The 576,716-nt window shown below is 42.5% G+C and overlaps 3 protein-coding genes, 1 non-coding gene and 1 pseudogene across 5 annotated transcripts; 4 read left to right on the top strand and 1 right to left on the bottom strand.

Annotated features, from left to right (window-relative positions):
- Positions 1-60,799: 60,799 nt before the first annotated feature.
- Positions 60,800-62,088, top strand: LOC129542208 (large ribosomal subunit protein uL30-like; annotated as a pseudogene).
- Positions 62,089-67,596: 5,508 nt separating this feature from the next.
- Positions 67,597-92,094, top strand: TMEM184C (transmembrane protein 184C). Its single transcript, XM_055404399.2, has 10 exons — positions 67,597-68,303; positions 76,159-76,289; positions 76,419-76,455; positions 77,248-77,453; positions 84,819-84,893; positions 86,092-86,185; positions 89,011-89,123; positions 90,351-90,450; positions 90,959-91,130; positions 91,349-92,094. Exons 1-10 carry the CDS (start codon positions 68,085-68,087, stop codon positions 91,612-91,614), a joined length of 1,413 nt encoding a protein of 470 aa, XP_055260374.1. The 5' UTR covers positions 67,597-68,084; the 3' UTR covers positions 91,615-92,094.
- Positions 92,095-92,671: 577 nt separating this feature from the next.
- PRMT9 (protein arginine methyltransferase 9) lies at positions 92,672-128,538 on the bottom strand. Its single transcript, XM_055404398.2, has 12 exons — positions 128,174-128,538; positions 125,755-125,903; positions 123,324-123,560; positions 122,645-122,812; positions 119,822-119,924; positions 118,717-118,823; positions 112,636-112,828; positions 108,109-108,292; positions 104,864-105,581; positions 98,901-99,054; positions 94,147-94,269; positions 92,672-93,859 (listed from the first exon to the last, which is right to left on the bottom strand). The coding sequence occupies exons 1-12, from the start codon at positions 128,360-128,362 to the stop codon at positions 93,644-93,646; spliced, it is 2,541 nt and encodes an 846-aa protein (XP_055260373.2). The 5' UTR covers positions 128,363-128,538; the 3' UTR covers positions 92,672-93,643.
- A 57,901-nt stretch (positions 128,539-186,439) lies between these two features.
- ARHGAP10 (Rho GTPase activating protein 10) lies at positions 186,440-576,017 on the top strand. 2 transcript variants are annotated; one of them, XM_055405628.2, is made up of 24 exons: positions 186,631-186,739; positions 277,297-277,430; positions 285,154-285,249; positions 285,324-285,385; positions 314,328-314,399; positions 335,793-335,894; positions 344,678-344,788; positions 347,448-347,552; positions 357,912-358,041; positions 360,893-360,999; positions 363,695-363,789; positions 396,596-396,677; positions 398,588-398,633; positions 400,719-400,784; positions 426,967-427,041; positions 433,387-433,474; positions 440,430-440,488; positions 456,161-456,266; positions 457,635-457,794; positions 510,508-510,655; positions 547,532-547,691; positions 568,688-568,840; positions 570,107-570,198; positions 575,377-576,017. In XM_055405628.2, the coding sequence occupies exons 4-24, from the start codon at positions 285,383-285,385 to the stop codon at positions 575,463-575,465; spliced, it is 2,049 nt and encodes a 682-aa protein (XP_055261603.1). In that variant the 5' UTR covers positions 186,631-186,739; positions 277,297-277,430; positions 285,154-285,249; positions 285,324-285,382; the 3' UTR covers positions 575,466-576,017. The 2 variants fall into 2 exon arrangements, with proteins under 2 accessions (XP_055261601.1, XP_055261603.1); XM_055405626.2 differs by lacking the exon at positions 277,297-277,430 and having other exon boundaries at positions 186,440-186,739.
- On the top strand, positions 276,928-277,000 carry TRNAG-CCC (transfer RNA glycine (anticodon CCC)). Its single transcript has one exon. It is a non-coding gene; the product is annotated as a tRNA-Gly (tRNA).
- Positions 576,018-576,716: the final 699 nt, after the last annotated feature.

Below are 576,716 nucleotides of genomic sequence, written 5' to 3'. Positions count from 1 at the left end.
AATACTCCAGATATTTTTTCTCTGAAGATCCATCCATCACTTAATCGCCTGAGAGAATGGGATGGCAGATACCACCGAGAACAAAAATCCACAGGGGAAGACACGGTGAGAGAAGTATCCGCCAGAATCCACCAGAATGGAAAGAGCACACGCGCCTCTGATGAGCAGTGGGAAAGCCTCGTGGGGAACACCATGCACATTCCACCTGAATTCTTTAGGGTTTCATGACTCCTACCTACACTCCTAAGATTTAGCCAGTTGAGGTGCTGGTTGATTGTGCAGACAGAAATCAGGCAAAGAAAGACAAGATGGAAGCCTTGGGATGGTGAATGGCACCCTTTGTAGGAAAAGGCCCTATGCACTATAGTTCCTACTTAGAACACATGAGCAGACCACCTCGGCTGACCTAAATCAATGTGGTTGTCTGCAGCTAAAGACAAATAAGTATGAATGACTAGATAGAGAGGATTGTGCTAACTATCCTCAGGTCTCCCATGTAGTACAGAAATGATACAGAAGGTCCAGTTGCTCCCAGAGAAGGTCATGGAGGCTTACCAAGAGTCAAATCCAGGGAGCTTGCCTTTGGGTCATTCGAGAGAGAGCTGTGATGACACTGAAGCCCACAGGGGAGACAGGGGAGGTCAGAGAGCCAGGAGAGGACAAAGCTGGACATTTTAGCAGTGGACGCAGCAAGAACAGATCACTCCCTGCAGAGGGGAGGGTGTATCTTGACCAGTGAGCAACAGATATTACATAAGCTCCCTTTTGCACCCAGACACCAACTTGGGCATAAGGAGCAGGAAAGGAAACTCTTCAGAAGAGAAATAACTCCGGTGTGTGCATGTTAGGTCACTTCAGTTATGTCTGACTCTTTGCAACGCTATGGACTGTAGTCTGCCAGGCCCTGCTGTCCAGGGGATTCTCCAGGCAAGACTACTAGAGTGGGTTGCCATGCCCTCCTCCAGGGGATCTTCCAGACCCATAGACCGAACCCGAGTCTCTTACATCTCCTGCACTGGCAGGCAGGTACTTTACCACTAGTGCCACCTGGGAAGCCCCAACAACTCTGGTAGGAAGTTGGCATTTTTAATTGCTTGTATATGAGTACATAGATACCCACACAAATGAACCTATTCAACTGGTATGAGCTAAATTACCTGTTAATTATAAGCTTTAAAAAATGATTTTCCACAATCACCAAAAGTTTAAGTAGGTGCAGACGAAGAAGTCAAGTATAGAAACAGAGATGTTAAACTTATCTTACAGTCACTTTAGATTGATCCCGGCTTTATCGTAGTCTGTACGTACAGCACAGTGTCTGCTTCTAACATTCCAAGCTGAGATGCTCAAGCATGCTGAGTTCAACTCACAAATCTCCTCATCAGGTGTCCAAGGACCTCCTTAATCATTAGTTGTCCTGGAGGCAGAGGTAGGGTACAAATAAGAGAGTAGCTTCCTCTATGTGCTGTAGAGTCAAGGCGAGCAGAGACAGGTAGGCATTGCTTCCACACCCACAATGGCTGTATCATTTATGGGCAGGACACTTGAGGCCGGCAAAACAAAATTCCCAGTAAAGATCGGCAACATCACTGGTGTAACCTTGAACTTCCCTGGCAGTGACGCCTCTCTCCAAGCCCTGTGTTCCCCTCCACACCCCAGGATACACCACCTCTCCCTTCCTCAGCCTCTTCCAATTAAACCTATGTCCTTCTTCTTCTGTTGCCTATTTACTCTTTAGGAAAAAAATCCTATTTACTCTTTTCCTAACATAGTAGCTATTAATGACTAATAGGTAGAGCTCTGATCATCCGTTAAACCTGGATGCCATAGCATCCATTTCTTCTGTTCAGGAGTAGGAAGTGTTTTCTCCAGAAGCATTATTTCCAGATCTCCCATTCCTGGAAGGAAAGAGAGAGCTTTGCTTCCCATGCTTCAGAAGGTCACCCAAACATTCTCCATCCCCAGTAAGAAAAATAACTTCTATTAATACCAAAAAGAAAGGACAGACCTGAGAGAGTTTGGTGGACAAAGAGATTGACTCTAGTAAAACAAGAGGGTTAACCAAAAAAAGAGAAAATGTGAGATTCAGAAAAACAGAGGCTCCAACATAGGAGAGAGGCAAAGAGACTTCCCAGAATAAGAGTGAAGAGAAGTCCCAGGGTGACAGCTGAGCAGCAGCTGGCCTAGAGCAATCAGTCCAGATGGGAGCAGGAGGACAGAAAGTTCTGAAAAGAGGGTCTTGTCTTCAGAGAAAAAAACAAAATAGTAGATGACCTAATATTGTCCAAATTATGACTTTGCTCCATTGGGGTAATTAGAGAAGGGAAATTCTGTGTGTGTGTGTGTGTGTGTGTGTGTGTGTGTGTGTGAATAAGACAGAAGGGGGCAGTGGGATTGACTGAAGTAAGATCTCATTTACTCTGAAAAGAAGCCAAAAAGTAAAGCATAAATTTGACAAATCCACGGTAATGCAGTGTAACCATTGTTCAAAAATACTGAGTTAAATACCAGTAAAAAACAGTTAAAAAGTTGCAAGTGGTTGCGAACTATGGTGCTAGAGAAGACTCTTGAGAGTCCCTTGACAGCAAGGAGATCAAACCAGTCAATCCTAAAGGAAATCAACTCTGAATATTCACTGGAAGGACTGGTGCTGAAGCTGAAGCTCCAATACTTTGGCCACCTGATGCAAAGAGCCGACTCGTTGGAAAAGACCCTGATGACGGGAAAGATTGAAGGCAGGAGGAGAAGGGGACAACAGAGGATAAGATGGTTGGATGGAATCACTGACTCAATGGACATGAGTCTGAGCAAACTATAGAAGACCGTGAAAGACAGGGAAGCCTGGTGTGCTGCAGTCCATGGGGTCACAAAGAGCCGGGCAGGACTCAGTGACTGAACAACAGCACCTGGGGAGTTAGTCTCGAGAGAGGTAAAGGATGGGGCAGCGGGCTTCCTTTCTTTGTTATTAGCTGTGGTGTATTAAAGACCATCACAAAGTCGTTGACATTCTTCCCATGGAGGCCTGGGATATATTTTGCCTCTCCATAAATGAATTCAGACTGGCCTGTAACTGCTTCCCAGTAATGGGCATGACACTCTACCATTTCCGGTCCTGGCTTTTAAGATTAGAAGTTTCTAGTGTGGGCTCATGAATCCCTGAACCAACATGGAAAAAGACCAACATCTCCCTCAAGAGACCACACAGAGAGGCCCTGAGACAGGACTGAGAGAGAAATAACCAGCCAAGCCCAACCTTCTAGTCACTCCACCAAGATACCAGACATGTGAACAAGACTGTCTTCAAACAGCCAGACCAGACCAGACACCGGCTGATCACCACCAGTCAATACCACGTGGAACTGAAAAATCACCCAGCCAAGCCCTGCTTGAATTCCTCATCTGCAAATCATGAGACAATAAAATCACAGTTGGTTTAACCTTTTACATATTGGAGTACTTTGTTGTACATCAATAGATAACTAGAACCTAAGTCTTTTAGTATTAATACTTAAGAGTAGTAAGTTTTTAGTACTAATCTTTTAAACGTACATGAGTCATATTCATTAAAACAGAAATTAATTTGAAATACTTTGACCTGGCGACTTTCCTCGTGGTCCAGTGGTTAAGAATTCGCCTGACAATGCAGGGGACACATGTTCGATCCCTGGTCTGGGAAGATTCCACACGCCTAGGAGCAACCAAGCCTGTGCATCACGACTGCTGAAGCCCCCAGTAAGAGAGCTCCACCAGAAGCCACTGCAGTGAGAAGCGTGCGCATCTCAAGGAAGAGCAGCCCCCACTCGCTGAAACCAGCGAAAGCCCAGGCACAGCCACGGAGACCCAGCACAGCCAAAAACAAATAAATAAATAAAATTTTAAGATTAGTTTGCTCTGAATAAGGTCAATATACTGTATTGATGTCAGTGTCATTGTTTCAACATTGTGCTGCAGTTATACAGCCTGTTACCAGTGTGGGAGACAGAAGGAAGGGTGTAGGAGGTCACTATTTTTTACAACTGCACGAGACTCTACGGTTATCTAAAAATGAAAAGTTTAAAAAATAACAAGTTTGAATGTTTATATCTTGTCACATTTATATATTTTTAACAAAAACCAAGTCATACTTTACATGTCATCTACATTTTTCCATTTAATACATTTTATACCTATTTCCAATCCAGCACTTAAAGATATAGCTTACTAATTTAAATGACTGCATAATATCCCACTGTGTGGATTTACTGAAAGTTAGTTAGCTAGCAATTTGCTGATGAATATTTAAGTTATTTCTCTTTCTAAAGACTACATATTCTAACAAATCAGAATTTTAAGTTCCCTTTGAGTTACAAAATCAGAGGCTGGGAAATATGGCAATATTCACCCTACTCTAAACTGAAGGCACTTAGTTCTATCCTTCTTATGATAATTCCTTTCTTATCTAGATATCTTCCACAATTATAGAATCATTAATCCTTTTAAATCCAGGAAGTGTCCACATATATATGTATAACTAGCTCAGTTTCTGGATAGCAGATTGCAATTCAAACTGCTAGATGTCTGGAAAAAAGCACAATAATTAAAACTCAAAACCTGAGCCCTGAGTCACCCTGCATTTGAAGGGGTTTCAGAAAAAAATGAAGCCAGGAAAGAACTGATCTTGAAAACTAGGACTCAAATCTCAGTGTTTCCAATACCCATCCTCCCCAAATAATTATTTAATCTGATTAGCATGTTTTATATTAACGACATCGTTAAGATCTAAAGAAAAGTAAAAAGGATGTTCTAGGTGGATACACCCATGGATTTCTGGGCAAGAATAACTCATGTTGCCTTTTAAAGACTCTATACTTTTAAGAAAATGTATCTGAGGTGTATTATTCACTCGTTCATTCAATAAATATTTAAGAGCCTAATAGTGTGTCAGGAGCAGACAAAGTCAGCTATTGCCTTGGAGGACCTCATAGGCTAGTGGAGGGACAAAGAATTAGATAGACAAGTATAAACAATGTGGCAGAGAAGAATAAGAATAATAAGCACATTGTATAATGTGGCAGCCTGGATGGGAGGGGAGTAGGGGAAAATATGTATATGTATGCTGTTCACCTGAAACTGAAACTATCACAACATTAAGTAACTGCCAAAACAAAATAAAAAGTTACAAAAAATAAGCACAGTGTAGCATGGGGTTACACAGGAGGGCCCCCAAGGCCTCTATGAAGGAAATTAACAAATTTTTTTTTAGGCCGACCCCTGTGGCATGTGAGATCTTAGTTCCCTGAACAGAAAACAAACCTATGATCCCCACCAGAGAAGTCTCAACACAATCTCAAAGTAGGAAAAGGCATCATTGTTGGATAGAAAGAGGTCATTCCAGGAAGGGAGGAGCGTGGGCAGCCCCAGAGCAAGCACCGGCTTGAGTACAGCTTGCACGTGGGGCTGGTGCATGGTCAGGGGTGGCTCTACAAGCAGGTACCCGGTGCCCAAGCAGGCGCTGGAAGCATGGACTGGCACGAGAGGTCGCCCTACCGGGGCTATCGCACTGGGCTTGTGCCTTTCTGAAGAGTCTGAAGCTTATTCAATACTGTGGCCACCTCATGCGACGAGCTGACTCACTGGAAAAGACTCTGATGCTGGGAAAGGTTGGGGGCGGGAGGAGACGGGGACGACAGAGAATGAGATGGCTGGATGGCATCACCGACTCTGTGGACATGAGTTTGAGTGAACTCCGGGAGTTGGTGATGGACAGGGAGGCCTGGCGTGCTGTGATTCATGAGAGTCGGACACGACTGAGCAACTGAACTGAACTGAACTGAAGGGCAATTCAGTGAAGAAGAGCTTTCCTTAGAGTGAACGGATGTCTCCGTTCAACCAAAACTATTCCTGTTTATGCCTGTTGTCCCAGGATAATTATTAATTAATAGTGCTCATTTTCACATTCAAATAAATGTGTCCTGCGTAAGATGACAACCCTAGTTATCACTGTAGTTATGCTAGATCTACTTCCAGTGGTACTCAGGTCACTGAAAATCTGCTTAAGGGAAAAACAGCAGAGAATTTAAGGAAGGAAGGAGGGGGGAGGAGAGAGAGGAAAAGAGAGAAAGGAAGGAAGGGACTCGTTCCTACTCTGAGAGCTTGATCGATGCTGCTGCTGCTGCATAGCATCAAAAGGTCAGATGCAAAGTTCTCCTCAAAGATACACAGTAGCAATTTTTATGAGGTCTTTTGCATTGGGAAACCCAAAACTATGGATTCTACAAACTTTATCTTTATTTTCTTTTTTTTCATTTGCAAGATTATCTTTTCCTTGAAATGATACTTGTTAATTTGGAAAGGAATACATGAACATGATAATAATTATAAAAGTATAAAAGGAAAAATTAAAGTCTATCTTTCCTCTGCAGCTCAGGCCCATTGCTCAAGTGACACCATATGAATGCATCAGTTTACTAAACAGGATGAACCAAATTGGGTAAAATAAAAGAAACACTTTTTTACTCTTCTCCTACTGCCCCTTTTGTTGTTGTTTCATCACTAAGTCATGTCCAACCCTTTCATGACCCCATGGACTGTAGCCCTCCAGGCTCCTCTGTCCATAGAATTCTCCAGGTAAGAATACTGGAGTGGGTAGCCATTTCCTCCTCCAGGAGATCTTTCTGACCTGGGGATTGAACTCATGTCTCCTGCATTGCAGGTATATTCCTTACCACTTATCCACCAATGAAGCCCCAACTGCCCCTTTTTCAGTTCAGTTCAGTTGCTCAGTCGTGTCTAACTCTTTGCGGCCCCATGAATCACAGCACGCCAGGCCTCCCTGTCCATCACCAACTCCCGGAGTTCACTCAAACTCATATCCATCGAGTCGGTGATGCCATCCAGCCACCTCATTCTCTGTCGTCCCCTTCTCCTCCCGCCCCCAGTCCCTCCCAGCATCAGAGTCTTTTCCAGTGAGTCAACTTGTCGCATGAGGTGGCCAAAGTATTGGAGCTTCAGCTTTAGCATCAGTCCTTCCAATGAACACCCAGGACTGATCTCCTTTAGAATGGACTGGTTGGATCTCCTTGCAGTCCTTTTTTTTTTAACATTTTTTTGGCGCAGCAGGCGGCAGCGGCTCATCCAGCCAGTCCTGGCCGAGGGTCGCCGGCGGCAGCAGCTGGAGGAGGAAGAGGAGAAGGCCGAGGCAACGGGGCCAGCGCGAGAGGCGGTCCGCAGCTCCCTAGCTAATTCCTAAGATAGAAAATAACTGACCTGCAAAGCTCACCTTTCATATGTAAACTAACTAACCTAGAGCCCACACCATCTTTACCTGGCTCTCACACTCAGGGATACTAATCCTTTGCCCTAATCACCTGAGAACCATGTACCAAACAACTTGGAATAGCCCCTAAGTTTCAGAGTTCTCCAAAATGATTCATACTAGGAGTGACATCAGCAAGACGGCCAAATAAGAAACCCCCACTCATACTGCATCCCTCAAAGACAATGTGGCATTCACCCACAGACAAAAGTGCCTTTGTGGGAGCCATGGGATTCTGTATCACATGCCGAGAGACCCAAGAAAAGTCTTAGCCCGCCTCCCACTCTGTGCATTGGGTAATAGGCTTGCAGATCTTCGACCTGAAATGGCCCATGAACCAGCTCCAACTACTCTCAGCCATGGACTGGGAACCCATAGGGAACACTGTCTTAGACAGTGATGACCCCATGTCATCCACAGATGGCAAAGTGCTCATGGAAGTCCAAGTTTTCAGCAGAGAAGTTCTAGCACAGCCCTGAAGAAAAAAAAAAAAACCCACGTCTGGACACATGGGAGAGGGTAAGTGGAACAGCCTGACTTTACCTACACAACCCCTTCCTGAGACAGCAGAGCCTAGGGCCAGGAGAGCCCTTCTCATCTGTGACTCCTCCAATGGGGGTAGGGGGGTTGGATGGTGCAGGGAGAGGGACCATGTGAGTGAGCACCTGGCTTCTCCAGCTGTGCAGGATGGCCCACCTCCCTCCCACACTAACAGAGTACTGACTCGTCAGAGGCAAGACGGGGCAGTAGAGAATGATAGAGAGAGGCAGACACGACTCTCAGAGGGCATGAAAGGGAAGCAGGTCCTACTGCTCATGTCACAGGTTTCCTTCTATCAGCCTGTTCATGAGGCCCTGGGGACAACTTGCCTCAGATGGCCCCGAGCGGCCCTCAGACACCCCCAGCATGCCCCATGCCACACGCCTCACCAGACATGCTCCACCCCATGGCCAACTGCCTTGCGTGCTCACATGGTGAGCACGTGTGAGAGTGAGCTTTGGCAGATGCAAACAGATAAAATCAGAAGTGGAAGAGGAGACATCACAACCAACACAACAGTAATGTGAGGGATCACTGCAGATGAATATGGAGAATTATACACCAAGAAACTGGATAACCCAGAAGAAATGAATAAATTCCTAGAAACATATAGCTTACCATGAATGCAACATGAAGAAATAAAAAATTTGAACAGATCAATACTGTGCAAGGAGCTTCAATCAATAATCCAAAACCTACTAACAAAGGAAAACCCAGGATCAGATGGTTTCATTGGTGAAATTCTACTAAACATTTAAGGAATCAACCCTATTTCTTCTCAAACTCTTCCAAAAAATTTGAAGAGTGGGGAATACTTCCAAACTCACTTTATGAGGCCAGCAAAACCCTGATATCAAAACCAGACAAGGACACTACAAGAAAAGAAAGCTACAGGTCAACATTCCTGATGACTATAGACACAAAACTTTTCAACAAATAGTAGCAAAATCAATTCGCTTAGGCCGTGAATCAAGGAGCATTCTCCACTCATCATCAATGAGTATCCAGTTGCAATAATGCTCTTCAACCTTTGGAGACTTTAACACTTTGTGGAGTGACAGTAGCATAATGAGAAAGCCTCATCTTCCAGCCAAGATGGGACCAGAAAGAACTACCTAGAAATTCCTCTACAAACCAAAAGAGAAGCAAAATTTGCTTTGGGATGTATTTGGACTATGTACGGGATAAAGCATTTTACTTTCTGTCTTCTGTTTATTATTTTGACAACTGAAGAGAAATATGCTTTCATGATATGAAGAGGCTCTGTGTTCTTAATCACACCGGGTCTGATTGAAAATAGTTTGCTTCTTAAAGACACTCTTTCTTTACAGAGCTGCTGTCTTCCTGTTCTATTATGGGTATTGCTTTCTGAGCCCCTATCGAACTGCCATCCTGCAGTCACTTTGCATTGAACTTCTGGCTTGTACTGCCTCTGGATTCAGTATCTTCCTCTTAAGGTTTTTTGTGGGTTTTTTTTTTTGTTGTTGTTGTTGTTTTCCTGGTGAATGCTGCTGCTGCTAAGTCACTTCAGTCGTGTCCAACTCTGTGTGACCCCATAGGCAGAAGCCCACCAGGCTCCCTCTTCTCTGGGATTCTCCAGGCAAGAACACTGAAGTGGGTTGCCATTTCCTTCTCCAATGTGTGAAAGTGAAAAGTGAAAGTGAAATCGCTCAGTCGTGTCTGACCCTTAGCAACCCCACGGACTGCAGCCTACCAGGCTCCTCCATCCATGAGATTTTCTAGGCAAGAGTACTGGAGTGGCTTGCCATTGCGAATATCCTTACATAATTTTTTCAGACAGGAGAAAATGTCTTCCTTTAAGTATTGGAAATGTTTTTATTTTTTTCTTTAAATGGAAAATATAATTTTGCTGCATAATGAACAAGGTACAAAATCATTTTCCCTTAAAATTTTGAAGGTATTGCTTGTGTCATCAGGATCCACAGATGTTGAGGAGACATTTCAATTTCCATCAATATAATCACTTAGTCATATCCGACTCTTTGCGAACCCAAGGACTGTAGCTTGCCAGAATCCTCTGTCCACAAGATTCTCCAGGCAGGAATACTGAAGTGGGTAGTCATATCCTTCTCCAGGGGATTTTCCCGACCCAGGGGTTAAACCCAGGTCTCCTGCACTGCAGGCAGATCTTTATCGTCTGAGCCAACAGGTAAGAGACATTTCAGTTCAGTTCAGTTCAGTTCAGTCGTTCAGTCATGACCAATTCTTTGCGACCCCATGAATCATAGCACTCCAGGCCTCCCTGTCCATCGCCAAGTCCCGGAGTTCACTCAAACTCATGTCCATCAAACTGGTGATGCCATCCAGCCATCTCATTCCCTGTCGTCCCCTTCTCCTCCCGCCCCCAATCCTTCCCAGCATGAGAGTCTTTTCCAGTGAGTCAACTCTTCGCGTGAGGTGGCCAAAGTATTGCAGTTTCAGCTTTAGCATCAGTCCTTCCAATGAACACCCAGGATCAATCTCCTTTAGAACGGACTGGTTGGATCTCCTTGCAGTCCAAGGGACTCTCAAGAATCTTCTCCAGCACCACAGTTCAAAAGCATCAATTCTTCGGCGATCAGCTTTCTTCACAGTCAAAATCTCACATCCGTACATGCTAGAACTGGACATGGAACAACAGACTGGTTCCAAATAGGAAAAGGAGTACGTCAAGGTTGTATATTGTCACCCTGCTTATTTAACTTATATGCAGAGTACATCATGAAGAACGCTGGGCTGGAAAAAGCACAAGCTGGAATCAAGATTGCTGGGAGAAATATCAATAACCTCAGATATGCAGATGACACCACCCTTATGGCAGAAAGTGAAGAGGAACTCAAAAGCCTCTTGATGAAAGTGAAAGAGGAGAGTGAAAAGGTTGGCTTGAAGCTCAACATTCAGAAGACAAGGATCATGGCATCTGGTCCCATCACTTCATGGGAAATAGATGGGGAAACAGTGGAAGCAGTGTCAGACTTTATATTTTTGGGCTCCAAAATCACTGCAGATGCTGACTGCAGCCATGAAATTAAAAGATGCTTACTCCTTGGAAGGAAAGTTATGACCAACCTAGATAGTATATTAAAAAGCAGAGACATTACTTTGCCAACAAAGAGACATTTACTAACAATCAAATGCTTATTCTTTCGAAGTATGCTGTTCTTTTATTCTCTCTGGTCACATTTGAGATTTTTCTCTTTTTCCTTGGTTTTGAGGCTTCATGGGAATATTTTCATCTGTTCACTGTTCATTCAGCAAGTTTTTACTGAACAAGTGATATAAGTGCAAGTGATAGAACTGTGAACAAAACAAATTTTTTCTGTTTTGTTGTAGTTTTTATTGTTATTTGCTTAGAGCTCTGTGAGCCCTTTCCATTTTAAGACGCAGGGAACTGTATTAATTATGATCGTATTTTTGTTTTACTCAAGGAAGCAAGGTATAAGGAAAAGATTTCTCATGCTTTTTCATCTCTTTTTCTTTTCGGCTCTAAATTCTAAGAGATATTCTCATTTTATCTTTAAATTATCAAATTGATCTTCTTCCCCATTAATTTTATAACTCAGCTCATCTGTACAAGTTTTTAAAATTTTGCCATTCCTTCTTAAATTTCTGTGTTTTCTTTCTCGAAATCTGCTTTCTCAATTTATATAGCAGCCTGGTTTTTGACGGACATAATAGTTTCTTAAATATCTCTGTGATAGTCTTCAGAATTTTAGAAATTCTCTTCTGTCCTCTGAATTATCTCTTTTGTCCAGGATCGATTATTGATTCCACTTTAGTCTTCCATTTCTCAGTGTCTGCTTTCCTCCTGTGTCTACTAAGCTGCTATCTGTTCATATCCATCATTGGTGGACAATACTAGCTAATATCGTATAACCAAGACAGTTTTTCTCTCTAGTGGTATGGGTTCCTTTCTTCAGTGGGCTCGCCCTTGAAATCTGACAGTGGGTAAGTGGACAGCAGTGCATTTCCAGGCAGCCAGTATGGGGGAGGAGCCAAGAACGCTTTCAAATATCAAATTATGAGGGACTTCTTAGTGCATTCTACCGCCTGGAAAACGTCCTCCTCCTCCTCCTCCTCCTCCCTCCCCTCCTCCTCCTCCCTCCCCTCCTCCTCCTCCTCCTCCCTCCCCTCCTCCTCCTCCGTCCCCTCTTCCTCCTCCCTCCCCTCCTCCTCCCTCCCCTCCTCCTCCTCTTCCTCCCTCCTCTCCTCCCTCTCCTTCTTTTTCTTCTGCTCCCCCTCCTTCTTCTTCATTCTGTTTTGTTTTAGAAGTCGACAATTATCTTAAATCCTGTGCTACCTTTTTGTTCAGAGTAATCTCTCCAGGATTCTCGTGGAAGCCTGTTGTTGACTAAACACAATTACTGTGGGCCTAAGAGTAAGATGACTATTCCTCACCACCCCAATTTGAGGGTGGAAGGAGAATACAAGTAGGACCCAGTATATAATTTGTAGGTCTTGGTGCAAAATAAAAATGCAAGATTCTTCATTTTAAAATTAAGAATTTCAAGATGACAACAGAGCATTAAACCAAGTTGAGACTGCTTTTGAGCACAGGGACTTTGCCACTATACAGATCACATAACAACGGAAACAGCCCTGGCTTCCCATTGGGCATTTCAGCACGTTTTTCTGCCAATGAAAGTGAAAGTCGCTCAGTCCTGTCTGACTCTTTGGAATCCCACGGACTATACAGTCCATGGAATTCTCCAGGCCAGAATACTGGAGTGGGCAGCCTTTTCCTTCTCTGGAGGATCTTCCCAACCCAGGGATGGAACCCAGGTCTCCCGCATTGCGGGTGGATTCTTTACCAGCTGAGTCACAAAGGAAGCCCTTTTCTACCAATAAATATCCTTAAATTCCTTGCCATTACATTCTTATGTTTTTCTACTGCTGTGCTTTTTTCCATCAATACTACGCCTTCTGCTTTCTATCCGTCTGAAACTCTCCAGACCTTCTGGTTTGCTGCAGATAGTCCTTCTCTTCACCTTCCAGTGATTTTTTTTTCTTTCGGTCTTACTCTTTTATAAAATGTATTTTTTATTATTTTGGGACTTTGAGAAGAAGAGGAAATATATATCTATTTGAGCCAAAATCTGGTTTCTTTTAATCACAAATGTTTAAATATAATACGTGAGCGGTATGAAAGTGAAAGTGTTAGTGGCTCCATTGTTACGACTCTCTGTGACCCCATGGTCTGTAGCTCACCAGGCTCTTCTCTCCATGGAATCTTCTAGGTAAGAATACTGGAGCATGTTGCCATTTCCTTCTCCAGGGGGTGTTCTTGACCCAGGGATCAAACCCAGGTCTCCTGCATTGCAGGCAGATTCTTTATCATCTGAGCCACCAGGGAAACCCTGTGAGTAGTATACTGACTTCAAAACAACCCAGTCCGCTATAATTTGTTTACCTTCTAGCTCCCAGAGCTTAAGTTAAACACTAAAATAATACATTTCTGGGCACTTGTGAACTTCTCCTTTAATATTCCACAATATTTCTTATGTGAACTTATTTTAAAAACAAACTTTGATATCAATTAAGTTCTCAATGTTCAAAGTTAGTGAAGTTTCCCATTGCACAAATGAACATCACTTACCAGGAAAGTCAACTGTTTTTAAGGTCTATTTTTCTTGAGCCAAAGGATGCGGTTTATATAGTGAAAGATAAATGAACACTATAAATCTGAGGGGGGAGAAAGTAATTTTCTGATTTAGCTTATTATTTTTTGCTTTCTATCTGTACATCTTCATAAACTCCACCCCCATCAAAGACACAAAAAGTTTAGGCGATACTTTATTACCTGGTAAAGCCCTTATGGGAAGAACTTGCTTCATGGCTCAGTGGTAAAGAAGCCATCTGTCAATGCAGGAGACTTAGGTTCGATCCCTGGGTCAGGAAAATCCCCTGGAGAAGGAAATGGCAACCTACTCCAGTATTCTTGTCTAGGAAATCCCATGGACAGAGGAGCCTGGTGGGCTACAGTCCATGGGGTTGCACGAGTCAGACACAATTGAAGCTACTAAACAAGCCCTTAAGGGAGCAGAGACTTTCATTTGTCTCTCTAACATACACAGCAGTTTTATTGAAATGACTTATCAGAAGGTGTTCAGAGTCCTAGGACTTTCTTGTACATGAACATATTTCTTTCTGAGAATTTTCTTTTGTGAAGGACAACTATATTTATTTCTCTCTTGCTATACTGTGTCAATTAGTGAGAAATGGATTTAACTAATGAAACATGGCATGAGAACCATTATTTAAAGTCACTCCTACTTCATGACTTTTCAAACAAGCCACTGATTTCCCAAGCTTTTATCTGGCAAATTCAGAAATGAAAATTGACAAGGAAGCAAGACATAACAGTATCCAATTTTTTCTAGAAATAACACTATTTTCAATGGACAGAGCAAGAACTTTCTCTAGTCCAACAGTTTTTAAACCCCTTTACCCACAGAACCCTTTGTTCAAGTGAAGTTATACTAGATGTGTTCAGACAAAAATATAATGAATAAAAGTTTCTCTTGTAGAAACGGAGCCAGAAGGACCAGGGTCTCCCCTTCTTATATCAGATTATAAGGATAGGAGCATCACAGAATATTACTAGAAATCTCCTTATCTTCTTTTCTGTTTAATTCAGGAAGTAATTGATAAGTACCAGGAACACAGAGAAAATAGGTACATAAGGTCTAAGGGGTAAAGGAAGATAAAAGTGAATTTTTGAAGGGCTGGAGAGGAGATGGTTATGACCATCTTCAGTATTTAGAAGATGAAAAGTCACAAAATAACCAATCTGTGGCCTCCTGGAAATACCAGGAGAGAGGATAAAAAGATGAAGAGGAAAAGAAGGATGGACCTCTTTATACAGTGATTTAGAGTAGTGACTAGTGTTTTTATGGCCCTAATGAAGCTCTAGAGTTTCCTGGGTCAAGTTTGAGGCAATTAGCTACATAGTGCAGGCAAGTTTACACTAAATGACTTAGAGATCTTCAGTTTCCCAAATAAGTAGATAAACAGAAGACTTCAGTCTCCAGACTCATTAATCTAATACCTTCTGTGAGCACTCAGCATGCATACAAGGCCAAAAAAAAAGCATTCAAGATAAATAAATCAATAACAATTTATATCTTTTGATCTCTCCAAGGAGAAATGTTTATATGCGGAGAAAAAATAAATAAAATGACATTTAAAGGAAGAAACATCCCTCCACACAAACCCCTAGGACATTAAAAAAAAAAAAAAAAAGTGAAACACTAAGCCATTCGATGCGTCTTTAGAGTCTTTACCAAAGGGGGGAATTATCTGTCGAGACGCCAAGGCCTATGAAGCAACGGGTCAGCTAAGTTTTTCTGAAGTCCTGCTCCCAAGAAAGCACTTTAGTGTATTGTCCTAGATAGTTTAATAGTTTAACATAGTAATTCTCATATCTTAGAACTTGCCGAGTCTGATATAGGGCGAATAGCTAGTTGGAAACAACTTTAATATCAAAATATTGCTAATTGGTATTACAAACATTTTTGTGAGAACTGAATAGAGATTATTTCACCCAATGGACACTGTGCCAACAGCTCCAACTTGACTAGTTCTTGGTACGAGGGGCTATCTCTCTCTGAGGTTCTACAGGATACCATAGGCTCAATGGCTAAAAAAAACAACAACTATTTATCAGGGTTCTCAGGTACTTGCAGACTAGGTGTCTGGTAAGAGTCACTTCCTAGCTTGCTGACAGTCATCTGCTTGCCGTTTCCTCACTGGTGGAGGGAGAGAGAGCCATCCTCCTCTTGTAAATGCATTAATTCCATCATGGGGGCTGTACTCTCTATGCCTCCTCTAAACCTCCCAAAGGCTATACCCCCAAATGCCATCACATTGGAGTTTAGGGCTTCAACATAGGAATTTGGAGGGTCACACAAACATTCAGACTTCAGCAGGGGCTCTTAAATTTTTATGCGTCATGCACCCTTTTGGAAGAACAGTGAAGAGTATTCTTAAATGCATTTTTGAAAATGTATGGAATGTATTTCTAGGGAAAGTATAAAAGTTCCAACAGACATGCCTGTGTATGTGTATGCACACATGTATGCTCAGCTAAAGCTGAAACTGCAATACTTTGGCCACCTCATGCGACGAGTTGACTCACTGGAAAAGACTCTGATGCTGGGAAAGGTTGGGGGCGGGAGGAGAAAGGGACGACAGAGAATGAGATGGCTGGATGGCATCTGTGGACATGAGTTTGAGTGAACTCCAGGAGTTGGTGATGGACAGGGAGGCCTGGCTTCTGTGATTCATGGGGTCGCGGAGAGTTGGACACGACTGAGAGACTAAACTGAACTGAACTGAACATACAAGACAGTAAACATTACTTGGGGGCAGAATACTGCTTTAGGGATCAACTCTGCACCCTCTAAAAAGAAAAACAATATTAGAATACATAGAACTATAAGAATACCAATTACATCAAAATACATTTATGAGAATATTTTAAAATAATTTTATTTATTTATTTTTGTGTGGGCTTGCCCTAGTTGAGGCTGCAAGCTCCTTGTGGAGGCCTCTCTTGTCGCTGAGCACAGGCTGTAGGCTGTGTGGGCTCAGCAGTTGTAGTTCCTGGGCTATAGAACACACTCTCAATACTTGTGGGGCACAGGCTCAGCTACTCTAGGGCATGTGGGATCTTCCTGGACTAGGGGTTGAATTTGCGTCTCCTGCATCGCAAGTAGATTCTTTACCCCTGAGCCACCAGGGAAGCCCCAGAATATTTAATTGATTTACAATGTTGTGTTAATTTCAGGTGTACAGTCAAGTGAATGTTATAGATATATTATATATATATCCACTCTTTTTAAGATTCTTCTCCCTTATAGACCATTGCAGGGTATTGAGTACAGTTCCCTGTGCTACGCAGTTACTAGTTATCTATTTTATACATAGTAGTGTATTAGTTCGGAGAAGGCAATGGCAAGCCACTCCAGTACTCTTGCCTAGAAAATCGCATGGACAGAGGAACCTGGTGGGCTGCAGTCCATGGGGTCGCGCAGAGTCGGACACGACTGAGCGACTCCACTTTCACTTTTCACTTTCACACATTGGAGAAGGAAATGGCAACCCTCTCCAGTGTTCTTGCCTGGAGAATCCCAGGGACGGGGGAGCCAGGTCAGCTGCCGTCTATGGGGTCGCACAGAGTCGGACACGACTGAAGCGACTTAGCAGCAGCAGCAGCAGTGTATTAGTTATGTATTTAATATATAGTAACATGTATATGTCAACCCCAGTCTCCTATACTCCAATGAAAAAATTTTAATAATTTTTTTAAAAATAAAGACACTCAGAAAAAAATAATATTTTTTTAAAATGAATTTGTGATATGGCAATATATGTCTTCTGTATTAGCACATTAAATAATAAAATGTAGTGGCAGGTCAAGTAACTATCGTCATTTCAAAGTAGTGATGAGCATAGGTGATAGTTTGAGAGACCTACCAATAACTGTAATGACATGAAAATGCACATGATTTCTATTGATCACAAAATCATAGGTTCTGCTAACTACTGAAGTGTGTTCATAATTGAGGGAAATGCTAATTGTCCAGTTGGAAGTGAGTGAATATAAAATTGCAGTTTTTTCCCATTCACACACTTAGCCCCCCAGATTCAGAAGTCCATAAGGTTCTCTATTATTTCAAAAGTTCTACCAGTTTTCTTTAGTTTTACTTGCAGCAGAAAGACCAGGAGGGGTGACCATCTCAAAACAACACAGACAAAACATCATGAATACATAAATACTACATGAGACATGATATATAATCCTGGTTCTAGAAGTAAAATACCGCAACTCAAGTTTAAGCTCCACCACAAAACATTTGAGTGAGCTTGGGTAATAACTGAACTTCTCTGAAACTCAGATTATTCACCTATGATGTAAAGATTCTGTAAAGATTCTGTATGATGTAAAGATTCAGGTACTTGCTGTACCTGAACATAAGGTTGCTGTGAAAAAATAAGCAACATACTGAATCTGAAAGTACACTATAAATTATAATATGTTCTAGAAATCTGTTATTATGACAGATATTTAAATACAAAAGCCTGAAAAGTGGCTCCAAAAGCCACAATAATGGGATTTCCCTGGTGGTCCAATGGCTAAGACTCCAAGCTGCCAATTCATGGGGCCCAGGTTCCAACCCTGGTCAGGGAACTAGATCCCACATGCCGCAACTAAGAGTTTGCTTGTAGCAACTAAAGATACTGCATGCCACAGTTAAGGCTCAGAACAGTCAAATAAATCAATAAAATAAATGGTTTTAAGAATTTTTTAAAATAGAGAAGCAAGATTCAAGACATCAATGGAAGGATCTTGCAACAAATGATATACAGCCTGTCTTCTTTAGTGGTCAGTTAATATTTGTGCTAATTCCTTTTGCCCTGTGCTGAAAGCAGACTCAATTCAATTAGAGGTCTCAAAACTGATGAAAATGGTCCAGAAGTGGAAAATGGGAAGAGATTACTGGCAAGTGAATTTTTAAAAAATTAAAAAATGAATGAACTGGGGGGAAAAAAGTGTTCTCCTTTCCTCAGGACTCACAAGGGGCAACAAGCCTGGATAAAGAAACATACCCTCAGAAACCCCTCCTCTTTCAGATCCTGCTCATGGCTGTTCAGATGGAGGACGTTCACATCTATCCCACCTCTGCCACCATGTCAAGGGGCTACCACTCCTGGAGTGTGGGAAAGAGGGCTGTTGACACCAGCATCAGACATTCAATTAATAGAAAGGGAAATCTGATCTCTACTGGAAAAGCAGAAAGCAGGCAGGAAGGGAGTAGGGATGCTTCATGGGCCATCATGCAACTAACCAACCAGAGCAAACTCCTACATGGATCAGGTACCCTAGGATGTTCCAAGTGCTGTGTCCAGGAACCAAATGTGCATTGGCTCAATAATTCACATAACAAATGTGTATCAAGGACCTATGGGCTAGGCACTGTGCAAGGTGCCAACAGTGAGCATCTTGGTTCTCCTGGTGTCCTGGTCTACCAGACTGTGAAGGTGCCCAAGAGTTCATCAGCATGATTAGCAAGAAAGCACAGAGAGGCCACACAGGCCATGACCAAGAGCTCCATTTCCCAAATGATGCTTGGAAACCAGGATACAGGCAATAGAAGGAGAGAAGGAGGAGAACTAAGGTTTATTGAGAACCCACTCTGTACCTGGCAGTCTACCGCAGGCACTTAACATTCGTTATCTGAAGACATCCTTCGGAAAGGGGAAGAAAACGGGTCTCTAAGTGCAGAAATGGTTGTTTGCCAGTTAGTACATACCTGGCCTTGGTTTTGAATTCAAGTCTGTCTAATTCTAACGTGTAAGATCTTTTTTGAGTCCATCATGTGTTGCTGACTCTGGGCTGACCTCTTGATCATTCAGAATCGGTTTCCTTATCAGGACATAAAGCTCTTGTGGATCATTTGAGAACACGTACACAAGTTCTCTGTAAACTGTAAAACACTAAGCTCATGCTACAGCTGTTGTAATCGCATGTCATTGTTGTTAGTATTATCATTATCACCTTCATAAATCTGGTATACAGTAAAACAGAGCTTACCAGAAATTCTGGGCACCTAGATAATCCTACAATAGATGGGCCAAGGCAAGGAAGATGATGTCACAGGAATGAGGGAAATAATACATGCTGCTTTTTCCTGAAAATCACTTTATTATTCAAGGAAATTGGGTCTTTTCTAATTAGAAAAATAATTTGCAAACCAAGTCTCACTTAATACAATATTTAGCTTCTAAGAAGTTATGGAAAACAAAACAAAGTAATAAAATTAATAACATTCTGTGATAAGGAAATCTCTTATTCAATGAAGTGAGATGTAAGCTTTACCTAAGGAGGCAGAATTTTCTGCAATCTTGGGCTGAAGTTCTGTGAAAACAGACACTCAATATCTTCTCAACTGAAACTTGCTTTGATTTTGTTTCCCAGAAGATTTCACTGTGCTGCTGTTCACTGATGTGCATTTGCTTAAAATAAAATGGCTTGTTTTGTAAACGTTTTAATATTGTTTTTTCCTGTTTACAAAAATAACACTTGCTCATTGTTGGGGGGAGGGGGCAGATAAATGTAGATGAAAATTAAAGTACCAAAGACAATCATTACTAATACACTGTGTAAACTTTTTTGGTCCATTTTTAAACTTTTCGATAAATTCAATATTCTTTTCTGAACTCTGACTCCTTTTGGCAGTCAGGCTTACTTGAGCAGATTTAGCAGCACTGACTTTCTATATATGGGCATAAACATCTTTCCTAGTAAAGGGAATTCGTTCCAATGACCCAACAATGCAGCAGTGGTTTAATAATATAGGAGAGCCATGGATCTATTTTTTTAAGTTAATTTCACATCTAAAATTCAAACTAAAGGAATGTTGTTGTATCAGAAAACACAAAGCATGTCTGAGGACCCTGGGGAGAGGCAAGGGAGGATCAGTTCAGTTCAGTCACTCAGTCGTGTCCGACTCTCCGCGACCCCATGAAACACAGCACGCCAGGCCTCCCTGTCCATCACCAACTCCCGGAGTTCACTCAAACTCATGTCCACAGAGTCAGTGATGCCATCCAGCCATCTCATTCTCCGTCGTCCCCTTCTCCTCCCGCCCCCAACCTTTCCCAGCATCAGAGTCTTTTCCAGTGAGTCAACTCGTCGCATGAGGTGGCCAAAGTATTGCAGTTTCAGCTTTAGCATCAGTCCCTCCAATGAACATCCAGGATTGATCTCCTCTAGAATGGACTGGTTGGATCTCCTTGCGGTACAAGGGACTCTCAAGAGTCTTCTCCAGCACCACAGTTCAAAAGCATCGATTCTTCGGCGATCAGCCTTCTTCACAGTCCAACTCTCACATCCATACATGACCACGGGAAAAACCATTGCCTTGACTAGACGGACCTTGGTTGGCAAAGTAATGTCTCTGCTTTTTAATATACTATCAAGGTTGGTCATAACTTTCCTTCCAAGGAGCAAGAGGAGGTTCACTTGCGCCGGGGCGCGGCTCCCCGGGGCCTGCAGGCGGCGCTCTGGCATTCGCACCAGCAGTCTGGACCCGGCTCCTCACCCACCTGATCCCAACCGCAATGCGGGGCTGCAGAAAGCGGGGGAAAGCTATGCCTCCTTCCTTCTGACCTTCCTTATTCTCATCTGCAGCATAAGACCGATATTCGGGTCTTCTTGATCCATTGATTTAAATAAAACGTGATTTCTGGGGACTTCAGTGTTCCACATTTTCTCACCAGTTTGCTAATACTGACATTTCTTTTAAAGACGAGAGCTGAGTCTTCAAATAAGGAAATGACAAGATTAAATTCCCATAGAGGTAATACTGTGACATAATTCGCTTTAATCAAGTTAATCAGGTGAGATGTGAAGCCATTTCGGATGAGGGCAGATTAACGTGGGCAGGAACAGAGTTGGCGTGAGGACATTCGTGAAGAAGACGTGATATTTCCTAGAATAAACTCTGTTTACTTTCCACTGACTGGGAGCAAATAAAGGTCAGGCGGAATTATTTTTGTCATTGGTTTGCAAACATGGGCAATACCACACACACAGCTTTGAGGGTGTGTATGTGACATTGTCGGCTGGCACACAGGACTTCCCTTGCAGTTTATTCATTCACCCAGAACCCAAGATCATGGGGCTGCCAGTGATTTTTCAAAATTATCGAGGGGCTTGTGTTATCGTCGTTTAGTCGCTAAGTCATGTCCAACTCTTTTGTAACATCATGGACTGTAGCCCGCCAGGCTTCTCTGTCTATGGGATTTCCCAGGCAAGAAGACTAGAGTAGGTTGCCATTTCCTTCTCCAAGGGATCTTCCCAACCCAGGGATCCAGCCCACCTTTCCTGCATCTCCTGCATTGACAGGTGGATTCTTTACCACTGTGCCACCATGGAGGCCCATGGGCTTGAAGGGAGGGATAAATTAGGAGGATGGGATTAACACACACTCACTACTATGTGTGGATAGCCAACAAGGACCTACTGTGTAGCACAAGGACCTCTACTCAATATTACATAATAATCTATAAAGGAAAAAGAATATATATGAATATATATACATATATAGATAACTGAATCACTGTACTATACACCTGAAACTTACATGATATTGTAAGTCAACTATACTTCAATAAAAAATTTTTAGGAAACAAAATAATTTTAAATAAAAAATAAGTTGATAAAATGGGGATTAAAAAAAATAAAAATCATATATCTTTCAAAAGAAAACAACAAATTCTCAAAAGATAAAATAAATTTCTAAAGATCAAATCTCTAATTAGTAACTAGAATGCAGTTTCACAGTCTTGATTTTATTTTGCTTATAGTCTGTCTTGCTAATTTCAGTGCTGAGCCTTCACACATACACTAAATATGATTTAACTACATAAAATGGGCTTCCCTGGTGGCTCAGACGGTAAAGAATCTGCCTGCAGTGCAGGAGACTTGGGTTTTATCCTAGGTTGGGAAGATCCCTTGGAGAAGGGAATGGCTACCCACTCCAGTATTCTTGCCTGGAGAATTCCATGGACAGAGGAGCCTGGTAGGTTACAGTCCTTGGGGCCGCAGTGAGTTGGACACGACTGAGTGACTATTTTTCTTTTTTCTAAAGGAGCTGACCTACATCTGTTTTTACTCAAGATTTTGTTGCCCACTATTTTCTTTACAGAAGAAAAGAATTAATGGTGGATATAAAAGACTGACTGTGATGGCTATTTTATGTCAACCTGATGGGGCTATAGGGTGCCTGCTATTTAGTCAAACATGATTCTGGGGGTTTCTGTGGGAGTGCTGTGGATGAGATGAACATTTAGACCAGTAGGCCAAACAGAATACATGGTCCTCCCTCGTGTGGGTGTCCCTAGTGTGGGTGGGCCGTATTCAATCAGTTGAAGGCCTGAATAGACAAAAAAGGCCGACCACACCCCAAGTAAGAAAAGAATCCCCGTCTGGAGCCTTTTGGCTTGGACATTGCCTTTTTTCCTGCCTGTAGACTCCAACTGACACGTCAGCCTGTCTGGGTCTCCAGCCTGCCAGCCCTCAGACCAGAAAACTACACCATTGGCTGTCCTGGGCCTCCTCATTGTCAACTCAGCCTGCAGATCTGGGGACTCATCAGCCTCCATAAACACGTGAACTGATTCCTTATAATAAACACATAAATAATCTGTTTCTCTGGGGAATCCTAAAAAGGGAGCTTTCCTAATATTCAGATGTTGTGTTTCTCTGGTGCCTCAAAACATGCTTTTAGGTAATTCTGCAAGCTTTTGCGCAGCTTCCATAGAAACCATCTGATACCACCACACCATAGTTGAGATACATTAATGGACAAAGAAGCAGAATCAATATGAACTTCCAAATGTCACTCCTAGAGTGAGTACTATAATATTTTGGCTGTCTTCTGTTGATTAGCTGGGAAATTTGGAGGTTAAGTTTCTGGACTGGTAAAAATGCTATTATTAGATCAGAAGTCCTCTGGGAAAGCAGGTCAGCTTGCAGGTAACTGGCCAGGGAAAGAGAAAAGAAAAGCCTGACTAAAAACTAGTGATAACTATCATTTATTTGGTGCCTGCTATATGTCACGTGCTTTGCAATCATTCATACATCCAACAGATATTCCTGAGCACTTTTTAAATAACTTGTTAATGTTTTTTTAACTTCTTAATCTTTGGCTGCTCTGGGTCTTCTTTGGTGCATGGGCTTTCTCTAAAGGTGGGAGCTACCATTCGCTGCAGTGCTCGGGCTTCACATTGTGGTGGCTTCTTCCGTTGCAGAGCACAGGCTCTGATGCATGGGCTCAGTAGTTTTGGCTGGCAGGCTTACTTGCTCTGCAGCATGTGGAATCATCCAGCAGGGATTGAACCCATGTCCCCTGCATTGGCAGGTGGACGCTTAACCACTGGACCTCCAGGGAAGTACAAGGAGCACTTTTCTACATGGCAGACATTGCTCCAGGTGCTGGGGATAGGGCTGTGTAAACACAGACTTGTCTTCCTGCTCTTGCATATCTTACAGTTTAGAGAAGGGAGACAGACAAGTAACAAATGTTACGGAGAAAAAGGAAGCAGGAAGAAGGAAGAGGTCGTGCCAGGTGGAAGGAATTATAATTTTCAATAGTGTTGTCAGAGGAGACATGACCAAAGCCAAGGTGACATTTGAGAATAGTGCTGAATGAAGAGGTAAGGAAAGAAATGATGAGGGTCTTTAATAGGAAATAAGTGTCTTTAATAAGACATATTAAATCAGCATGTGCAAAGGATCTGAGGCAGGATGGTATTTGTATACTGAAAGAACAGGGGAGCCAGGAGGGCTGGCACAGAGTAAACGAGGGAAGAGCAGTAGCAGGTAAGGTCACAGAAACAATGGACCAGACCCTGCAGAGTCTTGAAGGTCTGTGAGATAGATGGTAACGGTAATGCAAATGAAATAACTGGAATCCAGAGTGGTTTGTCACTTTTTCACAATAACTTAGCTTGTAAATGGTGGTGCTCAGCATAGACTGAGGTACCTCTGGGTCTAACGCCCTTACTCTTGCCACTTCATTGTGTTATCTTTCTCCAGAAAAAGCTTAGAGCCTCTTCAATTGTTTTGTGTATCCCTAGTAAAGTAACTGCAGTAAATATTTGCCTTTTTTTTTTTACTACTTTTACTTTTTTACTACTTTTTTTTACTTTTTTTACTACTCAACATATCACATATCCTTCCTATCTGGAGTCCCAAAGTGTGAGTCTTGGCTTGCCAGAGTAAACCCAGATGACCAGATGGTCCTTTATCCTAGCCCAGGCCAACTTGATGCCCCTGCCCTAGACTTTCAATAGTGAAGGGGGCGTGCTGTGATTCATGGGGTCGCAAAGAGTCGGACACGGCTGAGCGACTGAACTGAACTGAACCCAATACGGGACATATAGCAATGCTGGGGACACGTGTTTGTCAGAGGTGGTGGCAGCAGCAGCACCCTGGCCAAAGGTGTCTGCAAGCAGGCCCTTCACTGCGCCACGGACTCTTCCCATTTCATCAGCTGCGTTTCATGCCTTCCGTGAGCCAAAAGAGATGAAAGAGCGTCTTTTTCAGCTCCAATTATGTACTTCCATTGGGAGTAATTACACAAGACTTTTTGGACTAGAAAATAAATGAGATTATTGTGTATCCTCTTCAGCATACCCTTCCTGATCATACCTGCCCTTTATTGTTTCTGAGCTATTTTACAATGCTGTAATTTGTAGACAGCTGAAAACAATGCAAATGATTCTTATCCATACAAATGCAAATTAGTTGTGTCAGATAGAAGCAATTGATTATTGCCTGTGGATAGATTCATATTGCATGTGCTTTTACTGTTAAAATTCATTTCAGCATTCCGTATGTCCCCATGTAAATGTGTGGTTCTTTGAATTCTCCTTTCAACCAGTTGTAACTTCTTATCAAGTTCCCTTAATAATTAATGAGTTCACCTGGGGCGAATTCATGTCAATGTATGGCAAAACCAACCAATATAATATTGTAAAATTAAAAAAAATAAATTAAATAAAAAAAAAATAATTAATGAGTTCAATAAAATCTATGTCATGTTGCATTTATTTAATTCATTTCGGGATTCCTTGTCTGTGTATGTTAGACATATGTATATGTGTGTTACTTTAAATTCTTTCAACCTATAACATTCTGCTGGTTCCCTCAACAATTAATGAGTTAAAATCAGGGATGCATAGTCATCTTATATTTGTATCAGAGGCATGATTTTGCCACTTAAAAATACTATTCTGTAACAATAGTGAACAGGAAAATCCAATCACTGTCCTGTCTTAGCTCAGAACTCTCCCCCACCCCTGACCTCCACTCATTGCACATAGCCATGTACTTCACAGGACAGGAGACCAAGGTACTGGCTTTAGCTCTGACCTTAACAATTCACTAATTCACATAGACTCCCTGGACTTCAGTTCCCTCATCTTTGAAATAAAGAGGACGAATTTGATATTTTTGAAGACTCAGCTCAGCGCTAACTCCTTCTGACTGACTGTGTTACACGCCTTTATGCTTTCTTCCCACTGTCCTTTGGGAGTTTCCCGTCCCTTTCCCAGGTTCTGCTGTATTTATTTCTCTTTATTTCACTTTCCACCGCAGCATGCCTTGTTTTCCTTCTCGCACTTTCTCAAGGCTCAGTTCCCCTGTCTTCACTTCCTGTCTCCCTACTCCCAACACACACACACACACAGAATACAGCCCTCTTTGTGGGAACCAAAAGACTATAACAAACTTGTAGTTATTACAGGATTACATGGAAGAAACAAGTCATTTCCACTCTCCTTTGCCCTAAATCCCCCCAAAGAAACTACCCCAAAACAAAACAAACAAGTACTTCACTAAAAAACAAATTGAACAAACAAACCATTTTGATCTCACTGTTCAGTTTAACCCAGAGGTAGATGAATAATAGCACCCGTAATTAATTTTTTTCTTCTCCACCATTTCCCTTTCCCAGCTGGGTCAGGAGAAAGCTCACCCTGAGGATCTCTTTGTAGCTGACTCAGGCCCCATATGGCAACGACTCGGGAGTTCTCGATTCTTTTCCTGCATTTCACACAACAGACCAAGAGTCCTCAAGGTCAACCACCCTCGGGAAATCTGCTCTTACAAAATGCTTTCATGTAGATTTTTCTACCGAGTTCAGTTAAGAATTCAGATGGTATCTTTTATATCTAAAAGAAAAGACACAAGAGGAAAGTCAGATTGGATTCTCCCAAGAGTTGTTTCTAACATTTAATTGCAGGCCAGTGGTGTGATGTCTAAGGTTTCTCATAGCTCATAAAATATCACAGGGTGTTTGGAGGTTGGAGGATTTGCAACAAACAAAGAAGGCAAGAGGAACGTCTAGGCCAAGGATATGCATACGCAACACATGGACTCATCGAGGTTCCCAGTGCTCTGGGCATGCAAGTAAGTGGTTCAGGGTGGCTGCAGCAAGAAGCAGTAGGGGGTAGGAGAGAAAGAAAGGGAGATTTGTTGTTGTTTAGTCACTCAATCATGTCAGATTCTTTACTACCCCCTGGACTGTACCCTGCCAGGCTCCTCTGCCCATGGAATTTCCCAGGCAAGAATACTAGAATGGGTTGCCATTTCCTTCTCCAGACAATCTTCCTGACCCAGGGATTGAACCCATGTCTCCTGCATTGGCAGGCAGATTCTTTACCACTGAGCCTCATGAGAAGGTAAGTCTTCAAAGACAAGTGAGAACCAGACTGCAAGGGCCAAACTGCCTCCTCACTGCCAGGAAGCTCACAAAAGGAGACCTCCCTCAGATCAGCTTCTATATAATCCAACAAAACATGGAGCTGTGACTTTGGAAGCCTCCCCTTTCAGGTAATTATTCAAACTAAAAGCATTTCCCCATACACAATACCAAGAAGTCATTGGACCCTCATGTTTGCTGAAAGTACAACTGTGAAAAATGATGTGTAGTTGAGGGCTTTGTTTTTCTCCATGCAAACATATGGGGATGATGATCTTGCCCTCCCTACGCTCCACCCTCCCTCAAGCATCAAGAAGTCATTGAGCAATCATCTGTAGAAGTAAACATGCATAGTTGCAGTAACTCCAAATACTTTATGGAGTGTTCATGACTTGGGAATTTGGGTCAAAGAACATGACCATTATCCATCAAAGAATTTCAAATACACGTTCACTTTGATTTTGGTCTCCTGAGGGACATATGGACAGGTAGTACTTCAGGCACCTTGTTTAACAGCTTGCACTGGGCTCTCTGCTGGGGCATGCCTCCCCAAGCATAGTGAACTTATGAGAACGAGGCTGGTAAGAAGGACTGCTGTTTTGAAAAACTCACCCAGTTGCCCGAATCTAAGATCTCCTGCTTCAAGGTGCGACCAGCCTGGAACAAATACAACAGAGCAGGTCTGCTTTCAGCATGCTCCCACCTTATTTTTGGCTTTTTTCTTTTCCACTGAGACTCACTGAGTGTCTTAGGCAGGCCAGGCTGCCGTAACTAAATAAGACTGGATGGCTTAACTTTCTCACAGTTCTGGAGGCTGGAAAGCCAGGATCAAGGTGCCAGCAGGGTCATTGTCTGGGGACAGTTCTCTCTCTGTGGGTTGCAGACAGCTGCCTCTGCTGTATCTTCATACGGCCTTTCCTCTGTGCTTGCACAGAGAGAGATTCAATGTCTGTTGTTCTCTCTCTCTCTCTTCTCTCCCTTTCTCTTTATAATGGCACTGGTTCCAAATAGGAAAAGGTGTACGTCAAGGCTGTATATTGTCACCCTGCTTATTTAACTTATATGCAGAGTACATCATGAGGAACGCTGGGCTGGAAGAAGCACAAGTTGGAATCAAGATTGCCGGGAGAAATATCAATAACCTCAGATATGCAGATGACACCGCCCTTATGGCCGAAAGTGAAGAGGAACTCAAAAGCCTCTTGATGAAAGTGAAGGAGAGTGAAAAAGTTGGCTTGAAGCTCAACATTCAGAAAACTAAGATCATAGCATACGGTTCCATCACTTCATGGGAAACAGATGGGGAAACAGTGGAAACAGTGTCAGACTTTCTTTTTGGGGGCTCCAAAATCACTGCAGATGCTGATTGCAGCCATGAAATTAAAAGACGCTTACTCCTTGGAAGGAAAGTTATGACCAACCTAGACAGCCTATTAAAAAGCAGAGACATTACTTTGCCAACAAAGGTCCATCTAGTCAAGGCTATGGTTTTTTTTTCCAGTGGTCATGTATGGATGTGAGAGTTGGACTGTGAAGAAAACTGATTGCCAAAGAATTGATGCTTTTGAACTGTGGTGTTGGAGAAGACTCTTGAGAGTCCCTTGGACTGCAAGGAGATCCAACCAGTCCATTCTAAGGGAGATCAATCCTGGGTGTTCATTGGAAGGACTGATGCTAAAGCTGAAACTCCAATACTTTGGCCACCTCATGCAAAATTGACTCACTGGAAAAGACTCTGATGCTGGGAGGGATTGGGGGTGGGAGAAGAAGGGGACGACAGAGAATGAGATGGCTGGATGGCATCACCGACTCTGTGGACATGAGTTTGAGTGAACTCCGGGAGTTGGTGATGGACAGGGAGGCCTGGCGTGCTGTGATTCATGCGGTCGCAAAGAGTTGGACACGACTAGTGACTGAACTGAACTGAATCCCATCATGAAGGCCCCACCCTCATGACTTTATCCAATCTTAACTGCCTCCCAACCACCCCATCTCCAAATACCTTCACACTGGAGGTTAAGGCTTTAACATATGAATGGGAGGGACAAACATTTAGACTACGACATTCTGCCCCTGGCCACCCCCCACTAATTCATGTCCTTTTCACATGCAAAATGCTTTCATTCTATCCAAAAAATCCTGTCAGTCCTAACTCATTCCAGTATTAACCCTAAAAGTCAAAGGCTCATTTAAACATCATCTAAATCAGATACAGGTGAAGCTTGAGAGATGATTTGTCCTGAGGCAAATTTCTCTTCAGCTGCTGCTGCTGCTAAGTCACTTCAGTCGTGTCCGACTCTGTGTGACCCCATAGACGGCAGCTGACCAGGCTCCCCCATCCCTGGGATTCTCCAGGCATGAACACTGGAGTGGGTTGCCATTTCCTTCTCCAATGTGTGAAAGTGAAAACTGAAAGTGAAGTCGCTCCGTCGTGTCCAACCCTCAGCGATCCCACGGACTGCAGCCTACCAGGCTCCTCCATCCATGGGATTTTCTAGGCAAGAGTCCTGGAGTGGCTTGCCATTGACTTCTCCGCCTCTTCAGCTATGAACCTACAAAACCAGAAAAATCATGTGCTACCAAGATACAATAGTAGGACAAACAGAAGACAGAAATCATATTCTGGGAGGGTGTGCTTAGTTGCTCAATCGTATCCAATTCTTGCAACCCCATAGACTATAGCCTGCTATGCTCCTCTGTCTATGGGATACTCCAGGCAAGAATACTGGAGTGGTTTGTCATTTCCTTCTCCGGAGAATCTTCCCAACCCAGGGATCAAAACCTAGGTCTCCTGCATTGCAGTCAGACTCTTTACCAACTGAGCTATGAGGGAAGCCCTCTGCAAGGGAGAGACAGGAAAAAAGAAAAAGGCAGCAGGTCCTAAACAAGTCCAAAACCCAGCAAGGCAGACTCCGTCAGATATTAAAGCTTGAGAAACATCCTCTGTCGTTTGATGCTCTGCCTTCAAGACCTGCTGGGGTGCCAACTCCAATGCCTTGACAGACAGGAGTTACACCCTCAAGGCTCTAGGAAACTTGGCCCCTAAGGTTCCGCCAAGCAACTCTACTCCTAAGGCACTGGGTGAGACTTTCCTGACTCACAGAAACAGGAGAGGTGGTCCTACCCTTGATAACTGAGGAAGAAACAGCCTTGCCCCCAGGAGTGGGAGCACAGTACTCAAGAACTCAGAATCCCATTTGGTATCATTGTTCCCTTTCCTTTAGGAACAGCACAAGCTAAACATCCAGTTTCATCATTCACAAATTCTACCTTCCGCAAAACACCACAACACTGTTCAAGTCAAGTTCTTTGTCACTTTATAACCAAGATCACCCTCCCTCCAGTTTCTAATAATATGTTCCTCATTTCCATCTGAGATGTCACCAGAGTTGCCCTTAATGTCCATATTTCCAGAGTGCACTCCAGCCTCACGGCCTCTGCCCATCACCCAGTTCCACCTTTTTAGGTTTTTCTTACAACAGCACCCACTTCTCTGTACTGGTACCAAAATCTCACTTAGTCTGAGTTCTTCAGAGAAACAGAATAGGATATATCCTATGTGTATATATGTGTATATACACATAATAAGGCATCGACTCACACAATTATGGAGGCTGAGAAGTCTCAAGAGCTATAGTTGGCAAGCTGTAGGCCCAGGAAAGCCATTGGAGTCCAAGTTCAAAGGCAAGAGAAGACCCATGTCCGAACTAAAGATAGTCAGGCAGAGAGAATTCTGTTTTACTCAGCCTTCTTATTCTGTTCAGGCCTTCAGTGGATTGATGAGGCCATTCACATGAGGGTGGCCAGGGGAGAACAATCTGTTTTACTCAGCCTACTGATTCAAATGTTAATCTGCTTCAGAAACATCCTCACAGACACACCCCAAAATAATATTTAACCAAATATCTGGGTACCTCAGAGTCTGGTCACCTTGACCCATCAAATTGACTATTACACCAGGTGGAATCTCCCTTGATCCACTTTCTTGTTTTTTGCTCACATGTTTAACCCTCAGCTCAGCTCAGCTGTTGATCACAATTTTCTGATGTTGTCTGATAATCAGACTCTTTCTAAGACACTGCTTGATTGCCTTAAAAATTACTACAAAGATATTGGTGAGTGCAAATGACTTAGCAATTATCCTCCCTTTGTGCCTTTAACCTGACCTTTAATTAAGGAAGAAAAAAAATGTACCGTGATAAGATACATAGAGCACAAAATTTGCCATTTTAACCATTTTAAAATGTAGAGTTCAGTGGGATTCAGTACCTCCACAATGTTGCACAACCATTACCACTGTCTAGTGCCAGAACTTTTTCAACACCCAGAAAGGAAGCCCCATACCCCTTGAGCAGTCAGCCCCCACTCCCTCCCCCTCCCCCAGTCCCTGGCAACCTCCAAACTGCTTTCTGTCTGTGGATTTGCCTTTTCTGATAGTTCATATAAATGGAAGCATACACCATGTGGCCTTTTGTGTCTGGCTTCCCTCCTTCGCTAAGGGAAGGTAAAAAAAAGGGATAGTAGAATATCTTTTGTGATGTTAACACTTTGAAGGATCTTTAAAATCACTGTAACTCTATATTTAGTTGTTTCACTAAGATTTGGGAGACTCATCTGTGATGCCTGTTTCCTAAACATTCTGCTTCATGTTATTCATTCTTCCTTTCCATGGGGGTCAGTGGCATCAGGACAGGGTGGCAAATGTGAAGACACTTCAGGGGGCCCGCTCCCCAACCCCAACCCCACCCCATCAGCCTATTCCTTGCCTGAGAGTGACCTGGCAGGACCATGGGGTCAGAAGGTCATTCATCCCTGGCGGGCACAAAAATGTCATCTCCCAGCACTGTGGGTCTTGAGGAAAATAAAAGCAAGCCTGTGTCTGGCAGAAAGGTACACTGTTTAAGGGCTTTCTCCACCCCCAGAGCACACAGCACAACCATGGGGCTGTGGAAGGACCCCAGGTTTGCCGCGACGCTGGTCTCTAACCTGTGGGTAACTGAAGAAAGACAGCTTTCCAGGGACTGTCGTGCTCAGGTGGCCAGTCCAGCCTGCAAGCCTGCCTGTGGGAAAGGAGCGACTCGGCAGGCTTCAGTCTAAAGGGTCTGAAAATGACAGCCAGAAGGGCACAAGGGACCACTTTAAAACATCTGTGTCCCCTAGAGCTTTTCTTTTTTTTTTTGGCCATACAGAGCAGCATGCGACCAAGGGTTGAACCCATGCCTCCTGCAGTGGAAGCTCAGTCTTAACCACCGGGCCACTAGGGAAGTCGGTTCAAAATGTTTAAACCTGAGAATTCCCTGACTGTCCAGTGGTTAGAACTCCGAGCTTCCACTCCTAGGGGCCCAGGTTCAATCCCTGATAGGGCTGCAAGGTACTGGCAAAATTTTAACATAAATAAATACTAAAAAAAAAAAGAAAACTTCCAAACACTGGAGGTCTCCCTCAAGTGCTTCAGCCTGAGGTACATATTTTATGTGCTATAAGACTCTCCAGGTTTATATGCTCTGATGTTCTTAAGTACTTACGCTGAAGCTTCACTTTTCCTTTTCAGCTCTTCCTTTTTTTTTTAACCGATCTCGCATTTTTATTAATAAACAGACACAAAGAGATTGTAAATATTTTTAGTCTTTCTATCCTGTTACTATTAATATTTTTGCTAAGACTAAAGTCTAGAGTCATCCTAAAATGAGTTCAAGTTGTTTTTCGGCTTCTGTTTCAAAATATGGACCACACATCTTCATCATTTTATTCCCTGGTGACCAGCTTAGATTTAATCATATACACAGAGCTTCAGCAACTTGATAAACAAATCCACGTGAGGGTGAAAGGAAGATCATACGCTGGACTGGGCACAAAATCCTTTTATATTACTCTCCTTTTCAGAAATCTCTGAAGTCTACAACTGAACACAGACTCTGGTTAAAAACCCACAATGATTCCTTTTTAAATAATAGTATTTGTCTATACAAGGTCCATTAACCCAAAATGACCCCTTTTTGAGTCCATAGATATTTACATTCAAAAGACTTGACTACAGACGAGGCCACTAGATTTTAACAAAGAATCCTGAATTTATCCACACAAATAAATGCTTTCCCCTCAAATAGGTAGCAATATTCCAAGGACTTTGCTATTGCTTGAAATAGCTTTGGGACTCCAGTTAGGACCTGCCTTTCTCCTCACACTGAGGTTGCCAGCCTCCTGAACAAAGCAAACTTTCCATTCCTACCAGCACGTATCACTCTAGTACTGGCTTTTGACCAGTGAGCAGCCAAACCTAAGTTCAGTAACATGAATACTATGCACAACAGATAAACGTATGCTATATGTACATATAAATATTAACAAAATGTTAAAATACTAAATCTACCTACTAGAATTTATACTTTTGGTTTCAAAGTCCTATTTCCAAAGCTAATTTTAAACATGTCTATGACTGGATTGCAGAACAGCACATCCGGGAATGTCAGGTACCGTGCAAATTAGTTTAAATAAGTTTTGTATTTGACCCCCTTAGAGATGTTCAATATGTGGATAAACGCGTTCTGCTCTTTGTGTACCTGTTGATGATGAAAGGGAAAGGGAAGTCATCGCACACTGGGCTCCCACTGTGCATGAAAAACTGAACACGATACTGATTTAATTCTCTCAACATCTCTGAGCTAAATAGCTCATCCCCATTTGTGGATGAAGAAACTGAGATATGGGAAATTTAAATAACACATTGGCACACCACTGGCAGGTGGGGGCAATGCATTCAGAATTACCTAATCACTGAGAAAAAAGCCAAAGACTTTTGGAAAATGAAATGCAATTACCTTCCCACAGAGAGCCATTTTTTCCCCTGAAAAAAACTGATGTTAGCATATCCCCTAACGATTTTTTTCATTAATCTCAATATTCTTTTGGCCATAATTTCCCCCAAAATGAAAGTGCAATTATCTCCCAATCTGGGAAAATAAAACGTTCTATGAATTTTTATCTTGTTATTTATACAGGAGTCTTTGGATACCAGTTAAGTGCTTGAACCAGTTAAGTGTTTGGGTGGGACATAGAAAAATAAAGCAAGCTAAATAAAGAACTGTTGAAATAAATAGATTAAAGGGTGAAAAAAAAACATGAACCCTAGTTAAAAGATATTAAGAGACTTAACCACCTATGGAAGTTACAGGTTAAAGATTTAAATTAGAAAAAAAATAAAGAGATGACCCTTCAAATAAAACAAAGAGGAAGTTGAGAGTCAATGTCAGGGCATTTCAACTGACCTTAGAGACATATTTTACTGGTGACATTTTTGTTTTTAAAATGTTTCTGATTTTTTTTTTCATTTGTTAATGACCCCAATTTTCCAGCTTATTCCCCAGTTTATCCTGCCTAGTAAAGTTTGTTCATTTTCAGCTTTATTTTCTTGTTCAGCCCCTAATGACTGACAATTTGAAAAGAAACAAACTAAAAGAAGGCATTGGACTAAATAACGAATTGTTTTCATCATCTTGATGGATGGCAACTCAACTTTAAAATAAATATAAACTCCAGTTTCCTAATGTTTTCTGAGATTCTTATTTCTGTGAGGATTTTATTGTCATTGCCTTCTGTCTAAAACTAATGCCACCCAAATCCTAAAAGGAGTTAAACCTAAAGTGACTGATGTTTTGACAGTGACATGGCAAAAAATGTCTTATCCAGAAAAAAAAAATTTTTTTAACTGAATAAATTTGACAAGCAATATTCAGAAATTTAGACTTGTAAATATGTTATCTGAGGAGTTCGCAAAAATCTCAAAATTGCTTGCATAATTCTGGCTTTTTTGTTTTCAGTAAGTCTGTATCTGTTTTATACCAAAAGGCTATACAGAAACCTGTGTACATTGCTCAGCTTGAGTTGACATCTTACGAAGCACAGCTGAGCACAGAATTATCCGTCACTTCAAAGGACATACCACAGGGTGCAAAGAAAGAAAAGATCGGGTCCTTCCAGCCAAACGTTGCCCTCTGGCACTCATACTCAACTCCCTGGGGAAGCAAGAGGGCAAACTCTGGCCCCTTGCAGCTCTAGGTAGCGTTCCCATAACCCCTGACTCATAAATATTGACATTTGGGAAAAACAAGAGCAGAAAAGAAAAAAAGGAGGAGGAGGAGGAGGTGCTTTTTTTTTCAGGTTGTTTCAAGTTGGAATGTTCATATATTTTCCAAAGCCTGATTTATATCAAAGATATCACTATGATTTTAAATTAAATATACCTTATCTTGATATGATAAAAAAATAGTCTTATCCATCACCAACAAGAGAAAATAGAAAACAAAACTTTCGACAGAGTTTTGTTTTGTTTTGCTTTGCTTTGTTTGCCATCAGGAAAATAGTTCTAACTAATAAAACTGAGATGAATGCAATCTTTTCTAAAAAGTGTTATAACAATGTCTTCAGAACTTTCTTTTGTTGTTGTTGAATACCACAGTTTTCAATCAGAGTGAATTTGGAATTCTTTATTTTCAGCAAAATTTTTTCTTTTTCATTTTAAATATTTATCTCTACTCTTCTTTGCTTCAAAAAACAAAAATAATAATACGGTTTAAAGAAGAACTCGAGAAATCCTCAGACCACAGACTGCTTCCATTGTGGAACTACAGCGCAACCTGGTGGTGATTATCGTTATTACCATGGTTTACGCCTGTGAATGGCCAAAGTTAACGAACAGAAATAAAAAAATACCTTATATCTAGGCTTTCAGAAAATAAACTACCAATAAAAAGAACAGTGGAATGGCTCTTTTAAATCACAGTTATAAGTAGAGCTTTTTATTTTTTTTTTACTATAATATACCTTTTAAGTACAGTTTATAAGGTTGAGGATGAGTGACCCAAAATTTAACATGCTTTTTTATGTTCACAAAAATCCTCATCATTTTTGAAATTATATGACCACCATTTCAAAAGAATTTAAGAGGCTAAATATCTTCAATGAGTGATAAAGGAAAGTAAATTAAAGAGTTCATCAGCCTTTTGAGGATTCTTTTCCCGTTTGTGCCTTGGATACAATAAGCATGTTTAGAAAAAAAAAAAAAAGATGCATTTGTCATAAGACTTTTCCCCCAGCCTTGAAATTTCAGCTAACAAAAATTTAGTTAATTAAGTTCATCTCCATTCTTAAAAAGAACATGTATTTTTTTTATATTTTTTTCCCTAAAAGAGAAGACAGTTTTCCTCACTTCTCCTTCACATCTATCAACAGCACTGAGGCAGGACCTGATACACAAATGTTGACCCAGCATCTGTCATCTTCTTGGTGTTTATGGCACCTTATACTCATTCTCTTATCTAATCATGTCAACAACCCTGTAAATTAAGGATCAGTGTGCCCATTTTACAGATTAGAAAACTGAGGCATAGGGATATGAAATAACTTATTCAAATTCACTCAGTTGGTGAGTGACAGAGGGGCTGGACCCTTCCCCAAAGCCCATGCTGAGTCTGGGGCATGGTCAGCCCTCAGTAAATCATTGTTGATGGTGGGAAATACACTTGTTGCAAGGACGATAAAGGTAAGTTTGGACTGGATCCGAAGTCCTTCGACTCTACACCCCATAATTTTTCCATTAAGGTTTAGACATACTTTGACTTTCTCTTGCTTCTGCATGCAACTATACTCTTCTGAGCCTGCTAAGTGTCCCTTCAGTTCAGTTCAGTTCAGTTCAGTCGCTCAGTCGTGTCCGACTCCGCGACTCCATGAATCACAGCACGCCAGGCTTCCCTATCCATCACCAACTCCCGGAGTACACTCCAACTCATGTCCACAGAGTCGGTGATGCCATCCAGCCATCTCATTCTCTGTCGTCCCCTTCTCCTCCCGCCCCCAACCTTTCCCAGCATCAGAGTCTTTTCCAGTGAGTCAACTCGTCGCATGAGGTGGCCAAAGTATTGCAGTTTCAGCTTTAGCATCAGTCCCTCCAATGAACATCCAGGATTGATCTCCTCTAGAATGGACTGGTTGGATCTCCTTGCAGTATAAAGGACTCTCAAGAGTCTTCTCCAGCACCACAGTTCAAAAGCATTGACTCTTCGGCGATCAGCCTTCTTCACAGTCCAACTCTCACATCCATACATGACCACGGGAAAAACCATTGCCTTGACTAGACGGACCTTGGTTGGCAAAGTAATGTCTCTGCTTTTTAATATACTATCAAGATTGGTCATAACTTTCCTTCCAAGGAGCAAGCGTCTTTTAATTTCATGGCTGCAATCAGCATCTGCAGTGATTTTGGAGCCCAAAAAAACAAAGTCTGACACTGTTTCCACTGTTTTTCCATCTATTTCCCATGAAGTGATGGGACCAGATGCCATGATCTTTGTTCTCTGAATGTTGAGCTTCAAGCCAACCTTTTCACTCTCCTCTTTCACTTTCATCAAGAAGCTTTTGAGTTCCTCTTCACTTTCTGCCATAAGGGTAGTGTCATCTGCATATCTGAGGTTATTGATATTTCTCCCAGCAATCTTGATTCAAGCTTGTGCTTCTTCCAGCCCAGCGTTCCTCATGATGTACTCTGCATATAAGTTAAATAAGCAAGGTGACAATATACAACCTTGACGTACACCTTTTCCTATTTGGAACCAGTCTGTTGTTCCATGTCCAGTTCTAACAGTTGCTTCCTGACCTGCATACAGGTTTCTCAAGAGGCAGGTCAGGTGGTCTGGGATTCCCATCTCTTTCAGAATGTTCCACAGTTTATTGTGATCGACACAGTCAAAGGCTTTGGCATAGTCAATAAAGCAGAAATAGACGTTTTTCTGAAACTCTCTTGCTTTCTCCATGATCCAGCGGATGTTGGCAATTTGATCTCTGGTGCCTCTGCCTTTTCTAAAACCTGCTTGAACATCTGGGAGTTCACGGTTCACATACTGCTGAAGCCTGGCTTGGAGAATTTTGAGCATGACTTTACTAGCGTGTGAGATGAGTGCAATTGTGCGGTAGTTTGAGCATTCTTTGGCATTGCCTTTCTTTGGGATTGGAATGAAGACTGACCTCTTCCAGTCCTGTGGCCACTGCTGAGTTTTCCAAATCTGCTGGCATATTGAGTGCAGCACTTTCACAGCATCATCTTTCAAGACTTGAAATAGCTCAACTGGAATTCCATCACCTCCACTAGCTTTGTTTGTAGTGATGCTTTCTAAGGCCCACTTGACTTCACATTCCAAGATGTCTGGCTCTAGGTCAGTGATCACATTATCGTGACTATCTTGGTCGTGAAGATCTTTTTTGTACAGTTCTTCTGTGTATTCCTGCCACCTCTTCTTAATATCTTCTGCTTCTGTTAGGTCTATACCATTTCTGTCCTTTATCGAGCCCATCTTTGCATGAAGTGTCCCTTAGTTTCCGTAAAAGAACAAAGAAGCAAAATCAGGCAGGAGTCACCAGTGCATCAAGCCAAGGCTGTGCCACCCATGAGGCACTCTCAGGGCATCTTTACAACTTTTATGCCATAGATCCCTTTGGAGGTCTGGTGAAGTTTCTAGAACCCATTGCAAAAAAATCTTTTAAAATATATTATAAGGGAGTCAACTTTTTAAAAACAAAGTTTTCAAAATATTTTTTAAAAAAGTAATTTGCAACTTATGTGCTCATTTATTAATGCATTAAATGAGATGTAGCAGTAGATTTAATAACTATTCTTAAAGCAACAATGAGTATGAATGATATTTTGAGATACCTGTAACCCTTATAATGTGATTCCAATATATCTTTGATTTCTATTGTTAACAGAGATACAGTTAATGTTAATATCTGATTTATATCCATAAGTAATGAAAATAACAAATTTTGGTCACTATGAGATTAATGAAAATAAAAATTTCTTCTCATCAAAGTTCATGACCCCCTCACCCTCTTAAATTAAAAAATTAATTAAAGTGAATTACTTATAGGTAAATTTTTTCAAAAACTAAATTATAAAAAAGAATTTAATTCAAAAATCTCCACAGCAAATATATATATCATATACATAAAATCCATTGATTCACACATGAAACATTCACTTCAATATGAATGATCCAGTGTGAGGCAAGGCTCTGGTTAGATAACATCAGTGACTCAACAGACATGAAGTTGAGCAAATTCTGGAGATAGTGGAGAATGGGGAAGCCTGCCATGCTGCAGTCCATGTGGTCGCAAAGAGTCAGACATGACTTAGCAACTGAACAACAGCAAAACTTCAAAAATAAGCATGTGTAACACCTGGTTCCAAATTGGGGAAGGAGTATGTCAAAGCTGTATATTGTCACCCTACTTATTTAATTTATATGCAGATTACATCATGTGAAATGCCAGGCTGGATGAAGCACAAGCTGGAATCAAGATTACCAGGAGGAATATCAATAACCTCAGATATGCAGGTGACACCACCCTTATGGCAGAAAGTGAAGAAAAGCTAAAGAGTCTCGATGAAAGTGAAAGAGGAGAGTGAAAAAGCTGGCTCAAAACTCAACATTCAGAAAACTAAGATCATGGCATCCAGTCCCATCACTTCATGGGAAATAGATGGGGAAACAATGGAAACGCTGACAGACTTTATTTTCTTGGGCTCCAAAATCACTGCAGATGCTAATTGCAGCCATGAAATTAAAAGATGCTTGCTCCTTGGAAGCAAAGCTATGACCAACCTAGACAGCATATTAAAAAGCAGAGACATTACTTTGCCAACAAAGGTCTGTGTAGTCAAGGCTATGGTTTTTCCAGTAGTCATGTATGGATGTGAGAGTTGGACTATAAAGAAAGCTGAGCACCAAAGAATTGGTGCTTTTGAACTGTGGTGTTGCAGAAGACTCTTGAGAGCCCCTTTGACTGTAAGGAGATCCAACCAGTCCATCCTAAAGGAGATCAGTCCTGAATCTGATGCTGAAACTGAAACTCCAATACTGTGGGCACCTGATGTGAAGAACTGACTTATTGGCAAAGACCCTGATGATGGGAAAGATTGAAGGCAGGAGGAGAAGGGGACAACAGAGGATGAGATGGTTGGATGGACATGAGTTTGAGCAAGCTCTGGGAGCTGGTGAAGGACAAGGAACCCTGGTGTGCTGCAGTTCATGGGGTCGCAAAGAGTCGCACACGACTGAGTGACTGAACTGAACTAAATTTTATTAGCTTTTTATTAAAATGTGTCCTGTCTGTGCCAACAGCCCACACAATATTCAAAATCATTTTACTTTCCTTGTGTTCGGTAGTTAGAATAGGAAAAAGGAGTCCACGATGGCGGTGGTTAAAAGACAAAGAAAGGGGAAAGCCTGCAAAAATGGAACAAAAGAAAATCCACCGACCAGCGTGAGAACCTCAGGTGAAACAAACATGGCCCTTCTTGGCTAGCCCAATTTGCACAGGGCAGGATCAGTGGGGAGGAGACAAAAGGTATAAAAAAGGGAAACCAAGACAGATGGAGGCCTCTCCTTTGAGGTCGGTCCGCCCTCACGCCCCAAGGGTGTACTATCCTTTGTTTGCCAAATAAAACTCTGAGCTGCAACTGAACTGTAACACTGGTCTGCCATTTCAAATTTTTGCTGCCACGAGACAGAACCAAGGAAATTACACACTCTCCTGACACTTGGCCACCCAGTCCTCCCCTCTCTCTGCCTCCCACATCCAGTTTGCTTTACTTAAAAAAAAAAAATCTAAAATTGAGCCTAGGAGCACACCCTCCCTTCTGTGGCCACTAACAAAGGAGGACCTCCAAACAGAGGGGAGCAGCAAATAACCAGGTCCAGATGACAAGTGAAATCCAAGCCAGACCTTGATTTCAGCCCAGTGAATGCTCAGCAGAGAAACTGCCACCTGACCTACTGAAATCATGAAACCCAGCAGGACCCTGTAGGGCTCCTGTGCACTGAAGCCTTTCTGTGTCTCCACCATCCCTCTCCCACCCCTGACCATTTCTTGTGTGTAGGGAATAAATAGGCTTTAGCCTCCATGACCTTCACTGAGTTCCAAAGGGCAAGTTCAAACAGTTGCTGATCAGGGAAGGGAGAAGATGCAGAGACAGGGAAGAGACAGGGAGGAGCAGCCAAGAAACAACAGAGCAGCCTTGGGGCAGGGTCCTGGTTCCACCCCAAGGGGTACACAGAACAGTCTCTGTGAGAAATAGATTTAAGGGACTAGATCTGATTGATAGAGTGCCTGATGAACTCTGGACGGAGGTTCGTGACATTGTACAGGAGACAGGGACCAAGACCATCCCCATGGAAAAGAAATGCAAAAGAGCGAAATGGCTGTCTGAGGAGGCCTTACAAATAGCTGTGAAAAGAAGAGAGGCGAAAAGCAAAGGAGAAAAGGAAAGATACAAGCATCTAAATGCAGAGTTCCAAAGAATAGCAAGGAGAGATAAGAAAGCCTTCCTCAGTGATCAATGCAAAGAAATAGAGGAAAACAACAGAATAGGAAAAACAAGAGAGCTCTTCAAGAAAATTAGAGATTCCAAGGGAACATTTCATGCAAAGATGGGCTCGATAAAGGACAGAAATGGTATGGACCTAACAGAAGCAGAAGATATTAAAAAGAGGTGGCAGGAATACACAGAAGAACTGTACAAAAAAGATCTTCACGACCAAGATAGTCACGATAACGTGATCACTGACCTAGAGCCAGACATCTTGGAATGTGAAGTCAAGTGGGCCTTAGAAAGCATCACTACGAACAAAGCTGGGCTTCCCTGGTGGCTCAGAGGTTAACGCGTCTGATAGTCACGATAACGTGATCACTGACCTAGAGCCAGACATCTTGGAATGTGAAGTCAAGTGGGCCTTAGAAAGCATCACTACGAACAAAGCTGGGCTTCCCTGGTGGCTCAGAGGTTAACGCGTCTGCCTCCAGTGCGGGAAACCCGGGTTCGATCCCTGGGTCGGGAAGATCCCCTGGAGAAGGAAATGGTAACCCACTCCAGTATTCTTGCCTGGAGAAGCCCATGGACGGAGAAGCCTGGTAGGCTACAGTCCACGGGGTCGCAAAGAGTCGGACACGACTGAGCGACTGAACGGGACGGGACGGGACGAACAAAGCTAGTGGAGGTGATGGAATTCCAGTTGAGCTATTTCAAGTCTTGAAAGATGATGCTGTGAAAGTGCTGCACTCAATATGCCAGCAGATTTGGAAAACTCAGCAGTGGCCACAGGACTGGAAGAGGTCAGTCTTCATTCCAATCCCAAAGAAAGGCAATGCCAAAGAATGCTCAAACTACCGCACAATTGCACTCATCTCACACGCTAGTAAAGTCATGCTCAAAATTCTCCAAGCCAGGCTTCAGCAGTATATAAACCGTGAACTCCCAGATGTTCAAGCAGGTTTTAGAAAAGGCAGAGGCACCAGAGATCAAATTGCCAACATCCGCTGGATCATGGAGAAAGCAAGAGAGTTTCAGAAAAACATCTATTTCTGCTTTATTGACTATGCCAAAGCCTTTGACTGTGTCGATCACAATAAACTGTGGAACATTCTGAAAGAGATGGGAATCCCAGACCACCTGACCTGCCTCTTGAGAAACCTGTATGCAGGTCAGGAAGCAACTGTTAGAACTGGACATGGAACAACAGACTGGTTCCAAATAGGAAAAGGTGTACGTCAAGGTTGTATATTGTCACCTTGCTTATTTAACTTATATGCAGAGTACATCATGAGGAACGCTGGGCTGGAAGAAGCACAAGCTGGAATCAAGATTGCCGGGAGAAATATCAATAACCTCAGATATGCAGATGACACTACCCTTATGGCAGAAAGTGAAGAGGAACTCAAAAGCCTCTTGATGAAAGTGAAAGAGGAGAGTGAAAAGGTTGGCTTGAAGCTCAACATTCAGAAAACAAAGATCATGGCATCTGGTCCCATCACTTCATGGGAAATAGATGGAAAAACAGTGGAAACAGTGTCAGACTTCGTTTTTTTGGGCTCCAAAATCACTGCAGATGCTGACTGCAGCCATGAAATTAAAAGACGCTTGCTCCTTGGAAGGAAAGTTATGACCAACCTTGATAGTATATTAAAAAGCAGAGACATTACTTTGCCAACCAAGGTCCGTCTAGTCAAGGCAATGGTTTTTCCCGTGGTCATGTATGGATGTGAGAGTTGGACTGTGAAGAAGGCTGATCGCCGAAGAATCGATGCTTTTGAACTGTGGTGTTGGAGAAGACTCTTGAGAGTCCCTTATACTGCAAGGAGATCCAACCAGTCCATTCTAGAGGAGATCAATCCTGGATGTTCATTGGAGGGACTCATGCTAAAGCTGAAATTCCAATACTTTGGCCACCTCATGCGACGAGTTGACTCACTGGAAAAGACTCTGATGCTGGGAAAGGTTGGGGGCGGGAGGAGAAGGGGACGACGGAGAATGAGATGGCTGGATGGCATCACCGACTCGATGGACATGAGTTTGAGTGAACTCCGGGAGTTGGTGATGGACAGGGAGGCCTGGCGTGCTGTGATTCATGGGGTCGCGGAGAGTCGGACACGACTGAGCGACTGAACTGAACTGAACTGAACTGAAGGAACTAAAACCCTCAACAAAAGGAAGATGCTAATGACATGATGAAGCATTCTTCATTCCGGACACAAGATCACAGTTTGATAACCTTGAGAATCACAGAAGTTCATCAGGAGACCATCTGAAGCCAGATTAAAGAAGTGCTGGCCCTGCACACACCCTTATCCTTATCAGCAACCCCCTCCTCAAACCATATCTATAAAACTCCTTACTAAGCCCTCCTACCCACCTCCATGGTGGGACACATGTATTTATCTGAGGGTGTTAGCCCACGGTGCTCCCCTTTGTCTGGCAAAGCAGTTCTTTTCTATACCTGTTCTTCTCTACCTCACCCAGAACTCTGGCTCCCAGATTCAATTCAGTGTTGGTGCACAGTGGCTGAGTTTTGACATCAATCACGAGATAATCAGTTTGGATTGTTGTAAGCCACTAAGTTTCCGGTAATTTGTCACCTAGCAACAGAAAACAGATACAGAGTAGATGCAACAACTTGCCCTTCACCTTAAGAGGGATGCCTTGGCATGTCCTAAATGACTAGACCTTAGAAAATACACAAAATGATGACCCAGTCTACACTGGAGGCAGAACTCTCCTCCCTGCTCAACACTGGCCCTTGAACATCCACTGCAGTAAATATGATCAAAGCTCCTTCTAATTTTTTACATGTAGCAAGAGAATAGTCTGTTCACTCTCAAGCACATTTAGTTTAACAAGTGATAAAGAACTTGCCTGCAATGCAGGAGATGTGGGTTCAATCCCTGGATTGGGAAAATCCACCAGAGAAGGAAATGGCAACCCACTCCAGTATTTTTGCCTGGGAAATCCCATGGACAGAGGAGCCTGACAGGCTACCATCCACTGGGTCACCAAAAGAGTTGAACATGACTTAGCAACTAAACAACAACAACAACAAATCAAAACAAATACCCACACTTGATAAGATCACGTAAATTGCTATTGACACTGTTTCAGACTTAAGAACTTTCAACTAGAAAGAAAGGTCAAAGCAAAGTGGAACAATGGCTTGGAAGTTTATTGTTTCTTTTCCTTCCAGAATTTCAACAACAACTAATATCTATTGAGCATGCTATTATAAGGCACTGTACCAGGCATAATAGAAAAAGTCAGTGTATAAAACACAGTCCTAGCCTTTTAAAATTTGATTGTTTAGAATACAAACACAGAATATAACCAACTCTTTATGACATCATATTCTAACTACTAAATGAAAGATGCAGAATAAAGAATAATCAGTGAGGCCCAGTCAGGAAAGATATTATAGGGACTTCCCTGGCGGTCCAGTGGTTAGGACTCCACACTTCCAGTGCAGTGGGTACAGGTTGTCCCTGGTCAGGGAACTAGACCCTACATGCCAAAAAAAATAAAGGTACTATATATATCTGAATCACTTTGCTGTATGCCTGAAACTAACACAACACTGTAAATCAACTATACTTCACTAAGAGGAAATAGCAACAGTGTACAAACTGGATAAGAGGTATCAGAGAATCATAAAAGATGTTATTCCACTTGTCAACAAAAATTAATCAGTTGATCAAAGAAGGAAATGGAAAATTTTATTTGAACCAACTTGAGGATTATAACCTGGGAACAGCCTCTGTCCATCAGAGGTCAAAGCAATTATATAAGTTTTTGAGACAGAGGGCTGTACATTAAAATATGTACTCATCTTTTAAAAACTTTTAAAAGTTTCCTCAGGAAACTCAAACAAGGGCTCTCTATCAACCCAGAGGGGTGAGATGGGGAGGGAGATGGGAAGGAGGTTCAAAAAGGAGGGAATATACGTATACCTATGGCTGATTCATGCTGATGTTTGACAAAAAACAACAAAATTCTATAAAGCAATTATCCTTCAATTAATAAACAAATACATATTTTAAAAGATGTATTATTCACGGTTTATACAACCTAGTGAGCAGTAGGTTATGGGTCATCATGGTCTCTTACAAGATTTAGAAGGAGGTTTTAAGCTAAGCCAAGCCAAGTCACTTCAGTCGTGTCCGACTCTGTGTGACCCCACAGACGGAAGCCCACCAGGCTCCCCGTCCCTGGGACTCTCCAGGCAAGAACACTGGAGTGGGTTGCCATTTCCTTCTCCAATGTGTGAAAGTGAAAGTGAAGTCGCTCAGTTGTGTCCGACCCTAAGTGACCCCATGGACTGCAGCCCACCAGGCTCCTCCATCCATGGGATTTTCTAGGCAAGAGTACTGGAGTGCCTTGCCATTGCCTTCTCCGTAAGCTTCTCCTTTAAGCTAAGGATATATGAATATTCATGAGCGGGTGTGGGTGATATATGCATATTCCTCAAGGGGCTTAAGCAGAGGAGAATTTGGTATAGAACTAGGGTAACAGGTTGACAGAGTCCAGGCATGGGTTCACTGGTGTCACGAGGGTCAGAAAGGTCAGCGGCATCATTCCTTAGGTTCCAGTTAATCTGGTGGTTGAGTGGTTTGAATTCTGTGAAACAGCTCAAGAAAGTGCTTCATGCCAATCTCTACTTTTGGAACAGAATTGGGAGTCTTTACAACTGATATATTGTCTCCTGGTACAGCTGGCTCTCTAGCCTGGTATTAGCTGTTTGTTTTTACTTTCTTTTGTTCCCTGAAAATCTTTAATTCCTAAGTTCTGTTCTTCTACAAGGGCAAGAACTGTCTTAGATCACAAAATGACTTCGGCCTAAAATAGCTTCTTTTATGTTAAGAAAACTATGTCGGGTCCTCCTCCCCCTGACCCCACCCCAGGGACTCCTTGCTCTCTCTGCTTACAGGTTCCCCTTGAGCAAAAGTTAAAAAAAAAAAAAGTAATGAGAAAAGCATATGAGAGGTAATAAATTATAACACTGATAACTCTTCTTGAAGGTGTTGCCAGTTAAGACTAAAGAAATCCTTTTCTTTCAGTCAGCACTAAACTGGATGATGTGGCCTCCTCAATAAATATTATTCTATATTACTTATATATGAGTATATTATATATAATATATGAGTATATCTCATATTATACATAATATGAGAACTTCCCAGATGGCTCAGTGGTAAAAGAATCCCCTGCCAATGCAAGAGATGCAGGTGTGATTGCTGGGTCAGGAAGATCCCCTGGAGAAGGAAATGGCAACCCACTCCAGTGTTCTTGTCTGAAGAGCTCCATGGACAAAAAAGCCTGGCGGGCTATAGTCCATGGGGCCTCAAAAGAGTTGGACATGACTTCAAAACTAAACAACAACAATATATAACATATTTGCAATAAGTAAATAATATGAATGTTAGAAATATGAGTTCATATCCGTAGGCTTCCATAAGACAGTGTCTAGCTTTACAAACCATCTTTGGGGAAAAAACAAAAATAAAATCCTGCTCTATCTAACAACTTGTAACTGTACACACACACACACACACACACACACACACACACACACACACATCTCCTAAAATCAAAATAATCTGATTAAGAAACTTTAGCTCCCCCCTTAAAGCTGAAATTTTTTATAAGGCTATTAGTGATGATGACAAAGATATAGCTGTTGTAATATACCATGAAAGTTCTTTATTAGAGATTTTAAGGATTAACTTTAATTGGAAATAAAACTAAACCACCACGCTTCATTTCAGTATTATATATTTTTGCATAAAATTTTAACTAGTTTTCAGTTGCAAATTTTGCTCTTACTCTGCTTTACTTCAACATCTTTTCAGAAAATATATGTCATGTAGTTCTGGGCTGCCTGAGGATAACCAGTATGGTCAGTTCAGTGTTGCTGTAAACTTCAGATCTAAATATTGTCACCCATTTGCTCTTTCCAAAGACAGGGCACTTATTTCAGGACACCTGTCCTACTGTATTAGCTGTAAAAAAAAAATGCCGGTGACAGTGTAGCTGAAAATTCAAATGGAAAAGAATTGGAAAGGGTCAGCATCTTTCCTTCTGCTGAGTTTTTAAAACTGATTCTTGAGAAGACTGTTTCCGTGCAGCGCAACCAGGCTATGGCACCACCGATCCTATCATTTGCGTGCAAGTCCCTTCGTTATCAATATAGATGGCCACACAGTTCATTCAACCTGTAGTGATGAGAATCACACGTGAAGATGGCTGAAATAATTGGGTCAGATCTGCAGCCGGCCAATTCAGTGGGCATGTAAGATTGAGGGCATATTCAAAAACTGTAACAAATCACCCTCTGCAGGTAAAAGAGGAGTGATGCTAGGGAAGGATCAGCCCATTTCGGAAGGACATTAGCACGTAAAATGACGCAAATGATGCACTTAGGTAGGAGCGGAATAAAAATAAACAACACTGTCTATTATCAAAGAAAGGTAGGCAGACTTTTGTCCCAAACATCTGATTTCCAGCTCATTCCCTCTCATGATAAAAAAAAGTTAGTCGAGTAATGGAAGCGTTGGGGAGTCAGGATATTTTAAGCTATTATTTCACATGCCTTCTGTGCTGCGGTCCCCAACATTTTTGGCACCAGTGACTGATTCCGTGGAAGACAACTTTTCAGCGGACCAGGGAGGAGAGGCGATGGTTTCAGGATGATTCAAGGGCGTGATCCTTACTGTGCACTCCATTCCTATTATTATTACATCAGCTCCACCTCAGGTCATGAGGCATCAGATCCCGGAAGTTGGAGACCCCAGGTTATGTTACCCTGGGCTGGCTGTGTCACTCCAAATCCACCCTCTAACCTTTGCTGCACGCTGTGCCCCAGGAGGCTCCTGTGCTTGGACTACATCAACAGGCTCCTTTGTCCTCTGGTTCTCAGTTGGGTTGGGTCAATAAGGGACATGAAGGCAGGAGGGTGGGGTCCAGCACCAATGGTTTCTGCTCCCCTTGGAGGAACCATCCCTCCACAGACAGTCATAACTCTTTTTTTTTTAATTCTTAGCAAGATGCTGACATTTTTACTTGAATAAACATGGCTCAGAGGTTAAAGCGTCTGCCTCCAATGCGGGAGACCCGGGTTCGATCCCTGGGTCGGGAAGATCCCCTGGAGAAGGAAACGGTAACCCACTCCAGTATTCTTGCCTGGAGAATCCCATGGACAGAGAAGCCTGGTAGGCTACAGTCCACGGGGTCGCAAAGAGTCGGACACGACTGAGCGACAGGACAGAACGGACAGAACAGAAACACTCCTAGGATTGTTGCAAGCCTTTAGGTAATATCCAGAATTTTGAAAAGGTAATTTTGGCAAGTGTTGGCCAGTGTTTTTATCGCTTTTATGGAGGAGCAGGTTTGGGACAGCCATAACTCTTATCATTCAGACGTTAACTTCCTTCTGATGTTGCAGGTAAAAGAGTGAAATGCAAGAGGATGGTCAGATCCCAGGTAATGTCCAAGTCCCTGGGACAGCCCCCAAGTATGGGTTTTTGGTTTTGCACAGGGAAGAATTCAACAGCAAGCCATAGTAAGAGAAAGAAGGTCAATTCAGGAAGGAAACACACTCCATAGACAGAGTATGGGCCATCTTGGAAGGAGAGAGGCCCCAGGGTATGCGGTTGTCAGATTTTATGGACGTGGGTAATTACTTAGGCTAATGAGCAGGAGGGGTATTCTAGCTATTTCGGGGATAGAGTGGGGATTTCCAGGAATTAGGCCACCTACCATGCGATCACTTTATGACCCTTTGTGGTCATCGTCCGTATAGCCAAAGTGGGCTTCCCTGGTGGCTCAGAGGTTAAAGCATCTGCCTCCAATGTGGGAGACCCGGGTTCGATCCCTGGGTCGGGAAGATCCCCTGGAGAAGGAAACGGTAACCCACTCCAGTATTCTTGCCTGGAGAATCCCGTGGACGGAGAAGCCTGGTAGGCTACAGTCCACGGGGTCGCAAAGAGTCGGACACGACTGTGCGACGGAACGGATGGATGGTTTTTCCACTAGTCACATACAGATGTGAGAGTTGGTCCATAAAGAAAGCTGAGCATCGAAGAATTGATGCTTTCAAATTGTGGAGCTACAGAAGACTCTTGAGAGTCCCTTAGACTGCAAGAAGATCAAACCAGTCCATCCTAAAGGAAATCAACCCTGAATACTCATTGAAAGGACTGATGCTGAAGCTCCAATACGCCGGCCACCTGATGTGAAGAACTGACTCATCGGAAAAGACTCTGATGCTGGGAAAGATTGAAGGCAAAAGGAGAAGGGGTGGGAGAGGATGAGATGGTTAGAGAGCCTCACTGACTCAAAGGACATGAATTTGAGCAAATTCCAGGAGATAGTAGAGGACAGAGGAGCCAGGTATGAAGCAGTCCATGGGGTTGCAAAGAGTTGCATATGACTTAGCAACGTAACAACAAAAACTGGAATCAGCATGGCACCTAGGGTGTGTAACGGTCAGCATATACTGAGGCTCAAGGTCAAGTGGAGGTTGAGTTCACCATCTTGGACCTAATCGGTTCTAATCAGTTTATGTCATATCCTGGGGCTATGTCATTCTTTTAAAGGTTGTGCCCTGCCCCCTTCCAGTCTCACTAGGACAGCATTCTCGAGATTCATTTAAGTTAGATTCCTAATTTGGCTTTTTTTATTTGATCTCTGTTCGTTTCCAAGGCAAACCAATCAATATTACAGTAATCCAAGCCTATGCCCCAACCAGTAATGCTGAAGAAGCCAAAGTTGAATGGTTCTATGAAGACCTACAAGACCTTTTAGAACTAACACCCAAAAAAGATGTCCTTTTCATCATAGCAGACTGGAATGCAAAAGTAGGAAGTCAAGAAACACCTGGAGTAACAGGCAAATTTGGCCTTGGAGCACGGAATGAAGCAGGGCAAAGGCTAATAGAGTTTTGTCAAGAGAATGCACTGGTCATAGCAAACACCCTCTTCCAAGACTCTACACATGGACATCACCAGATGGTCAACACCAAAATCAGATTGATTATATTCTTTGCAGCCAAAGATTGAGAAGCTGTATACAGTTAGCAAAAACAAGACCGGGAGCTGACTGTGGCTCAGATCATGAACTCCTTATTGCCAAATTCAGACTTAAAATGAAGAAAGTAGGGAAAACCACTAGACAATTCAGGTATGACCTAAATCAAATCCCTTATAATTACACAGTGGAAGTGAGAAATAGATTTAAGGGGACAGATCTGATAGATAGAGTGCCTGATGAACTCTGGACGGAGGTTCGTGACATTGTACAGGAAACAGGGACCAAGACCATCTCCATGGAAAAGAAATGCAAAAGAGCGAAATGGCTGTCTGAGGAGGCCTTACAAATAGCTGTGAAAAGAAGAGAAGCGAAAAACAAAGGAGAAAAGGAAAGCTATAAGCATCTGAATGCAGAATTCCAAAGAATAGCAAGGAGAGATAAGAAAGCCTTCCTCAGCGAACAATGCAAAGAAATAGAGGAAAACAACAGAATAGGAAAGACAAGAGATCTCTTCAAGAAAATGAGAGATACCAAGGGAACATTTCATGCAAAGATGGGCTCGATAAAGGACAGAAATGATATGGACCTAAGAGAAGCAGAAGTTATTAAGAAGAGGTGGCAAGAATACACAGAAGAACTGTACAAAATCTCTTCACGACCAAGATAGTCACGATAACGTGATCATTGACCTAGAGCCAGACATCTTGGAATGTGAAGTCAAGTGGGCCTTAGAGAGCATCACTACGAACAAAGCTAGTGGAGGTGATGGAATTTCAGTTGAGCTATTTCAAATCCTGAAAGATGATGCTGTGAAAGTGCTGCACTCAGTATACCAGCAAATTTGGAAAACTCAGCAGTGGCCACAGGACTGGAAAAGGTCAGTCTTCATTCCTATCCCAAAGAAAGGCAATGCCAAAGAATGTTCAAACTACCGCACAATTGCACTCATCTCACACGCTAGTAAAGTCATGCTCAAAGTGCTCCAAGCCAGGCTTCAGCAATATGTTAACCGTGAACTTCCAGTTGTTCAAGCTGGTTTTAGAAAAGGCAGAGGCACCAGAGATCAAATTGCCAACATCCGCTGGATCATGGAGAAAGCAAGAGAGTTTCAGAAAAACATCTATTTCTGCTTCATTGACTATGCCAAAGCCTTTGACTGTGTGGATCACAATAAACTGTGGAACATTCTGAAAGAGATGGGAATACCAGACCACCTGACCTGCTGTTGAGAAACCTGTATGCAAGTCAGAAAGCAACAGTTAGAACTGGACATGGAACAACAGACTGGTTCCAAATAGGAAAAGGAGTGCGTCAAAGTTGTACATTGTCACCCTGCTTATTTAACTTATATGCAGAGTACATCATGAGGAACGCTGGGCTGGAAGAAGCACAAGCTGGAATCAAGATTGCCGGGAGAAATATCAATAACCTCAGATATGCAGATGACACCACCCTAATGGCAGAAAGTGAAGAGGAACTAAAGAGCCTCTTGATGAAAGTGAAAGAGGAGAGTGAAAAGTTTGGCTTGGAGCTCAACATTCAGAAAACAAAGATCATGGCATCTGGTCCCATCACTTCATGGGAAATAGATGGGGAAACAGTGAAAACAGTGTCAGACTTAATTTTGGGGGGCTCCAAAATCACTGCAGATGCTGATTGCAGCCATGAAATTAAAAGACGCTTACTCCTTGGAAGGAAAGTTATGACCAACCTTGATAGTATATTAAAAAGCAGAGACATTACTTTGCCAACAAGGGTCCGTCTAGTCAAGGCTATGGTTTTTCCCGTGGTCATGTACGGATGTGAGAGTTGGACTGTGAAGAAAGCTGATCGCCGAAGAATTGATGCTTTTGAACTGTGGTGTTGGAGAAGACTCTTGAGAGTCCCTTGGACTGCAAGGAGATCCAACCAGTCCATTCTAAAGGAGATCGATCCTGGGTGTTCACTGGAAGGATATGCTAAAGCTGAAACTCCAATACTTTGGCTACCTCATGCGATGAGTTGACTCACTGGAAAAGAGTCTGATGCTGGGAGGGATTGGGGGCGGGAGGAGAAGGGGACGACAGAGAATGAGATTGCTGGATGGCATCACTGACTCGATAGACATGAATTTGAGTGAACTCCGGGAGTTGGTGATGGACCGGGAGGCCTGGCGTGCTGTGATTCATGGGGTCACAAAGAATTGGACACGACTGAGTGACTGAACTGAACTGAGTATTCCTAGTATGTCCCAATCGTTTGTCTATGTATCTGCCAACATATGTTTGTGTTTCTTTGTGAATATGTCTTATTTGTTCTTGGATAAAATCCTAATACTTTCTGGGTTATAGTTTTATAAGGAAGTAAAACATTGTAAGTAATTTTAGAAGAACAACTAGTTTTTCAAAGTAATTGAATTATTTTATACTCCAAAAGTGATATTGTGAGAGCCACAGCTGATTCACTTCATTACTGTCATGTCTTTTTCGGTCAATCTTTTTTTAAGTGATTTGTAGTTGATTTACAATGCTAGTTTCAGATGTACAGCAAAGTCGTTCAGTTAGACATACATGTGTATCATATACATATGGCACATACATATCATACATACCCCATAGCTCTCTTTAGACGACCCATTCCTTCCACACAACCTCCCTACCTTCCTATTCCAGTAGCTGCAGCCTCCTCTTTGCTATTACTGCACCATCTCAAGTGGTTTCTATGCTCCTTGAACAAATCTTTGTAAATAGTCCCTGGAGTGGGAATGGATTAAAAAAGATGTGGAACATGTATACAATGGAATAATACTCAGCTATAAAAAAGGGCTTCCCTAGTAGCTCAGATGGTAAAGAATGTGTCTGCAATGCAGGAGACCCTGGTTTGATTCCTGGGTCAGGAAGACCTGCTGGAGAAGGGATAGGGTACCCACTCCAGTATTCTTGAGCTTCCCTGGTGTCTCAACTGGTAAAGAATCCACCTGCAACTTGGGAGACCTGGGTTTGATAACTGGGTTGGAAAGATCCCCTGGAGAAGGGAATGGGAACTGACTCTAGTATCCTGGCCTGGCTTCCCCAATGGCTCAAGAGGTAAAGAATCTGTCTGCAACACAGGAGACACAGGAGATGTGAGTTCGGTCCCTGGGTTAGGAAGATCCCCTGGAGGAGGAAATGGCAACCCACTCCAATATTCTTGCCTGGAAAATCCCATAGACAGAGGAGCCTGAACGGCTACCGTCCATGGGGTTGCAAAGAGTCAGACGTGACCGAGCACACACTAGGGCCATAAAAAAGAATGAAATGATGCCATCTGCAGCAACATGGACCTAGAAATTGTCACACTGAGTGAAGTCAGTGAGACACAGAAAGACAAGTATCACATGATATCGCTTAGGTGTGGAAAAACCAAACAGGCTCAAATGACCTTACCTGCAAAACAGGAATGGAGTAGCAAATGTAGAAAACAAACTTACAGTTACCAAAGGATGAGAGAAGGGGAGGCATACAATGGGAGATCGGGACTGTCATATCAGTTCAGTTCAGTTCAGTTCAGTCGCTCAGTCGTGTCCGACTCTCCGCGACCCCATGAATCACAGCACGCCAGGCCTCCCTGTCCATCACCAACTCCCGGAGTACACTCAAACTCATGTCCACAGAGTCGGTGATGCCATCCAGCCATCTCATTCTCCGTCGTCCCCTTCTCCTCCCGCCCCCAACCTTTCCCAGCATCAGAGTCTTTTCCAGTGAGTCAACTCGTCGCATGAGGTGGCCAAAGTATTGCAGTTTCAGCTTTAGCATCAGTCCCTCCAATGAACATCTAGGATTGATCTCCTTTAGAATGGACTGGTTGGACCTCCTTGCAGTATAAGGGACTCTCAAGAGTCTTCTCCAACACCACAGTTCAAAAGCATCGATTCTTCGGCGATCAGCCTTCTTCACAGTCCAACTCTCACAACCATACATGACCACGGGAAAAACCATTGCCTTGACTAGACGGACCTTGGTTGGCAAAGTAATGTCTCTGCTTTTTAATATACTATCAAGGTTGGTCATAACTACAGCGCTAAATATGTAACATATGTGCAATTCCTGCGTTGGGAAGATCCTCTGGAGGAGGGAATGACTACCCGCTCCAGTAAGTCTGGCGGGCTACAGTCCATGGGGTCACAGAGAGTCGGACTTGACTGAGTGACTAATATGCACAGAGTACCACTCTACAGGGCAGGAGAGGAATCAGTTCTCACCCCATCCCTATGTTCGACCCACATAAAATCATGTAGAACGTGTGCTCACGAGTTTACACAGGGCAACCAATATAGCCTGAAATACATGAAAAAAGTAAGAGGCAAAACTAACGCTCCACAGAGAGCTCTGCTCACATGTGAAAAAGGAAACTTCTCCCACCCTAGGGCAAAATCCTCCCATGAATCCACCCTACCTCACGAAGAAAGCCTTCCTTCTGTGGGGATCACCACAGTCGAGCATCTAAAGGATACAAAATGACACGGGGATTTTTGCTTAAATCCTAAAAGAATCTGTCTCCATAAAAAATGTTTTTCTCTAATGCACAGAATCTTCTTCCTAACCAGACACACCTTTTCTCCTCCCAAATCTCCTAAATTATCTAGCTGTGAATCTCAAAATTATTAAAACTTTTCACACTGCTTTTAGCCTGTGACTTGATACTCAAGTGTCACTTAAACCCGTCTGAAAATAAAAAATCAATTAAAACAGAAAACTTCCCCATCAGATAGAGCTACTGGAAAGTTCACCTCATGAGTAATAATTTATAGACAAGGTGATGTATTATTTACCAAGCAAGTCGTTTGCACCATTTACAGCGTCCTCTTCGCTTGAGCAACAAACGACAACATATACCACACTAAGGATTATCAGGTGGCTTAAGATACTTTATCTTGTGAGGTAATTGGAGATCCTGGCAGTCACTAATCCAGTAATTCCAGTAACATGCTTTCAAAGAAGACAGCAAATGTGCTATTTAAATATTTCAGTAGTTTAAATAAACAGCCTTTATAAAGAAAAGCCAACGTAAAAGTTAATGTACTGATAGAATAAATCTGAACCAAGAATATGAAAATTAAGGACTTCCCTGGCAGTCTAGTGGTTAAGACTCCACACCAGCTATGCAGGGGGCACAGGTTTGATCCCTGATGAGCGAACTTAGATGTCAAATGCTGGGTGACCATAAAGCAAAACAAAAAACAACAACAAATACAAAAAGAAAAAGTTGGGAGAGTGATGGGAGAGTTTAAATTTTTGAGAGACATCTGGTCAGACACTATATGAATGTCTACAATTAGGTTGTTTGGACTTTAATTCCTTAGTAAATGGAGCTATTAGAAATTTCACTGGCCTAAGAACACCATGAAAAAATTACTAAGTTCTAAGGGTACAATGAAACAAGACGATTTAGGGACAAACTGAGGTTTAAAGGACATTGAAAGCTTGCTCAGAGCAGAATCAGAAAAAGTAGCCACCATCCAGTCTCAGGCTTAGGGTCAGGATTAGTTTCTACATAATTACACATGGTGGGGCCTTTTCTTTCATCTGAACTGACTTTAAAGAAAAGGACCTTTGGGACTTCCTGGCAGTCCAGGGTTAGGACTTCCACTTTCAATGCAGGGGCCCAGATTCTATGCCTAGTTGGGGAACTCACAGCTACAACCACTTGTGAGATCTTGTGGCTTAAGATCTCACAAGCCACATGGTGTGGCAAAAAATAAATAAATAATAAACCTTGTGTCCTGAATTTACTTAGACACAAAAACAAATCGTAATAACAACAACAACAACAAAAAAAAAAAAACATGATTTTTCAATGTTGATTTGGGGACAGAACAACTGTAGAGTTTCCTAAATATTAAGTGTGAAAGTCTGCTGAAATTTAAATACACCCCTCGTGAAGAAATGGCGGAACCTTATGTTGAGATTCATTCAGCAACTTCATAAAAGCCCATTATAAAATTTTTGAAATTTATTCTAAATTAGGAATTGGAAGACTACTACTATAAAAGGCCAGATTGTAAATGTTTCTAAATATTTTCTTTTTTTTTTACAACTTTAAAAAAAATGTAAAAGCCAAAAAGAAGTGAGTATATTCACATTATCCAGCCAATCTCCAGATCGCTTTACATCTTGCAAAACTGAAATTCTGTCCCCACTGAACTAACAATCCCCCATTTCTCCTGTACACCAATGTATATAGCAGTACTGGACACTGTTAGTGGATAGGAAGGAGGATTCTCTGATCAACATCAAAAGCAGCAGAGAAATCATATCCATACCTCTCCTCCAGGTACACCACTGGTCATAGCAGCATTATTCAAAATGGGCAAAAGATGCAAAGAACCCCACTGTCCATCGACAAACGAATGGATATACAAAATGTGGTTTATACATACAGTGCAATACTGCAATAGTGCTCAGCTGCTCAGCTGTGTCCAACTCTTTGAGAACAAAACCAATATTCCATTGTACGTATAAACCACACTTTATCCATTCATCTGCTGATGGACAATTGGGTTCTCTCCATTTTTTGCCGATTTTGAATAATGCTGCTGTGAACATTGGTTTCCACTTTTTGCTTGTGGTGAACAATGCTTCTATGAACATTGGGGAATGGAATCTCATTCAGCCTTAAAAAAGATGGAAATCCTTGTAGGTGCTGCAACACAGATGAACCCTGAAAACATTATGCTAAGTGAAGTCAGACACAAAAGGACAAATATTCTATGCCTCCACTTCTACACAGTACCAATACCTAGCGGAGTCAAATTCAAAGAGGCAGAAAGTGGAACAGTGGTCACTATTAGCAGCACAGGGCCTGGGGCAAAGGGGAATGGAGACTCGGTGTTTAATGAGCACAGAACTTCAGCTGCACGATGGAAAAGTCCCTGTGGTGGGCAGTGGCGACAGATGCACAACGGTGTGAATGTACTTATCACCACTTGTAACCACTGAAAAAGAGTCAAAGTGGTAAACTTTATGTTATGTGTATTTTACCACAATAAAAAAAAAGTAAAAACTGTTCTAGGTCAGAGTCATACAGAAGCAGACTGCTGACCACAACTGCATTGCATGCTATAGTTTGCTCTAAGTCACTGAATGAAATGAAACCCCTAAATGAAATGAACAAAATGACATAAAATAGTTTTTTAAATTATAATTCATTTTTATTTCAATGTGAACATGTTATGATTTCATATTTAATATACTTACTGTACTTACCAAAATTTATAAATGCAACTACAGTATTTATGGATCAAAAAATACTTGAGTCTCCTTAAGATGAGGTAGAATGTATGTAAAGCCAGGGTGATACATACAAGTATCCACAGCTTTACCTGTTAGAGATGTAGAGATGAATTAATCATGGTGTCTGCAACAAAGCATAAAACTTAGCCTGAAAGATGTGGTGGGTTAAGCTGAAACAATGGGTGAAAATACCCAGTTTCAAAGTTCAGATTTCAAAGTCTGGTATTACAGCCTATACCACTTTTACCTTCTTCCCCACTCACCTGGTGAAGAGTAAACCATTTTCCTTCCATCTGGCTGGGGCGGGGCGGGGGCGAGGAGTGACACAGTACAAAATTAAGCATATTGCCAGAGATCTGCTCTGAGCTCCCAGCTGCATTCTTGCAACATTTAAACCTAAAACTCACTTAATTCTTTGATTGGTTGGCACAATCTCAGACTCTGAAGGCAACATATTCCTAAAGGAGAAAAGCCTGAGGCAATTTCTCTAGTCTTCAAGTCAGCTCAAAGCAAAAAAAAAAAAATCAATAATCACTTTCAGACTAGGTAGAGAGCATATACATACATCAACAAAAGATATTGTTTCAGTTATCCATTCACTGGAACAAATCCAACAAAGAACCCTAAGCTCAGTGAGGGAAACCATTTCATTTTACTCGTGGACTTTTTAACTTCCTTTTTTTAGAGCAGTTTTAGGTATACAATAAAATGGAAAAGAAATGTACAGAGAGAATTCCCACACCCCCTCCACTCCCACACATGCATGGCCTCCCCCATCATCAGCATCATTCACCTGAATGGTACATTTTTCATCCAGGATGAATCTAAACTGATACATCATAATCACCCAAAGACCACAGTTAACCATCCAGATTCCACAGCTTACCTTAGGGTTCACTCTTGGTTTCTGCACATTCTGGGTTTGGACAAAATTATAATGACATACATTCATCATTATCATATCATATAGAATATTTCCATTGCCCTAAAAACCCTCTGGGCTCTGCCAATTCATCTGGCAATTACTGATCCCATCTGACAATTATTCATCTTTTTATTGTTTCCACAATTTTGCCTTTTCCTGAATGTCATACACTTGGAATCATATAGTTTGTAGGCTTTTCAGTCTGGCTTATTTCACTTGGAAATATGAATTTAAGATTCCTCCATGTCTTTTCATTGCTTGATAGCTCAATTCTTTTTAGTGATGAATAATATTCCATTGTCTGAATGTATCACTGTTTATTAACCTATTTATCTACTGAAAGACATCTTGGTTGCTTCCATATTTGGGCAATTATGAACAAAGGTGCTATAAACATCCATGTGCAGAAGACCTTTTTTTGTGGTGGACATAAGGTTTCAAGTATCTTTGAATAACCAATAAGGAGTGTGTTTAGTGGATCATATAGTAAGAGTGTATTTCATTTTGTGAGAAACCACCAAACTGTCTTCCAAAGTAGCTGTACTGTTTCTCACTCCCAATAGCAGTACATGAGAGCTCACACACTGGTGAAATCCTCACCAGCATTTGGTGTTGTCAGTTGCAGATTCTGGCCACTTTAATAGGGATGTGGTATGGTAAGCCACTCCAGTACTCTTGCCTAGAAAATCCCATGGATGGAGGAGCCTGGTAGGCTGCAGTCCGTGGGGTCGCTAAGGGTCGGACACGACTGAGCGACTTCACTTTCACTCTTCACTTTCACACATTGGATAAGGAAATGGCAACCCACTCCAGTGTTCTTGCCTGGAGAATCCCAGGGATGGGGGAGCCTGGTGGGCTTCCGTCTATGGGGTCACAGAGTCGGACACGACTGAAGTGACTTACCAGCAGCAGCAGCAGCAGTACATCATTGTTGTTTTAACTTGCATTACTCAGATTACATATGATGTGGAGCATCTTTCCACTACGCTTATTTGACTTCTGGATATCTTCTTGAGTGAGTTCTGTTAAGGTGGTTGGCCCATGTTTTAATTAAGCTTTTGTTTCCTTACTGCTGCATTTTAAGATTTCTTTGTACATTTTTCGATCACAGTCCTTTAATAGATGTGCCGTTTCCAAATTTTTCTCCCAGTCTGTGTCTTTCTCCTAGTTCTCTTGAGCTTATGGATTCTTCAGGCCAGGAATCAGGGTAAGGTAGAGCTGGAATGGCTCCCTCTGGTCCACAGGTTTAGCACCTCAGCTTGAAAGACTCAAAATGTTGATGGGTGACTCCTGTTCTGGGGGCCAGAATCAGCTTCTCCACTTCCGTGGCAGGCACCTGGGCTGGCTACCTGGAGGGCTGAGCTCAGCTGTGACTGTGCTCAGCATCCCTTCAAGGGACCTTCTGATGTCTATTTGGCTCTTCACAGCACATCAGCCTCTGGCAGTTAGACTTCTACATGATGGCTGAGAGTTCGGAAAGCAAGTGTTCCAACAGACACGGTGGAGTGACCTAGCCTCTGAAGTCATATGGTAACCATGATCACCTTTCACTATACGCTTAGTGATCCAATCAGCCATGCCCCACCGATATTTAAGGAAGGGGATACAGAGTCTATATCTTTACGGGACAAGTAAAGAAATTGCAGCCACATTTTAAAACCATCAGACATATTTACATAGAGAAATGGGAGGATACAAGCCAAGGGCTTAACAATGTGCACCTCTCAGAATTCCTCAAAGCAAATTTTGTTAACCTATTAAGTCAGACTAATCCAAACATACCCTCCACGGATGGCAAAATTTCACCTACTTATTTTCATATGACACAGCAACATATCAGCAGAAATTTATTTTTTCTATGTACATTCTATCAAGAATGACTAACAGCTTGCTTTAGATCCTAGAACCACCTGCTAGTTATAACCATTTACTTTTCAAACATGATCAAGTTCAGATCCACCCTCAAACTTAGGCTAAATCATATCCAGAAAGAATATAGAGAATACCTATAGCAAGTCAGGAGAAGAAAATACCAGCCCACTCCAGTATTCTCGCCTGGAGAATCCCAGGGACATAGGAGCCTGGCGGGCTGTGGTGCATGGGGTTGCAAAGAGTCAGACACGACCAAGCAACTAAACACAGTGAGTAAAGCAAGGAGATGAGGATCAGGCCAACACTATGGTTGCTGAAATCAGAGGCCGTTCCCTGTCTCACTGATTACTAGACTTCAGGATTTCATGGGCCAAGACTAATTTCAGAAGTAAACTAAATGGGAGCAAATAAAGTTACTAACTTCTTTTCCAAAGTAAAAATATTTAGAAAGCAACTCTTTTATTACTATCCTCACATGAAAGAAAAATAGAGCTCTTTCCCAGGTGGAACCATGGAGGGTGCAGAAGAGAAGAAAAAGAAGGTTCCTGCTGTGCCAGAAACCCTTAAGAAAAAGCGAAAGAATTTCGCAGAGCTTAAGATCAAGTGCCTGAGAAAGACGTTTACCCAAAAGATGCTTCAAAAGGCAAGGAGGAAGTTTATCTACAAAAAGGTAAGCATTACCACAAGGAATACAGGCAGATGTACAGAACTGAAATTCGAATGGCTAGGATGGCACGAAAAGCCAGCAACTTCTATGTACCCGCGGAACCCATTGGCATTTGTCATCAGGATCAGAGGTATCAATGGTGTGAGCCCAAAGGTTCAAAAGGTGCTGCAGCTCCGTCGCCTCCGGCAGATCTTCAATAGCACCTTTGTGAATTTCAACAAGGCATCAATTAATATGCTGAGAATTGTGGAGCCATACATTGCATGCTGCTACTGCTAAGTCACTTCAGTCGTGTCCGACTCTGCGCGACCCCATAGACAGTAGCCCACCAGGCTCCGCTGTCTCTGGGATTCTCCAGGCAAGAACACTCAAGTGGGCTGCCATTTCCTTCTCTAATGCATGAAAGTGAAAAGTGAAAGTGAAGTCGCTCAGTCATATCCGACTCTTTGCGACCCCATGGACTACAGCCTACCAGGCTCCTCCACCCATGGGATTTTCCAGGCAAGAGTACTAGAGTGGGTTGCCATTGCCTTCTCCCATACATTGATTGGGGTACCCAAATCTGAAGTCTGTAAATGAATTGATCTACAAGCGTGGTTATGGCAAAAATCAACAAAAAGCGAATTGCCCTGAAGACAACACATTGATTGCTTGATTTCCTGGGAAATACAGAATCATCTGCATGGAGGATCTGATTCATGAGATCTATACCATTGGAAAACATTTTAGAGAAGGAAACAACTTCCTGTGGCCCTTTAAATTGTCTTCTCCACAAGGTGGAATGAAGAAAAAGACCACCCATTTTGTAGAAGGTGGAGATGCTGGCAACAGGGAAGACCAGATCAACAGGCTTATTAGAAGGATGAACTAAGGGATCTACCAGGATTATTTTTGTAATCTGGTCAGTTAATAAACAATTGAAACAAATTGGGGGAAAAAAAGAAAAATAGAAGGAACAATTTCAAAATAAAGCATAATCACTTAGAATAGATTCAGTTCAGTTCAGTTGCTCAGTCGTGTACGACTCTTTGCGACCCCATGAATCACAGCACATCAGGCCTCCCTGTCCATCACCAACTCCTGGAGTTCACTCAAATTCATGTCCATAGAGTCGGTGATGCCATCCAGCCATCTCATTCTCTGTCGTCCCCTTCTCCTCCTGCCCCCAATCCTTCCCAGCATCAGAGTCTTTTCCAGTGAGTCAACTCATCACATGAGGTGGCCAAAGTATTCGAGTTTCAGCTTTAGCATCAGTCCTTCCAATGAACATCCAGGATTGATCTCCTTTAGAATGGACTGGTTGGATCTCCTTGCAGTCCAAGGGACTCTCAAGAGTCTTCTCCAGCACCACAGTTCAAAAGCATCAATTCTTCGGCAATCAGCTTTCTTCACAGTCCAACTCTCAATCCATACATGACCACTGGAAAAACCATAGCCTTGACTAGACAGACCTTTGTTGGCAAAGTAATATCTCTGCTTTTTTAGTATACTGTCTAGGTTGTGGTGGGCTACAGTCCATGGGGTCACTAAGAGTCGGACACGACTGAGCGACTTCACTTTCACTTTTCACTTTCATGCATTGCAGAAGGAAATGGAAACCCACTCCAGTGTTCTTGCCTGGAGAATCCCATGGACGGCGGAGCCTGGTGGGCTGCTGTCTAAGGGGTCTCACAGAGTCAGACACGACTGAAGCGACTTAGCAGCAGCAGCAGGTTGGTCCTAACTTTCCTTCAAAGGAGTAAGCATCTTTTAATTTCATGGCTGCAATTAGCATCTGCAGTGATTTTGGAGCCCCCCAAAAAATAAAGTCTGACACTGTTTCCACTGTTTTCCCATCTATTTCCCATGAAGTTATGGGACCAGATGCCATGATCTTCGTTTTCTGAATGTTGAGCTTCAAGCCAACCTTTTCACTCTCCTCTTTCACTTTCATCAACAGGATTTGAGTTCCTCTTCACTTTCTGCCATAAGGGTGGTGTCATCTGCATATCTGAGGTTATTGATATTTCTCCCAGCAATCTTGATTCCAGCTTGTGCTTCTTCCAGCCCAGCATTCCTCATGATGTACTCTGCATAAAAGTTAAATAAGCAGGGTGACAATATACAACCTTGACGTACTCCTTTTCCTATTTGGAACCAGTTTGTTGTTCCATGTACAATTCTGACTGTTGCTTCCTGACCTGCATACAGGTTTCTCAAGAGGAAGATTAGACTTAATTTAAAACTACGTAATATTTTTTTGCTTTTGCTCCATCCCTTCATTCCTTCACCCAAAAAAGATGTCCTTTTCATTATAGGGGACTGGAATGCAAAAGTAGGAAGTCAAGAAACACCTAGAGTAACAGGCAAATTTGGCCTTGGAGCACGGAATGAAGCAGGGCAAAGGCTAATAGAGTTTTGTCAAGAGAACGCACTGGTCATAGCAAACCACCTCTTCTAACAACACAAGAGAAGATTCTACACATGGACATCACCAGATGGTCAACACCGAAATCAGATTGATTATATTCTTTGCAGCCAAAGATGGAGAAGCTGTATACAGTTAGCAAAAACAAGACCAGGAGCTGACTGTGGCCCAGATCATGAACTCCTTATTGCCAAATTCAGACTTAAATTGAAGAAAGCAGGGAAAACCACTAGACCATTCAGATATGACCTCAATCAAATCCCTTAAGATTATACAGTGGAAGTGAGAAATAGATTTAAGGGACCAGATCTGATAGATCGAGTGCCTGATGAACTATGGACAGAGGTTCGTGACATTGTACAGGAGACAGGGACCAAGACCATCCCCATGGAAAAGAAATGCAAAAAAGCAAAATGGCTGTCTGAGGAGGCCTTACAAATCGCTGTGAAAAGAAGAGAAGTGAAAAGCAAAGGAGAAAAGGAAAGATATAAGCATTTGAATGCAGAATTCCAAAGAATAGCCAGGAGAGAGTTCTTATCCTCAGTGATCAATGCAAAGAAATAGAGGAAAACAACAGAATAGGAAAAACAAGATTTCTCTTCAAGAAAATTAGAGATACCAAGGGAACATTTCATGCAAAGATGGGCTTGATAAAGGACAGAAATGGTATGGACCTAACAGAAGCAGAAAATATTAAGAAGAGGTGGCAAGAATACACAGAAGAACTGTACAAAAAAAATCTTCACAACCAAGATAGTCATGATAACATGATCACTGACCTAGAGCCAGATCTTGGAATATGAAGTCAAGTGGGCCTTAGAAAGCATCACTACGAACAAAGCTAGTGGAGGTGATGGAATTCCAGTTGAGCTATTTCAAATCTTGAAAGAAGATGCTGTGAAAGTTCTGCACTCAATATGCCAGCATTTTGGAAAACTCAGCAGTGGCCACAGGACTGGAAAAGGTCAGTCTTATTCCAATCCCAAAGAAAGGCAATGCCAAAGAATGCTCAAACTACCGCACAATTGCACTCATCTCACATGCTAGTAAAGTCATGCTCAAAATTCTCCAAGCCAGGCTTTAGCAATATGTGAACCGTGAACTCCCAGATGTTCAAGCAAGTATTAGAAAAGGCAGAGGCACCAGAGATCAAATTGCCAACATCCGCTGGATCATGGAGAAAGCAAGAGAGTTCCAGAAAAACATCTATTTCTGCTTCATTGACTATGCCAAAGCCTTTGACTGTGTGTATCACAATAAACTGTGGAACATTCTGAAAGAGGTGAGAATCCCAGACCACCTGACCTGCCTCTTGAGAAACCTGTATGCAGGTCAGGATGCAACAGTCAGAACTGTACAGGGAACAACAGACTGGTTCCAAATAGGAAAAGGAGTCCGTCAACGCTGTATATTGTCACCCTGCTTATTTAACTTATATGTCGAGTACATCATGAGGAACTGGGCTGGAAGAAGCACAAGCTGGTATCAAGATTGCCGGGAGAAATATCAATAACCTCAGATGTGCAAATGACACCACCCTTATGGCAGAAAGTGAAGAGGAACTCAAAAGCCTCTTGATGAAAGTGAAAGAGGAGAGTGAAAAGGTTGGCTTGAAGCTCAACATTCAGAAAACGAAGATCATGGCATCTGGTCCCATCACTTCATGGGAAATAGATGGGAAAACAGTGGAAGCAGTGTCAGACTTTATTTTTTTTGGGGGCTCCAAAATCACTGCAGATGCTAATTGCAGCCAGGAAATTAAAAGACGCTTACTCCTTGGAAGGAAAGTTATGACCAACCTAGATAGTATATTAAAAAGCAGAGACATTACTTTGCCAACAAAGGGTCCGTCTAGTCAAGGCTATCGTTTTTCCCGTGGTCATGTATGGATGTGACAGTTGGACTGTGAAGAAAGCTGATTGCCAAGAATTGATGTTTTTGAACTGTGGTGCTGGAGAAGACTCTTGAGAGTCCCTTGGACTTCAAGGAGATCCAACCAGTCCATTCTAAAGGAGATCAATCCTGGGTGTTCATTGGAAGGACTGATGCTAAAGTTGAAACTGCAGTACTTTGGCCACCTCATGTGATGAGTTGACTCACTGGAAAAGACTCTGATGCTGGGAAGGGTTGGGGGCGGGAGGAGAAGGGGACGACAGAGAATGAGATGGCTGGATGGCATCACCGACTCTATGGACATGAGTTTGAGTGAACTCCGGGAGTTGATGATGGACAGGGAGGCCTGGCGTGCTGTGATTCATGGGGTCGCAGACAGTCGGACACGACTGAGCGACTGAACGGAACTGAATTCTTTTTTTTCTCATTTCTCTGCTGACCTGCATAAAATTCACTGAGAATGAACTTCAGTTCACATACTGGGGTGGGAAACCACCTGTGCATCTGACATTCCGGTCCCTTCCCTCCCTTGCTTTATTCTAATAGTTCTAGAACTTTAGCTTGCTCCTAGAAATTCAATCTAAAAGACAAATAAGGAAATTATTTACAACACACAACAAGTGCTATAAGCATACGGGGAGCAAGGGGGAATCAAGGTTAGTTCCACAAATTATGTGAAAAAGATTTGTCCAAGAGCATAATGGGGAAGATTATCATGCATGCCAATGACTGTAGCTGAAAGGCACAGGGACAATCGATGTATCCAAGGCAACCATACTGTGTACCAAAAAAGTAAGTAGTGATTATATTTGGGTATAAAGGTTACTTTGTTTTTCTTTTTCTATTCTCCAAAATTTAACAATGGAGCATGCATTAATTTAATGATCAGAAAATTTAAAAATAATGATTTCAATTTTATAGGTTAGCTTGGGAAGAACAAACAAAAGGCCCATTTCCCCTTAAAAAAAGTAGTCTGTATTAAAAGAGGCCAGGTTGTAAAAAGGAGATGTTATCAAGCTGCAGGCTCTAGCTAGGACAGATGACGCTAGGGAAGATGACATTCTGTCATTGCCTCTGTCAGAACCCTAGGCTGGGTATATTCAATACTGTAGGCCTTCTTGTCCACAGATGGTCATTATCAGAAATTCTCAGGTGGTAGGTGTGGACAGAGCCAATACTTGAGTCAGACATCAAGGTTAGAATATTGGCTCTAGCACTAACAAGTTCAACGAGTTCCTCAAACTTTATCCTTAAATACGTGAATCTGTTTTCCCATCTGTGACATGGAAAACTGACTACCTTTTAGGAATTTTGTACAGATCAACTGATATAATGTAAGAAAAGCGCTTAGTACAGTGCCTGACCCTCAGAAAATAACAGATACAAGACATATCTGTGTATCAATCGAGAAGTAATTTGCTCTATTGGTTTAGAAAGGCTTTAAGATCCAACCATTGTTTGCCTCAAAGCTTTAAGCACGTAAAACTTCTTTGTCAGTAGTAATATAAACCTTTTGAAACTTAAATAAGCTTAAATGCCAGTTTTTACCAAGTTCCAAATGCGGAAAAGATATTCACGACTGCTTCTAAAATTAAGCTATCCCTAAAACGTTCTTTCGGAGGATCCCGAAATAACTAAGTGGCTCCACCCCTAGATTTTAGCAATTGACACAAAACTAGGCGGACGTTTCCCATTTCCTCTTATTCCAGCGGACTCCCCTATCCACTCCCAAGGAGAATCGCAGATCTTTGGGTCAGAGAAACGTTCAGCTCTAAAGTAATGGCTCTTACACTCTTAAAGCTGGAATACGGTCAGCAGAACAATGTAGTAGGAGATCCTCAAATGTTCTCAAAACTTGTACAGCTTGCAGCATCTTCCTGGGCCACTGAGCCAGCCGGCAACAACTCCACAACTTCCTCACGTCTGGGCTTCTTCCACCCAGGTAGCTAGGTACGCGTCCAGAAGCCCCGCCCCCGAAAAATGACCAATCAGAGAGCGAGAAGTGAGCCGGATGGGGCGGGCCTATCTTGCGCAGTCCTCGAATCACCAACCTCAGACAGCGAGGGCGGAAACGGAAGCCCTGGTTTGGCCTTGGGTTCCGCCTTGGGGGAATGTCCCGAAACAACAAGTGAAGAAATCCTGAGGCTGGTGGTTGGCGTTCTCGTCTGTTATCTCTCCGCGGAGTCGTCAGTGACGCCTGCAGCCGGGGCAGGGAGAGAACGCCACCACCCAAGAAAAGAGCGAGCAGGCCGGCAGCCGCGGGGCAGAAACGAACCGCGTGCCGAGTCTTTACAGGCTGGTCCTGGTCGGCGCCGCTCCCCTCGAGGCCATGGTGCCGGCGGAGCTCTGGGCAGTCCCCAGGTGAGGGCAGCGGCTCTGCCGGGGATTCCACCGCGGAAGAGCTGGGTCGATGCTTTGTGGGGAAGAAAGAATGTTGCCCGCACTGCTCCCCGGTAGCCCCGTGAGCGGCCGCGTTCGTGGCAGCAGCAGCAGCAGTAAGCACAGCGTGGGCCGAGGAGGCGGTTCGAGCTGCTGGTAGAGTCGCTCGTCGGCTCTTTTCCCGTAATATGCGAGACGAAAAAACAGCCCAAGAACAGGGCCCCGCGTCACCATCTACTTCGAGCTTCTTTTCCTTCCTACTCGGAGCTGATTTATGCGGAACCATGCCTTGCACTTGTACCTGGAGGAACTGGAGGCAGTGGATTCGACCTTTAGCGGTGGTTCTCTACCTGTTGTCCATAGTGGTTGCGGTTCCCCTGTGCGTGTGGGAATTACAGAAACTGGAGGTAAGAGGGTCCCGCGCCATCAGCCCCTACGCTTTCTAATACCGTCCTGTCCATCTGAGGTAGCCTGTTCTTACCCGGATGCTCCAGACTTGATATCCTGAAAAACATGTCATGTAATGAACCCGTAGCAGAACCGGTGTCTAGCTTCTGTTTGTTCACGGTTTTTCAGAGCATGCTACTGGTGGAGGTAGGACTGAGAAAATAAAATGTATTACTATAGCAGTTCGGAGAGCACTGTTTCGCAAGCAGTCATCAATTTCCTGAAAGTAAGGTAACTCTATTCCTGAAATCTGGTCTGTTCAAATACTGAATTTAGATCGACCTTAAGGACCAGGTGTAGAATTTTATTAGCATTTAACTAGCTTCCTGAATTAAAGGATCGAGTTGGTTCGACTTTGTTCTTTGTTTTTACTTTAAAATTGAACTCTAAGCCAATAAAGTTTTCAGGGAAAATGCCTTATATGTTTTTTGATGTCATGTTCTTATTATGACATCAGTAAAGTACTATAAGCTGAAAAGACCCCAAGGTAAATACCTAACTAAGCACTTTGTAAAAAAGTTGAAATGAACTTTTAAGTTTGCAGTTAATAAAACCCAAGGGACTGTTTTTACTTAGAAACAACTGTTTCACAAGAGTTATGACAAGTCCGTGGCAATTTGGGACCTTTTGTGTGGAAATATTTTTATATAATTAAACAAATTTTATTTAATATATGTTTGTTTTCTGTATGTTCACTCAATCTTTTTGTTCACTTTCCTGTACTAGCAGAGTCCATATAGTTATTTTTAATGTTACTGGAGAAGGAAATGGCAACCCACTCCAGTGTTCTTGCCTGGAGAATCCCAGGGATGGCGGAGCCTGGTGGGCTGCCGTCCATGGGGTCGCACAGAGTCGGACACGACTGAAGTGACTTAGCAGCAGCAGCAGCAGCAGCAGACTATTACACTACATTAAGTATTTCTCATTCGTTAGAAATTTAGGCTGTTTCCATAATTTGTCTACCAAACTTCACGTGTAGACATCTTAATACTAAGAGAGATTTCTTACTTTTAAGTATTTCTCTAGACTCTGAAATATAGGAACTATTTTAAAGATTAAGTATATGTATCATAACCTAATTTAAGATTTCTCTTAGTTGGTGTCAGTGACAAATAGTAGTCAATCTAAGAAAGAAATGGAAAATTTTATTCAAGACAAACTGAGAATTATAGCCTGGGAGACAGCCTCTCAGCTCTGAGCATTGTTCTGAAGAGATCCAGGGGAAGCCGGTATATGTGTGATTCTGGCTAAGGAGGCAGATGCAGTCAGGTACTCAGTAGAAGATCGCTAGTCACAAGGAACAGGCATGAGTTTAGTGAGTTTCTGAGGTGGTTCAGACGGTAAAATCCTCTGCCTACAATGCGGGAGACCCTGGTTCAATTCCTGGGTCGGGAAGATCCCCTGGAGAAGGCAATGGCAACCCACTCCAGTACTCTTGCCTGGAAAATCCCATGAACAGAGGAGCCTGATAGGCTACAGTTCATGGGGTCACAAAGAGACAAGACTGAGCAACGTCACTCTCACTAAGTATGGAAAGATGCAAGAATCCAGGTTCATAAAAAATTTCTCCTGAAAATATCCGACTGTCTGAAGGCCAGTTTTGCCAATTTTGCCAGAGTCTGCCCCCCAACCCGCGCCCCCCAACACACACACACCCCGAATTCCTTCCAGGGTGTATTGTAGTTCAGCGCCCACAGTGGCTAGTGACTTGATTCTCAAAGAACTGGATGGGCAGTATTTGTTATTTTACAGTCCTTTCCCTTTCACTCTTAATTTAGACCAAAGTTTGGGGGGCATTTTGTGACCGGTTTGTCACATGGGACTGGGAATGCTTGTTCTCAGGTCAAATGAGGATTTTCAAGTTAAGCCATTCAATGTACTATTACTGAACTAAGCCCTGTCAACAGTAACCAAAAGCCTCTGGGCCTCTGTCTTATGTTACTGTCCAGGAAATGGTTCCCTCTTGTTGCTTCTTCCCAGGAAGAAAAAGTTACACTGTTACAGTCATGGATCTTATATAACTATATATTGGAACAATCATTTCAAGTGGCCTAATCATTTGTTTTATCAGAGATTCAGACACACATTTGGTAGTGCCAGAACCAATAACCATAAACAAGCATGAATGCAAGTAATATAGTTAGTAACATTACTAAGGTTATAAGTAAGTATTTAAGTTTGAACTTCGTTACAGCCCAACATCTCCCCAGGTCTAACCACCCTTCAGCTCCAGTCACCATCTTTAAGGGGAGTGATATGTTGGCATTGTACATAAAGCTCAGAGATGGACATGAACTTGGGCAAACTTCAGGAGGTGGTGAGGGACTGGGAGGCCTGGTATGCTGCAGTCCATGGGGTCGCGAAGAGTCAGACACGACTTGGCAACTGAACAACTACATTAAGCTCACCAGAGATGTCTGAACTTACAAGTCAAGTGGTGGGTCATCATGACCGCTTTCAGAATCGAGAAAGACAGGCTATCTTCTAAGTAGAGGCTGGAAGGAGAGAAAGTGATCTTTCTGTTTGAGCAAGTACTTCTGCCACTGGAGAGGTCTGGCTAACACAGTGCAGATGCACAATGCACCCCAGAGGGGCGGGAGGACACCCAATGGCAGAGAAAACGTTCTGTGTGAAAGTTTTTCTTGTTTTGCTTTAAAATGTAAATTTTTATTTCATCATTGATGTCAACTCTACTTTTTCTGTACCAGCTTTTAAGGAATATTTTAATCTACAATCTCCACTGCTAACACCCTGAGCCAGATTCTCATCATGTAGTGCCTGGACTATTCTGAACACACCAGCCAAAGTATCTAGTGAAAACATAAGTCATGTTATGTGTGTCCTTGTAAAGTTTTCCAGTCACTGCTAGTCCCAGATTAAAGGCCGATATATCCCTGACTGTGGCGTCAAGCCCCAACGTGTTCTGAACCACCCCCACCCCGTCTCACTCTGACTTTCTCTCCTTAGTTCCCGACCACCTCCGCACTTGCTTTGCTCAAACGTGTACGGCATGCTCCCCTCCTTAGGGCCTTTGCGTGTCATAATATGCCTTTCCCTAGATGGTATTTTCATTCCTTTGTGTCCTTCAGGTTTTACTCCAGTGTCACCCAGCCTCCCTGTTTAAAAATTACAAGCTTCTTTTCCTCAACTCTTCATAGCCTCTTCCCTTCTTTATATTTCTTAGGACGCACCGGCATCTAACACGATTTATATTTTACTTGTTTTCTCCTTTTGCCCAAATGTCTGATACTTAATAAATGATTATTTGAGTCCCAATGATACTGTATTCTGTATGGTTAGAGAAACATGGCCCCTGCTTTCGTGGAACTTAGTGATAGAGGCAAACACAACCAACACAAACAAATCAGTAAATGATGTGAAATGGTATGAGGAAATTTAAAAAGATTGAAAAAGTCAACAAACAGGGCAGCATTGTTACACATCTTCCAAAAACAACTCTACCAGCCTGTGGAAAATTAAGTGGAAGTGGAAAGAAGTTACTTCTTCAGGGTGGTTCAGAGGTAGTGGGTGCCCAGGCTATGATGACTTATGGCCCAAGTCAGGATAGCAGAAATAGAGATGGAAAAGTGAATTTTAAGCATCATGGAAATTGAAGAAACAGCATGACAGGGGATATGACTGGGGAAGAGAGGCAGTGAGAGAAAGGGGGATGTCAAGAACCACTCTGAGGTTTCCGTCTTGAACAACAAGGTAAATGGTGATCCCAGTTCCCAAGATGGAAACTCAGATTTGAGAGTACTTGAGTTCTGCTTGGGACACATAGTTCAAGGTATGTGGGAGACATTCACATGGGCTCGTCAGATACGCATGTGCTAAGTTGCTTAGTCATGTCTGACTCTGCGACCCCATGGGCTGCAGCCTGCCAGTCTCCTCTGTCCATGGGGGTTCTCCAGGCAAGAATACTGGAGTGGGTTGCCGTGCCCTCCTTCAGAAGGACAAAATAGTGAGAAGTCTGGTGCTGCTGTGCTGTCCATTGGTCTTCACAAGTAAGAGGATCCTTTCTGAGCCTCATCATGGTTCCGATGGAAGCATTGGTGGTGGTGGTGGTTTAGCTGCTAAGTTTTGTCCAGGCAGGAATACTGGAGTAGGTTGCCACCTCCTTCTCAGGGGATCTTCCCGACCCAGAGATTGAACCCGGGCCTCTTGCATTGCAGGCAGCTTCTTTACCGACTGAGCTATGAGGGAAACCCCAGACTGGGCTTCCCTGGTGGCTCAGAGGTTAAAGCGTCTGCCTCCAATGCGGGAGACCCGGGTTCGATCCCTGGGTCGGGAAGATCCCCTGGAGAAGGAAATGGTAACCCACTCCAGTATTCTTGCCTGGAGAATCCCATGGACGGAGAAGCCTGGTAGGCTACAGTCCATGGGGTCGCAAAGAGTCGGACACGACTGAGCGACTGAATGGAACGGAAGAAGTGGTATCAGTATATGAAGACAGGTTTTTGTTCATTTTGTTTGTTTTCAGTGTTTTTTTTACTCAGGGGAATGAATGGCACAGTAGATAGAAAGGAGTGTGGATTAAGGGAGTGCCTCCCCGCCATCTTGTTTTGTTGTTAAAATGTTAGAGACGCTAACTACAGCGTGTCCCTAAGATAAGGTGTAATTTTCTTTAATCTTCTTCAAAGCCCTGAAACAGGAATTATCCCCATTTTACAGATGTGAAAACCAAGACTAATAAGTGGCTAAAGTGACACTGTGCTCAGTACTAAGTAATCAATCATTCTCATTATTTCCTGGATGAGTTTATGTCTTTAAAATGGTTAGTACTGTCCCCAGCACATAGTAGGTACTCAGTAAGCCCCTAACTACCACTGTTGTTTTTAAAATAGCACTGTTATTATTGCTATATGCTGTTATTGTTATAGTAGGGCAGCAGTGTGATAGCATTTTTGGATAGCATTTTCATTGGGATTCGGTTCACAGCTGAGCACATAAAGCAAAGTTATATGCTTCTGATTAAGCACTGGAAAAAGTAGTTGACATGTTTAGAACCAGTATTGTATGAAAAAAAATATCTTTTAAACATTGCAGTCACAATGCTCATGGTGTGAGAAGTCATTGGGAACTGAGGTTGTAGAAAACTGGAGGTTCGGCTAGCCCGTCCCATGCCCATGAGGAATATACTCAGGACTGGAGTGGCCAGGTGACCATCTGTGCCGCCATCTGTCTCACTCTTACTGGGCTGAGTGTGTATTTACATATATAGAGGTTACGAAAGGGACATGCACCCGGGCTGTCACACCGCCCTGCTAGTCCTGTGTCCCGAGTAGCCACTCTGGAAGTGCTTCCTGCTTCTCTATGAGGAGCCCAGAAAGCACTCTCCTATTTCTCTCTACTCTCTGCTCTGAAAGCCGCTGGCTGAGGGACAGCTGACTCACTTCTGGATGCTGGTCTTTAATGGTTTTTTCTTTCCTCCCTACTTGCTTCAAATTACCTTAGGAAAAAAATCTACACTACTTGTCTCCTTTTTTCTGAGCCCAAAAGTGGCCGATAAGTTTAATATTAATCGCATCCTTCTTTCAGTGTGTCTCAAGTGTGAATAATTTATTTAGAGAGAAATGTAAATTAAATGTAATAATCATATTAAAAATTTGTGCAGATACCTAGAGTAAGATTTTATAATATGACTTTAGTAGAACATATTATATAATTTTATTATATTTTATTATAACGTTACATAAACATGTACATACATACGATGGGTTCAGTTTCTTATGCATACGGCTTTTTAAATAGCTCCAAAACCAAAACAGTTATAAGACCAGTGATTCAAATTAGTAGCATTAATGTGGATGGATGATGCTTTTCTAAACCGGAATCACCACTTGCAATGTAGAACTAGTACTAACTCTCCTATGCAAGATTTCTAAAGTTTGGAATCACCATACTGAAATGACTCAGTTCTCCAGTCACTTGTTTTATGATCATTTGAAAAGGAACTTTCTTCCTTACAGCATAGTGAGGATGCTTGGCTTTCTTTAGTCATGAGCACATCAGTTTTCTCTCAAGTCTGCCACCAAGTTCTACCTTTTAGCACTAAAGCAGTCATAAAAACAAATGTAGGCATTAAAAGTACTTGGCAATACTGTTCTTAATGATCACCTTATAATAAAGAAGATCTAGGGTATGTTACTGTTATTGCCATCATTAAAATGAGTTGTTGTTTAATTGCTAAGTCTTATCCAACTCTTTTGTGACCCCATGGACTGTAGCTCTCCAGTCTCCTCTGTCCATGGGATTTCCCAGGCAAGAATACCGGAGTGAGTTGCCATTTCCTTCTCCAGGGTGTCGTCTTGACTCAGGGATCGAACACGAGTCTCCTGCATTGGCAGGTGGATTCTTCCCCACTGAGCCACTGGGGAAGCCCAGTACTGAATTTTAAATGAAATTGAGCCAAGCAAAAATCTCTGGAAAATTATTGCTCAGACATTCTTTTTAGAATCTTCACCTCTGCATATTCACTTTTGACTTACTGCTTTATTAATTTCCAGCATTCAGCAAGACTTTTAATGTGTTTTTCAAGTTTTCCATACAGTTGAATGTAGAAATTCATTGTTATAAAAATACATTTATTCTCTATACTTTTGTTTGCTACGTCTGTAATCTTTGACTCTTGATGAAAAAAAATCTTGTTCAAAACAGCAAAAGATAGAAGTTGTGGACTTCAGTTCTATTTCATTAACTGCTTAAACTCCTCAAATACTAAAAATAAATTCCCAGCTTTTTTGCTTTTTTTTTTTTAATAGGATTCACATTCAGGAGTACAAGGAATAAAACTTATTCCGGAGGGCTTCTCAGATAGAACAGAGGTTCAAATAAATTTTTTTTTTACCAGAAAATGAGTGGATTACTTTAGCTCTGCCTTAGGATGAAGCAGTTCAAATTATATTTTTAGAAATTGAGCTTTTAAAGGAAAAAAATATTGATCAGATATTGACCTTAAAAAGAAATTAGATCTTTTGAAAATGTCTTGTCCTGTGTTGATAATATTGTGTATAAGAGACATGCATGTGTGCTCAGTCGTGTCCAGCTCTGCGACCGCATGGACTGTAGCCTGCCAGGCTCCTCTGTCCATGGAGTTTTCCAAGCAAGAATACTGAAGTGGGTTGCCATTTCCTCCTCCAGGGGATTCTCCCTATCCAGGCATCAAACCTGCATATCATGCATCTCCTGTATTGGCAGGCAGATTCTTTACCACTGAGCCACCTGGGAAGCCCTGTGCGCTCTTATAGGAGCAATCTGTATTAGCATGGGCCCTCTGGACAGGTCCCTTGGACACTGGCAGTGCTTATTAGCCAGTGGGAGGATTAAAAGACATGATGCATGTAAAGAACTTAGCAAAGTTATCAGGCAAACAGAACTCAGTAAGTGTTGTATTCATATTTTGAGTAACGGTAAAATTTGTGGGAAGCTTTGGTAAATTTTATCCCAACATAAAAGCAGAGGAATAAACCAGAAGATTTTTAGATTTGACTTATAGAAAATTCTAAAATTTCTGTACATCCTTAATCACAAAAATCAAATATAAAAGCCCAATAACAATCTGAGGGAAATGACACGGGATTAATATGCTTAATGTATGCAGTGCTATAACTAAAGACCATATGAGGAAAAATCCACCCCCTTCTTCCATAAAAGCACAAATAGGCTGTTATTGAAGAAGAAATAAAAATAGCCACTAGTTATTTGGAAAATACTGAGCCTCAGTAATAAATTAAAATTTAAAAAATACAAAAATCATATTACCTGTTTAGTTTTAATATCAGAATTATACTAATATGTTCTTTGCTTCTTCAGGTTGGAATACACACCAAGGCTTGGTTTATTGCTGGAATCTTTCTGCTGTTGACTATACCTGTCTCGCTTTGGGTGATACTGCAACATTTAGTGCATTATACACAACCTGAACTACAGAAACCCATAATAAGGTAAGTCCTTATATGTTATTCTACTAGTGTTGTGTTGGCTTATCTCATAAAATGTAAATGTTGTATAAAATGTAAAATTTTTTTATCATGTAAAATGTTTTAAATTTATGTTTTTTGCTTTCTAAATAGGATTCTTTGGATGGTACCCATATACAGTTTGGATAGTGTAAGTTTGCTTCATTTTAACTCATTAACTAAAAACTTCTTTTATGATACTAACTATAATTAAGGTAATAAAAGTAATGTTATTTGGCAGTAAGAAGTTAGGTTAATAAGTGTTTTTAATGTTAATAAAGAAGGTAAAGCATAACCATAGAAAAGGCAGATGTTTTAAAATTTCACATGAGTTGTTCTTATTCCTCTAAAGATTGTAATACTTAAAATTACCTTATCATCCTTTTTATTTATTATAATATTTATTCGGACCAAAACAGAAATCTTCCCCAGTGGATCCTAGTATATGTAATTATTACAAATAACTGCTTTAATATGATTAAATATAAAAAAAAATGTCTTTAACATCATTTTCTGTGGTCATGTCAAGAAGTTTTGGATTATATTAATATTGAAGAACTCAAGTACATAATATAACTTTTCTCTTCATATTCATTGTTTACCCCCAACACAAATGTTTTATTTACCAAGATGCAAGATGTTTATGGCTTTTAAAAATTCATTTCACAGATTGCCTGGTAGCCCTCATAACAATAAAATTTAGCAAGTTTGATATAAGTATGTGACAGGACAACTCAAGTTTTATACCCGGGGCAGATTCATGTCAATGTCTGGCAAAACCAATACAATAATGTAAAGTAATTAGCCTCCAATTAAAATAAATAAATTAAAAAATAAAATAAAATAGGCCTATTGCGAGTGCCATGAATTGCAGTGGTAATTCCTTTTATTTTTAACAAAATCTGTTAAAACAACTGTTTTTAACATCTGTGCTTCTTCATAGTGGATAGCTTTGAAATATCCCAGCATTGCAATATATGTGGATACTTGCAGAGAATGTTATGAAGCTTATGTCATTTACAACTTCATGGGATTCCTTACCAATTATCTAACTAACCGCTATCCAAATCTGGTATTAATCATTGAAGCCAAAGATCAGCAGAAACATTTCCCTCCTTTGTGTTGCTGTCCACCATGGACTATGGGAGAGTAAGTATGTTTGGTTTTAATTCTTTAAGTTTGGTTTTATTTAAACAGATGTAAATGTCATTTCTCTGCAGTGTGTTAAGTGCTATATGCAGGACAAAAACTATAAGACAGAGTCTCTACCCTCATGTAGTTCATAGTCAATTCTGAATACTTAAAAAACACATTTTTATAATCCACACATATGAGTTCGTTTCTTTTACATTACTTACCCTAAATAGAAAACTGACAAAGTTGTGGCGGAAAACAAAAACCTTAGAAATCATTTTAATCAACATTCTTTTACAATTAGAAACCAGAGTCTGCAGAGATTAACTTCCTCAAATCACATAGCAAGTTAATGGAAAAATCAGGTCCAAGACTCAAGGAGAAGATAGTCTAGGTGAGGAAACGGCATTGGACATGAAATAAGAGCAACAAATAGAAGTGTTTATTCTAGTTATGTGTAAGTTAGTTGGCCTTGTTATTCATTCGTGTAGGACAGAAAGGAAATAAAGCCTGCAGAGTTAAGTTGAACCTAAGATTCATTTACTCTATGAATGAACCACTGGATGTTTATTAGCAGGAAACATTTGAAGACTGGCATTTTAGAAAGGTTAATTTTAAAATACTATGCAGGATTCATTAGGAGGAAAAGAGTCCAGAAGGGGAAATAAATTGTTATTAGAATGGTCATTTGTGAGATAAGCTGAAAAACAGGGGTGTGGAATTGAAATAGAAAGGAAAGATAAGAGAATCCAACGGAGAATCAACAAGACTTGATTGCTGATAGATGGGGATGCAGGTGAAATTTGCAAGCCAGGGTGGGTGGAATGACTTGGACAAATCAGTGTAGATATACACCTAGGGTTACCTACATTGCCTTCCATGCAATACAGAACCATTTCGACAACATCAACACCAAACGTAAGGGTCTCTCCTTAACCTCCTTGCAATGACAGGGAGCTGCCTGGCTATTTGAAATAATAAACTCCTACGGTGTTTATTTGACAAATATGTATTGAACACCTAGTATGTGCTAGTGTATAGGTATATCATAATACATATAACAGACTGAACAACAACATACACCATAAATGAAATGTCAACCACAAGAAGTCTATTTAAAATCTTACTGCCCCATGAATCAGTTTTCATGTTTAACATCTCTTTCATCCAGTTTAAGGTTTTTAAATTTCCATTTGGATTTCTTCTTTACGCAAGTTATTTTGAAGTATATTTTTTAAATTTCCAAATATAAAGATTTTTAAATTTTTTTCATTTTATATATTTGCATTGTAGTCAGAGAATGTACTATGAGACAGTGTTCAAACGTGGTTAAGATTTATTTCATGCCTACTAGTACATGATCAGTTTTTGTAATGGGTCTCTGTACACTTGAAGAGAATGTGTATGGTGTACTAATGAGTGGCTCTGTTATCTTTAAGTGCATGAGGTCAATCTTATTGTATGATTCAGTTTGTCTACATTTGCATTGATTTTAGCTACTTGTTCTGTCAGTTAGTGACAGATGTTGAAATTCTGTCACTGATAATTTGTCAGTTTTTTTGGTGTACTTTTGTCAGTTTTTGCTTTGTATTTAGATGCTGTTTCTGTTGAGGAGGGCTTGCACAGTGGCTCAGTGGTAAAGAATCCACCTGCAATGCAGGAGACACAGGGGATGTGGGTTCAGTCCCAGGGTTGGGAAGGTCCCCTGGAGGAGGAAATGGCTTATCACGCCAATATTCTTGCCTGGAGAATCCCATGGACAGAGGAACCTGGCAGGCTAAAGTCCATGGGGTTGCAAAGAGTTGGACATGACTGAGCATCCATGCATGTTATCTGTTCTGGACTTTTTTTTTTGGTCTTAAAGTTATTTTGATATTAACAGATATTCTGTCTTTCCTTTGTTTAATATTTGCCTGGCTTAACTTTCTCTGCCTTGTATTTTCAGGAAAAGAGAGAAAATTAGGTGTACAACTTTAAGCATTTTTAGGTGTTTTACTTTTTTTGGGTGGCCCTACACGGCATGACTCATAGTTTCATTGAGTTAGAGGAGGCTGTGGTCCATGTGATCAGTTTGATTAGTTTTCTGTGATTGTGGTTTTCATTCTGTCTGCCCTCTGAAGGAAATGACAAGAGGCTTATGGAAGCTTCCTGATGGTAGAGACTGACTGTGGGGGAAGCTGGGTCTTGTTCTGATGGGTGGGGCTGTGCTCAGTAAATCTTTAATCCAATTTTCTGTTGATGGGCAGGGCTGTGTTCCCTCCCTGTCCTTTGACTTGAGACCAAACTACGGTGGAGGTGATGAAGATAATGATGACCTCCTTCAAAAGGTCCCCTGCACGCACTGCCACATTCAGTGCCCCCGACCCTGCAGTAGGTCACCCCCAACCCGTGCCCACCGGAGACTCCTGGACACTCATAGGCGAGTCTAGGTCAGTATCTCTCCTGGGTTCTGCTGCACACAAGGTTTTGTTTTTGGCTCAGATCATGAACTCCTTATTGCCAAATTCAGACTTAAATTGAAGAAAGTAGGGAAAACCACTAGACCATTCAGGTATGACCTAAATCAAGTCCCTTACAATTATATAGTGGAAGTGACAGATAGATTCAAGGGATTAGATCTGATAGAGTGCCTGAAGAACTATGGATAGAGGTTCCTGACTTTGTCCAGGAGGCAGTAATCAAGACCATCCCCAAGAAAATGAAATGAAAAAAGGCAAAACGGTTGTCTGATGAGGCCTTACAAATAACTGAGAAAAGAAGAGACGCAACAGGCGAAGGAGAAAAGGAAACATATACCCATCTGAATGCAGAGTTCCAAAGAATAGGAAGGAGAGGTAAGAAAGCCTTCCTCAGTGATCAGTGCAAAGAAATAGAAGAAAACAATAGAATGGGAAAGACTAGAGATTGCTTCAAGAAAATCAGAGATACCAAGGGAACATTTCATGCAAAGATGGGTACAATAAAGGACAGAAATGGTATGGACCTAACGGAAGAAGAAGATATTACGAAGAGGTGGCAAGAATACACAGAAGAACTGTACAACAAAGATCTTCACAACCCAGATAATCATGACGGTGTGATCACTCACCTAGAGTCAGACATCCTGCAATACGAAGTCAAGTGGGCCTTAGGACGCATCACTACAAACAAAGCTAATGGAGGTGATGGAATTCCAGTTGAGCTATTTAAGGCAGAGGAAACAGAGATCAAATTGCCAACATCTGTTGGATCATCAAAAAAGCAAGAGTTCCAGGAAAACATCTGCTTTATTGACGACGCCAAAGCCTTTGACTGTGTGGCTCGCAACAAACTGGAAAATTCTTCAAGAGATGGGAATGCCAGACCACCTTATCTGCCCCCTGAGAAATCTTTATGCAGGTCAAGAAGCAACAGTTAGAAACGGACATGGAACAACAGACAGGTTCCAAATTAGGAAAGGAGTACATCGAGGCTGTATATTGTTACCCTGCTTATTTAACTTATATGCAGAGTACATCATACGAAATGTCTGGCTGGATAAGCACAAGCTGGAATCAAGATTGCCGGGAGAAATATCAATAACCTCAGATATGCAGATGACACCACCCTTATGGCAGAAAATGAAGAACTAAAGAGCCTGTTGATGAAAGTGAAAGAGGAGAGTGAAAAAGTTGGCTTAAAATTCAATATTCAGAAAACTAAGATCATGGCATCCAGTCCCATCACTTCATGCCAAATAGATGGGGAAACAATGGAAACAGTGACAGACTTTATTTTTCTTGGGCTCCAAAGTCACTGCAGATGGTGACTGCAGCCATGAAATTAAAAGACGCTTACTCCTTGGAAGAAGAGCTATGACCAACCTAGATAGCATATTAAAAAGCAGAGACATTACTTTGTCAACAAAGGTCCATCTAGTCAAGGCTATGGTTTTTCCAGTGGTCATGTATGGATGTGAGAGTTGGACCATAAAGAAAGCCGAGTGCCAAAGAATTGATGCTTTTGAACTGTGGTGTTGGAGAAGACTCCTGAGAGTCCCTTTGACTGCAAGGAGATCAGTCCTGAATATTCATTGGAAGGACTGATGCTGAAGCTGAAACTCCAGTACTCTGGCCACCTGATGTGATTGGGAAAAACCCTGATGCTGGGAAAGATTGAAGGCAGGAGGAGGAGGGGCCGACAGAGGATGAGATGGTTGGATGAAGTCACCAACTCCATGGACATGAGTTTGAGTAGACTCCGGAAACTGGTGATGGACAGGGAGGCCTGGCGTGCTGCGGTCCATGGTATTGCAAGGAGTCAGACAGAACTGAGCGACTGAACTGAACTTTTTTTTTTAATTTAGTGTTTTTTTAAATTCTAATCTGACAATCCATCACTTGTACAAGATATACTATTTATATTTTTGTGATTATCGATGTATTCATTTATATTTTTTGCCACTTTTTATTTATATGTCTCACTTTTTCTGATTTCCTTTTTTCAATGATTACATTTTCAAAATAAACTTTTAATTTGGAATAATTTTAAATTTACAGTAAAGTTGCAAAACCAAAACAAAGATTTTCTATTTCCCTTCATCCAGCTTCCCCTAACATCTTATATAATCCTAGTATGTTCATCAAAAGGAAGAAGTCACATGGTATAATACTATTAATTGCAGACTATTCATATCTCCTCATGTTTTCCGCTAATGTCCTTTTTCAGTTCCAGAATGCACCCCAGGAATCTGGATTGCATTTACCCTTTTTTTAAAAGTACAGATTTTCATTAAATACTTTGAAAACGTACATAAGTTTGAGAAGATCCTTCTAATTATTTAATAAAGATTTTGACAAATAATTTTTAAGTTTTTCAAACATGTGTGGGATACCTATGTAGTAAAATATAATAGACAAGTCTATTTTATCCCACTCACATTTAACAAAAATAAATATATTACAGGTCCATGACTCCTTATTTCCAGTTGTTTATATGTATATAGGCATGTGTGTGTACATGCTAAGTCACTTCAGTCGTGTCCGACTCTTTGTAACCCCGTGGACTATAGCCTGCCAGGCTCCTCTGTCCACGGGATTCTCCAGGCAAGAATGCTGGAGTGGGTTGCCATGCCCTCCTCCAGGGGACCTTCCCCACCCAGGGACTGAACCTGAGTCTTTGAGTATTTGTAATTTGAATGTGACTACCTTACCAATGTTGGGTTACAGGCACTGCTCCAAATAGCCCTGGTAGTTGTTTACCTGTTTTTGTTGATGTTTTTCTTATTCCATTTTTTTTTGCCCTCATTACTAGTTTGGAAGTTATACTTTCTGTTTCTAGTCTTTAATCTTAAAAAAATACATATGTTTGTTTAGAATGTTTTTGTAATGCTTTTATAGATTTAACTACAGTGTAACAATTTGTTCCTTAACTCCTTGCATCTCAGATCTTCTGTCTGGCATCATTTCCTTCTTTCTAATGTATGGTTCTTAAAATCTCTTACTGAGTCAGCATAGCAGTGGCAAATTTTCTCAGATACACTTAATCCAAAAGTGTCTTTATTTTGCCTTCATTCTTGAAAGATTGTATTGCTGGATGTAATTCTTTGTTGACAAGAATTTTCTACAAACATTGTGGAGATTTTATTCCACCCTATACTGGCATCAGTTGTTACTGTTAAGCCTCTACTTTCAATCTAGTTGTCCTTCCATTATATTAGTAGGTGACCTGTCTTCAGCTGCATTTTTAACCCTGTCTCTGATATTTTGCGGTCTCACTATGAAGTGTCTAGGGTTTTTTGGTTTTAGTCCTGTTTAGTTTACAGTGTGCCTCAGTCTGCAGATTTGGGGTTTTGATCGGTTCAGTGCAGTTCTCAGCCGTAATCTCTTCGAGTTTGCTCTTCTCTGCTCTTCCCTAACTTTGAATATATGGTAGACCTTCTGATTCTGTTCCATTCTTTGTGTCAGCATTGTTGCCCTCTGGAAAATTTCTTGCAGTTCATTAATTCCCCACAGCTTTCAAAGGTATCTAACTGACTAATACATTTGCTTAGTCATCCTAGTGGTCTCAAGTTTGATTTGACAGTCAGTTCACAGAGCATTACAGGTTTAACTCAGCTCCTGCTTAGTTTAGCTTTGTAGGGAGCACGGCATGTGTGGCCCAGACATTTTCATCGAGAGTTCTTGCTACACCCCCAGGTGCAGCTCCCGGACCACCTCCACAGGGACTCTCAGTTGTCAGTGGGAGTGAACTGCCTCGGCACAGAGAAGGCTCTCAGCATGTAGAACCCCATCAGTTTTTCACTCAATCCTGGTAACCCAGGGCCTCAAGATCTGTGTGTCAGACTTATTCTTCTCAGTCTAGATGTAATTCTTAAACTAGGGGATTTATAATACATAGAACTGATCCGTTCCGTTCCGTTCCATCGCTCAGTCGTGTCCGACTCTTTGCGACCCCGTGGACTGTAGCCTACCAGGCTTCTCCATCCATGGGATTCTCCAGGCAAGAATACTGGAGTGGGTTACCGTTTCCTTCCCCAGGGGATCTTCCTGACCCAGGGATCGAACCCAGGTCTCCCGCATTGGAGGCAGACACTTTAACCTCTGAGCCATCAGGGAAGCCCTAGAACTGATAAAGGAGTGTAAATAATCATTTGCCCTCAGAGCAGGTCTTTTTAAGAAAGTTCCACAAGGCTCTCAGGTAGAGGGTCTGTTTTTTTTTTTTTTTTTTGGTAGTAGCTGTTTGGGGACTTTTTTGTTTTGTTTTTGTTTGTGAATTTTCCCCTACATTACGTGAGCTCAGTGATTAAAAACTGTTTTATGCAGGATCTTTGTTTTGTTCTTTCAGAGTATCTAGTCAATGATACTGTCTGGAATGATTTATATATATAAAGGTCAAGCTTGAAAGGAAACTGAATCCTAAATGTAAATATTGTTTTCTCAGTATACTTCCATATATGCAAGCTTACATGTAATTTATTTGTTACTTGGTTTTTCTTCCAGAAACACACAGGGACCCACTTCCATTCTTTTTGTTCCTGTTCTGTGCTGCACTACTCAGGAATTTGAAATTAGACATAGAAAGGGAAATCTTTCAGATGTCATTGTTACATAATTTAAAAAACAGTATTTAAATAATGTGTTTGCTTCCATCTACATTCTTCCCCAGTAGCCATTTAGAATGAGTTAATAGAATTATTCTAAAAAGGAGTAGATATATGTATATGTATAATTGAATCACTTTGCTGTACAATTGAAACTAACACAACATTGTAAATCAACTATACTACAATAAAAATAATTTTTAAAAATTAAAAATAAATATGGTATCATTTGTCAAAATGATTTTAAATTTGGGGGCTTTGGAGAAAACCTGATAGTACGAAATTAGTAATTCAAATCCTAAATTCTTTTTCATTGACAGAGTATTGCTGTTTAGATGCAAACTGGGTGTATTACAATATACAGTTGTCAGACCATTCACCACCATCATTGCCTTGTAAGTACACAGAACTTACATTATTTTGTTTTTTTAATTCTCATGCTTTTACCTAAGTGAAACAACTGAGTAGAAAGCACGCAAAACTTGTTGCTTGTTTATAACACATCTAGTCTCTTATGAGAACAGTGTGCATAAACCCTACTGTGTTAGAATAAATAAGGTGACCATAGGAATGGTCCAAGGAATCACCGTATAAGTTTTCTAAATATTACCTCTAGAGATTTCTAGAAAGCATTTTCAAAATAGTCTTTTTCAAGTATTAATATTCACATAGCTTTACAGAAACATCTAGTACATGAAGTTGAAGTATGCCACTTCAGATTCATTACCTGACTTTATTTTCTAAATGAATACTGTATTTTAAAGAAGAAAACATTTTTCCTTTTTAAAAATTCTGTCAAGTCTTAGCATTTGAGGTAAAATGGAGCATCATTAAGCTGCCTGGTAAAACTATTCCCTAAGAATTAAGAACATCAAATAGATTGTGTGTCTTATCTGCTTGTCATGCTAGCATGCTTCTATTCACAAGAATGGGAAGAAAGGTAAAAGAAGCATCCAGCTCTTTATTCTGCTTTTGTGCTAGCAGATCTTCAGCAGCATTTGCCTTGGAATTAAGATTAATTTACCTTTTTTTAAGGCTGCTTGATTTCTCTGCTGTTTAGAAATTGGGTAACCATCCAAGTAAACACTTAGATCTGGGTTATCATAAAAGTTGCCTGCAAAACAATTTGGGAGAAAAAATTATAGTCTAGTTATAAACCTGCATTACATGTTTTTAAAATTAGGCAGCATCATTTTTTAAAATCTAATAATTACCCTTTCTAATTCAATGTTTTTGTCTTTTGGATTTATTTCAAATTGGAGAGAGAATCATATGGTAACATCTCTAGAAAAATGTTTTTAATTTTTGAACCACCTCTATGGCCAAAATCAAGTAATTATCTACAGAAACTTTGAAATAATCTTACTTCTAAATTTAAGTATCGGGGCTTCCCTAAGCGGGCCGGTGGTTAAGACTCTGCACTCCTACTGCAAAGGGCATGGGTGCAATCCCTGGTCAGGAAACTAAGATCCCACATGCCATGTGGTACATCAAATTAATTAATTAATTAAAGTATTGCTGTCAGTGTTGTATCTGAAAATATATTTTTGACTTAGTTATTCATAAAGTCTCATTTTTACCATTTTTTTTTAGAGTCTGTGAGTTAATTGGTATATATGATGAAGGGAACTTTAGCTTTTCAAATGCTTGGACATACTTGGTTATCATAAACAATATGTCTCAGTTGGTAAGTAAATATTCATCTTAATTGTATTTAATTTACATCTATAACAAATTTTTTAGAGAAAGTTTCTTCTGGAATAAAGCTTAATTGTAATTTTAATATTGAACTTGATTTGTAGGAAGAACTTGAAGAAACGTTAATATAAATCTTTATACATGTGTAAAGATATATATCTGTTAATTATCTTGTGACTTATACATTGAATTGTTTATGTAATGTGGCTCAGGGGCGCAGTGTTTTTTTTTTTTTTAAACACCAAAAACATTTTGTATTGGCGTATAGTGAGTTAACAATCTTGTAATAGTTTCAGATGAATAGTGAAGGGACTCAGCCATACATATGCATGCCTCCATTCTCCCCCAAACTGCACTGAATTGTTGATTGTATTTTTTCATTGGTTCTGGTATTCACTGCATAGTTATATGGATATGTCATTAATAAAAGCATAATGCCTCTCCTTAAAACAAAAATCCTAGGTATATTCAATAAAAAAAAAAGTCCTACTGGTATATGACAGTATAGGGTTTTAATAAAAGTGGGAGAATAAAATTCTCTCATATGTTTGGAATTGAAAATTGAGAATGCCAAGTTTTTTAAAATATTATAGAAACTGAAATGAAATGAAATGAATCCTTTCAACTTAAGAATGTGCACTTTATTGAAAATCTTTTAATGTAAATATTGAGATTTTTTTAACTGGAGGATGATTGCTTTACAATGTTATGTTGGTTTCTGCCATACAGCACGAATCAGCCATAAGTTTTATATGTACACACACATCTTCCTACTCCCTGGAGCCTCCCTCCCCTCCTGCCCCACCCTTCTGGGTCGTCACAGAACGCCACACTGCACTCCTTGTGTTGCGCAGCAGCTTCCCACTTGCTCATCGTTTTACACAATTCTGTGCAGATGTCAGTGCTGCTTTCTCAGTTCGTCCTACCCTCTCCTTCCCCTGCTGTGTCCACAGGTCAGTTCTCTACATCCGAGTCTCCATTCCTTCCCTACAAATAGGTTCATCAATACTTCTTCTAGATTCCATATATATGCATTAATATACAGTATTCATTTTGCTCTGACTTACTTCACTCTGTATAACCGACTCTGGGTTCATTCAGCTCACTACAACTGACTTAACTTCTGTCCTTTTTATGGTTGAGTTATATTCCACTGTATATACGTATTACATCTTTATCCATTCATCTGTCGATGGACATCTACATCGCCTTCATGTCCTGGCTGTTGTACGTAGTGCTGCAGTGAACATTGGAATACCTGTGTCTTTGTGAATTGTGGTTTTTCTCAGGGTATACCCAGGAGTGGGATTTGCTGGGTCATAAGGTAGTTTTAAAGAGCTTCCCTGGTGGCTCAGTGGTAAAGAATCTGCCTGCAATTCAGGAGACCCAGGTTCGATCCCTGGCTCAGGAAGATCCCTTGGAGAAGGAAATGGCTACCCCCTCCAGTATTCTTGCTTGGAGAATTCCATGGACAGAGAAGCCTAGCGGGCTACAGTCCATGGGATTGCAAACAGTCAGACATGACTAAGTGACTAACAACCAATGGTAGTTTTAGTCCTAGCTTGTTAAGCATTCTCTCTGCTGTTCTCCATAGTGGCTGTATCAGTTTACATCCCCACCAACAGTGCAGTAGGATTTCCGTTTCTCCACATCCTCTCCAGCATATATTGTTTGTAGTTTTTTTGATGATGGACATTCTGATTGGTGTGAGGTGTGTTGAAAATCTTTAATGCTTTCTCCAAAATAATAGTTTAGGTACAATGGCATGCATGTGAGTTATTAGAGATTTATAATAAAAATTAAATGCTTGGGTATTCAAAGCTTTTCCACATGTTTGTATTTTCTGGAGCCAATAATTCCATTTTTGGGAATGCCTCCTCAAGAAATGGCCAGAAGTACTTTTGCTTTCAGTATGTTTGTATAGGCCTATTGTTTGCAAAAGCCTGGAAACAGTCCAAAGTCTAGTGATGAGAACTGGTTAAATATTCTGTGTCCTTCCATTGGTCAAAACATTAGGCAGTTATTTAATCAAATATATGGAAAGGGGTACTTTAAGTGGGAAAACATAAGGCAACAAAATTTTATATTTATGATACCTGTTAAAAACCATCTTATGTGTAGAAGGGAATGGTTGGATGATGGGACTATGAACAACTTTATACTGCTTTCGTATTCTAAAATATTTTAAATGAGCATTTTATAGTGGGGAAATGTAAACTTTTAGGAAAATGTTTATTGCTTTGCAATGCTAATTACAACTGATTTTTTAAAATATTATCTTGAGCACTTAAACCTTTAAAAAGTAAATTCAGCAGGATTAACATACTGCCCTCAAGAAAAATGGTCTGATTCCTTACTTTCTGATTTCATGGGCATAGTTTTATTGAAATAGTACTTATTTAACGTGTTCACTTACAAATAATGTATGTACAGTTAGTAATAAGCTCAACCCTTATAAAATGAATGGTAACTTGTATGTGAAAGCTGTTAATAAGCAGACATGCTTTTATTTTGGTTAAATGAGAGCCTTTTCTTCCATTCATGGCAGTCACTTCTTACTGTGTTTTTTGTGGGCCCTGTAAATGAACAATTAAAATCATTTTCAGAGATGATGTTACACATCTCTTCTGAGAAATTTCATGTTGTATATTTTCATCCATAGTAAACTATTTAAAAGCTTCTTGTTAATCTAAAAGGAGCATAGTAAAGCCTAGAAAATTTTGCCTGAACAATTGTACCAGGTCTGGTCTGTGATTTTGATATTTCTGCTACCATATTTATTTATTCTTATTGATTATGTTTAATTGTTCCTAGTTTGCCATGTATTGTCTCCTGCTGTTTTATAAAGTGCTGAAGGAAGAACTGAGTCCAATCCAACCTGTTGGCAAATTTCTTTGTGTAAAGCTGGTGGTTTTTGTTTCTTTTTGGTAAGTGTTGCTTTCTCTTAAATGTTGCCATTTTCTAAAGGGCAGTAAAACTTAGTGAGAATTTGTAAGTCTTAATATGGAAGAGGATTTAAAATGTCTACATTCCTTTTAAAAAGTTCATTCTTTTAGCCGTCCTTGGTTTTCCATAAAGAAATAATCAAATGGTCACATAACATTTATAAGAAGAAAATAATTTGAGACACTAAATGTCAACAGTAAGGGAATCATTAAAATAAGTCATAGTTTTTTCATATAGTACAGTTTGGAAGATACACATGATATAGAACACTTAATAATGTGAGAAAATGTTCATTAATAAAAATTTTAAAACAGATGAATAAACTGTACATGGTCCCAGTTTAGTAAAGGGGGGTGGGTGATAGGGGCCTGGAAACAAATATACCAAAAACAACAATATACAAATAATACAAAGAGGGGGGAAAGAAAAATCCTTGCAGTCCCACCACCCAAAATGAATGACATTGTGGTCCACATCATTTATAAAACCACAGAAAGAGCGTCATACTATAAAAACCTGTAGAACTCAATGTTTAGTATACTGTAGTTACAGTTCTTCATAAATACAGTGAGAGTTTAATTTTGTTGTTATTGGGTTTTTTGCTTTTGCCACACACAGTATTCTAATGTATGGAGACAACTTTTTAATCAGTTTCTTATTGACATTTAGGTTGTTCCTAATTTATCTATTTTTTTTACCATTACAAGTAATATGGAAGTGAATATTCTTGCACATAGATACATGAAACCTTATCTCATTTTAGCTGTTTAACAAGACTGGTTCCAAAATGTTCTTTAAAATAATCTAAATAACCAATTAATATGTGCATAAATTAACATTTAAGTATCTGTCCTTTATTTCATTTTAAATTCCTATTGTGTAAGGTGTTAGGCATGGTCTGTGTATAGGACCAACTTAAAATGTAATGACTTGTGCACACTTTCAAAACAAAGAGTATAAACCAAGTAGTGAAGTTATAAGAATACATAATCAAAATTCATACGGTGAAACTGTACTAGACGAGTCAGTGTGTAAAGCAGACATATCTAATACAGTTATACAGTGTCTTCGGGAGTATGCTGTAAAGGCAGGGGGGTCGTGGTCCACAGGTTGTGCTGGGATTTCACTTTTTAAATGGCATATTTTTGAAACAACTGCTGGTTTTATGCTTGATATAGATTTGGCGTTTACCTTTTCCTAACATATAGGCAAGCAGTAGTTATTGCTTTGTTGGTAAAAGTTGGCGTTATTTCTGAAAAGCATACATGGGAATGGCAAACGGTAGAAGCTGTGGCCACAGGACTCCAGGTAAGCCGTGCTCTCTGTTTACTTTACGTTTGTTAAGCATTTTTACATATTATCTCCTGAACCTGACAGCATGCACATATGCAGGCTGTGGGGCTAGTTTCCCTCACTTTACACGTGAGGAAACTGGGAACCCCACAAAAATTGGCGATACTTCCAGGTTCTTCTACAAATTAGTAACAGAACCTAGATTTTGTTATTCTTACTTAATTTCTATTTTCTGCATTTCTCCTCTTAAGTCCTTGGCTAGAGGAAGAAAATACATTGTACTTGGCCAAGAAATACTTGATTGAAGTAGTACAAAATTGAGTTAAACTTCTGGCATTTTGTGTTTTTATGAAGAGGTCAAAAATCATTATTTTGGAAAATGAAAATATGAATACAGTCTTGTGAGGGAAAAAACACCTGTTGAGACTCAAGTGTTTTTGAAAAGAGACATAGTGCTTTTTGCCTGCAAAACTTGATTTAAAATCCAATATGGCTGATGATGGTGTTGATGTTGTTGTTGTAGGACTTCATTATCTGTATTGAGATGTTCCTTGCTGCTATCGCTCATCACTACACTTTCTCATATAAACCGTATGTCCAAGAAGCAGAAGAGGGCTCATGCTTTGATTCCTTTCTTGCTATGTGGGACGTTTCAGATATTAGGGATGATATTTCTGAACAAGTAAGGCATGTTGGTAAGTACCAGCCATTTTATTTATTCGAATAGGCTATTGTAGTTCTCCTGTCCAGTCTGTAAAAGAGGTTTTTGAAAAGACTGTAAAACAGTACCACAATAAGGCTCTCCAAATTGGGAGGGGGAAAAGGAGCTTAACATTTAGCATGGCAACATTATAGTGGATTTTAAAATAACCTAACTTTTGGCTAACCTGGAAAATTTTATTTTACTTTAAAGGAAGGACAGTCATGGGACATCCTAGGAAAAAGTTTTTTCCTGAGGATCAAGATCAAAATGAACATACGAGCTTGTTATCATCATCATCACAAGATGCAATTTCTGTTGCCTCTTCAGTGCCACCCTCACCCGTGGGTCACTATCAAGGGTTTGGACACACTGTGACCCCCCAGACTACACCGACTACAGCTAATGTAGCTGATGACATAGGTAACGATACTGCAGGAGAGAGACAAGAGTCGTCAGAGAAGCCCGTGGGCTCCTGAGCAGTGTGCAGAAGCAGACTGTGCTGCTGCCGTGTTATTTCATTACCTGGTATCCCGTTGCTCAGGATTTTGTGCTTAGGACAAGCCATTAATGATGGAAAATTTCAACACAACGGCAAAAACCAGGTAGAGCCACCGGATTTATACAACTAGGTTTTGTATATCACAAATAATCAGTCTAAACATCCTAGACTTGGACTTGACTTCTTAACACTACAGAGTATCACATACTCAAATGGTAGACGATGACTGCTAACCATTCCTGACGTTACAGTACTTTATCAAGAGGAGGACATTTAAAAAATCAGTGCTTCCTACCACCGCTGCATGAATATAATGCTCTGGAACTAGCAGAAAGTATAATTTAGAAATGCGAATTAGTGGACCTCAATTATAATCATGTGCCATATATGCTTACCTAACAGTTATTTCTCTATTTCTCAAATGAATGTCTTTCAATAAATGAAAATTTATCATTTATTTTCTGCAACCTTTTATGTCTCTTGTGATTAGAGGCACAGCAGAAAAACTTAAGCCCCCAAAATTTAAAGGGTTGAAAATCATATACCTACAATGAGAGATGCCTGTGTCTTACGTGTCTAGGACCTAATCTATTAATCTTAAAACAACAAAACTGTCTAAAAAATTATTATCTGCACCAAGGTGAACAGATTAATAGGTTATCTAGGACTTGGAGATGAAAAGAATAAACTGGACAAAAGAGTGGAAGAATAAGAAACTTGTGACAGAAACAGAGTCTGCTTTTCTTTAGGGCTACTAAAGGTGTCAGCAAATGTAAATCTGGGCTGAGTAGTCCTAGCTGTTTGTCAAACCATAGTCACAAGACTTGCAGATACTCTCTGGGAGAAATTTACTGTAACTTAGGTTAGATAGAGTTCCTCTAATTGTTAATCACAACCCCTTGCACCTAACATTTTACACTGAAAATAAATATAGAAAGTGCCAGAGCAGTATGTTGCAAATAGCAACGGTAAGTATTTCTCAAAATCTATGCTTTATATATTTAAGCACACACACACACACAGGTACACAGTAATTAGGTACAAAGTTTTTATTGTCTATTATAAACAAAACATTTCTACTGAAAGTAAAGTTGGGCTGCTGCTGCTAAGTCACTTCAGTCGTGTCCGACTCAAAGTTGGGCAGTGTAATACTAAAGGCAAGGAGAACAGGCAGTGTGGAGAGAAGGTACATCTTATTTTCTGCGTGGCTTACCTACAGAGCACACAGTATATACAAGGCATGATAATCTTCTTTATTAATCTCCCTATTTCAGGTCTGTGAAATCTGGACTAATTTTTTTTTTTCATCAAAACTTTGAGAAATACTGGTTTAGGTTTAACTCTTTCTGAATTTATCAGCTTTAAAATTTTTCTTTGCCAAGGGCAGACCAGAAACAATGCTGCCTCCTAAGATTTTTTTTGTCCTTCTTTTACTCTTTAATTACATTTAGTCTGTAGCTTAAAAGTCTTATTCAGATTTGCATTCCCAAAACACAAAACTGAGAAGGTGGTTCAGAAGTATTTCAACATTTACAAGAAGCAAGCTTAGAATTTACAGGTAAACATAAACCCTCAATCTTCAGTGGAAACCAACTTTTTGAGGTATCCTCACCAAAAGTTCAGATTCAAGGAAAATAGCCACGATGTCTAAAAAATGAATAGGAGGCTCAAAATTCCTTATCTTTACAGCTTTAGAGTACAGACTAACAAGTTTGGCAAATTTATAATAAGTAGAAAAACCAACCAATAAAAAGTTCCTAATTTGAAAAATTAATGACAGCCTTTGCCAGAAAGGAAGCCTGCAGCAGGATTTTTGTAATAACGCTACTCTTTAGAAGTTAGGGTCTTTTAAATACACTTTATTAAGGTCAATGTTTTAAAAATATTTGACCATTTCAAGGACTTAAATACAGCTCCATTTTATGGTTACAATCCCACTACTAATTCAGACTAGAACTGGAAACCCGCTGCTCTACTTCCACATTTCTTCATTAGAAAACTGCTCTTCACTGCCTTATGGTGATGCTGATGTTGCTTTTGTGGTGCTGGATGTTGAGTACAAGTTCGTCTCCCATTTCCACCTGCATGGGCTTATCTAAAACAACTGCGGCCTGTTTGCAGTGAGAGGCTTCACTCGAAGTATCTAACCTAATCTCATCGTCAAGGTACATATGATACCAAAATGGAATGGCGGTCACTTGTCCAGATTTACAAATGCGTACCTATGAAAATTAAGAAATCACAAGAATTTCATCAGATGGAGTAGACTTGGATAAGTCTTTGTCTTTTTAGTCAGCTTTAATCCAAATTTTATAAAGAAATACATTTAATCACCCAATTCAAATTAATACCAACCTATTCTAGTCACTGATATTTACCCAAACTCAGGTCTGGATACTGTTTAGAAAGTAACATTTAAATTCTAAGAAAGTGGCTAAAGCTATTTTAAGTATGTAAAGTATTACATAATTTAAGATAGTTCTGAATATGACAAGAATAATCATTTTACCTTTACTTCTCTGTTAGACGTGTTCAGATATGGCATCATTAAGTCTAGTCTTAAGAGTTCCACTGGTTCGCTTAAAGGTATACAAGGCAATGAGGACAGGTCCAAAAATACACGTATAGGTACCTAAAGAAAGTATAAAATTTTTGCTTTTAATTCAGTCCTTTTTGTGACCCAAGTTTCTTGCTTTGTACTTAGCTCAATGATATGGTGCTTTTTACATCAATTACATCATTTAATTGCCACATCAATCTTAAAGCAAAAAAAGACTTCCACGATTCCAGTTTTGCAGGAAGAATGAACAAACCAAGTTTTAGGTTTGTTAAATAACTTTCTATGAAGATTCTTTGCTTGGATAAAAGCAGATTAAACAGCTCCCAAAACTGTTAAACAAGGATGCGCTTATGTGTGAAGATGAGCTAATAAGCAAATAGCACAAAATTAATCATTGTACTATTTAATAAAATATGCCAAATTCTACTGAACAATTAATAGTAGATTTCATTTTGAAAATTGTTTATTATCTAGAAGACAGTGGTTCTCAACTTTGCAAATTATGATTAAAAAAAAAAAATCACTTCCTTAGTGGCTCAGACAGTAAAGAATCTGCCCACAATGCAGAGTCAAGATTCCCTAGAGGAGGGAATGGCAACCCAATCCAGTATTCTTGCCTAGAAAATTATATGGACAGAGAAGTCTGGCAGGCTACAGTCCATGGGGTCACAAATAGTTGGACATGACTGAGCAACTAACACTATAATAAAATCTGTTGCATCAATTTTAATAACAATTGAGAAAGTGAAAGTCGCTCAGTTGTGTCTGCCTCTTTGTGACCCTATAGACTATACAATCCATGGAATTGTCCAGGCCAGAATACTGGAGTGGGTAGCCTTTCCCTTCTCCAGGGGATCTTCCCAACCCAAGACTCGAACCCAGGTCTCCTTCATTGCAGGCGGACTCTTTACCAGCTGAGCCACAAGGGAAGCCCAAGAATACTGGAGTGCGTAGCCTATCCTTCTCCAGTGAATCTTCCCAACCCAGGAATCAAACCAGGGTCTCCTGCATTGCAGACAGATTCTTTACCAACTGAGCTATCAGGGAAGCCCTTAGTAACAATAAAACCTTGCTATTAACTTTTAGCCTTCTTATTTGAAATAGAGAAGGCAGTAGCACCCCATTCCAGTACTCTTGCCTGTAAAATCCCATGGACGGAGGAACCTGGTTAGGCTGCAGTCCATGGGGTCACTAAGAGTTGGACATGATGGAGCGACTTCACTTTCACTTTTCACTTTCATGCATTGGAGAAGGAAATGGCATCCCACTCCAGTGTTCTTGCCTGGAGAATCTGAGGGACAGGGGAGCCTGGTGGGCTGCGACTCTGTGGGGTCGCACAGTCGGACATGACTGAAGTGACTTAGCAGCAGCAGCATTTGAAATAGGAAACTTTTTTTTAAAAGAGCCCTCTTAGGGGTTCCCTGGTGGCTCAGTGGTAAGGAATACGCCTGCCAATATAGGGAACGCAAGTTCAATCCCTGAATCCGGGAAGAAAACACATGCTGTGGAGCAACTAAGCCTATGTGCCCCAACTACTGAGCCTTTGCTCTAGAGCCCGTGTGCCACAACTATTAAGCCTACATGCAGCAGCTGCTGAAGTCCAGGCACCCTGGAACTCACGCTCTGCAACCAGAGAAGCCACCGCAATGGGAATCCCACACCCCGCAACTACAGAGTAGTCCCCACTCTCCCGCACAGCAATGAAGATCCAGTACAGCCAAATAAATAAACATGCCCTGTGTGCTTTGAGTAATATATTAAAGAACAACTGTTTGCAGGGAAACAGGACACAGATCCATCCAACTCTCCCTGGGCATCCCACCTTCCCTACCAGTAAAAACGTACAGCAATTCCATGCCACTGCCAGGACTCCTGCCCTGTGTCCCTATTGGTTCAGTTACTAGAAGACTAGCTCTAGATTCCTGTGTCACTCATAACCTGCATGCTGACCCTCATGCTGTATCTCATCATCTGCCCTCACTTCTGTTTCTCCAGCGGCCTACTGGCTTCTCCTGTCGTCATTGCTAATTCCTTCCTAGATTTCCAATCCAAAGCACATAATTTTGTGAGTTCTCTAGAACTTAGTTCTTGACTCTATATTCTCTTTCTACACATCCCCAAAGTGATTTCATCCCAGTCTTATGGCTTTAAACATCATCTACCAGATCTGACTGCCAAATTTATATCTCTAGGCTAGCTATTTCTCGGAATTCTTATCCGACTGTTTAATGACCCCACAAAAACATAAGCACAACTTGATACTCCTGCTATTTTCCCCTTATCAATATATGGTAACTGGCCTTGCAGGCACTTTCTCATACCCTAGATCCAATCTGTCACAAAACCTACCTTCAGAATACATCAACAGTCTGAACCGTGCACCATGTCCATTGCTACCACTCAAGTCTAAGCCATTCTTACCTCTCCCCTGGATTATGGCAACAACCTCATGCCTTTGCCTGGTCGCTACAGTGGTCTACTCCCAACACAGCAACCACAGCAAGCTTTTCAAAACAAGTCACACCTTATCCCTCCTCTGCCCAATACCCTCCAGTTTTTCCCCTACCCCTTTCAGAGTAGAAGCCAAAACCCCATGATCCCTATAGGAGGCTCCACAGGATCTGGCTCCTGGTATTTTTCTTACCACATCCTTCACCTGGCTCTTCCTCATGGTTTCTGCCATTTTTGAGAACTCCAATCATGCTCTGGCCTTAGATCTTTGCACTTGCTGATCTCTGGACTTTTATATGGTTTGTTTCCTGATTCCTCTCTGATCTCTGCTTAAATATCACTAATTATCCATGAGTTCTTTCCTTAGGCATTACCTAAATAAAACAGAATATCCCATACCTCCACCTCCATTACCCTCTAACCGCAGTTCTCATTACCTATCTTGCTAATCTTTTTACTCCTTTGTTCACTCTCTTATTTACAATCAGTTTGAATACTAGCTCCATGAAGGCAGAAACCTCTCTAATTTCATGACTATATTCCCAAAACCTGAAAGAGCACATGGAGAAGACATTTGTTGAATGAATGAATTTCTGCTGTTTTCTGTGTAACTGTTTCTTTTACAACCTCTCATTGTGTTTCATTGGTTCACTCCGTTGTCAGTGTGGTAGTCAGTTAATCATCACATTAGACTGGAGAAGGGCATGGCAACCCACTCCAGTTCCTACCTGGAGAATTCCATGGACAGAGCAGCCTGGCAGACTACTGTCCACGGGGTCACGGAGTCAGACACAACTGAGTGACTAACACATTCATACAGTAAGTGGGGCTTTCCAGGTGGCTCAGTGGAAGAGAATCCACCTCCCAATGCAAGAGATGTGGATTCAATCCTTGGGTCGGGAAGATCCCCTGGTGGAGGAAATGGCAACCCACTCCAGAACTCTTGCCGGGAACATTCCATGGACAGGGGAGTCTGATGGGCTATAGCCCATGGGCTGCAAAGAACGGGAAAAGCCCGAGTGACTGAGCACACCACAGAGGAGGCGACGAGACAACAGCTCAGAACGAGTGGGCAGACTAGGAGAGGCAAAAGTGCCAGCGAGTTTACGGAGCCTCTTGAGATGACTGGTCAGAGCTGAAGTGAGGCCACAGTCAACAGTCCAGCTGCAGGGGCACCGGTGTAGAGAAGGCAGAAAGCTGGGTTTAACCACGGCGGGACTGTCCCCAGGCCAGCAAAAAATGGCAGGGAAGAGATACGTGAAAAATGTATCGACCATGAAACATAAGCTGTTAAGGAAAGGAGGATATGAGGTGGGAGGCAGGGTGAAAAGATGGCAGGATTAAAATATTGTAGATTCTGATGGAATCAAAGGACTGTTGACGTCAGGATCAAAAAGAAGCTAGAAAGACAGTAGAAGGTGGTATTTTTGGACTACAAACTTAAACTTACGTCTTCTGGTAAGTACATTTTCTTTATTAAACTCTCCAAAAAACTGAGATTAAATAAACTCCAAAACTTTTTAGCCTGCTCTGAAAAAAATCATTTCCTCAAAAAATTTATTTGTTGAGCAAATGCTGTTCATATGCTGACTGCATATGCAAGAGCTTCCTGCCACCTACAGGCTTTAGATGGCACTCCTTGAATTCAGTGCTCAACACCCCACTTCCCAAATGCTGTTCTGGCTTACTCAGCAGGTTCCACCTCCTTCCAACCCCTAGACTCTTCCCTAGACATTCCATCCATTCCACAGTTACAACTGACAAATTCTACTTTGCTGCTGGTACTTCTGCCAGCACTATATCCTTGTTTTCCAAACAGTAATTAACCCCTTTTCCTTGAGCTCCTACACTCCTGCCCGCTGCAGTCTGAGTGCCCGGACATGAGCTGCTCCCGCCTTCCCCTGCTAGCCTCAAGCCTCAGTATGATTAAGAGCTCCTGTTGAGAACAGAGGTCTCCTGGTGGCTGCTTTTTTAGACAAGGATCATAATTTTTCATAAGACTAAACCTGGTACCCTATTTTTTATTTACAACAGTGGTTCAGAACAAGAATCAGACTTCCGTCAAAAACAACAAAATTCTTGGCTATACTAGCCCTAAGGTTTGACTTTTACCACTAGTAAGTTCCTTGGCTCTAAAAAACTGAGTACCAGAGCAATCCAGTTAAACACAGCGACTATAAACCTACAGAGAGAGAGAGAAGGTAGACTGTGGCTGACGGCCACCTGGCTGAACTTCTTTTCTAAACACTTACCTGAAACTGGTTAATGAAAGGCGCTATGTTGAAGCCAAGAGTTCGTTCTGCCCCCTGCACAGCGCTCTCCTCCATCAGAGTCTGCGATTCCACGAGCAACCCAAACATCAGCACGTACTGGGGAAAGATCTTGCCTCCAGACTGTAGCAAACACCTGGAGGAAGGACAAATGCTTTAAAAAGCATCTTGAGTTCCTACATTTTAAAAATATCAGTAACTAAATCGTTGGGGATCTAAGTATATAGTGTAATGGTCTTTAGACTGGTAGCTGGCTGGTGGTTCACAATGGCAGACGGGTAGATCCCCTGAAAAGTAACCAGTGAGCTGGATGGGTGCAAGTTTTCAGGTTCGGGAAGAGTCATCAGTGGCTATTAAAACTAGAGGCTGAAAGTTTAATTACGACGAGGGTAGTTAAGAGTCTCAAAGTTTCACCCCCATAAATGACTTACTACAAAGGGAAAATAGCAACTTCAGTTCAGTTTAGCCGCTCAGTCGTGTCCGACTCCTTGTGACCCCATGAATCACACAGCACGCCAGGCCTCCCTGTCCATCACCAACTCCGGAGTTCACTCAAACTCATGTCCATCGAGTCGGTGATGCCATCAAGCCATCTCATTCTCTGTCGTCCCCTTCTCCTCCTGCCCCCAATCCTTCCCAGTATCAGAGTCTTTTCCAGTGAGTCAACTCGTCGCATGAGGTGGCCAAAGTATTGCAGTTTCAGCTTTAGCATCAGTCCTTCCAGTGAACACCCAGGACTGATCTTTAGAATGGACTGGTTGGATCTCCTTGCAGTACAAGGGACTCAAGAGTCTTCTCCAACACCACAGTTCAAAAGCATCAATTCTTCAGCGATCAGCTTTCTTCACAGTCCAACTCTCACATCCATACATGACCACGGGAAAAACCATAGCCTTGACCAGACGGACCCTTGTTGGCAAAGTAATGTCTCTGCTTTTGAATATACTATCAAGGTTGATCATAACTTTCCTTCCAAGGAGTAAACGTCTTTTAATTTCCTGGCTGCAATCAGCATCTGCAGTGATTTTGGAGCCCAAAAAAACCTGATGGATACAAGTTAAACCAACTGATCTAAGTTCACATCCACAGATCTAGGATAAAGCAACATATCTCCCTCCTAATGTGATCAAACTTCTGTGGCCTCTAACAGTCTGACTCTAGTAAGAAACACGAGGAACACTCTACAAAATAAAAGGCCTCCGCTTTTCAAAACTGTGCATGTCATGAAAGACTGAGGAACTGCTGCAGGATAAAGGAGACTAACCCTGAATGCCGTGTGTGCCCTGGACGGACTCTGAACTTACGAAGGGCGTTACTGCCACAAATGGTGAAATGTCTGAGGAAGACCTTGTTTCCCTTAGGTATTGGTACTGTGTCCATACAGATTTCCTCACTGTGACACGTGTGTGATGATTATATAAAATGTCCTTTTTCTCACAAAATACACACCAGAGTATCTAAGGGGACAGGAATACGGTATCTGAAACTTAAAGTGTTCAGAGAGAAGAATAAAGCATATGTAGCAATACATTAACAATCTGTGATGTAAGGTTCGTGTGTGGTTTTCTGTACTATTCTCTAACTTCTCTGTAAGCTTGAAATTATTTCAGAATAAAAGGTTAAACACTCTGAAAGAAAAAGTGATTAAAAATCCAAATACTCTAAAGTGTATGAATAAAGGGCTAACAAAACATCTTCTCTTCCTACAATTATCTTGGATTCACTTTCTGTTTCCCTGGAAATTCTATAAGGGTGGAATGTCAGCTGAGTTATCAACACTGCTGCTAAGTCGCTTCAGTCGTGTCCGACTCTGTGCGACCCCATAGACGGCAGCCCGCCAGGCTCCGCCATCCCTGGGATTCTCCAGGCAAGAACACTGGAGTGGGTTGCCATTTCCTTCTCAACACTGCTTATGATTAAAAAAAAAAAAAAAGTTTTTAAATATTTCTTAATGGGTAGATTGCACCTGGACTAAGAAAACTGTAAATTATACCTGATGGGAAGGTACACCACCTCTGGGCTTCCCTGAGTGTGGGGTAACTTGTAACCACATGTTCCTATTGCTGGAGCTTGGAAGCTACGCCTATGGAAGAAGTTCCCATCTGAAATATAAGGCTCTTAGGCCAAGGCAGCGCCCAGGCCCACATATACAGTCTTGTTTCCACACCCCTGAGCTCTGTGGGAGGAGTAAGAGCAGTGCGGGGTGGGGTGGGGGGTCACCTGCTGCCATCAAATGAAACAGACGTGGAGGATACTTTAAGGTATTTTAATCATTTGCCACATTTGAAATCAAATGTTAAAATTCCTCATCCTTACTGAACAGTCCAAACAGGTTTCCACCTGAACTTCTAGACAGGCTGCTACTACAGACAGCTGGACTTCATACTATCATATATACCTTTCATAGTAAGCTTTTACTCTTAAATATTTCTAGTCACTAAGGATCTATTTATAAAAATACAGGACAAAGTTTTTGACCAATACGTTTGTGCATACCTAAAAAACTAGTTCCTCTAAGTTTCTAAAATTGTTTGCTATGCAGTTTTCCTGAATACATCATTAGAATCTTGATAAACTATAAAACATCACATTCCTCAAAACAACTTTGGCACTTCGGCTCTTAGTTTCAAATTATTTTAATATTAATTCTGTTTTTACTAAATGGATTATCTCAACCATTTAAAAATCTAAAACCAGAATATCAACTGAATAACAGTCAAAAGACATGGCAACTAAATGTAATACAGACCCCTTGATTAGAACTTGACTGGGGAGGAAAAAAGCAATAAAGAGTATTACTGGGATACGCAGGGTAAATTTTATTACAGACTATCTGTTAAATAATAGTATTTGATCAATGTTAAGCTTCCTGAGTGTGATCATCTTATGACGATATGTAGGGAAAGCCCTTGTTCTAAGGAGACACGTGCTGAACTGTTAAGGGGGAAGGTTAGGAGGCCAACAACCATCATATGGGTCAACAGAGAAAATGGTTTCATGTTTGCTGTTCCTTTTCTTGCAATTTTTCTTAAGTTTAAAATTTTGAAATGTTTCAAAGTAAAAAACTGACAGAGAAGTTTACAAAAGTTAAACAGGCTGCTCTCCTAACAACTTTCCCTAAAGACTAACTGATAGGGAGCCAAATCATAACTAGGTCATTTCATGAGCAAAGAATCAGCAAAGAAAGAGAAGACTCCTGAGTGTAATGGGATCGGACTGACTGAAACAAGTCTTCACCAGAAATCAGGAAGGTCTGTCTGCACTAAATATAAATAAGTACATGATCATTTAAGTTGTAATAAGTGCTTACATAAATTAGCCCAAAGGTGTACCCCACTGACCCCAAACTCATTTTCATTATTCCTGTCCTACCAACTTTTTTTAGCATTTTGGGTAAAGTCTAGTATTAGCATTTTGGGTAAAGTCTAGTAGAAATTGAATCTCCACACAACTAGTAAAATTACATACCTCAACAAAATCCACAGCTCACAATCACGGTTCTTAGCAAAATTCCAATCTATGCCTTTACCAAATCATATACAATTTTAACATCTCCCTGAAGAACTGAAAAAACTTACCCATTTCCCTCAAATGGATCAAGTTTAGTCCTGACAACTCAAGGTACTAAATTTTCTGAACTGAACTTATCTGCTAACTGTGATCCATTTAAAGGAAACCAGACCTAATTTTTCTTAAGATCACCAAGTCTTAATGAGATACTAAGCCACTGCGCTGCATGATGCTTGACTAATTCCCTCCACCACTATACAGCCACAAGAGGGTAGTGTTTGATGAAATCAGTCAACAAAAAGCACACAGGTTCATAACAGCCAGCGTTCTAGCCATAAAATCTACAGGAAAGAGAACAGGAGGGAGGGTAATACAGTTAACTCAGTTAGGGAGTAACCGGAAAATCAGGCGAAACAAAGTAAAAAGTGCATCAGGTGATACCTAAAAAGTCAGAAAGGTGGATCATGTACTAAAAGCCATGCCAGAGATAAAGACTCCATGAAAGCAAGTACGCAAATTATTTTAAAAGGCCACATTCACACTATTTTAATCTAAAATCTTGTACAAATCCTTCTTCACTCAGTTACCATCACTAACTGGAATGTGTCTTGGTTACGTGTAGATAAACAGTAACTCCCTGAGTGTTGTGTTGTCACACCAAGGCAGCCGCCAGACTCCTCAATGGAATCCTCTGCAAAGCCAGTAATATTTCTGAACCATCTGTGCCTTCAAGGAAAAAATATAAAAATTGTTCCAACTCAAAAGTCTAACCATAAATGGCAAAAATTCTGAAGAAACTCTTCACTGTTTCCTTGTGATCCAACACAAAAGTGTTTTAAAACTGGTTTAAATCAAAAAACAAAGTTCACCAAGCTTTTAAACTGTCTCCTGTATTTTAATCTAGTGGGACTGAAAAAAAAAAATTAAGAATGTACATTTTAAAACAGTAACAACAAAGGAACTTAACAGTTTGTGAAATGGCTTGTTTTTTCCTTGACCTTTCTTCGGGAGGGCCACTGGACCACCAGGGAAGCTCGCTACTAGCATTCAGTTCCCAAAGGTGCCAAACATCCTGCAACACACAGTCCCCACCCGACCTCTCCCAAAAAACTGTCCCACCCAAACCACTAGTAGGACCCCTCCCTCTACTGAGAGACATACCGAAGAGGAATTGTAGGCAGCATATAAGTTGTTTCCCACTAAAATAACTCGTCAGTCCATCTATGCATGGATAAGCAAAATGCAACAATGTAATACATACAAAGGAACATTATTCCACCTTAACAAGGAAGGAAATTCTTACATGTACTACAACATGGATGAACCTGGAGAATATTATGCTAAGTGAAATAAGACAGTCACACACATACACACACACCAAAAACTGCATGATTCTAGTCATGCGATGTAGAGTAGTCGAACTCACAGAAGCAGAGAGTAGAATGGTGGTTGTAAGCAGCTGGGGGGAGAGTGGAATGAAGAATTATTGTTTAGTGGGTATCAAGTTTCAGTTTTACAAGATGAAAAGAGTTACGAGAATGGTTGGAGGTAATGATTGCACAATATTACTGAAATATTTACAATAATACCACTGAACTTAGAGATGGCTAAGATGAAAAATTTCATGTTATGTTCACTTTACCACAATAAAAAAAATCAGAAAAAGAATTAAATCAAAACTAAAAATAAAGCGTTAGGTAAACAGTCTATCTTTCCACAGTGGTTCTACCAAATAAGTCAAACCTCATTTGTGGGACAAATTCAGAGAGCTAAAATGCCTTCAAAGGCATCTAGTCCAGTACCCCTCATTTCATAACTGAAGACAAGAGGTATTAAATGGCTTACAGAAAATGTTACTACCTTAGGAATTCAGGGACAAATCTAAGACTAGATTCTAACCCTTTCAGCTCCCTGTTCTACAATCCATCTAAAGTACACCTGTTTAAAATTCTGAGAGAGAGAGAATGAGTGTATATGTCTATGTATGCATGTATGTCAGACCTCTGTATCCCATAATCTAGGGTACATACAAGTTTGTTTTAAAGAATAGAACATGGTCGTGATTTTTACTGGTTACCTCATATAAAAAGTGTGGTTAACAAAGAAAATGCATATGAAACCTAAAATATAGTTAACTATATAAGCAAGTGCTTTTTTCCTGACAATCTGCCTTCTGCTGCCACAATTTGGTCTGCATTCTCACCAGTGCTCCTATACTGTTTGTATACCACAAAAGTTAAAACCTATATATTCAGGGGGGATTCCTCTAGGGGGAACTCAATAATAACATGCACAGAAAAAGACAGACATGAAGTCACAGGTCCTGAACACACAATGATCATGACTCATTCGTGCAATTACGCTATTAAGGAACTAAGAGAGTTAACATGAAGTCTGAGCTCACATAATCCATAGGTTGTATTTTGGTGTTTTACCTGGATATCGCAGCCTTTTCCATTATTTCCTGCTGAATGAGTCCAGATGGCTCAATGACATCCAATATAATTATACTCCACAACTTGTCTGATTTTGGCCTTTGCAACACAGCAGACTCATCTTCCACATGTCTCAACCAAAACTCAAGTGTGTCTTTAGGAAAGTGATTGGCTTCACATATGAGGTCCAGAGTCGCACGATGCTGGTCTTTCTCCACAGAACTGTAAGGTTTAACCTGCCCGAGGGTGCCAGCAATTACAGGCAGAAGAGAGAAGCCCTCAGACACGTCTAACACATACAAAGGCTCAGGGATGCTCTGGTCAGGATCATTTGGTCCACTTTCACAGCTCATCTCGTTATTCTGACACTGAGTATCCATGGCCTGACCCAGTTTCTCCGGAGTCAATGAAGACAACACTTTCTTCATTGCCATTTTAAAGCCTTCGTGGTATGGGATGTTATTAAGCAAAGCAATTTCTGTGGATTCCAATACACACATCTGCTCCACAACACCTGGCTTACTGGTCTGAAGGTTGGCCAGAGCGCTACAGAGTTCAGCCTCATTTCCGAAAGACAGCAAGTCTTTATTCCTGGTAAAACTTTTCCCGACCTCCATCTCATGTTCTGAATGGTAGACACTGATACTCTGGATTCTTAAGTAACAATCTTGACAAGACACTTCCATTGTCACCTGGTCCCCAGGCTTTATCCAGTAGTCTTTGTAAAATAGGAAGAAAGAAAAAAAAAAATGTAATCAATGAATATAAGTGTTTATAAGCCCGAGGATCACACATACACCTTGGTCCTCCCCTCATTTTTTAAATAACTATAGGAAAGACTACCTTTATGGACTTAATTCAATTAAGTGAATTTATGTTTAAAAAAAAAAAAAAAACTAGGGAAATGCCTTCAGCTTTACATAAGGAAAAAGTGAGGTTTGAAGAGCCAATTAACTTACAGCATGACAGCTTTGACAGCTCATTATTTGACCCTAACTAACAGCATTATAGTGTTTATACTGTAAACACTACGCACCATCAATGACCCCAAAATAGAGGGTTGGGGAGGACTATAGCACACTCCCAATCTTGTTAATGAAGCCAGCAATAACAAAGATAAGTGAAATTCAGAAATCAATACCAAACCTCACTTTAGCTTAAACGGACATTCTTTTCTCTAAGAGAAATTTCTGAAAGAACAAGGCAGCATTCAATTCAGTAATATTTCTTAACTTAAGTATTTAGATATCCTTGAATGTTTAGAAATTTGCAAATGTAAGGAAGGACTAAGTCCTACAATAAAAACTACATCATGGACTTCCCTGGTGGTACAGTGGTTAGGAATCTGCCCGCCCATGCAGGGGACATAGGTTCGATCCCTGAACCGGGAAGATTCCACATGCTGCCGGCTCTAAAGTCCACCACTACTGAGCCCACACTCTAGAGCCTGTGAACTGCAACCACTAAGCCCACAAGATGCAACTCCTGAAGCCCATGCGTCTAGAGCCTGTGCTCCATAACAAAAGCAGCCACTTAAACGAGAAGCCTGTGCACTGCAAAAAAAGAGTAGCCCCCTCTCATCACAACTAGCAACGAGGACCCAGTGCCACCAAAAACAAAATAAATAAAAGTAATAATAATAAAAAGACTAAATAAAAATAATAAAAATGAGCTTTCACACGTGGTAAAACTTTAAAGTGTAAACACATAATTGCACTTCCTTCTCAGACATAGAGCCAGTTGAAAATACAAGTTGCTATTCTTGTGTTTACATGCTTAATATATCCTTTCCCTAAGGATTTTTTTTAATGCCATCTAAGTTACTCAGAGTTAGAATAAATAAACAAAATTTTTAAATGTTACATTCGGTATGTCTAATAACTCCTACAACAATCCTGCAAATTAACAGCACTGTCACCCCATCACTTTTCTTTTTCTTTTTTAGCACGACTGCAACACAGCTCATAGGATTCTAGTTCCCTAACCAGGGATTGAAACCAGCGCCCCCATGATGAAAGTTGGGAGTCCTAACCCCTGGACCACCAGGGAATTCCCAGCACCCTTCTATTTTTATAAATCACATAACAAAAGCTCTAAGAAATAACCAGCAAGACCAGCGAAGGAGTCAGTATTAGCAAAGATCCAATTTCAAATTTACCATGATTGACTCTAGAACCACACTCTGCCACAATACTATACAGATTCCATGACTTAATGGCCTTGCCAAATTAGATCCTTAATTGAGAGACTATACAGAAGTAAATATTATCTTTCAGTTATAAAACAGTAGAATTTTTCTATGTAATACAGCTGCTGTAAACTATATTGAACCACATCAAATTACTAGTAAACTTTCTTTATAAAAAAAGTTATTTTTGGGACTTCCCCTGATGGTCCAGTGGCTAAGACTCCATGCTCCCAATGCAGGGGGCCCAGGTTTGATCCCTGTTCAGAGAACTAGATCCCATATGCCACAACTAAGAGATCCCACATGACAAAAAATAAACACATATATTTTTTAAAATAAGTAAATAAAAAGTATCTTTAATATAAGGCTTCCCTAGGTAAGTCCATGGATTCATGAACTTTAAACTGCAGGATTTTGTATTTATATGAGTGTGCATATTTTTAGGGCGTGGGGCTCCACAGATGCGGTCAGATTCTGTGAGCGATAAGAACTTCTGCTCTGTAAGTAATACTTCTCCACTGTGTTCCAAAAACGTGGACTAGTATTTCTCTTATCTACTCATAACAAGAGTAATCAGAGCTGAAGAAATTCAATTATCTATTTAATGATAGATACTTTTGAGTGGTATGCAGCAGATTTGTGTTTTAACCTTTTTTTTTTTAAATATTGGAGTATAGTTGATTAACAATGTTGTATTAGTTTCAAATGTACAGCAGTTATTCATATACACTATTCTTTTTCAAATTCTTTTCCCATGTAGGTCATAACAGAGTATTCAGCAGAGTTCCCTGTGCACTACAGTGTATCCTTGTCGGTTACCTAGTTTAGACATAGCAGTGTGTACATGCTGATTTTAGTCTCTCTTCTTAACCATATATATTACTTAAAACTACTTTTAAAAAACAAAGAGCAAATTCTGAAAGATTTAACCAATCTCCCTTGACTGGAAACTTCATATTCAAAGTGAATTTTTGACACTGACTCAAATGCTTAGAGGATTAAGACAACATTTTTTTCTTTTTTAAAGAAAAACAACAAAAAGTTAGACAAGATATACCTGCAAGATCATGAACAGGGTATACAGCCTGTTCCCAGCACGTTTCCTCACTAGGACTCGTGGATAAACTGTGTTCGTCATCAAGATGGAGTACAAACCAAACCACGATAGCATCAAGGATGCCTTCTTTAATAACAGGGATGCCAATTTTATCAGGTTTTTTAGTTGCAAGGCTTTTTAATTCCTGACAAAAATGTAAAAGGAATAAGAGGATTTTAGACATGTAATACATGCATTCCCCAGTATCATATCACTTTCTATAAGTTCTCAGTCCTGCCCAGAACCCTTAGGGGATCAACATCACAGCACAACTATAACCAACCAAGCACCCTGAATGGGAAAATGTGACATATAGTATACGGCAGTGAATGCCGTGAGTTATTGCAATGAGGCAGATACATGTTACTGATGCAGAAAAAGCCCACGACATACTGTTGAATGGAGGGAGCAAATGGTGAAGCAATAGGGATTATTCTATTCTAAAAAGTGTGTGTGTGTGCGCGCACATGTGTGTGTGCGTGTGTGCGCGTGCGCGCACAGATTAGAAAAGCAAATCTGAAAAGATATATTTCAAGCTGGTGACCTGGGGAAAGAAGAACCTAGATTTTAAAAAGGAAGATACATACTTTTTCTTCTTCCTTTTTAATGTACTACTTGAAAATGTTAAACAGGCAGATATTACTTTCAAATTTAAGGTCTTAATAAGGTGTTTTTTGGGGGGAGTGTTACGGAGAAGAAACATTAAAATATTGGAACACTGTTGGTGAACACATGGAGATTCGGGGTGCATGATGCTCTTGGAGACAGCACGGGAGCCCTGCTCACCTTCGCTCACCCCTATCCCTATGCATCTCCTCCATGTGACTGTTCCCAAGTTACATGCTTGTCTAATAAGCCTAATAAGCAAAATGCTTCCCTGAGAACTCAGATCACTGGAACTTAACAATTTATGGACTATCACTTAGTAAAGAATCCGCCTGCAAGGCAGGAGACCCCGGTTGGGGAGAGGTCAATTCCGGGGTTGGGAGGGTCCACCAGAGAAGGGATAGGCCACCCACTCCAGTATTCCTGGGCTTTTCTTGTGGCTCAGCTGGTAAAGAATCCACCTGCAATGTGGAAGATTGGGTTCGAAACCTGGGTTGGGAAGACCCCCTGGAAAAGGGAAGGACTACCCACTCCGGTATTCTGGCCTGGAGAATTCCATGGACTGTATATCCATGGGGTCGCAAAGAGTCAGACACGACTGAGCGACTGTCACTCACTTTGAAGCACAGATGCTGACCTGGGTTTGCGTCTGGAGACTGAGGAGGGCGGGGGAGGCATAAGCACCGAGGAAGGGAGGTGTGCAGCCATGCAGGGACGAGGACTTAAAAGAAGAACAAAAAAACTGTAACACTGTTATATCAGAAAAGAAATGCGGGCAAAGCTCAGCCTCAGCAATGCCAAAGTATTAATTTAGTTCCAGATCACCTCAAAACAAAACAAAAAACCTATTCACAATTAATAGGGAACGCTTTTATTAAATTATAAAGATCTTAGGCAAAAATGCCACTCACAAAGTCTTCCGTCCCCTGGCAAGTTTCACCTCAAAATCTTACTGTACTTAAGGTTAATATACTTAAACATTTAGCCTTACTTAAAGATCACCAGATCTGATAGAGTGCCTGATGAACTATGGACGGAGGTTCGTGACATTGTATAGGAGACAGGGACCAAGACCATTCCCATGGAAAAGAAATGCAAAAAAGCAAACTTGCTGTCTGAGGAGGCCTTACAAATACCTGTGAAAAGAAGTGAAAAGCAAAGGAGAAAAGGAAAGCTATAAGCATCTGAATCCTGAATTCCAAAGAATAGCAAGGAGAGATAAGAAAGCCTTCCTCAGCGAACAATGCAAAGAAATAGAGGAAAACAACAGAATAGGAAAGACAAGAGATCTCTTCAAGAAAATGAGAGGTACCAAGGGAACATTTCATGCAAAGATGGGTTCAATAAAGGACAGAAATGATATGGACCTAACAGAAGCAGAAGATATCAAGAAGAGGTGGCAAGAATACACAGAAGAACTATACAAAAAAGATCTTCACAACCAAGATAATCACGATAACGTGATCACTGACCTAGAGCCAGACATATTGGAATGTGAAGTCAAGTGGGCCTTAGAAAGTATCACTACGAACAAAGCTAGTGGAGGTGATGGAATTCCAATTGAGCTATTTCAAATCTTGAAAGATGATGCTGTTAAAGTGCTGCACTCAATATGCCAGCAAATTGGGAAAACTCAGCAGTGGCCACAGGACTGGAAAAGGTCAGTCTTCACTCCAATCCCAAAAAAAGGCAATGTCAAAGAATGCTCAAACTACCGCACAATTGCACTCATCTCACACGCTAGTAAAGTAACGCTCAAAATTCTCCAAGCCAGGCTTCAGCAATATGTGAACCATGAACTCCCAGATGTTCAAGCAGGTTTTAGAAAAGGCAGAGGCACCAGAGATCAAATTGCCAACATCCGCTGGATCATGGAGAAAGCAAAACAGTTCCAGAAAAACATCTATTTCTGCTTCATTGACTATGCCAAAGCCTTTGACTGTGTGGATCACAATAAACTGTGGAAAATTCTGAAAGAGATGGGAATACCAGACCACCTGACCTGCCTCTTGAGAAACCTGTATGCAGGTCAGGAAGCAATAGTCACAACTGTACATGGAACAACAGACTGGTTCCAAATAGGAAAAGGAGTACGTCAAGGTTGTATATTGTCACCCTGCTTATTTAACTTATATGCAGAGTACATCATGAGGAACGCTGGGCTGGAGGAAGCACAAGCTGGAATCAAGATTGCCGGGAGAAATATCAATAACCTCAGATATGCAGATGACACCACCCTTATGGCAGAAAGTGAAGAGGAACTCAAAAGCCTCTTGATGAAAGTGAAAGAGGAGAGTGAAAAGGTTGGCTTGAAGCTCAACATTCAGAAAACAAAGATCATGGCATCTGGTCCCATCACTTCATGGGAAATAGATGGGAAAACAGTGGAAGCAGTGTCAGACTTTATTTTTTTGGGCTCCAAAATTACTGCAGATGCTGATTGCAGCCAGGAAATTAAAAGACGCTTACTCCTTGGAAGGAAAGTTATGACCAACCTAGATAGTATATTAAAAAGCAGAGACATTACTTTGCCAACCAAGGTCCGTCTAGTCAAGGCTATGGATTTTCCAGTGGTCATGTATGGATGTGAGAGTTGGACTGTGAAGAAAGCTGATCGCCGAAGAATTGATGCTTTTGAACTGTGGTGTTGGAGAAGACTCTTGAGAGTCCCTTGGACTGCAAGGAGATCCAACCAGGCCATTCTAAAGGAGATCAGTCCTGGGTGTTCACTGGAAGGATTGATGCTAAAGCTGAAACTCCAATACTTTGGCCACCTCATGCAACGAGTTGACTCATTGGAAAAGACTCTGATACTGGGAAGGATTGGGGGCGGGAGGAGAAGGAAACGACAGAGAATGAGATGGCTGGATGGCATCACTGACTTGATGGACATGAGTTTGAGTGAACTCCGGGAGTTGGTGATGGACAGGGAGGCCTGGCGTGCTGTGATTCATGGGGTCGTAAAGAGTCGGACACGACTGAGCGACTGAACTGAACTGAACTGAAAGATCACCAGAGAAGGACTCGATGTAACTTTCTCAAACTCCTTGGGCTCTTTCTTTGCTCGGTGCAGGGCCCTCACACATGCACAGATACATTAGGGTGATACTAGCTTGTCCTGGTTTGTCCAGGACTGTTTCTCAGGAACCTCTCAGTCCTGCGCAAGCCAAGATGGCTGGTCACCCTAACACACAGACAACCTAGAGATCTGAGTTATGTTTCATTTCAAGGAATACTGTTAATGTGAAATGAAAGACACAGAGAAAAGCTGGAAGACCTAGGTATAACTCCTGCCCTTGCATTCATATCTGGGGGGGGTGCATTAACATTATAGCACAGGATAATTATAACTGTATTGCAATGCTGTTTTAAGAGCAACCTCAGGACTTCCTTGATGTTACAGTGGATAAGAATCCGCCTGCCAATGCAGGGGAAACGGGTTTGATCCCTGGTCCAGGAAGATCCACATGCTGTGGGACAACTAAGCTCTCACACAGAAACTACTGAAGCCTGCAAGTCTTGTTGCTCTGCAACAAGAGAAGACACAGCAATGAGAAACCCATGCTCTGCAACAAAGAGCAGCCTCCATTCGCCACAACTGGAAAAAGTCCACGCACAGCAATGAAGGCCCAGTACAACCAAAAAATAAATAAATAAGCGAGCCACCTAAGAATACATGTGAAAGCACCAGGTACACTGCACAGTCCCAAAAACCTTAGGGATTTCTTTCCTCTGTATTTAAAAGTAAATCAAATAATCATTTTCCTTATACACAGTAAGTGGAATCCCATGCATACTCATAAGACTGTCCTATGTATTAACTATTTTAAACAATGTGTGAAATTCAATGCTTAAAACCAGGAACTAGATTTTTATTTTTACCTGAAGACTGTTGAAATCTACTGTCATAATTTCAAAGCACTCTGTCAAAGCCAAATATCCTCCAGGAACTCGACTCATCTTTTCGGTTGTATAAGGTTCAATTGTTTCTTCTCCATCTACAGAAGAATAAGCTGGGCTCTGAAATTTCACATTGGCTGGCAAACAGATTCCAGCAACGTCCTTAACACCCACCCTGGTGAGAAGGGGAATGAGAGAGGAAAGGGGAAAAGATGGGTTGGTTTTGTTTTTTCTTTTTAAAGAATCAAGTAACACCGTCTAATATTGAATCCAGCAAAAATAAGTATAAAAACACAATAAAACATCACAAACGTTTCTTAAACACATTGACATACACAATCACTAACTATAAATGAAAACAAATAATAGATGTACATTAAAATTAAGAACTCCACTCATCATAAGAACTCCACTCATCAAAAGATACCCAGGAAGAATGTTAAAGGCAAGCCACCGAGTAAAAGAGATTTGTACTACGTCTACTCAACAAAGGGCAAATATCCAAAATGTATTTGTTAATCCCCACAATAAAAGAAATCCAAAAATGGGCAAAAGACTCGGACACTTCACAAAAGAACAAATAGCCAACAGAAGAGTCAGTCATGAAGGAAACGAAGTTAAAGCCACACAATGAACAGAATGAGGAAAATAGACAGTCCCTATCAAGTATTGATAAGAATACAGTCTTGTACACTACTGGGAGGAGTATAAAATTAAAAAGACCACTCTGGAAGAGTTTCATAGTTCCTATTCAAGCGGAACCTGACTATTCTAGATTCAATCTTAATATGGGAACCTCAAGGTGTCTGACATTTGCACTTCCAGAAACATGGCCAAGGGAAATTCATACACACAACCACCAAAAGAATGTTTAAGAATGTTTACAGCTGTGCTATAAACACAATACTCCCCAAACTGGACATGACCTAAACATCCACCAACAGCAGCATGGAGGAATGCACTGAGGTGTACTGATGCAACAGGCACACTCCACAGCAATGAGAACCAACAGACTACACACAGGAACACAGGCGTGTTGAAATAAGGAAGGCAAGCGCGAGAATTCATACTGTAGGACACCGTTTGTATGAAATTCCAATCAGGCAAAATAATCTATGGTGTTAGAAGTCAAGACAGTAGATACTCTTGGGGTGTGGGGCGCTGGCAACTGGAAGGGGTTCCTTCCTAAGGACCTATTGGGGTGGGGGTGGTGTTCTGGACCTTGATCTGAGCACTGGTACACAGTGCATCAACTTCATGAATCCACCATAAATGTATGGTTTATGCGCTTGCTCTAACAATGTTTGATGTCAATAAAAATTTACACTGAAAAAAACACATGAGCGTTTCAGAAACACCATCCTGTAACAGGAAACACTTCAACCTCCTCTCATACACACTCATTTAGTAGCCTATCTGTCTTTACAGGACTTTAAACAGTCTACCACTAGAAATTATTTTGTTATATTCTAAAAAGATGGATTATCAAGTGGAAGTATGAATGAGTTTAACAATAACTAAATTAGAAATCACAAGTTACAGAGACAAAAAGAATGTGACAAGTTCCCTTTCAATTTCTTACCAAATACATGAATATAAACTTATTGTCAAAACTTCAAACAATGCAGTAGAAAGTGAAAGTCCACCTTCACAGCATCCTTTCCTCCCTGTCAGCAGGTTGACGTGTATCCCCCCACCTTTCTCTTTACGTATGTAAGAATATCTGTGTATACTGCCTCAGACCCACTGCCCTTATTTTCCTCTGCTCTTAACTCTTTATTTTGAAAATGATTTCAAATTTATAGAAAGGCTTCTAGTGTCGTCTAAAGAACTCTCACATTCTGTAACCACAGTCATCAAATTTTTAATAGTCCACCACATTATTTCTACCATATTCTCTCTCCACATAGAGTCTTTCTTCTGAACCATTTGAGAGAAAATTGCATTCATCATACCCATTTATCCTTTCATAGATATACTTCAGTGTACCTTTATTATAAACAAGGATATTTTCTTAATGATAAGAAAATATATCAAATATAGTATTATTTCATCTTCATACTAGAACATAGTTCATATTCTATATTTATTAACGGAATCAATAAATCAAAACTGTCTTGTATAACTTCCCCCCCAACTCCCAATATAGGATCATGATTTCAATTTAGCTGTCCTATCAAGTTATGACCAACCTTGATAGTATATTAAAAAGCAGAGACATTACTTTGCCGACCAAGGTCCGTCTAGTCAAGGCAATGGTTTTTCCCGTGGTCATGTATGGATGTGAGAGTTGGACTGTGAAGAAAGCTGATCGCCGAAGAATCGATGCTTTTGAACTGTGGTGTTGGAGAAGACTCTTGAGAGTCCCTTATACTGCAAGGAGATCCAACCAGTCCATTCTAAAGGAGATCAATCCTGGATGTTCATTGGAGGGACTGATGCTAAAGCTGAAACTCCAATACTTTGGCCACCTCATGAGACGAGTTGACTCACTGGAAAAGACTCTGATGCTGGGAAAGGTTGGGGGCGGGAGGAGAAGGGGACGACGGAGAATGAGATGGCTGGATGGCATCACCGACTCTGTGGACATGAGTTTGAGTGAACTGCGGGAGTTGGTGATGGACAGGGAGGCCTGGCGTGCTGTGATTCATGGGGTCGCGGAGAGTCGGACACGACTGAGTGACTGAACTGAACTGAACTGAACTGATCCTTTAATTCTCTTCCATTTTTGTCTTTCATGATGCTGACAATTTTATTTTGTTTTGGCCATTCCATGTTGCTTACAGGATCTTAGCTCCATTTATTAATCTATTTGTTATAAGTAAGATTTATGGATTCTTACTTTTTTTCAATGGAACTGCCCTTATATATCCTGGTGCTTAAAATGTCCAAGATTTGGCCAGCGGGAGACACTTCCAAACATGCTCCTGTGACCTTTAACCACCCACTTCATTTTCTTCGGCAGTTCCTTAAATTTCTGACCCAAGTTCACAATCATCTTTCACAATCATCTTCAGTCTGTTCTGCCCCAGTCTGGGAAGCAGCCATTTCTCCAGAGTTATAGTTCCCTGTGGTGAGGAATGGTATTTAAAAGCCAAGATTTGAGGGCTAGGCATGCTCACGGCTCCTAGAATCATGGCTTGTCTTTTTCGCTAATCGTCATTAGCTTCTTTCCCTGTCTACATATGCACCTTAACTGTTTCCTTTTGTCACTTGCAAAGTATAGTATTGGGTGAATGTTTTATCAGAATGCAATAAGCATGCAGATGGTTTTTTGTTTTGGTTTCTCCAATTACAGTATTATAGTAAGCATCCCTGTACACGTTTGTTTATTAGGAAAAATTATCAGAAGTAGAAACATCACATAAAAAACTATATACACCTTTAGTTTTGTTCTGTTCTGTTCAGTCGCTCAGTCGCGTCTGACTCTTTGCGACCCCGTGGACTGTAGCCTACTAGGCTTCTCCATCCATGGGATTCTCCAGGCAAGAATACTGGAGTGGGTTACCATTTCCTTCTCCAGGGGATCTTCCTGACCCAGGGATCGAACCCGGGTCTCCCATATTGGAGGCAGACGCGTTAACCTCTGAGCCACCACGAGATAACACCAAACTGAGCTACTAAAATGTTGCTCCAACAGCATATACATTCTCCCCATATCTATGAGAAAACAGGCTTCCCTGATGGCTCAGCGGTAAAGAATCCATCTGCCAATGCAGGAGACCCAGGTTCAATGCCTGGGCCAGGAAGATCCCCTGGAGAAGGGAATGGCAACCCACTCCAGTATTCTTGCCTGGGAAATCCCACGAACAAGGAACCTGGTGGGCTACAGTTCACGGGGTCTCAAAAAAGTCAGACACAACTTAGTGACTAAACAATAACAATGAGTAGGATATTATCTCTTTTTTTGGCCACACTGTGGGGCTTGCAGGATTTCCCTTTCCCAACCAGGGATCAAACCTGGGGCCTCAGCAGTGAAAGTGTGGAGTCCCAACCACTGGGCCACCAGGGAATTCCCCTTATCAATCATTTTTAATGTTTCAGAATGTAAACAGTTAAAAATGTTATCCTATTAATTTCCATTTCTCTCATTAATAGACAATTGCAAATATGTTTCAGTTCAGTTCAGTCTCTCAGTCGTGTCCGACTCTTTGTGACCCCATGAAACGCAGCACACCAGGCCTCCCTGTCCATCACCAACTCCCGCAGTCCACCCAAACTCATGTTCATTGAGTCAGTGATGCCATCCAGCCATCTCATCCTCTGTCGTCCCCTTCTCCCGTCTTCAATCTTTCCCAGCATCAGGGTCTTTTCAAATGAGTCAGCTCTTTGCATGAGGTGGCCAAAGTATTGCAGTTTCAGCTTCAACATGTCCTTCCAGTGAACACTCAGGATTGATCTCCTTTAGGATGGACTGGCTGGATCTCCTTGCAGTCCAAGGGACTCTCAAGAGTCTTCTCCAACTTAGCTGTATTCTAAAAGTTGGAAATTTTACCTCAGCTTGTCATCTGCCTTTTAACTTTATACTATCTTTCACCAGATATTCAAAATTTTTTTAATGTGTTAAATTTGTCAGTCTTTTATGGCTTCTAGATCCTCCCTCTGTTTTGCTTTGGAAAGCCTTCACCACTTATTAGATTTTTTACACTGAGATACTTAATTCATTTTGGAATTAAAAGTAAAGATCTCACTTTAACCATTTGAAGGACAGGGAGGCCTGCCGTGCTGCAGTCCATGGGGTTGCAAAGAGTCAGACACGACTGAGCTATGGAAGAACAGCTTTACCCAAGTGAAACACTTCATCTCCACTTACTGAATAGTTTATCCTTTCTCCACTCATCTAAAACACCTCATCTGTATCACATACGAAATCCCTATAAAGTCAAGGGTGTGTCTAGAGTCTTTACTGTGTTATACTGATCTATGTTTTCTATTTCTGCACCAGTGAATTACTGTTTTTTACTTCTAGTTTTTATATCTAATAAACCAAGTTTCTTAAAACTTTAAACCTCTAAACTCTGGGAACTGTAACGCTAGGAAACTGATTTTAAGAAATCGTGAAGCAAATCTATTAACATGAAGAGGCTCACTAAAGCTAATGTATTTACTGACATTTTAATATATTTACTGATACTGATCATTTTTACTGAAGCAAAATTAAATTTATACACACACACATTTACTTCCACACAGCTGACAACCAACTAGCTCACTCTAATTCAGCCAATCTGCTGGCAAAGGCCACTTCCTGGTTAGTGTCTGTGCCCTACCAATCACTAACTACTTTTACTTATCACCCTGTAACATGCATTGAGGAGTGTAAGGAAGAATATACTATAAAGATGAACAGTAGTTATCTACCAATGAGGCGCTCAGGATGATTTTTATTTTCTTCTTTCAATCACCAGTATTTCCTAAAATATTTATGTGTTACATTTACTGAGTTATCAGATAGAGGGCCTCCTTAAAAAGTCCTAAAACAATATGGATCAATACTTTAGCAAAATAAAAAAATTCATTAATGTTCAAGAAAAAGAAGTAACCAAGAAGTTTTTATAAACTAAAAAAAATTTTCACCTGTATCACACTGCATAAATCTCAGAATCTCAAGGGTACAAAGATCCTGAAATTTCATCCCACCCACCAACAAAACATTGTAATATCAACAGTTATTAAGAATAGAAAACTGGGAGAAATAAAATTATTTTCACATGGAAATTTTTATTTCCCTCTAAAATTAGTTTGAACTTAGTATTTTTCTCAGGAGTCTATCACACATCAAAAGGATACTATATTGTATCAAAATTAAATTTTCCCCTAGAAAATTGAAAGCTGATTGTTAATCCAAGAGTCTTATTTTTGAAGAAAGTTTTAAAGACACAAAAAGCAAAAAAAAAAAAAAAGGCAAAAATAAAATTAAGACTGGAATAAATATCATGAATTTAAAGGTCAGAAGATGATACATTCTCATCTGAATGTCCACTAAATAACCTTTTAAGTACAGGCAACTCCTCAAAATCACTGAAATATTTTTTAATATTTACTATTTGAATGATCACTTACCTATGATGTCTTCTTATCTCTGCACTTTCTACTGCCATCCCAAATATAACAGCACTTGCTGGTATAACTTTCCCATATTTTTCACAATTACCATTTTCACCTTTGGTCTAAAAATATAATAGTAAAAATTACATTCTGCTACACTGATGTCAAAATATTTTTGTCAAAATATGTGTGTATGATGGCAAGCTATGAAAATTTATAACAAAGCTTAGAAAAACAATAGTTAATGACAAGCAGATTAAGGTTTCTTTTCCCTTTAAACAGTTTATTTCCATTTAAATATATGTATATGTGTAAGTATACATATATCATATATACGTGCGCGTGTGTATATATATGTGTATAAATTTTTTTTTTTTTTAAGTACTCGTAGGAAGAAAGGGCAGGAGGGAGGTGGGAGCTAGAAGCCTCTAGGTTTGCACACAAGAAAAGATCTTTGGGTATGACTTTAATGAAGAGGCCAAAATCACCATTACCTACTTGAAAAACAAACTGCTCTTCTTTCAACCTTTTATTAGCTATTTTAAGTCCAAATAATTTTCTGTAAGTAGTCAATTCTTATTACATGTTAAAATTCTTTCATAATACATATATTAATATATACATGAAAGCTACAGTTTATGGGCCACAGTAGAGGATTTCAATGTAAAATACAACTTGGCAATTATAAGAGTCAATTCCATCCAGCCTAGGTCCAAGTGCTACCCTAAAATCATACCACACCAGTTACCCTACACACACACTACATTCCCTTTTGGTAAATTTGCCAAATATACAATATGAGCAGTGAAGTGTAAAGCTCAAAATACTTGCATTTCTCAACCTCACTCAAGAATTCCAGAGTCAATCCCTTCATCACATCACCTCCTAAGAACTCCTTCCTGGAGTTTTTTTGCCTGTATACCCCATTTGGGCACACAAGAATACACTGCACTATGTTATTAAATGTTTTTTGTTCACACGGATCTCTTGCCAGCTATATAGTATGTACCTCAACAGTGAGACGCACGTCCTATTGCTGTGTAACTATGCTAGGGGCTCAATGAACCATCTACTGAATAATGAATTCTTAATCAAATTTAAGTGTTTTCACGCTGCTTACCTTTGGCTGCAAAAGTAAATGCTCCCATGCGTGAACCAAACTCTCCACAATTCCTTCTCCAAATAAACCTGCATCGACAGTTTCTGTTACAACTAGGGACACTCTATAGAATGATTTTTTAAAGATATATGTAAGTAAAATATCATGCTATTTAGGTAAAAAATGTCAAAGCTGAGAGAAGGAAGAATATATTAAAGACACAGCACAAATATAAGACTTTCTCATACATTTCATGTTTAACATCTACCCTTGAATCCTAAGGAACTCAAATGTTCTTCTAAGGCTCCTCTGTTCTCCACGGGCAGCTTCCTGGCGGGGACAGGAGGGGTCACAGACAACCTTCACTTGACCTGCGGCCTCCTGGGTTATTCTTTCACTGCCTAAACCCTAAGGATGGGCTCATACCCATTACTTTTACCAGTCCTCTCCTTAACCCTGAGTAACTGGACATCTATCGTCCATATTCTATAAAAACACTTTCTACCATCAGTGACCCCCCTGCAGACACCATGTAGTGCAGCGAGAAAGCCAACCCCTCCAAACCCTTCCTCCACTTCCACTGTCCATATTTCTCTCTTTTATGTTCACTGTCCCTCTCCGGTCACCTCTCGTGCTTTACCCACACCTGGAGTTTTCACCAAAGCCTAACCCACAGAGTTCTGGTCTCTGTCCATTCCTTCTAGAAAATCTCACTCAAAAACACACCAAAAAAAAAAAAAAATCTCTCCCTTCGTCGAACTTCTTTAGTACTCACTGCCAGTATCATTCATTTCTGTAGTCACAAGAAAAAGATATTTTCAAGAATATTCCTTATCTTCCTAACTTGACCATAGCTGCCTTGATAACAGAAAACAACGTTAGTATCCTCTACTGTGCCTGTGGGCTTCCCAGGTGGCACTGGTGGTTAAGAACCCAGCTGCCAATGCAGGTGAGACGTAAGACATGTGGGTTCAATCCCTGCGTCGGGAAGATCCCCTGGAGAAGGGAATGGCAATCCACTCCAGTATTCTTGCCTGGAGAATCCCATGGACAGAGGGCTCTGGCGGGCTATGGTCCATGGGATCATGGCTTCAGCTGGACACGACTGAAGCACAGGATGGCACTGTGCCTAAACCCAGTATTTTATATACACACACAAGATTTTCAGTATTTATGACTGCATATATTTAGAATGCAAAAGGCATCTCAAATCATCTGATATCTTCAAGTCTTAGATTTGCTCAAGGTAAAAATAAATCATTATTAATTATTATTATTGGGCTTCACTGGTGGCTCAGCAGTAAAGAATCCACCTGCAAGGCAGGAAACATGAGTTTGATCACTGGGTCGGCAGAGCCTCTGGAGAAGGAAATGGCAACCCACTCCAGTATTCTTGCCTAAGAAACCCCAAGGAGAGAGGACCCTGGCAGGCTACAGTCCACTGGGTCGCAAAGAGTTGGACACGACTTAGTGACTAAACAACAACAAATTATTATTATTATAAACCATATCTCTTCATTCAAAGCCAATACATCTTTTCTATAATCCTATGTGTGAGAAAAAAGTGGATTAAGGTAATGTAACTTTGACTCACACTATGTACTAAACTGGGTACCGACCAAAAGTCACACGGAAGCTCTAACCTCCAGTATGACCGTAAGATCTTTACGAGGTTAATTAAGGTTCAATGAGGTCATAAGAGTGAAGTCCTAATCTGATGGGACCTATGTCCTAATAAAAGTGGAGGTGATCACAGCAGTGACCTCTCTCTCCTCGCGGCCACAGAGGAAAGGCCATGTAAGGACAGAGTAGGACAGCTGTCTGTAAAGCGAGGAAGAGAGCTCCTGCTGGAAACCAAATTTGCCAGCACCCTCGATCATGGACTGCCAGCCTCCAGAGCTGTGAGAAGATAAACGTCTCTAGCTCCAGCCACCTGGTCTGTCGTGTTTTGTTAACGGCAGCCTGATCAGTCTAAGACAGTTGAGGACACTAATTCTATAAAAGGTATTTAATATCTGCCTAAACAATCCAACAGGACTTCATGAAAGCAAATCTAGAGACAACTGAAAAGCACAACTATCATATAAATGTAAATATTCTTATACATATATGGAAGAAGACTTTTCACAATCATAGTCCCATGTATGACCGAGTATAGAAAAGCCCTGTTTCAACATGAATTGAACTTAAGTAAGACGAAGAGAGAGACTACCCAGGGAAGGGAGTAACGCAAGTGCTACACAGAGAAAACTGTCTAAAAACGAAACTGTGTTGGACCAGATGACTTTTAAATCCCCTCGAGCTCTAAAATTCCATCCCCTTGTGATATGGATCAAAATGAAACAACACTAAAACACTGAGACTTACGACATAATATTCAAAGCATTTGAAGAGGGGAAGTCAAAATACGTTGACAGCTGATGCTTCCAAAGCTTTCATTTTAGCCAAGAACATTAACACCGAATGTGATTAAGTCCATCAAGCTTAATCTACTCACGCATTACGTTTATAATTTTTAAACAGCTATGGACCACATAGGAGGGATGATCCACTTTCACAACTAAAATACCAGAATGAACAAAGATAAAGTAACTCGCTAAAGCTGAAGTTTATTGACTAAACCCCTTGCTGCATATTTTTCTCAAGATCTTTAAATCTTCTCTGTCAAGAATATGACCTTATTATGAAAATCCATCTTATGCTGAACTATCCTATATCTGTACCTTCACAATATAAAGGTTTCAGCATTTCTATTTGGACTAGAAGCCAGAAATGTGAATATCTTAATTCTTAAGAAATAAAACAGTGGATTACAAACAGTAAAATTAGTTCATGGCATAATACCTTTCAGGAATGTGTTTCGGAATTTTTATGTCAAGCGACTTCATGTGTAAGAGTTTGATCCCTTCCTGCATCTTGTTTGCTGCCACTACATCACGGGCAAGTTCGTACATGGTCTTGGATAACTCACAGGCATACACGGAACGTGCTCCAGCTTTCCTAGCAAACATGCTACAAGGGAAAAAAGTGTTCCATCAAAAAAATAATCTGCTGTTTTCTTTTCAATTTCAGTGAAATTATGAAACACGGGGTTTTCCTTTTATTCTTTACCACAACCATTATTCACTCTGCCTTTGAAAAAAATGAACTAATACTCTCAACCAACAAATCAGACAATAAATCATAACATCCACCTTATTAAGACAACTGTCATGCAGAATGCTAACAGACTTTTAAAAACTAGACTCAACCAGAACGTTAATGTAAAACCTACTCGTAAAAGCATTATGCAAAATTTCAATAACTCCGAATGTTTCTTGGTGGCTATGTCAAGTTCTTAATAAAGTAAAAGTTATAGTGAAAATGACAATAACAATAGTTGCATGAATAATCATAACAAGATTATGAGAAATAAATTAATCTCTATTTTGAAATTTTACTGTCAAAATTTTCCACATTTGATAAAATCTTTAATTTACATTAGTATACATCTGTATGTAATTAAAACACAATTCCAACAAACCTTAGTATTCCAGTTCCTGCTCCAATATCCAAAACACTTTTGGAGCCCGAACACACTGCCTTTTGGATTGCTGCGTTATAAATCGTATTCCTTTTGGTGTCATTAAGCATGATAAAGTGCCAGCGTTCCACCAACCAGTTTGCAACACGATAAAAATTCTCCTTTGCATCATTGAAATCAGGGTTTAGCTTCACTGCTTTATGAAAATACCCAGCTGCTTCATCTCTAAAGCCCATTCTAGAATGAAAAATGACAAATGAAACATTCAACTATACACTATCAATGCCTTGGTTCTGTCATACATCCAGCCTGAGAACCCCTCTCCAGCACCCCAAATCCTACCCAACCCAAGTGTCGCCTCCTTGGAAAGCCTTCGGTGAGGACTGTGAGTCTCATTTACTTCTTTCCTTTCTGAATCCCTATTATATTTATGCATTCCAGGACACTAACAAGGACCTGACTATGAAATACTACTTTACTACCATATGGTAGAAGCTCTCCTAGTCATCTTCCATTTAAACAACTTTCTAGAACACTAGAAAGTTTTAGGATTCTAAAAACCACTTCCACTGTAAAAGATACTAATGCCTATGGCTGGCAGATGCCCCTCTACTGTGCTTTCAACTGAGCAGAATGGTCATCAAGAGTTAGCCATATTTGCAGACAGACCAATTTACACTTGTTACTAAAATTATATATTTTGTTGTACTTCTTACTAAAATTATGTATTTTAATTAAAAATAACAGAAACCAAGTGAATATGACTGCAAAAAGAGTCATTGTGTCTGAAGGAAAAAAATCAAAGGTGAGTCACCCAAAAATTACCACTGAGTTATATGTGAGCAAATCAACAATAAAAGACGAAAAGAAAAAACTATCAAACCACCCTGCTTCTTAAACCACCCAAAAATTTCCTCTCTTTGTAAACTAGCTACCCATCTGTAGACCAACACATTTTACTGCACAGAGTTACCTGTTGTGTAGCTCCCACGCCAGATTTCAGAGCCATCAGAGTGGCCCATACTCTCCTCAACAAGTGAGTTACCTGACCACGTGCTTGGAGTTACCGCAAACTGCTATTCAAATTTCTAAATGTTTACTCACAATTTCTATTTCTATACCTCTCTGTTCAGTTCAGTCGCTCAGTCGTATCCGACTCTTTGCGACCCCATGAACCGCAGCACGCCAGGCCTCCCTGTCCATCACCAACTCCTGGGGTCCACCCAAACCCATGTCCATTGAGTCAGTGATGCCTTCCAACCATCTCATCCTCTGTCATCCCCTTCTCCTCCTGCCCTCAATTCTTCCCAGCATCAGGGTCTTTTCAAATGAGTCAGCTCTCTGCATCATGTGGCCAAAGTATTGGAGTTTCAGCTTCAACATCAGTCCTTCCAATGAACACCCAGGACTGATCTCCTTCAGGATGGACTGGTTGGATCTCCTTGCAGTCCAAGGGACTCTCAAGAGTCTTCTCCAACACCACAGTTCAAAAGCATCAATTCTTCGGCGTTCAGCTTTCTTTATAGTCCAACTCTCACATCCATACATGACCACTGGAAAAACCATAACCTTGACTAGACAGACCTTTGTTGACAAACTAATGTCTCTGCTTTTTAATATGCTGTCTAGGTTAGTCATAGCTTTCCTTCCAAGGAGTAAGCGTCTTTTAATTTCATGGCTACAATCACCATCTGCAGTGATTTTGGAGCCCAAAAAAATAAAGTCTGACACTGTTTCCACTCTTTCCCCATCTATTTGCCATGAAGTGATGGGACCGGATGCCATGATCTTAGTTTTCTGAATGTTGAGCTGACTGGTAATTTATGCACCACACTAGTGTGTGGTCCACATGATGAAGAGAACTGAGCTAGTAGAACCCTTTCATACTCATACTTCTCTGAAAGTACCTCTAAGCATTCTACCAATTTTAAAGAAACGGAATCAGACTATTCATTTTGGGTACAGTATAAGCAAAAAAACCATTCTAGAACCCAAACAGTGAATGGCACTCTTACAAAAGGAAACGGTAAGTTTCCAAGAAGTTCTGGAGAACAGGTTTACCAGAAGTTTCCCCAGCAAGGGACCACAGTGACCTCTCTGCCACCCTGGGAATCAGGCTATGTCCTCTCCAACAAGGTCTGTATATCTCAGCCCAGGGAAAGGAACTCTTTCATGGATATCTGATCTCAGCCCCAAGGGCAGCAGCTATTACACAGTATATGATGGAAAATTATTATACACTGTATCTACTACTCCTATATGCTTCTGAGTTCTCTTTACTTCTCACTAGCCAACTCTCTGGTCTGATCCCTTTAAAGTTAGTAATTCTTTGGAGTAAACTTTCCCTGCTCAAATTACTGTACAACACATTTATCCAATCCAGATGGATCCAGAGTAGTTCTGAACTTGTAATACTGAAACCACTGCACACCTGAAGAGATGCTCCCCCATACTGTTGCAAATCACTTCATCATCAGGAAACAGTTCCAAGGCTTGCTCGTAGCACCCAAGTAGGTCTTGTGTTCGACTGAGAGCATCAAGTTCTTCAGCCCATCTGAAGAGTGTATACTGAAAAGTTTCCTTCACAAAAGAGAACAGTAAATTAGTCAACAACATAGATGATGAAAGAATATTCAACACAGGTTGAAGAGTCCACAGAAAATAAAACTTAATGACAATTGAAAATCGCCTTCAGTCTTATTTGGCTTTAACAGACCCTGTTTGCTGAATAAACAAATGCATAAATGAGTAAATTTTATCACCTACATGGTAGTAAAAGGCAAAATTAAGACAGTTTGACCATCTCCAAACTCTCTCCATACCTGGCCTCCTCATCACATTCTCCACTGACCCCATTTTTTGTGGAGTCCTATGTTTGGGAGTAAGGTTCGTCTTTTCTTCTCATTCATCCCCAAGGCATCAGCTACATGTTGATGGATGCCACAGCTACATCTCAAATCAAGACCCTCTCTTCTGAACCTCAGGCCCATAGATACCGCTCCCTAGTAGTCATCTCAACCAGGGACTGCATCCTTACCCAACCTCCCAAATACTTCCCGACCAGTGCGCAGAGAAGAGCACTGAACAACATCAATCCTGTTCCTATCCCAACAGAAAGAGAGAAATTCAACATACAATTTTGAAAAAAAATTCAAAATGTTCTAAACTGAACCCATAACATTCTTCTCACAAAGGTTAAGGTACCACCCAACCTCAGACCATGAAGTCACCTTATAATGCTACCGTAACTCTAAAACAATTAATTTCAAACCCAGCCAATTCTCTCTCATTATCTTTAAATCTGTCACCTCCTCTCCCCCCACTGTGGGGGCCTTTCATTCATACTTCATGCCCCTTTGCACCCAATACCATGTGGGCCTTGTGACCACTTGCGAGACAGCAGCAATCACCTTCCCACAGTCACCCTCACTCCAGTCGTATCTCCCTCCCAACATTCTCCACGCTGCAACCCAGTGTAGACAGAGAAGCCTGCAGTCATTCCAGATTTATCACTGACAACATTTATATCATCTTCACATATTTTCTACAGGAGAGTTAAACCTGAAACAGAATTTTAATGGAATTCACTAGAGAGATAAGGATAGGATGAAGACTCTAGGGTGTGGGAGAAAAAAAAACACAGATTATATTAAATGGATTGGGGAATTTATAGGTAAGGAGCGTGGTGTGGCTGAAGTGTGAGGTGAGGATGGGAAGTAGAAGGAAATAAGACTAAAGAAACAGGTCTTTCACACAGGCCCGTGAAAAGAAATATGGGGCTTTGTTGTGCAGGAAATAGAGTTAGTTACTTAACCCTACTGCACATCAGGAATTGAAATACAAACTTTATATATATATCTCAATACGCACTGTCCCTGTTTTACAAGAGGAAACTAAGGAACAAAGAACTGAGAAAAAGCACTTGGATGGATCCATTATTTTACATCTGCTTACCTAAAAGAGCAAACTCAATCTCAACACAACACTTTCTCCTCCTTGAGGCTAGCTGGTCCTGAAATTTACACTAAATTTTTGTGAACTATAAATGTCTATATAAAATCGACATCTATTGGGAAGAAGTCGGGGATTCTAGGATCCTATCCGAAATATCAACAGTCTTGAGGTTGAGAAACCTTGCATGAAATAAAGTGAAGTAGCTTCAGGTTGAAAACTGAAGGCAAAATTAAGCTAAATCATTTTTTGAAATTTTTATAAAATAACCTGGGGGGGGAGGGGAACGTACAGAACTTCAACAGAGTAACTCTCACAAACAATCTAACAATTGAAACTTAAAAGAATGCACCACCAAATGATTACTTCTAGCTAATTCCAAATTTAATTCAGCATTCTTTCCATCCAACAGTAGAAGAGAGGAGAGAAAAGTGCAAATGCCCTGGGGCAGGAACTTGATAGAATTAGATATAGGAGATGACGAAGATCACTGAAGGCCTCGTGTGCAATATAAGCTTTGGAATTTGAATGAAGTGAAAGTTTTGAAATAGAGGAATGACACCATCCGGCTTTTGTTATGAAAAGCTCACGTTGGCTGTGTTGCAGAAGACAGCCTATTTTCCCGAGCCAAAGCGTACTGCAAAAGTCAACAGGAGATGATTGAGGCTTGAATCAAGGTAGTAAAAAAGGTGGTGAAAAGAAATACGATTCTGGATGTAAATTTCCAAGGTCAGCAAACAATATTTTCTAATAGGCTGGTTGTGGTCGCGAATAAAAGCGTCAACGGTGAACAGTAAACATTAATAACAACCACCAGGCACTTAAGAGTCCACACTCCCTCCTCCACCTACGTATTCATTTGCGTATACAAGAACAGAGGAGAGAAGGGCCCTCTTCACCTTTACGTCGTCTTTCAGCTCCGGCGCCAGGCTGAGCACGAGGAGGTAGTGGGCATAGGCGGTGCCGAAGTCCTGGGCGCCCAGGCAATGCTCCGCGCTCTGCAAGGACCGCGACACCAGCTTGTCCCGCCCAGCTGCCCCGGCGCCACTCCCGGCGCCCCGGCGGGGCCTGGGCCGCGAGTTCGGCATGACACAGTCGCTGGCCGAAACCTGCGCCAGTATCACCAAAGGGAAGATGCTCTGGTACACGGAAGGAGCAAACAGTCTCGGTGACACCACTTCCACGTAACTAACCGCAGCGCCAGAACCTGCACAGGTAACCTATTCCCTGGCCACCACAAGCTCGCCCACCTTCGCCAGGCAGAAGCCCCGCCCCTTCCCGGAGGGGCGGGTCCCATTGGCTGGCGGCGCACGCTGCGCGAACGTCAGCACGCCCGACGTGAGCACGTCGCCCCCTCCCCCGTTTAGGCGATAAGGCGCGAGGTGTCCACCGCGCGTGCGCGCAGGTGACCTTCACTAATGACTTCTTTTTTGATCTGGCGTCTGACAAGAAACAATAGTAGCTTTCTCCGTCTTTCCGGACTTCAGGAGTGTGTGACCTCAGCTGGGACACCTAAACTCGGCCGACCCAACCAAGCCGAAGCTGCACCCTCCCGCGAGGGAGGTGATAACGTATGAGGAGAGACGGTCAGGCGTTTGTGGTGATGTGTAAGGCCTTTGGGTCGTAATCACCAGATCTCGAAGTGGCGAAAGTGACAAGAACTCGGAAATAGCAAAAGCACCCCAAATTGGGTAGAGGAAATGCTTTCACCGACGTTTTTAAAATCATCCTCACAGAACTTTGTGAAGTTGTACCTCTGGATCATACTCATCTTACAGACTGGGAGGGATATCCTGAGACGGTACTTGCCCAAGAAAATCACACACAGGCAGGGCTCAAATTCGAGTCCCTGGCTTCCTGGTCAGTTTTCTCTAAAACGAACTTAGGGTTTATCTCAACCCTTCGGGGTTATCACTACTGTATACTGGGTACATTATTAGCTTTTAAAAGTTTTTCTGCATTAAAGTGTGGACCCTAAGGGGTAAATTCAGAGCTTTTAAACCCGAGGGGGTCAGTTCACTTCAGTTCAGTCGCTCAGTCGTGTCCAACTCTGCGACCCCATGGACCGCAGCACGCCAGTCCTCCCTGTCCATCACCAACTCCCAGAACCTACCCAAACTCACGTCTATTGAGTTGATGATGCCATCCAACCATCTCATCCTCTGTTGTCCCCTTCTCCTCCTGCCCTCAATCTTTCCCAACATCAGGGTCTTTTCAAATGACTCAGCTCTTCGCATCAGGTAGCCAAAGTATTGGAGTTTCAGCTTCAACATCAGTCCTTCCAATAAACACCCAGGGCTGATCTCCTTTAGGATGGACTGGTTGGATCTCCTTGCAGTCCAAAGTACTCTCAAGAGTCTTCTCCAGCACCACAGTTCAAAAGCATCAATTCTTCCATGCTCAGGTTTCTTTATAGTCCAACTTTCACATCCATCCTAAACTGAGGGGGTGATGCATACGAATTACAGCTGAAAAAAGCCATTCTTTTCCCTAGTTTCATACATGCAGATGGTGAGTGATTACTTAAACAAAAAAAGGAGCATTTTGCATATCAAACTGACAGGTTTTGGGGACTCTGGTTCTCAGAAATACATCATTTACCTGCCTTTTTGCTTTCTCTTTTGACCTGGTTGTCTGAACCACCCTTCCTCACAGCTCACAGGTGAATTCTAATCTGTTCTTCAAAATCCAGATCACTAGATTGTGGCCTGCTGCGGTAGTCAGAAAATTCCTCAAGGACAGGATTATTTTTAATAATTTTTTAACTTTGCATCTGGCAGAGTCTGGCTCAAAGTAAGGAATCAGATTTTTTTTTTTTTTTTGGTGGAAATAACATCACCCCACTCCTTGGTTTTGCACCTTAAGACTTTACCAGTCATTTAAGGTCCTTATTTCTATCTCGAGCTCAATTGCTAATTCTGTACTATATTTAAGATTAAACTGTATTTATTTAAGTATATGGGGGGAATCATCAGTAACTGATCTATATTAAGAATAGAAGAGATTTTCTTTTGAACCAAACTGAGAATTAACTGCCTGGCAAACAGGCTGTTGGATAGCTCTGAGGAACTGTTTCATGGAAACATGGTTTCAGCACAGTTTTATATACTGTCAGAGCAAAGACTATCAAACATGACAGAGCTACATTCTTTCAAGTTTCAAAAGAGACAGAGCAGCACATATGCAGTGAGTCAGTATGGCCTTGTGCTTGGGGAAGGGAGCCTTAGCATCGTTAGAATACAAATACTGACCATGATGTTCCAGGAAGAGAGAGGCATTTCTACCTTTAAAATGGACATTTTTCTTCTGGACAATGGCCCCTTTTCTTTAATGGTGAAAGCAAATGTACAATGTATGTTTAAATAGGCCAGAAAGCAGGCTGTTCTGGTTAGCACAAAGTTTAAGTTAAATCATGTATAAACAAGAATGACTTCCCCATACCTCAGTATGTGAAAATTTCTTCCTTCATCACCTCATGCAACTGAAATGCTAAGGGCTCTTTTGTCCCAGCAGGATGTAGTAGATGAAAGAAGATGAAAGTAGATGTAGAAGATGAAAAGACTACTTAACTGAAAAAAAAAAGTGCATTCTAGTCCAAGCTTGGTCCTTCCTGGCCCACTCAAGAACCATTCCTTAAGAGTATTTGAAGAAAAACCTAACAAAGCTGCTTCTACTTAGGACACAGGATGGACTGGACCATCAAATGAGATGCTATATGTGTCAGCATTATGTATATAGTATACATTTAATACTATGCATTATTACTCTTATATAGACTCATTTAAAACATAGCTGGGTTATTAAAAATTAGATCACTAACACCTTTAAGCATTTGATCAGAAGTCTATACAACTCATATCTTTTAAGAGACCATTGTAATAGACTACTGAGAGCATGCTCTAGAGCCCGTGCTCTGCAACAAGAGAAGCCATCACGATGAGAAGCCCTTGTACCACCACTAGAGATTAACCCCCACTCACCACAACTAGAGAAAGCCCACTTGCAGCAACAAAGACCCAGCACAGCCAAAAAATTAATTTTAAAAAAGAGCACTTGAAACTTAAAAATGATTGTTAAAACTAAGGAAAGTGTCACAGGAAAAAAAAAAGTCAAATGTAATTGGCTGGACTCTCTCTCCAGAAAGCAGGAGACCTAATCGTTCTCTCCAGAGATTTTTGGTTTGGGGGAACCACTTTAGACTTTATCATTCTGTCACCTCCGTGAGTCCCTGCTTCTGCTGAATCATGCAGTACTTCATTTTACAGATGATCTTGTACCTCAGGGTATGCTTTCCCATTCCACAGGGCAAGGTTTCTTTTCTCTTGTTTTGTTTTTTTTTTTTTTTTTTGGTTTGTTTGGTTTGTTAAGATAACCAAACTACTTAAAATATTTAGACCACATGAAACTCAAAGTGGACATATTATTACCAAGTCAATATAGGCTGAGATGGAGGGAAACTTGACAGGAAGTGAGAAAGGGCAGAAAAGAAAAGAAGCCAACTTCAGTTGTTTCGTCATCTCCTATAGTATCAACCTGTGGGCAGTGACTATTGCTAAAAAAAAAAAAAGTGCTAAGGATGCTTCCTGTCCCTTCTGAAAAACTTCAGATAACTTTATGAGCTACTAAGTCTAACTTACACTGAATATTCTAGACAGAGAAATCACAGGTTATTTGCATTTCTTTGTGGTTTATCTTTAACTTAGGCACTCTCTTAGACACTAGGGAAAGTCACTTGAAAAAAAATGGAACTGACACAAATAGCATGGGACATTAGCTCACCACAAGAAACTAAGATAGAAAACATATTTTAAGTACTATTTTTTCTTCCTTTATTACCTCATTCATGAGACTTAGAATTCCTCAAGACTATGTATGTTTATTGAAGGCAACTATATTTATTGAAATTACTTTTCAGTTGTTTTGAAAGAACTGAAAGAGCTATGTTTGATCACAAAGAACCCTGAAGTATGATGCGAAGCAAATGCACAATGTACATTTTACTTCTTGGTCCTTAGTCAAAGGTTTCTTTGAAAATATTGAAAGCATCATTCCTTTGTTCACAATAGCCTTCCTCCTCTCCAACCAAAACTTTAATGACTCTTAAGAGTCTGATTCCTTCATTTATGTGTTCTTTTTTTCACCCTCTTTTAAGGTTCTAAGAAAAATCTCACTGATGGGGAAAACCACTGCTGACTCAGAAGCAGGTTTAATTGTGGTTATTTTTCACCCTGTTGTAGGCAGCTTGTCAACAAACCACATATGCCAAACAAGGAAGCAAAACCAACTGAAGGGCTCTCAGCTTTCCAGTGTGCAAAAGTTGAAGGTTAACAGGAGGAAGAAAACTCACAGGAAGTTCATTAACAAGGGATTAAACAGTTTACTGGACACAAGGTATCTTGGGTTTTTATCTTCAGAGGAGACTCATATGTTCTTCGCACGATCTTGTATGTTCTATGTTTTGGAGTCTTGTTCTCAGCTCTGCGCATTTTAGGGTCACTTTGGCAGCTTTTAAAAAATATGCACACCTGGGCCTCATTTCCAAAGATGCTGATTTAATTGGCCTGGAGTGGAGTCTGGGAATGAGTCTTTTTAAGAGCTCCCTGGAGGGGCTAATGTGCATACCAGGAATGCAGGGTATGGGGCAGGTTGTTTTCTTTTTTTTAATTGGAGTATAGTTGCTTTACAATGTTGTATTAGTTTCTGCTGTACACCGAAGTGAATCAATTATATACACACATATATCCGCTCCCTCTTGAACCTCCCTCCCAACCACCCCCATCCCACACCTCTGAGACAACACCGAACTGAGCTCCTTGTGCTGTGCACTGGCTTCCCGCGAGCTATCTGTTTTACACACGGTAGTGTATAAATGTCCATCTTGCTCTCCCGGTTCATCTCACTCTCCCGTTCCTTGGGGAAGGCTTCTATAGGTTTACTGGTGTATTTGAAGTATAGGCATAAAGGCATTTTGGGGAGTGGGAATGTAATTTGTTTATGGCTTAACAAAAATTGTGAAGAGCCAACTAAATTCCTTGGAGTTGAAGTGATTGTTGTATGATGAAAAATAAAATGTTCATCATATTGAATTATTTGTTGGAGAGAAAATTTTATAATTGAATCAGCAAAATACTACAGCCATAGTACAACTGCTTGGCTATTAAAATTTGCATTAATGGATTCTCACTAAATATTCCCAGTTTCTTCCATTTTTAAAAAAGCTTTTACTGTAATTAGGATTCTTGTTGCTGTTGTTTTACATAACCCTTTCTAATTGTTCCCTGTTCATTTCAAAATCTAGAACTCAAAGTCAGATGTAAAACTAACAATGGCAAAACCAATGCTGAGTTGAAAGTCTGAGTGTATAGGGGCCTACAGTAGTGTGAAAACAGTGTTCAGAGGCAGTGAAAGAGAAAATCCATGTATCAACCATGCTTGGTTCTGGAGAACCTGCCTGAGTCTCCTGCTGGAAATACCAACCAAAATGTTGGTGCCAGAGATGGATTTCAAGTAATCTGAATAGAGCATGTCCTGACAAAGCATTCAGAAAAATGCTAAAAATCCATTTAGAGGAAAAAATCTAAACCTGGGAGTCACCTCAACTCTTTGCACTCCTCTCCCTATTCCCCATCAATCATAACTAGTCCAGGTCCCAGCAGGAGCAAACTCAGAGGGCTTATCAATCAAAGTGAGTTTAATCAAAGGACTGTTGACAGAGGTCAGGGAGGTTTAGGGAATTGCAAAGCTTGTGAGGTCTCCAGAGACCAGCAACACATGGCAGCTACTACCATCCTTTGTCCTGAAGAAGCAGAAGGAGAGGACTACATTACCAGAACCCAGAAAGAGTTGTAAGTATGAAAGAGAGGCCACCTAACTGGAAGTATCGCTGTCAGCAGAGGAGAGAATTCCCTAACCTTTTTCTCCCCCTACCTACCAATCTCTTAGTGATGACTCCTACTAGCAGGACCCAATCCAAAGAGAGCTAGTATAGAATCTTAGATGACACAGTCCAGAGAGTCAGTCACCTCCCCCCCAGGGCACAGAGCAGGACAAAGAAAGGTAGAAAATGGTTAGCAGCAGCAGCAGCGCAAATGGAGAATAATCCGTGAAATTACCAAATTTTACCTGTTGACTTCCTAAATTTAAAAAAAACCTTCCCCCTCCTCTGATTGCTTGCTGCCCCTGCCTGCATTCATCTTTTTAATCTTTCCCCTTGTCTGTTATAATGGCCTCTCATCCCCCAGGCTTCAGTCATGCACCTCTTAAATTCATCTTTCATCTTCATTGCTGTAGCTGAAATGATCTAAAAAGCAAATTTCACAATTCATTGGCTCCCCAACACCTAGAGCTGTGTGTTATAAACTTTTTAAGCAAATAAGTTGTGTGGAAAATAGTTTTAAATCCTAATCAAAGGTTTCCCTCAGGAGAGGAAAGGCAAGAGTCATGTTGAGTGTGTAACTTTCCACACTGAGATTGTACTAGATTGTACTAAGTGTGGATTGTACATTCCACACTCAGAATGTACTATTTGAGAATGCATTAAAGATCTGGGGTTCCTTAGTAGCTAAAACGGAGAAGGCAATGGCAAGCCACTCCAGTACTCTTGCCTAGAAAATCCCATGGATGGAGGAGCCTGGTAGGCTGCAGTCCGTGGGGTCGCTAAGGGTCGGACACGACTGAGCGACTTCACTTTCACTTTTCACTTTCACACATTGGAGAAGGAAATGGCAACCCACTCCAGTGTTCTTGCCTGGAGAATCCCAGGGATGGGGGAGCCTGGTGGGCTTCCGTCCGTGGGGTCACACAGAGTCGGACACGACTGAAGTGACTTAGCAGTAGCAGTAGCTAAAAGCCCCAAGAATGTCTACTTATAGTGTCCTCCCCGAGCAAAATAAAATAGTTGACCCAATAAGAGTTCAGACCTGTGGAAGTAAATGAGTTGATAAGGGCACAGTTTCACCTTCTATTTGTATCAACCTTGGAGAAGAAAATGGCAACCCACTCCAGTATTCTTGCCTGGAGAATCCCACGGGTGGAAGAGCCTGGGAGGCTACAGTCCACGGGTTGCAAAGAGTTGAACACGACTGAGCAACTTCTCTTCTCTTCTTCTATAGCCCGGGAGCTGCAGCCACTGACCGAACAAGAGAAGGCACCACAGTGCAAAGCCCATGCACCCAACTCGAGAGCGGCCTCCGGTCACCACGACCAGAGAAAAGCCCATGCTGCAAGAGGGCCCAGAGCCGCCACACAGAGAGGCCGACCCCAGGTCCCTGGCTCGGCTTCCTGGTGTTGGCTTTTTACACCCTTTACATCAGAGGGCTCTCTGTAAGGAGCTGTTTTAGCTCGGTGATTGTCAGGGCACGTAACTGGAGGCTACTGTCTGAATCTGAACCCTAGCCCTGCCATCTACCACTGAGGCATCTTGAACAAGTTAAGTTACTTAACTTCTAGACCTGCATTTCCTTATACATAAAAGGAGGATCACACAGTACCTATCTCTTAGCTTTGTTGTAACTATTAAATAAGTTCATAGTAGTAGTGTTAGTCTCTAAGTCAGGCCTGACTCTTTGTGACCCCACGGACTGTAGCCCACCAGGCTCCTCTGTCCACGGAATTCTCCAGGCAAGAATACTGGAGTGGATAGCCATTCCCTTGTCCAGGGGAATCTTCCCGACTCACGGGTCGAACCCGAGTCTCCCCATCGCGGGCAGATTCTTTACTCTCTGAGCCACCAGGGAAGCCCACGGTTATAGTACCCAGATCATGTTAAGCCCTCAGTAAGAGTTACTTATTCTTACTCCAGCTTCCTCTGGAGGGGAACGCATGGTTCTCAGAGGATCGAGGCTGCCACCTGAGAGGAGCTGTAGCGCCTGCCAGTTACCTGAGTCTTACTTGGACCTGTAGACCTATAACGGGGGTGGGGGAAGGGGAGGAGAAGGGAAAGGAGACAAGAAGTCTTTCCTCCTCTTCCTACTGCCTCCCAAGTGAACTGACATCTGCCTTAAGAGCCGTAAGTGCTTAATTCAGTTTTCTCCCACAATTGAGTTAAGGAAAGGAAGGAAATGTAGTGTTTTTCTTGGTGCAGTATAAAGGAGAGATCTTAAGTTGTGGTGACAAACCCACAGGTTCTTTGAACTTGGTGGAAAGTAATGATCACAGAAGATTCCGGCGACCTAGTCTTTGTCCAGGGTTCTCACTGGATGTGAACCAGATTATTGCAGGCTCTGTGGAAATAGTAACTCATCTTGTGATCTGTTTTCAGAGCAGTTGGCTTAAACTATTCAGGACTCGTGCTTTCCAAGCCAAAGATACCCTCTCCAACCCCTTACGTGTAAGATTTTGATTAACACCCAACACCTCTAGGTCAGGGGACTATTTTGCATACGATGGGATAATGGTTAGGAGGCTTCCCCCGTGGTGCCAGTGGTAAAGACTCTGCCTGCCAAAGCAGGAGACTCAAGAGACTCGAGTTCCATCCCTGGGTCAGGAAGATTCCCTGGAGAAGGGAATGGCAATCCGCTCCAGTATTCTTGCCTATAAAATTCCATGGACAGAGGAGTCATAAAGAGTTGGACACGACTAAGCAACTGAGCAGAGCAGCAGAGGGATAAAGCTTAACTGAGCTGGTCCCATTGAAATAGATGTCAGAACCAAGCTATGATGCCCAGTTTGGCCTTCCATGCCCTCTTCCAAAGCCTGAGGGGCTTTGTTGAGCCCAGTTTGAAGCCACTCCCCTATAAGTTTAAGTCTAAGCTCCTTAAGTAAGCCCAGGCTACATGATTTGGCTCCCGCTTAACCCCTCTAGCCTTCAGTTCAGTTAGTTCAGTCGCTCAGTCGTGTCCGACTCTCTGCGAACCCATGAATCACAGCACGCCAGGCCTCCCTGTCCATCACCAACTCCCAGAGTTCACTCAAACTCATGTCCACAGAGTCGGTGATGCCATCCAGCCATCTCATTCTCTGTCGTCCCCTTCTCCTCCCGCCCCCAACCTTTCCTAGCATCAGAGTCTTTTCCAGTGAGTCAACTCATCGCATGAGGTGGCCAAAGTATTGGAGTTTCAGCTTTAGCATCAGTCCTTCCAATGAACACCTAGGATTGATCTCCTTTAGAATGGCCTGGTTGGATCTCCTTGCAGGCCAAGGGACTCTCAAGAGTCTTCTCCAACACCACAGTTCAAAAGCATCAATTCTTCGGCAATCAGCTTTCTTCACAGTCCAACTCTCACATCCGTACATGACCACGGGAAAAACCATAGCCTTGACTAGACAGACCTTTGTTGGCAAAGTAACATCTCTGCTTTTTAATATACTATCAAGGTTGGTCATAACTTTCCTTCCAAGGAGTAAGCGTCTTTTAATTTCATGGCTGCAATCAGCATCTGCAGTGATTTTGGAGCCCAAAAAAATTAAGTCTGACACTGTTTCCACTGTTTTTCCATCTATTTCCCATGAAGGGATGGGACCAGATGCCATGATCTTTGTTTTCTGAATGTTGAGCTTCAAGCCAACCTTTTCACTCTCCTCTTTCACTTTCATCACGAGGCTTTTTAGTTCCTCTTCACGTTCTGCCATAAGGATAGTGTCACGTTCTGCCATAAGGATAGTGTCATCTGCATATCTGAGGTTATTGATATTTCTCTTAGCAATCTTGATTCCAGGTTGTGCTTCATCCAGCCCAGCGTTCCTCATGATGTACTCTGCATATAAGTTAAATAAGCAAGGTGACAATATACAGCCTTGACGTACTCCTTTTCCTATTTGGAACCAGTCTGTTGTTCCATGTACCATGTACAGTTCTGACTGTTGCTTCCTGACCTGCATACAGGTTTCTCAAGAGGCAGGTCAGGTGGTCTGGGATTCCCATCTCTTTCAGAATGTTCCACAGTTTATTGTGATCCACACAGTCAAAGGCTTTGGCATAGTCAATGAAGCAGAAATAGATGGTTTTCTGGAACTCTCTTGCTTTCTCCATGATCCAGTGGATGTTGGCAGTTTGATCTCTGGTGCCTCTGCCTTTTCTAAAACCTGCTTGAACATCTGGGAGTTCACGGTTCACATATTGCTGAAGCCTGGCTTGGAGAATTTTGAGCATGACTTTACTAGCATGTGAGGTGAGTGCAATTGTGTGGTAGTTTGAGCATTCTTTGGCATTGCCTTTCTTTGGGATTGGAATGAAGACTGACCTTTTCCTGTTTTGTGGCCACTGCTGAGTTTTCCAAATTTGCTGGCATATTGAGTGCAGCACTTTCACAGCATCATCTTTCAAGATTTGAAATAGCTCAAGTGAAATTCCATCACCTCCACTAGCTTTGTTCGTAGTGATGCTTCCGAAGGCCCACTTGACTTCACATTCCAAGATGTCTGGCTCTAGGTCAGTGATCATGTTATCGTGACTATCTTGGTCATGAAAATCTTTTTTGTACAGTTCTTCTGTGTATTCTTGCCACCTCTTCTTAATATCTTCTGCTTCTGTTAGGTCCATACCATTTCTGTCCTTTATCGAGCCCATCTTTGCATGAAATGTTCCCTTGGTATCTCTAATTTTCTTGAAGAGATCTCTTGTTTTTCCTATTCTGTTGTTTTCCTCTATTTCTTTGCATTGATCACTGAGGAAGGCTTTCTTATCTCTCCTCGCTGTTCTTTGGAACTCTGCATTCAGATGCTTGTATCTTTCATTTTCTCCTTTGCTTTTCGCTTCTCTTCTTTTCACAGCTGTTTGTAAGGCCTCTTCTGACAGCCATTTTGCTTTTTTGCATTTCTTTTCCATGGGGATGGTCTTGGTCCCTGTCTCCTGTACAATGTCGCGAACCTCCATCCAGAGTTCATCAGACACTCTATCTATCTGATCTAGTCCCTTAAATCTATTTCTCACTTCCACTGTATAATCATAAGGGATTTGATTTAGGTCATATCTGAATGGTCTAGTGGTTTTCCCTACTTTCTTCAATTTAAGTCTGAATTTCGCAATAAGGAGTTCATGATCTGAGCCACAGTCAGCTCCTGGTCTTGTTTTTGCTAACTGTATACAGCTTCTCCATCTTTGACTGCAAAGAATATAATCAATCTGATTTCAGTGTTGACCATCTGGTGATGTCCATGTGTAGAGTCTTCTCTTGTGTTGTTGGAAGAGGGTGTTTGCTATGACCAGTGCGTTCTCTTGACAAAACTCTGTTAGCCTTTGCCCTGCTTCATTCCGTGCTCCAAGACCAAATTTGCCTGTTACTCCAGGTGTTTCTTGACTTCCTACTTTTGCATTCCAGTCCCCTATAATGAAAAGGACATCTTTTTTGGGTGTTAGTTCTAAAAGGTCTTGTAGGTCTTCGTAGAACCGTTCAACTTTGGCTTCTTCAGCATTGCTGGTTGGGGCATAGGCCTGGATTACTGTAATATTGAATGGTTTGCCTTGGAAATGAACAGAAATCATTCTGTCGTTTTTAAGATTGCATCCAAGTACTGCATTTCGGACTCTTTTGTTGACCATGATGACTACTCCATTTCTTCTAAGGGATTCCTGCCCACAGTAGTAGATATAAATGGCCATCTGAGTTAAATACATTTCCTACTTCACTGTCCTCATTCACATTTTTGCTAAGGTAGGTCTCCCCCCCTTTATATAATGTATTCCATCTTAGTATGCTCAGCTCACTCCCTATCATCTTTACTTAGTTCAAAATTCTACACTTCTCCAAATTGCTAATTCAGGCAAAGTATTCTTTTTCTGACTTCTAATAGTCACCTATCCATAACTCCATTTTAGCCCATTTGGTTTTGGTTTTAGTCGCTAAGTCGTGTCCAATTCATCTGCAATCCCATGGACTATAGCCTGCCAGGCTCCTCTGTCCATGGGATTTTACAGGCAAGAATACTAGAGTGGGTTGCCATTCCCTTTGCCAGGGGCTCTTCCCAATCTCCTGCGTCTCCTGCATTGGCAACCAGATTCTTTACCACTGAGCCACCAGGGAAGCCCCAATTTTATAAAGAAAGTGATGTGTTTATCCAGGAAGTATGCCTTATTCATTCTTTATCTGCAGCATTCTGAATAACAGCTAGAATTAATGAAGTCATTGAATGTCTGATGGGGATTCTCCTGGTGGCCCAGTGGCTAAGACTACACTTCCGATGAGTTGCCAGGACAAGAGACTCACCTAAATCCAATCAGGGTAGCAGCATACAGAATAAATAAAATCTGAGGCATATGAGTAAATTATGTCTTCTCAGTATATTGTAATTCACCTTTATAATGAGAAATTTTTGTGGCTCACTGAAAGTGGGAGCTGGAAAGTTAGAATGTTCTCTGCTGGCTGCACTGGGTCTTTATTGCTATGCGGACTTTGTCTGGTTTCAGTGAATGGAGCTACTCTTCCTTGAGGTGTGAGGGCTTCTCATTGTGATGACTTCTCTTGTTGCAGGGCACAGGTTCTAGACCTTGAGCTCAAGAGTCATGGTGCATGGGCTTTTGACCATGGTATGTGGGATCTTCCCAGACCAGGGATTAAACCTGTGTCCCCTGCATTAGCAGGTGGATTCTTAACCAGTGAACCAGCGGGGAAGTCCAAAAAGTTAGGATTTATTGATGTTTCTCAGGGGTGTCTGTATTGAATGCATTCTATATTGTAAGGACTGTTTTAAATAATTTAATGTTTCACCAATCAGCATCTTCCCTCTCTTTTTCTGGGACCTGTGTTAGCTTTCACCAGGTTATTGGGTTTCCCAGGTGGCTCAGTGGTAAAGAATCTGCCTGCCAATCCTGGAGATGCAAGAGACTCAGGTTCAGTTCCTCAGTGGAGAAGATCCCCTGGAGGAAGTCATGGCACCCCACTCCAGTATTCTTGCCTGGAGCATTCCATGGACAGAGAAGCCTGGCGGGCTACAGTCCATGGGGTTCCAAAAGACTTGAACACAACTTAGTAACTAAACGGCAGCAACAATACAATTTACCACACTTTTCTTCTATTGTCTTGCTTCCCTGGTAGCTCAGCTGGTAAAGAATCCACCTGCAATGTGGGAGACCTGGGTTTGATCCCTGGGTTGGGAAGATCCCCTGGAGAAGGGAAAGGGACTCTTTCCAGTATTGTGGCCTGGAGAATTCATGTCGCAATGAGTCGGAGACAACTGAGTGACTTTCACTTTCACTTTCTTCTATTGTCTTAAGCCTTGTAGATCCTATGGGAAAATTTCAGGTTCTTTCAAGTTCCCAATCCTTTGGCCACAATTGATTTCTTCAGGCTTGAGGGTATAACCCAGATATTTTCTAACAGGAAGTAAGAATGAAAGGGGGAAAAAGTAGGCTTTCTGGTAGCCAACTTCTAAGATGTAAAACCTGGGAATTATCAATGACCATGTTCCTCATCATATGGAGGAAACTAGGCTACAGTTGCAGGGGACAGAACCAACAGAGTAAAGCTGAACAGGGACAAAGAGGAAGGTATTATGAGTTGGTTGTTCAGTTATTCCTTGGATTCTGTGAATCATGAAGTTTTCCTTTGTGTCTAAGCTAAAGCTGAATTTGTTTCTGTTATTTGTAATGAAATCATGATTCATGCACATGTGTAATTCCACTTAATCCTAACACCAATACTTTTAATCTGTGACCGTAATTGACATTTTACAAATGAGTCCCAGAGTTAAAGATGGACATTCTCCCTGGTACCCTATCTAGAAGAAATATTTTACAATAACACCCAACTACATTGTTCTCAGAACATCAGCTCCTTATTGCAAAATTCTTGCTTAAGTTGAAGAAAGTAGGGGAAACCACTGGGCTATTCAACAACAACAACAACATGCATACTCAATCATGTCCAACTCTTTGCAACCCCATGGACTATAGCCTGTCAGTCTCCTCTGTCCATGGGATTTTTCCAGCAAGAATAGGGGGATGGGTTGCCATTCGGGTATGACCTAAGTTAAATCCCATATGATTATACAGTAGAGGTGACAAATAGATTCAAGGGATTAGATCTGGTAGACAGAGTGCCTAAACAGCTATTAGTGGAGGTTCATAACAGTGTACAGGAAGCAGTGACCAAAACCATCCCAAAGAAAAAGTAACGCAAGAAGGTAAAGTGGTTGTCTGAGGAGCCTTCACAAATAGCTGAGAAAATAAGAGAAGCGAAAGACAAAGGAGAAAGGGAAAGATATACCCAACTGAATAAAGAGTTCCAGAGAATACCAAGGAGAGATAAGAAGGGCTTCTTAAATAAATGATGAAAGGAATAGAGGAAAACAGTAGAATAGGAATAACTGGAGATCTCTTCAAGAAAATTGGAGATATCAAGGGAATATTTCATGCAAGAATGGGGATAATAAAGGACAGAAATGGTAAGGACCTAACAGAAGAAGAGATTAAGAAAAGGAGGCAAGAATATGCAGAAGAACCGTACAAAAGAGGTCTTGTTGACCTGAATAACCACGATGGTGTGGTCATTCACCTAGAGCCAGACATTCTGGAGTGTGACGTCAAATGGGCCTCAGAAAGGGTTACTATGAATAAAGTTAGGGAAGGTGGTGGAATTCCAGCTGAGCTATTTAAAATCCTAAAAGACAATCCTGTTAAAGTGTTTCACTTAATATATCAACAAATATGGAAAACTCAGCAGTGGTCACAGGACTGGAAAAGGTCAGTTTTCATTTCAGTTCCAAAGAGGGGCAATGCCAAGGACTGTTCAGACTTCCATGCAGTTGCACTTAGTTCACATGCCAGTAAGACTGCTCAAAATCCGTCAAGTTAGACTTCAGTAGTACATGAACCAACAACTTCCAGATGTGTAAGCTGGGTTTATAAAAGGCAGAGGAACAAGAGATTAAATGGCCAACATTTGTTGGATCATGGAGAAAGCAAGGAAATTCCAGAAAAATATCTACTTATGCTTCATTGGCTATGCTAAAGCCTTTTGACTGTGTGGATCATAGCAAACTGTGGAAAATTCCCAAAGAGATAGGAATACCAGAACACCTTACCTGTCTCCTGAGAAATCTGTGTGCAAGTCAAGAAGCAATAGTTAGAACCAGACATGGAACTACTGACTGGTTCCAAATTGGGAAAGGAGTACTCCAATACTTTGGCCACCTCATGCAATGAGTTGACTCACTGGAAAAGACTCTGATGCTGGGAAGGATTGGGGGTGGGAGGAGACGGGGACGACAGAGAATGAGATGGCTGGATGGCATCACTGACTCGATGAACATGAGTTTGAGTGAACTCTGGGGGTTGGTGATGGACAGAGAGGTCTGGTGTGCTGTGATTCATGGGGTCGCAGAGTCGGACACAACTGAGCGACTGAACTGAACTGATGACAAGGGTATATATTGTCACCCTACTTATTTAACTTCTATGCAGAGCACATCATATGAATTGCTGGGCTGGATGAATTACAAGCTGGAATCAAGATGGCTGGGAGAAATATCAGTAACCTCAGATATGCAGATGATACCACTCTAATAGCAGAAAGTGAAGAGGAACTAAAGAGACTTTTGATGAGGGTGAAAGAGGAGAGTGAAAATGCTGGTTTGAAACTCAACATTCAGTAAACCAAGATCATGGCATGCAGTCCCATAACTTTAAGCAATTAGAAGAGGAAAAAGTAGAAGCAGTGACAGCAGTGTGGTGTTGGAGAAGATCCTTGAGAGCCCCTTGGACTGCAAAGAAATCAAACCAATCAATCCTAAAGGGAATCAATCCTGAATGTTCATTGGAAGGACTAATGATGAAACTGAAGCTGAAGTTCCAATACTTTGGCCACCTGATGTGGAGCCAACACTTTGGAAAAAACCCTGTTGCTGGGGACGATTGAAGGCAAAAGGAGAAGGGGCAGTAGAGGATGAGATGGTTGGATAGCATAACCAACTCAATGGACATGAATTTGAGCAAACTCCGGGAGATGGTGAAGGACAGGGAAGCCTGGCATGCCTCAGTCCATGGGGTTGAAAAGAGTCAGACACAACTTAGCAACTAAACAACAACATTATTCTACCTACCCTGCTTGCCAAACAATTTTTCAGCTTGCTCTCTTCCAAAGGTACAAACGCACTGGGAAACACTGTCTCCAAAATGATCAGATGTTGATTGTCTTGCCAGTAACAGTTCACATTATGAAATAGTTTGTTGATATTATTATTTATAAATTAGTTTATTATGAGTTTGGTTAGTATGAATCATTTCTGAGAAATGGATGTAATGGTTTAGAGTTTAAGAATCTGAAAAGTAGAGGGTCATATTAGACTAAACCTTCTTAGGGACTGGTTTTGCCTAGAACACTTGTACAAACTCTTTCTGAATATCTTAGCTGTACAGCTGCCAGAAACTAAGATTCCTCAAGATGTCAAAGATAGAGGTTCCATCAACAATTGAGTCCTGGCCACAAAATTGAACTGTCTAGTCAGTTGTATTGCAACAAAGATTTTTTTTTTAATTATTAGTTTCCTACAGTGCTTTTTGTCTCTAGATTAGCTATTATCAAGGTTTAAAATGGGCTGAGGTGACATCAGTGAAAATAATAAAGTGAGGAACTCCAAATTCCACCCCTCCATAAGAGCAACGAAAACTAGGCAAAAGACTGTCAGAATCAACTTTCTTTGAACTCTGGAAATTAGCCAAAGGCCTGCAACAAACCTGGCAAAAATATTTTTTCAAGGAAAATAGCTTGTTCTTAGTAAGTACTAGTGGGATTCCAGTCCCATCTCCCACTCCTTATATCAGCGGTAGCTGGGAAAATAACAGCCTGCATTTCTGGTACTAGAGTGAGTAAAGCATTGTTATTAGTTATTTGTTCTGATCTGCCTGGTGGCTCCCTAGAATGGTGACTCAAAGGCATATATCTATTTTGCCTAACTCCAACTTCCCTGGTGGCTCAGTGGTAAAGAATCCACCTGCCAACACAGTAGACACAGGTTCAATCCTTGGGTCAGAAAGGTCCCTTGGAAAAGAAAATGGCAACCCACTCTAGTATTCTTGCCTGGGAAATCCCACAGACAGAGGAGCCTGGTGGGTTACAGTCCATGGGGTTGCAAAAGAGTTAGACACAACTTAGTGGCTAAACGAGGAGAACAGTAACTAGCCTAGTACTAAAGCTCCTTCCCAGGGGTATTTGTTGAAAATCCTTATAGTATACTGTGTTAGGTTGCTGCTGCCAAGGTGATCATTAATAACTGGGGCAAACAGTAGACCAAACAAAAAGCTTGTGAGGAAAATGAGTGTCCCGTAAGGACTTGCAAAGCTTTGACAAAGTCTTGAGAAGGTCAAAGGCCAAATGCATGCATAAGATTGTATGCATGCTCAGGAAGACCCAAAAAAACTCTGAAACTCTCACCTCCTACTGACTTTACAGCGCTTAGGCTAGTGTTGAAAGTAGGCCACAGTAAATACATATAGGTCCTCTGCAGAGACTGGAAGATTTTTTGGTTCCAGGTACAGGCAAACTTTATTATGTTTCACTTTATTGCACTTTACAGACGTTACATTCTTTACAAATCAAAGGTTTGTGGCAACCCTCCATCAAGCAAGTCGACCAGCACCATTTTTGCAATAGCATTTGCTCATTTCATGTCTGTGTGTGTCAGGAAGATGCCCTGGAGAAGGGAATGGCAACCCACTCCAGTAGTCTTGCCTGAGAAAACCCATGGACAGAGGAGCCTGACAGGTTACAGTTCATGGGGTCACAAAGAGTCGGACATGACTGAGCATAAGGCACCCTGATGTCACAATTTAGTAATCTCACCATTTTTCAAACTGTCTCATTATTATTATGCTTCTTGTAGAGAGCTGTGACCAGTGATCTTTGATACTACTATTTTAATTGTTTTGGGACTCCATGAACCATGCCCATATAAGACAGAGAGCATAATAAATGCTATGTGTGTTTTGACTGTTCCATCAGCCAGCTGTTCCCTATCTTTCTCCCTTTCCTAGGGCCCCCCTTTTCCCTGAGACACAACAATTTTAAAATTAGGACGGTTAATAACCCTATGATGGCATCTAAGTTTTCAAGTGAAAGGGAGGTTTTTTCTCTAAGTCATGTCTGACTCTTTGCAACCCCACGGACTGTAGCCCACCAGGCTCCTCTGACCATGGGATTTCCCAGGTAAGAATAAGGGATCGGGTTGCCATTCCCTCCTTCAGGGAATCTTCCCAACCCAGGATTGAACACGTGTCTTCTGCAGCTCCTGCATTGGTAGGCAGATTCTTTACCACTGCACCACCTAGGAAGCCTCACATGACTCTCAATTTAAATAAAAACTTAGAAATGATTAAGCTTAGAGAGGAAATCATGCCAGGCTGAAAGCTAGGCCTCTTGAACTAGTTGTCCAAGTTGTGAATACAAAGGAAAAGTTCTTATAAGGAAATTAAAAATGCTACTACAGTGAATACATGAATGATAAGAAAGCAAAACAGCCTTATTGCTGATACAGAGAAAGTTTTAGTGAATCAAACCATCCACAATGTCCCCTTAAGCCAAAGCCTAATGCAGAGCACAGCCCTAACTTTTCAGCTCTATGAAGGTTGAGAGAGGCATGGAAGCTGCAGAAGAAAAGTTTGAAGCTAGCCGAGGTTGGTTCATAAGGTTTAAAAAAAGAAGCCATCTCTATAACATAAAAGTGCAAGGTGAAGTAGCAAGGACTGTTCTAGAAGCTATAGCAAGTCATCAAGAACTAAGATAATTAATGAAGGTGGTTACACTAAACAACAGGTTTTCAATGTAGATGAAACAACCTTATATTGGAGGAAGACGCCATCGAGGACTATCATAGCTAGAGGGAAGTCAATGTCTGCCTTCAAAACTTCAAAGAACAGGCTGACTCTTTTGCTGGGGCCAGTGCAGCTGGTGACTTTAAGTTGAAGCCAGTGCTCACTTACTATTCTGAAACTCCTAGGACCTTTAAGAATTATGTTAAATCTACTCTGCCTGTACTCTGTAAATGGAACAACGAAGCCTGGATGACAGCCTATCTGTTTACAACATGGTTTACTGAATATTTTAAGCCCAATGTTAAGAGCTTTGCTCAGAAAAGAGTTTCCTTTGAAAATATTCCATTCATTGACAATGAACCTGGTCATCCAAGAGTCTCTGGTATGGATTTACAATGAAATTAATGTTATTTTCTTTCTTTTTCAACAAATTCTTAAAATTATTTATTTATTCTTATAATTTATTTAAATTTATTATTTATTTTTATGAGCTTCCCAGGTGGTGCAGTGGTAAAGAATCTGCTTGCCAGTGCAGGAGATACAAGAGACTCAGGTACGATCCCTGGGTAGGGAAAGTCCCCTAGAGAAGGAAATGGCAACCCACCCCAATATTCTTGCCTGGGAAATCCCGTGGACAGAAGAGCTTTCGGGCTACAGTCCACAGGGTCTCAAAGAGTTGGACATGACTGAGCACCACCACCCATTATTTATTAGGTGATGGTTCTTAGTCGGCACTTAGAATCTTTAGTTCTGCCATGTGGGATCTAGTTCCCTGACCAGGGATCAAACCCAGGCTCCCTGCATAAGGAGCACATCTTAACCATTGGGCCACCAGGGAAGATTAATATCGATTTCAACAATGGTGTACTTACTAACACATTTATTCTGCTGTCCATGAATCAAGGATTAATTCTGACTTTTAAGTCTTATTTTAGAAATACATTTTGTAAGGCTATAGCTGTCATAGATATTGATTCCTCTGACTGATCTGGGCAAAGTAAATTGGAAAAATTTGGAAGGATTCACAGTTCTAGATGCCATTAAGAACATTTGTGATTCATGGGAAGAGGTCTTAATGCCAACAGGAAGAAAAAAGAAGTTGATTCTAATCCTCATGGGTAACTGAGGGATTCAAGACTTCAGTGGAGGAAGTAACTGCTGATGTGGTAGAAATAGCAAGAGAACTAGAATTAGGAGTGGAGCCTGAAGATGTGACTGAATATTGCAAACTCACAATAAAACTTTAACGAATGAGGAGTTGCTTCCTAGAGATGTACAAAGAAAGTGTTTTCTTGCGATGGAATCTACTCCAAGTGAAAAGGTTGTTTGAACAACGAACTATGAAGTTGGTTGAACAACAGGATTTAGAATATTTTATAAACTTCATTGATAAAGCAATAGCTCGATTCATTTTTTAAGTTCTGCTGTGGGTAAAATCCTATCAAACAGCATTACATGCTACAGAGAAATTGTTCATGAAAGGGAGAGTCAATCAATGTAGCAAACTGTTGTCCTATTTTAAGACTTTGCCACAGCCACCTCAGCCTTCAGCAACCACCTCTTTGAAAGGTCAGCAGCCACCAACATTGAGGTAAGACCCTCCACAAGCAAAAATATTACAACTTCCTGAAGGCTCAGATGATGGTTAGCATTTTTTAGCAATAAAGGTTTTTAATTACGGTATGTACATTTTTGCTTTTTTAGACATAATGCTGTTGCATAATTAATAGACTACAGGGTAGTATAAACATGACTTTTATATGTACTGGAAATCAAAAAATCTGTGACTAGTTCTTCTGAGATATCTGCTTTATTGCAGTGATCTGGAACCAGAGCTGCAATATCTCTAAGGTGTGTATATATTCAAGGAAACTCTGCCCAATCATTAGCTGACCACTAAGATAATATAATGGAGACTCCAGGGGCCACATAAAGCAAAGAACAGACTATAGAATTAGTCTGTTTAGAAAAGTCACTAACTAATAACAACTACAATAAGCAACAATAGCAACAAATCCTAGGGAATGGAGAATTAACACAATTATTATCATCCAAAGTTTATAATTTACAGTAAGATTTATTCTTGGTGTTGCACGTTCTATAAGTTTTTACTAAGGTATAATGACATGTATCTAAAATTACAGTATTGTACAACAGTTCAGTTCAGTCACTCAGTTGTGTCCGACTCTTTGTGACCCCATGAATCACAGCACACCAGGCCTCCCTGTCCATCACCAACTCCTGGAGTTCACTCAAACTCATGTCCATCGAGTCGGTGATGCCATCCAGCCATCTCATTCTCTGTCGTCCCCTTCTCCTGCCCCCAATCCCTCCCAGCATCAGAGTCTTTTCCAGTGAGTCAACCTTTGCATGAGGTGGCCAGAGTATTGGAATTTCAGCTTTAGCATCAGTCCCTCCAATGAACACCCAGGACTGATCTCCTTTAGAATGGCTTGGTTGGATCTCCTTGCAGTCCAAGGGACTCTCAAGAGTCTTCTCCAACACCACAGTTCAAAAGCATCAATTCTTCAGCACTCCGCTTTCTTCACAGTCCAACTCTCACATCCATGCATGACCACTGGAAAAACCATAGCCTTGACTAGACAGACCTTTGTTGGCAAAGTAATGTCTCTGCTTTTTAATAGGCTGTCTAGGTTGGTCATAACTTTCCTTCCAAGGAGTAAGAGTCTTTTAATTTCATGGCTGCAATCAGCATCTGCAATGATTTTGGAGCCCCAAAAAATGAAGTCTGACACTGTTTCCACTATTTCCCCATCTATTTGCCATGAAGTGATGGGACCAGATGCCATGATCTTCGTTTTCTGAATGTTGAGCTTCAAGCCAACCTTTTCACTCTCCTCTTTCACTTTCATCATGAGGCTTTTTAGTTCCTCTTCACTTTCTGCCATAAGGGTGGTGTCATCTGCATATCTGAGGTTATTGATATTTCTCCCGGCAATCTTGATTCCAGCTTGTGCTTCTTCCAGCCCAGTGTTCCTCATGATGTATTCATGAAGTTAAATAAGCAGGGTGACAATATACAGCCTTGACGTACTCCTTTTCCTATTTGAAACCAGTCTGTTGTACATAGTGACCCTAAAATTCCTCTGCATTCTGCCTATCCAAACTTTCCTCTCTCTAACCCCAGGCAGTCACTCATCTCTTTACTGTCTCCATAGTTTTGCCTTTTCTAGAAGGCCATATAGTTGAAATCATATAAGATATAGCTGTTCCGATTAGCTTTTCTCAAATAGTAATATGTGATAAAGTTTCCTCTCTGTCTTATCCTGGTTTGATAACTCCTTTTCAGTGCTAAATAATATTCCATTTTCTGGATGTACCAGTTTATTTATTTGTTCACCAACTAAAGGGCATATTGGATGCTCCCAAGTTTTGGCAATTATGAATAAAGTTGATATAAACATCCACATGCAGGTTTTGTGTTAACATGAGTTTTTAACTCCTTTGGCTAAATATCAAAAGCATGATTGCTAGATTTTGTGGTAAAATTATGTTTAGTTTTTAAGAAGCCACCAAATGTTTTCAGAATGCCTGTACTATTTTTCATTTATGCAAGTAATGTATGGGACTTTCTAGGTGGCAGTAGTGATAAAGAACCCATCTGCCGATGCAGGAGACATAAGAGACGTGGGCTCGATCCCTGGGTCAGGACGATCCCCTGGAGGAGGAAATGGTGACCCACTCCAATATTCTTGTCAGGGTAATTCCATGGCTGGAGCATCCTGATGGGCTTGCTTCATGGGGTTGCAAAGAGCTGGACACGATTGAAGTGACTTAGCACACCTGCAAGCAATATATGAGAGTTCTTGTTGCTCCATATCCTTGATAAGTTTTGTTGTACTCAGTATTTTGAATTTTAACTATTCTAATAGATGTATAGCGATATCTTGTTTTAATTTTCAAGTTCCCGATGAAATATGATGTTGAGCATCTTTTCATATGATTGTTTGGTAACTGTATATCTTCTTTAGTAAGGTATCTATTCATATCTTTGGCCCATTTATAATCAAATTTTGTATTGTTGTTGGGTTGTAAGAGTTCTTCGTATATTTTCGATAACAGACCTTTAACAGAGTTGCCTTTTACAAATATTTTCTGCCACTCGATGGCTTGTCTCCTCCTTCTCTGCAGTGTCTTTTGCAGAGGAGAAGCTTTTAATTTTGATGAAGGCCAACTTATCAGTTCTTTCATGGATTTTGCCTTAGGTGTTATATCTAAAAGTCCTCACCGTACCTAAGGTAACACAGATTTTTTCCAGTGTTATCTTCTAGGAGTTTTGCAGTTTTGTGTTTTACTGTTAGGTCTGTGATATATCTACTTTAGTTAATTTCCATAAAATGTATAATGTCTGTGTCTAGATTCATATTTTTATATATCGATGTCCAGTTGTTTCAACACCATCTGTGGAAAAGTTAATCTTTACTCCATTGTTTTTGCTTCTTTGTCAAAGATCAGTTGATTATATTTATACGGATATAATTCTGAGCTCTCTCGGCTCTTCCATCAATCTACACGTCTTTCCTTTTGCCAACACCACACTATCTTGATTACTGTAGTTTATAGTAAGTTTTAAGTTCAGGTTGTGTCAGCCCTCTGATTTTTTTTTCTTTTCCTTCAATATTGTGTTGGCTATTCTGGATCTTTTATCTGTGTACATTTATTTACTTATTTAAGTTTCTTAAATTTTGTTTCATTTATTTATGTTGGCTGCACTGGGTCTTCGTTGCTGCAAGCAGGCTTTCTTCAGTTTTGGGGAGCAGGGGCTACTCTCTAGCTGAGGCACACGTGCTTCTCATTGTGGTGGCTTCTCTTGATGCAGAGCACAAGCTCTCGGTACACAGGCGTCAGTGCAGCACACAGGGCTCAGCAGCCCTGCAGCACGTGGGGTCTTCCTGCAGCAGAGGTCCCCTGCACTGGCAGGAGGCTTCTTATCCGCTGGACCACCGTGAATGGCCTCTGTGTACATTTATAATCAGTTGTTGATATCCAGAGAGTAACTTACTAAGACCTTATTAGGATTGCATTGACTGTTTAGATCAATGTTGAGTCTTCCTGTCCATGTATATAGAATATCTCTCCATGTATTTAGGTCTTTGAGTTCTTTCATCAAAGATTTGTAGTTTTTTTAACTAGATGTTGCACGTATTTTGTTAGATTTATACCTAAGTATTTCATTTTAGAAGTAGTATGTGCTATTTTTATAAATTTTAAATTCTACTTGTTCATTATTGGTACATATATACTTCTGTATGTTAACCTTATATCCTGCAGCTTTACTACAATTGCTTATTAGTCCCAGAAAGATGTTTTTTGCAATTATTTCAGATCTTCTGTATAAACAATCATATAATCGGTGAACAAAGAAAGTTCTATTTCTTCTTTAAACTCTATAACTCCCAATTCCACTCTCCCCTCAGCTGCTGGCAACCACTCTTCCCTCTCTGCTTCTTTGAGTTCGACTGCTCTAAGTGCCTCTTGGAAGTAGAATCATACAGTATTTGTTTTTGTGTGTGTGTCTTTAGCATAATGTCGTCCAGATTCATCCATGTTGTAGGATATGTCAGAATTTTCTTCCCTGTTAAGGCTGAATAATACTCTATTGTATGTATATTTCACATAGAATGTATTCATCCATTACTGGACACTTGGGTTTCTTTCATGTTTTAGCTGTTTTGAATAATGCTGCTATGAAAATGGACACAAAACATCTCTTTGAGACCCTGCTTGCGATTGTTCTGTGTACATAACCGGAAGTGGAATTGCTGGATCACATGGTAATTTTATTTTTAATTTTGGGGGAACTACCATACTGTTTTCCACAGCAGTTGTACCACTTCACTTTGTCACCAACAGCACCCAAGAGTTCCAGTCTCTCCAAATCCTTCCCAGCACTTTTTATTTTCTAGTTTTTTGATAGGAACTGTTCTATCGGGTGGGAAATGGTATCTCATTTTAGTTTTAATTTGCACTTCCCTAATGATTAATGTTGTTGATCTTTTTTTAATGTGCTTATTGGCCTTTTATTTATCTTCTTTGGAGAAATATCTATTCAAGTCCTTTGCTGATTATTGTATCGGATTGTTTGGGGGGATTTTTTGATGAGTTTTAAGAGTTCTTTATATATTCTGAATATTAATCTCTTACCTGATATATGATTTGCAAAATATTTCTTTTTCAAAAATTGATCTATAAAGACTCAACATTGATCTATGAAGTCAATGCAGTCCTAATAAGATCTTAGTAAGTTACTTTGTGGATATTTGCAAGCCACTGTGTGGTTGCTGTTTTACTCTGTTGATACTGTAACTGTTATTATTACTTGCAGTAACATCAGTTATTATTACTTGCAGTAACATCAGTTCGGAGAAGGCAAAGGCAAGCCACTCCAGTACTCTTGCCTGGAAAATCCCATGGATGGAGGAGCCTGATAGGCTGCAGTCCGTGGGGTCGCTAGGGGTCGGACACGACTGAGCGACTTCACTTTCACTTTTCACTTTCACACATTGGAGAAGGAAATGGCAACCCACTCCAGTGTTCTTGCCTGGAGAATCCCAGGGACGGGGGACCCTGGTGGGCTTCTGTCTATGGGGTCACACAGAGTCGGACACGACTGAAGTGACTTAGCAGCAGCAGCAGCAGCAACATCAGTTACCTGTGAAGTTCACAGTGTAATGGAAACAGCAGGGTACTTGATTTCATATCCTGTTCACATTTATTACCTCTGAGGCACAGAGTCCTGGGCTTGAATTCCAGGTCTACCACTTATTAGTAATCTGAACTCAAGCGGAATTTTGAAACTTGGTTTCCAGATTGCCTGAAGAAGGGAATGGCAACCCACTCCAGTATTCTTGCCTGGAGAATTTAATGGACAGAGGAGCCTGGTGGGCTGTAGTCCATGGGGTCTCAAAGAGTTGGACATGACTGAGCAACTAACACTTTCCTCATCTGACAGATGGATAATATAATAAATCCCACTTTGTATGTTCTTGTGAGATTAACAATACTATATATAAAGCACCTGGCACATAGAACGTGATTATTATTTCATATTATTTTAGTGTTATTTTCCCTTTTGAGCTGTTTTAGTTGTATAATTTAGTGGTGTAGGGTGAGGTAATTCTAGAGTGGTTTTTATCCCAGTGAACAATAATAAGACCACTTAGTGCTGTCCCAAGGAATAGAGAGAAAGAATAAGGGATGGGATACAACTTCATGGGATACTTTATTTAGCTTTTTGATAAAAGAAGAAGAGAAGGAAAAGACAGAGAAATCAATTATGTTTAATTTTGGTTTCAAAAGTTTCCTTCTTAGTCCAACATGTTTGGTTTCAAGCCATATGTTTGATGACACTAACAGAAGGAAGGAATAGAGATTCCAGACTTTTCTTTGCAGCAAATGGAAATATAGTATGAAGAATCATTTAATAGCAAGTCTTTGTCTTTCTCTATGGCATATTTGTTTTTTGTTGTTTAGTCCCTGAGCCGTGTCTGACTCTTTTGTGACCCCCGTGGACTGCTGCTCTCTAGTCTCCTCTGTCCATTGGATTTCCCAGGCAAGAACGCTAGAGTGGGTTGACATTTCCTTCTCCAATGGCATGTAATAAATATATTAATATATATGAATCTGAAATTTTTATTGGATGTTCAAATGTATAAACTATCAAATTACCTTCAAGTGTGAATGTGGTATACAAATAATATTTTAGAAAAATATTAAAAACAATATAAATATATATAAGCAGAGTTATAACAATTGTCCTTCTGATAGAGATGATTAAAAAAAACAACCTATAGGGGTGGGGTGAGGTGGAAAGTGGGAAGGAAGTTCAAGAGGGAGGGGACATATGTATACCTATGGCTGATTCATGTTGATATATGGCAGAAACCAACAAAATATTGTAAAGTAATTATCTGCCAATTAAAAAAATAATTTTTTTAAGTAAAAATAAAAAAGAGTATAGAGCTTTGTTTGATAACCCATCATGTCCATTTTGCTCCTAAAAATAGTAAATATTTTAAAATATAGAGTAATATTTATATTCCATAATAAAATTTTTAGTAAAATGGATATATATATATATATATATACACATATATATATGTATACAGGATTAAATGCTGTTACTTATTAATGCATTTAAGATAACAATGATAAATTCCTTAAATATCACCATGTATATAATTCTTTTTTCAAAAAAAATTGCAAAAAGAGTGGCATTGTTTTACTTTTTTTCCCCCTAATTTTTGGCCTTGCTGTGAAGTATGCAGAATCTTAGCTCCCCACCAAGGATCAAACCCGCACCCCCTACAGTGGAAGGGCAGAGTTTAACCAATGCACTGCCAAGGAAGTCCCTGTTTCACATTTTTAAATCTCATTAATATCTAACTTAATCAAACATTCTCATATCTTCCTATTTTATGAATGCAATATGTTGCTTTAGTAGAGTTTTATAAAGAAAAGCCAGTCTGAGATAAATATGTCACTATAAAAGTGAAGAGTAATAACATTTTGGTATGAGGATATTTTTCTTTGAAACAGTATTCAACAAGGAATAGTTTCTTAAAGGCTAGTTACAGCATGAAGTCTGAAAATAGATCAATGAACTTAAAAAAAATCATCTGGCTAGAACCATTATCATTTCAGAAATAAGTATCCTATGTAATTTGAGGTGACTAGCATAGTTATGTCTGGATTACTGTAATAAATATCTGTCAGAAGCAACAGTCATCATCTCAATAATCATATACATTTATTTTATTCATCAAGAACTTACACAAATATTCTGTATCAAAAAACTTACAAATGTCACAAGAGAGTTAAGTAATAGTCTACACAGGAGAAAAGGAAAATTCTGCCAAGGAAAACTCTAAAGAAATTTTTTTCCACATTACAATTTTTATTGGTATAGTTGATGGAGAAAGCCTGGTTTTGCCTTCCTTTTTAGGCTTCCCTGGTTGCTCACATGGTAAAGAATCTGCCAGCATTGCAGGAGACCTGGGTTCAATAGGTCAGGAACCGCTGAAGCCAGGTCAGGAACCGCTGGAGAAGGGAATGGCAACCCACTCCGGTATTCTTGCCTGTAGAATCCCATGGACAGAGGAGCCTGATGGACTACAGTCCACGGGGTCACAAGGAGCTGTATGTGCGTGTACGTGTGTGCGTGCGTGTAAAGTGACTTCCGTCATGTCCAACTCTCTGCGACTCTAGGGACTATAGCCTGCCAGGCTCCTCTGTCCATGGGGTTCTCCAGGCAGGAATACTGGAGTAGGTTGCCATGATGAGCAACTAACACTTTGGTGCTTAGTCTGAGAAGGAACACAAGAAACTAATTCTTAGGATTAAAAACTGCTTTCAAAATCTCAAATGTAAGCCACAAATAAGATTTTTTATATTTATTTTTATTTATTTACTTATTTGGCTGTGTCAGATATAACGTCGGATCTAGTTTCCTGACCAAGATTGAACCTGGGCCCCCTGCACTGGGAACTCAGAGTCTTCACCATTGGACCACCAAGGAAGTCCCACTGACAGGCTCTTTGATAAAAACTTTGAAGCTTAAAGAGAGGAGAAAGACAAGTATGTATTCTATGAAGTATCTCCAAAAATTCAGCAATGATAAACACACCATTTGTATACTTGAAAATACAGTTTTCATGTTTTGAATATTTATCCTGAGAGAAGTTTTGACTATTTTGTTCTAGAAGATTCAAAAATAAAATTTACACATATATAATATATATTATGTATATAGGACTATGGATATATTATGTACATCAGGAATTCCCCATATGATTAACATTCTGGACTGTCCAATGTCAAACAATGAGAAACCAAACATGACCACATCTGTTTTATAAAAAGAGCACTGAGAAGGAGCACTGGAAGAATGAATCACCAGTGCCTGTGTTTTCTGCTCAATGCTTTTGATAAGTTCAGTGGACAAATGTAAAAAGAGCAATGACTTTTTTGTTTCCAGACAGCCAGACCCTTCTCACTGGCTCACCACAGTTATACAAGTTGTTGTTTGGTCACTGAGCTGTGTCTGACTCTTTGGACTGCAGTATGCCAGGCTTCCCTGTCCTTCACTATCTCCAGGAGTTTGCTTAGGTTCATTTCTGTTGAGTCGGTGATGCTGTCCAGCCATCTCATCCTCTGTTGCACCCTTCTCTCCCGGCCCTCAGCGTCAGGGTCTTTTCCAATGAGTTGGCTCTTTGCATCAGGTAGCCAGTGTACTCGAGCTTCAGCATCAGTCCTTCCAATGAATATTCAGGGTTGATTTTCTTTAGGATTGACTGGTTTGATCTCCTTACAGTCCAAGAGACTCTCAAGAGTCTTCTCCAGCACTACAATTCAAAAGCATCTAATTCTTCAGTGCTCAGCCTTCTTTATGGTCCACACTCACATCTGTACACGACTACTGGAAAATACATGAAAGTGAAAGTGTTAGTCGCTCAGTCATGTCCGACTCTTTGCTATCCCATGGACTGTAGTCCACCAGGCTCCTCTGTCCATGGCATTCTCCAGGCAAGAATACTGGAGTGGGTAGCCATTCCCTTCTTTGGGGGATCCTCCCGACCCAGGGATCAACCCTGGGTCTCCTGTACTGCAGGTGGATTCTTTACCATCTGAGTCACCAGGGAAGCCCAGAAAAGTCATAGCTTTGACTATACAGACCTTTGTTGGCAAGGTGATGTTTGTTTTTTAATACGCTAAGTTTGTCATTCTCTTGACAAAACTCTATTAGCCTTTGCCCTGCTTCATTCCGTGCTCCAAGGCCAAATTTGCCAGTTACTCCAGGTGTTTCTTGACTTCCTACTTTTGCATTCCAGTCCCCTATAATGAAAAGGACATCTTTTTTGGGTGTTAGTTCTAAAAGGTCTTGTAGGTCTTCATAGAACCGATTAACTTCGGCTTCTTCAGCATTACTCGTTGGGGCATAGGCCTGGATTACTGTAATATTGAATGGTTTGCCTTGGAAGCGAACAGAAATCATCCTGTCATTTTTAAGATTGCATCCAAGTACTGCATTTCGGACTCTTTTGTTGACCATGATGGCTACTCCATTTCTTCTAAGGGATTCCTGCCCACAGTAGTAGATATAATGGTCGTCTGAGTTAAATTCACCCATTCCAGTCCATTTTAATTCACTGATTCCTAGAATGTCAACGTTCACTCTTGCCATCTCCTGTTTGACCACTTCCAATTTGCCTTGATTCATGGACCTAACATTCCAGGTTCCTATGCAATACTGCTCTTTACAGCACCGGACTTTGCTTCTATCACTGGTCACATCCACAACTGGGTATTGGTTTTGCTTTTGCTCCATCCCTTTATTCCTTCTATAGTTATTTCTCCACTGAGCTCCAGTAGCATACTGGGCACCTACTGACCTGGGGAATTCCTCATTCAGTATCCTATCATTTTGCCCTTTGATACTGTTCATGGGGTTCTCAAGGCAAGTATACTGAAGTGGTTTGCCATTCCCTTCTCCAGTGGACCACATTCGGCTGTGGTCCATGTGATCAGATTGGCTAGTTTCCTGTGATTATGATATCAGTCTGTCCGCCCTCTGGTGCCCCCTAGCAATACCTACCGTCTTATTTGGGTTTTCTTACCTTGGTCGTGGAAAATCTCTTCACAGCCGCTCCAGCAAAGTGCAGCCGCTGTACCTTACCTTGGGTGAGGGGTATCTCCTCGAGGCCGCCCCTCCTGACCTTGAACGCAGAGTAGCTCCTCTCGGCCCTCCTGCGCCCACGCAGCCACCGCCTGTTGAACGTGGGGTAGCTCCTCTCGGCCGCCGGCCCTGGCCTCAGGCGTGGGGTAGCTCCTCACGGCCGCACCTCTTTGCGTGGTTCGTTGTGCCGGGGCCGGCGTCATATGCACTGGTCATAGCAAACACCCTCTTCCAACAGCACAAGAGAAGACTCTACACATGGACATCACCAGATGGTCAACACCGAAATCAGATTGATTATATTCTTTGCAACCAAAGATGGAGAAGCTGTATACAGTTAGCGAAAACAAGACCAGGAGCTGACTGTGGCTCAGATCATGAACTCCTTATTGCGAAGTTCAGACTTAAATTGAAGAAAGTAGGGAAAACCACTAGACCATTCAGATATGACCTCAATCAAATCCCTTATGATTATACAGTGGAAGTGAGAAATAGATTTAAGGGACTAGATCTGATTGATAGAGTGCCTGATGAACTCTGGACGGAGGTTCGTGACATTGTAAAGGAGACAGGGACCAAGACCATCCCCATGGAAAAGAAATGCAAAAGAGCGAAATGGCTGTCTGAGGAGGCCTTACAAATAGCTGTGAAAAGAAGAGAGACGAAAAGCAAAGGAGAAAAGGAAAGATATAAGCATCTGAATGCAGAGTTCCAAAGAATAGCAAGGAGAGATAAGAAAGCCTTCCTCAGTGATCAATGCAAACAAATAGAGGAAAACAACAGAATAGGAAAAACAAGAGAGCTCTTCAAGAAAATTAGAGATTCCAAAGGAACATTTCATGCAAAGATGGGCTCGATAAAGGACAGAAATGGTATGGACCTAACAGAAGCAGAAGATATTAAGAAGAGGTGGCAGGAATACACAGAAGAACTGTACAAAAAAGATCTTCACGACCAAGATAGTCACGATAACGTGATCACTGACCTAGAGCCAGACATCTTGGAATGTGAAGTCAAGTGGGCCTTAGAAAGCATCACTACGAACAAAGCTAGTGGAGGTGATGGAATTCCAGTTGAGCTATTTCAAGTCTTGAAAGATGATGCTGTGAAAGTGCTGCACTCAATATGCCAGCAGATTTGGAAAACTCAGCAGTGGCCACAGGACTGGAAGAGGTCAGTCTTCATTCCAATCCCAAAGAAAGGCAATGCCAAAGAATGCTCAAACTACCGCACAATTGCACTCATCTCACACGCTAGTAAAGTCATGCTCAAAATTCTCCAAGCCAGGCTTCAGCAGTATGTAAACCGTGAACTCCCAGATGTTCAAGCAGGTTTTAGAAAAGGCAGAGGCACCAGAGATCAAATTGCCAACATCCGCTGGATCATGGAGAAAGCAAGAGAGTTTCAGAAAAACATCTATTTCTGCTTTATTGACTATGCCAAAGCCTTTGACTGTGTCGATCACAATAAACTGTGGAACATTCTGAAAGAGATGGGAATCCCAGACCACCTGACCTGCCTCTTGAGAAACCTGTATGCAGGTCAGGAAGCAACTGTTAGAACGGGACATGGAACAACAGACTGGTTCCAAATAGGAAAAGGTGTACGTCAAGGTTGTATATTGTCACCTTGCTTATTTAACTTATATGCAGAGTACATCATGAGGAACGCTGGGCTGGAAGAAGCACAAGCTGGAATCAAGATTGCTGGGAGAAATATCAATAACCTCAGATATGCAGATGACACTACCCTTATGGCAGAAAGTGAAGAGGAACTCAAAAGCCTCTTGATGAAAGTGAAAGAGGAGAGTGAAAAGGTTGGCTTGAAGCTCAACATTCAGAAAACAAAGATCATGGCATCTGGTCCCATCACTTCATGGGAAATAGATGGAAAAACAGTGGAAACAGTGTCAGACTTTGTTTTTTTGGGCTCCAAAATCACTGCAGATGCTGATTGCAGCCATGAAATTAAAAGACGCTTGCTCCTTGGAAGGAAAGTTATGACCAACCTTGATAGTATATTAAAAAGCAGAGACATTACTTTGCCAACCAAGGTCCGTCTAGTCAAGGCAATGGTTTTTCCCGTGGTCATGTATGGATGTGAGAGTTGGACTGTGAAGAAGGCTGACCGCCGAAGAATCGATGCTTTTGAACTGTGGTGTTGGAGAAGACTCTTGAGAGTCCCTTATACTGCAAGGAGATCCAACCAGTCCATTCTAGAGGAGATCAATCCTGGATGTTCATTGGAGGGACTGATGCTAAAGCTGAAACTGCAATACTTTGGCCACCTCATGCGACGAGTTGACTCACTGGAAAAGACTCTGATGCTGGGAAAGGTTGGGGGCGGGAGGAGAAGGGGACGACGGAGAATGAGATGGCTGGATGGCATCACCGACTCTGTGGACATGAGTTTGAGTGAACTTCGGGAGTTGGTGATGGACAGGGAGGCCTGGCGTGCTGTGATTCATGGGGTCGCGGAGAGTCGGACACGACTGAGTGACTAAACTGAACTGAACTGAAGTTTGTCATAGCTTTCCTTCCAAGGAGCAAATGTCTTATAATTTCATGGCTGTATTCACAATCCACGGTGATTTTGGAGTCCAGGAAAATAAAATCTGCCTCCGTTTCCACTTTTCCCCCTTCTATTTGCCATGAAGTGATGGGACTGGATGCCATGATCTTAGTTTTTGAACGTTGAGTTTTAAGCCAGCTTTTTCACCTTCCTCTTTCACCTTCATCAAGAGGCTCTTTAGTTCCTCTTTACTTTCTGCCATAAGAGTGGTATCATCTGCATATTTGAGGTTGATATTTCTGCCAGCAGTCTTGATTCCAGCTTGTGCTTCATCCAGTACTACATTCTAAGTATTTGAAGAAAGTCTGCAGTTGATGCTTTACTCCTCTCTGGTCTCTAAGTCACTTAGGACATTGCTTCTTAATATTCTGCATTCCAAAAAAATGCAGGTACACACAAGCTTACTAATTTTCACTTAACCAAATATATTTTAAAATAGGGGAAACACTTCACTTCTCACAACACAAACCTTAGTATTCATATTCACTAAAAATTTTATAATTACCAAACATGAGGATTGGGGATGTGTTTGCTTATTTGGCTGAGAACTACTAAATTTATTTTCTGAAAGAAAACCAGGCCTGAAGTACCATGTTACTGGAACATCTGAAACATGTTGAAAATAATGTAATATGTTCTTTTCATACCGTTACATTAAAATTTCATGTCTGTCTCACAACTTTAATGGATCTTTAACATATGCATGATTTTGTAGCATCATGCATTGGTCATTTGGAAGATAGTTCACTGAGCTATGTAGATCTTCCAAATGTTGGCACACTTCATTACACAATGTTGAAAAATCACATTTGCTAATGTTGCCACCAGTCTCATCAGAATTTTTGTGTTTGGGGAAGCTATCAAACTAACAGTGGTAGACACAGATTTTTCAAAATTCTATTTTTCGCTTGAAAGTTTGAATTTTATCATTGGCAACAAATATTGCCAGTTATTTTCATGGAAGTATCAGAATTACCTGGCTCATTTCCAAAAAAAACAAAAAACAGTCTGCCCGTTTTCAAGTCTAGAAAACCATAGTTCATCATCCAGCTATTCTTTCAAGGAAAGATGAGATTTCATTTAAAAACTTGACTAGTTTAGCATACAATTCAAATTATCACATGTGATTTCAAGATAACCACAATATATAAGTTAATAATTTGTATTGCTCTGTAAATGACTGCTTAAATGAAACAGGCTTTTTTTTTTTCTTTCAAGTGTGCAGTAGAGGAGATACAGTAACTTCTAGCAATTGGCGCCACAACCTTGATTAACGCTAATGTACTTAATTTAACCCACCATTTTTTTGGTACCATCAATGCAAATGTGAACACACTGAAAAAGTCAAATAATGCTTTAGTATTATTAATAAAATGCTTTGACCTTTTGGATACTCAGATATTTTTCAGGGACCACACTTTGAGAACTGATAATCTGGAATGTGAGCTCTGTGAAAACATTGAGTTTATTTTGTTCACTGTTATGTTTTTAACACTTTTGTATCTAGAATAACGCCTGACACACAATAGATGATTATAAATATTTCCTGAATTATTAAGAAAGCAAGGAAAGATGAGAGATTGATCCTTTGTGAAAAACAGAATAACAAAATATGTGTGTATATATTTTACTATATACAGCTCAATAATTAACCAACACTTGTCACAAAATGATATGATAATCTATTTTCATTATTGCCATTTCCTCTGAAGAGTCCACTTACTTCTAAATTATGAACAAAAGAAACTAAAGGACCTTTGTCAAGAAAGAAATGTAAAGTGTGTCCGAACCACAGAACAAATGCAATTTTTTTTCCATAGAAGCACAGAGCTGACATGCCGTTAGAAATCATTTAGCCTCACGCCTTCATTTTTAAAAATGAGAAAACTAAGCTGACTGTGGGGTTAAAAGACTGGCCCCAAATCATGGTTAGTGACGAGCCTAAAATATAGGCTGTTTCACATTTTCTCTTGCACATAGCAATAGCAGGAGTGGGGATGAGAAGTTAGAGAAGAACTTTGGTAAATTTTACATGTAGGAGACTGGTCAAGCAAGTTCAGAGGCAAAAACTCAAAGCCCTACACGGGTGGAAGAGGAACGGGAAATTAAAGGGTGGAATAGCTAAATGTACCTCCCCATCCAGCATCTTGCTCCTCCCCCAGACAGCTCGGGTCTGAGAAATGCAAAGGCTACCTGAGGACTCAAGCTAGTCCCATGAACTGTGGGCAGGAAAGGAGTCAGACTCTCAGAGGTGAGCAAAGAGGGCCCTGGAGCAGTCCTCTATAGTAAGAGAGATGGGGCCAGAGACTGGAAAAGCCCCTAAAGAATGTCTTTGACATTTTTCAGCAGGGAACTATTGGTATTTTGCATGGCATTGTCCTGCAATTGTCCTTACCCTCACCCACCAAATCCCTAAGTCACAGTGACCACTAAAAATGTCCTGCATGTTTCCAGAGGCCCACTGCTGCTGCTGCTGCTAAGTCACTTCAGTCGTGTCCGACTCTGTGTGACCCTATAGACGGAAGCCCACCAGGCTCCCCCGTCCCTGGGATTCTCCAGGCAAGAACACTGGAGTGGGTTGCCATTTCCTTCTCCAATGTGTGAAAGTGGAAAGTGAAAAGTGAAAGTGAAGTCGCTCAGTCGTGTCCGACCCTTAGCGACCCCACGGACTGCAGCCTACCAGGCTCCTCCATCCATGGGATTTTCTAGGCAATAGTACTGGAGTGGCTTGCCATTGCCTTCTCCGAGAGGCCCACTAGGGGGCTCCTATCAGCCCTGATTACCATTTCCCCCTTTACTTAAGCAATAACAGTCATCACTCTAGAATGAGTGCGAGTAGCCCAGAACGAAGAGAACAACCAAGATTCCTCATAGGATTTCAGCATCAAAGCTGAATTAGTAGGCTTTTCTTATAGGGAAGGTTTCCTGAAAGAGGAAACATTTTTTTTTTTTATTTGAGTTCTAAGTGCATAAACACTTGGGAGGACCCAGGATGTTTACATCATAAACCCAAACAGGCAGTATGAAGTTGGCTATGGAAAGGAAACAAAAAGAAAATCTGAGGGCAGGTGACTAGAATTTAGATGCTGATAGGTGCCTCAGGGGCTTCCCTGGTAGCTCAGATGGTAAAGAATCTGCCTGCAAGGCAGGAGTCCCAGGTTCAATCCCTGGGTCAGGAAGATCCCCTGGAGAAGGAAATGTCAGCCCAGCATTCTTTCCTGAAGAATCCCCATGGACAGAGGAGCCTGGTGGGCTGCAGTGCATGGGGACACAACTGAAGCAGCTAACACTCACGCTTGGCTGCCTAAGAAAAGATTGTGCCCTCTGTCCACTCTCCTCAGTCCACTGAGAAGACAAGAAATGCCCTGCAGGAATACGGAAGGACTTGAGGGTAGAGAGGATCCTCAGCTCGCTTCTAGCAGGCCTCCGTGGGTGACTAAGACGTTTCCCCACACCCTGCAGGACAGTGAGCATCCAGCAGTTTCCTGAGCTCCTCAAAGCACCCAGGAGTGGCTGAGAGAGGGATGGCAGAGCGGGAGGGGCCCTATGCTTGGCAGAGGTGGATGGAGACACGGGGCAGCAAAGCACGGGAGTTGGCAACCAGACCAGGGAGTCACCCAGCTCAGCAGATCCTGCACCAGGGGCCTCTGAGGTCAGAACAGCATGCAAATACCTGGGAAAGAGAAGGAAAATGGAGAGGGGGAGAAGCCCTGGATTGACTGAGTTTCATCTGTAAATTGCAAAGTTCACACAAAAGGTTAAGTTTTAGGCTTTTAAGTGGAAAGGAGACTTAGCAACTAAGTGCAGTAGTAAGGACAGAGTCCGAGAAATTCTCTCTCATTTTCTTTGCCAGTGTGGCATGCAGGATCTTAATTCCCCAGTCAGGAATGGAACCCATACGCCCTGCAGTGCAGTGCAGAGCCCCAACCACTGACATGCCAGTGAAGGCACCCCCCCACCCCCGCCAAGAAGTTTATTTTCAATACATTAATGAATATTCCAGAGACTAGCAAGGAGAGATAAGAAGGCCTTCTTAAATGAACAATGCAAAGATATTGAGGAAAACAATAGAATGAGAAAGACTAGCGATCTCTTCAAGAAAACTGGAGATATCAAGGGAACGTTTCATGCAAAGATGGGCACAATAAAGGAAAGAAATGGCAAGGGCCTAACAGAAGCAAAGGAGATTAAGAAGAGGTGGCAAGAATACACCAAAGAACTGTACAAAAATGTCTTAATGACCCGGATAACCACAATGACGTGGTCACTCACCTAGAGCCGGACATCCTGGAGTGTGAAGTCAAGTTGGCCTTACGAATCATTTACTATGATCAAAGGTAGTGAAGGGGAGGGAATTTCAGCTGAGCTATTTAAAATTCTAAAAGATGCTGCTGCTATAGTGCTCCTTGGAAGGAAAGTTATGACAAACCTAGACAAAGTAGACACATCACTTTGCCAACAAAGGTCCATATAGTCAAAGCTATGGTTTTTCCAGTAGTCCTGTACAGATGTGAGAATTGGATCATAAAAAAGGCTGAGTACTGAAGAATTGATGCTTTAGTACTGTGGTGCTGGAGAAGACTCTTGAGAGTCCCTTGAACTGCACAGAGCACAAACCAGTCAATCCTAAAGGAAGTCAGTCCTGGGTGTTCATTGAAAGGACTGACGCTGAAGGTGAAGCTCCAATATTTTGGCCATCTGATGGGAAGAGTGTACTTATTGGAAAAGGGGATGCTGGGAAAGATTGAAGGCAAAAGGAGAAGGGAGTGGCAGAGGATGAGATGGTTAGACAGCATCACCGATTCTGTCCATTCATGTCCATGCGTCAGTGAACATGAATTTGAGCAAACTCCAGGAGACAGTGGAGGACAGAGGAGCCTAGGGTGCTGCAGTCCATGGGATGGCAAAGAGTCAGACACAACTTAGCAACTTGACAATAGAAAGCCTTTTTAATTTCAGGATGTATCTAGGGGCCAAATAAGAGTTATTCAGTTTGTTTAGGGTTAATTATTTGTGTGGCTTTGATGACTGTATATTGGCAAACAAGTGCTCCTTTTACTCCTCTGTGATTGTAAATATCACTGAAGTATCCCCTACCTACATAGAGGGTACAGATCTGTTAATTTTGCCATTATCGATGGATGAGAGGCTTGAGCTGGAAGTTGTTCATTTTTAATCAGTGCAATATTTATTCTCTATTTTGTGCAAAGCTTAATTTTAAAATTAAGTGTTGGGACTTCCCTGGTGGTCCAGTGGCTAAGACTCTGAGCTTCCAGTGTCTAGGTTCAATCCCTGGTCAGGGAATTAGATCCCACATGCCACAACTAAGAGTTCAAATGTCAGAACAAAATACTTGGCACAGGTAAATTAAATAAGTAAATACCCTTTAAATTTTAAAAATAAATAAAATTAACTGTCATGAAGAAAACAAGCAACTTAGACTTTAGGATAGTTTTCTTGTAACACCCTTCAAAGCATTATAATTCCAAATTGAGAACCATAGTAAATTCAGGGAGAGAAATTCCACCTTAGGGGGGTTCAAGATGGGGAACACATGTACACCCAGGGCGGATTCATGTCAATGTATGGCAAAACCAACCAATATATTACTGTAAAGTAATTAGCCTCCAATAAAAAAAAAAAAGAAATTCCACCTTAGATTTGACTAAATATCTAGAAGCAAATGATTTTCTCTTTCTTCACACTCTTAGAGAGGTTTTTTATTGATGTCATCACCATTTTGATTTTTTTTATCTGATAGAAACACCCTGGTGGCTCAGCATTAAAGAATCTGCCTGCAATGCATCAAACGTGGTTCAGTCCCTGGGTTGGGAAGATCCCCTGGAGAAGGCAATAGCAACCCACTCCAGCATTCTTGCCTGGGAAATCCCATGGACAGAGGACCCTGGTGGGCAACAGTCCATGGGGTCGCACAGAGTTGGCCATGATTGAGTGACTGCTACTGCTAAGTCGCTTCAGTTGTGTCCAACTCTGTGCAACCCCATAGACAGCAGCCCACCATGCTCCTCTGTCCATGGGATTTTCCAGGCAAGAGTACTGGAGTGGGGTGCCATCGCCTTCTCCAACTGAGTGACTAAACAACAGCAAAAACAAATTTGGTATACAGACTCAACCCACCTATGCAGATGAACAAAATGGGGGGGCACTCTTAGCCTACTGCATACATTCACTCCGACTAAGCCTGGAGTTGATTTCCTTGTTTTGATCTTGGTAGAAGCTCACATTCTACATTAGGTAATTTCTACCTCTCTCTTTCTCTCCAGAAAACAAGAGAATTTTAGTTTGTTCTCGAAGAGTGCCAGATGAAAAAACTAACAAAGAAGAAGAAAGACTTAAGCTCATAAGCACATAATCAGATCTTCCTGCCTTTCATGCGGACTGTTGTTTGTAAATTCTGCTTTTATGTTCCAAAAGAACAAAGTGGCAATGTTCTCACACAATTCTAGTTTTGCAACAAAGTCTGGTGAAATGTCATGTTCTCAGTATTCAATATGTGGGTTTTTAAGGGCAGTCTCCTTGCCTTAATGTCAAAACCAAGTGATAAAACAAAGGAATGTGCTGAAGCCAGCCTATTTTATTGCATACCTGACACCTTTTGTGGTTGACCTTATTACTTAAATCATGAAAAAAATTGCAAGCTTGGCTTTCAGATCATTTCTGATCGCCTTGTGGTTTCTTCTACTACTTAGGAACTACGTATTCTGCTTTTCACTTGTTTGTTTTCCTTTTCAGTGAAAATGAGTTGGTAGATTGAATGGTACCTATGCTTCAGTTATGTAAAGAAGAGAGATGACTTCTTAAACTTCTGAATCATATTAATGTGTTATTGGGTGAAGATCTCTGAGGCTGAATAGAAAAGAAATGCAGTTATGAATGTAGAATTTCTTTTCCTTTGATCACTTCATTCCATAAGTAACAAGAAACACATGAAATGTAAAATTCTAAGAACTAACTTTTAAGCTCAACGTTTAAAAATCAAACTGTAAATTAGAAACTGGATATTAGTCACCGAGCTTGCCAAGCATCTTATTTCCTGCACTTGTAACTACTTTTTTCAAACAGGTTAAAAACTGATAAGAAGCTTAGGAAACTCTTATCAGTCATTGCAAAAAAAAAAAGGTTTAACCTGTTCTAATCTGGCAAGACTTAAAAGGCCTAAATTCCTTAAAGTATTAGGGGATTTATTTATTTTTTCTACTTGCTAAGTATGCAGTATAAGAATCATTTTTGTTACCATAAATTCAAATTTAAAGATCTTCTTATTTATGATATACTGTATGAATGCATCTAGAGGCTATAAAAGAAACGGTTGCTTAAGCTGATACAGTAGAATGTGCAGGAAGTGCTGATTAGAATTTGCACATTTGCTCTGAGTTTGTGAATTCCAAGCAGGTTTGCTAATAGGCAGTAGCAGCCCTTCCATGGCTGCGTAGATCTAGCTCAAGCTCACGGCCACCACCTGTGTCTGTTTCCTATGGATGACTCCCTTTGATATTTTGGTGCATATCCTTACTGTCTTTTTCTTTCTTTTCATATACATTTTTTAATTTGCAAAGTTAATCTCAGACTGTACTGTTAGTTCATAATCTTTTTTCATTAATAGTGTGTTACTAATTTAAAATATATACATATGGTCAGGGATTTCCTGGTGGTCCTGAGGTTAAGGGTCCACCTTGAACTGTAAGCGACGGAGGTTCGATTCCTGGTCGGAGAACTCAGATCGCACCTGCTGTGGAGTAACTAATTGAGCCCGGGTGCCACAACGAAAGACCCTGCAGTGAAAGATCCCACATGACACAGCAGAGACCCCATGTGCCTCAGCTACAACCCGACACAACCAAATAACTGATGAAGAGATAAATTTAAAAATTTAAAAGATAAGGTCGACCATGCCAGCTAATCCATCACTTGCTATAATGTAATTGATTAGGCTACACTTGACCCTTGACTAACACAGATTTGAATCGTGCAGGTTCACTTATATGCAGAATTTTTCAAACGATAAGTACCTGATCCACCGTTGGTTGAATCTGAGGATACCCAACTGTGGATACAGAGGAACTGTGGATATGGAGGAACCCCGTGAGAGGAGGGTCAGCGGTAGGTTTTATTCGGATTTTCTACTGCAAGGAGGGTCAGCAACCCTAACCCCATAATTAGTCAAGGTCAACTGTACTTTCCTATTGTTAACCATTTAAACTATTTCCAATTTTTACCTAGTGTAACTATTGTTGTGACTAGCATTCTTGAACATTTATCTTTGGGCATATCCTATTATTTCCTGCAGACAAATTACTAAGGGTAATATTGTTGGGTCAAAAGGCAAATAGTTTTAAATAATCACATGTAGATGGCTGGATGGCATCACCAGCTCGATGGACATGAGTTTGAGAACTCCGGGAGTTGGTGATAGACAGGGAGGCCTGGCGTTCTGTGATTCATGGGGTCGCAAAGAGTCGGACACGACTGAGCGACTGAACTGAACTGAACTGAATATTACCACCCTAAGATAACCCCTGCCAACAATTTGATGCATATTTATACAGTCTTTAAAAAAAATGAATATGTATGTGCAGGAAAACATATATAGTTTTTGAAAAGTTGTTACTGTGTTCTGTATGGGAGGGGACCTACTGAAGAATTTTAAGCAGAGGGGAAAGATACGACCTGATTTTTTTTTTTTTCTTCTTTTGGTCACTCCATGTGGCTTGCAGAATCTTAATCCTCTGACCCCGGATTGAACCCCAGCCCTGGCAGTGAAAGCACTGAGACCTAACCACTGGACCACCAGGGAATTCCTGCTTTTCTCTTTAGAAGGAGCAATCTGGCTGACCTGTTGAAGACAGACTATCAGTGAGCCAAAGCAGAGGCAGAACCCAGGTGGTCTGTGGCAGTGACCCTGGAGAGAGGTCACAGTGCTTGCAGCAGGGGGCAGCACTGGGGGAGTGAACGGTGGTCAGATTCTGGATCTCTCTGCAGGAACACAGATGGTATGTGGAGGACGAGAGAAAGAAAGCAGTGCAGATGATTAACTCCGCGTTCTGGCAGCCTGAACACTTGGAAGGATGGTGTAGACATTGAGTGACAGGGGAAAGGCGTGGGGAGAGGCAAGAACAGGAATCCGTTTGGAGAGAGTGAGTTTGAGATGTCTAGTACATAGCCAGGAGGAGAGGTCCAGTAGGCTGTTGAGTCTGAATCTGGAGTTCTAGGGTGAGCAGGTGCTGAAAATATATATTGGGAATCATTGGAACATAGATGATATTAAAAGCCAGGAGAGTGGGTGAGGTGATCAAGGGAGTGAGGATGGACCAAGAGAAGAGGAAATACAGACTGGCGAAGGGGAGTGGGACAGCATGGGAGCCCTTCTTCTGCAGTGGGCACTTTTCTACATGCTTTACAGAGATTACAGGGTGACACATTTAATCTCAAAATAAAAAAAAAACCTCAGCGAACGGGTACAATTATTATCCCCATTTTACAGAAGAGGAATGTTGAGGTCCAGAAAGATTGAGTCAGTAAATCAATAACTATTTCCTATTATGATCTGATGAAATAGGTTTTAATTACCTTTTTTTAAAATAATGCAAACATTTTGAAATAAATCTTGTGAACTTTTTCTACACAGGCTTTATTCATCATGTCTCAAAAATCTTAGCAATTATATATTCCAGTTATACTTTAAAGAATCAGCATGACTAATCTGTTCAAAGGTGATTTTCTTTCCATTCTTCCCGGCTGACAACATATTCTAGAGTGGAATATTGAGGAGAGACTGAATTTTTTAAAAAAAATCTTCTGTTCAAAGAGGAGAGTCATTTTTAGTGTCCAGTATTTCTTTCTCTGTTTTTGTTTTGTTATTAATATTTGGCTGCACCTTGTAGCATACAGGATCCTAGTTCTCCCACCAGGCATCAAACCCAGGCCTCCTGCACTGGAGTAGAATCCCAACCACTGGACTACCAGGGAAGTCCCAGTGCTCAATATTTCTTAAGGATATTTTCTTTGCTTTTATGTGTTTCTCCTCAAGGATCAGGCATTCCCTAATTATATTTGAAGATGGGAGAGGCAGGTTGATAAAGGAAAATTGTCATCATTCCTACCACCTCACCTCAACATATTCAGAATAGCTCAATGGGACAGTTTCTAAGGCCACTGTTACTTTTCACAGAAATGTGCAAAAGACAGGGAAAAACACTGTGGTGGGTTAATCATTACAGAAGTTTCCAGAAAAAGTATTTGAAAATTTCCCCAGCTATCCTGGAGAATCTTACATCTCAGAACGAGGATGCAGATGAATGAACTTGCAGTATGATTTTCTACCTTCTCCTCTTCTTTGGGAAAAGCATTATTGTGAATGGGGAGGTGGGCAGGAGAACTTGTAAGATAGCTTTTCAAACAGATCAATTTTAGGCAAAAGACCAAATGGAAATTGGGGATCTGGAAATAAAATTTTCCCTGCCAAAAGTAATTTTGGGGAAATTTTTACATACTTTTGGGGCTCCTGTAAGTCAAGTTGAAGACGATTGTCTTAAATAATTCTAGTAGGGGGATTTCCCTGGTGGACCCATGGCTAAGACTTTGCACTCCCAGTGCGGGGGGCCTGGGTTTCATCCCTGGTCAGGGAACCAGTCCCCATATGACATAACTTAGAGTTCCCATGCCACAATTAAGACCGGCCACAGCCAAATAAATGAATACTTTAAAACATAATAACTCCAACAGGAAAGCAAAAGCAATATCTTCAAAAAACCAGGAGTGGCTGCAGATGCATTCCTCTACTGTGCCAAAAATATGAGATAATGGATAGATGTGTACATTTATCTAAATACCAGTGAGCAGTATGTTATTTAATCACAACCCTTAACTAGCAATATCTGAAAAAGCAGATCCAGAATGAGCTTAGAGATGTGAAAAATAGCAGAAAAACAAAAAGGGTCCTTTTAAGGTCATGTTCATAGCAAGAACAAAAACATGAAGACTCTGGGGAAAGATGATGTAATGTGAAAAAGATAACAAAGAAGCAGAACTAACAAAACTCTCTTTTTCTCCATTCTTCTCTCAATAATTACCTTCAGATGGAAGGAGGAAAACGAGTTATGGCAGGACAGAACCAAAATGCAGGAAAGGTAAGAAATAGGAGATCTTCTAAAAATTTATTTTAATGAGTTTGTTTTTATTCCCAGATAAATTGTATCCTGAGATATTTAGAGAACTTTTAATTGTAATCATGCAACCATGGTTAACAATCTTAGAAAATAATTTCATGAACAGAAAGTCAGCATACATTCATTAAGAATAAATACTGGAACTTCCCTGATGGTCCACTGGCTAAGAATCACCGTGCAATGGAGGGAACTCAGGTTTAATCCCTCTTTGGGGAACTAAGATTCCACATGCCACAACTAAGAGTTTGCATGTTAATTATGGAAGCCTGCATGCCACGACTGAGACCCTAGACAACTACATACATAAATAAAACAAAAAAAAAAACCACAAAACAAAAATCAATACTGTCAACCTAAACTTATATCTTGGAACTCACTGCTCAAGAAAAAACGTTTGTATTTTTTTCATTTAATATTATATTGGAGCAGTTCTCCAGTTCAGTTCAGTTCAGTTGCTCAGTCCTGTCCGACTCTTTGCGATCCCATGAATCATAGCACGCCAGGCCTCCCAGTCCATCACCAACTCCCGGGGTTCACTCAAACTCATGTCCATCCAGTCAGTGATGCCATCCAGCCATCTCATTCTCTGTCATCCCCGTCTCCTCCCGCCCCCCAATCCCTCCCAGCATCAGAGTCTTTTCCAGTGAGTCAACTCGTCGCATGAGGTGGCCAAAGTATTGCCGTTTCAGCTTTAGCATCAGTCCTTCCAATGAACACCCAGGATTGATCTCCTTTAGAATGGACTGGTTGGACCTCCTTGTAGTCCAAGGGACTCTCAAGAGTCTTCTCCAGCACCACAGTTCAAAAGCATCAATTCTTCGGCGATCAGCTTTCTTTACAGTCCAACTCTCACATCCATACATGACCACGGGAAAAACCATAGCCTTGACTAGATGGACCTTGGTTGGCAAAGTAATGTCTCTGCTTTTTAATATGCTATCTAGGTTGGTCATAACTTTCCTTCCAAGAAGTAAGAGTCTTTTAATTTCCTGGCTGCAATCAGCATCTGCAATATTCCTCATTAAACATTCTTCTGTACCACAATTCTAAATAGGTACATAGTGCTCAATTATATGAATATACCTTAAATTATATAACCAATCCCCTGTGGCCCATTGTTTCACATTTTTAGCTTTTAAAAACTGTGCTGGGGTCATGATGATTTTATATAAAACTTTGTAAGTTATTTTTTTAATTTTGGGTCAGATTTCCAGAAAAAGAATAAATGAATCAAAGGGTTTCCTATTTCAAAGGCCTTGTTTTTATTACCAAAATTTCATCCAGAAAGAAGAACCTATTTATTTTCTCAACAACAATATATGAATGCCTATTTTTCCAACCCATAGCATTACTGGAAGATTTTGATAGAAAAGAAAAATTGGGGGTTATTTTCTAATTGTGGCAAAATATACAAAACATAAAATTTACCACTGAAACCATTTTTAAGTGTACAACTCAGTAGCATTGAGAGCATTCACAATGTTGCTCAACCATCATCACCATTTCCAGAATTCTGTCATCATCCCAAACAAATCTCTGTACCCATTAAATAAAGAAAACTTTAATTTTTTTGAAAATTGGCCTTCTCTTGCATATACTATTCAATCCTATTAGCGACGTTCTTCCCCCTCCCTAAGATCTTGGAATTCTTCCATGTTAGAATCGGACAGGCTATACCATGGTAACAGTCAACTCCCAAATCTTGTTGCTGACCCCACAAGAGTTTATTTCTGACACAAGTTACCTAATCTATGCAAGTCAATGAGTGTATCTGCTTCTCATAGTCTCTCAGAGGTTCAGGCTAATGGAGGCCCAGTCATCTCATTGCTTCGCATTTTGGAATATGGGGACTTCGTGGTTATCAAGGCAGAGCAATAAAGTGCAGTGGAGCCTTGCACCAGGAATTAGATGCTCCAATAGATAACTGGGCTTCCCTGGTGGCTCAGTCGGTAAAGGATTCACCTGCAATGCAGGAGACCAGAATTCTATCCCCATGTTGGGAAGATCCCCTGAGGAGGAAATGGCAATCCACTCCAGTATTCTTGCTGGAACTATCCCATGGACAGAGGAGCCTGGAAGACTACAGTCCATGGGGTTGCAAAAAGAGTGGGACACAACTTCGCAAGTAAACAACTTCTAGCTTAGCCAGATAACCAATTCCAAGTGCCCTATAATTTCCCTGAAGGTCCATTGTCTTCTACTGCCAATGTAGGTAACTACTGTTCTTCCTGGGTTTCAAAAAAACAAAACAAAACAAAAACAAACCCTGATTTTGGCAACTTAAGCAAAGTATGTGGGGTGCTAAAGGAAGACTGAAGAACCATCCTGGGAATAAGAAGCTGGGTAGCCTGCCAGGCAGCAGGTCTCTTTCGACACTCTTGGCTGGACAGACAATAAAGCTAGTCTAGGCTCAAGAGTCAAAATCCTGGGAAAGAGAATGTGGTTGGCTGAGAGTAGTCACGTGCCCAGCCTTTGGCAGTGGCAGGCCTGAGAGGAGGGATTAGCAGAAGGAGCCTCCACAGCTCTGTTTGTGTTTCCTGGTGTGAAGTAGGCACATGTATTCTACTGAGATGCCATGTTTTGTGGGAAAATGATCACCCAGGTGGAAATCAGAGTGCTCTGGGGAAGTGGGAGTGAAGGCAGCCTTCCAGAGTCCACTACCGAGATAAAAAACGTGATCATATCAGTGGCATCAAGGCCCAGGAACACATGAGTCTGCTGAGCTGATATCTGCTGATTTAATATTTTCTATTATTAGATTGATTCCTTCTTTTCCTCTGCAACAAATAGCCCTAAGTGTGTATATCTAAAAGAGTTATTTTGAGATTTCCCTGGCAGTCCAGTAGGTTGACTCTTTGCTTCCACTGCAGGGGGCACAGATTCAATCTCTGGTCAGGGAACTAAGATCTGCATGCCACATGGCAGAGCCAAAATAAATCTTTTTTCCCCTTGGGACAAATTGCCAAGTCTGGAATCATTGCATCGGAAGACATGAATATTTATATGTTCTCATTTTTTATTTTATTGAAGTGCCATGGACTCTGAGAATATGCCCCTATTCATGGCAGATCAGCTTTATAGTGACAGAGTAACTGCTTGGTTGAAGGTCACCCTGCGGAAAACTCTCTCTGGGTCATGCCAGGATCACTTGGGCTAGTGGGGAGAAACATACTCTTTAGAGCTCTTCTCCTTCCTTCCACATTTTTTTTTATAACCATTACTCTCTGGATAAAAGATACTGCAAGGCCACTGGCATGGGTCATTTAACCCACATGTTATAGGAAATAGGGCAGCATTTGCCTGAGGGGCCCAAGGGCAGTGGGAGTGTCTCCTGATATTGCATCAGCAAATGCAAGATGGTGTACCCAGCTCCCTTTTCTCCACACCAGGCCTCTCCAGAAGCTAGGGCAGGGGAAACAATGATTACACAAAGGCAGGGCATGCCACCTGGGGAGGGTACTGCCTGTGTGCCTTGACCCGGGTCTCTGAGCCCGCCCGGTTCTTCTAACTCCAATCTTGAAAAGATAATTGTCCCAGATTTCTTCAGAGGATTTTAACTCACATGTGACAGAATTGGAAAATCCCTCTCCCTTCCCTGCCAACACACTAATTTCCAGTTCCCCCACCCCAGCTTCACTGGGAACACCATTTCTCAGCCAAACCACCATGCTGCCTGGGCCAAGCAGCAGGGTACTTTTTTTGGTAATTGCCCGCGGGTCAGCTCGAGCACGTTAGATTGTAAACATCTTGAGATTAGAGACTGTCTGGCTTTAGTACTCCTTGCAGGACTCTCCACAGCGCATTTCCCACTCCAGGTTGTTGCTGTTCAGTTTCTCAGTCGTGTCCGACTCTCTGCAGCTCCATGGACTGCAGCACCCCAGGCTTCCCTGTCCTTCACTGTCTCCCAGAGTTTGGCTCAAACTCACGTCCACTGAGTCGGTGATGCCATCCAACCATCTCATTCTCTGCCGCCCCCTTCTCCTCCTGCCCTCAGTCTTTCGAATGAGGAAAGATGCTTTTTCCAAAGCATCGGGGTCTTTTTGCAATGAGTCAGCTCTTCACATCAGGTGGCCAAGGTATTGGCGCTTCAGCTTCAGCATCAGTCCTTGCGATGAATATTCAGGGTTGATTTCCTTTAGGGCTGACTGGTTCGATCTCTTTGCAGTCCAAGGGACTCTCAAGAGTATTCTCCAGCACCACAGTTCAAATCAATATTTGCTGATTGAATATCCTTAGTTAAGTCGAGTCGTTCTAGAACTTCCTTGGGATTCTAAACTCTTCCAAGTTACGATGTCTAGGAGTGTTGGGAAAAGTGAACTCTTCCTAGAAGCAATCAGGGAACCCTGGAGGGGTTCTGAAACACAGGCCTAATGTTGTTGAGTGAAGAAGAGAGCCTGGTGCAGGAGCCAATGGGAAGGGCCTTCGTGCCATCTTGGGGTGGTTGTATCTCAGCCCACGGTGCTTCAGCCCCACAGCCTCTTTCAGTTTCCTGTGGCCAAAGTATTGGAGCTTCAGTTTTAGCATCAGTCCTTGCAATGAATATTCTGGGTTGATTTCGTTTAGGACTGATTGGTTTGATCTCCTTGCAGTCCATGGGACTCTCAAGGGTCTTCTCCAGCACCAGTTCAAATCAATATTTGCTGACTATCTTTCCCTGGGGATGCTTCTTCCCTCTGCAGATCACATCCATTTCATGTCTACCCATTAACCTCATCCCGCAGTTGTCAGTCCAATCATCAGTTCCTCAGTACCGTCTCAGAATAGGCCAAGTTACCCTGTTTGACACCTGTGCATCTCGTCCTCAGCACTTATCAGGATTTTCATTAAGTGTTTATATTTGTGTTTGTAATTATTTGATCCATGCTTTCTCTCTGACTGGAGACTGCTGCTCCATGAGGGCATGGATTGTACTTCTTGTGTTCACTGCTGTCTTCCTGGCTCTAGCATATTTCCCAGCATATAAGGGAAGGACAGTTACTACTAAAGGCAGGGGTAACAATTTTTCTGTACCGTGTGGGTTTACCAGGTGCAATCCTGGAAGATACAGAGTGTATTAGTTAGGGTTCTCTAGAGAAGCATAATCAACTAATAGAAGATAAGATATATCTATGTCTATTCACAGGATTCCCTGGTGGCTCAGCAGTAAAGAATCTGCCTGCCAATGCAGGACTTACCGGTTCCATCCCTGGGTCAGAAAGAGCCCCTGGGGGACAAAATGGCTACCCACTCCAGTATTCTTGCTGGAAAATTTCCATGGACAAAGGAGCCTGGAGGGTTACAGTCCATGGGGTTGCAGAGTCAAACAAGACTTAGTGACTAAACAACAAATATCTATGGATCAACAGATATCACTATATTAATATCAGTGTATTGGTATAGAGGGGCTTCCCTAGGGGTTCAGCACTAAAGACTATGCCCTTGTAATGCAGGAGACACAGAAGACATGGGTTTGATTTCTGGGTTGGGAAGATCCCCTGGAGGAGGGCATGGCAACCCAGTCCAGTATTCTTGCCTGGAGAATCCCATGGACAGAGGAGCCTGATGGGCTACAGTCCATAGAGTTGCAAAGAGTCAGACATGACTGAAATGACTGAGCACTGCTCAGTATAGATATAGATATATATGGAGAAAGGGAGAGGGCGAGGACAACACGCTGATTGGTTGTGATTTACTATAGGAATTGGCTCATGCAGTAATTATGGAGGTCAAGAAATCTCACAATCTTCCACTTGCAGGCTGAAGACCCAGGAAAGCCTAGGTGTGAACCCCAGTCCAAGTGTGAAGCCGGAGAACAAGGAGCATCAGTGTCCGAGGCCAGAGGAGGATGGAGGTCTCAGCTCGAGAAGGAAGAGAAGGTATTTAGCCTTCCTCTGCCTCTTGTGCTCAGCCCCTCAGTGGGTTGGATGACGCCCACCTGTACCAGTGAGAGCCAATGTCACACTCAGAAGTGATGTTTGCCGGCTCTCTGGGAAGCCCTCAGCCCAGCCAAGTTGACACACAGGATAGCCATCACACAGAGATCCTGGCTGGACTCTCGGCAGAGCTTATGCAACGTGCTGCTCTCAGAATAGAATTTCTCAAATTGCATTACCCGCAGTGCTAGTTGACGAGCTCTCAGTAGGGTTCTGTGACGAAAAAAGTTCTTTCAGAAATACAGATGTAATGAAAATACCAAGCACATTTGCTGCTGCTGCTGCTAAGTCGCTTCAGTCATGTCCGACTCTGTGCAACCCCATAGACAGCAGCAGACCAGGCTCCGCCGTCCACACATTTAGACAGCTATTATTCCGTGATGACTTCTGTTTAAGAAAACATACACTCCAAACTGCTCACATTGGTTACGTATGGGAAGAAGGTCTATCACTTTTCCTTCATTATGCTTTATTGTTTTTTTTTTTTTTGTCGGGAATGCACGTTACAAAATTTACCATTTTAGCCATTTTTAAGTGTACATTTCAGGGTACATGTCAATAGACGAAGCATTTTCATATTATTGGGCAACCAATGGCAAGCCACTCCAGTACTCTTGCCTAGAAAATCCCATGGATGGAGGAGCCTGGTAGGCTGCAGTCCGTGGGGTCGCTGGGGGTCGGACACGACTGAGCGACTTCACTTTCACACGTTGGAGAAGGAAATGGCAACCCACTCCAGTGTTCTTGCCTGGAGAATCCCAGGGACGGGGGAGCCTGGTGGGCTTCCGTCTGTGGGGTCGCACAGAGTCGGACACGACTGAAGTGACTCAGCAGCAGCAGCAGCATTGCCCTTATATTTTGTAGATTACTAGTTCACAACATTCATTGTGTACTATCCTCATATCTTGGTGAATTAACCCACCCCCAACTCAAAGGGTGGCCTCTGGGTTGTCTGAAGCTACTTGGAATTGCTCCCACATTTGCCCAGTGGTTAGCTGAAGGACAAGCCTGCAGGTTTGCTTTTGTAAAACGTTCATTTATTTTTTCGGCTTTGTCAGGTCTTAGCTGTGGCACACAGGATTTTTGCTGTGTCCGGTGGGATCCTTCGTTGTGGGCACAGACTCTGGGATCTCTGTTGTGCCGGGTGGGATCGCTCGTTGCGCGCACAGACTCCGGGATCTCTGTCGTGCCGGGTGGGATCGCTCGTTGCGCGCACAGACTCCGGGATCTCTGTCGTGTTCGGTGGGATCGCTCGTTGTGCGCACAGACTCGGGATCTCTGTTGTGTTCGGTGGGATCGCTCGTTGCGCGCACAGACTCTCCAGTTGTGGTGCTCAGGCTCCATAGTTGTGACGCATGTGCCTAGTTGCGCCACGCCAACCACCCCCACCCCCTTGCCGGGACATGTGGGCTCCCGGTTCCCCTACCCGGGATCGAACCCTTGTTCCCTGCACGGCACGGCGGACTCTTAACCCCTGGACCACCAGCAAGCCGCTTGGCCTACCCGTTTAAGTGAGCGAGGCTTGGCAGGCTCCTAAACTTGTTCAATGTCCAGATTGAAGTGGTTACCATCAGTCAGTTTAGTCGCTCAGTCGTGTCCGACTCTTAGCGACCCCATGAATCACAGCACCCAGGCCTCACTGTCTATCACCAACTCCCGGAGTTCACTCAAACTCATGTCCACAGAGTCGGTGATGCCATCCAGCCATCTCATTCTCTGTTGTCCCCTTCTCCTCCCGCCCCCAACCTTTCCCAGCATCAGAGTCTTTTCCAGTGAGTCAACTCGTCGCATGAGGTGGCCAAAGTATTGCAGTTTCAGCCTCAGCATCAGTGCTTCCAATGAACACCCAGGATTGATCTCCCTTAGAATGGACTGGTTGGATCTCCTTGCAGTACAAGGGACTCTCAAGAATCTTCTCCAACACCACAGTTCAAAAGCATCAATTTTTCGACTATCAGCTTTCTTCACAGTCCAACTCTCACATCCATACATGACCACAAGAAAAACCATAGCCGTGACTAGACGGACCTTGGTTGGCAAAGTAATGTCTCTGCTTTTTAATATACTATCAAGGTTGGTCATAACTTTCCTTCCAAGGAGTAAGCGTCTTTTAATTTCATGGCTGCAATCAGCATCTGCAGTGATTTTGGAGCCCCCAAAAATAGTCTGACACTGTTTCCACTGTTTTTCCATCTATTTCCCATGAAGTGATGGGACCAGATGCCATGATCTTTGTTTTCTGAATGTTGAGCTTCAAGCCAACCTTTTCACTCTCCTCTTTCACTTTCATCAAGAGGCTTTTGAGTTCCTCTTCACTTTCTGCCATAAGGGTGGTGTCATCTGCATATCTGAGGTTATTGATATTTCTCCCGGCCATCTTGATTCCAGCTTGTGCTTCCTCCAGCCCAGCGTTCCTCATGATGTACTCTGCATATAAGTTAAATAAGCAGGGTGACAATATACAGCCTTGATGTACTCCTTTTCCTATTTGGAACCAGTCTGTTGTTCCATAGGTAGCATCTTTCTAGCACTGGAAGGGATACTATTTTATAGGTAAGTCTGGAAACTTTGAGGCCATTTGGTTCTCATGAAGGAAGCTTTCTGGAGATCGAAGGTAACACCAAGAAGGGAGAAGAGCTGAGAGAATCATACAAAAATAAAGTTGGAGTGGTGACAACTTCAGAAGCCCATACCCTACTTCTCCAGGGAGGTTTTCAGTGTTATGATCCAATAATTTCTTGTTTATTTTTGCATTTTCCCTCCTTAATACTTGTGAGAGAAACGAGCCTAATACAGCTTGGAAGACACTCAAGAGATTAATATTCTGTTTCTTCTCATCATATCATTTATGTTTCGCCATAGCTATAATTTATGTACCTCACCGACAAAAGTGTCAGCCTGAGCCAGAGGCTCCTAGATTCCTGCTCAAAATTGATTGTCTGTTTGTAAGAAAATTCAGATTTCATTTAGGGTGGCAGTGTACCTGGACAAAAGACCACACTTTCCATTTTACCTTGGAGGGAAGTGTGGTCATGTGATTAAGCTCTGGCCAGTGAGATAAAAAGCAGAATGTCATCTAAGACCTGCAGGAAGGCTGAGAAAAGAGGCTGATTCAGCTGGGGGAGGTGTTGGGGGGGGAGCTTTATCTTTTCCCTTCCTCCTTCACAACAGGAACTCTAGGAAACTGGGGACTATGGAATCAGGTTAGAGTGTTTACTCATGGATGAAAGAGAGACATAAATTTCTTATTAATTAAATCACTGTTACTTTGGATTTTCTGTTACAATGTATCTGAACCTAACTGACTCACTGCCTGAAACATATTCCAAGATTCAGGAGAAGCCATATTTGACTTTACAGGTAGCAACTTTGTGACTTATCAGGGAGACAATACTGTATGTAGCGGAACCTACCGAACCTACATAAAAGGAAAGTTTCGAGGAACCTGCATAAAGGGAAGGTTTCATCTGAGTTAACCTCTGTTTTATCTAGACAGAGGAACCTGACCGACTTTCATTGATTCAAATCCTTAACTCGGGAGTTCCCTTGTGGTCCGGTGGTTAGACTCCACATTCCCAATGCAGAGGCTAGATCCCACATGCCGCAATTGAGTTCAAACGCCTCAACGAAAGATCCTGCATACAGCAATCAAGACCCAGTGCAGTTAAATAAATAAATAAGACTTCCCTGGTGGCCTAGTGGCTAAGACTCTTCGCTCCCGTTGTAGGGGGCCTTGGTTCGATCCCTGGTAAGGGAGCTAGATCCCACACACCACAAATAAATATCCTGCATGTTACAATTTAGACCTAGCATCGTCAAAATAAATAAAGTTTTAAAAAATTTTAAAAAAAGATAAAATTCTTAATTCTTCCAGGCAGTGAGTGAAGCATAAAAACGCCCACCTGAGATATGTACTTGAGTATCTCTCAGGCACCTAATGGGCCTGAAATTGAAACTGATTTTGCCCATCCCAGTTACCACTACCACATGAACTATCTCTGGTTTTCCTTGCAGTCCATGTTCAGTAGCGTTCATAGCCGTCCACCTAACTCATGATGCCAGGAGCCTGGGGCCTTCTTTGTCACTTTCGTCCTCATGTCTATATTTAGGCTGCTGTCAAGTCCCAGTGTGCTGTGTGCTAAGTTGCTTCAGTCGTGTCCAACTCTTTGCAAGGACTCTAGCCCGCCAGGCTCCTCTGTCCGTGGGATTCTCCAGGCAAGAATACTGGAATGGGTTGTCATGCTCTCCCCCAGGGGATCTTCCTGACCCTGAGTCTCTTATGTCTGCTGCATTGGCAGGTGGGTCTTTATCACAAGTGCCACCTGGGAAGCCCTATGAAGTCTCAGAATCTCCCTCTAAAATACATTTTGATCTAATGCTCTCTGTCTCCACTGTCACATGGGAGACAGCTCTACCATTTCTTGCCCAGACAAAAGCTTTCCCTCTGGATTCCCATTCCCCACATGGCACCCGGAGAGGAAACCGAAACAAGTTCACATTACCACCATGCTGAAAACTCTTCATAGGCTTCCCATAGCATTAGGATATAATCCTGAATCCTATTGGTGATGAAAATAATCAATACACGATCTACAGTAGGAAAAGAAAAGAGTTTTGTTTGAGCCAAACTGAAGACTATAGCCCAGAAGACAGCCTCTCAGATAGCTCTGAGGAACTGCTCCAAAGAAGCATGATGTTCAGCACAGTTTTATGTCTTGTCAGAACAAAGAACATCAAATAAGTCAGGGATACAGTCTTTCAAGGTCTCAAGAAAAATGAAACAAACCAGATCAGCACGAACTCAATGAGTCAGTATGGCCTTGGCCTGGGAAGGGAGTCATCATCGCAGGAGTACCAGCACAGGAGTCCCAGAAAGGGAGGCGGTGAATCTTGATTTTTCTTTGGCTGTGCCGCCGAGGCATGTTGGATTTTAGTTTCTTGACCAGGAATCATCCCCTGCATCCTTGAGTTGGAAGCACAGTCTTAACCACTGGACCACCAGGGGAGTCTCCTGAATCTTTATTTTTAACATGGACATTCTTCACTTCTGGTCAATGCACCCTTTTCTTTAAAAATTCAAGCAGATGTACGATGTATGTTTGATAGGCCACAAACACACTGTTTTAGCATAAAATTTGAGTTAATTCATGTAAAAGCCAGTATGACTTCCCCATACCTCAGTATGTGGAAATTTCATCACTGTATATGGCCTGTGAGACTTTGCCAGGTCTGGCCCCTGCTGACCCTCCAGCAACCAGCATTGTCTTGAGCTAGTTTCTCTCACTTCCTGGGCTTGATGCCTGATCTTCTCTTTCAGTCTCCAGAATGTACCAGACTCCCATTCCAGGGGCTTGCACAGGCTGCTTTCCTGCCTGGATTCCTCTGCTCCCATCTGCTATTTTACGGCCAACCCCTACTGATTCTTCTCTTCACTGTTTAATGACTCCTTCAGAAAGACCTTGACCCCACTCCTGATTTATACCTGGACACTTCATACTGAATAATATTACACGTGGTGTTTTGTGGCTGGCTTCTTTCACTTAGCATGGTGTTTTCAAGGCTCATCCTGTTGTAGCATGCCTCAGTACTTCACTCCTTTTTATTGTAGATGAATTATTCCATTGTATGTGCATGAGTGCTAAGTCGCTTCAGCCGTGTCTGACTCTTTACGACCCCATGGGCCATAGCCTGCCAGGCTTCTCTGTTCATGGGCTTCTCCATCAACAATACTGGAGTGGATCTTCCCAACCTAGGGATCGAACCTGTGTCTCTTAGCCTCCTGCATTGGCAAGAGAGTTCTTTACCACTAGTGCCACCTGGAAAGCCCATTTCATTGTATGTCAAAGTGTATGTGAAAATGTTAATCGTTCAGTCCAACTCTTTGCGAGGTGCCCACCAGGTTCCTCTGTCCATGGAATTTTCCAGGCAAGAATACTGGAGTGGGTAGCCATTCCCTTCTCCAGGGGATCTTCCCCACCCAGGGATGGAACCCAGGTCTCCTGCCTGGCAGGCAGATTTTTTACCATCTGAGCCACCAGGGAAGTCCATTCCAATGCATAGATACAGATTTTATTTATCTACTCGTCAGCTGGTGGACATTTGGGTTGAGCCCACTTTTTGCCTATTATGACCACTGTTACCAAGAACAAGCATTTGCCTGGACATATGTTTTCTTTTCTCTTGGTTGCATGCTGAGGGAGTGGAGTTGCTGACTCAGATGTTAACTGGGAGGTGTCAGCAGCCCCTTTTTATGAGGAAAGGTTTAGGATTTTGTCCAGAGGATCCGGTGCCTGTCAGTGTTTAGCTGTTTGGTTAACAGCCAACTGTTTACATCCCTCCTATTCTTGTCTTTCCCTGTTTTATTTGCCTCTTTTCTGTAGATTCCAGCTCCCCTGCTGATTGCAGCCAGCACCAGGCTTTTCAAGGGGTAAAAGTTACTTGTAAAACATTTTGAACTCTCTGGAGGATGGACGTTAAAGTAATAATGTTTATCTGTTTAATCTGTGGGCTGGCCACTTGCAGGCTGTTTTGTAACAAAAAGAGCTTATTGAGTAGGAGGCTTTTTAAACTAGTTCCTGAGAGTAACACTCCTACAACAAACTGTTCAGAGTCTCAACTACCCAGCTAGCAATCTGTACCTTTTAAAGAACCACTTTGAAGTCCCTTGGTGATATAACATCACAAGTGAACCTATATATGTAAACATATGTTGTTCCTGAGCTTGTAAAAATGTTCCTGGTGTGTGCCTGGCAGATAACAATTGCTCAATAGACTGTTGCTGCTGTTGTTTAGTCGCTAAATTGTGTCAGACTCTTGGCGACCCCATGGACTGTAGCCTGCCAGGCTCCTCTGTCTATGTGATTTTGCAGGCAAGAATACTGGAGCGGGTTGCCATTTCCTTCTTCAGGGGCTCTCCCCCACCCAGGGATCGAACCTGGGTCTTCTGCATTGCAGGCGGCTTCTGTACCAACTGAGCTACCAGGGAAGCCCCTAATAAACTGTTAGCTGCTGTTATTAAAAGTTACTCTAATGAACAATCGGTTTATTTGAGGTAAGGATTTCAATCATTCAGAATGTCTTATTAACATTTTGAGGTCACTGAATTGTTTGAGGCCACACTGAAGAAGTACCCCCTTTCAGGGTGCACTGACAAATTCTCATTTGATCGTCACGCCCACCTGGTGAAAACCACAGCGAACCTGGCAGTTGTTCTCAGGCGCTCATTTTTGGCAAAATAAAGATAGACTCAACCTACCCTGGCAAATTTAATCTGCTGATTACAGCAGAAACGACTCTCCCGTGATCTGACACCCTCTCCCCTACACCAAGTCATTCGGTGTGATTACACAGAAGAGCGTAAGAACAGCTGCCCGCCCCTCAAGAAAATGCTCCTAGCCCTTAGAAAGCTTTCAATCTAAGGTGGAGATTTACAGGCATTTTACTTTAGACGAGGGCCGAGAATGGGGGAAAAAAAAGAGCCCTGCGTGTGCGTCCATTCACGGTTCAGGGTCCGTCCCGGAAGGATGAAACCTAGAAGTCAAACCATCTACCCCAGCAAGCCAGACCTCAGAGTCAAGCCGCCCGGCTGCGGAGTATTACAGATGCTCTGAAGACGCCCCTTCCCGGTCCGGGTCAAGTTCCCCCGCATCGGGGAGCCGGCAGTGAGTCACACCGAAGCGGGGAGCCAAGAAATGGGGAGGCGCTCGCGCCTGGGGCTGGAGGTGAGCCGCAGGGCGAAATTATACACCAAGGAAGCCTCGGAAGGAAGAGGAGGGGCCACTGCGCGCGGGGAAGAGAAGGAAAAGAAGGAAGAGACGTTCGGAGAAGGCAGGGAGAGGAGGAAGGAGGAAGGCGGAGGAACCAGAAAGGGGCGCGCGCGGGGCGGGGCGGGGCGGGGCCGAGCGGGGCTGGGGCGGGGCCTGGCGGGGCGGGTCTCCGGGAGGGCGCGGGGCGGGGGCGGGGCCTTGCGGGGCGGGGCGGGCCTCCGGGAGGGCGTGCGGCGCGGGGCCGGGCCGGGCCGGGCCGGGCCGGGCGGGGCGGGGCCGCGGCGCCCGAGCTTTGGCGGGGGCTGCCGGGATCCCGGCGTTGCGCTCTCGTTCGCCGCCGCCGAGCTGCTGCGTGCGGCCCGGCTCCCCTCCGCGGGGCATGTCCGCGCTGCTCTCGCCGCACGCCTGGGGCTCCTAGCTTCTCCGGTGCTCGCTACGCTCGCGGCCTCTCACCTCGCCCCGGCGCCCGGCTCGGGCCGTGCGCGCGGACCGCCGCCGTCATGGGGCTGCAGCCCCTGGAGTTCAGCGACTGCTACCTCGACAGTCCGTGGTTCCGGGAGAGGATCCGTGCCCACGAAGCGGAGCTGGAGAGGACCAACAAGTTCATCAAAGAGCTCATCAAGGACGGCAAGAACCTCATCGCCGCGACCAAAAGTAAGCGGGGCCCCGGGGCGCGGCCAGCAGGACCCTCTGCTGGAGGGACATGACCATCCCGTGCCTGGGGCCGACAGCCGGAGGATCAGGGGATTCATCCGGCACCGCGAGGCCCCGGGGTGGTTCCTCCTCGGCTCCCCGGGCAGCCGGGGGCGAATCCCTTTCCTGTCCGTGCGCGGCGGCCGGAGCCGGGAGCCATGAGCGTAAGCTTGCAGCCCGCCAGACCCGCAGCTCCGGCCGGGCCCCCTCGGTGCCAGCGTTCTCCGCCGGACCCGCCGGCGGGCAGATTCTCTTGCCCCCTAGAGCTGCTCCGTCTCGTCTGAAACAGACATCAATTTCACGGGTCTTGTCTCGTGATCATTCAGAAGAGCTTGCCTGAGGATTCTTTGCAAACCTGCTGAGTTGGTCAGAAGTCCCTTAAGCTGTACCCTTTCTGTGTCTTTTTCGGATCCCCTGCGACAGTCTCGTCCCAGGCGCCTTACTGTGCTAAACCCGAAAGTCCACCTGGCGTTGTGCAAATTCCTTCCCTCCTCCTGCGCCGAGGAGGGTTCAAAGATTGGGGCTTGTGAGCCTGAGCAGACAGCCTGCCCTCTAACTCCAGCGAGCCCTGCCTGCAAATAGGGAATTCCACCGCGGCCAAGCTTGCTGACTTCCAACCCTGTTCGTTTCCATCTTTTGAGCAACTCAGAAGTGGCTACAGGAAAATAAGAGATGTATCCGCGTATAGTGTCTGAAAAGAGTCTGGGAGGGAGGTGGCCTGAAATGAATGCTGAAACACTGAGTTGGTGATGCAGCTGGAAATTGGGAAAAGTTAGCTTGAGTAAGGAGCCGGGCAGCTTGAGCACACATGTAACCTATACCCCATCCTGAGGATGCCGGTTGAGTGTTGGCTTTTCCCTCTTAAAAAGACCTATCCATGCAGCAGACTGGGAAAAATACCCCATGTCACCGCGCCCCGCCCCCGCCCCCCATTCCCCATTTTGCATTAAGGAAGATGGAAACGTGCTGACTGAATTGTCTCAGGGACCCAGTCCAGAGCCTGGAACAGTGCCAATTCAATGAATGAATGAGTTGAAAGAAATATGATTTCATGGGAACAATTCAGTGAGTGAGCCATCTCTAATTTTGGAAGCAAGTCACTCAGCTTCTCTGGGTGATGACCAGGGTTCGTTTTGGTTCTGTGACCTCTGTGGTGTTGCAAAATGAGGATGGGGAGTCACTTTGGGACAGGTGGCTGGTGGGCTATTGGGTTGATGGCTCTCCAGTGTCTTGGCATTGAGTGTGTGTGTGTTGGGATGGGGGTGGGGAGGGGCTGTAAACATGTAGGTGTAAACAGGGAGAGGAGGAGATGAAAAAGACGTGAGGTGTGTGTGTGTTTGTATGTTTGTGTGCCGTGGACATGAGGAAAAGGACTCTTTCCTTTTGTAGCTTGGTCTTAACTAGTGTCACTGGCTGGGGGAGTGTCCTTTCTCACTGGCTCTAGCAGCTCCCTCTGGCTCGAGGGGTATGAAGAGGAGGCTTTGGTGTGGAGAGAGGCAGATGGCAAAGCCAGTTTGGCCACTGGTAGAAAGCTATTTATGTGACTGCATATTCTCTCTTCTGCCAACAGGACACACGCCTGTGTTCCAGCAGCAGCCAGTGCATCTGGGGGCCCAGCTGTCAGCCCTCCTCTCCAGCATGTAGACTTTCTGACATTTGCGAATTGACTTCCTAATCCTTTTGATTCTTGTCCTTTACTGTAAGAAACATAACTTATGCTTATGCTCTAGAGATCAACCAAAGTTTCTTTTTTCTCCTTCTGTGTAATTAAACCCTTTTCCAGAGAAGGACAGAAACACAGCTTTAGCTTGCATGCCTTTGGCAAGTTAGGAAGGACCTGGCCTTTGCCCAGCTTGCCCCGTAAAGTTCACGTGGAGTTCATATCAAGACTAAGATCGCAGGATGTAAGTTAGGACACCTGAGGGTAATTTGCTTCACTGTTAAGACCTGGCTGCAGGAAAATTAGGCAGGTCACTTTTATGTTGTTTCTCTTGTTCTACTTCTTAGAGGCATCAGTAAGATTCTGCAGTGTTCAGCAGTGACTTGATTAGTTAATTAGAAATTACAGTTGAGGTCAATCATTGGCATAATCAGTTGAGCTTTTCTAGAACATCTGAGTCAAGAGGTCGAGGAGAGACCTGAGACAGAGGGAGAAGCTACGGAAAGGGGAACAGTCAACTAGCTCAGTCTGATTGTGTTTTCTGACACTTTAGGCTTTGTTTTGCAAAAATGGCATTTTGTGCATTTTCAGAATTGTGCGTTTAAGGGGTTTCTGCTTTTAATTGCCTTGTGTGATGCCTCCTGCATTCACTGAATACTTGTCGGGTTTATGTAACTTTGTTTTTGCTTTTTTTTTTTTTTATAAAGAATGTCTTGGTCATTTGTGAATGCGTAATCTCTGAAAATTATGAAAACACCGTATTACCAATACATTTCTAAATGCAAAGCTAATTATTACTTATGTGAAGAATGTATTGAGGCTTTGAATAATCCACAGATTATTAAAGAAGTTGGACATGAGTTCTATAGGGCCTGAATGTTTACTCCTGAGTTCAGTTATGTAGCCAATCAACAAATACTTCGCATCTACAGTTTGAGTATTGGGGTTGAGACACAAAGAGGAAACCAAGTGGAGGCCCTTGTCCTTGAGGTTACTGTCCTGTGGTTAACTTCAGCTCAATCTTGGAAATGCATTTGAACTCCTGTACGCATTGTGCTTAGTTCTTGAAGAAACAAAGGGTACACAGACACATAGGTTAAAAGATTGAGAAGATTCAGTGACAGGTTTTCTAACTTGGACAGAAACAAGAACATGTTGCAAGTTAGAGTGGACGTTTGGGAACTCTGGTTTTTCAAGGAAGGAGTAGAACCTGGTCAGATTGGAAACAGCTGGGAAGGAACCAGACCCCTGTGTCTGAGTAGGATGAGGAGACCAGTTAGGCCGGAAAGGCGATTTCATTTGAGGGAGTAGATGAGATTGGTGGAAAGGTCAGTTTCAGATGATTGAAGCCATAAAAGTGGGCTTGGAATGTGGGCTTTATCCTGTGGCGAATCACTGAGGGTTTTGCAGCAGAAGCTTGACATAATGGGAAGGAGCCGCTTTAGAGGGACGGTCTGGTGTCTGTCTACGTATGGGGGGTAATTTTGGAGATAGCAGTGGGGGTGGGGAGGAGCAGAAGAGAGGAGAGTCTGGGATCCTTGATTTATGTGATGGATTTGGAGATCTTTCATTGAGTTCAATGGACTCTTTGTTTAGATGGCTTTTTTAGCCCTTTTCCTTTTTTTCACTTCTTAGAATAATCAGTGTCTTCTTTCAATACAGTTTAAACTTTTGTAAGCCTTTCCTGTGATGTCTGTGTAGTTTCAGATACTTATGTTTCCTAGCGATGTGTATTTACCAGAAATGGCAATAAGCCTTAAATGCTTTTGCTGTAAAGTTTATAATTAGGCATTCTTGAGAGAATATGTTCTGTGCTAGAGGAAGCCATATATGTTTTAAACAGATAGTCCTTACAGTTCTTAGGCACTTACATAGCTGAGTAGCAGGCTTTTCAGGAAACTCAGATTGTCTGGGGGGGAGTGGGGGTGGTGTGTGTGTGCGCGTGTGTGTGTGTGTGTGTGTGGGAGTGGGGGTGGTGTGTGTGTGCGCGCGCGTGTGTGTGTGTGTGTGTGTGTGCGCATGCGTGCTTGAGGGGCCCTCATTAGCTTTCTCTCCACACAGACCTGGGGAGTCGTATTACTGGTGGCCAAAACTAGAACTCGAGTCTTTGAAGTCTTGGTTTTGGTACTTCTTTTAGGCCTTGATATTTTAATGATCTTTTACTTTGGTTTTCTTAGGAGCATAAAAGTTCCCTTTTGCTGTCTTTGTGTTTCTTGTTCCAGAGACACGGTTCACGTGGAAATTCCTTTTGGGGAAGTTTCTCAGGTTGCTATTGCTTGGATGCATAGGGAGATTTGGAGGACTTAAAAGAATTTCATTTAGTAAACTTGAGCGTTAGTCTCATTTGTAAAACAGGGCTGTTGAGCTTGAACCACATGTGCAAAAGTGTTTTGAAAACACAAGTGTGAAGTGGTTGTGTAGGTGTTATTGTTTGCCCAGCTAACGTTTTTATTCTCTGACAATCCAAATTTTGTTTAGATGTCTACACTGTTTCCCAAGTGACTTATAGAAAGGTGCTTCAGGATAATTCTGGTTAGCCTGACTCAGTGGTTCTCAATCCTAATCCTGGTTGATCATTAGGATCACCTGCTGCTGCTGCTGCTGCTGCTAAGTCACTTCAGTCGTGTCCGACTCTGTGTGACCCCACAGATGGAAGCCCACCAGGCTTCCCTGTCCCTGGGATTCTCCAGGGAAGAACACTGGAGTGGGTTGCCATTTCCTTCACCTAGGGAGCTGTAAACACCGTGTAGTCGGGGTTGAGAAGTGCTGACCTCTTAACAACTCAGCATGGTACCTGTTTTCTGAGCTGGTAATTAGTTGAATGAGTGATTGGTATCTCACTTCTGGCCAGGGAGGCCTGATAGGAAGTCTGCTGCAGACACTGGAAAAGGTCTTTTTTGAGAGAGGAGACTCATATGAAGTGTGTCTGTGATGTCTGTCTGTGTTGCCTGGAGCTGTTCCTGCCATCTCGGGAGGGCGAGTAGAACCAAGATAAGGACCACTGGAGAAGAGTGGCAACTGAATCTGGAGTTTTGATGCTGGAATGAGAGCCACAGATGGTTCTGTGCCTGACTCTCTGGCTCATTAGTCGCTAAGTTGTGTCTGACTCTTGCAATCACATGGACTGTAGCCTGCCAGACTCCTCTGTCCGTGGGATTCTCCAGGCAAGAATACTGAAGTGGGTTGCCATTTCCTTCTCCAGGGGATCTTCCCAACCCAGGGATTGAACCTGGGTCTCTTGCACTGCAGGCAGATTTTTTACCGACTAAGCTACAAGGGAAGCCCAACAAAATAACAAGCCAGTTTCAGTTGGGTTTTCTGCTACTTAACACTCTAACTTTTTTGTTTTTTGGCCGCTCCTCATGGATTGCTAGGAGAAATATCAGTAAACTCAGATATGCAGATGACACCACCCTTATGGCAGAAAGTGAAGAGGAACTCAAAAGCCTCTTGATGAAAGTGGAAGAGGAGAGTGAAAAAGTTGGCTTAAAGCTCAACATTCAGAAAACCATGATCGTGGCATCTGGTCCCATCACTTCATGGCAAATAGATGGGGAAACAATGGAAACAGTGTCAGACTTTATATTTTTGGGCTCCAAAATCACTGCAGATGGTGATTACAGCCATGAAATTAAAAGACGCTTACTCCTTAGAAAGAAAGTTATGACCAACCTAGATAGCATATTAAAAAGCAGAGACATTAGTTTGTCAACAAAGGTCCGTCTAGTCCAGGCTATGGTTTTTCCCATGGTCATGTATGGATGTGAGAGTTGGACTGTGAAGAAAGCTGATTGCTGAAGAATTGATGCTTTTGAACTGTGGTGTTGGAGAAGACTCTTGAGAGTCCCTTGGACTGCAAGGAGATCCAACCAGTCCATCCTAAAGGAGATCAGTCCTGGGTGTTCATTGGAAGGACTGATACTAAAGCTGAAACTGCAATACTTTGGCCACCTCATGCGACGAGTTGACTCACTGGAAAAGACTGTGATGCTGGGAGGGATTGGGGGCAGGAGGAGACGGGGACGACAGAGAATGAGATGGCTGGATGGCATCACCGACTCGATGAATATGAGTTTGAGTGAACTCCGGGAGTTGGTGATGGACAGAGAGGCCTGGTGTGCTGTGATTCATGGGGTCGCAAAGAGTTGGACACGACTGAGCGACTGAACTGAACTGAACATGGCTTGTGGGCTTCCCTGGTAGCTCAGCTGGTAAAGAATTCGCCTGCAATTCAGGAGATCTCAGTTCAGTTCCTGGGTTGGGAAGATCCCCTGGAGGAGGGCATGGCAACCCAGTCCAGTATTCTTGCCTGGAGACTCCCTGTGGACCGAGGAGTCAGCTGGGCTACAGTCCATGGGGTCGCAAAGAATCAGATACGACTGAGTGACTAAGCACAGCAGAGTACATGTCTTGAAGAATTTTAGTTCCCCAACCAGGGATTGAACCTGGATCCTAAATAAGCTTTGAAAGCGTGGACTCCTAACCGCTGGACCACCAGGAAATTTCCAGCATCCTGATTTTGATGAAGTGGGATAACTGTAAATCGTAGGCTGATGCTCTGAATAAGTGGAATTTAGAGAGGCCTAGAAGTAAAATGCTATTTAAAAAGTTAATAAATTACATATAATTTTACCCTGAACGGAGGATACTCATCTGTATTCTTTGCCCCAAAGGAACTACTGTGGATCCCTACAGTTCAGGGCATCACTTCGGGGTAAGTCTTAAACTCTCACTTGGGGTTTTACTAGTGGCCTGGTCTCTAGTGCTAGGGTAGACTTGCCATGAAAAGAATTCCTATCAGTCTTGATCTGGAATGTGGACCCAGACAGGCTTTAAAGGCTTTCAATACTTTACTCACTGCAGATGTGGTCCTTGTCTCCATTTAGAGTAGTTCCTATTAATATTTAGCGCCCTCCCCCAGCCAGCCCTATTTGTGTGGAATGTCTGCCTGGTCAGTGAGTCATCTGCTGCTCTGGGTCTTCGTGCCAAACTGCTTTCTCCCTGCCCTCCCGTTTGCTGCCATCTACTGAGCTTTCTTTGACCACCTCCTCTTCACTTTATTTTTTTGGGGGTGGGGGTGGAACCAGAGAGCATCGTTGACTTCTGGAAGAGGGAGACGGCAGAGGAGGACATCTTTGTGTTTTAGTTTTTAACATGGCTGGTGAGAGAGTATAGTATCAGGAGATGAAGAGCATGGCTAAGGCGCTGCCACTCGTTCACCTTGGGACCCTAGTCATGTTGGTTAGCTTTTCGGTATCTGTGCTCTCATCCATAAAATGGAGATGATGAGACTTCCCCGGCAGTCCAGTGGTTAAGACTCTGTGCTTACACTGCAGGGGGCACAGGTTCAACCCCTGGTCAGTGCACTAAGATCCCACATGCTGCAAGGTATGGTCAGAAAGTGAAAAGAAAAAAGAAAATGGAGAGTGTTTCAAACAAGCACTCAAACATGAACAATTATGATGTGTTGTCTAATTTGCAGGTATACATTTTAGTATGCAGGCTGTTTTCTTGCCCCACAGAATGGCTGCTCTGGCCCAGAGATGAGTGTCTAATCTTTAGTGCCCGTTATCCCTAAGAATGTATTCGTCCAAATCATTGTGACCAGTGACCAGGAAGAAAGACTAAATGGTCTAAGGCTGGTAAGGCGTCCAAAGTTTGAACGGAGCTCAGGATGCTAAGAAATATGGCAGGTTGTGAGTGGATGAATCAAAGCTAAGCGGTGTCTTGGGACAGTATGTCCCAGAATTTGTTTCTGATTCAGAAAGGCCTGAGGGTGATGTGGAAGGTGTCACTAAGAATGTTGGCGATCTAGCCCAGTTGTCTGCAACTAAGGCTCAGGCAGGCAGCCCCAGGCCTGCCATCCAGGGGATTGATAAGACAGAGCCCAAGAGGGCATGAAGAACTCTGCTTGAGAAGATAGGATAACATTGTCAGAGGTTGGGCCTGCAGATTCTTGAAAATCACAATGTTTTTAGAGGATATTCATCTTAGTGTCTAACATGCAGGAGACCCTAACAATTTAGTGGTTTGCTGTGGGGAAAACAATTTTATGTTTGCTGTGGGAAATCCACCAGGATTATACAAGGCAGCCAGAGACAGTCTGGAGGAATTGTTACATAACCTATTTTCTGCCAAACGATACTCCAAGTCCCCTGGACAGATTTCCAAAGAAGCTGTTTTGAATTCTGACTCCAATAGCTATTTATCACCTTTTGATTTGTCTATTTTTGGGGGGAGAGGTTGAGAGGGAAGAATTACGAAGGAGATACAAGTTTTGTGTAGTCCTCCAGGTACTGTAAGTTGTGCTTAAATGATTGCTGACTGTGTGTGGTCGTGAATAGGCCCAAGTGTTTACCTCTGATCGTGGGGCTTCCCTGGTGGCCCAGAGGGTAAAGAATCTGCCTGCATTGTAGGAGACCTGGGTTCAATCCTTGGGTCAGGAAGATTCCCCTGGAGAAGGGAATGGCTCCCCACTCCAGTATTCTTGCCTAGAGAATTCCGTGGATAGAGGAGCCTGGTGGGCTGCACAGTCCGTAGGGTAACAAAGAGTCAGACATGACTGAGTGACTGGCACCGTCACTTTATGTCTGACCATAGTTAATATCATACGGTGTCTGTTATCACTTTTTAAAAGTTTAATGTTAGAAATATAGCTATGAACGCACTGCTTTATAGGATTCAGTATTATCTTGTATTGCCTTTGATTTTTCTGCAGCTTGTTTAGAGAAAACTTGTCAAGTTGGCTTTCTTCAGGATTTATAGGAGAGTGTTTAGATATTTGTAGATTCTGATTCTGATTGACTGTCTTGGATGTTTTTTGCTTGGTTCCTTTTTTTTTTTTTTAAGATTATTTATTTTTGACTGTGCTGGGTCGTCGTTTCTGCACAGTTTCTCTATTGTGATGTGTGGGCTTATGGCGGTGGCTTCTCTTATTGTGGAGCACAGACTCCAGGCACTGCAGCTTCAGTAGTTGCGGTTACTACCTTACTTTAACGGAATTACATATCAGAGACTAATAGGCAGTTTACAACTTCAATCAAAAGCTGTTATTTAAAATGAATGTCGTTCAAATGATTTTAACAATGGCAGCTAACCTTTATTAAGCATTTACTGTTTGGTTTACTTTGTGGTAAATTCTCTTTTTATTGTGAAAACTTCCTCAATGAGGTATGTTGTTATTTACCCCCTGTTACAGATTTGGAAACTGAGTTTAGTGAGGTTAACAGCTTGTTCCAGTCACACAATTCGTCAGTGGTGGAGCTGGAATGTGAACCCACATTTGTCGGACTCCAAAACCCTTAACCACAATAGTAAGCTGTCTCTCTAAAGGGGTGTAACTGCGGTCTTCTGGTAGGGGAAGTTACTACAGTAAGACCTGATCATCTGGCAAGTGTATACATTTCACAATCCAGTTAGGAGACTATGCTTATTAGCTCAGCCCCAGGACCATGATTTAAAATTTAAGGCCACCTGGGATGGCTACTGTAAGTAAAACTGATTGTTAATTTGTGTAGTAAGTGTAGATATTCAGAGATTGGGTTGATTTAGGATCAATTGCTAGTTGCAGATGTCCACTCAAAAAAGCGTCGTTTCCTTCCGTCATGCTCTCTCCCTGCCTCTTAATCTCCATCTCTTCCCTTTTCTTAGTGTATCTTTTCCTCTCCATGTCTCACCCCAGCTTTTAAAAGAGTAAATTTTAATTTTGTTACATATATATGTATATGTATATATATGTTTGTATATACGTATATGGGCTCCCCTGCTAGCTCAGATGGTAAAGAATCCACCTGCAATGTGGGAGACCTGGGTTCGATCCCTGGGTTAGGAAGATCCCCTGGAGGAGGACTTGGCAACCCACTCCAGTATTCTTGCCTGGAGAATCCCCATGGACAGAGGAGCCTGGTGGGCTGCAGTCCATGGGGTTGAAAAGAGTTGGACATGATTGAGCAACTAAGCACAGCACACATATATGTATATACATATATGTATTTATGTGTGTGTATATATATTGTTTGGCCACACCACTGGGCTTGCAGGATCTTCGTTCCCTGACCAGGGATTGAACCCTCAGCCCTGGAAGCATGGAGTCCTAATCACTGGACTATCAGGGAAGTCCTTTGTTCTCATATTTCAGTGTTAGGCTTTTTCCTTTGCAAAAGTGATGAGTCAGTTTAGAACTGTAAAATGATAGAGAATCTCATGCTAAACCTCTCTGTATTTGCCTTTCAGCTTTGAAATAAAAGCTTCCTGTCTGCCTCTTCCCAATGGCACCCTTTCCCTGAAGAGGTGCAACTATCTCAAATCTGGCATACATTATTCCCAGGGATTTTAACTCATTATTGACTGGAGGATGTTTGTGGAAACTAATGCCTGTGGCCATCGATTTGTTATATAAGTGATATTGGTATGTTTCTGATCAATAATGTTCCGGTAACAAAAAACGTATTGTTTCCAGTTAATAATGTGTTAATACATTTGCACACATTCCTAAATAAAAGATGGTATGTTTTGCATGCTTTTAGACCTCATATAATGGATTTATACTACATGTGTTCATCTGTGTTCAGCTGCGTCCGACTCTTTGCAACCCTGTGGACTGTAGCCTGCCAGGCTCCTCTGTCCATGGAATTCTCCCAGCAAGAATACTGAAGTGAGTTGTTGTTTCCTTCTCCAGGGATCTTCCTGATCCAGGAATTGAACCTGCATCTTTTTCATCTCCTACACTGGGGGATGAATTCTTTATCACTGTACCACCCGGGAAGCCCATATGGGTTCTTCTGCAGCTTTTTTCCCCTTGACATCCTATTTGTGAGATTTTCCACGTGGATACATGTAGCTCCATTTCATTGAGTTTGACCTTTTTCCTATAAGTGGCATTTAAAAAGACTTGGTTAATTGATGTTATGTAGATTCTCTATCGGAGAAGGCAATGGCAAACCACTCCAGTACTATTGCCTAGAAAATCCCATGGATGGAGGAGCCTGGTAGGCTGCAGTCCATGGGGTCGCTAAGGGTCGGACACGACTGAGATACTTCACTTTCACTTTTCACTTTCACACATTGGAGAAGGAAATGTCAACCCACTCCAGTGTTCTTGCCTGGAGAATCCCAAGGACGGGGGAGCCTGGTGGGCTTCCGTCTATGGGGTCACACAGAGTCGGACACGACTGAAGTGACTTAGTAGCAGCAGCAGCAGCAGCAGATTCTCTATAAATAAGGTGTTTTATGATGTACCTTATTTACACACAGTTTTTGGATTGTGAGACAATATATTTGGAGAATTTATTGTATGAAAGCCCTGTTGTTATTTTTATAAACTTTAGAACACTCGCTCCGGGGATTTTCTTGGTGGTCCAGTGGCAGGACTCTGTGCTCCTAATGCAGGGGGCCTGGGTTCAATCCCTGGGTCAGGGAACTAAGATCCCACATGCCGCAACTAAAGGTCCTGCGTGCTGTGACTAAGACCCACTGCAGCCAAATAAATTAAAAAAAAATCCAAACACTGACTCTAACAACCAGTAGATAACGAATTCATGAATTTTAAAGATATTTAATAAACTTTCTGCTTGATATTTAATGTTACCAGTTTGGCGTGGGCAATCATAACAAATCAGTTTAAATTTCAGGATTGGAAAAAATAACTGGCCTGAGTCACACAAAATCTTCAAGGACCTTTTTGCCTCACTGAAATTAGATTTCCAGTATTATGTTAAAAAAAATGATCATCTTCATAAACACAGTGCTCTTTAAGTACTCTGGAAACTGTCAGTCTGGTTAGGTCAGATGAACATGATTTTTAAGGCAGGGATTGGTTGTTATTTTGATAGGCCTCTGTGCAAACAGCCTGTTTATTTAATTATCCTAATGTAGGAAATGTAGGGACATAATTTATAGACTTGCCAGGGGGATGCTTTTCTAATTAGAAAGCTTTGACATCCTTCTCTTTAAATAAACAGGCACACTGAAAAAAACCCCTGACACTTGACATTTTAAGAGTAGGCATCTCTTTAAGCCCCAAGATCTGCTGGGATGGCTGCTGAAATGCTGCTGCTCGGCCTGCCTCCCTGGTCAGACTAGAATTTCCTCCGCATGCTTTCTGAGAAAGATGTTAATCTTGTGCCACTTAATATTTCAACGGGGAGTGTGAGTTTTCCTTCCTTGTTGCCTTGTTCACCTGCAGGCACTGTCTGCCCTTTGCGCCGAGGTTCCATCACCTTCTGGTAGCAGACAAGTCACGATTGGGTATGTGACTGGAGGAAAAATCAGTTTGGCCAGAGTGATGTCACCTGTGGCCTGAATACTGGATATATTTAGGACTCTCATTAAGAATGTGCTTTTAAAAAAATTCTCTGACTATAAAGTTAGTTCCACCACTGACTAAGTGACCTTGGGCAAGTTACTGAAACCCTCAGTGGCTAATTTTCTGTTTGTTAGTAGAATGGAGATACCAAGAACTCTCCCTCAAGGGATGGTGATATTTAATCCTCATGTTACTCATGAAAGATCTTAGAGCTCTGCCTGGCCCGTGAAAGGTACTGTCGTCATCACCATCATCCCCCTGCTCCCCACCATCATTATCATTGTTGGAAGATGACTTCCTTTGGCTGAACTTGAATACAGTTGTGGTTTTACCCGTAGTAACAATGGAAATCGTCTGTGAACACATGTTCTTTTCTGTTTTTGAGACTCGCGATATTTTGAAATGCAGAGCTGATACAGGCCTCTCATTTATCAAGCAGGAGAAACCTTCTGTAACAGGTTGTTGAAATCCAGCATATTACTGAAGATCTTGGCTTGATAGTTTTGGAAACAAAGGCAACAAAGTACAAGGGAGCGGAGGGTCATTTCTTGTATTTGAGATGGACACATTTCTTTGAGAACCTGGCAGATAGTCCTTCTATCACTCTGACAGTTTTGTTTTTCTTTTGTGAAATGCAGGTCAAAGGCAGCCCAGCCAAAATGTTAATGATCATGATGTTTGAAGTCAGGTCCATTTACTGTGTGACCGTGGGCGACTTGGCTTAACTTCTTTGTGCCTTAATTTCCTCACCTGTCAAATGTGGATAGTAATTTTATCTCCCTGAATGTTGCTAAGATTAATTATTTGTAAACTGCTTAAAAAGACGGCCTGGTCTACAGTGGGCCCTACATGTGTTTTCTAAGTCTAGGAAAAAAATTTAAAATTCTGTTTACTATTTAGTTATCACGATAATAATCTCATTTATGACATTGGAAGAGAGGTGTCATCTGAAGCCACTGAACTCAGCCTGTTGTGGGGTTAGTTGCTAGAGGGTTAGCAGTAAAGAGACCTGGTATATCTATGCAGAAGTTAGTGTTCTCATGGGGGAGATAGATTAATTAAGCAGTGTCATTCACACTGTTGAGAGAGAATGGAGAATGGGATGCCTTAGCCATAGTTAATAGGACTAACTGGTTGAGGGGGTCAAGGAAGACTTCAAGACATTAGAAACTTCTCAGAGACTTCCCTAGTGGTCCAGTGGTTAAGACTCTGGTCTTCCACTGCAGGGTGATATGACGTCAGTCCCTGCTTGGAGAGCTAAGATCCTACTATGCAAGGTGCAGCCTATAAAAAAACAAACAAGAAGTTGGTAACTTCTGCGCTGAGACCAGAAGGTCTATGCTGCAGGTAGGGAAGGAGGATGTTCCCCGCATGATGAAATGCAGGCGGGTGGCCTGGAGGCAACAGTGAGCACGTGGGTGTGGCTCCAGGACCAGCACGGATGGGATGGGGCCTGGGGGTGGAGGGCTTCTGTGGGCTGGGGAGCAGGAAGAGGGGCCTACGGTGCAGGGGCAAGGGCGGGAAGGGTCTGGTGAAGCAGGTTGGGGACTTCAGACCCCTTATTCAAAGGACGGTGGAAAGCTATGGTGACATTTTGAGCAGGGGATCGGCCACATCTGAGTTGCATCTTAGAAAGGTTTAGGAAGCCTGCAACCGGGAGAATGGATTTGAGGACTGCAGGCCTGTAGGGTGGGTGCTCACTCATCCAGGCCGGAGACTTTGGTAGAGCAGGCAGGCTGTTAAGGAGCCAGGATTCTGGGGCTTTGGTGGGCGCTTGGGTGGGGTGCTGAGGAAGGATGCATCGGAGATGACTCCTGGGTGCCTGGCCTGGGCAGCGAGGGCCTTGCACGGAAGTGGTCCAGCCAGAGGAACGGGTTTGGTGGGAACCAGGAGGTGTTCGTGGTTCGGGCTGCGGAGGCGGAGGTGCTTCCGGGTTCTCCTCTGGCTGTGCTTGGGAGGTATTTATTTCTTTTATGAGTGCCTATTGCAGAACATCTACTTCTGCTTTATTGACTATGCCAAAGCTTTTGACTGTGTGGACTACAATGAACTCTGGAAAATCCTTAAAGAGATGGGGATACCAGACCACCTGACCTGCCTCTTGAGAAATCTGCATGCAGGTCAGGAAGCACCAGTTAGAACTGGACATGGAACAACAAACTGGTTCCAAATTGGGAAAGGAGACCAACAAGGCTGTATATTGTCACCCTGCTCATTTAACTTATGTGCAGAGTACATCATGAGAAACGCTGGGCTGGATAAAGCACAAGCTGGAATCAAGATTGCCGGGAGAAATATCAATAACTTCAGATATGCAGATGACACTACCCTTATGGCAGAAAGTGAAGAACTAAAGAGCCTCTTGATGAAGGTGAAAGAGGAGAGTGCAAAGTTGACTTAAAGCTCAACATTCAGAAAACTAAGATCATGGCATCTGGTCCCATCACTTCATGGCAAATAGATGGGGAAACAGTGAGCGACTTTATTTTTTTGGTCTCCAAAATCACTGTAGATGTTGACTGCAGCCTTGAAATTAAAAGATGCTTACTCCTTGGAAGAAAAGTTATGACCAACCTAGATAGCATATTAAAAAGTAGAGACATTACTTTGCCAACAAAGGTCAGTTTAGTCAAAGCTATGGTTTTTCCAGTGATCATTTTAGAGTTGGACTATAAGGAAAGCTGAATGCCGAAGAATTGATGCTTTTGAACTGTGGTATTGGAGAAGACTCTTGAGAGTCCCTTGAACTGCAAGGCGATCCAACCAGTCCATCCTAAAGGAAATCAGTCCTGAATATTCATTGGAAGGACTGATGTTGAAGGTAAAACTCCAATATTTTGGTTACCTGATGTGAGGAACTGACTCATTGGAGAAGATACTGATGCTGGGAAAGATTGAAGGTGGGAGGAGAAGGGAACGACAGAGGATGAGATGGTTGAATGGCTTTACCGACTCAAAGCACATGAGTTTGAGTAAGCTCCAGGAGTTGGTGATGGACAAGGAGGCCTGGCGTGCTGCAGCCCATGGGGTCACAAAGAGTTGGACACGACTGAGCAACTGAACTGATTGCAGAACAGGGATCCCAGCTGAAGAGACTGAAGACATAGCATCAAGATAGGAAATGACACTGGGCAACTGGAGCACCAACCTGCTGGAGAGAAAATGAGGAAGAGGCAGGGTGGCTCAGGGCAGGTCCTGGAGAATGGAATTTAACAAAATTTGTTTGGCTGTGTTAGGTCTTAGTTGTGACATGTGGGATCTAGTTCTCTGACCAGGGATTGAACCCAGGCCCCCTGCATTGGGTGCTCAGAGTCTTAGTCATTGGACCACCAGGGAAATCCTAAGAATGGAATTTCTAAGGAGTGGGTAGAAAAGGCTGAGAAAGACATTTGAGAATAGCAGCCATTGAAAGGGAGGGAGCAGGTGGAAAAGCCCAGGCAGGATTGCACAAGGAGAAAGATAGTTTTAGAAAGTAGGAGGGAGTGGACAAGGCCGTGCTACGGAGAGGTCAGGTCCCAGGAGCCCAGGTGACACTGTGTTAGCAAGACAGCGGTCACTGACACTCCTGTATATGAGATGGCTAAGTAACAGTGACTGCAGGAGAGCATGGGGAGCTCTGTAATCACCTGTATGGAAATAGAACCTGAAAAAGAGTAGATAAATCTATAGCTGATTCACTTTTCTGAAACCAGCACGACACTGTAAATCAACTATATTCCAATAAATACTTTTAAGGAAACAACAACAGGAAGTTTTTTTTTTCCAGTTTATTTTTATTTTTGCTGTGCTGCATCTTAGTTGCAGCATGCAGTATCTTTTTAGCTGTGGCATGTGGGATCTAGTTCCCTGACCAGGGACCGAACCTGGGCCCTCTGAATTTGGAGGGTGGAGGCTGAGCCACTGGACTACCAAGGAAGAAGGAAGTTCCAATGGATGGGGTTTGAACATGCCAATTTAAGTGTCCAGCAGAGAAGAGGAGATGGAAGGTTCAGGGGCTATTCCAGCAGATACAGTGCTTCTGAAGAGTATAGAAGTTGGGATTCAGATTCCAGGTGAAGGGAATCTACTTCACTAACAGAAGGGGTGGAGATGATGCGTGCAGACCCAGCTCCGTTTGTAGGTTTGTGTCAGGACACCGAGGAAATGACCAACTGATGGATTCATGTTCTCTGTGAGGTAGACAGCAAGATGGTTTCCGTAATGAATTGTTTTAATTTTTCCCCACCACGTTCTTTTTCTGCTTAATAAATAATAGACAACTTACTTGTACAAGTTTTGTCTCTTTGAACTGGGTATGACGGAATAAAGTTGTTAAGCTGAGGAGAAGTGATGAGAGGTGGGTGGGGAGAAAAAAATAGAAATGAAATGTCTGGAAAAACAGTCCTCAGGACAGCAGGACATGTGTCTGTTTCAGAGTTGTTGGCACCTCAGGTTGAGTACTTCATTCAAACACTCTTTTAATTTTTTTTAACACACTATTGACTGGAGGATTGTTGCAGAAACTAATGCCTGTGGCTGGTGATTTGTTATGTAAGTGACTATTGATATATCTGGTCAATAACGTTCGGGTAACAAAAGACGTATTAATATGTCTCTGGTTAATGAGTTGTTAAGCAGTCAGTAAAGACGCCTTTTTTCTTTTTCACTGAGGACCACTGCTGATGTTCTCTTTGAATGTCTGCATTCAAAGAAGAAATTTCTCTTGGCAACATTGGAGAAGAGATTCTAGGGCTTCAGGTTCAGAAGAGAACCTGTAAGAATTAAAGGCTGTAGTCAGTATCAGTGGTCGCAACATTTCTTTTCTGGTTAACTGCTTAGTTAGGTTCTAACTAGTTTAAGAAACAATTCATGGCCATCCCTTTCCCTCAGGCCCCAGATGAATAGACTCTGGGCACCCGGTATCATCAAGGTTGGGAAACGTGGAGACTTTCAGGTTCTTCAGTGGGAGGGCTTCTAGGACTTGGTGAAGTTCATTGCCTGTGCCCCAGAGCTAGAGTTGGTGGCCTGTTCTTGTGGAAAGCAGTAGGATAGGGTTCTGATTAATTGTTTTTTTCTTTTCTTGACAGTTCAGAATTTTGGCATAAAGCATGCTGTGTTTCCTCATGCGTTGACTTCAGTAGCAAGTGAGAGAAATCAAACTAAAACTAGTTGAGGCAAAAGAAGGCTTTCTGCTCATGTGAGCCAAGTCTCAGGAGTGGGGCTGCTTTAGATACACAGGCAGCCAAGGGTTCAAGCAGGCCATTCGGCCTCTCTCTTTGCATCCGAGCACTTGAAGCAGTTGGCTTGACCCCAGTGGGCGCTCTTTCCAAAGTGGTGATGGCTTAAGGTTACTTGCTCCTTGCTTAAGGTTGCTTTTTAAGAGATTTCTTTCTTTATTGGCTGTGATGAGTCTGCATGGTCGCACACAGGCTTTCTCTGGGTGAGGCGAGTGCAGGCCCCTCTTCTTGGAGTGCGCAGGCTTCTTGTGGTGGCTTCTCTAGTTGCGGAGCACAGAGTGTAGGTTCCTGGGCTTCAGTAGTTGGAGCACGCAGGTTCAGTAGCCATGTTGCATGGGCTTAGCTGCCCTGTGGCCTGTGGGATCTTCTGGGACCAGGGATAGAGTGGGTGTCCCTTGCATTGCAAGGCAGGGTGAATTCTTAATCACTGGAGCACCAGGGAAGCCCCTGCTTGCGTCTTCCTCATTGCTCTGGGGGTCCAGAGAACAGTGCCTCCTTTTCCTTCGGGCAGTTATTCTCAAACAGATGGTTTTGTGACGCCCTGGAGACATTTTTGTTGTCATAATTGGCATAGATGGCTGCTGGCATCTAATATGTTGAGGCCAATGATGGCCTGAGGCTGGAGTAGCCTTTGATGCACAGGGCCTACTGCCCCTGCTCTCCCCGCCCCCGCCCCAAGAGCTTTCTAGCTCAGAGCTACTTGCACTGAGGTTGAGAGAGAGACTATGTATTGTCTCCATCAGGATGCTCTTGGGCATAAAGTTCTGCCAGTCCAGCAGGCATAAACTGATCTTGTCCTAGGTGAGCCTGAACGTGTGGTTGCCTTCCCTGAAGGCCCTGTCTCTCCTGGGTCACTTGTCCAGGCTGGAGCCATCACTCAGTGTGGCGGGTGGGACACCTTGGCCAGCCTGAATCCCATGCCTACCAGTGGGGAGAAGGAGCAGGTGACCAGCGATGATCTGCTTCACCAGAACGCCATGGGTCCTCACGAGAGATGTGCAGACCATAGAAAAAAGCTCTGACGTTCAGTGTGCAAGAGTATATGCATTTTCTAGAAGCTTTCTAAGTTCTTTTTTAAAAAAATTTTATTTTTGTTGTGATTGATTTACAAAGTTGTGTTAGTTTCAGGTGTACAGCAAAGTGTTTCAGTTATACGTGTGTGTGTATATATTTTAGATTCTTTTCCCTCATAGGTTATTACAGAATACTGAGTATAGTTCCCTGTGCTATTATAGTAGGTTCTTGTTGGGAACGTGCATCTTGGAAAGTATCTTTACTAGACCTGGTTTTTCTGGGCTTAAGGGTATGTGGCAAAGGGCTCTGTGAGTTTAGCGAGTCAAGATAAGAATGGCTTCTCTTTTTTCCCCCACTGCTTCGTTGTTTCATTTTAACCAAAATAGGGAAGGATGGGAGATGAGAGGGTGGGAACAAGGACTCTGGTCTGTGCAGCTCCTCTGGATACAAAATCAAGGTTGTTGATTCTCTGCTGTGCTGAGCGTCTGTGCTGTGCAGTATTTAATCTCTGAGCTCTGGAGTAGCTCAGACACTTTGCGGTCATTGTGGGAAAGCTGAAAGTAGTTAGCGTTTATAACATCTTGTTAGAGTCCAAGGAAGCATTTTACAAGTTAAATAGTGATTTTTCTGGCGTTGTTTAGATTTCTGACACTCATAGTGTTCTTGTTTAGTTTTGGAGAAGGTATTGTTAAAAGAAAAACAGCTGATCTTTGTGAGTGTAATTCATCTGGCAGAAGGATTGAGTAATTTTATGTTCTGTTTTCCTTTTTAAACAAACAAAATTCTTGAAGAGAAATGAGGGCAGATTTTAAAAACTTATGATTTTCTGTATTTCTGGCTTAATTTTAATTTTGAAACCATTTGAGAAATCCTGTGAACACCTGGAAAAGTTGTCCAAATAAATTTATTTTCTTTTGAAATTGTGTGATAGTCTCTGGAAATACTTTTCCTTGTCTCTATTGTGTGTGTTGCTTAGTGTCTAAAACAAGAATTCGAAAGTAGGTAAGTGACCTATTTGGATTGTTTTCTTAGTAGTCTAGGAGAGTTGAGATGGTTAAATGTTTACGATGTGAACTCTGAAATCTTTTAGAATTGACTGCTCTGTCTTCATGACTAAAAGGCTTGCATATTAACCTGGTAAGGAGCAGTCCCGCGTCCACAAACCAGATGCATCACTTAACCACAGTTAACAGCTTTTTGTTGCTCTGGGATGGTTCAGTGCCTTTTGACAGTGTCTGCGGGACTGATTTATCTTGACACAGATCAAACAAAATGGTTTTTAAAAGTGCTCCTCTGTCCAGAGACAAAGAGGCAACTTTGTAAAGACCTTCACGTTTTGTCTTGGAAGCTTTCACTTCTAAAAGCTTTAAAGCTGTAAGCAGAGTTTCAAGTTAAACGCACTTCCTCAGTGTCATGTTTGGTGAGAGCGTTGGTGGCGGGGAGAGTGGAGAGGACTGGGTTCCATGGTGGGAGCTAGTGCATTGGTGAGCATTTGACGTTTGGAAGGTGTGGGAGGGCACGTTGGAGCAAAGCCTGCTAGATTGTGGCATGGTTAATGCCCGTGAACCCAAACCCAGCATTTATATTAGGAAGAAAAGATGGAATGGAGTGGAATGAACGCACATTCAGCTCTGTGGGCTTATGTGATGTGTGTGTGATCTAATCACTGTTTGGATGTAACTAAACAAGAGGGATCAGAGATGCTTCCTTCCTTCATTCCCAGCCTATTTTTTGTGTGTATGTGAATATCCATTAAATTTTTAAAATGGAAATACAGTTGATTTACAGTGTGTTTCAGGTATACAGCAAAGTGATTCAATTATATCAGATTCTTTTCCATCATGGTTTATTACAGGATATTGAATATAGTCTCCTGTGCTGTACAGTAAACCTTTGTTGGTTTTCTGTTTTATGTATAGAAATAGTATGTATCTATTAATCCCATACTGCTAATTCATGCCATCCCCTTCTTCTTTGGTAACCATAACTTTGTTTTCTGTGTTTATAAGTCTATATCTGTTTTGTAAATAAATCGTGTCTTTTTGGTTCCATACGTAAGTGGTATATTTGTCTTTCTCAGTTTGGCTTCATTTCCATGATAATCTCTAGGTCCATCCATGTTGCTGCAAAAGGCATTCTTTTTTTTTTTTTTTTTTTTAGCATCTGAGTGATATTCTATAGTGTAAATGTGCTGCATCTTTATCCATTTGTGTCTGTTGATGGACATTTAGGTTGTGTCCATGTCTTGGCTGCTGTGGATAACATGTGACAATCCATTTTTATCCACTGCTGCTTCTGTTTAGTTGCTCAGTTGTGTCCAGCTCCTTGCTACCCCATGAACTATAGCCTAACAGGCTCCTGTGTCCATGGGATTTTCCAGGGAGGAATACTGGAGTGGGTTGCCATTTCCTTCTCCAGAGGATCTTCCTGACCCAGGGATTGAATTTGTGTCTCTTGCTTGGCAGACGGATTTTTTTTTTTTTTTACCACTGAGCCACCTGGGAAGCCCTTTGTATATCTTAGTTGGTTAAATGAAGGTGCATATAAAATATCTAATATTTAAAACAGCAATGGGTAGATTACTACAGTCTCTCAAATTAAAAGTATTAGATTTTATTTTCATTTGCCTTATAATCTACTTATCAGTTTAGCTCTTGGTAAACATCTGAGATGTACTAACACAAAGTTAAAGTTTCCTAGAAGTCATGATAATAGTAGTGGTGGTGGCTGTAGTAGTGGCAGCAGTCAGTCAGGTTTTAAAATTTATTTTTTAACCCCGGTGTAAGGGGACAAACCTTTCCGTTCAGTTCAGTCCAGTCACTCAGTCGTGTCCGACTCTTTGCGACCCCATGAATCACAGCACGCCAGGCCTCCCTGTCCATCACCAACTCCCGGAGTTCACTCAAACTCATGTGCGTTGAGTCGGTGATGCCATCCAGCCATCTCATTCTCTGTCGTCCCCGTCTCCTCCTGCCCCCAATCCTTCCCAGCATCAGTCTTTTCCAGTGAGTCAACTCGTCGCATGACGTGGCCAAAGTATTGCAGTTTCAGCTTTAGCATCAGTCCTTCCAATGAACACCCAGGACTGATCTCCTTTAGAATGGACTGGTTGGATCTCCTTGCAGTCCAAGGGACTCTCAAGAGTCTTCTCCAGCACCACAGTTCAAAAGCATCGATTCTTCAGCGCTCAGCTTTCTTCACAGTCCAACTGTCACATCCATACGTGACCACTGGAAAAACCATTAGCATTTACTTCTCACGACAGTCCTGTTTGGTGGTTACTCTTAAAGTAGATATTAGTTTGCAGTACAAGAACCTGGGTTTGGATGTGTTAACAAGTTTCTTTCCCCAGGGCCCTAGCCTGGAAAGCCATGTGGCCTCCGCCAGTTTCACTCTGTCTCTGAGACCTTTGGTTTTCTAGAAGAGCAAACATTATTGCCATTGGTTTGGTATGTATTTCACAAGCCTTATTTTTGTGGTGTTATCTTGTATAAAGCCTTGGGGGAGGGGGTTGGTTATATCTGCAAAGCACACTTTAGGAAATTTAAAAATTTCCCATGAAGGTGATAAAAGCTTCCTTTAAGCTATTTAAAGTCACAGGAAAGGAAGTCATTTTCAGATCATCTGAAATAGTGGCCGTGTGATTCAATTTGTATTGCATAAAATGAAAAGGATTTTGCTATTGTTTGCTTTTTAGCAAAAGCAGAATCTAGAGAGTAATGCCATTGTTCATGATCCAAAGGGCGCACTGGGTTTGACCGGTGCTGACAGACTGATGTCGCCATTTTCAGCTTCCATGTCTTATCAATGATCCGACAAAGCATTTCTCTCCTTAAAGGAAAAAACTTTGCTTGTTTTGTGAACTGCATGCTTTGCTGTCAATGCCAGTTTGGACCCTTGTTAAAATTTGCTGCTTATCTTACGCTCCCAGACTGTACTGCTATTTAATTTTCTTCACAAATAGCTGTTCCCTTTCTTTCTAGATGCATTTTCATTCTTTTTGGTGATGGAGTTCTGCATGTGTTTACCCTGAAATAAATTTTCTCCTGGTTCACTGGGGAGGAACTGGCTGCCCAGGAAGATTAAGCATTTTGCCCAAAGCCAGATGGCAAAGTCGGAAACAGTGTTGATGAAGACATTGTAATTGATTTTAAGAGTTTCAGGGTTTGTCTGATCTTCGGTTTAGTAAATCTCAGTTTCCCCTTAGAGTGCTGGAGTGCGAGTCTTGCTCTCCTGACTCTTGTGGAGTGGGAGGGAGTGCTCAGTCCTCTTCCTCTACAGATGCGGAAACATGACCCACTTGCCCACTCAGATGGTCTATTGGTTTCTTGAAGCTTATGTGTAGTGTTGAGTCTCCATTGAGCTCATTTTTATTCTCTGTGTTTGGAGTGTTAGTGAACAAATAGTGAGCAAATCCTATTTAAAGGGTGTTTCCCGCCCCCTTTGGAAACAAATTATTTCCATGATGCTCACGTTGTATTCATGTTCATCAAAAATTTAGATACGGGGACCTCCGTGGTGGTCCAGTGGCTAATACTCCGTGCTTCCCGTGCAGGAAGTCCGGGTTCCATCACTGTTTGGGGGGGCTAGACCCTACATGCTGCAGCTAAGACCCAGTGCAGCCAAATAAAAAAAAAAAATTAAATCTGGAGGAGAGAAAATATAAGGTCAAGAGGATGGTTACGGCATGCCAGTAAGGTTCCTACTTCGAAGGAGGTTTGGAGTAAAGCCTCTCATTTCTCTTTGTGATCCCATCGACTGCAGCCCACCAGGATCCCCTGTCCATGGAATTTTCCAGGCAAGAATACTGGAGTGGGTTGCCATCTCATCTCTCAGGATCTCATAAAAGTTCCTGACCTGACTATCAGGTATTTTGCAAATATTAATTATACTTATGTCTCCTTCTATTGAGATAAGAGATACTGATCCCAATTCTCTGATCTATAAGCGTGCATAAACTACCTTAGTCCCAAAGGAAACCGTGATTCTGTATTAAGCCTAGTCCAATAATATATGCTATTTTTAATCTGAGGTTCATAAAGACCTTCAAAAGGAATTCTCAACCTTCACCATTGAATTATTCCTGAGTGAGAGCCCTTCCTCTTGATATCTCCTTTGAAGTTGAAGTAGAGAAATTGATGAGTTGGACAGAGGTGATGTAACATTGACGTTGTTTTGTGCTTGGGGCTTCCATTCACCTGCAGTGACCGGTTCTAATAAAGCCTCGACATTCCTAAAGATGTCCTGTCACTCCCCTTGCTCCTGTTCCAGGTCCTCATAGATGGTGAGCCCCTTGAGGGCAGTATCTGATTTTGGTCCCACTCTAGTGTCGAGAGCTATATCTGCCTCTGAGGTTTTGGGTTCATACTTGCTGAGTAGATTTCTGTCTGGCTCCTTGCATATTGGAAGCCTTTGAGGTTCAGAGGTTGGGAAATACTCAGAGGAGAAGATGAGAATCCAGGGCCTCTGGTGACAGGCCTGTTCCTGAGCCACAGATGAAGGTGGAAACAGCCTTCTGGAACTTTGGACCAAATGTCACCATCTCCCATCTCAGCTCCTCCACAGATTCCTGCCAGGATTCTTTACCTCTGAGGAACACAGTCACAATCAGAACTCTCAGGTGGCGGGAGTTAGAAAGTTGTTTTGGCCTGAGTTGAGCTGATAAATCTTCAGAGTATGAAGACAGGTTTAGAAGGAGTTAGGGCACAGTTTGGGACAGCATTCAAGGTTCCAAACTGCCTCCAGATGGAAAGAAAAGCTCAGAGTGTGGTTAGTGCTTTCTTTCTTTTGGCTGACTTTCTATTGTCATTCCTTAATAGCTGTTTATATTTAATATGCTGCAAGTTGTATATTGTATACAAGTTATTCTTTAACCTGTCTCCGTATAGAGATAAATAGCATTGGTAAATTTTCACTGTTGCACTTGAGTGAAATAGGGTATTACTGTTTCATTTGTTTCACATCAAGTTAAATAAAAGGGAAAAACACAAATAAAAATAGTGATTTTGCTACACAGTCCAGTTGCACATTCTTTTGTTAGATTTAACAGAACAAGGTCCCTGAAGGAATGTTAAAATCCATTCAAAGTGATAGCTTTAAAATGTTCCCAAGCAGTAATGATAAAATACAAACAGTTATCCTATTGAACTATAATATTAGAAGTCCTTGTTATTTTAAGTAGAGCACAATGTCATATTTTTCCTTACTAATTTTTTTTTTTCTTACATAGCGAACTCTTGTGATAAACTTGGTCTGGATGTTCTGTGTTCATGGCATCACTTTCCATTGGATTTCTCCTAGAAAGTCAGGACTCATTCCATTCCTCTGGCTGCTTTGTACATGGTGATAGCTTAGTGTTGAGACTGGTGTCGAACAGGGTAATGCCTCTGGTCTCAGCGGGCAGGGACTCTGGCTGTAGGAAGAGATAGGAAGAGACCCTAGGACCATGTTATCTAAAAGAGAGAGGGCTCTTTTTGAAAACAGTGACATTACTGGCCTTTTCCTTGGTTCAGTTCAGTTCAGTTGCTCAGTCGTATCCGACTCTTTGTGACCCCATGAATCACAGCACACCAGGCCTCCCTGTCCATCACCAACTCCCGGAGTTCACTCAAACTCATCTCCATCGAGTTGGTGATGCCATCCAGCCATCCCATTCTCCGTCGTCCCCTTCTCCTCCCGCCCCCCAACCTTTCCCAGCATCAGAGTCTTTTCCAGTGAGTCAGCTCTTCGCATGAGGTGGCCAAAGTATTGGAGCTTCAGCTTCAGCATCAGTCCTTCCAGTGAACACCCAGGACTGATCTCCTTTAGAATGGACTGGTTGGATCTCCTTGCAGTCCAAGGGACTCTCAAGAGTCTTCTCCAACGCCACAGTTCAAAAGCATCAATTCTTCGGCGATCAGCTTTCTTCACAGTCCAACTCTCACATCCATACATGACCACGGGAAAAACCATAGCCTTGGTCCGCAAAGTAATGTCTCTGCTTTTTAAGCTGCTGGTAAAATAATGTAGGAATGGCTCTCCTTTTGCTCACATAGACAGAGGAGAAAGAGACTGCCCTCTTGTGTGGTTCTCTTGCCCTTACTAAAGAACAGGTGATATTTTTCTGTCTCCGTTAGAAACTAGACTGTCACTGAAGAAGGTAGGGCTGTGTGTGGGTGTCTGTATAGTGTATGGTGAGTTAGCTTTGTGACTGTTGGCTGTGTATTTTGTCCTTGGTTTATATTATGTCTTTTTAAAACAATCTCTTTTTAAATGGATATATATTGAGTCTAGAAGGGTGGTGCTGATGAACCTGTTTGCAGGGCAGCAGTGGAGATGCAGACACAGAGAACAGACTTGTGGACACAGTTGGGACGAATTGGGAGCATAGTATTGCAGCATATGCTTTACCATATGTAGAATGGACGGCCAGGATGGTGCAGGGAGCTCACCGGTGCTCTGTGACAACCTAGACGGGTGGGAGGTTCACGAGGGAGAGAACGCGTGGATACTTAACGGATGATTCATGTTGATGTGTGTCAGAAACCAACACCATATTGTAAAGCAGTTATCTTCCAATTAATTTTTTTTCCTTTCTTTTTAAAATGGAAGTATAATTGATATACAGCGTTCTGTTAGTTTCAAGTATACAGCAAAGTGATTCAGTTACACATATATACGTTTAAAAATGCTGTTTTCCAGTATGGTTTACCATAGGATATTGAATATAGTTCTGTGTGCTGTACAGTAGGACCTTGTTGTGTATCCATTCTGTATGCTGCTGTTGCTATTCAGTTGCCCAGTTGTGTCTGACTCTGCGACACCATGGACTGCAGCACGCCAGGCCTCAGTCCCTCACCATCTCCTGAAGTTTGCCCAGGTTCATGTCTGTTGCATCAGTGATGCCATCCAGCCATCTCATTCGCTGATGGCCTCTTCTCCTTCTGCCCTCACTCTTTCCCAGCATCAGAGACTTTTCCAGTGAGTCAGCTGTTCTCATCAGATGACCAAAATACTGGAGCTTGATCTTCAGCATCAGTTCTTCCAACGAGTATTCTGGGTTGATTTCCCTTAAGACTGACTGGTTTGATCTCCTTGCTGTCCAAGGGACTTTCAGGAGTCTTCTGCAGCACCCCACTTCGAAGGCAAAGATTCTTTGGCACTTTGCCTTTCACAGCTGTACATGACCACTGGGAAGACCACAGCCTTGACTGTACCGACCTTGGTCAGCAGAGTAATGGTCTCTGCTTTTCAACACAGTGTCTAGGTTCATCATAGCTTTCCTGCCAAGAAGCAATTGTCTTCTGATTTCATGGCTGCAGACACCATCCTAGGTGATTTTAGAGCCCAAGAAGAGGAAATGTGTCACTACTTCCACTTTTTCACCTTCTATTTGCCATGCAGTAATGGGGCTGGATGCATCGATCTTAGTTTTTTAATATTAAGTTTTAAGCCGGCTCTTTCATTATCCTTTTTCACCCTCATCAAGAGGCTCTTTAGTTCCTCTTCGCTTTCTGCCATTTAAGTGGTATCATCAGCGTATCTGAGGCTGTTGATGTTTCTCCCACCTATCTTGATTCTAGCTTGTAACTCATCCAGCCCAGCATTTCTCATGATGTGCTTAGCGTATAGGTTAAACAAAAAGGGTGACAGCAGACAGCCCTGGCATAGTGTTTTCTTAATCTTGAATCAATCAACTGTTCCATATAGGGTTCTGACTGTTGCTTCTTGACTGGCATACAGGTTTCACAGGAGACAGGTAAGATGGTCTGACATTCCCATCTCGTTAAGAGCTTTCCACAGTTTGTTATGATCCACACAAAGGCTTTAATGTAGTTGATGAAATAGAGGTAGATGTTTTCCTGGAATTTCCTTGCTTTCTTTATGATCCAGCAAATATTGGCAATTTAATCTTTGGTTCCTCTGCTTTTTCTAAACCCAGCTTGGACAGCTGGAAGTTCTTGGTTCGCATAACGCTGAAGCCTCCCATGCGAGATTTTAAGCGTGACCTACTAGCATGGGAGAAGAATGCAATTGTCTGATGCTTAGCAAATTCTTTAGTACTACTGTTCTTGGGAATTGGTATGAGGATTGACTTTTCTGGTCCTGTGACCACTGCTGGGTAGTCCAGATTTGCTGACATATTGAATGCAACACCTTGCTGGCGTCATCCTTTAGGGTTTTAAATAGTTCTACTGGAATTCTATGGCATCTGTTAATTTTATTAACAGCAGTGCTACCTTAGCCCCACTTGACTTCACTCTCCAGAAGGTCTGGCTCTGGGTGACTGACCATGCCATTGTAGTAATCCAGTTCATTAAGATCTTTTCGGTACAGTTCTTCGTGTGTTCCTTCCCGCTCTTCTTGATCTCTTCAGCGTCTACTAGGTCTCCACCGTTTCTGTCCTTTATTGTGCTCATCTTTGGGCAAAATGGCCCCTTGATTCTCCAGTTTTCCTGAAGAGATCTCTAGTCCTCCCCCTTCCGTTGTTTTCTTCTAGTTTTATGCACTGCTCATTGAAGAAGGCCTTCTTGTCTCTCCATGCTGTTCTTTGGAAACCTGCATTTAGTTGAATGTACCTTTCCCTTTCTCCCTTGCTTTTTGCTTCTCTTCTTTCTTAAGCAATTTGTAAAGCCTCCTCAGATAACCACTTTGCCTTCTTCCTTTTCTTTTGAATTTGGGATGATTTTGTTCACTGCCTCCTGTACAGTATTACAGACTTCCATCCATAGTTCTTCAGGCACACTTTTTATTAGATATAATCCTTTGAATTTAGTTGTTACCTCTTTGCGTATTCATAGGGGATTTGATTTAAGTCATACCTGGTTGGCCTAGTGGTTTTCCCCACTGTCTTTAGTTTAAGCCTGAATTTTGCTATGAGGAGCTGATGATCTGAGCCATAGTCAGCTCCAGGTCTTGTTTTTGCTGACTGTATACACCTTCTCCATCTTTGGCTACAAAGAATGTCATCAGTTTGATTTCAGTATTGACTGTTTGGTGGAGTCCATGTGTAAAGTCATCTCTTGTGTTGTTGAGAAAGGGTGTTTGCTATGACCAATGCATTCTCTTGGCAGAATTCAGTTAGCCTTTACCCTGCTTCATTTTGTTTTCCAAGGCCAGACTTGCCTATTAACTCCAGGTATCTCTTGACTTCCTGCTTTTTGCATTCCAATCCCTAGCGATGAATAGAACATCTGTTTTTGGGGTTATTTCTAACAGGTCTTCTAGGTCTTCATAGGACTGATCAACTTTAGCTTCTTTGACATTCATGGTAGGGGCATAGACTTGAATTACTGTGATGTTGAATGGCTTGCCTTGGAAACACACTGAGATCATTCTGTCATTTTTGAGGTTGCACCCAAATACTACATTTCAGACTCTCTTGTTGATTATGAGAACTATTCCATTTCTTCTATGAGATTCTTGCCCACAGTAGTAGATATAATGGTCAGCTGAATTCACCCATTCCTGTCTGTTTTTGTTCACTGGCTCCTAAGATGTTGAAGTTTCTTCTTACTATCTCCTGCTTGACCATGTCAAGTTTACCTTGATTCATGGACCTGACATTCCAGGTTCCTGTGCAGTACTGTTCCTTGCATCAGATTTTACTTTCGTCACTAGACACATCCATAACTGAGCATCCTTTCTGCTTTGGTCCAGCCGCTTCTTTCTTTCTGGGGCTATTAGTAGTCATCCTTCACTCTTCCCCAGACACCCTCTGACCTGGGGACCTCATCTTTGGATGTCGTGTCTTTTTGTCCTTTTATACAGTTCATGAGGTTCTCATGGAAAGCATACTGGGGTGGTTTGCCTTTCCCTCCTCCAGTGGATCACTTTTTGTCAGAAGTCTCCACTATGACCCGTCTGTCTGGGGTGGCCCTACATGGCATGGCTCATGGCTTCTTTGAGTTAAACAAGCCCCTTTGCTACAACAAGGCAGTGATCTGTGAAGAGGGGATCCATTGTGTATATAACAGCTTAAATCTGCCAACCCCAAGCTCCCATTCCATCCTTCCCCCATTGCAAAAGGAGGACCCTGTTGCAATGATAAGTCTGTTCTCTGTCTCTATAATTTTAGTTCATAGGTAGGTTCACTTGTGTCAGAGTGATATATATGGTATTTGTATTTCTCTTTCTGACTCACTTCATTTAGTGTGATAATCTCTGGTTGCAGACGTGTTGCTGCAAAGGGCATTGTTCCATTCTTGTTGTGGCTGCGTATTCCCTTGTGTGTGTGTCCCACACCTTCTTTACCTCTTCCTCTGTTGATGGACCTTTAGGTAGTTTTCAAGTCTTAGCTCTTGAGGATAGTGCTGTTATGAACATAGAGATGCGTGTATCTTTTTGAATTAAGAGTTTTGTCTGGATATATGCCCAGGAATGGGAGTGCCTGATCATAACAAAAATTCTATTTTTAGTTTTCCGGGAACCTCCATCCTATTTCCCATAGCGGCTGCACCAATTTACATTCCTTCTAACAGTGTAGGAGGGTTCCCTTTTCTACACACCCTCTCCAGCATTTGTTGTTTGTAGAGTTTTTAATGATGGCCATTCTGACCAGTGTAAGGTGGTATCTCACTGTAGTTTTGAGTTGATTTCGCTAATAATTAGTGATGCTGAGCATCTTTTCCTGTGTCTGTCTGGCCAGACAGACTGCTTGGCTGCTCTTAGATCTGGTGCCAATCCCTGTCTGGCCAGTTGTTAGCTGTCATATAGAACAGGTTTGCCCAAGATTGCCCGCCTCACCTGGGCCTGGGAGAGGAGGATTGGGCTGGCTCGGGGCTCGCACCATACAAGTGCAAACCTAGTCCGAGTGCCAGAGCTAGCTTGGTGAGAGAGCTGTTTTCCTCCTCACACTATACAGAGTGTGGTGCAGTTACATATGAGTAAACTTTGACTAATCTCTCTCTTTTTTTTTTGGTATTTTTTAACAGCTTTACTGGGGCATAATTCACACACCATGTGATTCACTCAAAGTGTACACTTCAGGGACTTCCCTGGTGGTCCAGTGATTTGGACTCTGCCCTTCCATTGGAGGGTCACAGGTTTAATCCCTGGCTGGGGAACTAAGATCCCACGTGCTGTGCAGCTCGGCCAGTAAGTAAATAAGTGCATACTAAGAAAAAGTGTACAATTCGGTGTTCAATTTCTATGCTCACAGATTTGTGTAGCCATCACCACGCCAGTTTTAGAAAATGTTCATGGCCCTGAAAAGAAGCGCTGTGTCCCTTGGCATAATATTTTTTGATGCTGATAATGGGTATTATGCTTGTCGGCTGCCATGCTGTTCTAATGAGGCCTCTGACTTTCCATGTTCTCCCTTCCTCATTCTTCCTCCCTCTTGCTGACTGTTAGGTACCATAGTACTTAGCACTTTCTGTGTATTTTTACATTTCTATTTTTTTAAAATATAACCTGGAAAGTCTTTTTTTAAAAACCACTGTTAATTCTGTTATTTTTAAATTTTTTAATCTCTGGTTGTGCTGGATCTTCGTTGTTGTGTGCAGATCTCTGCTAGTTGCAGTGAGCAGAGCTACTCTTCATTGCGGTAAGCGGGCTTCTTATCTCGGTAGCTTCTCTGGTGGGGCACAGGCTCTAGGGCGCTTGTGTTTCAGTAGTTGCGGCATGTGGGATCTTCCTGGACCAGGGTTTGAACCCATGTCTTCTGCAGTGGGAGGCGGATTCTTTACCACTGAGCTACCAGGGAAGCCCTTTACATTTCTGTTTTAATATTTGTTTTTCTCAGAATGTAAGGTTTATGGAGGCAGGGATTTTCGTCTTGGTTCAGTTCAGTCGCTCAGTCGTGTCCAACTCTTTGCTCCTCCATGGACTGCAGCACGCTAGGCTTCCCTGTCCATCATCAACTCCTGGAGCTTGCTCAAACTCATGTCTGTTGAGTTGGTGATGCCATCCAACCATCTCATCCTCCTTCGTCCCCTTCTTCTCCCGCCTTCAATCTTTCCCAGCATCAGGGTCTTTTCAAATGCGTCAGTTCTTCACATCAAGTGGCCAAAGTATTGGAGTTTCAGCTTCAGCATCTGTCCTGCCAATGAATATTTGGGACTGATTTCCTTTAGGATGGACTGGTTGGATCTCCTTGCAGTCCAAGGGACTCTCAAGAGTCTTCTCCAACACCACAGTTCAAAAGCATCCATTCTTCGATGCTCAGCTCTTTATAGTTCAACTCTCACAACCATACATGACTACTGGAAAAACAATAGCTTTGACTAGATGGAGTTTTGTTGACAAAATAATGTCTCTGCTTTTTAATATGCTTTCTAGGTTGGTCATAACTTTTCTTCCAGTGAGCAAGCGTCTTTTAATTTCTTGGCTGCAATCACTATCTGCAGTGATTTTGGAGCCCAAAAAATAAAGTCAGTCACTGTTTCCATTATTTCCCCATCTATTTGCCATGAAGTGGCAGAGGCACCAGAGATCAAATTGCCAACCCCCGCTGGATCATGGAGAAAGCAAGAGTTCCAGAAAACCATCTATATCTGCTTCATTGACTATGCCAAAGCCTTTGACTGTGTGGATCACAATAAACTGTGGAAAATTCTGAAAGAGATGGGAATACCAGACCACCTGACCTGCCTCTTGAGAAACCTGTATGCAGGTCAGGAAGCAACAGTCAGAACTGTACATGGAACAACAGACTGATTCCAAATAGGAAAAGGAGTACGCCAAGGCTGTATATTGTCACCCTGCTTATTTCACTTATATGCAGAGTACATCATGAGGAACACTGGGCTGGAAGAAGCACAAGCTGGAATCAAGATTGCTGGGAGAAATATCAATAACCTCAGATATGCAGATGACACCACCCTTATGGCAGAAAGTGAAGAGGAACTCAAAAGCCTCTTGATGAAAGTGAAAGAGGAGAGTGAAAAGGTTGGCTTGAAGCTCAACATTCAGAAAACAAAGATCATGGCATCTGGTCCCATCACTTCATGGGAAATAGATGGAAAAACAGTGGAGACAGTGTCAGATTTTATTTTTTTGGGCTCCAAAATCACTGCAGATGCTGATTGCAGCCATGAAATGAAAAGACGCTTACTCCTTGGAAGGAAAGTTATGACCAACCTAGATAGCATGTTAAAAAGCAGAGACATTACTTTGCCCACCAAGGTCCATCTAGTCAAGGCTATGGTTTTTCCCGTGGTCATGTATGGATGTGAGAGTTGGACAGTGAAGAAGGCTGATCACCGAAGAATTGATGCTTTTGAACTGTGGTGTTGGAGAAGACTCTTGAGATTCCCTTGTACTGCAAGGAGATCCAACCAGTCCATTCTAGAGGAGATCAGTCCTGGGTGTTCATTGGAGGGACTGATGCTAAAGCTGAAACTGCAATACTTTGGCCACCTCATGCGACGAATTGATTCACTGGAAAAGACTCTGATGCTGGGAAAGGTTGGGGACGGGAGGAGAAGGGGACGACAGAGAATGAGATGGCTGGATGGCATCACCGACTCTATGGACTTGAGTTTGAGTGAACTCCGGGAGTTGGTGATGGACAGGGAGGCCTGGCGTGCTGTGATTCATGGGGTCGCGGAGAGTCGGACACGACTGAGCGACTGAACTGAACTGAACTGAACCAATAGAACCAGATGCCATGATCTTAGTTTTCTGAATGTTGAGTTTTAAGCCATCTTTTTCACTCTCCTCTCTCACCTTCATCAAGAGGCTCTTTAGTTCTTTGCTTACAGTTCTTGCCCACAGTAGTAGATATAATGGTCATCTAAGTTAAATTCACCCATCCCAGTCCATTTCAGTTCACTGTCTCTTAAAATGTTGATGTTTACTCTTGCCATCTCCTGTTTGACCGTTTCCAATTTGCCGTGATTCGTGGACCTAAGGTTCCTATGCAATATTGCTCTTTACAGCATTGGACCTTGCTTCTATCACCAGTCACATCCACAGCTGGGTGTTGTTTTTACTTTGGCTCCGTCTCTTCATTCTTTCTGGAGTTATTTCTCTATTGATCTCTAGTAGCATATTGGGCACCTACCGAACTGGGGAGTTCATCTTTCAGTGTCCTATCTTTTTGCCTTTTCGTACTCTTCATGGGGTTCTCAAGGCAAGAATGCTGAAGTGGTTTGCCATTTCCCTCTCCAGTGGACCACATTTTGTCATAACTCTCCACCGTGACCAATGTGTCTTGGGTGGCCCTACACGATATGGCTCATAGTTTCATTGAGTTAGACAAGGCTGTGGTCCATGTGATCAGTTTGATTAGTTTTCTGTGATTGTGGTTTTCAGTGTCCGCCCTTTGGAGAAGGATAAGAAGCTTATGGAAGCTTCCTGATGGGAGACACTGACTGAGGGGGAAACTGGGTCTCATGGGCGGGGCCATGCTCAGTAAATCTTTAATCCAATTTTCTGTTGATGGGTGAGGCTGTGTTCCCTCCCTGTTTGACCTGAGGTCAAAGTATGTTGAAGGTAATGAAGATAACTGTGACCTCCTTCAAAAGGTCCCGTGTCTAGGTCCCATTTTAGATAGTTTTTTGTCTTAAAATATCTAGAATACCATAAGGATTCAGATATTTGCTGAATGAATGAATTATGAGTGATCAGTTTATTAATTTGTGCTAAGAACTTTCTTGAGAGCTACTGTCTTTATTTTATTCCCATAAGAATTTCAGCTCAGAGGTGAAATAACTTGCCCCAAGTAGGTAACTGGCAGAGCAGATTGGTGAATCAAATTTTAGCTCATTGCTGTCTAGTGACGATGTAATGGAAGCCACCCATGGGGCTTCCCAGGTGGCTCAGTGGTAAAGAATCTGCCTGCCAGTTGGGGAGATGAAAGAGCCACAGGTTTGATCCCTGGGTCAGGAAGATCCCCTGGAGGAGGGCGTGGCAACCTTCTCCAGTATTCTTGCCTGGAAAATTCCGTGGACAGAGGAGCCTGGCAGGCTACAGTCCCTGGGGTCGGAAAGAGTCAATCACAGCTGATCACTGCTCATGGACTCCACACGCATGCAAGACAGGCATATAATTTATATTTTGTTAGTAACGTAGTTAAAAAGTGAAAGGAAACAGGTGAAATGTACGGATTTCATTAATCTAGCACATTCAAAGTATTATCTCAACATAAACCTTGTAATCAGTATAAAAATTGTCTTCTTTTTTTTCAAAGCAAATCTTCGTAAGCCATTTTATGCTAATGGTAACTATCCATGGAGACCAGCCGCATTTTTGTGGCTGAAGAGTCGCACCTGACTAATGACTTTTCTGTTGGGAGCCCAGCTCTAACTGGCATCGAATCTCATGGTCCTGCCTCTGTCCCTTGCTGCTTCCCAGTGTTCAAGCTGACACTCTTTTCCAGTTTCGGAAGGTGACAACAGGACCCACACCTGGCGTTTCTCGAAGCTGACCTCATGCAGAAGATTTTGGTCACATGCTTATTAACTCCTGTGATTTTCAGAAGAACCCAAGGAGGTCAGTGTGTCAGGTTCCAGGTTTTGTCCAGTCAGCAGAGATGTTTTACAGACAATGGAATGGAGATCTAGAGGCTTAACAGCTTGTCTGAATTTACAAGGTTTCCACTTGGCAGAGTCAGGTGCAGAAGCCAGCTCACATGGTGCTTGGGACAGCCCTTCAACATAAGACTGTCCCACAAGTCTGTAATTGGCCCAAGGGACTCGCTGTGTCTGAGAAACCCGGAGTTTCTGTGTTGCTGCTTTCAGTCTATGTACATTTGGACTGCTCCCATTTTTTCTCTTTTTAAAAAAATACTTGTTTATTTGTGCCAGGTCTTAGTTGAGGCATGGAGGATCTAGTTCGATGCATGAGTGCTCAGTCGTATCTGACTTTGGGACCCCATAGACTGTAGCCCGCCAGGCTCTGCTGTCCATGGAATTTTCCAGGCAAGAATAATGACCAGGGATTGAACCCAGGGCCCCCTGCATTAGGAGCGCAGAGCCTTAACCAGTGGACCTCCAGGGAAGTCTTCTCTCGTTTTGAACAGTCTCTCCTTCTCTACTGTAATCCACTTGTTGGATTTCTTTTTTCAGACTGGATTCCTCGTCAGGCTTTCTTATTTCCCCAAAGTCTCCCCTGGAAGTTCCCCGTCCTGTCCCTTTCATGACAAATAACTTCAGACAGGCTTTTGAGAAAAAGATATGTTAATTTGCTGACTTGACTCTCTGAGGGCCCGTTCATTAGTTGGCAGCACAGAACTAGGTGAAAGGAAGATTTCTCCTTTGTGGCCGGTTCCCTGCCCTCCCAGTTGGAGGGGGCTCTGTGGATGTCTTCTGGGTGGGAGGGGCGAGCCTGCAGCTGTGTGGGCGCTGGGTGGAGTTCCGGGGGTTGAGAGCTGGCAGTTCTTGCCAGGCTTGTGGAAACTGTGTGGATTGGAACAAAAGGCTGGGTGTAAAGTTAAGAACCCTGAACTGAGAGCTGGCAAAGAGCTGCCTGTGGGTGACTGTGTCTGAGAGGCAGAGTGTTTGACACGTTAAGGTTTCCTCTTTCCAGTATCCTGGAGTTAAGTTTGTTGAGCACAGTTTAAGTCTGCTCTTGGGCTTTCCCTTTTAATAAGTAGTTTCTTCACTGACCTCAGATGCGTTTTGCGTATGTGGCTGGGGTGGGTGGGGCAATAGCGTTTAATTCAAACCACGTGAATCTGCAGCAGAACCTAGTAGTTCCTCTCTGATCGAAAACTCGGTGTTTGGATTGATTCCACCTTCTCTTCATCAGAGAAGCAGCAGTCTTTCATGAATAGAAGGAACACTTTGGGTAGGGGGTTAGTCATTGCATCAGACTTTTGAATTAATCCACTATACAATGGAATTGCATGGATTTCTGGAGCATAGAAAAGCAAGCAGCATGAATTGGGAAATCGGTCCATTTAGGATGTGTGGATTAGTTTGCCTTACGTAATATTGGACTCTTACTAAGATTTTGTGCTGATTAGTGCTGATTTTAAGGTGATTTTAAGCAGTTCCCTAGGACAGAAGGAAAAAGCTGAGTGAGTTCACTTGTAAGTTGCATTTGCTTCAGTCATTTGAGCAGCAGCATCTTTTCTTGGGTCCATTCTCTTGACTCTGATTTTCATGCTGATGCCTAGATGGGAAACTGCCAGATTCTCCCCATTGAGAAATTCCTTCCTTTTGAAATAGAAAATGATACCAATTAATGCAATTATCTTGTAACAAATTACACTTTTTAGCAATGGTGTATTTTCTTTTTCAACTTCATTGAGGTAGACAGTATTGAGCAACCAGTCTGACTGCATGAATCCACTTATACACAGCTTTTTTCTAGTAAGTATTTACTACAGTACTGAATGGTCTGTGACTGGTTCTGTGTCTGGGGATGCAGAGTCACCTGTGTGGAGAGCTGACTAAAGTTACATGAAGGTTGGCACCCCAGACTCCCCATGCTGTTCAAGGGGCAACTGTAATTGACAAATAAAATTGTAAGATATTAAAAGTGTGCAACACAATGATTTGATATGTGTGTACATTATGAAGGATCCTCCCTCTGAATGGATACAGTTTATTATATAAAATACAATATTTTACTATAATACACATTATATAACATAACCTTTTATATAGTATATATTATATAATATTTTTATATTATATGTATCTGCTTCAACTGAAGCAGAATGGTAACCTGATAAGGGTGTCAGTTCAGTCGCTGAGTCGTGTCCAACTCTTTGCGACCCCATGGACTGCAGCACACCAGGCTTCCTGTCGATCACCAACTCCTGGAGCTTGCTCAACCTTATGTCCATTTAGCTGGTGATGCCATCCAACCATCTCATCCTCTGTCTTCCCCTTCTCCTCCTGCCTTCAATCTTTTCTAGCATCAGGGTCTTTTCCAATAAATCTGTTCTTTGCAGCAGGTGGCCAAAGTATTGGAGTTTCAGCTTCAGCATCAGTCCTTCCAATGAAAATGTCAGTGGGGTTGGTGAGGCAGCCCCAAAGATGAATGATTTTTTCATTTCTTCATTAAGTGAACTAGGGTGGGGAATAGAGGGTATTGTTATTAATCAAAGAACTGATCAGTGCTACTCATCTATTCTCTGTTGCATTCCCTAGGAATGCTAAAGAATAACAATAACTTTTAACAATGAACCTTGACAGAACACAAGCTCAAAGAAAGTAAAATTAGAGTTAACCAATGACACTATATAAAAAAGATCCATATATAAAAGAAGTTGCATATAAGGATGTATAAGATTTATTGCAAGATGAATATTATAGGACAGTGGCTTTCAACCTTCACTGCATTAGAATCAAATGGAAAACTTAAAATGCTGATGCCTTAAAGAAAAAAAAAAAAAAGATTGAGCAATTGTATTCAACTTGTTTTGGGATGAAGGCTGGGCATTTTTGAGAGCCCCCGAGGTGATTCTAGGGTTGAAAATAAGTGGGATGGGTCATGAATGGAAGCCTTATATCTAAAGCCTTATATCTTGACATTTAGGAAATCGGAAACACTGAGAATGCAGTTTCCTGGTCTTCATTCAAATTCTGTCCTGGGTCTTCTCTGTTTGAGAAACCCTCTGGTAGGTGTAGACTATTGGGTTATGAGATCACTGGGCACTGAATGGGGTGGGACAGGTTTCATGAAAAGTGGGGCATGAACAAGTGTCTGAGTAATGTGTAGAATCCAGAAGAGTGGGTGGGAAAGCAGAAGGTATGTTTGGGGCATTGAGAGAGTTGGTTTCGGTGGAGGAGTCATGTGAGATGAGGTTGGGAAGGTAGAGGGCCTTCAGCGCTATTTTCGGCAGCGTAGGTTTTACATGGTTAGGCTTGGGTAGACTTGAGTTTGGAGGGCCTGGCCTCAGCAATCCAGGTCAGTAAATATGCCCAGAGGGTAGATGTCCTTGACACAAGGAAGTGAAGTCGCTCAGTTGTGTCCGACTCTTTGCGATCCCGTGGACTGTAGCCTACCAGGCTTCTCTATCCATGGGATTCTCCAGGCAAGAGTACTGGAGTGGGGTGCCATTGAAGTAGTGGTTATATGGGAGGTGACTTGGAAAGTACGGTCTTATTTCACATTAGCTCCCAGGATGTCATAAAATGGTGACACTTGAGCTAAAATTCTCTAAACTTGAAATAAATTAATTCAGCAAGCATTAAAAAAATTTTTTTTTAATGGGAGTATTTTTTAATTTTAAATACAGTTTTGGCCATGCCATGTGGCATGTGGGATCTTGGTTCTCTGACCAGGAATCAAACCCACACCCCTAGCACTGGAAGTGTGGAGTCTTAACCACTGCACCACCAAAGAAGTCCTTCAAGAAGCATTTATTAAGTGCATTTTGTACAGCAGATATGCTGAAGCACTCTAAGTTGTTTTCTGTAAGCATGCTGGAGTGCTTTGTTGGTAGCATATTTATATATTAATTCCTGCAGACTCCTCAGACCCCAGTCCATCAGACCAGGAAGAAAAATAGCAACTGTGACTTTTATTTGTGCAACAATTCTAATGTCATGGTCATGGCTCATTGGAAATGCTTTACTCAGGACATTTCACAATGGTTTGAGGATCTTGACACAGTTGTGTCAATACAATACAGTATGACTAAAATAAAGCTAGAAGACTGCTGGCCTATTGGGAGTGTTTTAAAAATATATTTAGGGCCATGAATCCTTCAAATAGCTAATAAGAGCTGCCTTTCTACAAAAACGCATGGAGACATTTAATCTTGCTTATAATTTTAGGACTTTTAAATGTTCTGAAACTAGTTCATAACCCCTGAAGGTCTCACAGACTCCAAGGTAAGGCTTGGAATAGACTGTGGAGTAACTGTGATGTCACTTCCGTCTTAGGGGAGCAGAGAGGTACGGCTGTCCCAGTCATTTTCTTTTCTTTGATTAGTTAGCCACAATTCACCACAATCTATGAGTAATTCAATAACTATTTAACAGATAGGTTTTTGATGAAGCTGGCATAAGCCACAACTAAGTGTTTTCATATTTTAGTACTGTAATTAACTGCATGTCAGAACATCGGGGTGTGTGTGACTTATGCCACATCCATTTTCACTGACAGGCTGCAGAGGAATGGGCATGTCTTTTGTTAGGCCTTTTGAAGTAACACACGAGATAGGAACTAATCCAGCAATTCCCAGTGTGTTTTCGAGGGTGGGACGGGGCAGTGCTAGTGCTGATAGAAAGAAGCTGCTTGAAATCAGAGTCTGAAGTAAACATCGTCCTGTAACTCATGACGTGTTCTGTAACTCTTGACACCTTGTGTCCTGTCTTGGGGATACTTAGTACATGTGATTATATTAAAGGAAATCTGGTAGTAAAGAAGCCTGTTTAGTGTGGTTTAAGCTTATTGATTCTTCAGTTCAGTTCAGTTCAGTCGCTCAGTCGTGTCCGACTCTCCGCGACCCCATGAATCACAGCACGCCAGGCCTCCCTGTCCATCACCAACTCCCGGAGTACACTCAAACTCATGTCCACAGAGTCGGTGATGCCATCCAGCCATCTCATTCTCCGTCGTCCCCTTCTCCTCCCGCCCCCAACCTTTCCCAGCATCAGAGTCTTTTCCAGTGAGTCAACTCGTCGCATGAGGTGGCCAAAGTATTGCAGCTTCAGCTTTAGCATCAGTCCCTCCAAGGAACATCCAGGATTGATCTCCTTTAGAATGGACTGGTTGGATCTCCTTGCACTATAAGGGACTCTCAAGAGTCTTCTCCAACACCACAGTTCAAAAGCATCGATTCTTCGGCGATCAGCCTTCTTCACAGTCCAACTCTCACATCCATACATGACCACGGGAAAAACCATTGCCTTGACTAGACGGACCTTGGTTGGCAAAGTAATGTCTCTGCTTTTTAATATACTATCAAGGTTGGTCATAACTTTCCTTCCAAGGAGCAAGCGTCTTTTAATTTCATGGCTGCAATCAGCATCTGCAGTGATTTTGGAGCCCAAAAAAACAAAGTCTGACACTGTCTCCACTGTTTTTCCATCTATTTCCCATGAAGTGATGGGACCAGATGCCATGATCTTTGTTTTCTGAATGTTGAGCTTCAAGCCAACCTTTTCACTCTCCTCTTTCACTTTCATCAAGAGGCTTTTGAGTTCCTCTTCACTTTCTGCCATAAGGGTAGTGTCATCTGCATATCTGAGGTTATTGATATTTCTCCCAGCAATCTTGATTCCAGCTTGTGCTTCTTCCAGCCCAGCGTTCCTCATGATGTACTCTGCATATAAGTTAAATAAGCAAGGTGAGAATATACAACCTTGACGTAAACCTTTTCCTATTTGGAACCAGTCTTTTGTTCCATGTCCAGTTCTAACAGTTGCTTCCTGACCTGCATACAGGTTTCTCAAGAGGCAGATCAGGTGGTCTGGGATTCCCATCTCTTTCAGAATGTTCCACAGTTTATTGTGATCCACACAGTCAAAGGCTTTGGCATAGTCAATGAAGCAGAAATAGATGTTTTTCTGAAACTCTCTTGCTTTCTCCATGATCCAGCGGATGTTGGCAATTTGATCTCTGGTGCCTCTGCCTCTTCTAAAACCTGCTTGAACATCTGGGAGTTCATGGTTTACATACTGCTGAAGCCTGGCTTGGAGAATTTTGAGCATGACTTTACTAGCGTGTGAGATGAGTGCAATTGTGCGGTAGTTTGAGCATTCTTTGGCATTGCCTTTCTTTGGGATTGGAATGAAGACTGACCTCTTCCAGTCCTGTGGCCACTGCTGAGTTTTCCAAATCTGCTGGCATATTGAGTGCAGCACTTTCACAGCATCATCTTTCAAGACTTGAAATAGCTCAACTGGAATTCCATCACCTCCACTAGCTTTATTGATTCTTAACTTTATTTAACTGGGACCTCTCTTCTCAAACCTGTCTAACTTCTCAAAGATAAATATTACAGAATATTAATTTAGCTTATTATAACTAAAGTTGACTGCATGAAATACACATGAAGCCTTAATGTTGTGTGAGCTGCATTTGTTTTTTAACCCTACCTGGAAGGAATTATGTCGACACTCTGGATGATAACTTTGTCTCTCTGCAAATCTAGTGTCAGAATTTTGAGTAATGTTGAGATACGACTGAGATCTGCCTATCACTACTTAAAAAAAAAAAAGAGCTGTATTTGTTCCTGTAAAGAGGAATATTTCAAGAAGTTATCAAGCATCATGTTAAAGATAAAATGAAAAACTTGACTGTTTTCTTCTTCTAATCTGTGACTTCTGCTTAACTGGAGTCATTTGAAAGCAGTCATAATGGGGGTAGGGGACCAGAGAATAACATGTTTGAATGCTCAAGAGAACTGGTCTTACATAATAAGACCAGTAAATTAGAGTATTTTATTTATGAAGGAGCCCAGATAAATGATGATAGACTCATGAAGTGTGTTATTTATGCGTATACTGGGGTATGACTCCTCCCCCCAAAATGGTGTAAGTCTTAAGGCATGAAAATGACAGTGTAATTAATGGATTATTCCTTTTTTATTACTGTTTTTTTTTAATGTTTGGCTGTGCAGTGTCTTAGTTGTGTCATGTGGGATTTCTCCTTGTGGTGCATGGACTCCATGACTGTGGCTCTCAGACTTATTTGCTCCACGGCATGTGGAATCTTAGTTTCCTGACCAGAGGTTGAAGCTGTGCAACCCCTGCGTTGGAAGGTGGATTACTGACCACTGGATCAACAGGGCAGTCCCAGATTTTCTTCTTAATAGTTTATTTGTTAACTATTTCAGGATGATTTTCAAACATCTACTGAATTAGATCACATATCGGACACTGGATAGACGTCTGTAATTGAGCTGCTATTCAGCAGCTGCTGCTGCTGCTGCTAAGTCACTTCAGTTGTGTCCGACTCTGTGTGACCCCATAGACGAAAGCCCACCAGGCTCCCCTGTCCCTGGGATTCTCCAGGCAAGAACACTGGAGTGGGTTGCCATTTCCTTCTCCAATGTGTGAAAGTGAAAAGTAAAAGTGAAGTCGCTCAGTCGTGTCCGACCCTTAGCGACCCCATGGACTGCAGCCTACTAGGCTCCTCCGTCCATGGGATTTTCTATTAACTGCTAATAGAAGCTGCTCTTCCGGGAAGGGTAGGATGTGGCTCCTGCCCCTGAGAGGCTCATAATTTTGGTGGAAGTTGCTTTCTCCATGCAGTTTTCCGCTGGTTGCTGTCTTTTTCCTCTCCAGGCACGCTCTCCTTCAAACCCCTCCTAACCGCCTGACCCCTGCCCACCACGCGGCTTTTGCTCCCAACTGTTGCCAGCCTGACTTCAGAGGAGCGTGGCAGTATGTATTTTGCCTTCTTGTATTGTCCAACACTTCTTGATGGTTTTCAGCGTCTGGAAGCATTGTGAACCTATGGCCAAATAATCCTAAATGTCCTCTATTTTAACATCAGTGTATAGACGTGTCAGTGACCTACCGTGGGTTCCTATCACAGCAGTCTCCCTATTTAAGAAGAAGTCTTTCCAGTTTTGGATTTAATGAATTTTGCTTACTAAGTTTTCTCAGGAAGAAGAAACTTGAGCATTTTCTCATTATGAAAGTGTTCATTCCAGGAATCTTCTCTCCCAAGTTTTCTGTTTTTTTTCCAAACATTATGTTTGCTGTTTTGAGTTGAAATGGGTGATGGAAACTGTGGAAACTAAAAGAATGAGATGTCAACTTTTATGTGTTTTTAACATTTTGATTTAAATAATGTATCAGTACTTAAGTACTTAAAAATAGGGGAAAGTAAATTATGCAGTGGCGATACCATCATTGCTCTCAGAAACTGCAGAGTAACTTAAGGTACCACTGATCTGTTTCAATGATGAGGCATTTTTCTCACCAGGATAGTAATTCTGGTCTTCAGGGGAATTACTCAGTAAATGTGCTTGAGGAAGAAAGGGAAAATGAAAGTTATCCATCATGGCTCGTAATTTTAAAGCTAAAGTAAATCCCTAATTTGAAATTAAGTATACATTTTATATGGATCTAAGTCTTTATATATGTCTGTATTCTGTATTGTTTTAACCATAAAAGTGAAAATGAAAGTTGCTCAGTCATGTCTGACTCTTTGTGGCCCCATGGACTATACAGTCCATGAGACAAACATTAAAAACCGTGCATCAAGTCTTTTCTTTTAAATGCAAGCCACAGAGCTTATCTCTATATAGTAAAATACCTGTTAGCTGGCACTGTGTTACCCTGGAATTTCCCTGAGTTGAGGTTCCTTCTGTAGTGATGATTAATACTTACAATAATTACCCGGAGGATCTGTGAAAACCTTTTTGAGTCATCAAAGATTAAGTTGTATTCAGTCCTAGCTGTCATGCCACACATTTAATGCCTTCTAATGGTCTGAAAATTGAAAATCTGTGATATTTTTTTCTCCTGGTTGAAATGCCCCATTTGCTCACATAAGAAACCATAGGATGGATGCCTCTGGTGGAACCTGTTTTCCTTTGTTATCCTGGTTAAAAAAAAGCAGTGGCTGGAATGAAGAACTGAGGTAAGAAAATATGAGGAAATGAGGAACCTGAAAGTGCTTCCCACCTTTCTCTGACCGTGGTTTGTGGAGTACAGCTTTGGACTGAGAATGATTGAAATGAAGGGTAGTGAACAGTCATCCTGTTTTTTGTGCACAGATTGCAGATCACAAGGTCCCGAAGAAAGCAGGAAAATTACTGTGCAGCTGTCACCTTTGATCGCACGGAGATGGAGGCATACAGCAGCATATGCCAACTCTGTCCTCTCTGCTCACCTCATGCATTGGGTCTCACCCGTGTCACCTCATCAGCCATGTGACTGGGGCATCTCTGTCAGTTTTGAACTTAACTTCAAACAATAGCATCACAGATGCAGTTGTTGTCGTTAGTATTTAGTTGCGAAGTTGTATGTGACTCTCTTGTGACCCCATGGACTGTAGCCCGCCAGGCTTGTTTGTCCCAGGCAAGAGACAGAGGTTCTCCAGGCAAGAATACTGGAGTGGGTTGCCATGCCCTTCTCCACGAGATCTTCCTGACCCAGGGATTGAACCTGTGTCTCTTGCGTCAAACCTGGGTCTTCCTGCATGGCAGGCAGATTCTTTTCAAGATACTGTACCGTAATATTAAAAATGTTTTCTTTATTTTTATTTTTTTAAATGTATTATTTGTGTAAAAAGTATTATAAAGCTATTGCAGTACCTTACTAAATAGCCTATTGTGTTAGTTGTGTACGTAGGCTAACTTCGGATTTAAGAACAAATTGGACTAATGAACACACTCTGAGAAAGGATCCCATTCATATGTAGGGGACTTACTGTATGTGTGAATAATGAAATCACTTTGCTGTATACTGAAACTAATACAACATTGTAAATAATCTGTGTACTTAAAAAAGAGTGGTCAGTGTTTATGGAGCACTTGCTTTGTGCCAGGCAAAGTGCTCAACTTGGAAAGAGTGGTCTGAGTTTTGACCTGGATTCAGATTCCAACTTTGCTCTGTGACCTTATCCAGTGACTCAGCCTCTCTGAGATCTACTGTCATTTTCTGGATGGCAGTTGTGTTAGTTTACTTGGGCTGCCACAGCAAAGCGCCATGGACTGCCTGGCTAAAGAAGCATACATTTGTTTTCTCCCAGGTCTGGAGGCTGAAAGTTCAGGGTCAAAGTGCCTGCACAGTCGTCTCTCCTTGGCTCGTGTACGGCTGCCTTCTCCCTGTGCCTTCAACTCTCTCCTTTTTCTGTGTGTCTTAGGGACAGTTGTCTAAAGACCCCAGTCATACTGTTGGATTAGGGCTCACCCTGATGATCCTATTTTAATTTAATATCCTTTTAAAAGCCCCTATCTGCAAATAGACAGTAGTCACTTTCTGGGGTACTGGGATTTAAGTCATTGACATGCATTTTGGGGGACACAATTCAGCGGACCACAGCAGCAGTGAAAGTATTTATGTGCTCGAGTATTGAGGTACTATTGTGAGAATTAAATGAAACAATATATGCAGAGGCCTGGCCCAGCAGCTCAGCGCCCGCTCACTATTAACTTTTTCGCTCGAGGTGGGGTTGGAATCCTGCTTTCTTTAAATTCCGTCCAAATGTGAACCGTACACATTGCTGAGGTTGTGTCTTGAATACCTCCTGGCTTTTTTCACTGGATTCTTTTTCTTTTCCCTCCATTCATGAAGTCAGATTGGTGTTGTGCTCCATGGCTGCTTTTCTTCTCTCCTGTGTATGTGTGTGTGTGTGTGTTCTAATTTGCTTCAGTCCTGTCCGACTCTTTGCAACGCCATGGACGGTAGCCTGCCAGGCTCCTCTATCCACAGGGTTCTCAAGGCATGAATACTGGAGTGCATTTCCCTGCCCTTCTCCAGGGGATCTTCCCGATGCAGGGGTTGCACCAGCATCTCTCTCGTCTCCTGCTTTGGCAGGCAGTTCTTCACCACTAGCGCCACCTGGGAAGCCCCTCTGGTCTCTCCTAGGACGTTAGTTTTCTCTACCTAGTTAGTTCTGCGCCCTGTCCCCCTGGGCAGCATTGCTTCCAGTCTCACACCAAGCTGGGCTCTTCTTTCCTTGCAAGTTGGCCGGCGAGTCAGACTTTTCTGGAACTCAGCACTGGACTTCAGTTCCTGCTCTCCCTGGATTCTTTCACCGTTTCCTCCTGGCAATCGTGTGTGTCTGCCAGCGGACACTTCAGATCTCGTGGTTTGTGTTTTCTGGACCCTGCTCTGATTCCCTCTACCTTACTCGACTGTATTTTTTACCCTCTCACCTTGTTTCTGCACACAGATTGGAAGTTTAAGGCGAGGTGTGGGGTGGAAAGGAAAATGAGCCCGGGCTCCGGATGACTTACTGTTTTAGTTCAGACCTGCATCCCGTGGCCCGGGCCTCCTGGTGAGTGAGCTGTAATCCCTCCGGGAATGTTCCCTTGGAGGATAATGTTTGACCAGGCATTAGCAAACCATCATCATCCCAGGAATTCCAGATAAACACATGAGTTTAAAATCCCAGGGTACAAATGGTCCCCAAATTTTACAAATCATTTACTTCTAGGAGAGAAAATGTGTTTTATAAATGTCACTTAAAAAGCTTTTGCGGGCATTTTCACTGTTACCTAAAGGGAGTTTCCCATGCTGTGTTCCTCTCAAGTTGAGAAGGGTTAGTACTAAGTGTAGTTTTCCAACTGGAGCTTGGTTTCCTGAAAGCTATTCTTGGTGTGGTGTCAAAGTGCAGCTGTTCATATCTCTTAATATTTCACTTTGAGTCTTTGGGTGGGTGGAACTGATTAGAATTCCAAAAGCAATGCATGCAGAGTTAGTGGAACTCTCTTGGAATATACTTGGAGAGATTTTTGAGGGAACCCCTACATTCTGAAATTAGTTACGTGGTCAAAAGAAGAATTTCTGTGCAAATTATCTGAGGAAATGTCTTTTGCATTTTGCCTTGGTTTTCTTTTTAGATTGGTGGGACACTTTTCTTTATATATTAAGGAGCTGTTAAAATGTGTTGTCAAGAAGGTGTTCTTTGGGATTTTCCAATGGTCCACTGGTTAGGACTCTGTGCTTTCACTGCAGGGGGGCACAGGTTTGATCCCTGGCCAGGGATCTAAGGTCCCACAAACTGCACAGTGTGGCCTCCTGCTTCCAAATAATAAAAAATAAAACAGAAGAGTTTGTTTTATTAAATAAAAGAAAACATGCCTTGAAATTATTTAGAATAATGTTTCCCTTCCTAAAATAGAGTTATTTTTTGTGGGTTGTTGGTGGTGGTTTAGTTGCTAAGTGTATCCAACTCTTGCAATCCCATGGACTGTAGCCCACCAGGCTCCCCTGTCCATGGAATTTTCCCAGCAAGAAAACTGCAGTGGGTTGCCATTTCCTTCTCCAGGGGATCTTCCCGACCCAGGGATTGAACCCAAGTCTCCTGCATTGTGGGCGGATTCTTTATCGAGTGAACCGCCACGAAAGAGGGTTATTGTGGGTTAGTATGACCTTGTTTTCATGAATGATCCTGTGTACCTACAAAAGCATTCTAATTTTTTCTTTTAAATACTTTACAGAGCTTTTATAGCTATTCCACCCTGCTTATCCCAGGTCTGAATTTTGCTCTATCCCAAGTACTACTTGAGAAGTTATATTTGTGGGGTGGAAAGTAACTGTGGAGCCGGCTAGTATAAACATCCTTCTGGACTGTTGTCCAGAATAACAGAGACAGGGCTGCAGAAGGCTTCAGAATGCAGGGTTCCAGCTGGCCAGGGACAGCTTGGGAAACGGTGTTATTTTTTAAAGTTTGCATTCGGAATCAACTCAAAACCATATGTGGGCTGGAAGATTGCTTTCTGAGTTACGACATAAACTGACATTGTAGTGTTTTCTAGTGTGTGGTTTCCAGGGTTGCTGTGATGTCATCAGTGAGGCTTTAAAAACAGATCTGTTTTTCACAGACAAAGTTTAGAACAGTGTATTCAGAAGCGTGCAGTCTGTGCAATCCAAGCCGTCCGTCAAAAGTATTGCATTGGTCAAAAGTTTGTTCAGGGGCTTCCCTGGTGGCTCGGAGGTTAAAGCATCTGCCTCCAATATGGGAGACCCGGGTTTGATCCCTGGTTCGGGAAGATCCCCTGGAAAAGGAAATGGTAACGCACTCCAGTTTTCTTGCCTGGAGAATCCCATGGACGGAGAAGCCTGGTAGGCTACCGTCCACGGGGTCGCAAAGAGTCGGACACGACTGAGCGACTTTACTTACTACAGAGAAACCTAGATGAAGTTTTGGGCCAACCCAGTGGAATGTTGGGAATCCCTGGGGGCTCACGAGGGGAGAGGGTTTTTGCTTCCCCACCCCAAGTCTTCAGGATCTGAGCATGTTAAGAACCTGGGCGACTCTGAAACAGGCACCTTCTCGAGACTGTTTGTAGGATTGAAAGCCCCTTTGGAGGATTAGTTCCTTTTCTCAGTCCTCCAGTCGTTGCTCACTTCTAGAGCATGCCGTGAGATAGGTCTTGAAGCTGTTCGTGAAGCGGCGCCTCTGGTTAGGAGCACAGGCTGGAGCGCCTGATGGCCGGGCTGGAGCATGCCTGCTTCTGCTCTGCGGGCTGGGGCGAGTTACCTACATATCTCCCATAGTTGACCCTCGTCACACCACGTCGGTTCTCCATTCCTGACCTAATTTCTCTCGGGTTCTCCACTGAAATCTAAGATCCCCAGGCTAGGCAAATGTAGTCTTCTCAGTGGAATCTCTGTGGCATCATTTGTTTCTGCAGATATCTGAGGTCGTTTGACAAGTTTGGTTCGTGTGGTTGGGTGTTAAGTGGGGAACCAGACCTGGGTTTGTGCTGTAGGGTGTGAAGTATGTCTTTAGGATGAGGGTTATTAGGGCAATTTTGAGATCAAAGTTTTTTTTTTTTTTTTAAGTTTTTTCCTTCCAGTATTCTCTCTTCTATGACATACTTAATTTGTCTTTTTTTTTTTTTTTTCACCCTTTAAGGCTCAGCCTCTTTTTTTCCTATGACTTTATTTTGTGGGACAGTCACCATCTGGGAGTTTGAGAGCTTGGGGTTTGTGTGTAACAGATTGTATAACATTCAAATAATGCTTTTAGCTAGCCACTTGTGTGTGTTTTCTTTCTTTCCTTGGGCTTGTGTGAAGAGGCAGAGGTAAGATAAACATTTTGGCATTGTCTGAGCCCCAGCAGGACTCAGAGCTGATGTCAGCTGCAGTCCGTGGGTCTTCTCCATGGTAATACTGTGGTTCTTTCCCCCTTGATGGTCCTTAACTGCCCTCTGAATCCTCATTTCTTCATGGAGGTCAGGTGCAAATCTTCCATACATTCTCCCAGCCAGTCCTGAGCCCTACAGAAATAGACGGGCCTGCTTTGGGCTGCTCCAACTCCATCTCGGGCCGACAGAGATGGCCTTTCTGCAGAGGCTGAGCTGGCAGGTGGGAGCCTTCTGGAAGAAAGCACTGCCTGTTGCCTCGGCCTGTGTGAGGGCCAGTGATGATTAAGACCTTTTCTCAGAGCTGTATCAGGATTCTGGTCTAAACCTTGTTTTCATGTGAACTGAATCAGCATATTATAATATGCCCTGGCCTAATGGAGAAGAATGATGATTAGCATCGATTCCAGCAGTCCCCAGCCTTTTTGGCACCAGGGACTGGTTTCAAGGAAGGCTGTTTTTCCATGGATGGCAGCGGGCTATCGTTTCAGGGTGATTAAAGTGCATCACATTTATTGTGCTCGTATGAGAATCTCATGCCGCTGCTGATGTGATGGGAGGCTGAGCTTAGGCAGTAATGGGAGTGATGGAGAGCGGCTGTAAATACAGATGAAGCTTTGCTTTCTTCCCTGCTGTTCACCCACTGGTTCCTAACAGGCCACAGACTGGTAACAGCCCGCGACCCGGGGACTGAGGACCCCCTGGTCAGTTCCCATGGCTTGTTTGCCCAGGAGGTAGAGTGGGAATATGGGAAGATGACAGGCAGATGTGGGTTTGAATTAAATAGAGACAAATAACTCGTACTGAGCCTGTTTTCTTCTCTAGAGCAGAAGGCAGGTTTCTCATTTTCCTCATGTGTATGGTGTAGAAACACCTGGAACATGCAGCCCACCTGGGTAGTGGCAGACAGCGATGCTGGTGGTATTGTGGGTGTTGATGGAGGGCTTGCTTTGTACCAGGTATTGTCCTCAGAGGTAACGTGTTTTATCACTTGAGCACCACCAAAATCACACCTCTGCTTTGCACATCAAGGCCCTAAGGCACAGAAAATGAATACAGCACAATGGCACTGAGACTCGGATGATTTCCGGGCCCTCAAACGTTTGCTCCTGCCACTGTCCAGGTGTATAACTTCTTTTTTAAGTTTAGTTTTGGCTGTCTTTGTTGCAGCAAGTGGGCTCTTGAGTTGTGGGACGTGGGTTTAATTGTCCCGCAGCATATAGAATCTTAGTTCCCCAACCAGGGATCAAACCTGTGTCCCCTGCATTGGAAGGGGAATTCTGGACCACAAAGAATGTCCCCAGATGTATATAACATTTTGATTATTCTGAAGGCTTTTTTTTTTTTAAAGTATTTATTTGGCTGCGTCGGGGCTTAGTTCCTACGTGAGGGATCTTTAGTTATGGCATGCGAACTCCTAGTTGTGGCCTGTGGGATCTAGTTATCTGACCAGGGATCAAACCTGGGCTCTCTGCCTTGGGAGCGCAGAGTCTTAGGTACTGGACCCTCCAGGGAAGTCCACGAAGACTTTTGATATTAGAAATTAGAGCGACTTCTCAATTCTTGGTCAGCAGATAACCCTTCCTTGGCTGCTACACTCACCTCCTGGAGGCCCCCCTGAGGGCCACAGACAGAGCCCACTGATGAGAAAACGGCCCTTTTGCAGAGCTGACGGATGCAGTTGAAAGGGCTGTCCCTGTTTGATGGGAAGCATTCTCCTCCCCTCAGAGACCGAGGGGAGTGCCCCCCGCCCCGCCGTGGATGGCACACAGGCTGGGAACCATTGTCCTCGAACTTTTGATGAGACTCCAGAGCCTTCTGGCTTCCCTGGGCATCTGTGCTTCATCCAGGATGTCTTGGGGCTCCGCTGCTGCTTGGAGGTGTGGTTTGACAGGGAGCAGCTGGTCTGGGGATGTGCCCTGGGGCCTGGAGGGTTCTTATCTCCTGTGAGGCTCGGATGACATGTGGTTCGTTCTGCTCCTGCTCAGCATTGGGGGAGCTTTTGCCAGGGCCTGGTGAGAGCTCTAGGGTGCCTCCTCTGTGTGTGAGAGCCAGTGTCCTCTCTCTTCTAGTGCCTTCCCCAGGCTTTAGGGAAATGTGTTTGGCTGTCTTCATCCCCGGCCAGTCTGGGAAAACACTGGCTGGGCTTGAATCTGGCAGCGCAAAGCCCTGCAGCGCTCTTGTCAGCTGTCCTAGTCGGTTCTACTCTTCCAGACCCAAGTCTGTGTTTATGTCAAACTGTTGGATGGTCTGAGTCTCAACTCTGTATCTGTGTCTGTTCCCACACCATTGGGAAATTGGATTTTCTTGCCTTTGGCCAAATCAATGAAAGTTTGTGTGGCTGGATAGAGTTGTCTGGCTAGGGTGTGTTGTTCAAACTTGGCCTTGTGCTGAACCTACAGCTTAGAGACGGAACCTTCCTGTCAGACAGGCAGATCTGTGAATCACACTGGCTGGGCTGCAGGGGTGATTCATGAGCCTGTCATCCCCAACTGTGTCTTTACTACACCCCAGGAAGGGCATTTTGCTTCTGTAAATAGTGAATGGGGAGCAACTGGGAGAGTGTTCTCTGCTTTTGATTATCTGAGTGACACACGTGAAGTTCTTCAGTGGAATTCTTCTTGTTCCATAAGCAGTACAATAATAGTAATATGATGACCTGAGTTTCTTTTTCTTTTAAATTTTTTTGGCTGTGCTGGGCCTTTGTTGCTGCTCAGGCTTTTCTCTAGTGGTGGTGAGCGGGGCTGCTCTCGAGTTGTGGGGCACAGGCTTCTCACTGTGATGGGTTCTCTTGTTACACAGCATAAACTCCACCTGTCCGGGCTCCCGCAGTTGTGGTGCACGGGCTTAGCTGCTCCGAGGCGTGTGGAATCTTCCCGACCCAGGGATGTAACACGCATCTCCTGTGTCTCCTGCATGGGCAGGCAGATTCTTTACTGCTGAGCCACTGGGGAAGCCCCCTAGGAGGACATGTAAGTGAGGTTAAAAACAACATAGATTTGTAGCAGGGAAGACTTGGTTAGAAATGTTTGTTAACATTGGCACCAAGAGGAACAAATGGTTTGAAATAGATGGAACTATTGCCTCTGAGCCTGGCTTAGACATGGTATTTTTGTGTGGCTTTCTTTTTTAAAAAATGATTTATTTGGCTGTTCCAGATCTTAGTTGTGGCATGCAGGATCTCTCGTTGTGGTATATGGGATCTGATTCCCAGACCAGGGATATAACCCTGGCCCCCTGCATTAGGAGTGTGAATTCTTAGCCACCAGACCTCCAGGGAAGTCCCTGTGTGGATTTGTTAAGCAGAGGGAAGTTGGTGTCATCTGCCAATGACAGAAATGGACATTTCTTTTTTCTTTCTTATTCCTCACGTCACCCAGAGTAGCATGCCTGTGGAATTCTGGAGAAAATTAGATATGCACGGTGTTTATGGTGTGCTTTAGCCTGGGGCATCACAGGCTAGGTATGCAGGCCCTGGGCTTCTCTCTCGCAGACATATTTGAGTCAGACCTGTCTGTTACGTGCGCAGGCAGCGGACTGTGTCCCCTGAGTGATGCTCACTGCAGTCTGTTTTGTCTCTGAGTCTTTCCCCCATCTCAGCTTGGTTCAAATCCTAGAGCTGGAAAGAGAGGCAGTAAATATGCTATTGCTCTCCTCCAGCCCTCCCAAAGAAATTGGCATGTCGCTCATCGAAATAGCATTTTCCGAGCATCAGAGTCTTTCAGCACACGTGGTTCCTGACTGCAGCTTCCAACTTGACTTAACATTGGCACATTTTATGACGCCTGTAATCCCTACCCTAGAGGCTGGAGGTGGCGTCATCTTTTGGCTGTGTTGAGCGAGATGACAGAGTCACATGTTAGGACCGCATGTTAGGGTGATCAGGAAAGAAGGGCTGGATCTGTGCCCTGAAGGGCTGAGAGGGTTGAGATGGATGGATAGTGGGGAGGAAGTTGTCCTGTGGACATCGGGACAAGAGCCGGCAGGAAGAACAGCTGCTAAACTGGAGATGGTGAATAAGTCAGTTTGAGAGTTTGAGAGGGCTTCTGTGGCGCAGAGGTCTTGGTTTCAGTCTATCAGTCACCTCTGGGCCCTGTCCCCAGAGTTTTTGGTTTAGTAGGGTCTGCGGGAGGGCCTGTGAATTTGCATTTTTAACGTGTTTCCAGGTAATGGTGATGCTGTAGATCCTTCCCAGCATCCGGGGAGATCAGATGCTGCTGGAGGAGTCACCTTCGAGTGGTGGTGATGACTGGGCCCACATCGCTCCCAACTCCGGGGATCACCATTCCCATGTGTGCTCTGTTCCGGGGTAGCCCTGGGCGGCAACCTTGTTGAGGTCTGGAGCACCAGCCTAAGTGTAGGTTTTGAGAAGCCAGGGGAGGATTTTATCAGGATCTCGTTATTGGCATTAGCCTTTTGTTAATTTGGTGGTAGAGGGGGAAGTGGTCAGAGATGTTTAGACAAGTTGAAGGGCAGTGCCATGTCCAGTTGGTAGGTCATTTCAGCAGTAGACTTGGGAGGAAGATCTGGAAGGAAAGAAAGAGGAAGAATGCAAAGGTGACCCAGTGTTTCCCTCAGCTTGGGAGCCTGACGGATGGTGCTCACATCGGCATAATGGGGAAGTCAGCCTCGGATTGCTTTGGAGGGAACCTCTCAGCTATTTTAAAACTGAGTTGAAATTGCTTATCTTTTGTTCCAGGAAGATTGTTGTCTATTCAGTTTTCAAAATGAAGAATCTTTGTCATGTTCTGTAACTTCCAATAGTTTTTATCTTTATTGTCTAAGCATTCCATGAGCTAAACATGCAGTCACTTGTCTCCTGGAAAAATTTCCTCTTATACCAGGGTTTAAATGGAAAATTGTTTAAAAATGTCTTCGTCATTCCAGTATATTTTTTTTGATTTTTATACCCTTATAGTCTTGCCTCTGGGCTTCCCTGGTGGCTCAGCTGGTAAAGAATCCTCCTACCAGTGCAGGAGATCCCAGAGACATGGGTTTGATCCCTGGGTTGGGAAGATCCCCTGGAGGAAGGCAGGGCAACCTACTCCAGTATTCTTGCCTGAGAAATCCCATGGACAGCAGAGCTTGGCGGGCTATAGTCCATGGGGCTGCAGAGTTGGATACAACTGAGCATGCATGCACACACATAGTCTTGCCTCAAATATAAGTAAAATAGTATTGTTAACAGTCACTTGTGTTATTAGCAATAGAGCCCTGATTACCTTGGGTTGCGTTGTATCCGTTTTATTTTTCGGTAAGTTATCAATTTCTCGTGATCCTTGTGATCTTATGATCTTCTGTGATCCTTGTGAACACACAGACATGACGTTACTTTTGGATCTTTCCTTTTTTCAGTCACGTTCCAAATTGGAGAATATTTGGAACATAGTTCAGTTCAGTTGCTCAGTCATGTCCGACTCTCTGCAACCCCATGCATGCCAGGCTTCCCTGTCCATCACCAACTACCAGAGCTTGGTCCGGCTCATGTTCATAGAGTCAGTGATGCCATCCAACCGTCTCATCCTTGGTTGTCTCCTTTACCTCCCGCCTTCAATCTTGCCCAGCATCAGGGTCTTTTCCCAGGAGTCAGTTCTTTGCATCAGGTGGCCAAAGTATTAGGGCTTCAGCATCAGTCCTTCCAATGAATATTCAGGACTGATCTCCTTTAGGATGGACTGGTTGGACCTCCTTGCAGTCCAAGGGACTCTCAAGAGTCTTCTCCAACACCACAGTTCAAAAGCATCAGTTCTTCGGCGCTCAGCTTTCTTTATAGTCCCGTTCTAAGAGTTTAATCAAAGAAGAATCAGCCGTGAATTCTTAAACCATGCCTTCGCACTTGTCCGCCATCTCAGTCTCCCCATGACTGTGTGTGGAGGCGGCCATTGTGACCAGTGTTCTCCTGCCCCTCCTCTACCCCATGACCTGGTGACCCCTGTGTTTTGCCTGGAGCCACAGGACAGGGAGTGACAGTAGGAAACCAGATGCTGACCTGCACAAGAAAGGGGTCTGGGGAGCAGGGCTGGAAGTAAAGAGGGCCGTGATGGGGCTCTGATGGGGCCGGGGAAAATCAGACTAGAGGAACTGTCGCAGCAGGATTCCCCCCACCTTGTCCACAGAGAGGGATCCAAGAAGGGGAAGTCCCTTACTGATCATGCAAAGAGAGAAGGAAACATTTAGGGGTTGGTGACCGGCCAGCCTTGGCTTCCCTGCTGGTTCAGACAGGAAGGAATTCGACTGCAGTGCAGGAAACATGGGTTCAGTCCCTGGGTTGGGAAGATCCCCTGGGTAACCCATTCCATATTCTTGCCTGGAGAATCTCCCACGGACAGAGGACCCTGGCGGGCTATAGTCCATGGGGTCACAAAGAGTCGGACACGACTGAGGCGACTCAGCAAGCATGCATGACAGGTTGGCTCCAGCCCGGGGTGGCTCTGGCAGGACAGCAGCTGCATGTGGAACAGTATTGGTGACCGTAAAGGCAGGTGGTGACAGAGCCGAAGGCGCAGCTGGGTGAACAGATGCCCAGATGGGATGCTTGAAGGACTCCGAGAGGGGATCCAGGGCTGAGTCAGCAGCCTGGCTTCGTGAGGGTGAGTCCCGTCCTCTCCACCTCTTGCCTTTGAGAACTCCAGAGAAAAAGAAGAGGAAGGGCTCAAGTCTTTGTTTGGTGGTAGGAGCCGTTGACCCTGCAGACTTAGGGAATGCCTGAGAGTGACCTGACTTAGGACCCAGAAGCTGTTGGGGCTTGGGTGTGGCGCGCATTTAATCTGTTGACCAAACTGGGACACTGTTAATAGTTTCATTGGGACTGGACCTGGTAGGCTGGGATCACCCTAGATATCAGGGCTATTCAGGTCACATTGACACAGTAAGAGACATGTAGGAACTGCTTCTATAGCTTAAGTACCTCCTTCCCAGGGCCCTGAACTATTTTCATATGTTGGCTTTTTTGTTCTGTCTTAATAAAAATAAGGATAGCAGTACTTTATTAGAACTGTTTTTCTGTAATAAATAGTTTACCCCAAATATTGTAATGGCTTGTTGGATTTTGTTTCATTCATTTGTATCACAATTAATTTTATCATGCTGTTAGTCCATTCCAGTTGCTTGCTACTCTGAATGATAGCAAAATAAGCAACTCTTTGTATATGTCTGAATATTTCCTTAGAAGTCAAATTCTTAGAACAACTGGGTCAGATTGTACAGTTCTTGATATGTGTTGCTACTTCTAGGAATTTATGTTAAATCTGAATTTTTCAGTTGAAAAGTTCTGATATTGAGCCACCAGGACTTGGAAATACTATGAAATACATGATTTTAAAAAAAAGTCATTAAATAATTTTTACCACTTTGTAGTCCAAGGTCACAAGACAGCTGCTAAGGGGTAATTCAGTGAAGAAACAGCTTAAATAAAGAAAACATTTTTGGGAAATTCCCTGGTGGTCCAGTGGTTAGGACTTAGCACTTTCACTACCAGTGCCCAGGTTCAATCTCTGGTTGGTGCTGACTTTTTAAAAAAAAAAAAAGCACAATGTGAGAGTTGTTTAATTTGGGCAAACATGAGGACTATGGTCCAGGAAATAGCATTTAAAATAGCTCTGAGAAATTGCTCCAAAAAGCTAAGGTCAGTGTAGATGTGATTTTGGTGATGGGGAAGTACATGTATTCAAGCAGGTAATTTATTTTTTTTTTGCAGAAGGTTGCTGCTAGTCACGAGGAGCAGTTGTCACCAAGAAGGATTTTAGTGCTTTTCTAGATATGAGGAGATGCAAGAATTGGACTCATAAAATTGTCTCTTGAAGATACCTAACTCTGCGGAGACCTCTTCTGCCTGTTTTTCCCAGAGCAGAGTGCCTCATTTCTACTCTCTACTCTGAACTCCTTTCGGAGGGTGTTGGGACTTCCCTGGTGGTCCAGTGGTTAAGAATCTGCTTTCCAATGCAAGGGACGTGGGTTTGATCCCTGTTTGGGGAGCTAAGCTCCCACACTGCAACTACACCACAACGAAGACGCAGTGCAGCCCCCTACCACTCCCTGCTCTCTCCGCCCACGAAGTCAGCAGTGGCAGCAGCACATGATTTAATCCTTACAGAGGCTGATGTGTGTGGATTCAGTCACTCAGTCGTGTCCCTATGGAATGTAGCCTGCCAGGCCCCTCTGTCCATGGGATTTCCCAGGGAGGCACACTGGAGTGGGTTGGCATTTCCTTCTCCAGGGGATCTTCCGACGCAGCGATCGAAACTGCATCTTCTGCTTCTCCTGCGCTGGCAGGAGGATTCTTTACCGCTGAGCTACCGGGGAAGCCCTATAGCAGTAGATGGCAAGTGCCAATTTGTAGTTACCGTTGGGGAAATAAGATCCTGCAAACCTAGTGGGATGCCTGAAGAAAAAGGGGAAAAATACATTTGTGGGGAGGGAGCTGGATAAACGAGGCATTTGGGATTAACAGATACACATTACTGCATATAAAATAAATGAACAACGGTCTATTATATGGCACAGGGAACTATATTCAATATCTTATAATAACCTATAGTGGAAAAGAATCTGAAAAAGAATATATATATATAAAGTGAAACTCTTTTACATACACCGAAGCTAACATAGCATTGTAAATCAGCTATGCTTCAGAAATGTTGTTTTGGGGGAAGACATTTCTGTGGACAAAAGTAAACATTTTTTTCACTTTGTAAAGCAAAATACCTCCCACTCCCACTTTTATTGCTAATGCAACCTCTTTTCACATTGCCATGGAACAGAAGTCTTAGAGAGACTGGATTATACTGAATTTAACTGTGATGTGTGTGGGGTGTGGGCAAAAACATTTTCCGGTGCAAAAGCCCTCCCTTGCTTTATTGACAGTTGGCACACCATGGTTGAAAGATCACGTAGTGGTTGTGTTGATCTTTGTGTAGTTTTCAGGAGGAACATGGTTGTCTGTATCTGCTCAGTGGGTAAAGAATCTGCCTGCAATGCAGAAGACAAGGGATGGAGGTTTGATCCCTGGGTCAGAAAGATCCTGTTGGAGGAGGAAATGGCAACTGACTGAAGTATTCTTGCCTGGGAAATCCCATGGACAGAGGAGCCTAGTGGGCTGCAGTCCAAAGGGTCACAAAGAGTCAGATAGACTGAGCACACACGCACGTGATGACAATTTCAGAACATCATGGGGATGCCAGTGACATTTCCTGTGTGGCATGTGGGTCATACCAGTACGAAAGTAGCACATTTTCAGCAATGGGTTCTTCCACTGTGAATCAGCCATGCAGCGGACTAGTCAGCTACTAGTTATAGAATAATGGTGGTCAGCAAAAAAAAAAGCCAATCGAGTCTGCCTGACCTCAGCAAGAACTAAAGCTGGAAATTTGGGTTTGAGAGAACCATGCATGCAGATCATGGGGTTGGATGAAGTGAAGGCGCTTTGTGGAGGCCGCGTGGTAACTGGTTCAGTCACTGCTGCTATCTCTGTGCCGCCCACCAGCCTGTGTCTGGGGTGCCCATTACTGACTTTGTTACAGCTTGCTCAGAGTCAGATTAGTTTGCAAACAGGAAAGAAGAAGCATCTGCAGAGTTCAAATGTGAAGACATCCCGGTTAGTTTGAAAGCATTCCTGAGTTGTTCCCAGCTCAACTAGTCTGTAAAGAGTCAAAAGACCCTTTACAGGAAAGCTGTCCTTCAGTTTTAAATATAAGAGACTGTAGTCCATTCCAGAATGATGAGTGTGCAGGTGATTATGTGCTAACAGTACGGAAAATAAAATGTTACTGTGTGTATGAGTCTCAAATAATACCAGCTAAGTTAAAGGGGTCAAATAACTTTGAATTTTATTGAAATGACACCACCCTTATGACAGAAAGCGAGAGGAGAGAAAGAACCTCTTAATGAAAGTGAAAGGAAAGTGGAAAAGCTGGCTTAAAAGTCAACATTCAAAAAACTAAGATCATGGCATCTGGTCCCATCACTTCATGGCAAATAGATGGGGAAACAATGGAAACAGTGAGAGACTTTATTTTTGGGGCCTCCAAAATCACTGCAGAAGGACTGCAGCCATGAAATTAAAAGACGCTTGCTCCTTGGAAGAAAAGCTATGACCTACCTAGACAGCATATTCAAAAGCAGAGACATCACTTTGCCAACGAAGGTCTGTCTAGTCAGAGCTATGGTTTTTCCAGTAGTCATGCATGGATGTAAGAATTGGACTAGAAAGGAAGCTGAGTGCCGAAGAATTGATGCTTTTGAACTGTGGTGTTGGAGAAAACTCTTGAGAATCCCTTGGACTGCAAGGACATCCAACCAGTCCATCCTAAAGGAAATTAGTCCTGAATATTCATTGGAAGGACTGATGCTGAAGCTGAAACTCTAGTACTTTGGCCACCTGATTTGAAGAGCTGAATCACTAGAAGAGACCCTGATGCTGGGAAAGATCAAAGACAAGAAGAGAAGGGGGTGACAGAGGATGAGATGGTTATATAGCATCCCTGACTCAATGGTCATGAGTTTGGGCAAACTCTGGCAGATAATGAAGCTGTGATAGGGAAGCCTGGCGTGCTGCAGTCTGTAGGGTCACAAAGAGTCAGACATAGTATAACAACTAAACAAATCTATCACCACTGGGCTTTCCAGTTGGCTCAGTGGCAAAGAATTTGCCTGCTAATTCAGGAGATGTAGGAGATTTGGGTTTGATCCTTGGGAAGAACACCTGGAGAAGGAAATGGCAACCCACTCCTGTATTCTTGCCTGGGAAATTGCATAGACAGAGGATCCTGGCAGACTACAGTCTATAGTGTTGCAGAGAGTCAGACATGACTGAGTGGCTGAGCCTGCATGTACTATCATTGTTAACTGTGACTTTGGTCAATTACTGTGGATTTTTAGCAGTCACTTCATATAAGGAAGATTGGACTCTGAAATTTTGTTATACTAGGCTTAAAAATATCTATAAAGGCTTGGCTCATAGATGACTGTTAGCTAACAATCATTTTCTTAATCCTTTAGGTATGCAAACCACTCCCTATTTTCATAATCTAATCACGGAATGCATTTTTTTTTTTTCTAAGTCCCAAGTTAGTAGTGAGAAACTGAACTTTCAAATTCTTTTTATAGGATAAACTTATTTCTGATCTTCAGAAAATTGAGGTTGGTGTGTTCATGTTTATTGATAAGAATTTTATGAGGGCTGGGTTATTTAAAAATTGTTGGTTTCCAGATTGTCCTTGTGCAAGTTGATTTGTTTTTGATTAAAGATAAGGCAGAGGGAGACCCTAGGCAAAGGAGCTGTCACAGTTTAAACTACCTGAGAGTTGGACGTTAGTGAAACTAGGGCTTCTCAAGTGGCGCTAGTGGTAAAGAACCTACCTGCAGTGCAGGAGGCGTAAGAGACTTTGGTTTGATCCCTGGGTGGGGAAGGTCCCCTGGAGAAGGAAATGGAAACCGACTCCAGTATCTTGCCTGGAGAAACCTGTGGACAGAGGAGCCTGGTGGGTCTGTAGTCCGTGGGGTTGCAAAGAGTCAGACACGACTGAAGCAACTGAGCACAGCACAGCATAGCACAGCCTTAAGGTGACTGGAGGGCCTTTCTTAAACAGTTGCATCATATTAAATAACTGATTTGCATTGATGTTAGTACGGAAAGCAGACCGAGTAGGGTGCTTAAATGTATTTGTTTTATGAATCTGGCAATATCAACATTAAAGTTGTGTGACCACCCCCCCCCCCACCGAATAATTGTGCTGTGGGTGTGGGAAATGTAGCACCCCACTGAGGGATCCATAAAATGAAACTCTGTCCCTACCTGTGACGGGGAAAAGCGCATCTCAAAATATATAGGAAAGATTTTTTTTCCTCTTTTCCATCAGTGCATTTTCCTTAACCTAGATGCTGTCCCATCTGCAGGAACACAAAGGAGAAAACATTCCGGGAAACATTTTGATCTGTGGGATGATAGGAAAAACATTGTAATGTTTCAAAAGACCGCTGAGGATAAAGAGGAAACTGGGCTGCAGGTCTTATGTACTGGGTGGCACAAGTTAGTTTTCGTGTTTGAATTAGTTTATAATAATAATTGCTGTCCCTTTTCTTGTGACTGCGCTGGTTCTTCATTGTGTGTCCTGGTTCAGTAGTTGGGGCAGGTGGGCTCCAGTTGTTACTCATTGTATGTGGGATCTTCGTTCCCCTACCACGGATTGAACCTGCATACCCTGCATCAGAAGGTGGATTGTTAACCGCTGGATCACCAGGGAGGTCCCAATAATTACTATCTCTTTATACACAAGACCTCTTGAAGCTATTTGAGGGTGTGGATGGCGGAAAGGTGGGATGTAGTTGATCTACATTCAGTCTGCATTTCCTTCTCTGCCTCCTCTCTTTGCTCAGCTCATTGTGTGTTCTTTGCTCTCCCCACTCGAGTGATGGTTGTCCCCCACCAAGGTCATGCCTCTGATCTCCTTGGACTTGGCGTAAAACGGATACTTCTTATCTTCACCCCTTGGCAGCATGTGCTGTGTTGAAAGTCACTTCTTTGTTCTTGAAGTACTCCCTGCCCTCTTCCGAAGGACCGCTCAGTCCTTCTGCGGAAAAGTTTATCTCTTGTTCACTAGTCTTATCGCCCCAACACATACGCCAGGTGGAAGCTAGGAGACTGGGGTATACGCATATAAGGTGCTTTCAGCCTTTAAAAGACAGGAGGGAAACTGGGGGACTAGGTATGAATTCCTGGTAGAAGCAGCATTAATTCTTTTCCCCTCTTGTTTAAGTGGCCTTTGAGAGGCACTCGGCACTCGGGGACTTAGTATTTGAATGAACGAAGGCAGGGTTTAAACAAACAGATTGGATCTGGGAAGAGTAGTTTCAGTGTAGGAAACAGCATGAGCAAAACAGTCAGGTGAGGGAGACGATGGAATTTGTGGAGGTAAAAATGAATCACTCTTGGCTGGAGGCGAGGCGATGGGAGGGGACGGGGCAGGAGGAGGGCAAGGCTTCGGGTGCCAGCCAAGGAATTCCGGGTTGTGTTTGTAAGGCAGTGGGTGGAGTGGAAGGATTCGGAGCGGCTGGAGACATTGGGAAGATTAATTCTGCAGCAGTGTGTTGGAGGGGGTGAGGATGAGGAAAACCTCATTTTGGCTTCTCACCTCTGGACTCTTCTCAGGCATAGTGCTTCGGAGGGGTCCTGTCCCAGCCACTGCCTTCCTGCTGCCCCAGCTCAGTCCTATTGTCCTTTGGTCACTTCAGCTGAGCCACCTGGTCCCATGACCATTGACTCCTATCACCTTGTGCCAAGCATATCAAGTAATAATGGCCTTAACTCTGAACTGATAACAGGAACGCTAATGCAGTAACCTTAGGAGCAGACTTGGTGCCTGGTGGGAAGTACAGCAGGGTGTCAGTGGAAGAGCGTCTGTGATGTAGGAAAGAGTGTGTGAAGGGTGTGGGCTGTGTGAGCTGGGTGCCTTGGATAGGAGTAGGGATAAGGGGCATAGGGTGAAATCAGGCCTCAGTGTTGGTCTTACAACCCTAATTAGTAAATAAATGGGATTCCCAGGTGGCTCAGTGATGAGGAACCCACCTGCCAATGTAGGAGACACAGGTTCGATCCCTGGGTTGGGAAAATTCCCTGGAGAAAGAAATGGCAACCTACTCCCATATTCTTGCCTGGAGAAACCTATGGACAGAGGAGCCTGGCAGGCTCCTGTCCGTGTGGTTGCAAAGAGTTGGACATGACTGAACACATATGCACAGACAGGGAAAACAGCCGCGAGAATTGACTTTCCTCTCTTCCGCTGCAGGACTCCTTTCCCCACAAACCAAACACACCTTCCCCCAAACGTCATGTTGACATCATAGTAACTTGGTTTTTCTTTCCTTTAAAAGAGTAAGTACTTCTGAGGATAAGTGAAAGTGTGACGAAAACATGTAGAAAGCCCTTCATTTTGTCCAAACCTTGGCGTACATGGGGGCCGTGACCAAAGGTGGAGTGGCCTGTGCCCTGGGCTGGGAAGGACAGCCTCTTCTTCACCTCCACCAGGCTCTCTCTCCCTGTGTACACGGGAGTGTTCTGTGCGCATGACTTGAGCAGTGAGTGGCCAGCACCCTGCCTGCCTTATCTCCGTAAGTGTAATCTATGTTAGGTCTTTCTGATAGGTAAATATCATTTACCAAGTGTCATTCTGAGATATTGGTGAACTGCGATTATAAGTGTTTTGGTGGATTCCTGTGACACCAGGAACGTAAGATACTTAATCTTACGCTCAAGAGAATATTCATGTGTCATTGATATCTATTTCACGCATTATTGGTATTTATAAGCTATGAAACAACATCTGGAAAATCCCTCAAATGGAATAAAGCTGAAATAGGCTAGAATTTCAATTAATGTTGTGACCATCAATATGATGCAGATGTCATAAATTGATTTGATTCTTGTAGCAGCAGGTTTGCTCAGCTACTTGAAATTGTCACTGATCTGCTGACCTGAGTGCAAAGGGGTGGCTATGCTGGTGAGAGCTGATTTCCCTCTTAGCAGCCCCAGCTGTCTCTGAGGTTGAGCCCTGGAAGAAGAGGCTCCTGTGATAAACGTTACCTGTGTTCTATTTGTGGGAGTCAGTTTAACAATAATCTTAATTCAGCTTGGTGAATCTAAGCAGTGTTTTGTTCAGGTATATGTCTGTGTGTGGATTGAATGCCACTCGGTTGCCACATTTTAAGCAAGAGATTCAGAAATTCCTAATTAGTGTAACATCCTAACTCTGAACTTGAAGAGACTCTGGTCCTTAGGACCACTCTGGTGCTTTTGATGAGTGTGTTCGGTACACAGATGAACTGAGTTGCCCAGTGTCATGCAGATAGGTGGTGTCAGATCTCAGACTTCACATATTTTCACTTCCTAGTCAGGGCTTTCTCCAGTAAACTACTGTTTTCCTTTGTAAAACGGTGATGCTGCTGCTAAGTCACCTCAGTTGTGTCCGACTCTGTGCGCCCCCACAGACGGCAGCCCACCAGGCTCCCCCATCCCTGGGATTCTCCAGGCAAGAACACTGGAGTGGGTTGCCATAAACGGTGATGGGAATCATTTAAAGTCAGAGCATTCCTGTTGGTTCAGGGAGACGGGACCCACATGAAATGTGGGCATCTCATCAGCTCCCCTTGGTAGGGGTTTATTAGCTCTCAGATTTGATGCTTTTCTATTAGCAGTTCAGAAGGTGTGTTCTTAATGAGCAGAGAGGGGTTTTTTTGTTTTTTTGTTTGTTTGTTTGTTTTTAATCCTAGTGTCTTAGCTTGGGTTGTTGTAACAAAATGCCATAGGCTGATTGTCTTAAACAACAGACATTTATTTCTCAGTTCTGGAGGCTGGGAAGTCCAGCAGATTTATTCATGGTGAGAACTCTCTTCCTGAGCACTTAAGCTCTTGTGTCTTCCTCTTATAAGGTCTCTTCATCTTATGAGGGCACTAATCTCATCAAGGGCCCCACCCTCATGATCTCATCTCAACCTAATGACCTCCTGAAGGCCCTTTCTCCAAATACCATCACTTGGGAGGTTGGGGCTTTACCATATGAATTTTGGGTAGACAGAAACATTGGGTCCATGACACGCAGTCATACTGTTTTTAAAATAAGCTGTCTGGTGGAAGGTATGTGTTTGAGAGGAGATGCAATGTATCAGTAATTATGGATTCAGCAATTAGATACACTGTATTTGAAAGTCGTCAGAGATGACTTGATTAATAGTTTGACCATTTTTCTACCTGCTGGTCTAGTTATTGAGCAAATATTTATTTGAGCACATTTTATGATTCAGGCCCTGGACTGGTTTCTAGGCTGAAGGGATAAGAAAGCTGTAGATAGGTGAGCCCACATTTGGTAGCTGGTATTAAAAGTGTTCACAAAGAGTTATTTTCATCCAATCTTCTTTCAAGTACATTTTATTGTAATCTTGTCCTGTTTTTTCTTTTCTGTGTAAAATTGTGGACATACATATTAATAATATACGAAAGTGAAAATGTTAGTCGCTCAGTTGTGTCTGACTCTTTGTGACCCCATGGACTGTAGCCCACCAGGCTCCTCTGTCCATGGAATTCTCCAGGCGAGAATACTGGAGTGGTAGCTATCTCCTTCTCCAGGGGATCTTCAGGGGGATCTTCAGGGGGATCTTCCCTACCCGGGGATTGAACCCGTTCTCCCGCATTGCAGGCAGATTGTTTACTGTCTGAACCACCAGGGAAGCCCATAATAATATATTGATAATGTAATGAATACCTAAGTACTCACACTTGGCTTTGCCAGATCTTAATATTTGAAGGAAATGTCAAAATATTTTTTAATCTGAGAAATGAATGTCAGTTGGAACCCAAGACCCCTGTATGCCCCTCCCTGTCCTGTGTGTCTGCCCACTTCTGGAAGTAACCACTGTCCTGCATTTGGGGTATATCATTACTGTGCCTGAATTTTTGCTTTTATTATGCACATATGAGTTTAGGAGCAATATAAAATGCCATTTTAAAAACTTTATGAAAAAGATAGCAAACTTGTATAAATTTTTCTGTGCTTTGAGAGAAAAAATAACCATAAAATTGTTTTTGAATTTTATTTGTTATGAAACATAGCTCTAGTTCTTTTCAAAAAACTGATGTATACAGTATTCCTTTGAATGATTAGTCTGTGTTATAGTAGTCTGGTCTCCTGTTGTCAGGTATGTTTGGAACGTTTCCAAATTTTCAGTATTTCAAACAGCGTTGCTGTGGACATTCTTGTTTACGTGCCCTGCTGTTTGTGTGTGTGTGTTCCTCTGGGGCCACATGCAAGTGTGGAGTTGCTGAGTGAAGTTTATCTGCAGCTTCGCCAGAGAACATCACCGTGCTGTCCACAGGAGCCAGTTTACCATTCCCCTCAGTGTATCTGTGATCTTGTTGAACCGCATCTTCTCCCGTACTTGGTATCATCAGACTTTGGAATTTTTGCTCATCTGTGGAGTGTAAAGTGATACCGTACTGTCTCTAGCTTTCACACTGCCTTTCCCTGATGGCAGTGAGGTTGATTATCCCCTGTGACACATCTGTTGACCTTTCAGGCTGCTGCTTCTCTTAATTTTGCCTGTTCACAAGGCACCCCCTTTTCTTTATTGGTGATGGGATTTGGGTGCAGAGAAGCACATCGACCATAATCTTTATCATGACACATGATGATCATTGGGCTTTCTGTGGCTTTGTTGTTTATTCATATTTTAATGTAATGGATACCTGTGAACGCGTCAGTGTCTGAAACATTACCTACAATTTCCGTCTGCCTGCTCCATTCCTCTGCCTCTCCTTTCCCCCCAGTTTGTTTTTTTTTTTTTCCCATATATTATCCTGAGCTCTATGATTGCTTATCTAATTCTGGGAATGCTCTTTTCTCTGGGCCTTGCTTTTCTCATTCCTTGTTGTTAGGATAGTTTATCCTGGCTGTTGCCTTGACTTTGGGCCATTCATTTTCACTGCCCTATAACATTCCCCAGTGTGACTATTTTTCTATCATTTCACCTTTGAGTAGCATTTGGGTTATTTCCAGTTTTGTTGTTATGAACCATTCTTTTATGATTTTTCATTTATGTGAGTCTTGCCAGCTGTGATCAGAAAGGCCTCTTGAATACTATCTGGGACAGGAAATGCTGGATTAGATATTCTAATTCTAACTTGGTTAGCAAGTTCCAATTTTTCCCTTCTAAGTTGTACTTTTCATGTTCCCACAAGCAGTGAATAAGGTTGTTCTAGATCTTCTTCTCAACTTGCAGTTCTTTTGGTGTGTATAATTCTCTTGAACAGACATCTGTTGGTTTGGTAGAATTGGTAGTAAGATTGATTTCCTTGTAACACACCAGCTGCTGTGAAGCAGGCAGCGGAGGAACCCATAGACCTCCTTGGCTCACTGCTGGGGTCTCCCATTATTTGTGAAACGAACCTGATATTGGGTGGCCAGGTGGACTTAGGTCATTTGCAGTGCTTCTCTTCCTTTGTATCTCAGAGGTCTGTTATTTAAAGTCAAAGCAGATTGAATCCCTGCAGTTATTTATTTATGGTTGTGCTGCATGGGGGCTTTCTCTAGTTGTGGTGTATGGGCTTCTCATTGTGGTGGCTTCTCTTGTTGCAGAGCACAGGCTCTAGGGCATGTGAGCTCAGTAGTTGCAGCTCCCAGGCTCTAGGGCACAGGCTCAGTAGCTGTGGTGCATGGGCTTCCTTGACCCAAGACGTGTGGGATCTTCCCGGACCAGGGATCGAACCTGTGTCCCCTGCATTGGCAGGTGGATTCTTAACCACTGGACCACCAGAGCAGTCTGAATCCCTGCTGTTTTGTAGTATCTGCTCTGTTTTGTTCATGGTGGATTTTTTCCTTGTGTGTGTTTTAGTTTTGGATTGTGAGGTCCTTTTTGGTGAGTTTTCTCTGTGGGAGTCCTAGGAGAGCTAGGACTAAGGTGTATTACAAATATTGAGGAGCGGTTTGATTGACAAAATACTTCGCAGTGTTGGGCAAGCTATATAAACATCCTTTAATTCGTAGCTGTGATTGTTTAAAAAGTATGGGAAAATCCCTTGAGTCTGACAATGAGGAAAAGATGATTCCAGACTGTATATTAGGTATATACTGAACTTTCAGCAGAGTCAGAAGCAAGATGCTTGATAGCTTCACACCATCACAAGAAGAGAGAAGGACACTTTGGGCCAGGAGTGGGAGCTGTGGTCTTCCTCCCGGTCTGGTTTGTCAGGACTGTCCTGTGGCTGCAGCCTTGCTGAAGGAATGGACCGAAAACTCCTGCCTGCCAGCACAGAAGTTCAGCCCGGACTCTGGGTAGGAGCTACATGTGCTCTGGTCTCTTCCTACAATGAGAAAGCATAGGTGGTTCCCTCACCTCTTAGAGTTCACAGGTATGCTACCCAGGTTTTCTCGGAGTCACCAATTCAGGGAATTAGCATTAAATCCAAGGAGTCACCAACTCAGGGATTTAGTCTAAAATCCCTCTGCAGAGGTGCCTCCCAGAAACAACTTATGCCTGTTTACACATCTTCTTCCTGAGCAGGAAGCTTCTTGGAATATGGACTCAGGATCCTGTGCACCTGTGTACATCAGTGTGTTTGTGAAATGGATGAATGAGTGAACAAGTGGAAGCGTGGACGTTATTAAACCTACTTAAGATTTACCTGGTAGGTAGGTTTTAAATATGTTAAAAAATAAAGCTTAGCTACCATGTGACCCTACAGTCCCACTCCTGGACATGTATCTGGAGAAAAACATCCAAAAGGATGCATGCACCCTGTTGTTTATTGCAGCACTGTTTACAATAGCCAAGACATGGAAGCAATCTAAATGTCCATCGAAAGAGGAATGGATAAAGATGTGGTACATATAGACAATGGAATATTACTCAGCCATTAAAAAACCCGAAATAATGACGTTTGCAACTACATGGATGGACCTAGAGATTGTCATACTGAGTGAAGTACAGAAGGGGTATTGTATGACATGTGGAATCTAAAAAGAAATGATACAGATGATCTTACTTGCAAAACAGAAAGAGATTCACAGACTTAGAGAAGGAATTTATGGTTGCTGGGGGGAAGGGATGGTTAGGGAGTTTGGGATGGACATGTACACATTGCTATATTTAAAATGGATAACCAACAAGGACCTACTGTATGGCATATGGAGGTCTGCTCCGTGTTATGTGGCAGCCTGGACAGGAGGGGAGTATGGTGGAGAATGGATGCCTGTATATGTATGACTGAGTCCCTTCCCTGTTCACCTGAAACTGTCACGACATTGTTAATCAGCTATCCTCCAATAGAAAATAATTTTTTAAAAAAGAAAACTTAGAAGAGATGGTATTTTGCAATTTTTTTTTTTTTTTTTTTTTACCATTTTAAAATAATTCTTCCATTCTTAGAATTGTCTTCCGATCCCGGAATCAGCAGACATTTATTGAGCATCTTTGCTGTTCTGTGCATTGTGAAGGATACAAAGATGACCGTATGCTCTGCCCTTAGGGAGTTATAAGTGTAGGGAGTGACAAGCCTGAACGTACATTGTTATGTGCAAAGTGCAGAATAAGTGCTGTAGTAAATTTTTACTGTAGTTTTGGGGTGGCAGAGGTTGGCAGTGTTTCACTCACCTTAGGGGTTTGTTCATTCAGTGAACATTTACCGGAGCTTCTCATGTGGTCAGCGCTGGGAAGATGACAGGAGTAGCTATGATTTAATGTACTCTCACCCATGTATTAGGTCACAAGCGTTTTATATACAGTTAATGTTTCAGTTCAGTTTACAACATAGTTAAGTTCTCACAACATCCTCTTGAAGAGGAGCCTATAATTATCCTCATTTAAAAAACTTTTAATTGAAGTTTAGCATATACAGAAATACACTTTTTTTTTTTTGACTGGATGGTACGGCATGCAAGATCTTTGTTTCTGCACCAGGAATTGAACTGCATCCCCTGCAGTGAGAGCCAGGCCTCGTAACCACTGGACCACTGGGGAAGTCCTGAGAGAAGTATAATTTCATATGTATATACCTAGATGGCTGTTCATAAATTGTATACATGTGGATAACCAGCACCTATAGCAAGAACAAACCACACATTACAGACACTTCAGAAGCCCCTCCGTGCCTGCTTGACTTCCAGCAGCAGTTTTTTCCTCTTTCCGTGTTTTCTAGAAATGAAATCACGTATTATGTATTCTTTTGTTGTGTTGTTCTGTTGTATGTAATTTTAGATTATTTATTCCCATTTTTGCCGAATATTCCATTAGCCCCATATTACAGATGAGGAGACAAGGCTGAGAGGTCAGAGTACCCCAAAATCATGCAGGTAGTAACCAGTGTATTACAGTATCATTAAGTGTTTTTTTGAAACATGAATTTTCATTTTCCTACTGTTGCATTTCTGTCATGTAAGTTTCCCATGATAAATTTAACCCCAGTGAATCTGTCCTTCTGATGACTATGTGGGTTCTTTCCAACATGTCATCTTTGATGTGTGTCATACGTGCTCGGTTGTGTCCAACTCTTTGTAACTCCATGGACTGTAGTCTGCCAGTCCCCTCTGTCCATGGGATTTTCCAGGCAAGAATACTGGAGTGGGTTGCCATTTCCTTCTCCAGGGGATCTTCCTGACCCAGGGGTTGAACCCGTGTCTCCAGCATTGCAGGTAGATTCTTTACCGCCGAGCCATTTATTGGGGAAACCATCATCACTGATACTTAACCATGAAAGGAAATATGCATTTCAATATTTTAAGTATCCAGCCACTTTGCCATTGACAGTCAGGCCCATGTAAGTGCAGAGCTAACAGAGCATTGATTTCGCCTGTGGCCTTCTTTGTGAGGTGGCAGCTGCCAGTCAGGTGGCGTTTGCAGTTTTTGTGGTCTGCCTGCCTTTTGAAAGTGCCTTTTAAGAGGGTGTAGTGTCCTTGCTTCTTTCCTTTTATCCTAGTTATGTTGTTTTCTTCCTACTCCCGTTATTTTCCCTTTAAAACTTATTAGATCATTTCAGTTCTGCTGTAGGCCCAAATTACATTCCTTTGCCTGAGGGCCGGCTCTCCCTTTGACCTGCTCATGAGACCTTCAGGGGGCTTTCCAGGGGTTATGGGTCTTCAGAGGACATAGAATTTTCTTTCTTTTTCTTTTTTATTGAAGTATTCATATATATACATGTATACATACATGTGTAATATGTGTACTGTATTTTGTAGTTTTTACACTTTATTACAAGATATTGAGTATAATTCCTTTTCCATACAGTTGGACCTTGTTTATCTGTTTCATATGTATTAGTTTGTATCTGCTAATCCTCAACTCCTAATTTATCTCCACCAACCCTTCCCCCTTTGGTAACTATAAGTTTGTTTTCTGTCTGTGAGTCTGTCTGTTTTGCCAGTAAGTTCATTTGTATCCTATTTTAAATTCCGTCTGTAATATCATAACACTTACTCTCTGACTTCAGTTAGTATAATGATCTCTGGGTTCCGCCATGTTGTTGCAGATGGCAGTATTTCATTCTTCTTTATGGCTGAGTAATATTCCATTGTAATATATATTCATTCGTTGATGGATGTTTAGGTGGCTTCCATGTCCTGGCTGTTGTAAATAGTGGGGTCAGTATCTTTTCAAGTTGAGAGTTTTGTCGGGGTCTATGCCCAGGAGTGGGATTGCTGGATCATGTGGTAACTCTTATTTTTAGTTTTTTTAGGACACCTCCATGGAGAAGGCAATGGCAACCCACTCCAGTACTCTTGCCTGGAGAATCCCATGGACAGAGAAGCCTGGTAGGCTGCAGTCCATGGGGTCGCTAAGAGTCGGACACGACTGAGCGACTGCACTTTCACTTTTCACTTTCACACATTGGAGAAGGAAATGGCAACCCACTCCAGTGTTCTTGCCTGGAGAATCCCAGGGACGGGGGAGCCTGGTGGGCTGCCATCTATGGGGTCGCACAGAGTTGGACACGACTGAAGTGACTTAGCAGCAGCAGCAGCAGCAGGACACCTCCGTACTTTTTCCTTCCTTAGTGGCTGTACCACTTTACATTTCCACCAGCAGTGTAAGAGGGTCCTGCTTTTCTCACCCTTCTCCAGCATTTATTGTTTGTAGATATTTGATGATGGCCATTCTTCCTGGTGTGAGGTGATTCTTCCTTGTAGTTCTAATTTTCGTTTCTCTTCTAATTAGCAGTGTTGTTTCTTTTCGTGTGCTTATTATAGACATTTCTCTGTGAAGCATTGTTTACCACTACGATTGACAGAGGAAACTTCCGGAGTGTGAGCTCCTGGAAGGTAAGAGCTGTGTGGTAGTCACCATGGCACCTTGCATGTAGTTGATGCTCAATAAATGACTCATGGAGGACCTGCTGGAACCTCAGGCTTGTATTCTTTTGATCGTCCTGTATGTTTTGTGGGAACATAATTAATTTTCTTAGACTTTTCAGTTACAGATAGAATACCTGGAGCTGTTTATTTAAATGTTTTTTCTCTGTTCTGATAGTAGAGGAGGAGTGATTTAAGAATGCACTAGAAAGTAAATATTCAGTCGTTTTGCTACAATCTGGAGTTTCCTATATTTTCTCCATTTTTTGAATGCTTATTGAAGCCCTACCTACTGATTGGCATGCAGTAGACATACAGAGATACATATAAATCACTCCATGCCTTTGGGGAACCTACTAGGAGAGACTGACATATATGAACAGTGTGGTAAAATCAGTCAGTATAGCTGTGAGTAGATTTTGGTTTGTGAACATGGTGGAAGGGGCGACCTCAGCCTAGTGAGTGGCGAGGCTGTCTCAAGGGTCCTCTTGGAAGAGGTGCTGCCAGAACAGATTCTTAGGGAATCTGTTCCTACTTAACCTTCCACCCAAACCCTCCTCCGCCTCTTTCCCCCTCTATTTCAAGAGTGGAGATACTGCCCACTTTTTGCCCGATAATGTAAAAGCCTCATTCTTGTCTTTCCTTCACATCTTCGGGCTCTTCTCTCACAGGGTCATGCTGATTCTCGCTTTGAAATGAGTTTAGAATGTGGGTTCTGCCTTCTTGTCCTCTCTGTCCTCCCATGGATGCCCTGGTTTTGGAAGAGAGGAGAGAGAAATCAGTTGTCATTGTTTTAAGCGTCTGACCTGGAGCCTTGCACGTCGTGCATCCAAACTTCTGTTGGATCAGAATGAACTGAGTGATCTCTGACTGATTTTCCTTCCTCTTGTCTCTTCTCCTTCCCTTTGATTCCATATAGGGTCCTCAAAATTAATATACGCACCCCCCCCACCCCCCAGTATTATTCCTATGCTTAAAATTCTTCTGTGACTGCTTCTCACCCTCAAGATGGAAATCCAGTTTCTTGGCCCAGGTCCTTACCACTGACCCAGGCTGCACGAGGCGTGCCTCATCCTTCCACGGCCCCATCATACTGCATATCAGAGCATACCTCGAGATCTTAGTCATTTCCTTTCCCCACATACTTACTCTCATTTCTTTTTCTGATGTCATTTCTGTGTCAGGTATTAAGATCCAGCTCAGCTGTCACCACCCCTGCAAAACCTTCCCTATCTTTCCCAGGAAGAATTAGTTGTCCCCTCTGCTGGGTTTCTTGATGACTGTCCAGTCAGTACTCAAATTGTGGGGTTTCTACCACCCTCTGTTTCCCTCTGCATTGCTCCCATTACACTGAGGACCAGGAATTGTGCCTAATTCTTCTGTCCCTTGGTCAGGCTCTTGTTATGTGTCAGATAAATAGATCCTTCCTGTAAACACACTTGCCACTTCCCATCTCTTTAGTTTCGCTTGGGTGGTTTTTTTTAATGAGGGTCACACCCTTTCATCAGCTGTATTTAAATGTAGTGCATTGCTCAAGGACCATCTTCTCATCCCTTGGCTGTGAAATTTTTCTGTCATTATGGAAGCCCAGAATATTGGCAACTACCTCTGAACTGTGTTTGTTTGTTAACTATTGGCTGTGGCATTTATAGAACACCTTCAATTATTATTGGTACTTCTGTTGTGTATGGGTCATCTCTCCCTAGTTAGATTATAAACTCTGAAGGTAAGAGGTGGTCTTATAAATAATTTGGAATTGTCTCTGTTGAAAAATAGAATTCCTTAATTAATACTCATTTATTGTTTAAAAGTAGGTCTGTTAACGACACATTCTTTTAGTTACCGTTGAGAATGTCTATCTGCCCATTCGTCCCTGAAGGATACTTTTGTTGGGTATAGAATTTTCAGTTGAAAATATGTTTGTTTCAGCACTTAAAAAATGTGCTGCTTCCTTTAACCTCCATGGTTTCAGATGGAACATTCATTGTCATTTGAATTGGTGTTCCCTTCCTGATAGTGTGTCATTTCTCTCTGGTTGTCTTCCAGATTTTTTGTCTTTAGTTTTCCAAATGTTTATGTAGGATAATATTTTACCATTGGCCCCAGCTTCTGCATAGGTTTCTTTGGATTTATCCTGATTCACGAATTTGCCCAGCTTTCTTAAATCTGTATGTCTGTGACTTTTACCAAATTTGGGAGGTTTTCAGTCATTATTTCTTTGAATACTCTTTTAGCCTCACCCCATTTCTTCTCTCGTCTCTGGGACTCTGATGATACAGATGTTCGTTAGCTCTTTTGTTGTTCCCTGAGACTGTGTCGGTCCCTGAGACTGTGTTCATCTTTTCAGCATGTTTTTGCTGTTTTTCAGAGAGTTGCGTTAATCCTGTTTTTCCTCAAGTTCATAGATTCTGTTCTCTTTCATCTCCACTCTACTATTGAGCCTATCCTGTGAGCTTTTACTTCTATTACTATATTTCCCAGTTACATAATCTCTATTTGTTTATGTTTCTATCTCCTGTTTATTTGCCAAGAATTTCTATTATTAAATTTGTTGTAACAGAAGTTGTAATAGATTCTTAAAGCACTTTTATGACTTTTATGTTTTAAATCCTTATTAGGTGCTTTCAACAGCTCATTTATCTCTGGATTGGCATCAGTGGATGGCTTTTGTCATTCAACTTGTGGTTTTCCTGGTTTTTGGTCTGACGGGTGATTTTCTGTTGTGTCCATCCATTTTGCCTAAACATATTAGAATATTCTGGGTCCCACTTGTGTATTTTAGCCAGCAGTCACCCTGTTTAATTTTAGCACATTTGTGGGCTGTGGTTCCAATGATTGGTTAATTTTCAGAGTCTTTTCAGTGTTAATTTAATCTCCTTGGTTGACCAGGTATCACTGGAGCTCCTTGCTCTCACTGGTTGAGTGGGCAGAAGGGGTTTCCCTAAATGGGGCCACTAGCATCTCTTGATGAAGGAAGGTAGACTCAGGTGTCTGGGGACTAGAAGCTTCCTTGAAGGTAGTGGATCTCCTCTGCCTGTGGGTGTGGGGGGATAGCTTTTCTTGATCTGGTTACTTGTTGAGGTGAGACATCTCTGCAGGTACTGTGTGGCCCCTCTGAGGTCTCTGGGCAGGGGAAGTGGGGTGTCTGTAGAGCCAAAGAGGCTTCCTGGGCTGGGCCGTGTGTGGCTGGGTTATTGTATGTCAGCTTGTTTTACTTTCTGTGTCTTGGCTCCCCGAGTTGCTTATTGCTGTTGGGGCTTCAGTTGGACCCTCTTTTGGATGGTGTGGGACTTGCCTGATATTGCTGGAGGGCCTCCTTTCTTTGGGGTAGGACTGAGCCTCCGTGTGTGGCTTGCTCTTGTTAGAATGGGGGTTGGGACCTGGTGGGTCCAAGTGGCCACCTTCAGTCCTTTGTTGTGTGGCTCCTTGGGTCTTGGAGTCACAAACTGATTTGCTTTCTTCCTGCCACCTTTCAGAGTTCTTCTCTGGCTTTTCTTCTGTTATTTCCAGGGTTTTATTTTTGTTTATCTTTTGGTTGCACTGATCTTCATTGCTGCTCAGGCTTTCTCTCGTTGCGGAGAGTGGGGGGTTACTCGCTAGTTGTGGTGTGTGCACCTCTCTTCAAGGTGGCTTCTCTCGTTGCGGACCGCAGGCTCTAGGGCGTGCGTGCTTCAGTAGTTGCAGCTCGTGGGCTCAGCAGTTGTGCACAGGCTTCGTTTCTCCATGGCTTGTGGCATCTTCCAGGACCAGGGATCAAACCTGTGTCTCCTGCATTGGCAGGCAGATTCTAATCCACTGGACCACCAGGGAAGTCCTCTAGGGTTTTTAGGACTTAGCTGGGAGGATCAGGGGAAATAAGTCTATGCTATTTTTATCCCTAAGCATCCATCATTAAGTGTTGGATTTTTCAAAGGAATTAAAAAATGTCAGGAAAGTTAGCATTGCTTGTCCTGCATTGCCCACATCATATCATTGTGCACTCTCATTTTATATTAATAATAGATCAGGAAACTTGAGACCCAGTCAGGTTAGGGGACTGATTTCAGGGGTGCTGTTCCTAGTTAATTGCGTAATCCAGATTTGACTCAGGTTCTTAATGAGAAAGCCAGTATGTGTTTCATGTAGCAAATCAGAGAGTTGTCTGGAAGAGAAGTGAGCCTTGTAGTGCTGCAGGGTTCTGGGCTTTAGAACAGTAACCCACCAGAGAATTTATTGCCCAGATGAAAAACCTAGTCTTACATTATATTGATGGAGGTTGAATGCCATGCTGTATATTTGTCCCCATTTAATAGTAATCATTTCTTATAAAGTCTAAAATAAGCATGGGCTTCCCTGGTAGCTCAGCTGGTAAAGAATCCGCCTGCAGTGCAGAAGACCCTGGTTTGATTCCTGGGTGTACCTTCTGTTTTTACTATAAAACATCTGAATAACCTTATAAAATGTTCCTTCTTGCAAAAGAAAAGTCTTTTGCTGGTTATCACCATTTATATTCTAATTCAAAGAAAGTGGAGAATGTAACAAACATTGAAGGTGCTGCCCCCAAAAATTAATATTATAGCTTAGCATTCTGTGTGGCTTGTAATCTCTGTGTCCTCCATGGACACTGGATTCTTCTAGTGTTTCCCTGGGAAGCTTTTTCCTGTATGGCAGAGTTGGAGAAATGGGTAAATTCAGACGTTAGCTCTGTGGTTGTTTGTAATTTTTTTTTTTGAGAAAGCGAGAGAGTTTCAGAAAAACATCTATTTCTGCTTCATTGACTATGCTAAAGCCTTTGACTGTGTCGATCACAATAAACTGTGGAACATTCTGAAAGAGATGGAAATCCCAGACCACCTGACCTGCCTCTTGAGAAACCTGTATGCAGGTCAGGAAGCAACAGTTAGAACTGGACATGGAACAACAGACTGATTCCAAATAGGAAAAGGTGTACGTCAAGGTTGTATATTGTCACCTTGCTTATTTAACTTATATGCAGAGTACATCATGAGGAACGCTGGGCTGGAAGAAGCACAAGCTGGAATCAAGATTGCTGGGAGAAATATCAATAACTTCAGATATGCAGATGACACTACCCTTATGGCAGAAAGTGAAGAGGAACTCAAAAGCCTCTTGATGAAAGTGAAAGAGGAGAGTGAAAAGGTTGGCTTGAAGCTCAGCATTCAGAAAACCAAGATCATGGCATCTGGTCCCATCACTTCATGGGAAATAGATGGAAAAACAGTGGAAACAGTGTCAGACTTTATTTTTTTGGGCTCCAAAATCACTGCAGATGCTGATTGCAGCCATGAAATTAAAAGACGCTTGCTCCTTGGAAGGAAAGTTATGACCAAACTTGATAGTATATTAAAAAGCAGAGACATTACTTTGCCAACCAAGGTCTGTCTAGTCAAGGCAATGGTTTTTCCCATGGTCATGTATGGATGTGAGAGTTGGACTGTGAAGAAAGCTGATCGCCGAAGAATCGATGCTTTTGAACTGTGGTGTTGGAGAAGACTCTTGAGAGTCCCTTATACTGCAAGGAGATCCAACCAGTCCATTCTAAAGGAGATCAATCCTGGGTGTTCATTGGAGGGACTGATGCTAAAGCTGAAACTGCAATACTTTGGCCACCTCATGCAACGAGTTGACTCACTGGAAAAGACTCTGATGCTGGGAAAGGTTGGGGGCGGGAGGAGAAGGGGACGACAGAGAATGAGATGGCTGGATGGCATCACCGACTCTGTGGACATGAGTTTGAGTGAACTCCGGGAGTTGGTGATGGACAGGGAGGCCTGGCGTGCTGTAATTCATGGGGTCGCGGAGAGTCGGACACGACTGAGTGACTGAATTGAACTGAACTGAATTTTTTTTTTTAAGTCTCCAAGGTTTTACAGATTATAATAGGGTCAGAGATGAACTGATGCCAAAACTCTTTGGAGATCTGAGAAGGGAAGCCTTCACTTCTTCCCCTAAGACTTTCCCTGAGGCGCCATAAGAATGAGGTAAGACACACAGGATTAAACGCTGGCTCTCTTTAGTGCTACTTGGGTAATGGTGACCGTGGAAGCCTGAAGAAAGGGTGACACTCTCTTGTACCCGTGTACTTGTTTCTCTTTTTCTGCTTTTTTCTTCCTCTTTCCTACTCACGGATTGTTGCTGAAAAGGTAAAATCTATGATCCGTACTGAAGAAAGAATTAAACATTGTGCTTTGTAGAATTTTTCTAGTCACTTATGATAAAACACTTGCCTCAGCAATCCATGTGCTAAGATCATTTGCTGGGAATTTGGAGTAAAATTTCATTAAAAATTCCATATACTATAATCATTTAAAAAAAAAGCCTATGCAGTATAATGGTTAGATTTTCAAACCTGCTTCTCTGATCCATATACTGTATTGATAGTTGAGCTATGATACCACTGGTGAGATAGTAGTATGAATGCTAATAGGTCACTAACTGTTGATTAACTTAGAATCAGAAAATGTTAGCTTTGGACAGGGACCCTTTGGGACCGCTGTTCTGACCTCCCACCCTCAGCAGTATCTCCATGATACAAACAGTGAAGAGATCTCGTAATTGTTTTCATTGAGGAAGCCCATTGCATTACAGTTGGCAAGTTCTGCTTTATCCTAAACCAGATCTGCTTCCTTTAGCTTCTTTGTATATTGGGTTTTTTAGATCATGTTGGGTGAATCGAAGAATTGTTTTAATTAACATCCCCCACATTTCAGGAGGGAGCCCCCAGGTGGCTCAATAGTAAAGAATCTACCTGCCAGTGCAGGAGATGTGGGTTAAATTCCTGGATTGGGAAGATCCCCTGGAGAAGGAAATGGCAACCCACTCTAATATTCTTGCCTGGGAAATTCTATGGACAGAGAAGCCTGGCGGGCTGCAGTGCATGGGTTTGCAGAGTTGGACACCACTGAGCAACTGAGCACACCTGCACAATTCCAAAACAGAAGTTATGATTCTACCTTTCTAACAGCGAGTCTTAATCAGTGGGGTTTTTGGACTCATCATCCTCTTAACTTTTTTTTTGGATATTCGGTTTTGCTGGTGTCCCCTTAAAATGTGGTCCAAACAAAGCACAGTGCCAAAAAGTTTTCTTACCGAGGCAGGGAATATTACTTCTTAAAACAAAACCTCCTACTCCTGGGCGTATATCCAGAGAAAACTCTTAATTCAGAAAGACACATGCACCCCAGTGTTTACAGCAGCGCTATTTACAGTAGCCAAACTAAGTGTCCATTGACAGATACATGGATAAAGATGTGGTTCATATATACAATGGAGTATTATTCAGCCGTGAAAAGAGTGAAATCATGCTATTGGCAGCAGCGTGAATGGACCTAGAGATTGTTATACTGAGAGAAGTAAGTCAGAGAAGGAGAAATATTGCATGGCATGTGGAATCTGTAAAGAAATGATGCAAGTGGACTTACTTCCTGAGTCTCTTTGCCATACACCGGAAGCTGATACGGCATTGTAAATCAACCATGCTTCAATCAAAAACAAATTGACTTCCTCTCTCAGCCTCCCTTTTTGTTGTGTCACCCAGACAAGATAACTTAGTAATCTTTGATTGATTAATTTCCTTTGCTGCCATTTGTTATAGAAAATCCTATATTGTTCCCAAGTTGTCAGTGTTGAAACTGAAACTTGAATGGGTGGTCACTTGCCCAGATTCACCCAGCTGGTCGCCATTGACGCTTGTGCGTGAGCCTGGGTCTGTCTGACACCGGAAGTCGCGTTCCTAGTCACTGTGCTTTCCTTGTGACTAGACTTTCTCAAAGAACAACTAACTGAACTTTGTAGACCGTGTCAAATGTTCAGAGGTTGGCATATCTGCTGTCAATAGTACTTACACTGGCTACCTGAGTGTTTGCTCTGGAAGTGCTGCTCATATCATATCTCTTTGTGGATACAAAAGGAATTTGTCATTGTGCTATGCCAGATTATTTACATTCTCCCCTTTTGGGGGGAATAAGGGAGACGTGGCAGTAGTGGGGTGCACGTTCTTCTTTTCTTTCTTTCTACCAGTAAATGAAAGGGCTCATACATATACTTGCAGAGATTGAATTTTATGGTTTAAAATAGTGTTGGTCATCAAGTGTAAAAGCTGTGACTTAACATTTCCTTTCATCACTGGTGACATTGAATTTGTGTGTGTGTGTTTATTTGTGGATGGGTGATGTCCACCCACATGGGGGAAAGCCATCTGCTTTGCTCAGGCTGCCAACTGGAATGTAAGTTCTTCTGGAAACACTTCACAACAAAACCTAGAAATGAGACTTAATGTGCTAACTGGGCATCCCCAGGCCCGATCCAGGTCACACGTAAAATAAACTGTCACAGACAGGCACATTGAGATCCCTGCCCATCCTGATGATCAGCTATCAACTGTTCTTTGGTTTTGTTTGACTTCAGCTTGCTTTTTTCTGATCATAAAATTAAGTATTGCTAAATGAAGACTATTTTGAAACTAATGAAAACCACTGGTTACGATTTTGGTGGGGGGCTTACATTCCAAACTGTTTTGTGGGCACGTGTGTACCTTTCTCAGGCTTTCAGCAGCTTCACGGGTTGACTGTGTGACTTATTTCTTCATATAACCTCCCTCTGTGAGCAGGACATTCGTGGGAGGTCCCTATGTGTGGCAGGATGGCCCTAGAGACCTGGGTTGTATGGGGTATGCTGTCTGGGGTCTTGGTGTATCTGTTGGCCCTGCCCTTGAGGAAGCCTGAAGCTGAGAGGCAGACCCCACAGACCTCACCACCCAGCCTGCACGCTGGTTTTCTAACAGCTTTTCGAAGTTTGCTGTTTCCTCCTTCCTGTTGGCTGGGGGTTCCTCCGCATGGCTTGTTCTTATCCCAGGAAGCTTTCCTTTCCTGGGGGCTTTCCCCAGAACTTCTGCTGAAAATTCCCAACTTCTCCTCAACATTTCAACAGCATCTAGAAAGACTCTCTGATTATCTGCGTGTGTTGTGAGGGCATTGTGAGGAAAGCATCTCATGGCCATGTTATGTTGGCCTCTATAGTTTGTCTCTCTTGCAGTGAGGTAGCAGATGGTGTTTGTGTATTTTCTTTTCCCAGTTTTTAAAAAGTTTTTGGCTGCACCTGCTGCCAGTGTGTGGGACTTTAGTTCCCCAACCAAGGATTGAACCCGTGCCCCCTGCATTGGAAGCTCAGAGTCTTAACCACTGGACCACCAGGGAAGTCCCACAGCAGCAGATTGTGATGGTTTAAAACGAAAGCTGGCTCCTGGGTTCAAATCCTGGTTCCGTGACTTAACTCTGTCTTCTTGTGCTTGTCCATAAAATGCCATGGGAAATGCTTACCAACCTGGGTGTCGGGAGGACTGAAGGAGCTAATAACATGCAGGGTATTTCCTTGGAGCTGACCAGCACATCTGAAGTGCTCAATAAATACTTGATGGTGAGTCACACACCTAGACCATTTGGGAGGACTGAATTGCAAATGGTTTTCTAGTCAGTGATGAGTGTTGGCGTTTCTGTATGTTGAGCACAGGCATCTTATGGACTGAGGCCCTGCCTGTTACAGTTTTTTCAGTGGGCTGGTTTCTGTCTTTAGGGACTTTTTTCTGTGGAATTTTATATGATAACATAGAAAACCTTCACAATTAATTTTGGCCTTTAAAGATGTGGTGTTTTTCCTGTTTTTGTTTTGTTTTGTTTATGGTTGTACCACGTGACATGCAGGGTCTTGGTTCCCCAACCCAAAGATTGAACGCCTACCCCTTGCAGTGGGAGCATGAGTTTTAACTGCTGGACTGCCACCGAAGTCCCAAAGATGTGGTTTTTTAAAAAAATTATTAAAAAGAGATCTATCATTCATTTTTACAGTATTGTGTTAGTTTCTGGTGTACTACAAAATGATTCAGTTATATATACATATATATACACATATTCTTTTTCATATTCTTTTTCATTATAGTTTATTATAAGATATTGAATACAGTTCCCTGTGCTATCCTGTAGGACCTTGTTGTTTATACATTTCATGTATAATAGTGTGTATCTCCTAATTCCAACTCCTAATCTTGATGAAAGTGAAAGAGGAGAGTGAAAAGGTTGGCTTGAAGCTCAACATTCAGAAAACAAAGATCATGGCATCTGGTCCCATCACTTCATGGGAAATAGATGGGGAAACAGTGGAAGCAGTGTCAGACTTTATTTTTTTGGGCTCCAAAATCACTGTAGATGCTGATTGCAGCCATGAAATTAAAAGACACTTACTCCTTGGAAGGAAAGTTATGACCAACCTAGATAGCGTATTAAAAAGCAGAGGCATTACTTTGCCAACCAAGGTCCATCTAGTCAAGGCTATGGTTTTTCCCGTGGTCATGTATGGATGTGAGAGTTGGACTGTGAAGAAAACTGATCGCCGAAGAATTGATGCTTTTGAACTGTGGTGTTGGAGAAGACTCTTGAGATTCCCTTGGACTGCAAGGAGGTTCAACTAGTCCATTCTAGAGGAGATCAATCCTGGGTGTTCATTGGAAGGACTGATGCTAAAGCTGAAACTGCAATACTTTGGCCACCTCATGTGACGAGTTGACTCACTGGAAAAGACTCTGATGCTGGGAGGGATTGGGGGTGGGAGGAGATGGGGACGACAGAGAATGAGATGGCTGGATGGCATCACTGACTCGATGGACATGAGTTTGAGTGAATTCCGGGAGTTGGTGATGGACAGGGAGGCCTGGTGTGCTGTGGTTCATGGGGTCGCAAAGAGTTGGACACAACTGAGAGACGGAACTGAACTGATTTCTGTTTTGTAGATAAGTTCATTTGCATAAGTTTTTCCAGATTCCACATGTAAGTGGTAGATGATATTTGTGTTTCTCTGACTTCACGTAGTGTGATAATCTCTAGTTGTAACCCTGTTGCTGCAAATGGAGTTATTTCATCTTTTTAATGGCTGAGTAATATTCCAGTGTGTGTGTGTACCACATCTTATTTATCCATTTATTTATTAATGGACATTTAGATTGCTTCTTCCATGCCTTGACTATTATAAATAGTGCTGCTATGAACATAGGGGTGTATGTAGTTTTCTGAGTTAAAAGTTTTTTTCCTGGATCTATGTCCAGGAGTGGGTTTGAAGGATCATATGGCACCTCTAGTTTTTAGTTTTTTAAGAGACCTCCATACTGTTCTCCATAGTACCTGCATCAGTTAACATTTCCCCCAGCAGTATAGGAGGATTTCTAACGGAAATGTTCTGTACTTGCATGTGAGTCGTCACTCATGTCCTCTGCCAGCTACTGCATAGCTCTTAGCAGGGAGAGTGGCTCTGCCCACAGCCTCTGTGAGGAGGTGTCTCTCTGAGGACCTTGGGCTCTCCCTCCTCTCCTGTCCCTGGGCTGGCTAATGTTGCTGGGGAGGGGCCCTAGACAGCTACTTGTGTCACGTCCTTCCGTGGGAAAGAAATGAGCAGAGCTATTTGGAGTCTCCTGAGAATTTCACTTTGGGAACGAAGATGGGAAAAGCAGTGGGAGCTGAAGTTGAAAGAATGCATCTGAGCTGATGTGAGGATGCTGGAAAGGCCCGAGCCTTCCAGGAATGGCCAGGCTGCGGACCCTCTGAGCAGCAGCAATTCCGACAAGAGTTGTCGTGAGATAGAAGCAAGCACCCCATTTCAAGTGGGAGGAAAGTAAACACTCGGAGAGAAGCTGGGTTGATTAAGGGCAGGGAGAGGGTCCCAGGGCAGACTGTCCTGCAAGTTCTCAGGACAAGTTGTTCACTTTTTTTTCCCCCTGGCTCTTTGCAGTTATGTTCTCGTGACTTGTCTTTATTGCTTGCATTCAAAGGCCGTAACTTACATAAGCCACAGAATATAAGGAGCCCTCTTTCCATCACAAGGATTCACCTCGTTTTGTTCATGGTACCTCACTGTCTCCCCTGTGGTTTATATATGAATTTAACTCATTTTTGGAGAACCCTGTTCACCACCCCCAACCCCATTCTATGCTGTGTTTTTCTAATGACTTTTTTTTTTTAAAGTTTGTCTTCTGCTGAACTCCGCTGGAGTGTGTCATTTTGACTCGTTGCAGAATGGATGGTGATCGCCCATCCAGTGGGGGCCGTGGACTCCCTTGGTCAGTGGTCACGTCCTCTTCTTATTTTGTCCCACTCCCTGGGCCCTGCTGAGTGAACAGGCAGTGCAAGTCATCGGGCATTTCTTGTGAAATGCTTAATTTGGGGGTACAAATGGGGAGGTTTTAGCCCTTCCTTAGAGTGAGTCATGTTTGATTCAAATAATTTTATTTTGAAGGAAACGAGAGACTTCCCTGATGGTCCAGTGGTTAAGGCTCTGGCTTCCAGTGCAGGGGTGTGGGTTCAGTTCCTGGTTGGGGAAATAAGTTTCGACATGCTGTGTGGCATGGCCAAAAGTTAAAAAAAAAAAAAGGTGAAAGATATTAAAGGATATGAGGATTTAAGTGTTTGTAAGAAATGGGAGACTCTTGGCTTTGGTCAGCAGCTGGGTGTCTAGTCCGCACCATAAAATGGTGACACAGTGGCTGAAGGGTGGGAAAGCTTATATTCTTTCCATCAGGTGAACACTTTGACATCTAAATCCTGGCTGATATTTATTTTGGACCTTAAGCATATGCTGTGGTTAACAAGGCAGCTTGTCTTGACATTATCCTCTGTATGTGGTTTTATATTTCTTTTCTGTCTCCCCTTCCTTAAGATATTTTGGAAACAACTTTGTTTGCCAAGTTACTATATTCAGTTCCAAAATGTTTGAATAATACTATGTTTTGTCATTGAGCTTAAATCCTCGATCTGGGAAAACAGTACTTGCCAATGGTGTTCTTGTCTTCTGTATATTACCTTGAACCTCAAGGTTACCTATTTTTCTTCAGAAAAAAATATGGTATATTTGTTTCCTAGGGCTGCCATAGCAAAGATCCTACAGATGGGGTGGCTGAAGCAATGGCAATGTATTGTCGCATAGTCTTGGAGGTTAGAAGTCCAAGATCAAGGTGTCAGCAGAGGTGGTTCATTCCCAGGGCTGAGAGGGAAGAACCTGGCTCAGGCCTTGCTCCTTGACGGTAGACAGACATCTTCTCCCTGAGTCTCTTCGCCTTGTCTTTTCTCTTTACGTGTTTCCGTGTCCTTTTTTTTTTCTTTTTTAAAAGGACACCAGTCATTGCATTAGGACCCACCATAATGACCTTGGGACTTCCCAGGTGGCACTAGTGGTAAAGGACCTGCCTGCCAATGCAGGAGACTTAAACTCGGGTTCAATCCCTGGGTCAAGAAGATCCCCTGGAGGAGGGCATGGCAATCCACTCCACTATTCTTGCTTGTTGTATTTTTTTAGATTCCACATATAGGTGATATCATACAATAGTTGTCTTTCTCTGTCAAACTTACTTCACTTAGTATAATAATACCTGCAGGTCCATCCATGTTGTTAGAAATGGTGAAAATTTCATTCTTTTGTGTATTTATACTATACCTCCTTTATTCCTTCATTTGTTGATGGATACTTAGGTTGCTTCCCTATTTTGGCAGTTGTAAATAATGCTGATATTTACATTGTGCTATGTATATCATTTTGAATTAATGTTTTCATTTTATTTTTTAGATATCTACCCAGGAGTGGATTTGCTGGGTCATATGGTAGTTCTTTTTTTTGGGTGTTAGTTCTAAAAGGTCTTGTAGGTCTTCATAGAACTGTTCAGCTTCTTCAGTGTTACTGGTTGGGGCATAGGCTTGGATTACTGTGATATTGAATGGTTTGCCTTGGAAATGAACAGAGATCATTCTGTTGTTTTTGAAATTGTATCCAAGTACTGCATTTTGGACTCTTTTGTTGACCATGATGGCTACTCCATTTCTTCTAAGGGATTCCTGCCCAAAGTAGTAGATATAATGGTCCTCTGAGTTAAATTCACCCATTCCAGTCTGTTTTAGTTCACTGATTCCTAGAATGTCTACGTTCACTCTTGCCATCTCCTGTTTGACCACTTCCAATTTACCTTGATTCATGGACCTAACATTCCAGGTTCTTATGCAATATTGCTCTCTCCAGCATTGGACCTTGCTTCTATCACCAGTCAGATCCACAACTGGGTGTTGTTTTTGCTTTGGCTCCATCCCTTCATTTTTTCTGGAGTTATTTCTCCACTGATCTCCAGTAGCATATTGGGCACCTACCGGCTTAAAGCTCAACATTCAGAAAACTAAGATCATGGCATCCGGTCTCATCACTTCATGGGAAATAGATGGGGAAACAGTGGAAACAGTGTCAAACTTTATTTTTTTGGGCTCCAAGATCACTGCAGATGGTGATTGCAGCCATGAAATTAAAAGAGGCTTATTCCTTGGAAGGAAAGTTATGACCAACCTCCTGCTGCTGCTGCTGCTAAGTCACTTCAGTCGTGTCCGACTCCATGTGACCCCATAGACGGAAGCCCACCAGGCTCCCCGGTCCCTGGGATTCTCCAGGCAAGAACACTGGAGTGGGTTGCCATTTCCTTCTCCAATGTGTGAAAATGAAAAGTGAAAGTGAAGTCGCTCAGTCCTGTCCGACCCTTAGCGACCCCACGGACTGCAGCCTACCAGGCTCCTCCATCCATGGGATTTTCTAGGCAAGAGTACTGGAGTGGCTTGCCATTGCCAAGAAGAGACATTACTTTGCCAACAAAGGTCCGTCTAGTCAAGGCTATGGTTTTTCCAATGGTCATGTATGGATGTGAGAGTTGGACTGTGAAGAAAGCTGATCACTGAAGAATTGATCCTTTTGAATTGTGGTGTTGGAGAAGACTCTTGAGAGTCCCTTGGACAGCAAGGAGGTCCAACCAGTCCATTCTAAAGGAGATCAGTTCTGGGTGTTCATTGGAAGGACTGATGCTAAAGCTGAAACTCCAATACTTTGGCCACGTCATGCGAAGAGTTGACTCACTGGAAAAGACTGTGATGCTGGGAGGGATTGGGGGCAGGAGGAGAAGGGGACGACAGAGGATGAGATGGCTGGATGGCATCACTGACTCGATGGACATGAGTTTGAGTGAACTCCGGGAGTTGGTGATGGACAGGGAGGCCTAGCGTGCTTATTCATGGGGTTGCAAAGAGTCGGACACGACTGAGCGACTGAATTGAACTGAACTGGATGTGTCAACGATCCTAGTTTTCACCGTACGTTCTTGTTATTTAGCTTTGTTGGTCTGTCAGCATTTCTTGTTTGCTCATGTAATTAGAGGAGGTAGAAGTTGAGCGTGTGTTAGCCTGGTTGTTCTTTTTCACACTTAAGCACTTCGCCTTGTCCCACAGCATGTGTATGCATGCACGCGTGCGTGTGTGTGTGCACGTCCTTTGCAGCCTCTCTCTGGGGCGTGCTGTTCAGCTGGTGGACCCGTGTCCCTCACTACACAGCTTCCTGTTACTGTCATTGTTTGCCTCACCAGGTTATACCAGGACTGGATTCTGTACTAAAATCTGTGTTCCAGTCAGGGCTCTCCTTGAATTAGGTGTGTGAAATTGAGCTAGTTGTCCACAGTTGTGCTTTCTTCCCTGCCTGTAGAGTGAGGGTAAGTGTCTGTGATTTTCAGATTGACTCCCATAGGATCTGGTCTCATTGGGGAGCGAGCTCTCAGTGGGAGATGGGGGCGCATCAGGCAGGGTTCTTCATCTTACCTCCACCTGAGCAATTGTGCGTATCTCTTGGCTCCACTGTTGACTAGTTGTGTGACCTTGGGTGAGTTGCTTGACCTGTGTGTCTCAGTTTCCTCCTCTGTAAAGTGGGCATAATGACAGAACCTGCCTCTCGGTGTTGTGGTGATACCCAGATGAATCAATAAATGCAAGGTGGTTAGGAGAGTACCTGACATTATCAGGTATGGTAGGCAGTGCAGTGACTCTCCAAAGATGTCCCTTCCTAATTACCGTATAACCTGTGAATGTTAACTTAGGTGGCAAAAGAGACTCCGCAGTTGGGGTTAAGTTATGGATCTTACGGTGGTGAGATTATCCTGTGTTGTCATGGTGATCCCATTGTAGTCATGGCGGTCCTTAAAAGAGTAAGAGGAGGAGATGTAATGACAGAAGTGGAGGTTGGGGGGATGTGATTGATGGCTGCGGGGCTTGAGCCAAGGATTGTGGGCACCATTTAGGAGCTTGAAAAAGCCGGCAAATGTATTCTCCCTTAGGGCCCCCAGAAGGAACACAGCCCCGAGGGACCCGTCTGGACTTCTCACCTCCAGAAATAGAAGATAATAAGTTGGTATTGTTTTAAGCCACTCAGCTGGTGGTAGTTTACCTTAGAGCAGTAGGAAACAAATACAGAAGTGTTAGCTGTTTTCTCTGTCTCACTGTAAGCAAGATTTTCTTTGAACGAAGAGATGTGTGGCCAAAGTTTGAATGAGATGTCATTCTCATCTGATAGCCTGTGGTGGCAGCTCCTCTCTCTGTAACACACTCCCCCTAGAAGACTCCCCGTGTTTGCAGAGGTGTGCAGCGTGGCTGAGGTCTGGAATGAGGCAGGGTGGTGTGGTGAGGATTGGGTGGTGGTCTCCGAAGTGTACCTGCCCTGTGGGATTCTCTGCATTGCCCAGATCATTCCCTTCTGAAGCATTTCGTAATGACAGATCACTTTGGTCAACAGAATCTGGTTGTCTGTCATGCTCCATATTTGGTCTTTTTCTAGTTTTTATTTATTTATTTTTGGCTATGCAGGGTTTTTTGCTGCTTTGTTGGCTTTTCTCTAGTTGCAGTGAGTGGGGGCTACTCTCTAGTTACAGGTGTGCAGGCTTCTTCTTGCAGTGGTCTCTCTTGTGGAGCATGGGCTCTAGAGCACATGGACTTCAGTAGTGGCCCACAGGCTTAGTTGGGCTTCCCTGGTGGCTCAGATGGAAAAAGTCTGCCTGCAGTGTGGAGACCTGGCTTCGATCCCTGGATGTGGAAGATTCCCTGGAGGAGGGCATGGCAACCCACTCCAGTATTCTTGCCTTGAAAATCCCCATGGACAGAGGAGCCTGGTGGGCTACAGTACATGGGGTCACAATTTGATCAGGATCGAACCCATGTCTCCTGCATTGGTGGGCAGATTGTTTACCACTGAGCCACCAGGGAAGCCCCTCCGTGTTGGGTCTTGAGTCCTGGTTTATGCATTTTGTTTTGTGGCATCTGCATCTTTGTGGACTCAGCTTGTGTTCCTTTACCCCTGACGTTTGTCAGATCAGGCCATTCTATTACTAGTGACTTGAAAACTGAAAGTGAAATTGCTCAGTCGTGTCCTACTCTTTGTGACCCCGTGGACTGTAGCCTAGCAGGCTTCTCCGCCCATGGGATTATCCAGGCAAGAATACTGGAGTGGGTTACCATTATCTTCTCCAGGGGATCTTCCCGACCCAGGAATCGAACCCAGGTCTCCCGCATTGGAGGCAGATGCTTTAACCTCTGAGCCACCGGGGAACTTGACCACTGGGGTTGACTTGAGATGGGGTTTATTCTGTGATTAAGAAGAACTCTACACAGGCACTCTAATTGGGTTGGAATTGGAGAGTTAAGGCTAGGAGAGCTTTAATGTAAGAGTTGCACAGATGGTACTGGCCCTTGAGCTGCTCGAAGTATAGCCGGTGATGTGGCCTTCAGGCCATGACTAGCCCAGGAAGGCATTTTGGGCTCGACAGACATTTGCACCACTTAAAACATCTATCAGATGAGTTGTTTTCTTTCTTTCTTGGCTAATATAGAGAGGCCAGGATGCTATTCTTGTGCCCGGTGCTGCAGTCGGTTCTGTAAATCTGGAAAAACACGAAGGAAAATGAGAAGCCAGTCCACAGTCCTGGAGGAATTTTGTTTCACTTCCAAGTTCCTTGGATTAACATCAGCATTATTTCCTTGGCATGAATCTGACGTGAAAGAAATTAAGTTCTTAGAGTCTGCACCCTGTTCTTCTCTAAATAAAACACAGAAGAATTTGGGGACGTGTTTTGATGTGCAAAATGGGTGGTGGCACTTCTCTTGGCATAACTGGTGCATATTTGATAATCTAGTGATTTCAGTCTCTACATGCCGAGGAATGTGAGCTTCTTGGTGCAGTTTGTCCATTTGGAAAAAGAGTTTAGAATTTGATATGGTTGGTGAAGAATCCTGAGTTTCAAATTTAGTGAGTGAGAAGGGTGCATTTATTGGCTGTTTCATTTTCCACCTCGAACCCAGAGTTAGAGAGTGTGCCATGGTCCCTCACGTGTGCCATTTAGTGGCTTGGTTGACGGGACGGGAAGTTGCAGAGATAGTCCTGTAATTACAACTTTATTCCCAGGCCCAGGCTTCTCACTTCAGGGGCTGTCATGCACCCAGAGGGCTGCCTGGCAGTGACGCAGAACAATCTGAATAGACAGCTTTCTCTTCCTTCCAAGTGTCTGTATGTGTCTAATAGTTCAGAGCTATTAGGTTCATAGGTGGCTATGCTGTAAGAAATAATCTCATTTGTCAAACCATCAAGGATGAGTGGGGCAATTCCAGCCAGCGTCTAGAGGCTCTCCAAACCTGGATTTAAACTGTGGTTGGGAACTTCCTTGGTGGTCCAGTGGCTAAGACATTGTACTTCCAATGCAGGGGACCCAGGTTCAATCCCTGGTCAGGGAACTAGATCCTACGTGCTACAACTAAAGTGTGGTTGGATCTCTCCATGTGGAGTTCTACATCTCAGACTGCTGCTGCTAAGTCACTTCAGTCATGTCCGACTCTGTGAGACCCCATAGACAGCAGCCACCAGGCTCCACCGTCCCTGGGATTCTCCAGGCAAGAACCTAGAGTGGGTTGCCATTTCCTTCTCCAGTCTCAGACTGAATAGGTCTCAAATACAACTCTCGTCTCTCAAACTTCTTCCAACCCTGGGGAGAGTTTTAGTGCCTGTATTTTTCTCTTCCATTTGTCTGCAGATTGAAGACCTAAAAGTTCCACTGTGGGAGACTCTGGAAGTGGCAAGTTCAGTTGAAAGAGTGCAGATCCGTTTAATTCTTTTAAGTCAGCTGTGCTTTTTGTGCACACACAGGCATCGTATTGGACTTCCCAGGTGGGTCAGTGGTAAAGAATCCACCTGCCAAGGCAGGGAGACACAAGAGATGTGAGTTCGATCCCTGGGTTGGGAAGATCCCCTGGAGAAGGAAATGGCAACCCACTGCAGTATTCTTGCCTGGGAAATACCACGGACAGAGGAGCCTGGTGGGCTGTAGTCCATGGGGTCACAACAGTCAGACACAACTTAGCAACTAAATAACACCACCAACAAAGGCTTTGTCTTATCCAATGGTATGTGCCAGCCTTGCAGGTGTTCCCAGAGAGTAGTGCTGATTTACTATCCTTGGGAATTAGCATGCAGGGGAGGATGAGGGACATAGAAGCATGCGGTATATGAATTTTCCCTTCAGTTCAATTCAGTCACTCAGTCGTGTCCGACTCATTGTGACCCCATGAATCACAGCACGCCAGGCCTCCCTGTCCATCACCAACTCCCAGAGTTCACCAGACCCATGTCCATTGAGTTGGTGATACCATCCAACCATCTCATCCTCTGTCGTCCCCTTCTCCTCCTGCCCTCAGTCTTTCCCAGCATCAGGGTCTTTTCAGATGAGTCAGCTCTCCATATCAGGTGGCCAAAGTATTGGAGTCCCTCCAGTGAACACCCAGGACTAATCTCCTTTAGGATGGACTGGTTGGATCTCCTTGCAGTCCACGGGACTCTCAAGAGTCTTCTCCAAAACCATAGGTCAAAAGCATCATTTCTTCGATGCTCAGCTTTTTTTATAGTCCAACTCTCACATCCATACATGACTACTGGAAAAACCATAGTCTTGACTAGACGGACCTTTGTTGACAAAGTAACGTCTCTGCTTTTTAATAGGGTGTCTAGGTTGGTCATAACTTTCCTTCCAAGGAGTAAGCATCTTTTAATTTCATGGCTGCAGTCACCATCTGGAGTGATTTTGGAGCCCCAAAAAAATAAAGTCTGACACTGTTTCCCCATGTATTTGCCATGAAGTGTTGGGACTGGATGCCATGATCTTAGTTTTCTGAATGTTGAGCTTTAAGCCAACTTTTTCACTCTCCTCTTTCACTTTCATCAAGAGGCTCTTTAGTTCTTCTTCACTTTCTGCCCTAAGGGTGATATCATCTGCGTATCTGAGATTGTTGATATTTCTCCCAGCAATCTTGATTCCAGCTTGTGCTTCATCCAGCCCAGCGTTTCTCATGATGTACTCTGCATATAAGTTAATTAAGCAGGGTGACAATATACAGCCTTGACATATTCCTTTTCCTATTTGGAACCAGTCTGTTGTTCCATGTGCAGTTCTAACTGTTGCTTCCTGACCTGCACACAGGTTTCTCAAGAGGCAGGTCAGGTGGTCTGGTATTCCCATCTCTTTCAGAATTTCCCACAGTTTATTATCCATTTAGTTAGAGCCATTGAAGAGAACTAGTTGAGATCTGTGCAGAGGCCCTGGGAATCATGTCACATCTCCCGAAAAGTCAGAAATGTGATGGAAAAGACATCAGTAGAAGCTTGAGAGACCAAGGAGTTGATCTTTTCCCTCCAGGACATGATATGAGCAGTCTAAAAGGTCTGTGTCGTTGATCAAGTCACTAATCTATCTCTGAACCTACTTAACCCATTTGTAACATAAGGTAACATCAACACTCACCCTCCAGGCTGGTTATAAGAAGTAAGTGAAATATTACTTGTAAGTCCATTAGCACAGAATAAGCACTCAACAAACGTAGTCACATCTAGTGGGCCCTTCATTACCTTCCCCTCGCAGAGGAGTGCTGCCAGCCATTGTAACTTGTAACTTAGACTGGTTGAGTTTCATGTGCTATAATATTTAATGGACTGTAGTAAATGTGGTTAACTGTCTTATGATTTTGTTATGTCTGAAAAGGCAGCAGAGATCTCTCAGAGTATAAGCTACATGGGAGAATGTGCTGTGCTGTGTTTAGTCACTCAGTTGTGTCCACTCTTGGCGACGTCATGGACTGTAGCCCACCAGGCTCCTCTGTCCATGGGGATTCTCCAGGGAAGAATACTGGAGTGGGTTGTCGTGACTTCCTCCAGGGGATCTTTGCAAGCAAAGGTTCAAACCCGGTCTTCCGCGTTGCAGGTGGATTCTTTACTGTCTGAGCCACCCGGGATTTAAAATGTACTATAAAGACTTCCCTCATGGTCCAGTGGTTAAGAATCCAAATTCCAGTGCAGGGGAACTTAGATCCCACGTGCCTCAGGGCAGCAGTGCCTGGGAGCCACAACCAAGACCTCCTGCAGCCAAAAACAAACAAAATATTTTAAAAAATGTGCTGCATAACAAAAAAGGTGATAACCTTGTGATGAGTAAATGGAACTGGAGTTTGGTGTGGTGAAATTTTTAAGCAATAAGAAGTTTTTGTAATGAACTCTTAATAACACTAGAAAGAAGTCAGTGGAGGGGAAACATGATTATATTCTAAAATAAAAATAGTTGTAACTATAATACCTAGCACAGAGGTAAGAGAGAAAAGTATGGTATTTACGCAGGAAGAAATGTATCATATTAGCTGTGCAAATATGATTCAGTTCAGTTCAATTCTGCAGTTATAAATATTTTCAACTAATGAGATTCAGTTCAGTTCAGTTCAGTCACTCAGTCGTGTCCGACTCTCCGCGACCCCATGAATCACAGCACGCCAGGCCTCCCTGTCCATCACCAACTCCCAGAGTTCACTCAAACTCATGTCTACAGAGTCGGTGATGCCATCCAGCCATCTCATTCTCTGTCGTCCCCTTCTCCTCCCGCCCCCAACCTTTCCTAGCATCAGAGTCTTTTCTAGTGAGTCAACTCGTCGCATGAGGTGGCCAAAGTATTGGAGTTTCAGCTTTAGCATCAGTCCTTCCAATGAACACCCAGGATTGATCTCCTTTAGAATGGACTGGTTGGATCTCCTTGCAGTCCAAGGGACTCTCAAGAGTCTTCTCCAGCACCACAATTCAAAAGCATCAATTCTTTGGCGATCAGCTTTCTTCACAGTCCAACTCTCACATCCATACATGACCACTGGAAAAACCATAGCCTTGACTCGACGGACCTTTGTTGGCAAAGTAACATCTCTGCTTTTTAATATACTATCAAGGTTGGTCATAACTTTCCTTCCAAGGAGTAAGCGTCTTTTAATTTCATGGCTGCAGTCAGCATCTGCAGTGATTTTGGAGCCCCAAAAAATAAAGTCTGACACTGTTTCCACTGATTAGGAATTATGAAATAAATGTTGAGACATGGATGCATTTAAATTATAGCTTTATGGAGAGTATCTTGCCCTGATATTATGAAAGCATGATTCTTGAAGTATTCTTTGACATGGTAGTTTTGGGTAAAATACTTAAAGGAAGAGACTCCAGAGGGGAGAAATAGATTTTATACCAGCATTTATGGTTCTTTGGGCTTCTCTGGTGGCTCAGATGGTCAAGAATCTGCCTGCAATGCAGGAGACATGGGTTCAATCCCTGGGTGGGGAAGATCCCCTGGAGAAGGGAATGGCAACCCATTCAACTGTTCTTGCCTGGAGAATTCTTTCGACAGAGAAGGCTGGCAGGCTAGAGTCCATGGGGTCTAAAGAGCCTCTGACACGACCGAATGACTAACACATGCTTCTATATGTATAATATAAACATTTATATGTTGTTTATATATCGCATATATAAATAAGTACATAGAGATTTACATAGATAAACACACAAATGGAACCAATTACATGCCCCTGTTGAGAACTGGCAAACATTAGCAAAATGGAATACAATAAAGTTATTAAAAATGATAATAAGCTCACACACTCACTATTTGGAAATAGATGCATGAACTAAAAAGCAAAAACTGTGTGGTCCCTGTTTCAAAGATACAGGGAAGCACAAGGGTGCCAGCTGCTGCCTCAGGGCCCAGATCAGCTGAGGCAGGAGGAGAGATAACCCCGAGAAAGTACTGACTAAATGAGGCAGTTTCAGGTGAGCAGCGCTGTGAAGATCGTGCACTGTGGGACACAGGAGGGTGTCAGGCACAGGGTGATGATTTTGGGGAGGGTGGTGCGAGGGGCACGGTTCTGTGAAGGAGCCAGCCGGATGGGGGTGAGGGCGGGGAAGGAGCCCTTCCAGGGTGGGACAGCACTTTGAAGCCTGGTAGTCTGGAGTGAGTTTGGCTTGTGTAAACCAAGAACAGGTCGGCATGGCCAATCCTAGGGAATCATCGTACGGTTGCCTGGATTAACTCTGGAGTGGCTGCGATAGCCAGGGTTTTTTTTTTTTTTTTATAAGATGCATACCTTTATTATTTTATTTATCATGCCCCTTGGCATGTGGCATATTAGTTCCCTGACCAGGGATCGAACCCATGTGCCGCCCTGCTGTTGAAGCACAGAGCTTAACCACTGGACTACCAGGGAAATCCCCAGGCTTTACATTTTTATGATTTGAACATTTTTATTGTTAAGTTTTGATGGAAATACAGAAATATGGGAACCAGGTGTATGCTTTAAAGAAGAATGAGAGCAGAAATGTCCACAGACTCGCCACTAGGTTATGAACTGAAATAACCCTTGAGTCCCCTCGTAGCGGCCTGCTGCATCCTCTGTGCTTGTCCCCAGTGGTGAGCATTGGGTGACTTTTGTGAGAATGAGTCACTTACCGTTCTTAATTGTTCTGTAATTTTGTGACCTGTGTATGCAACCTAAACATAGGGTTTAGTGGAGCTTGCTTTGAACTTTATGTGAAACAGCCATACTGTGTTGATTCTTTCGTGACTTCCTTCCTTCTCTCCAAATTGTGAGATTAACCTGTGTTGATGTGTGAATTTCTGTTGTAGAAAGTACATATCTGTAAGTGCCTGTGTGCTAAAGTTTATCTTAGGAATTTACCTGGAAGGACAGTTTTAGGTTCTAGGTTCTCATCAAACTTATCAGATAATGCCAGAGTACTTGAAAGGTGATTATATCAATTTTTGGGCTTCCCAAGTGGCTCAGTGATAAAGAATCTGCCTGCCAAGCGGGAGGTGTGTGTTCTATCCCTGGGTCAGGAAGATCCTCTGGAGAAAGAAATTGCAACCCACTCCAGTATCCTTGCCTGGGAAATCCCATGGATAGAGGAGCCTGGCAGGCTACCGTCCATAGGGTTACAAAGAGTTGGACATGACTTAGCGACTAAATCACCACCACCACCACATACCCATTCTTACCCTTGTTTGGCAGGAAGTGAAAATTTTTGTTGCTCCACGTACACCAACTCTTGAGGTTGCCAGACTTACTGATTTTTGCAAATCTGATGAGTGTACTGAGGTATGTTGAGGTTTTCTTTTCACTTTTATAATCACTAATGAGTTTGAGCACCTTTTCATGTGGTTTTGGACCATTTGGATTTCCTTCGTTTCATTTTGCAAAGGGCCTATTCAAATGTTTTGCCCAATTTTTTATGGGATTTTCTGCCTTACCTCAGTGATTCATAGCTGCTGTTTATACCTTTAAAGTATGTACTTTTTAAAATCTTTAATGTCTTTAAAATTTTAATACAGTCAAATTTCATTAACCTTTCTATATTAGTCTCTTTATTACTTAGAAACAGATCACCCTCGTGTCTAGTGTCCTAAGCAGCAGTCTTTATTTTTGTCTGGACTCTGCCCACTGGACAGTGTGATCTCGTGTGGGCTGCCTCCTTTAAGGTGGGAAGCTCTGCTTCTATGGGTGGGATGTCTGACCGATGGGGAAATAAGTGGAGGGCTTGGGCCACATATCTTTTTACCATTCAGGAGGCTAGCTGGGGCTTGATCACATGGAAGCCCAAGGCTTTCAGTGGAGTGGAGCAGGGATGTGTGTTCTAAAGCTGGAGGTTCCAAATTAGCAGTGTCACTTTCATCACATTGTTTTGGACACAAGACCAGCCCAGATTCAAGGGGTGGGATAAAACTCTCCCTATTGCCAAAGGAGCTGAGGAATCCCATTGAAAAGAGAAGCCTCCTACAAAGGAGGGGTGGAGAATGAGACCATGCTTGCAACCCATCATGTTTGACATTATGGTTGTGCTTTTGTTTCGTACTCCAAGGGTAAGAAATTGCGATCCTGTGTCACCTTCTAAAAGGTTTCTGATTTAGCTTTGGAAGAATGAAGTTTCCAAATCCATGACAGTGGTGGTTGTTGATAATGAGGGAATCTATGTATATCAGGGCAGGGGTTCTAGGGAAAACCTTTCTACCTTCTCCACAATTTGCTGTGAGTTTGAAACTACCCTAAAATAGAATCTGTTAAGAAAAAATTAAGAGGCCTTCCCTGGTGGTCCCGTGGTTAAGAATCCACCTGCCAATGCAGGGGACACGGTTCCATCCCTGGTCTGAGAAGATTCCACATGCCACAGGGCAACTAAGCCTGTGAGCCACAGCTAGAGAAAGCCCATGTGCCACAGGGAAGACTCAGCGCTGCCAGAAAAAAAAACAACAACCAGACCATGAGAGTGGCTGGAAGAAGTGGTGAGGGTTCTTAGGAAGTTTAAGAAGTGAGAAGCAGCAGTTTGTCAAGGAGAGCATTGGGGAGCCATTGTGCTTAATGAGTGGAGGTAAAGAGTTGTTAAAAAAATTTTTTTTCTAATGTAAAAATAAGAAATTTTTTTCTTTCACTCCTTGCTTGTTAGCTATAATACAGTGACTGAAAAAAGAAGCTTTTTGCTGCTACCATATTACACTGTCTTATTAAAAACAGCCCTCAGTGTTCATGTCCAGTGCTTCGATTTCTTGTATGTATTTATTTTTTGTGTAAGTGCTTTGATCAACAGTTATGGACTGGTGTTTTGCTTTTTCAACTTTTCTATTTGCTTGACAGGAAGTTTTACTTTAATCCAATCTATCAGTATTCATTGTAGTGAACCAGGAGCCATACAGGGTGCAGGCGTCTGGGAGCAGCAGCTTTTAAAGTGCTCTAGAAACAGGATTGTACCCTGGCAGGGGCATGGGTTTTGTGCAAACGACCTTGGAAGCAATAAGACCTTCGCTGTTGTAGTAGCTGTGTGACTTAGTGCTAACATCTGCATGGGAGAATGGGGATAACCTTTATTATCTCTTTAAAGTATTGAGTGAGGTTAAAGAAATTCATGTCCTGTGGCATGGTGTGTGGCCTGTGAGATAACTGTTAGCCTGTTACAGAAGTAGAATTTGCCACTATTTTCTACGAATCACCAATTTGAAAAAAAGATGAGGCCCTACAGGTCTTTTGGAGAGTGAATTCTTTCTGCCATTTAAGCCTGGCCTTTGGCTTACCTCGCTGCTGCTGTTTGCTTTGAAAGCTCTTTGAGTCCTCTGGGTTTCTCCAGTCAGAGTTGGAGCATCAGTTAAGGGCATCTGGTGGGCTGACTGGACTTTGAGATGTTTATATTTGAAATCTCAGCACCTAGTTGGATATCATCAAGCCTCGGGAGATGCTGTCAGGCGTAGTGTGCCCCTAATGATAGCTGGGACTCTTGAATTGGCGCACGTTCTGACCTGAGTGAGTGGAGAACGGTAAAGTGCTTTTGGGTGCAATATAAATATTTGTCCAGCAACTGCTCCATCCTAGAATATAGCAGGCAAACTCCCAGGGAGTCCCCAGGTGGGATGCCGGGCCCCTTGGCTGAGGAGCTGGGTTGTGTCCCGTCACAGCTCATGTGGAAGGGAGCCCCACAGCTCTGCCATCTGAGGAGGAGTCAGTTCATGCTAAACCTCGACTGGAAGCGAGGATGCCCGTGGTCACTCCACCTGTCTTTCCAGGCCTCTCGGCAGCCCAGCGGAAGTTCGCACACTCCCTCAGAGACTTCAGATTTGAGTTTATCGGAGATGCAGAGACAGACGATGAACGCTGCGTAGGTATGTGAGGACAAGGTTTGGGTTGGCCTTTGTTTTGCTTTCGCCACGAAATAATGATGCCTTTCTCCTTACAGATGCTTCCTTGCGTGAATTTTCTAATTTTTTGAAGAATCTGGAAGAACAGAGGGAAATCATGGTGAGTGGTGGGTTGTTAATGAACATGTCCGTCTTTAAGCGGGGGGAATTCTGGGTGTAGAAGCTGGTTCTGCTGGAGGCTTTGGTGCATTTTTCTGTGGATGAGGAGTTACTTGGTAATGGAAAGAAGCCTGGGTGACGTTTGGGGAGCCTGGATTTCTAGTTCCCCAGTGGTGCCGCTCATGGTGAGATTTTGGACAAGTTTCTGAACCTCTCGACCAAGGCCCTGTGTCTTCATCTGTAAAAAAGTGCTTTGACCTGTATCAGCACTTCCTAGATTTTTGTTAGCCCTGGAGCAGTTGTATTGAAATCAAGTCTCATGAAGAATCATCTTAACGTATCAAGAAGACAAAAACAGGAAACTTATGGAAGGACTTCCCTGGTGGTTTGGTGTTAAGAATCCATCTGCTAATGCAGGGCACATGGCTTTGATCCCTGGTCTGGGAACTAAGATCCCATGTGTCTCAGGGCATCTAAGCCTTTGAGCTGCAACTGCTGAGCCCACGCCACAACTATGGAGCTTGCGTACCCTAGACCCTGTGTGCTGCAACAAGAGAAACCACTGCAATGAAAAACCCACACGCTGCAGCTGGAGAGTGGCCGCCGCTCACCCCAGTTAGAGAAAGCCCATGTGCAGCAAAGAGTCAGCACAGTCAAAAATGTCTTTTCTTAAAAAAACAACAAAAACAACTTGTGGAGAGGCAGAGGGATAGCAGGGCGGTGTTGGAACTCGCCTCATTCTGTGGGTTTCTAGGCTGTGTGCAGAGGAAGGGAACTTGAACCTGCAAGACTTTAAAATCCCACCTTGCCTTGAAATACACTGTCACAACAGTAGTATTTGTTGTTTAACAGGAGTAGTAGCTCCCCTCCACTGAGTGCTCTCCATGTGCCCAGTGCTATGCTGAGTGCACTGTGTGCATGATCTTATTTCACATGAGTTCTGAGGGCGTTGAGTAGTATTTACTAACATTTCTTAAACACTTGTGTTTCTCTCCTGACATTCATTCACTCAACAGAGATTTACAGCAGAATCCCCATTGGATTATGATACACTGTACTGTCACCAGTTTTTTCAGGCCTTAAAAAAAAAGACTATTTTTTTCTGTGTTCTCGAGAATGAGTACTTCCTAGAATTATGTTAAAGTGTAAGTGTATAAGATGGAGGAGGAAATGGCAACCCGCTCCAGTATTCTTGCCTGGAGAATCGCATGGACAGAGGAGCCTGGCGGGCTGCAGTCCTGGGGGTTGCAAAGCGTCAGCTGTGACTGAGCGACTGAGCAGCACACGTCAGCGTGTGAGTGAGTTTAGTGGTGGTGGTCATACTCCTGATGTCAGCGTGTGAGTGAGTTCAGCGGTGGTGGTCATACTCCTGAACACGACAACTAAGAGAACTGACCTTCACCCTGTACCTGGTACTCGTCTCGGCTGTGCTCCTCTTACTCAGTCCTTTAATTCTCACATCAGCCTTGTGATGTCGACCCTGTGACTGCCCCTGATTCACAGATGAGGAAACAGGTGCGGCGCCTTGCCCGGGATCACGTGGTGGCTCGGGCTGGAGTCAGGTCAGGCTAGAACCAGACGCTCTGAACCGCCTGCCAGCTTCCTCGATGTTGCTGACACAAGGCCAGCTGCTGTTCGTGATTTCTAGCTGGTAGAACTGTAGTAGGAGAAGGAGGAGCAAAGCGCTGATTGTTTTCACCCCAAGTTGCACAACTAAATGTTGTTTATTTTTAAAATCTGTTTTTATTAAAATTTTCTTTATTGGTGTATAGTTAATTTACAGTGTGGTATTAATTTCAAGTGTACATCAAAGTCAATCAGTTATACATACACAAATAAATCTACTCTTTTTAAGATTCTTCTCCCATATGGGCCATTACAGAGTACTGAGTAGAGTTTTCGGTGCTTGCTTATACAGGAGGTCCTTATTAATCTATTTTATATACGGTAGAAAGCACTGATTTTTTACTTAAAATAACCAACACCCGTGGCCTCTAAAGGCTTTAATGTAGTTCACACTGCACCCTAAATTCTGAGATGGTTTATGTCTATTTAAATACTGAAATGGGCACGTGAAGGTGCTGTGCTTGCACTGGGGTTTTTTCTGGCACAAACTGACATATTCAGCTATTATTAATGTGCCCCTGTAGTCACTGATTTTTCAGCTCTTTTGAACAGTCTAAATGTCAGAGTGGATAAAAGTAGTGCCATGAAATCACCCTGTTAGGGCGTGAAGTGGGTGTGGCGTGTGGGTGGGGAAAGCGCATGTTCTTAGTTAATGGTATCAGTTTTTTGTTCTCAACCCTCTTTGACATTTAGTCCTATTTTCCTGGGATCCTGAGCATTCTGCATATGTGTTTGATCTGCTTTTATGTTTCAGTTACTCTTGAGAATCTGAGCACACAGAGGCAAACCACACAAAGTCCCTGCCCTTAGGGAGGTTACAGTTTGGAGAGGAGAGGTGATAGACAAGCTTACTGTCAAGTAGCAGTAAGTGCTAAAAAATAAAATTGAGGGAAATCCCTGGCAGTCCAGTGTTTAGGACTCTGCTCTCACTGCTGAGGGCCTGGATTCAAATCCTGGTCTGGGAACTAAGAGCCCACAAGCCACCTGATGAGGCCCCCAAAAAAGAAAAACAAAATTGAGAAGGGCAAGGAGCCAGGGAGCGGGTCAGGGCAGCATTACCTCTAGTGTGGCGTGGGAAGGAAGTCTCCTGTGGAGAATTATGAAGGCATCTTGGTACCCGGGGGAGGAGAACTTTAGGCAGAACGGTGCTGGAGTTTAGCTCTACAGAGACACAGGGTGATATTCTGTAGCTGTTGCTCTGTATCCGTGGAGTTTGCCTTTGCAGATCAAAAATACTTGAAAAAAAATTCCGGCAAGTTCCAAAAAGTAAAACTTGCATTTTCTACATGCTGAAACTCTTTGTCTATCATATACATTGTATTCACAACTATTTACATAGTATTTTCATTAGGCCTTATTGTGCTTTTCAGATATTGTGTTTTTATTGCAGCTTTGTGGTTACCTTAAGTTAAGCAAGTCTTCAGGTGCCATTTTCCTAATGACATTGCTCCCTTTTTGACTCGGTCACATTTTGATAGTTGTTGTTAAAGTTCAAACTTTTTCATTGTTAATACATTTGTTGTGGTGGTCTGTGATCAGTGATGTTTGATGGCACGATGACAAAGAGATCACGACTCACTGAAGGCTCAGATGATGTTTAGCGTTTTATAGCAGTAAAATATTTCTAAATTAAGGTATGTACATTGTTTTTTAAAGATATAATACTATTGCACACTTAGTAAACTGGTGGCTCAGATGGTAAAGAATCTGCCTACAATGTGGATGACCCAGGTTTCATCCCTGGGTTAGGAAGATTGCTGGAGAAGGAAATGGCAACCTGCCCAAGTATTCTTGCCTGGAGAATCCCATGGACGGAGGGGCCGGGTAGACTACAGTCCATGGGGTCACAAAGATTCGTACATGACTGAGCAACTAACACTTTGACTTCATATTAAAAACCTCGCTGTGTATACTGGGAAATCACAAAATATGTGGTGACTTGCTTTATTGCAACATTTGCTTTATTACAGTTACCTGGAATTGAGCCTGCAGTTCCAGTCTTCTAAAATTGAACCTCTGAGGTCTGTCTGCTTGTATTATGTATTGCAAGTCATCTAGAGATGATTTAAAGTATATAGAAGGATATGTATAGGCTATATGCAAATATTATGCCATTTTTACGTAAGGGACTTCAGCATCCTAGGATTTTGGTGTCTGTGGCAATCCTTGAACAGTTCCCACTGGATTCTGAGGGTCAACTGTATCTGGTTTCTGTGCCTTGAGACGAATTGCCTGGAATATGGTCTTAGCTCCAGGCTGTCTGATAAAGAAAATGTGGTTCTCAGAGCTGTTGGGAAGCTGACCTGTTGATTGACTCTTCAGCAGTGCTGGGGGTTGATTGGGCCTCTGTCTCAGGCAGAATGAGGGTGACAGGGCTGAGTTTCCAGTGCAGGGTAGAAGTAAAAATGGGATGGTGTCTGTATAAGGTCATGAACCTCAGGAAGGAATGGAACAGCATGTCACAACCCGTGTGTGGGGATGGCAGCGCCCAGACAGCAGGAAGCAAACCTGAGCCAGAGCACCGTGGAGGGCGGCCACCACCTACCATGGAGTGCAACGGACACCTAACGCTTTCTGAAATTATTATCTAAACTTTTTAGTTTGGAAAATTGTGAGCATGTGCAGACAGAGAAATAGAATTAAACTACACATCCTCAGTGTTCACCTTCAGTGGCCACTGCCACACAGCCAGGCCTGTTTTTCCTATACTCTTCACCACCCCAACCCCATTATTTTGACAGAGAGTCTAGTATTATATTGTTTTATCATAACTCTCAAAGAGAATGCTCTCTTGAACCACAATATCCTTGTCAAAGATGGGCTCAATAAAGGACAGAAATGGTATGGACCTGACAAAAGCAGAAGATAAGAAGTGGTGGCAAGAATACACAGAACTGTACAAAAAAGATCTTCACGACCAAGATAATCATGACGGTGTGATCACTCACCTAGAGCCAGACATCCTGGAATGTGAAGTCAAGTGGGCCTTAGGAAGCATCACTTCGAACAAAGCTAGGGGAGGTGATGGAATTCCAGTTGAACTATTTCAAATCCTGAAAGATAATGCTGTGAAAATGTGGCATTCAATATACCAGCAAATTTGGAAAACTCAGCAGTGGCCACAGGACTGGAAAAGGTCAGTCTTCATCCCAATCCCAAAGAAAGGCAATGCCAAAGAATGCTCAAACTACTGCACAGTTGCACTCATCTCACACGCTATTAAAGTCATGCTCAAAATTCTCCAAGCCAGGCTTCAGCAATACGTGAACCGTGAACTCCCAGATGTTCAAGCAGGTTTTAGAAAAGGCAGAGGCACCAGAGATCAAATTGCCAACATCTGCTGGATCATGGAGAAAGCAAGAGAGTTCCAGAAAACCATCTATTTCTGCTTCATTGACTATGCCAAAGCCTTTGACTGTGTGGATCACAATAAACTGTGGAAAATTCTGAAAGAGATGGGCATACCAGACTACCTGACCTGCCTGTTGAGAAACCTGTATGCAGGTCAGGAAGCAACAGTTAGAACTGGACATGGAACAACAGACTGGTTCCAAATAGGAAAAGGAGTACATCAAGGCTGTATATTGTCATCCTGCTTATTTATCTTATATGCAGAGTACATCATGAGGAATGCTGGGCTGGAAGAAGCACAAGCTGGAATCAAGATTGCCAGGAGAAATATCAGTAACCTCAGATATGCAGATGATACCACCCTTATAGCAGAAAGTGAAGAAGAACTAAAGAGCCTCTTGATGAAAGTGAAAGAGGGGAGTGAAAAGGTTGGCTTAAAGCTCAACATTCAGAAAACTAATGGCATCTGGTCCCATCACTTCATGGGAAATAGATGGGGAGACAGTGGAAACAGTGGCGGACTTTATTTTTTGGGCTCTAAAATCACTGCAGATGCTGATTGCAGCCGTGAAATTAAAAGACGCTTATTCCTTGGAAGGAAAGTTATGACCAACCTAGACAGCATATTAAAAAGCAGAGACATTACTTTGCCAAACAAGGTCCGTTGAGTCAAGGCTATGGTTTTTCCAGTGGTCATGTATGGATGTGAGAGTTGGACTGTGAAGAAAGCTGAGTATGGAAGAATTGATGCTTTTGAACTGTGGTGCTGGAGAAGACTCTTGAGAGTCCCTTGGACTGCAAGGAGATCCAACCAGTCCATCCTAAAGGAGATCAGTCCTGGGTGTTCATTGGGAGGACTGATGTTGAAGCTGAAACTCCCAATACTTTGGCCACCTGATGCAAAGAACTGACTCATTTGAAAAGACCCTGTTGCTGGGAGAGATTGGGGGCAGGAGGAGAAGGGGACGACAGAGGATGAGATGGTTGGATGGCATCACCAACTCAATGGACATGGGTTTGGGTGGACCCCGGGAGTTGGTGATGGACAGGGAGGCCCGGTGCTGCAGTTCGTGGGGTCGCAAAGAGTCGGACATGACTGAGCAACTGAACGGAACTGAATACTTGTCACACCTAAAAATAAACAGTAGTTCCTTGAGATTACAAAGAATTAGGCCATATTCATTTTTTCCCCTGATATTCATTTACATTTTGTCTCTCCTATTACCTCCTTCCCATAACAGTTGGATTTGTTGGAATCTGGATCCAAAGACACACATTTGATTGATAAGTTTCTAAGTCCCATTTAATATATAGATTTTTCTTCCTGTCCTTCCCTCTTGACTGGAATTCCTGATTTTGTTCCATTTGTTAATAGCACTAGTACCTGAGTTATCAGTGAGTTATAATAATAAAATAAATAATGATGAATGTTAAAAAAATGGCATTTAACCCATGTTGCTATTATTTGGTGTTTCTGTCTAATCTTTATAGTCAGTGATTACTTGTTTTTTTTAACCATGAAAATTGCATGGCATCATTATGGCTACTTTCATTACATACCCTTTGATCTCTTAGTCAAGAAAAAATCTTTGATGCTTTACCAGACTCCAGCCTGAAACTTTTGAGTAAGTAAAGATAGCTCCCTCAACAAGTGTCCAATGTGGTGTTGAGTAACTGGTAAAAAGTGAATTAAAATATATTATACTAAGTGCTGGAGATCAATCCTGGGTGTTCATTGGAAGGACTGATGCTAAAGCTGAAACTGCAATACTTTGGCCACCTCATGCGACGAGTTGACTCACTGGAAAAGACTCTGATGGTGGGAAGGATTAGGGGCGGGAGGAGAAGGGGACAACAGAGAATGAGATGGCTGGATGTCATCACTGACTCGATGGACATGAGTTTGAGTGAACTCCGGGAGTTGGTGCTGGACAGGGAGGCCTGGCGTGCTGTGATTCATGGGGTTGCAAAGAGTCGGACACGACTGAGCGACTGAACTGAACTGAAATGAAACAGAAGTACAGGGTGTCGTTGCCTGGAGAGGCGAGTAGTGGAGCCTGTGCTTGCTGGGAAGGGCTTTATGAAAAAAGTGGTATTTGAACTGGAGTTTGTGGGGTAGAGTCTTGGGGGTGGGGTTCTTTGTATAGTTTAACAAACTCATACCCGCAAACACAGTGAGAAGGAAGTTCTTTCAGGAGCTAAAATGGATGCAAGCACTTTCTGAGAACTTTGGATAACTTGTTTTTCTTAAAATTGTTACAAAACAGCAGCATGCTAAAAGTCACATATTAAAAAAAAAGCATGGAAAATGACAGCTGTAAAATAGAGATAGACATATTCTGAATTGGTTCCAAGAGTTTAACAAAATCTTCATGTCACTTAATCTTTAAAAGTGATTTGTCAGTAGATATCTCAGAGGTTAAAGCTCTGCCTCCAATGCGGGAGACCCGGGTTCGATCCCTAGGTCGGGAAGATCCCCTGGAGAAGGAAACGGTAACCCAATCCAGTATTCTTGCCTGGAGAATCCCATGGACGGAGAAGCCTGGTAGGCCGCAGTCCACGGGGTCACAAAGAGTCGGACACGACTGAGCGATGGAACGGAATGGATGTGAAAAGATGCTCAACATCACTAATTATTAGAGAAATGCAAATCAAAACTATAGTGAGGCACCATCTCATCTTGAGCAGAATGGCCATCATCACAATATCTACAAATGAGTGTTGGAGAAGGTGTAGAGAAAAATGAACCATCCTGCATGGTTGATGAGAATGTAAAATGGTGCAGCCACTATGGAGAGCCATATGACGGTTCCTCAAAAAATAAAAATAGGGTTCCCATATGATCCAGAGATCCTCCTCCTGAGCATACATCTGGACAAAACTAGGATTCAGAAAGATATATGAACCCCTATATTCACACAGCACTGTTTGCAGTGGGCAAGACATGGAAGCAACCTAAATGTCCCTTGATGGATGAATGGATAAAGCAGATGTGGTGTGTATACACAGACACACACACACACTGACGAATGGCTAAAGATGTGGTGTGTACACACTCACATAGACACACACACAGACACACACATGGATGAATGGATAAAGAAGATGTGGTGTGTACACACTCACACACACACACAGGAATATTACTCAGCCATGAAGAAGAACAAAATAATGCCATTTGTGGCAACGTGGATGTGAATAGAGGTACCATGCTAAGTGAAGTCAGTCAGAAAGAGACAGATACCGTATGACATCACTTGTATGTGAAACCTCAAGCAGGACACAAATGAACCTGGCTGTGAAACAGAAGCAGACTCATGGACATCAGGCTTGTGGTTGCTGAGGGGAGTGTGGGGGAGAGAGAGACTGGGAGTTTGGGGTTAGCAGACGCAAGCTCTTACATATAGACTGCATAAACAACAAGATCCTACTCTGTAGCACAGGGAACTGTTCAATAAATGAGATAAACCATAATGGAGAAGAATATGAAAAAAAATTTGTGCGTATAACTGAATTACTTTTCTCTTCAGCAGAAATTAACAGTGTAAACCAATTGTACTTCAATTTTTAAAAAAGTGATGAATATTTCCTGAAGTCCTAAATTAAATGATGGTGCAGCATAATACTTAGATATTTACAATTAAGTCATTAATATAATCTGTGTTTTAGAAGGCAAAGACTGGTGCCACATATTTTTTAAAAAGCTTTCCATCTCCTAAATAAATGTTAAAATATGTTTTGGGGCTTTAAGGGATACAGACACGAGACTAGAAGCTCAGCAATCAGGAATACATGCTTCTCTGTTTTGAGGCACCACTTGTGTATGGTTACATGCCTCATGTATGCCTCCCCGAGCTGGATACATATATGTAGTTCAGCAAATGCTCTGTGTCAAGTGCCATCAAGACAAAGGCGTAGTTCTGAGCCTTCAGTGGTTAGTGCTGCATTAGGGAGATCACGTGAGGTGCGCAATGTGGAAAGTTATTGGGGAATTCGGGGAAGGCACTTTAGAGACATTGTTTCTGGTCTGAGTTGATATATTGAAGTTCGCCTGGGAAGGAAAGATGGAAGTGAAGCCTCAGTTTCTTTTCTTTTTCTTTAGCATTTACTTATTTGGCTGCAGTGGGTCTCAGTTGTGGCATACGGGATCTTTAGTTGCTGCATGTGGGATCTAGTTGCCTGACCAAGGATTGAACCCAGGCGCCCTACATTGGGAGCCCAGAGTATTAGCCATTGGAAATTATTAGCCAGGGAAATCCTCAGTTTCTTCCTTAAGGGAAAACAGATTGAATGTGGGGAAGAGGGAAGCTGTGTTTCAATATCCTCCCCCCACCAATGGTGTCCCAGCTCTGTAGCTGTTAAAATGAAGCTAGAAAGTGGAGAGAATGCCAGTCTAGGAAGTCAGTGGTTCCCTCCATGCGAGAAAGTCGAATTTCTATGAACGGATGTGCCATGTCCTTGAAAAGGCCAATATTGCCCTTTTTCAGGACAGTGTTTCCAAGTGAGTAGTTTTTTCCTGATCATGTTGCCAACTGTTGAGGTGAAGAGCCAAGTCCATGGGATGCCTGTGTCTCTTCCGAGCATGTCCCCTGAGAAAAGTTCTGTGTGGTGTTCCCCTGCCAGAATTCCGGACATGCTCTCCCTGGCGGGGCAGGACATGCCGTACTTATCTGCGGTGGGCAGCTGGCCAGGAATTTAGGGACGTTTAAAATAGTGCTTTGATGTTGATGATGTTCTTTTGAAAGCCCTTCATGTTGTATTTACTTCTCCACGTGAGTCCTGTCATCCTGTCTTTTAAATTTTTGTCCGTTGCTGTAAATCAGGGAGTTTTCAGTGACACTGAGGATCTGGGAGTTCTGGTAGATCAGGGCAGTTGCGTGAGGCCCAGAGGTGCCGGGAAGCTTGGGGGAGGCTGGCGTGTCTGGAGAGAGAAGCGAGAGCTTGCCTAATGGTGTCCAGACGTAGGCGGGCCTCTTGTCCCTCAGTTGCATCCTTTTCCCCCTTGAGCTGTCTGTGTGTACACAGAATCTTCAGGCTTTTGAGACCTCTTCCTTCCTTCCTTTCTGTTTTTTCTTCTCCATGTTTTTCTTACCATGGATTTTACTCTTGTGAACACACTGGACCAGGAAAGACTTGCTGGATGATGGACCCTGAGTTTATGTCCTGATAAAAAAAATGCTAGGTTGAGTCCTGAAGGCTTCAGTTAATATTGGGTTGGCCAAAAAGTTAGTTTGGGCTTTTCTGTATGTGGTTACAGACCCAGTGGATTTTTTGTCCAACCCAGCAAGGCGTGATGGATGTTTCCTCAACTCATTCTGATTTGCTTCACTCCTTTCTCATCATTCTTATATTGTTTCAAGGATCTTCTGGAAGCATTTGGTTATGTGATTTCTGTATCTTTTGGGGGTTTTGACACTGATTTTTGTTTCAGACTTTCTATGGTAATTTTAAAGTTTCAAAAACGCTTCATGGCGTTATTAAAAGAATGTATGTTGGTTGTGTGTGTGTGTGTTAGTCACTCAGTTGTGTCTGACTCTCTGTGACCCCACGGATTGCAGCCCATCAGGCTCCTTTGTCCGTGGAATTTTCCAGGCAAGAATACTAGAGTGGGCTGCCATTTCCCTCTCCAGGAGATCTTGCTGACCCAGGAATCAAACCCGGGTCTTCCGCGTTACAGGCAGACTCTTGACTTATTGAGCCACTAGTGAAGCCCATGTATGTCAACATGAGCTAAGTATCTTTTACCGCTGGGGAGAAGTTTCTGTGACTTTCTGTCTTTAGCACCACCTTGGGTGGTAGCTCTCCAAGCTGGGTCCCTGGACCAGTAGCGGAACTGGGAACTTGCTGGAAATGCAGACTTTTGGGCGCCTCTCCAGCCCTGCTGAATCAGGGACTCTGGGGTGGGACACGTCAGGCTGTGTTTCAATAACCCCTCCAGATTGTTGTGCAGCATTTCTACGTCTGCACCACTGGCCTAGGGGGTTCGTGAAATCTCCACTGGCCGTCTTAGTCTCGGAGCTAGATCTGTCTGAAGAGGTTTTTGTTGTTGTTGAGTCTCTCAGTTGTGTCCAGCTCTTTGTGACCCTATGCACTGCAGCATGCCAGGCTTCCCTGCCCTTCACTATCTCCTGGAGCTTGCTCAAACTCATGTCCATCGAGTCGGTGATGCCGTCCAACCGTCTCATCCTCTGTCGCCCCCTTCTCCTCTTGTCTTGATCTTTTTCCCAGCATCAGGGTCTTTTCCAGTGAGTCGGCTCTTCACATCAGATGGTCAAAGTACTGGAGTTTCAGCATCAGCCCTTCCAATGAACACTCAGGACTAATTTCCTTTGTGATTGACTGGTTGGATCTCCTTGCTGTCCATGGGACTCTAGAGTCTTCTCCGGCACCACAGTCTGAAAGTTGGAGCCACTGTGAATTGCTTTTCGGTGACTTTGTGCCTCTCAGGAGGTTAAAGTTGTCTTTGCGACCCTATGTTTTAGCTTGTCATTTCCAAAGTGTTTTGGACTATGTCTAGTTTATTTTAATGGAACAGATTTCTGCTGTTAGAGATTTTGTGTATTTATTTATTTGCGTCAGGCCTTAGTTGCGGCATGCGAGATCTCTGTTACGTCTTGTGGAATCTTCTGTTGAGGCACATGGGCTTACTGGTTGTGGTGCAGGGGCTTAGTTGCCCTTCGGCCTGTAGGAGCTAGTTCCCTGAGCAGGGATCTAATGCAAGTCTCCTGTAGTGCAAGGTGGATTCTTAACCACTGGACCACCAGGGAAGTTCCTCTACTGTTAGGAATTACAGTGTTCTTTAGTTTGTGTTTAGTAATTGCTTCCGAATTCCTGTAAAGACATTACATGCCATTAGAAAAACTGTGCCTTTCATGTCATCTGCTTATTTTTTATACACTATATCATACCTAATTTAATTAGTTCTATTATAGATAAATGACACATTTTTATGCAGAATTCCCTTGGCAGGCACAATTCAGGTGGGAAAGAATCCACCTTCAACTTATTTATGAAAACTTTTCTCAGTTTACTGTGAAAGCTGTCAGTGATCTGTATTTATGAAGAATTTTTCTCCTAGGAACTGACCCTTACAACTTGACAACACTGTTTTTCTGGGAAATCCGCTATAATTCAGCCAGATGCAGATGTCATGGTGAAACTTTTTCTTCAGGAATGCACCTTCTGAGAGTTGGATTTTTTTCTGACCTAGAATCCTGTAGAGCAGGGGTCCCCAAGCTCTGGCTTTAATGCTGATGATGTGAGGTGGAGCTGATGTAATAATCAAACTAGGAACAAAGTGCACGATAAATGTGAAGCGCTTGAAACATTCCGAAACCGTCCCTGCAGCTGTCATCTGTGGAAAAGCTGCCTCCCACGAAACGGATCCCTGGTGCCAGAGAGGTTGGGGACTGCTGCTCCAGAGGTTTCGGTCAGGACTGACTTGAATCAGAATTCTAACGTGAATGCGGGTGTCCTGGGCTCCTCCCTGGCCCTTGCATGTGAGGCCTGGCCTCCTGACTCACTGTCCTCACTGCTGGTGACTCAGGGTCATCTGTGGCTTTGCAGCCTTGTCATCGTCAGATGCTACTTCCCTCTTGAAACTTGCGGTTCCTGAATTTCAGCTCCTTGGACTTCTCCTCTGCTTCTGAGGAATCAGCCAGCTCTTGTGATAAACCAGTTAGTACTGATGTGAAGGAGTAGAAAGCGGGCATGGACCCTTCCACTTGCCCCCTCCCCCGCCACACACACACAGTACACACATTCACCCCAGCAGGACCAGAATGTGACCAGCCTGCTCAGTCAGCCGTCCCATCCACATTAGTGGGAATCAGTTCAGCTGCAGCCACAGTTTCCTGAGGGAAAGACTTTCATCCAGGTCCTGTCGTGTAGCACTTCAGCAGTATGGCTTTGGCTCCTAAAACAGAGATGAGGGAGAGCTTAGGGAAACTTAGGTTTAATCCCGTCATTCCAAAAATTGAAAGGAAACGGGAACTGGAAGAGGTGGGATGATTTGACTTGGGCTTCCTGGTGGCTCAGACGGTTAAGAATCCGCCTGCAGTGCCGGAGACTCAGGTTCGATCCCTGGGTCAGAAAGATTCCCCTGGAGAAGGGAATGGCAGCCCACTCCAGTATTCTTGCCTGGAGAATTCCATGGAATGATTTGACTTATATCACAAAGTAAGTTGGTGACAGAGATGCAAAGAGAATCTTTATCCTATCTTCTGGTGGTCCAATGACAGCTCCTCGTAAGATTTAATACCCCCACCTCCACCTTTGAATATGGGTCAGATGTATGTGTATTCTTACAGCTACTGCCCTCCCCAGGCAGCAGTCAGGAAGAAACATGAATTTGGTTGTTAACTGGCCTGTTTGGACAATAGTAACCTCTCACTGTTTTAGTCAACAGACCACTTAAGGACCGCTGAAGGAAGAAATATAAATTCTGCTGGTGGTTGGAACACCATTGAGGCCTTCTGGGTGGGTCAGGGAAGTGCCAGTATTACTAGCTAAAGATTGGGTTCCAGCGTTTTGAAAGAAAATCCCGGGTACCATAGTGGAGCACTCCTTAAAGAAATGATTCAGCTCTGAGACTCTTGATGGCACAGAAGGAAAAAAAAATACATGGGGAAAACCAGATATTGGTGACTGAGCTGAAAACTGATTGAGGGGAGTTGGACTCTGAAGAAGCTTTAGAAATATCTGTGATATATTTTGCCTATTGTTGTTTTAAAATTGTATGCCCACGAAGGGAACATGAGGGTCTTCCCTGTGGTTCAGTGGTTAAGACTTCCATGTAGAAGGTGCAGATTCGATCCCTGGTCGGGGAACTAAGATCCCATATGTCTCACGGCCAAACAAGCAAAAACATAAAACAGAAACAATATTATAACAAACTGAATAGAGACTTTAAAAACGGGCCACGTCAAAAAAACTTAAAAAAAAAAAGATGTATGATTAAAATCTATCTCACTCCCAAAGGTCATTTTCAGTACATATAAAAGTTCTTAGAGTTGATAGTGAATGATGTTACTAGCAGCATTTTTTTAAATAATATAGGAAAAAGTATAGTTTTAGTGGCTTGTTAGATTTAATGAAACACAGTAGTACCGTGGTGGTGGGAACTGTTAGAGGCCCAGGGGAGAACCCCTGGGAAGTGTAGTGGAAGGAATATGGAATTGGAAGCAGTGGCAGACTTGATCTCCCATTGCAGCAAGTGGAATCCACCAATGGGCCTCACTGCTGTGAGGTTCCATCGCTGCATTAACTTGGAGACCACAGTTCCCACGTCTGCCCCCAGTCTGTGAATGAGCAGAGCAGGAGTACTAAAGCAGGCTCATTCCTGGGGACTGGAGTCCTCTGGCAGGCAGCCATGGCTCGAGGAGTCCCTGATGGTCTAGTCGAACTTTTTCTAGAACTGCAGTGCAGTCTAACATGCACCCACCCCACGTTCCTTCCTTCCTTGTCTCCTTTCCCTGGGACCAGACGTTCATGGCTATCTGATGATTTCCAGCCTCCCCTGGCTCCTTCTCCCTTTTCTCTCATAGACATTTCTCAAATATCTTGCCTTTCTAATCCTGTCTTGGTGTCTGCTTTTTAGAGGACCTGGTCTAACACAGACACAGGCTATTCTGAAGGACAGAGAATGTGTCCATGTGTTGCAAGAAGCAGGGCCCCCTCCAGGACCTGAGAGTGGGTTCTTGTTTAACACTCAGAAGTGAATTATTCAAGACACCCATACTGGCAAAGCAAGAGACTTTATTGGCAAGGGGCGCCCGGGTGGAGAGCAGCAGGGTCAAGGAATCCAGGAGGCTGGCTCTGCCACGTGGCTCCCAGCCTTGGGTTTTAAAGTGATGGGGTTAGTTTCCAAGTCGTCTCTGGTCAGTCATTCTAACTCAGGGTCCTTCCTGGTGCTGCGTGCATCACTCAGGCAAGATGGGTTCCAAAGAGGAGGATTCTGGGAGGACGTGTGGACTGGCATCTCCCGTGCCCTTTTTACCTTTCCCGAGCTCTTCCAGTTGGTGGCGGCTTGTTAGTTCCACGTTCCTTACCAGGAAGTCCTGTCGCAAATGGTCACTATGGTGCTTGGCCAGGGTGGGCGGTTTCAGTGTTTCCCTTACCACATATGGGAGACTCAACTGGGGCATTCCTGGCGACTTTATCACCACAGCAGGAAATTGATCCAGAAATGCTGTTCTTTATATTATATAATTTTGTGAAAGAATCCCGCTTCATAAAACAAATATGTTTGAATGCTTTTATGAGCTGGGCAGAGTTCTGGCACCTGAGGATACAGAGCGAACCTAGGCCTACTCCAGGATGAGGTGCTTAGCTCTTGGCTACGCAGCAGAGAAGGAGTCGTCAACGGCCCTGCTGCCCCGGGCCCTTCCTTTTCCCTCTTGGACACTCCAGGAGCGCAGGCCTCACAGAAAGGGTGGGCAGCTCATCTCTGTCACTGGTCAAAACGTAGGTGTTCTTTTCTGACTAGTTCTCCTTTCTGCCTCTGTCTCTCTCTCATATTTTCTTTATTCAGCAATTTATTGTCTCCTTGTTCTTGACGTTCCACTTCTAGCTGTGCCACTGAGTTATACTGTTTACCTCAGAAATTAGCATGTTCTTATTTACAGTTAAAAAAAAAATCCCTCTAATTTTCTCAAGATACTTTTACAGTTTTCTGACAGGTTTAACTTTCACTCCTGTGGCATTTTAGTCCTCCTCACAATGTTCTGCCCAAGTATTTATTTTGTCTAAACAATAGAAACCAGGTTTTCATGGTCCCTCAGGCACAGAGGGAGTGAGGCTCAAGGTTACATATCCACACATCCTTATTAGGTTGTGCTTAGTCGCTAAGTCGTGTCCTACCCTTTGAGACCCCGTGGGCTACAGCCCGCCAGGCTCCTCTATCCGTGGAATTTTCCAGGCAGGGATACTGGAGCCAGTTGCCATTTCTTCCTCCAGGGGCTCTTTCAGACCCAGGAATTGAACACGCCTCTCCTGTGTATCCTGCTTTGCAGGTGAATTTTTTACTGCTGCACCACCGGGGTAGCCCCTTATTAGGTAAAACCCAATAGCTTTTGTTAGAAGATTCTTGATTTTTCCTAAGTATAAAAAGCATACAAAAAATAAACACTAAAAAAACCTTTCCTGGTGGGGTCCGTTTGACTTAAATAATCTGAGTAAAATTGGTACTTTTATTTTGATTAATGCCCTTCAAAATTGATGCTTCCCTCCTCCCACCCCCAGGCAGTCCCCAAACAAACACTGAGATATTTGTTTTTAGAAAATAGGCATTAAGTGCATCTTACAGTTTTGTCATAAAATGACCCAACTTCTTTTTTTAGAGCAAAAGTGAAAGTCGCTCAATTGTGTCCAACTCTTTGTGACCCCATGGACTGTGCAGTCCATGGAATTCTCTAGGCAAGAATACTGGCGTGGGTAGCCTTTCCCTTCTCCAGGGAATCTTCCCAACCCAGGGATTGAACCCAGGTTGCCCCCATTGCAGGTGGATTCTGTACTAACTGAGCTATCAGGGATGCCCTTTTCTAGATTGAGGCCAAACATCAGGGGCACTAACTCAGAGCAGGAGTGGTCAGATCTTGAGCTGAAACCCTCTAGCTTTGTTAGGTTTCAAGCTGTTAAGAATTAGGACTGAAAGTTGAATAACTTTTATTCTTGAATTGTCTGAATAAAAGCACAAGCATGGTAACTAAAGTCATGCATTTGGAATATATATCAATATTTTACAAATTATGGTTCCTAGGCATTTAAGTGAAATTGCCATGGTCTGAAAGAATCAGACATTGAAGAAACCATTTCATATTAATTGGCTTCTCATTTTCAGGGGCAAACCCTGCAGAATTAATGTGCAGACCCTTTGCACCTATGTCCCAATTAGAGCTTATTTTACAGGTCCATTAAAATGCTCTCCAATTCTTAGCTGGTGAGTTTGAGCTATTACCACTAGAAAATTTAATTTCATATTTTTCCATTAATTCTTTTTTATGACCAGGAGGGATTAACTTAGCTTGTACTGTGCTTATAAATAAAATAACATCCAAGGATTTATTTATTTTGAAGTTAAAATTGCTTCTAGCATGATATCCTCTTCCTCTTTTAACTTAATGGTATTAAGTAGGCAGAGAGCAAGTAATGTCCTTCTGTATAGTTGAGGATACACAGACAACAAAAGAAAATTGTTTTTCCTGTGGTCTAAAAACAGAACTAGATAGCATATTAAAAAGCAGAGATATTACTTTGCCAACAAAGGTCCGTCTAGTCAAGGCTATGGTTTTTCCAGTGGTCATGTATGGATGTGAGAGTTGGACTGTGAAGAACGCTAACCGCCAAAGAATTGATACTTTTGAACTGTGGTGTTGGAGAAGACTCTCGCGAGTCCCTTGGACTGCAAGGAGATCCAACCAGTCCATCCTAAAGGAGACCAGTCCTGGGTGTTCATTGGAAGGACTGATGTTGAAGCTGAAACTCCAATACTTTGGCCACCTGATGCAAAGAGCTGACTCATTGGAAAAGACCCTGGTGCTGGGAGGGATTGGGGGCAGGAGGAGAAGGGGACGACAGAGGATGAGATGGCTGGATGGCATCACTGACTTGATGGACATTAGTTTGGGTGAACTCCGGGAGTTGGTGATGGACAGAGAGGCCTGGCATGCTGCGATTCATGGGGTCGCAGAGAGTCATACACGACTGAGCAACTGAACTGAAAAACAGAACTAGTTAGGTCAGAGCCTCAGTGAGGAAATACTGGCCTCGTATTTATCTCTGTGGCAGGACTCTCTTAGCAAAACCAGCTGTGAAACTTCGTCAATTTTTGCCAACATTAGAGCCTTAAAAAAAAAGGTGGGGAGGACTTTAGTGTTCATTTGAATTTTCCCTTTACGATTTGAGCCTTGATTGATAGGGGGAAGGTATAGTATAGGGAGAGACTGGATAGAGGGAGAAAGAGGCAGCAGAGGAGCAAGTGGATGGGGAGTAATCTAATTAAAAGTGAATTGGTTTAATCAGGAGAAAAATCTTGTTTTGGAATATGGAGAAGGATAGCACTGAAAGCAGTTGGACAGGACGGTTTCAGGTTCTGAACTTAAAAAAAAGTATTCGTCTGGATTCTCACTTTCGTGGTCTAGCTTTTCTGAACAGAAAGGAGGTTCGTTGTTTATGCATTTGGCTGCACTGGGTCTTAGCTGTGGCACTCGGGGTCTTCATTGCATCATGAGGGGTCTTCCGTTGCAGCAGTTGGAGTCTCTAGTGGCGTTCTGGCTGAGTGGCTCTGGTGTGCAGCCCTTAGTTGCTCCATGACCTGTGGGAATCTTGGTTATCTTAGTTCCCTGACCAGGGATTGAACGCGCATCCCCTGCATTGCAAGGTGACTTCTTATCCAGCGGACCACCAGAAAGGGAGTTTACTAAAGGATAGCAGTAGCTTGCGGTATCTTTTTGGGAACTGGGAATGATGCTAAGGGTGGTACCACAGAGTTGCGCAAGACTGCCGCTGTTGCCGCCAGCTGTGTAGACGATACGAGGGCACCGGCAAAACCACTGCCCCTGGTGGCTGTCGGTGGAACTGCTGCGCCTGGGAAAGGAGTTGCTCCCACCACCCGGACTTGGTTTCTCAAGTACTATTGCTCGGATGCTCAGTCGTGTCTGACTCTTTGCAACCCGCCAGGCTCCTCTGTCCATGGTATTCTCCAGGCAAGAATACTGGAGTGGGCTGCCATTTCTTCCTTCAGAGGATCTTCCCCAACCCAGGATCGTACTAGTTTCCAAATCAAATTCTTGAGTGGGGATCACTGACTAGTGGAACGCTAGACAGGTGCCAGGACCTCACGCAGTATAGCAGGGAAAGCAAGTGTCTGTCATTTTGGCTTTTGTCCTATTTGGGAGGAGAATTTCTCAAACATAGAAAGGAAGTTTCAAGTATCCAGTTGCCAAAAAGGACAGATATCTACTACCTATAATGTTTATGCATGATGGTAATGCAATACCATTTTCCCATGAAAAGATTAAATGAGAAATTTTTGGATAGTTTGAACTTACATACTTTTAAGTATGCATGTATATGTCTGCCAGATAATCAGATGTGTATTATCATGATTTGGTTGATTAAATGTGTGTCTGTATTTAAAAATTAAATTACCAGTGTATACTTTAGGAATATTTCCCGTATTTCATGAAGAAGTTATTCCAGCTCTTGACACCTTTGCCATTAATGTGATTATTGTGGTGCATTCTAAATTTTTCAGCACAGCTTTCCTTGTGGCCACATCAATCTGAGTTCTTTGAGATACAGACCTCTTTAAACTGTCTTTCTGATGCTTTCACTGGAAGTTTTATCTCAAGCTACAAATACCGCCTTACAGCACGTTTGGACAGTCTCACTTAAAAAAAGGTTATTCCTGAAATGTATTTTCATGGCTTTCTGCTTTTAAAATTTTACTTTATTGAGGTGTAGGTGATTTACAATGTTGTGTAAATTTCTGCTTTACAGCAGAGTCATTCAGTTATACATATATGTATATTCATGACTTTCTTAATGTAATCACTTAGCTTGTTCTTCTAGAGTGGTTTTTATGAAATTACTGAACATCTCCTGAATGATAAATAGATTTCTTCAATTTCTTAGCTTCCCCTTGTGTTTGTAAGTCAAACCGGTTCGTGATCTCTAAGCAGCTGAAACTAGGGGTGTTCAGGGCTGTTTTAGGCTAAGATTCTTAAAACAATTCTTTGTTCATCAAAATGTTGGAAAGTGCACTCCTTCAGGAGGCTAAGAATTCTTATATAGGGCTAAGTTTCTTTTTTCCTGAGGGGAAGTTTGAGAAACACAGTCCTTATGTTCAGATATATATGAGAGTTCCTTGACACTTTTTCTCAAGGTTCCGTTCAAGGAAAAATAATATGTCTTTGCCAAAAGGTTTCTCTGCCGCTGTTCTTGACACTGGAGTTGGAAAGTCAAGTTTTTGCTTTAGTCTAATGAAATGGAAGTTTCTGGAAGGTCATGGGAAAAAAATAGTGGAAATTCTCCCTTGCTTTCAGATTATGCATTCCTCTGGGGTCAAGAACACTTGGAATCTAGGCTTAAAATAATGAGAACCATGGGGAATGGTCATAATTCCTTCTGTTTCATTAGAATCAGTCTGTTCTTGTTATAGTTGAGTGATTAGGAAGGCAGGGTGTAGTGAGTCTACTGGCTGATTCATTGTTTGACCTGGACTGAGACTTTAAAAAAAAAAAAAAAAAAGACTAAAGATATCCTGGGATGCAGTTCTGCCTTTGTTGCCTTTTTACTGAATATGGGTTTCTGGTCTTAAACCCTCTCCTCTTTAGAATGTACATCAGAACTTCGCCTTGAGAAGGGATAGTTAGGGAGTTTGGGGTGGATATGTACACGCTGTTCTATGTGAAATGGATAACCAACAAGGACTTACTGTTTAGCACATGAAGCTCTGCTCAGTGTTATGTGGTAGCCCAGATCGGAAGGGAGTTTGGGGGAGAATGGATACATGTATATGTATGGCTGGGTCCCTTTGCTGTTTGCCTGAGCTGTCATAACATTGTTAATTGGCTATACTCCAACAGAAAATAAAAAGTTAAAAAAAAATGAACTTCACCTTTGGTGTCATGCATGAGGGAAATTTAAAGCAGTGGCAGTGGTTCTTCCCCATTAGAGCCTGATCTCTTCAAGTCAGCTAGCATTGTCAAGAGAGTGTCAGCTCTGGCTTAAACTGCAGAGGCAGGTAAAGATACCACCCTATCATTCCTCTTTTCAAAAAATATTTATTCATTTGGCTGTGCTGGGTCTTAGTTGCAGCACAGGGGATCTTCAGTCGTGGCATGTGAACTGTTAGCTGTGGCATATAGGATCTCCTTCTCGGACCAGAGATTGAACCCCAGCTCCCTCCCTGCACTGGGAGCCCAGACTCTTAGCTCGGACCACCAGGGAAGTCTCATCATCCCTTTCCTTTTTAAGCTCTCAGATCCAAATGGTTTACAAAGAGGGATTTCAGGCTTAACTAGTGAGAAAAAATTTAATCCTCCACACTGTCACCTAATAGTCTGGTTCTCCTACTTTGGATTGTGGCATTCTGATGGCGTCTGTGGTTTGTCATCATAACACAACATTGAAATGTAGTGTGCGCTTCTGCCTCTTGCATCTCATGCTGAATCCCAGGGGACAGAGATGGGTAGAACCGCAGAGGCCTCCTTGGCTGAATCTGCGGTAGTGTCTTAGGACACGGGCCATCTTGCTTCAATGAGTGCCTGTTGACAGGGAAGGAGCCTGGGTGTCACACTACCTTGATGGGCCCATCGTAGTTTGTATTGAGTTCCTCTTGGGGGTGAACCCAAATCTGCCCTATAGCTTTACCTCATTAGACCTGGTTTTGTCCTCTTCAAGCATATTCAAATAATTTTTCCTTCTCTCATATTGTACCCTTTTAAATATTTGAAAATAGCTTACATCCTGTTCCCTCGAAATGTTTTCTCCCTAATTACATTAAACACTGTTTTTTTTTTAACTTGTTCTTCTAAACATTTTTAGCCTTCTCATCTCAGATTCCTTCTCTGCACCCATTAGAGAATGTCTCTCTCTTTTTTGAAATTAATTAATTTTTTAATTGAAGGATAATTGCTTTACAGAATTCTGTTGTTTTCTGTCAAACCTCAACATGAATCATCCATAGGTATACATATATCCCCTCCCTTTTGAACCTCCCTCCTACCTCCCTTCCCATCCCACCCTTGTAGGTTGATACAGAGCCCCTGTTTGAGTTTCCTGAGACACACAGCAAATTCCCCTTGGCCATCTGTTTTACGAGAATGTCTCTCTTCAAATGTGGTGAACCTGCTGTTGAGATCATTTCTGCTCTTACAAGACACAATTGAATGGTTATCTTATTTGGATTCGAACAATATATGTGGCCTACATATGTGTTCATTGTCTTCTAGGGCACTTTATGACAGCTTTGGTTCAGGCTGAACTTTTAGTTCACTAAAACTTTTAGGAGCCACAGCCTCTAGTAAAGTCCACCATTAAATTTACATGAGCTGTTGTTAAGACACCTTTTACACTTGAGCATTTGGCTTTCGAGATTGCCTGGTTGGTTGCTTATCTCAGACAAATATTGCGGCACCACTTTTGAGTCCTTTTCAACTTGAGAGCTTCTTGAGCTGTGATTTCCTTATCCAACATTCACCCTTCCCTCCCAACTTTGGTGCCCTGCAAATATGACAAGTGGATATTTAAAAATATATATATATATAATCAGCTAAGAGTAAGAAGAACACCTTACGCTCAAGGTGATTCTCTGAGGCAGGGTTGAGTCAACTGGGGTCCATAGGCCCAACACAACTTACCTCTTGTTTTGTAAATGAAATTTTGTCAGATCACAGCTACACTCGTTCATTAGTATACTACATATGGCCGCGTTTGTACTGCATGGGGCAGAGTTGAGTAGCTGCATCTGAGGCCGCACAGCTCAAAACCTGGATTATTTACTACCTGACCTTCTATAGAAAGAGTTGTCTGACCCCTGCTGTAAGATGAGACCAACTGATTTATTAACATACTTTATGTTCGTGTAGATACATTCTGTTTCTAAGCAAGACTATCTCAAACTCTTTCCATGGCTCATTAGCAAGGCTTCTTATGACATTTTTTTGTGTGTCTGCTTCAAGTATTTTATGTGAAAAATACAGTTTTATATACATGGTTATAAAATCACATTCTAAATTTGCTTTCTGTGTTTTTAAATTCTCCGATTGATTCTTAATATTTTAGGATTTGAAAACTCTTCTCCATACTATTACTTCAGCTGTTTCTTTCAAATTTGGTAATTTCCCCATCAGGAATTGCCTTAGAGTTTTAGGCACAGTCCCTGGAATTGGTATATGTTTATCTCTAGGGAAGAAGACTCGCTTTGGCATTAGAAAACTTCCATAACATGTATTACTACAAATATTATATAGTAATTTTGTGAAATTGTAGAAGGAGCAGAGAGATTTCATGGAGTCTCTATCTTTAGAAAAAGAAGAAAACCATCTTTGTTGTTCAGCCCACATTGCCTTACTCCGAAGCCTTTAGCAGCTCCTTTAGGATTTTGTCCTTGAATAGAATTGTTCAGTTCAGAAGCTACATAATCAGGCTTTTTTTTTTTTTAAAGTTTATTTACTTTTGGCTTTGCTGGGTCTTTGCTGCTCTTTGTGGGCCTTCTCTGGTTGTGGTGAGCAGAGGTTCCCCTTCGTTGCGGTGTGTGGACGTCTCTTCTTGCAGAGCGCAGGCTCTTAGTTACATCTCGAAGGCTCTAGAGCACAGGCTTAGTTGCTCCATGGCATGTGGAATCTTCCTGGACCAGGGATCAAACCTTTGTCCCTGGCATCGGCAGGTGGATTCTTAACCACTGCACCGCCAGGGAAGTCCATACTTTATTAAAGAAGGAAAATGGTAGTGGAGTTTAAAAAATTTTAATCAAAACACTTTTATCAAAGAATTGGTTATAGTGATGTCTGCCGTAACTGTTGGAAGTTAGATATTGCATCAAATTCTCTCAGCGAAGGATGGATATACAGTTGCTCACTGTATCTTTGTGAGCATGGAATCTTTGTGGCATGGTCCTTTTGTGAAGGACAGTGCTTACTCCACAGGGTGTGGGGTTTCAGGGTTCTGATTTTAAGGGTCTTCACGTAGCTGCGTCGTGGTTGCCACATTTAGTGTCGACTCAGCATCTCTAGGTCCCATCCTGGTGGCTCCTGGAGCCTGTCAGACGTCTCCGACCTCCTCCCCTGATTTCTGATTTCTTCAGGGGCTTTAGTGACGCTGAATTGCTGGTGGTTCCATGCTTAGAATCACTGGTTTCCCCTCTTTCTTTTATCCTTTGACCAGAGAACTCCCATGCCTGTTTCAGGCTCAGTTCTGTATCATCCCTTCAGGAAGTCCTCTCTCTCCTAAGCACCTGTTCTGGGCCTCACCCACACTGCACACACTGCGTTATATCATCTTATGCCGATGGGCTCTCGGAAATACTCTTACTAGGATGAACCAACTGCTCACCTTCCTCATGCCTCACTGGAGACGGTCTCACAAGGGCCATTGGAGGTCCCATAAACTTCTGCTTACTTCTCAGCCAGGAAACCCTGTCCCCACTGTTTGTAATGATTGCTTCTTTCATGCTCCTCTTTATTCACACTTTTCTCCGCACCCCAACTCTTGGTAACTGACCTTGCCTTGTATGGAAAAAATAACTGAGCAAATCCCTCAGCTTCTGTTCATGAAATCTACACACCCATTTGTTTGAGCTATTGCTTGCTCCTTGCATCCTGTCTCCACCCCCATTAGAGACTTTGGACCGTCTTTTCTGTATTCCTAACGCGGAGAGTCGGACACGACTGAGCGACTGAACTGAACTGAACAGGGGAACAGAGATATGCTTTAATCTTCTTAATTTATTTCTTTGGTTGTAGTGCATGGGACCTTCGCTGTTCGTTGTGACATGCAGGATCTAGTTCCCTGACCAGGGATTGAACCCAGGGCTTCTGCTTTGGGAGTTCAGTGTCTTAACCTCTGCACCACCAGAGAAGCCCCTGCTTTCATCCTTCAAATGTTGATCTTACTAAGCAAACAAACAAACACACCTTTGCTTTATGTCATGTTCCCTTTCTGCCATCCTCCTCTCTCATCTCTGTCCTTCGTGGCCATCGTTGTGAAGAAGGGGTGTTCCACAGAGGTCCTCGCTTTTTAATGATAAAGCAGCTCCAGTCTGGCATTTTCTGTCTCCTTGCCTTGGGTGTTGCTAAGGCCTTGTTGCTTGTTTGCTTTCTCTGTGGCTCACACAGGCAAACCCCCTCTTTGTCATCAGTGCCCCAGTAGCTTCTTTCCAGTGTCCGTTGTCATCTCCTCCTCCTATTTGTCCCTTTCTAAGCATCCTAAGTGCCTAGTCTGAGACCTCTTGTTTCAGTCCCCTACCACATCCTACTTCAGTTCTCTGGCTTCCAATACCACCTACTTGTAAACGACTCTTGACAGATGTATATTTTTGATCTAGATGTCTTTCCTGGACTTTGGACCAGTGTCTCTGGCAGCCTATTTTACTCATATTTTGATTGTCTCTCAGTATCTCCAACGTAACATAACCCGGTGGTGCTTCCTCCCAATTGCCTTTCCTCAGAAGTTTCCTATTTCAATAAATAAATGAATAATATTGTTGTCCATTCAGTTGCACATGGCAGAAATCTAAGAGTCATCCTGGAAACCCCTACCTTTTCCACATTCAGTCCATCACCAGTTACTTTAATCCCGCCTGTAAATATCTCTGCTATCTGTCTACTTCTCTCTAGTTTTGTTCAAGCCGTCATCCTCTCTTGCCTGTGCTGATCTGGAAGCTTCCTCACAAATCTTTCTCCTCCCAGTTTTCCTCACCTCTAATCTCTCTCTTTCAGAGAACCAGAAAGAACCGGAATCTGGTGATTAAGACTTCCCCTTCCAATGCCGGTGCTGTGGGTTCCATCACTTGTTGGGGAGCTAAGATCTCACAAGCCTCGTGGCCAAAAAACCTAAACATGAAACAGAAGCAATATTGTAAAAAATTCAATAAAGACTTTAAAAGTGGTCCATATTAAAAAAAAAAACAAACTTAAATCGGAGTCATCTTTGAAAGATCATTGTAGTAATTCTGAGCTTAAGGCCCTTTAGTGAGTTTCTGTTACTCCCCAAATAAAATCACCCTTTCCCTGGACCCACAGGCACTGCTTTCTGGTCCCCTGCCTTCTCTCATCTCTCTGTTCGCTTGCTTGTCCTCCGTGCTTCAGCCTCACTGGTCTTTTGCTGTTTCCCGTAATCCTCACCTCAGTCCTTTGCCTCTGCTGGCTTCAGGCTGCAGTTCCAACCTTGTTCTTTGCACCGCTAATTCTGTCTGATCATTCAGATCTCAAGCTTAAATGTCACTTCTTTGAGGAAGCCTCCCAGAGCTCATTTCTCCCTCTATCTCCTCTAATAGATTTGTCAACCATTGCCCTCCTTTCCTCTGTTGGAAGGAATTACTGGAACTGCTTCTGTACCTTTGCTCGTGTGTTCACGTGTCCACTGTCTTTCTCCCCACCTAGACAGAAAGCTCCACAAGGCAGGGGCTGCACTTGGGCTTTGTTGTTCGTAGTCATGTCGTTCATACAGGGTACTTGGCACTGAGTGCTCAGCACGTGTGTGTCTCATGAGATAGTTTATTGATACGGCAGCTTGGAATGGGGAAGTGCCCATTGGTACTTGTGTTGCAGTGTTGTATGGTAGTTAAGGCTAGGCTAGGCTCATGCTTGCTTGATTTTGCATCCTTGTTCCTCTGTGAACTTGAGCAGTTATGAGCCCCTGTGATCCCAGCATGGAATTCTGGGCTGACTTCTTTCTTGAGTTGACCAAACCTCCAAGGATGATGTATCATATCTGGGTTTACTTAGGACCACTAGTAGGCTGTGAAGAAAGCTGAGCGCCAAAGAATTGATGCTTTTGAACTGTGGTGTTGGAAAAGACTCTTGCGAGTCCCTTGAGCTGCAAGGAGATCCAACCAGTCCATCCTAAAGGAGACCAGTTGTGGGTGTTCATTGCAAGGACTGATGCTGAGGCTGAAACTCCAATACTTTGGCCACTTGATGCAAAGAGTTGACTCATTGGAAAAGACCCTGATGCTGGGAGGGATTGGGGGTAGGAAGAGAAGGGGATGACAGAAGATGAGATGGCTGGATGGCATCACCGACTTGATGCACATGAGTTTGGGTGAACTCCAGGAGTTGGTGATGGACAGGGAGGCCTGGCATGCTGTGATTCATGGGGTCGCAAAGAGTTGGACATGACTGAGTGACTGAACTGAACTGAACTAGTAGGCTAGGTCCAGATGTGAAAGCCTAGGAGATGGTATTTGTGCTAAGACAAATGAGCCTTAAATTATTTTGAGATGGGACTTCCCTGGTGGTCCGGTGGCTAAGATTCCATGCTCCCATGCTGGGTCTGGGGTTTGATCCCTGGTCAGGGAACTAGATACCAACCAAGAGTTCATGTGGTACAACTAAGAGGCAGCTCAGCCAAATAACTAACTGAATAAATGAATGATTTTTGAGCTGTTGTATGTCAGTTGAATCACCTTGAAAATGTACGGCAGAGCCGCTGATCTGCTTTCCCAGTGGACTTGGGGCCTTCCATATTGTTTAGAGTCATCAGGGTTCCTGGCATGACCTGTTCTGTCCCTGTTCTGTTCTTTGGTTTGATCTTGTTGCAGATCACGTGGCCTACAATGTGGGCAGGATGAGATTATTATGTTTTGAAGGTGATACCTTTCCCTTGACTTGTGATTGCTCTTAATTCTGTCTATTGCCTAAATTCTTCAACACCTAAGTAACAAATTGTCAGGGTGGGAGTGAGTGGAGCCCAGTGGCTGGCCTGGGGAAGAGAGTTCAAGCAAGCTCTAGGCATCTCGAGTGTGGACAGGATCATTTTTTTGAGGATTCTCCAGGGGGCTTCCCTAGTGGCTCAGAGGGTAAAGAATCTACCTGCAATGCAGGAGATCTGGGTTCAATCCCTGGGTCAGGAAGATCCCCTGGAGAAGGGAGTGGCAAACCACTCCAGTATTCTTGTCTTTTTTGATTCCATATATAAGTGATGTGTAGATTCTGTATTAAAATGACTTTTCACTTACACCTCACTGGATGAATGGTCTCTGGGAGAAACCCTTATATAATGAAACAATGCAAAGGAGCCTAGGGGGTTAAATGAAGATTGCTTTCCTATTCTAAGTCACTTAGTTATTTTTCTGTAATCTTAGGTTTGGATTTCTGGGGACCTTTATTGTAATAAGAGGGGTGATGCATTGTTGTAAAGTGTCTTGAGGTTCTATTGGGATTCTATTCTGGACCTTTCTGGAAATGGTGAGAACACTACTCACTAGCATATTGTGGTTAAGTACATTCTCCTTAGGTAAATACACCCTTGTGCATTTTCAGCATTGTCATAGATTTTTAAAAGTTGAAATATAGTTGATGTGCAGTGATATTATATGTTACAGGTGTGTAGTACAGTAATTTACAATTTTAAGGTTATATTTCATTTATAGTTATTAAAAAGTACTGACTGTATTCCCCCATATTGTGTAATGTATCCTTAGAGCTTATTTTAAACCTAATAATTTGTGCCTCTTAATCCTCTACCCCTTGTTGCCCCTGCCCCTTTACCTCTCCCCACTGGTAACCACCGGTTTGTTCTTTATATTTGTGAGTCTGCTGCTTTTTTGTTTATTCACTAGTTTATTGTCTTTTTTGATTCTGTATTAAAATGACAAGCCCCAAATCAGCCGATATAAGAATGACTGAGGTTGTATGCAGCATTTATGTGTGGTTCCTGTCACGGTGACCTTGCCAACTCCCTTAATATTTGGACGACTGACTGTCCTGAGCTCCAAGTGACTCTGTTTTGCTGGCACAGCCTAAATCCTTATGAGAAATTTTCAGTGATGAAGGGCAGTCTGAGTACATTTAAACTTGTAGCCACAAACCTAGCTCTCTGTGTAATGTAGTCTGATCACTAATAAAGGACCGTCATTGACTTTTAAATTTCTGAGCAGAGGGATTAAAAAAAAAAAAACAACCCTCAAACAGAAGTGTTCTGTTAATGAATGTGATAGACCCCTTTGTTGTTTGAAGCCAACCCTTCTGCTGTGTCTCTGAAGAAAGGGCTGTGTTGGGGCTGGGCTGCACATTTCCCTGGCGCTTTGCCCCACCCCCTCTTCCCTGAAAATATTTATGGAGATCTGGTGTGTTAATAAATTTAGAAGTGATTTAATGGCCGCATTGGCACGATGAGATAAAGCTGTTCAGTGTGTTGTTCGTTCTGTTTCTGGGCGGGGTGGAAGCGGGGAATGGAAAGCTCACTTTTTCCCTTTTGGAAACCTAATGTTCTGCTCTTTTGTTATCGCTCTTGTTCTCCAGGCATTAAGTGTCACCGAAACCCTGATTAAACCCTTGGAAAAATTCAGAAAAGAGCAACTCGGAGCAGTCAAGGTCGGTGTCTAATCTGAGCACACTTGTAAACAGCCAGCGTAGACACCTCTGCCGCTGGAGCACACACTCGCTTCACACTCTACAGCTGGGAAGGGGCTGTTGGAGACCAATGTGTTGTTGAATGTTTCAAATGTGTTGTATCCCCTTTGGGGGAATCTGAAAGCAAAAACAAAGCAAAAACACCTGGACTGGATGGTAAAACCTCTCGTACTCGTCTTTGACTACACCTTTTCGTATAGAGTTTTAAAAGTATCTTTCACCAACCAGCACATTTCCTGAGCCAAGCATCTTTGTCAAGAGGGCACTGATTTCCATGCCTGCCTTAGCTGGGTGTCAGAGTGTAGCATCATACGAGGGTTTAAGGTTAGAAGTGCTGCTGCACCGGCATGCCATTGAAACTGGAAAGAGAGTACTAAGTTATTCTGATATACTTCCTTCCATTTAATACAGATTTCTTGCGCTTCTGTTACGTGCTTGTGTTGTTATGGGTGCTGGGGATTTAAAAGTGAGTGAACCACAGACTCAGCTTTCAGAAGCTCTCAGATGTAGCCAGGATTTCTGGGAGGACTGCAGCAACTTTGCCACTGGGAATCTGGGATGTATAGCAACTTGTAAGGTTTGAGAACTGAGCTTTGAAAGTAGTTCAGAGAAACAATATCCACAAGCCTTTCCAGAAGGTTGTGCATGTACTTGAGGGAGGAAAAGGTAGCATCTGTGTGTTGCTGACCATTTTTGGCTGGGCCCAAGGAGAGGGGAATAAATAACAGCAGTTTTAAGTAGAAAAGAGAGTTTTTATGTTTGTATTGTTTTTTCCCTCATACCTTGGGGATGTGAGTTTTTTTTTTTCTCCTTCATAAGCAAACTATTAAAATCCTTTTCTGTAAATAAACATTGTGTTCTCCATGGCCATAGCTATACACATGGGCCCAGAAAGGACCAGCTTTTTATGGACTCAGTTCTTCAAGTGACCTGCTAACATATTAGACACTTCTTTTCGGCATAGTTTTCAATGAAGGGCTTTGTGTATTGAGTGGAGGTCAGTGGGGATACCCCCCAAATCCTCACCTTAGGATTGTTTGCTGAGCTGCACAAAGCTGCTGACTTGTAGCAGGACTTTGGGGGTCTGGCTTCACATTTTTGTCCTTGGGCAAGTAATTGGCTTTAGTTTCTTTCTTGTAAAATGACAGACCAGAGATCTGACTGCTCTGCTTTGCAGTTTAATGATTCTGTTTTCTCCAGTCTTCTTAGACTATTTTAAAACTTGACTGTCTTGGTACTTCTTCTTTGAACATTTCATTGGCAGGCACTGAATGTAAACGTTGGGTGGTGGTGGACAGATATTATATTATGGAAATGAAAAATGGATGTGACTTTATTAATAAATGTATTTCCTTTCTATTTATTTACCGATCAGGTTTTTAGAAATGTCTAGCCTCAGATTTTCCCTTGATTCCTTCTGCTTCACAAACCTGCCCAGCTTCTCATGCTGTTGTCATTCAAGGTGTGGTTGACCCTTGAACAACTCAGGTGTGGACTGTGTGGTTCTCCTTGGATATTTTTCACTAGTAAATACTATAGTACTACAGGATTTGCAGTTGGTTGAATCCGCAGATGTAGAACCTTGTATATTGAGCACCAACTATAAGTTACACTTGGAATTTGGGCTGCTCCCGTGTTGATGTCCCTGACCTCCGAGTTTTTCAAGTCTCAGTTGTATAGTCTGCAAAAATAAATTGCCATTTTAATGATTTAATTATTTTAATGCTTTTAGTTTATGTTTTGAGCTATTTAGTGGCCAAAATCTACCCTGAAGTCCCATTTCTTTCTTTCTTTCTTGTGTTCCTGGCTTCAAGTTTATGAAGGGTGTACCCTACACTCTTGTTCAGTACACTGTGTGTGTTGACTGTCAGTGATGGAGGCCCCATCACTGTGAGTCACAGGGAGTAGCCTTTTTTTTTTTTTTTACTGGCAGTTTTGCTTATTATAGTAAAAAGGGAAAGATAACTTTCTAGGTTATATAGTGACATATACGCATCTGTCTTTTTCATCAGGTTGTTAAATCTTTAAGAGAAAAAACTATGCTTATTTATTAATTTTCTGTTTCCACTTTCCCCCATCTATTTTCCATGAAGTGATGGGGCCAGATGCCGTGATCTTAGTTTTCTGAATGTTTAGTTTTAAGCCAGCTTCTTGACTTTCCTCATTCACCCTCATCAAGAGATTCTTTAGTTTCTTTTCACTTTCTGCCATTAGAGTGGTATCATCTGCATATCTGAGGTTGCTGATATTTCTCCCAGCAATCTTGATTCCAGCTTGGGATTCATCCAGCCCGGCATTTCACACAATATACTCTGCATGAGTTAAATAAGCAGTGTGACAATATTACAGTCTTAATGTCTTGTTTTCCCAATTTTGAACCAGGCTGTTGTTCCATGACTGGTTCTAAAGGTTGCTTCTTAACCTGCAAAGTTTCTCAGGAGGCAGGTAAGGTGGTGTGGTATTCCCATCTCTTTAAGCATTTTCCTCAGTTTGTTTGATCCACACAGTCAACGGCTTTCACGTAGTCAATGAAGCAGAAGTAGATTTTTTTTTTTTTTTAAATTAGCTTGCTTTTTCTATGATCCAGCAGATGTTGGCAATTTGATCTCTGGTTCTTTTGCCTTTTCTAAATCCAGCTTGTACATCTGGAAGTTCCCAGTTCACGTTCTGTTGAAGCCTAGCTTGAAGGATTTTGAACATTACCTTGCTAGCATGTGAAATGAACTAAGATCGTGGCATCCGGTCCCATCAGTTCGTGGCAAATAGATGGGGAAAAAGTGAAAACAATGGCAGATTTTATTTTGTTGGACTCCAAAATCACTGTAGATGGATACTACAGCCATGAAATTAAAAGATGCTTGCTCCGTGGAAGGAAAGGTATGACAAACCTAGACACCCATTTTCAAAAGCAGAGACATCACTTTGCCGACCATAGTCAAAGTTATGGTTTCTCCAGTAGTCATGTATGGATATGAGAGTTGGACCCTAAAGAAGGCTGGGTGCTGAAGAATGGATGCTTTTGAATTGTGGTGCTTGAGGAGACTTTTGAGAGTCCCTTGGACAGTAGGGAGCTCAAGCCAGTTAATCCTAAAGGAAATCAACCCTGAATATTCATTTGAAGGGCTAATGTTGAAGCTCCAATACTTTGGCCACCTGATCCGAAGAGCTGACTCAGTGGAAAAGACCTTGATGCTGGGAAAGAAAGAGGACAAGAGAAGAAGGAGAGGATGTGATGGTTGGATGGCATCACCAACTCAGTGAACGTGAATCTGAGCAAGCTCGGGAGACAGTGGAGGACAGGGAAGCCTGGCGTGCTGCAATCCATGGAGTCGCAGAGTTGGACACAACTTAGCGACTGAACAACAATGATTCCTTTTCTACCAACCTCCACTCTGACTGACTTTATCTAATAAATAAACCAATTCTACCCTTAATTCTTGGCTTCCCAGGTGGCTCAGTGGTAAAGAATCCACCCACCAATGCAGGAGATGCGGGTTCAATCCCTGGGTCAGGAAGATCCTCTGGAGAAGAAAATGGCAGCCCACTCCAGTATTCTTGCCTGTGAAATCCCATGGACAGTGGAGCCTGGCAAGCTATAGTCTATGGGGTCACAAAAGTTCGGACACTTTCACCCTTTATTCTAGAAGAACCAGGAAAGGTTTTATAATCTGGATATTTGAATTTCTCCATCTGTGCTTCCTAAACACCAGTCAAGAACAATCACATGTTCTTGTTCCACTGGTTTGTTTACTTACTTGGAATACTTAAAAAATAACTTTATTTTCTTAGCATCTTTTAGAAAGTACCATGAAGCACTTTTCATGTGGGGGAGAAAAAACAAAAAAGTCTTTAAAAGTTGACTGCAGCAGAAGTTTTTGGATATCCTTATCAAAATGTTCATCTTGTCCTCCCTATCTGGAGAGGTTACTACCCTTTGACTTTATATGGAAGCTCTTCTATCTCCAGTTTCCAGAATTCCAATGACATGGGAACTTGTGGTTTTAATGTAATCGAAACTGCCAGGTGGCTTTTATAAATAGGATTTTTTAGGAGTCACTGGATCTTTCTTTTCTGCTGTTTCTCTTCTGTTTGGATATGTTCTCCATCAGTCGTGTCTGTTTGGTTTGAGCTTCAACTTCCATCCTGTAGGTTCTGCCACTTTTTCTCATGTGCTTGCCAGGTTCTTACCGCTGTGTAAAGAGACCCAATTCCCACTGCAGGATGCAGGTGGTTCTGTGCTTGTCCCGGTGATTCGGAGTTTTCCTGTTGGCTTCCCTCAGTTTTACATCCTCTGAAACTCTCCTCCCTTCCCTAGAAGCTTGTCACTTATTCCCAAGTGTCTTTACACACTTTGTCAATAACCATTGCCCATTAACTGTCAGGTTTATCCACAGGAAACTAATACAGGAGCCAGACAGCATCAGAGCCAAGTGCATTGTGTACAAACTCCAAGAAATACTAGAACTTGCTAAGGGTTACAATGGGACAGTATCAGTCAGGAGAACTTAGAGTTGCTCTTTTTCTGAAAGTGGCAGCATGCAAGTATCAAATGGATACAACAAAATGCTATGTATGATTTATAGAGCCTATTCAAACTCTGGGATTTCCTGGTGCTCAGTCAGAAAAGAATCTGCCTGCCAATGCAGGAGACCCGGGTTTGATCCCTGAGTCGGGAAGACCCCCTGGAGAAAGGAATGGCGACCCACTCCAGTGTTCTTTCCTGGAGAATCCCAAGGACAGACGAGCCTGGTGGGCTACAGTCCATGGGGTCACAAAGAGACAGACTCAACTGAAATGACTTAGCACAAAAAAATTTCCTGTTTTATTCAATAGAATAAAAAAATTAACCTCAAGAGTTAAAAAAAATGTTTATATCATAAGTGAAAACTTAGAAGCTCAGCCATTACCAGCCCAGCCATTACCAGACTCTGACCTCTTTTCAAGGCTGTGTTTAGTGAATAAACGTTGAATAGAAATCAACCTATTGAGATTCTGTCAGTTCAGTTCAGTTGCTCAGTCGTGTCCGACTCTTTGCGACCCCATGAAGCGCAGCACACCAGGCCTTCCTGTTCATCACCAACTCCCAGAGTTTATTCAAAGTCATGTCCATCGAGTTGGTAATGCCATCCAGCCATCTCATTCTCTGTCATCCCCTTCTACTGCCCCCAATCCCTCCCAGCATTAGGGTCTTTTCCAGTGAGTCAACTCTTCACATGAGGTGGCCAAAGTACTGGAGCTTCGGCTTCAGCATCAGTCCTTCCTATGAACACCCAGGATTGATCTCCTTTAGAATGGACTGGTTGGATCAGTCCAAGGGACTCTCAAAAGTCTTCTCCAGCACCACAGTTCAAAAGCATCAATTCTTCGGTGCTCAGCTTTTTTCACAGTCCAACTCTCACATCTATACATGACCACTGGAAAAACCATAGCCTTTGTTGGCAAAGTAATGTCTCTGCTTTTTAATAGGCTGTCTAGGTTGGTCATAACTTTCCTTCCAAGGAGTAAGCGTCTTTTAATTTCATGGCTGCAATCGGCATCTGCAGTGATTTTGGAGCCCCCAAAAAGAAAGTCTGACACTGCTTCCACTGTTTTTCCATCTATTTCCCATGAAGTGATGGGACCAGATGCCATGATCTTTGTTTTCTGAATGTTGAGCTTCAAGCCAACCTTTTCACTCTCCTCTTTCACTTTCATCAAGAGGCTTTTGAGTTCCTCTTCACTTTCTGCCATAAGGGTGGTGTCATCTGCATATCTGAGGTTATTGATATTTCTCCCAGCAATCTTGATTCCAGCTTGTGCTTCTTCCAGCCCAGCGTTCCTCATGATGTACTCAGCATATAAGTTAAATAAGCAAGGTGACAATATACAGCCTTGACGTACTCCTTTTCCTATTTGGAACCAGTCTGTTTTTCCATGTACAGTTCTGACTGTTGCTTCCTGACCTGCATACAGGTTTCTAAAGAGGCAGGTCAGGTGGTCTGGGATTCCCATCTCTTTCAGAATTTTCCACAGTGTATTGCGATCCACACAATAAACTGGCAATAAACTGTGGAAAATTCTGAGATCTGTAAATGACTGCAAAATACAGGTAAGATAACAGATCTGAATAATTTCTCCATTATGTTTGATAGAGCAGAAAAAGTGTGACTTAATCGTGTTTCTTTCATTTTAGTATTACAATAATAAAACCACTTGTCAGGCTTATTCTATGGCACAGTATGAGATATACGGTACGTATATCTGGGATATGCATTATGTCCCCTACTTATGAACCTTTAAGTTGGAAACTTCCCAAGATGTGAACGTGCGTTCTGTCAGCATGAGGCATGAGTGAACTTGCAGCTTGCCCTACATCTCCTGTTGCTGACGATCCTTCAGCTCCACCATCTCCCACCTCCTCTGTCTCCTCTGGTCAGTAACACTTTTTGCCTGTTCACTCCATGCCAGCCCCCATATAGCAGCCAGTGTCCTGTATATTGTACTGTAAGATTAAAAATGTTTTCTTTATTTCTGTGTTTGTTTTCTGCATATTTTTTTGTGACAAATATTACAAACCTATTACAGTACAGTGCTATTTATCTGCTTGTGTTAGCTGGGTATCTAGGCCAACGTTGTTGGACTTAGGGACAAATTGGACTTAGGAGCATGTTCTTGGATCACAGCTCATTTGTTTGTAGGGGACTTACTGTACAACTGTGAATTAAAACACTGTCCCATCTTCAAGAAATCGGCGGGTCTGTGGGGAGGATGTTAAGAAAATAAAAATAGTGAAAAGTGCCCTAGGGCTTTCCTGGTGGCTCAGTGGTGGGGAGTCTGCCCACCAGTGTAGGAGATGCAGATTTCGATTCCTGATTGGGATGGATTCCATGTGCCATGGATCAGCCAAGCCCATGGGCCACCACTAATGAGCCTGTGCTCTCCAACCCGGGAGCAAGAAGTGCCGAAGCCTGAAGGCTGTAGAGCCCGTGCTCCACAGCAAGAGAAGCCGCCATGGTGAGAAGCCTGTGCGCCACGGCTGGAGAGAAGCGCCCACCCACGACAGCTAGAGGAAAACCCGCACAGCAGGGAAGACCCAGAACAGCCAGATACAAATCAGTGTTCACAAATAAAACGAGAAAGACGCGCTCTCACAAGAGAAAGCATCAGTGCTCTGTATGGGTGGCCTGTCACCTCAGCTTTGGGCCCGACTGTCCCTCGTTTTGGACTATATTTCTGCACCTTAAGTAGCTTTGTGATCTGGGGCAAGTTACTTAAGACCTCTAAGCCTCAGTTTCCTGATCTTTAAAATGGGACCCATCATACCTGTCTCCAAAGGTTATTGCAAGGCTTCGGCGCGTTTGATGACGTATTTCTGGGGTCTAGTGCAGGGCCTGGCATATACACGGTTGCAGTCCTTTCATGAACCCCTTTGTGACTTGCTCTGTATCAGCTTGCTAACAGCAACTTCTTAGGTTTTACTCCACTCTTTTCCTGCCAGGTTCAAGCACTGTGGCCTGTGACTCTTCTGGTCAGACAGTGCTCAGGTGATGGATTGGTGACTTGGGAGCAAGTGTAGAGGAGCCAGCAGGGGCAGTTTTTCAGTGTCGGTGCCTCTGCAGCCATAGGCTTCCACCGTCCTGTGTTCTCTGACCAGTGTCCCCTGGGCATCTACCAAGGTGCAGGAATAAAGGCTGACTTCTCAATGCTTTGGAGAGGCTGAAAGGGCTTAAAGGCAGGAGAGGGTGTGGGTTGGATAGGGCAAATGAACCGTCAAGGAGGGGAGGTGGCATTGGTGCAGGAGTTGAGGGAAGGGGCCATTTCCCCACTGGAGAAGTCAAGGAGTGCTTCATGGAAGAGGTGGCATTTCACTTGGGTTGTGAGGTGTTGGTGGAACAGCGGAGAAGTGTGGGGATTCCAAAACTCTGGTTGGCCTGGATATGTGCAAGAAGTGCTCCTGCCAAGTGTGTTGCATGTGCTATGAGTTTTGTTTCTTTTAAGTATGGGCATTGCCATTGTATTAAGTCGCTTCAGTCATGTCCAACTCTTTGCGATCACATGGACTGTAACCTTCCAGGTTCCTCTGTTCATGGGATTTTCCAGACAAGACTACTGTAAGGGTAGTCATTCCTTTGTCCAGAGGATCTTCTCAACCCAGGGATTGAACCCAGGTCTCCTGCTCTGCAGGCGGATTCTTTGCCATCTGAACCACCAGGGAAACCCACGTGTGGGCATTACCCCCACCTTTTTATTTAAATAAAAAGAGAGTTGGAATCTCTAAGAACGTATTTAACTCTTGTCTAGACTAGTTGGGCCTTACTATTTGCTGTTCATAGTCTGAAAATAAAAGTCTTTTCTTTTCCTCATCCTAGAAAATTTGTAAAATACCAAAAATATGTAAAAAGGAAAGTTACCTGGTAATTTAAAATTTTCCCCTTTTTCTAAGATGAAACAAAATATTCTAGTAAATTTGGATTACAAGTGTTTTCAAACTTTTCTGAATTTTCTGTATTTTTCTATGGAAGTGTAATGTACGCTTTGAGCAAAAAATTGCTTCATAAAGAACATTTTATGTGTTAGGAATGTTAATTCCCTTTCTTCCATATTAATTGTGTCTTTTCCCCACCAGTTGTTGGCCTTTTGCCTTATTTATTGTATAGTTTTGATATCTAGAAGTTCTTTTGGCTTCTTCTGTTTCTCTTTTCCTTACAAATTCCTTCTCTATTCCGAGATCTGATGAAAATGCTCTTTTTTGGTTTCATTTTTTACTTGTGACTCTTTCAGTCCATCTGGAATTAATTTTGATTTGAGACATGGTTCTCTTTTTATTTCCAACTACTTAACCAGTTATACCACACCATTAGTTGAATAATAGTTTTTTATTCCATGATTTGTTATGACACCTTTGAATATATATACTATATATATGTTTTTGGCTTCCCTGGTGGCTCAAGTAGTAAAGAATCTTCCTGCAATGTGGAAGACACAGATTTGATCCCTGGGTCAGGAAGATCTCCTGGAGAAGGGAATGGCAACCCACTCCAGGATCCTTGCCTGGAGAATCCCACGAACAGAGGAGCCTGGTGGGCTACAGTCCATGGGGTCACAAAGACTCAGACAGGACTGAGCAATTAATGCTTTGACTTTTCTTTTCTTTCATATATATGTTTATTTCTAATATATTAAAAAAAAACCTGAGTATTTAAGTTTTCTTTCTTAGATTTAAAAATTTCTCTTCCATTTACATCGTGTACAGCTTATTTGACTGGTTATGCTGTTTTAAGCAACAGCTGTTCTTCACTGTTTTTTATTTTTTGCATGTGTGATTTTATAACAGATTACAAACTGACTTTCCATGAACCATCTTTAACTTGTAAACATTTTATTTGGCTTACTCATGTTTGACTTACTGAAGTTGAATGCTTCTCTGAAGACCTATAAAACCTTCTAGAACTAACGCCCAAAAAAGATGTCCTTTTCATCATAGGGGACTGGAATGCAAACGTAGAAAGTTAAGAGATACCTGGCAAATCTGGTCTTGGAGTACAGAATGAAGCAGGGCAAAGGCTAACAGTTTTTCCAGGAGAAGTACTGGTCATAGCAAACACCCTTTTCCAACAACACAAGAGAAGATTCTACACATGGACCAGATGGGCAATACTAAACTCAGACTGATTATATTCTTTGCAGCCAAAGATGGAGAAGCTTTATGTAGTTAGCAAAATCAAGACCGGGAGCTGACAGTGGCTCAGATCATGAACTCCTTATTGCCAAATTGAGACTGAAATTGAAGAAAGTAGGGAAAACCACTAGACCATTCAGGTATAACCTAAATCAAATCCCTTACGATTCACAGTGGAAGTGAGAAATAGGTTCAAGGGATTAGATCTGATAGACAGAGTGCCTGAAGAATTATGCACGGAGGTTCGTGACCTGGTATGGGAGGCAGTGATCAGGACCATCCCCAAGAAAAAGAAATGCAGGAAGGCAAAATGGTTGTCTGAGGAGGCCTTACAAATAGCTGAGAAAAGAAGAAAACGAAAGGCAAAGAAGAGAAGGAAAGATATAAACATCTGAATGCAGAGTTCCAAAGAATAGCAAGGAGAGATAAGAAAACCTTCCTCAGTGGTCAGTGCAAAGAAACAGAGGAAAACAATAGAATGGGAAAGACTAGAGATATCTTCAAGAAAAGTAGAGATACCAAGGGAACATTTCATGCAAAGATAGGCATAATAAAGTACGGAAATGGTATGGATCTAACAGAAGCAGAAGATATTAAGAGGTGGCAGGAATACACAGAAGAACTATGCAAAAATGATCTTCATGCCTCAGATAACCATCATGGTGTAATCACTGACCTAGAGCCAGACATCCTGGAATGTGAAGTCAAGTGGGCCTTAGGAAACATCACTACGAACAAAGCTAGTGGAGGTGATGCAATTCCAGTTGAGCTATTGCAAATCCGAAAAGATGATGCTTTGAAAGTGCTGCACTCAATATGCTAGCAAATTTGGAAAACTCAGCAGTGGCCACAGGACTGGGAAAGGTCAGTTTTCATTCCAGTCCTAAAGAAGGGCAATGCCAAAGAATGATCAAACTACTGCATGATTGCGTCATTTCACATACTAGCAAAGTAATGTTCAAAATTCTCCAAGCCAGGCTTCAATAGAACGTGAACTGAACTGTGAGCTTCCAGATGTTCAAGCTGGATTTAGAAAAGGCAGAGGAACCAGAGATCAAATTGCCAACACTGGTTGGATCATCGAAAAAGCAAGAGAATTCCAGAAAAACATCTACTTCTGCTGTTTGAATATGCCAAAGCCTTTGACTGTGTAGATCACAACAAACTGTGAAAATTCTTAAGGAGATGGGAATACCAGACCACCTTACCTGCCTCCTGAGAAACCTGTATGCAGGTCAAGAAGAAACAGTTAGAACTGGACATGGAACAGCAGACTGGTTCCAAATCAGGAAAGGAGTACGTCAAGGTTGTAAATTGTCACCTTGCTTATTTAACTTATGTGCAGAGTACCTCATGTGAAGTGCCGGACTGGATGAAGCACAAGTTGGAATCAAGATTGCTAGGAGAAATATCAATAACCTCAGATATGCAGATGACACCACTCTTATGGCAGAAAGTGAAGAGGAAATGAAGACCCTCTTGATGAAAGTGAAAGAGGAGAGTGAAAAAGTTGGCTTAAAACTCAACATTAAAAATACTAAGATCATGCCATCCAGTCCCATCACTTCATGGTAAATAGATAGGAATCAATGGAAACAGTGACAGACTTTATTTTCTTGAGCTCCAAAAATCTCTGCAGATGGTGACTGCCACCATGAAATTAAAAGATGCTTGCTCATTGGAAGAAAAGCTATGACCAACCTAGACAGCATATTAAAAAGCAGACATGTTAGTTTGCTGACAAAGGCCTGTCTAGTCAAAGCTATGGTTTTTCCAGTAGTCATGTGTGAATGTGAGAGCTGGACCATAAAGAAAGCTGAGCGCCAAAGAATTGATGCTTTTGAACTGTGGTGTTGGAGAAGACTCTTGAGAGTCCTTTGTGCTGCAGGGAGATAAACCAGTCAGTCCTAAAGGAAATCAGTCCTGAATAATCATTGGAAGGACTGATACGGATACGCCAATACTTTGGCCACCTGATGCAAAGAACTGGCTCATTGGAAAAGACCGTGATTTTGGGAAAGATTAAAGGCAGGAGGAGAAGGGGATGACAGAAGATGAGCTGGTTGGATGGTGTCACCGACTTGATGGACATGAGTTTGAACAATCTCTGGGAGTTGGTGAAGGACTGGGAAGCTTGGCGTGCTGCAGTCCGTGGGGTCGCAAAGAGTCGGACAGGACTGAGCGACTTAGCTGACTCATGTTAAACCTAAAACATAAGTTGTTTTCTTTTTTTTTTGTCACCGTTTAAAAGTCATTGAGTCTTTCAGCTGTTCCAGAAAAATCAATGGAGCGGCCTAAATACTGGGCTTATAGTTCCACATGGCAAAAATCTGCTGGGGCTCTGTAATGGCTGCCTGCCTCTCACTGTAATATGGACGTGGGCTGGCTGGTTAGCCCTTGCCTCCACTTTTCCCTACTGAGTTTACTTCCAACTTGACCCAGACCCACTTGAGTAATGCTGTTTCATAAAACAGTTTTCATTGTAATAATTTGATCCTCAATAGAGCCTTTTGTCTCATATTACTCTGTTTTGGTTTTTTATTGGAGTGCGATTGCTTTGCAGTGTTTCGTGTGTTTCTGCTGTACAGCATCATGAATCCGCCATATGTATGCACATATCCCCTTTCTGGTGCTGCTCCCTCCCCACTTCTATAGGTCATCCCACCCCTCTAGTTCATCACAGAGTTCCAGGCTCGCCCCTGTGTCATACAGCAACTTCCCACAAGCTGCCTGTTTTACATATGGCAGTGTATATATTTCAGTGCTGCTCTCTTCATTGTCCCACCCTCTCCACAAGTCTTTTCTCTGTGTCTGCACCTCAGTTCCTGCCCTGCGAACAGGGTCATCAATATTTATTTTTCTTGATTCCATATATATGTGTTAATATGCAGTATTTGTTTTTCTGACTTACTTCACTCTGTATCACTTCAACTGACTCAGTTTTGTTCCCTTTTATGGGTGATTTATTTTATATTTGTGTGTGTGTATATATATACATGTGCGTATGTATGTATAAATCCATATGTGTATGTGTATCCTATATTGCAGTGTTGAAGACAAGACCCCATTCTTTATTGAATGTTACTTGAACACACCCCCTTTTAAAATTCAGAATTAAGTGCCCAAAGTCATATGAGTACAAAGAAACAGAATATTCTATAGAGACACTGAGAAAAAAATGCAAGGAGAGACAATTATCTGAGTCTTCAGATTCGAAAACAAAACACAGCCGCATTTGTAGAGTATCATACCAGAGATGAACAGATGTATTTTCACTCAAATTGGTGGGCGTGATGTTGTTTCTTGGCTAGATTCTTTCTTCACAGAGGCTCGATAGCACCATTTTCTTTCATTCCAGACTTAACCCACATCCTCATTTACATACCCCACCATTTCCGCGTGTGCTGGGTGTTTTGGCTGCTGACTGTAGCATCATTGCTTCCTTTGTCCCCTTCTGCGATTCAGATGAAATCAAAGGAGTAAACACATTTTCAGTATTCTCTGAATACTAATCTGCAAAGATAGTAAGCATTTTTAACCACACGATGTTGTGTTGCCATGTACTTGTGGTAAATGCAGCTGTGTTACCTCCATTCCTGTCTGGTTTTAAACCTGAGAAACTGATGCTCAGAGAGGGCTGTGACCCCGGGGGCAGAGCCACAGGGTCACAGTGGCCACTGGAACCTGCGTCTCCTGACACCTAATCCAGTGCACACTCTACCATATGAACTTTTAAAAATAGTGGAGATTTTAAAGTAGTGGCCACATGTTCCATTTAGTTTATTTTCTGTTAGTCATTAAATTCATTCAGGAAGTGTGTCATAATAAAAAGCAGAAAAGAGAGAGTAACCATGTAATAATAATGCCTTCAGTTCAGTTCAGTCGCTCAGTCGCGTCCGACTCTTTGCGACCCCATGAATCACAGCACGCCAGGCCTCCCTGTCCATCACCAACTCCCGGAGTTCACTCAAACTCATGCCCATCGAGTCGGTGATGCCATCCAGCCATCTCATTCTCTGTCGTCCCCGTCTCCTCCCACCCCCAATCCTTCCCAGCATCAGACTCTTCCAGCAAGTCAACTCGATGCATGAGGTGGCTAAAGTATTGGAATTTCAGCTTTAGCATCAGTCCTTCCAATGAACACCCTTAAGCATAAAAGAAATAAAAGAAGTTGTAAATTAAACCTAGGGATTAAAGAACAAAAATGCTTCCGTTTCACTGAAAGTTTGACCATTCTCATGTATAGGTGAATGGTAGGATTACAGAATTTTAGGCTTGGTCCTAGGAATGAACTAGGACAAAACTGAATTCCTGATTTTTTTTTTTTTTAATATTTTAGGTTTTATGACAGTATTTTTTTTTGGCCACACCACACAAGGGCATGTGGGGGCCATGTGGGGTGTTAGTTCCCAGACCCGGGATGGAAGCCACACTCTGCTGTGGAAGTGTGGAGTCCTACCTGACCACTGGACTACCAAGGAAGTCCCCTGATATTTTAAACAGAAAAACTAAGGTTTTATACTGTTAAGTGTTTTGTTTTGTTTTTGCCCTTGAAGATGTGCGGCTAGTTGGTAATTAAACGTGAAGCAGAAATGGGGAGAAGCGTCAGTTCTGAGTCTTGTGCCTTCGTCAGTGTGGGGGTTAATTTAGCCTTTAGGTGAGCCGGCAGAGCTTTGTTCCCAGTGTCTCACATGGTTTGTAGTCCCATGGAGTGAAAAAAATGATGATAAATGCGGAGAAATACAACTTTTGTGCTTTGTTTACCCCTTTTGCTTAATAGGACGATCATGCCAGAAAAAGCCGGGACAGTTCATTATTTTTGACTTTATAAAATAGAAGCTGGAAAATAGGGAAGGGAACGTTCCTTTCTAGGAGGCCTTGGAGAGTTGGGGAGAGTTTGAAGTTAATAGAAACATTTTGACAGTAGGAGAACATCACGTGAGCTCATTGGTGCTGAGAAATGTTTATGAAAAATCTACTTATGTTGGCAGGCAATTTTGGGGGAGGTTGTCTCAGCCGTATTAAAAAAAACTGGTTCCTTGTTTTCTATAAAAGCTCCTCTAGCAAAAGGAAAACAAATACTATTTCTTGGCAGTGCCTGAGAAATGTTTGTGATGTTAACCAAAGGATCTCAGTAGAAGTATGTAAGTATTATTTTAGGCCCTGTGGACCTACTGATAAACATTCTAGACAGTGTCATAGCAATCACTGCTGAATTTTGGGTAAGTAGTTGACATCTCTGGTCAGAGGATTTTATTGTTATATTTATTAGTATAAATATAGACAGTTAGGGGAGATTTTTTTCCCCCAAGATGTGTTTTTTTTCCCCCTCCTCCTAATGATTATAAATAATTTTTATTTTTATTTTTTTTCTTTTTTAAAATTTTTATTTATTTTTTAAATTTTAAATTAATTTATTTGTTTTAATTGGAGGCTAATTACTTTATAATATTGTAGTGGTTTTTGCCATACATTGACATGTGTTCCCCACCCTGAAGCTCCCTCTCACCTTCCTCCCCATCCCATCTGTCAGGGTCATCCCAGTGCACCAGCCCTGAGCACCCTGTCTCATGCTTTTTTTAAAATTTAATTTTATTTTTATTGGAGGCTAATTATTTTACAATATTATATTGGTTGGTTTTACCATACATTGACATGAATCCGCCCCGGGTGTACATGAGTTCCCCCTCCCGAACCCCCCTCCCACCTCCCTCCTCCCCTTATCCTCCCTCTGGGTCATCCCCACATACCAGCCCCAAGCATCCTGTAACATGCATCGACCCTGAACTGGCGATTCGTTTCACATATGATAATATACATGTTTCAATGCCATTCTCCCAAATCATCCCACCCTCATCCTCTCCCACAGAGTCCCAAAGACTGTTCTATACATCTGTGTCTCTTTTGCTGTCTCATATACAGGGTTATCGTTTGCATCTTTCTAAATTCCATATATATGTGTTAGTATATTGTATTGGTGTTTTTATTTCTGGCTTACTTCACTCTGTATAATAGGCTCTAGTTTCATCCACCTCATTAGAAATGGTTCAAATGCATTCTTTTTAATGGCTGAGTAATACTCCATTGTGTATGTGTACCAAAGCTTTCTTATCCATTCGTCTGCAGATGGACATCTAGGTTGCTTCCATGTCCTGACTATTATAAACAGTGCTGCAATGAACAGTGGAGTACTTGTGTCTCTTTCAATTCTGGTTTCCTCGGTGTGTATGCCCAGGAGTGCGATTGCTGGATCATATGGCAGTTCTATTTCCAGTTTTTTGAGGAATCTCCACACTGTTCTCCATAGTGGCTGTACTAGTTTGCATTCCCACCAACAGTGTAAGAGGGTTCCCTTCACTCCACACCCTCTCCAGCATTTATTGCATGTAGACTTTTGGATAGCAGCCATTCTGACTGGTGTGAAATGGTATCTCATTGTGGTTTTGATTTGCATTTCTCTGATTATGAGGGATGTTGAGCATTTTTTCCTGTGTTTGTTAGCCATCTTTATGTCTTCTTTGGAGAAATGTCTGTTTAGTTCTTTGGCCCATTTTTTGATTGGGTCATTTATTTTTCTGGAATTGAGCTGCAGGAGCTGCTTGTATATTTTGGAGATTCATCCTTTTATCAGTTGCTTCATTTGCTATTATTTTCTCCCATTCTGAAGGCTGTCTTTTCACCTTGCTTATAGTTTCCTTTGCTGTGCAGAAGCTTTTGATTTTAATTAGGTCCCATTTGTTTATTTTTGCTTTTATTTCCAATATTCTGGGTGGTGGATCTTGGAGGATCCTGCTGTGATTTATGTCAGAGAGTGTTTTGCCTATGTTCTCCTCTAGGAGTTTTATAGTTTCTGGTCTTCCATTTAGCTCTCTAATTTTGTCAAGTATTTTTGCATCTATGTTCATCAGTGATATTGGCCAGTAGTTTTTTTTTTTTGTGGGATCTTTACCAGGTTTTGGGATTAGTGTGATTGTGGCCTCATAGAATGAGTTTGGGGGTTTCCCTTCCTCAGCAATTTTCTGGAAGAGTTTGAGTAGAATAGGTGTTAGCTCTTCTCTAAATTTTTGGTAGAATTCAGCTGTGGAGCCGTCTGGACCTGGGCTTTTGTTTGCTGGAAGATTTCTGATTACAGCCTCTAGTTCCGTGCTTGTGATGGGTCTGTTCAGATTTTCTATTTCTTCCTGGTTCAGTTTTGGAAAGTTGTACTTTTCTAGGAATTTGTCCATTTCTTCCAAGTTATTCATTTTATTGCCATATAATTGCTGATAGTATTCTCTAATAATCCTTTGTATTTCTGTGTTGTCGGTTGTGATCTCTCCATTTTCATTTCTAATTTTATTGATTTGGTTATTTTCCCTTTGTTTCTTGATGAGTCTGTCTAGTGGTTTGTCAATTTTATTTACCTTCTCAAAGAACCAGCTTTTGGCTTTGTTGATTTTTGCAATGGTCTCTTTTGTTTCTTTTGCATTTATCTCTGCCCTAATTTTTATGATTTCTTTCCTTCTCCTGACCCTGGGGTTCTTCATTTCTTCCTTTTCTAGTTTCTTTAGATGTAGAGTTAGGTTATTTAGTTGACTTTTTTCTTGTTTCTTGAGGTGTGCCTGTATTGTTATGAACTTCCCCCTTAGCACTGCTTTTACAGTGTCCCAGAGGTTTTGGGTTGTTGTGTTTTCATTTTCATTCATTTCTATGCATATTTTGATTTCTCTTTTGATTTCTTCTATGATTTGTTCATTATTCAGCAGCGTGTTGTTCAGCCTCCATATGTTGGCATTTTTAATAGTTTTTCTCCCGTAATTGAGATCTAATCTTACTGCATTGTGGTCAGAAAAGATGCTTGGAATGATTTCAATTTTTTTGAATTTACCAAGGCTAGATTTATTGCCCAGGATGTGATCTATCCTGGAAAAGTTTCTGTGTGCGCTTGAGAAAAAGGTGAAATTCATTGTTTTGGGGTGAAATGTCCTATAGATATCTATTAGCTCTAACTGGTCTATTGTATCATTTAAAGTCTGTGTTTCCTTGTTGATTTTCTGTTTAGTTGATCTATCCATAGATGTAAGTGGGGTATTAAAGTCTCCCACTATTATTGTGTTACTGTTAATTTCCCCTTTCATACTTGTTAGTAATTGTCTTACATATTGCGGTGCTCCTATGTTGGGTGCATAAATATTTATAATTGTTATGTCTTCTTGGATTGATCCTTTGATCATTATGTAGTTTCCTTCTTTGTCTCTTTTCACAGCCTTTGTTTTAAAGTCTATTTTATCTGATATGAGTATTGCTACTCCTGCTTTCTTTTGGTCTCTATTTGCATGGAATATCTTTTTCCAGCCCTTCACTTTCAGTCTGTATGTGTCCCTCGTCTTGAGGTGGTTCTCTTGTAGACAGCATATACGGGGGTCTTGTTTTTGTATCCATTCAGCCAGCCTTTGTCTTTTGGTTGCGGCATTCAACCCATTTATGTTTAAGGTAATTATTGATAATTATGATCCCGTTGCCATTTTCTTTATTGCTTTGGGTTCGAGTTTATACACCCTTTCTGTGTTTCCTGTCTAGGGAAGATCATTTAGCATTTGTTGGAGAGCTGGTTTGGTGATGCTGAATTCTCTCAGCTTTTGCTTGTTTGTAAAGCTTTTGATTTCTCATTCATATTTGAATGAGATCCTTGCTGGGTACAGTAATCTGGGCTGTAGGTTATTTTCTTTCATCACTTTAAGTATGTCTTGCCATTCCCTCCTGGCCTGAAGAGTTTCTGTTGAAAGATCGGCTGTTATCCTTATGGGAATCCCCTTGTGTGTTATTTGCTGCTTTTCCCTTGCTGCTTTTAATATTTGTTCTTTGTGTTTGATCTTTGTTAATTTGATTAATATGTGTCTTGGAGTATTTCGCCTTGGGTTTATCCTGTTGGGGACTCTCTGTGTTTCTTGGACTTGGGTGGTTATTTCTTTCCCCATTTTAGGGAAGTTTTCAACTATTGTCTCCTCAAGTATTCTCTCATGGTCTTTCTTTTTGTCTTCTTCTTCTGAGACTCCTATGATTCGAATGTTGGAGCGTTTAACATTGTCCCAGAGGTCTCTAATATTGTCCTTGTTTCTTTTAATTTGTTTTTCTTTTTTCCTCTCTGTTTCATTTATTTCTACAATTCTATCTTCTAGCTCGCTTATCCTGTCTTCTGCCTCTGTTATTCTACTGTTTGTTCCCTCCAGAGTGTTTCTGATCTCATCTGTTGCATTATTCATTGTATATTGACTCTTTTTTATTTCCTCTAAGTCCTTATTAAACCTTTCTTCCATCTTCTCAATCCTTTTCTCCAGGTTATTTGTCTGTAACTCCATTTTGCTTTCAAGATTTTGAATCATTTTCACCATCAAAATTCGAAATTCTTTATCAGGTAGATTCCCTATATCTTCCTCTTTTGTTTGTGTTGGTGGGCATTTATCTTGTTCCTTTAGTTGCTGGGTATTTCTCTGCCTCTTCATCTTGCTTATATTGCTTTGCTTGGGGTGGCCTTTCCCTCTTCTGGCCATTTGTGGAGTTCTCTTTATTATGTAATTTCCTCGCTGTGTGTGGGGTGGGACGGGTGACTTGTCAAGGTTCCCTGGTTATGGAAGCTTGTGTTGGTGTTCTGGTGGGTGGAGCTAGATTTCTTCTTTCTGGAGTGCAGTGAAGTGTCCAGTAATGAGTTATAAGATGTCAGTGGGTTTGGATTGACTTTGGGCAGCCTGTATATTGAAGCTCAGGGCTATTTTCCTGTGTTGCTGGAAAATTTGCGTGGTATGTCTTGCTCTGGAACTTGTTGTCCCTTGGGTGGTGCTTGGTTTTAGTGTAGGTATGGAGGCGTTTGATGAGCTCCTATTGAGTAGTGTTCCCGGGAGTCAGGAGTTCTCTGGTGTTCTCAGGATTCGGGCTTAAGCCTCTTGTCTCTGGTTTTTGGTCTTATTCTTGGAGTACTCTCTAGACTTCTCTATCTGTCATTTCCAAGGTGGTTCCCTCTGTTTTAGCTTCTGTTTGCTGGTCTCTTCAGTGTCTAATTTCCGCCCTGATACTAGGGGGTGGGTGGACACTTTTTAAGGCTCAGTTATTCAGTCCTGTTCTGGGAAGGGAGGAACACTGCAGACAAATATCTCTGGTGTCTGTGGGGAGTGCTCGCAGCGTCTCGGCCACACTGGTTTTGCCCCTGCTCACAGTGTGTGTGCTGTCCCAGTCTACACTGCACAGGCTCTAGGTTGCTCTGCCGGGATCTGTCCGAGGCCAGCACTGGGTTGCATGCACTTCCGAGGTCTGAGTGGCTCAGGTTCAGGTCCTCAGGTATTCCACAAAAGCGCAGACTTGGTTGGGCCTGCATTTTGTGCCTTCCCCAGTCTGAGCAGCTCAGGTGACCATGTGTTTGGTGAGCACGGTCGCTGCGACTTATCGCCTCCCCAGGCCCTGCCACTTGGTTTTCTGGGTGTACAACCAGCGCACTTTCTCAGGCGGATATCCACCGCCTGAGCCCAAGAAGTCTTGGTTAGCAACAAGCCTGCCTGCAGTTTGTATCGGATGCCTTTCTGGGGCCACAGTTGCCCCCTCCGGTTCTGGCTGACCTCCCTGCCTGTCTCGGCGGGGGATGGGGGATGGGCCGACCGCAGCCGGCTTGCTCTGCTCAGTCCTTTGTTCTGTGAGCGGGGCTGGCGGAGTCTTAGGTTAGAGCTTTCCGCCTTTTCGTGGGGAAGCTATCCCAGTCTGCTTTGCTATCCCCAGTTCTCTCAGATTGCCCTCGCTGCATTCAAGCCCAGTCCTCTCTCTAAGCAGTTCAGCGGGCTCCCCCCTGCCCTGCCCCTGCTTGCTAATGGTGTATGCAGGCGTCTGTGCTGCTTCTCCGCTGGGAGTTACCGTTTGGCGGGTAATCTGTGGGTTTTAATTATTTCTGTCTTTTTCCTCCCAGTTATGTGGCCCTCTGAGGTTCCAAGGCTCGCCACAGACTCGCCAGTGAGAGTGTTTCCTGGTGTTTGGAAACTTCTCTCTTTTTAAAGCCTCCCTTCCTGGAACGGAGCTCCGTCCTTACCTCTTTTGTCTCTCTTTTTATCTTTTATGTTTTTTCCTACCTCCTTTCGAAGACAATGGGCTGCTTTTCTGGGTGCCTGATGTCTTCTGCCAGCATTCAGAAGTTGTTTTGTGGACTTTACTCCACGTTCAAATGTTCTTTTGATGAATTTGTGGGGGAGAGCGTGGTCTCACCATCCTGTTCCTCCGCCATCTTGTTCCTTCCTCTCTATAAATAATTTTTAAATGTAGATAAAAACTTACTCAGTTTTATGTGAATTCCATTTCTATGCCAAAATCTGTAGCAAGTTTGCTTTTTTAAGCTTTATGGTTTTATTATGTTCTCATCCTAAAAAAATTTTTTTTAATGGACAAGTGAATGGCATTAATTCCAAACACTGATAGGTATGAGGGGTTGAAAATAATAGGCTAGGAAAAAAGTTCATTAAAGGAAAAAGCAAAAAGATAAGTGACTCTTGAGTCCTAGTGCTGTCTTGTTGATTAATAAACAGTGGCCTGGCTCAGATAGATTTTCCAGATAACTTTTTCACACTTCATGGTGCTTTCTTTTATTTTTGGATATTTTTCATATTTTGATCTTACCAGTCGATTGACTGTATATGCCTTTCCCCCCGTTTAATCATACTTGTCTATGTTTTTCTTATTTGTAGGAAGAGAAAAAGAAGTTTGACAAAGAGACTGAAAGAAACTATAGCCTAATTGATAAACATTTGAATTTATCAGCAAAAAAGAAAGACTCACATTTACAAGAGGTATTGTTTTTATTTTTCTTTTAACTTGTTTGTAAAATTTAATAATCAATGCTTGTCTTTTTTTAATGAGCTTTTCTTTTGAAAATGTTTCATCTAGGTTTATTAGAGATGGAAAAAATGACTAGGTATCGCCATGAATTAAAAAATAAAGCTCTTTTGGAATAAGCTAAATAAGACCTCATAGAGTTATAAATGCAGTGTGGGTTCAGAGTATTAGACGTTTTGGTTCTGAGTGTATTTTCCCAGGAACAACCATTTTAACTAACATAACTGAGAAAAGATATACTATTTTCAGGAATAGATTATTAATTAACTTTCAAGATGTGTTGAAAAAGTGAATCGAATAAGCTCCTATACCATCTGGCTTTTATGTGAAGGCAGAATTAATCTTACCTAACGCTGAAGATTCAGGAGTTTTTCAGCGTCTTTGGAAAGAGAGCATCTGTTTTACTTGTGTTAGTAGACTTGTTTCTTTTGGAGGGAGCCGTATGTGAGGAGAAAGGAATTTATATCTTGTGTCTCGTTTTCGCTGTTTTTTTTTTTTTTTTCCTGAATTCCCTGCCACTTGTTTTTCCTCAGTCACACCCTTGAATGGAAACTCAGTTGTTTACAATTTGGAACATATGCTTTCCTTAAACACAATGCTATTTTCAGTTGTAAAGATCTTGATTCATCCCACAGAAGTGTGACTTCTTCCCTGTGCATTTGTTTATTTTTAAACACATAAGGGATCCAGGCATAATGTACCTCTATAATACACACTTCGTGAAGTATCATCAAATTGACAATGCTGTAGAGTACACCTGGGTTGTGTTTAAATGTTACAGATTTAGTTGCAAACTCAGTGTGTATGTGTGTGCTTATTTTGACATTAACTGCATGTCACACCTTCTTTTGTCTCTGTAATGGGATTGGCTGATGTTTACATGGTGTTTGATGGTCTGTAAAAGAGAAAGGCCCCTTTGTACCATCTAATCCTGACTACAATACTATTTGAAGGCAGGGCTGCATTCTCTCCTCTTCCATATTGTGTAGAAAGCCTTGCAATTGTTACATGTGCTCTGTCAGTTTTGAAGTGACAGCTGTTGCTCGTAGAGGCTCTCTTTATGCCAGCAGTTTTCCACTTCCTGTTCTACTTGATCTCTGTTTCCAGGTATCCTGATGGGATTTCCATGCCTCAAGTCAATTTCCACCTGCACCTCATTCTCTAATTAGATATCATTCTGCCTGTTACTAGGGCAAAATCTGTGGCATCATCCTTGGCCTGTTCTCTCTCAGCCCATCTAGACCCTCAGCCTAGGTCTTCTTCAACTTCAGGATGTTCTCGGAATGTGGCCAGTTCTCCTAGCTTGCAAGCCTGTCACCCTGGCCCAAGTGGTGGGCATTACTCACATAAATGACTACAGAAGCCTCCCTACTTTTTACTCAGGGATCCCTACAGTTTCTTTTCTTTTTCAAGTTATTTTGCATTCATTTATGGATGTATGCATGCAGCTTTCCCCCTGGCTCAGACTGTAAAGAATCTGCCTGCAATGCAGGAGACCCGGGTTGGATCCCTGGGTCTTGAAGATTCCCTGCAGAAGGGAATGGCTCCCCAGTCCAGTATTCTTGCTTGGGAAATCCCATGGACAGAGGACTGGGTGGGCTACAGTCCTGGGGTCTCAAGGAGTCAGACACGACCAAGTGACTAACACTTTCAGTGTTCTTCATGCATAGGTGCATGCATGTTACTCTGTGTCACGATGACACGGGGATCGAACCTGTGTCCCCTGCACTGGGAACATGGACTCTTAACCACTAGGCTGCCAGGGAAGTCCTCTTGCGGTTTATTTTCTGTATGGCAGCAGAGTCAGCCTTTGTGTTGCTTTTCTTCTCCAAATGCTCCTAGAAGCTCCCGTCAGAGGCCCCAGTCCAGTCCGCCTTCTCTCACCCCTACATGGCGGCCTCCTTCTGGCTTGGCTCCATGGCCGAGGGCCTTGGTGTTCATCCTTCTGCCAGATCCGCATGACTCACTCCTGCAAATAGTCTTCCAGATAGTCTCCTCTCAGACTTCCCCCGAGTGGAGATGTTTTATCTTATTTAGGGTGCCTTCCTTTCTCTGCCTTTTTTGTTGTTGTTTTTCTTGCTTTTACAACCATTTGACTTATTACATATTCAGATGTGGGCTTTCCAGGTGGTTCAGTGGGAAAGAATCCACCTGTAAATGCAAGAGGCACGAGAGACTCAGGTTCGATCCCTGTGTCAGGAAGAGCCCCTCGAGTAGGAAGTGGCAACCAGCTCCAATATTCTTGCCTAGAAAATTCCATGGACAGAGGAGCCTGGTGGGCTATAGTCCGTGGGGTTGCAAAGCGTTGGACATGACTGAGCATGCACAGTGTACAGTGTACATTCGGTTGTTTCGTGGCTTCTTTCCATAGGATGTCCGCTCCTTGCAGGCAGCAGCCTAGTTCTCTTGAGCACTCTGTCCACAGTGCCTGGAATAAGACCTTTCAGGGAGCAGGCACTAATAAATGATTATTGAATGAACAAGTGTGAAGATTATGAGCTAGACCTTCAACAATTTCATCATTCCCAAAGATCATTAAACATTAGATTGGAAATTTGAAGAGACCCTCAAGATGAATCATTTTGGTTTTCACTTAAATTATATATTCTTGGGTCTTCTCTGGTGGTCCATGGTTAAAAGACTCTGTGCTCTCCATGTAGGGGGCATGGTTTCGATCCCTGGCTGGGCATCTAAGACCCCACATGCTGAGTGGCATGACCAAAAGATTTAAAAAGTTTACATTTTCTTTGCTATTTTGATCTGTGTGCTCCTTACAAATGTACAGAACCCCACTTGACCGAGCTTTCTGTTGCAAGAGTGAATGCCTTAAGGATGGGGATGCTCCTTAAAGGAAAGAAGGTTAGATGTGGCTTTGGCCACTCCTGGCAGTGGCTAATGTATTGCTGATCTTCAGTAAATTGAGTTGAGGTGCTTGAGAGATTAATAAAGGCTGCTGGGAGTGGTACTGAATAAAGGCGTATGTCCTTGTTATCAGCTATTCTTTCCTCTGGTTTCCAGTAAATCACTGGAGAAAACTGTGGCAGACAGCAGGCTGGCAATTTTGGTTTATTAGGACCTTTACCTCTCGCTCTGTATTGAACGGACACACTGGCTTCTGCCTCCATCACACCCCCAAATTCTCAATATTAATATTTGTACTAGAACAGTAATTGGATATTTGAGAAAATTCTTCAACTGCTGATGTTTGAAGTATATTTTTGTTTCCTTATGGCAGCTAAAAATTAGCACTTGCCATCTGCCTCTACAGATTAAATTCACTAGTCAACCTCTGAGGACCTGCTCCCAGGATTTATTCCACATTGTGCCCCCAATAAAACCTAACTCACAACTCTCACGTTGTATATTTTTTTTTTTTCAGTTGACCCTGAGTAGTCAGATAATTATATTTCCATAAGTATGACCAGAGAAATAGATCCCTTGAAGATCTTTGTGTGAGTGATCTGTTCCTGTATGCATATTTACAGCAGGCATGGTCAGAAGTGAAATTGATAATCAGTTTGAAGTTGTATGTTTAAAAAGTGACTTTTGTTTGGTCTAGTAAAAAGTATAGTCCAGTTGTGTGTTTTTCAATGCCACCAAGCAATGAACGCAGTTCTGGCACGACCTGGAAATAGCATCAGATCCTTCAGGTTAAGGGCTCAATCCTACAAGACTGCCCTACTAATGACTGGCAGATGCAAGCTATTGAATGGATAAACAACAAGGCCCTATTCAGTATTCAGTAATAAACCATAATGGAAAATAATTTATATGTATAACCAAATCACTTTGTTGTACAGCAGAAGCTAACACATTGTAAATCAACTGTACTTCAATTAAAATAAAAGACTGCCCCACTTCTAACACCAAATCCTGGTGTGCTTCTGATTAACTGACTACAAAGAAAAGGTTCCTGTGACCCCCCCACCCCTTCCTTGGGTTTGATTGATTTGCTTGGGCAACTCACAGAACTGGGAAACATTTACTTAAGTTTACCAGCTTGTTATAAAAGGTAATCTTAGAGGATTCGGATGAGCAGCTGAGATGAACAGGTGTACGGGACTGGGTCCAGAAGGGTCCCAAGCGCAGAAACTTCTGACCCTGTGGAGCTGGGGTGTGTCACTCTTCAGGCAAGTGGATGGATTTGCTCATGACCTGAAATGAATAGTCTGCCAGATATTTCTCCAGTAAAGATGGGTTTATTCAGGATCAGAAAAGTTGCTGTTTGGGGCCTTGCAGTGGTGAGCCAAGGGCACGTTCCCACTTGACACGTGAAGGAGACCCCGTTGATTGTGAGGGACAGGGAGTTGAGAGGCTATAGTAAACAGAGGCCATGGCTTTTCTTGGGCTGAGTCCTGGCCAGGTGAGAAGAGTCACCTTCCTTCTTTCTCTTGGGCTCTGTTGTCATTGGAAGCCATGAGCACTCCCAGTCTGTTGACCCAGCTCTGTTTGAGTTTTCTGTTTACTAATTTTTTACATTACCAACCTGGAAGCTTATGAACCCGTGTTCAAGAGTTGTTACAGAACTTAATCTGTAGTGCTTCCCCCTTCCTGAAGGCCAATGGGTGGGGCCAAGGTTCTAACCTTCTGATCAGTGCAGCCTTGGGGCCCCCCCAAAGTCACCTTATTAGCACAAACAGGAGTGTTCTCACTTGGGGCTCCCTAGAAATGACAGCAGACACTTCCCTCAGTCAGGAAATTCCAAGGGTTTTAGGAGATTTGTGCCAGGAACCTGGGACAAAGACCAAATACATTTCCCGTTATACCACTTATATAGCGATTGCCTTTTAGACAGAGTCAAGCTAAAGGAGTGTGCTGCTGGGTGTAATTTGGATGTCTGTGGTGGTGGCGTAAATGATGGGTTATCTGCAATCCCAGGGTTTCTGGTGATAAGATCTCTCCGTGCCTGGCACAGCAGTCCTGAACACTCAGAACATTGGGAGGCTGTGAATAGAAGCTGAGCAGCAATACAGGAGCACACCAGGAGAGAGAATCCACTCAAAAAAAAAAAAAAGAAAACAACCGTGGTCAGTCTGATCCTGGTGAAATTTTCTTGAAAGGCATTTCCCATTAACAGTAACATGAATGATTCACCCTTAAATCCCCCATAGCTCCATTTTAGTAAACACTCAACACACTTACATTGTTTTTCCTGGGAGTTGTGCGTGTTAGCTGCTGGTGGCTGAACTCAATCTCTGATCATTAGAGGCATAAGAAAATCATGATTTCTAGAGTATTAGGTAGAAAATTTGGCTTAATAAGAAACATTTTGACTTAGTCATGTTGGCTAAACAAGTAGTCACAGTCTGAAAGTAGAGTTTTCTTTTTTTGGTGGGAATTATGAGGATTTCCAGCGAGGAGAGAGCATCTCAAAGTGACCCCGAGAGACTGCTCTGAGCAGGCAGGGAAAGGAGTCAGGGTATGTGGAAGGTTGTCGCAAGGTCGGGGTGCGGGAGGCAGTCTGCTAATAGAGGAAAGCCAGACATCTCAAGGAATGCAGCATTCTTCTATGTATGTTGTTCAGCTGCTCAGTTGTGTCTGACTCTTTGCGACCCCATGGACTGCAGCACGCCAGGCTTCCCTGCCTTTCACCATCCTCCAGAGCATGCTCAAACTCATGTCCATTGAGTCCATGATGCCATCCAACCATCGCATCCTCTGTCGCCCCCTTCTCCTCCCGCCTTCGATCTTTCCTACCTTCAGAGTCTTTTCTAATGAATCGGCTCTTCACATCAGGTGACCAAAGTATTGGAGTTTCAGCTTCAGCATCAGTCCTTCCAGTGAATATTCAGGGTTGACTTCCTTTAGGATTGACTGGTTTGATCTCCTTGCAGCCCAAGGGACTCTCAGAGCCTTCTCCAGCACCCCAGATCACATGGATCACAGGCTTGTCTTCTGTGTATGGGAAGATGCAAGTGTCTGCACTCACTGAATTCATTGCTTTCATGTACATCTGTCTCCGCTGTCTGGGGCCAAATCCTGCTTCTTGATCGTTCACATCCTTAGTGTTTACCGTGTGTGTGTGTTAGTCACTCAGTTGAGTCCAACTCTTTGCGACCCCATGAACTGTAGCCCACCAGGCTCCTCTATCCATGAAATTCTCCAGGTAAGAATACTGGAGTGGGATGCCATTCCCTTCTCCAGGGAATGTTTGCCATAAGAGGTGGAGAATGTGATGGATGGCTGCCTCCTATGCTTTCTTGGCATCCCCCCAAGCTCCTCAGCACACTTACCTGATGGCTGGTGCATAGCTGGTATTGTTTTCCTGGGCTCAGAAATTTACATTTGAAAGGCTGGTGTTTACACATACAGCAGAAAATATTTCATTTCACAGTAAGATGCATTTATTATATTTAAACATTAAATAAAAAATGATATGATGCCAAAAAATTACCTATTACCTTTTTTTCCCCCAAAACTTAAAATTTTGTTGTAGTAAAATGTAGCAGGTGAAATGAAAGTCGTTCAGTCGTGTCTGACTCTTTGCGATCCCATGGACTATATAGTCCATGGAATACGCCAGGCCAGACGGTAGCCTTTCGCTTGTCCAGGGGATCTTCCCAACCCAGGGATCGAACCTGGGTCTCCTGCATTGCAGGAGGATTCTTTACCAGCTGAACCACAAGGGAAGCCCAAAATATAGCAGGATACGATTTTAACTATGTTCAAGGATATACTTTGTTCAGTGTCATTAAATACAGTCACATTGTTGTGCAGCCACCCCACATCCCACCTCCTAAAGGCTTAGATACTGAAACTCTGTACTTCCCATTAAACTGTAACTCCTCAGCCCTCTTCCCTCCAGCTCCTCACCATCATTCGACTTCCTGTCTGTGAATTTCACTCTTCCAGGTACCTCATGGAAGAGGAATCGTATGGCACCTGCCCTTTTGTGATTGACTCATTTTATTTATCATTGTTGATGAAATAAATGTACAGCGTTGTGAGTTGAGAGTTGTGAGGAAGTTTTATTTGGGGCAAAATGAGGACTATAGCCCGGGAGACAGCATTTCAGATAGCTCTAAGAAACTGCCCCAGCGTGGTGGAGGGAAGGTCAGTATATATGTGATTTTGTTGAAGAGGGCATGCATGTGTTTTTTTTTTTGTGTGTGTGGAAGGTTTCTGGTAGTTTTGTGAGGGTGACTGCAAGTCATGAGGAGCAGACATCTCCATGAAGGATTTTAGTGCTTTTCTAGATAGGAAGAGATACAAGAATTGGGCTCATAAAACCAGCTCCTGAAAATATGTAGCTATCTGAAGACCTGCCAGTTTTTCCCAGAGCACAGAGTGCTTCATTTCTGCTCTCCACCCTGAACTCCTTTTCAGCGGGTTTTGATGGTCAGCGGCTATAGCAGCTCATGATTTAGTCCTTGTAGAGGTACAAGGCAAGTGCCAGTATGTAGTTGACATCTTAATGTCCTCAGGCTTCATCCATGTTGAGCCGGACTTCCCCTCCATTCTGAGGCTGAATAATATTCCATTATCTGTGTAGATCAGATTTTTATTATCCCTTCATCTGTCAGTGGGCACTTTGGTTATTTTTACCGTTTAGCTGTGTCAATGTGGGTGAGCAAGTATCTGTTTGAGTCCCTGCTTGCAGTTCTTGTGAGTGTATACCCCGAAATGGAATTGTTAAGATCATATGGTCATTTTATTTTAAATTTTTTTGTAGAGAACCGCCATACTGTTTTCCACAGCAGTTGAGTCATTTTGCATTCACATCAGCAGTGTACAAAGCTCCAGTTTCTCTACATCTTCACCAGTACTTTTGGTTTTCTGTTTTGTTCTGGGGATAGGTCTGTTTTTGCTATTTCCTGTTTTTTGTTTGTTTTGTTTTTGATGAGTGTGAGGTGCTACCTTGTGGTTTTGACTTGTATTTCCCTAATGGTGAGTGATGCTGAGCATCTTTCCATGTGTTTAGATATGGCCTCTCTGGAGAAATGTCCAGGTAAAAACTACATGATGCCGTATAGGAACCGTTCTGAGGGCCAGAATTTTCTCCCCTGTTCCTCTGTGGAGCCATCTCCTCTCCCAGTGCCTTTCTAGTTAGACAAGAGAACCTGGAACCTTTTTTTGGAATAGTCTTCTGGCCATCTGGTGCCTGCTCGCTTCCAAGGGATGGGTGTGTTGAAGGCGTAGGGGCGTGAGTGCCAGCAGGTGGGCGTCAAGCCCAGCCTTGCCTTGGAGCCAGGTTCTTGCAGTGGGGCTGTGGCCACTTCTTCACCTGCTGTTTTCACTCAGGAGTGCTGTGGCGACTGGAGTTTGTTCAGTCCTCCTTCCCAGGCCACTTCATTCTTAGGTGCTTTGTCAATGGAAACACCGTTTGTGTAGTTCGGAGTCTGTGTGTATGGTTCCAACTTGTGTGTCAGCTGTGGTTGGGGTAGGTTTCTCATAAAGAGCTAGACTGCGTGATGTTCGGTCCTTAGGGGTCAACCTCATCACGGAGATGAGCAGGGGTTGGCAAACTACTTCTGCAGACAGTCAGATGCTAATAAGTATTTTACATTTTTGAAGACCATGAGGTCCCTCTTGCGACAACTCAGTTCAGCCGTCGTAGCAGGGCAGTCTACATTGATGATACGTGACGGAGTGGTCACAGCTGTGTCCAGCACAACCTCGTTTGGGAGAACAGACAGCTGGCCATATTTGGTCCATAGATGGGAGCTTTGCAAACCTCGGATAAAGAGTTTCACGTCACACCATCTCTAATCTGACTGCCTCCTTTGTTTCAACACAGGCAGATATCCAAGTGGAACAGAACCGGCAACACTTCTATGAACTGTCCCTTGAATATGTGTGTAAGCTTCAGGAAATCCAAGAAAGGAAGAAGTTTGAGTTTGTGGAACCCGTAAGTATAAACAGCAAGTTTCTCTGAGGGTCAAATGTTCGTGATAGAGAACAGGAATCTGTTTCTTTCAAGGTCTAATTTATGGTTGCTATAGGCTGTGATGCATAAACACGAAACAAGATGTTGTAAATTGTACATGGTGCACCCAGGTCGCTGTGGGGTCAAAATCCCACCAGCAAGTAGCGGTTCTCAGCCTTATTTGCACAGCAGTGTGGGATGAGTATTATCCCTTTGGCTGCATGGCCTCAGGGACTCTGCAATCAGGTGCAACTTCTCCCATCCTAGTTGTAACTCCACCCTTAACAAGAATTCCCATGAAGTTACTGGAACATGAGTGAGCTTGGAGGTGCTGATGGGATAATCTTTATTCTACTTAAGTTTGTTTCTAAGGCAAGTGCATCCATCCAAACCTTGGTACTTTCAACAATGACTGGTAACAAGTTACTTCTAATACAGTTCACAATACTTATGCAATAGCTCAGTTGGTAAAGAATCCGCCTGCAATGCAGGAGACCTGAGTTCAGTTCCCGGGTTAGGAAGATCCCCTGGAGAAGGGAAAGGCTATTTACTCCAGTATTCTGGCCTGGAGAATCCCATGCACTGTATAGTCCATGGGGTCGCAAAGAATCAGACACAACAGAGCGACTTTCACTTTCATACAACCTAAATTAAGAACCAGTATGCAGAACATTTGAAACTACTTTGTGAGTTACTCTGACATTCTTTGCACTTATTTTAGAAACACGTGATTTTCATTGATGCTTATATAGGTGTACTCTGAGAGCTTCACTTATTTCTATGTTAGTATATCTATGAATATATGTATCTTCTGAATCAAAGGATATTTCATACTGTGGGTTTTAGCAAAACTGCGCCCCCCAAAAACAGATGTTCACTGAGATCTGTGATTCTCAAGAGTCACTTTAATTTTAATATAGGCTTTACTGCATGTGATTAACAAAAAAGCTTTACTGAGATATAATTCACATGCCATACAGTTTACATATTGTATGTAAGATGTTGAGAAACAAACTGAAAAACCAAGTAATTGTTATTGAAAAATTAGCATCGGTGGAAGCTATGGTCCAGTGGAGCAATGGAATTCCCCTAGGTTAAACAGAGAAAACCTCCTTCAAGCTTTCTTTTTATGAGAAACCATAATAATGGCCTACTTTTTTTTTTTTTTTTGTGAACATTTACAATGCTCTGTCATTGTTCAGGTCATTGTTCTAAGCACTTTTCTGTGATCGTGCATGGATTCCACACAGTACTCTATTAAGGAGATATTTTAATTATGCCACGTAGCAAATGTAGACATCGAAGTAGGGAAATGTCAGTAATTGGCCTCAGTGGGGAATTGACCTCTGCTGGCCACTGGACGTCAGAGTCCCAAATTCCTCAGCACTACACGATGTGACATTCTGAAGACAGTGGATTCTGGGATTTCCTGAACTCACCTCAGGTCATTCTCACTGTAGGTTTGCTCACACGTGGAGCAGAGGCGGCTGCCCTCTGGTCAGGAGGGTCGGGGAGTTTGTAGCAAGCTCGGGGTTTGATTCCTGCCCTGCCTCTGCCCTCTCTGCCTCAGTCATGGCACATCTTTGTCAACGAAAGAGAGGGTGCCCTACACTGGGTGCCCTTTGAAAGAGCTTTTGACTGATCTGTATATCACTTTCCTCATAGGTTCTATCGGCCTGTAGGGATGAGGTTTCATTTTAAATGAATATAGGGATTCTCTTGACTGACAAGGACAAATGGGGGCTTCCCTGGTGGCTCAGTGCTCGAGAATCCACCTGCCAGTGCAGGAGACGTGGGTTCGATCCCTGGTCTGGGAAGATGCTGCATGCCATGGAGCAGTGAAGTCCGTGGGCCACAACCGTTGAGCCTGTGCTCTAGAGCCTGGGGTCTGCAACTGCTGAAGCCTGTGCACTCTAGAGCCTGTGCCCTGTGACGAGAGGAGCCTGCACCCCACAACCAGAGACTGGTCCGTACTCACTGCAACCAGAGAAGAGCCCACACAGCAAAAAGAACCACTATGGCCAGAAATAAATGAATCTTTTTTTTTTTTTTTTAAAGAAAAAGGACAAAGGGGTGATGTAGGATTCCATTTCTTCTCTACAGTGTACTATAAAAGCTATCTCATGGCTCTGCTGCTGCTGCTGCTAAGTCACTTCAGTCGTGTCCGACTCTGTGTGACCCCATAGACAGAAGCCCACCAGGCTCCCCCGTCCCTGGGATTCTCCAGGCAAGAACACTGGAGTGGGTTGCCATTTCCTTCTCCAATGTGTGAAAGTGAAAAGTGAAAGTGAAGTCGCTCAGTCGTGTCTGACCCTTAGCGACCCCATGGACTGCAGCCTGCCAGGCTCCTCCATCCATGGGATTTTCAAGGCAATAGTACTGAAGTGGCTTGCCATTGCCTTCTCCGCATGGCTCTGCTATTGAGGGAAAAATCGCAGATCCTTCATTCTTTTTTTAAGGGAGCAATTAATGAATAAAATGCAGTTAGATTTAGTTGAATTCTAGTGACTTGTTTTGAATTATTTTACATTAATGGAATCATAATGAGTTGTGGGGAAACATGTGGCTGTTTTATTTTTTCCCCGAGGGTTTTTTTTGTGTGTGTGTGCGTGCTAATGTTGCCTTTTCTCCTTTGTTTTAGATGCTGTCCTTTTTTCAGGGAATGTTTACTTTCTATCATCAGGGCCATGAACTTGCTAAAGACTTCAATCACTACAAAATGGAACTACAGATCAACATTCAGAATGTAAGGAAATGAAAGCTCTTTAAAAAAAAAAAAAAAAAAAGACGTCCGAGAGGTAGTTTTGATTTCTTTGGTATGTGAAAAGCCTTAAGAGCAGGCTGATGTGTTGGCACTAGGAAACTGAGGCTATGCTGCCACCTTCTGGTCAGTTCTCAGTATAACAGCTGCTCTCCAGCTAATGGAGGCTCAGGACACTGCCACCTGGCGGCTGCTTTTTTAAAAGACGAATTCATTTTCTATAATTTATTTTTCTTAATTTATTTTTCTTATTTTCCAAAAAGTCATGAGGTATGTTGTTATAATAAAATTTCACATTAATTTTCTTAATTTCCCCCCCAATTTTCTTGAGATATAATTGACACACAACACTGTATAAGTGGTACAGCTTAACAATTTACTAATTGCAAGATTTCCACTTTAGTTAACATCAGTCACCTCCTGTAGTTAAAATTTTTTTCCTTGTGACGATAACATTGGATGGCCACTCTCTTAGCAACTTTGAAACAGGCCATATGGTGATGTGACCTAGTCATCTACACTTTGTAAGACGGTTCTAAGGATAACTTCTGTTGTGTAATTCTAACTTTGATCTGTATGAAAGACAAAGCAGTCCTCCAGTTTTGATTTAAGGCATTTCAATTGTAATCTAAATTTCTTCTGTCCCCTGTATGACTTATCTGACTTTTATTCCCACATAGGCTCACAGTTCCGGTGGAATTTCTTTCCTGTATTTTGTGCATATTCACTAATATATTGGTGTTCATAGTTGCTGTTGGTCCTTTATTGTTATCTGTTAGGTCTTGAATAGAGAATTTTAAAGAACCTAATCTGTTAAACGGGCTTCCCAGGTGGCACCAGTGGTAAGGAGCCTGCCTGCCAGCGCAGGAGACTGAAGAAACTTGGGTTTGATCCCTGGGTCAGGAAGATCCCCTGGAGGCGGGCACAGCAACCCACTCCAGTATTCTTGCCTGGAGAATCCCACGGACAGAGGAGTTCGGTGGGCTCCAGTTAGTTCACAGGGTTGCAAAGAGTTGGACACGATTGAAACGACTCAGCACAGCACAGCTTAATCTTTTTAAACAGTATAATATGTGGTTTTGATCAGAAGGTAGTAGATGTTTTTCATTTCAAAACTTTAGTTGATTTTGGAAGTTGGAAGTCTCCTCCTTGCAAAGCTGTTCAAGTTATGCTTAGTGTAATTTCAAATGTTGTTGAGAGTACAGTGAGTGAGTTTTGGGACAAACTCCTAGCTCATCCTGAAAGACATACAGGGATAAAGATGGGAATCTCTGTACTGTTTGCTCCTGACCTTCACAATCTTAGAAATGGGAATGAGGGGTTTTTGTGTAGATCTTGTTTCTAAGTTATTTTGGTAGAGTTCCCTACCCTTGGGAATACAGATAATGAAATGCCTCATGTTTTGTAATTCATGTGTCAGTTGGATTTGAAGATTGTACATTCTGCTGAGTCATATGACTCAGAGTCGATTCCTCCCTTCACCACCCCCCCCATATCAATCACATAACGTAACACAGTTTAAAAATATGTCACAGTGTCTATGTGTGGGTTAGTCCTAACTTCAAAGCTGTCTCTGTCGGTAGAACATTTAATCCAATGATGCTGTGATGTATCAGAAGACTTCTGCAGACGGCGGAACAGTGCTGTGAAAAGCATGTTCCATAGTTAGTTTAGAAGAGGAGGTTATTGTCTTGATTTTTTTGTTTGTTTTTTCTCCACTACCTGACTGTGTAACAGTGTCTGTAGCTCACCTGTCAAAGGCAGGGCTGGTCTGGATGAGAACCTTCAGGCAGAACTAACCCGTAATTTGTGTAAAATGAGGAGGCGGGACCCCTTCTTATTCAAGAATGAAGAATTTCAGGGCGGCCACGTCAGAGCATTAAACCAAGGGCTCAGACAGCCGTCCGCGCGAGGGCCCGGGTGACAGCTCAGGCTACCTGCCTGAGGAGCCGCCGGCCCTGCGCGTCTGGGGCGAGGTGTGGGGACACGTCAGCCTCTCCCGGGGGCTCCGGAGGAGCCGCCCCTGCATTGCTCTTATGTGGGCCCCGGGGTCGGGGGCTCTAGTTAGCTTGTTGCTGTGTAGGCGCTAAGCAACGTCTGACTCTTCGCGACCCCACGGACTACCTTACATACCCCAGAACAGTCTGAGAGAGAGTCAGGATTTCAGTGGGAATGAACAGTACTCGGACAGGAACTGCTGTAAGCAAAGCTTGGAGACAGGCTCCCGGTTGAAACGGTTCACCTGGCCTATAGCCTTAGTCTATTTAGAACTGAGCGCACATACTCGGTAACCTTAATTTCCCACAAAGAAATGGGCAGACTGAGTCGCTGGGAAGAAGCCTGTGCTGTGTCCCCGGAGCGTCAGGTCGCCCTCAGTAAGCTGCCCGAGTGCCCCGCCGCCTCCCGTTCGGCCCGTCCGAGGCCGCCTCGCCTTCAGCGCGCGCTCCGCTCCCGCCTGCGAGCTCGTTCTCCCGCTTCAGCGAGGCCGGCGCCCCGGGACGCGCCGCGGTGCCTGTCCGCCCCGGGGAGGCACTGTGTCTGTCCGTCCCGGGACGCGCCGCGGTGTCTGTCCGTCCCGAGGACGCCCGCCTCGGGGCCCGAAGCCTGCGCGGAGCAGAGGGGGCGTGGGGGCGCTCGGAGCGAGCGGCGCGGGCGGCTGGGGGTCCGCAGCGCGAGAGCCCGGCCTGCGGCGGCGAGACGGGGCACGCGGGGACGGGCGCGCTCGCGCGCGGTGCGCCGCGGGGGCAGAGACCAGCACCAGCCGCCGCTTACGTAGTCCCAGCCCCGAACGCCTCGTCCTGTTCGTCGGTCGCTCTGTTCACTGCACACGCCTTCTCTGCTCGCCGCCCGGGGCCTCCCGCTGCAGCGGCTCCTCTCTCTGCGGGCCCCGGGCTCAGGAGTTTGGGTGCGCGCGCTTCGCTGCCCCGGAACAGCTGGGGTCTTCGCGGACCAGGAGTCGAACCCGCGTCCCCGGCACTGGTAGGCGGCTTCTTGTCCGCCTGGGCCACCGGGGAAGTGGCTGTTTGGCTTTAATTGACGCATGAGCTGTGCTCAGCCGCTCAGCCGAGTCTGACTCTTTGCAGCCCCGTGAACTAACTGTAGCCCGCCAGGCTCCTCTGTCCACGGGATTGCCCAGGCAGGGACACTGGAGTGGGTTGCCATTTCCCTTCTCTTGATGCGTAGCGGATTTAAAATGTAGTGTTAGTTTCCGGTGTACAGCAAAGTGATTCATACATGGAGATAGGTACATTCTTGTTCAGATTCTTTTCCTTTATACGTTACTCAGTTCAGTTCAGTTCAGTCGCTCAGTCGTGTCCGACTCTCAGCGACCCCATGAATCACAGCACGCCAGGCCTCCCTGTCCATCACCAACTCCCGGAGTTCACTCAAACTCATGTCCACAGAGTCGGTGATGCCATCCAGCCATCTCATTCTCTGTCGTCCCCTTCTCCCGCCCCCAATCGCTCCCAGCATCAGTCTTTTCCAGTGAGTCAACTCGTCGCATGAGGTGGCCAAAGTATTGGAGTTTCAGCTTTAGCATCAGTCCTTCCAATGAACACCTAGGATTGATCTCCTCTAGAATGGCCTGGTTGGATCTCCTTGCAGTCCAAGGGACTCTCAAGAGTCTTCTCCAGCATCAGTTGTTACAAGATACTGAATATAGTCCCTCTCGCCGTACAGTAGGTCCTGTTGTTCACCTGTTTGATGTGCGCCTGCTAAGTCGTTTCAGTCGTGTCGTATGCAACCATAGACTGTGCCCGGCCAGGCTCCTCTGTCCCTGGAAGTCCCCGGGCAAGAATACTGGAGTGGTTGCCGTGCCTCCTCAGGGGATCTTTCTGACCCACCGATCGAACCCGCATCTCTTACATCTCCTGCATTGGCAGGTGGGTTCTTTACTGCTAGTGCCACCTGGGAAGCCCTTTATGCATAGTGATGTGTACCTGTTAATCCCAAATTCCTAATTTATCCCTCCCACTTCCTCTTTGGTAAGCATGAGTTTCTTTTCTATGTCCGTGAGTCAGTTTTATAAGTAAGTTCATTTGTATTATTTTTCAAGATTCCACATTTAAGTGATAAGATGACAATTGTCTTTCTGTCTGACTTACTTCTTTGTGATACTTTTTATACTGTGTGTATTTATGTATTAAAGGAAATATACCCAGGTATTGACACCAAATCTTAGAGTTAACTGTCTCTGTTCTGTAATGTTAGAGATAATTTTGGTCAACTTTTAGGTATTTTCCTGTAGTAAAAAATGGAAAAACAGTTCTATAATCAGAAAAAAAGGAAAAGTTATTTTAAAGAAGAATCACCTATTTTCCCCCATCTGGTTTCACCTTTTCTGTTGTAAAAATGATTAGACCTGTTTTTGAGAGAGACTCAAGTCTTTTTCGATTTTCCATAATCTAGAGTAATTGATGGGCAGCAAAAAAGAGCAGGATGGCTTTTAAAAATTACATTTGTCCAGAAGAATGTAAATTGCGTCAAAATTAAAGGATATTTTAAAAAATTAATTAAAAACGTTTTATGATCTCTATCCCCAGAGCGACTAGAATAGAATTCTTCTGGAAGAAGTAGAACCTGAGGAATTTTAGGGTGCTGGAGTCCGTAGAAGATACTAAGAACGGTTAATAAGAATTTATGGATATACACACATATTTTTGTTACAGTTTTGTGAGAAGAGTAGAACACCAGAATTGTGTGACAAAAAGAGAGATTGGAAGTGATTGTGTGAGAATAAGGACGTGATGGTTTCTGAGGGCCGCGTCTGTCCGTAACCACTTTGTAATCTTGTTGGTTCCTCCTCTTCTTGCCTCCAGACAGCACTGTTTGTGCTCCCGTCTCTGTTTATAGTGTCATGAATTAGCTTTTATAATCCCCCCCCAAAATTAAAAATGTATTTTCTCTTTCACTCAGATGTAAAATAATACAATTTTAGTTCTATACTGAAGATTCTCTTCTTTCCTTTGTTAGAGACTAATTGTCACTATTGAGAGGCTTGATTGCAGTTAAAATAATAATAACACTTATTTTGTTATCACATGCCACGTGTTAACCTATGTGCAATTTGTTTACAATACAAGTGTGTCGTAACATTTAGTCTTCAGAAATGTCCTGTGATGTAGATTTTCAAATTCTTACTTCCGCAGGTGAGGGAAAGAAGGAAAAATAACTTCCTCAAGTCATACTGCTTTAAGGCCGGGTGGCATTGGAACTTGGGCAGGCTTACTCCAGGGCTCAAAGTCACTGATTTCAGGTTTAATGTTGGTTTAGAAATAGGTTCACTCATGGAACGTCTGGGGTCAGTAAATGCAAGAGTTGGGTAACATCATGCCGTGGCCATTTGGCTTCCTTGGGCCTTAACAGTTCCTGGGTGACATGGGCGTCCCTTTAATGGTAAGACCTCAGACTTGGGACGGGTGGTAAGCCTCAGCTCGTGCCTGCCTCTCAACAGTTCTAACCTGTATTCCTCTTGTCCCCATGGAAGCTGTCCTTTAGGCGTTTAGACTCGATCACCCGTTGACCTGGCATCCGTTGCATACCACTCTTTACCTGGCCATCTCCCCCTTCATAAGGCTCTTGAGGGGGTGAATTGGGGATGCAGTGAGGGGTGTGTGTAGAGAGGCCTACCCCTTCTTTTCTGTTTTATTGTTTTGGGAGGTTACTAAAGCAGGCTGCAGCGGATCTACCCCTGCTGTTTTACAGCTCCTTCATGAAACCCTCCTCATATTTTTAATTATCCTCTGTCTTCTTTTGCTCCCTGGATGAGGTCATAGGGCCAGGATGAGAAAGCTTGAATGAAAAAGGGCAATCTGAACTTCAAATTGGTCTTTGCTATCTGCCTGTGTGTGCTGCGTGCATGGTCAGTCGCGTCTGATTCTTTTGCGACCCCAAGGACTGTACCCCACCAGCCTCATCTGTCCATGGGATTTCCCAGGCAAGAATACTGGAGTGGGTAACCATTCCCTCCTTCAGGGGATCTTCCCAACCCAGGGACTGAACCCAGGTTTCCTATATCTCCTGCATTGGCAGGCAAATTCTTTACCACTAATGCCATCTGGGAAACCTTGCTATCTGCCTATTAAGCTTTATTTCTGGCTAAAACTTGCTGTGAACAGTGCCTTCTCTCCCCTCTCTGCCAGTTTTATAAATACTCTGATGTATTTGAATTCCTGCTTAGTCCCCACTTTGAATCCTCCTCCCCCCCAACAAGTAATGTAAGAATATATTTATTATAAGACTTAAGACTCACTGGTTTAGAAATGGGTTTTTTTTTTTTAAACCAAAGCATGCAAGGAAAGGAAATACAGCAATGGTGTTTTATAAGCATTAAAGATGCTAGACTATCTCATAGGTTATTATGAGGATTAAAGCACTGTAAACTGATTTCAAAGCCTGGTGTGCTGTATGCATTTCACGGGTTTGCAAAGAATTGAAAACGACTTAGAACTGAACAATCAGAATCACAGTGTAAACGCTTTGATATGACCTAGGAACATTTCATGCAAAGATGGGCTCGATAAAGGACAGAAATGGTATGGACCTAACAGAAGCAGAAGATATTAAGAAGAGGTGGCAAGAATACACAGAAGAACTGTACAAAAAAGATCTTCATGACCAATAGTCACGATAACGTGATCACTGACCTAGAGCCAGACATCTTGGAATGTGAAGTCAAGTGGGCCTTAGAAAGCATCACTACGAACAAATCTAGTGGAGATGATGGAATTCCAGTTGAGCTATTTCAAATCTTGAAAGATGATGCTGTGAAAGTGCTGCACTCAATATGCCAGCAAATTTGGAAAACTCAGCAGTGGCCACAAAACAGGAAAAGGTCAGTCTTCATTCCAATCCCAAAGAAAGGCAGTGCCAGAGAATGCTCAAACTACTGCACAGTTGCACTCATCTCACACACTAGTAAAGTCATGCTCAAAATTCTCCAAGCCAGGCTTCAGCAATATGTGAACCGTGAACTCCCAGATGTTCAAGCAGATTTTAGAAAAGGCAGAGGCACCAGAGATCAAATTGCCAATATCCGCTGGATTATGGAGAAAGCAAGAGAGTTCCAGAAAACCTTCTATTTCTGCTTCATTGACTATGCCAAAGCCTTTGACTGTGTGGATCACAATAAACTGTGGAACATTCTGAAAGAGATGGGAATACCAGACCACCTGACCTGCTGTTGAGAAACCTGTATGCAGGTCAGGAAGCAACAGTCAGAACTGTACATGGAACAACAGACTGGTTCCAAATAGGAAAAGGAGTACGTGAAGGCTGTATATTGTCACCTTTCTTATTTAACTTATATGCAGAGTCCATCATGAGGAACGCTGGGCTGGAAGAAGCACAAGCTGGAATCAAGATTGCTGGGAGAAATATCAATAACCTCAGATATGCAGATGACACTGCCCTTATGGCAGAAAGTGAAGAGGAACTCAAAAGCCTCTTGATGAAAGTGAAAGAGGAGAGTGAAAAGGTTGGCTTGAAGCTCAACATTCAGAAAACAGAGATCATGGCATCTGGTCCCATCACTTCATGGGAAATAGATGGGGAAACAGTGGAAACAGTGTCAGACTTTATGTTTTTGGGCTCCAAAATCACTGCAGATGCTGATTGCAGCCATGAAATTAAAAGATGCTTACTCCTTGGAAGGAAAGTTATGACCAACCTTGATAGTATATTAAAAAGCAGAGAAATTACTTTGCCAACCAAGGTCCGTCTAGTCAAGGCTATGGTTTTTCCCGTGGTCATGTATGGATGTGAGAGTTGGACTGTGAAGAAAGCTGATCGCCAAAGAATTGATGCTTTTGAACTGTGGTGTTGGAGAAGACTCTTGAGAGTCCCTTGTACTGCAAGGAGATCCAATCAGTCCATTCTGAAGGAGATCAATCCTGGGTGTTCATTGGAAGGACTGATGCTAAAGCTGAAACTGCAGTACTTTGGCCACCTCATGCGACGAGTTGACTCACTGGAAAAGACTGATGCTGGGAAAGGTTGGGGGCGGGAGGAGAAGGGGACGACAGAGAATGAGATGGCTGGATGGCATCACCGACTCTGTGGACATGAGTTTGAGTGAACTCCAGGAGTTGGTGATGGACAGGGAGACCTGGCGTGCTGTGATTCATGGGGTCACAGAGAGTCGGACATGACTGAGCGACTGAACTGAACATTTGTAGTCTAACATTTTTATTATTTGATGATCTCTTACTGTACACCTGGAATTTAGAACCAGAAATTGCTAGATTCCAGTCACTATTCTTTTGTGGTTGTTTAGTTGCTAAGTTGTGTCCAGCTCTTTTGCAACCCCATTATAGCCCACCAGGCTCCTCTGTCCATGGGATTTCCTAGGCTAGAGCACTGGAGTGGGTTACCACTTCCTACTCCAGGGGTTCTTCCTGACTCAGGAATCGAACCCACATCTCCTGCATTGGCAGGTGGGTTCTTTCCCGTTGAACCTCCAGGGAAGCCCAGCCATTCTAGTATTTGGGCTCTGATTTTTAAAAATGTAAAGTTTGCCCTCATTCATAATTTACCTAAAATGGTACATTAAAAATATAGCTGACCTTTTCCCTCCCTGGTGCAGAGTCACCAGCCTCTGAGGCAGGAGGGCAGTGAGGGTGGGAGGGTACAGAGGCAGAATGCACGGGAGGGGTCTGGAAGATTGAGAAGATTGGTGACATCAGGTGGGTATGTTTGTGGAGCACGTAAGTAAATATATCAGGAACAGTGAGAGCCAGGTTTCTTACTGTCTTAAAAGAAATGCGCAGAGTTGGAAAGGGGGCTTCCCATGGTAAAGAATCTGCCTACCAGTGCAGGAGATGCCAGAGACGTGAGTTCGATTCCTGGGTCGGGAAGATCCCCTGGAATAGGAATTGGCAACCCACTCCAATATTCTTGCCTGAAGCATCCCATGGACAGAGGAGCCTGGCGGGCTACAGTCCATGGGGTCGTAAAGAGTTGGACAGGACTGAGTGACTGAGCAGAGCACACGTGAAACAGGAGTCAGCGAGAAGGGGTCCCCGCCGGTCAAACCTAGGACAGTTTGAGCGTTGACTTAAGTAAGGAGAGTTTTGGATGCAACTCGTTAGGCTAATAGCAGCGTGTGTGTCTGTGCGTGTGTATGTGTGCTAGCATTTGCATATATATAGCAGCAGCATGCACATATATGTGTGCATATCTATTAGACACATAGAGATGGAAAGAAGTGAGAGATGGGGAGAATCTGTAAAGTGACAAAGAAGGTGACTACAGTTAGGGTATAATCAGCTTTAAGAGGCGGACAGGAAACCCCAGAGTGTAAGAAATGGGAAGGCAAGAGATGGCCGTCAGCAAATGAGTCCCACCCGCTCTGCAGCCCCGTACATTTTTAGAGTACACAAATGAATTAAAAACAACCTCTCAGCCTGTGTTTAAAATAAGCCTCTGTGGTGAAGTTTCTCCTTTACAATCTTCATTTATCAGACTTTCCATCCCCCTCTGAAAATGGACCATTCTATAATTTTTCTGCATTTAGAACCCTTGGTAACCCCTTTCATTGTAAGGAGGAGAGAGGAGGAATTTCAATAATCATTTTTCATCTCAGCTCCTCCACAGTTTCACATCAGCAGTTTTTCGGTATTAATACAATTATTTTTGAGTGTAGATGAAAGAAATGTCTGGAAACTTGGTGGTGCTGACTCGTCAGGTTTGCCTGGGTAATTTTGTCACTTCACCTTGCATGTCCGTTTGCAGTCTAGCCATTTGACAGAGATATTGACATCCCGTCTCCAGGGCTTCAGAAATGTGATTTGTCTCTTTAGATATCAAAGACATTATTCGTAGGTGAGATTTTCTCCCCCCTTCTTTATTCTGTGAAGAAATGTCATTTTTCAAGTGCAATTACCACGGCCTGGGAAAAATGACACTGATTTTTAGTAGTTTGCAATGTAGAATTAAGTTTTTCAGATTCTGAATACTTAGATATATTGCTGGTAATGAGTCAGATTGATTGTTGCAAAGGAAAGACTTCGTTTTATGGCTTATATATATATATTTTTTTTTAAACCTAAGATTTAATAAATATCGTGAGACATGCAGGCATGAATTCATATGTTGAATAATGGAATTATTCTTGGTGTTAGAAATCGTCAAAGTAAATAACCTCTTATTAACTACCTCACCACTAATTTTTTTCTTTGCACAATGATGTCAACAAAGAAGAGACATGGAAAGGATGGGCACATTTTGAGAAATTGGTAGGAAAATGCCACAAATTTAATTATAGCTATCTAGAGACTTGAAAATATACTTAAAATGACTTAAAAATGGACTTAAAACTTACATGTGTTTTTCAATTCATTTCAGACACGGAATCGTTTTGAAGGAACAAGGTCAGAAGTGGAAGAACTTATGAACAAGATCAGACAGAACCCCAAGGACCACAAACGAGCAAGTCAGTTCACAGCGGAAGGCTACCTGTATGTACAGGAAAAAAGTAAGAGACTCCCGCGGTGGTGAATAACTCTTTAAAAATTATTTAAAGACTCTCACTGTAACTACTCTCTGATATTTTGGGAGTAATTTTTCCTGCCACTTTCTTTGCTGTCTGAAGGTGTAGCTTACAGTTTTGGGGGGGAAAACACATTCCTTCCGTAGGGAAAGGATGGTGAGATTAGGAACTCTGTGAGCACCCTGCTTTCCAGCAACAAGCCACGATTCTCTGTCACACTTTGTTAAAATTTGCTGGCAGGGGAGGAATGACTTGGTAGCACCTGAAAGCGAGGTGGGTATTAGCTTTTTCCTCTTTTCTTCTCATCCTCATCGTTAACAGCAACACCCAGCCACCCACATACTCATACTCATATGCACCCGCTCCCCAGAGCCCTGTCCTTCCATGTTGAAGTTGAGAAGGGCGTATGTCTCTCCTGCTTTCACATCATTTCTTGTATGCTTTGTCTGAGATCGTTTTTTGTCCTTGTTAAAATTATCAGGGCAATTGCATATGACTATGAAAAAATTCCTAGATGACATGCTAACTTACCTCACTGAGTTTTCAGCATTGTTTTTGTTTTAGTGAACGTGCAGTGTGTAGAGTATCCTTATTCTGAAATTAAGGCACCCCATGATGCTTTCAGACCTTTGACAGTCTGGTCTTACTTGAATGATAAGGCTGTTGCAGTTTACCTCTTTAGCTGTGGAGCCTGATTGCTGATTAGTAGGAGTAGTGGGCTTCCCAGGTGGTGCTAGTGGTAAAGAATCCTCCTGCCAGGGCAGGAGATGGAAGAGACTAGGCTGCGGTTCTTGGATCAGGAAGATCCCCTGGAGGAGGGCATGGCAACCCACTCCAATGTTCTTGCTGGGATAAGCCGATGACCAGAAGCGCCTGGTGGGCTACCGTACTTGGGGCTGGAAAGTCAACCATGACTTGGGGACTGAGCACGCACACGCAGAAGTGGTGGTGTGTGAGAATGTTTCTGTATTTCCTGTTTCCCTCCCCTCCGCCCTTGGCTGTAGTTAGGGTGCTTTAGAGTTTTCATTTGCCAAGTGTGACTCTCGCAACTGGATTTCCAAACTGACCAGTTTTGTAGCAGAGAGACTCAGGGAACAGCCACGTGATCGGGGTGTTCATGTTACGTGCAGTGGGAAGAGTGGTGGTCCCTTTTCCATCTGCCCTTCTTTAATGTGGGCTTAGTCTTAATGTCGGAGAAGGCAATGGCAAGCCACTCCAGTACTCTTGCCTAGAAAATCCCATGGACGGAGGAGCCTGGTGGGCTGCAGTCCATGGGGTTGCAAAGAGTTGGACACGACTGAGTGACTTACATACACAGACACACACACACACAGACACACACACACACCCCTGTGTTGCACCCTCTCTGTCATATTGCCTGACGCTTGGACAGTGTGAAAACCCGTCACTAATCTCTGTGCTTAGGGCTGGTTGAGTGGGGTCCGGTGGCAGCAGGAGGGGATGGCAGCTTAATCAGTGAAGCACCTTGATATCTGGGCAAGAGATTCTGAGGCTTGGCTTTGCCATTTGGTCTAAGCCTAAGATTTTTTAGATTAAAAAGGTAATATACTTATCCTCTCTTGAGGTGTTTTTCTTGGTGTTGAATGAAATACCTGTGCAGTATTTTTATGAACCATAGAACAGAGTGTGTATGCTTGCTGTTGATAACACACACACACATACCAGGGTTTCCCATGCTCTGGCCCAGCACTAAGGATGCTTTGAGGTGAGATTTATTGTCAAAGAGTAACCCCTTTCATCTCCCCTCCACCCGAGGTGATGTAATTCATTTTTCCTAAAGCTAAATGCATTTCTTTTAAGTGAGTCCTTTCCTCCCCTCCTAAGTTTGTTCTTTTTGATTTTTAGGCTTTATTTGTTTTCAGATGTGATGATGTTGATAGTTGGTGTTGACTTTTTTTTGAAATTTTAATGTCCTTTCTTGATAAAAGAAAAAATTATCAAACTGTATAAGACCTCGCTTTTCCTTTGACGTGGTGGAACCGTTCTAGGTCTCCCGACTTGGGACCATTTTCTTTTAAGAGCTCTGATTGTTGTAATACTGACTAAGTGAGAGGTAGAAAGTGGTTCCAGAAATGCTCTGATGCGTATGTGGACAGCTCACTCTCATGTTCTTCATGCGTCATTTGAATTTAGTTTTCTTCTTGGCTGCTCTGGGTCTTGTTGCTGTGCGCGGGCTTTCTCTAATTACGGTGAGTGGGGGGCTCCTCTTTAGTTGCGTGCACAGGCTTCTGTTACAGCGCGTAGACTTCGTTGCTCTGAGGCATGTGGGATCTTCGTGCCCGTACCAGGGATCAAACTCTTGTCCCCTGCATTAGTGGGCAGATTCTTAACTGATGGACCATCAGGGAGGTCTCATACTTCATTTTAAAGTTTAACTTTGATAGTCGACATGCTTTTCTGCACTGTGATTCTACAGTTCTATTATTTTGAGAGGCCAGAGTTGAATCCAAAACCATCACATATATCTGGTGGAATTCTTGAAATTCTCATGAGCTATTCATACATAGACACAAAAAGTATAGTTTACAATTAAGAGATTTTCATGTATGAGATAACTGTCTAGCAGATTTTGTGAAAAATGTGTCTTTAAATTCTGTATTTGTTGCCGAGAACTGTTAGGACCTTTTCTCAAACTGCCTCTGTGCGCCCTCTCATTCCCCCTAGTTTTCCCTTGTCTTAGATTAGCTGTGTTGCTGACTTGTTTCCTTGAGCTGTATTAGTTGCCATTTATTGGGTTTTTTCTCTTTAGCAATATAGAATTCTGCATATCTGTTTGTGTATAAGGAAACATGTAAAGTTCTGCTTCTTGTTGAAGGGCCTCCTCCATTTGGTTCCAGCTGGGTCAAACACTACTGCATGTATCGGAAAGCGGCCAAGAAGTTCACCATGATCCCGTTTGAGCACAGATCCGGGGGGAAACTTGTAAGTGTTCCTGTTTATGCTTTGTACTGTCTGTGAGGTGGTCTTTGAGGGCATCATTTTAATGGTATTTCCATTCACTAATGATATATACCTTGTGTTTTGTTTTTAGAATGAAAAGATTTTTTTTTCTGAATAAAATTGGCCAGAAAATAATTCCCATGCTTTCTGAATTGCTGGCATGTGGTTTTTAAAAAATATTTTAAAAATGTTTATTTATTTGGCTGCCTCAGGTCTTAGTCCTGGCATGCGGATCTCTTATATGTGGCATGTGGGCTCCAGTTCCCTGACCAGGGATTGAACCCAGGGCCCCTGCCTTGGAAATGCAGAGTCTTAGCTACTGGACCACCAGGGATATCCTATTGGCATGGATTTTTATGGTCAGATTTTTTTTTTTTAAAGGAAGAATTATTTGATGTCCCTGTTACTGGAAGATACAGTTAATACCTTCACCATGCTTTCCTGACTCAGGGGACTGACTGCTCAGGATTTACAGGGGAGGCCTGACGTGTACATGTGGCGGTGGTGCTTTAGTTGCTAGGTCACGTCCGACTCTTGCTATCCCCACCACTGGCGATAGCCCTCCAGGCTCCTCTGTCCATGGGATTTCCCAGGCAAGAGTGCTGGAGTGGGTTGTCATTTTCCTCCTCCAGGGGATCTTCCCAACCCAGTGATTGAACCCACGTCTCTCACAGATTCTGTATTGACTGAGCCACGTGCACACACAAATTCACATAAATGAAAAGATTATAGAGTAGATGATCTGAAATGAAGTTTGCTGCTTTTCACTCAGACGGGAACCTTCTCACTTAGACACTCGCCATTTACTTTACCTCCTGTAGAAATAAACACCGCAGCAACTCGTGATACAGGAAAAGTATGCAAGAAGCCCACAGGAGCTGTCTGGGTGGAAAACGTGGTCTTCGTTTTAAAGCAGAAGCTGTAGCTCTTAGCAACGATAATAGTCAACACAGCTCCTCTCATTAACATTGACTGTAACTGGTGACACATTTTAAGGTTAATTCATTGCTTGCTGGGTGGATGGGCATACTTTTGCTTCTGTGAATACAGAATTAACCCAAGTTCACTTCTGTTTACACATACTTTGCATCTTCCTGAAACCTATTTAAAGCTGCTTATAATAGAAACACATTTTTGTGATATCAAAATGCACATGGAAGATCGGGGCCAGGGTAAAGAAGAGGAAGCGAGGTTGTCATCCCTGGAGGGGGATGGGTTTTGTTGTTATTGTGCGCTTTTTTTTTTTAAAGAACACAGTCATTTATTTTTGTCAAATGTAACTGAAGTTTAATGGGTACAATCAGGAATAATCTGTTAAGAACATATCAGAGGCAGAGAAGGCAAAATTTACTGTTAAGTGAAGCATCAAATCTAATAAAAGAGCAAATTCCAGGAATGATCAGCAACTGTGCGCCACTCATTAACCAAATGCTCGTGATTGCTTTATGCCTCTGAGGGCCACTGATATGACCAGAAGTTGTAGTGAGGGGATAAATGTGGATTGACTTCTGTATCTCTGTACACTTTTTCCAATTTTTAAACATTTTATATCTAGTGGGAGGACAATTGTTTTATGATGTTGTGTTGGTTTTTGCCATACAGCAACACGAATCAGTTGTAGGTATTCATGTGAACCCTCCCTCTTGAACACCGCCCCCCGTACCCTTTAATGACAAACCGAGCATGAGGTTGGAGTGCGAGTTGCCTATCAGAGCCGACTCAAGTCCCGAGACACATCTGCTTAGTGGTGTCTTTCTGTTTAGCCCCAAATGATAAATACATTAAAAATATGATCCCTGTGATATTTCGAATGTTTTTACATCTGAATGCTGGTTTAATATTAGAGATCTTCACAGTCCAGAAAATACTAAAATATTCTAGAAGTGTTTCTCAGACTCCTTAGTTTCTTACTGAGAACCTGTTTTTGCATTGCTTCTGTCTCCTGTTTTCTGCTGCTTTTTAAAGCTCTTGGAGAGGGTGGTTAACTGAGATAAAATGGTACCATGAACACTCAGTAAAGGTAAATTCAAGGTGATTCACTTAGGAAACAACAAAACACATAGATGTGTTGTGAAGATCCCCGGGAGAAGGAAATGGCAATCCACTCCAGTATTCCTGTCATGCATGATCCCATGGATGAGGAGCCTAGTGGGCTACAGTCCATGGGGTTGCAAAGACTTGGGCACAGCTGAGCACACACACGCATAAATGGAATGGTTCTAGCTTTAGATGATCACAGTGGCTGATACAAGGTCCTTCATGTACTTTTAGGTAGATTGCTATGGAATGAAGCTTCTGTAGGTCAGAAATGGTTACCTGTGGGCTGTTTCATGTGGTATAATGCAATGTGAAATGCAAACACATTAGCATTTTTTTTAACAAGAAGGCAATAAGAATAACTATAAATATAGACATGTAGAAACTATATTGTTAATCCACCTTTTAAAATTAGCATCAGGTCTGGTTTAACGTTACTGTAATTGAAGCAGGGTCTAAAAAATCTTAAGGTCAGTGACAGAAATGGCTGCAGTTCTAAATAAACTGGTTCAAAAGAGAAAAGAATAGAGGAACCTAAAATCTGAACCTTGCCTCCCCTCCCCCCATCAAGTATAGGATACTTAACTCTGTATGTGTTTATACTGTAGTGTTTGAAAATGCTTAAAATGATTCTTTGCAGGGAGATGGAGAGGTCTTCTTTTTGAAAGAATGTACCAGGAGACATACTGACTCCATTGACAGAAGGTTTTGCTTTGACGTGGAAGCTGCTGACCGGTAAGTTATTGGAATTACTGGACTTCGTGGGAGGAGTCGTTTAAGAAAATGATTTAAAAAATAGTTAATTGCAACTTGGATTTCTGTGGCCTGGGAGACTGTTATCTTTCTGTTTTTCCAAACTGTGTATTCACTGTGGGCAGTTCTGTGTCGGTCACTGTGTTTGGCTGTGGAGTGATAGCTTAGTCTTGGCCGAGTTTGCAGTCACTTTAACTAGTGTTGTTGCTCAAACAGTGACCTTGGGGCATTTCATTGTTGATCCAGGCCTCCTTTTCTGGCACTAAAAGTGTTTAAGGCGTGAAGATGAGGAAGTAGGTGGTAGAGCTAGAAAGAGGTGGTTGTGGCTGTTCATAGAGTAGTACTCATTTTTCTGTGTGGGCATTTTTCATGTATATATGGAAAGGTAATAGAAGGTCACAGGCAAACTCTGTTTATTCAAAGACTAGTTTTCTTTTTTTCTTGTGATATGACTTTTAGTTACCTAGTTAGAAAAGAATCTTTGCTGGAGGGAAAGAGGTAAAAAAAAAACAACAAAAATACAAAGCTCATTTGTCAATATTACTCCCTGTCTGGCATTTATTTCTGTGTCCTTCCATAGTACTAAGGAAAATCATGGTGCTCATAGAATATTTCTTTTATAATGACTGATGGTATGAAGGTTTCTTGCCAGCCCTAATTTTGGGCAGCAGTGGACTCTAGATAATGATGTTTCATATTTGAATAATAAAAGTTTACAATATGAGATTTTTTAAACACAAGTTCATTTCAGATCAGGACCCAAGAATACAAAAATAATTAATATTTCCTCTTCTGTCAGATGATATAACTGAGTCTATGGGGTTCATTCAATAAATGTGTTGAAGACCAGGTACATAAAAATGTGTGTTTATGCACCATGATAATATGGAAATACAATGAAAAGGACAAATTGTATAATAAGCCTTTTGCCAAGACTGTAAAAAAAAAAGAATGTCATTGTAAAAGAGGTTAAATTTCAAGCCAGTAAGGATAAGTTCAAAAACTTTAAGAAGAGATTTGGGCTGTGTAATAACAACTTGAGCGTAAATATGTACGCATGCACCCATTGTAAGCATTGACTGAGTTTTCTGTAAGTACCAGTGTTCTCAATTCTTCTCTTCTTTACCTCATTTTATCCTCAGCCTAGCTCTGTCAGGTAGACATTATGCTTCTCATTTTATGATGAAAAATGGAGCCCTATGTGGTTCTCCTAAGGTCATGTAGCTAGTAAGTGGAAGACCTGAGATTTGAACTGTTGCATTTGCCCCTGGAGCCCAGGTTCTCAACTGCTGTGCTGCAGGCGTCAGAGTGTAACTATGTAAGTGTGTTGCCTCTGAAATAGTTGACAGAGGTGAGTCAGCAGTGATGTCTTATCAGAAAATGTGTCAAATGAGGTTAATCTGCATTTCTTTGAAAGGGTAATTCTAGTACTTCCATTAATTGTTTTAATTTTGTATTTTATTTTAATTTTGTATTTTTCCCAGTCGTGTGCTTTCTCTAAGACCTTGATCATGCCAAATGCTCTTCTTCATTGAGATCCTTATTACAATAACTATTGAATTGACCCAAAAATTTGTTTGGGTTTCTTTGCAAGATGTTATGGAAAAACCCAAAGAAACTTTTTGACCAACCTAGTACTTTCCACCCCTCACAAAGGTTGATGAGTGGTTACTGTGGAGTTACTTTCATAATGATGGTATTTTGTACGGAGACCCTCAGAACTGGGGAAGATAGATCCCCAATTCTATCATTACTTTGTCAACAAAGGTCCGTCTAGTCAAGGCTATGGTTTTTCCAGTAGTCATGTATGGATGTGAGAGTTGGACTATAAAGAAAGCCGAGTGCAGAAGAATTGATGCTTTTGAACTGTGGTGTTGGAGAAGACTCTTGAGAGTCCCTTGGACTGCAAGGAGATCCAACCAGTCCATCCTAAAGGAGATCAGTCCTGGGTGTTCATTGGAAGGACTGATGCTAAAGCTGAAACTCCAATACTTTGGCCACCTGATGCCAAGAGCTGACTCATTTGAAAAGACCCTGATGTTGGGAAAGATTGAAGGCAGGAGAAGAAGGGGAAGACAGAGGATGAGATGGTTAGATGGCATCACCGACTTGATGGACATGAGTTTGGGTAAACTCCGGGAGTTGGTGATGGACAGAGAGGCCTGGAGTGCTGTGGTTCGTGGGGTCACAAAGAGTCGGACACGACTGAGCGACTGAACTGATTTTAGTGGTTTTCAAACAGTTGTATAGGGATGTCTTTTTTTCCGATAAAAACTTTACACTTAGGCATATATAAATAAGAAAAAAAGAGAGGTCCCTTATTAAAGTGAGGTAGGGTGCCTGGAGGGCTTCCTAGGTGGCATTAGTGGTAAAGAATCCACCTGCCAGTGCAGGAGACATAGAGATGTGGGTCAATACCTGGATTGGGGAGCTCCCCTGGAGGAGGGCATGGCAACTCATGCCAGTATTCTTGCCTGGAGAATCCCATGGACAGAGAGGAGCCTGGCAGGCTGCAGTCTATGGGATCACAAAGAGTCGGACACGACTGAAGTGACTTAGCATGCACACATGCTGGGGACCTGGATCCTTACCCTCTCAGCTGCCTTCTTCTTGAAGAAATCACTGATTTACTTCCACTAATGCCCAGAGCTGCTTTCTGGGAACTGGGTGGAGGCATACCAGTAATCTAGTTTACATGATTCAAGAAAGGCATAGAGAATCTAACGTTTATGATGATAACTGAAGGTGTATTTAGAGTCAGCTGGGATTGACTGAGACGCATTCCAGGCAGAGTGATTAATGTGTGTGAAGTTCTGGAGACGAGAGAGCGTGGTCCATGTGAGGTCCCCCTGGGGATGTTCACCCAGCATTACTGGAGCAGAGAGCCAGGGAGGACAGAGATAAGGCTGGACAGTGGGGGTCAGGGCCTGACCTTGAGGTTTTGAGCTTCATTTATTAAATGGTTTTAAGCAGGGCATTGAGTGATAGGTTCATATTTTTCAAAACCCACTGTGGCAGAGTAGAGAAAGTTTAGAAATGGCAGGAATGGTTGGAAGGGTTATGGGTTGGTGTGGTGGTGGTGGAAATGGAGGCCAGAGTGACTGTTTTAGGAAAACTTTTAGAGAGAAATTTACGGAGACATTGGCTGTTGGATTCCAGGGTGAAGGAGGGGAAGGTTTCTGGCTTGAACAACTAGGTGGTGCCATTTACTAAGATGGGAGAGCCAGAAGTCACAGGGATGGAGGAAGATGATGCCTTCAGTTGTGGGCCTGCTGGGTTAGCTTGCTGTGGGCCATTCAGCGGTACACGTAGCAGGCAATTGGGCGTGGCCCTCGGTAGCATCGGACTCGCGCTGACCTTGGACCTCCTGCAACTCTCCATCCTGTGACTGTCACCGCAGTCAACCAGGCTGGTCCTCCCCCGGTCTGGGCAAGCTGTCCGTTTTCAGCTGTTGCACCTTAAAGTGCTATTTCCCATTGCGGCTTTTGTTTTTCCATCCGTTCACATGGTTTCACCCTCAAAGTATCTCTACAATCTGTTCTGTTCTTATTTTTTTCCGTGTTTGGAACTGCATGTAGACCTTGTAAGTTCCTTATTTCGGTGTGCCTCAGTTCCCTCCCTTTTATCTTTTCCTTGGTAATTTCGCTGTCGCTTCGATACTTCGGAGGACTTTGCTGCTTTCTCCTTGGACTCCTCTCCTTCAATCCTCTGTTCCTCCCCTTCCCTCAGCCATTTCCTGCCATGCTCACTCCTTAGATCTTATCACCAGGATGGGTACCCCGTCTGTCATCTCAGTTGTGAGGCTTCCTCCTTCCAACACCGCCTTCTATTCTTCTCTGCTTACTCTTCCCTAGTAAGTAGCCTCCGCTTACAATCAACTGATCCTCCTTTTCTCAGCCCTCACACCCTCGCTTCTTTCCACGCGTGGATGGAATTTCAGTGTGTGAATCTGTCATTTGTTAAAGTCACTCTTTTCAATACACTCAACGCCATTGCCCTTCTCTGCCTTGATTAGAGTTGTTTGCGCAGCTCCAAATTAAGGAGGATTCACCTCTGCCTTCTCTCTTCCTGGAAAGGTATGTTCAGTCATGTTCACTGGGCTCATTTCAGATTCGTGACCTGTGGCCTCAGATGGGCCATTAATCCTGACCACAAATCATCTTCCATTTTCTTAGCTCCTTCATTCTCCTGGTTGATGAATATTTTATATTTTCCCTTCTCTCTAAGCTTCTGGGACTGCCTCCCTTTCGAAGAGCTCTTCCACTGAAATGGATACCCACTCCTTCATCAGTGCCTTCCCTCTGCTGCCATGGGGACTGTCAGCGGCCAGCCCCTGTCCAGCTGTTTCCATTCTCTCTTCGCCTTCCCTCCTTACTTGTCCAGGATGTCACACAAGTAGTTCTTCTTTTGCTTTCTTATCGACACCTGTTTTGCCCTTTCTACTGGACGATTCCCCTCAGTCTACAGAACACTCTTAATTTCATCCATCTTAAAAAAAAAATACCACCACCGTCACCAGTGAAAGAACCGTGTCTTCCCTTTTGTCTGCTGCCCATGTTTTGTTTCTCACACCCAGCAGAAATTATCATAAGTGACCAGTCCAGGTTTGATGCATGATACAGGATGCTTGGGGCTGGTGCACAGGGATGACATGGAGGGAGGATATGGGGAAGAGGGAGGTGGGAGGGGGGTTCACGAAAGAGAACACATGTACACCAGGGGCGGATTCATGTCAATGTATGGTAAAACCAACCAATATATTAATGTAAGGTAATTTGCCTCCAATAAAGTAAATTTGAAAATAAATAAATAAATAAATACATTTAAGAATTAAAAAAAGAAACGCCTGTGTTCAGGCCTCCCGTGTATGCGGGGCTCCCGTTCCCTCCCTCCCGCTCTCCTCTGGGCCCTCTCCCGTCGGGCCCTTGCCTCCGCCCCCTGCTGCGGTGTCTCTGAAGCTCATCGTGGTCTCGGCGTGCCGCCTCCAGCGTCAGTCCTTGGTCTTCCTGTTCTTTCCTGGCGGCAGCGTCTGATGTCACTTTCTCCTCTGTGATGCCCTGCTCTCCTTGGCTCAGTAACCTCACTCCTGCTTGCTTTTTCTCCCACCCCACTGGCTTTTCCATTTTTAGCTTCCGTTGCCAGATTTCCGCATTTCCTGGACTTCTTGTTGTTAGAGTTCTCTGGAGCTCAGTACTTTTTTATTTTTCCTTTAAAATTTTATTTTTTAGTGAAGCATGAATTTATTATAATTATTATTTGATTTACAGTGTTGTGTTAATTTTTGCTGTACAACAAAGTGACTCAGCTATATATATGTGTGTGTGTATATATATATGTATAGTTCCTCTGTCCATGGAAGTCTCCAGGCAAGAATACTGGAGTGGGTTATCATTTCCTTCTCCAGGGGATTTTCCCGACCTAGGGGTCGAACCCGGATCCTCCCGCATTGTAGGCAAATTCTTTGCTATCTGAGCCAGTAAGGAAGCCCGATATATATGTGTGTATGTATCTATATCTGTCTATCTATCTATATATAAAGATCTTCATGACCCAGATAACCACAGTGGTGTGATCACTCACTTAGAGTCAGACATTCTGGAGTACAAAGTCAAGTGGGCCTTAGGAAGCATCAGTATGAACAAAGCTAGTGGAGGTGATGGAATTGCAGTTGAGCTATTTCAAATCCTAAAAGATGATGCTGTCAAAGTGCTGCGCTTAATATGCCAGCAAACTTGGAAAGCTCATCAGTGGCCACAGGACTGGAAAAGGTCAGCTTTCATTCCAGTCCCAAAGAAGAGCAATGCTAAAGAATGTTCAGACTACTGCACAATTGCACTCATTTCACATGCTAACAAAGTATTGTTCAAAATCCTCCAATCCTCTAAGCTAGGCTTCAACAGTATGCGAACCGAGAACTTCCAGATGTTCAAGCTGGATTTAGAAAAGGCAGAGGAACCAGAGATTAAATTGCCAGCATCCATTGTGTCATAGAAAAACCAAGAGAATTCCAGAAAAACATCTACTTCTGCTTCATGACTGTGCTAAAGCCTTTGACTGTGTGCATCACAGGAAACTGGAAAATTCTTAAAGAGATGGGAATACCAGACCACCTGACCTGCCTCCTGAGAACCTGTATGCAGGTCAAGAAGCAACAGTTAGAATCAGACATGGAAGAACAGACTGGTTCCAAATAGGAAAAGGAATACGTCAAGGCTGTATATTGTCACCCTGCTTATTTAACTTATATGCAGAGTACATCATGCGAAATGCCAGGCTGGATGAAGCACAAACTGGAATCAAGACTGTGGGGAGAAATATCAGTAACCTCATATATACTGATGACACCACCCTTATGGCATAAAGAGGCTCTTGATGGGGTGAAAGAGGAGAATGAAAAAGTTGGCTTAAAACTCAACATTCAAAAAAGGAGTATCAAAGCATCTGGTCCCATCACTTTATGGTAAATAGATGGGGAAACAATGGAAACCAAAATCACTTGAGACAGTGACTGCAGCCGTGAAATTAAAAGATGCTTGCTCCTTGGAAGAAAAACTATGAAAAACCTAGATAGTGCATTAAAAAGCAGAGACATTACTTTACTTCACCAACAAAGTCCATATAGTTGAAGCTATGACTTCTCCAGTAGTTATGTGTGGATATGATATTTGGACTATAAAGAAGGCTGAGCACTGAAGAATTGATGCTTTTGAACTGTGGTGCTGGTGAAGACTCTCGAGAGTCCCTTGACTGCAAGGAGATCGAACCAGTCCATCCTAAAGGAAATCAATCCTGAATATTCTTTGGAAGGACTGATGCTGAAGCCCCGATACTTTGGCCACCTGATGCAAAGAGCTGACTCATTGGAAGACACCCTGATGCTGGGAAAGATTGAAGGCAGGAAAAGGGGATGACAGAGGACAAGATAGTTGGATGGAATCACTGACTGGATGGACATGAGTTTGAGCAGGCTCCAGGAGGTGATGAAGGACAGGGAAGGCTGGCATGCTGCAGTCCGTGGGGTTCCAAAGATTCAGACACAACTGAGTGACTAAACAGCAACATATATATTTGTGTAAGCCCCATATACACATATCTGTATATATTCTCTTTTATCTCCTCTTCCGTTCTGGTTTATCACAGGATATTGAATATAATTCCTTGTTCTATATAGTGGTACTTTGTTGTTTTGTCTACCCTATATATATATCAATACTAGTTTACATCTGCTAATCCCAAGCTCCCAATCCTTCCCTCCCCTTTGGCAACTACAGGTTTCTTCTCTATTTCAGGAAGTCTATTTCTGTCTCATAAATATGTTCACTTGTGTCATATTTTAGATTCCATGGAGCTCAGTCTTTAGATGTCCTCTCTCTAACCATCTTGTCCAGCCTCAGGACTTTACATGCTATCTAGGGCAAGCCACTCCTGTACTCTTGCCTAGAAAGTCCCATGGATGGAGCAGCCTGGTGGGCTGCAGTCCGTGAGGTTGCACACGACTGAGTGACTTCACTTTCACATTTCGCTTTCACACATTGGAGAAGGAAATGGCAACCCACTCCAGTGTTATTGCCTGGAGAATCCCAGGGATGGGGGAGCCTGGTGGGCTTCCGTCTGTGGGGTCGCACAGAGTCGGACACGACTGAAGTGACTTAGCAGCAGCATATGTCTGTAAAAACTCCCCAATTTATTGTCTATACCTGGATCTCCTTTGTGAACTCCAGGTTTTTATAGCCATTTTTATAGTTGCTTCTGGGGTGTGTGCTAGGCATTTCAAACAGTGCCAGAGTGGGAGCGATTGACTGGTTTTTGTAAAGTCTCCAAGAATTCATGGGGGAAACAAGGTATATACTCTCTGTGGGCCCAACATTTTATATAGGTATGATAATTCAACCTTATCATGAAATACTAATAATATATAAATCTTTTTTTTTTTAAGTAGTGTATTCTTTTTCTCTAAAGCTTTTTGTTTAACTTAGAAGACTTTCACGTGTGTATCTCCTTGAGTCTCTGGGATCCCGTGACTCTTCAGTATAGGGTTCTGCTGTCTTTGGTTTGTTTCCTCATTTCTGAACAACTTTAGTCTGTTCAGGTTGGATATTACCAGTGGATAGTGTATTTGTGAGCCCCTTACTTTCCTTTTACCTACTACTGGCCGTGTATGGCTGTTGGCCTTCTACTTCAGAACAAAATCAGGAAGGAGGGAGGGAGAGTCACTACCCTAATTCTGGGGATTTTTAAGGCCTAATTTAGCAAAAAGTTTGAATGGGATTGGCTCTTATTTTGTCTCTTTCCCTGATTCGCGGTCAAGCAGACTATTGGGAATTAGAAGTAATTTGTTCCTTGTCTATTAGATTAGGAATTCCTTGAGGATAGGAGTCTCATCTCATGAACTGCAATACCCAATGCAGTGCTTTATATGTGATGGGCATTCACCAAATTTGTGCTGGATTAAATGAAATTGAATTGTTGCTTAGCAGTGACGGGACCGGGATTAGATTCAGTCAGGCAACAGTCAGTGAACTGTCCTTTTCTTCCATGCACACTGCAGCATTGTGAGCACCTGTGTTTGCATTCTGCTGAAAGAAAATGCACTTAACCCATTTTGGAGTTCATGGGTATTGCAGATAGGTCTCCAATGGCGTGTGTACAGAATTTCTATTGTGGACCTTCATATACAGCATTTCACCACTGACTGCATGGTTCATGTGAAGTTCTCTTGTTGTCTTTCCTGGTTTCAGTCTTTGCTAATTTTTTATTCTTTATGTTGGAAAAGCAATCAAGTTAACACTGTGACAATAGGAAATACTTTAGAAACTGCAAAATGGAGCCTGGCCTTGCATTTGACCTGTGTGCATGTAAATCAAGAGCATTCACTTCATTGTCACATGAGTTCAGCTCAGATTTGATTGCACGTAACAGAAAAACTCATAATAAAATACATTAAACAGTGTAGAAGATGAGTTTCTTCCCTTTGTTAGTAAGCCTGAAGGTGATCAGGTCAGAGCTGATACACTTCTTGGTGTCAGACATGCCCCCTTTTGTGCCTTTACCTTGCTAGCCACCTGAGGGCAAAGATGCCGGCTCACGTGTACTATGTAGCCTTGCCTGTTGTAGTAGGAACACTTTCCAGAGGAAGTACACACTGGTTTTGCTCATATACCTTTGGCCTTGGTGGAGTTGTGTGGTTATATCTAGCTGCAAGGGAAGCTGGGAAGAACTGAGACAAGGAAATGTCTGGGAACAAAGGAGAGCAATCCTGGACTTCCGTGGTGGTTCCGTGGTTAAGAGTCTGCCTTGCAGTGAAGGGAGTGAATTCGATCCCTGGTCAGAGAGCTAAGATCCCATATGCGGTGTGGTGTGGCAAAGAAAAAGATTTAACACTGCATTTGCTGAAAATAGGAAAAATAATTATTTAAAAAGAAAAGAGCAGTCCATGTGTTGTTCTAATATGAATACTTGGGAAATCTCTTGCTAAGAATGAAGGGGAGAATAGCTGGTGGGTTGGTTTCCAACTTGCTGTTACTGCTTTGTGTCAGTGGTTAGGAGGGTGTGTGGTTCGCTTTCCTTTCCTCTGTCCACTGAAAGCTTACTATAACTACTTTAGATAAGAGGTAGTCAAGAACACATATGTTAAGCACAACATTAGCAAAGTGAAAAGACAAGCCACAGAATGGGAGAAAATTCTTGCAAAAGACACATCTGTAAAGGCCGCGGTCCCCACCAGGGACTGGTTTTGTGAAAGACAATTTTTCTATGAGCTGGGGATTGTGGGGAAGGTTTCAGGATGATTCATACACATAGCATTTATTGTGTACTTTATTTCTCATCTAATGCTGCTGCTGATCTGGAAAGAGTTCCGGTCCACAGCCCAGAAGTTGGAATCTCCTGAGATAAGAGACTTGTGTCCAGAATATATAAAGAACTCCTAACTCAATAATAAAAAACAAATAACCCAATTAAAATGGGTAAAAGTTCTAAATGAGACATTTCTTCAAGGAAAATATACAGGTGGTTGATAAGCATGGGCTTTCCTGGTAGCTCAGCTGGTGAAGAATCCACCTGCAATGCAGGAGACCCAGTTCAGTTCCTGGGTTGGGAAGATCTGCTGAAGAAGGGAAAGGCTACCCACTTCAGTATTCTCACCTGGAGAATTCCATGGGCTGTATAGTCCATGGGGTCACAATTGGACATGTCTGAGCGACTTTCATTAATAGGCACATCAAAAGATGCTTAATATCATTAGCTAGTAGGGAAATGCAAACCTAAACTGCAGTAAGATATCACCCACTAGGGTAACTATAATTGCTGCTGCTGTTGCTGCTGCTAAGTTGCTTCAGTTGTGTCCGACTCTGTGCGACTCTACAGACTGCAGCCCACCAGGTTCCCCCGTCCCTGGGATTCTCCAGGCAAGAACACTGGAGTGGGTTGCCATTTCCTTCTCTAATGCATGAAAGTGGAAAGTGAAAGTGAAGTCGCTCAGTCATGTCCTACTCTTAGCGACCCCATGGACTGCAGCCTACCAGGCTCCTCTGTCCAGGGGATTTTCCAGATGAGAATACTGGAGTGGGTTGCCATTGCCTTCTGTCAACGATAATTGAAAAGTCAAATAATAACAAGTATTGGTGATGACGTGGAGAAATAGGAACTCTTACATACTGATGGTGGAATTTTGAAATGGTATAGCTGTTTTGTCACTTCCACTGTATAATCATAAGGGATTTGATTTAGGTCATACCTGAATGGCCTAGTGGTTTTCCCTACTTTCTTCGATTTAAGTTTGAATTTTGTAATAACAAGTTCATGATCTGAGCCACAGTCAACTCCTGGTCTTTTTTTTTTTTTTTGCTGACTATATAGAGCTTCTCCATCTTTGGCTGCAAAGAATATAATCAATTTGATTTTGGTATTGACTATCTGGTGAGTCCATGTGTAGAGTTGTCTCTTGTATTGTTGCAAGAGGGTGTTTGCTAAGACCAGTGCATTCTTTTGGGAAAATTCTGTTAGCCTCTGTCCTGCTTCATTTTGTAAACCAAGGCCAAACTTGCCTGTTACTTCAGCTATCTCTTGACCTCCTACTTTTGCATTCCAGTCCACTATGATGAAAAAGACATCTTTTTTTTTTTTTTTTTTGGTGTTACTGCTAGAAGGTCTTGTAAGTCTTCATAGAACCATTCAACTTTGGCTTCTTTGGCATTAGTGGTTGGGGCATAGACTTGGATTACTGTGATCTTGAATGATTTGCCTTGGAAATGAACAGAGATCATCCTGTCATTTTTGAGATTGAAACCAAGTACTGCATTTTGGACTCTTTTGTTGACTATGAGGGCTACTCCATTTCTTTAAGGGGTTCTTGCCCACAATAGTAGATATAATGGTCATCAATTAAATTCATGTTTTCCTCTCCATCTTAGTTCACTGATTCTTAAAATGTCCATGTTTACTCTTGCCATCTCCTGTTTGACCACTTCCAATTTGCCTTGATTCATGGACCTAACATTCCAGGTTTCTATGCAATGTTGTTCTTTAAATAGCATTGGACTTCACTTTCACCACCAGTCACATCCATAACTGGGGGTTGTTTCCACTTTGGCTCAGCCTCTTCATTTCTTCTGGAGCTATTTTTACAGTCTTCTCCAGTAGCATATTGGACACCTATGACCTGGGAAGTTCATCTTTCAGTTCAGGCACAATAAAGGACAGAAATGGTATGGGCCTAACAGAAGCAGAGGTACTGAGAAGAGGTGGCAAGAATACACAGAACTATACAAAAATGTCTGAATGACCCAGATAATTACGATGGTGTGATCTCTCACCTAGAGCCAGACATCCTGGAGTGCAAAGTCAAGTGGGCCTTAGGAAGCATCATTGTGAACAAAGCTAGTGGAGGTGATGGAATTCCAGATGAACTATTTCAAATCCTAAAAGATGGTGCTGTGCAAGTGCCGCACTCAATATGCCAGCAAATTTGGAAGACTCAGCAGTGGCCACAGGTCTGGAGAAAGTCAGTTTTCATTCCAGTCCCAAAGAAAGGCAATGTCAAAGAACGCTCAAACTACCACACAGTTGCACTCATTTCACGTGCTAGCAAAGTAATGCTCACAGTCCTTCAGTCTAGGCTTCAACAGTGTGTGAACTGCGAACTTCCCAATGTACAAGCCGGATTTAGAAAAGGCAGAGGAACCAGAGATTGTATTGCCAACATCTGTTGGATCATAGAAAAGGCTAGGGAATTCCAGAAAAACATCTGCTTCATAGACTATGCTAAAGCCTTTGACTGTGTGGATCACAAGAAATTGGAAAATTCTTAAGGAGATGGGAATACCAGACCACCTAACTGCCTCCTGAGAACCTGTACACAGGTCACGAAGCAACAGTTAGAACTGAATGTGGAACAGTGGACTGGTTCAGAATCAGGAAAGGAGTACATCAAGGCTGTATATTGTCACCCTGCTTATTTAACTTATGTGCAGAGTACATCATCCAAAATGCTGGACTGGATGAAGCACAGATTGGAATCAAGATTGCCGGGAGAAATATCAATAACCTCATGTATACAGATGATTTCACTCTTATGGGAGAAAGAGAAGAGGAACTGAAGAACCTCTTGTTGAGGTGAAAGAGGAGGGGGAAAAGCTGGCTTAAAACTCAACACTCAGATAATGAAGATCATGGCATTTGGTCCCATCACTTCATGGCACATAGATGGGGAAGCAATGGAAACAGTGACAGACTTTCTTTTCTTGGACTCCAAAATCACTGCAGATGGTGACTGCAGCCATGAAATTAAAAGACGCTTGCTCCTTGGAAGAAGAGCTATGACCAACCTAGACAGCATATTAAAAAGCAGAGACATTACTTTGCCTCCAAAGATCTGTGTAGTCAAAGCTATGGTTTTTTCAGTTGTCACATATGGATGTGAGAGCTGAACAATAGAAAAGGCTAAGCCCAGAAGAATTGAGGCCTTCAAACTGTGGTGCTGGAGAAGACTCTTGAGAGTCCTTTGGACTGCAAGGAGATCAAACCAGTCAATTGTAAAGGAAAACAGCACTGCATATTCATTGGAAGGACCGATGGTGAAGCTGAAGATCCAAAACTTTGGCCACCTGATGCTAAGAGCCTACTAATTGGAAAAGACCCTGATGCTAGGGATGATTGAAGACAGGAGGAAAAGGGGGCGACAGAGGATGAGATAGTTAGATGGCACCACTGAATAAATGGATATAAGTTTGGGCAGTCTCTGGGAGTTGGTGAAGGACAGCGAAGCCTTGTGTGCTGGAGTCCATGGGGTCACCGAGAATCGGGCATGACTGGGTGAACTGTAGAACAACAAATAGCTGTTTTGAAACTTAGTCGGTTCTTCCAAAAATTAAAGTTACATGACTCAGAAAATTCTGCTCCTAGCAATATAAAAAAGAGAAATGAAAACCTAATGTCTAGCTAAAAACTTGCACATGAATATTTATAGGAACATTATTCATAATAGCCAAAAAGTAGAAATGATGGAAATATCCATCAACTGATTGATAGATAAAGGTGGTATAGCCATATGATAAAATATGGTTTGACAGTAAACAGAAATGAAGAGCTAATAATACATGCTATGTTTTGTTTTTAGGCAAATTTAATGTAGAGCCTGAGACTGTCTTTGCTTATATTTTATTTAACACAGGTTCGTTATGGGAATAATTTCACAAGGCAGTAGCATGTAGGATGCATAATGTCTCTTAACACATACTTTCTCTAATAGCGTACATGTTATCTCTTAGCAAGTTAATACAGAAATAGCATAATCCAAACCAGTGACAGATTAACTAAACTATCATTCCAGGGAAGGGAAGATGAAGGGAATACATGTAGTTGAGGAGTACCTTTTTACAGGTCGGCTCTTGGAAGGAGACAGCTTGACCCATTGAGAGCAAATGTGGAAAGACCTGGTTCCTACAAAACGAAGGTGCTGGTATGGATGGACAAAATATTCTTTGTGGGGCTGCTGTTAGGTTTTTGCCTCTGCTGGTCCCCTTCACCACTGCAGGCGTTAATGCCCCAAGGTCTTCAGAGAGCTACTTAGATCAGTGGAAGGTAGCCTTGCCCAGACCTCACAGACTGCGTGTTGAGTTTGAATTCCCACCATCCCATGGTTCCTTCTTCATGTGTTCTTACTGATAACCACCCAGCAGTGCCCTTCACTACTTGAACTACTGAGTGCTTTTGGTATTCACAGATGTGGTTGATGCCCTCCAGATTCACAATTTCACTTTTTTTTTAATTAAAATTTTTTTAATTGAAGTGTAATTGATTTGCGCTCTTGTTAGTTTCTGCTATAGAGCAAAATGAATCTGTTATACATATATGACATATATCCACTTTTTTAAAGATTCTTTTCCCATATAGGTCATTACAGAGTGTTGAGTAGTGAGTGTTCCCTGTGCTGTACAATAGGTTCTTATTAGTTATCTATTTTAATTTAAATTTTTAATTGGAGGATAATTGCTTTACAATGTTGTGTTGGCTTCTGCTGTTTAACAAAGTGAATCAACTCTATACCAGGGATCTTTCCCAGAGTAGTATATCTCAACTTCGCTCTTAAAAACTGTATTTTTGTCATGAACAAGATTTGAAATTATGTCGAACCACTGCCATGTGGATGAACCTTGAAAGCAGTCTGCTGAGTGAAACCAGCCAGTCATGAAAGGCTGGATACCGGATGATTCCATTTATATGACACATCTGGAACAGGGAAATCTGTATAGGTAGAAAGTAGAGTAGTCATTGTCCAGGACTGAGTATTTGGAGGGAAATAAAGATTAATGGCTGATGGGTGTGGGTTTTTTTTTTTCAGGTGGTGATGAAATGTTCTAAGATTGATTTTCATGATTGTTGTACACCTCTGTGACTGTATTCAAAACTATTAAACTGTATGCTCTAGGTAAATCTTATGGTGAGTTATATCTCCAGTAAAGCTTAAAAAGGAGCAATGCTGAAAATAAATGCTGTAACTAAAATCAGGCTTTTAAATGGCTATAAACATTCACTACTTCACGCCCAGCCACACATCAAGTATCATGGGCTGTGAAATGGTCACGTCACTGATTTTAGGTTGGAGAAGAGCGTTTTGTATAGTTACCTCCCCCATGGCAAGCCGTAGCCTATCAAGAGAGACAGCTTCCTTTCCTGGAGGATGAAATAGCACCTCCCCCCAGCACACAATTTTGTTATATAATGTGCTTTTCATTTTCACTGGCATGCATGCCATGTGCTCCACTGTGCTGTGACCCCATACCCTTGCTTGGTGAATAATTACCATCCTGTGCCATTCTCCCCCACGTCGCATTCAGGCACCACTTAAAGAGAGCACTTGCTGTTTGGCTTTCATTAGTCTTAACATTTCAGATATATATATATATATATATATAGGTTTGGTTTGATGTTGCCTCATTCCTGGTGTATTGCACCTGAGAGGATGCAGGCAGGATACTTCTTGTTTTTATAATTCACCCACTTATATTTTCATGATGATGATAAGATGAAATCACCCCTGTATCTGAAGCAGTATGCATTTATACCAGAGACTTTATTTAGCATCTTGTGTGCATGGTAATGCACTCTTTATCACTTTAAACGAGGGAGTTAAGAACATACTGCTTCCAGAAGCCCATGTCATTGAACTGAATAATAACAGAGATGTTTCTGTAGCACATCAATTGGCATAATATTTGCAAGTATTTTTCTAGTGTGTGTCTCTCAGGCAACCAAACAGACGTTGACTGTGTTTGATGCTGAGGATGGGAGGGACAGCCAGAGACTAAAAGACCTAACTTTAAGGGAGCTCACAGCCTGGGAGTGTTTGCAAACAAAAAGCAGTTCAGAGCTCTGTCCAAGGTGCTTAGGGAACTGAGAAGCAGTAGGAAATAGGGCTGTCTGCCAAAGTGTGTACTAGAAAAATTGATTGTTAAATTTAATCTTAAAGATTTGGTCACAGTTTGGAAACTCGGAGGAAAAGAGACCCAAGATACAAGGAATCATATAATTCTTGGGAGAACATGTTAAGATAATCCTTGGAGTCTGAGGTTCTCAACAGTGAGTGACTTTTCATCTGGGGACATTTTGATTGTTGCAGGTGGGATGAGGAAGGCAGCAGGGGTACAGGCTGTTACTTCTGCTGTTCGGTGAATGGAGGGCAGTAGTGATGCTAAATGTCCAGCCCAGGGAAGCCCTCTCCAAGAAAGCACCGGCTGGTCTAGCCCGTCAGTATGGTCACTGTTGAGAAGCCCTGTTGTAAAGCTTTTGAAAAGACAACTCCAAGAGTTGGTGCGATTGAATGGAGTTGTACTGTTTTCCTTTACATGTTCACAGGAATGTATTTATGAGGTGTACATTTCAGTTAAAAAGAAGTGTAACAGCAGCATAACTGGTTACAGTGCAGGGGATGAATAAAGGCACGGTGCGCATCATTTAGTAGTTCTGCTCAGACACCAGGCAGAGAGAAGAGGAGCGGAAGTACCTGTTAAAGAATCTTGGTAGAATTGGTAGAAAATGGAGTGGCCAGAACTATAAGCAGCATTTCTTGTTTATAGGCTTCAGTGTTTTTCATAGAATGTAAGATTTTTTTTTTTTTACCCTAAGGATGGTACTGTTAATAATGGCATGCTGAAAGCTACATTTTGTACTGGTTCCAATATTTAAATGGAAATCTGAATTGACCTTCATCTGAATTTATTCATGGAAATGCATGCTGAAGGACCCTGGAGTGTGGATCGTTGAAAAGTTTTTTAGGTTTGTAAGTACCTCATGCGACGAGTTGACTCACTGGAAAAGACTCTGATGCTGGGAAAGGTTGGGGGCGGGAGGAGAAGGGGACGACCGAGAATGAGATGGCTGGATGGCATCACCGACTCTGTGGACGTGGGTTTGACTGAACTCCGGGAGTTGGTGATGGACAGGGAGGCCTGGCGTGCTGTGATTCATGGGGTCGCGGAGAGTCGGACACGACTGAGCGACTGAACTGAACTGAACTGAAGTAAAGTTGTAGAGAACAATTGTATACAAGGGTTTTTGTAGACACATGTTTTCATTTCTCTTGGATAGGTATCTCTGAGTGGGATTGCTGGGTCTGTGGGCTATGTGTGTGTGTGTGTGTGTATGACTTAAGAAAACAGAGTCTCTTCCTGCCAGCCACGTATGAGAATTCCAGTTTCTCTATCCTCTTACCAACCTTTGATTATGTTCGTGTTTTTCTTTACGCTGGTCATCACTAGTGATGTTGATTGAATGCTGTTCCATATGCTTTATGGCCATTTATATTTCTAACATTGTGAAGTGCCTATTAAAATTTTTTTTTCATGTAAAATATGTTGCTGGTCTTTTTGTTATTGAATTTGTAGGATTTTAAGTTTTCTGGATACTAATCAACCATATTGTGACTATATTAATGTGAATATTTTCTGGGCTCTGTGGTTTGCCTCTTCATTTTAACAGTGTCCTTTGATGAGAAAAACATTCTTCTTTTGAAATTCAGTTTATCACTTTCTCGCTTAGTCTAATCCTTTGGTTTGTCTGTCCTTTTTGCCAGTTCTGTAGTACTATTATTACTGTAGCTTTATAGTAAGTCTTGAAACCAAGTGGTATGATTCTGCTGATCTTTTTCAAATTTGTTTTTGCCATTCTAGATTCTTTCATATAAATGTTGCAATCAGTAGAAATTTGTCGGAATGATTTTAAGTATTCTGGATACTAAGCCTTCATCAGAATCCTTCATCAGAAAACCTACAGGTCAATATTACTAATATGGAACCATAATAATTCATAAGTCTGGCTTTCCATTTATTTAGTCTTAAATTTCAGTAGTGTTTTATAGTTTTTAATATCGGGTCATGGATATCTTTTGTTAAATTTCCCTAAGTATTTTATGCTTCTGGGTGTTATTCTTAAATGTATTTTATTTTTCATTTTATTTTCCCAATATACTATTATTATATAAAAATGCAGTTGGTTTTTGTGCCCAATAATATTGCTGAGTTGATTTATTGCTTCCTATGGTTTCTTTAAGGATTTTTCTTTAGTATACAATGGTATCATGTGTGAAAAAGACAGCTTGCTTTCTTTCTTTCCAGTCTGAATGGCTTTTATGTCTTTTACTTGTCTTTTTGTACTGCCAAGACCTCCAACAATATGTTGAATAGAAGTGGTGATAATTGGGCATTTTGCCCTATTCTCATCTTAAGGGGAAAAGCATTCATAATTCAGTGTAAAGGATGAAATTTGGTTTAAGGCTGTAGATGCCTTTTATATTGAGGAGATTTGTTTTTTTGGTCTGTTCCTAGTTTTAATCATAAATATATGTTGACTTTTGAAAAAAATGTTGGTATCTGTTGAAATGATCATGAAATATTTTTCTCGAATCTGTTAGTAGGTGAATTGCATTGAATTTTCTAAGATAAACTAACCTTGCATTTCTGAGATCAACTCTTCTTGGTAGTGATGTATTAACTTCTTTGGATTATGCTAATAATTTTTATGCTAATATTTGGTTGATAAGGAAAATAAAAGCAGCAGTGGCTCAGTCATGACTGACTGCAACACTGTGGACTGTAGCGTGCCGTGCCCCTCTACCCGCCAGACTCGTCTGTCCATGGGATTCTCCAGGCGAGAATACTGGAGTGGGTTGCCATTCCCTTCTCCAGGGGATCTTCCTGACCCAGGGGTTGACCCTGGGTCTCCTGCACTGCAGGCAGATTCTTTACTGTCTGAGCCGCCGGGGAGCTCTTTTTTGGTAATGTGTCTCTGATGTTCACATCAGGGTTATGGTGGCTTCAGAAGAGCTGAGGAGTTTTCCAGCTGGATCTGTTACTTCAGAGTGACTGTGTGCTTTTTTCTTAAGTGTTTGGGAGAATTTACCTGTGAAGCCATCTTGGTCTGTTTTTGTGTGTGTGTGTGACGTTTAAAAATTACAGATTCAATTTATTTAGTATGTAAAGTGATATTCAGATATTCTATTTTTATGTGTCATTTTTGATAATTTGTTAATTTCCTCTAAGCTGTTAACTTTATTGGCATGACCTTCTTCATCATATCCACTATTTTCAAAGAGGATCTATAATGATACCTCTTTTTTAATGTTTGGTACTGAAGACTTACTTTTTTCTCAATAAGTCTTGACTAGAACTTTATTAATTTGTTACTTTTTCCAGATGACCCATATTGTCAATATGTCATTGGTTTTTTGCTTCTATTTTTATTTCCTTTGGATTTTCTTTTTCTTTTAAACATTTAAGATGAAAGCATGACTTTACTGTTTTATTTTGAATAGAGACATTTAAATCTAAATTTCCTTCTAAAACTACTTTAGCTTGCATCCCACAAACTTCGATGTATAGTGTTTTCATTGTAATCCAGTTCCAAAGAATTCAAATTTTTTATGTGATTAGAATATAGGCTTTGAGTTTTAACTCAGATGTTATTTAGAATGAAGTTTTAAAAATTCCCAATGGATGGGGAATTTCTGTATACATGTTATTTTTTTTTTCTACTTCTCTTTTGGTCTGATAACATAGTCTGTATTTTATTAATGAGTCGAAGTTTACTAGACTTGTTTCATTGTCTTAAGTGTGGCCTATTAGTAAATGATTCATGTGTGTGTGAGAGCAATGATTTTTCTGCTGTTGCTGGGTGTAATGTCCTATAAATGTCAATTAGATCAAGTTGGTTGTTACTGTTGCTCAAATCTTTGGTACTGTCTTGATTTTTGATAATGTTCTATCAATGACTAAACTAGCGATGTTAAAATTTCTAACTATATGAGGACTTGCTTGTTTTCCTTTGATTTTGTAGTTTTTGTTTCCTATACTGAATATTCGTGATCTTTTTCTTTGTGTGTGCACATTTATGATTGTCTTCAAGTGACCATTTTATCATTATGAAATGTCTGTTCTGGGATAATCTTTACTGTGGAATCTACCTTGTTTGATATTAATTATAGCTGCACTAACTTTCTTAGTGTTACTTGGCGTATGTTTTTCATCCTTTTTCTTTTATCCATTTGTGTCTTTATGCTTAATTTTTTTTTTGTAAACAACATATAATTGAGTCCTGTGCTTAAAAAAGTCCAGTGTATTAGCCAGGGTTTTAGCTAACGTGTATATAGTATAGTTATGGATATGCATTGGTTTAAGCCCACCATCTTGGTTTTGTTTTATATTTGTCCCTTTTGCTCTTTGTTTTTCTGTTCCTCCTTTGCTGCCTTCTTTTGCAGAACTGAGTAATTTTTAGTAATTCCATTTTATCGCCTCTATTATATGATTTCTAGTTATACCTCTTTGTACCTTTATTTGAGTATGAGGTGCATTTTATAGTTAACCTGTTTTTTACCTTTTCATAAGCAGTATAAGAACCTAGAAACAGTAGACTTCTAATTACCACCCTTTTGCCCTCTGTACCCTTGTTTTATATATTTTAATTCTGCATACACTCTGAGCCTAGTTGTATGTTACTGCTTTCACTTTATGACATCAGTGATCAGTAATCTTTTGAAAAAAATTTAATGTTTTATTTACATATATAAGGGGTGTGTGTGGGTGTGGGTGGGTGGGGGTGTGGGTGTGGGTGTGGGGTGTGGGTGTGGGTATGGGTGGGTGGTTTCTTGTCTTTTAGTATCAGTGTATTTATCCATTCTGATTTTCTTCATTCTTTTCTGCAGAACGAAGTTTCTGTCTTGTGCTGTTTCCTTCAAGTCCCTTAGGGTAATTTAATTTGAACATTACTTGTAATGCAGATGTCCTGGAAAATTCTTTCATGTTTTGTTTGTCTGAAAGTGTCTTTATTTTGCCTTCATTTTTGATGAATGTAGAATTCTGGATTCATCATGTTTTACCCCCAGCACGTCTAAGAAGTCATTTTATTTTCTTTAGCGTCCATTTTTCTTTCCTCATGGCAAGTCATCTTTCTTACTGTTCTTTTGGATGTTGTCTTTTTCTCTTGCTGCTTTCAAGATTTTCTTTTTATGACATGCCTAGATGTGGTTTTCCTTGTTTTATCCTGCTTGGTGTTCTTTGAAATTATTGGATATGGGAGTTGATAATTATTCTCAGTTTTAGAAAATCTTACCCATTAGCTCCTCAAAGACTTCTTCTGCCCCCCTTTCTCTTCCTTCGCTTTCTGGGATTCTGATTGCATTATGTTAGACCATTTGAGACTGATTTCAGTTGAACCTGCAGGATTTTAATTTACAAAGGTGGCTGAGGGCTGACATGGAGAGGCTAATGCCACTGAAGAGAATTTTATCCTTACAGTTTCCAAGGGCAGAGAGCAAACATGCTGTGTAGGGGCACACGGGGAAACACCAGGGTTTGGTCAGGAGTCTTGAAGGAGCAAGGGAAAATCCTAGACCCTCTTTACTGGGGTTTCCAAGGGGAGGGCAAGGCAGAAAAGGGAAAAGCATAGGGTTGGCTGCTTTGAGTTATGTTGGTGGGTTCTAGGCTGTAGGGGTGATTTTCAGTTGTCTGGCCTGGGGGTGACTTGGGGCAAAAGAAATTCTGACTGGGTGTGTGAGAATTAGGGATATAGACTTGAACTTGTTGCTTTGCCTTTGGAAGTGAACTCTTCACTACTGTGGTTTTATTTTCTGTTTCTTGCGTATCCACTTGTCTCTTTTTAATAGTTTCTATTCCTTTGGTAAAATTCCTATCAATTTATTCATGTTGGCCAGCTTTTTTAAAAAAGAGTTTCATTTATTTACTTATTTAGCTTCATTGCAGCTGAGGCATGTGGGATCTTATGTTCCCTGACCAGGCATTGAACCCGGGTCCCCTGCATTGGGAATGCAGAGTCTTGACCACTGAACTGCCATGAAAGTCCCTTGGCCACCTTTGACATTGGATCCTTGAACATATTCAGAGTGGTTTTTAGGTTTCAGTTTGACAGTCTTCCCCAGCCCCCACCATTTGAATACCTGGGCTATTTCTGGGTCTCTTTCTTTATGATTTTGAGTTACTTTTCTTTGCTTCTTTGCATGCCTTATAATTTTTTGGTGGAATACCAGAGATTGTGTGTAAGAGAGCAGTAAAGACTAAAGGAAGTACTCTCCATACCTGGTGAAGGGCACACCCATTTTTCCGTCAAGCTACAAGTGTGCAGGACTGTCAGGGTGGTTGGCAGTTGAGCTGAGATTGGGCATGGTTGTTGTTAGTCACAGGCTTCCTGCGATTTGAGGATGCTGTCAGAAGCCTGTCCAGAAGCTCGTCCGCCCTGTCCCTTATTCTTACGGCACATACCCCTTTTAGCTCTGCTTTCCAACTGCCCCTGTGCATCTGGGGGCACCCTGTGGGAAGGAGGGAGAAGGTGGACCCACATTGTTCCCTTAGCCGTGTCTTCCAGGGGCGGGGTCTTTAACCTCTGGGTTCTAATGCCTAATGATCTGAGGTGGAGCTAATGTAATAATAATACAAATAAAGTGCACAATAAATGTCAATAAACGGAATGCACTTGAATCATCCGGAGCCACTGTCTGCCCCCATCCGTGGAAAAATTGTCTTCCGTGAAACTGGTCCCTGGTGCCAGAAGAGTCGGGGACCACTGTTCTAGAGGTTTAAGCCAGCACACCAGCTCATGTGCTCAGTCTCTTCAGTCGTGTCTGACTCTTTGCCACCCATGGACTGTAGCCCAACAGGCTCCTCTGTCCATGGGATTCTCTAGGCAAGAACGCTGGAGTGGGTTGCCAGGCCCTCCTCCAGGGGATCTTCCTGACTCAGGAATTGAACCCATGTCTCCTGTGTCTTCTGCATTGCCAGCAGATTCTTTACCCACTGAGCCATCTGGGATCAGCTCATACTTACCTTTAAAACTTTCTTAAAATCCAGCTTTCCTCCTCTCTTACAGCTTCCTCTTTGTCCAGCTCTTCCCGAAGGATGAGAACAGCTGTATGTGTGTGCATGTGCGTTCTCTCTCGGAAAGGACTCGTTACTTCCTGTGTTTTAGCGTGGTGGTTTTTTTTTTTTTTTGCATCTTCAGTTCTGAGATGTTTATTAAAAAAAAACCAAACTACTGTAATTTTGTAGGGATTTAGTAGGTTCTCCATCTTGTTCAAGTCATTAAGGTAAAAATGATGTTTTCTATAACTTCTGCAGTCAGAGCAGAAGCAGCCGTTCTCGAACGAGAATGGGTTGAATTCACTTTTACTGGAGAAAATAATCCTACTTGTGGCTATATCACTGCTTATTTGCTCTGTTTGAAACACCTTTTTGGTGGGCCGAAGAAAGTTGTCATTAAGTCTTCCCCCTTAGTAAGCTCAGGTTACATGCTGTAACTGTCTCTGGAAAAATTCATAGATTTATATTTAAATTTTTTCCCCCAGCATCTCTTGTGAGAAGCTGATTATGACTGCTACATTTCTAAAACTTTTAAAAGTGTTTTACTTGGCTTTGTCACTTTCCTCTTAGAATGAAATTTAGTGCAGGGCTTGTAGTATGCTGGGATTTTTTATTCCCCCTCTTCCTTTTCAACATTCCTCTTACAAAAGCATTAGAATATTCCAGATTTATTTCCATCATAAGTTTTAGTAGCTGCTGCTTAGTTTTTTTTCCTCTTAACTTCTCTGTTTACAATAATATCTCATTAATTGACATCTTATAAATGTGACTGTTTCTCTTCGTGCTTATGTTGTTTTATATTTTCTTAATTTACAGGCTCATTGATCTGTCTTGGAGAACTAAGAAAAACCCATGTCTTCCACATACTTTGACCAAACAATAAAAACTACAGTTGAAAGAGGATTAATAGATAGAAGGTCGAATGGAGAACACAGATACTAGCTTTGTAAGGCTGCTTCTCATGCATCAGTCTTGGGTTGCGTCTGATGCCCAATAGTCCATATTTGTTTTGAATGAATGAATGAAAAGAGATTGAGATGGTGGTTTAAGAATAAGAACCTGTTTAACCTGAGTGTTTCTTTCTTCAAATTTCAGTTCTCCACCTTTGCTGTTTAACAATTTTGGTTTAAAGTAAAGACAGACTATCCCAGCCAAGGGCTCTCTTTGGTCTGCTTCAGGTTTCCTTCATGAAGTTTATCCAGTTGCCTTTGTGTTCACCAGGAATCTGCTTTGCTGGGCATGGAGTAATCTGCAGACCTTAGCACACTGTCTGGCACACAGTACATACCAAATGTTAATTTGGTTGATTTGATTATTTGATGAAGGAAGAAGAGGAGGCCGTGTCCTCCACTGGACACACTGCAGCAACATCTATTCTGGAAAACCAAGTTAGAACATTCTCAATCCTGGTTTCTGGCTCCAGGGAAGTCACTAACGTTCTTCCCTTAGCTTGTCCATGAAAGGAAGAGATAATTGCTATTTCTGTCTTTGTGTGGGCTTTACTGGTGGCTCAGGTGATATAGAAGCTGCCTGCAATGCAAGAGACCTGGGTTCGATCCCTGGGTTGGGAGGATCCCCCAGAGACGGGGAATGGCCACCCACTCCAGTATTCTTGCCTGGAGAATTCATTGTTTCTCTCTTTATGTAAATGTGAACAATCCAGCACTTTGTTGTAAAATTTTCTGCTCTTCACTAGCCTCATGGTCACCAGGTTGTTCTATGTGTCCACTAAATTTTATTAGAAAAGCATGCTTTATCAATAAAACATGTCTTTCTTTCGAAAACTGGAGAATTTTTATATTTTGTTTCAGTGGTGAGATCCTGTTAATACTGTAAAATGTGTCCATAAGTCTCAGTTTTGCTTAATGATTTCATAATGGATTATTACAGATAAAAGGAAGAAACTTGAGAATTTTAAATGGTTGAAATGTATTTCAGTGCCTGACATTTTATTTGGAGATAGGAGTGGTAGTGGATGGCTTTGGGCAGCTTGTGTGGTAGGATGGAGCTGCTTGCTGTAAATCTGGTGACTGTTCCCTTTAAGAAGCATGTGCCGAGTGTGAAGTATTCTGGGGAATCACTGCAGTGTGATGGATTAATTCTCTGAAGTGGAGTTGTTGTGAGTTACTGTGTTGTTATTTGTCAAAATGGAAACAAAAATAGAATTCTGTCCTTGTAGGTAATAGATCTCTACTTAATCTCTCATCTTTCAGCAGGTAGGTTGGTTCGTTCTCCGCTGTATTCTTCAACGAGCCAGGGGCTCAAGTCGGGATCGTCATGCCTGGGAGACAAGGAGTAGAATAGTGTTTTCGTTTTTATGCCGCATTGGATTTCTATCCAGATATAACGTGGCTGTTAGAGCTGAAGCCTGACAGTTGCTCTTTTATTTACGTTAGTATCTGTAATTCTAGCTTCGTAACTCCTCATCATTCAACACTTTTGTCTTCACTCCAAGGTATCAGAACCAGCCCTTGTCTCTCCTATCTGTTGCTCTCGTGCAGTTTGGTTAAGAATATTCAACTGTCTACTGGTAGTAAATGTTCTCTCCCCCCACGTATGAATGGAGAACCCTAGGGGAGAGCAAAAAGAAACTAGCAAGTAAAGAAAATTTCATCACGATTCAGGTCTGATTTTGAGTATTCGAAGTATGAGTGCATGCTATGCGTGCGTGCTCGGTCTCTCAGTCATGTCCGGTTCTCTGAGATCCTGTGGACGTTAGCCCACTAGGCTCCTCTGTCCAGGGAGTTTTCCAGGCAGAAATACTGGAGTGGGTTGCCATTTCCTCCTCTAGGAGATCTTCCTGAAAGCCTATTCTAAGTATCAGTTCAGTTGAGTCGTGTCTGACTCCTTCTTGTCCATCACCAACTCCTGGAGTTCACTCAAACTCATGTCCATTGAGTCGGTGATGCCGTCCAACCATCTTATCGTCTGTCGTCCCCTTCTTCTCCTGCCTCCAGTCTTTCCCAGCATCAGGGTCTTGTCAAATGAGTCAGTTCTTCACATCAGATGGCCAGAGTATTGCAGTTTCAGCTTTATCATCAGTCTTTCCAGTGAATATTCAGGACTGGTTTCCTTTAGGATGGGCTGGTTGGATCTCCTTGCAATCCAAGGGACTCCCGAGAGTCTTGTCCAACACCACAGTTCAAAAGCATCAATTCTTCAGCTCTCAGTTTTCTTTATAGTCCAACTCTCACATCCATACATGACCACTGGAAAAACCATAGCTTTCACTAGACAAACCTTTGTTGGCAAAGTAATATCTCTGCTTTTTAATATGCTGTCTAAGTTGGTCATAACTTTTCTTCTAAGGAGCAAGTGTCTTTTAATTTCATGGCTGCAGTCACCATCTGCAATGATTTTGGAGCCCCCAAAATAAAATCAGCCACAACAGTTTCCACTGTTTTTCATCTATTTGCCATGAAGTGATGGGACCAGATGCCATGATCTTAGTTTTCTAAATGTTGAGCTTTAAGGCAACCTTTTCACTCTCCTCTTTCATTTTCATCAAGAGGCTCTTTAGTTTTTCTTCACTTTCTGCCATAAGAGTGGTGTCATCTGCATATCTGAGGTTATTGATATTTCTCCTGGCAATCTTGATTCCAGCTTGTGCTGCAAGTATTCTAAGTATCAGTTCAGTTCAGTTGCTCAGTTGTGTTCAGCTCTTTGCTAAGTATAGTATGTCTTTATTTGCTATGGCTGTTTTAGCTGTCACTAAATCCCTAACTAGTTATTAATGGTATATTGTAAATGATCTGTCTTTCATTCTTTATTCTTGGAGTGGTAGACTTCTTACTCATTATTTTGTTGCCCATAGCATATGGAAATACGTATTTCTCAGATCCATTCGTTTATTTCTCTTTATTTTGGTCATTCTGTCTTATCCTCTGAATTGTCTAACACATCTTTTTAACCACCCCTGCTCAGCTTCAATCCATTTGTCACTGAGCAGCCATTGTTCATGTACATTTTTTTTTCTTTACCATAAATTTCTTAATTGGAGTATAGTTGCTTTACAGTGTTGTTACTTTTTGCTTTAGAGCCAAGTGAATCAGCCACAGGTATACATATATCCTCTTTTCCTTGACTTTCCTCCTCATTTACATCACCACAGAGGCCTGAGTAGAGCTCCTTGTGCTATCTGATAGGTTCCCATTAGTTATCTATCTCATTCACAGTAATGTGTGTATGGGGCTTCCCTGACGGCTCAGATGGTAAAGTGTGCGTGTACCAATCCCATACGTTTGTTCTCTACAGCTGTGCCTCTCTGTGCTTTGCAAATAAATAAGTTCGTTTTTCTAGATTCCACATATATGTGTTCATATAGAATGTGTGCTTTTCTCTTTCTGACTGACTTCACTCTGTATGTCAGTCTGTAGGACGTGGAAGCAACCTAAATGTCCACCAACAGAAGAATGGATAAAAGAAGATGTGGTACATATATACAGTGGAATATTACTCAGCTGTGAGAGGGAACGAAATTGTGCCATTTGCAGAGACATGTACATGTTTAATCTGATCATGTTAACTGCCTACTAAAACCCTTCAGTGACATGTAGGATTTGTTTATGCTATTAAGTCACTTTTACTTGTGTCCGACTCTTTGGGACCCTATGGACTGCAGCACGCCAGGCCTCCTTGTCCCTCACTGTCTCCTGGAGTTTGCCCAAATTCATGTTCATTGCATCAGTGATGCTATCCAACTGTCTTATCCTCTGCCGCCCTCTTCTTCTTTTGCTTTCAATGTTTCTCAGCATCAGAATTTTTTTCCAGTGAGTCAGCTCTTCATACCAGGTGGCCAAAGTATTGGAGCTTCAACTTCAGCATCAGTCCCTCCAATGAACACCCAGGACTGACTTCCTTTAGGATTTACTGGTTTGATCTCCTTGCAGTCCAGTGGACTCTCAAGAGTCTTCTCTAGCACCACAGTTCCAAAGCATCAGTTCTTTGGCGCTCAGCCTTCTTAATGGTCCGACTCTCACATCCATCCATGACTACTGGAAAGACCATAGCTTTCACTATATGGACCTTTGTCGGCAAAGTGATGTCTTTGGTTTTTAATACTCTCATCTAGGTTTGTCACAGCTTTCCTTCCAAGGCACAAGTGTCTTCTAATTTCATGGCTACAGTCACCATCCACAGTGATTTTGGATAAGTAAACCCTCAGCATGACCAAGGAGGCCCTGCATGGTGGAACCCCATCTTTCCATGAAGTTGCTCTGCCGCTGGTTTCTAGCACCCGTGATGAGACTGATCCCAGCTCCTCCAGAGTGTGCTCTCCTTGCTGTGTGCCTTCTCAGCCTAGGGAACGCCATGACCCTCTTCCTTCTATTCGTTCATGGCTCATTTATCCTTAAAGTTTCAGATTAAATGTCCCTCCTGAGGGAAGCCTAACTTCCAGGGTTAGGACAGGCTTTCCTTTCTTATGGGGTTTCCGTGGTGGCTCAGACGGTAAAGAATTTGCCTGAAATGCAGGAGACCCCGTTTCAATCCCTGGGTCAGGAAGATCTCCTGGGGAAGGAGATGCCAACCCACTCCCAGTATTCTTGCCTGAGAATCCCAATGGACAGAGGAGCCTAGTGGACTATAGTCCATGGGGTTGCAAAGAGTCAGACACAACTGAGCAACTAACACTTTCACTTTCTTCACTTCCTTTCTTACTGCCTTTAAGATCACCTTAAAAATCCTGAAGTTGCCCAAAGAGATTGGCACGTTCACCGACAGCTCTCCTAGACCACAAGGATTTAGCATAATTGAAATTGAAAGGTTTTCTATTTGGGCACATATTTCCTGATGACCTTCTTACTTCCTCTTTTTCTTCTAGGGAGCTGGCTTTGCTCATTTACACTCACTTGACTCCTTTGCAACATTCTTTGTGTGTGTTAAGTCGCTTCAGTTGTGTCTGACTCTTTGCAACCCTGTGGACTGTAGCCCGCCAGGTTCCTTTGTCCATGGGATTCTCTGGGCAGGAATCCTGGAGTGGGTTGCCGTGCCCTCCTCTATGGGATCTCTCTGACCCAGGAATGGAACCCTCATCTCTTACATCTCTAGCATTGGCAGACAAGTTCTTAACCACTAGCGCCCCCTGGGAAGCCCAGAATTCTGTGCTGCTGCTGCTGCTAAGTTGCGTCAGTTAATTGATTATTTATGATTTATTTATCTTCTGCTTTCTCTGCTAGACAGTATGCTCAGCCCAGTACCTAGCACACGGTAAGATATTTAATAATTCCTGACCTCCTGGGTCAAGACAAAGCATAATAGCTCATTATCCAGTGGGTGTTGAAAGAACTGAGTGGTTGTAAACCCTGTCTTTATATCCCATGACAGACTTCGCCGTTTTTGACCTGGAGTCCCATTTTTTCTGCTGGTTTTGTCATTTCCTGGATTAGAAAATCTGTTAGCTTTCTATTATGTATTTGCTATAGCCCCTCCCTGTCCATTTTATATTTATTTCTGTTAATTATATATGAAGTGTTTGAATCCATATACTTTTGGGAGAGGTCTTTAGATATTTTTTCTGCTTTGCAAGAATGGAGCATTCATGTAGACCTGAGACCCCCCGTGTGTAAATATTGTTTTATCACTTAACCGATGTAAAGAAAAACACGCCTGCCATCTGAAGTTTTCCCTCACAATTTTAATTAACTCCCCTGAGCCCAGTGTGGGTTACTAAGAATAAGGGCCAGAATCCCCACGTCCCAGTCGAGGCACTTCTTGAAACAGCCTGGTTTTCTGGGCATCTTGCCTCAATTCTTGCTGCAGAAGGATGCTGTGCGTAGCGGAGCGAGAGGAGGGGGCTCTTGGCTGTGAGCTTCGCAGCGCCAGGGAGACGGCAGCCCTGGGCCGCTGCTGACATGTTTGGGGTAGACCACTCAACAGTCATATAGCTGTTCAGGAGTGAACATAGGGGTTGACAGTTGATTTTTAATGTTTAGGATTTTTTTTTTTTTTTGACGTGGACCATTTTTAAAGTCCTTTAAATTTGTTACATATATGTATGTGTGTATTTGGGGGGCTATGTGGCATCTTAGTTTCCTGACCAGAGATTGAACCCCCACCTCTTGTATTGGAAGGTGAAGTCTTAACCTCTGGACCACTAGAGACATCCACAAGTTATTTTTTTCCACAAAATTCATAGCCTGGAGAAGGTGGTTGAAGACATGGACCTATCAGTTGTAGAGACTTGGTAGTGAACTTGAAGCAGATGACTTCTCAGGCTCTATAGCCATCACTTGGGGAGAAAGCCTAACACTTATGGGTGTGAGTTTTGGGAACACAATGTGTTTGCCTTGGGTATGGTGCTTTTGGAGTATTGCATGCTTTAAGTACTTTATAAAAATTGTAGTGGTTATTGAATTGCTTTTGATTCTTGCCACTTGCTTTGCTTATAAAAGATTATCCAGTACTTGAAAATGAAGTGAAATACTGTTCCAGGAGTGATAACTTTAAAAAATACTGTATATTCAGTATTAAATGGGAATGGATGTTTACCATTTCAACCATCTATTTTCATTTCCAGTTGTCTGTGGTTTGGAGTATTCTACCTTTTCATCCCTTTCCCAAAAGTTTATTTCTCATCCTTTTTATCAAACATACAAAATTTGTTTTGTTGGAGAAACCACCAAAGTTTAAGAGGAATAATTAATAGCTTTTCTACCTAGCACTCCTTCCCAGCATGAGGAGTTTTCAGGCAGACTGTCTAAATATCCAAATAAACTGAACTAAGAAAGATCAGCCACTGGCTCTAAGGACCAACCCAAGGCTCTGAGAAAACATCGAGGAAACCCCTCAAACGGTTGACAGTGCTGGGATGGGATGAAAATGACTTCTTGGTTTCATTCTGCCTGTGCCTAGGTAACAGTAAACTTTGTGCCGAGTCACTTCAGTCGTGTCCAACTCTTTGTGACCCCATGGACTATAGCCCACCAGGCTTTTCTGTCCGTGGAATTTCCCAGGCAAGAATACTTGAGTGGGTTGCCATTTCCTCCTTCAAGGGGTCTTCCCCACCCAGGGGTTGAACCCGCATATGTCTCTTGCATTGGCAGATGGGTTCTTTACCACTAGAGCCACCTGGGAAGCCAACAAGCATATGTATCTTTTATAAATAAAAATGTAATCCTCACTACTGCCCCACATCCATTGGATGGCTACTTTCAAAGAGAGAGAGGAAGAAAATTAAGTGTTGCTGAAGATATGGAGAAATTGGAACCCTGTGCAGTGTTAGCAGGAATGTGCAATACTAAAAAGAATAAAAGTAAAATTACCATTTGACCCCCCCTTGTGAGACAGAAAGTTTTCTCCCTATTACAGAACGCATCTGTACTCCAAATTTCTGAGTGTCTCTAAGCAATTCTCTAATTCTCTGTGGAGAGCAAGTGTCCTAAGATTAAACTTGGCTTTGGCACTAGGTGGAGTTCATGAAGACCCCCCAGATCAAGGCCTCAAGGCTGCCCCCTGCCGCTTCAGATGACAGTCACAAGTCCAGATTGTCATCTGTGCTTTCAGCTATAAATCAGGTGTTCCCATGACCCTGTCCTTGAGTTTGATGATTTGTTAGAATGGCTCACAGAACTCAGGAAAAATAGTTTACTCACTGTTGTTGATTTATCTGTGTGTGTGTGCTCAGTCATGTCTGTCTGTCTGGGACCCCGCAGACTGTCACCCACCAGGCTCCTCTGTTCGTGGGATTTCCCAGGCTTGAATACTGGAGTGGATTACTATTTCTTCCTCCAGGGGATCTTCCCAGTTTATAATAAAGGATACTTTAATGAGAACAGATGGAAAAACCCATGAAGAGAGAACACAGGGCAAAGTATGGAGGAAGGGACTTGGAGCTTCCGTTTCTGCTATTGGGGTACTCTCCATACAGTATCTCCATGGGCTCGCCACCCTACAAACGTTCTTGAACCCCAGGGATTTTTATGCAGGCTTCATTGTGCAGGAATGATTGGTTAAATCATTGGCTGTTGGTGCTTGAAGTCAACCTCCAGTCCCTCCCCACTCCTGGGAGGTGTATGGATGAGATGGAGCTGAAAATTCTAATCCTCTGATCACATTGTTGGTTCCCCAGGCAACCAGCCCACATCCTGAGGCTTTCCAGGAGCCTCAGCTCATTAGTATACAAAATGACACATCATTTTAAAGATTCCAAGTTTGTCCTTCCTGCCTACCTCCCTTTCTCTATGCACCACATCTCATGCAGGATCTTAGTTCCCCAACCTGGGATCGAACCAGTGCCCCTGGCTTCAGAACTTCAGGGTAGTCGCTTTAAGGATTTTTGGAGCTGTGTGCTGGAATATGGGGTCAGGAATTAAACATATATTTATTATATTACATCCTACAACTTCACTTCTGAGTATATACCCAAAAGAATTGAAAGCAGGATCTAGTAGCAGCATTGTTTACAGTAACCAGGTGGAAACAAGCCATGCATTCATTGATGGGTGCATGGATAGAAAAATGTGGTATATACATACAATGGAATACTATTCAGCCTTAAAAGGGAAGGAAATTCTGACACGCTGCAACAGGGATGGAAATGGAGGATACTTTACCAAGTGAGATAAGCAAGTCACAAAAAGACAAATACTGTATGAGTCCGCTTGTAATAGTCGCCTAGAGTAATCAAGTTCCTTGAGACAACAGGTAGAAGGGTGGTTGTCAGGAGCTGGGAGGGAAGGAAGTGGGGACTTGTTGTGTAATGGGTACAGAGTTTTAGTTTTACAAGATGAAGAGTTCTGGAGTCTGGACTTAATACTGCTGAACCATGTCGTTAAAAATGGTGTAGATGTAAATTTTATGTTCCGTGTATTTTATCTCAGTTGAAAATTTAAAAGAAACAATGACCACAATGCAACATTAGAAAGTGGAAAAGGAGGTTTGTTTTTTTTAGCAGTCAAGGAATAACCTCAACTATTCCTGGTGTCTTGCAGGCCTGGTGTTTCCTTGACCATGCAGGCGTTTTCAGAAGAAGAGAGGAAGCAGTGGTTGGAAGTTCTGGGTGGAAAAGAAGCTGTAAGATATAACCAGTGGTTGAGTTTATTTCAAATACTTTAGAGTTGACTTCTATTCATTTTCATGTTAATTTTGCTTTATAGTATATGAAAAAAGTTCCCTGCTGAAGCTGGTTTCTGAATTCCTCTTAGAAGCATTTGGTAGTCTAGAAATTTGGTTTGAGATAGCAGCAGCACACTTGAGACTGGCATGTCGTTATTTTTTATTTTTCTTGACTTTGCCGCTCAGGTTCACTTTGCTTGAGGAAGTCATCTAAATTCTCAATTGCTTCTTCCCTACCTGTGAAAGTACTTTGGGTGATGAACACAATAAATGCTTGCAATTCATTTTGATCTCAGTGGAGATGGAACAGCAAATATGAGGCTGTGCAGGCAACATTACAAGTGACTGCTGTACTTATTTGCTTGATTTAACAATTTCTGGTTTAGCGTAATGAGCCACAGTGCGCAGTGTTAGGTAGCCTTAGTGAATGGGCCTCTGTTCAGATTGGTTTGAGGAATAAATTAAAGGCAGGGATAGCAATCCAGAGGCATGGGACTTCAGTCTGTCTGTCATTTTATTCAAGCACTACCTTTCCTCTCAGAGGACTGGTGGCGTCTGGGAGTTGAGAACTGGGCAGGTCATATATTGAATGGGGGACTTAGCAAGGATAATTAAAGAAAATACCATAGGACTGGTTTAAATCAACTCTGCTTAAAGTATTATGACTCATAACCAGCTGCCAATGCAGGTACCAGGTGGGCTTATCTGGCAAGCATTTGGCGTTTCAGCAGAATTTAAAGAGTGCAGTAGAAGAGGGGTCATATATGGTAAAAAGAGAGGTGTCAAAACGGAGCTTGTGAGACGGGCAGAAGATAGTGTTAGCTGAGGGGGCTGGGCAGGCCCTGAGAATATGAAGAGGGTGGGCAGCGACACATGGAGCAGTCTTGACGTGGTGTTTGAAACATGGAAGCCCACATTACATATTGTAAAAATAGATCCCGCATGAGAAAATGTATCATCCTTGGAGGAGAAAAGCATGATCAAATATGTGTATCATTTTCTTATACTTGATCTGCATTTAGCTTCCGTGATTTTAGTTCTGTTTTTTCTTAATTTGTCCTTGAAATTTTCAGCTAGGAGTCAAGAGTACTTTCAACATTGGTAGCTGCTGAGATCCAAAACAGTTTGTCCTAATCCTCTCTAGTAAAGGCGCTGACCTAGACTTGTCCCCCCAGAGATTCAAGAAATGCTTCGGAAAGTGAGTTTGCCTATTTGTATAGCAAAATGGTCATATGGCTAAGTCATGAGGAAATAAGTCTGTTGCCAAAGGCAGTGTAACCTTGACACATACATCCTCTCCTTTAGAGTAAAAAAGCCAGGTAATTAATTTGAGATATACAGATAAAGGCAAGTCTGCATAAAGAAAATAAATATTCAGCTATGTATTTAGGTAAGGGCACTGGAAGCATTTCATAATTTTTTTCAGGTGACGTATGTGCCTTGAAGATAATGGGACAGCACTAGAATTCTCAGAGGCAGCCTGGGATCATCACTTTGATATTTCAGATGTGGTTATTGAGATTATGGCAGGAGTCATGTCTTTAAGCAAACAGCAGATTTTAGCAATGGTGAATAAATGAGCTTCATCTTCCTCATTAAAATGCAGCAATTTGTTTGAGCATTACAAATTTACATGAACTTTCAGTCCTGGCCCTTCATATTATTTTTGTTACTTTGGCAATGCCTTGGTGAGGGGCCAAGGAGACTCAGAGTTCTCCTTTTTGTTACCTGTCTTTGCCTTTGAGCCCACGATAGCGATTAACCAATGTCAGTGTATTTTTTGGACAGTCCCTCGGTGTGCCTAATACAGTAGAATAATTTTTATGGATTTGCTGAAAATATTGTTTCCCCTTTTTCTCTTTTACTAGCTGTTCCCTAGTTTTAATAGAGCCATCATCCCAAGACCAGAAGGAAGTAAGTGCTAATGTATAAAAATGACTGTTGTCTCCCTTTCTCATGAGTTCCTCTGTTTTTATTACTGATGTCAAACTGCTGCTGGGTGCTGCTCTGTGTACTCTGTCTGTGTTAGTCTGCTAAGTGGAAGGTGTCTTATCCACTGAGGACCTCTTCAGACTTTTCTTGACTGCTGAAACTCACCTTGATCTTTCCCATCTCTGAGCCTTTTTCATTCTAGTCTTCCTCAATGAAAACTAAAATACTCTATCACTGACTTTGGTATTTGTTTTTATAGCCATAAACGAATACACCAGAGTTTCAGGTATGCATCTGTAAGCTTCCTAAGTTATAAACTCCTGTGGGTAGGAACTCTCCACCAGGTCCTCTGCTCCCAACCCCTCTCCCCTCCACACTTGGTATCCTTTTTCCTTCCAGTCTCTCGGGCGTGGGCTGTACAAATAGTTTAGCATTACACCTTAGAAAATAAACCAAACACAACCAAATGCGGTCAGATATTCTAGGACAATGATCTTCCCTTGCACTGTATGTACTAGAGGAAAAGGGAATAATCTTTGGCTCTTGTACTCTTGATTTTAACTGAGATCAGATGAAGATATGATCAAATTTGCTGGATTCTTTATGAATCTACTTTTCATATCTTCGGAAGAATGAAGCTACATTTGTCAGATGTCCACAGTTTGGAGACGTTGTTAAATAAGCCACGATTTCAAAGTGATTGTGGTGTGTGTATCACTTAACCTGGCGCTGGAAATTCACCAGGTGCCTCGCAAGGTTGTCAGTCACAGAAGCACCTGCTGAAGACTCCCCTCCCTCTTCTTTCTCTTCTATTGTCCTTTCTTTTTCCTTCCTTTCTCCTCTTTCTTTCCCTTATCCCCTCTTTCTCTCCTCTCTTCCTTTCTTTTCTTGTTTTTACCTGAGAAATGAAAACATGTTTTGGAAAAATAGTTTTGCTAAGCAGAAAAGTAGTTTTGCTAAGCAGAAAGAAACACTTACATTTTATATATCCGTAAAAAAGTAAACCACTGCCCACTTTTCCTCATTAAAATGCTCTCCAAGCTTAGCTTTAAACCTGCAGAGTTTTTGTTCATAAATTGTTCCATGCTATCCCTTCTGAGAACCAAGGATTAGTATTCCTGCTTCTGAGTTCTAAATACGGAATAAAGCATTCACTTTCCCTGAGTGCATTTTTGAAACAAGAATTGTCTTTTATTAGAGTCCTCAAATACATCAGCCTAATTAATAGCAAAGTTTTCATATTAGAAAAAATATAAAATTGTATTTTCAAAGTAATATTTTTTTGCTACATGAATCATCTTTTAAATTCATTATGAAAATAATAAAATAGTAAACATATAGAGCATGGTATAAAATGTGAAAAAAGTTTCTAGCTCATTGTTCAAATACTATTGTTAAGAGTGTCTAAGAATTTTTTCCTCCTAGGTTAAAAAAGAAAAGTTTTGTGTTATTTCCCCAGCTTGTCATGTAATTTAAGAACTTTCACTCATGTCTATAATTAAAAAACAAACCTGAGTTGTTGGATTTTGGGCAAAACATTAACTATTTCTAGATAGCTTCCTCTAAAGGTTAATTGTAATCACTTTCTTTTTCACTATTTAAAATATTTTTGTTAACAGCTAGTTTAAATCATAAATTTATTTATATATGTTGGTAATGTTAGTCATGTCCAACTCTTTGAGTCCCCATGGACTGTAGCTTGCCAGGCTACACTGTCTATGGGGATTCTCCAGGCAAGAATACTGGAGTGGGTTCCCATGCCCTTCTCCAGGGGCTCTTCCCAACCCAGGGATCAAACCCAGGTCTCCTTTCTGTAGGCGGATTCTTTACCGTCTGAGCCACCAAAGTAGTATCTGTTGTTAGTGAAGGTCCTGATACTACAAATGCTCCTCTTCTATGAAATTCTGATTTACGTTATTTAAACAGGGAGGGCATGGCCTTTAGTTTTCTTTTTTTGAAGAGGGAAATAAAAAGTATATTGGACCTAAATAATTTTGTCTTATTTTTGTCAGCAAGAAAAATGTGAGTATTTGCACCTTTAATATTTTACAACTGTGTTTCTTCTAGGTGCACAGCTAGATAAGATGGGATTCACAATTCTTAGAAAATGCATCCGTGCAGTTGAGACACGAGGTAATGTGATTGAATCGTTTTATTCATGAGAGGCTATAGGTATGTAAAATCTTAGGGTCGTTTCAAATGCTTTTTGCTTGGTTAAGTAGAATGAAATATTTTAATGCAAAACACACCTTCTAGGCATCAGAGATTCAGTTGTTCATTTACTCTGAGCGGGGTAGGGGAGGAGGGTGGCGGGGGTTCCTTTTCATTTACACGTTTCCTCCTTGTGTCAAGCTCTGAAGTCAATAGAAGAATCAGCAGTGCTGGACTTGGACAGCCGGTCTTAATCACTTCTTGTTTACATGCTAGTAAGGTATTTCCATCTTCACTTGTCTTGTTAGCTTCCAGTTTAAAAATCAGCATCACTGAGGTATCTTTTATGTATGCTAAAATTCATTGATTTTAGCTGTAAATTGATAACTTTTGATGAATGTGTTATAGTTGTGTAGCTACCACCACTGTCATAGAAGATTTCTATCTCCTCAGCCTGCATGCCATCCTTGGCCCTTGGCAACTACTGAACCACTTTTTATCACTTGTGTTCATTTTTTTAAAAAGCTTTATATGTGAATGGAATTATGCAGTATATACTCTTTTGAGTGTGGCCTCTTTTGTTTAGCATAATGCTTTTGAGATTCATCTTTTTGGGTGTACTCTTGTGTGCTAAGTTGCTTCAGTTGGGTCCAACTCTTTGTGACCCCATGGACTGTAGCCCGCCCGGCTCCTCTGTCCATAGGATTCTCCAGGCAAGAACAATGGAGTGGGTTGCCATTTCCTTCTCCAGGGGATCTTCCTGACCCAGCAGTTGAACCGTCATCTCTTATATCTCCTGCATTGGCCAGCAGGTTCTTTACCATTAGCAACACCTAGGTGTACCCTGAGTGCTTTTGTTTTATTGCTAGGCAGTATTTCATTTTATGGATATACTGCATTTTGTTTAGTCATCCACCTGTTGGTAATATTTGAATTGTTTACACTTTAAACTTCAGGAAAGATAATCCGTCCCCATTTTGGTTCCCTGACTTAAAAGCTCAAGGGTCTTTTCTTTCTAGTCCTTAAGGAAAAACAGGGCCTTGGCGCTTTGCAGCCACTGTGGCAGACTTTGGAGAAACTAAATACAATAAATTTGCAAAACAGGCTGTTTCTGGGGGCTGGATTTCTCTTTGTTTAGAGTCTAGTGAAGTATGGATAAATTGAATATTTAATTCCCTCTCACATATTGTTTATCCCAGTCCTACTCTGAATGACTTAGTGGAATGAAGCATTACACTCACATTTTCTGTCAAAACAAGGTCTTTGTTATAAAGCCAGGACTGCCACCTGTGAAATGAAAGTGTTGGCTAACAGATGAATGCGAGCTGTTTTATGATTTGGGGATTTGCCCATCGATGATAAAAACCCCCACAGAAAGCTTTTCCTCCATTCTCACAGTGGCAGTTTGGGCAGTGACACGTTTTCACTCATTTAAACCTGCACTGAGGTTGAGCTGACAAATTTCTTCTTTTTCCTAATGCTTCAAACATTTCCAAAATGGGGATACTGTGATTTTTCATATCTCTCACTTCATCATTCATGTTTCTCTTTTTCCTGAGCTTCTTAAGAGCCTTTATGATATCACTTGCATGGTTATTTTTTTTTTAGTAAATACAATTCTTTCCACAAAGGATATAATTTATATCTGCTTGTCTCTGTCTGGGCAGATAAAAGTCTATCTAGAATGCTTTCTGATTAATCTGTAGTTTTATGGAGTGTTATATTCTTTGGCTTCCCAGGTGGTGCTAGTGGTAAAGAAAGTGACTGCCAGTGCAGGAGATGTAAGAGTCATGGGACTGATCCCTGGGTGGGGAAGATCCCCTGGAGGAGGGCATGTCAGTCCACTCCAGTCTTCTTGCCTGGAGAATCCCATGGGCCGAAGAGCCTGGCGGGCTACAGTCCATAGGGTCACACAGAGTTAGATAGGACTGAAGCGACTTTGCACACATGCACATGTTCATTGAATGAAATATGTATAATAGAATCTGCATGTATTGAATGCATTTTATTATAAACATGTGAATTTTTTATAAGTTAGATTTTTCCCATTTAAGATAAAAAACAAAAATGCATATGTTTTTCTTTTCAAATCTTTTGTCCCTCAAGGTCTTTCATTACTAAAGCCTTTTGTTTTTAATAGAGTAATAGGCTAAAAATAGAGTTAAAAGGATCAACTGTCAGATCATGTTACTCAGTATGATGAGGAACCTTGTGGAATCTCTGAGGCTTTTATCCTGAATTTGGAAGTTCCCTCAGGGAATATTGCTCTGAATGATTTCCCCTAAATCAGCTATCATGGCTATTGATTTTTTTTTGCTGCCAGTGTTGTTGCATCACCTTTTTTCATCAGTCAGGATAAAGCTAGTTTATGTTCCTATAACAGGAAGCTGGAAATTCTCTGCGGCTTAAGACAAGACTTATTTCTCACTCAGACAGTTGGTAGGAGGGCTTTGCCCATCACTGCTACCTGGCTTCCAGGTTCCTGGTTGCCTTGCTTGGAGGACTTTGGACCATCAAGTGAATACTGTGGCTTTGATGTGAGTTTCATTTGCTCATAGCTGATTGGTCAGAAATGACCACATGGCCTCACTCAGCCCCAGAGTGTCTACATAGCAGACCCCTACCAGGAGCCTGGAAAGCAGGCAGAGAACCAGGAGTATCTGGTGAAAGCATTAATGACCACTATGCGTACTTTGTGGATCTACATGCCTATGGTCCAGAGGCATTTAATGAGATCTGTTTGAAGAATTATTTCTATTCACATTTTTCAGCATTTTAAACAAAGACTATCATTTTCTCTGAAAACTACTGTTTTCATATGTTTTGGTTAAAGCAGTTAGTGTACCTTTTACCTAACATGTCTTTTAAAAATGACACCTGGCATTTTTATCAGCTTTTGAAAGTCACTCGGTTGTGTCCAACTCTTTGCGACCCCATGGACTGTAGCCCACCAGGCTCCTCTCTCTGTCCATGGGATTCTCCAGGCAAGAATGCAGGAATGGGTAGCCATTCCCTTCTCCTGGGGATCCTCCTGATCCCCAGTGTTGAACTCAGGTCTACTGCATTACTGGAAGATTCTTTACCATCTGAGCCACAGGGAAATGGCATCAACTTTGTGTTATCATTTAAATATGTACAAAGCATCAGACAAATGCCTAAAACTTACTGTAGTCCTCAGCCCCCTAAGAAAAGGTAACATTTTTACTGATGTATCTACAACACATAGTGATGTAGATAACATATATACTATGTGACACATATGTAGTATAATATATATTGTCCTAGATGGGACTGTTAGCATTTAGCATTTACTGTCCTTTTGGCATCCTAACAAACCCCATTTCACTGTAATATCAGCATCAGTTAACAGATCCTACTCTTCGTTTCTGTGGAGTTGTTCATGAAGCTAAGGCACACGAGAGAGTCAAATCAACGGATCTTTCATCCACTTATCGAGTATTTGTTAATGATCTTGCTTATGTTTTCCAAGTTGAAGGACTTCCGGAAGCATCTGTTCTCAAACACTGCTGTGCCATGGAATCACCTGAGATCTTTAAATAACGCTGCTGCCCAGCTCTCACCCCCAGTCAGTCTGATTTCATTGCCTTTGGGTGTGAACTTGGAAGCCGGCATTTTCAGTGTTCCCCAGGTGATGCTGATATGTAGTAAAATTTAGGAGTCCTAATAGAGGAGTTTCTTATGTACTGGAGCAACAGAATACAGAGTTGTTACCTTTATAGTGTCCTGCTACATGGGGGACCTTCAACTTCTGTTTTAAAGTAACCCAACGTAAACCCAGACAAACAACAGAAAACTTCCAAAGAAAATAGCTCCATGTTTGTTTCCTTCCCTCAGTAGCAAGTGATTTGTCATAGTTAAACTGTAGTTCTCATCTGAAGCCAGTATTTATGGAGCATTCATGGGGTGAATATAGCCTTGCTCTAGGCTTTTGGGATTCATATTGAAGGTTGGTTACATGTAATGCTCAATTCATGAATTGTAGACAAAGCATAGATATTTGTAAGTAATTTAAGTATTTCAGGTACTAAGCAGATCCTGAGATGGGGATTTCTGTACAAGCAATTTATGAAGGGCATGCACTCAGGAGAACTCCTGAAAGGGCAGCTGGACTGAGATGGGGAAGAAGTCCAGAAGGTTGCGGTTTCAGGCAAAGCCCTAGGAGGGTAGTTTCATCCTTGCCTTGCATAGGAGGTGTAGAATGTAAAATATATCTCAGAGTTTATCCTGTCAAGTCAGTTCCAGGATTCCCCTAATCCTTGATGTCTAATTTAGTAATCTTCCATCCATTGACCTCCACTTGCTCCTCGGATATAAATTCCCACTTGGCCTTGTAGTATTCAAAATGGAGCCTGGTGTTCTGTTGATGTCTTCCCCTACCATGTATGCTAAGTTGCTTCAGTTGGTCTGATTCTTTGCGACCCCATGGACTGTAGCCTGCCAGGCTCCTCTGTCCATGGGATTCTTCAGGCAAGAATACTGGAGTGGGTTACCATGCCCTCCTCCAGGGGATCTTCCCGACCCAGGGACTGAATATGTACTTTTTTATGTCTCCTGCATTGGCAGGTGGACTCTTTACCACCAGCGCCACCTGGGAAACCAGTCTTCCTGAATTAAATTGGCCTTTTATTGCTTTGAAAAAAAAATAAGTATTTCAGGTACTAAAATAAAACTGTTACAAGATTGTGTGGATGAAGAGAATTTGAATATACAGCTAGATTGCTGAGTGTGTGTCTGTGTGTGTGTGTTCAGTTGCTAAATCATGTTTGGCTCTTGTGACCCCATGGACTGCAGCACGCCAGGCTTTCCTGTCCTTCGTTGTCTCCTGGAGTTTGCTCAAATTGACGTCCAACCAGTTTTGATGCCATAAACCATCTCATCCTCTGCCTCCCTCTTTTGCCTTCAGTTTTTCCCAGCACCAGGGTCTTTTCCAGTGATTCAGCTCTTTGCATCAGGTGGCCAAAGTATTGGAACTTTAGCATCAGTCCTTCCAGTGAATATTCAGGATTGATTTCCTTTAGGACTGACTGGTTTGATCTCCTTGCAGTCCAAGGGACCCTCAAGAGGTTTTTACCAGCACCACAATTTGAAAGCATCAATTCTTTGGTGCTCAGCTTTCTTTATAGTCCAACTCTCACATCCGTACATGACTACTGGAAAAGCCATAGCTTTAACTATATGAACCTTTGTTGGCAAAGTGATGTCTCTGCTTTTTAGTTTGCTGTCAAGGTTTGTCAGAGTCTTCCTTCCAAGGAGCAAGCATCTTTCAATTTCATGGCTGCAGTCACTGTCCACAGTGATTTTGGAGCCCAGGAATGTAAAATCTGTCACTGCTTCCGCTTTTCTCCCTTCTGTTTACCATGAAGTGATGGGACCAGATGTCATGATCTTAATTTTTTGATTGTTGAGTTTTCATCTTAATTGAAGTCTGTGTTTTAGAACAGCCTTCTTTGAATTTAAAGGAGTAGAAACGTATATTTTAGCATTTAGAGAGACCTCACCAAAGACGTGGAGACAGAAAAAAGCCAAATGGAAAGGAAGCATGAAGAAGTAGAATAAAAGAAATACTCAGGTGTTTGCATTTAATTGACAAGACCCTGAATAAGCCCTCGAGGGTGGTGGGTAGCAGAATAGCAGGCTTAGAGAGGTAAATATCAAAGCTAGTATTAGTGACCATATGTGGGATAGAGGGGCTGAAGAGGCACGTGGGAGGGAGGGGAGAGCTCAGGTTGCTCTGGGAAAGCGTTGCTTTCTGTGAGTGAGGAGATGTAGGTTCCAAAGTGGTGCAATAAAGAGAGGCCTTTCAGAATGTTACAGGTGGGACAACTTTTTTTACCCTTTCAGGCTCTTAGTTTCTGAAAGACTGTAACTAGGAAGTTCATTCCTCCCGTCTACTCCCGTCCCGTCTGTGAAGGTCAGAGAACTAATTTTTGTACACGGTAGATTTTACTGCTCATTAAGTGTATCTGTTTCCTCTTTCTATCCTTCCCCTGAGTTGTTTTATTTTTTAAACTTTTTATTTTGCATTGGAGTATAGCCACTTAACAATGTTGTGATGGTTTCACGTGGACAGCAAAGGGACTCAGCCATGCATACACGTGTATATCCATTCTCCCCCAAACTCTCCTCTCACTCCACCTTTGGATTGTTTTAATCCTGAGATGTCCATGTTTCCTCATTTGGCACTTCTGTTGCCTGGTATTGTTAATTATATACTTGTTTTGTTTCAGAACATGGAGAATAATTTTCTTTTGTAAATAACTTAAACTGCCTCCCATGCCCAGTACCTGGTTTGTTGGTTTTTTTTGGAATTGAATGATACCATGTTTTTCAGGTGCATGCACTATAAAATATGCAAAAACAAAGTATAACACTTGCTGAAAAACTTTCAGTTGCTGTTTTTTAAATAGTCATAATTTAAAACTAAATTCGTATGCCACTTTGGTTTATGAAGTTTCTGTTAAAAAATTCTTCCATATGTGGATAATTTGAATATTCACTTTAATTTCTAGAGCATGGCATTAAGACGTCAGTCTAGGCAAGCTGTCAGTTATCAAATTCAGCTTTGTAACAAGCTGTGAATTCATGGGATAGAAGTACGAAGCCACATCTAAGATATGATAGTCTTTGAATTGTCTCACGTAAAAGTGAATTTCTCTTCCTTTCGAAAGCAAAGTTTTAGGTCTTTGGAAAAATATCCTGAAGTTGGCTTGAGGACTTTTCTGCTTCCAGAGCACTTCTAGAGCTGTATGGAGCTTTAGGATCGACCTGGTAGAAGATGATGATGTACAATTTCAGTATTAATCTTTGTGGGAGGGAAGATGCCCGAAGTGAACTTGCAATGTATTTTACCAGGGTTGCACATTAATCTTAAATTGCAAAGGGCCATTTACGTGCAAAATGAAGAAATAACGAACAGCTGTCCCTGGAAAATTTACAGCAAGTCAACCAGACTTTCTCGCTCACTGCCTCTTTTTTAATCGGAATGGGTGTGAGATGCCTGTGGGTGGAGAGAGAGGACAGTTTTCTGTGGGAGGGAGCTGGAGTCTTGTGGTGTCTGCATAATGCAAATGCAGCGCTGAAATACTAACTCCAGGCAAGTTAGGACTGACTTTTCATTTTCTCAATTAGTAATCTTAATTGTTTTAAGAACAAGTACGCTTCCAAAGCTATTAGCTTCCAAATGAGTGGTTCTGTAAAATTAATAGGGACAAATGGTTAAACTATCTTGTTCCTGAGTCGGCACGCGAAGTTTTTTGTGTTTGGCTCACGGTTGGATGAGGTCCGTGGGCATTTTCTTGTGAATCTGTCTTGGCACTTGGAGCATCACGCTGGAGACCAGGGGCTCAGAAGTCAACCCTGATTAGATTCTCTTTCTCCACTTTTCTCTTTAGGTCTTCAGTCTTATAAGTGAGCTTGTTAACCTCTCTCAATTTTATCACGAGTAAGACAGGCTAACGGGAGCAACTCCCTTGTAGTACGGTTGTGAAAATTAGCAATGGGGATTCTTGGGATGTTGGCGTACATTGAGCGCTTAGTAAATGTGAGTTGCTTAGAAATAAATCTATTAATTGAAGCCAGTCGTCATTAAGTGGTCCCATCATTGATGCAAGGCTCTGGGAACACTAAGTAACTTTTTTTAATGGTAATTTATATAGGGAAAGAAATCTCCTGAGTTGTCACGTAATGCTGTGTGACTTTTGTAACCAGCAGCAAAATTAACTGGCTTGACTTTCAGCCTCTGTCTCTCAGTGCCTTGTAATGGACACTTGAGCAGTTAAATGACTCGAAGGCAAGGAAGAGACCTTGCATATGGAAAAAGAAGAAGATGGCTTTAGATTATCTCAAGCATTCCAGAAAAGAGAAAGAGTTTGTCCAGGGCAGCCTAACAGTGTTGTTCAGTTGCTAAGTCACGTCCTTCTTGTTTGTGACACCATGGACTGTAGCATGCCAGGCTCCTCTGTCCATGATATTCTCCAGGCAAGAATACTGGAATGGATTGCCATTTCCTTCTCCAGGGACCTTCCTGACCCAGGAGTCGAACCTACGTCTCCTGCGTTGGTGGATTTTTTACTGCCTAGACACCAGGGAAGCCCATACGTGAGAATAAACCCAGAGAAATATGGGTGTGAAATTGCGATGATTTTTGACTTATCCCTGATACCACAGCTGCTCTGAGGTGGTGAGGCAGGTGGCAGCAGAGAGACACCACTAGACCTTATCCAATAATATTCTGATCTCTGTAGAGGACCGATAAAAAAAAAAGAGCCTTCCTGGAACTTACCCAGTGGTCCAGTGGTTAAGACTCCGAGCTCACAATGCAGGGGGCACAGGTTCAGTCCCTAGTGAGGGAACTAAGATCCTGCGTGCTGCATGGCACAGCCTTTTTAAAAAAAAAAAAGTGTCTTGAAAAAAGCAGCAGCCAACTTTTGCTTTAAATCTGAGTCTCTTTTTTAATTTATGTAAGTAAAAATTTGTAGCTACTTGAGCTATGTGAGTGCTGAGTTTGAAAAGAAAATGACTCTTCCTTAGCAGCCCATCCATTCTGGCTTGCTGCACTGCTTATCCACTCCTGAGTGCGCATAAGTTAGATGGGCTTTACTCAGCGCTTTTTGGCTGCTTCTTAAAGGAAAGATATGGGAGGGGTAGTTACAGATACGGTAGAGATATGGTTCCTGTTCTTAATTATTGCCTTTAGTTTAAGACAGTGAAGGCTCCGAGATTTTATATAACTTTCATGTGGACAGGTTCCCCTGTAGAGGTTCATGGATGTTGGTAGAAAACATGAGACTCCTGGATCAGGGATCAAGGACAGTTCATTACTCTCAGTAGGCAGCGTTCTACATTTTGTATTGTTGTCCTGAGCCCCAGTTCCCAAGGGCATGGCAAAGAGGGTGAGAGGTATCTGCACACAGTACATTGTGTGTTGTGTCATAGGAGACTAACTCTGAACTTCAGAGACTCAACTGTTTTGAAATGACTGGCACGTGTGCCTGCTGTTGGCTCTAGATGGACACTAGCTCTTATTTTCCAAGGCTGCAAGCAAACCTGTTCTTTGTGTCAGAGGAAGGTGCTGGCACAGTTGGTGATCATGCACCCTGGGGCGTTGCTGGCGGAGGTGTGGGGATGACTTGAGAAGATGAGGCCAGTGTGTGGTAGATCCCGGGTGCTGGGCTGCGTATTTGCCTCAGTTGTGCAAGCACTGGTGACACAGTGACAGATTGGAGCAGAAGGGGACGACAGAGGATGAGACGGCTGGATGGCATCACCGACTCGATGGACATGAGTTTGAGTGAACTCCGGGAGTCGGTGATGGACAGGGAGGCCTGGCGTGCTGTGATTCATGGGGTCGCGGAGAGTCGGACACGACTGAGCAACTGAACTGAACTGAGAGTTCATGTGGGGAGGGGCACAGAAGCAAAGATGGCTGGTTGGAGTTTAGAAATAATCCAGGTAAGAGGTGATGGAGGTTTAAACTTTCCATTGGCAAAGAGAGACTCAAGAGAAAAATAGGATCTGGTGATCTTTTGGATGTGTTCAGTCGCTCAGTCATATCTGCTTTGTGACCCCACGGACTGCAGCATGCTAGACTTCCATGTCCATCCCCAGCTCCCGGAGCTTGCTCAAACTCATGTCCGTCAAGTTGGTGGTGCATCCAACCATCTCATCCTCTGTTGTCCCCTTCTCCTTCTGCCTTCAATCTTGCCCAGCATCAGGGTCTATTCCAGTTAGTTGGTTCTTTGCATCAGGTGGCCCAAGTATTGGAGCTTCAGCTTCAGTATCAGTCTTTCCAATGAATATTCAGGACTGGGAGTAAACCAAAGTGAAAAGTAAAACAGAAAAACAAAAACTTGACTCTAAGGTTTCCACCCTGGTAGATGAAGACATCTTTAGCCAAGACAGAGAATGCAAGAGAAGCAGTAACTTTTGAGGGGATATGAATTGGTTTTGGGTATCCCAAATTCAAGGTACCTGTGACATTTCCATCAGAAATGGGTTGAAGGCATCCAGACAGCTGATGAGCATCCATTTTCAGCAAGGCAAAGTTTGGAGAGTCAGAAAGTCATTCAGGTAGATGATGAGGTGTGAAGAAAATGGGGCAAAAGGCAGGCTCTTTGGGGATCTTTGTATTCAGAGGACAAGAAGAAGCAGAAGAATGAAGAAGACATTCAATAAAGGGGTAGGAAGAGAGCCAAGAGAGTGTGATGTGAATTAAACTACAAGGGGAGTTATTTTATTTTTTATTGGAGCATAGTTGCTTTACAATATTGGCTAGTTTCTGCTGTACAGCAAAGTGAATCAGCTCTACAGTATACATATATCCCCTCATCTTAAATTTCCTTCCCAGTTAGGTCATCGCAGAGCACTGGGTAGAGGCCCGTGTGCTTACAGCAGGTTCTCATCAGTTTTCTAGTTTATAGGTAGTATCAGTAGTGTGTGTATATCTTTCCCAGTCTCCCACTTCATCCCATCCCCTCCTCCCCCTTGGCATCCATACATTTGAGAAGGGCATGGCAACTCACTGTGGTATCCTTGCCTGGAGAATCCCATGGACAGAGGAGCCTGGTTGGGATACAGTCCAAGGGGTTGCAGAAGAGTTGGACATGACTTAGTGACTAAACAACAGCAACAGTTAGTGATGTTGAACATCTTTCCAGAAGACAGATTTTGAAGGAGCAGAGGAAGTTTGAAACTAGACAGTAGGAAAGGGAAGTGGGGAGAGAAGATTTGAGTATCTCTCTGTAAAGTGCTCATCTCGATTTGCGATAAGGCCATTCTGAAGTTACACCTGCCCTCTTTCCAGATCAGCTCCTTCATGGACCCCCGAGGTTTATCATCAGCCCAAGAAAGCTATGTCCCCTTTGCCGAGACGCTTTGCAGTGCTTCAGAAGGTCTCTTAGTGGCAGACATCATGTCAGTGTAGAAGCTGCATCTAACAGTGTTTAAAATCCTAGTAAACAGCAGTTTACATTTGCTAGGTATGCTTAGCAGTTTACATTTGCTAAGTATTTCACGTATGCTACTACACTACTTCACCCAATCCCTATAGAACTCAGTAGTTGACCAGATATATCTTCTTTCTCAGGCTCGGGTGCATAGTTCAGGAGACAAGTTGAAAGTAGCAGAGCTGGAATTCAGATCTTGGTCTCTGATCTGATCCTGGTGTGTGATTCTTAGAAATGCTGTGTGGTGTTAAGCAAAGGGAGAGGAAGAGATGGGTGACGTAGCATCTTAGCGGTGGAAGGGATGCTGAATTCTGCCGCAAGGTCCAGAGACTGTGTGATGCTTCTTTTCCCAGGGTTCACACTGTGAGGAAAGACGGAAGGGCGCCTTGAATGAGTTGAAGCTAGATCTCTTAGATCTGAGACAGCTGGACATCTGACCTCTGGGGAGAGTGTATGACCCTGAGCAGTTTTCCTGGCCACACCTTGTGGCTTGTGTTCTCTTTATTCCTTGATCAGGGATCAAGCCTGTGCCCCCTGGAGTAGAAGCATGTGCTGTGTACTGAGTTGCTTTAGTCATGTCCGACTCTGTGCAACCCCATAGACTGTAGCCCACCAGGCTTCTCGGTCCATGGGATTCTCCAGGTAAGAATACTGGAGTGGGTTGCCATGCCCTCCTCTAGGGGATCTTCCCAACCCAGGAATTGAAACTGCACTTCTTAGGTCTGCATTGATAGATGGATTCTTTACCACTAACACTACCTGTTACAGTCTTAACCACCGGACCATTTGGGAAACGCTGTTAACCACCGGACCATTTGGGAAATGCTGTCCCCCTGAGCGTTTCTAATGAAATAAGAAACTTCCTGTTACTTTGCAGCTTTCTCCCGCCCCCTCCAGACATTCTGCCTGGTGGTTTGGGTGGTTGTACAAGGAGGAAATGGCAACCCACTCCATTACTCTTGCCTGGAAAACCCCATGGAAGGACCCTGGTAGGCTACAGTCCATGGGGTCTCAAAGAGTCGGACACGACTGAGCGACTTTACTTCACTTTACTTCTTCACAAGAAATGCAACAAGTCTAGGGGTTTTCTTGTCTGAAACAAAAATTCTTCCCCTTGTTCTCGCTACAAACTCGAGCTGAGGCCAGCTACCTGGAGTATTGGGATATTCTGTAGTCCATTTGGGCCCTGATACAAAGTTCAGTTCAGTTCAGTCACTCGGTTGTGTCCGACTCTTTGCAACCCCATGAATCACAGCATGCCAGGCCTCCCTGTCCATCACCAGGCCTTCATAAACCAAACGCTCTTTATATTCGAGACTTGGATTTGAGAGGATGAGACTCATGGTCAGACCTCGATGTGCTGCAGAGTCCAGAAATTATCAGTACTTCCAAAGAAGTTGGCTTGGACCTGGAATTGGATGTTTGCCTTGTACTTTCTTTGAACATGTCTCACTCCTGCTGGAATGGGTGTGCATGTGACGGCTGGCCTCAGGAGTGCCAGGCTGGCGGGGTTCTGAGCTCAGCCTTGGGTTGGTCTGGGTGTGAAAAGAACTTGTGAGTGAAATCCTGAGACCTCTCCTCCAGGTGCCTGCGGATAGGGAGGCACCTTAATCCCAGCAGAGAAGTGGATTTATATGCAAAGAGTGTGGGAAAGGCGACATGAAAGTGAAAGCAAGACTTCATAGGAAAGGAAAATGCAGATCAGTTCCTGGCAGGTAGTAGCTGTCTGTAATGCTTTTCTATCTGCCGCCCAAATAATTATCATCCAAGGGAGAAATTCCAAATGTTATTGGTGAACAGGAATTTTATATTTTCCATGAGTCATTCATATTAAATAAACTTTGACTCTCTTCCCAGCATATGCTTTATTTTATGACAGTGGGCTGCAGACTATAAGCCTTGGTTAGGGTGACTATTTATATGCATTGTGCCAAAGTATTTTGATATTAATCATGATTTTTATGTTACAGTAAGAGATTTTCATGACTGTTATGTAAGGCTTATGCAAATGCTTTATAAACACCATCTCTTTTATTTTTGCAGCAACTCCATCCCATCATTAACCTCGTTTTCAGATAAAGAATTTGAGACAGAGATTGAGTAACTTGCCAGGTTATACAGCTGGGAGAGGGGAGAGCTGGAAGCTTTCAGAATCTCTATAACATTAATTTGTTATAATTAAGTTTGTTTCCCTAACAAGTTTGTTTCCCAGATGGTTGTATTTTTTTTTTTTAAATGAGGGAACCAAGATCCAGAATGAAGATGTTACTCAGTATCATTTTGAGCTTCTCATCTTTGTAAAGCTATAGTTAATCATCTGACTGTCCCAGTGCTTAGAAATGGTCTCCTACCCTGCTTTTTGCAGTATTTGCTACCTAGTGTTAAAATGATGCATTCATCTCCTAAAGTTTTAGAATTTTTCAATTTTATACGTGAGGTGAGGTGAAGTCGCTCAGTCGTGTCTGACTCTTTGCGACCCCATGGACTGTAGCCTACCAGGCTCCTCTGTCCATGGGATTTTCCAGGCAAGAGTACTTGAGTGGGTTGCCATTTCCTTCTCCAGAGGATCTTTCCCACCCAGGGATCAAACCCGGATCTCCCGCACTGTAGACACAGATACGTTACCGTCTGAGCCACCAGGGAAAATCTACCATTCTGACCATTACAAAAAACACTCAAGTTAGTGGCATTAAGAACATTCACGATGTTGTGCAATCATGAGCCCTGTCTAGTTTGGAACTGTTTCATTACCCCAAATGGAGACTCCACACTCACTGAGCTCTCACTCACTTCCTCTTCCTTTATAAGCCATTTCTCACAAAAGCTAGACGTCTCAACAGGGCGGAGTCATTGGCATTGGAGACCCCAGTGAGGCACGGGATTCATGGGTGTCATCCTGTTTAGGAGGCTACCGTGAACAAGACTGCGCTGGTCCCAGCGACAGCAGCTCACCCTGGGGAAGCAAGAAAGTCCATGTGTTTGAACTGGAAGTTATTGGAAACACTCATAATATGTTTTGGCCAAATCAGGGTGATTTGCATGCCTCTGATTTAGGAAGATGACAACAGGGCTATCCCCTCAGTCTAAGCTTCTCCCGGCAGTTGTTGACATAATCAGGAGCTGATCACCTGCTTCGGACAGACCAGGAGAAATCTGGGATTTTGAACAGCAACACGACCCTCAGTTCTCCTATCTTAGAGGCACCTCTGACCGGAACTTGCTGTGGGACCTTTTCTTTCTCACAAGCTGGGTGGGCCCTGTGGGTGTGACTCCCTGGCCCCCTCAGACACTTCTCCCAGCTGTTGTTGCTGTCCAGTCCCCCAGTCGTGTTGACTCTTTGCGACCCCATGGACTGCAGCTCACCAGGCCTCCCTGTCCCTCTCCGTCTCCCGGAGTCTGCCCAAGTTCATGTTCACTGCATCGGTGATGCCGTCCAGCCATCTCATCCTCTGATGCCCTGTCCTCCTGCCCTCAGACTTTCCCAGCATCAGGGACTTTTCCAGCGAGTCGTCTGTTCGTATCAGATGACCAAAATACTGGAGCTTCAGCATCAGTCCTTCCAGTGAATATTCAGGGTTGATCTCCCTTAAGATTGACTGGTTTGATCTCCTTGTTGTCCAAGGGACTTTCAGGAGTCTTCTCCAGCACCACAGTTCAAAAGCTGCACCAAATGCCTAAAACAACGCTAGCAAGAGTCTTAGAGGGGAAGCTAGAGAGAGGACATCTTGATTTGCATTCGCCTGGCCCAAGGGGTGGTTGGTGCTGGGGCTTGTCCTGACCCTGAGCACCAAGGTGGGATTGGGCGTGATCCTGCCCTCATATGTTCAGCATCTGCACTGGTCACTAACTGGCTTCCCATGGGAATGGAGTCACACAGTCCCACTTACCAGCCCTGACCCACAACCCTGCCAGACCATACCTCCACCGGCCTGGCCCTTGGCTCAGGGACCCACCTCATGTTCCGACATGCTGGTGGAGCACTGGATGCCCGTGTCCACCGGGTTCCGCTCTACAAACTGCTCGGCCAGCTCGGGGTTGGGCGGGATGCCGATGTTCCGCTCTGCCTGGCGGTCAGAGAAGTTGCATTGCTTCCCAAACTCGCTCTGCTCTTTCACGTACACGTACACAATGTCCATGGTACTGGCTGCCTCTGGGCAGAGCATCTTAAATTAATGATGTTGAATACGTATGTTCCTTTGATGGGAGAGTGAAGCATTCTTGGTTTTATGTGCTTATATTTAAAACTAATTTAATAAAGACGTGTTTTTGACAGAACCTTAAAGTATTACGAATAACCCTGTATCTTGGAAGGGTATCTGTGTGTGAACCTGTTATGTAACTCACTGTAGTGGATATCCTGAAAAGCGTTTACTATACTTACACAGACATTTAAACATAGTGTTTACTGGGACTTAATTATGCATGTATCTGAGAAACACGTTGCCAGGTTTTTTTTATTCACCTGTGACCCAAAACAACGTTCCTGAGCCATCTCATCACTTTTCTTTGAATGACTTTAATAACATTTTTTTAATTTATTTTTAGAATTGAAGTATAGTTAATTTATGGTGTTGTATTATTTTACGTGTACAGCAAAGTGATTTGATCATCTATATATATAGTACATAGGGCTTCCCAGGTGAGTCAGTGGTAAAGAGTCTGCCTGCCAATGCAGGAGACATAGGTTCGATCCCTGGGTTGGGAAGATACCCTTGAGGAGGAAATGGCAACCCACTCCAGTATTCTTGCCTGAAAATCCCATGGACAGAGGAGCCTGGTGGGCTACAGTTCATTGGGTCGCAGAGTCAGACACTGCTGAGTACACACACACACACATATATAGTTGTGTGTGTATATATATACTGCATACTTATGTATCTGCACACACACATGTAACGTGTGTCTATACTTTTTCAGATTCTTTTCCACTATAGATTACTGAAAGATATTGAATCTAGTTCCCTGTGCTACACAGCAGATCCTTGCTGTTTATTTTATTAAACCTATGCTCCTAAATTGTCCCTCCCCCTCCTTTCCCCTTTGGTAACCATAAATTTGTTTTCTGTGTCTGAGTGTATTTATGTTTTGTAAATAAATTCATCTTTATCACTTTTTTAGATTCCACATGTAAGCGATATATGATATTTGTCTTTGACTTACTTAGTACGTGAATCTCTAGGTGCATCCTTGTTGCTGCAGGTGATATTATTTCATTCTTTCTATGGCTGAGTAATATTGCTGAGTGTGTGTGTATCACATCTTCGTTATCCATTCACCTGTTGATGGATACTTAGGTTGCTTCCACATCTTGGCTCTTGTAAATATTGTTGCTGTGAACGCTGGAGTGCATGTATCTTTTTGAATTAGAGTTTTTCTCTGATATATGTCCCGGAGTGGGACTACTGGGTCATATGGCAACTCTATTTTTAATTTTTTGAGAAATCTCAATGCTGTTCTCCATCGTGGCTGCACAGATTTCCATTGCACCAACAGTGTAGGAGGGCTCCCTGTTCTCTACACCCTCTTCAGTATTTATTATTTGTAGACTCTTTGATGATGGCCATTTTGATAGGTGTGAGGTGATGCCTCACTGTAGTTTTGATTTGCATTACTCTAATCACTTGTGATATAGCTATCATTCTTAAGCTGTGTTGCTAGGTATTTCCTCACAAATTGTTCCTAATCATTTCACCTATGGTATTCCTTCCCGTTTATTTTCAAGAATCTTGAAGATAGAAAGATATATAAGATCTAAAACATACATGCATGAATATTTATGCTCATTCGTTACATAGCCCACAGGGAAATTTGTCTTTGCAGTGCTGGTGGGAGATGTAAATGTATGTTTGTATTTATGCATGTCCATACACATATATGCACACGAGCCTTGTTAATAATGGCGCAGTTTAGACTTCTGATATGAATGCGAACATGGACATTGATGACCTTTCACCCTTGTTGTCAGCATGCACAAACGCAAATAAATGTTTCACTTCCTCTGTAAATATTGATCAAATATCTCAGTTCACGCCAAGCACTCTGCTCCTTACTCTCAGTGGGTGAGAACTGAATGAGTGTTACTTTGTAGACCCATGGAACCTGATCCTTTACTTCTGTAGAATCGTGCACCTGGAAAGGTCTTTTCAATAATTTTTTGCCTGTTAACCGTCAAAAGTGCTGATGTTTCAGTTTGAGCCTTACTTCTTTGTACAGTTACATCTGTTTTTTCTTTGCTTTAAATTTTTTTTTGTCTGTTTTACATTGGCGTATAGGTGATTTACAGTGTTGTGTTATTTTTTTCTCATTATAATCTTTTTTGTCTCTTTCTTTCCATGTCTTTTTTACTAGCCAGTCGTCAAGTTATCAATCGCTGCTTCAGTGTATTAGTTGATTCTGTTTCTTTGTTAAATGTATACCATGTGCTCTCAGGCACAGCATCTGCTGCTGAAGCCAAAGAAGTTCTTCTCAAAAGAAAAGACTTTATGACTGTGTGGGTCCCAAGTTACTCTCTCTTTTCATTTGAATGCCTGTTTAAATTTTACCCTGTGTGTTCGCTGTATTCTGCCTCAGTGCCTAAAGTATAGTCAGTCCTCAACAGTGGTTGTGAAATGAACAGGAAATTAAATGTGATCCACTTTTTAGCCCATGATCCTGTCATTTCTTCCCACCTTCTCCCTCCATTCATGTTAGAGTCGTCTTCTCCCTGTGTGCCTTTCCTGTGTGCTTGTTTTGATTACCTGTCCTCTCTCTTCTGTTCCGTGACTCCAGACACCGCTGTGTTTAATTCTTACCACGTTGACTTGTCAGGTCACCCCTTCCAGCCTTTACTGCCAACCTCTGTTTTTTAATGGAATTTACCAAGCCTTGAAAGTTTCCTTTTTTCCCTTTTGCATGTAATTTTCTTTTAGTTGTCAAGCGAAGCATCTTCTTTTCTCATTTGATTCTCCAGCCCACCTCCAGGGCCTCTGGGTTGCCCTCTGGGGTTCCTGAGTTCATGGGAGTGTTTGCTGGAGCTGACCATTTGGAGAAGGAAACAGAGAGGATGATTGAAACCTGACTTGTTCCTGCGTCTTGCCCCTCTCCTGCAGGAAGGTGTGGGCAGTGCTTGGTGACCGCGCTGTGTGAGATTGGAGGAGGCAGGCGGGGAAGACGAGTTTGCTTTCATCGTGGCCACTGTGCCCGGGGACAGCTGTCATCAGCTGCTCATCAGTGAACTGGAGAGCCCTTTCCTTGTCTTTACTACTGGTCAGAACCAATCTGATTTATTAAAAAAAAAAAAAAAAGCTATTGGCCTGTAAATACTTTGATGAGATTACAGGTTTTTGTTAAAAGTTAGAAAGGATTGTGGTAATGACAGCTGTCAGTGAGCTTTGATACGCTGGAAAAGTTTTAATATCTTGGATTTTTCTTAAGATTTGTTACTGGAGTATAGTTGGTTTACAATGTTGTGTTCAGTTCGGGGGTGTAGCAAAGTGAATCAGTTATGTGTATATGTATATTCACACTTTTAGATTCTTTTCCCTTATAGGTCATCACAGAGTATTGAGTAGAGTTCTCTGTGGTATACAGGCGGTCCTTACTGTTGATCGTTATTTATTTTATATATAGTGCTATGTGTATGTCAGTCCCAATCTTCCAATTTATCCCTCCTCTCACTCACCCCTGGAAACCATTACTTTGTTTTCTACACTTATAGCTCTGTTTTATAAATTCATTTTGCACCCTTTTTTAAGATTCCACATGTAAGCAGTATCATAATGAAATTTGTCTTTTTCTGTCTCACTTACTTCACTTGGTATGACAATCTCCAGGTCCATCCATGTTGCTGCAAGTGGCATTATTTTGTCCTTTTTTATGGCTGAGTAATTTTCCATTGTGTATGTGTACTGCATCTGTATCTGTTCCTCTGTTGATGGACTTTTAGGTTGCTTCCATGTTTGACTATTGTAAACAGTGCTTCAGTGAGCATCAGGGTACATGTATCTTTTTGAAGTATGATTTTCTCGGGATGTATGCCTGGAAGTGGGATTGCTGGATCATATGATAGCTCTAAGTTTAGTTTTTGAAGGAACCTCCATACTGTTTTCCATAGCTGCCATCCCCACCCCCCGGTGGGGGTTTACATCCCCACCGACAGTGTGGGAGGGCTCACTTTTCTGGTTACCTTCTCCAGTATTTATTGTTTGTAGATTTTTTTTTGAAGATGGCCATTCTGACAGTGTGAGGTGATACTCATTGTCGTTTTGATTTGCTCTTCTCTAATAATTAGTGAAGTTGGGCATCTTTTCACATGCTTTTTAGTAGTCTGTTAGTCTTCTTTGGAGAAGTGCCTGTTTAGATTTTCCATCCATTTTTTGATGCTTTTTTGATATTAAGCTTCATGAGCTGTTTATATATTTTGGAGATTAATCCCTTTTCAGTCACTTCATTTGCAAATATTTACTTCCATTTTGAGAGTTGTTGTTTTGTTTATTATGGATATTTGAGTTTTTAGTTCCTAAGTGCAGTGTCTGTTTTAGGCCTAGTCCAATCTATATCTGTAATTCTAAATTAATTTCAAGTCAAATCAACCTAGGTATACTATTCCATCCTCAATTAGTCTATGCAAGGTACCACGAAAGCTATTGAAAACAAACATACCAAAAAACCCCAAACCAAAGCTAACCTATTATTTTTCCAGGTAATATGTCTACATATTTGGGGAGAGATGGAGGAACACAGGTCCACAGTTCTTAATCTGAGGATTCTGAGGTGGATGTGTTTGAGGAAAGGTAGTATGGGACATACATTGTCGAGCACATAACATCTTTAGACAGGTTTGGTGTAGAAACTACTTTTAACATAGTGACGTATGAGTATTCATACTGACTGGGGAAAAAGCAGAGCAAAATACCCTGGTGTCAGGTCAGACATTCAGATGTTTGATTTTGGGAATTGTGAATGGGAGAATATGGGCTTGTTTTAAATGTAATCAAATGTTAAAAGGAATTAATTATGAGTCAAATTCAGGAAAAGGGAATATCAGAGGGTGTGGAGAAAAATGAACCCTCCTACACTGATGGTAGGAATCTAAATTTGTGCACCCACTATGGAGAAGAGTATGGAGGTTCCTTAAAAAAACGTGTGACTAAAATTAGAGCTGCCATATGATCCATCAGTCTCACTCCTGGGCACATGTCTAGAAAAGATGAAACTCTAATTCAAAAAAGACACCTGGACCCCAGTGTTCATAGCAACACAGTTTATAACCGTTGACACATGGAAGCAACCCTAATGCCCATTGACAGGTGGATGGATAAAGAAGACATGGTACATATATAGAGTGGAATATTACTCAGCCATGAAACATGATGCCATTTGCAGCAGCGTGGATAGACCTGGAGATGATCATACCAAGTGAAGCAAGTCATTTGGAGAAAGACAACTGTCATCTAATATCACTTATATATGGAGTCCAAAATATACAAATGAACTTATTTACAAAATAGAAAAAAATTAATAGACACAGACACAGACTTTATAGTTATCAAAGGAGATGGATGGGGGGGAGATAAAGTAGGAGTTTGAGGTTAACAGATACTCACTGCTGTGGATAAGTTAGATAAGCGACAAGGACCTACCGAATAGAACAGGGAACTATGGTCAATATCTGGTAATAACCCATAATGGAAAATAGTCTGAAAAAGAATATGTACACACACATCCACATCCACATAACTGAGTGAGTTTGCTGTATGGTTGAAACATGCACAGCATTACAAGTGAGCGATAGTACGATGGAAAAATGATGGAGAAAGGATACACAAGTTCAAACAGATAGCATTTTTAATTAAGGAGATATCACTATGGGATAGCGACAGAAAAAAGGTGTTTTTTTTTTTTTTCCTAGTTTGAAGTTCTGGATGGGACTTTATCTTGCTCACTGTTGACTCTTGGGCAGCTCGAATTTCACCATATATTTGATGAATAAATATTTGGCAGATGAGTCATTAATGAAGAGAAAGGGAAGAACTTCTCCCTCTGAGGGGACTTGGGCCTGAGAAGGGGATGAATTTGTTTTTTGTGGGTGATAGTCAGGGGTCTATTCTGATTTAGATGAATACTCTACAATAAATTATGCGTTTGTGAGGTGAGGCTTGTTACGAGGAGTTATGTGTCTATGCCTTACTTGCTTGTTCAGCTGAGGAATCTGGACTTGATTTGATGATTTACTGTTAAGTGTGGATGGGAAAGACCTAAGATAATCAAAGTCACTTGAAAAATAAAAAGTAGAAAAAAATGATGGTGTTCAGAATGGATTATAGTTATGTGTGTGTCCCTATTAGGGGTGCTCAACATATAGGCATCAAATTCAAGGCCATGTTGAAGAAGCAGAGATTAGTCCGAAGTGTAAAGAAAATGCAGACATTGGTCTGTTGAATTTGGAAAGTGACAGGGAAGAAGTTAAAGAAGATTTTCAAAATTCTAATACTTGGTGATGAGAAATAGTGATCCCTTTGGCCCGAAGAGGGAAATTTGGAGAGAAGTTGCAGAGGTTGTAAAAATCCTATGACTTGATGTTTGGATTGGTTTATAGTCTTTATTTATATGACGTGTTTTGTACGTCATGTGTGTGCTCATGGGTGTAGTTTTTCTGATTATTTAGTCCAGAGCTTTTAAGGACAATGTGACAAGAAACAGAAACTTCTGCGTGACTTGAGCATACATGGTCCACGTGCTGTTTCCAAGCTGCTTTGTACAAGGTTTATTTAAATTTATTTTAAAAAAGTAAAAAATGTTGAGTAGCATTAATTCCCCCCTGCACCTTTCATTATGCATTAGCAATTAACTCTCCTTCTCTTGGGTTGATGAATGTGAACTTGATCAATTATCTGATCGTAATTAGCAGCACAGAGATGATTATTGCTGAAGTAACATTCTTACTTCATTTCTCTACGTTTGTCAGGCACTTCTCAGAGGGGCATGTTAGTCTGCAGAATATGACTTGCTCTTTTGGCTTCTGGCTTTGAGCTCAAACTATTTTAGGTTTCTTCAATAGAGGAGTGTTGAAAAAAAAAATGCTCTGGTATTTCAAACTCTCTGGACATAGCCTTCTAGTCTCTAGGAGAAGGAAGGAGTGAGGCCTGGTCTTTTTTCCTCTAGCAGGCTCAAGCTCTGATTTTTGTGTTTTTTGACAGTGTTTCTAACTCTTGGCAGGGCTGACCTGCATTTTTCTCCTCTCTCAGCATTTCCCATCACAAAGGTGCCTCTTGGCTATTCTGATTCTTGAGCCTTCTGAACAGCCTTATATAGAGTGAAGGGCCAGCCTTGGCTGCCCTGGTTCTTTGAGCTCTAGAGAAAATCCAGAAAGAAGGTGTGTCTGTTTGCTGGGGCTGTCATACTCAAGGACCACAGACTGGGCGTCTTAAGCAACAAAAATTTATTTTCTCACAGTTCTCGGAGCTGGAGATCCGAGACAGCGTGTTGGCATGCTGGTTTCTCCTGAGAGCTGCTTCTCTTGGCTTGCAGACGGCTGTCTTCTCCCTTCGTTTTCACATTGTCTTCCTTCTGTGTGTCTGTGGTTTGACCTCTGCTTATAAGGATACCAGTCTTATTGAATTAGAACCCGCCCTCATGACTTTGTTTTAACTTAACCACCTCTTCTAAAGACTTTAGTTACCAAAACTGTCACATTCTGGGATACTGGGGTTTAGGACTTATTCAATATATGAATTTTGGGGGACAATTAACAGACAAGCAAACAGGACATTCAGAAGTTTGAAGCTGAGTGAGGAGACGTAAGGGTTTCCCAGGTGGCTCAGTGGTAAAAGAATCCACCTGCTACTGCAGGAGATGCAGGAGACTCAGGTTCGATCCCTGGGTTGGGAAGATATCCTGAAGGAGGAAATGACAACCCACTCCAGTATTCTTGCCTGGAGAATCTCAAAGACAGAGGAGCCTGGCAGGCGACAGTTCTTAGGGTCACAACGAGCTGGATATGACTGATCAACTGAGCATGCACACAAGGAGAAATAAAGGCCAAAAAGTGAAAAAGAAGGAACAGAAATCCTCCTTTTCGTAAGGAGTAATGAAACATAGTGTATGTGGTGTGTTATAAGCAGGGCACATGCAGCTATCATTTGTGTTCTCCCAGTGAGACAGACTGGGACCTGGGACCCTTTGCTGCAATGCTTGTACCTGGACAAATGTCTCCTTGAGACAAGAAACATTATATTTGTCTTTGTCAAATACAAGGAAACTGTTGTTGTTCAGTCACTCAGTGGTGTCCAACTCTTTGTGACCCCCTGGACTGAAGCACGCCAGGCTTCCCTGTCCTTCACCGTCTCCAGAAGCTTGCTCAAACTCATGTCCATCGAGCCAGTGATGCCATCCAACCATCTCGTCCTCTGTTGTCCCCTTCTCCTCCTGCCTTCAATCTTCGGGTCTTTTGCAGTGAGTCGGCTCTGTGTTAGGTGGCCAAAGTATTGGAGCTTCAGCTCAAAGAAACTGTAAGGGACTAAAAATAACTGCATGTGTGCTCAGTTGGTGCAAATCATGGGCAACAAGATACAGAAAGACCAAAACAATCCGACTGCCACTTCTGAAGAGCCAGGAAGCAAAAGCACATGCCCCCCTGCACACACAGCCACCAAAATGGTGGGCGGACCACCTAAGCCACCCCTCCAACCTAACCTCTGGGCCCACCCCTACCTCGCCCTGTGTAAGAAACCAGCTCTTCCCCCACCTTGGGCAGTGAGCAGGGGAACCTGTTATTTGTTCTTGCTCCCCTATACTACAGCAGGGGCCCCAGGAAAGCCTTGCCTGAATTTCTTGTCTGGTCTTAGTCAATTTCTATTAATTAAGGAAAGCCAAGAGACCTGGCCTTTATCACCATGCTAGTACATGGGGAGAGACACTGTCCTGACCTCAGAGGCAGCGTCAAGACTCAGAGAAGGTTCCTGGCCTGCCCTGGGTCTCAGAACTCAGGAGTTACTGGGCTGTGACTTGAATCCAGTTCTTTAGACTGTGGCTGGTACACTTGTCACAGCTCCATACAGGGAGGCAAAAAAAAAAAGAAAGTTCCCTTGGGTCCCTTGGCTTTTTTGGTGTGGTGTTTTGTTTTGGAAACTCTGTGAATTAGAACCATGATCTCCTGGCCAGCCAGTCCGGTTCTTGTTAGTTTTAGCATTTGTGGTGCAGAAAATAAACACACAGTTTCACCTCTTTTAAGAAATATATTAAGTCACATTTTTTTGGAAGTCGTGATTTTATCATGGAAATTTCAAGCACAGAAAAGATAGAGGGTACAGTGAACTCCTGCATTCTTGTGCAGACTCAAAAATTTTCAAAATTTTGCTAATCTCCTCATCTTTCCATTCCTCCTCCTTCAAGCAAATCTAAGATAGATTACTCTTACTCCTCTCAATATGCAACGTAAACAATAAAGACATTTTCTTACATAACCCTAATGCCACTCCAAGTTTCCTGATTGCTTAAAAAGTGTCCTTTTTCAATTGGCTTGTTCCCACCAGAATTCAAACAATTATGTGTCCAACATACTAAGTTACATTTGCTGATACATTTTCTTGCCTTTATTTCTTGTCTGTTGTACTTTGAGATACTTTGTTTCCAGGTCTCCACAGAGAGAGAATGCAGTGATTTGGTTCATTTTGATGTGTAATTTTGATGCGATCCTTATTTGGAGTTTTAATGCTTCTCTGGACAATGCATGTACTGCCCTTCAGTTCAGTTCAGTTCAGTTCAGTCGCTCAGTCGTGTCCGACTCTCCGCGACCCCATGAATCACAGCACGCCAGGCCTCCCTGTCCATCACCAACTCCCGGAGTACACTCAAACTCATGTCCACAGAGTCGGTGATGCCATCCAGCCATCTCATTCTCCGTCGTCCCCTTCTCCTCCCGCCCCCAACCTTTCCCAGCATCAGAGTCTTTTCCAGTGAGTCAACTCGCCGCATGAGGTGGCCAAAGTATTGCAGTTTCAGCTTCAGCATCAGTCCCTCCAGTGAACATCCAGGATTGATCTCCTTTAGAATGGACTGGTTGGATCTCCTTGCAGTATAAGGGACTCTCAAGAGTCTTCTCCAACACCACAGTTCAAAAGCATCGATTCTTCGGCGATCAGCTTTCTTCACAGTCCAACTCTCACATCCATACATGACCATGGGAAAAACCATTGCCTTGACTAGATGGACCTTTGTTGGCAAAGTAATGTCTCTGCTTTTTAATATACTATCAAGGTTGGTCATAACTTTCCTTCCAAGTAGTAAGCGTCTTTTAATTTCCTGGCTGCAATCAGCATCTGCAGTGATTTTGCAGCCCAAAAAAATAAAGTCTGACACTGTTTCCACTGTTTTTCCATCTATTTCCCATGAAGTGATGGGACCAGACGCCATGATCTTTGTTTTCTGAATGTTGAGCTTCAAGCCAACCTTTTCACTCTCCTCTTTCACTTTCATCAAGAGGCTTTTGAGTTCCTCTTCACTTTCTGCCGTAAGGGTAGTGTCATCTGCATATCTGAGGTTATTGATATTTCTCCCAGCAATCTTGATTCCAGTTTGTGCTTCTTCCAGCCCAGCGTTCCTCATGATGTACTCTGCATATAGGTTAAATAAGCAAGGTGACAATATATAACCTTGACGTACACCTTTTCCTATTTGGAATCAGTCTGTTGTTCCATGTCCAGTTCTAACTGTTGCTTCCTGACCTGCATACAGGTTTCTTGCCCTTAAGGAAACACAAAACAAGTTTTGCCTTACTTTTGATTAAGTGATTTCCTTGGTCTTCAAGAATCATCCAAACAGTTTTCTTTCTGTGTACCAATCAGCACCATATTATTTTTAAAAGGCTAAAACTTGTGGGGAACAATCTCAAGAATACTTAAACACAAGAAACGTGAAAGATACAGTGCATCTCTACAAATTGCATTGGTATATATGACGACTGCTTAACCAATGTTTTTTCAGTACTGCTTACTCCCTACATTTTGTCCACGTGGAACTTTTTTATTTTTTTCCAGCTGTAACTCTTGAATACCAAGCTGCTAAGACAAGTTGGTAAACACTTACTCTTGTCAAACATTATTTTTATAGGCAACAGGAATGCTGTTAATGTGAGCTAGCAAGGATTCTGTGTGCAACTGTGTGTTGACAGCTTTTCGGATTTGAATGTCTGTATTTTGCTAACATTTTTTCTCTTCCAATAGGTATAAATGACCAAGGATTGTATAGAGTTGTGGGGGTGAGTTCAAAGGTCCAGAGACTTCTGAGTATGTTGATGGGTACGCCTCTTTTCTAATCATTTTCCATGCGTTGTTGATGTTCGTTGACTTTACAACTTAATGTTTCATAGTAACATAACTCAGAAATCCATTCTGTTCTTTTACTGTCTCCAGAAGTTTTCTCCTGAACAGAGAATTGGCTCAGATAAGTTGATTAGTGTTTGCTCAGGCCTCTCTTACTAAGAAAGGAAGGAAGAAAAGAAGACAGCTCATGGGTGAATGTCTTCTGCTGGCTTCTCCCAGGGAAGGAAAAGCCAGACTTCTGATTTGCCTGGCTTCCAAATTGCCTGTGCTGTCTTGACAGTACATTTGGTTGGACAAGACCACTGGGACTTGTTCGTTTTTCTGGAGCTCCCCAGCTGTCACTTGACAGCGAGGGTCTGATTCTCAGGGCTTCATTGGTATTCACACTGGCTTGTTTGTATCAGGCTGTTCTCCAGAACCATGCCTTCTCCATCTGTGCTGATAACACAGTGTTCTTTGGCATCGCAGACAAGAGGAAGCCAGAAAGTGAATTCATTTCATTACCCCAGACATTATGCGAATGACAAAGTGCTTTTACATTACACTCTGCTGTCAGTTCGGTGCCACCTGTAAAAGGCCCCGCTTCTCCCTTCACCCCAGCCCCAAGCAGGCTACCTCCTGGGGGGTGATGAGAACTCATCAGGCTTGAGGGCCCATGTGTCAAACTGATCTGTCATTATGACCTTGCTAAATATTAATTAATTTGCTATCTCACTTTAATCAATATTAACAATACCCTCAGGTATTCTATCAGTGCATTTAAACCTGTCTGCCTCTCAAAGTGTTGTTGCAAAGGCTCACTTTGAGGAAGCATGAACCGAGCTGCATAAAATCAACTGGGGTGTTACAGATAGCATTGCTTGTTTGGCTGTGTTTGAATTCAGGATCTAATAAGCAACAACCCTTTTTTTAGATATTAACCACAGGAAAAATGGCTCGTCATCACTTGGAAGAGCCTTGTTAGAATACATTCGCTTTTCATGAGCTGTTTTCATTTTCTGCCTCTCTGGTTTAACTTGGGTGTGCAATTTTGGCAGTCAGATTTTCCTTTTTACCATTAGTGGGCTCCAAATTAAATAGACTCAGGTTGCCAGTGGTTCAGTAGCAGCTGGCAGAGTTTAATGGGACAACAGCATCTGCTTTTAGTTAATTTTAAAATTAGAAACACTTCTCTCATTTCCAAGATGGTGTTCTAGTGATTAGAACTGGAAGACTTTGTTGGTATCAGAAAGGGAGATTTGGCTGAAAGGCCCACTTGGCAGTGAATGGGTCATAAGGATCCTAGGGTTATTTTATAATCTTTTCGTTCATGTTCAAGGGCAGCTCAAACAAGTGGATGTCCCTGTGGTCACCCTGAGGTGTTAAGCTGCCTCCAAATTTGTTTTTAATCTCATAAAAGCCCACATGATCATCAGCATCCCTAGATCCGGGTGGTACTTTGCTGTGCTTGTGGGAAATGTCCCAAGACAGTCCTTAACTCGCAAGGTGTTTAAAATATCTAAACCCTTAAAAATTCATGACCTGGAAAACTGTTTTCACTTTCCATGAAACTCAGGGTAGAGAAGTCCAGGACACAAGCGTGACACCACCACATTTAAGTTGCTGGCAAAAGAAATGCTGTGTTTTCAGTAATATTATTCAGAGAGTAATGTTCTCTGAAATCAGAGAATTAACACAAGGGAAAGATACTGACTTTTTATTTTTCTTATTAAGTAATGCATTTAAGGGAACAGTACTGGATAAGTCATTTTACTTCATTTCTAAATAATTCCTAGTGTGAATTTAAGTTGGTCAGTCGCAAACTTTGGATTTTTATTAGCATTAACATCATTTTTTGTTACTTTATGTTACCAACTCAAAATTAGTTCTTAGATTCATTCACTGTTTTTGAATGAATTTTAAGGTGGCCTTAAGATATTTCTTTCCTTTCTTCCTGATTCAGCAAGTGTACAAATTGAACTAATTGATACTTTTTCAGAAAAAGAATTTTAGAATTTTTGAATAGTTGTGTACATTCTGTCCCGTAGATGTTTTTTCTTTCCAACTTTTCCCAACCTCTCTACACTGTTTCAAAGTTATATATGTTAAAGAGAAAAAGTTGGGTGAGTCTGCAAGATTTTTAACTTTGCTCTATTGTACCGATCTGTTTTTCCCTCATATAACTTATTAATTCTGTTAATTTTGCCTATTTGTGATACTAGGTAGTTATTTTTTAAAAATATGTATCTATTCATTTATTAAAAAAATTTTTTTTTATTTTGAAATAATATCAAGCTTATAGAAAACTTGCAACTACAATTTTACTCGTACAGTGGAGTCCCATGATAACCTCAGATTTACTAAGTCTTAACATTTTTAGGCAGTTATTTTTTTAAATTTCTGTTCCTCTAGATGTTTATTTCAAATTTGATTGTTTTCAAAGTGTTTTTGTTCATAATGCATTTTTTCTTTGCAGAAATGAATAATATAACTTCTTAAGAATCTGAGAAAAAGTTCTAGTTGGTTTATATTTTTTGACAGGAATTTCTGTGTTTTTTTTCCCTTTGGCCTGGTTCTTTGTCATTCTTAAGAACCAGTCATATACTTTGCTATTATTTTTCTATTATTGCCATTTTTACATAAAGTATTTTTGTGTTTAAAATATTTTCTGCACTTTTTCAATATTCCTGTGTTAAACATTTGTGATGATTTCTAGAAGAAGGGTGCAAGCTCAATATCTTGCATGTATTTCCTTGCTTGTCTCTCTTGAGTATGTTCGCACTCTTCATGTTTAAGATTGCAACAGAGAAAACTATTTCTCCTTCCTCCTCCTCCTCCTCTTCCTTCCCTCCTCCTCTGCCTCTCCATCCGCCCCTCTCCACTCCTGTTTGCCTCTCTCTTTCCTTCTCTGCCCCTTCCTTCTCTTCTCTCCACCACCCACGAAATACTAACCATGGAAGCCCCTCTAAACAGACACATTGTGCTCCTCCAGGTGAGGCAGGGGAGGGGGACGCTGCCTCCCGCCCTGGTGAGCAGGGTTGTTTGTCCTCCTGGTCATTCTCCATCCCAGGGGGCAGAAGGTTGTGGTCTGCTGAGCTTTCCAGCAGCCTCCCAGCTTTCCCTCGGACCATGCTTCTTAAGGGTGCACAAAAGCATGCCTCAGTGCCTTCCCCTTACATGTGTTTTTCTTTTCCTCCTCCTTCCTCTTTTTTCTCTAATAGAGGGCACACAGTAGTCTGTTAGAAGTTTGTTTTTGTTTTTTTTTCCTGAGAAACTTGAGGCATTCGGGAAAGGCAAGGAGAAACAGCAGATGAGGTGTCTTTGGGTGAGTCATGGTGTTTTAGAAAGTGGGGTGAGAATGTGGCAGATGAACTGCAGTCGCTGTCGGGAGGTTGGGACTGAGCTGAGTTACAGCTGTCCTGTGTTCGTCCTTCTCCACTGTGGAATGAGAGTGTCAGAGCAGTGCTGGGAAAACTCAGTGGTAGCTTGTGTGTGCTGGTGAATCTTCTGTCTGTCTCTAAATTTAATTTTCAGAAACAGCTGGATGATTTTATTTATTTAAGACACAGATCCATAGAAAGCCAGAAATCAAACTGACTTAGAGTTGTTTTACTATAAACCTCTTATGTTGTTTACATTGTTTGTGGGACAGCTTTTCACATAGATTGAGGGGAACAGTGAACTAACGGAGCTGAAAAAGATTCTGGTTTTGGATTATAGAGAATATTCTCAGTCACTGCATCTTCAAGTACTTCAGGACCCAAGTCAGGGCCCAGTAAGACGTCAGCACTTTGGGCTGGGCCGAGGTTCCAGTTTCAAAAAGAAAGATGACCACTGGTTATGTAATTATGAAACATCTATCCAAATGAAAAGTCACCTCTGTGTCTATGCTTACCAGTTTAGGTTTTAAACTCATCCATGTGGTATAATATCTTCTTGGCCAGAGAAGAAACAGAACTTCTACCTTATTTATAGTAGAGCATATATTCTAATTGAACCCTCTAAATGCATTTTTAAGTTTGAATCCCAAATAAGTTACTAACAAATTTAGCTAGTCCCAGTCCTTCCACGGATCGTCAAGAGCTGCTAGGGATGGGTGATTGAGTTATTTGAAAACAGTGAAAATTCAATGGAGGAGTAATACCATGGACACCAGGTAGTCATTGGTTTCTATTGTGACAGCTCCTTTTTATTCCATAAATGCAAAAGGTGGCTTATTTTCCCACAGAAAGACTATGATTCTCAAAATATAGAATGATCGTCAAAAGCTGAAAGTAAAAGATTTCCTTTCGAAGCCTCCTGGATTTTAAAATGGTGATTTGCTGGTAGCAAGTTGATTGAAAATGTTATCTGACTTGTATGAGATTTAAATAATTGATTTAATGAGAGAGAGAATATTCAGTTACTGCAGTAATTGGTTGGCAAAGCCTTTAGAGCAGAATTATTTAGTCCCAGTTATAAAGGATTGCACCTTTAATCAGGGTGCTTAATTTGATTTCTTGAATGTGTCTGTGGCTTGTCTGACAAGTGCAGTAACAAATGGGTTCTGAATTGTAGGACCCGATCAAAATGTAATCAGTGTCAATTGCCATTGTTGTAGTTTATTGCATCTTGCTGTCAGTTGCTGTAATCAAGAGCTGTTGAAGTGGTTTAAAAAGTCTCTAGACTTTTGAGTAATTGACTTCATATATCTGATGTTATGGCTGTGAAATAACCATCACTTCCTGTTTTACTTTATTTTCGAAAAATTTGAGGATAGCATTGTGTTGTCATGCATCCTTTCTCTTTTAAGGGGCATGCATGACTTAATGCAATGTTCCATTTGAACAGGATTTTCTTTTTGAGCTTTAATTTGAAAAGGGTATACCAACACAGTGTTTCCTTGCGTATTTAGACAAATATAGTGCGTTGAAGGGAAAAAACGCTGAAACAACTGGTTTTTTGGGGAGTCTTAGTTGAAACGTTCTGGAGTGAGGGAGCAATAAGTCTCTTTCACAAATCTCATATTTTCTCCTTTGCATGGTCAGAGTGTAGAAACTCATAGCAGTTTCTGTTGATTGACTGATGTCATTCATCATAACCCATTTACTGCTTCTTTCTTTGGGTACAATGCTTATACTTTTGGTGACTCAGCTGTGGTGATTACCTGCACATTTAATGGTTTATGGAAGTCTGCATACAGCCCTGATTGACTTTGATGCTCTCAATAGAGCATTTATGTTACCTCCATTGTGCATAGGAAGAGCTGAAGTTCAGATAGGTTAGAACTGACTTGGAGTAATGAAGCTGGTCAGGTTTGCAGCGGGACTTAAGCCTAGGCGGGTGATCTTCCCTGCTGCTGGGTCACAGCCTTCCGAGGCTCGGAGATGCTGCCACACTCAGAATGCTTGCCTTTCCCACCATCCTTTTTTTTTTAAATTTCAGAACTGACTTTTGCCTTTTCAAAATTAACTGTACATTCCATCCCCTCTTCCCTTTCCTGTCCCTTCTCCTTCAACTCTTCCTGTTCCTTTTTTTAGTGCATGTTTTACATATTCTTTAGAGCTTACTAGGTATTTGAAAGGGCATTTGGAAGAAACACAGTATTAATGTAATTTTAAGACAAAGAAAACTAATTTAGAATGAATGTCAGAAATGTTTTATAGAGGCTTCTAATAAATACCTCCTGGTTGAGTGTATAAGTTGTTATGTTAATATGAAACATTACTCATAAAAGACTTTTTAAGTTTATGTGTCATCATATTTCTGTTTTGGTTGATCATGTATTAGTCTTTGGAGAGATAGTATGATGAGTGAAAACCTTAGAAGTGTGGGACCAGGCTTGGCTTCCTTCTTCTCTACTGAGTTGTTGATCTTCTTATAGTAATTTTAACATTAAGGGTGCTGTTTCCCCTGTCATAACACAGTGTGATAACAGTAATACCACCCGAAGCAAGTTCAAATATATAGGCACTTCATATGTCACATGCTATAGGCCATGGCTGCTGAGTAGTATCTTATAATAGTAGTAGTAATAGCGATGTATGCTTTGCAGTTGTGAATACTGAAATGTTTTGCAGTTGTGAATACTGAAATGCTTTTTTAAGATCTTTCATACTCCTAGCCCAACCCTTACCCTTTTACTTTGATCTCCACTACAGATTTTCTGAAGTGCTAGAGATGTCTGAGAGTAGAACATGGCTTGTAATATGATAAGAAATTGTATGCAATATTTTTTATAGGAAACCGCAGAATTCAATATTTGTGGTTTGGCTGTTTAAGAATCTAAGCATTGTTAGCCAGTCAAGAGGGCCTCTGAATGGTCAGGTTTTAATATTTGTTTCTTCCTTGCTTGCTCATTAGATGTGAAGACCTGCAATGAGGTAGACCTGGAGAATTCCATAGATTGGGAAGTGAAGACAATAACAAGTGCCCTGAAACAGTATTTGAGGTGAGCTTCTCCTGGTAGCGGGGGGAAGAGCGGATTGGGTGTCTAACACACAGCCGATGCTGACTCTGCCTGTGCAACTCAGAAGTCAGTTTATGTGAACGTATAGACTATGAGGTACCTAATGATGCTCCAAGAAGTGTGGTCCATAGTCAGTGAGCATCAGCCGACAGATCAATTGCAACTGAAGAGAACTGGCAGAGACTTGGGTTTTGAAATGTGGGTGTGAGTTTTCGGAATTAAATTGCTCTGAAACAGTGAGGAAGAAGGCTATTTATTACATTCATTGTATCTTTTCTTTGTGTTTTTAAAAGATGAACTTTGAGTTTTACATATTTGCTGTAGAGTTCAAAGAAGGTTTAGCATTTCTATGAGCATTCACCTTTCTTGAAAAAATAAAGGAACTGAATGATCACAAAGCTGGAGGTTAGATGAAGGACAAGTACATGGAGCAGAGGGATGGAAAATTGTGGTTCCTAGGCTGTGGGTCTGCTGGGGACTTTGATTTTTGTCTGGCAGTCAAATGGCACTGCCTCCCCAGCATGAGTTCTTTTTAACCAACACACAGGATTATTTTTCAGGGAAATGCTATTTGGGTTCCAACAAGCACATTAGAGTCAACTTATAGTATGTATTTAATATTTTAAAAATTTCACACATATAGGCAGGAAGAGGGATACAGTGGCTTCTCATAGCCCCCGTGTCCTGCCTCTTCAGTTTTCAACAGTTGACACTTGTTTCGTCTGTCTCCCCACTGCTGCTTTTTGGGGATAATACTTTAGAAATTTTCTAAACCATCATATTGCTGCACTCATAAATATTTGAGTGTATCTCAGAAAAGATAAGGACTTTAAAAAAGGGACCAAATAGAAAAGACAAAATGTATCATGCATGTGTGCTCAGTCGTGTCCAACTCTTTGCAACCCCTTGGACTGTAGCCCGCCAGGCTCCTCTGTCCGTGGGATTCTCCAGGTAAGAATACTGCAATGGGTTGCCATTTCCTCCTCCAGGGATTTCCAGTAATTCCCCAAATGCTGGGACAATGAGAGGGCCTCCCCTACCCCCAGGTGTCCAAAATGTCTCACGTTGGATGAGAAGCTGACCGATGCGGTGACTCAATATAATGAGTTGTATATGGGAAACTTGTTATTTTTATTACTGCTTCCCCAACATATTAACAATCGTTGGATGAGAAGCTGACCGATGCGGTGACTCAATATAATGAGTTGTATATGGGAAACTTGTTATTTTTATTACTGCTTCCCCAACATATTAACAATAGTTAAGGGGTTTCCGTGGTGGTCTAGTGGTGAAGAATCTGCCTTCCAATGCAGGCGACTTGGATTCAATCTCTGGTCAGGGAACTAGGATCCCACATGCTGCGGGGCAACCAAGCCCATGAACGGTGATTACTGAGCCTGTGTGCCACAGGAAATAGCCCACAAGCCACAAGGAAGACCCAGAGTAGCCGAAATTTTTAAAAAACAAACCTAAAAAAAACCCAATGCTTAATTCTTATTTTTTTATGCCGCATTGCTTGGCTAGACATACAGCAATGATATAAGTAGCATGAAGATATTTAGATACAAATTCATTTTTATTGGAAATGAAACACTGTGGGATTTCTAAGTAATCTCATTTCCCGCCCTCTTTCTTTTGGGAACCCTTTAACTTTCGTTCTCTGACAGATGAACAGTTTCCTTTATCACTCCTTCCTGCTTGATCCCGTTTTGAAACAAAACCAGAGCTTTGCTTTTTGATTGCGTCTTCTTTTTCTTTATTTAGTCTGTAGTGTAATTCGTTTTATTTTTCTTCTTTGAGTATAGGGGATGAAGGGGAGAGAGAGAGGAAGCAGAGAACAGCTTTGCTTTACTAGTGCTTTTCAGTTTTAGTTTCACTGTCTCCAGTTGTCAATGTCTGGGTGTGTGTGTTCTGCAGCATCGTACATTGTATGGCTGCAGCCGCATGGTGGAAGGATGAGACTGGTGTTAAAGGGGACAAACCTGTAGTAAATAGGCCATAGAGATGTTATGCACAGTATAATGACTGTAGACAACAATAGTGAACTGTAATTATGTAGTGTGATAAATACTGCTACAGTGGTTATCACATCACAATATGTAAATGATCAAAATAACACACTGTACGCCTTCCACTTATCTAATGTTCCAAGTGAAATTTATTCAGTAAAAAATTAAATGTAGGGGGAGCATAGTCTGTAAATATATTTTTGCATCTCTTTTGCTGAGTAGTTTTATTGAAGTGTAATTGATGTACAATAAACTGCTATATTCATAGAATCTATTTTGACAAGTTTGATGTGCATGTACATCTGTGAAGCCGTCAGCAAAGTCAGGATGGTGAACCTGTCATCAGGGCTTCCTCAAGCCCCTTTGAATTCCCTCTCTTTCACTCTTCTCATTCCCTCATCCCTGGGCAAACCACTTGGCTTCCTTTCTGTTACTATACATTAATTGACATTTCCTGTAATTTCATATAAATGGAGTCATACAGCATGTACTTTAAAAAATCTAGGTTCTTGGACTTCCCTGGTGGTCCAGAGGGTAAGACTCGGCTCTTCCAACACAGGGGGCCCTGTTTCCATCCCTGGTCGGGGAACTAGGATCCCACATGCTGCATGGCCAAAAAAGTAAAAAAAAATTTGGGTTCACTTGGTATAATTCGAGGTTCACCCATGTTGTAGCAAGCACCAATTGTCCATTCCTTCTTGATGCTAACTGGTGTTGCTTTTTATGGATATACGTCAGATTTCATCTTTTATCCATTTGCTTGTTAATAGATACTTGCATTATTTGTTGCTTTTGGTTGTTATAAATAAAGCTACTAAAAGCCTTTTTGTATAAATCTTTTGAGTGAACTTAGGCTTCCCAGGTGGCGCCAGTGGTAAAGAATCCTCCTGCCAGTGCAGGGGATTCAAGAAACTGGTGTTTGATCCCCAGGTGGGAAGATCTCCTGGAGAAGGAAATCGCAATTCAGTTCAATATTCTTGCCTGGAAAATTCCAGGCACAGAGGAGCCTGGCAGGATACAGTTCATGGAGTCACAAAGAATCAGACACAACTGAGCACTGAGGCTTTCATTTCTCTTGGGTGAATCCTGAGTATAGTGCCTGGGTCTTATGATAGGTATATATTTAACTTTTGGGGAAACAGACCAGCTTCTTTCCAGAGTAGCTATGTTTTTTTACATTCCCACTTATGATATACAAGAGTTCCATTTCCTTTATATCCTTGCCAAATCTTGTTATTTTGGATACAGAACCTTAGGTATCTGCTTTGCAAATGTTTTCTTCCTACCTTTGTGGCTTGTCTTTTTATTCCCTTCAAAGTGTCCTTCAAAGAGCATTTAAAAATTTTGAAGATGTTGCATTTATTTATTAGTTGTTATGGATTGTACTTTTGCCTAATGCAAAGTCACAGAGATTTTGTTTTCTTCCAGAAGTTTTATAGTTTTAAGTTTTACATGTAGGTCTATGATCTATTTTAAGTTAGTTGTTGTATAAGATATGGAGTATGGATCTGAGTTCACTTCTGAATGTGGATATCCAGTTGCTTCAGTACCATTTGTGGGAAAAAGTATCCTTTCTCCTCTAAATTGTCTCTTGAGATGATCTTACAGTTTTTCTTCTTTAGTTGCTAGAATGGTGGTGGTGGTGGTTGTGAGTTGCATTAATTTTATTTTAATATGAAGGCAGTTACGTTTCTGTGATGGGCTTCCTTGGTGGCTCAGTGGTAAAGGATCTTGCCTGCCGGTGTACTTATGGAGTGAGCTTTGATAGTTTATATCTAAACTGTTGAATTTGTGGGCATGGATAGTTTCATAATATTTTATTTTCTTTCTAACACTTTTAGAGCCTGCAGTGATTCTTCAGTCACTTCTGTTATTTGTGTCTGGTAGTTTGTGTTTTCTATCTTTTATTTCCTAATTATTATGGCTAGGCTTCCCAGGTGGTGCTAGTGTTAAAGAACCTGTCTGCCAGTGCAGGAGATGTAAGAAAAGTGGGTTCGATCCCTGGGTGGGGAAGATCCCCTGGAGAAGAAAATGGCAACCCACTCCAACATTCTTGCGTAGAGAATTCCATGGACAGAGGAGCTGGCGGGCGGTAGTGCGTGGGGTCACAAAGAGTCAGACAGGACCAAGTGACTGAGCAGCAGACTTACCAACTTTATGGATTATTTAGAACTGGTTTTTGCATTCACTTATTTTCTCTGTTGTGTTTTGTTTTCTGTTTGATTGACTTCTGCTCTGATCTTTGTTTCTGTTTTTCTGCTTATTTTCAGTTTATTTACTTTGGTTTTGTGTGTGTGTGTGTGTTTTTTTTTTTTTTTTGGCTGTTCAGGGTATCATAAGTACTTATGGTATAAAATTTTCCCCAAATACTGTTTTACCAATATCCCTTAAATTCTGATATGTCTTCAGTTCAGTTCACTTCAGTCACTCAGTCGTGTCCGACTCTTTGCGACCGCATGAATCACGGCACGCCAGGCCTCCCTGTCCATCACCAACTCCCGGAGTTCACTCAAACTCATGTCCATCGAGTCGGTGAGGCCATTCAGCCATCTCATCCTCTGTCGTCCCCTTCTCCTCCTGCCCCCAATCCCTCCCAGCATCAGAGTCTTTTCCAGTGAGTCAACTCTTTGCATTAGGTGGCCAAAGTATTGGAGTTTCAGCTTTAGCATCAGTCCTTCCAATGAACACCCAGGACTGATCTCCTTTCAAATGGACTGGTTGGATCTCCTTGCAGGCCAAGGGACTCTCAAGAGTCTTCTCCAGCACCACAGTTCAAAAGCATCAATTCTTCAGCACTCAGCTTTCTTCACGGTCCAACTCTCACATCCATACATGACCACTGGAAAAACCATAGCCTTGACTAGATGGACCTTTGTTGGCAAAGTAATGCCTCTGCTTTTTAATATGCTATCTAGGTTGGTCATAACTTTCCTTCCAAGGAGTAAGCGTCTTTTAATTTCCTGGCTGCAATCAGCATCTGCAGTGATTTTGGAGCCCAAAATAATAAAGTCTGACACTGTTTCCACTGTTTCCCCATCTGTTTGCCATGAAGTGATGGGACCAGATGCCATGATCTTAGTTTTCTGAATGTTGAGCTTTAAGCCAACCTTTTCACTCTCCTCTTTCACTTTCATCAAGAGGCTTTTTAGTTCCTCTTCACTTTCTGCCATAAGGGTGGTGTCTCTGTTACTGATGTCTAATTCAGTTTTTAATTGTAAACAGAAATACCCTATATAAATTTAACCCTTTAAATTTATTGAGATTTGTTTCATGGTCCAGGATATCTTTATCATGATGAGTCCTCCATACACACTAGGAAAGAATGTGTTTTCTGTTGATTTTGGATACAGTGTTATTTAGGTGACAGGCATACCAATTAGGTGGGCTTCCCTTGCAGCTTAGCTGGTAAAGAATCTGCCTGCAGTGCAGAAGACCTGGGTTTGATCCCTTGCTTGGGAAGGCCCCCTGGAGAAGGGAATGGCTACCCCCTCCAGTATTCTGGCCTGGAGAATTCCATGGACTGTGTAGTCCACGGGGTTGCGAAGAGTCGGACACGACTGAGTGACTCACTTTCACTTTGATACCGATTAGGTACATTGATGGTTGGTAGCTTTGGTCAAAAATGTATCCTAATTGATTTTGTCTACTTGTTATTTATTATTTTATTTTTGTCTACTTTTTATCAGTTACTGAAACAGAGAGATGTTTAAATCTCTGGTCACACTTGTGGACTTGTCTTTTTCCTTCCTTGTAGTTCCATCGATTTTTGCTTCATGGATTGTGAAGATCCTGTTATTAGACCCATTAACATTTATGACTGTTGGAAATTCCCTGGCAGTCCAGTTAGGATTCTGTGCTTTCATTGCCGAGACTGAGGGTTTGATCCCTGGTCAGGGAACTAAGAACCTGCAAGTCATGGGGGCACAGCCAAAATAAATAAATAAATAATTAATTAATTTAAAAAACTCATTTAGGATTGTTTAAAAAGTTAGCACTGTTATGTCTTCTTGATGAATTGACCTCTTTGTCAGTGTGAAATGACCTTCTTTATCCCTGGCATTTTGAATGTGATTTGAATGTGTTTTAAATTTTTTTGGTGTGTGTATGTATGTCTTTAATTTTTTTCAGAACATTCGAAGAGGAATTTCTGGGCTTCATGATCTAAAAGTTTTAAGAAGTTTTTATCTTTTATGTTGCCAGATTGCCCTCCAGAAAGCGAGTGCAGATTGATAACTCATCTTAGTGTTCTTTAAGTGTTTATAGAGCTTGAAGAGCTGGTCTTTTAAATTTTAAGATACATATAAATGTTGACTGAACTAACATTCTGTTGACCACAGGATGAAATCTACTATTTATGTAATCTGCTTTGTAGAAAATTAAAATGATTTTGTTAAAGTTGTCATCAATTTTATATCTTTAGTGTTTCATAGACATATATCAAAATTGAGTATTATATTTTTATAAGAGATGTAAGAGGAGGGGGCTTGATTTCTTTAAGTTTGTTTAATCTTCTCCATATATTTTTTGTGGCATCTTCAATGAATGCCCTAGGCTGATTGTCAATATTATCTGTTTATATTTGGTTGGATAAAATGTTTGACTTTAAATAAGTTAGTCTGTGGAAGGAAGTTTTATATATGAAATCAGATGTTTGTAAAGGTACTTTCCTAGATTAAATGTGAAATATTCTGTGCTTAGATCTGATAGGGATTTGTGACTGCTTAAGCTTTTGATAATGCCTGGTGCAGATAACACTTAATAAAGGAATCCATTTGAATGATGTATCTTTTTTGATATGTAAAAGTATTTCTTGGAGAGTTTTGCACATAAAGAAATGCATGATGACATATTGAATATCCTTTTATAAAAAGTGCAAAGAGATGTGACCTGTTTGTCTTTGGTAATTCTGAGCTGTCTTTTCCATGTAGGAGTCTTCCAGAGCCGCTGATGACCTATGAGTTACATGGAGATTTCATTGTTCCAGCCAGTAAGTATTGTGTTGAGGTGATAGAAAGAGTTCTGTGGTTAACTGTGTATACACTAAAATTTCCCCTAAATGGAAACTGAATTTTGATTTAGATCTCCCTAATTTAATTTCCATTTAAATTTCCACTAAATCTCATTTCCACTAAAATGAGAGATTTGTTTTTGTTATAATCTGTATTAAAAATGGAAATCCCTTTAGGAGGTGTTTGACATTTCCCCCACTTTTAGAAGATGTAGAAAGGAACAATTAATATATGCATTCACAGACATTTATTTATTGCCTACTGTGCACTGGTCCCTGGTAGATAATAAATATATTGAGCTGTGAAAGGAATTCTGCCCCCAGGAGTGAATTCTGTAGCAAATATTGGGGTTCACACACTTCTCCCTATACCATACTATGTATAATAATGTCATGAGCACAGTGTGATGGGAACCCAGACATATTTAACTTGCAGAAGGTTGGGGAGATTAGCAGATTTGGAGAGATTAGCAGGTTGGAAATGACTTCACATAGAAAGATATTTAGATGGAAACTGCAGGCAGAAGGAATATTGTGAGCTCATGCCAGAAACCCATGCAATATTTGGTAGAGAGTGAATTCTATGTGATAAAATGTTAAATGAAAAAGGCCTATAGTTGGTAGAATTTTAATTTGTGATCACATTTTTTTGTGAGTCATACTCATTTCTTGTTTTCTATTATTCACTCAATTATACTCTGTTATACACACCCAGTTTTTTTATTGACACATGGTGTTTAATCATCATAGTCCTCCTGAATATTCTCATGTTAGGTATTTAATAGTTAAGGAAAGGAAGGTTGGGATGTTAAGTACCTTGCCAGGTTATAGAGATCTTTATTTAAAATTCAAAACCCCAGTTCTGTTGGCTAAAACCCGCAGTATTGGTTTTCACAGGTGCACTGACGGTAGCTGTAATTGTATTTTCATTTCCGTTTATTTTTTTCCCCTGGATGTATTCCATAGTTTAATCTGTTGAAAACCTTAGAGCAATCCCTTTGGGTCCTATGTTGCTGCTGCCCAAACATTGCTTTAAATATTATCTCCTTGTGAGGTCCCTGCTCGAGCCAGCATGAAGGTTCCTGGGAGGTCGCAGAAAGAAGTAATGGGTCAACCCAGTTAGATTCTGCATATAAAACAGGCATTTGCAAAAGGCAAAAATATTGTTCTATTCACTTGTTTTCACATGGAAGAGGATTTTTTTTTAAAAAGGGAATCAGTATGATCAAGGAAGTGGGGGAAAGTTTTTCTGGCAAAAACTCAAGCAAATGCTTAGTTGTTTTGAATTCTTCCCTGTGGCATTTCTGGCAAACCAGGGAAAGAGAAATTAAACTCTCGTTGGAGGACAATTGTTTCATGTTGTTTGCCTCGGAGACTGGAAAAAGCAGAAGAGTGCCAGTTTTAATCTAAAATCCTTTGAGAATTGGAGAAAGATAAAGTGATTATGGAATAAAGGTTTCAGTTACCATAAGTTAATATGGTTATCACGCCTTTGTAACTGAAGCCAGTATGTTTGAAATTCTAACATCAAGGTATTTTTACCAGATGTAGAGGTAGGATCTCACAAGTGGTTGCTCAGTCCGAGGAGGTGAGTTTCAAGTGTTGTTGATGCTGTCCTTTAAGAATGTGGAGGAAGAGATTGTGTAAGTACAAAAGGCAGCATCACCTTCTAGACCAGTACCTTATTTTTTGCTTCCGGACTTTGTGGGGATCTCACACAGTGGGCTCTCAGTTCCTGACCAGTAATCAAACCCGTACCCTCTGCTGTGGAAGCTCGAGGTCCTAACCACTGGACTGCCAGAAAAATCCTTCCCTTCGTTTTTTCCTTGTCAGTTTCTTTCCTGTTGAGGTCTGTTGAGAACCTGTGAGTTCATTTCTGGAGAAGAAATTTTCTCTCTTTGTTGTCATCATAGAAAAGAATTTTTTTTTCTTCTTAATTCTTAAAAAAAAAGCAAAAACCTACTGATTCTTGTTGAATACATCAAGAAATTAAAAAAAAATTTGTTTCTTAGTAAAATTAAGAGCATTCAATAAACTGTTTCAGCTGATGGAGTTAACTTAAAATTGCTAAAGAAACTGAAAACCATCTGTGTAGGAAAATCACTCCTGTGTGTCTCCTGCACACACACAATACTTCTGGTCACTAAATGTGTGGGTTTTCCCCCATACCAACCGGTTCTGTGATTCCAGCTGAGCGGCCTGCAGTTGGATTCAGTTCTGATTCTGTCTACCTGGAGTTGACCTCTGATCCCACAAGTTAAGGACTTGGTCCTACAAGACTGCCTTCCCATTAAGATACCAGTCCAAAGTCCCAGATTATTCCTGGTACTTTTCACTGACTGGCTATATCCACTTTCTCATAACCCCCGTCTTGGACATGAGAATTTGTTAGGGTGGTTCATAGAACTCATGGAAATGCAAGTGTCCTTTTGTTTACCAGCTTATGGTAATGCATTTAATAAAGGATATGATGAAGGATGCAGATACATGGTCAGGTTCATGGGGCAAAGTCCAGATGCCTCCTGAGTGTAGACCCATGAAGCTGGGATGTGCCACCCTCCTGGCATTAGATATGTTCATTCACTTGGAAGCTCTTTATACCTTGTGCTGCTGCTGCTGCTGCTAAGTCACTTCAGTCGTGTCCGACTCTGTGTGACCCCATAGACGGAAGCCCACTAGGTTCCCCTGTCCCTGGGATTCTCCAGGCAAGAACATTGGAGTGGGTTGCCATTTCCTTCTCCAATGTATGAAAGTGAAAAGTGAAAGTGAAGTCACTCAGTTGTGTCCGACTCTTAGCGACCCCATGGACTGTAGCCTACCAGGCTCCTCCGTCCATGGGATTTCCCAGGCAAGAGTACTGGAGTGGGGTGCCATTGCCTTCTCCTACCTGGTGCTAGAGGGACCTTTTATGAAGTCTTCATCCTGTAGGCATGATGGATTATTAACTCCGTTTCTTGGCCTTCTTCAGAGAATGGTGGATGGACCTGCAAATTCAAGCTTCTTTCTGGTGACTACCCACCATCTAGAAGCCCACCAAAAGTCACCTCATTAAAACAAAAGGCATTCTGATCACCCCCAGATTCAGAGGGACTTGGGAGCTTGGTGTTAGATGTTCTTATCACTCAGGATATTGCAGAGCTCCTAGGAGTTCCGTGTCAGGAACTAGAAGTTTGAGAACATAAGACTCTCTGAGCAACTCCCAAAGACAAGGGTTTTAGGAGCTCAGCATCAGGAACTGTATCAGGAACTCTCAGGCACAGAGACCAATATATGTATATTTCTTACTATTTCATACCATCCGTCTTGTGAGAGAATCTAATGGGATTTTAGTATAGGAATTTGTAAGGTGAAAATACAGTTGGCTTGATCCTGCTGGAATCAGAAGCTTATCCAGCTGGGGAAGACTGGTAGGCATTTACCTGGATCTGTTACTGCACATGGGGTGTATTACCTTAGAGAATGTTGTAGTCCTCAGTGTGTGTCTCAGCCTTTCAGGCTCATGGTCTTTGATAGATCATATTGATAAGAATTGGACCTTAGTTTGAGAATGAAAACTGAAGCCTGGATGCCTAACACAGCATCACTATAAAACTTTCTGTCTCCCAAATCAGAAATTGTCTTCTTTAGTACATGTTCTTCAGTTCTGTATGTGTTCTTCCTGTAGTCAAGTTACCTGGGAAGCAAAATCATCAATCACAAAGTTCTTCAGTCATTTGTAATGAACAGAAAACTATTACAGGAAAGGCACTAGTGTTTGCCTAGCTAGATTGTTCTGTCCTTGTTTCTTGTAGGGGAAATAAGACAAAGTCATGTTGTCTTGGTGAAGAGGGACTCAGAAATCTGGAAATTAAAGGAATTGGATGCTTAATGACATCAAGCTATCTGAGTCTCCCCCAGAAGGACTGGATTCCTTGATGTCTGTTGATTGAAGCCCTTTGTCCCGTGGAAAGTACTTGAATGGTTACTGCTAATGGTTTCCTAAAATGACAGTATTATTGACTTACGACATTTAAATATTGAATTTAAGTTTATCTGTCTGTGTATCTTTGATAAGCTCCAGTAAGCTACGTTCATATCTTTTCCAGTCTCCATTAGTTGGCACAGCAACGTCAGCAGATTGACACTAAGTGTTGTAGATGCTGATTTGTACTTTCACAATTTAAAATGCTTTTGCTGTTACAGTAAACTCCTGTCCCTGGCAAATGGCAGGAATTTGGTGTTATGATGAATTCAGTATCTTAGATTTTTTAAAAAGTTATGTCTTGCATACTTTGTCAGTTTATATTAGTTAAAATATAATGAAATGCACATGGCATAAGCAGCTAAGGACAGTTTATCTTAGAAAACCCCTTTTGAGTACCTGGAAGTTATTATTATGTTGTAGCCACATGAAAATGCCCATTAATATAAAGCTTTGATTAATATAAAAATGGAACAAAATGGAGAAAAAGTAGTTTCACTTTAAAATCTTTGTATCTAATTAAAATCAAAAGCTTCTGCACAGCAAAGGAAACTATAAGCAAGGTGAAAAGACAGCCTTCAGAATGGGAGAAAATAATAGCAAATGAAGCAACTGATAAAGGATTAATTTCCAAAATATACAAACAGCTCCTGCAGCTCAATTCCAGAAAAATAAATGACCCAATCAAAAAATGGGCCAAAGAACTAAACAGACATTTCTCCAAAGAAGACATAAAGATGGCTAACAAACACTTGAAAAAATGCTCAACATCCCTCTTAATCAGAGAAATGCAAATCAAAACCACAATGAGATACCATTTCACACCAGTCAGAATGGCTGCTATCCAAAAGTCTACATGCAATAAATGCTGGAGAGGGTGTGGAGAGAAGGGAACCCTCTTACACTGTTGGTGGGAATGCAAACTAGTACAGTCACTATGGAGAACAGTGTGGAGATTCCTCAAAAAACTGGAAATAGCACTGCCATATGATCCAGCAATCGCACTCCTGGGCATACACACCGAGGAAACCAGAATTTAAAGAGACACATGTACTCCAATGTTCATTGCAGCACTGTTTATAATAGCCAGGACATGGAAGCAACCTAGATGTCCATCTGCAGACGAATGGATAAGAAAGCTTTGGTACACATACACAATGGAGTGTTACTCAGCCATTACAAAGAATGCATTTGAACCAGTTCTAATGAGGTGGATGAAGCTAGAACCTATTATACAGAGTGAAGTAAGCCAGAAAGAAAAACACCAATACAGTATCAGTTCAGTTCAGTCGCTCAGTCGTGTCCGACTCTCCGCGACCCCATGAATCACAGCACGCCAGGCCTCCCTGTCCATCACCAACTCCCGGAGTACACTCAAACTCATGTCCACAGAATCGGTGATGCCATCCAGCCATCTCATTCTCCGTCGTCCCCTTCTCCTCCCGCCCCCAACCTTTCCCAGCATCACAGTCTTTTCCAGTGAGTCAACTCGTCTCATGAGGTGGCCAAAGTATTGGAGTTTCAGCTTTAGCATCAGTCCCTCCAATGAACATCCAGGATTGATCTCCTTTAGAATGGACTGGTTGGATCTCCTTGCAGTATAAGGGACTCTCAAGAGTCTTCTCCAACACCACAGTTCAAAAGCATCGATTCTTCGGCGATCAGCTTTCTTCACAGTCCAACTCTCACATCCATACATGACCACGGGAAAAACCATTGCCTTGACTAGACGGACCTTGGTTGGCAAAGTAATGTCTCTGCTTTTCAATATACTATCAAGGTTGGTCATAACTTTCCTTCCAAGGAGCAAGCGTCTTTTAATTTCATGGCTGCAATCAGCATCCGCAGTGATTTTGGAGCCCAAAAAAACAAAGTCTGACACTCTTTCCACCGTTTTTCCATCTATTTCCCATGAAGTGATGGGACCAGATGCCATGATCTTTGTTTTCTGAATGTTGAGCTTCAAGCCAACCTTTTCACTCTCCTCTTTCACTTTCATCAAGAGGCTTTTGAGTTCCTCTTCACTTTCTGCCATAAGGGTAGTGTCATCTGCATATCTGAGGTTATTGATATTTCTCCCAGCAATCTTGATTCCAGCTTGTGCTTCTTCCAGCCCAGCGTTCCTCATGATGTACTCTGCATATAAGTTAAATAAGCAAGGTGACAATATACAACCTTGACGTACACCTTTTCCTATTTGGAACCAGTCTGTTGTTCCATGACTGGTTCTAACTGTTGCTTCCTGACCTGCATACAGGTTTCTCAAGAGGCAGGTCAGGTGGTCTGGGATTCCCATCTCTTTCAGAATGTTCCACAGTTTATTGTGATCGACACAGTCAAAGGCTTTGGCATAGTCAATGAAGCAGAAATAGATGTTTTTCTGAAACTCTCTTGCTTTCTCCATGATCCAGCGGATGTTGGCAATTTGATCTCTGGTGCCTCTGCCTTTTCTAAAACCTGCTTGAACATCTGGGAGTTCACGGTTTACATACTGCTGAAGCCTGGCTTGGAGAATTTTGAGCATGACTTTACTAGCGTGTGAGATGAGTGCAATTGTGCGGTAGTTTGAGCATTCTTTGGCATTGCCTTTCTTTGGGATTGGAATGAAGACTGACCTCTTCCAGTCCTGTGGCCACTGCTGAGTTTTCCAAATCTGCTGGCATATTGAGTGCAGCACTTTCACAGCATCATCTTTCAAGACTTGAAATAGCTCAACTGGAATTCCATCACCTCCACTAGCTTTGTTCCTAGTGATGCTTTCTAAGGCCCACTTGACTTCACATTCCAAGATGTCTGGCTCTAGGTCAGTGATCACATTATCGTGACTATCTTGGTCGTGAAGATCTTTTTTGTACAGTTCTTCTGTGTATTCCTGCCACCTCTTCTTAATATCTTCTGCTTCTGTTAGGTCCATACCATTTCTGTCCTTTATCGAGCCCATCTTTGCATGAAAAGTTCCCTTGGAATCTCTAATTTTCTTGAAGAGGTCTCTTGTTTTTCCTATTCTGTTGTTTTCCTCTATTTCTTTGCATTGATCACTGAGGAAGGCTTTCTTATCTCTCCTTCCTATTCTTTGGAACTCTGCATTCAGATGCTTATATCTTTCCTTTTCTCCTTTGCTTTTCGCCTCTCTTCTTTTTACAGCTATTTGTAAGGCCTCCTCAGACAGCCATTTTGCTCTTTTGCATTTCTTTTCCATGGGGATGGTCTTGGTCCCTGTCTCCTGTACAATGACACGAACCTCCGTCCAGAGTTCATCAGGCACTCTATCAATCAGATCTAGTCCCTTAAATCTATTTCTCACTTCCACTGCATAATCATAAGGGATTTGATTGAGGTATACCAACGCATATATATGGAATTTAGAAAGATGCAAATGATAACCCTGTATCAGTTCAGTTCAGTTCAGTTGCTCAGTCATGTCTGACTCTCTGCGACCCCATGAATCACAGCACGCCAGGCCTCCCTGTCCATCACCAACTCCTGCAGTTCACTCAAACTTATATCCACAGAGTCGGTGATGCCGTCCAGCCATCTCATTCTCTGTCGTCCCCTTCTCCTCCCGCCCCCAACCTTTCCCAGCATCAGAGTCTTTTCCAGTGAGTCAACTCGTCGCATGAGGTGGCCAAAGTATTGGAGCTTCAGCTTTAGCATCAGTCCTTCCAATGAACACCCAGGACTGATCTCCTTTAGAATGGACTGGTTGGATCTCCTTGCAGGCCAAGGGACTCTCAAGAGTCTTCTCCAGCACCACAGTTCAAAAGCATCAATTCTTCGGCGATCAGCTTTCTTCACAGTCCAACTCTCACATCCATACATGACCACGGGAAAAACCATAGCCTTGACTAGACGGTCCTTTGTTGGCAAAGTAATGTCTCTGCTTTTTAATATGCTATCTAGGTCGGTCATAACTTTCCTTCCAAGGAGTAAGCGTCTTTTAATTTCCTGGCTGCAATCAGCATCTGCAGTGATTTTGGAGCCCAAAAAAATAAAGTCTGACACTGTTAACCCTGTATACAAGACAGCAAAAGAGACACAGATGTATAGAACAGTCTTTGGGACTCTGTGGGAGAGGGTGAGGGTGGGATGGTTTGGGAGAATGGCACTGAAACATGTATATTATCATATGTGAAAAGAATCGCCAGTTCAGGGTCAATGCATGATACAGGGTGCTCGGGGCTGGTATGAGGGGATGACCCAGAGGGAGGATAAGGGGAGGAGGGAAGTGGGAGGGGGGTTTGGGAGGGGGAACTCATGTACACCCGGGGTAGATTCATGTCACTGTATGGCAAAACCAACCAATATAATATTGTAAAATAATTAGCCTCCAATAAAAAAAAAAAACAAAAAAAAGGGAAAATAAATTCCTATAATATTTAACTTTAAAGAGAGAATATTAGATACTATGTTTTGTGGCTACATCATCCAAGCAGTGGTGTTAATACTTTAATATAAACAATAAAATAACTTGGAAAGTAAAAAAAAAAAAACTTTGTATCCACAAAATCTTCTTTTTGTAAGAAGGAAAATCAAACTCAGGAAAAAATGTGTGTGTGACTTCAAATGAGATGTGTGTGAGCTGGTGGGAGAGGGACTCAGGAAAGGACATGGAAGGTTTTGATTCTGTTTTTCAGAACTGATTATAGTGTTTTTAGAAATGAAGAACCTTATCCTAGAAGGCAGGAAAACTGTTTTCCTGTCTTGTATTTCTGAATAAGTAATAAATCAACAATATTAAAGTTAGATTTTCTTTGAGGAAGATGATTATTGACAAGATACACACATGAATTAGAAGTAGTGTTAGTGCAGATTTTTCAAAAATTTTTAGTTTTTGAAAGTATGAAATTCCTGTTGCAGGCAATTTTCCTTTTTTCCCCTGGGAATTTTTTACTGTTTTTGAGAGTCCCTGCTTTAATTTCATTTTTAAAATCAAAGCTGTGAATTGAAAAATGCTATTATATTTTTATTGCTTTCATTTCCTTCCAGCTTTGATTTAGTAAGGTGTTATCTTGGTTTTAACTCCAGATTAAAAACTTGATTATAATTTATCACCTAAGTCTTTAGAGAGTTGTACTTTTACTTTCGATGACAAATGTAGTCTGTATCTAAGAGTCTTTTATTATTTAATAGTATTTGATTGTGTTCTCCTTTATCATTTGCCTTTTCATTTCTTAGCCTTTTTCCTTCCTCTTGCTTTATCAACAACATGTCCTGTGTTGTAAAATCTCATTCCTCCTCTCAAACAGTACTACTGAAAGTGTCAAGTGGAACAAACTCAACTTTACAAACATTGGAAGCAACCTACATATTCATGAAATTAATGGTGTACAGTCCATTTAATAACCAAGAGATATCCATTATATATTAAATGAAACAGAATATTTGAATATCTCATTGAAAAAAAAGAAGGAAAACTCTGAAAGGATTAAATTTAAAAGTTCCTAACACAGCCACTGTGGAGAACAGTATGCAGGGACCTAAAAACATCTAAAAGTAGTTACATATGATCCTGCAATCCCAATCTTGGGCACATAGATGGAAAAGGTGAAAACTCTAACTCAGAAACTTGTATGCACAGCAGTGTCCATAGCAGTATTATTTACTATAGCCAGGACGTGGAAGCAGCCTAAATGTTCCTCAAGAGACGAATGGATAAAAATGTGATTTGTGTGTATACATACACACACACAATGGAATATTAGCCATAAAAAGAGTGAAATAATGCCATTAGTAGTAACATGGATGAACCTAGAGATTATCACACTAAGTGAAGTAAATCAGAGAAAGACAAATACCATATGATATCACTTCTATGTGGAATCTAAAAAAAAAAAATGATACAAATGAACTTACTTACAATATAGAAATAGACTCACAGACATAGAAAACAAATTTATGGTTACCCAAGGGGAAAGGGGTAAGGTGGGATAAATTAGGATCTTGGGAGTAACTTATGCACATTTGCTGTTGTTTAGTCAGTAAGTTGTGTCTGACTCTTTTGTGACCCTATGGACTGTAGCCTGCCAGGCTCCTCTGTCCATGGGATTCTCCAGGCAAAAATACATGAGTGTGTTGCCATTTCCTTCTCCAGGGGATATTCCTGACCCGAGGGGTAGATCCCGAGTCTCCTGCATTGGCAGGAGGATTCTTTCCCACTGGCCACCAGGGAAGCCCATATACACACTGCTATATATAAAAATAAATTAACAAAGACCTCCTGTATAGCACGAGAACTATATTCAGCATCTTGTAATGACCTAAAATGAAAAAGGATCTGAAAAAGAGTTTAAAAAAATTACGATTTTATCTTAGGGTGAGATAAGTTTTATGAGTGACTTAAACTTTTCTTTGAAACATAATAGAAGTGTGCACAAATAATAAGTGTGCAGTTAATGATTTTCAGTGAAGTGGAGAGAGCGATGCAGTTAGCCCTCAGGTCAAGACAGTGAGCATCCAGGCGTTCCCTGCTTGTCCAGTGGTTAGGACTCAGTGCCTTCACCACTGCGGTGAAACAGCCACCCCCGGTGACTGTCCCCCCTTCCCCCATGCTCCTGACTTCTGACATCATGGGTGAGGCTTGCTGCATTTGACCTTCATGTAAGTGGAGTCATGCACTAATGTGTCTGGCTTTCTTGAGTTCCTCTGCTGAGGTGTACTCCTGTGGAGGGAATCACACGTCACCCTCATGGCAGTGCGATGCTACATTGTATGAATACACCATCACCCGCCTGTTCTAGTCTTGACGGATACTTGAGTTGCTTCAATTTTGGACTGTTACCTAAAGTGCTGCTGCCAAGTTCCACTATGTGTCCTTTAGTGAGTGGTCCTGTGGCACTGGGGGATCATCGGGAATGTGTGTGTTCAACATCAGTGGATTTTGCCTAACTGTCCTCCAAATTGGTTGTACCATTTAATTATTCCCACCTGGTTAATGCATGACAGTTCCACTTGCTTCATGTCCTTGTCAAAGCTTATTATTCACATAAAGCCATCCTGATAGGTGTATAGGAGTTTTTATTGTGGTTTTAATTTCTATTTTCCTGATAACTAAGGAGGTTTAGTGCTTTTTCCATACAGGTATGGGTCATTTAATTGTCTTCTTTCATATATTTTTGCTCTACGCTTTCCCATTTTTATTTTGGGTTGTCTCTTCTGATTGTAGGAGTTCTGTGTACTCTGATTGCACGTTCTTTTTTTAACTATATGTATTTCCGATTTTTGGTGATTTTTTTTTTTATTGAATTTTTACTTTATCTGTTTTCTAAAATTTTAGCAGAACAGACTTTTTTTTTTACAGTGATAAGAAGGTGAAACTATTATTTTGCAAAAGCATATTCCCTGAGTCAAGCAGAGAAAGACAAATACTGCATGATCTCACTTACTTGTGAACTTAAAAACAAAAAACCTTCAAGTTCATAGACACTGAGATCAGATGAGTAGTTGACAGAGGTGGGAGGCAATGGGGTGGGCAAAATGGGTGAAGAGGGATAAAAGGTACAGACTTCCAATTGTAAGATAAATGAGTCATGAGGGTGTAATGTACCGCTTGATAACTGTAGGTGATAACACTGTATTGTGTGTTTGAAAGTTGTAAGAGAGTAGATCTTAGAATTTCTCATCGCGAGGAAAACGTTTGTAACTATACGTGGTGCCAGATGTTAACTTGTTACCGTGATCATTTTTCATTTTCTGTGTATCCAAATATTGAATTACGGTGTTGTACACCTGCAACTGATATAATGTTACATGCCAATTATTAAAAAGTTAAATAAAAAGCATACTAAATTCCCCTTTCTGGCTTTGCCTTTCTTTTCCCTTCTCTGTCCTTTCTCCCACCACCCCCTTGCCCCCGCCATTTTTTCCTTTTTGGCTGAGCCTTTTGGCATACAGCACTTCTCCAGCCATGGATCAGTCTCATGCCCCCTGCAGTGGAAAGGCAGAGTCTTAACCACTGGACCACCAGGGAAATCCTCTCCTATTTTGAAGCGTTGGTTGAAGCCCCACCCTCCCTGTCCCCTTCAGCACCTCACTCTTTAACCTCCTACTTTTGTTAGGTAGATTTTGCCATATCTGGGGCTCCTCCTTTGTGTTTCGATTCTCCAGTCTCTCCTTAACTCCCGATGGTGCGAGCTACCCGGTCTTCACAGGTTTCTTCATTTGACTGTCTGATGACACTGAGCCTCCCTGGTCTTCTGGCCTCTTCCTCCTCCTGTGTTTTGCTTGCCTCCCTATTGGATTTCCCTGTAGGTCTTTGGGGCTCTTTTCCCTACCATGTCCTTTGTTGGCCTCTGGAGTAGTTGGGCAGCATTGGCCACGTGCCAGAGGTCATGCCCTTTGGAGGGTGTGGCTAGTCTTCAGCTCTAAAGCATCTTCCCCTTTACAGATACCTGTTAGAGTGCCAGCCCTTGAATGTCACCATCTCCACCACTCACTCACCATTGTCTTCCTCCTCAAACATGCTTTGCCTCGTGGGTTCCTGTCTGTCTATAGAACTGACTGTACTGCCAGATAACCCAGCTGAGAAACGTCATCATCTCTGCCCCTTCCTTTGACCCACAGCCGAGCTGAGGTTAGATCCTGTGAATTCTGCCTCTTCTGTAATAGCTGTCACATTAGAGGAACCCAGACCGCAACAGTAACACAGATGACCTCAGTAATGTTTGCTAACAGTTTGAGAGCCTCTCTCTGCCAGCCAGTGGGGCTCAGCGCTTGACATTAGTCACCTCACTGAATCCGAGTGGCCTGCTTAGATAGTGCTGTTCACTTCATTTTGCAGGTGAGGAAACAGGCCTAGAGAGCTTAGGTAACTTGCTTAAGGCCACTTTGCTGTCTTTGCTCTGTTTTCTCATTTGTAGTTCACACCCCCTTTCCAGACTTCCCTGGTGGTTCAAATGGTAAAGAATCTGCCTGTAATGTGGGAAACCCAGCTTTGATCCCTAGGTCAGGATGATCCCCTGGAGAAGGAAATGGCAACCCACTCCAGTGTTCTTGCCTGGAGAATCCCATGGACAGAGGAGCCTGGCGGGCTACAGTCCATGGGGTCACAAAGAGCTGGACACAACTGAGTGACTAACACAACCGCTTTCTGCGTTGGCCTGCCCCTTCCTGCCTCACTACTTCTTGACCACGTAGCGTTTCCCTCTTACTTTGTTCTTTTCCCCGTTCAAATTCACCCTGCAAAAGTTTCAGGTGCATCTTCCCCTCTGCTCATATTCTTTCTTGCTTTACTTTCAGTGGCTAATTTAGAAGCCATCAGTAAAGACAGTTCTTTTTTAAAAAATTTTTATTAGTGTAGTTGATTCACAGTGATGTTTCGTGTGCACAGCGAAGTGAATCAGTTACACACACACACATGTGTATATATATGCACTTTTTATTAGAGTCTTACCCATATGGGCCATTACAGAGTATTGAGTAGAGTTCCCTGTTCCACAGAGTAGGTTCTTATTAGTTAACTGATTTGTGTATAGTTTGTATATGTCAATCCCAGCATCCATTTTATCCTCCCCTGTTACCCTTGATAACTACACGTTTGTTTTCTACATCTGTCACTCAATTTTTGTTTTGTAAATAAGTTCTTTTGTACCATTTTTAAAAAAGATTCCGCATATAAGCAATATATGACATTTGTCTGACTTCACTTAGTCTGACAATCGCTAGGTCTGTCCATGTCACTGCAGGTGGCATTATTTTGTTCTTCTGGATGCGTAATATTGGTCTTTACAGACCAAAGTTTGGTTCTGACCACCTTTCTGTAAGTTGAAGCTGCCCTCTGTGAAGAGGCTGTGTACTTTCTCACACTGTTTGCCGAATGCAGAGTGTACCCCTCACCTCCCAGTTCCGCCTGTCCCTGGAAGCGTTCCTGTTTTTCAAGCCCCTGCTTCAATGCTCTCCCTTATGTGAAGCCTTCCTGAGCGTCCCTGCCAGCTCTGTGAACTTCCACAGCAGTTTGCAGCCTTCCTTCCTGATGTGGTAACCTGAGTAGCTAATTCTCATCAGTCACTTCCTTGACACCTCTGAAAACTCAAGCATAATTTTCGATATTAAGCTTTTTTTTTTAATGTCCATAATTTTCCATCAACACAATAAAAGGAATTTGGGCACATTGTTCATGAGAGCCATGGATGATAAGACCAAAGTCTAAGGGATTAAGGGACTATATTTGTTCCCTTAAGCTGCTGTGACAAAGAACCACAAATTGAATGGCTTAAAATAGGAGAAGTTTATTCTCTTACAGTTCAAGAGGTGAGGTCCCAAATCAAGGTGTCAGCAGGGCCTGCTCCCTTAGAAGACGCTAGTGTAGGGTCCTTCCTTGCCTCCTCCATCTTCTGACGTTTCCTGGCAATTCTCAGTGACCTTGGCTTGTAGCTTCATCACTCCATTGACACATGATCTTCTCTCCTGTGTCTGCCTTCATGGTGGTCGTCTTCCCCCTGTGCCTTTGTTTTCTTATAAGCACAGCTGTCATGTTGGATTTAGGGCTTCCCTGGTGGCTCAGCTGGTAAAGAACCTGCCTGCTAATGCAGGAGACCCAGGAGACCTGGGATCAATCCCTGAGTTGGGAAGATCCCTTGAAGTAGATGGCAACGTGCTCCAGTATTCTTGCCTGGAAAATTCCATGGACAGAGGAGCCTGGTGGGCAGCACCACATTTCTCCACTGTTGTCTCATCTTAACTAATGACATCTTCAGTGACCTGTTCTAAATAAGCACTGTGTCAGGCACAGCGTGTGATCCTAATGTTTTGACATCTTGGGCCTGACTGACCCTGGGGAGACTGTCCTTTCCAGGGCTAACCAATTCCTAGAGATATTTAACCTGAGCACACTTTCCATGTGCAAACTAACCAGTCCAGGGCCCACATCCCCTCCCTGACGCCATCTTTCAGGTTCTAACATTCCAGGCCAGCATTATCCTGCCTTAATCACCCCAGGGCCAGGTACCAGATAATCAGGAACAGTCTTTATACCCCTGAGCAAGTTGAAAGATTTGCACCAACCAATCCTAAGCCTGCCTACCCTGCCTTGCCTGTTCCCTCAGAAAGGTAGCACAGTAAAGCATCTTACCCTCGTTCTTCACCTCCTGCCCGCCCTTGGTGCGTCACCGTGTGGCCCTGCCTGGCATGCCATTCCCCCTATTTCTAGGGATCTGTGAGGATCAGCTTCTTCCCTTGTGACAGTTTTCATGTCTGCGTGTCTTACCACACCTGATGAAAGCAAAATGGTACATTTGAAAACATTCACATTCTGTGAGACCAGGAGTTAGAATTTCAGCATATCATTTTGGGGGATACAATTTAATGCATAAAAGGAAAGAAACCACTTGGTGAGATTTTATTTGCATTCCATTGTGGGGTGGTGACCCATGACTGGAGTCAGCAGGTAAGTGAGGAGCGGACTTGAGGAGCAGCGTGCCAGAGTGAGAGGCCGTGGTCCCTTTCTGTTCTTAAATACCAGCAGAGGGAAAGGCATTATTTGCCTCTACGCTGAGATTACATCATAGGGGAGGCAGAGAAAATTCATAATTGGGAGAAAGATGGATCTTCTTTTCCTTTGAACGGTGGGAAAATACATGTAAATTCTGTGCTTGAAGATTTAATGGATGAGCTGTTGCAATTGTTTGTTTTCAGGCCTATATTTCATTGTGAATTCTCTGCTAACTTTTTTTTTTCTTCTTTTTTTTTTTTTAAAGAAAGCGGCAGCCCGGAATCTCGTGTTAATGCCATCCATTTCTTGGTACACAAACTGCCAGAAAAAAATAAAGAAATGTTGGATATTTTGGTGAAACACTTAACTAAGTAAGCCTCTTTTTCTTCCTAACTTGCTTTATTTTGCTCTGGGTGCCGTATGGTGGTGTCGGGTCTGTAACGCTTTGAACTGGGGCTGTGGACACAATACCAGGGACCACACCTGCAAGGGCAGGCTGGACGCTTGCCTCGTTGTGTGTGTTTTGGACAAGAGTGATGAAATGTGATGCTTTCATGAAGTCGTATAATTATTTGCTTAACTTCACTGCCAGCAACTCGGGGTTTGGTTAGAAGTGAGAAAAGAGAATCTTAAACATTTCCCTGTACACCGATTCTGGCCATGTGATTATAAGCCTGTTAGCAAATTTAGCTTGGTTTCACACCTACCTAACTCTTGAGTCTGCATGGATATATCCTTGAAGTTTGTTTAATCCAGTAATAGGTAGTTACTTCATTCAATCCATTCCATTTTTTTTTTCACTCCCTTTTTACAAAGTAAGCAAAATCTGATAATTCAATGGGGAAAGTAGCTCATATATAAATGACTCCTAGGTCACTATAGTTGTAGAATTTTAGAGGTGAGAGGAAGCTGAGGAACACTGTTTTATAACCTGTATTTCACACACACGTAGAAGAAACTGAAGGTGAGGAAATACTGCGTGCTTCCAGGGGTTCCACTGCAGTAGAGCCCTCCATTCATTTGGCCTGCCAGTGTTTTCTGAGCGCCTTCTAAGGTGATAGTTGAACACACAGTTGAACAGGATAAAGTCCCTGTCTTCGAGCAGTACCTTCTTTCTAACAGGGAAAAGGTAATGAACAGACTACAAATAAAAATCATGTCAGGTGGTAAAAAGGCTAAGAGTGAGGGATAAAGAATCTGTATTGGGTTTGGGACTATAAAGAGTTGTGATGGAGGGTCTTTTCAAGGATAAGACCTTTGAGTTGAGACTTGAATTGGGTGGCAGGGCTGCTGAGAACAGCCGCCCAGGCTGTTGGCTGCACCGTGGCGTATGGGTGTTCTGACCGAGCTCGGTGTGCGCGTGATGCTGCTGCTTACAAAGGTGCCACGTGGTCTGGGAGTCTTTGGAAACAAGTGTATAATGACCGGGGAAAGAAGGGGTGTTCTTAGTAGAAAGGAACAAACAGTGAATGAAGGCCTTCAGGGACACGAGCTTAGCGTAGACATAGAATTATTAAGAAAGATGCTGTGGCTGAGCAGAGCACCAAAGAGAAGGAAGGACGTGGGAAGGTAGGCAGGGTCCCCATGTGTGGTGCCTTGCCAGGTGTGGCTACTACAGTGGCAGACACTGGACCATGAATCTGACTTCTTGCATGTGGGGAAAGACAGACTTGCAGACATCCCGCGGTCACTGCCTCTTTTTTAACCAGAGACCTTTCTGCCCCCTTTCATCTTATTAGTGTTTCAAATCACTCCAAGCAGAACCTCATGACCGTGGCAAATCTAGGAGTGGTGTTTGGACCAACTCTCATGAGGCCACAGGAAGAAACTGTTGCTGCCATCATGGATTTGAAGTTTCAGAACATTGTTGTGGAAATTTTAATTGAAAACCATGAAAAGGTAAAAGTGCCTTTTTTTCCTTTCCTTAGGGTAATTCCTATTTGGGGCTTATTTCCATGTGGGGTACACCTGTCCTCTTAGTTTTTTACGTAATGATTTCTTTCTCATGATGGTAAGCCTGGTTCTGAGCAGTTCTCATGGAGTTTGTGTCTTTGGTGGAGTTCCATAAATCTGAAGCTTACCTAGTCTTCTGTTATTCCACTGGTTGAAGGAAGCAACGTTTGATCCAGAGGCAAATGAGTGTCGGCCGTGTTGTAGACTGCTTTTTGCTGCCTTTGTTCCTTTCCTCGGATTTCTCACTCAGATTCTGTTTTCTGCAACACGGGGAAAACATTTGTTGTCAGCCTGTTTCACACTCTCCCCAGAAAAACACACACAGCTCCCCCCTCTGCTCACAGCTATGCTAACAATTTCAGGAGATCCACATGCATTCTTGAACCTGGGGCCTCCAGGATGAGAACCTCTGGCTTAAAATGAATAATGTCTTGGGTGACATATCCTACTGCCTGTTTCTCTGTGTTGAGGGATACGTGAGTTTTCAGAATGAATGGGCTCTTTCAAGATCGTTTACGATTTTTCCTCCTCTTCTGTTCAGATAGAGCAGGACCTAGCCGGTAACTCTCCTCATTCTTCCTCTTTTTTTAAAATAATTTTTGTTGAGGTATAATTGCCTTACAATGCTGTTATTTTCTGCTCTGCAGCATAGTGAGTGAGCTCTGCGTGCACGTATATCCGCTCCCTTGTGCTTTTCCTTCCCGTTTGGGTCTGAACTGCACAGAGGTTCTCATACGTATTTTATTCATTGTGTCAGGAGTGTCTGTATGTCCATCCCTGTCTGCCAGCTCCTCCCATCCCGCTTCCCCACTTGGTGTCCTTAACTTTGTTCCCTCCACCTGTGTCTCTGTGTTTGCTTTGCAAATACATTCATCTGAACCATTTGTCTAGATTCTACATGTATGTGTCCATATACGATACTTGTTTTTCTCTTTCTGACTTACTTCACTCTGTGTGACAGGCTCTGGGTCCACCCATGTCTCTACAGATGATCCAGTTTTGTTCCATTTTACTGCTGAGTAGTATTCCATTGTATGTATGTAGATCTTCTTTATCCGTTCCTCTGTTGATAGACACGCAGGTTGCTTCCGTGTCCTGACTAGTGTAAACAGTGCTGCAGTGAACATTAGGATGCATAGGTATTTTTTGGGTTATGGTTTTCTTACTTCTAAGACAGGGAACTGGAAAACGGTTAAGATGATTGGTCAACAACTTTAATTGCTTACTAAATTTTCTAAAAAATCAGGATTGCGTTATATGGTAAGCATGTATTAGGTGCTGGGAGGCGAAGACAAACATTACAGCCTCTGATGGATGGTAAGTCACCATCTGGGGGGGTTGCAGTCATGTATTGGGAACTGTATCCCACAGCTCACATCCCTAACATCCTATACAAATGTACTTACTTTTCTAGTTGTTACCCATTTCTCTCTTCTAGATCTCTGAGGACAGAGGTCTTTTTGCACATTTAGAATAAATCCTGGTACTCCTACAGTTCAGTTCAGTCGCTCAGTCGTGTCCGACTCTTTGCGACCCCATGAATCACAGCACACCAGGCCTCCCTGTCCATCACCAACTCCCGGAGTTCACTCAAACTCATGTCCATCAAGTTGGTTACGCCATCCAGCCATCTCATTCTCTGTCATCCCCTTCTCCTCCTACCCACAATCCGTCCCAGCATCAGAGTCTTTTCCAGTGAGTCAACTCGTCGCATGAGGTGGCCAAAGTATTGGAGTTTCAGCTTTAGTGTCAGTCCTTCCAGTGAACACCCAGGATCGATCTCCTTTAGAATGGACTGGTTGGATCTCCTTGCAGGCCAAGGGACTCTCAAGAGTCTTCTCCAACACCACAGTTCAAAAGCATCAATTCTTCCATGCTCAGCTTTCTTCACAGTCCAACTCTCACATCCATACATGACCACGGGAAAAACCATAGCCTTGACTAGATGGACCTTGGTAGGCAAAGTAATGTCTCTGCTTTTGAATATGCTATCTAGGTTGGTCATAACTTTCCTTCCAAGGAGTAAGTGTCTTTTAATTTCACGGCTGCAATCACCATCTGCAGTGATTGTGGAGCCCAAAAAATAAAGTCTGACAGTTTCCTTAGGCATTCTGTTAATATTTATTTGGTGAATTAATGGATTCAGTAAAATATATAGAGGTCAAAGAAGTGGGAAGGAGACAGAGAGAGGTGTAGTCCCTTTGAGCAACGTTTGGCGAGAATGTTCCTTGGATTCTTGTTGTGTCTTCTGCTGGCTGGAGCACTTCTAGCTTTCGCGAATTTCACTTCCCACTGAAAAGTGAGCCTTGAAACCTAGTTAGAGATTCGCTTTATGAGGTGGCAAAAGCAGCTTGCTTATGGGTGTCAGACATTGGTGGGGTTTTTTTTGGTTTTGTTTTTCGGCAGCTAGTGGTGCATTTATGCCTCGTTTTATGGTCCCGTCAAACAGTCATTAAACCTCGTTAGCGTGTACAGTGAGCTCTCCAAGGAAGACAGCTTCATGGCACAATGGCTACTATTCGTTTTGTGGGAAAGAAATAATTAGACTCTAAGCCTCGAGAAAATGTTTAGGAGCGGAGCTATCATTAGGTTAAATCCCAATTAGAGAACTTTTATTCAATTTATTTGTGAAAATACCGACTCTGGGTCTTGCTCTCGGATAAAAGGCTGCCCCCACCTAATGCTGCAGCTTCCCATTTTGTTCTCTTATTTGGTGCTGGGGAGATAAGTACCTGCTTCTGTTCTTCTGGGAAGTAGTGAGGGCTGCATTCACCCTGTTAACAAATCTTACAGGAACTTCCAAGCAGCGTTGTCAAGCCAATTGCAATAGTTACCGCAGATGGAACTGGACCCATGCTCGGAGATGGAGTTCTATAGAATTAAGTGGAGGGTTTCTGGTCTGCCCTCTCCCCCTTGCTGTGGCCAAGCCAGGTAGTGCTGTGAATGCGCAGTGGATATTGACTGAAGTCCTGTGGTCTCCTACCGAGAGGAGATGAGAGACTGAGTTTCAGATTGTTCCCTGAATGTGTGGGCTCCCGTTTGGGGCACCCTCCCATCACTTCATGGGAAATAGATGGGGAAACAGTGGAAACAGTGTCAGACTTTATTTTTTTGGGCTCCAAAATCACTGCAGATGCTGATTGCAGCCAGGAAATTAAAAGACGCTTGCTCCTTGGAAGGAAAGTTACGACCAACCTAGACAGCATATTAAAAAGCAGAGACATTACTTTGCCAACCAAGGTCCGTCTAGTCAAGGCTATGGTTTTTCCCCTGGTCGGACTGTGAAGAAAGGAGAGTTGGACTGTGAAGAAAGCTGAGTATGGAAGAATTGATGCTTTTGAACTGTGGTGTTGGAGAAGACTCTTGAGAGTCCCTTGGCCTGCAAGGAGATCCAACCAGTCCATTCTAGAGGAGATCAATCCTGGGTGTTCACTGGAAGGACTGATGCTGAAGTTGAAACTCCAATACTTTGGCCATCTCATGCGACATGTTGACTCACTGGAAAAGAGTCTGATGCTGGGAGGGATTGGGGGTGGGAGGAGACGGGGACGACAGAGAATGAGATGGCTGGATGGCATCACCGACTCGATGGACATGAGTTTGAGTGAACTCCGGGAGTTGGTGATGGACAGGGAGGCCTGGCGTGCTGTGATTCATGTGATTCAAAGAGTCGGACACGACTGAGCGACTGAACTGAACTGAAGGGTTGCTTGGGGTGGGGCAGTTCAGTTCAGTCTCTCCATCGTGTCTGACTCTTTGCAACCCCATGAACTGCAGCACACCAGGCCTCCCTGTCCATCAAAAGAGTCTTTATTGAATTTGTTAAGATATCCTGTTTTATGTTTTGCTTTTTGGGCCCTGAGGCATGTGGGATCGTCTCCCTCACCAGGGATTGAACTGCAGCCCCCCCATTGAAAGCACGGAGTCCTGGCTGCTGCGCCACCTGGGAGTCCCATCCTTGTCCGCTTTCACTCTCACTCCCAGCTTTTTGTTTCTGTTTGGGCTTCACGTAAGAGTCTGTGCTTGGCTATGAGGCAGAGTATTTCTGCTGACAAGGGTGGTTTTGTAGAAGCACTTCCTGTGGACGTCTGGCCCCACCTGAGCCATACGTTTCCTTGACAACTGATCTCCATACACCACCTAAAGAGGCTGATGTTTGCATGGGGGGGATATGCTGATAGTTCCTTTTAATGTTTGAGAGCAAAGAGAAAAATGAGAAAGGATAGGAAACGTGAGAATAGTCTCGTGAGGAAGGAAAAAAATTATAATTCAAAGAAGAGGGGAAACTAGCAGTGAAATGAAACGGCCAAAGTGACAGTAGATGGAAAATGTTTTCTTTTCCTTCGTTATTTATTTTTCTTCCCTAGGAATGTGAAATATGGTAACTCTGACCAGGAAAGTTGCTAAGTCGGAAAAGGAGACTTTCAACATACAATTAAAGCAAGAGAGCTCCAGATTAATTTCGGAGTTGGAAAAGGACCCCTGGCTAATCTTCGGAGATCACATTTTATCCAAGCCTCTGCTGTTTTCATAAAATCCATATGTACTTTGTAGGAAACCTAATCCATATGTTTTGGCTTCATTTCCACTCAGTACATTAAGATGTTGTTTTAAAAGAAGTGTTCATGGGCCAAAAACATTATCAAGGTCTTTTTCCCTTTGCAGACCAGAAAATTGCATTTCCCAGATGGAAAGGGTACTGTGAAATTCCCAGGGATTTTCAAATAGCGGTTGCACCTTAGAATGTGTGAGTTTTGCATTTGATTTGTTCTTAAAGTATACAGTTGTTCCCTTGGTATCTGTGGGGAGTTGGTTCCAGGATCTCCTGCAGATACCAAAATCCAAAGATTTTCTAGCCCCTTACATAAAATGGCATAGTATTTGCACATATCCTATACACATTTTCCTGTGAGACTTCCCTGGTAGCTCAGATGGTAAAGCATCTGCCTACAATGTGCGAGACCCGGATTCAATCTCTAGGTTGGGAAGATCTCCTGGAGAAGGAAACAGCAACCCATTCCAGTATTCTAGCCTGGAAAATCCAATGGACGGAGGAGCCTGGTAGGCTACAGTCCATGGGGTCACAGAGAGTTGGACACGACTGAGCAACTTCACTATACACGTTTTCCTGTATTCTTTACATCATTTCTAGATTACTTGTATTGATAATACCTAATGTCAGACTTTATTTTTTTGGGCTCCAAAATCACTGCAGATGCTGATTGCAGCCAGGAAATTAAAAGACGCTTACTCCTTGGAAGGAAAGTTATGACCAACCTAGATAGCATATTAAAAAGCAGAGACATTACTTTGCCAACCAAGGTCCGTCTAGTCAAGGCAATGGTTTATCCCGTGGTCATGTATGGATGTGAGAGTTGGACTGTGAAGAAAGCTGATCGCCAAAGAATTGATGCTTTTGAACTGTGGTGTTGGAAAGACTCTTGAGAGTCCCTTGGACTGCAAGGAGATCCAGCCAGTCCATTCTAAGGGAGATCAGTCCTGGGTGTTCATTGGAAGGACTGATGCTAAAGCTGAAACTGCAATACTTTGGCCACCTCATGCGACGAGTTGACTCACTGGAAAAGACTCTGATGCTGGGAAAGGTTGGGGGCGGGAGGAGAAGGGGACGACAGAGAATGAGATGGCTGGATGGCATCACCGACTCTGTGGACATGAGTTTGAGTGAACTGCAGGAGTTGGTGATGGACAGGGAGGCCTGGCATGCTGTGATTCATGGGGTCGCGGAGAGTCGGACACGACTGAGCGACTGAACTGAACTGAACCGAATACAATGTAAATGCTGTGTAAATAGTTGCCAGTGTGGGGCAAATGCAAGTTTTGCTTTTTGGAACTTTCTGGAATTTTTTTCTGAATAGTTTTGATCTGCTGTGGGCTGAATCTGCTAATGGGGACCCCATGGAAGGCCAACTAGTTGAGGATTAATTCAGTACATCTGTCACGAGCGCCTCCTCTGCGTCAGGCACAGTGTGAGATTTGAGAGAAGTGAAGACAGTCCTGTAGGGAAAAGAAGAAATGGAGTGGTGGAGGGTAAGTGTGCTCAGACAGAAGAGAGAAAGCTGCCGGGAGTTTATGAGCAGAGTTTATGTCCAGCTGCGGGGAATCTGGAAGGCTTCCTGAAAAGGTGACTTGAATAGGTTGTCGCATGGAGTTTGAGCAGGTGGAGATGTTTTAAGGGGACATTTCAGGTATGAGGCATCATGTAATCAGAGAAGCAGCGAGTTGGTGTGTGTTCTGGGAATGCGCCTCTTGTTGGAACGCGGGCGGGTGGCACAAGATGAGATTGGAAAGAGATTCAGGCCAGGTGTGGGGATGTTGAGACTGCCGCCACAGGACTTGGGGTTTAATTTCGGAGGTACCAGGGCCTCTTATCGTTTTGAAGTGCGCTGCTTAATGTGGCAGCAAGGTTTGCCATGAAAGCAGAGGAGTGAAGGTCCAGGTGAGAGGTCTCACGGAACGCTGGTGAGAGTGGGCTGTTTCCGGGGGAGAGCATCAGTTTGTGAGGTGGAAGAGACAAAATCCGGGTGCCGGATTGGTGGGGCACCGCAGAGGAAGGGGTTACAAGTGACGCTGGGTACTCCATCTCAGGAGAATATTGGTGGTATTAATGAAAGAAGGGAAAAATGTGTTTGGGGCAGGAGTAAGATTGAGATTAGTTTATAACACGCGGGATTTTACTGGTTGTCTGGCTATCTAGCAAAATCAGCTCAGCATTGGAAAAGACCCTGATTCTGGGAAAGACTGAAGGCAGGAGGAGAAGGGGGCGACAGAGGATGAGATGGTTGGATGGCATCACTGACTCAATGGACATGAGTTTGAGCAAACTCATGAAGGACAGGGGAAGCCTGGCCTGCTTCAGTCCATTGGGTTGCAAAGAGTCGGATATGACTTAGCAACTGAACAAAGCCCAGCAGACAATTGGAAATCCCACATCTCCAACTTTGGACTTTGTTCAGTGATGCCAATTGCTCTCAGGAGACAGGCAAGTTTGAAGGCTAATGGAAGACATGTTTTCTCCAAGAGTAAGATGTCTGTTGAGAGCAGCTTATAAGGCCGTAAGTGCATGAGTGTTCAGGAGTGGATAATAAGCCTGTGTCTACTTCCGCTTTTTCCCATGTCACAGAAGAACGTACAGGAGGAGAAGTCGGAGCAGACTTGACAGGGAAGGGAAGGATGGTGTGGACTCCTTCACCTGCATTGTACATGGTTTGGTCGTCATTCTCATATCTGATCTTCTGTTAGCTCACACCTGGGATGGGGATGATCCTCAGAGGAGCTTAGTTAAACTAAGTGTAAAGAACCCTCTTGAGTTACAGGGTCTATTTCAGTTGAGCATGTTCTGTTATTTTATACATTTTCAATGTCATAAAAGAAATTTATGTTTATAATGTGACTCCCTCCATGCCTCTGCCCTGATCTGTTCACCCCAGGGCCCTTGAACATTCAGAAGAGCCTTTGAGGATCATAAAAAAAAAAAAAAAAAGCAAAAATCCTATATCTCAGTGGTTTTCTTTTACTGTCAGCTTCATTTTATGTTCTTATTGAAAGTGGCAATTTATATCAAGTGAGGTATATAAAGTTACTCTCAAGAAAATCACTTCACAAAGTATGTGTCATACTATAGTTATCATCTAAGTTATATTTATCTTGTTAAGGATTTTAGTTGGATTTTCAGTGTGATGGCTTTGCTCTCAAGGTCATTGATTCTGAGGGATAGTAGGTGAAGTTTTTTCCTGGTTTTAGCTTGTGTACAGTACAATTTCTGGGGACCACAAGGTGCTGACGGACAATCACGTTTTGTTTACATAAATCTTTTCCTCTATGAGGATTCCTATAACTTTGCTAAATAAAGCATTTCTGCCTTTGAAATAGGCTCAGTGTCAATCTCTGTCATTTTTTCCTTTTTGATTGTGCTGTGTGGCATGCAAGATCTTAGTTCCCCAACCAGGGATTGAACCTGGACCTTGGCAGTGAAAGCGTTGTGTCCCAACTATTGGATCACCAGGGAAGTCCCTGTCTTTTTTTCTTGCTGAGAAAACAGAAGCTGTTGGAGATGGTCATGCGTTGTGGTAAAGGCTGATGTCACGTTCCTATTCATGAGTTTCTTCAGTAGACTTCTTTATCCTTCTTTTTTTTTGTAACATGGGTTGCAAAGTTCTTGACTAGCCTGTATCCCCCTCACAGGAACCTCCCAGGTGACTCAGATGGTAAAGAATTCGCCTGCCAGTGCAGGAGGTGCAGGTTTGATCTCAGGGTCGGGAAGATCCCCTTGAGAAACGGAATGGCAACCCACTCCAGTATTCTTGCTTGGAGAATTCCATGGACCGGAGCCTGGCAGGCTATAGTCCACGGGTTGCAGAGTTGGATGGGGACTGGGTAGCAGAGCATGCTTGCTGTATATCACAGAGCATTTAGTAGGAATAAAGGTGGGAAGGGCGTCCATGTTTCCCCTCAGGTATGCAGCGTAATCCCCAGATGTTAAATTATACCACGTGGAGAAGGATATACAACGGGGGTGGCGGCGGGGATGATTCAGTTCTGCTAACCTTGGGACTGACTGTCTGACCTTGCATCCAGTGGACTTTCCCGAAGCTACCGTCTGTTCCCAGAGACAGACTGGTGGGATGGATGGCGGGATGGATTCCCTGTTGGGCCCCACCTGCAGGCCAGTTCTGTTTAGGGTACAGGGCAGCCCGTTTCTCCATTCCTGTGGATACAGAAACCACACACCCAGCCTGGCCGTCTCCTGAGCCCTTGTCATCCTTTAACTCCAGTGAGGCCCAAGTGAGCAGCATGCAAACCATTTTTCACTGAGTACGAGGAACCTTCCAGTCTTAGCACACGCTTGTTGTTTAATGGGAAAGATTCCTTTTCAAAAAGAACCCAACCTAAAATGCATCTTGATTTAGCTTTGCTGGCACTGGGTTGCTAAGCAGCACCAGTTTTCATGTGAGAGAAAAAGAAATGTCTGGAACCCCAGCAACAACAATGAAACTCCTAAGTTTCTGAAAGTTGAGTCTGCCTGAGTTGTGATCACTCAGCGTAGAGGTCAAACTCTGCGGCAAGACTATTTTGAGAACTTTTCAAAGGTTTTTTTTTTCTTTCTTTCCAGTTTTCATAAATGTTGACCTCCTTGGCATAGCCATGATAACATACTTTACTGTTGGGATTTTTTTTTTTTCTCTCTCAACAGGGCAATGCATTTTCTGGAGTGTTTAGAAAGAAGCTTTATTATTCTTTTTAATTGGAGGATAATTGCTTTACAATATTGTTTTGGTTTCTGCATGTAAATATATATTCAAGAGAAAAAAGTGATAGTCGCTCAGTTGTTTCTGACCCTTTGCACCGCCATGAACTGTAGCCCGGCAGGCTGCTCTGTTCATGGGATTCTCCAGGCAAGAATAGTGGAGCGGGTAGCCATTTCCGTCTCCAGGGGATCTTCTCGATCCAGCGATTGAACCCAGGTATCCTCCATTTCAGGCAGATTCTTTACCGTCTGAGCCACCATGTATATATAATGTCTTCCTTCTTGAACACCCTCTTCCACCATCCCACCCACTAGATTGTCACAGAGCTCGGAGCTGAGCTCCCTGTGCTGTACGGCAGCTTCCCACCAGCTATCTGTTTTGCAATGGCAGTGTATATGTCAGTGTTCCTTTCTGAATTTGCCCCGCCCTCTCCCCCACTATGTCCATAGGTCTCTTCTCTATGTCTGCGTCTCTCTTTCTTCCCTGTAAATAGGGTCATTAGTACTGTTTTTCTAGGTTCCATATATATGCGTATCATACGATATTTATGTTTCTCTTTTTGAAGAAAGGAGCCTTAAAAGCACAGGAAACTTGCTTCTTCCTTCCTTTACGGTGAGTTGGAAAATAATAATGACATTGTCTTCTGTTCTTTTCATTTGGCTCCAGCACAAGGCATCTCTGCTGTAACTGTGTCGATGGTAGGTAGTATTTCCCCAGGGGACTGTTGGGTGATTGATGTGAGAAAATTTGGGAGATAGGGGCCTTTCCTTCTGGATCATTTTTGTGTCCGGTAGAGACGAGGCGCTGGGACTGTCTCAGGAGGATGGAAGAGCTGCAGCAGAGAAGAGGGAGATGGGGGAGGTGATTTTCTCTTGTCTAAGAAAGCATGCCCAGTACAAGTGAGTGGAACTTGCCGGAAGGTGAGTTTTAATTTAGTAGAAGGAAGAACTCCATAGTTTTGTGAGATTTGCTTATTTAGTCTCTCTGGCTGTGCTGGTCTTCCTCGTCAGGGGTTTTCTCTGGTCGCGGTGAGCGGGGGCCGCTCTTCGTTGTGATGTGCAGGCTTCTCACTGTGGTGGCTTCTCTTGTGGAAGCACGGGCCCTCGGGTGCGGGAGCTCGGTAGTTGTGGCACATGGGCTTAGCTGCTCCTCCGCATGTGGGATCTTCCCGGACCGGGGATCGAACCCATGTGCCCCAGAATGGCAGGTGGATTATTAACCCTTGGACCACCAGGGGAGTCCCACAGTATTTTTAATAATGAGACTGTGTTCCTGGTAGAGATGGGTCTGAGGAGTTGAAGAAAAGCTGGCAGATGGCCGAGGTCCGGCCCAATCTGGAAGTCTTGGCCAGAGACTCTGGAGACACAGAGCTGCAAAGACAGGTCCTCTGAGTTTGTCTCCGTGCTTGGAGCTTGGCACTCAGTCAGTATTGAAATAATTAAAAATAGCAAGGAGGATTCTGATCCTTTTGTTCACCTCCCTTTTATGTTGTTTCTATTCCAAGCATCAGCCAGAGGTCTTGGAAGGGAAGAGAAGGATCCAAGAGCTGGGTTTGTGTGGGAGGGCGCTGGAGAAACCATCATCAGTGCCTTTCCTTAGGGGGCAGCAGAGTGTGGGGTGTTTACTGGCTTTTGCATGGACAAATCTCCCCCTACCTTCCTTTAAATTTTCTTTGTAAAATCAAGAAACCAGCTTTCAGAGCTGCCTCTTCCGTATCTCTCAAGCTCAAATTTGGTTTGGTTGAGAAGTCATGTCTGATTCTTTGCGACCCCATGAGCTGTAGCCTGCCAAGCTCTTCTGTCTATGGGATTTTCCAGGCCAGAATACTAGAGCGGGTTGCTGTTTCCTTCTCCAGGGGATCTTTCTGACCCAGGGATCGAACCTGGATCTTCTGCATTGCAGGTGGATTCTTTACCAGCTGAGCCACCAGTGAAACCCCAAGCTCGAGTGGAGAACAGTAATAATTCTAGTAGCCAGTATTGACAGAGGGGTGATGATGTGCTAGTACCAGGCTCTGCTCCTGACGTGACATTTTATTGCAGTAGTCTGCAGACAGGATCACAGAATGCAGCAGAGTGGGGTCAAACACAAAATTCCTTGGATTGGAGTCTCAGCTCCACCAGGTGTCTGACTGTGGGGCCTCGGGGCCCCCCACTGACCCTCATCGTCAATTTTCTCATCGTGAAAAAAGAAAAGCTAAAGTATCTATCCAGTCAAGACCTACGCGAGGATGTTGGGAGCTATTTTCCAGATGAAGAAAACGAGGCTCAGTAACTTGCTCAGGAGGCTGAGCTGGGGTTTGAACACAGCCTTTCTGCCTCCAGAGTCTCCTCCTGACATCTGTGCTGTAGCTGTCTGATAAAGTGTGCGTAACTCTGTACATTTCATGTCAAACAGCTGTAGTGACTTATTTGTATTTTTGAACAGACTTTGTATTTTTTAGAACAATTTTAAGTTTATAACAAAATTGAGAGAATGGTACAAAGATTTCCCCTACCCGTCCCTCCTGCACGGCGTCCCCACACATACACAGCCTCCCTGACGCATGCACAGCTTCCACCATTATCCACACCCGCCACCCGAGGGGTCCACCTTTAGAACCAAGGCGCCCACCCGGACACGCCGTTATCGCCAGAGTTGACTCGGGGCTCCCTCGTGGCGGTGTTCCTTCTTTGGTCAGTTCAGCTCCTCAGTCGTGTCCGACTCTCTGCGACCCCGTGACCTGCAGCACGCCAGGCCTCCCTGTCCATCACCACCTCCTGGAGCTTGCTCAAACTCATGTCCATCGAGTGGGTGATGCCATCCAACCATCTCATCCTCTGCCGCCCCTTTCTCTCGCCTTTAGTCTTTCCCAGCATCATGGTCTTTTCCAGTGAGCCTTCTTCACATCTGGTGGCCAAAGTATTGGAGCTTGAGCTTCAGCATCAGTGCTTTAAATGAATATTCAGGACTGTACCTTCTTGGGTTTGGCCAAACACGTTACAAGCTTTATTCATCATAATCATCAGCGTGCTTTCATGGTCCTGAATATCCTGTGCTCAGCCTGTTCATCCCTTCCCTCCACCCCCAGCCTAGCCATCACTGATCTTTTTATTGTCTTCACAATGTTGCCTTTTTCAGAATGTCATGTAGTTGGAATCATACAGTATGAGCCTTTTCAGATTGGTTTCTTTCACTCAGTACTGTGTGTTTAAGGTTCCCCCAAGTCTTTTCATGGCTTGGTAGCTCATTTCTTTTTAGTGCTGACTTGTTTGTAGTTTGAGAGAACCAGGATGATTGTTCTGTAAGTGACTCTTAAAACCTGTGGGTAAGGACTCCTCTTCCCTGACCTCCTTCCCACCCCTAACATGGCTTTCCTGTGACATACACCCCTCTTGTGAGATGCACTCTTTGTAGGGCCAGCAGACAGAATCAGGCCTCTCAGCTTCACTGCTTATAAAAGCTCTAGCTAAGCCGTGGAGGTCATTCTCCTCCTCCTCTTCATCACCGTCAAACTGAGAGGACGGTAACAAAGGTTTCCCATACCTGTTTCCCAACCACCACCCCCACACCACCCCCACGCATGCACAGCCTCCCCCATTATCAACACCCGCCACCCCGGGGGTCCATGGTTAGGACTGAGGAACCCACCTGGACACATCATTATCCCCAGAGTTTACTCACGGTTCACTCGTGACTCATGGGAAAAGGCAGTGCTGGGATTTGAACTAAGGACTGGCTGGCTCGCGAGGTGGAGCTGTTCAGTCTTCTTCTCTGCTGCTGCTCCTCCTGTTTTAAATCGCTTTCAGTGGAAGGCTTCGTGTTCAGGGCCACTGATGTGCAGGACCGTGATATTCTGATGCTCAGAACCAGCAGATCTGGAATAAATCCCTTTTTACTTAGGTCAACTTGGTGGCATTTTGGTTGCAGCCAAGTCATCTTGGGGTGGTATGAGAAAATACATAGTGCAAAGTGCTGGCAGTTTGATAAATTCCCAGATAGTTTATTCATTAGCTTTGATTTGGCTCAGTTTATGTTTTGGTGATTTCAGGTAGTCCGTGCGTGTCCCTGAGTCCAGCTGCTCCTTGGGCCCAGCCCTTATGAAAACAGATCAAGGGGGTCTGGTCAGTGTAGCTTTAGGTAGAAACTGGTACTTTGAAGTCACCCAGATCGGAACTGTTGGTCTCTTCCCAGAATTTTATGACTAGACCTTCTTTAACTTTCTTTAGTTTTCTCATCTTGGACCAAAGTAGAAACCAGGATTGACTTTCCTCTCAAATCTCACATAAGGTCTGTTTTGCCAGATGGTTGATTTCCTAGGGCTTGCTCTGCAGTATCGTGACCTGTCCTTCCCTCCCTCCGCATCGCGTTCGCCGCTGCATTCTTATGTGTCTCCCAGCACGATGGGCCTCTCGGCTACCTCGAGGCAGCCAGTTGGCATCCTAAAGTCTACTCATGTCTCTGACATCCTTTCCCTCTCTCTAGAGAAGTAGTTTTGAGGGCATATTACATGAAGACCCACTTTGAAAATTTTAAGGAAAGCTTTGGGTCCTTTTCCCAGAAAGTAGTGCAGTATCTATACACAAAAGAGACATATATACAGTTTTAGGAATTTTGGAGACTCCCAGGTCAAGAACCTAGAACCACAGGGAAAGCAGGAGCTACAGAATGATCCCTGAAGGATCAGGGTCCAGAGCATTTCTTCAGGTCCAGCCTTTCTCCTCTCTGGCTGGTGACTCACTTTCTGTGCTTCTGCCGGGGAGCTGAGGTGAGGCGGGGTGTGGGCAGGTAAGGATTCATACTTTATTTCGTCACTGACACTTGGTTGTTCCTGACCTCTACCTGGGGCCAGCCACTGAGGGAACCTTTTATGAAGATACTGATGGCTCAGTTGGGCCACAGACAGTAGGGACCCCAGTGAGAGGCATTTTGATTCAGTAGTGGAAGACAGCCCCTCTGCATTATTTTGAGATGTGCCGGTGCTCAGGCTTCTGCCACTGCGGGTATAGGGAGGCAATTAGGAGACAGATTGAAGGAGGCCACTCTGTCCACATCAGGTCTTCCCAGAGCAAGCCCTTTTATCTCATTTGAATTCTTCCACATTTCCTTGAAGTGAAGCCTGCTCTGAAATCCCGCTGCTGCATTTAGTCAGTGATAACTGACCACATGCTGGTGTCTCAGCTTCTGCATCTTTAGAATGGCAAACAGTGACATCTTACCCACCTGATAATGAATGGTAGCCAGGAAATGGCTAAACGAAGGGTTGACGGTCTTAGCTCATGGATCCCGGGGCATAACTGTTGTCTTTCTGCCAGACTTCTGATCTTCCTCCAGTTTCCCCTGGAACTACAGGTCACAGTGGGTAGACTGCTTAAGAAAGCAGGCTGCCATGGGGGGTCCTCCAAATTGAGGCCTTCCCATTAAGTCCAGCGCCTGCCTCCCTGGGTGTGTCCCTGTGCCTGGGGATTTGCTGGAGGGGCTCACGGGACTCAGCCTGTGGTTGTACTCACAGTGATGCAGGGAGGACACACAGTGGAGTAGATGGCACCAGAGGCGTCTGGAAGAATCACGTGGAATCTTCCGTATGGTCTCACCTCCCAGAGGGGTCACACACAGCAGGCTTTCCCCCAGCCCTGAAAATGAGCCACAAGCATAGAATCTGTCTGTTCCGGGAAGCGCCTTAGAGACTCGGGGGCCTGTTGGGAGGTAGTCACATCTGCATCCTTTGTCACGCAGGTACCAAATTCCAGACTCCTGGAAGAAAAGCCAGTGTTCCGCATCACACCTGCATGTGCGTGTAGACAGCCGAGGCATGGTGGGCCATCCTGACCGTTTGGGAATTTTTTTTTTTCTTTTGGCTGCATCATTTCAGGAATTTGGCGGGGAGTTGGGGGGCGGTGCACCACACAGCTTGTGGGATGTTAGTTGCCCGACCAGGGATCAAACCTGGGCTCTCAGCAGTAAGAGTGTGGAGTCCTAACTACTGGACGGCCAGGGAATTCCCTCGGGAATGTCTTATAGCAATTTAGAGAACTGTTAATTTGCCAGGTTTCTAGATGCCAACCAGAGGCCAGCCTTGCAGACAGGGCTTTCTTAGGATGGCCGGCTCAGCCTGCCCTTTTCTGTTCACTGAGAATCTTTGACCGGCCACAGTGAGGAACTTGCAGGGCAGCTGTGAGGGTGAATTCCTATTTTGTCTGTAAGGATGGTCTCTGTCATTGGGATTCAGAGCCGTTCCTCTTTTGCTTTGAAAGCGTCTTCCCCGTCCAAGCAGGGAAGTGCCCTGTGGCCAGCCCTATTGAAAGTGCGGGGTTCGCTTGCCGAGGAGTGGAGGATGGGTGTGGTCAGTATGGGGTAAGCCGTGTCTCCTTATGTCACTGGATGAATTTGGCACAGGATGAAATGTCCCTCAAAATCTCTCTGTTTTAACTTTCTGGTTGGTTGATTTCTCCTTGAGAGTGACCCCAAAAGGCAGGAGTCAGCTCTGTTAGGCATGTTTGTTTTCACCCTTAAGTTCTATGGAGTCGGGACTTTGGGGCCCCCCGTGTCCTCAAGGATCAAGGTGCTGCCACATCTCTCCTGCCCCCCTCCGTCTGCATTTGGTCAACCTCCCCTTCTCGTCTCAGCCTGACCCTCCTTAGATATGCCTCTCCCTGTTTAATCTTCTGGATTTTTCTCCAAGAAACCTGCTTATTGCAAAATTTGTTGAAATCCCTGCAGCCTTTCGTCAGTATCCCTCAGTGAGCTTTCCGTCCAGTATTAGCACTGTCTTCCTCCTCCCGTGACATGTCTCAAGGTCATTGTTTGTTTTCATGCAGATATTTGTAAAATTATTATCTAACTCTTTGGGGGGAGGATATCTTCATCACACCCATATTGTAAGTACCCCCTGATCCATAAGCGGGCCTTCCCAGATGGGGCTAGTGGTCAAGAACCCTCCTGCCAGTGTAGGAGACCTTAGAGACATGGGTTCGATCCCTGGGTCAGGAAGATCTCCTGGAGGAGGGCATGGCAACCCACTCCAGTATTCCTGTCTGGGAAATCCCATGGACAGAGTAGTCTGTCAGGCTACAGTTGATGGGATCGCACAGAATCTTGAACACGACTGAAGTGAGTTAGCACTCAGGCACACGCTGACCCATAGCAGTTTAGGGAGATGGTTTGATTTTTACTTCTTGACCATGCAGTGGTGAATTCTACTGGTCTCGTTGCAGTAGTGTATGTTTCTTTTTACTCTCGAGATACTAGTATTTAGAATTCTAGAGTTAAGCAACATTTAATCCCCTAAAGCTTCTTAAAGACCTGTACGTACAGTCCTTAGCCTAGAATCCCCTTCAAAACAATCTGGGGATATGGATGGACTAAGGTTGGTCATCAGTTAGTGACGTGGTGTAGCTTGGAGAGGTGGACAGAGGAATCTGTCATGGTATTCTTTTTACTTGTATATACTTGCATATATATCTGAAATTTGTTCTTGTTCAGGCACTCAGTCATGTCTGACTCTTTGCGACCCCATGGACTGCAGCATGCTAGGCCTCCCTGTCCTTTTTCATCTCCTGGGGTTTGCTGAGTCTCATGTCCATTGAGTCGGTGATGCCATACAACCATCTCATCCTCTGTCATTCCCTTCTCTTGCCTTGAATCTTTCCCAGCATCAGGGTCTTTCCTAATGAGTTGGCTCTTTGCATCAGGTGACCAGAGTATTAGAGCTTCAGCATCAGAAATGATTGATGATAAAAGTTAAATGATCTGATATTTAGTGCTGACATCATTTCTTTTATTGCAATTCATTATCTGTTCAATCAATTGTTAAGCTGTTCCTTGCCTTGTACTGTGTGGACAGGCACACGTGCACAGACACACACAGACACACACACACAAGAAGGCAGGTCTTGCTTTCCAGAAGTCCAGCATTTTAGTGAGAAAGACAACAGTGAGACTAACTTGGAAACAGCTGAAGTCTCGTTCCCTGGCCTCAGGATTGTATGTTTGAGTTTGGACCGATGAGAAGCTAGTCACTTTCATGGTCCAAAGCCAGGTTGAGACCGATTCTGCAGTTGAATTCTTTGTACTGGGCATCCCTTGTTGTTTGTCCAGAAGGTACTTACGCCTTCCATTTTCAGCAGCAAGCGAGACCTGTGGGGGATATAGTGTGTGTAGTTATGAAGTGTAAGGTTCCTTAGCAGACTAGAATGTTCAGAAGAGGCTGGGCTCTGAGGGCTTCCCGAGCCCCTGGTGCTCAAGACACTAGTCTGGCTCTAGGTCAGAGCAGAAATCAACGAGCGAATGCTGAAAGGGCAGGGAGTCTAGATTTGTCCGCAGTTTATAGACTTGGACAAGAATCTGAAGCTTGGGGAGTTGAAAGCAACCAACCCAAGGTCACACAGCTTGCTTTATTCATTTACAGCCTGCGTCGTTCCAGAAAGGATTTCAAGCCGTGAAGCCACACAGTTAGAAAGTTCCTTGTGGTCCTTCTACCATCCCAAGAAAAACAAGGCTATATTTTTTTTTCCTTTTTGAGCTTAAATGATGCATAGTGTTTCAGTCAATATTACTGCACGGATAGCTCCAAGTTTAAATTGTGCAAAAGTGCTTATGTATGTCTCTATTGGAATGTGTGGGAGTCAGAAAGGAAGTCTCTGTATTTGGTTTCATAAAGTCATGAGCTTTTCATAGTAGCCTGAGCCATACATGCCAGCGCCTGGTTGTACGCACGAGAAAGTTACGAGAAAGTTGTTCTTCATCACTGTACAGCTGGTGTGCCGTTTCTCATCGTTATTCCTTATTCTTAATTACCAAAAGTGCACACAGGCTGCAGACTGTCGATAGTGCCAAACTAAACCTCTGAAGTGGTTTATAATAGGTTTGGGGGAAGATTTATAATCCTTCGTAAATGATAGTAATTCTGTGTATGTTCATGGAAAGAAAGAGTGCACATCAGAAAGTCACTCAAAATCTGGATCGAGATCTCAAGTATATTATTATTCTCTACATCTGCCTCCCATTCTTTTATTTGTTGCTGAATCAACTTTGCTTTCTTTTTTTGTATATTTAAAATGGAATTTATTTACAGGCTATGCTTTTTTTTTTTTTTTGGTAATTTTTTCCCGTCTACCTCAGCAGTAAGTAAAAGTGGAGACATTCTTCCTCCAGGGAAGGCTTCAAACACTTGGTTTTTATGGAATGTCATTGCTTTTTAGGTGGAAATGAAGGGAATGACCATTAAGAGGATTAGTTGTCATTTTCAAAACTTAATGAAGGAATTAAGTCATTTGTGATTAATGTGCTTATAAGCTCAGAGTCAGCTGTACTTATGGACAGATTAATGTGGAAAGGTCCTTGGAGAGATAATTGTTTCATGTGTATAACCATTTTATTCCATGATTCCTGTAAGACTGTTTCCTACAATGTCCAGGGCCACAAACACATACTCAGCAGTTAAACTTTTGTGGAAGACAGAGTTGGACACGATTGAAGTGACTTAGCAGCAGCAGCAGCAGCTGTGGATTTAGCCAAATTCCATGTATCTTAAAAGAAAATTCTCTTAGTTGCCTGTATTATTCAGATAAAATCAACCTTTTGTAAATTGCCTCTAATTTTCCATTGTTTCCTATTCTTGGCAGCTTTCCTGTTCATTACTCTAGGTCAATGATTCTTAGCTGATTTTTTTGTTTCATACACCTTTGAGACTTTGAAGGGTCACAAACCCACTTTCTGAAAAAATACAACTGCATATGTACCATTTGCATGTGACTTTAAGGCATGTACTAACACTGAAGAGACCTCAGTTAAGGAACCCTTGCTCTAAGGGAAATGAACTTGACTGATATTGAAATAATTTAATAAAAGCATGTGACCCATTTAGACAATGTGCAGAGTGGAGAAATTGAAGTTATAGGTTTCCACATGAGATGGTATATTACTTTTTTACTAATGTACTTACCAGTATTATTTGTCATCCATTTATTATCTAAAATAAGTATCTCACACATATGCTTCCTCATGGCATAAAAGTAAAGACTGGTCTTTAAGAGTGAAGACAGGTCTCATAATCTTGCAATATAAAGAAAAAACAGATTAAAAAGAGAGAAAAACCTTGGTATCACCCAAATGGAGGGAAAGGCCTAGAGACCACCAAATAGAGTTTCTGAACATTGGTGTGGGCCATCTTCATTTTTATCCTAACTTAACTTTCCACAGACCACGACCTGGGGCAGACATGGATGCAGTCCTCAGACACCTCCCTTTGGAGAAAAGGGGTAAATTGTTCAGGCAGCTTTGGGTCAAGATTTGCACAGAGGCTGAAACTCCTCCTGAGCATCCAACTCTTCTGCTAGACTAGCTGGGGCTTTGGCAGATCATACTCCCATCTCAGAGATACTCCCGGATCCGTGATCTCCAGCAAGAACCAGAAAGACAGAAAGAAAACTTCAAAAGGAAAAGAGCTTCTGCAAAAGGAAGAGAGGGGACCCTGAGAGGGGAGGAGAGTCACTTTGCGCTCTGATAACTTGCAGCGTGAGCACCTAGAAGTCATCATCCCTTATGTGGTTCACCTTGTGCCTGTAGAGTGACAGGACCTGTTTGACACACTGGCCACCGAAGTAAGACTGATGCTCCTGGTGGGAGCTGAAGGGCCACGGCCTCTGCAGGAATCGTGTGCAGCCCAGATGGGGAGTGAACACACACGTGGGCATTTTGGCCAAACCGCAAAGGTGAGGTCAGATAGTACCGCATCCAGGCCTGGCTGAATCCCTGTTCTCTCCATGCCTCATTTGTGTGGATCAATTGTGTGTGTGTGTGTGTCATGCCAGACACTTTGCAACCCCATGCTCTGTAGCCCGCCAGGCTCCTCTATCCATGGAATTCTCCAGGCAAGAATACTGGAGTGGGTTGCTATTATCTTCTCCAGGGGAATCTTCCCGACCCAAGGATAAAACTTGGGTCTCCTGTGTTGCAGGCAGATTCTTTATGGTCTGAGCCACAAGGAAATTATATCCCCTCAAAATTCATATATTGAAGTTCTAGCCTCCAGTGTGACTCTATTAAATGATGGGGATCTTTAAGGAGATAACTGACATTAAAATGATGTCAAAATGAGGGGGTCTTAGTTCAATAGGACTGCTGTCTTTATAAAAAGAGGAAGAGGCACCCAGGATGTGCATGTACAGAAGAAAGGAAGTGGGAGGACACAGAAAGAACCAGGTACAAGCTAAGGTGACAGGCCTTGGAAGAAGCCAGCCCTACCAGCACCCTGATCTTGGACTTCTGGCCACCAGAACTGCTATTTAAACTGCCTAGCCGTGGTGTTCTGCTGTGGCAACTCTTGCAGAGAAATCCACCATTCTCAGGCTGCAGACACCTGGGCAGGCAAAACTGTAGAGCACGGAAGCAGGACATCCAAAACATGGGACAAGATTCAAGGAGATGTCACCCCAAACGTAGTGGTGTGAAGAGAAAGTGTTGATAGAGCTGCCCATTTAGAACATCAGTATAACTGAAATAAACCCTAAATGCCCAATGTGGAGTATTTTTTTTTGTGTGTGTGTGTTTGACCAGCTTTATTTATAAAAAATGGTACATATATAAATATTCTTAGACATTTTTGCATTTTACGAGGCTGAAGATTCTCGTTGTGGGTTCTCTGGGGGTGGGGCATTTTTTTTCTTTTTTCTCTTTTTTTTTTTTTGGTGCTCCCTTGAGAGCAGGAGGGTTGCTGCCTACTTCTGAACTGATAACAGCATTTTTCTTTTAAAAAAATAAATAAATAAAAATAAAAGGAAGGAAATAGAAGAAAGAGGAAAGAGCAGTGTTTTGGAGCTGATCACCTGATTTTGCTGTGTGAGTCAGAGCCTGGTGCCGCCGGCTGAGTGCCTCCCCGGCCTGCTGTGTGAATCCATTGCAGCACAAGGGGAAGAAATTCAAACTGTGGCTGAGGGATTTATTTTAAGGAAGAGCCGTGAACTTACTACAGTTTATCTCTGGGAGAACTAAATATTCAGTAAAATGGGAGTTCAGAAATGGTGATGAGGATTTGTTAAGAAAACAGACTGACACCTCCAGCGATATTTCAAAACGAATGAATTTAAAATGGAAATGAATAGAGTCAAAAGTTAAAGGAAGAAGGGATCAACATCGATGAAGCAGATCAATTCAATGAAAGGAGAAAGACAAATGGAAGCAATCAGAACAGGAAACAAGGTGAAGATGACCCAGGGTAAGATGTGGTCCCAGAGGCACAGAACCACATACAAAGATAAAAATAATTTTGCTGATAAAAAGAAGAGTTTTTTTCCCCCTGAATCAAAGTGAAACCTTTATCTGATCAAAGTGTCACCGAATTGGAAGAAACCAATTCTGAATTTTAAGTCATTCAGAATTATTCATATAGAGACAGAGTATGGCTCAGTTATTGGATTTTTGAGGAATAATCAAAATTCCGGTGGGGATGATACATCTGGTTGCCTCATATTTTTCTATAGCAACTCAGAAGGTAATAGAGCAATGTTTGTAAATCTTGAGCATCTATTTTTGGCAACCAAGAAAAATTATAAATTTCAGAAGGCAGAAAAAATATTGCTTTTTCTGAGCCATATCAGTCTCAATCCAGAAAACTTTTAACATTAATAGTTATAGAAGCAAAATAAAGTCTCTGGTCATTTGGAAATTTAGAAACTTTCATGATTCTTGGATCAAAATAGAAATTTTTAAAAGTCATACAGTGCCTCGAAAACTATTAGGAAGACAAGGGCATTAGACCTTGGCGGATAAGGCACAAATTATGTTCTGAGGGAAATTACAACTTTAAATAACTATATAAGACAGAAGGAATGAGATATGTCTAAAGCTTCCTTCCACTCAGTTCAGTTCAGCTCAGTCACTCAGTCCTGTCTGACTCTTTGTGACCCCATGGACTGCAGCACTCCAGGCCTCCCTGTCCATCACCAACTCTTGGGTCTCACTCAAACCCATGTCCATGTGTCGGTGATGTCATCCAACCATCTCATCCTCTGTCGTCCCCTTCTCCTCCTGCCCTCAATCTTTCCCAGCATCAGGGTCTTTTCAGATGAGTCAGTTCTTCACATCAGATGGGCAGAATATTGGAGTTTCAGCTTTAGCATCAGTCCTTCCAATGAATATTCAAGACTGATTTCCTTTAGGATGGACTGGTTGAATCTCCTTGCAGTCCGAGGGACTCTCAAGACTCTTCTCCAACACCACAGTTCAAAAGCATCAGTTCTTCAGCACTCAAGTTTCTTTATAGACCAACTCTCACATCCATACATGACTATTGGAAAAACCATATTTTTCCACTCACCCACCTCCCCCTAAATTTGAAGAAAATAATAAATATAAAAGATAAAATTAGTAGAAAAGAAAAAAGGTGGCTTTTAGAAGTATCTTCTACTTTGAGGAGGGATTACAGAGCGTGAAATAAAACAGATAAACCATGGGCTAGGTTAGTCAAGAATAAAACATTGGGAGAGCTGTTTCCATGTATAAGTAGAAACATGTGGAAATGACCACAGCTACACAGTGTACAGAATTTTGAAGACCTGAATGAAATTAGTGAGCTAATGATAAACTGAGACATTTTTCAACGAGCTTCCATCCATTCCCTAAGAAGTACCAGGCTTAGATATTTTCACAGGTGAATGCATTAAAACTTGCAAGAAACAGTTAAATCTATTGGCATTTGAACTGGTCCGCAGCGTAGTGAAGAAAAAACGTGAGATTCTTTCTGTGACGTGAGGAGGGCATTAACAAACCTTGTCAAAGATAAAGTTGTAGATCAATTTTACTTATGAATATTTATGCAGAGATCTTAAATAATACACCAGCAAATAACAGCAGCACTTTAACAGTATAATATTTCAGTCTAAGGTGAGTTCATCCCTGAAATGCAAGGGCGGCTCAGTATTGGGAACTACATTAATATTGCATATTACTAGGGCAAAGGAGAAAATCTTCCAGCAGATGACTAAAAGTACTTGACAAAATTTACATAATTCCTAATAAGTTCAGATCAGTTGGTCAGTCATGTAAGACTCTGCGACCCCATGAACTACAGCACGCCAGGCCTCCCTGTCCATCACCAGCTCCCAGAGTTTGCTTAAACTCATGTCCGTGGAGTCGGTGATGCCATCCAGCCATCTCATTCTCTGTCGTCCCCTTCTTCTGCCCTCAATCTTTCCCAGCATCAGGGTCTCCTTCAATGAATCAGCTCTTTGCATCAGGTGGCCAAAGTATTGGAGCGTCACCTTCAGCTTCAGTCCTTCCAATAATACTGAGGACTGATCTCCTTTAGGATGGACTGTTTGGATCTCCTTGCAGTCCAAGGTACTCTCAGGAGTCTTCTCCAACACCACAGTTCAAAAACATCAATTCTTCGGCAATCAGCTTTCTTCACAGTCCAATTCTCACATGACTACTGGAAATATCATAGCCTTGACTAGACGGACCTTTGTTGGCAAAGTAATGTCTCTCCTTTTTAATGTGTTGTCTAGGTTGGTCATAACTTTATTTCCAAGGAGTAAGCGTCTTTTAATTTCATGGCTGCAGTCAGCATCTGCAGTGATTTTGGAGCCCCCCAAAATAAAACCAGCCACTGTTTCCACTGTTTCCCCATCTATTTGCCATGATGTGATGGGCCTGGATGCCATGATCTTCATTTTCTGAATGTTGAGCTTTAAGCCAACTTTTTCACTTTCCTCTTTCACTTTCATAAGGAGGCTTTTTAGTTCCTCTTCACTTTCTGCCATAAGAGTAGTGTCATCTGCACATCTGAGTTTATTGATATTTTTCCTGGCAATCTTGATTCAAGCTTTGCTTCTTCCAGCCCAAAGTTCTCATGATGTACTCTGCATATAAGTTAAATAAGCATGGTGAGAATAATACAGCCTTGACGTACTCCTTTTCCTATTTGGAACCAGTCTGTTGTTCCATGTCCAGTTCTAACTGTTGCTTCTTGACCTGCATACAAGTTTATCAAGAGTTAGGTCAGGTGGTCTGATATTCCCATCTCATGAAGAATTTTCCACAGTTTATTGTGATCCACACAGTCAAAGGCTTTGGCATAGTCAGTAAAGCAGAAATAGATGTTTTTCTGGAACTCTCTTGCTTTCTATGATGATCCAGCAGATGTTGGCAATTTGATCTCTGGTTCCTCTGCCTTTTCTAAACCCAGCTTAAACATCTGGAAGTTCACGGTTCACGTATTGGTGAAACCTGGCATGGAGAATTTTGAGCATGACTTTACTAGCGTGTGAGATGAGTGCAATTGTGTGGTAGTTGGAGCATTCTTTGGCATTGCCTTTCTTTGGGATTGGAATGAAAACTGACCTTTTCCAGTCCTGTGGCCACTGCTGAGTTTTCCAAATTTGCTGGCATATTGGGTGCAGCACTTTCATAGCCTCATCTTTTAGGATTTGTAGTAGCTCAACTGGAATTCCATCACCTCCACTAGCTTTGTTCGTAGTGATGCTTCCTAAGGCCCACTTGAATTCCTAGTAAAACACTTTAATAAAGTAGAAATTTTGGGTACTTCCTTAAGATGATATAAAATGTGTTTTTTAACCCAAAAGGTAGAGTTTTCATCATTAAAATGCTCAAAATGTTGAAATTTTGACTTGACTTGCAATTTAATTAACTATTATCCTAGGATTCAGTTCAGTTCAGTCGCTCAGTCGTGTCCGACTCTCCGTGACCCCATGAATCACAGCACGCCAGGCCTCCCTGTCCATCACCAACTCCCGGAGTTCATTCAAACTCATGTCCACAGAGTCGGTGATGCCATCTCATTCTCTGTCGTCCCCTTCTCCTCCCGCCCCCAACCTTTCCCAGCATCCGAGTCTTTTCTAGTGAGTCAACTTGTCGCATGAGGTGGCCAAAGTATTTCAGTTTCTAGGATTACTAAACAAGAAAGAAAAGAAGAAAGGAATTGGTATGAAAACTGAAAGGGGAAAATATTAGATTATTTGCAAATTAGATTACGTACATGCATAGCCCAAGAAAACAGGTTGAAGAACTATTAGGTACATCAAATGATTCTTTGGGATTAAGGATTAAAAGTAATCACCCCATCGATAACTTCCGTATATACAACAAAAATCAGGAAATACAGTGAGAGAATAGGCTGTATCATTGATGTCCTTCAAAAAGATACATTACCTAACTCAAGAAAAGATAAATCACCCAGTTATAAGCATAAATCAAGAAATGAAGAACACCTGCTTGATGAAAATTGTAAGGTTCCACTAAGGAAGGTGAGAGAAGTAAATCTTATTATTATTGTTCAGTTGCTAAGCCATGTCTGACTCTTTTTGACCCCATGGATTGCAGCATGCCAGGCTCTTCTGTCCTGGAGTTTGCTAAAATTCATGTGCATTGAATTGGTGATGCTATCTAACCATCTTGTCCTCTGCTATCTGCCGGAGCTTGCTAAAATTCTTGTGCATTGGGTTGGTGTTGCTATCTAACCACCTCATCCTCTGCTGCCCCCTTCTCCTTTTGCCTTCAGTCTTTCTCAGCATCAGGACCTTTTCTAATGAGTTGGCTCTTCGCATCAGGTGGCCAGAGTATTGGAGCTTCAGCATCAGTCCTTCCAGTGACTATTTAGGCTTGACATAAGTGATCTTCTCTGTGGCTGATATAAGTGTGAGTTGGCGCAGCCTTTCTGAGATGGTTTGGCAGCATCCAGCAAAGATTAAAATGCACTCCTACTTTGAAGGCAATCTCTGCTGCAGAATACTCTACAGATATTCTCTCAAAATTTTGCAAATATGTCAAACATGTTCACTGCCATGTGTATATCTCAGTGAAAAAAGTCAGAAACAGATAGAATTCAATGACAGAGGAGAAAATTAAAGTATATGCTCCCAAGAAGAAACATGGGTAACTCATTAAAAAATGAGGTAGGTTTATAAATGCTGATACTGGTTGTGGTGGACACATTCTAAGGTGACCCGGTATTCAAGGCCCTTGAGCACACTGGTGGGACCTGCTTGATTCTAGCCAGTTGGACCCAAGCTGATGGATTCTTTCCCAAAAATGTTTGGTTATGTAAGACTCCAGTGGATCAGGCTGGAGAGAGGTTCCCCTGCTGGCCTGAAAGAAGCAAACAGCCATGTTGTGAGCTGCCTATGGAGAGGACCACATGGCAGGGAACTGCAGGCAGCCTCCAGCCCACAGTCAGCAAGAAGTCAGGACTCAGTCCTCTGATTGCAAGGAAATGAATCCCGCCAGTGACCCAAATGGGCTTGGAAGCAGAGTCATCCCCAGTGGAGCCTCCATAATTCAGGCTGGAGGACCCCTTGATGAAAGCCTTGTAAGCCAAGGACCTGGGCAGGGTCCCCAGTTAAGATGTGCCTGGAAGCCTGATACTTGGAAACTTTGAGATAATTCTTTTCTAGTTCTTGTTATATGTAACAAAGTTATAAAATGTATATTTAACTTTGTTATATAGCACAAGAATTAGAAAACACAATAATAGTAGCTGTATTATTTTCAGCCTATAAATTTACAGTCTTTTGTTAGACAGTAATAGTAAATGAATACACTGAAATTGATTGGTCTCCAAGACTCTGACATCGTGTCTCACTGTGAATTAAAAACAAAACAAAATGGAAAAACTCATGCTGTTTACTGATGCAGCTTCCCTTTCATACCCTCATGCACTGCGTTCCAGTCACCAGGCTTCTTTGGTTTCCTTGGAACACGCGAGGTATGTTTGTACGTTAGGGGCTTTGCACTTATTCATTTATCTCCAACGTCCAGGTGTTGCATGTCCCGTAGCAGGCGTTCAGTTATCATTTGAATAATTTGACATAAAAATTGAAGTGATGTACTGTATCTCTATTATGATCCTTTGTGTGTTAAAATACATACATAGAAATTACACGTATAAGCAGGCATATGCATAGGCAACTTTTAAAATTTTCTTAGAAAAAAAATCAAACTATTGACAACGATTGCCTTGGTAGGGAGAAAGGGACTTTGTATTTTTCCAACATTCTTTGTCAATATTATCATTACAGTGATGGGGGAGATTATGACTCATTTGTAGGTTTCGTCTTAAACTTAAATAATACACCAAGGAAGTCTGCTCAATATTATGTGGCAGCCTGGCTGGGAAGGAAGTTTTGGGGAGAATGGATATGTGTACATGTATGGCTGAGTCTCTTCGCTGTTCACTTGAAACTATTGTGACATTGTTAATTGACTATGCCCCAATACAAAATAAAAAGTTTTTAAAAAATTAAAAGGGGGGGGATATATGTGTGCATGTGACTGACTCACGTTATACACAGAAGCTAACACAAGATTGTAAAGTGATTATATTCCAATAGAAAGAATGTAGAAAAAAAATAACAAGCTAAGTACCACAGACTTAAATTTACATTACAAGGTAAATATATACACTAGCCCTGAATCTCTGTGCAAGACTATCTGTCACTTTGACTAATCTATTGGATAAAATTGGAAATCACTAGAGGGATCATATTTCAGTATGAAAAACCTTTAAAAAAAAATAAGTCTTAATCTTTTTTGAGTTTGAGCTCCTTACATTCTTCCACATCCTTTGTGATAAATGGAGCTCTTATGTGGCTGTCTTGTCCTCAGATGACAAAGACTTGAAGCAGTCATGAGAGAATTATTGGTATTTATGACCTATTTAGCACATTATATTTATTGTAAAGTGCTTCTGTCTTGAAGTTACTTTGCGGATGGTTATTTTGCTCATCTTATATCTGGGCCTCCACATGATACCATCCACATGATGCCAGATGAAACCTGAAATAAATGTGTCTCTTGGCCTATCACATTCTTTCTCACTGTTTTTGTAGAGACAGGAGAGTCTGTGTCTCCTGTTAAACCTCAGTGGACTCTGAAATGACTTTGAGCATTAGACTGTGGCAGAAGTGACTCAGCTGTGGCTGGGAGAGACCAAGCTCTTCCTCCCGCTTGCTCACCCAGAAGTCCGCTGCGGTGGAGGATGTCCTGCCTGCCCGAGAAAGGCGGGCTGCAAGGAGGCTCCTGCTCGCCACGGGCAGAGGCTGTGTAGCTGAGAGAGAGAGAGATTCCCGGCCAGCCCCAGCTCCTCCAGCCTGTCCATCCTAGGCGTTATCCCAGACTCCAGCAGACCGAACTGAGGAACCCCACCGACGGCCAAAACTGAGCTTTCAGACTCTGGGCCATGTCCAGCCCTTTGCCAGATCCCTCCAAGGCTGATTTGGCCTGCTGTGCCATGCCCAGATCCCTGGGCCGGAGAATTAGGAGCATAATTAAATAGAGTTTGTTGGAAACCACTTTTGGAGAGCCTGTTATGTTGTGATAAATAGCAGTATTCCACTATTTTGGTGAAAATGAATTTTGCTTTAGTGAGTGTCTTTCCCTGTTGCCTTCCAGAGCCATGTGCTTCGAGATGGAAAATGAGAGGTTTTTTTTTTTTTTTTTTTAAATTTATTTTTATTGGCGTATAGTTGCTTTACAGTGTCGTGTTAATTTCTGCTGTATGGCAAAGTGAATCAGTCATATATATGTTCATATTTCCACTCTTCTTTACATTTCCTTCCTATTTAGGTCACTAAAGATCATTGACTCGAATTCCCTGGGCTCTACGCTAGGTTCTTATTAGTTACCCATTTATACATAGCAGTGTATATACCTCAATCTACCAATGCATCCCACTCTCCATTCCATTCTTGATATCCATAAGTTTGTTCTATATCGGTCTTTTTTCTGCTTTGCAAGTAAGTTCATCTGGACCATTCTTCTAGATTTTACATATGTGCATTCGTATATAATATTTGTTTTTCTCTTTCTGACTTCACTCAGTATGATAGTCTCTAGGTTACCCACATCTCTGCAAATAGTGCTATTTCATTTCCTTTCATGGCTGAGTACTATTCCATTGTATATATGTACCATATCTTCTTTATCCATTCCTCTGTTGATGGATATTTAGGTTGCTTCTGTGTCCTGGCTGTTGTAAACATTGCTGCAGTGAGCATTGGTGTGCGTGTACTTTTTTTGTGTGTGCGTGCATTTTGCTAAATTTATTTATTTATTTCTGCCTGTTCTTCTTCTTTTTAAAATTTTTTTTTATTGAAGGAAAACACAATATTGTTTTTTCTGTAAAACCTCAATATGAATCAGCCATAGGTATACCTATATGCCCTCCCTTTTGAACCTCTCTCCCATCTCCTGCCCCATCCCACCCCTCTAGATTGATACAGAGCCCCTGATTGAGTTTCCTGAGTTTCCTGAGCCATATGCAGATTCCCATTGGCTGTCTGTTTTACATACGGTGATGTAAGTTTCCATGTCACTCTCTCCATACAGCTCACCCTCTCCCCGTGTCTGTAAATCTGTTCTCTATGCCTGTTTCTCCACTGCAGTCCTGTAAATAAATTCTTCAGTATCATTTTTCTAGATTCTGTATATGTGCATTAGAATACAATATTTATCTTTCTCTTTCTGACTCACTTCACTCTGTATAATAGATTCTAGGTTCATCCACCTCATCAGAACTGACTCGAATGTATTCCTTTTTATGACTGAGTAATATTCCATTGTGTATATGTACCACAACTTCTTTATCCATTCATCTGTCAGTGGGCATCTAGGTTGCTTCCATGTTCTAGCTATTGTAAATAGTGCTGCAGTTAACAATGGGGTACATGTGTCTCTTTCAATTTTGGTTTTGTTGGGGTACATGGCTAGGAGTTCCGGGATTGCTGGGTCATATGGTGGTTTTATTCCTAGTTTTTTAAGGAATCTCCATACCGTCTTCCATAGTGGCTATATCAGTTTACATTCCCACCAACGGTGCAAGACTATTCTCAGGAGAAGGCCATGGCACCCCACTCCACTACTTTTGCCTGGAAAATCCCATGGATGGAGGAGCCTGGTGGGCTGCAGTCCATGGGGTCGCTAAGAGTTGGACATGACTGAGCGACTTCACTTTCACTTTTCACTTTCCTGCCTTGGAGAAGAAAATGGCAACCCACTCCAGTGTTCTTGCCTGGAGAATCCCAGGGACGGGGGAACCTGGTGGGCTGCCGTCTATGGGGTCGCACAGAAGTCAGACACGACTGAAGCGACTTAGCAGCAGCAGCAATACTATTCTCCATAGTGGCTACACTAATTTACATTCCCACCAACAGTGTAGGAGGGTTCAGAAAAGGGAATATTTTTAAATGTTATATATTTATAGACCAACATGTTTTCTACATGTTTTCATTCAATAGAAGTTCTTAAAAATGAAAATGCGGTGCAAGTTCTGCCTGCTATATAGCTTCTTCTCATACCATTCTCCCCATATTAGCAGCACTTTTAGAGCTCTGGCCACCTGGCTAAGATTTCCACCTCCTCTGCCCTTCTCTCTTTCATCCTTTCCCGACACATGTACTTGACCTTGTTCTCAGTTGAACTCTCAGGTCTTTTGGGGAATAGTAACAGTGCGACTGTAACACATGCATAATTTTGTGTGTGTGTCTGCATATTTTTGTGTACTATGATATAGGAAAATCAGGTTAGAATGCCAACAGGTGCTATGGCTCTTTGGAAACTTCTAAGAGGCTAATTATTATACTCTTGGACATGTCTGTGGAAGAATTATAAAGTTAGTGTTTCACTGGCCAAATAAAAGTGACTTTATTGATGATGAATATATTTATGAATGGTAATTGTTTACAAAGCCTTAGCATTTACTTGTTAATACCTGGCATATTCTTTTTTGGGAAAGAGAAAATCAGATTAAAAGGAATATTAAGATGGGTTTGGGTCAGCCCTTTGGCATGTTGGTTTCCATGCACTGCAGATGAAATCAGAACCCTGAACGTGGCCAACTTGGAGTACAGAAAGAAAGTTCAAGTCCTGGCATGGCACAACCTGTGTTTATCAGGGATTTGGTAAGGTTTCCCTGTCCTGTGGAAAAGGGTGACAGGTCAGCTTGACAGGCTGGCTTCTGTATTGAGAGGAGTGAGTCAGTTGGCTCAAAGAACTTGGTGCGTGAGACTGTCTTTAGGGGATAGGCATGTATTTTCTTGCCTACAGATGCATGGGTCAGCTATTCGAGCCCTGCGTGTAGTATTTGAACTTCTTTTGGAATGCCCCAGTCTTATAAAACTTTTGTGACATGGAACTCAGTATCTCCCAAATTGACCTGCCCAGCAGTGTTTAACTTCACCAATCCAGAAAGTTGTTTCCCCTCATACTCAGCTGACATGTGCCTTTTTATATTCTCAGCCCATAGCCCTGGTTAAACCTCTGGGTCAAGTACAGGGTGAATCCCTCTTCCACATAGGACTGGTTTTAGAATCTGAGAATTGGTACAGCGACCTGTTGAGTTTCTTTCTGGGTCCTTCACTTGTATAACTTCAGTTTGAATTTCTTACCTTCCTGGTTACATTCTGTGATGTACTTTATTTTTTTTTAATTTTTTTTTTGGGGTTATAAAAGTATTTATAAAAACACATTTATAGAAGACTTGGAAAATACATAACAAGGTTATATATAGTTCCATTACACATTACAGTTATTTTTTAAGTAGATAAATTAAGATTTTTAATTGGAATTTCAATATCAAGCTCTCAAAAATTAATAGAGTGATTATACAGAGAAGTAGAAGGATATGGTAGACCTGAAAAGCACTGTGAACCAATTCAGCATAATTTTATGTTGATTTTACATACAATTTTCTCACAACAATTTTCACACAACCGTAGGATACAAATTCTGTTCAAGTTCCCATAGACTGTAATCTAGCAGACATTAGAACATACCCTAGGACATAAAACAAGGTGCAAAAGTTTCATGGTCTAAAGGTATTGAAATCATACAGAGTTTGTTATCACGGTGGAATTATGTTAGAAATCAATATCAAAAGATACTTGAAAATAACCCACATATTTTCTAGTGCAGTGTGACATTTACCAAGAGAGATCTTTGACTTAGCCATTGAAAGCCTCAAAAAAGTTAGACTGATTAACGTAGATGTATGGCAAAAACCACCACAATATTGTAAAGGAATTAGACTGCAATTAAAATAAATTAATCTTTTTTAAAAAGTTAGACTGAATAAAACAGAGGCTGACTGCAGAGAAGAAAGCATTTAAATGAGAAATTAGTGTCAAAATGAGAAATTAAAGATACTTTAAACAAAATCCCATGTATTTGGAAATTGAATGTCCACTTTTAAATGATGGGTATATCTAAGAAGCCATAACAAGGAAAATTAGAAAATATTTGTAATTGGATAAAAAATGAAAAGAGAATCTACCAGAATTTGTTGCATGCAGCAAGTGTTAGAGTATTATCAACTAAAGTACAGTTTACATTCAAATTTCACAGAATTTTAAGCTAGTATCCATTATTTGCTTTGATGTACTTTATAATAAGAAATATAAGTCTGGTTTTTATCCATGGTACCTGGCACACAGCTCCCCAAACACTTGGAATTTCCTGAGTAATAAGAGTGCTAGGAGCATCTCTGTTATATTTTGTGTCTCATCCACAGTTCCTCAAGTTGCTTCAAGGCCATGAAAATGAAACGGGCATCTTTCTTTCATGAGAATTCTCTTTGCACTGTGGCTGAGCTTATGTTAATTAGGTGGCTTTTGGAAAGTGCCTCAGTGTGAGGGCAGGTTGCCTGAGAACCAACCATGAATAAAGGATTGGAACTTTCAGTCCCACCCCCTGATTTGTGGGGAGGGGAGGGGCTGGAGGTTCAATCAGTCACCAGGGTCAATGGTGCCTGTGTATTGGAGCCTCCATAAAAACCCAAAAGGAGGGACTTCAGAGAACTCTCAGGTTGGGGAACCAGAAAGCTTCTGCATGCTACTCTGCCCATCCCCAAACTCCCAGAGGATGGAAGTCCCTTTAGAACCTCACCGCACGTATCTCTTCATTTGGCTGTTGATTCATACCCTTAAATGTCCTTCGTGATAAAATTGCTGAACTAGTGAGTGTGTGGGTTTCCCGAATTCTCTGAGCCACTCTAGAAGATTAATTGAACCCAAGGAGAGGAGAGGGGGTCTAGGAACCTCTGGTTTATAGCCAGTCTAACAGAACCAGATGTTCTGGTTCCGGATGTTCAAGCTGGATTTAGAAAAGGCAGAGGAACCAGAGATCAAATTGCCAACATCCCCTGAATCATAGAAAAAGCAAGAGAGTTCCAGAAAAACATCTACTTTATTGACTATGCTAAAGTCTTTGACTGGGTCACAGCAAACCATGGAAAACTCTTAAAGAGATGGGAATACCAGACCACCTTACCTGCCTCCTGAGAAATCTGTATGCAGGTCAAGAACTGGACATGGAAAAACAGACTGGTTCCAAATCAGGAAAGGAGTACGTCAAGGCTGAATATTGTCACCCCGCTTATTTAACTTAATGCAGAGTACATCATGTGAAATTCTGGGCTGGATGAAGCACAGGCTGAAATAAAGATTGCTGGGAGAAATAGCAGTAACCTCAGATATTCGGATGACACCACCCTTATGGCAGAAAGTGAAGAAGAACTAAAGAGCCTCTTGATGAAAGTGAAAGAGAATGAAAAGATTGGCTTAAAACTCAATATTCAGAAAACTAAGATCATGGCATCTGGTCCCATCACTTCATGGCAAGTAGATGACGAAACAATGGAAACAGTGACAGACTTTCTTGAGCTCCAAAATCATTGCAGATGGTGACTGCAGCCATGAAATTAAAAGATGCTTGCTCCTTGGAAGAAAAGCAATGACAAAGCTAGACATCATATTAAAAAGCAGAGACATTGCTTTGCCAACAAAGGTATGTTTAGTCAAAGCTATAGTTTTTCCAGTCATCATGTATGGTTGTGAGAGTTGGACTATAAAGAAAGCTGAGCGCTGAAGAATTGATGCTTTTGAACTGTGGTGTTGGAGAAGACTCTTGAGAGTCCCTTGGCCTGCAAGGAGATCCAACCAGTCCATCCTAAAGGAGATCAGCCCTGGGTGTTCATTGGAAGGACTGATGCTGAAGCTGAAACTCCAATACTTTGGCCACCTCATGCGAAGAGCTGACTCACTGGAAAAGACCCTGATGCTGGGAGGGATTGGGGGCAGGAGGAGAAGGGGATGACAGAGTATGAGATGGTTGGATGGCATCACCGACTCGATGGACATGAGTTTGAGCAAGCTCCGGGAGATGGTGACGGACAGGGAGGCCTGGCATTCTGCAGTCCATGGGGTCACAAAGAGTCGGATACGCCTGAGCAACTGAACTGAACTGATCAGAACCACAGGTAACAACCTGGACTTGTGATTGGCACCTGAAGTACGGGTTAGTTTTGTGGGTCTGAAATTTCAACCTGTGGGGGCTGATCCTGTCTTCAGGATAGATAGGGTCAGAATTGTCAGATTGTAAGATACCTAGTAGGTGTCAGGAAATTGCCTATTGGTGGGGGGGAACCTTCACTACTTGCTGGAATTGATGAATCCTTGCACCCCACCAGGGACACTTGTGTTGCTTAGCGTCTCTTACCGTGGAACAGAGTGTAATGCCCTCTCCTGGTCCAGTCAGTAAGGAGTACAGTTGGGATGAGCATCCTTCCTGCTCTGGGTGTTCTCTGTCTCATGTATTCCTGTCTGTGACGTCATCAGCTTGCCAGCCAGGCCCTGTGGTGGCCTCATCCTGCCCTTCCTGTCCACAGAGCTGGCTTCTTCCTGGTGGTTGTTGAGGTAGCTAGTCTGTGTCCTGTAACTGGGGGACTGCTTTGTAGACGTGTAGGTACTCGATGGTTTTTCCCTTTAGGTCCTGCCTTGCTTGTTGGTTTGTTTCCAAACTGCTGAAAGTTTTGGGCACATTTCTCACTCAGAAAATTATTCAGTACCTCTCCCGATTTTGTGTTGTCTGCTGATGAAGACCAAGTCATGGATAACATACTGAACTAGTGCTCTGAGGCATACCACTGGAAATGTTTCTCTGGGTTTACAGCGGTGGTTCTCAATCCCCAGGGGACGTTTAGCAAAGTGTGGAGACATTTTTGATTGTTACATCTAGGGTGGAGTAGAGTCTGGGATGCTGCTAATGGGCACAGAATAGCTCCTCCAACAAAAGTGATCAGGGAGTTCCCTGGTTGTCCACTGGTTAAGACTGTGCTTCCAATGCAAAGGGAGCAGGTTCGATCCCTGTTTTGGATAACTAAGATTCCACATGCTGAGTGACCAAGAAAAAAAAAAAAAAGAGAATGCTCAGACCCAAAATATCTGTGTTTCTGAGAGTGAGAAACTCTCTGAACCGATGTAATTTTCCTGCAGAGTGTCTGGTGGGGATGATATTTTTTAGTTAAGCATGCTTATTATATCAGCATGTAAGAGATTCTCGGGGCCCCCTGAGACCCTTTCAGAGGTCTGTGAGGTGACTGCCTTTTTCACTTATTCTTTTACAACTGTAGAGTGGAGTTTTCCAGGGGTGATGTGACATCTGGTGTCAAAACAGATTGAATGCAGAAGCAGATGAGAATCCTGCTGTCTTCATCTAAATCTGACTAGAAATAGACTTACAAAATATAAAACAATGCCATTTTTTTCTGTGCATTATTTTTGTTTTGGAAAATAGTTATTTTTTTGTAAGACAGTGTGTTATTATGTAATGGTTGCTTAATCAACTAATATGTCTTTGAAAAAATTTAAATTTTAATTCCTATTTCTAACACTGGGATTATCATTAGAGAGAATCCACACAAAGAAAAGTTCTTTGGAACCTAATAATTTTTAAGAGTATAAAGAGGTGCTGAGATGACAGATTTTAAGTGCTTTTGACTGGCCAAAGCCTTTGACTGTGTGGATCACAACAAACTGTGGAAAATTCTGAAAGAGATGGGAATATCAGACCACCTGACCTGCCTCTTGAGAAACCTGTTTGCAGGTCAGGAAGGAACGGTTAGAACTGGACATGGAGCAACAGACTGGTTCCAAGTAGGAAAAGGAGTACGTCAAGGCTGTATATTGTCACCCTGCTTATTTAACATATGCAGAGTACATCTTGAGGAACACTGGGCTGGAAGAAGCACAAGCTGGAATCAAGATTGCCAGGAGAAATATCAATAACCTCAGATATGCAGATGACACGACCCTTCTGGCAGAAAGTGGAGAGGAACTAAAAAGCCTCTGGTGATGAAAGTGAAAGAGGAGACTGAAAAAGTTGGCTTAAAGCTCAACATTCAGAAAACGAAGATCATGGCATCTGATCCCATCACTTCATGGGAAATAGATGGGGAAACAGTGGAAACAGTGTCAGACTTTATTTTTGGGGGCTCCAAAATCACTGCAGATGCTGATTGCAGCCATGAAATTAAAAGACGCTTACTCCTTGGAAGGAAAGTTATGACCAACCTAGATAGCATATTAAAAAGCAGAGACGTTACTTTGCTAACCAAGGTCTGTCTAGTAAAGGCTATGGTTTTTCCTGTGGTCATGTATGGATGTGAGAGTTGGACTGTGAAGAAAGCTGATCACCGAAGAATTGATGCTTTTGAACTGTGGTGCTGGAGAAGACTCTTGAGAGTCCCTTGTACTGCAAGGAGATCCACCCAGTCCATCCTAAAGGAGATCAATCCTGGGTGTTCATTGGAAGGACTGATGCTAAATCTGAAACTCCAATACTTTGGCCAGCCACCTCATGCGACGAGTTGACTCACTGGAAAAGACTCTGATGCTGGGAAGGATTGGGGGTGGGAGGAGAAGGGGACGACAGAGAATGAGATGGCTGGATGGCATCACCGACTCGATGTATATGAATTTGAGTGAACTCCAGGAGTTGGTGATGGACAGGGAGGCCTGGCGTGCTGTGATTCATGGGGTCGCAAAGAGTCGGACACGACTGAGCAACTGAACTGAACTGAACTGAACTGATCTGTATTTCTTCATTTTCTGTGCAGGGAAACCCTGTCATGAGCAACAGTTTCTAAGGCCTTGTTAGAATGTAAATACAGACTCACAGACTTAGCAGGGTGGGCTTGTGGTTGACAAGGGGAGTTGAAGGGAGGATGAGTTGGGAGGCTGGGATTTTCATATGCACACTGCTATATTAAAATAGATAACTAACAAGGACCTACTGTTTAGCACAGGGAATTCTCCTCAATACTCTGTAATGATCTACATGGGGAAAGAATCTAGAAATGAGTGGATATATGTTTGTAATGGATTCACTTTGCTGTACACCTGAAACTAACATGGCATTGCGAATCAACTATACTCCAATATGAAATAAACATAGTTTTAGAAAGTGAGTTCAAAAAATACGGAAGAAAAAGAATGTAGATGTACAAAATGTTGATCTGTTTCCCAGCCTGAAAGCCCTGGACTGAAGGAAATTAATTGGCAGCTTCCCAGTTAACCTGCACAGTCCCGGATATTCTTTCTGCTTTGCCAGCTGCTCACCACTCCTTTAGAAATCAGTCCAGAGCCCAAGTTGGAATCTCCATTTTTCAGAATTGTCAGTTTCAGGTCCATGGCTCCATTCATGTATAACATCGCTTGGTTGCACAGTTAAGCTTGTTGTTATTCACTAAGTCATGTCAGACTCTTTGTGACCCCATGGACTGCAGCATGCCCCAAAAAGGCAGAGTTTAGATTAAATTTTTGAAAATATCCTTGGCCCTTTGATTCCTGGGTCAGAAAGACCCCCTGGAGAAGGGATAGGCTACCTACTTCAGTATTCTGGCCTGGAGAATTCCATGGACTGTATAGTCCATGGGGTCGCAAAGAGTTGGACACGACTGAGAGACTTTCACTTTGTCCCTTTGAGCAGGCTTTCCTTTCAGGCCCTAAAGCGTTGGAAGCATCCTTAACCTCATGCAGAATATTTTGAAATCTGCTTGCATGAAAACTAAGTCTGGCATCTGAATAAGGGATAATACTGTTTCATAGAGTAAAAATGGAGCTTTACTCTTGAACTTTTGTTAGTTTTTGAAATCAAGGCTACTCTCGTTAACTAATTCAAAACTTCATAGAGATCTGTGATTTGCTCTAGCTTGGATAGATAAGGTTTCCAGTAATGTTTGCTTTTACCCTTTCATTCTGCCATGAAGGTGGAGGAAGAATAAAGTTCTGCCATAGTGAAGTGTGGGAGGAATAGAGTGATTGAACTGTGGATTGACTTGTGTTAGTAATGTGGTGTTGGAGTTGCTCGAAGTTACTTGGTCTGGTGCAACCCTTCAAATCAGGAAACTGAGGCTTAGAAGGCTGAGTTACTCTGCAAGTTGTGACAATCAAATGGCAAGTTATTAACAGTACTTGTCAAATAAGCGAGGTCATTATTTAACCTTTATGGCCTTGGGGCCCTTTATTAGTAACATGATTACACACAAATTATTTAATCTCTCCAAATGTCTGTTTCCTCAGGTATACCATTGAAATCAAAATAGCAACCTTATAGGGTTGTTGGTATCTACCTATTTACATAATACCCTTTCTGTTCCAAAATTGTCCTTTGAAAATTTTCAGACCCATAGCGAGGTTGCAACAGTAGTACAATAAAGGTTTGTAAGCCCCATACAATGTAATTATTACAGCTATTGTTATGGAACCCTTTGAGACGAAGTTCCCTTACATCATGACCCCTCACTTCTTCAACATTTGTCTTACAAAAACAAGGACAAGTTCAGGAAGTTTGGCATGGACACTGTACTGAATGTATTGTGATTCTAAGTGTGGCCGTAGTCCAGCATGTCAATACAAATTGGGAATTTCTTAGAAATTAGAATTTGGGCCCCCACTCCAGTCTGCGCATTAGAATCTGTGTTTTCACAAGACCTCCAAGTAAGTGCGCACGCGTCAGTGTTTGAGAAGCACTAATGAATGGGTTATCCGTATTCATGCTTCACCAGTTGTCAGATGATAATTTACAGAAACCTTGCCCTCAGTGTAGGATGCAGTCCAGTGTCCTGCCGTGTATGTAGCAGTTGTCATGTCTCTTTCATCTCCTTTCATTTGGAACTGCTTTCTCAGTCTGCTTTCCATGATACTGGTACTTTTTTTTTTTTTTTTAAGATTTATTTAGTCTTGGCTGTGCTGGGTTTTCACTGCTGGTGGGCTTTCTCTAGCTGCAGCGAGTAGGGGCGCCTCTACAGTCGCGGTGTGTGGGCTTCTCTTGTGGGTGGCGCATGGACTCCAGGCACACAGGCTTTGGGAGTTGTGGCACTCAAGCTTAGCTGCCACGCGACATGTGGGATCGTCCTGGAGCAGGGATTGAACCCATGTCCCCGGAATTGGCAGGTGGATTTTTAACCACCGGACCATCAGGGAAGCCTGATACTGGTACTTTTCAAAGTACGTGGGCCAGTTATTTTTCAGAATGATCTGTTTTGACTTTTTCTTCACAATTAGATTCTGGTTATATATTTTGGGGCAATTAATTGGCAGCTTCCTAGTTAACATGCACAGTCCCGGATAGTCTTTCTGCTTTTCCAGCTGCTCACCATTCCTTTAGAAATCAGTCCAGATTTGATGTTGATTCTTCAGAATCCTTCTGCTGGAAAGTCTTGCATGGCTGGGGACTGGAATCATCTGGAGGCTTCTGTAGTAACTCACCTCCGATGCCCGGGCTGGGGTGACCTGCGAGTGGGCTCCTCTGGGTCTGTTGAGCAGAGGACGTGCACACGAGCCTCTTCCTGTATCTTGAGCTTCCCTGTAGAGTGTGGCAGCCTCACGGCTCCGAGCCAAGATTTCAGCCAACAGGGCAGAGGCCAAAGGGCCTTTTGTAATTTAGCATCAGAGACCACAAGGCATCACTAAACATATGCTGTTGACCGACTCAGTATGGAGCCTGCCCAGGTTCAAGGGGAGGGGACATGGACACTGCTTCTTGTTGGGAAGAATGTCAAGGAATTTGTAGCCATGTTTTAAGAGTGGGGTGCCATATGTACACCTATGACTGTTCCATGTTGATGTATGGCAGAAACAAGCCCAATATTGTGAAGCAATTATCCTCCAATTTAAAATATATAACAACAGCAAAAAGCCCTTGCTATGGGTAGTGACTGCCCGATTTCTCAATCATAAATGCACTGATCTGTTTGTGATTGATGATAATTGATCCATTAGGAGATACCCCAGAATAGTTAAGAATCCATTCCCTCCAGCAGGTTTTTACCCTTTTAAGTTAGTATTCACTGATGTTGAGATTTATGTTACACAAAAATCTTAAACATAAGGTGCTCATCTCTCAGTAAATAAGCATATACTTAATGATACAGTGTTGGAATCTTTTGTGATAAGGATAATCATGCATGACCAATTTGACAGGTTCTAAACATATGGTGGCAAATAGATGGGGAAACAATGGAAACAGTGACAGATTTATTTTCTTGGGCTCCAGAATCACTGCGGACAATGACTGCAGCCATGAAATTAAAAGAAGCTGGCTCCTTGGAAGATAAGCTATGCCAAACCTAGACAGCATATTAAAAAACAGAGACATTACTTTGTGGACAAAGATCTGTGTAGTCAAGGCTATGGTTTTTCCAGTAGTCATGTATGGGTGTGAGAGTTGGACAATAAAAAAGGCTGAGCATCGAAGGATTGATGCTTTTGAACTGTGGTGCTGGAGAAGACTCTTGAGAGTCCCTTGGACTGCAAGGAGATCCAACCAGTCCATCCTAAAGGAAATCAACCCTGAATATTCATTGGAAGGACTGATGCTGAAACCGAAGCGCCAATACTTTCACTACCTGATGCGAAGCTCCAGTACTTTGGCCACCTGATGCAAAGAGCTCACTCATTGGAAAAGACCCTGATGGTGGGAAAGATTGAAGGCAGGAGGAGAAGGGGACGACAGAGGACGAGATGTTTGGAAGGCATCACTGACTCCTTGGACGTGAGTTTGAGCAAACTCTGGGAGTTGGTGGTGAAGGACAGGGAATCCTGGTGTGCTGTAGTCTGTGGGGTGTCAAAGAGTTGGACATGACTGAGAGACTGAACAAATAAAAATATTCCATACTGATGTTAAGTGATCCTTGATAATTAGGATATTGACAGCAAAACAGGAAGGGGCTCGCTCTCCTCAGTGTGTGGCTCGCTGGTGTTTTATCCTGACTGTTCTCTCTCCTTCCAGTTAAAGGAGTACACTTGACGCATCCTTGCACCCTTTGTCGTTATTGGAAACCTGTGTGTGAAAGCTGGTCCTAGGTGAAGTGAGCTCAGTGGAGGGAAATCTTCCCCTTTTTGCTTCGGGCACAGCTGCTAAAGATGGAGGATGCACAAGTTCCAAACTGAGCTGGAATCCAAGCATCTAAGCATTAGCCTTCTGAGACGTTCCCTGTAAGATACAGAAACTAGGCAGAGTTGGTGCTTCCATCACAGTTAAGGCTTAAGAAGATGAATTGTGCATCCGCACTGAAGGAAAGGCTACTTTCCGTCTCCAGTATGAATGCCCTTCGTGGAGCCTTGAGTTGGCAAATATCAGGGTCTAAAACATGGGGCTGTTTGGAGTGTTCTTAAAAATATGTACGCCTGATTTCTAAACCCTTAGTTAGAAACACATTTCAATTTAAAATCTAGCTGGGCCCTAATGTGTTGAGAAATCGAATCTTGCCCAAAGCTTGTTTCTAACATGCATACAGCAGAGGTCACCTCTCAAGTACAGCTAGGGACTGTGTTCCAGTAAACTCTAGGAACCTGGGCTCCACAGACAGCTGTCCTGATGGGTTGATTCTTTTAAGAGAATGGTGTTGCATGGGAACAAAAGGCTCTGAAGAATGTCATCAGCATTTTAACAGAAATGTTTTTGTGTGTGGGCTGATGGGTGGTTTCATCTTTAAAGAGATTTTCTTGAGTGTTTATCAGGATTTCTGCAAGGAATGTAATGTGTATTAGTTATCACTTCTGTAACAAATAAATTGTAATTTGAAAGAAACTTGCTATTAAGGATTGACAACCTAATCCGGTACATTTTAGAAGCAGTGATAAAATACAAAGGCTGAAACCACACTCCACCTCTCCCCTTGTGCAACTTCTCATAAAATCCCACCATTGATCGCATACAGAACATGGTTTTGCTTTAGGCGTTTTAGGCATTTTATTCTGATAGCTAAAATGGGGAAAAAAAAAAAAAAGTGTGTTGCATTATCTCTTAAATATGTGGGCCACGCCTGGGGGCGTGCATATTTGGAAAAAGATTTCAGATGATTCTGTTAAATGTAATCATATGCAGGTCTTCAGGAGATGTTTTCTTCACTGATGAAAATTCACGCATTTCCTTTCGTAGAATTAGTAGGTCCAGGGCTTGTTTTTCTTTTCAGAGAAATGGTCATTCCTGCCTACCCAAATGAGTAGGAGTCCTGGCTTACTTGCCCAAAGAAAAAAATGTCATTTACCTTGATGAGTCAGTTCTAAATGCATTTACTTACATTCAGTTTAAAGTTTAACAGGTAACATTGAGGGCAAGTCCTACTTTCGTCATAGCCAGAGCTAGCCCTGGCTGGCAGAGATCTCTTTTTGCAGACACTAGGCTTCCTGTGTCCTGATCTTCTGTGTCACTGTTAGGACCATGTGATTTCTAAGGCAGGCTTGAGTCCTGGAAAGAGGCTAGAGTAACAGAGAAGTAAAAGAACCTCAGGAGAAGTTGTCCACCTAAATTGAAGGAGGAGGAAGAGAAAAACAAAGGACTTTCATGTATGGAATATGCTGTATTGCTGACACGGTGTCCGTTTCTTCAGTGTTATTCTAGGCTTCTGTAGAAGTACACATTTTCTGTTTGCATGTGAGCAAAGGACATATTGATCAGAAAAAAATTCTAGCTAACCACTGGCTCTTTATTCAGTTAAGAATATTTGTAGACATTTGGGTTATGAAAGTCACGTTACAGCTGTGTTTGGGAAAGTGTTTTCTTCTGACTTCAGAAAGTGTATGCTTGCGTTCCCCAAATGTTTGCAGGTGCAGATTGATTTTTAAAAAAATGTTCTTGGAGTGTTTTTAAAGGTTTGTAAACCAGAAAACAGCATTTTAGAGCTGGGAATGTGTGTCTGCACCGTGAAGGTAAGAACGAAGCAGTTTTGGCTTAATCAGGAGAGGCTCGCCTTGTGAACTGATGAGGGAGAAAGGTGAGCGTATGTGAATTTCTTTAATACCAGTGGGTTCCAGTATGTTATCAGTTTTTCTTCTTCTCACCTCTTTTGGTCTTTGTGGAACACTAGGAAGACCAAAGCACTGATGCTGCCTCTGCGGTTTTTGTCACGGAAAAAATGCCCATGGTTTGGGGTGGGTAGTTTTGGGGTATGTTCCATTTTATAAAGCTTGTTGATAAAGGTTGTCATTTACTGTAATCTTGAAGGCAAGAGCCAAAGTCAGTTATGTATTCTCCTATTTGGAGCACAGAGAGCTGCAGAAATCAAAGTATTCATTGCCCTAGGACTTGGGAGGAGGTCGGAAAAATGCTACTGGATCGCCAGGGAAGTCCCCACGGTTGGAATCTTAGAAAGAAAAACAGCTCTACCAATTTGATAAATCCCTCTCCACCCCTTAGTGGGGCTTCCCAGGTGGCACTAGTGGTAAAGAACCCACCTTAATCCCTGGGTTGGAAAGATCCCCTGGAGGAGGGCATGGCAGCCCACTGCCGTGTTCTTGTCTGGAGAATCGCGTGGACACAGGAGCCTGGCGGGTTACAGTCCATGGGGTCACAAAGAGTTGGACACGACTGAAGTAACTTAATGTGCATGCAAGGACCTCCACCCAATACACTTTTTGCCTTTCTTTTCTTTTTTGGGGAGATTGTAAACCAAAATGGTTGTTCTTCCAGCATTCACAGTGAGTCAGGGCCACTGTCAGAGCCGGGGTCGGGGGAAGGACGCCCCGGGGGATGGACGCCCCGGGGCTTGTCGCGTCTCCCGCTCCTTCCTCCCGCTCGTTCTTCCTGGACACCCCTCTCCTCTCCTCTGTGACGTCACAGAAATAGCCTTGTGCTGGTGGGTGTTAGCAGAACTGGGAGCAAGCCCCTGTGCTCCCATGTCAGCCCCCTGGGTCCCTGTGTTGAGGACTGTGTCCAGTAATGCATGTGAAAGCACTTTCAAGAATTTCAGCTACTGAGCAAAAGTCTCCCCACTGAGGAAGTGTATGCGTCAAGGGTAGTCTGTTGGAAAGAAAGGGTCGGTGCCAGCGTGCTGAGAGAGAGCAGTGAACACGGAGCCCTTCATCTGGGGACGGATCTGCCATTAGCTGGTGGTGTGCATAGAGTATGAGGGAATCTTCAGCCACAGGCCTCAGTCTCTTCCACTCAGATACAGGGGTGAGGGAAGCGATAACTTGGAGTCTTTGCAGCTCGCTGATTCTGAGTTTATTCTCCATCCAGAAAAACATGAAGCCTTAGACTGTTTCCAGGGTCTAGTGCTACTGTCAGTTGCTATTATCAGTGCTGGTTAAATTTTCTATAAAACACACATTCAGTCTTGGGGTAATGTTGATTCCACAACAGACAGTAGGGTGTTTTCAGAACTCTCGGTGTTCTGTTCACACCCCCAGCTTAACTCTGCAAGTATGTTGTAGATGGGTGGGTCAGGGTTACAGTCACACCCGCCCCCAGGTAACAAGTGTTTGTCTGAACACACTGGAGACTCTGAACTGAAAGAAATATTTGGCCATTTTGTTGTTATGTGTTTTATTTAAAAACAATTTTTTTTTTATGTGATTGTTTTTGCTGGGAAAGATTATGAGGGCAATAGGAGAAGGGCTCGACAGAGAATGAGATGATTGGATGGCGTCAGTGGACGTGAGCTTGAGCAAACTCAGACAAATAGTAGAGGGCAGGGAAGCGTGCTGCGGCCCATGGGGTCGCAGAGTCGCACACGACTCACTGACCAACAATACGGTTTTCAAAGACGGCCTTCTCTTTGCAGTTCTTGCACAATACTGACTGTGTCCCCTGTGTTGCACAGCATGTCTTTGTAACTTATTTTACACCTGATATTTTGTGCCTCTTCATCCTTTACCCCTGTGTTGTCCCTCCCCCCGTTCCCTCTCCCCACTGGTAAAGGATTAGTTTCTTCCCTGTATCTGTGAGTCTGCTTCCTTTTTGATACTTATTTTCCCTAGTCTGTTGTATTTTTTATTTTTTAAAATTTTCATTGGAGTATAGTAGATTTGCAATGTTGTGTTAGTTTCAGGCATATACCAATGTAGTTTGGTATTAAAAAAAAAAAGATTGGAAGTTTTATTTGTCCCTCCTTTCTATATTAAAGGTTTACTACGGAGAATATGCACTGATTTCCAGTGTCTTCTTACTGAGCCTGTTTACGGATAGATGTAGTTATGTGAGATATGACATCACCAGAAAGGACATAAGATGAATGGGGCCTAATATAACTGGGTGGTATTGGAGGTGGACGGGCTTGGTGATGAAGACGGGCATGCTGGAATCAGGAAATCTGGGTTCAGATCTTTGTAATACAGTTAAGCACCCGGCACAATGTCAATCATACTGCAAGTACCCAGTAGTTGCAACTGTTAACTATTCAAGGTGCCAGGAATATACAAACATATTAGTAATCTCCCTATCTCAAGAAAGACCACTGAACTCTTCTAGAGAAAGAGCTTTTTTAGAAAGAATGATCTCATTCCCCTTAACTTCCTTTATCCATGATGATGTTGTTTAGGTGCCAAGTCATGTCCACGTGGACTGTAGCCCCCCAGGCTCTTCTGTCCATGAGATATCAGCTGAACCAAATGTTTTAGGCTTGAGTTGGATACTGAAGTGAAATTTGTAGAAGCCCATTCTTGTTTCCTATTCTCTGCAAAGTGTTTCCGGCAGAGGTCGCCTGGTCGTTTCCACACAGGCCCCTGGTAGCAGAGCGTGAAGGACCCAGGGAGGTATTTATGTGTATGGCTGCATCCCATGGGTATAAACTTCCAGTTTGTTAAGTCAGAGGAATCTGTGACTCTAAGCAGTAGTGCCAGACTTCTGTTTGTGCTCGTACTCTTCAGAGACCCAAGTAAGCACTGTTTACCTGACATGCCTATGTGTGGGTTTTTGTTTTTTTGTCATTGGATTGTCTGGTTTGAGCTTTTCTTATGTTGTAAATACACAGATACAGTGGAAAAATTTTCTACCCTGGAAAAAACAGATTTTGAGTAGGCTTGATCTGTTCCTTAAGTTGAGTTCATCTTTTGCCCTAGAGCAAAGGTGTCATGATGTGGGGAAGGTGGGAGAGAGTCGCTTGATTTTGGAATGAGACCTGGGAGGTAGAGGAATTTGGATACATGCAGTGGTTCTGGCATTGGAAAATCAGTGTTACATTTAAAGTAGACAAATGTCTTGACTATATGGAACTAGATAAGCTAAAATTTAACTGTTAGATTGCCAGGAAAGAAGACAACACTTTAAAGTAAATAATTTACTCTTCCCTCCTCTTTTGAATTTAAAAAGAATATCTTTTAAAATTAAAAAAAAAAGAGTATCTTTTAAAATAATTTCTGAAGTTTCAGAGAGAACCATGAGAGCATAGATTTGTAGCCTGAAAAAAAAAAAGAATTGAGAACTGTGGTCGGTGCATTGGCAAACAAGGTTAAATACATATGAGAGGTAATGTATTCTTGAAATGTCTACAAGAACAAACACAGTGCTTTCCTGAATAGATACAGGACAGTATAATTGGTGATTTTTTCCTTAAGAATTAAATTTGTTTGTTTTTTAAATGGGCAACAGGAGCTTTGAAATCAGAGTTGAGAGTTATGATACCAACTCTGCCGTCTGGGCTGACTATTTAATCTTTGAGCTTTTATCATTTAAAAAAAAAACTGTGAGGAGTAATACTTCCGTCAAAGGTTCTTGAGAAGTTTAAACTCTTTCAGAGAGAGCCTACTACCTAGTAGGTGTTTATTAAATGTGAAATGTATTGAATGATAGAGGAAGTAATTTAAATTTTAAATTTCAGTGCTAAAATACAGAAGTAAATATATGAAACCATTGTGTAATTCTAGGTGACTTGGCAATTTTGAGGAGGCACTGTTCATTGCTTCCTTTTAGTCCATTGCTTGATGAACTTTTCTATAAACACTTTCAATTAACTAAACAGTGAATTTAAGAGATATTCAAGACCTCAAAGAATTAACAACCTCTTAAAATGGCAGTTGAGTAGGGCAAAAGGATCTGCCTTCATTTTTATTATCATTTACTGGATGTGATCCCATTACAGTACAGTAGTTACTATTTATTTCTGGTTACTTAATGGTGCCAAGTACTGTATCAAATGCTTTATAAATATCTCATTAAATCCCTGTAATAACTTGAGATGTACATATTATGGCCTTTACTATATAAATGAAAAGATAAGAAAACACTCTTTTAATAATATGTCTGCTGCTACTGCCTCTGCTAAGTCACTTCAGTCGTGTCCGACTCTGTGTGACCCCATAGGCAGAAGCCCACCAGGCTCCCCCATCCCTGGGATTCTCCAGGCAAGAACACTGGAGTGGGTTGCCATTTCCTTCTCCAATGTGTGAAAGTGAAGTCGCTCAGTCGTGTCCGACCCTTAGCGACCCCATGGACTGCAGCCTACCAGGCTCCTCCATCCATGGGATTTTCCAGGCAAGAGTACTGGAGTGGCTTGCCATTAACTGGGAAGACTTAAAAACCAGGATAGTACCTTTTCAAGTTATCATTTGTGCTTTGGAATCACCTAATCTGATGAGGGACTTCCCAGGTGGCTCAATGGTAATGAGTCTGCCTGCCAAACAAGAGACACAGGTTTGATCCCTGACTCCGGAAGATCCCTTGGAGAAGGAAGTGACCTGGTGTGCTATAGTCCATGGGGTTGCAAAGATTTGAGCACAACTTGATGACTGCACTACCACCAGTTCAGTTCAGTTGCTCAGTCTTGTCCGACTCTTTGCAACCCCATTGGACTGCAGAATGCCAGGCTTCCCTGTCCATCACTAACGCCCGGAGTTCACTCAAACTCTTGTCCATCAAGTCAGTGATGCCATCCAACCATCTCATCCTCTGTCATCCCCTTCTCCTCCCACCTTCAGTCTTTCCCAGCATCAGGGTCTTTTCCAAGGAGTCAGTTCTTTGCATCAGGTGGCCAAAGTAATGGAGTGTCAGCTTCAGCATCAGTCCCTCCAATGAATATTCAGGACTGATCTCCTTTAGGATGGACTGGTTGGATCTCCTTGCAGTCCAAGGGACTCTCAAAAGTCTTCTCCAGCACCACAGTTCAAAAGTATCAATTCTTCAGCCCTCAGCTTTCTTTATAGTCCAACTCTCACATCCATACATGACTACTGGAAAAACCATTGCTTTGACTAGATGGACGTTTGGTGGCAAAGTAGTGTCTCTGCTTTTTAATATGCTGTCTTGGTTGGTCATAGCTCTTCTTCCAAGGAGCAAGCGTCTTTTAATTTCATGGCTGCAGTCACCATCTGCAGTGATTTTGGAGCCCAAGAAAAGAAAGTCTGTCACTGTTTCCATTGTTTCCTCATCTATTTGCCATGAAGTGATGGGCCTGCATGCCATGATCTTAGTTTTTTGAATGTTGAGTTTGAAGCCAGCTTTTTCACTCTCCTCTTTCACTTTCATGAAGAGGCTCTGCAGTTGCTCTTCGTTTTCTACCATGAGGGTGGTGTCATCTGCATATCTGAGGTTATTGATATTTCTCCCGGCAATCTTGATTCCAGCTTGTGCTTCACCCAGTCTGGCATTTCGCATGATGTACTCTACATTAAGTTAAATAAGCAGGGTGACAGTATATCACCTTGACATACTTCTTTACCAATTTTGAACCAGTCCATTGTTCCATGTCCGGTATAACTGTTGCTTCTTGACCTGCATACAGATTTCTCAGGAGGCAGATCAGGTGATCTGGTATTCCCATCTTTTTAAGAATTTTCCACAGTTTGTTGTGATCTACATAGTCAAAGGCTTTGGTGTAGTCATTAAAGCAGAAGTAGATGTTTTTCTGGAACTTCTCTTACTTTTTCTATGATCTAGTGATGTTGGCAATTTGATCTCTGGTTCCTCTGCCTTTTCTAAATCCAACTTGAACATCTGGAAGTTCACAGTTCAGGTACTGTTTGTTGAAGCCTCGCTTGGAGAATTTTGAGCAAACCACCACCACCAATCTGTTAATAGGTTAGCTCTTTGAAAGCTAATTCACATACACTTTATTGAGAGAATGGTGGGTCATTAGAATCTTTGAAACAGTTCACGCCTAATTAGGACTTGGGAAGATCCAAGGCATTGATTGCATATGTCCAGGGCCAGTTTTTCTGAAACAATTTTTCTGGTGTTTCAGTATAGATTTAGTCCATCCAAGGAAAGTACAGAATGCTGTGGGATGACTATCTAAATAATTGTTTCTCAGCCTTGACTACAGAAAAGAATCACCTGGGAAGCTTTAAAATGCAAATCACAGAAGAACAGAACCACCCCCACACCCCCAGAAGCCCAGTCCCCAATCTTAGATCTACTCCCTCCTTCAGTTTTATAATGGACATATAATGTTGTTTTAGTTAAAGATGTACAACTAATTTGATACGGGTATATATTGTGAAAATTACCCCAGTAAGTTTAGTTACCATCCATCATCACGTCACATATTTTTTTTTTCTTCCTGTGATGAGAACTTTTAAGACTACTCTCTTAGCAACTTGCAAGTATATGATATAGTACTGGTAACTATGGTCACTATGCTGGACTTTACACCCCCAGAACCTATTTATTTTATAACTCAAAGAAGTTTGTACATCTCGAGTACAGTCACCCATTCCCAGAGCTGCCTCTGGAAGCCACCAATCTGTTCTTTGTTTCTCTGAATTTGTTTTTCTCTGAGATTTCTTTCTTTCTTTTTAAGATTCCAGTATAAGTGTGATCATATGTGTCTTTATCTGTCTGACTTATTTCACTGAGCACAGTGCCGTCATCCACATTGTTGCTTGTAGCAGGGCTTTCTTCTCTTTTATGGCTAAGTAATATTCTCCTTGGAAGTACTGATGCTGAAGCTGAAGCTCCAATACTTTGGCCACCTGATGCAAAGAACTGACTCATTAGAAAAGACCCCAGTGTTGGGAAAGATTGAAGGTGGGAGGAGAAGGGGACGACAGAGGATGAGATGGTTGGATGGTATTGCCGACTCAATAGACATGAGTTTGAGCAGGCTCCGGGAGTTGGTGATGGACAGGGAGGCCTGGCGTGCTGTAGTCCATGGGCATTGCAGAGTCGGAGAGGACTGAGCGACTGAACTAACTGACTGAATATTCTCCTAGATGTTCTGATGTAAACTGAACTGTTTCATGTCTTCTGCGGGCCCAGTCCTGGGATGTCTTGGATCAGCCCCCAGGAATCTAGTAGTCACACGCCTGGGTCCTGATTTGCTTGGTCATCTGGCTCTGCAGACTGGGACTGCTCTCACACCGCACTCCCCACACCCTCACCCTATGGGGTGGGGGAGGTAGGGGATGCGAAACAGGTGTCAGCATTCACATCATTCCAATCAGTGCGATCTTCTAGAAAGGTCTGCTTAGAAGGTTATCAGCTGTCCAGTGCTGTGTCTTCGTATATACCCTTTCCACTGTTTATGCTTTGGGGATACTGGCTCTGTTGTTTGATTTCCTATTCCAGTAGCGTCCCAGAGGCCGGCCCCGTGTTTGTAAAGACTGAGCATAAGACCACAGGCTCTTCCCAGTGTTGCTCACGCACAGGTGCTAGTTTCTTTTTGCGGGATCAAGTTTTCCTGTCTTCTCTTTCACCACTGTCATCCTCTTCACCACCTAACTGCTCTCCTGTTCCCGTCACTATGCAGCCTTCCTTAACTGGAACGATGACACATGGCGGTAGAGCCAGCTGTGGACAGCGGTGTACACAGCAGGGGAGTTTTTAAGGCAGATAAGTAGCTGCTATTTTCCAGAGCGCCCCATTGGAACACAAAGCCTGTGGAAGTATGGTATTAGCGGGTTCAGTTGGAGCACAAAATTAAATTTTCACAAGCAAATATTTGTCCGTAGTAATGTAAACCATTTTTTATTCCGTTTACACATGAGGGGGCAGTATGGTATTATAAAGCAAAAGCTCTGTTGGAATTGTTTATTTCTGTTGGTATATGATAGCTTTTAGACGAGAACTTGTAGATGGTGAATATAATTCTGACGTTTTGGTTAGCTATTAAATGTGATACATGTATGTGGTACCCTCACTTGTATACACAGGTCATACACCTGTTTTTATTCAGATGCATAATCATCTCCATGCAGCAATGGGGCTTTCACTCAGCGCCTTTTATTGTAAGTTTTAGATTCATGGTTTATGTAATGCTAGCTGACTTTCTCCAAGTATTCTGCATTTAGAACATCAGTTCTCTGGAGATAACACTGTCTGTTAGGGTGATGTCTAAATATTTTATATTAGGACTTCATTGAAGGCTGAAGGGACTCCAGTGTTGGGGATGGGAAGCTTCTGAACTCAGGTCTTGGCAGCAATGGAAATTTTATTATAAATCACCTCTATGATATGCTTCCCTTTATGGCACAGTTTGGAGCTTCCCCGGTGGCAACTAATGGTAAAGGACCCTCTTGCCAGAGCAGGAGACTGAGAGACGTGGGTTTGATCCCTGGGTTGGGAAGATCCCCTGGAGGAGGGCAGGGCAACCCACTCCAGTACTCTTGTCTGGAGAATCTGCATGGACAGAGGAGCCTGGCAGGCTCCAGTCCATGGGGTCACAAAGAGTCAGACAAACGACTTAGGACGCGCGCAAAGTGCAGCTTGCAATTCTTAAAGAAAAAAATTTGCTAAGGAAAGAATCAGCACATTTTAATTAATGTTGTTGTTGCTAACAGATGAATGACACTGTAAATGATGAAGGTGCTGCTGTTCTAGGTTTTGTAAATAGAGGGGAAATATTTAAGGGAGGTTGGAGGGCATTAAACAAATTGATTAAATATACTGCACGTTTTATGAAAAGTGTATGTGGACTCCGAAAGGTAATTTCATAAGCACGGGCTATTTTTAAATGTGTGAAAAATATTTGTAGTTGTATGCTTCTGTTTATGTAGTTTGAAAAAAAAATTGAAACTAGCATTTTGGCATAAATATAACCCTGTGTGAAACTGAATAGGATATTTGTTTTTAGAGTTTTATCCTGGTTACTTCCTTTGTGGATGAAGAGCGGTGGTATTGTCTACATCTGGTGGAGATAATTAGACTTGTTTGGGCATGACTCTATTTTGAAATATAATGATTTGATGTTGCTTTTACTTACTGTTAATGAGAAATTTTATTTTGAAATCTTCTGTTAAAAAATAAATACATGATTTGTGACTTATGCCCAAAATTTAAAGGCATGGATTTTTGGCTCCAGCAGCCCATTTTGGATGGATTCCAAATCAAATGTTGTTTGGGATTGGTATACTGTTGGAAAACCGAAGTTTCTGTTCATGGAAAACAATTAATGTCCTTTATGTTTTGATGGCAGATTTTTAGGACCCCGCCTGATGCCACATTGCCTGAGCCAGTCCCCCTGTCAGCACCCCCAAATGCTCCGCCCAGACAATCGAAGAGGCAGGGCCAGAGGATTAAGAGACCCGTGGCTGTATATAATCTCTGTCTTGAACTGGAAGATGGTAAGATGTTCGTTCCATTTTCCTTCTTGCCTTTGTCCCCAGGACAGGCCATAGTTTCCCATGCTTTGTGTTTTTAGTTTCCTTCTGCCCTTAAGATTATAATCTTTTCAGATTAACGATGGGGGGTGGTGAAGCTCTTGTGTCAGGGAGAGCATGCAGAGTTCCAGTTTGCGTTTCTCTTTGTTATGCATGGTTCTTTTTTTACTTTGAAAAAGACAGCTTACGTTTCTTTTTTGGGAGGCTTGTGTGACCTCCTGTGAGGTGACGTAACCCTGAGACAGATGGAAGAGGAACTGAAGTCAAAACAGGTCTTCTGTGAGCAGAGCAGATCCAGTCTGATGTTCAGTGCTTTGAGATCAAAGGCGCAGGTCGCAGTCGCACTGGGTCTGTGCTTCTGCACCATCCTTGCCCCAGTTTTCTGACTTAGTCTTCTGAGGCAGGTGTCTTATCCTGTGGCAGAGGCGGCAAACTGCCCATGGTTGGGGCTGGACCAAGTGGACCAGGCTACTCCGGGACTCTGATCAGTGGAAGCCCTCACTGTCCATCCAAACCACCCTGTTCCAGCTACTGTTGTCCTGTGGTTGCCACCTGTCTCAAATGGGAATTTAAACAGTGATCCTTACAAAACAAGGCTGTGCGCTCATTGGACACACCCAGTTACTGATTTGTAACCATGTGATCATTGGTGTGGAGAATAAGATTAAAACTACCAAGGTTTTATTGGTTTGGAGGTATGAAGTGATTGTCAAAGGGAGGGAAGAAATGAAGATAGAAACAAATCCAGTACCTCCATCATAAGCAGCTGTATAGCTGATATCCAAAGATCCAAGCCAGCAAGTGACATGTGTCTTTAACTCCCAGGGGGTCTGTGCAGGAGGACTCAGAATGCCTCCTGTAATAACATTGAGGGCAAAGGCATTCCAATATTCTTTTAAAGTATTTAAGACATACGTGCATGTGATACAAGTGTTAGTTTTGCAATCACATCCATATTTTCCAGAGTAAGGGCATGATTTGTTGTGTTATTGCCTTAGTCATGTCCAACTCTTTGCGACCCTATGGACTGTAGCCTGCCAGACTCCTCTGTCCATGGGATTCTCCAGGCAAGAATACTGGAGTGGGTAGCCCTTCCCTTCTCCAGGAAATCTTCCTGATCCAGGGATCGAACCCAGGTCTCCCACATTGCAGGCAGATTATTTACCGTCTGAGTCACCAGGGAAGCCCTGTGATTTAAAGCAGCCTCTAGTTTCAGAGCTGCCTTTTAGTCCTTAGTTTCAGCTTCTCAGCCCAGCTAACTTTTTATCCTCTCCTCTTTTTTTCTTTCCCCACATTAAGTGTCTCTACAGAGTTACTAATAAGGAGTAAAGCTGACTGGTTTGAATTGCACCTTGACTTTTATCTCACTTGTCCTCTGGTGGAAGTGTTAAAAGATTAGTGAATGAGACAAATGTTGGAAAGTAGGTGGGGGAAGGAAATCAAGCTGACGTGAAACAGTACCTACACAGGCTCATCAACTTTAAGCAAAATCGAATTGTTTCTCATTTCATAAAAGAAATGACCAAGGAGGGACCTTTTGTTTTAGAGTTGCATCTACTTGGGGGGCAGGTATTTTTAGCAACTGAGTCAGAGTATCCAGTCATGTGAATATAGTTTACTAATCTCTTGATCATTGGGTTGCTGAGTAATTATTATTAATGGGTAAGAAACTGCTGAAGTGGTATTTAGCATATTTTTTATGGATATATTCAAAATGGTGTACAATCATAGCTTTTCTGATTTTTAGGCTACATAATAATTCTTTAAAATTTTTAATTATAAGGAAAAAAGATTGACAAATATTTAATTCCTTTAGTCTGTTTTTATATTCACTACTTATATGATGTTTTAATCTACATTTTGTCTTTTTATAAACTTTATGTTAATTCTTGATTTCAGCGTTTGGTTTTTTGTTTTTTTTTTAATGGTGTTACAATCACAAAAGTTCATGATTTTGGTCATGGAGTGATTTTATTTCACAGGTCGTAAGATAAAGCAACTAAAAACTGTTATTTATCTTCTCCCTTCACCTCAACTATTTGTAGCTCAGCTTTAGTGAAACTCAAGTTGTGTGAAAAAGGATTGTTTCAGAGAGAACAAAGTGGGAGCCATATTCCGCATATTCTGAAAAAGGAAATAAATGAAGAGGTGGTGAAAATGCTTTTGAAAGGAAGCATACAGAAAAAGGATACTGAAAAGCTTTGTTATTGATTATTTAGCATACTGAAAACTCTACCCTTTCAAAAAAAATTAAAAATCTCTTATCACCAGGACTAAATGTTTTTTAGTAGTCTGAGTCATCTATTTGGAATTTTCAAAAGTTTAATATTTTTATGCATTTTTTTTCTTATTCATGGTCATTGGGTCACTTCTCATGTTTATCTAGTTTTGGTTAAAGTATAAGATGGCTGGATGGCATCACCGACTCGATGGACAAGAGTTTGAGTGAACTCCGGGAGTTGGTGATGGACAGGGAGGCCTAGTGTGCTGTGATTCATGGGGTCACAAAGAGTCAGACATGACTGAGCGACTGAACTGAACTGATGCGTTATGGCCAATTTTGGTTGATTTATTTTTCCAAGTTGTTTGGTTTGAGTGTAATAGAAAATTTAAATGCAAGTGTGTTTCCACCCTTCCCCCCATTTATTCACTGTAGTACAAGATAGATTTAATGGAGTCCAGTACAAATTATTTTTGTTTCAAGTTAGGTAATTTATTTGCCAAGATTCAAGGAATTAGTTTGGATAACAAGAGATTTTCTTTTTCTTTCTTTCTTTTTTTTTTTAAAAAAAACTTTTTACTGGGGTATAGTTGCTTTGCAGTGTTGTGCTCTTGGAGGATTTTCTTAAGTTTTTTTGGTCACAGATTTGGTATTTGAGTGAAGTGGTTTGTAGTATGTTATTTCTTCTTCTGCATGCAGTAGGATGTGAAACTATAATATGTGATGTATGGAACAGCCAACCCTGGAAAACACTTAGAATTGGTTTCAGTTCAGCATGTAGCAAATCAGAAAGTCATTATTACCAGTCAGCAAGCCTGATGGCATGAGCTGAAGTAGGATAGGCTGGAAAAGTGGAGAGTCCTAGCTTTGCCTGTGTGAACTGGGAGAGACATCCTCTGCTGTTATACATGGTTCTTATTATGTTTTTTTAATACCCCTCCCCCACACACAAATTTAATTAAAGATACTTAGTATCTTTAGCAAAGGTTTAATTGGCATTGGCACATTTAGCCATACTGCATAGGCAGGCTCATTATTTTCCTTTGTTAATACGTGATTTAATGGTATTAGACTTGTTATTTGCAGAAAACTACGATTTAGTTTCCTAAGGATCTCTGTTGATGATTAATATGAACTGAAATGGATATAGTATCTAGCTAGATTTTTAGAGCAACTGTTAAATCTTTTCTGAAATTCTTATTATTTTGTAGAAGCCATATTGTTCACTTTAATATAGCATTTTATAGTCTAAAAACCTTAAAGCTGAGTAGCTTTAGCTTTAAGTCAGTTGTGAAATAGTGAAATATGAGGTAGGCTGCGCAGTGGTAAAAAGTAGATGAAAAAATCAAAGGCTCCCTTTTATTTTATTCTCAACTTATGTTGCTGTGTTTTTATTTCCTCAGAAGTGGTACTAAAGTAACTTGAAAAAAGTTAATATATGTTGTGTTTTTGTTTTCACCTGCCCACTCCAAATTTATGTCCTTACTACCTCTTTTTTAATTATATGGATTTCAGATGTACATTATAATTTGACATCTATATACACTAGAGGTTAATCACCACCACAAGTTAGTTATCATCCATCACCATACAGTTGACCTTCAACCCTTTCATCCACTTCCCAACCCTCTTTCCCTCTGATAACCTCTTATCTGTTCTCTGTATCTGTGTATTTGTTTTATTTTGTTTGTTTTGTTTTTTAAGATTCCACATGTGAGTGAAATAATATAGTTATTTGTCTTTCTCTCTCTGGCTTACTTCATATAGCAAAATACTTCCAGGGTCCTTCTTTGTTGTCACAGATATCAGGATTCCATTCTTTTTCATGGCTGAGTTACATATATACACATGCAATATATATGGTACGTATATATATATATATCCATTCATCTGTCAGTGGACACAGGTTGGTTTCCATATCTTGGCTATTATAAATAATGCTGCAGTGAAAGCCGGGGTGCATGTGTCTTTTCGAATGAATGTTTTTGTGTTCTTCAGGTGAATACTCAGAAGTGGAATAGCCGGGTCACGTGGTGGTTCTATTCTTAATCTCCGGAGGAACTGTTTTCCCTAATGGCTGTAGCAAATGCCATTTCCCTAGTGGCTTTCCCACCAGCAGTGCTCCAGGGTTCTCTCTTCTCCACAGCCTCTCCAGCATTTTCTTATCTTTGATAACAGTCATTCTAACCGGTGTGTGGTGATATCTCATTGTGATTTTGTTTTGCATTTTCCTCATAATGGATTATGTTGAACATCTTTTCATGTGTCTTTTGGGCATTCCTGTGTCTTCTTTGGAAAGTGTTCATGTTCTCTGCCCGTTTTAAAGTCTTGTTGATTCATCACCTTATTTTTGGCTGCCCTAGATCTTCGTTGTTGCCTGTGAGCTTTCTGTAGCTGCAGTGACTCCGGGTTCCTCCTCTTTGTGGTCCGTGGGCTTGTCATCGTGGTGGCTTCTCTAAGGAGCACAGGCTCTAGGCCATGTGGGCTTCAGTGGCTGTGGCTCATGGGTTTAGTTGCCCCACAACATGTAGGATCTTCTCAGACCAGGGGTCGAATCTGTGTCCCCTGCATTGCAAGGCAGCTTTAAACCGCTGGACCACCAGGGAAGCCCTCAGCCCAATTTTAACTTGGGTTGTTTTATTTATTTTTCGTTTCTGTTGTTAATCTGTATGAGTTCTGTATATAGTTTGACACTTAAAAGTGTTAAGCCTTATTGTATGTGTGGTCTGCTAGTATCTCCTTCCGTTCTGTAGGCTGCCTTGTATTTTGTTGATAGTTTCTTTTGCTGTGCAGGATTGATGTATTCTCATTTGTTTATTTGTTTCTGTTTCCCTTACCTTTGGAGTCAGAGCCACAAAAAAATTAGCTATGACCAATGTCCGTGAGTTTACTGCCTATGTTTTCATCAAGGTATTTTATGGTTTCAGCTTTTTACATTCAAGTGTTTAATCCATTTTGAGTTAATTTTTGTGTCTGGTGATTCTTTTGCATGTGGCTGTCTAGTTTTCCCAGTGCTATTGAAGAGACTGTCATTTCTACATTTTATGTTATTTGTTCCATAATTTAATTGTCCATGTGTGTGAAAGTTTATTTCTGGAATCTCAGTTCTGTTTCTTTGACCTATATGTCTGTTTTTGTTCCAGTACCATACTGTTTGGATTACTATAGCTTTGTAGTATACTTGGAATAAAGGGCATATAATACCTCCAGCTTTGTTGTTCTTTCTCAAGATTGTTTGGGCTATTTGGGGTCTTTTGTGGTTCCATACAATTTTTAGAATTATTTGTTCTGGTTCTGTGGAATATGCCATTGGCATTTTGATAGGAATTTCATTGAATCTGTAGATAGCATAGATATTTTAGCAATATTTTTCTAATCTGTGAGCATGGACTATCTTTCCATTTATTTGTGTCTCCTTTGATTTCTTTCTAGTGTCTTATAATTGTCAGTTTACCGGTCTTTCACCTCCTTGGTTAAATTGATTACCAGGTATTTCATTATTTTTGATGCAATTTTAAATGGGATTGTTTTCTTAATTTCTGTTTCTGGTAGTTTGCTGTTAGTGTATATAAAAGCCACAAAATTCTATATGTTGCTTTTGTATCTTGCAACTTTAATGAATTCATTTATTCTGTCTTTTTTTTTTTGATGGAAGCTTTTTAGAGTTTTCTATATATGGTATTATGTCATCTGTGGATAGTGACAGTTTTATTTCTTCCTTTCTAGTTCTGATGTATTTTATTTCTTTTCTTACATAATTATTGTGACTAGGACTTTCAGTACTGTGTTCAATAAAAGTAAGGTGAGAGTGGGCATCCTTGTCTTGTTCCTAATCTTCAGGAAAAACTTTCAGCTTTTCACTGTTAGAATATGATGTTATCTGTGGATTTGTCACATATGGCCTTAATTATGTAAAGGTTCATGCCCTTTATATGCACTTTGTTGAGAGTTTTTACCATAAATGGATGTTGAATTTTGTGAAATGCTTTTTTTGTCATCTATTGAGATGATCATATGGTTTTTATTCTTTAGCTTTGCTAATGTGATATATCATATTGATTGATATATGGGTGTTGAACCAATCTTACATCCCTGGAATAAATCCCAATTGATAATGATGTAAGATCCTTTTAATCTAATTGTTGAATTTCATTTGCTAATATTTTGTTGAGAATTTTTTTCATGTATATTCATCAAGGTATTGGCCTGTCATTTTCTCTTTTTTGTGATGTTCTTATCTGGTTTTAGCATCAGGGTAATTCTGGCTTCATAAAAAGTGTATGAAAAATTTCTCTCCTTTTCTTTTTTTTTTTTTTGGAAATGCTTGAGCAGGCTGGGTTTTAAATCTTTGAGTGATTTGTAGAATTTGCTAGTGAAGCTATCTGACTGGGTTTTTGTTTGTTGAGAGATTTTTGATTACTGTTTCAACCTCCTTACTAGTAATTGATCTAGTCGATACTCTCTTTCTTCATGATTTAGTATTAGAAAATTTCATGTTTTTAGGAATTGACCCATTTCTTCTAGGTTGTCCACAGTTTGTTAGTTTATAATTGTTTGTAATAGTTTTTCATGATTCTTTGTATTTCTGTAGTTGTTACTTCCCCTCTTTCATCTCTGATTTTATTTAGTTGAGTCCTCTCTTTTTTTTCTCAGTAAGTCTAACTGAAGGCTTGTCAGTTTTTGTTTGTCTTTTCAGAAAACCAGCTTATAGTTTCATTGATCTTTTTTATTGTTTTTTCATCTCTGTTTCATCATTTTCACTCTATTATTCCCTTCCTTCTACTGATTTTGGACTTTGTTCTTCTTTTTCTGGTTTCTCTAGATGTGAAGTTAGGTTGTCTAATTGGAAATATTCTTATTTCTTAAGGTAGGCCTGTATTGCTGTGAACTTTCTTTGCTGCATCTCATTGATTTTGGCATGTTGTATTTCTGTTTTTATCTCTAAATATTTTTTATCTCTCCTTTGATTTCTTTGATGCATTGGTTCCTCAGTAGCCTACTTACCTTTATGATTTTGTGGGTTTTACTTTTTTTTTTCCTTGTGATTGATTTCTAGTTTCATACTACTGTGGTTAGAGAAAATGCTTGATGTATAATTTCAGTCTTGAAACTAGTGAAATAACATGTAACCTATCTTGGAAAATGTTCCACGTGCACTTTAAATGAGTGTATATTCTGCTTTTGGATGGAATGTTCTGTATTTGTAGATATTTATTAAGTCCATCTGATCTAATGCACCGTTTAAATTCATTGTTTCCTTATTGATTTTCTGTCTGGATGATCTACCCACTGATGTAAGTGAGGTGTTAAAGTCCCCCACTATAATTGTATTGCCTTTAATCAATCTCTTTGTATGTCCATTAGTACTTGCTTTTGTATATCTTGTGCTTCTCCACTGGGTGCGTATTCATTTATAAATCTTATCTCTTCTTGCTGTATCAACACCTTTATCATTATATAATGCCCTTCTTTGTGTTTTATTACAGTCTTTGTTTTAAAGAACATTTTGTCTGATATGAGTAGAGTTTTCTCCAGCTTCCTTTTATTTCCATTCATGTGAAATGTCTTTTTTATGTCCCTTCACTTTGAGTTTGTATGTGCCCTGTCTGTTGAAGTCTGTCTCCAGTCAGCCGTTCTCTCTTTTGATTGTAAAATTTAGTCTTTTTACATTTAAAACAATTATTGATAGGAATGTGCTTATTGCCTTTATGTTAATTGTTTTCTGGCTGTTCTTGTAGTTCTCTGTTCCTTCTCTTCCTATTAATAGCTTCTTTTGTCTTGGTGGTTTTGTGTGTGAGTATGTGTGGTATATTGACATTTCTTCATCATTTTCTTCTGTGTGTTTACTATAAGCTTTTTCTCATGGTTTCAATGAGATTCACATATAACATTTTCATAGTAGCCCATTTTAAGTTGATAGCCGCAGCCTATTTTAAGTTGATAGGTGCTTAAAGCTTTGGAATGTGTCCAAATTTATCTTTTTACTCCCCCATCACATTTTATACCTTTGAAAAAAATTATTTTAGTAACTTTTAATTAATTAATTTATTTTTGGCCACACTGCACATCATGTGGGTTCTTAATTCCCTAGACAGGGATCTAACACATATTCCCTGCATTGGAACACAGAGTCTTAACCACTGGACCAGGGAAGTCCCCACATTTTATACTTTTGATGACACATTTTACATCTTTTTATTTTGTGCATCTTTTAACTATTTTAATTTTAGTTTTACTACTTTTCGTATTTTAACCTTCATATTTGTGTTTTAAGTGGTTGATTCATTATTATATGTTTACCTTTTCCAGTGATTGTTTTACTTTTATATATTATCTCATTATTAGTGCCATTTCTTTTCAGCTTGAAAAATTTGTTTTAGCATTTCTTACAGGGTGGATTTAGTGGTGATAAACTCCTTTAGCTTTAACTTATCTGGGAAACTCTTAATCTCTGCTTCAGTTCTGAATGATAACTTTGTGGGTACAGAATTCTTGGTTGGAAGCTTTTTTCTTTCAGCACTTTGAATATGTTGTATCACTCCCTCTGGCCTAATAGCCTTATGGGGCTTTGCTAATAACCTTATAGGGCTAATAGCCTTATGGGATTTTGCTTGTATACAACAAATTGTTTTTCTCTTGCTGCTTTTAGAATTCTCTCTTTATCCTTAACTTTTACCATTTTAACTGTATGTCTTGGTGTGTGTCTTTTTGGTTTCATCTTGTTTGGAACTCTTGGGCTTCCTGGACCCTTGGAAAGTCTGTTTCCTTCCACAGATTAGGGAGGTTTTCAACCACTATTTCTTCAGGTAGCTTTTCTGCTCCTTTCTCTCCCTCTTCTCCTGGCACTGCTCTGTATGAATATATTCTGCTTGATGTTGTCCCAAAGATCCCTTAGCTTATCTTCACTTCAATTCTTTTTTTTCTTTTCGCTGCTCTGTCTGGGTGAGTCCTATTGTTTTGTCTTCCAGCTTGCTGATTCATTTTCTTGCCTCATTTAGCCTGTTGAGTCCCTATAGTGTATTTTTCAGTTCAGTTATAACTTGTGTTTGGTACTTTCTTATCTTTAATGTCTCTTTGTTGAAGTTCTCATTGTATTCATTGGTTCTTCTCCCAAGTTTAGTGAGTACCTTCTTGACTATTACTTTGAACTCTTGACAGGTAAATTGCTTGTCTTTGCTTTCTTTTGTTCTTTTTCTGAGGCTTTGTCTTTTTCTTTAGTTGGAACATATTCCATTGTCTTGTCATTTTGTCTCCTTTTGGCAACCCACTCCAGTATTCTTGCCTGGAGAATCCCAAGGACAGAAGAGCCTGTTGGGCTGCCGTCTATGGGGTTGCACAGAGTCGGACACGACTGACACGACTTAGCAGCAGCAGCTATTACTGACTTAAAAAAAATGCACAATGTGAAAGTTGTGAGTTTTATTTGGGGCAAAATGAGAACTATAGCCTGGGAGACAAAATTTCAGATAGCTATGAGAAACTGCTCCAAAGAGGTGGCGGGGTGTGGGAGTGTGTGTGTATGGTGGTGGTCAGTATATATGTGATTTCAGCAAAGGGGGAGTACATGCAATGAAACACATATTCTTCTTTTCAGAAGGTTTCTACTAGTCACAAGGATCTGTTGTCACCATGAAGGATTTTAGTGCTTTTCTGGATATGAGTAGATATAAGAATTGTGCTCATAAAATCAGCTCCTGAGAATATCTAACTTTCTAAAAACCTGTCCTGTCAGTTTCCCAGAGCACAGAGTGCCTCATTTCTACTCTCCACACCATGAATTCCTTCCAGAGGGTATTGAAAATCAGCAACTGCAGCAGCTCATGATTTAATCCTCATGGAGTTGGATGGCAGGTGTCAATTTGTAGTTGACATTATGTATTAGGTAAATCAGCTCTCTCTTCCTGAATTGAAGGAATGGCCTCATTTAGGAGATTCCCTATGGGGCTCAGAAGTGTTTCCTGACTGGTCCACCAGAGCTAGGTACTCAGGGAATGTTCACTGTGTGGGCAGCGTGTGCTTTCTTATGGTGGGACTGTGGCTCCCGCTGTGGTGTCTGGTGGATGGGGCTGGCCCCTCAACCTTTAGTACCCTTTCATATAAAGAGAGACTTTTGTTTGTTTTAATGTCCTCATGTATAAGGAATGTTCATGAGGCTACATGTAGTATATTCTTTGCTATTTTCTATTCAAGGCAGAAGAAACGTTTTAAAAGAAGGTTGGGAGTGAGTGAGAAGATTGTCATCTGAATTTTGACTGAGCTCTCCAATTCTTCCTGTATGCTAGCTCTAATTTTAAACAGAACTAGACATTCACAGGACTAGTTTTTATTTGTATCTTTTTGGGTAATTAGGTATTCTATGCCTATCTTCTTTTGTACATGATATAGCAGTTTGTTTGTTTAGACAACATAAAAAATATGACTTATAATGAGTTGAAAACAAAATCATCTTGCAAGCCAATTGGCAAGATTTGATATTATTTTAGAGTGGTGCTTACTTGGGTATCGTTAGGTTGGCACTTTCCCACTTGGATCCCCGATGTGCTAACTGCAGCACATTTTGTTGAACATGTATTATAGTCCTACCCTGTGGTAGAGAACATGATGACAATGCAGAGCTCTAAGCAAAAATGTGAAAACACGACTGTTGAGGGGAGGTGGATTAACAACGAGACGGGACTTTTCCTCTCCTTTCTTAAAGGAGGGAACCTGTCCTGATACGCGTTAGTCTCTAAAAGCAGATTAGAACAAATCTGTCAGTAGGAATCAAGAAGGCTTTCGAAAAAGGCTGGGTTGATAATTTAAGCTTAGGTTGCTTGAGTCAGCAGTAGGAATTGAAAATAAATAGTTGTCTGGTAGAGATGTTAAAGCAGGTTTGAGACTTCTGAACTGATCAGATGTGGAAGATGAAGGCAGGTCATTAAAACAGACGTCATCAACAACAGTGCAGGCTCATAGGTAAATCTATTCCTTGTGTTTATATTTTAGTCTGGTCCTGAGGCCTTTTTTAAATGAAAATATTTAGACCATCTTCTCATCAGAAGGAAGAAATAATCTCATTTCGTTAGTGTCCTCAGTACATATTGTTATGTATAACTGCTCTAGAAAATAGGTTTGGTTAAGTAGTGTATATAAAGAGTCACTAGAGAAATGCTACATAGTGACTAAAATGTTGTCTTCCTAGAGAAAGTGTGTGTCATAAATTATGAAGAGTGTATTACAGAACTCAGTTTTCTCCTACTTTGCCTCACAGACATATCCATTCATTCATAGGCTTTTGTAAAGGACAGGCAGCACCCACCACACTCAAAGATGGTTATTTCAGTAGACGTCAAGGATGGAAGGCTGACAGTCATGGCAGTTATGCACTCCCTAATCTCAGGCCCAACACAGTATCTTTAGAGGGATAAATGAGGAGTTTGGGATTGACGTGCACAACTGCTATAGTTAAAATGATCAACAAGGACCTACTGTGTAACACAGGGGACTCTACTCAGTACTCTGTAATAACTTAAATGGAAAAAGAATTTGAAAAGGAGTAGACACCTGTATATGTACAGCTGAATCACTTTGCTGTACACTTGAAACCAACACGGCATTGTTAATCAACCATGTGTGTGCTCAGTCGTGTCTGCCTCTTTGTGACCCCATAAACTGTAGCCCACCAGGCTCCTCTGTCCATGGACTTCTCCAGGAAAGATTACTGGAGCGGGTTGCCATTTCCTTCTCAAGGCAATCTTCCTGACCCAGGATTGAACCTGAGCCTCTTGCATCTCCTGCATTAACAGGCAGATTCATTATCCCTGTGCCACCAGGGAGGCCCATCTATATGGGCTTAATCAACTATACTCCGATATTTATTTATTTATTTATTTATTTTTGAACAGAGGAAAATTTATGCGTCGAACCTGGACTGGTCACTTATGATAATATACATGCTACAATTCAATTCCATTCTCTCCAATCATTCCACCTTCACCCTCTCCCACAGAGTCCCAAAGACTGTTCTAAATGCCTATGTCTCTTTTGCAGTCTCTTATACAGGGTTCAGGTTACCATTTTTCTAAATTCCATATATATACGTTAATATACGGTATTGATGTTCTTCTTTCTGGCTTACTTCACTCTGTATAATTGGCTCCAATTTCATCCACCTCATTAAAACTGATTCAAATGCATTCTTTTTGATGGCTGAGAAATACTCCATTGTGTATATGTACCAAAGCTTTCTTATCCATTCATCTGCAGATGGACATCTAGGTTGCTTCCATGTCCTGGCTATTATAAACAGTGCTGCAATGAACATTGGAGTACATGTGTCTCTTTCAATTCTGGTTTCCTCGGTGTGTATGCCCAGGAGTGCGATCGCTGGATCATATGGTAGTTCTATTTCCAGTTTTCTGAGGAATCTCCACACTGTTCTCCATAGTGGCTGTACTAGTTTGCATTCCCACCAACAGTGTAAGAGGGTTCCCTTCTCTCCACACCCTCTCCAGCACTTATTGCATGTAGACTTTTGGATAGCAGCCATTCTGACTGGTGTGAAATGGTATCTCATTGTGGTTTTGATTTGCATTTCTCTGATGATGAGGGATGTTGAGCATTTTTTCATGTGTTTATTAGCCATCTTTATGTCTTCTTTGGAGAAATGTCTGTTTAGTTCTTTGGCCCATTTTTTGATTGGGTCACTTAGTTTTCTGGAATTAAGCTGCAGGAGCTGCTTGTATAATTTGGAGATTAATCCTTTATCAGTTGCTTCATTTGCTATTATTGTCTCCCATTCTGAAGGTTGTCTTCTCACCTTGCTTAGAGTTTCCTTTGCTGTGCAGAAGCTTTTGATTTTAATTAGGTCCCATTTGTTTATTTTTGCTTTTATTTCCAATATTCTGGGAGGTGGGTCTTGGAGGATCCTGCTGTGATTTATGTCGGAGAGTGTTTTGCCTACGTTCTCCTCTAGGAGTTTTATAGTTTCTGGTCTTACATTTAGATCTTTAATCCATTTTGAGTTTATTTTGGTGTATGGTGTTAGGAAGTGTTCTAGTTTCATTCTTTTACAAGTGGCTGACCAGTTTTCCCAGCACCACTTGTTAAAGAGACTGTCTTTTCTCCATTTTATATTCTTGCCTCCTTTGTCGAAGATAAGGTGTCCATAGGAGCGTGGGTTTATCTCTGGGCTTTCTATTTTGTTCCATTGATCTATATTTCTGTCTTTATGCCAGTACCATACTGTCTTGATGACTGTGGCTTTGTAATAGAGCCTGAAGTCTGGCAGGTTAATTCCTCCAGTTCCATTCTTCTTCCTCAAGATTGCTTTGGCTATTCGAGGTTTTTTGTATTTCCATACAAATTGTGAGATTATTTGTTCTAGTTCTGTGAAAAATATTGTTGGTAGCTTGATAGGGATTGCATTGAATGTATAAATTACTTTGGGTAGTATACTCATTTTTACAATATTTATTCTTCCAATCCACGAACACGGTATATTTCTCCATCTATTCATGTCCTCTTTGATTACTTGCACTAGTGTTTTATAGTTTTCTATGTACAAGTCTTTTGTTTCCTTAGGTAGATATATTCCTAAGTATTTTAATTGTTTTCATTGCAACAGCGAATGGAATAGTTTCCTTAATTTCTCTTTCTATTTTCTCATTATTAGTGTATAGGAATGCAAGGGATTTCTGTGTGTTGATTTTATATCCTGCAACTTTGCTGTAATCATTGATTAGCTCTAGTAGTTTTCTGGTAGAGTCTTTAGGGTTTTCTGTGTAGAGGATCATGTCATCAGCGAACAGTGAAAGCTTTACTTCTTCTTTTCCAATTTGTATTCCTTTTATGTCTTTTTCTGCTCTGATTGCTGTGGCCAAAACTTCCAGAACTATGTTGAATAGTAGTGGTGAGAGTGGGCACCCTTGTCTTGTTCCTGACTTTAGGGGAAATGCTTTCAGTTTTTCACCATTGAGGATAATGTTTGCTGTGGGTTTGTCATATATAGCTTTTATTATGTTGAGGTATGTCCCTTCAATTCCCACTTTCTGGAGAGTTTTTATCAAAAATGGATGTTGAATTTTGTCGAAGGCTTTCTCTGCATCTATTGAGATAATCATATGATTTTTATTTTTCAGTTTGTTAATGTGGTGTATTACGTTGAATGAATGAAAATGAAAACACAACAACCCAAAACCTCTGGGACACTGTAAAAGCAGTGCTAAGGGGGAAGTTCATAACAATACAGGCATACCTCAAGAAACAAGAAAAAAGTCAACTAAATAACCTAACTCTACATCTAAAGCAACTAGAAAAGGAAGAAATGAAGAACCCCAGGGTCAGTAGAAGGAAAGAAATCATAAAAATTAGGGCAGAGATAAATGCAAAAGAAACAAAAGAGACCATAGCAAAAATCAACAAAGCCAAAAGCTGGTTCTTTGAGAAGGTGAATAAAATTGACAAACCACTAGCCAGACTCATCAAGAAACAAAGGGAGAAGAACCAAATCAATAAAATTAGAAATGAAAATGGAGAGATCACAACTGACAACACAGAAATACAAAGGATTATTAGAGAATACTATCAGCAATTATATGGCAATAAAATGAATAACCTGGAAGAAATGGACAAATTCCTAGAAAAGTACAACTTTCCAAAACTGAACCAGGAAGAAATAGAAAATCTGAACAAACCCATCACAAGCATGGAAATTGAAACTGTAATCAAAAATCTCCCAGCAAACAAAAACCCAGGTCCAGACGGCTTCACAGCTGAATTCTACCAAAAATTTAGAGAAGAGCTAACACCTATTCTACTCAAACTCTTCCAGAAAATAGCTGAGGAAGGGAAACTTCCAAACTCATTCTATGAGGCCACCATCACCCTAATCCCAAAACCTGGTAAAGACCCCACAAAAAAAGAAAACTATAGGCCAATATCACTGATGAACATAGATGCAAAAATCCTTAACAAAATTCTAGCAATCAGAATCCAACAACACATTAAGAAGATCGTACATCATGACCAAGTGGGCTTTATCCCAGGAATGCAAGGATTCTTCAATATATACTCCGATATTTAAAAAAAAAAAAAAATGACCTTCATGAAAACATGTTTTTGTAAGTAAATTGTTGCTACCCCATCCTCTCTCAAATTGTACCACGGCCCTTATGTGAGAGAAGAACAGGTGTAAAACCTTGGTTGATGTGGATTTTCAGAGCTATTGGCATTTCCTTGTAGACATATCTGTTCAGTGTGCATAGAAGGATAACCAACCCAAGTAACCAGTCAGTCCCAGGTAGGTCTTTGTCTTAGGCTTGGTCATATTCTCTAGATTCTTACCATTTTTATTTTTTGCATGATCCTTCATGGGTGGACCCTGGATAATAACTTCCCGAGGGTCAAGACCTCTTGTCACCTTCTCAGAGCAAAGTCACGGTTCCGTAGCATGGAATTACAGTGTTGTGAAGTTAAATCTAAGACCGTGCTTGACTCAGTGACAGCCTATGCAGACAGATTATGTCTCACTATTACAGTGATTAGATCAGTGGGTTGGAAAAGGCAGCCGGAATGTCAGGGCTGTGACTGAGTTGTGGCCTGCCCATAAATCATGCACGCTGCCTCCTCTGCATGGGCGTCTCCCCAGATGCCTCCCTGAAGCTCAGCCCCCGTCGTATTAGCGACAAAGCACTAGGCTTCTTCTTATATGACTTCCTCTATAATCATAGCTATGCTTCTGTGTGGGATGAACATTTCCCCCTTTCTCTGGAGTGGGGAAAAAGGCTTATTTAATGCCTTTAAAAAAATACATAGCTGCTTCTGTGGTGAAAATAAGTTCATGGCAGGTAACTTGAATTTATAGAAGAGAGAAGAAGTCTTTCAAGCTTGTCTCCCTGTGGTGTGGGTTCTTTTCTTCACTTCTAATAGCTTTTATTTTAATTTCTAGTTCTGAATTCAAGCAGCTGTCACTCTCTTTATAGCCCCCTTTGAAACGCTTACAGCGTAGGAGGTAGCTGGGCTGTCTAAGAAACATCTTTTCAAACCAACCAAAGTATTGTTTATCCTGAATGAAATAGATTTTTTAAGGGTGTCAGGAGTGACTGATTTGAACCATTTCCTTTGGTAGCCAGGAAGATGAAGAGAAATCTTGAAGGGAAAGGTATTATCTCAATGTGGCCGAGTCCAAGTGACTTTGATTGCTCAGAAAACTCTTATGGACCATGATAAAAATTACCAGGCACCCAGGACTTCCCTGATGGTCTAGTGGTTAAGTCTCTGCACTTTGACTGCTGGGTTCCAGGTTCAGTTGCTGGTCAGGGAACTAAGATCCCCAAGCTGTTCAGAGGAGCAAAAGAAGAATTTTACCCAGACTAAAGAGTGCCATGTACAATTACTATAACCAAACAAACCTGTGGCCAGTTAATTTGTACTTACTAAATCCTTCCCAGCTATTGAAGAAAAAAAATGACATGGGGTTGAGTCAACTGTGGAGACTACTGCTATAACCAGTTGTCTTATCGTTGCTTTTTATGAACCCTGGGTCGCAACTTAGCAGCCTGGCTCCTCCTAAATGCTCATTCTACTTCCCATGGCATTCCTGTGTGTCTTCTGAGCCAGTATTTAGAAGTCCAGTGTCACCCTTAGATAGGGAAAAAAAAAATCTTCAAGCCTATTACAGTGAATTATATGTCTAATACTTTGTGGGTACTAATATTTGTTCTCTGAACTCAGCAGCATGAATTTTTGAGCTTGAAATGTGATGATGGTCATGGTTTTATTTTTCTCTTTGGGTCAAAATAGAAATAGTGACTCTTTAATTCTCTGGTTATTATCATAATTATTTCAAAGGTGGACTCTTAACATTTTTATTTTTTTTGTTTTTTTTTTATACTTATACATATATATTCCATGTTTATATACATCACATTTTTAAAAATTAATTAATTAATTTTAATTGGAGGCTAATTACTTTACAATATTGTAGTGGTTTTTGCCATACATTGATTTGAATCAGCCATGGGTGTACATGTGTTCCCCATCCTGAACCCCCCTCCCACCTCCCTCCCCATCCCATCCCTCAGGGTCATCCCAGTGCACCAGCCCCGAGCACCCTGTCTCATGCATCGAACCTGGACTGGCAATCTGTTTCACATATGGTAATATACATATACATCACATTTTCAAAAAACCTTTTTTGTACTGGGGTATGCTGCTGCTGCTAAGTCACTTCACTCGAGTCCAACTCTGTGTGACCCCATAGACGGCAGCCCACCAGGCTCCCCTGTCCCTGGGATTCTCCAGGCAAGAACACTGGAGTGGGTTGCCATTTCCTTCTCCAACGTGTGAAAGTGAAAAGTGAAAGTGAAGTTGCTCAGTCATATCTGACTTGTAGCGACCCCATGGACTGCAGCCTACCAGGCTCCTCTGTCCATGGGATTTTCTAGGCAAGAGTACTGGAGTGGCTTGCCATTGCCTTCTCCGGTACTAGGGTATAGCCAACTAACAAACAATGTGATAGTTTCAGGTGAACTGCAAAGGAACTCGGACTCACATATATATGTATCCATTTTCCCCTAAACTCCCCTCCAGTCCAGGCTGCCACATAACATTGAGCAGAGTTCCATGTGCTATAAGGTAGATCCTTGTTGGTTATTCATTTTATTTTCTTTTTTTTTTCTTTCTTTTTTTGTTTTTTTTAATTTTTTCAAAAACAATTTTAGGAATCTTTACTTAAAAACAACCTTATCTTAAAATGGAGTAACTTTGGTTTTACGAGCAGCAAGCAAAGTACAGAAGCAAAAATGTATTATAGGAGCATTAAGTTCTACATTAGGTCACAGCGTCTAATCTGAAATCACACCCATAATATCATTTTTCAGGATATCTGGGAAATAGTTATTTCCCAGGATGTCTGAACCATAGCTACTCTATTTTGACTTTTAATTGTAAAAAAAAAAAATTTTTTTTTAATAGCCAAAGCAGATTTCACCATTAATGACGTCAGTGTTTTTCTAGGTATGAGAAGATGCAAGAATTGGAACTCATAAAACCTTTTTCTGAAAAGATCTAACTATCTGAAGGCCTGTTCTGCCAGTTGTTGTTTTTTTTTTCAGAGCACAGAGTGCCTCATTCCTGATTTTCACCCTGAACTTCTTTCAGGGGGTGTTGAAGGTCAGCAGCTTGCAATGGTCATGATGTAATCTTTGTAGAGGCAGCTGGCAAGTACCAACTTCCAGGCATCAGGGTCCCTTCATAGCCACATATCTGAACATGTGACACCATTTCATGGCCATTGTGTCCCGTGGTGCTGGGAAGGCTCATTCCCAGGTCTAGGGAAGTGATGGGCCTCTCAGTGTGCTAAAATTGGACCAGGCCTTGCAAGTAGCAAAAGTCTCTGGACCACTGTCTTACTAGCCTCCTGGTCCAGGAAAATATTTCCTCCTGTTGCTTTTTCCCATACCCAGACTCACATTATTACATTTTTAAAACTTACTGTGAGAATAGAATATACAATTGAGAGGGTAACACTAGTGCTTAGGTACAGATTGCATATTATGTGTCTGCTACTGTTGTTAGCAATATTTGTTAAACTTAATGCAATCCTTATAACAATCCTTTAGGTAGTACTATTATTGATATTTTATAATTGAGGAGATTGAGACTCAGAGAAGGTTCACTTACTAAGGTAGCTTACTTCAGACTCCCAGCTGGTGAGGGACAAACCCAAGATTGACCAGTCAGATCCCACAGTCTGGGCTCCTTACCACTCTGCTCAAGTACAAACCCAAGTGGCTCAACACACGGTCTTCTCTTCTCTGGCGTTTCCACGACCAATCTTTTCTGAGCTATCACATGCCTTTCAAGCACTGTGTTGATTTACTTTTTAAATTTTAAGAATAATTCTTAGTTTTTTCATTAGAAACAGTGGCTAATTATAAAGAAATCAGACTGATGGTTGAAAGAGATGGAGAAGAAAGGGGCAGAAAAACATCTATTTCTGCTTCATTGACTATGCCAAAGCCTTTGGCTGTGTGGATCACAATAAACTGTGGAAAATTCTGAAAGAGATGGGAATCCCAGACCACCTGACCTGCCTCTTGAGAAACCTGTATGCAGGTCAGGAAGCAACAGTTAGAACTGGACATGGAACAAAGGATTGGTTCCAAATAGGAAAAGGAGTATGTCAAGGCTGTATATTGTCACCCTGCTTATTTAACTTATATGCAGAGTACATCATGAGAAACACTGGGCTGGATGAAGCACAAGCTGGAATCAAGATTGCTGGGAGAAATATCAATAACCTCAGATATGCAGATGACGCCACCCTTATGGCAGAAAACGAAGAGGAACTAAAAAGCCTCTTGATGAAAGTGAAAGAGCAGAGTGGAAAAGTTGGCTTAAAGCTCAACATTCAGAAAACAAAGATCATGGCATCTGGTCCCATCACTTCATGGCAAGTAGGTGGGGGAAACAGTGGCTGGTTTTATTTTGGGGGGGGCTCCAAAATCACTGCAGATGGTGACTGCAGCCATGAAATTAAAAGACGCTTACTCCTTGGAAGGAAAGTTATGACCAACCTAGACAGCATATTAAAAAGCAGACATTACTTTGTCAACAAAGGTCCATGTAGTCAAGGCTGTGGTTTTTTCAGTGGTCACGTATGGATGTAAGAGTTGGACTGTGAAGAAAGCTGATCGCTGAAGAATTGATGGTTTTGAACTGTGGTGTTGGAGAAAACTCTTGAGAGTCCCTTGGACTGCAAGGAGATCCAACCAGTCCATCCTAAAGGAGATCAGTCCTGGGTGTTCATTGGTAGGACTGATGTTGAAGCTAAAACTCCAATACTTTGGCCAGCTGATGCGAAGAGCTGACTCATTGGAAAAGACCCTGATGCTGGGAAAGATTGATGGCAGGAGGAGAAGGGGACGACAGAGGATGAGTTGGCTGAATGGCATCACTGACTTGATGCATATGGATTTCGGTGAACTCCGGGAGTTGGTGATGGACAGGGAAGCCTGGTGTGCCGCAGTTCATGGGGTCGCAGAGAGTCGGACACGACTGAGCAACTGAACTGGATTGAAGTGAGGATGGTTTTAAACTCAGGATACAATACACCGTTACAAAAATGGACCCCCAAGGATGCTCATTTTTATGGGCAAGGAGGAGGGAAAATAGTAATTTTATTTCAGTATTATGTGTGTTATATCATGATGTTTGTACCCATTTACCCCAGTGAACAAGGGTCTGGTCTTACGTTAGTTGTAATAAAGTGAAATGTCTCCATTCATTTCCTTGACTTCAGTCCCTGCCCCCAGGTGCACCTGCAAACCAGATCTGTAACCACTGCCATTAATAGGTGGAGCCCTGCCGGAGTGCCATCTCTCAGTTCTAAATTATCTAATATCAGCAATTTAAATTTTTTTTTTTTCATTTAGTGCTTCAGAATAGTAAAGCAACATTAATTTCATGTCATTTCAGCCTATAGTTTCTTAAGTCCTTTCAAAGCTGAAATTCCAAATTGGATTGCTAGCCACTGTTATGAGTAGGGTCGTAGCATGTGAAACTGCCCTGCTGTTTGTCTGTGTCAAAAATGATTGAATAGCAGCCGTTTGACATGGTTCAGCCTATTGTTTATGCCTTTCTTCTAGACGCTTTCGTATATGTATATATAAGCATGTATATAGTTGTGTCCTTGATTGTCCTCGACTTAAAAAAAGAACTACAGTATATCTGGGGCTGCTTTTCATGCCCGTATGAAGAGAACTCTCTCCTTTTAGGTTGCTCCGTGTTATTCCATGTGTTCTCTGTGTGGGTGTGCTTCTAGAAGCCTTGTGTCCTACAGCCAAACGCAAGCAATGTAGTTCCCTTACTAACCACACACAGGCTTCTCACCTTCCAAGGATCACACACACACATACAGATGTGTCCACAGAAATAATACACATAGTTTTTGAGTGGCTAAAGTAAGTTATGAAACAGAGTTTCAGAATCACCTCCCATCTAAAAGGAAAACTACGTGAATAAATGTGTAAGCATAGAAATAAATCTGGAAGAGTATTAGCTCTGACAGTAGTTATCCTTAGAAAGTGAGAGTCTGCTTTTCATCTTTGAATGTCCGTCTTTCTTTTTCCTTGTCATTACATACATTTATAAATGCACATACACACATAACACATGCATACAGGTACATGTAGTTATAACAGTTTCAGCCTAACTGATGGAAGCTGTGCTTACTCTTCCGTGTCTTGGGTGTAAGTTGAAGATTTTGAAGTAGAAAACACGAAGCAAAGCCCAAGGAGAAACATATGGAGTCCCACTAGCCTGAGTTGACCTGGAGAAACTTCCCTGGCCGCACATTGAGAATGGGGAGCCCTCCCTGTTTAGTGTTTTCCTGTTGGATTTAATGCATCTTTCACCTCCCCGCTGGGCTGCTCTCACAGTCTCATTGCCCTGGCATTTTGGGGATCGGTATTACTGGAAATCCCTGGAGAAGGAAATGGCAACCCATTCCAGTTCTTACCTGGGAAATCCTAAGGATAGAGGAGCCTGGCAGGCTACGGTCCATGGGGTCACAGGAGAGTTGGACACAGTGACTGAGCACAACATATCTGTGGAAATTCTTAAGACAGCAATGAGTTTTATTGAATGGCAGTGTTATTTGTGGTTAAGTTTGGATGTAGCCTCACTTGGATTTCAGTCCCTGCCCTCTTCCTCTTGTCTTTTGTGACCTAGGCAAGTTCCCCTCCAAGCCTCATGAGTTTGGGTTAGTAAACTTTCACATGGCTTTTGCCAACAACAAATGAGTTAATGGCTGTAAGTACCCAACATTTAGTACATACTCAAGAATTTTAGCTTACATTTTCCTGAGGACAAATACAGGGCTTTGTGTGTACTTTCTATGTCATCTGCTTTCCAAGAAAATGTAACTTAGTCATTTGTTTTTGGTTATTTTTGTTCAGCTTAGTAAGGAGACTTATTGGTTGCTTCTAAGGTCTTCATCTGGCAATTGATAATTTATATTGTTCAGGGGAAAAGAATGGAGGGGAGGAGAACAGGCAAATAGCTAGGATTTCAACAACCCTCCTTTCTCCACTGGACTGGAAGGTGTTCCGAGCACAGTGCTCTAAATTTCCTGAGCTGTCAAAATGTCAGGCTTCCTCAGAAGTTTATGGAAGACAGCTTGATTCAGTATCTGATTACTTTTTGGTTCCTAAGGACAATAGTAGATGGTGGTCATATTTTTTGTTTGTTTATATAGGCAGAAATCTCAATCTGTAAATAATGCCCAAGGACTGTGATTATGATATAAAAATGTTCTCTGCTTTACAGAGTAAAGCAATTTGCTTTGACTTCTGTTGACATTGCAACTGAACTGGTCTTACTCACTTTGTAATTGAATTGCTGCAGACTTCCATTGACCTTTGTAAGTAGCAGAGGTGGTTCCTGGAGTGGTAACCTAATGCCTATTAGCTGCTGCTCTAACATTATAATTGGGTCTGTGTTTTATGTCATGTGATTAGAACACAGCTGATTCTCTCATCAGCTTTTCCCAGCTTACACTTTTGGCATATCTTAGCCATTCAGTAGCTTTTCAGGCAAGCATTATGTTCCATTTTTAACCTCTTCAGGCAGTAGAAAATAAAATCTGCTTTATAATTGGATGGAAATTTCATTACATCTTTTTGTGCCTTAACGTGACAGGAGTTTACTTTTATTCTGATTTGTTTTGTGTGTCGGTGGGGAGGATGTGTCTCTATGTGTACTTTGGGTTTTTTGACTTTGGGGACTGAGGGTGGGAGGCTATTCCATTACAGTCACATTTCGCTTTTTTAGACACTATGTCAGATAAAGAAATTATATTGCTGAAGTGAATTTTTCTTAGCTAGACCCTGAGTGTCATTAATTTGCATGTTATTAACTTTATCATGGTTCCCATTGTGGTTTGTTTTGTTCCGTGAGGCCAAGTGAAATGAGACGAACTGAGACATCTTGCCCCCCACCCAGCGTGACATTGCATTGACTTGCAGCAGAGCCAAGAATTGGGGTCACTGGGACTTTAGGAACCTTTCTTTCTACTTCACAATTAGAACTGGTGTCTCAGTGCACCTTTCACTGCTGAGAAGTAAAATTAGTGTTCTTTCCTTAATGGACACTTGGCTGGGTTAATTTCTTATAGTCCCCTGCCCTTTCTTTCCTTAATGGAAGACTTAGGGTAGATTTTCTAATCAGAGAATCCAGAGAATCTCATGGTAGTCATTTGCTGCTTACTAATCTATGGATAGCAAAGGAGAATGCCCTTTGCATGGGAGGGTTGGATTTGCTCTTTTGAAAGAAATGTACCCCATCATATTAGCAATTATAAAAGTTTAATTTTAAATTCAAACTTTGAGTTTCCTAACCTGTCTTTATTATTCTAAGTAGTTTAAGAAAGAAATTGCATGTATGTGCAAGTACACATGGGGTTGTGTCGTGTCAATGTATGGCAAAACCAATACAATAATGTAAAGTAAAAAAAAAAATAATAAAGTATATACGTTGCACATTAAAAAAAAAAGCTAATGTATAAGATGTAACTCTTTTGGCCTATGTTTTGAGAAGGATAAGAATACCTGGCCTGAAAACTATATCAGCTTTAATTTTTGTCTTGCTTTGGACGTCTTTTTCTCTCTGTTGATCTTACCTGTTTAACGCCACTATTGACAGTGTCTCATAAGGCAAGTCTTCTTAATTCCTTGGACATTTTAGTTGATATGGACTAGCATATGCAAAGCTGTGAAGGCAGTGCTGGGTTTTCTTTGGCTCTTAGGTGTTAGTAGAGTTTGGGACCTGATCCTGTCACTTCTCAGCCACGCTGCTCACAGACTGCTCTGCTGTACACGTGGGTATGCTGCAGTTTTTAGTTCTAGAAGCTCATAGAGCTCCATGAGGCTCTGGGTGTGTTTAAGTAGGTTATGAAGAAGCAAGCCTATTCACTTTTTTTCACTGCCAAAGAGTGGACCACTTGATAAAACCAGGCCTGGATAGTCTAGTTAGGTAAGACAGGCTGTTCTTCTATGTTACTGAAGTGTATGTAGGCTTTTCCCATTTCCCTCAGTCTCACAGTAATTTGAATATCTAGTCACCCTGTTATCTGCATGTTAGTTATGGTGGTGCTAGCGCTAAGAACCAGATGCAAACCCAACATGCTGGACAAGACTGTAATCCTCGCTTAGAAGCAGTAGTTGTGCTCCAGCTCCTGTTGTGGAAGTCACGTTCCTTTACTCAGAGTTGGAACCCTTGAATGTTCCATCGTTTACAGCCGGCTCACCCAGTAATTTGAAAGCAAGGAGACATCATGCTGTACTTTCAAGACTTGGGTGGGAAGAGTAAGGCCGTGAATGACTCAGGTGTTCTTGAGTGTCCTTGTTAAAAGTGGAGTGCTATCCTAGGTGGGTGAGTATTCTGATCCGGTATGATAATTCTATGAGGGCTGTTCCTCATGAGTTAAGTAGTATACTCTGACTTTTATTAACCACATTTCAGGGCTTCTGTAGTGGCTCAGACGGTAAAGATTCTGCCTGCAATGTGGGAGACCCAGGTTCGATCCCTGGGTCAGGAAGATCTGCTGGAGAAGGAAATGGCAGCCCACTCCAGTATTCTTGCCTGGAGAACTCCATGGACAGAGGAGCCTGGCGGGCTACATGAGGTCCCAAAGAGTTGGACTTGACTGAGCAACTAACACACTTTCACAACTACATTTCGGGGACTAGCACTGCTTGGTGCATGCTGCTTTCCCTGTGCATGAAGTCATTAAAGAACGGATTGTGGCTGAATCCTTTGATGTCTGTCAGCCTTAAAACCCCATTGTTAGACCATATCCCATCTGTTATATTGGCCTCAGGAGGGTTGATGGAAGCGTTCTTTTTCTTTGATGGTGCTGGGTCTTCAGTGCTTTGCATGGACTTTCTGCGGGGGAGTGGGGGCTGCTCCTTGTTGCAGCGCCTGGGCTTCCTGCAGTGGCTCCTCTTGTTGCAGAGCGCAGGCTCTGGGGGCATGGACTTCGTGTTGAGGCACATGGGTTCAACAGTCGTGGCTCGTGGGCTCTGTCGTCGTATCTGTGGTGCTCAGCACTGGCTGTTGCGCAGCACGTGGAAACCTCCCAGGCCAGGGTTCGAGCCTGTAGCCCTTGCATTGGCAGGTGGCCTCCCGTCCACTGCGCCACTGTTTTCTCTCTGCTGTTTCATATGGCTGAAGCTCCACACTGGCTCCTGGACAGATTTAGCTTTATTTATGGAGGTCACTTCCATATTTGTTCAGCATTAGGTTTTGTTTACAAGGTCAAGCGCACCGCGTATTGAGTAAAGGGGAAGTGAATTCAGTCACTCAGTCGTGTCCGACTCTCTGCGACCCCATGGACTGTAGCCCACCAAGCTCCTCAGTCCATGGAATTTGCCAGGCAAGAGTACTGGAGTGGGTGTCCATTTCCTTCTGCTTTACGCTAGTCAGTGCAGTTTTAGAAACTAGTTTTTGACGTGATGAAATAGGGCAACTCAGACTTCATTTTAGCAGAGTAAGAATTATTTAGTCAGAGTATCTGTGAAATGAGTTTGGGAGTACTGTTCCTGATACCAGGCACCCCCCTCCTTTTCTGTATACTGTATGTCCAGGGTGACCTTAGGAGGAAAGACCACTGTGGCTCAAAGGAGATTTTATTGATGTCATAATATCTACCACATGATGGAAACTAGGGCAGCATGACTATTTTCTGCTTAGTTCAAAGGTTGTGTTTTGAACAGGCTTATATAAGTTAGCAAAACAAACAAAACTCTCCTCCTGCAGCATTTCATCATCCACTCCCAGTTTCAGCCTCTTCGCGTTTAGCTTCATTACGACTGTTAGTCTGTCTGCTCCTGTGGCTTGTACCCAGACATGTCTTTCCTTGGGGATAGCCTTTCTCAGTCCCCTCTGAAGTTGCAGATGCTGCGTGCTCTTCAACTTCAGACATAAAACCTAAATGTTTGGCACCTGAATCTTCCTGTTGACACTCTAAGCAAGACGTTATTGGTTATTGGGAAGCCCTGTTCTAAAAGAGAATGCAGAATGACAGGAGGATAATTGTGATGCAGAGTGACAGGAGAATGAATCCTCGCACAAGGGGAGAGGGATTTGAGGTGTCTGTTACCTTATCAGCTTTTCACCCCCTGCTGGGGAAGGAGCATACCTCGTTTTGGTGGAAGCCACCTGACAGAGGAGCCTGGTGGGAATCCAGTCTGTGGGGTCGCAAAGAGTCAGAAGTGACTGAGCGTGCACACTCACACGCGCACACTCAAAAGTTAAACAGGCTATTTTAGCCTTGAGATTTATTTCTCTGTACTTAGGCAGTGAATTTTTATATGTCTGATTATATTTTCTAGTTAATTTCCATTGTGGTTTTGGAGATTTTTCCCATACATACCAATCAAAGTCATACATACCAATCAAAAATAGCAGTTAAGAATATTAGTTTTTTACTTTAAGGAAAAACCTGTGTATATTAATTATAGTATACAAGTAATCCTTGTTGAGCGAGTACACTAAAATATAAAATACATCAAATAGATTTTAATAAATTCTAATTTTTAGGGTTTACTGAGACTGAATTTAACTTGAATATTCAGTCATGACGATCCTTTCACTTTCAATATTTAGGAACATTGCCAATTTAAATATGGCATAGAAAATGTTCTAAATCTTTTCTTCCTAATAAATATTTTAAAGCTCTAAAATTCTTCTTCTTGGTATTTTTGTGCCGTGTTTCACAGATTTTGATATGAAATGTCTTTATCATTGAGTTCTAAATCTTCTTAAATTTCTATTATGATTCTCTTTTTAATCATATTTAGTTTAACAGCATATTGAAATCATAAAAATCTATCCTTTTATTAAGTTCTAAATATTTTACAATTTTGGCATGAGAAGAGAGTATGTATAGTTTCAGCCTTCAAAATATTTCCTTCAAAAAGTTTGTTCTTATAGAATGTTTATCCTCTGTTTCTTTCAAAGTATGTGTGTACACATGCATGTATGTATAAAACAGAATGGTTGGCATTACTGATCACAGATACCTTTATTTCTCTCTCTTTTTGTCCTGTCTGATAGCACTGCCTGAGAAGAGTATGTTAAAATCTCCAATTACAGTAGTTGCTTTTTTAACTTTTCTGTACAGTTCTATACAGTTGCTTGAGGCATATTGTTAGGTATTTATCTTCTTGTTCCATAATCTTATCCCTTTATCAATGTAAAATGACCCTCCTTGTGTTTTGTGTAGTTTACTAAGGTCATTAACTATTTTGATTTATCTTGCCTGGAGAATCCCAGGGACAGGGGAGCCTAGTGGGCTGCTATCTATGGGGTCGCACAGAGTTGGACACGAATGAAGCGACTTAGCAGCAGCAGCAGTATAACTTTATTTTTTATTTTCAACCTTTTTCTTTTCAAGTGTCTTGTAGTCAACATATTATTGGATTTAAAAAATACATTGGAGAATCACTGCCTTTCAGTTTGTGAGTTTAATCCATTTATATATAATATACTGCAGTTAGAAGACTATGGTTTTTCCAGTGGTCATGTATGGATGTGAGAGTTGGACTGTGAAGAAAGCTGATCGCCGAAGAACTGATGCTTTTGAACTGTGGTGCTGGAGAAGACTCTTGAGAGTCCCTTGCACTGCAAGGAGATCCAACCAGTCCATTCTAAAGGAGATCAATCCTGGGTGTTCATTGGAAGGACTGATGCTAAAGCTGAAGCTCCAATACTTTGGCCACCTCATGCGACGAGTTGACTCACTGGAAAAGCCTCTGATACTGGGAAGGATTGGGGGCAGGAGGAGAAGGGGACGACAGAGAATGAGATGGCTGGATGGCATCACTGACTCGATGTATATGAATTTGAGTGAACTCCAGGAGTTGGTGATGGACAGGGAGGCCTGGCGTGCTGTGATTCACGGGGTCGCTTGGTCACGACTGAGCGACTAAACTGAACTGAACTGAACCATTATGTTAGGATTTCTTCCTAACATAATGATTTTATAGTTATTACTTAATAATTATTTTTGATACCTTTTGCTTTTTAATTTTTTTCTTTTCCTCTTTTCTCTCTACTAAAGCAAGTGTTCTTCTGCTGTTTCCACTAATGTATATTCTGTCTTTGTTTGTAAGGTAGCTTTGAGATTTATGATCTCATTTATCTATTGGCTTTTAAACTCGATGCATGAGATGGTAAAGAATCTGCCTGCAATGCAGGAGACCCGGATTCAATCCCTGGGTTGGGAGATCCCCTTGAGAAGGGAATGGCTATGCACTCCCATATTCTTGCCTGGAGAATTTCATGGACAGAGGAGTCTGGTGGACTACAGTCCATGGTCTCAAAGAGTTGGATGTGACTGAGCAACTTTCACATTTCTTAAACTCAACCATGTTTCTCTCTCCATCTCTAGTAAGACAAATAACTAATGAACTCTACATTTCCTTTCTGGGCTGCCCATCCCCATCATGTTGATATGATTCTAGGTTCTGGATTAATTTGGTTATTTTTTCCTTTTTTCTTTTATCTTAAAGTTTCCAGAAGACAACAGTAGACATTGAAAATCTCATAGTGCTTTGTTTATTTAAATATTTGAAAATTGTCTTTTAGTGAGGGTGGGATGATTTGGGAGAATGGCATTGAAACACGTATGTTGTCATATGTGAAATGAATCACTAGTTCAGGGTCAATGCATGTTATAGGATGCTCGGGGCTGGCATGCGGGGATGACCCAGAGGGAGGATAAAGGGAGGAGGGAGGTGGGAGGGGGGTTCAGGAGGGGGAACTTATGTAAACCCAGGGCAAATTCATATCAATGTATGGCAAAACCAACCAATATAATATTGTAAAATAATTTGCCTCCAATAAAATATAATTACCTAAAAAAAAAAAAAGAGTGTTATTGCTATAGTTTTTTATGTGCCAAATTTTGGGTGTTTGTATGTCTAATATGTTTATTATGCCCTCACATTTGAATGGCAGTTTGAGTATACAGTTGTATGCTCAAAATTCTCCTTCAGTACTTAAAAAAATATTGTTGTGAATTCAGTTTTACTCTTGAGAACTCTGATGTCATTCTGGGTCTTTTTAAAAAATATCTTCCCTGTCAGGATGCTTTTTATTTTCTTTTTGGTATTTGATATTCTCAGATTCCTCAATAATGTATCTTATGAGCACCATTTTCTTTATTTCCATGTTTGGTACTCTGAGTCCTTTATTAAATAGATTGAAGTCTTTCGAGGTCTTTCAGATTCTTTAATTTTGCGGAATTGGTCATTATTTCTTTAAATATTTCTTCTTCTCAGTGTAGTTCTTTTTTTGGGATCTGAATGTTGGCAATTTCACTTCTCTTTTATGTTACAGATCTCTAAAGTGATGAATTTTTGTTGAGTTTACTATCCTAGTTTTCTTTGTGTTCTTAGAATTTGTAGATATAAGTCCATTGTGAAGGAGGGTTTTGTGTGTGTACCTGTGCTTAGGTTGGTTTGGAGTCTCCTTCTCTTCCTTCTTTCTTTTTTTTCTATTCCGTCTCTGGATTTGCCTTTATCAGGTTCACCGAGTTGAACCAGGTGCTTTGGTTTCGAACCAGCTGTTACTCCCGTACATAACTCTCATTCCGGGGAGGGGAGCAGACAAGCTTATTAAATCCATTTCATAGGCAATTAGGGCACTTAATCATAGATTTTTGGCCTTCATTTAGTGGTGTCTCCCATCCCCTAATTCCACAATGGGGACCCTGGTTCTACCCCTGAATCATGCCTGGTGTATTGTAAGTATATTGGTCTAAGGACACCACAAGATTGAAACGTCTGCTGGTTCTGCTGGTTTTGATGAGTCCTGGAGTCCGTAGACTTCTGGCTTGAGCTCCCACTGACTTCTGAAACTATTTTCTTTTTAATTCTATTTCACAGAAATGTGAAGCAACTTTTCAAGTACAAGTTTATTTTTAAAAAATAAAAAATAAATCATTTCAGTTTTGTTGTTTTGGGTATATGTGAGAAAAAATGTGGGTTTCCTTTTAAAATTTCATTGTCTTCTTGACTGAAAATTTCCTGACTGATCTTTATTGTTAAAGTGTTACTGTTGCTATAAGTATAGTTACTGTTGCTATAAGTACAGTTATTTGTTCTCAATAAATCTTTCTTTGATTCTAGTGACTAGCTGCTTGATATTTAGGAGCATCTAAGTTTATTCTGATCTGTATTATATAAGTGTTAACTCTGTTGTTGTAAGTTCTCAATAAATCTTTCTTTGGTTCTCGTGACTAGCTGCTTGATATTTAGGAACATCTACATTACTTTGCCAACAAAGATCCATCTAGTCAAGGCTATGGTTTTTCTAGTGGTCATGTATGGATGTGAGAGTTGGACTGTGAAGAAAGCTGATCGCCGAAGAATTGATGCTTTTGAACTGTGGTGCTGGAGAAGACTCTTGAGAGTCCCTTGGACTGCAAGGAGATCCAACCAGTCCATCCTAAAGGAGATCAATCCTGGGTGTTCATTGGAAGGACTGATGCTAAAGCTGAAGCTCCAATACTTTGGCCACCTCATGCGACGAGTTGACTCACTGGAAAAGACTCTGATCCTGGGAGGGATTGGGGGCAGGAGGAGAAGGGGACGACCGAGAATGAGATGGCTGGATGGCATCACCGACTCTGTGGACATGAGTTTGAGTGAACTCTGGGAGTTGGTGATGGACAGGGAGGCCTGGCGTGCTGTGATTTATGGGGTCGCGGAGAGTCGGACACGACTGAGTGACTGAACTGAACTGAAGTTTATTCTGATCTGATGGAAGGGGTGTTTGTGTGCCAGGGGAACTACAGAGGGATTCTGCTGTTGTCTTCCAGTTAATCAAACGTGTAACTGTGGGGTCTGTCAAGAGTTAAGTTCAACGAATGCATTAGCTCTTTTTTTTTTTTGCTTTCTTTTTTTCCTCTTTTCTGTCCATTTTCCTTTTCTTTCTTTCTTCTGCTAATTCATCAGCCAAGATGTTTGAGAGCGGGGGCATAGACCAGCCTTACTAGTGCAGATAGCCTGTCTCTGAGAAATAGCAGAAACCTTCTACAGTTTCAGCTCATGCCGAAACATTCTAGGCTAAGTAGAAAACAGCTGGAAAGGGATTCAAAGGGAACCATCTCTGACTTCTTAACAATTAGGAAGTCTATTTGAGAGGCGGACAAAGTAGAAATCAATGAAATGGGAAGGATAACTCTGAGCCTCATTCCCTCCAACAGTGCAACAGCAGTTCTGGTTAAGTGCAGTTAGCAGAAGATGAGTGGAGAGTGTCACCTTGTCATCATCAGAACAAGAAAGTTCCACTGACTGGAGTAAAAGTTGATCAGTATATTAAAATATAGGAGATAAACATCCTCTGTGTTGTTAACTGTGGTAGAATTATAGAGCTCTTCTTCTCTCGTCCTGCTCAGTTCTCTGCCAGTCATTGAAGATTGTTTTAGTCACTCATGAGAACAAAGCACTTAGGCACATGCTCAGGGTCGTAAAGAAATCAGAATAAGTAATGAATCTATTGGATTGGCCAAAAAGTTTGATCGAGTTTTTCCAGAAGCTGTAACGGAAAAACTCAAATGAACTTTTTGGCCATCCCAGTAGCTGTCATGAAAGGCATGTCCTCGTGAATATTTTTTTTGGTCCATTTTTAAATGTGAGTCTCTGTCTGGGGGAAGTCCTAAATACTTACAGCACTTCTGTCTCTTTATCAGAATGACGGCAATCACCACCACCACCACCAATAAGGAGAAGCCTGCTCCTTACACTAAAGTTCCTCCAGGGTTCTCTTCCATTTTTACATCTTCTCCTTTGCTCTGTCCATCCAGTGCCATGACTTCAACTCTACCCACATGCCTCTCACATCAATGAAACTGTCCCAGACTTCTCTCCAGGGCTCTGGAGCTGTTTAACCAGATCCCCTGGATCTGTTACTAATTCCTCAAACCTAACATGTCCACGACTGGTTTTATTTATGTCCCACACCCCACCCACTTTCTCCTTGTGTTTCATTCCCTATTTCAACTGATAATTCTGCATTCCCCCAGTTATCTCAGGCAAGAACTTGAGGGTAGTGTGCCTTGTACAGTATGTCCTTTACACGTGAATGAGTTGTGTTCCGAGAACACACCTGTAAGTCCAACAAAGTTAGCCTAGGGACTCAACCAACACAATCGGCTGTATAGTACAGTGATGCAATAGGTTTATCACGTCTTTCACACAAATAACACATTAAAAAATAAACACAAAAAATGAACAAATACTATTAGAATGAATTTGTTTCACTTTTTAACCTGGCTATTAGAAAATTTCAAATTATAATTTAATTAAAAAAAAATAAAATAAACACAAAAAATGAAGCATTTTTAATCTTACAGCAGAGTACCTTGAAAAGTACAGCAGTACCGTACAACTGCTGGCATACAGGGGCTGGCATCAAGAAGAGTTACTGACTAGAGGAGGGAGTGGAGGTGGGAGGTGGTAGAGCTGAAGGACTGTCAGCAATAAGAGACGGGGGGCAAGCTGCAGTCTCACTCATGCCTGACGCTGACGGAACTCACATTTGCATCTTGGAAAATTCACAGCTTGAAGGGTCGTATGTCCGGGACTTAGTGTATGTAAGCAGAACTTCAGCAAATTGAAGAAAGAGGGTGACTGATGTCCGTGGCTTCAAAGGGGAGAGGCCAAGCCTCAGAAACTGTGTGCAGATTTTATAGCAGGACTACTTTGAGGTTTGTAGGTTTTTTCCTTGTTAATTCCTGGAGGTATCGGTTTTGCAACATCATGATCTCTTCTCTGGCGGTGAGTCCGCAGTGAGTATTTCCTGAAGCCTCCTGATTTGCCTGGCACTGCCTTGTGTTCTGTAAGGGTTACCAAGATGAGAGGTGGTCTCCACCCTCAGAAGATGTAGAACAGTGGCGGGGAGCTAAACTCAGGCCGTGGAAGCATTGACAGTGCAGTGTAAACTTGACTGCTGCTTGCTGTTGTGAGAGAGGAGAGAACAGGCAGAAAATGGGGTTGGCAAGAGCTTATGGAGAAGGTGGGGATTAGGCCGGGGATTGTGAGGAAGTCATTCTCTCTTCCAGATGCTGGTGGTTACTGCCTTTCTCATCCTGGAGTCTGTTGCTGATGAAAGCCCTTCAGCACCATTCTTGTTCGCGTACCCAGCTCAGCCTTGTTGCTTGTAGGCGACATGTCTGTCTGGAGACGCCTGTTGACAGGTGGCACCTGAACAGAGAGGTTGTGTGACACTCTGAAGAAATGTGAGGTAAAAAATGATGAAGGTGTCTGACTTTAGTTCTCACGTACAGTGAGCTTCACAGGATTTAGTCTTTATTCCCGATGTTGTCAAGCGTAGAATTTTTTAAGGCTTTATTATTTTCCTCCTGTTAATAGTTACAAAGAAGTCATTTGGTGTTGGTAAACTAAAGCTTTAGAATATTTAACTTTTCATGCCTGATATTAATATTTCCTCAAATTCAGTGATTCTTAAGTAGAAAAGCTCTTTCCTAAACAGTGAGAGAGAAGGGAATTTTGAGGGAGCTGTTTGATCAGTTTGTGTACACCTATGCCCTTGTGTCAATATTTTTTTTTTCACTTGAGGGTTCAGATTGCCACCATTTGGCAGGAAGGAAGGGAGAAATTCTCTTACTGGCGTGTGATTTAATACACTGAGTGACAGTTTGTGCTGTGTCAGTCTGCTTGGGGACAGAATCAGAGGGGCTGGCGATGAGCTAGTGTCTGTGGGTGTGAGAATGTTTCAGGCAGGTACCTTTTTAAAGGAACTTGAGACCTTGGGCTCCACTTCCTCAAGCTACTTCTCAATGTCATCTTTCTCCTTGTAGGAGTGAGGCAGGGAGTAATAGGCCCGCTTGCTACTTTTGCTGGGTCAGGCCCTGGCCTGGAGACAGAGAGCAGAGGGCCAGCGTCCAGCCTCCTGCCGCCAGGAAGCTGCTGGCGTGCGACCCACTGTGGAGGTTACCCTGTCCTACTGCAGAACTGGTCCCCATTTGCACCTTCTAGCCCAACCCCGAATTGGCAGCTGTCATGCCAGAAAACATTTCAGAGTTTGCTTTAGACTCTGCTGCGGTTACACAAGAGGCCGTCCTAGTTTTAAAGGGAGTGGTTGCCCAGGATGACTGAGCGTTACCCAAAAAGGCCCGGGGAAAGCTGGAGCTCCAGGTCTCATTCGCAGAGAACTGGATGGATGGAGCTCTCTGGGCACAGAGGGAGAAGCAGCCTTTGCTGCAGAGTGGACTGTATCCCAGAACGAAAATAAACCCAAAGGAAATCACAGAAATCTAACAGTGGGTTTCGGTTCATTTGTCTGAAAATGAGCCCTTCTCTTCGGGGCTGAATTATCCCAATTAGCTGAATGTGTTTGTGGTGAAGGGCTTTAGGAAAAGGAAGTTCACTGGAAGAGGAAGCATATGGTATTCTGTTTTTTTTAAAAAAATTTATTGGAGTATAGTTGCTTTACATTGTTGTGTTAGTTTCTGCTGTACAGCAGAGCCAGAAGCTGTGCATGTATCCCCTCCCTCTTTTTTTGGATTTCCTTCCCGTTTAGGTCATCGCAGAGTGTTGAGTAGGGTTCCCTGGGCTGTGCAGTAGGTTCTCCTTAATTATCTCTTTTATACACAGTATCGGCGATGTATATAGATCTCCCAGCTCATCCCACCGCCCTCCCCTCGCCATCCATATGCTTGGTGTCTCTGTCCACGCAGTATTCTGGGCTGTGTGTCTGTGAATGGGGAGAGAGAACAAGGCTTTTATAGACTTTGCTCAGGGAGAAGCCCTGCCCACAGAGGGCACGTTCACCTCTTGCTCATTATATCTCCTTCCCCAACCATGCATTTAAGAAAGAAGAAAGCTCAGAAGACTCTCCCTCACTGGCGTCTTCGGCACAGGACCATGCCTCCCCCTCAGTGCCTCCTTAAGGGATCCCTTCTTCCAACCATTACCGTCTCTAATTCCTTCTTGCCTGAATTCTGCTTTTCCAGATCTTCGCTCCTCAGATCCTTTTAGCCTTCGTTGTAAGCTGGGTCAGAGTTAAGTAAAAATTTTTTCCACAGTCAGTTTTCAAGATTAGTATTTTGGGAGTGAGCCTAATCAGAGGCCAGGGATTTCGCTTGTGCTCCATGATGAGTAGAGCTGAAGTCTGTCTAAGATGCTTTTCTGAGAGTGGGTTCCTGGCGTTCATATATCCTCTATTTCTGGGACTTAGGCGTGGGGAAGAAGGAAGCTCTAATCAGCTGGAAGCTGTTTGTGGCTAGGGTGTGACCTTCCGCGTTGTGTGTCATCTGCTGCCATGGCAGTTTGCTGAGCAGCTCTCGTGACCCATTATTTATAAAAATCAAGGCCAAGTCATTGCCATCTTAACAGAAAGTTGCTGCCTCTGGAAGACAGCCCTGAGCGGTTCCGATTTAATAGGGTCCGTGACTTTGGCCGACGGGGCCAAGCTGTGGTGTGGGCTGACGGTACCATGGGAGTGAGGAGACCAGTGAGAGACGGAAGCTCTTCTGAGCTCCTGCCCACCTTCTGCATTTTCCACCCACGCTCATAATAACAAATGATACCAGACATGTTTCACCAAATGGTGCTCTCTGAGCGAATAAATCATGGAACCCATTTAAGAAACACTTCTTCTGTTTGAGTGTAAGTTCATCTCCAGGGGCTTCCCTGGTCTGGTGGTCGAGTGGTTAGGAATCTGCCTGCCAAAGCAGAAGATATAGGCTTGATCCCTGGTCCGGAGGGTCCCGTGTTCCGCAGAGCCACTGAGCCTGAGCATCATGTCTCTTGAGCCTGTGCTCCAGAGCCCACGCGCTGCAACTGCTGAAGCAGCTGGAGCCAGAGCTTCATCGCCAGAGAGGCCGCCTCAGCGAGGAGCCGGTAAATGAAGAGGCCCTCCGCTTTCTGCAGCTCCAGAAAGCCTCTGTGTAGCAACAGACTCAGTGCAGCCAAATAATCCTAAAAAAGTCCCCCCCTGCAGTCACTGCCTGGGCCTAGTTCTTGTAGAGCATCCTCATGTTCACCAGGAAATGGAAGTTTCTCCTTGTCCACAGTTTAATCAGTTGGGCTGTTAAATTGTCATCTGAGATTTCAGCTCAGAAAACAAGGTCCCTTACGAGTTGTTGAATTTATGTGGTAGGTGGCAATTGGCAGTAGCTTGAAGAGTCATCATGTGGCTGGAAAGAAAGGCTGGACCCGGCAGGGCTGGTGCACCGCTCTGGACTGCTGTTGAGGTTATTGCTGATTTATGACTGTGCTCCTTAGAGACCAGGAAGCCATCGTGGCCGCCATTAAGGCTTTCATCTTCCGTCTTGATTTGATTTTGATTATTGCTTTTTTTTTTCTTGTGGGGAAAACACTCCTCATTTTGTATTATCCATGGTTTATATTAAGCATCTTTGATTTAAAAAAAAAAGCAAAATCCATGAAGACAGGGCACCAAAATACTCTCAGACTGCATTGTAAATGTAATTTTGGATATAATTGGATCGACTCATCAAGTGAGGCCATGTAGTTATTAGTGGAGTTGTTTTTTTTCTCCTCTGAGCATTTGTTTGAAAGTTAATGCCTTTTTCTCCTCCATAGGTGACCGTCCCAGTCTTCCTAAGGAGGACACCCCTCCCAGCAGCCTGGACTCACTTTCCTCTCCGTCTCCCACGACTGCCACTGCCCTTGGGCCCCCTGGACCAGACAGGAACCACCTGCTTACAGATGGGGGCAGCTTTGGGGACTGGGCGTCCACTGCGTAAGTGGCTGTGCTATTCTGTTTGTTGCTGAGGGGAGAGGGAGGTGATTTTTATTCTGAAGTTTTATGTGCCAGGTCAGTCCTATAGCTGTAGACCTCAGGACTCTTGTGCTCTTAATCTGTGGGGATGCCAAAGAGAAGAGGGTCTGTGTGCTCCCAGTATGGAAGGGGTGGGTGGATGCTATTTCAAGTCTGTTCTAAGTTCGGTTTGTGGAGGTTTGGGGTTGCACAAAGGAAGTTGGTTACTGTGCTGCTCGGGAGGTTTTCTCATTAGCTACCACAAACTTTTAGAAAGATGAAAATGCTTGCCTTGTGATCAGTAGACGTGTAAGTTTTCTATAGGATGATATCTTAATGATAAGGAATTTTTATGAGCTTCATGCTAATGTCTTATTCTGTTTACTCTGTCTGATAATGTATATTTGACAATTGATGGATGAAATATCTGATTTTGTCTTCTCAGTTTGGTTTAGTGCTAGGCATATGCAGATACTCATGTGTATTAGGGCAAATAATTCCAATACAAACAAAATACCATGCATGGACCTGGTTTAACTACTTGAGGGTGTGTCTTTTTCTGCTTCCTGAAGTTATGGAGTAAACGCAGATCGATAGTGGTGTGAAACATCAGATTTCAAACAAATGCTCAGAGAAGGGAAAATAAAACATCTCCACTAATAATTACATGACAATCAAATGACATCTAAAAATACATCTGTAATTTAACCTGAGAGTATCTGGGTGTCCTGCCTTTAAAGTGAAAAAAAAAAAAAAATCAAAGTTGCTTAAAATAAGTCATAGATAATGATGTCATTTGACCCTAGCTGCGCATTCTTGGGACTTTAAATGGAATTGAAAACTGTTCCTTGCAGTACTTGGCTTTTTATAGTTACTGCTGGATTCACATGAAATCATTATGAACTTATTAAGTATTAAAAGAGGCAGGGAAAAATCTGGTATGTTATCCTAAAATTTGGGGGGTGACCCAAAGACTTTGCAAAATCTATCTGAAAATCCAAGTGGAATTCAAAATATGGGTACATGTTCTCCAGAGGAGTTTCTTCCCCCCAAGATTGTCACATATATATATTTAAATGCTGAAGACTGTATTGTGGATTTAAATTACATGTTACTCAAATGGGCCTATCACTTTTACTATTCTTTTTTAAAAGTAAGAATAATTTTTCACTTTTGTGCTACAAGCAAAAGTGACAGTGGCTACATAGGAACCCAGAATCTGTAATGCAGGGCACTCTAGCGGTGGAACTTGGGGTGTATTAGCGTGTGTGTGTGTGTCTGTTTTAAAGCACAGACCAAGCCTCCAATCTTGTCAGTAACTGTCCCAGTCGGTGGACAGCAGTTTAGTCAGTTCTTCCATGGTGATTCTGTGGAGAAGTGGCATTCTGAGCCACGATGCAGCCAGTGCTCAATTCATAGCACATCCACTGCTGAAACATGGAAAGCTTGATATATTTGGTTGTCAATCAAATGTGGAGTGAATCCCCTGAGCTTCTTATTCATACAGATTAAAAAAAAAAACCAAACTTTAGTCTTTATTTATCTGCTTTATGTCTCAGGCCAGGCCATGCTCAGCATGTGGGATCTTAGTTCCCCAACCTTTGCTCCAAGCATAAGGAGCACAGTCTTAACCCCTGGACCACCAGGGACGACCCCATACACGTCTTAAAATGTCACAGAAAGTACTCCAACCTTGAGAGGCCCAAAAAGAACAGGGCAAAGTAAGTAGTTGAATCCGTCTGGAAAGGAGATTTTTGTTATAATGGACACTTCCTGCTATTTGAGAAACTTGATCTTTTCCCCTGGGCGCTGGACGAAACTCATCTGTCTCTTACGTAGGTAGAATGTTTCCTGTGTATCTTTTAAAGGATTTACTTGTAAGCATGTTTCAGTCTAGATTTCTCACTAAGCTGGGGAGTGTTTCTCATACTTGAGCCCAATGAGGATCCTCTGCAGGACTTGTGAAGCCCACAGTGCTGGACCCCCTGCCCCGACCCAAGAGTGATGCTTAGGGTTAGAGGGGAGCCGGAAAATGTGTATTTCTAATGTATTTCCTGATGATGTTGGCAAACCCTGATATACTCTCCTGCCTGCCCCTCCCCCCATGGTTCCAGGCACATGCTGATGTACATCTCTGAGAATTACAGTTAAGAGAAGTGATGGTGCATAGTGCTTCCTTTTTTTTTTTTTCTTTTCTTTTCTCTTCCTAGGATTGGTGCTCACTGCAAATGTTGATTCCCTCTGCCTGAAATGTCTCCCTTCCTTTTTGCTCAAGACAATCCTGACCTGTCTTCAGGGTGTAATTTAGTTTTCACTTTTGGGAAGCCTTCTCGAGTATTCTGATCTACTGGAGGATTCAGAATTATACCTTTCTCTGTCTGTGCCCAATACTTGATGTTAGGAAATGATTCCCTAGTTAATGTTGTTGTTGTTCAGTTGCTACGTCTTGTCCGACTCTTTGTGATACCATGGACGTCATGCACACCAGGCTCTTCTACCCTCCACTGTCTTCCAGAGTTTGCTCAGATTCATGTCCATTTCTCCTTTTGCCTTCAGTCTTTCCAGCATCAGGATCTTTTCCAGTGAGTCAGTTTTTCGAATCAGGTGGCCAAGTATTGAGCTTCAGCTTCAGCAACAGTACTTCCAAAAAATATTCAGGGTTTATTTCCTTAAGAATTGATTGGTTTGATCTCCTTGCAGTTCAAGGGACTCTCCAGGGTCTTCTCCAGCACCACAGTTCAAAAGCATCAGTTCTTTAGTTCTCTGCCTTCTTTATGGTCCTTCTCTCACATCCATACATGACTACTGGAAAAACCATAGCTTTGACTATGTCGATCTTTGTTGGCAAAGTGATATCTCTACTTTTAAATACGCTGTCTATGTTTGTCATAGCCTTCCTTCCAAGGAGCAAGTGTCTTTTTATTTCATGGCTGCAGTCCCCATCAGCAGTGATTTTGGAGCCTAAGAAAATACAGTCTGTCACTGCTTCCACTTTTCTTCCACCTATTTACCATGAAGTGATGGTACCAGATGCCATGACCTTAGTTTTTTTGAATGTTGAGTATTAAGCCAGCTTTTTCACTTTCCGCTTCCACCCTTATCAAGAGGCTCCTAAGTTCCTCTTCACTTTCTGCCATTAGAGTGGTTTCTGCCATTTTGCATTATGTACTCTGCATGGAAGTTAAATAAACAGTGTGACAATACACAGCCTTGTCATACTCCTTTTCCAGTTTTGAACCAGTCAATTCTTCCATGTCCAGTTCAGACTGTAGCTTCTTGACCTGCATACGGGTTTCTCAGGAGGCAGGTAAGGTGGTCTGGTATTCCCACCTCTTTAAGAATTTTCCATAGTTTGTTTTGATCCACATAGTCAAAGGCTTTTGCACAGTCAATGAAGCAGAAGTAGATACTTTTCTGAAATTCCCTTGCTTTCTCTGTGATCTGGTGGATGTTGGCAGTTTGATCTCTGGTTCCTCTGCCTTTTCATGAACTGAATTTCTCGGTTTATGTACTGTTGAAGCCTAGCTTGAAGAATTTTGAGCATTACCTTGCTGGCATGTGAAATGAGGGCAATTGTGTGGAAGTTTGAACATTCTTTGGTATTGCCCTTCTTTGGGATTGGAATGAAAACTGACCTTTTCCAGTCTTATGACCACTGCTGAGTTTTCCAAATTTGCTGGCATATTGAGTGCAGCATTGTCTTTTAGGATTTGAAATATAGCTCAGCTAGAATTCCGTCACCTCCACTAGCTTTATTCATAGTAATGCTTCCTGAGACCCACTTGACTTTGCACTCCACGATATCCAGCTCTAGGTGAGTGACCACATCATTGTGGTTAGCTGGGTCATAAGAGTGCTATTGTACAGTTCTTCAGTGTATTCTTGTCACCTCTTCTGTTGGATCCTCACCATTTCTGTCCTTCGTCATGCCCATCCTTGTGTGAAGTGTTCCCTTGGTATGTCCCCAGTTAACCCTGAACTCTCCTTCTTGTCTGATGGTAGAGTGTGTGTGTGTCTGCATCAGTGTCTCCATCTGCCTGCCTGCTCACTGTCTCCCTCAGTTCCAGCTGCTGTAACAAAACTGCTTTGATTGAGTGGCTCTATGAACAGCAGGAGCTTAATTCCCACGGTTTTGGAGACTGGAAGTCCAAGTTCAGGGTATCAGCCTGGCTGGGTCCCAGTGGGAGACTGCTTCCGGTGAGCAGGCTGCTCACTTATCTTGTATACACATGTGATGGAGAGCAGAGAACAGAAACGGGTTCTCATGGATCTTAGAGGGACACTAATCCCTTTTGTGAGGACTCTACTCTCATCTCATCCTAATTTCCTCCTAAAGGCCCCAACTCCTAATGCCATCTCATTTTAGGCAGTAGGGTTTCAACATGTAAATTCTGAGGGGACACAAACATCAGGTTCATAATACTATCCAATCTTTCCCTCACTCCAAGGTCAATCATAAAATTCTTGATAGTAGAAATTGGGTCTTAGGACTTTTTAGTGATATTGCGTGTATGTGCTTGCTTGTGTCTGACTCTTGACACTCCATTGGACTGCCCACAAGGAGCTAACATCCATGGGATTTTTCAGGCAAGGATACTGGAATGGGTAGCCATTCCCTACTCCAGGGGATCTTCCTGGCCCAGGGATCAAACCCAGGTCTCCTGCATTGCAAGCAGATTCTTTACTGTCTGAGCCACCAGGGAAGCCCGAGTGATATTGAGATAGTTATTAATAGATATTTTATTTTCCATTTTAATTACTTCATATTTATAAAAATGCTTTTCTTGTGTCAGTCTCATTTCTTTCTTTATATCATAGAATGTCTCTCAGGCAGCTATGTTTGATTTGGTTTCCATCCTCTTTCTTCCTTATAAAGGTTTAAAACTCTTCCTCTGGGAATTCAGCAGAATTCATCTCACCATTTTCTCTTTGTGTAGCATTTTTCTTCATTTTCTTAGCATTTATAAATTTAGTTTTCGAATATATGTGCTTTCCTTTTTGTTTCTTTAAAAATAATTACCTGCCTACACTAGCTGTACAGTATTGGTTACAGTAGGATCTGAGTAAATTTGATGACTAAGATCCCTTTTAATAAAACCAAAGCTGTTGTGGGGCGATTAAAACTCTACTCAGAGCCTGACAGAAGAGACTCTCACCCTGGGCTGCCTGGTTTTAATCTAGAGTGGTGACTCTGTTTCAAAAGTTACACTCGCCTTATCTGAGGTCTTGTAAAATGAAGCCCAAATGTATGTGGTTCACATGGGACCCCAGTGGCTCTATTGTAGAGAAATGCCGTGACCCTCGCCAGCAGAAAGCAGCTTTACACAGGAAAACCTGCAGTGGCTGATATTCTGGTACAGGCAGTATGTAAATACAGCTGTAGCCTCTGACAGGTAGAAGACAACCCAGCAGAATTAGATGTCTTGGATTTCTGCTGATGGGTGTGAATGGTGGGCCGTATTCATCGCAGCCCATCAGCCTGGAGCTGTGACTTACCTGTGCAGTCAGTAAGGTGATGGGCGACCTCATTGCCGGTGAAGAATCGCATGCGCAGTCTCCTTGGAGACGTTACTCACAGGCCAAGGTATTTCAAATGTTCCGAAGTCATTTTTTCCCCAATAAAGTAGTTTTCTCTTCAGTTTTTAATGATGGAGCGGGTCTTTGACAAGTAATTGTTTTTTAGGTTCCCTGCTGCAATTGAGAATCTCTTGTCAGAAATGCCAGGCATTGCTCTCTGCTTCCTTTACAGATGTCCAATGAAAAGGAGCGCCTCCTGCCCGGACGTGCCCACATTCAAGATGGCAGTGTCCATTGGTGGCCGCATTGGGATGATGTGGGGAATTAGCAGTGTACACAGTTGCCACGGTAGTTACTGCAGGCAACGTTCTCAGGGGACCTTGGTTCTCTTTGGCCAGTGAGTTCTGGGTCTGAGGATTGGCTCAGGTCTGTATGCTAAATACGGGATGGTGTTTCTTTTAGGCAGCTTTCTATTAGGCAGCTAATCTCAGCCCTCAACTCAGTCATTCTTGGTCTGTTAATTATGATACTAAGCAACACTCTTTGTTGGCTGTCCATCTGCCTTGCCTCTAGAAACACCGTGATTTCTTCGACATTTCCAGAAGCCCCCTCACAGTCAGAATTTCCTGCTTCCATTCTGACATTGTTAGGAGTTTAAAAATTTAGCTCTTGCCTCTGCCTCCCTGTCACCTGTCCCCCCAGCTTTCCGGAACCCTATTACCCTTGTTACTGCTGTGATAGTATCTCCTAGGTCAGCCCCCACTACGAAGGACAGGCATAGTGCGGTTAATTCTCTGCCCAGTTGCTCACTTATTGTTGCCTCATATACACTTTCCTTTAGGAAGTAGTTACCTGGGCTTTTTTCCCGCAGTTTTGTTTTATACCAACGTGCCCAGTTCTCCGTGCTTTTTCATGTCTCCCTGTACAGTCAGTGTGGTGGTTCTGGCATCAGGGCTTCATTTAACGGGGACCATAACTTTTTTAGAATGACTTTATTGATATATAATTCACCCATTGAAAAGAATTGATTGTGACATCGTCACAGAGAGGTGTGACCATAGCCACAATCAATTTTGAAAGATTTTCATCACCGAAAGGCAAAGCTGAAGCTCCAATAGTTTGGCCACCTGCTGTGGAGAGTCCATTCATTGGAAAAGACCCTGATGCTGGGAATGACTGAGGGCTGGAGGAGAAGGGGGCGACAGAGGATGAGATGGCTGGATGGCTCATTGATCACTGACTCAATGGACATGAGTTTGAGCAAGCTCCGGGAGATAGTGGAGGACAGGGAGGTCTGGCGTGCTGCATTCCATGGTTGCAAAGAGTCAGACATGAATGAACAATTGAACAAGAGCAAAGGCGTTTGTAGAACATTGTCATCCCCTGTACCCATTTATTCCTGTGTGGTCGGCCTCTGTTTCTCTTCAGCATTCCCCTCATCTGTAAATCTACTTTTTGCCTAAATGGATTTGCTTATGAATCCTGTGAATAAAATCACACAACCCCCCCCCCCCAAAAAAAAAAGATGGCTGCATCATAGAATAACTTCATAAGTGGGGATGTTGATACCCCAAGGTATAACTCAGCCTGTGCTCTGGCAGGCTGGGAGGGCAGTCGATGCTTCTCTTCCTTCCACCCACTGTGAGGCTTGTTTTGGTTTGGTTTATCCTGAGCGTGGCAGTGTTCCTAGCACGTCTGTCCTCGGAGCTGCCTTGAACTGCATCAGAGGTTCGTGCCTCCCCAGACTTGGTGCTTGTTAGTGAAAGTCGTCATATGGTAGACTCCCATGCCCATTGCAGACTCTGTGTGCGCTCACTGGTGTCCATCTTTATTCTTGTCAATGAAATAACTTGCTTCCTTTAATGTGGGCCGACAAATAGAAGTTCCCCATAGACAGTTACGTGGCATTTGAAATTCCTTGACTTTTGGTTACTTGATTGCTTTTCAGGGAGTTGGTTTGCTGGGAGATAGCAAAATACCCTTATAATTGTATTTGTGCCTACCACAACAGTGATTTGTCTGAACCAGAAAAATAACCCTCTTAAACAGTTTTTAACTGGATTTGGTGCACTTGGGTGCTCGCTGGAAGTGATAAGGTGCTGTCACAGCAGACTTTGTTTCCACTGCTTCCCTTCCTCTCTCTCCCCTTCTCCCTCCTTCACCCCTGCAGGGGGGGCCTCTTCAACCCCATTTCCCTTGATTTTACTGCTCTCAACTTTGCCGGGGGCAGTCCGTTCACCCTAGAAGTTGATGTCTTTTATCTCTATTACGATGATTGTTTAGAAAAAAATTAGGGAATTTATCTTTTTTTTTTTTTAATGTAGACCATTTTTACAATCTTTATGAAATTTGTTACAGCATTACAGTATTGCTTCTGTGTTATGTTTTGGTTTTTTGGTCTTGAGGCATGTAGGAGCTTCGCTCCCTGACTGGGGATGGAACCCATACCCCTGGAAGGCAAAGTGCCAGCCACTGGGCCGCCGCGGAAGTCCTGGGAATTTACCTTTTAAACGTTCTCCCTCCCTCTCTCTTTCTTTCTTTGTTTATGCATATCTGTATTTTGTTAAACTTGACTAAGGTGAACACAAATGGCTTTTGTAACAAGGGGAGGAAACTGATGCAGATTTAATAAAGAGATCAAGAGAAGGTAGTCTTTAACGCCCCCAAATGAATTGCCCATCATAGGAATTTCTAGAATCTTTATTGGCTAATCAGGTGATCATATGCTTATAACGGGAGCACCTTGTCTTCTCCGCTAACCTGTAGGTGGGCCCTCGGCACAGAAAGTGGTGGGCCCCGTTGACCATGATCTCTCATAGAGCTAGTGCTGGGAGTGGCAGTGCAGGTGGGAGGACGAACCCGCCCCCCAGTGCTATGGGGACTGAACTGGAAGCCAGTGTCCCGTACCTAGTGAGCAGCGAAGTCTCTGGTGGGTTCAGAAGGATCAACGTGTCACATAGCCCATAAGGAAACAGGGCAGTGGGCAAGAGGAGAGAGCTGCCTTGCTGTGAGCCCCAGCAGTGCTGTGACGTCTGCTCAGAGGTTGAGCCCTTCTGGACCTGTGTGGTCTGGTGACCTAGAGGGCGAGGGGGCTTATGCTTCAGCAGGGACTGGTGGTGAGAGGCTACAGGGGAGGTTTGATGCAATAGGTCATCTCTTGCATTTCTCAGAATCAAAGATTGTAGAGCATTGACTCTCAAGGGCCACAGACCTTGTTATAGATTCTTTATAAATAAATACTTCATGTTGAGCCTCACATCAACCTGGTAAGGCAGAGATGTATTCTTTTAAAAAATACATGTATTTATGTATTTGGTTTCTCTGGGTCTTTATTGAGGCAAGTGGGATCTAGTTCCCTGACTAGGGATTGAACCCGGGCCCCTGCGTTGGGAGCAAGGAGTCTTAGCCACTGGACCACCAGGGAAGTCCCGATGTATTCATTTTTTTGAAAAAGTCTTTATTGAATTTGTTACAATATTGCTTCTGTTTTATGTTTTGTTTTATTTTTTGGCTTGGCTATGAGGCATTTGGGATATTTGCTTCCCAACCAATGATTGAACCTTCATCCCCTGCATTGGAAGGCAAAGTCTTAATCACCAGGGAAGTCCCGATATATTTATTTTTAGACATAGGGAAATGGAGGCACAAAGATGGTCGGAAACTTTCCCCAAGTCACATGACTAGTAAGGGGCAGAGGTTGTTTTTGACCCTGATCTGTCTGTCCCTGGGATCTGTGGTTCCCTTGGACTTGTTTTACTGTCAGTTTGGAGATTGTCTGTTTGCAGATGGGGCCACCATAGAATTGAAGCTTTCCTCTGATTCTGAGACCCAGTGAACTGACGGAGGGTGGCTGTCCGCTGGCCGCTGCCCTTGTTTTGAAGAGGGAGCACTGACCCAGTGTTAGGTCATGTGGCTGCGGTTTATAATTATCTGTGGGGAATAAACACTTGAATCTGAATTTCGGCCCATTCACCATCCAACACCTTTGGCTGAAATCTGGGAGTGGGGAGGGCATTTTCCCCCACCACACCCCACAGCAGAGCTGGGAGACTTGAAAATTTGATATTTTGCAACAGAGCAGCATCCGTAATCTTTTTATGAGTAATATGATAGCTGGTAAAGCTCTTGAAGCTAATCTCAGGGCCCACATTCTTGGCCTTCAACCATGAGTCTCTGCATGCTCACTGGTGGAGAGGGTGGGGTAATATAATAACTTTTGTCCTGTATATTTTGTTGGGTCTCTTCTCTAACTTGATACAGGAAGTATGCTGCCCTGACCTCCTAGCTTCCTCGCAGCCTTCCATACGTGTCCCTCGTGTGTGGCTCGGTGTTTCTGGTATTTGTACTGTGTACTTGGCACTTGTGTGTGGCCTGATTCATTTCTTCCTTTCCAGTGCTGTAACTACAGGTTCTGAAGTTCAGAGGTTTTATTTTCAAGCCGGATTGTTGGACATTCTTGTAACTTTAAAACCTCATAACGAAAAGTTGAGTTTCCAAAGTAAAGACACTTGTCTGAATTTTTATAGTACCTTCTCTACTGCTTAAGACTCAAAAAAAAATTGTCTTCTCATGAGTCTTATTTTGTTTTTCGTTTCATTTGATCAGTTTTTGTTGTAATTGGTCATTGGCTGTTCGTGGATTGGTTGGCTGTATCTCAGTATTGAAATGCAGGCAGGGCCTTGTGAGCTTTCTGTGAGTTGGAAGACTCTGGTGTAGACTGGTGAACCACTGACTTTTCTCCTTTATTTAACTTATCAAAGAATTCTTTTTTTCCTTTTTGAAAATTTTTTTAATTGGAGTATAATTGCTCTGCAGTACAGCAGTGTGAATCAGCTGTATGTATACAGGCTGATATACAGTTGATGGGCTACAGTCCATAGCATCACAAAGAGCTGGACACGACTGAAGCGACTCAGCCCGCAGACATACACCCTCTCCTTCATGATTGTCCCTCTCACCCCCACCCCTATTCCATCTCTCTAGGTCGTTACTGAGCACTGAGCTGAGCTCCCAAAGCACTCATTTTAGAGTCAGACAAGCCTAGCTTTGCATTCTTTTCCTGCCACTTAAAACCTTGGAGGCCTTATATAAATTACTGGAGCAAACTAAAACTTAGCGAGATTATCTGTGGAGGGGCAGTACAAGCACCTACCTCTCTGAATTGTGGTGAGGTTTCTAGGTGTCACATGAAAACAAGACCCCACTGCTCCCCTGGGAGCCCTGGGTGGCCACCTGCTTGCATTTTCCTTTCCTCTGAGAACCTAACTTGATAGGCTTAGTTGAACTTGACCCGACTTCCTGGCTCATCAGTTATATAACCTCCCTCTTAGATGGCTTAGGGAAAATGACCTCCCTAGTCCTGCAGGAGCCTTTGGCGTTGACCTGAAGTGTTGTTTCCAGCAGTTGCAGTAGTTATTCCAAGAGGACCCGGGGCTCCCTTCCTAACCTCGCTGTACAGAAACCTCCTCTGGAGAAACTTCTGAGAAAATGGCCTTTGGGTATTGTGTGACTAGGGCATGCGGTTCCCATGGGACCCAGTGAACTCTCTGAACTGTTCTGAGCAGTTTGGGAAGCTCACCCATCACGACAGGTAACCTGTAAAACAGCTTGGGGAGTAATCAGAGGATCTTCATAGCAGAGAAGTGATATGCCCCTTTCAAGCTGTGCTTGGGAGCCCCCCTGTTCTATATGTTCCACTCTCGTGTAGGGTGGCGGCTGTCTTCCACATACGAATTGAGCTTGTAGAAACATTCCTGTCAGTTGCCCTGCAGGACCACAACTCTGAGACCCCTCCAGCCCCGTAATTCTCTGAAATGCAGCTGCAACTCCTTTTCTGTTGAGCTAGCAAGCCTTGTCCCTGATTCCACAGATCATCTGGAAAGAAGAGAAATGAGATTCAAGGAACACTTTGAGCAAAAGATTGGTTAGAGTTAATTACTCTCAGATAGTTCTTCGAGTTACCACTCTCAGATATTTCTTTTATAGTGAAACCGAAGTAAATGATCCTCCTGGGAGTGAACTTCGTAAGATACTGGCTGACTCAATGGTGATGTCCTTTCTTATCAAGGGAGGAAATCAGCCTTAGCATCCTGCAGGGTGGGGACTGAGTGTTCAGAGTGGTCGTGTCCAGCCTCAAAGGGTTCTGTCTTACCTGTGTTCGAAAGCTTTCTTTCCATTCCCTTCCTTCTCTCACTGCTCACCTCCCTCCTGTAGAAGACTTTTTTTCTCAAGTGGAAGCAAGTTCTGACTTTTTAAGTGCTGGCTTGATCTATGGGCTGTCTCCTTCCTGCGTGGCAGGTGATCTTGAGCAATTTGTCAGGAGAGCTGCTGCTGCAGGAAAGCCCTGGGTATTTGCACGTTGGCTTCTAACACACACAGGAGCCCCATGCCAGAAAGCCCAGGAAGATGGAGGAAGGGGAGTGGGCTTCTTGAGCCCTGGGGAGTTTTCCGTCAGTGTCTTCATGTCTTCCAACTCTTCACTACAAAACAGATTCACATCTAATCCATCTCATTCAGGAGTCTGCAAACTGCATCCCATTGCTGCCTGCTTTTAATATATAAATAAAGTTTTATTGGAACACAGCCACCCAGACACTGACATGCTGTCTGTGACTGCTTTCGTGAGGCTATGATAACAACTGCATTAAGAGGGTACAAGACCCACAGCCTGCAAATCCCAAAGCATTTACTGTCTGGCCCTTTGCAGAAAAAATTTGCCAACCTCAATCAATCATATAAACAAAACCAGTCTTTTGGAAAAGCCCATCTTCCTTAAAAACCAGTTTCAACGATTGTGGTTAATCGCCACCTTTCAGATGGGTGGTCTGAGTGATTTTTAAATAGAACCCTTATGAATTTTTTCTTATTATTCAATTAACCAGAAGGTTTCCTGCAAGTGTGTGATTATAATTTCAAAAGGCTTTTAGTGTTTCAATGATTTAAAAAATTATTGGGGGTTATTCTTTTTAAAACCTATTGTTAAAAATAAACATTTTATTTTGAAATAGTTTTAGATTTATAGAAAATATGCAAAGCATATAGAGAGTTCCTGAGACCCTTCATTCAGCTTCTCCTACTGTTAACATCTTACACTGAACCACTTTGGTTAAAACTAAGAAATCCGTTGGAATTATCACTCTCGGACAGTTTTACTTTTTTTTTTTTGGTAATTTATTTTTTATTGGAGGCAAATTATTTTACAATATTATATCGGTTGGTTTTGCCATACATTGACATGAATTCTCCCCGGGTTTACATAAGTTCCCCCTCCTGAACCCCCCTCCTACCTCCCTCCTCCCTTTATCCTCCCTCTGGGTCATCCCCGCATGCCAGCCCCGAGCATCCTATAACATGCATTGACCCTGAACTAGTGATTCGTTTCACATATGACAACATACGTGTTTCAGTGCCATTCTCCCAAATCATCCTACCCTCACCCTCTCCCACAGAGTCCCAAAGACTGTTCTATACATCTGTGTCTCTTTTGCTGTCTCGTATACAGGTTTATCATTTACATCTTTCTAAATTCCATATATATGCGTTAGTATACTGTATTGGTGTTTTTCTTTCTGGCTTACTTCACTCTGTATAATAGGCTCCAGTTTCATCCACCTCATTAGAACTGATTCAAATGTATTCTTTTTAATGGCTGAATAATACTCCATTGTGTATATGTACCAAAGCTTTCTTATCCATTCGTCATCCACACACCTATGGACACCTCATCTTTGACAAAGGAGGCAAGAATATAAAATGGAGAAAAGACAGTCTCTTTAACAAGTGGTGCTGGGAAAACTGGTCAGCCACTTGTAAAAGAATGAAACTAGAACACTTCCTAACACCATACACAAAAATAAACTCAAAATGGATTAGAGAGCTAAATGTAAGACCAGAAACTATAAAACTCCTAGAGGAGAATGTAGGCAAAACACTCTCTGACATAAATCACAGCAGGATCCTCCATGACCCACCTCCCAGAATATTGGAAATAAAAGCAAAAATAAACAAATGGGACCTAATTAAAATCAAAAGCTTCTGCACAGCAAAGGAAACTATAAGACAGTTTTACTTTTAACCAAAAAATTAAGAAATTCACATTGGTACAACACGTACAGAATGTATTTCACTATTTTTTTTTATTCATGTCCTTTTGTTCTAGGATCCAGCCCTAGATCATATATAGTCATATTGCATTTAGCAACTTTTCTTCCCCAATGATGACATTTCCTCAGTGTTTAGAGTTTTCTTTCTTTAACATAGTTCGTTTCTTTAGGTAAAGAAGACGATTCATTAGTGAAGAAACAAGTCTGAAACGCAGAGGCGAGAATACCTAATGGTCCTGAGAAGTGAACTTGCTGCTCACTGTTCTCCAGTCACTCCTGGATGCTTTCTGCCTGTAGTTTTATTTATATCTTACTGCCAGCCAGCCTCTTAACAATTCCTCTCACTTTAGCCAAGGAAACTGAGACCAAGGAGATTGTTGGCCGCCTGTTTGAGTTGTGGCTGACCCTCAGCCAGAGCTGATAACGCCAGCTGTCTCCCAGCCTCCGAGAGAGCAAGAAGTGTCCTCCTCTGTTCCCCACCCGGCCTCATTTTGTTTTTTTCTTTCTTTTTAACAAAAAGAGGAAGAAGCTCCGAGAGATTAGGAAATTGCAGATGGGCACCCAGTCAGAGGTGTCCTGGAACCCAGTTATCTCTGTAGAGGAGCAGCGTGTCATGGTGTGAATGGAATCCTCCAGTTGCCCTGCCTGTGAGCATTTGACTTCGTGGTCTTGTCCCCTGGGTACCTCTGCCTCCCCTGTCTCTCCATTCAGCTCATGTTTCATTCCAGCCACTCGCTGGTAGGGACCCGCGACTCTGAGGTCTTGCAGTCTTGTCGGAACGCAGCGTTGACCCAACATGACCTTGAGTAAGTCACCTTCGCCTTTCTGCTACTGGCTTGTCACGAGTCACGTCGGAATGAGTGCAGTAACGTGTGCGCGATGTGTCTGGCAGAGTGCCAACGGCCAGGGTGTAGGGCGGGGCTGAGGATCCTGATGAGCAGGGCGTCGACGCGGGGCGGAAAGTCTCTCCTGATGCCCACGTGACAGCACCTCCGCCTCTGTTCTCCCGCGGGGCCCTGGGCACCTCTCTGCACGGCCCTCATCACGCTGCGTCGTCATCATCAATGTGTCTCACCTGACTGGGTGCTCGTAGAAAACAGATGTCGTGGTTCCCTGGGTGTCCCCAGGGCAGGCGTGGGGCCTGCCTGACTGGTAGTTCTCAGATCCCGAACAGTGAGTGAGCAGGGTCCGGTTTGTGCCCTCCTAGTGATCAGCGCGGACCTCCTGGCCCACCACTGTGGTTTCTGGTGACTTGTCACAGGCGCTTGCCTCTCCTCACTGCCGTGCCAGCAGGGTGCTGGCTGGGGAGCCAGCAGGGTGCTGGCTGGGGAGTTCTCCTTCTCAGGCACTTCAGGAAGGGCAGTGGCATTTATTTGAACAGAGATTTCCCATAATATACAGATCGACAATATTTCCTTCTGTCTTTATTAACATTTTCAAACACTTTTGCCCAGGACAGCTGTTCTAGACGTATGCTGTATGCTTCCCAGACTGGAATGAAAGATCATTTCACTAATGTGTTAGCTTCTGCTCGGAGACCTTGCAAATGAGGTTTTACAATCTTTCCTTCCAGTGCAAACTTCTGATTTGATGCCAACATGACAAAGGCCATCTTCAGACATCTTGGTGCTTGGGGGATTTAATCACTTTAGAAAAGCAGTCATTTCTTTCCTTGAAGCGTATTCTCCCTTGAATGTTACCTTACGCCCTGTGCTCCCGGAGCTTGGAACCAGCTACTTGTGCTACCAGCACTGCCCAAGGCCTGACCTGCCTCAGCTATGCAAGAAATATTTGTTAGAGATAGACAGGCTCTGGTGACTGGTGCAGCTGTTGTCGAATTTCAAGTTAGAAGCCTAAGTTCCCTTCCCTATTTCTGAAATGTTTGTGCTCTTTTGCTGCCAAAAAGTTTCTTAATATGCACGGTGCGTGGAGTCTGGTATTGGAGATCGGGTCGCCGTTTGAATCCCAAGCAGCATCTACTGCTGATTTGTTACGTTTTCAGAAAAATAAGCTCTGCAAAGCGTATGCATGTATATCTACAGTCATAATTTTGTGTTCAGCGTTTATTCCTCTGCATGGTGAGAGCTACAGGGTCTTTCCCTGGAGTACAGACCTGTTTTGCCAAAGCAAAGATGTTGATTTTTGTTACTGGATAGAATTTTCTTAGCACTTTCACAAATGTGTGTTCTATTCCCTACCCTCTTCCCCTCCCCAAAGCAGGAGACATCCCTGTCACCTTTCAGTATCAGAAAGTTTTCCAGCATGAGTTTCTAAGTTAGCAGGAGGAAACCTCTGTGTTTTTCGGTGAAACCCTCTTGTTTCCATTTCTTCCTTTTCTCTGAGAAGGAAACATTCCTCCTCAAAGGAAGGTTGGCTCTTCTTCCCTGAAAATGGAGAGGAGTCACCACGCTTTCAGTTTTGTGTGAGAAGTTGGGAAGAGAGCAGAGACGCACATTCATCTTTCTCTGTAATTTATTTCTCTTTTGGTAAATGTGGTTTCTGAGCTTTTCAGGAAGAGTTAACTTCTGCCTCCCGTTTTTGCAGACCACAACTTGGCTTTCAGGAAACAGGGCACTTGAGGTGCTCTTTTATAATTGGTCAGTGGCTTCTTACTCAATAAAATCAGTGGTTTATGATCACTTCAGTCTTGTTCATCAAAAATCCATAGTTAAAGGGGTAGCAGAAAGAAGGAATTAAATAGGTTTTTTTGTTTTTTTAAGTGCTGAAACTTCGGGAAGTGAAAAGAGAGAACATTCAAAATATTTCATTATATTCTAGCGTTTTTATTATGTTACTATTTTTTATTCTTGGATCAACTATCAGTTTTGATCTTTTACCTAAGGACATTTTTAGGCAGAGTTCCCCTGTGAACTGCAGAATACAAGAAATGACCTGAGTATTTTCTCAGTGCTCTCAAGGATGCTGGCATGAAGAACTACGACATATGAAATTTGACTCTGCTTTGCAAGCTCCCACATTGGCCCACCACGATTCCGAGAATGCTGGCAGGGGACATGGGACTCCGGGTCAGTTAAAAGACTGTACTCAACACGGATATAGCAGTCCTCAGAGGATTCCTTTGAGTCCCGTTTCTTATAGGGTGATGCCCTGTGGGCCAGATAACACCTGCGTGTGGAGTGCTACAAGAGAGAATCCAGAGCTCTGGAAAACCAGATCATTTATGATGGTGGTAAAGCCTGTTCTTCACTCCAGGAGAAGACACAAACTTTATCTTCCAAGGCTCTATTCTCCATAAACACCTTTGAAAAGATAACCCAGCCTTTGCTCACTAGAAATGCATAAACAGCAGAGATGCATGTAGAGTTGTCCCCCAACATGTACGTAGCTAGAGCACTTCCAGACATGCAGGAGAGACGTTCATTCATTAGGTACATGGGTGACTTAGGGCTTCCTTCTCTCCTAGAGCTCAGGCGAGAAAAACCGCTAGACCTTTGCAATGGGTGCCCTTTCCCACGTGCTTGAAGTCAAAGTGAGAGTCTTGGTCGCTTCAGTCGTGTCCAACTCTTTGCCACCCTGTGGACTGTAGCCTGCGAGGCTCCTCTGTCCATGGAATTCTCCAGGCAAGAGTACTGGAGTGGGTTGCCCTTCCCTTCTCGAGGGGATCTCCCCGACCCAGGGATTAAACCTGGTTTTCCTGCATTGCAGGCAGATTCATTACTGTCTAAGCTGCCAGGACAGACACCACCCTGCCCTAGAATGCCTAGGGTCCCTCTAAAATGTTTAAGTCAAAGAAGAGAAGGAGAATATCAGACATTCTACCTTAACACGTTATCGACTGGAGACATATTAATGCCATAGGTGTTTGTTTCTGCAAAAATCCCCCAGTCCGTAATATATGAAAAGTAATGCTTTACTGCTTTATGAGAAAATATAAGTATTATATTTAAAGGTTTAAATACTTAAAAATATTTTTGATGCTTATTGCCCAAACAAAACCAAACCCAAATTCTGAAAAGTAGTGAAAGTTAAGTCACTCAGTCGTGTCTGACTCTTTGCGACCCCATGGACTGTAGCCTACCATGCTCCTCTCTTCATGGAATTTTCCAGGCAAGAGTACTGAAGTGGGTTGCCATTTCCTTTTCCAAAGGATCTTCCTGATCCAGGGATTGGACCCGGGTCTCCCGCATTGTAGGGAGACGCTTTACCATCTGAGCCACCCGGGAAGTCCCTGAAAAGTAGGGAATTGTTTATATAAAAAAGCTCACGTTTACTATTTCTTGTCTAAAAAAAAAAATTGGGGGAAGGTTTCTTTGGGGACACCTTTGAAGCATCTTCTAGCCTCTGCTGTCTGAGGTGAGAAGTCAGGCCTTCAGTCTTGGGTATATTTATGTAACTGCTTCCTGCCTCGTCCCGGCTCCTTCCCAGCAGAGAAGCCAGTGGAAAGTTTCTTGTATCCTTGAGACCACTCGTTCTGTTTCCCGAGCTTTGTTTTGCTGGGCCAGTCTCACAGGACTTCATTTCTCCATATGACGATGCTGCCTCCCTACAGTGGAGGTGTTCCCACACTTGTGTCTTATGACCTCTTAAAAATACTCCAGCCTGCAAAGTTCGCGCCTACAGAGAAGTTCTCAGCTGAGGCTTCCGAGATGTTGTGGAGAAATCCAGGGACTCAAATAAAGAGGGCTCTCCCAGGTGGCACTAGTCATAAAGAATCCACCTGCCAGTGCAGGAGACACGAGAGATGGGGGTTCGATCCCTGGGTTGGGAAGATCCTCTGGAGGAGGAAATGGCAACCCTTGGGGTCGCAGAGAGTCGGACACGACTTAGCTACTGAACATACAGCACACAAATAAAGAAGTTTAGGTCTCAGAGGGAAGTCTGGACGGCTCTCTTTATGAACCATTGAGTGCGGGGTTGCCAGCATGTCTCTGTGTTGAAAGACAGTAGAAAAATCACAGAGAACAAACCGAGAAGCAAAAACGGCTCATGCTGAGGGCTTGACTCTGGACAAGGTGGAGAAACCTAGCTAGTGATATGCCCTTGCCTTCTGCGTCTGCTGTTCCAACAATTCTTTCACTTTCTATAAGTATTTTCCCTTCACAAGAAAACAAAACAGTTTTCTTGAAAAAAAAAAAAGATATGAGGATGAAATAGATAATAGCTATAAAATTTATGACTTTCACTTTGGAAGAGCCTAATAAATATACACATCGTTACTCTGTCTTCATCTCGGGACTGTCCTCCCTGTCTGCGGATGGATGGCCATCATTTTATCGCTTGACTATTTATGACCAGGAAGAGTTGACGGGGGTGGGATAGTACACTTCATTCTCCGCCACCGCCACCCCCGAGCACCTTGAGTAATTGCTGGGAGATAAAATGGCAATTGTTCGACTGAGTGTGGTCTTAAATTCTCTGTCAGAGCTTCACTCCCGCTGTCCCTTCCTGATTAGTAAAGTAAAGGTTCCTTTTCTGCTAAAGAATGGAGTGACTTTTGCTGTTGGATATACGGACCCCCTTGGGATTTATAGAATGGTATATATTTATAGCTTGGTATGAAATAGATTTGATGACTTCCAAATGAATGGCTGGATAGGGGGATTGTAAAGAAGTTGTTCAAAGAATAGCTTGTAATCATTTGGCTGTGCTGCATGTGGGATCTTAGTTCCCTGACCCCTGCATTGGCAGGGTGGAGTCTTAACCACCGGACCACTGGGGAAGACCCCCAAAGTATAAAGTTTTTAAAACGTGCATCCCTCTCTATTTTTTTTCTGATGAAGAGGATAGGAACCTTCTCTATACTAAAAGCCTGTCAAGTCAGTCATGCAACGTTTCATGCACTCGATGGATAACATTGAGAACATCTGGATTCAGTTCCCAGATGTGACTTGAAGACTTCCTGTGCCGAGCACTCTGCCTGACTTTATGCAATCTTCAGAAAGGATTATAAACCTGCTGTTATCCAGAAGATAAAGAAATCCCTGAAACCATCCCAGAACGACCCATGCTAATCTCCCTTCCCGTTTATTGGTGTGATGGGCCTGTAGAGAAGTTCTGTGACTTAGGCCAGAGGAGGAGTAGTTGGTGGGGCGCAGGGTGCGGGGGTGTGGCAGCTGGAGCTGAGCTGGGGGAAGGGATAGATAGAACAGGCAGAGGAGCCGGAGAGACAGTGGGGAGGAGGGGAACGTCAGGGGGCCAGGCCGTGGGCAGAGTGACCAGGCTGCTGGGGCTGGTGGGGAAGCTGCTGGAGGGCAGGTGGGGGGGGTGTACCAGTTCTTGGGACAGGCAGATGGGGTGGACTGGGTCTTACCAGTTGGCTGATGGAGCTCGCTGAGTGGAAGCATGGGGCTGGGGGCTCGGCTAGGAGACCACAGCAGCAATGCAGTCATGAGCAGTAAGAACGGGATCACCTCCTGTTTATGACGAGAGGGTACAGAAAGGGACAGCCTGGGAGCTTTTGCAGAAAAAATGGACAGAACGTGAGATGCATTCTTGTCTACAAAAGGAATCAAAGAGAAGGCTCTGGGATGTGGAAGGACAGAAGCTGCATGTGGAAACTGGTTTTAGCCAAAGAGGGTGAAATTGAGGTGAAGAGCATCTGGGTGTAGCCGCGCTGGATACCCATGTGTTGAAAATGCCCTTGAATGAAACGAGCAGCTTTCAGCACGTTAGTTTTAAAGCAAGCTTTGTTGACGATAGTCTCAAGCCTCCAGTTTTGAGACCACTGAAGAATAATTTAATTCAGATCCACATATATTTATTGAACTCTCCAGGTTTAGAGGCCCCCCCATGAGTGTGTTTACTGATCTGTTTACATTAACTTATTTTCAAAATTGGCAAATACTAGGGAATGTTCAGGTTACCAGGGGTTTGCTATTCCTTGGTTTCTCCCTTAAATGCTAGTTTTTTTTTTTGTCTATTCTAAAGGAATCTCAATTCCCAGTGGCATTTTATTCTGTGTTCCTACATGTATAGGACCAGGTGAAAGAACTTTAGACATGAAAAGGCCACTGTTGAATTTTTAGAGGTACAGGTCACGGGCTTAACTATAGATTCTTGTGACTTTCCTTCTAAGCAGAAAACACGAATACTTCGAAAGTCCAAGCAATTTCTTTTGGCCATTGGATTCTTATGTTCTAATTAGTGAATCAGTATGATGCTAGGTTGGGCAAGACTAGATCTCCACAAACCTGGAGAAGTTCAATAAGACATCTCTAGTTCTGAGGTGTGGCTCTTGGGGCTACAGACCTGGGAGGGTGTGGGGAGGATTCTGTCCCTTTGGATCATCCGGAGAGAGAGAGAAGCTCTCATCCTAGCTGTTGAGGAATGGAGTGTCATGTCTTTGGTGTTCTATGGCCTTTATACTATTAATTCTATTCTTCAAACTTCCACCCTTAGCCCAAGCCAGGCCCGATCATCCACAGTCCAGTGGCTTAACCCTCAGTCTCCAACCACACCGAGCTGCAATCCAGCTGTCACACCTCCTTCACCCAAGCTGTCACCTTTCCCCCTCACTCTTCCTGCCACTGTAGCGGACAAGCCACCCGAAAGGTATGTGGTTTTCAGTGTGATATAGAATGTGGGGGGTGGTTCGCAGAGGGGCCTGATCAACCTGAGCGGGTTCTTGTGCTCCCCGCATGGAAAAAGCTTCCCGTCTCCTGGACTCTGTGGACATTTATAACCTTATCTTAAAGGTTCAAGAGCAAGTACATTCTTGGGATAAATTTTTCTTATGTGAGACCTGTTTGAACCTGCCCTTTCTGGTTCTGGTCCTGCATTTATGAAACCATATTTTTTGGAAGAACTCCTTATACATAAATAGAAAGCACACATGCTTTGTTTTCCAGAAAGTAAGTGTTGTTCAGTAGGTCAGTCGTGTCTGACTCTTTGCAACTCCATGGACTGCAGCATCCCAGGCTTCCCTGTCCTCTACTGTCTCTTGGAGTTTACTCAAACTCATGCCCACTGATTTCGGTGATGCCATCCAACCTTCTCATCTTCTGTCATCCCCTTCTTCTCCTGCCTTCAATCTTTCCCAGCATCAGGGACTTTTCCAAGGAGTCAGCTGTTTGCATCAGGTCTAAATGGGGCACTGGAAACTGTAATTAATATGGCCCTTTGATGGGCTAGTGATGCAGAGGCCAGAGTGCTTTAGCAAAGCCTATCCTCTGGGCCAGCAGACTGGCCATCCCCATCAGTGGCTTCCTCTCCTGCCGTGAGATAGGACGCTGCCTTCCGCCCTGGTGTGCAACTGGCTGGCAGCCTGGTTTCCATCCTTCCCCACTGGGTTCTTTTCCCACGAGAACACACAGGATGTTTTGACAGGCAGAGAGAAGTTGAGCCTGATGTGCCTTTTGGGGGCGTGGAAGCAGACTGTCCGTGTAGGACTGTGTCCTTGGTGCATGGCTTAGCCACTGAGGATCTGTGTGCCTCTGCCCTTACCTGACTCACCCCTGTCTCAAGACACTGGTGCTTTTCCTGAGTCGATAAACTGAAATGCATTGGAAATAAACATGCCCCGTGGTTCTGTTAACACTGCATGAGAGGAAAGGGCATCCCACTGAGTGCAGAGGAGAATTGGTGAAGAGGTTCAGGGTAAGCTGCTCTGAGAGGCTCCCTAAAAGGAAGATCTGAATTTGAAACTCGTCAGTTACTTGTCAAGCTCTATGGTTTCGCCTGATGTTCACTTTCCCGCTAATCTCTCTTTTGGAAGGCACTGTTCCACGGGTGTCCTAGAAATGAGATTTGGGAAATGCAGGTCGGGGAGGGGTGAGGTTTCTCACGCTTTGGTCTGTGTGTCTCGTGTGTTCCCTCCAGCGTCATCAGTCGGAAGGCCCGGGCGGTGTACCCCTGTGAAGCAGAACACAGCTCGGAATTGTCCTTTGAAATTGGAGCGATTTTTGAGGATGGTAAGTGTCCTGTGGGAGCTTTGTGGGAGGTTGCCTTCTGCCCTCACAGAGGGTCTGCAGCCCAGAGCAGGCAGGCGGTCCCTGGCTGTGGGGTTGTCAGGAGCTTGTTGCTTTGGATGGGCAAGGAAGGGCCAGCCTATGTGGCTCCCGGAAACTGAACACCAGGGCCTATGCGTGCCCACTTCTGCTTTAATCTTGGTTTTTCTCCAAACTTTTTAACTCTCAAGGACCTTCAGTCAGGCCATTTTTGTCCCGATGTAGAGAAGCCGGTGCAATGTGAAATCAAGAAATGTTTATAATTTGCACCTTCTTTTTTTCTCCCAGAGTCCCCAGCTCTCTAAAATACTTCAGGTTTGTCAGCCCTGAGTTACAGGCAAGTGCTGTTGTCAACTGATTTTGGTTTATCATTCCCTTACATTCTTAGGCTTGACATGGTTTTTGCTCATTGGAATTGTGTCTGAATCTCTCGACTTTGCATATTGAAACCAGGGTGTAGATTTTATTTGTGTGTTTACTAGTCACACGTAAGCGTTTTAGGAGCTATGCCTGGTTTCAGATTTCACAAATTCCTCCTGTGGTTCCATGTGTATCTCTTCCCTCCCCCTTGATTTCTTCCTTCCCAGTCCTCCTCATTATGAAAATCACCGGTTGCTATAGAAACATCAATGTTATGTGGGGGTGTGGCTGCCCAAAAGAGTTCTAGGGATGCAGCGAGAACCTTTGATGCTTGGAATGGAATGGTTGATTAGCCAGAATGTTTGGAATATATGGAGTGTATCGACACAGCGCCTGGTGCTATATTGTCGGTGACGTGGCATGTGCTGATGATTGTGTTTTAGAAAGCAAGCTGCCTCATTTAGAGGAGATTTCTGTATCTGTGGGATACGTACTCTGGAAAGGCAGAGACGACCGACAGTGTCAGCAAACAAACAACAGAAAACCCCACATGTGACAGAATTAAACTCCGTGGAGAAATATTGTTCTTAAGATTAGAAGCAAGATCAGTCTTCAGCCACTGTAACATATATGCATACGGTTTTGCCAGAAGACTGTGGTCAGTTAGCTGCCCTGCTCCAGGCCTGTCTTGTATTGACACCCATAGAGCGGAAGGGAAAGCTGAGAGCATTGAAACATGTCATTTAAGAAATGAAGATGAATTCTTTTTTTTTTTCTTGCTGAACCCTCATGTATGGCACTGGAGAAGGCAATGGCACCCGACTCCAGTATTCTTGCCTGGAAAATCCCATGGGCGGAGGAGCCTGGTGCGCTGCAGTCCGTGGGGTCGCTAACAGTCAGACATGACTGAGTGACTTCACTTTCACTTTTCACTTTCATGCATTGGAGAAGGAAATGGCAACCCACTACAGTGTTCTTGCCTGGAGAACCCCAGGGACGGGGGAGCCTGGTGGGCTGCCATCTATGGGGTTGCGCAGAGTTGGACACGACTGACTCAACTTAGCAGCAGCAGCATGCATGGCATGGAGTTTCCCAGGGACTCAGATAGTAAAGAATCTGCCTGCAGTGCAGGAGATGTGGGTTCCATCCTTGGGCTGGAAAGATCCCCTGGAGAAGGAAGTGGTGACCCCCTGTAGTATTCTTGCATGGAGAACTCCATGGACAGAAGAGCCTGGCAGGCTGTAGCCCATGTGGTTGCAAAAAGTCAGATGCTTGGTGAGTCAACAACATGTGCAGCATGTGGGGTCTTAGCTCCTCACCAGGGACTGAACCCACTCCCCCTGCAGTGGAAGCACAGAGGCTTAACCACTGGACCGCTTTTGACGCTGTGTGATTGGATTTGTTTAGGAACCCCTGAACACAGCATTGTTCATGTGATGTTTACCTTGGTGGAAGACATATCTGTTAGGTTGCCTTTGGCTGCAGGTAACAAAAACTAATAGAACTGGTGAAAGCAGTCATGAAAATGGATTCCCTCACACAGTAAGAAGTCTGCAGGCGGGGAGCTCCAGGGCTGGTTAAACACAGTCACAAGGGTGTCACCAGAGCCCACAGTGTGCCCGTCTCCGCCCGAATAGAGGGGCCCTGGCTGCTTCCCCAGCGGGGGTGGGAAGGCTGCCCCAGTTCTGGGTGTCATGGCCACGTTCAGCCACAGCAGAAAGGGTGTGCCTCATCCTTGTGTTCTTTTTTTTAACTCTGAGAAAACGTCTCCCAACTTCCTTCCTGGGTTATCTGTTCTCATGTCTCAATAGCCAGAATGAGGTCAGATGCTCACCTTAAACCCACTGCTGGCCAGGACTTCAGACCACGCTTGGTCCAGAAGTTACTCCTCTGGGCACAAAGACATAGGAAGGGGAGTCAGAATTTCAATCAAATCTAGTTCTGCCAGCATGGATGATGTTGGGAAAGGTAAGCAGATGTCTGACGCAGGAGATTGAAGATCTCCACTTCTAAAGTCCCTCGGTGGCTTGCAGGAGTCCTTCTAAGAAAAACAGTGTGTGCACAGGTGTGTGTGTGTGTGTACACAAACACTTCCATGTATACATGTGCATACATATATGCACACACACATGCATCTCGGTGTGTTTTGGGAACAGGAGAGTGATTGAGAGCAGATAGCTATGGATTGTCAGCCCTGCACTTACCTGGCCAAGGTCAGTTGGCTTTTCCACTTCCTGTGTGACCCTGGACAAGTCCCTTAAGTTCTCTCTGCCTCAGATCCTCCATCCTGATCCACAAGGATGTTCTCGTGGGTGGCGATGTGTCAGGGCAGCATTTGGGGCCACGAGTGCAGCACAGTCTCCTGGGGAGGCTGTTGCTGACCACAGAGCTTCGCTTGGTGCCCTGTGGACTTGGCTCCAATTTGAGCCAAGGCGCAGAGCCATCAGATTTGGGGCTCTGTGACGCTGGTCTGGATGGCGGGCTGGGGCACCCAGGGAGTATTGGGTGTTCCTCAGGCCCTCCCCCAGGCCAGCTACCCCAGAGATGCTTACTGATGTATTGACACCCTCCCTCTCCATGAGCATACTCGCCTATCATTTGATGGGAACCCCATGCCTTGCAGCTCTGCCCGCTCCTTTTGCAGCAGCAAATACACATGGGACCATGTTCAGAACCCATGCCCCCAGACTGACTGTTTCTTAGGGAGGTTCTTAAAGGTCACAGACAGTGGAAGACCCTTTGTCTTTGCTGTTCAGTCACTGAATCATGTCCCACTCTTTGTGACCTCACGGCCTGCAGCATGCTAGGCTCCTCTGTCCTTCACTGTCTCCCGGAGTTTGCTTAAATTCATGTCCATTGAGTTGGTGATGCTCTAACCATCTCATCCTCTGCTTTCCTCAATCTTTCCCAGCACTGGGGTCTTTTCCAGTGATTCAGCTTTTTGCATCAGGTGGCTAAAGTCTTGGAGCTTCAACTTTAGTATCAGTCCTTCCAATGAATATTCAGGGTTGATTTCCTTCAGGATTGACTGACTGGATCTCCTTGCTCTCCGAGGGACTCTCAGTCTTCTTCAGCACCACAGTATGAAAACATCAATTCTTCGGTGCTCAGCCTTCTTTATGATCCACCTCTCACATCTGTGCATGACTACTGGAAGAACCATAGCCTTGACTATACGGACTTCGTCAAAGTGATGTCTTTGCTTTTTAATACGCTGTCAAGTTTAGTCATGGCTTTCCTTCCAAGGAGCAAGCATCTTTTAATTTCATGGCTGTAGTCACCATCTGCAGTGATTTTGGAGCCCAAGAACATCAAATCTGTCACTGCTTCTCCTTTCTTCCCATCTATTTGCCATGAAGTGTTGAGATGCCTAATGCTTAGCTGTTATTCTGGGGCAGTGCCTCCCATATCCCATAGGGGGCGCTGTGTGTGTAAGGTCTCAGGGCAGATGATGTTCTCATGAGACACCCCACCTCCCCCAAAATAAACACATGTATGTGCGCGTGCGTGCACACACACACATACACAAGGCATGTGTAGGGGTTATTTATGAAGACTCTGACCTGGTCTGAAACATTGAGAGTGGTCTTGGAGGGTGGGTGGGGTGCCTCAGCAGATATCTGAAGGTAGAAGATAGTTGTTAGGTGTAAATGGGAGTGAGAGCAGAGGACCAGCCATGTAAAGCTCAGACTGTGGGTGGCTACACAGGAGTGGGTTATGAACTCCATTTGCAGTCAGCATTGAAAAATAGGAAACAGTGCATTTTTAAAAAAGTGCATTGAACCTAGTGAGAAGTATTATCCCATGAAGGTTTCGTGTGTTGGGCACATGTCCATGTGTGCTGGATTTCAGCTACAGTAGCCATCTTCTGATGGGTTCTGGTCACGAATGTTGTGCTCGGCCAGTTCCTGACCTGGTCTGCTGGGCCAGGACACACCTCCCCTTCCTTCTATGGACATGGCTCCATGTCTGCTCCTGGTCTGGCCTGAGGTGGGATCTCCCCATGGCTGTGTGGGGGACTAGGTGCTTCCAGACCCTGGTGATGAGTGCTTAGACCCTGTGCCTGTTGCTGTCCAGCCTGTGGTCGCCCTGTGTATCGTTATGGCTCTTTGTGGGACCTGGAGCCGCCTGACGCTGACCCAGGTGTGGAAGGCCTCCCCCTGCCCTCAGGAATGTCCCACGCAGGTGCCAGTCAGACGGGGTACCCAGACGATGCTGGTGAGGCCTGGCGACTGCTGAGAATGGCAGAGGAAGACTCCCCAGAGGAGAGGGTGTCTGGGGGTCTCTGAAGAGGAAGAATCCCCCGTGAAGAAGTGGGGGAAAAAGACGTCAGCGGAAAGCACTGCCCATGCAGAGGCCTAGAGACTCACCTGGGGGCTTCTCTGGGCGATTCCCGGCGGGTGACCTGCTCGTGGACAGAGTCGGGACGGTGGGGAAGTGGTCTGGCCAGGTGCCTATGGAAGCTTGGGTTTGTCCTCTGGACCGTGGAGGGTCGTGCTGTGATCAGCCGGGTGTTCTGGAAAGTTCACCGAGCTCCCTGGTGCACCGTGGTTTAGGAGGAGCCTGACCGATGCTGAGGGGATGGGTTAGGAGGCTGCCGTAGGGAGAAGTGGAGGCTGGGGTGACTGGGGGGGTCCTGTAAATAACTCTCGTGCAGACTTGTAACCAGACGACCTGGGAGTGGCCCCCGTTGGGTTTGGTTGACGCACAGCGGGGCAGGGAGTTCACTGGTGGCAAGTACCTGGGGCGTTTCCGTAATGAGTGATGTCTCTTCCTTTGCAGTGCAGACCTCGAGGGAACCTGGCTGGCTGGAAGGGACTTTGAATGGCAAGAGGGGGCTGATTCCACAGAATTACGTCAAGCTGCTGTAGCGCCCGGCCGCAGCCCCTGGCCCCAGGCCACCCGTCCACCTCTGGGGCAGAACCCTTGGCCACCTGGACGCTCCAGGGCGGGGAGCGGGGAGGACCGCGTTGGGCGGTGCGGATCTGAGCAGCGGGCGAAGGCTGTCCAGATGATCAGGAGAGACTCTGCATCAGGCACACCTTTGGACTTACGGTTTTAAATTATCTGGTCTCCAGAGCGAGCGGGAGGGTGACCCAAAGCTTCTCCACTGGCGGCCACGTCACTGGACACCTCTCCTCACACCTGAAAGGGAACTGTGCTGCGAGATGTGCCCTCAACGCTGGTGTCACTGAGGGATCGCAGCAGGCTGGCGCAGGCTGTGCTGCCTCTGCACCGAGGGCAGCAGACTGAGGCTCCTGCCCGGGTGGACGGCCGCCCTGCCTGGGGACCCCGCGCTCGCTGAGCTCGGGCACCTGCAGACTCACAAGCTTCTCCGTGCTGCTCACCGGTGTGCTGTTGCCCCGACACCCCCTTTCTGCCCCGAGTTTTCTGTACATGAAATAAAATGTAATTTACTGTGGGACCGGTGTCCCCACGTGGGGACAGGGTGGTGGAACTCGCTCGCTCTGTCGTGTCTCCTGGTGTGGCTGGCGGTGGGCTGGCACTCTTCGCGGCATTGGCATGCACGCACTCACAGGTAGGCGGGATCAACCGGGAGCCTGGCTGCTTTGGAACGGGGCGTTTTCTGGGCACAGGGGTCCCCTCTCTGACAGGTGAGATCCTGGCAGGTCCCCTCCAGCTACCTCAGAGGGCCTTGGGGGAGCCCAAACAGGATGGAGCTGCGGTGCTTTCCCCAGAGCTTTGTGTGTGAGGGCAACCTCCTGATGAGCTTCTGTGTACAGCCCTCCCCCCCCTACCCTGTCCCTCCCAATCCCCCCTGCCTGCCCCTTCCAATCCCCCCCGCCTCTGTTTTCCAGACTGCAGTGCCCATCTCTCTATCTGGATTAAGCCGGGCTGTAGGGCGGTCTGGGCTGTATGGATCCAGACCCTGCTTGGAGGAACTTCTGCCACATCCCTCCCTGCAAACAGGATGTGCCAAGTGATGCTTCTGTGGTCTTCTCAGCCTCTGCCTCCCAGGCACAGCCTAAACCAAGCTCTCTGGGAAGAGGGGACCTCTCTGCCCCCTGACCTGGAGTCCCTGGAGTGTGCAGCTCATCTGTAGGGGCCTCAGGACTGTGGAGCCAGCCCAGCTCCAGGGGCTGCTTGGGGGGCCCGGCATC

Source organism: Moschus berezovskii, chromosome 19 (assembly GCF_049115385.1).
Source record: "Moschus berezovskii isolate FMDL1 chromosome 19, NW_MosBer_1.0, whole genome shotgun sequence".
Classification (NCBI taxonomy): Eukaryota; Metazoa; Chordata; class Mammalia; order Artiodactyla; family Moschidae; genus Moschus; species Moschus berezovskii.
This window is presented reverse-complemented; position numbering and strand designations above follow the sequence as displayed.

Bases quoted from the DNA above. Each gene is read 5' to 3' on its own strand.
- TMEM184C (XM_055404399.2), top strand. From the start codon at position 68,085: ATGCGAGACGAAAAAACAGCCCAAGAACAGGGCCCCGCGTCACCATCT. The intron at 68,304-76,158 runs GTAAGAGGGTCC...TTGCTTCTTCAG, and splicing joins GGGAATTACAGAAACTGGAG to GTTGGAATACACACCAAGGC. The intron at 77,454-84,818 runs GTAAGTATGTTT...TTTCATTGACAG, and splicing joins CCACCATGGACTATGGGAGA to AGTATTGCTGTTTAGATGCA.
- PRMT9 (XM_055404398.2), bottom strand. From the start codon at position 128,362: ATGCCGAACTCGCGGCCCAGGCCCCGCCGGGGCGCCGGGAGTGGCGCC. The intron at 123,561-125,754 runs GTGTGCAGTGGT...TTTTCATTCTAG, and splicing joins ATGGGGGAGCATCTCTTCAG to AATGGGCTTTAGAGATGAAG. The intron at 118,824-119,821 runs GTAAGCAGCGTG...TTATATTTTTAG, and splicing joins ATTTACTTTTGCAGCCAAAG to ACCAAAGGTGAAAATGGTAA.
- ARHGAP10 (XM_055405626.2), top strand. From the start codon at position 186,586: ATGGGGCTGCAGCCCCTGGAGTTCAGCGACTGCTACCTCGACAGTCCG. The intron at 285,386-314,327 runs GTGAGTGGTGGG...CTTGTTCTCCAG, and splicing joins AAGAACAGAGGGAAATCATG to GCATTAAGTGTCACCGAAAC. The intron at 457,795-510,507 runs GTAAAAGTGCCT...TTTTGATGGCAG, and splicing joins TAATTGAAAACCATGAAAAG to ATTTTTAGGACCCCGCCTGA.